Source organism: Rhea pennata, chromosome 2 (assembly GCF_028389875.1).
Source record: "Rhea pennata isolate bPtePen1 chromosome 2, bPtePen1.pri, whole genome shotgun sequence".
NCBI lineage: Eukaryota > Metazoa > Chordata > Aves > Rheiformes > Rheidae > Rhea > Rhea pennata.
In genome coordinates this window covers 75581646-76158361 of record NC_084664.1, presented here as the reverse complement: position 1 = coordinate 76158361, position 576716 = coordinate 75581646, and the positions used below count along the sequence as shown (strand labels likewise).

General features: G+C 38.2%; 4 protein-coding genes and 1 long non-coding RNA gene across 8 annotated transcripts; 2 read left to right on the top strand and 3 right to left on the bottom strand.

Moving 5' to 3' along the window:
• Positions 1-107494: 107494 nt before the first annotated feature.
• Positions 107495-138267, bottom strand: MTRR (5-methyltetrahydrofolate-homocysteine methyltransferase reductase). 2 transcript variants are annotated; one of them, XM_062567988.1, is made up of 15 exons: positions 138249-138267; positions 136118-136296; positions 131473-131626; positions 129091-129208; positions 127575-127941; positions 124465-124587; positions 122295-122448; positions 117868-117956; positions 116299-116479; positions 113886-113928; positions 112001-112187; positions 110305-110423; positions 109293-109385; positions 109020-109199; positions 107495-108044 (listed from the first exon to the last, which is right to left on the bottom strand). In XM_062567988.1, exons 2-15 carry the CDS (start codon positions 136259-136261, stop codon positions 107900-107902), a joined length of 2097 nt encoding a protein of 698 aa, XP_062423972.1. In that variant the 5' UTR covers positions 136262-136296; positions 138249-138267; the 3' UTR covers positions 107495-107899. The 2 variants fall into 2 exon arrangements, with proteins under 2 accessions (XP_062423972.1, XP_062423973.1); XM_062567989.1 differs by lacking the exon at positions 138249-138267 and adding an exon at positions 136397-136504.
• A 57-nt stretch (positions 138268-138324) lies between these two features.
• FASTKD3 (FAST kinase domains 3) lies at positions 138325-152658 on the top strand. Its single transcript, XM_062569788.1, has 7 exons — positions 138325-138343; positions 139025-140479; positions 145808-145893; positions 146625-146787; positions 147896-147965; positions 148070-148184; positions 148960-152658. The coding sequence occupies exons 2-7, from the start codon at positions 139054-139056 to the stop codon at positions 149056-149058; spliced, it is 1959 nt and encodes a 652-aa protein (XP_062425772.1). The 5' UTR covers positions 138325-138343; positions 139025-139053; the 3' UTR covers positions 149059-152658.
• CFAP90 (cilia and flagella associated protein 90) lies at positions 152108-158640 on the bottom strand. Its single transcript, XM_062569789.1, has 3 exons — positions 158277-158640; positions 154738-154854; positions 152108-152452 (listed from the first exon to the last, which is right to left on the bottom strand). The coding sequence occupies exons 1-3, from the start codon at positions 158457-158459 to the stop codon at positions 152273-152275; spliced, it is 480 nt and encodes a 159-aa protein (XP_062425773.1). The 5' UTR covers positions 158460-158640; the 3' UTR covers positions 152108-152272.
• On the top strand, positions 158372-191371 carry LOC134137160 (uncharacterized). 2 transcript variants are annotated; one of them, XR_009957630.1, is made up of 4 exons: positions 158372-158536; positions 185955-186082; positions 187031-187134; positions 191103-191371. It is a non-coding gene; the product is annotated as an uncharacterized LOC134137160 (long non-coding RNA). The 2 variants fall into 2 exon arrangements; XR_009957631.1 differs by lacking the exon at positions 191103-191371 and adding an exon at positions 190549-190647.
• On the bottom strand, positions 162406-360324 carry ADCY2 (adenylate cyclase 2). Of its 2 annotated transcripts, XM_062569786.1 has the most exons (25): positions 360068-360324; positions 342087-342284; positions 299991-300152; positions 268349-268498; positions 239189-239337; positions 238211-238322; positions 237726-237853; positions 230099-230257; positions 229633-229765; positions 229178-229354; positions 227815-227858; positions 225065-225145; positions 220598-220667; positions 217214-217311; positions 210215-210299; positions 201790-201927; positions 195445-195564; positions 190578-190762; positions 188083-188167; positions 179842-180000; positions 172269-172415; positions 171013-171120; positions 168646-168760; positions 166184-166308; positions 162406-164891 (listed from the first exon to the last, which is right to left on the bottom strand). In XM_062569786.1, the coding sequence occupies exons 1-25, from the start codon at positions 360281-360283 to the stop codon at positions 164739-164741; spliced, it is 3297 nt and encodes a 1098-aa protein (XP_062425770.1). In that variant the 5' UTR covers positions 360284-360324; the 3' UTR covers positions 162406-164738. The 2 variants fall into 2 exon arrangements, with proteins under 2 accessions (XP_062425770.1, XP_062425771.1); XM_062569787.1 differs by lacking the exon at positions 179842-180000.
• Between the last annotated feature and the right edge of the window lie 216392 nt (positions 360325-576716).

The window sequence follows — 576716 nt, the reverse complement described above, 5'->3', positions numbered from 1 at the left end:
CTACTGCTTCCTGAACAATAACCCTTTCCTAGGACCAGCCTGTCCGTGTAGGCAGAGGAAGGAAGAGCTGAATAGGCTGTAAGTTTCATACCGTATCTACAGGCTTTCTACTTCAGATCAGATTATAAATAAACAGCCCTTCGTTTGGCCTAGATAAGTACTTTTTCTTCTGGTAATCCTAATTCAATATTTGGAGCAGATATGGTGACCTGCTCCTGTCTTGTGTTTTACACCTCCTGAATTTCTGAGCTGCTAACTCTTACCGTCTAAGCAATGATAGCTCTGTGTTCTGCTTTCCTTGCTTTGCATGGTTTTAGCTCATGTGCTTTCATACAACTTAACAGTTTTCTCCAAAATCCGAACCAAGAATGCACAGCTGATGCTTGGATGATGCACAGCTGTAGGTCTTGGATCACAGATGGCAGAATCCGTGAGCTGAATGTTATGACCAGGTATTTCAGCTGTGGTATGATTGTGTCCGTATCGCATGTCAGGAGATGAATACAAACATTGCTCCCTCTCCCAGTATTTTCTCCATAGGGCAACAGTGGGTACATACTGATAAACAGAAAGTGTGAGCAATGAGGTACAAAAGTGGTGCCAATTTGGCAGAAGAGAAGTATCCATGAAGTCTGAGACAAAAGAGCATGAATGTTTGCAAACAGTAACAAAAAACTCTTTTTTTTTTCACACTGCCCATTTCATAATCTTTCTTCCCTGGTAATACTCTCCTGTCTGATTTCTCTGTGGCTAAAAAGTACTAATAAGATTGTCTTCACAGATCAATTCATATAGACAGTGACAAGCAGTCAGTCTGATGTCTATGAGACCCCAAGCTTTCTCCTGTGCACTGAGTTAACGAGGTAGTGCCACAAAATTCTCACTCTGCATGCAGTTCTTCATGCCTATACATATTTCTTTTTCTGAAGAACCCTTTTTTGATCTAGCACACTGTAATCTGGAAAGTGCTAATGGACTGTTATTCAAATTGCTAAACCTAAAAAAAAAAGATAATGTCACTTATCATAATTCTAGGACCCTTACAGCAAATGCTCTGAGTAGGACTGAGCATCGTAACTAAAATCAATGAATGGAATGAGAATATGGGAGCTTATGTGAGTTACTGACTTATGTAAAAAGAAAGTACTAAATCCTCACCTGCATTAGCTTCACTTAGATCTCATGGGGTTAAGTTATCTTTCATTCTCTACTTGCTACACTTTGTTTCAGAAGCATTGTTTTCACCAGGCTTGAACCATTTCATTGCTCTTTGCAATGTTAACTAGTAATATGGAATTGACTTAGCGATTATTAAACTTTGTCCAAGCTAGTTCTTGTGTTAGATATTACTGTTCACAGGACTACTATACATTATACAATAACATTTTAAATTTACATTCAGTGGCTTTGCCTTTCTTTTTGAAGAAAGTGTTCTTTTATTTTTCATTTTTCATTCTGTTTAATTGATTGCAATTCCCATCATGTCTCAAGAAGAGTGGATCTTGGTGCTACTAGATGTGATTAAGGCAGGCACTGGAGTTTTGATTTCTCTGACATTAGATTTCATTTCATGACCTCAAATCCATTGTTCTGAGTTAAATTACAAAAGGCCTCATCACATGTTTCAGGTCAGTATTCACAGACTCTCAAGACTACCATTACAGTGGGAATCTCAGGAACTGAACAGCTTTTTGAAATAAGTTGATTTTTTCAATCAACTTAATTGGTTATCTTTCTAATGTTATAAGAGATCTAGTCAAAATGTACCAAACTATTAATTATCATCTTTGTATTCATCAATATGTAATGATTCTCTGTCAGTGGTATTAGAAATAATCTTCTTGATCCAGCACTGCTAAATCAAGATAATTGCAATCCTCTTTGAACAATATGACACCAGCTCTTCATACACGTACAGTCTCTTTTGCTGTCTCTGTCTCTTACATATAAGACATTAAAGGTCATTAAAAAATTTATTTCGAGAAGTCACTCACTCTGTGCATTTGCAAATCTGTAGAGCCTGTGGACTGATCCAAAGAAATATTATATTATTTCTCTGAGTAAGAGCAAATATTTCTGATTGAAACATTTGCCTGAGGACAATAATATCTGTGCTTTGCTCCATGGTCTTTGTTTCCAGCACGTGTTTGCATTCACTCCAGTGAACAAGGTTGCCTGCAGCAGCTGGAAAGGTGCAAAGACCCTACCACAAATCTGGGCCGATTAATTTGTAGCACAGGAGACGCAGACAGGTGTAATGTGGCCAATCCAACTCACAGAGATACCCTCAGCTGAATCAGACCAAGCAGGGAAAACTGTTTGAAATAATAAATCTGAAACACAGGGATGACCCTCCCAGGTATACACATCTTCCCTTCTCAGAGAGTTAGCATTGTATTTTACACATGATAGGCAGGTGAAAAAGTTCAGTCTTTATTAGAACAACATAACTCTAAAGGTGTGAAGTCTTCACACAGATACTTGTCCTTATATACGAGAAAGGAAGTAGGATCAGCTCTGTTCACCCTGCTCTACTTAATCCCTCTAGTACCTTCTTTTTAGTTCAATATGATCCATGTGATCTTTATTCCCTGCCTGCTGCACTGCACTGGATTTTTCCCTCACTGCTGCAGTCTACTGCATCCCTCAGCTCTTTATCAAAAATGTATGAGGACCTAAATAATTGCAAATAGCTCAGAATGTCATGGCTATGTATCAGGAATCTCTTGACTAAATGACCTAGCTGTGAGTGCTGCTTTAATCACTCTCAGTTCAGTCTCCAGATATTTCATTTACATTATGCTTTTGCCTGTTGTCTGTTTAATCAGTATTCATTTTATGGCTAAAACTGTTAAAGTAAAATCATAGTGTGCCTGTGGCTTTGAAAGCACTCAGAGGACTCCACTTTTGAAGGAAAACCAGTCTGGCCTAACTATAGCAATGCTGATACTGTGCTATAACCTGGCTTTGGCTCTGCAGGATAGTGAGGAATAATAAACTCTAAACAGAATCAATTAACCCATAGACACATATCCAGCAGTTTTATGTTAATGTCAGTTTTATGTCAGAAAGCCTGCAAGGATCAAGGCTGCAGTCAAGATGTGCTGAAGTAGCAGTCTCTTTACCTCTGAACACAACTATTTACTACTGTGCAGTTCTGTCTTCCTCTTATCTGTAGTACTGGTAATTTACAGGAGGAAGCTGCATATCTATCTATCTCTATATATTTATCTCTATATATCTTAAACTCATTTACAGAAAGCTGAAAACTAGCAAGTAATTTTACTAAAAAGTTAAAAGATCATGACAATACATGAAGAAAATACCTCATTAATTCAAAAAAGCTCATAAGAATCACATTGCAAAAAAAGCTATATTTATGAAATGTATCAAATGATTCACAGCCAAACATCAAATAACTATCACACATATTCTTGCTGTGACTGAGTGTGCCTTTTGTGTTAGGAAAGCTTTTCCTTTTACCTAAATTATATTTAAAACAGTAATGGCTGGCATTTGCATTATTTCTGTGCTTGAAAATCAATATGCAACATATGTCATTTTCCTCTAAGAAGAGGAATATTGGGTCAGGCCATCCTTTGGAAGAAGAGGAGGACTGCCTGTTTCCTCAGAGTAACTAGGGGTGCTTGAGGAGAGGAGGCTTGCCACCATGGAGCAAGACAGGCTTAACAGGGAGACTTCATGGTGAAGCATCAGCAGAAGCAGAGTGCCATCAAACCCCTGAAAGCATGAAAATTTCCCTACAGACCTAAGAAGATTGTATATAACTTGTCACATTCCAGGAAGCCTCTGAGTTAACTAAAACCAAGCCCAAAAATAAGGACTTGGGGTATAGTGGTAGAAAGAGGTTGATTTATCAACTCCTCTTTTCTATTCTGACTCACTCAGTCATTTTAAGTTTTCTCTGTTTTAAAGCTACTCTATTTTACAGACTACTACAATCTGTCATGTTGGAGCGCTAAGTCTTCCTGGTCTTTTTGAGAGAACTTGGTGTCATTATTAATGGAATGTTTAGGCAGGTCCACCTCATAGGTCTGGCTGATTTGCACCCCTATTATAGAGATTATCATGGTTTATTAAATAAATTTTAAAAAGTAGCCGGGGCACTTCAAAAAAATTTGTTTCAGTTTTACATGATAAAATGGAAATCTGAAAACTTAAGATCAGAAAGAGGTGTCATAATGCCACCTTTTGTGATTTTGTCATTTTAAAATATGAAAATTATTATTTTTCACCAAAATCAGCATATCCTTTTTCCCTTCTTTATCATAATATTAATGGTACTGACCTGCTTCTAGAAAGCCCTTTGAAGTCTGTTGAAGTAATACGTAAGCATAATAAATTATTACTTAACAATAACTACCCATATGATACGAACAACTGTACCGGGAGAAGTGAGTAACTGCTTTGGCTGATAAACACACTGGACCAAGTTTGATACGGGGATAAGTGTTTATACCTTTGGGATCATTAGTCACACTCATTGGCGGATAGAAAATGTTCATTTGACCTAGAGCCAGATCTGGTGCTTTTCCCTGGTGTCGTGGCCCAGAACCAATACCGTAATCCCTTCCCACACGTTATCTTCCCATCTCAGTACAAATTCCTTTATTAAGTACTGATCCATGAAGTGCTCACTGTGCCCAGCTAGTGGTAAAGAGAAACTCTTTTGTGTACCATGTTCCTCTCCCATTTACTTTGAAATTTCTCACATAGAGGAACAAATTCCTTCCAAAATGCCAAGGATTTCTTTTCTTCTTCATAGATAGATACCTGGCTGCTCAGCTGGCTGTCAGGGGCAACCAATCCTTTGATTATGTAAATTTTTTGAAACATATGTCACTAAAACATTAATATCTCTCTCAACTTTTTCTCCTGGTAGAAATTAATTGTGATGTCCATAAACGTATCCAGAGTAGTTAATTTATGGGATATGACTGTATAAACATAAGAATCACATTTTGCTACCAAAAATATTTGCAAGAGAAAAGTACGTTAATTGAAATACAATGTCTGTTTAAAAATTACATCCTGCTATCAAGTATGGTACTGAAATATTGATATGCTAAATGAAAGACACTTGAAATGATCTCCCTGACACTTTTAGCCTTTGAACAAAGAAACAAAAATGACATTAAAAATTGATTCTAAAACTAAGGGTAAAAACTTTATTTCTGAAGTATATTAAAATAAAGATATTTTTTCAGAAGGGAAATATCTTTTTTATTATGACTATTGAGCACTGATTTATATTTTTAATTGTTTATTTGCTAGATTCATTGGAATTGCCAAGCTTGTCCTTCTGTCACAAAGCTGCAGGGGGAAGGTGCTTGCTCAAAACCAAACAGAATCTGAGTTACTTTGATTTTAGCACAGAAAATAGTTCAGTTTTATGAAAAGATGATAGAACCCCAGCACAAGATGAATGGCAAGCATTGCTACATCTCCTTGGAAATAGCTCTGAGAAGTGATTCATTAACAGCTTCATCTTCCTTTTAATTTATTTGTATTATTCAACAAGTGGCTCAACATTACTTCATTTACGTTTACATCCCAATAAGATTAAATCACTTTTTTACTTGACCTTGTTCAAATTTGCTAAACCTTGTCCAAATTTGCTAATATCAAAACAGCTAGCATTTCACAAGATCTTATCTGTCATAAATAACTGTTTCTCTCTTTTTTTCTAGCTAAACTGTTGTACCATAAGCCAATCAAAATACTACCCATCCCTTACAACCTGGCACTTCACAAGGGTTATGGCCTTCTCCTCAATTAGCAAAAAGCAAATGCCAGTTCTGTCAAGAGTAAACCATACCTTCCTACATGCTTTGTGAAAAGTCTAGTTTACTACACTTCTGTTCTACAAACTAGAAATTTTTTTCTGATTAATTTCTAACCAAAAGCATCTATAGGAACAGCAGATACAGACAATCCAGACAAACATAAGGCAGCTGAATGAGAAACTGGAATCTTGGCAGGTTTTTTGTTACAAGTATGTCAAGTCATGCTGTTAGCCCATTTGTTAAGTTTCACAGACAAAATGTTGCACTGTGATGGGACCACAAGGTCCTGGGAACCTAGGAAGTCTTTCCAGCATCTTGACTAAAATGCAAAGCCCCTTCAGAGTTTTTCTGCTCTTGTTCTCACACCTTTGTTGCACTCCAAGGACTGCACAAAAGCTCTGAGAATACATCCTAGAGAAGCTGTTAATAATTTAATATTTTCTTAATGGAAACACAGGTTGTTCTTATGCAGAGTTTGTTAGAAGCAAATTACTAATCACGGTTTTCTGCACCGGATTGAGAATAATCCTGGTTTCACTCTTTCCTGCATGCTGTGGGTTTCCTTGGTGCACTTACCTAGGAGAGTGCAGCATTAGTGCTTGTTCTGCAGCTCAAGGTCATGTTCCCCACCTGTGTCACTGCTAACCTGGACCTATGACTTGCACAGAGGCTCCACACACAAGTGGTAATACAGAAATATTTCTGTTTCTTTTTAAGTTTGAGATCTCAAACAGAAGAGCAGTGTATTAAAGAAAGAGAAATGGAAAATATAAATCAATTAGGAAATGACTCAAATTACTTTTGCTAAATAATAAAAAGAAGTAAGCTTTATATTTGGTGAAAAATCCAATCAGTTTACAAACTATTCCTCTTTCTAATTACAAGCTGACAGACTAACTTGCAACAAATGCTTACTCTGAGTTTTTCCTCTGTTTTCAGACTAGAACACTAATTCTCATAATATCTTTGAATACATTTGAATATGATAAACAAACAAAACACTTGACTATTTTAAAATAGTCACTCTAATTAAAATAAGGTTAAGTCCCAGGGCCAGTGATTTCACTGTGACGACTCCAAGGGGTCCAGTGTATTTTCCATGCTACCACGAATGCTCATAGGAACTGTATGTGAAAGAAGGTATACAAACATGGTTGAAGTTAATACATTTAGAAATTCAAGCTTGTATGACTGGTCATTCCTGTAATATTCCCCAGCCTCTGTTACTAATGTCAGATGCTGTTAGTGAGAAAGTAAAATATCAGGTAACATTGTTACGCTATTCAGAATAAAAGAATATTGAGAAAAGTGATATTTAGGCTTTGTAATATCCTTTGACAAGAATTAGATCTCCAAACCTGAGATACATTTTTGTTGTTAGTAATATCTACAATGAGTACAAAGAAGAAAAAAATGTTTTATTGGAAGTGTAAAGATATTTTTTGCACAACTTCAAATTTGCACTAAGATAAAAGCACAGTTAATATATAATGGAGACATAACATGCATTTAACTGTACTTTACAGCCACTGCAGTGCTATGCTATGGATAAACTTGGCCATCAGTTGCAATGAATTTAATTTTCTAGAAGTAAGTAAAATGATGGGCAGGTAAATATAAAACCGAGACAAGAATACTCTAGATCACAGAAACAACATAATTTATACCAGAAAAGACCTCTGGAGGTTATCTAGTCCAACTCACAGCTCACAGTAGAGCTAACACCAAAGTTAGATCACATGCCTCAGGAGTGACATTTTCCTTTTTTGAGGATCAACTTAAATTACTGTAATTCCACTGATTCCATGAATTTGTATTGTAATTACTGATTGAGACTCAGCTAGCTATATATGGAAAGACAAGCTCTGGCCCAAAAGACATAACCTAACTCAATAGAGGAAACTCAGTAAATGGCCCAAGTCAATCGATGGATGTAGCTCAAACAGTCCTAAGACTGCCAGCAACGGGAAGTAGGGGTCAGTGTGCCAGCTTTTGAATTTTTGAGCACAGCATGGAGAATTTAAACATCATCAGTTTTCAGACTTGAGCAGAGCCAGATCTATATATGGTTCTTACAGGAAAGCCATCACAGCAGATTAATTCCTGCTAATTACAGTCTAGAAACTGAAAGAAGTTTCTGCTGAGTAGCGTAGGGAAAAAGGAAGCAAACCCAGGAAACATGTCCAATGCAATCCAAAGGTTGGACTGTGGCATAGGTGGGGCTATCTGAGCTAGCACTGATTTAACTACATTGGCTCATAAATGCACCAGAAATAGCTTATTACTCTACAGAAATTCTGTTGTTAGTTCAGACTTCAGAGTGCAAAGCGAAAGCCGCAGGCTATTCGTTTAATGCTATCTGATATCGTCTTTTAAAGTATGAAGCAAATGCTGCTCTTTCCAGTCAGCTGGGGCTGTGTGTATCTTGATCTGATGGGATTACCAGCAAATGTGAATGTTGCGTACTGTTGTAAAATTAGTATTTTTGGAGGAAATAAACTATGTTTTATTTTACTAGGACAATTAATTATCTGAACTCAAAAAGTTCAATGAAATTAGAATTGATTATTTTTATACATAATTTCTTTTTGCAATAGACTTAATAGTATAATTCAATAATTATCTGCTGACCTAATTTAAAAACACTAAGTTTACAATGTCATTTACATTTTAGGAAAGCTCTTGGGAGAGGAAAAGAAGACCCACAATTTTCTCTTTCTTGATATATAGAATGCATATTGAAATTCAAATTCTTTTTAAATTTTAATTATCCACCATGGGACTGCTGCTTGTATTTGACTACTCCATTCTACAGAAAATTTATTTCTAAGTTTGTCCCAAAAGATCTTCCTTGGCAGCCTATCAGATCATCATTGCCGAATTCAAGTTCATGTTAAGAAATTAACCAGGAATATCCAGCAGCTTGATGAATTTGCAATGCTATAGTTGACTCCACGCATCTTGAGAAATAATTCAACCTAACCATGGAAACAACACAATGAATTTCAAGAGCAATACTTGTGAATAAATGAAGTGGATTAGATGTTGCATGCAGAGAAGATGTAGAGCACTCACTGAGTTCTGTGTGACAAATGAGCCATTTTTTCCGTGTATTTTCCTCTATTTCAGCACAGAACCCAATGAGCTCTCTAAATCTCTAGTATTAATGGAGGTTAAGTGCAGACATCAGAGGTGGGACATCGTTACATCTCTTTATGTCTTCTGAGCAGCAATAGGATGTCAAACACAATAACATTCCATTTTTGCTGAACCCCTAAACTCTATGCAAGATACTAGCAGCAAGCACATGTAACACCTGGGGTAGTTCACAGAACAGAAGCATGCCTATTGCTTTTAAAAGGAGCTAGACTGTCCTTTCAGGGCATTTGTCAAGAAAACGAAGCAAGCATGCTTTCCTCCATGTCTTTTAAATCCAATGACAAGGGCATTCAAATCTGCCTCTCCCTCTCTATTGTCCCCAAATTGCTAAAAGAGGAAAAGAAATGAAACTCAGCTTTTCTTTGCCCTTGATGTGAGTCTAAAACAATAAAATTTTGAATTTACTACCCTCACTACCCACCTCTATCATGTTCTTGAGTCTTCAGAAAACATTTTCCAGCTAAAAATATGCTGTGAACTTGGTTTAAACTTGCTAAAAGCTTGAAGCATGGCAGAGGAAATTATCAAACTTACTATTTGCTGAGGGAGAAAAGAAGGCCCAGTCAAAAAATCTAGCAGAATCATTTGCTTCTGAAATACAAACTGAAAATAGTACCAATCTAACTAATCTCAGGTCTCAGATCTTTCTGTTTTATTTTCTCCTAAAAGAGCAAATTAATTCAATTAGTTGAAATAGGCAATGCATACTTAATGTGACAATTTAAAATGAGAGTAATACATTTAGCTTTGAGAATTCTAATGATATCATTAAGGTTGTTTGTAGAAAGCTACACAATTATATGATTGCTATTGAATATCATCATCTTTGAGATGGAGGCTGAATGGCTCCCGGGTCTGAAAAGAGAAGGCAGAGTTTTTCATTTCTTGATCACTGCTTTGAATTTGAGTCAGGATGACAACAATGAGAAGTCGTTATCAATGGAAGCAGGCAAGTATCCTTTATGAAAGGAGTTTATGGTGTCAGACAGTGTCCTAGGGTGCTAGTACCTGAATAGGTAGTGTGGTTTGTGTGCAGAACTGCTCTATAAGGACATTAGGCTACTGCACAGCCAAGAGTAGAGTCCCCACTCCGTAGAGAGAAAACCTTGCTTCCAAGTACCATCAAACACCTGATTTCCATAAAAAATTAAAGTCACTTTGTATAACAAAGAGTAATGGACTCAATAATAAAAATTGTTTATATTTTTGCGATGGAGTAATCTAAAACTAGAATTAAACAACCTTTATGATAGGGGAATCCCAAAGAACTTCAAGTCTTTTCAGTTATCCACAGATTATGTGACTCTGCAAGTCTGACTATTCATAGCCCACAAAGACTCTTTCTCATGCTGGTATGCTTTAGCTTCTCTGTATTCAAAATCAGTGGTTTTACATAGGTGCCCTGGAACAGACTTCTGAAGATAGTACGAATGTACTAATGATAGCTAGAAAAACGGGTGTGTTATAAAGGACCCTACAATGTTGTTACTAAAGAATAGATCTCATTAAACAGTTCTGTTCTTCTAAACTGTGAGATGCTATTTCTGAAAATATGATCTTTTAAATCTGAGTGACTCTATAGAATTTGCATTTAATTTTGGGCATTCTAAAGGCTGTTGTTTATATGAAGGATCCTGCATTTATTACTCAGAAATTAGCTGAACAAATGAAATGGAACCAGTTTAAGGTGTTATATTGCATTGTTTCTGTTCCCAAGGAGTCTTTGAAGTGTGTAGTACATCCTCGCTTAAGTTTTTAACAGTTTCTCTGAGGTACAGTGCACTACTACAGATTTAAAAAAATGGATTAGTCTAAGATTGCCAAAATCTCTGAAAAGACTGAATGGGTTAAGAATTTTATTTCTCTTTACAGAGTACTTTCACCGTGATTTTATTCAAGCTATTCTTTTTCTTTTCTCCTTCCAGAGCAGCGTTAGAATGTTGCAGTGGTTATAAATCCTTCATTATGGCTTTTCAAGCTGGAAATGTCAAGGTGCATTCACTATTTACTTCAATGGGCCTGTCCTTGGTAGTTATTACAAATAAGGTGAAATGTGTCACTGTCATGCAGCATTATTCTGGTTTACAACTATCTCTGGCTATCTTTGTAAATAACATTTACATCATCTAAAATTTAAACACTTACTTTGTTCTCAAACTTCTCTATCCAAAGAACAATTTTAAGTGGCATTTGAAGAAATTGCTGGTTACCTTCAATTGCAAACACAAGCTGAGTACACACTAGTGTAATTAGTACGTAGCTAGAGTGTAGATATGAATGAAACCACACCACCAGTCCTGGGCAGAGGAAAACTCTCAGAGTTCGATACTGTCAGCAGTACAGGCATAGAAAGTATTTATTTAAGGTGATAAGGAACAGAGAAATAGCCTTATTTCCAGTTTTTTTCTTTTTTTCATAAAGAGAACCAAGCAAATGATATACTCTTTTCTTGATCAGACTGAGAAATTGTACAGAAATAAAAATACCTTATGTAGATGGAAAATAATGAAAACTAGATGAAATAATAGCCTCATTATTTTCAATGCTGAATTGCAATACAACAGAACTGTTGTAACAGGATGAATCAGTTTAGGATAATACTCCCAGTTGCCTTATTTTCCAGTTAACAATATTTGCTTCTCTCTGTGGCTGAAGTAGCCCTTCAAGGTTCTGCAAGGATAACGTATGGAAACTTCTGCTAACCAACAGTGATTTCTGCAGGAAAACACTACGGAATTATTCTTCCTCCTACATACAGTGTTATTTAGGACATAAACCAATATTTCCTGGTAGACGGAAGCAGACCAAAAAAAGCATAAGAGAAAGGGAAAGACAGGAAAGTGAGAGAGTGTTGTTCACATTCTCTGGAATTTTTTCAGAGCTAAAATATGAATATGAGCAAGTTATTCCAATGTTTGTGATTAGGCAGATCAATCTTCAGACAGCTGCAAAATTAAGTGCAAAGATGGGTGTTTGCATTTCCACTACCTTTAACACTTCAGCTAAACTGTAATATCATTGTGACCTGGAAGCTGAGGCTGTAAAATAAATGTTTTCCATGTATTTAATATATAACAATATATTTAATATCCTTCTGCTTTCTTTGACTAAAAGCATGATGCTTTTACTGCAAAAACTTGGATAATGAAAGTAGGCCTGGATTTATTTGGAGCTGAGGCAGGAGGAATATGGAGGGCTCTAATCCCCCCTAGCTAGTGAGGAGCACACATTCTTGTGTCCACTTCCTCACCCTTTCTTCCTCCCTCCCCTCCAACACATTTAGATTGGAACAGCTTGCCCTTAAGGTATGAAATCTGACCCCTTATAAAGCAATATTTTTGCCACTGATTTCAAGCTTTTCCACAGGCATCTCTTATGCCTCCCTGCCATATATGTGGCAGTATTAGATTTCTGAGCCATGCCATGACCTATACTGTGTAGTCTTTGACAAAATAAGCAAGGAAAAGAAGTTCATTTGAGCACCGATGTGCATTACTTTGAAAAGGCGGACCAACCTTTCTGTTTGACTGTGAACTTCACTAGAAGTTGATCTGAACCACAAACTTGAACCTGAACATCTCTGAATTCTATGGTATTTAAAATCTGGATGTCACCTTAGCCTGAAACAGAGCTTAGTAGTTTGAACATATTTTGCATAAATCTTTCAACTAAACCAAAAAACAAAACACAAAATATCCATTGTCAAGCTATCGTAATAGCTGCCTTACCTGTGGTCTGTCATACCTTTGCTTCTCAGTGGTGGTGGCAGAAAAGGAAGGAAGACATCATAAGACTAACCTATCTTTCTGGTACACCACATCTGGTGAGCGCAGCCTAAAATACAGCATTCGGGGAGAGCATTTTGATTTGTGCCACTGCTTTAGACATTCATATTCATAAATTGACTGAAAAACTATGTTCTTCCTTACGCAGTGTTCTATTTTTGTCGCCTCTGACCCACCATATGAATAATATTATTTAATAAATAAGCCATGTATAATTCAACTTTATCTACCTGAAATATAGGAGATGATTGTCTGTAGCTTTCAGAATGTCACGCAGAGATCTTCATCTGCTAGTTAAACTGCAAAACCCAGTTTCAAAGTCAGGGTGATTATTAAAGTGCCACAGCCATATTAACATTTCATAATGTTTCTGTAGCCTACTGGAGAAGAGGCAGATGTGCCCTACAGTCTTTGGATTCCTGGGATTATGTTTGCCATTTATTCCCAGAGTTGCTTGCCTTGATTTAATGGACTAAAGTTTATGTATTCAAGTCTATGTTCAGTAAGGATTCTGTGCAGATATGTAACTCCATGCATGCAAGTTGTTGTCTTCAGCATGTCCCATCTATAAAAATGAGAAATGATGTTGCTATTCCGTATATCAGTTTAAAGATGTCCCTTAAAGCTTATAAAAATAAGTTCACTAAGCATTTGAATATCATAGCAATAAGTGCACAAAAATCCCTGAAGATATCAGTATTATTGTCAGAGAGGGATTTGGATGTGGTTCAGTAAACAAAGCATGCAGCCACATGCTGAAGCAGTATAAAAAGACCTATAGGACAGCTGGTTCATCCCTTGAGCACTATCTATCTATTCTGTGTTGCAGGGCCCCAATCCAAAGCCAGTGACTGCAGCAAAAAGCTTACAGTAATAGCAATGAACTATGGTCTAGACCCTTACTGAGGAAGGTATCTGCTCTAAAATTAGCACAGGATCATGTATTTGAAGACTTAGAGACAGAGGCAGAAAGAATCATGGAATCTGAATAATTTAAGATGGAAGGGATTTCTGTAGGCAATCTGGTCCAACTGTCTGCTCAAAGTAAAGTCAGAATGGGTTATTCACGACCTTTTCTAACTGAGCTTTTAAACATCAACATATTTTTTAAAATGCCTGGGTAACTTGTTCCAGTGCTTAACCAATCCCATTGTGAAGTTTCCACAAGCAATCATCCATCAGAAACTGTCCAGCTATATATAAGCTATAAAATATATAACATATATAATAAGCAGAATATAATTATGTTTTAAATTTGGCAGTCCTTTTGGTGTTTCAAGCCTCTGTCCTTCACTGTGCTAAAAGTTTTTTCACTGCAGAGAGAGAAAATGGCATGTATCCCCGAAGAAATCACTAACATACTGGAGAGACTTTTTAAAAAGACCATTTGTTCACTAATGCAAAGATGAAGACTTCTCATGCTAGGACACTTACAGAGGTGAGCCTGCAGTTTTGAATTGGACAACACATAAAAATAAAAATTTCCTGGGGAAGAGAAGTTACTCTGAGATTTAACTCTTTTGCCATTTAGATCTCCCTACTCTCATTGGTTAGTGCAGCACATGTAGGAACACAGCTTTGCTTGTTCAGAGGAGAGCTGCAGCTTACATTCAGTGTATGTGCAAAACAGTGCCTTTTCCCCACTATTTTATAGGTTCATGGCTCATAAAAACACAAATTCATTTCTTGTTGCCTATTTCACTTATAATAAAGTATCATTTCATATTCTTTTTTTCATTGCAATGGTTTTCTATGTTCCCTGGTTTCCATTCGGAAAAAATTTGTTTGCCATTTTCAAAAAATAGACTTCATCGAAGGGGTGGAACCAGCACATGGGGTTATAGCAGTAGCAGCTTGGATGAAGTCTCATTTCATGAGATGCCTGCCTTTGGTGGACTGTTTTGTTATCATGCAAATAGAGCTAGCCCATTTCTGCTGACAATCTAATTGTCGGCATAAAACACGCTCATTCTTTGTACAGTGTGACAGTTTGTGTGAAGCTATCAAAGGTAATGTAAACCATATAACAGTATGAGTTTTGAGAAATGGAGGCTATTTTTTATCAAAGTCTATATATGCTAGATACCAGCTCTGGTCTAGAATCACACACCAATCTCAGCTAGTCTAAACCTCACAGCTCTTCTGGAGCCTGAATAGACACTGCCTGGTCTCCTATTGGTTTTCTAATGTGTAAACTTGAAACCATCCTCTCCTGACAATTGCCTTTCTTAAGTCTTGAAGAAAATACTACGCTGTGCTTACACAGTTGCAACAAAGGAATTAAGGTGAATAAAGCACTCCTAAAATAGCAAATGGACACCAAACTGGCCTATTTTTATTCAGATTGTTTTATAATCTGAATGTAAAAATTTAAACCTTTATCCGGTTTCCAGAGAGTAAATCTTATCTCTTCAGAAAAAAGCTGCAAATTTAACAGTGTTGAATTTTGGAATTGTCATCCAAACACAAAAATATTTGCCCATTATTTTGACTGGTCCTTTTAAAAACTATATGCTGTGAGGTTTTTTTTAACTAAAAAGTACCTTGGAAACACTTCCAGTTTTCACAATAGGTGAGATGTATTTCAAGGTTATAAAGTATAAACAAAATATTAAAGTAGAAGAAATATCTTTCCTATCTTTTGTTTTAAGTAATGTTTGCAGCATGTATTTGAAGAATCATTATTTACATTTAGTTGTTTACACTGAGACTTTCCAATGTTATGCAATAGTTTGAAGTGGAAAAGATATGGAAACATGATAATCAAGGTTTTAATCCAGCAAGAATCAGTCACTTCTGAATCACATTGTCAGAAAATAAGAAATCACAATCTTTTGATGGTTATGAGAGTTGTAATAGAAAAAATATATCTCAGCTCGGTAATAGAGAATGACAAAGCAGCTAAAGATCAGAAGTTACTTTTCAGTTTCTGACAATAAGCAATAATATTTAATGTAACTGAGATATCAGTTCTGGTATATCAGAGATGGATTTATATTTTTCCATTGGCAGCCTCCAACTGCAAAATAGAACCTGTAAATAAATACGCTGCGCTAACTAAGGATGGATTAGACTACTGTTACCAATGCATGTTGAACATTAAGGAATCTATTTTTCTTATCTCCTTTAATTTTTGACACTAAACTTGTGGTTGGGGAGCAGTATTGAATGGTAGTGAGGATTTGCCTCTTCTAGTCATTAGAAAATTAATCAATCACTGTTAAAATGTATAGGATGTTGTGCTGCCATCACTAGTACTACCATTTCTCAGCCAGGACACTGACAGCCCCAGTTCCTTTTCCTTCTTTGCACAAAAACATTTAAAGCTACATCTCCTATCTTTCAAGAGCTTCCATCTTGCCGGACTCTTACCTTTCTGGAAAAGGCTCTAAACCTTTCTTCATCTGATAGAATAACTAATTCATTTGTTATACAGAATGGAAAAAAGGAGCAGATGAACAAGCAAGCCATGTGGTGGAGCTGCATCTGAGTCCTTGTGTATAGTAGTGAGTGCAGTGCTGCTGTAGCATGGAGGTTACATAGAACCTTGGTCCTTTGAGCTGCACTGGAGGGGTGGGGAGGAAGACTTTCTTCTGAAGCCCTCAAATACTTTCCTGCTTCAATAAACATTTATTGTTGCAAATATCCAAAATAATAATAAAGTGTCTTGAGTTGAGCAAAACTGTATTTTGATCCAAAATGACCAAAACTTGAGCCCTAATTTGTCTGTAAAGCGATTAAAATGTTTATTTTTTGGTTCAGTCCAAATCACACATACTTTTAATTTTTCAGTTCCCAGGTAATGTCAAAAAGCCATCTACTCCTATAGTCCCCATGACATGCTATGCACTTTATAAGGTAAACTTGGTATTACAAATTGTAATTTAATCCTAGGATTAAATATGGTTTTTGTCTTCCTCCAAACTATTTCAGTTCTAGGATTATAATGTTTTAAATATATTTTTGCTGATTGGTAGATAAATTATTCCCTAATTACTTAAAATATTGTCATCATCTATAGCAATATCTTTTTTTGCCCTTCCTTTCTTTGTTATTTATAACACATAGAGGTTATGTATGTGGTTTCTGGCTGATCACTGGTGGCAGGCTGGCCCATTCCTTTCCCACAAATTTTCCTGCCTTTCCAAATGAAGAAATTAGGATTTGAGGTGGCAATGCAATTGAAGCAGTATGAGTCAGAAAATGTCAAAACACTTGCACAAAGAGAGTCCCCTAACAAAGTCCACAAGTCTGTATAAGCTTCAAACACTCTCACAAGCCTGACACATCACATTACAAAGTGAAGAACATCTCCTATTTGTTCCATATAGATCAGTGCTGAATCTCTTGAACTTTAGTCAGATAATGATTATTCTAAGCAGAGATGTATGCATGTAACAGATCTTGACAACAAAGAAATCTAGATGCTTTGGGAAGTGATGGATGTACTGTCAAGAGCAAGTGTGTGCGTATGTGTGTGTGAATACTGATACAACTATGGTAAGGACTTTTACAGTATCATCAGAGCAAGCAATATATTACTTTCAGTTCTTTTCTCCGCTGCAGACACTTCTACATCCTCTTTTCTTCCTGACGCAAAGATAAAGAATGCCCGTAGCCTCCTTATCTTGTCTCAAGGTATGAATCAGTTTGGATGTGGTTCAGTTTCTGGAGAACTATGGTAGCTGGAAGAGATAAGAAGATTCAAGTTGCTGCTGCCTGCCTCTGAGCTAGTGGATGCATTTCTGTAAATCATTCCTACTACTTGATCTCCACAGGACTTAGTTCAGCCCCAGCTCCGGATCTGGCAATGTTTCTCTACATCTTCTACAGAGCCTCTTCCTCTCCCCTCCCAAGCCCCCTCTAGAAATACCAGTTGATTGCAGGGTTTTTTTTATATATGAGACAAGAAATACAGTACTATAGAGCCTTTCAACATTTTGATTTATAACTGAAAAAGCTCCAGTAATTGTGTGCAATAAATTACTGGTTTCAACTACAGTATCTTACACTTACTAATGTTGTGGAAAACTCTTTTTACCTGTAAAGCTTTTCTGAATCTTGTCCACTCTTTCTGATGCATTTTTAAAAGGATACTTGGTCACACTAGGAAAACTGTCTACTGGGAAAATCCCTCTTACTGTACTTTATGTTTGTGCCCTGAGGCAGTAGATTTTGAAACTATATTTAAGATATATTTCAGCCTTTCTCCACTGTGCATGTTGTGATCTTGGACTAAATTATGGTATGAAATGATGAGATCCAGAGTTATAAAGATTTTTTTCATCAATTTTAAACAGGTTGTGATAGCCTTATGTAAATTAATTCCCTCTTCCTTATTTGTCAAAAAGAGTAAACAATGTCTGTTTTTCAATGTTTGTTTCTCATTGGATTTATTATTCATCTTGGGTCCATTTTTTGATAATTATGTGGCCACAGAGAAGAATCTGAAAGTATTCCATCAATTTACATGATGGTTTTATAATGTTTTAACCTGTCTTTATCCTTCCATTCTTTATCCTTCTTCATACACAGTCTTTGTTTTTGCTCTGAGCTTGTAGTTGCTACCCCTGACAAAACACAGGTCTTTTTCAGTTAATAGCTATATATTTTTGGATTCCAAATTAACTATTTAGTGATCAAATACTTCTTTAGGCCTTATATTTGTCAACAATGAACTCCATTCAATGTGAAGTTTTCTGCTTATCTTGCCTATTGTCATTAGGTCCCTGAAATGCCTCTCTCTGCATAAATAACATTCTGTCATCTAGAAATATTTGCCTGTTTATATTTATTGCCCACATTTGCCAACAAATTTTAGAGTGGTCCAGAAATCAGTATATTTTTTATCTGTAAAAGGTTCGGGATCTTCAAAAAACCTATGAAACACACAAGAAATAGATGTAAACAATCACATTTTGGAAGATATGAAAGAGCTTGTAACTGAATTTTCCAATCCATCAAACAGAGGCATAAGGTAACCAAGAATTGTTTCTACTAGAGAAACTGGGAAAGGAACAGATTTTTGACTGTTGTGTGCAAGTGACTGCAGTTCAGTGTGTCCAAGCAGGTAGCTTTCCATCCTGCTCAGCTCCACAGACTACAGAGAAAGGTGTAATTCATAGAGCATAAGTATTCTTTTCTTCTTTCCTCCCCAAGCTAGATCGTTCAAAATTTGCAGTTCAGTGTGTGCAGTGTGTGCTAATAGGTGCTGAATCCAACTAGCAGTTGCTCTTATATCCCTTTTCAAGTTAATAACACAGGAAAAAAAAATTCCCTTTCACCCATAGTAATTTCACATATGGTTGATATGGGAGCGTAGGAAATACTTCCTATTAACTTCCAAACTGCCAATACCCATGAGCTATAAGTCCTCAACTCTCTTTCACATCATCTAGTTAAAACAGGAAAACCTTTGAAACCATTGAAGCTTTAATTAAAGCATTGATCTAAGCCAGTAGAAATAGAAAATGAGTTAAGAGTATCTGAAAATAATTCCTTTAAAATTAGCTTGATTTTCACACAACTAAACTGGACTACTTCAGCATAGAACTGAAATGGAAAATTATATTTCACCTATGAAGAGAAATTTGTAGTTTCTAATTCAGGAAAACATAAGCTTACAAATCAACAGTAGTAACTGACCTTGCACAACTTCAATGTAATTGATTGTAATCCCTTGAGAACTTTTTCCTAAATTTCCAAGTAAAATCCTATTGAAACAGTGACATGGGAAATGCCATGCATGAGGTCTCATATTCTTGGTGATAGGTGCAACCCTACAACTAGAATAGGGTAGGATAAATACTTTAGGTAATGGCTTAAGAACTTGGGATAATGAACTTCTAACAGAGTAGAAGGGATGTGGTCCTGGGAAAACTGCTGTGGACTGAGACATTAAAACTACCTATAAAGCAATATGAAGAGGAATTCATTTTTTAATCCTTTTTTTCAATTAGGGAAAGAATCAATTCATAAACATAACACATAAACACACAGAAAACATGTTTGCTTACAAGTCACTTCTATAGTTCCTCACATAGTTTAATATAGGAAAAGTGTAAGATGCTATAAAATCATGGAAATTTAAATTATGATAAAACATGTCAGTCACACCATTCTTCACTAAAGTTACATGTAGTATGAACTAACTTCCTGGGAACATTAGGGGCAGGATTCATCTAAGATGACTTTGGACAACTTTTACCAAGTGACTTACCTGACCTACATTAGATGGCCATATTCAGATAAGAAGAATCTCACTCTGAAGTTCTCTTTCTCCACCTTGACAGTAAAAGGTGTCTAGACAACTGATTCAGATACAGACATCTACAGTGCAATGTCTATGCTGCATTACTGCAACATACATTGTAATCTTGCAATGTCTACTTGTCTTCTCAGGCAAATGTCAGCCTAAAACATAATCTAAGTCTCCTAATTTGGTAATTTGAGAGTTGCTTGTAGTCCATTAATGTTAGCAGAATGTGTATGGACAGTAGTGTGGAAGCAGGCCTCTTTCACTCGAATGGTTGTATGTGTCTGTAAAAAAAAATTCTTATGATTGGTACAATGTACTGAGAATCAAAGGTGAAGGGTATCTATAGAATGGAATGATAGCAAAGAAATGCTCTGCCAAAAGCTCCAGGGCAATATGTGTTCTTGTGAGTGATTTGGGATAAGTGGTGAAAACATGTGCATATCTCGATCTTCTTTCAGATCACCGTAGGTACTATAAAATCAATTCTTTTTTTAACATCAAGTGTCCTTGCTGAAGAGCTACTCTATTCTTCATGGAAGAATAAGTCTTATATTGAGATATCAGTAGAATATTTAAAGAACAAATTGACAATAATATCTAATCACTTGCAGAAGACAATATTCAGCAAGGAGTTCCCAAGGAATTCTAGGATAAAATAGCTGAACTAGTAACTCTTGCTGGAATCTTCTCTAGAGTAACATTGTATATCACATATCTCTGAGATATCTTTTTATGTGTCAGGGAGAGTAGAAAACAAGAACTTCCATTCATAAAGACTATTTAGATTTTCAAAAGGCGTTTGGCAAGGCTGGTCATCCAATATTCTTCAAGAAATTAATGTAGTTTTGATATTGTCTTCTGAAAAAGGATGGAGTAGAATTAGAAAATCTAAGAGAAAGGGATGAGAAAATAGTCAAACAGCTGAAACAGCTTCCATACAAGAACAAATTAAATAGACTGATACTGCATGGCTTGGAAAAAAGAGTAGATTTATGAACATCTGTTCAATGTGTCTTTTAATACAAGCAGTAGGTTATATCAAATGCAACTAGATTCAAATATGTAACCCTAAACCCCCCCAAAAAAACAAACAAACAAACAAAAAAAAAAAAAAAAAAAAAACAAAAAACCATACAGTTAAACTCTGGGGACATTTTGCTATTGGATGTTGCATATGCTACAGTTGACAGTGGTTCAAAAAATGGCTAATTTGTTGAATAAAATTTCATTATGTAGTTTGAAATAAGAAGACATCTCTTGCCCGGGAACCACAATTTACCAGAGACTGAGAGAGTTTTACACAGAAGTATCACAAGACATTTTTCCCTAAGCATCCACTCTGGCCACTGTTGTACTTTTAAATTTCAGATTAGGGACTGGATAAGGAATCAGACAAGAATAGATGGACAAAAAGGAAGGGAATAAGTGAATGAATGCAATAGAAGAATGGAAAGTAGTTACGATGTTGGAACAAAGAATAATGAAGGCTGGAAAAGGAAGAAGAGAGGGATGATGGAGCAGGAAAAAAGGAAGGAAATATAGCAAATGACACGCACATCCCTCCACACTCATGGACCTGGATTGAAAAAAAAAAAATCGTAGAGCAGGACTGCTGGGGGTAGACAGGAAAACAGAGCTACGTATTATCAGAAAATACTAAATAATGTGCAGTTTAACCAATTAGCCAATAAACTGAAGGCAATGTTAACATTAGAATTAATAAGTACAGTACCTTACAGTACCTGGTAAGGTAGCCATAAACAAATCAGAGATGGAAGATCTAATCAGAAGAGCAGTGAGGTTCTGAAACAGCTTTTGAGTAGGAGTATTTGGAGATGTTTCCAAAATAACTATAAAATACTGTGATGTGAAAATATCAGACTGTAATCAAAGACCTTAGTAGTCCCTTACAATTCCATGTCGCATGTTTTAAATACTAGAAAAAATATGGTATGGGAAAATATTTCAGACTTGTCCCAGTTATATTTTATGAGATAAGTTTATGTACCTCTGTACAACATAACAAGAACTAATAGATTCACAGAATGTAAAGCTTGCAGGGACCATTAAGTTGCCTCATCTGATGCTCTGTAATCACAGGCCATCACATTTCCTTCAGTTAGCTCCCTCCTGAGTGTGATAAATCATCTTTCTCAAAAGCACATTTTCTGGATAGGTATCTGAGATCAGCTGAAAGTTTTCAGGAGACTGAAAACCCACCACTGCCTTCAGAACTTTGTTCCTTTGGGCAATCACCTGCAGTTAAACTTCTACACCATATTTCTAATTTGAATTGAATGGCTTCAGCCTCTTGCTGTGCTATTCTCCATGAGGTTAAAAATCAACTCAGTAACTGATATTTTCTGACTGTCAAAGTACGTATACAATATAATCCAGTTAACTCGCATCTTTTTGAAAAGATAAAAATGATTGAGTAAAGTCATTTGTTATAAGTCATTTTCTCTAGCCTTCAAATACTGTTCATGTCTCTTAGAATTCTAACTTCCTCTAGTTTTTCTGCAATCTTATTGAAATATGGATACCAGAGTCATTTGCACAACTTCAGGATCAGCCTTCTGTGCTAGAGTTTATATTTCAGAATCATAGATCTTTCAAAGAGAGATATATTGACATGTTATATACTTTTAACCTGTAGACTATGCCAATGGATTGTTGTGTCAAGTTGTAATATGCCTCTGTTTCCAAGCTCAGTAGGTGAGGTAGAAACCACTGAGATGATGAGAGGAATTGCAGTGGATCACTACTGTAAGTGTGTACGTTCACCTCCTGTAAAAAATTTCAAGTCCAGTTTTCACATAGGCATAAGAAACTAGGTCAAAATATATAAAGAGAGATCAAACCTAGAACATAGACACATGCATTGAAATAAGAACAGAAATACAGACCTGAAAATCTTGTATCAGTTTTGGAGTTCAACACTTTCTGATTGGGTTCTTTCAGATATTCCATACGAGGAAGGTTTAATATTAATTCCATACATTTCTTTCTGAGCTTCATGAGCATATAGACCTTGCCTAGCTCCTCATAGTTGTCTTCCACTCTAGCAGTTCATTGGTTGGTCAAAATCAGGCAGGGCCTAGTGGCTAATTTAGTCTTTATTTTGAAAATGGGAGAATTGTATGTGCAGAACAAAATATGGACCTTGGATAGATTTCTGGAGTTGATTATGGTTTGAAATTATTGACATGACTAATGAGAAGCTGCAGAAGTAAGATCTAGGATATGGGAAAATATCTCCCCCCAAATGAAAAATTTTAGGTTATAGAACTGCCTGCAAGGGTACAGGCTAGAAGACCAATCAAAACAGTCCATGCCAACAGAAGGGAAACTAAAGGTATTGGCAGATGTCTGCTGATATTTATGTCCTGTGGTTCTGTTCAGTATATTCATGCCACGTGTGACTGCGTTATGTATGAACGGGCATGCAGTAAGAAAACCACGTCTCTAATTTCACAAAGCATGTCAGACTCATAATATTTATTTTTTTCTGATTTACCTGGACATAATACAGAGGTATTACTAAAATATATGATTTTATTTAAAATTTTGGGATTTTCTTCATCTTACCATATATTTATAAAAGCTACTCATCTTATTTGCTGTTCAAGTTAAATAACAAAATCAAACAGGGCAGAAATTCTCCAAAATTGACAAAAACCTCTGGTCTGTGAAAGAATATCACATGTTAAAATGGTATCTGAAACTCAGCTAAAAGATGCCTGAAACGTGTTTTTCTCTAAACATGTGACTATGGTAACAGATGTAATCCATATACCATATGTTCATCTTTAAAAAAAATTCCTTGAGCTTGATCCTAACTCTGCTTTAATAAATGAGACCTTTTTTTTCCTTTACTTGAGTTAAAATAAATAAATTAGTAAATAATCATACATACATATAATTTAACTTAAAGGCAAAATAACTAGTTTAGTGGTAATCACATCTGCTTTACATGCTGAAGGTCCTGGGTTCAAGCTCCAGTGGAACCAGCACCAGGAAATCTTTGGGAGGTTGGACTAGGTGATCTCCAGAGGTCCCTTCCAACCTTACTGATTCTGTGATTATCCAATGCAAATATTCCAAAAACAAAAACTAGATGATGCTATAGTCCACTTCTAGATATGCAGCTTTAGATGCCTCTAGAGATTTTAAAATTTTACAAAAAAGCGTGCAAGTGGTTCAGTCACAGAACATCTAGTCAGCTAAACGGAAACTTGGCTAAAATGATTACATCTGCCTGCACTGAAAGTCATTTTTAAAAATCTAGGCAGATATATGTCAGCTACTGTTCTTCACAAGACGTTTGATCAGACTCGGATATTGTTATTCTGTTCTGTAACGGAATCCATTGAAGAGAGATATTTAGCAATTTGTTTGCTAAATTTAACAAATTTGATAGAAATTTGTCTCTGTAGAATGCACCAAATTGTTGAAAGCAGCAATATTCAGTATTACTACATAAGTGAACTAATCAAAATTCTTCCATAGGGCTGAAAATTCAGAAGAGCAAGACTTTCTGACGAGAAAGTACTACAGGATTTATGTCAATCAGCATGGTAGCTCTCTCACTCATGAACCACCCAATAAATACAGAAATATAAACCATCTAAAATTTTGAATTTAGATGAACGTGGGTGGGCAGGTGGGGGGATTTCTAATAACAAGCAGTGGATGGAAATGCTGTTGTCATGTAGAGTACCTAGCAAAGAGATCTGGGAAGGAGATTTACAGAAAAATATTTGTCAATATACTTCACGAGTGGAAGGCACTGGGGCTAGTGCTTCTTACATTGCCAGTAAGAAAGGTACTCATGCTCTGTAAGGTATTGATTTAAATACCACTTATTGGAGCTAGTATGAGTAGGAAATAGAGGATAAATAATCTGAAGTCCCTTCAGATACTGGGTATGCCAAGTTGTGCAGCATAGGAGACACCTTCAATCAGCACATGGCATGCAATGCAGAGACCAGCCTTGGAGAGTTCCCTGGCATTTTGGTCTGTAGGGCACTTGCAGGATTTTATTAGGAAAGCGATTTGATTCATAATTCCTACTCTCAAAAAAAAAAAAAAAAAAAAAAAAAAAAAAAAAAGGATGTTCATGCGAGAACATGCCGCTTCACTTTAAGAGAAGTACATGCAGGTAGTGTAATCACCAGCACAAAGTGGGAGCTGCCTACCTGCCCCTCCTTTAGGACAAGCCAGCTAAGTTTGTCCTGCAGCCAAGGCGTATGATTGGCACAGCACAGGGCTGAAGGCCAAGTTATACATACAGTGCAGCGCAGTGCAGGCCCGTGCTTACCCAGGTTAATTATTGTGCGAGTCACTGACGCTCGGACGTACAACAGTGTCCCGTCTAAAATTATTAAGTCTTCCAGTAAAGCACTCTCCTTCTGACCTTATTCTTCTGTCACTTTTACTCATTTTCATTAGCAGTTTGTTCTAGTTTTGATGTGCAAATTCACAAGATAGATTTCTGTTCCATTCGCCAGGCTGCAACAGGTTGTTGTTCACATGAGCAGCTGGGTTCATTTTCAAGTGTACACCTACACTACACAAGATCTTAGCCAAAAGCCGGTAGAAACAGAAGATGAATTAAGAGCCCAAAGGCTGAGAAGTCCATGAATTTGAGCTCACATCCTGGCTATCTTTGGGGTGTGTCAGCCAATAATAGCTACAGATTCAATATCTTTTTAAATCCAAGACTAACGTTTACCTACCCAGAGACCACTATTTTATTTATCAGTAGTTTTCTTGTCGTCATCTCATACTTTTCACTTCCTTTGGCTTCATCTCTGTCACATTTTTAAACTACATTGAAAGCCTGATTTGTCACCTGAGTGCAGACAGTGATTAGCAGAAAGACAAGTAATGAGGGAAGAAATATTAAATACTTGACTAACTCATTAATCTTGTTGTTCTTCTTTTGCAATCAAATTGGAAAGGCAGAGTAAGGGAAGAGGAGTACTCCCAAAATGTTGGATACTGCAGCACAGGCTAGAGATCCTCAGAGCCCTACTTCACTTGAGGTTTGAGTGCTAAGACCTCATCTCTGTATATATAACACGAACTTCTGTCAAAGCAGCTACCAGTTCTGAGAGCCTCTCAAGAAATCCTTCTTTGAGGATATTTCTATACCACAAACAATTTATAAAAAGGAATAAATATGGATGCAAACTAAGGTAACATCTACCAAAAAAAAGAAGAAAAAAAGAAAACAAGAATCGAAAACCTCATTACTATGAGGTTCACTTTGGCTGCTAATTGTTAATTATTTTTAATTAATTTGTGTGTATCAGTTTGTCAGAAGTAGGATTCTTTCTGCATGCATAAAGACAGGGAACTGCTCTAGAACTGACCAAGCCTTGCATTTAGCTTGTGTTTTTTTGAAGCACTGGACCAGCTTGCCTGGAGAGGTTGTGGAGTCTCCTTCTCTGGAGACATTCAAAGTCTGCCTGGATGCAACCCTGTCTAACGTGCTCTAGGTGACCCTGCTGAGCAGGGAGGTTGGACTAGATGATCTCCAGAGGTCTCTTCCAACCTTACTGATTCTATGATTCTAAGTCACTGTATATTGAAGAGATGAAAACCATGTTTTCAAAAACAGACACACAAGTTAAAATTATAGAGGTACAGAGATTGATCTAGTGATTAATAAAATTTAAATATAGGCAGAGGCAAAGGAAAATTGAAAGCAGTCTAAACAATCCTTAACTTCTTTAGCCCTTTCAGTGCTTAGAAAGATGTTATTATTATTCTGGTTATATTTACTAGATGCTATATAGGAGAAAAATTTTACATTCGGTTTTATCCACAATCTTCAACAGAGAGCATTTTTTTTCCCTTATTGCTATTGGTAATGCCAATTTAATTAAACCAGGAGATAATTTCCATCAGTATTATGTATCTGGAGTTTATTGAGACCTTAGAGTCTCTGACTGATGTAGACCAATATCTTTTCAATGCCTGGAATTGCAAGATAGAGGATCTAAAGTTCTGGTCAACTGTTGCAATTGGGATTTATCAGCATTGTAAGTTTTGAGCTTTCTATGGTGAAGAGGTATCCAATTTTTCAAAGAGCAAAGTTTTTCCAACTATAACAACCCTGGACACATTTATCAGCACTTACTGTATATTTTGCATAGTGCTGTTCACATGTTTAGTATCTATTCATAGTAAAATAAAGCACAAACAAGTACTATGATAATTTCCCTACAATGTAAGAACAAAATTAGTCATACTCATTTTCCTATGTGTTTGCTATGTGAAATCTGTCAAATGGGATCTATAATGTCTTTCTCATGCATCTCTCTATGATAGTAAATTTTTACATTTGTGTACAACCTCCTTGTATTTTTTAAAAAATATTTTGATATAATGCTTTGGAATTAATGTGACTCCATATAGAAGAGAGCAATGGGAAATAATTATTTTCCTCCCATAGTGAATGTGCTGACATGGATAAAAGTTTCCATTCTTCCCTGGAATGCACCCAATATCTTTAGCATGTTTTCAAAAAGAACGAGGCAAGGCAAATCGTATGCAAGAAAGGTGCCAGGACACTCACTCGAGAGGTGAAAGACCCAAGTCCAAGCCTTTTACAAATTCAAGCCTGCTCAAACGACTACCTTATTCTGAAATGAGTAACTTTTTCAGCAGAGATGCAGGGTATGTCGGTGTGAAGTATTTTATAGGATTAATAGCAGAAAATTCAAATGGGGAAAAAAAAAAGAGAGAAAATGAATAATCTGATTACTGACCTTTGCTATGCAGGTAAAGATTCAGGCAAATCAAAAAAATGAATAAGGCCTATATTAATGCAAGTTCTTCTACTAAATATATTTCAGATATTTTCACATGTTACCTAGAAGTTTCAGGAACAGAATGCCTAGCAGAACAAATAGAAACTACTCCTACAATTTTGCTGCACTGCTTTGAAAGTCTCAGCCGCTGAATTTTCAAAAAGAAAACAGATTTAAGTCACATTTTCGAAGAAACCACAATGATCGTTTTAGTCATTATTATTACTAGCTATAGACCAAAAATTATCACAATCCCATTTTCAAAGAAGAGCACTATGACTAAGCCTTTGGATAAAATTTTCAATTAGTCCAAATCTTTAATAGGATAAAAATTTCTAATAAGCCTTTTGGCTGTTCAGGAGACTAAACTTTATGGATTACAAAGTATATATCCAAAAAGCCCAGACAGTAGAGACCAATGAATTCAACAGATGAATTCAATGACCTACAGATGGTAGACTCAACTTCTCACACTATGATATGCGTTGTATTGTCTCTGTATAACATTTTTCATTGCACATAATTATTTTGCAGATACAACACATTCAAAATATCTTAGAAACTAGTAATACTTTAGTAGAATAAAACCTCACAAAAAATTATTCCAGAAATTAAAATTTGTCATATGAACAAAATCTGGGAAAATTCTCTTTTTATCATAAGCAGAGAAAGATTTGAGCAAACTTTGTAATTTACCCTGCTAGTATTCAATTATTTGACAATTTTTATAATGACTTGACATTAAGTTACAACACTGCAATTACTTTCGTTACTCCACTCAAGTAGATAAAACATATGAGGACAATTAATGTGTCATTTCTATTCAAGTGAAAATTCACATTTCTTTCATAAAGATTATTGCTGTTTTAGATTAAAATATCTTCTTGTACATGAAAGCACTACTTGTGTTGTCTCAGAGGAGTAATTCTTGTTTCATGTCTCACTCTTCTCATTTGCTGACCTTTGCCGCACCCCTTGCTAAATTATACCTGACATCCCTCTATTAATGAAGATTAATAATTCAAAGGAGTATGGTTTTGTCAGCTCTGGAAGTCAGAGTTTTTTGCTGCATTAGCATAATGTATGTTGCATTATTACTTTCACATAATCACTGGAATCAATATAAATGAATGGAAGAACTTTCTGAACATCAATCATTTTTCTAGTAAGCATCAGCCCATGTAAGTAACTGTTTAGTATGCAGGGAACGGGTGGTATTAATTTTTTATATATTTGGTTAAGCCTAATAACCCCTTGCTTCATAGCACATTGTGACTATCTTTGGAATTAAGAAATATTTACAAGACTTAGATGTCATATATGAAAACAGTAAACCATTCTTTTATCTTTGTCTAGTAGTGTCATCTGCAGTAAGTTGCAGCAAGAGTTCATCTGACCTTGAAAATATTGGTTTCCTCTCCAATAGAGACAATGCACTTCAGAATATAAAATGAAGACTGCCACTAGACAAATTATGACTTCGCAAGGAAATGTTTGCTAACATAAAGATCCAGTGTGATAGGTTATTTTTCTTGATTGGAATTCCCAAAATACTATTTGTTTCACTATACTTTTGTATTTTTTTTTTCTCTGAAAATGTATGCATCTTTCTTATATTTGTAGCTTCAGCCACACTGCATGAAAAAATGAAGTGCATCTTTTTAGGGATATGGTCTATCGCTTTTGTAGCTGCTTTCATAAAGCTGATGGTAAGTGTATGTTAACTCTCCACCTTAGCAAGAATTATGAATGAATTTCTCAGCAGTACACCAAACTGGTAAAACTCATCTGATGGGATGTGATGGGTTCTGAAGGAAATGAAAATTACATGTTCAGGTTCACCTCATACTGCAGTGTGACCGCTAAAGAGGTAGCGGGAAGAAAACACGAGTAGAAGACAGGTGAGACTGAAAGTCATAATATCGCCCACTTTATGCAATAGTCAGTCCATCCAAAACTTACCCCTGACCCAAGCTACCTGGCTGCTGGGCTTTCAGCAGAATCATTCCTCCTAGATCTTCCAGTCGTGACCAACTGCCTATGAAATCAGCAGTTATTATATGTAAAATTTTCCAATGAATACTTTGAATTTTAATAGTCATGAACTAGAAATTACTTTGAAGTCAGGATGAAGTATACTGTATCATCCAGATGCTGTTGAGTTATAGACTAAGCTTTCCCAGAGTAATCAATTTTACGTGCTACACTGTCTCTTTAACAAATGAAATTAATATATTGTCGGGGAGACAAAGAGCACAAATCAAAAGACATGAGGCTAGTGCATAGTGCACCCACGTCACTGTGGCTGTGTGGTATCAAAATCAATTACCTTCCTTTCCTCTGGCCAGAAGCCTCTATGTGATTTATAAAGCAGTTTACTGCCAGCATGAGAAGAAAATATTTACAAACTGTGAGATGACAAATGAAGAATTGCTATGAAAAATGAAGAATTGCTATGAAAAAAATAATTCCTTTAAAGTGAATTCCTTTCTACATCTCTTGTTCTTGTGGGCATTCATATGAAAATAAAATCTTAGTCTTTGCCTACATTACTAAACCACATTTGTCAATGAACTATACTAATGTCTGCATATATATTTCAAAGATAAACTGTGTTGTATTATAAATTAGGTCACTGTTACATAATGATAAAGGATCACTTTTACATAGTGATAAAAGGGTCAAATATATGCTTACTTTAAAATAAACCACCATGTCAAAGGCATTATTTTTTTTTTCTTTTTCTGCTGCAACATGGTCTTTCCTAAACTTAATATGCCAAGGAGAAGCTGCAGTATATTTGCAGTATTATCATCTCTTTTGCAGCAGAACAAAAGTCAGGTGTTTTCTTCTTTTAGGATGGAACAATTTTATTATTTGACTCTGAATTCTCTTGAGAAGTTGCAAAAGAAAAGGCTTCTGCTAGAGAAATAAAGACTATCAAAGAAGTAAGAATTTGGATGTATTGCAAATTCAGCATGAGTACTTGCGTGACTGACTACAGAAGGGATTTGGTTTCAGAATAGTGCTATTTTCTTTTCCCTACTATAGAGCACATAGTGCACAGCAAAACTAGCCATATTTGTATTTTTTTAAAGATTGGAAAAAGTATAAATTACGATCCTCATTTAGATTTTCTAGTCATATAAGTCCTCTTTCCAACTTTAGACTGAAAAAAAAAAGGTCCTAATGGACCTTTGGCTGCATGTGGAATACAGCGTCACATACAATTTTAAGCTAGTTGGTAGAGGATTGTCCTCTTTTATCATGACAGGAAACAGAAGCCTAACTATAGTCCACATCCCAGAACTGTCTGCAGTACTTAATTAAAAGACTGGACTGAGTTCCACAGTCTTGTAGAGAGGTGCATCCAGATGGGCTGTAGCTTGGCAGTGGAAAACAACAAACAAATTGGGAGCGGAGGGGAGGAGAAAAAAAAATAAAGGAGACTGAGAAGAAACAAATAACATCTCCAAACCAGCAAACCAAACAAGATTTTTTTTTTTTTTTTTTTTTTTCTGAGCAGCTTTGAACTATTTTCTCAGAAAGGCAGCAGTATTTCTGGCATTCATCCTAATTAACTTCAGTCTCTGGAATATTCCTCCAAGGATTTTACTGTGCAATAAACATAAGACTAAATCTCAGCCCAAAGCCTGACGTAAACCAGACAGCAGAGATAATGGCCTCCTGGCTCTTTCTGGTGGTCCTGGCCATTCTGCAGTTCTGTTGTAGAGCACCACTGAAAGTTTAAGTACAGCTTGTTCCTACTCTTCCCTACCTAGCTGGAAGGATTTTGGGCAAAAGGAGCAGTAGAGATAGGCAGAAAGTGATATAGACTCGTTGAATGTCTCTCCAGGAGTTCCCTCTTTCCTTCCCCACCACCCTAGAACAACACTTTACATGGATTATCAACTCACTGTAAATTTCTGCACCCCTAAACTACTCCTTCCAAAGACCTTGCACCACCCAGATGCTAGTGTCCCCCAAATGCTAGTAGCCTTCCATCACTCTTTTACTACCACTAGCAGGTAACACTTCAAAAGTTCAACAGGAAATACTTAAAGGCAGAGAACTCCACTTTCCAGGCACTGCTAAGTGCTTGTAACACCACCAGTTTTACTAGCAAAAACTATAGCGAAATAGGGAATGCTGCATGTGCAAAATTTTTTTTCCAGAACAATCGTCCAAGCCATCCCTGCAGTCAGCTTCCAAGTTCCTCAGATGCCACATCTTTCAAAATATCTTAGGTTTTTTAAGCAATGTAAAATTCTGAACAAATTCAAAACATCAAATTCTCCTTATTACAAATCGCCAAAGGGAGCTAATGCTCTCTCCTCCTGAGGCCAAAAACATCAGTTTCTTAGCGATACTAAGTAAATCATGTGTAGATCAGGTTAGGTAGATCTATTGTCAGGATGAAATCATGGGCTTGATTTTGCTTTCACAGCTTAATGATAAAGCTTCTATTCATTTCAGTGGTTCACAATTTGCCCTTGTGCCTATTAAAATGCACACTGGCATAAGAACTCACCCAGGATCATAAATAGGGGAGCAGAGAGGGAAAAAGAAAAGGGAATTCTTAGCTCAGCAACAGCTAGGAGCCACTAGTTCAAATGGGGTGAGATTCTGCTGTCACCTCTTCAGTGACACTTTGTACGCATAAAGGTAGCAGTTTGCAGCTCAAGACGATCCTCTCAGAATGCCAGGGCCTCAAATGCACTAACAGACCTTAGTGCCTTGAGCAGCCTCATCTGGGGCATCCACCCACCCCTCAGCCCAGGGGCTCCATTTCAGATCAGGCCTTCCTTCCCTGCATGTACCTGTTGATCCAGACCATGACTTGTAGACTGACTTCTCAGTTTGACCTTGGACCTGCCTTGTCATTACGGACTTGCCTGGAGATCACTGTGTGTGCATGTCTGACCCTGGTTACCATTTCTGGACTTGATGGTGACCCTGACTCATGTTCCCAGCTCAGACCTGCCTTGTCATTATGGACTTGGTTGATGATCTGGGTTCTCAGATTACAGTACCAGCTGCAATCCCCTGGCCAACCCTGCACATCTTGTTGGAGGACTGTGGGACGGGGCCCTGGTCAGGCTGACGCCTGCCCTGCCTTCTTATCATGCTTGGCTCTCTGCTAGAAAGCAGCTGGCCCTTGCTGCTCCCTAATACACAGCACCATGACAGTATGTCATGCAGATACATATACAGCTGTTCTAGCAGTTGTGCAGCTATGAAACCATACATGCAGTTAGACTTTTAGCACCTTAAAGGACATAACTAAAACTGATGCATCAGTTACACAAACCTTTTGGAGCAGGGAAACAAAAACAGTTGTAAAATAAAATGAAAACTCAGGTGAGTGGTTCATCTAACATTAAAAAGGCAATAAAATGGAAGAGTGAAGGATAAAAATTAATAAAAACTGAAAATGGAAGTGACAAGGTTTGTATGCACTTTAAACTTTAACTTAATGCTAGAGGCTCCTGAGGAGGTTTACAAGGCATGTTAACCAAAAAGCTTATAACTTTAAGTAAATAAGCCTATATCTCTATAGGGCTGTGCTTGTCTGACATAATTCATTATGCATAGTATAAAAATAAGTCTAAACTGTCAAGCTCACACCTCACCTAAAGAAACAGGTGTATTCAGATGAAAGCTGAAGTCAGGATGTTATTGGTTCTCAACAAAATAATTGCTTCCAGAACTTACCTCATGCTCATTCTTCAAGCAAGTAGGGCATTCTGCTTTATGACCATGTAGTGCTCTTCTTCAGCATTTTATAATATTGGAAAAATATGATTTAGATTTTTGCTGTTTAATGAAAACACAGAAGAGCTCTCAATGTTTCAGCAAAATGAATTTGGGACTAAATGTCCTTTCCAGAGGAAAAAGTCAGAGGGAGGATGGAAAAATTAGAGGAGATATGGCTCTCAAAATTAGCTCTTTAAGGAAGATGGGTCAATGATTATTATCTGTAGTCAGGCTCCATTTTACAGAGACACAGCAAAAGTCAGTATTTGTCTGCTGGAGTAGCTGTGTAAAGAAATGAGGGTTTGCAGTCTTTATTCTCTAGAAATGAAGTATCAGTGAGGGAAATAGGCTTCAAGCTCTACATCCAGAGTCCTGTACCACCTACCTCTGACAGCAGCAGGCTCTGGGAACCATCCCATAACTTTCTCCCAGGTGTTAAATCAGAAGAGAGTGAAGGCTAATGACACTAGAAGTGAGATTAATTTATGTTAATTTTTCCAACTCTAGTTTCAGCAAGTTGTTAGAGGACAAGGTCTACTGTTAAATTCTGCACCTCTGTCTCTAGCCAGTTGAGGGTAGGGGAGAGGTCCTATTTGTATTCTGTTACTGGTGCTTTGCTACTTTTAATACTGCCCTGCGCAGTAACAGGCCAAGTCAGTACCAGTGCTGTGTATTATAAAAAACAAAAGAGAGTTCTTACTCTAGCTTAGATATATTCAAAAGCTAGAATCTGATGAGGACACAATATGCACAAACATACAATAAGACTAGAGTCCAGAACTATTAAAATTTCAGTTATCTACTATGGAAATCATCTTTAATTAACGGCAATTCAGTTATTCACTAGAAGTCACCTTGCAAGTTAAGACAAGTGGAATGAATTGCTAACAGACACACTAATTTTGTTTAAAGTTCCTATCATTTTTCAACATGCTGGTGTTTGTGCCCAACTTCAGCTCTAGCAGGTCTCTTTTTACTGTCTGTATTAATTTTCTCTTCTTTATTTTTATAAATATACTGTTATTTTCCTTCTCACTGAGAGAAGAAACTGCATCTTTTTCTTGTTACTGCTTCCTGACAGCATGATACCTAGTTCCACTTCATCAAATATCACATTTTTCGTTTGTGATATAACTAGTCATATTTTCTTACTGATACATAATTCAGCTGGCAAATGCCTCATCTGTCTCCCTTTCTCCTCAACACCTGTCATATTTTTTTTTTGTCCTCTTTGTGAAGGCATTTGGTGCATTATTATTCTAATCTGAGGAAAGTCCTTGGAAAGTGCCCGTCACTAAGTTGTCTAAAGCCACTGAAATAAAAACATTATGTATATCTTTCTCCAAGCCACTATCCAGGAATGATGATGTGAGTCAGAATGTTGAAGCTATATTATAAAGTCATTAAATTCCATATGCATGAAGCAGTCAAATTATATTGAATTGTATTCTGATGATCCTGATCCTACAGTGAGCTCAATGCACTGTGGAGAACCAGCAAGTTTGCACAGCTAGCTCTAAGATTTGTTTTTTAATTAGCTGATGTGAGTGAAGGTATTTAGAGAGTGACCAAGATGTTTTTATTTCAGTCTCTGAATTAAGGCCTCCAAAAATCATTCTTCATTGTATTTATTACCTGGTATGTTTTATATGGCGGAAGTAGGTGGCATGAAAAAATAGTAAAGGTTAAAAAATAGTAAAGGTAAGATATATTACTGACACAGACTGGTGGCTTAAGCAGAGATGTCACTAATTCTCTCAAGTGAAGAACAAATGCTGACATGTATGAGATCATCACATTTTTGTCAGAAAACGATGACCTTCAGCACATACACAGTAACTTTCTCTAAATGTGTTGTCTCTTCTGAAGTTAGCACATAATTTCTGAACCATGTTAGATTGACAGGCTTGGCGAGGTAAGTCTTCTGCACACATTCGCTTACCCAAAATGGAGAAAGTAGTGTAGGATTAACAGTCTCAGGCCAAGTGTTGTGAAACGACCAAGTGTTAGAGTGACAGTCATTTAATTTCCAAACTGTTTCTATGTTTGGCCTCTGTTGAGACTGCCAGGTAGGCAACAGTGCCAGTTAAAAATCAGGCTATATGATGTAGACATCTGTCAGCTGAGAGCTAGACTGAAGCTACCATCTTAATTTTAGTTAAGTCACCGCAGAGCCATCACTCAGCAGAATGCCTTTTTGGCATTCTACACTGATATGTACAATAGGGTTTTTTTTTTTGTTTTTTTTTCTTTTTTTTTTAAAAAAAAGTCATTGCATTGGAAACAAACAAACAAACAAAAAAGAATGCATAAGAATGCATCCAACATCTCCACAAAGAGGAACAGTCACACAGAGCTCTGAACGTGAGAAGACTGATATGACAGAATATGGTATAGGGGATTGATATAATAGAAAATGGCACTGGCAGAGGAGGAGGGGAATGAAGACATAAAGAAAGGATTCAGATCAACATGACTTCAGAATCTGAATTCTTTTTTATAGAACTAGGGGATGTGTACATTTGAAAGAATAGAAAGTAAAAATGTGTAAAAGTCATTGAGGGAAATGTGTAAAAGTCATTGAGGGGGTACTCTAAGAGCCTAAAGGAGAGATTTGGAATAGGTGATGAAAAGGGATAGATTTGGAAGAAAGCTGAAGACAGCAAAGCAGCACTATGTGGACTTCACATGGATATCTGATGTAAATGAGTAAAAAACAAAACCCTCCAGGTTTGTTTTTTGAAGTGAGAGTTCAGCTGGAATGGAGATGAATGAGAAAGTTAAGGAGTTAATATATGGTCATATTGAGTTAAAAGTTATGATGACTCACCCAAGGTGAGATACTGGGGACACCATCAGCAGCATGAGATTGGAAAATTTATAAACAGATTTACAAATCAGTACAAAGCTGATAACTGAAGCTCTATGTATGGATGAACTGTCAGAGACAACGTATTAAGTGAGAGATACAGAGAATGAAGGATAGTATTTTGGAGTATCCCAGGGACAGCAGTAGAGAGGAGAGGCCATCAAAATAGCTAGTAAAAGAACAGTTAGAGGAAAACCAAGTGAATGGACCATCAGCCTGAAAGCAAATGGCCCACAAACTACTATGCATTGCCAACAACAATACTAACAACTCTCAGAGAGAACAAATAAAGCAGATTCTCCGAAATACCATAAGAACTGACACCTTGCTGAGTTCTGATTTGGCTTAGAGCAGTACTCAGAAGCCCATCAATAAGAAGGCAGGAAAAGATCAGCAATATCCACAGCAGTTGAAAACAAGAGCAATGATAGTATATTTGGAAGTTTGCGTTTTAGGCAGGAGCAGGCATTACAAGCAGTAGGCACATACAGTGCAAAGTTGGAGGAGAAAAAAATCAGCAGGTAAGGTCCTGCCTGAGGAGCAGAATGAAACATCTGATGAAGAGGTTCTTTTTTACCTCAAATTTTATTATTCACTTTTAAATTAAAAACAGAACTAAACAGATCCTAATATACTGGTACGATTGGTACTGTTTCTATATTTCAGTTTTTAACATGAAGTACCCAAGCAGTTTCAGGAAGAAGGACCATAATAGATCCACTCAGCTTGAATGTCCTAATCACAAAACCAGAGCTCTTCTCATTTTCTTTTTCAATCCTTGTCCCAAACCCCAGCTTTAGCATATGAGACGCACATACACACACCCACACCCAGACTAGTGCACAGTTCACTCAACTGGCAGATATAAATTTTAAGTCTTTCACAGCAAGGAAAACATAAGAATTAGTTTCCCACTTCCTAGACAAGTGTTCTAATAACTACATAACCTCTAACTAAAAAGAAAGATTTCAGCTGCAATTTTGGAAAGGCCAGTCCTGTCAATATATGTTAAGTGTGCAGCTGTCAGTTAAGCATTTCTCCAGGCTGAAGCCAAAAAAGCACCTCGTTTCTTGGTCCCTGTTCAGCTCAAATAGGATAGCTCAGTCTTTGTGCTTACACACAGACTGTGTAAGACTGTGCTTACACAGAAAGGCACTTAGAAGTTAGTCCGGGGCTTTAAAGTGGACTTGTGGACTTCAAGCATCTGCAGAGTTAAGAAGCAACAGAGTGGGGACCGTTTGTTATCACCCTGGGTAGATTTGACATCCAAATTTTATCAAAGCTGCACTTGATGCTCCATATTCCGTATACTGGATTAGAGTTTTTCACTGAGTTGCCTAAACACTGTTCCTTAGTTTCCCTTTCTGATTTCCTAGGACACCCCACCTGGCCTCCTGCTTGCTTTCTAGGCTGGATGCCTTTGTGTACATGTACTTGCAACCACCCCTCTTACTGCAGCCCTTGAGGTGTCTTTTCTCTTTTCTATGGTTCTTAAAACATTTCAAGTTTTAAGTAAGGCAATAGGTAATGATAAATTCTCTGGACTTCAAAGTTTTTAATTTTAACTAAAGTAGGTCAGTATGCCAAAACAGTTAAACTCTCCCATTTTGATCTGCTTGATGCTGAAAATTTCTACCAAAATCCCTACAAACTTCTGAAATGTTTGACAACCATCATGCCCAAACTCTACATGGCTCTAGGGCCTTCAAGAAGGAGGCATGATTTAGGAAAAAAAAGGGAAATATTTTCAAAGAAAACTTCTGGTATTATAGAAAATGAATGCTAAAGACCATCTGTGAAATAAACACAGCTTTCTGTAGTAGTGTGATTAGAGCTAATATTGTGCTGGAACAATCCAGAATAGTCTGTGTACCAGAAATAGTTCCACCTGTCAGCTGTACTGTCACATTATTTGTGATTCCTTATGTATTTATGCTCTAAGTGCCTCTCTCCACATAAATTAGTTCTGCATGTATTATATTAAAATCAATCCCTTCTTATCTCAACTAAGAATTAGAAGACTACTATGTCTAAAATTAGTGACAGTGATCAAAATCACTGAGCAAAACTAAGTTTGAGTGTTCAGTCTAGAATACAGAGACAAATCAGTGTAATTCTGTCCCACTGCACTTTTGCAGAGAAGGCTCAGCTCAGGCACACATTGTGGCACATGGTATGCAAGAGTCATCTTGTGAATTGTAAAGATCATATCATGGAGCTATTAGCTTCAGGTTGCAGTTATGTAGCCCAGCTGAAAAGCTGGCAAAGACACAGCATTCCTACATCCTCTGTTGCTGAGTCAGTCAACTCAGGAAAGCTAACAAAGTCATTTAACAATCAAGAAATCCTCTCTATGCCTAGCATTGCTCTCCTAGTAAAAAGGGCTCCTGTGGCTTGGGCTCAAAGGAGGGGGTGACATTCCTCTTGCCTGACATATTGCCAAGTATTTATAAAGAATAATTACCTTTGCTGTAATAAAAAAATGTGAATAATGCAAGCTGTTACTTCTGCAAAATGTCTTCAGAACTCTAGACAATAATGACAACTTTAGATCAAACCCCAAAGCTAAGAATCTGCTCCAAGTATTAAGATTTTTGAGCCTGAAGCTCAAATAAGTTATGAGGTTTAAAACATGAATTGGTAAATTTTTCTAAGTATATTTTTGCTGCTATATCTTTCCATCATTTAGATGACTATAAGAGGAAAGAGGAAAAGACTGAAAAAAAATCACAAGAATGACTTTTTGCATAGTATTGTCAGTAAGGTCCATAAACAATGCTCCCACCTGGTCCAGGCAAAAAAGAAAGATAATGTATCTCCAGATAAATCACTGGAAGTTTCTTCTCTTGCCAAATATTCCATACAGGAATGGACTGAGAGCTGGATTTGCCAAGACTTACCTGAGCCAAGTAACCCCATCCACCATCAGAGCTTGACACAGGTGTGATGAAAGAACACAAAATATCCTAATGCCCTCCTGAAGTAGATGAGTTCAGAAAGAATTTTCTTGGGAATTAGACTGGCTGAACCAAACGTGTTGGGGCCAACATACTAGCATCGATAAATGGGGAACATTCCTTTCACGCAGTTTCACATAATTAACTGCAAGACTGTGTGCTAACTAACAACCCCAAGCAGAGGAGGTTCTGTGTAAGTGGACTGCCAAGGGCTAACCCTCAGAAAATATACAATTATAGAGTCACACCCTGCTCAGGGGCTAGCACTCAGCAGTAAATCTTGAGACTCTGAATTTAGAAAGAAAGAGAGCAAAAAATCTTTAAACTTCCTACATTTAGTGTATCAGATAACATATAGTATATATGAAAGAATCATTCTGTAGAGACTGTTTGCAGCTGAAAACGGTCATGTGCTCTCAGAACAGCTGACAGTCTTCACGATTTTCCTTTATTTAAGGGAGTAGAATCTTGAGAAATGATGAGCAACTATTTTACAGTAGCTTTTATACTTCCTTCTTCAAGTACAATACAGAAGAGCAGCTTTGGGCTTTAGACTCAAATAGCTGCAAAATCTTGCAAAATAGGACATTATTAACATTATCTCAATCTTTAAAATAGAATTGCTATATGCTGAAGAAAGCTATAGGCATCTGATTAATATTTAAAAATCTTAAAAGTTTGCATATCAGAATCTTGTTTCCTCTCCCTTTCTCCTCAGACTTTATGAAACTTTATTTGCCAGGTTTATTCTTCAAACACATTTCATCAGATTTTTCTGATAGATTTCATTTGATGATTTCTCTGATGATGTTGAAAAATAAAGACAGCCTGAACTGCTTTCATTTTTCAAATATGGAGTTAATAAAATTACCTACCACCAGTAGCTGCAAAATATGTCTGGGTTTTTCCTTTTTAATTTGCTTAGCCAAATTAATAGCAGCTAAGTTCATGTCCTGTTTTTTTTTTTTTTTTTTTTTTTTTTTTTTTCCTGTGCTCATAATTTAATACATTTGTATAAAACTAAGAGGGAAACATTAGCTAAACTTTCAACAGTTTTAATAATTCTTAAGGACATATTATGATTATACTAAGAGACTCAGGTGCAGATGCTGATATTAAATAGGCATATTTGTACTATTGGGCAACGGATTCATGTTTCAATTAACCTGTCACAAGAAGCCTAAGGAGACTTGTGTGCTTTTTTCACCCTTTTATAATCCAGCTGGATTTCTCAAAGCATTCCCAGCTACCAGTAGCAGAATCTTGCTCCCTTTTGCATTTTTTGAAAGCTTGAAAACATTCAGTTCTCAGGTAAGTGGAAACATTTTGATGGAGATAAAATGTGTTGTCTGACTTTAGATAATTCTGTCCTGAAACATTTATTTTTCATTTGACAGAGAGGAGAACTAAGAAGAGACAGGAAGGAATCTTCCATTAGATTCCTGGTTTCTATAGTTCATTTCTCCCCTTCACTCACAGTTGCTTCTCATATCAACCTAACTTCTGCCTGATCCTTTCCCGCATCCTTGTCCTTTGTTCCAGTCTCTTCTAGCTAGTCCCAGTCTTCTCCTTGACCCTTTTTCCATGGAAATGGAAAACCACTCCTCTTTTTCCTCTTGGATTCAACTCTGCCTTTACCAAGACTGGTATTCCTGCTATCTCCTGTTAGTTTATTCCTGGGCCAGAACTAAAGTAGCTGATTAAAATCTTTCAAATATTTCTGTAGATAACTATCCAATTAAGTTAATAAATAAACAAGACTTTTCGAAGCTCATTAGAAAAGCCTAAATAAATAAATTTCTTGTAGCAAATGTCACTTTTCTGATACTAGCAGAAAGGGTAAATCTTGTTGCATACTGTCTTTTTGGAAGCAGATAACCTACTCCATAAGATAGCCATTGACCTATTTGAAATGCTTCAGTTTTTAACCTCATTTTAGGGTTAAGATCTTATGCAGTAGAATAAAGCAAATCTGGTCCTATTGAGACAGAGAAGAGCAGTCTACCCTTCAGTAGTGTTCACAGACCACCACCATTATGATTTTTCCTTTAAGGGAATGTAATGTTGTCCCACTAGAAAAATGGTGCAAGAATCCAGGGGATGAAAAACAGACAGAGCGGCCTTTTCCTCATATTGATTTCAGTATCTCCTTGCACCATAAGAGTAACCGGCTTCCCAGCGCCCATAACATTATCTTTTCCCTTCTTCACATTCACTGAATCATCATGTCAGCTTATCACTGTCATCCCTCTGCTTCCTCCTGCTCCTCTTCCTACAGTTTTGCTGTCCCTTCGCTATGTTTCTTTTCAAGAGGAATTCGTGCTGCTGAACTCTAAGGAGACCATTATGTATGTGCCAGTCATATATTGGACTTCCAGCATAAATGCAAAGCTACTCACCAAAGCAAGGGTGTCTGTATTGTCAAGCAGTCTGACGTAGGTCTGCTGTGCTGTGAGCACTGCTTAACTGATTCAAATTTGCATTATCTGCAAATCTTCCTTTGTCCTTTTTGCTACAGTTTAGGATATTTTGTGCGCTAACTGAAAATTTACATGTACCTTCTGATTTTCAGTGTAGACACTAAGCGGCAAATCAGCCAGTTCTTGCAGAACTGCATTTCTTTCTGTTGTTTAGAATGAATATATGAATATTACTAATCATAAAGTATTTTACTCTGAAAGTTGCTATTTCTATTTTGAGAGCAGCCAGAGGGCTTGCACACCCAGAAGGTTTTTATTTTTCTCAATAATATTAGTTGTTCTAATAAAGAATGATACTTCTTCCTACAAAACCTGTTCTGCCTGTGTTCTTAGAACATCATGGCAAAAAGGTGAAATATTCTTATGTTTATTTTCCTAAATAGTTAATTAAATAGTTATTTAAATAAATTTCCTTAAAAGTTTTCATAATACACATTGTACAAAGGTATCATCTCTTCTCACTTGTGCTGTGCAGTGTATTCATGATAGACTAGCAAAAAAAAGTATTACGCTTACTTTTACAGTATTAAGTACTGCTGACTATTAAGTTACTCAGAATAATAAAGATGGGAGCTGATCATGAAGAAAGACTTCCTACACTGAGTAACTGGGCACTAAAACAGTAGATGAAAATCAATGTAGATAAATGAAAAATGATGCACGTCAATAAAAACAACCCTCACTTTCAGTATACAATGCTGTCTCCGATCTGATGAGATCTTTGGGTTATGATAGATAGTTGAATGGAAAAAAGGTCATTCCATAGTTGTCAAAAAAAGAAAATTAACTGTTACAAATTACTGAGAAAATAATAGAGAACAAATCACAAAATATCATTATGTGATGGTATAAACCCATCTTCTTGAATATTATGTAGGATTCAGATGCCTCCATGAAATAGGGCTAAATAGAACTTGAAAGTAAAAAAATGCTAAGAAGTATCAAGGATTTGAAAGGAAGCATGTACAAGGAATGATTAAATAAATTAAATAGTCTCTCTAGACTCTAGGCAGAGGCAAAAATGATATAGCTATAAAATTGTGTGTGTCACAGAGAAGATGAATAGAGTAAATAGTGTACCTGCCTCCCAGTATAACCAGGGGAAACAAATACACCCTGCAACACAAACGAAAGGGAAGTGATTCCTCAAAGAATGCACAGTTAAGTTGTGGAACTCCTTATCTGATGCTGTAAATGACAAAAAATTGTGTTCTCTTGAAAAAGGATCAACAGATGAAAGAAAAATCCACTGAGGGGTGTCCCCCCCCAAAAAAAGAAAAGTTTTATACTACTCAGTTTTAAACTTCTAGAGTTCTAAACCTCTCAGAAGTTTTAGCTCAAAGAGATTTTTTAAAAGAGATAGCAAAGTGGTGCTTGTCTTCTGTCAGGATATACACAGACTAAACAATTTAACCAGGATGTATGAAGTACATGTAAACACACTCCACAAATTGTCTCAATCCAAGCTTCACTAACATCTTTGAGAATGATGAATGGGCTGCAGAACAGTTTACTTTTCACAATATTTGCTATATCTTAAGAAGACAAAATATCATAGATGCATTTTAACTGACTCTATGAATTCTTAAAATTAGATTTCCCAAATTGTATTAATTCCTGATATGATTAATGTCATTTGTGAGCTCCAAAAATGTTATTCTTCAGAAAAATCCCAACGGTTATGACCTCACCTAAATTAGGTTTACATTTGCATGTTTGCATTATTGATATTGACAGCATTATTTTGTTTCAGTGGGATTATTCATTACAGGAAAGGTTTAAGTGAGTACAATTGGTGGACCCTGACTTCAGTTACAGCTCTCCAGTTTTAGTTGATTCAGGTTCATCTGTTTACCTGCTCATAGTTCTTTAAGGTTTACTGCAATGTCTGACAATTTTCTTCCTGCTGTTACTGTATCTTTTGCTGAAAGTATATAAAGGAAGCAGAATAAAGTTACAGAAGCCATCAATGTGAGTACTTCTTGACTTCCAAAAATTGATAGTATGTTAGTAGCACACACTCAGGAAAACAAGTCTGGAAATATTTTTGTGCCCTTTAGGATTATGAAGAATGTACCCAATTAGTCTGTTGGGTGCCTTTCCAGGCCCATGGCAGAATAATGGATTTTTCCCAGCCCTGAAAGAAACCACAGATGCAGTACCTATATATACTCATATAGAGAAGTATATGTATATATGTATATCTACACATGTATAATATATGTATATATGTGTGTATACATGTATATATGTATATGTATACATACATATGTATACATATACATGTATGTATGTATGGGTGTGTATATATGTATACACATATACAATATATACATCTGTATGCTTGCGTATTGTTCACCCTGAGCTAACTCTAATACATTCAGGCACCTGTGGGTCTTTTCTTCAAGTCTTTGGTAAACACAATGAGCAGACAGCCACCTTAAAGTTAGAATTGTATACTTACAAGCAAAGTATTAAAATACAAAAATTTTTAAAACAGTGAGTACTTTGTCCTGTCTAAAGCAAACTTCATTTGTCTAGGTGCCCTGCAGCATCTTACATCTGCACTTCTTTTCTCCCTAAATAACAGTTAACTCTTCTGAGATACAGTCCTTCTAAGATTACTTTCAAATTCTTTTAAGCATTTTGTTTTCTGTTTTCTTTTTTTCTTTTTCTTTTTTTTTTCTTTTTAAATTCTATTTAAGGACCTTATGTTCTTAGTTTATTTAGACTTTCTGTATCCTCAGTTGTTTTCCTCATCTGCCCGGAGGTTTTCTGAGAAAGGAGACGGTTAGGACAAATAACCATTCAGTGTACCTTGTCTTAGCAACTACCTGAGAATAGTTAAGAAACAGATTCTGAGTTAACCAACACAGTCGTATAGGAAACCCACTTGTACCTAAACCAGAATGTAGACTTAATACACTATTATGAAGAAACATTATGACATCAAGCATGATTTTTTGCACAGATATTTTGAAGGTAATTCTAATGAGACCAATTATTTGAAAGTTATATTTTGAAATTGTATTAGATATGGTACACTGAGTGGACAGTCTTGGTGTATATATATATGTGACATATTATATGCTGTATGTATTACATACAGCTAAGAGCACATTTCAAGTAAATCAGCAAATACAAGCTCTGCCAGTAGGCTCAATTCATTACTTGCCTTAAAACTCTGCCGTTCCACAACGTATATTAAAGTCTTCAAGACACAAACCTATTTATTTCAGTGCTATCTTCATTTAACTCAGAACAGAATTCAAAGCACAGCTACCGTAGTCTCCATTCTTAGCATTTCCGTCACAAAGATGCATTCTTTTGTGTCACAATGTATTAAAAGCGTTGGAATTATTTCCTATGATTAGCATTATCTTCATGGGGGCAGGTTTAGCTAAGCTGGTTAGAGTGTGATGCTGCTAATGGCAACGTTGCAGGTTCAGTCTCCATATGGGCTACACTGAGGGTTGGACTAGATGATCTCCAGAGGTCCCTTCCAACCTTACCATTCTATGATACTCTGTGATGATACTCTCAGCCTGTCATCTGAGATCACCCTAACCAAGGCAGTAGCTTTCCCATCCTCTCGAGGCTTTCTAACGGCTGCTGCCAACCAGCTGTTCCATCACCTCCTCCCAATTCTACATCTGCAAATCACCTCCTTAAGCAAGAGCCATCCTGCTTTTAGACATACAAAGTTTCATTGAAATATGAACACAGAGACAGTTCTTTGAGATCATCTGATACATAATCATTAAATTTTGTTCAGCCTCATGTGGTGGCTCCTAATAGATTGCAAGACAATATTGAAAGCTTTATTTTTCTATCAAACATCAATCATCTAGGATATGCAATACAATTTTATTGCAGTTGTGTTTTTCTCTTAAGGACTACTTATACTCCCCCTGTGAGATTCTGCTGTACCATGAGATTCTGTTTTTCTACAATATCCGTTATTATTCAAAAACTGTCTTTCCTTAGCACTATTTTATATGCTTATCCTGGAGATAAGTCCTAAAGCAGCTGATGTATATAGATGTATATTGTCCTGCGATATAGTATCAAAAGCTAAAATTTTAATTTCCTTTTCTTCTTTTTTCTTTTACCCTTGCTCACAGTGATTTTCTGAATTAATATGTCTGTAAATTCTGATATTCACCCCAGTAAAGATCCAAAGTCTCTGCTGTACAGTCTGCAGAGAAAATATTATAATGCATATCAGCAGTAAGCTATACAAGGAGATAATTCTTAACAAAATTTCAGATTGAAACTACTTCAAGTAACAAAATTGCCAAACTGTATTTTATGGCTTTGTACCAAATGTTTTTTTAGAAAAACAGATTATCCAAATGGGAAAAAAGTTTAGGAATAATTCATCTCGAAACTACCTTTGTTTTTATTTTTACGTTTTTATGTCTACTTTTTGAAATTAAATGCCTTACTTCTCAGTTGATACCAGACCAGATATTTAAATTAGGAGCATAACCATTTGAGAAAGCTATGAGAAACTAAAAACAAGTTTTAAGATGAAAATGCCAGCTCACATCTAAACTAGCTGCCATGATGCTGCTCTAAAGCAACACAGTTGCTTGTTTCCACTACGATTAACATGGTAATTTCTCTCACAACTGCTTTTTACTGCAGTTAAGCCTTATGAATGCTAAAGCAGTCTGTAGCTGTACATTTCTGCTGCAGTCCCATTGCAAAATAAAAATTTAAGTATTACTGCAATTTGCCTATTAATTAATGTCTAACAGCAATAATGCCTTCAAGGTCTATGAAAATTATTGAACACAGTACCAAAAAAGATAATTTCTTAAAGAACACTACTTTGCTGAACACAGCAATACATAGTTTGGAATGATAGACATAGAATCATAGAATCAGTAAGGTTGGAAGGGACCTCTGGAGATCTAGTCCAACCTCCCTGCTCAGCAGGGTCACCTAGAGCATGGTAGACAAGGCTGCCTCCAGGCAGGCCTTGCATATCTCCAGAGAAGGAGACTCCACAACCTTTCTGGGCAGCCTGGTCCAGTGCTCTGTCACTCTCAAAGTGAAGGAATTCCTCCTCACGTTCAGGCAGAACATCCTGTGGTTCAATTTCTGCCCCTTGCCTCTTGTCCTGTCACACGGGACAACTGAAAAGAGTTTGTCTCTGTCCCCCTGACACCCTCCCTTCAGATACACATTGAAATAAAGGCTTCAAAGGCAGCTGGAATCAAAGGTCTATCTTCATCTGAATGTATAAACACTCTGAGCCCTACAGATATGAAACATCAGTGACAGAGAAGCTAGAATAATGTTGGTTAGAGTTTCTTCCTAAAGTATGAATGAATGAATCTTAAAAAAAAAAAAAAAAAAAAAAAAAAAAAAAAAAAAAAAAAAAATTATCCATTAAGCCCTCAGGAGGTAATGGGACAATTTTATTATAAAATTCAGCTTCAGTGATTAAAGGACTATTAAATGCAATTTGTATTCTGTGGCAGATATTGCTATGTCAAAAGCAGAAACTCTATAGCAAATGCACAAAATATATCTTCTCTCAGAAAACAGTGTGTTAGTTGTACAATTCCACACAATGCTCATATGAACAATCTGATGACTCTAAGGATGCTTGTGAGCAACAATGAAGCAATGTCCCATAACATAGTGTTAATGAAATTTTTGTTCCCATACCAATTCACCATATCAAATGTCAACATGAACATTAACAAGAGAAGGTTGAACAAATGAAAACTTAACTGGTAAGTAATATAGCTGATGATTAATCAAACAATCTTTGGCTATGTGTGTGTATACATGCTGCAACATATTTGCATTTGTGTGTGTGTGTGCTCCGTATCACACAACTGACTTTGTACTTTCTCTGTTTTAAAAAATTATTTGGTCTACTGCTCCGCATAACTCCTGAGTTTTTAAGTTACTTCAATGTGCACATTAGAAGAGAAGAATTTAGACAAACAGCTTGATGTGCTGCCACAAAACCACTCCTGAAAGAGTAATAATTGCTAATAAACACTATTTTTTCTCTAAAGCTTCCCTTCAAAGCTGTGTTACTGATTGTATACAGGATCACAGAATTGTCAGAGGCCATGTGGTTCTCCTCTTCCTCTTTCCCCCAAAGTCTGTAGGGAACCACACAGGCAGAATGCCCAGAGAACATTTCCTCCACCCATTACAAATCAGAAATTCTTCCTAAGCATCATGCTGATGCAAATTCTAAAGATAATGCATGCTTTTCTTTGGCACCTGGCAGTAAGAAGCTAACAGGGGCAGACAGGTAGCAAAGATCAGTGTGTGGAAAATCTCATTATAAGGTGTCCTTCAAGAAGAGAAAAGGAAATTTACATATATATTTGTATTAACCTAATCAAGGTAGATAGCACAGAATTAAAAATCTATCTGAGGGTCAAGAAGTGAGTCTGCATAAACAAGTATATTAAAACAAAAAATCTACAAATCTGGTACTCTCCTTAGTAAGTTTCTTTTTCTTCTTCTTTTTGGAAAGATAAACCTTGTCAGAGTGAGATCTTTGTGTTGTCGAGCTGCCTCTTGTGTGCCGAGGAGGGGAATGAAAGGCTGGCTGCCCAAGGCTGCCTAGAGTGTTCATGAGAGGGACAAGAATATAATAGCTACAAGAAATGGTGTTCCACTGAAAACAAAACCCTGATAAACTGGATGCATAAAATTGATATGCATAACAGAAATGTAATTCCAAGTCTAGTAGCCATCTAGTCATAGCATATATATACTGCTAAAAGAGGAAGCCAGTTTTCAAATAGTTTCACTGAAGTGCAGTTTGGTGTCACCTTCTTAGTGATTGTTTCCTCTTCCTAAATTATGTTTATAATTCAAAAAGCTTCCTCAGGAGCAGAAATCATATGGACTTCCCTCTTATTCAACTGGTGCAAAGTCTCAGAGGACAAAAACTTGTGGGAAATCAAATCCCACAGTAGAACTCAAAATAGCTTATTTTTTTTCCTGTTTATTCCTAAAACACTGGGAAAAACTTAGGGTAGAGATAGAGGTGGTCACTGTGAAGAAGGGCTTCCATCCGTTCATGATGACTCGATAGGAAAGGGATAATAACATTCAGTGGGAGAAGAATCTGTCGCTGTAACAATGTTCTGTGTCCTGAATGACTTACCTTTGCATAACACTTAGGACCATGACTATAATTTTAGTTCCAACTAAGACTACTGTTTGACACCTCAACCACATATTCTTTCAAGGATAGATTCTCTCCTAAAAAATTAAAAAAAAAAAAAAAAAAAAAAGTATTGGCAAAGGCATGAAAATTGACATTTGGTGGGGAAATAAAATGTACCTTTTGCTCTAAGTGGCTTTTAATCAGAGGCTGATGGCCCATATGTTCACTGGCAGACTCCTCAGGATCCTCAAATACCAATGTTAGACAAAAGCCATCAGAGGCAACTACTGTTGCTAACTCACATATATAGAGCAGCTTTCATCTTGAAGTATTCTACAGTGCTTACTATGATTTTTTTATAGAGATAATTCTGTTCATAAACAAAATGCTGTCATTTTTGCAGTAGAATATGGTTCTTGTGTAACAAGCATTACAAATATTATTTAAGAGAGGAACTTTGTGAAGACTAACTAGAGAAGGGTTAGCTCTTAGTAATCTAATTACACAACTTTGAATTTGAAAGTATCAGTCAATATTTTATGAACAGCACTGAGGGATTTATTTTAACAGGCTCCAGGAAGAATACAATCACTTCTTGCAACACCCAAATTTTCCTTAGTGACTTCATTCAATCCTCATCATACACAAAATTTTTGAAAAGATTAGTCTAAGGTGGTATGATTATAAGCACTGTATGCCACAAATCTAACAAAGCGTGACATTATAATTTGCTCTAAAAAGTAATGAAGTCATTATGCTAAGTAATCAAAAATTAACTCTGCAGTGACCCGTTTGGGAATTTTTCAAAAAAATGCTTTTCTTCACAGATTTGAAAATGCTGCTCCATCAGAACTAGGGCAAGAGTGAACAATTCTATAACTCAGTGTGCAGATCATTCATCTGAATTTAAATAGAGCTAGGTCAAGCTTTCTGCTTCAGTAAATGTTAGATTTAGTGTACAAAATAAAGGTACTAAAAGGCAGACATCCCAGGCTAATCAGTACCCACACGATGGAGGCTTTCTCCTGAGAAGTGGAATATCTAGAATTCAGCCACAAGGTTCAACTAGGCAAAACAGCAGACTGAACCAGTAAATCACATTGGAGGTGAGTCCTCTCTCCCGAAGATCACTGAGTTTTCAGGCTTTCACTCTAATTTTTGTAAAGTCTTCGCCAGGTTTTGGTTAGCTCACTGCACAAAGAGAAAATTTTTGAAGTATCACTAAAATTACATAAGATGGTAAAAATTGTTTTCTGTGCAGCTCCAGTTCCAAATGTTTTCTTAACATTCCATCAGGAGTTGGTAAGCCAAAAATGCATTAGACAGCTCATACATTAAGTTGTTACAAGACATGGTTTTGCCAGCACATGCTCATCTAACAGTAGTTTAATAAACACTCCTCAACAAAAGACGAGCCTGAATATCAATACTCTTCTCACTCATAAATCATACAAATTTATTTCACATTAGAGAATGAGTCCCAGGGGAATGATAAATTACATTTAAATCTGCTCTTCTCATTAAAAGAAAATTAAAGAGCTGTAACATTTCCCATGGTTATTTAAAATTTTGTTTATATTGTAATTGATTAGCTTTGAGAGGGAATGTTTATTAAAATTGACCTTCCATTTGTCATAGAAAAAAAATATTAAAAACACCCACAGAAGGTGCCTCAGAATTTAAACTTCAGCCCTACAGATTGTTACTACTTCTCTAAGCAGAGAAGTAATTACTTAAAACTGAGTTGATCCACTGCTTTCCTATCAGATTTGCTTATTTACTTGCAAAAAAAGTTCTAGAGAGGTGGCAGATAGGGGATGCCTTCAGAAGGCTAGTTTTTTACAAAATCACAGGAGCTGAAAAGCATAGGCTTCTGAACCATTTACTTTGAACTTTATCCTATGAAGATATTAATATAGAGGTTGATTAATAAGTAAGATTTTATCAAAATGGCAGTTCAATACAGCTTTAGCGCTGGAAGAAAATTGGGTTATGTTTGATGATTAGACAGAGCTAAACTAGGCAGGAGACAAAATGATCAAGATTGTATTTAATTTGGTAAAACTATTAACCATTTTTAAAGCTTGTCAAATAGAATGGTTATTACATCTTTCTTTCAAAATGGTCTACCGCAACAGTCACTTACTTGATCACTATTAGCCTGCTTCTAACTACAACCTTCAGAAGGATATTAACTCATTTACCAGTTTAAATCCAATCATTGTATGCCATGTTTTTCCCTGAGACTGACATTTACTTTAAAGAAATATATTTTTACTGTTACAATTTGGTTTCCTTCCTGCGATCATGACCTTTCCAGATAGTAAGAACTACAATTAAAAACATATACATTAAAACAGAGAAGAAAGAAGATCAAGGCAGGAAAAAAATCATCATTAATTAAAAATTAGTGTTATCACAATGCTTGCGAGAGTCTTACCTTTCTGATTTGTTTTCCACAGCAGGCTCTTAGAGTGCAAGACCAGAGTATAAACTGGCCTTGTTCAGCAGCACTTCTTCAAACCACCTAACCTTTGTAAAAAAAAGGGAACCAGCACCCACTCCCACATTTAGTAACAAAGTTCTGCAGCTTTAACAGTTCCAGTTCAGTTACAGCAGTCTGTCATAACAGGTTACTTTATCTGGGATGAATTTTTAGATCCCCCTGTCCCTAGTGGGCCTATATTGGAACCAGTCTTTGTTTTCATCTCTGGCTGCTAGGGTCTTCCTCTAGCACGCAGCTAGCTTTATTCTAGAGGAAAAAGCTTTTCTTTACTTGGAGTATGAAATCCCAAAATCTAATTGTTTTCACTGCCGAGAACTGAGCTGACCCTCCCAAACCTTCTGCCACTGTCCAGGTAACTCTGAAGTTAAATCGAGTGTTCAGGAACAAGGGGAAATTAAAATGAGGAGAAGCATTTTTTATTTTCTTCCTCTACAAACAATGACATACCTCTATCAGTGCAAAAGAGTTGCAAATGTTGACAAAAAACAGATAGGTGAATCTAATTCCTCTCTTCATTAAAGTCCTGGCAATTCCTGGAAGGTCTAAGGTTTCGGTCAATAGACTTGTAGAAGTGGCAAAGCCTCTGTTGGTTCAGCTCCTCCAACTTTGCCTTCTTGTCCCCCATTCTAGAATTGAACATTTTCCTGTGGTACACTTATGACTATTATTACGATCCTTGATGTACCAACAATATGATGTGAGGACACAGGAAACACTGTAGCAGCAAGAGGTAAATGTGAGTTTTCCTTAAGATGGCATCAGTGATTTTAACGTGCAGAAAGCCAGTTTGGGAGAATTGGGAAGTTAAGGGTACTCTCATCATATGGGGTCAGGAAATCAGCATCTTGGACATTTTGAGCATGTTTTTTAAAAGAAAAAGAATATAGATAATGAAAGATAAGATGAGAAAAACCCTTCAAGTAAACAGCACAAGACCATTCTTTAAGCAAAAATCATTGATAGATCAGGACTATCATGTGGGCAATAACTCTGAACATCTGAACTCTATGGGGCTAATTTTAATTTGCACCTGTTTGAGCATGACCTAACTCTGGACTCATATCCAGGAAAATCGGTATTGGCCCAAATTCAGTACAGATTAGCAATGATTGGTGTAACTCAACCTTATTCATAGAGACTTCAACTTAATTGTCAAATTCCTTAGTATATGTTTCCACCTTTATTAAGAGTACTGATAGCTCCTTGGCATCCCATCTCTCTGTACCTTGCATAACAGACTCTAGGCAAACTACAGATGTGTTCTGCTATAAAATTTCCATTGACCCACTGAGATAGACTAATTCCTATATTAACCTCCATTCTTTCAGGTACCAATCATGAAGAAAAGACATTCTGACATTGTGGCTTCTCTTAGGACTTTAATTGATCTCATCAGAACCTGTGACAAAAGATTTCTGAGATCGTCTAGGGTAACATCACTAAAGCAGGAGGAAAAAGATCTACTTCTTTTCTTCTCCCTTCTTGCTCTGAACTTACATACATGCAGACAAGCAATAAACTGCTATTACAATATGTTGGGGAATTTCGAAAGACACAGAGGAATCAGTCGTGAGTTTACATAACTGTTCAGCATTAATCTGGTTCCTGTGGAGTTGCTCCCTATTTTTCTCAACAGCCCTGAGATTAGATTTCTGTTCAGTATGTTCATTTCCAGTTTCTTTTCTACTTCAGGAAATTCTTGGGCGTACACAATGCATGCGAACAACAGCAGAGAAGCTCTGTATCGAGCTGTCTCCAGACAAAGGGATGGATGGAGCCAGTATCACAGAGGTTCACCACGTGAGGAACACACAGATGAAGTTCATTCTTGCCCTGGAGGTGGGTGTTCTTCAGTTAGCGGCAAGAACACTGTAGTGCCAGAAAAGGGCATGCAGTAGCCTGTGGTGAAAACAAAACAATACTCCCCCTTGCTCTTGGTCTAGCTTGCCCTTTTAGAGAGTGAAATCTCTTTGATATATACCTCTCTTTGCCTCATGAGGAATTCTGGCCTAGCTGTATCATAGGGTTTGTAGAGAAGGCTCCTGCATTTCCCCTTTTACCAGCCACAGATGAACATACTATGTTATGCAGATAAACATATTCTCCTCAATGTAAGCATTCAAGAATATTAAAGCTGTAAATATCCCTGCTGGCACTATAGACATTGAATGCTCCGACCCCTTTCTGGGAAGCTCACTAGCTCCTTAAAGCAAAATAGGAATCCCCCCAAAACAGAAGGGAAACCCTGCTTTCATTCATTTCTTTAGGTGTTTTTTGTGAGTTCCTCTAAAGACAGTAGGAAAACTGTGGAATATAATATTGCACAATAGTGCAAAAATACTGTTTTGTTTTGTTTTGTTGAGATTTTTGACATTGGTCATTGTTTTCCTACACAATTTGAGAGCTGCTCAGAATTAGTCACAGCAGGAAATTGACTGTCAAGGCTTCACTAACTTCAGTTCACTTGATGCAGGGTAACCTGACTGGTAACCCCGAGTTTTACTCCTCATTCTATTTGATTTAGAAATAAGTATGAGAGAATAATGACAACTTGAAAATCAAAATTTCAATGAATTAGAAGAAAGAATTTTCCAATAAAGATCTCACTAGTAGCTTCCACATGTTTTATCACACAAAGAATCAGAACCTGCTAGAATCCAGATTAATCATAGTGAAAGAAATATATAATTAGATTGGGAAACAGCCTTAAGCTTTTTAATCAGAGAAAGATCATTCAAATACCTTTTAATTATAACAGAAAAAAATCCTTTAAATTTGGCTTAATATTTACTGTTCTTATTTGCTCCTTAAATGAAAAATTCTATATCTTAAATTTCTGGGTATATTGTTCAGTGTTTTAATAGGGTTTTTTCTTTTCTTTCCTTTCCTTTCCTTTCCTTTCCTTTCCTTTCCTTTCCTTTCCTTTCCTTTCCTTTCCTTTTCTTTTCTTTTCTTTTTTTTTTTATTTACTGGTAGTATTGAATTCTGGTTAAGTTTTTATTCTGAAAATCTTTTATCATTACTGCAGTTGTCTTCTCTTTCATCAACCTATATTCAAAGGACATGTATACTATCACTTGTTGTTATTAGATATGTTTTGTGAATGGCAAATCCACTCCACCAGCATTCCCCAGAAAGCCTGTGTGGGTAGTCTCTGAGAAGGCTGCATTCTTTGTCTTCTACTTACGTATTTATAAGAAAATATAATCTATTAATGGGATATCTTCCTAAAATAGTCCCAATTTTGTCTGAAGACAAAAACAACTTAAAACTATTTTGAACAATGGAGAACATTGTTTGACATAAGATACTTCAAATTAAACATTACTCACAAGTCAATGAAAATATTCCACAATATTGACAAATGAGGCTGAGGGAGCTGGATTTGTATAGCCTGGAGAAAAGAAAGTTGAAGGCTGTTGCGGGGAAGATGAAGGAATAATGCAAAAATCAGGTAAACTAAGAGTGCCCTAAAGATATACTTTGGTATATCTCCTTCATTCCTTCAGTATTGTGTTTGGGCTCCTGGCACTAATATGCTTTTGTTCTAACTACAGGTCCAGCTAAAACTATGTGAGCTGTATTTGGATAGACCAGAGAAGTTTGGTGAGATATTGCAGTGTTCACGACCCAAGAAGAGTTTTTTTCTGAAACTGTTCTGCCTTAGTATCTCTAGTCATTAGAAGTGGGACGATGTTGCTGGCAAGGTATAGTTAGTTCTGTGCAATACCTTGAAATGTATCTTCTTTCTGCCCAAACAAAGTCCTCCTGCAATTCTGATATAATGATTTTTTTCATGTGGCAAAACCTTAATGATACAATTTAGTGATGTAATTGACATTAGCTAATGCCTAATTTGCTCAGTTATATCATTTTCTACCAAAAAGGCCAGTAAGTGAGGGCACCTTTAAATTCCTCATCGGGTTTTTAAACTCGTAACTGTCTATGGGATAGCTCAACTGATATATAATTATACTAATTAAGTAATCAGAGAAGCTATATGTCTCAAAATATTTCTCTTCGGGTTGTACGTGCAATAAAAACACCCAGCATTACAAAAACTAAGGCAGTTTCGTAGCAATATTACTGCAACTATGACCATCTTAAATGAAACATCACCTTTTTATGGTATAAAGAGTTGGGAGATACCTGGGAAGAGCAGAAGTATTTCAACATATCTGAGTTTGTGCCACTTGCAATTTGACAAAAATGTAGTCAAAACTGCAGTGCCATCTTCTGGAGTACGCTCATGATTCTCACCTTTAAAGAAGTATCACTTCTGTTCATAGTTTATGTGACAAAAAACAACAAATTCTGACACGAATGCTGAAGACTATAGTTTGTTTTTTTTCTCTGTTTTCCTGAGTGTTTGATGTTCTGCTTAAGACCCACTTTTGAGTTCTCCACATTCATGCAGTTACTGCAGAAGTAAATGCTTTAGCAATTCATTGAAAAGCAACTTCAAGCTTTATCCTTTTTCCTCTATGCATTTACTAAGCTGTAGAATGTCTTGAGAAAAGAAAACATTTTGAGAATCACTGTGAAAAACTACAGCTTGATTCTAGAAAAGAGGCACAACATACAAATCACTTCAAAGCAGTCCTGGAGTCAGAAACTCACCTTTTAGCCTGTGGAACTTGAATTAATAACTAATGATTTATTTCATAGCTGCAAGTAATACCCAGCAAAAATACACTCAATGAAAATGCCTATTTTAGCAATAATAATAATAATCTTGGTATGTTCTTGCATTTTCTTATGTTTTCCCTATCTCATGGGGTGAAGTCCTAAACATTTTATTTTTATTTTTAATTATGGAGCTTGTGACTAGATATTGGAGAATCAGTTCCTCTTTTATTTATCACTTCTTTCACTTTTGTTTCATTATTGATTATCCCCTCTTACAAAGAGTTGGTTTTTTTGGCATATTACTTCAGTCAAAGTAATAAGTTCAAACAGCATGAATTATCAACAACTCAGGTACAGTTTAAGAAGTACAGACCATTGAAATGACCCAGAAAAAATGTCAGATGTGGCATAGTTATGAAAATTAGTTTTATATTCCATGAATTCAGAAATTCAGTATGTAACAGTAAGGTCCTCCTGCGTTCACATCTGACTGCCAGAAAAATCCGTATAACTTCATTTATACCAGATAACTTTCAGACTGAAGTAGACAACATAGCAGTTTCTATATCCCCTTTCTAAGTGATGATTATCATAAATAACTTTGCCATATTGAGATAACACAGACAAATTGGACCATGCCAGTCCAAGTCCTGGGAAGTCCTAAATTTCCCCTTTTGGTTCACAGAACAAGGAGCAGAGACTGGAAACGCCTGCCCTGGGCCACAGAATTCTGGAAGAGCTGGTTATAAGGGAACTGTGAAGATCTCTAGTCAAATCTGCTACTGAAAGAAGGACTATCGCAAAGCTACATCAGATTATCTATGGCTTTGTCTAGCCAACTCTTGGAAACCTCCAAGGGTGGAGATTCAACAACCTCTCTGGGTAACTCATTGAAGAAATATCCAATCTGAGTCACCCAACTTGCAATTTATGGTCATTGTCCCTCGTTACATTGTGTGCCATGGTGAAGAAGACTTTGGCTCCGTCACCTTTGCAACTGCCTTTCAAGTAGTTGTAGGCATCTATGAGGTTAATCACCCCTTAGCCTCCTGTTTTCCAGACTAAGCAGACAAGCTTCCTCAACTTCTCTTCACGTGCTTTGGGCCCCTGAACACCTCGGCAGTCTTCTGCTGGATCCTCTCCAGTTTTTCAGCATCCTATTGAACTGATAGGATTCAGTTTATTCCTTTATTCTTTCATCACAAGCCACTATACATACCTCAGTTTTTACTGGTAAGATTTACCCTCAGGAATCCCAGGACCTTCAGAACAGTGGGAAAGTCCAGAGCAACAAGGATCTACCCTCAGCAGAGAAGGATCAAGTTAGGAAATACTTAAAAAAATTGGACATACACAAGACTGACCTGATAGGATGCATCCATGAGTGCTGAAGGAGCTGAATGATGTCATCATGAGGCTGTTCTTGATTATTTTTGAAAGGTCATGGTCATCAGGGAAATTCTGGAGGACTGAAAGGAAGAAAATGTCACATCTGCCTTCAAGAATGTCAGAAACCCAGACCCAGAGAACTAAAAGCCAGTCAGCCTCACCTCAGTCCCTTTGAAACGTGATGGATTAAATCCTCCTGGAAGCCATTTCAAAGCATATTAAAGACAAGATGGTGACTGAGATTTGTCATGCCTGAAATCATGCCTGACCAACCTGATGGCATCCTATGGTGAGATAACTGGCTCAGAGGATGAGTGAACACAGAATGTTGTTTGTCTTGACTTTAGCAAGGCTTTCCATGCCTTAATAACTTTCATAACACAAATTCTGTCTTCCTCTCCATTCAACTTCTTTTCACTCTCTCAAAGCCACATATTTTGATGTGTTGGAGTTTTATCTTTATGTATCAAAACCTGCAAATTGTGGCAATTATTTACTGTCACATTGATCTTGTCCATTTTGTTCGGAATACTCCTTGTCCTTAGAACTGAATACAGGTCTGTGGACATACTTGTACTGGAACTGGACAGACATGATAATGACTGATAAGACTAGATATTTATTTTGCTCATGACTTCAATGTGCCTCTTAGATCATATTTAGATTTGCTATTAGCACATGGAAGGAAAGGTCTGAGAACTGGATACTATAACAGAGGTGACAACAGAAAGCAAATCAAAAAGCCAGAACTTTTTCAGCAGTCATTAGCATACTATGAACTTGCCAATAAACTCCAAAGTCAAAGCAAAGCTGACATATCATACAGAATTACTTATACTGAAAGCATTAGTAAGGTAACAGCAACGTTTTAAGAAATGTCTCAGAAAAATTATTAATGGACATGTCTAGTACACTTTATCTGTAAAAACAAAAGCTATATTAGTTTTGATAATCAGGGAAGATTCTTCTGTGTTCTAATACTATGGTATTTCACAATCACATATCACAAATGTTCTATTCACACAATGATCCCACGTCTCATTATATAGTGTGCACCGAACACACTGACCGAACCATGCACATCTCGGAGGACCTCCAAAGAAATACTTTCATCTTTTGGAAATTTCTGAAAGTGACATTATAATCTATAGAGTGTAAAATATAGAGGAAGAACAGAAAAAAAATTTAAAGAGGCTGATGCTTCTGAGATACAGTAGAAAATAGTCTAGCTTTCCTGACCTTTATTTTAAAAGTTATAAGGAGATTAGCAGTGTAGAAAAAGAGAGAGAGCAATTAGAGAGGAGTTTGGGTAACAGACGAGAAAGAAGCAATCAATGGAATCAGTAATAGGCCTGGAAACAGAGAAAGGATTCTACAAAATAGCATGATTAATGACACAAATACACAAAAGTTTAATTTTTTGGCTTTGTGAATGGGTGTCCAAGATATTTCCATTTGTTTCCCAGAGACTGGATCAGTCATCTGTACAATTAAGTGTAAATTTGGGTAAAGTTGTGTTATGCTGGAAGAGATTCACAAATCCTTATTCTAGCAAAGATCAAATTTTGAATGTAGGTCTACACTACTCTTAAAGATGACTATGTAGTGACATTCTAGCTTCCATCCATACCATTTTCAGTAATTTATATAACTCAAATTATTTGTCAATAATTTTTATACAGTATAATCCAGTTTAAAACTAAAACTTTTTTTGTTCTGATAACCACTCAGTTAGTTAGGCATCTGAAAGTCTACTTGCAGAAGCAATACAACAACTAGTTGTGTCTCTCACACCCTAAGGCTAGTCCAGACTACACTTTCAAAGACTTCTTTATGTAAGACCCGTGCTTTCAACAGGGGGTGCAGAAACCTGCAGATAAGTAGTTGAAACAAAAATGTCTAATTATCATAATAATTTTTGGAGTATGGCTATGAATTCTGTCTCTCCTGATTAATAACTGAGGCATTTGTTACTTATCAAGGAATGGTAGCCATATCATATATACTGCTCCATATGGTACAGACTCCTGTATCATAGGAGATGGCTATGGCCCTAAACTCTGTCTCCAATCTAGACAATAACTCCACTCAACCCTGAAATCAATATGCTCAATATTTCCAAGATGTTCTGATGAATAAAAAGAAGCACTGATGGTCGACCTTCTAATGAGACTTCTTATACTTTTTGTGATGTTTCGATTTTACTACATACATTCTGAGTTGGAATTTATATAGCAGGTTCTCAATCCTCAAAAGTTAAATAAGATGATGCATAAAGTTAAACAAAATACTACACAGTGACAAATTTCAATGCATTACAAACATTTTTTTGTTTAACAAAAAATGTTGTTTTACAAACAACATATAGGAATGCAAACAGTTTTATGAAATGCTGCTCTGCTTACTTAATGCACAAGACTGAGGTTGATTTATCTCCAGAACTAAAAAATACACATTATGTGTTCTTTTGTCCACCTGATTCTCATAAAACACAGAGTTGGAAATGTGCAATATCTCAGAAGTAGAATGCAAGCATCCTATTCTGTTTTATTCTATTCTACTTCAGTCTAGTTCCTACACAGTCATTTGTATTTGGGTTTACAATGTGGAATAATGTAAGAAAGAAAGGAGAAATTAAGAATAGGTTGTAGCAAAAATTAAAAGGCTTCAGAAGAGAGCATTAATACTATAAGCAATTGCAGCCATGGCCCACAACGCCATCATTTTATTTAATCATAAAAAGGTCAGTTTGTAAGTCTTATGAGATCTTACTTGCAATTATTTAACCAATTAAATTCTTAAGTTCTTTTATACCTCATTTTGAAACTGCTTTCCTGTAATTGCAAATTCTCTTATCAAGATGGGTGGATGAGTGCATTTTTAAATGATCAAAAAGCAAGAAGTCAGTTTTAAAACCAGATTTGCACTTCAGTTAAACAGATAATATTGCATATATTTTGAAAGAACAATTTTATTGTGCATAGTGCATCAGTGAAGCAGATGTCATTTCTTTTTATTCTAAAATAATAGTTCAAGTGTGGGAAACCCCAGAAGCTAAAGTTCATACAGCATTTAGGCAGAAGAAAACAAGCACCCAAAATCCAAAACAATAAATTCTGAAGCTGTAAACTCAGGCATATGACACACAAATCCATCAAGTAAGTGGGAGTTTTTCCAAATTATTTCACATGGGATGCAAATGGTAGGCATCATTTTCAACATGCTCATTAACAACATCTAGAACAAACATACGTACACATTTAAATAGAGAAAGCAGGGACAGATATTACCACCTGTAACACTTTCTGCAGGACCACAGCACAGACAGCCCAGGAGAGATGTCCATTGCCTGCCTTCATCTGAGATACAAAGCAATTTGGAGTGAGTGGTTTATGTTAGCAAAAAAGATCCTCGGAGGTAAGCTAATAGCCTACTACTTGAAGGACACTCATAAAGATGATGGTGTCAAATTCTTCTCAGTAGTGGCAGATGGTGTGATGAAGATCAATGGTTACAAACTGCAGCTTGGGAGACTCTGTCTGGATCGCAGGGAAAACATTTTTATCAAGAGGGTTGTGCAACATAGGAACAGATACCTAGAGAGAGGTGTGGGGACACCTCTTTTCAAGACTTGTTTAGACAAAGCCATGGTTGAGATGACCTTGTCTTGGTGATAGCCTTGCCTTGACTAGAAAGTATGACCAGCGACACTTTCTAACCCTACAATTTCTATGATTTTATGAAATATGCCTGAGCACTGTCAGCTGCTGCTGCCGCTGTCGGTATCCAGGAAAACAAAAATGAGAAATAGCAGAGACTGGAGGGAACCTGAATATAACAATGAGATGTCTAAGGCTCCAAATATCTTTCTATTTTTTAATGTCTCGCTGTCTCTTTTTTTACCATCTCACTATGGCTCGGATTTCCTGTCTTACTAAAACACAGAGAAAAGTGCCAGAAATTAGTTAGTGCTTAGGTTAACCTGATTATCAAATCCAAAAGATTGAAAAGTACATGTATAAACATATCCAAAGTAATTTTTCCTTGGATAACTGATCCTGCTACAGCCTTTCTGCCATAGCCTAGCTGTTGTGCTTTGATTAAAGGACAGAGCGCTGGGACAGGTTTCCCAGAGAGGTTGTGGAGTCTCCTTCTCTGGAGCTATTCAAGGCCCGCCTGGATGCAACCCTGTCTAACATGCTCTAGGTGACCCTGCTGAGCAGGGAGGTTGGACTAGATGATCTCCAGAGGTGCCTTCCAACCTTACTGATTCTATGATTCTATGAAAGAAAAAAAGGTACTTGGGTAGTTCTGAACGGCAATTTCATCTTTAACCCCATTTGCTCCAACCTGTTGTTGCAGGCTTAAAAGCATGGTAAATATAATTTGAACTATAGCTTACTTTGGATTGGATTTTCAATAAGGTTTTCTATATAAAACCTTGACTTTAGTAAATATTAGTGAAATTCAGCCTGGCAGTAACACAAATGCTTTTTAGAAGACTTCCTAAACCACAATATGTATACCAGCGTAATGCAAATAAAATTATGTTTAAAACTCTATTCAATTCTTCTACTGTGATGGAGACTAGTATTTATTTACATAAATTTATCTGCTATTTAAAAGCCACCATTCTGGAATGTTTAATACTCCAGGTAACTAGAAAAGCGTAACTGCTGACTATTCTATAACTTTTAGAACAATCTTTTTAAAAAGGCATACCTGTTAATAGTTTCAATATCCAATCTACCCAAAGAAATGTAAATATTTTGGTTTCTGGGCTATTCTGACTGTTGTCCATGAAGCCAGCAAGTAAATTGATAACGATTTTTAATAATCATTAAATCCTACATTATCCTAAAAGATCAACAAATGTTATTTCTCCTAATTTATAGAAGTGCAGCTTGTTGTATAGAACCATTAAAGATCTGACACAAAAAAGTACAAATGTTTAAAGTGTAATCCAAAGCCTGCTGAAGTCAATAGAAGCACCTAGAAACCTGCTTCTTACTTGTGCCCCTAATTTTGATACAACTGACATATTTGTTTAGGCAAAGTGTGTGTTTGTAAGTAAGTGCAGCATTTTAGCTAGGACTGCTACAACCACACATAGCCTCTAGGTATTGGTGATAATTACACGCACACATTTGTTGAATAGTGGCTTTTCATAAGCACCTTCAAAAGGTAGTCTATAAGTAATGTAACAAAGCACCAATGGAACAGTATATGTACATGATCAGATCTGGAAAATTGAGCTTCCTTTTCCCAGTTTTATCTGTTGACCATGAAAGATTATTGTTCTCTGTCTATCCAGTGAGCTTTTCAAGCAGTCAGTACCAGAAACACAGCTGATAACCTCTGCCAACATGCCAACCCTTCCTCAATAGTAAAGACTCTCCAATAATCCAAGTTCCTATGTAATTCCCACCACGTTCTCCTGCACGCCTTACTGTCAGAATGGTCTATATTAGCTCCTTAATTTATAAATAGCTTTACCATACCTTAAATCTAAAAGTGATGATATAAGAGCAAGTATAGTTCTACATTGTACACAATTTGACTATTTTCTGCTTTAAAGTATCAAGTGTTTCAGGTCTGAGACATTTCTTGGCATTCCTTCTGAATTCAACACACTCTTCATAATAGCTTATCTTCCTATTTATTGTATTTTGCAAAATTTTAAAAATTTTAGGCTAAGATGAGTTATGATTACTGTCTCTAAATACATTATCAGAAGGGCAAACTCTGTGAGGAAAAAATCTCTTTAAGCAAAGGACGTTTTTTGGCACAAGAGTAAATGGTTCTCTGTTGATTAATAGAGGTATGCTGAAATGTAGAAGTTTCAATTCTCTCAGAGGAGTGAATTTTGAAACAGCTTTTCAATAGACAAAATAGAGTAAAACAACTGGTGTAAAAAATAGAGTTTGCATCTGTGTATGAAAGGGATTAAGTAATAGGGTTGTCTGCAACAGCAGGCAATTGGTCTCAGAGAGCCAAGTAGTACCTTCCTATCACACATTCCTACTTGTTTTGACAATAAAAGTCAGCATCAATGCTTCAGTAACTGAAGTGAAAGCACTGAAAAACTTAGAAAACTCTTCATGATGATTTACATTTCTTAATATAGACATTATGCATCTATTTATATTACTCATTAACCCAGTGACAAAAGTTTTTTAATAAAACTCATTCAAATTGTTTCATATCACTGTACAAAGATGATTATCTCACTTTTTGGCCAGTTGACATTAAATGACACCTGTAGGAATATGCTGGGAACTCTTTCATCAGTGTAAATAAATTTAGATGAAATGCCTATTAAAAATACACACATACATCACCTGAAGATAAGCATTTTAGAAGAGGAAAAAGTATTCGTCTGATTTAAACATTTTGTGCTAAACCTCTTCCCAAAATGCACAAAGAATTGCTTTAAATCACTAAGTTATTTTGCATAATGTACACGTTAGTGTAACCCATCTAGAGACAATCTGAGACAAAGCTGCAAATGAAGTGTGCTTCTGAGTCTTTTATTTCCATGGGATACAGCTTTCATTTGACTGATTTCACTAATTTCATTTTGGGTAATTCTTTCTCTCCCATGAGAATCTGATAGCATCTTGTGCTCTTCGTCTATGAATTAGAGGAGAAAAAAATGTTACTGATGCTTTATATCTTACTGTACTGTTAAAACTATTTGACCTATCTATTACTTTCTGTTCAGGAATGCCCTGCTAGGACACTTGCAGAACCCAGGCCCCTTTCCATCAATTACACACAGCGCAACCTGTTGCTTTAACTATTTCTGAACTCCTTATTTTTTGTATTGTGCTGTTTGATATGAGAAATTCTTTAAGATGCTCTGCATAAAGTTTACTCATTGCTCATCTGGTACAACTTTTTGGAAGTAAGTTTTAAGAAAAGGAGGCTGCAATATGACTAAGTTGGAAATAACTACATAATATTTTTGTTTACAACTGCAGTTTCCTCAGATATGATATTGAATCAGAACTAAATGCCATAAGCTTTCACATCATTCACTCAATACACTGCACCAAAGCTTCTATTGAAGCCTTTCCATGCTATTACTGTTGGGTGCAATACACAAATCAAAGATGTTGTACATTTGATCTGTGAGTCATTTTAAATCACACAGTAGACTTAATTCAGTACTTGCAAATATTCAGGCAACTAGGACTTCATTAGCTGAGGTCAGTGTAAGAACCACTACATGATTTCTGGGAATCTCTTGCTTTCATCCTATTTGCATTGTGTACAATGCCACTGATGGGAAGAAGAAATATGTGATTACTGCAGAATCTGACTCAGCATGAGGATTCTTGAGAAAGCATCCAAGAAGCTCTTCGAAATCTAATGGTTACTGGAAATTGTTTACTTGATTATCCAACATTTTCTATCTTAAAACTTAGATATCTTTTGCGCATGGATTTTGCAGCATTGATGCATTCTTAGTATATTGCCTTTTTCTGCTATGTTAGTGAACATACTGCTTTTATTTACAATTCTGACTGCTTCTACCTATTATCGTCCCACTGGGACAATTAATTAGTGCCCATAAACTTCACTTATGACTGCTTACACTTAGTTTGAAACTCCACTTAAGGAAGCAGTGTGTTCTGGTTAGGGATTTAATATCACTAGAGATATCCCTTATTTACTCTTTTCTTGACTTGTTTTTCAACTGAACTAGCTGAAAGTTAGCCAGTACATTCAGCTGCAAAGGCATGAGAGGGTATTCTTTCCTGTGTGAGTCTGAGAACTACTAGCAGCTGTACCAAAGCTAATTTTACAATAAAAAAAGTTTAATATCAAATATAGCATTTGTAGGTCATTAATCTTATGAGGAAAGCATATATTTCTTGACTGTTTGAGAATATTGGACAGAGAAAATGTTGGAGAAGTAACCTGTTACTGGTATACAGTGCTTACGGAAGAGCAAAAATAGGTACAGGACAGTATAAGAAATTCACCATTTTGCGCTGGGCCACATATCCAACTTCCTGGTCCCTAACTAACTGGTTCCCAAGCTCTGGATTTCAGTTCATGTCAGCATTTTCCTTTCTATAAGGAAATTCAATTTATGTCACTGGGCCATACTCTCTTCAAACATACTGATGGCTTCAGAGATAAAAGAGGTTGAGAAATATAGCTGAAATCCAAGGTAAGGTCATACAAATGTAGATGTTTCACTGCAAGAGCACAGGCCTGGCAGACAGGACTTCTTGTACCATTCTATGTTTGGACTTCCAAAGCAATTTTCTAAAACTCAGGAAATAACACGCCTGCTTGGATGGATTAATGAATGAAATAATTAATTAATCAACTAATTGATTGATAATTAATGGATGAATTAATGCCTTTTACTCATAGTTGCCCTAGACTGTATTTCTGCTGTAGGGATACAACTATTTTCCTTCTTCTAGAGGCTCCACAGGAGGTTCTGTGGCACGCTCTGGGGTCCTTATTCCTAGGAGCAGCTCTGCTTGGGGGACAGGAAGCTTCAGACCAGCAAGGCAAAGGAAGAGACAGGGCAGGAAAGACTTAGCCAGCTGTGAGTATTCTGCAGAGCCAACGAATATTCCCTAATCTGTCTAGCAATTCAGCTCTGTACAGCTAAGCATTATTAGCACCTGTGGCTTCCCTGTATCAGTGTATTTGGCATGTTATTTTCAAAGTAGGTAGTTGCAAATCAGTGGCCATTCCTAAATCAACCTGGAGTTAATTCATGTACAGAAATGATGGACCAGCCATATAAGCTAGGAAACAACAGAACAGCAGGCAAATATCATGCTTGTATAAACAATGTTGTCTAGGTGTGAGGAAAGTGCCATTTTTCTCTCCTGGAGATTCAAACTACCTTACTATGCTTAATTTACTGAGAAAAATGTAGTATTTTCCATTGCTGTCAAAGTAGCCCATGTTATTTTCTCGAGTGCTCAAACACAAAGTCTGTTTCCCTGATCATACTGTGGTGCTATAGTACATCATCAAATGGGACTGGTTTTGACCCTTTTCCCTTGCTCTGAAAATCCCTGTTCTTTTAACTATTAAAAAGAAGGAAAAGACTAAGAGGGAAGGAAACAAATGTACTTGAAAGCTGATTAATATTATTTATATTTGTATCACATATGGCCAAGAACCAATTCCCCACAGAGCACACAGTGTCTGGCAGAGCAAGTGTTCATTTATATCTATTTATATCTATTCAGATCATTGTTCACTTTAGCAGTGCTTCTCTGCTGTGATTGAAATGTCAGGCTTTCATGCAGCAATGTTAACATGTTGGGTGTAAAGGGAGAGCAGTTATCATGTATTCTAATTTTTATTGGCTTATAATTTCAATATATATTATGGGCTGACAAGTTTATTAGTTCAATTCTGAGAATGAGAAATATGAAAAGGACTTGTGGGAATATACAATTGGAAGAGATTTCACTTTCAAATCTTGTAGACACAATTTATATTCATCAGCACCCCCATACAGATGATCAACCTTTTAAGCCCTCAGGAATGGTTTTAACCATCACTCTATTGTAACAACATGTCAGCCAGACAGTCATTGCTGAGCCTTTAATAGTGATGCAGTTCATTAGATTTGAAGGTTCTAAAGGCTGATCAATGCAAAATAAAAATAATAAATGCTGCAGCTGGAGTTATCAAGACTAGCATTCACAATCATTCAGATGTACAAGGTGAAAATGGAGAATGCGATAACATGATAAATGGAACTGATCATATCTGTGACAGATTTTCAAAAGCCCGGTGGAGTTGAATTTTCCTGATGAAGCTTGCTGTAATTACTTCACGTCATTCAAACTCTCCCCAGCACAAGACAGGAGCAGTCTGCAGGTGATGTTATGGAAAAGAAGGGCTAGTGTGCCTTCTGATGGCCTTTACATCTAAACTGACAGGAAAAAATGCAAGCTGTATCTGATGGACTTTTTACAAGCAAGGAGATTTTTACTGATTCTTATGATCCTGGGATTTCTAGGGCTTTCAAGTAGCTTTTGGAAATAAGACTCATGTATGTTTTGGACTCAGCACCTTTCAGATGGATTTAATTTCTCCAGTTCTGTGAGGGAAATAGGAATTCTACTCTATTAAATAATTTTACTGCTGCAAGTTTTTAAGAGCTGTGTTGATTTGCTGTCATGGTCCTTATCTTCTAATCCTTATTTGTTGAAGTATGACTTTAAAACAGTGGTTAAAGAAAGCAGAAGGCCATGAAAACTGTCCCTTCTCCATAAGAAGCTAAAGGGATTTCTGTCTATGACATCTGTGATCACCAAGTCTGCTCCCACAAAATGAAATGATGCTTTTCCTCAACAGCTCCCTAAATCTGTTCTGCTTTACTGCCTGTTTATGTAGGGCAATCAAATGCTGTCATCTACCCGGGAGAGTGAGGGAAGATAAGTCGACTAGAGCAAATGAAGAACGGCTTTTCCAGCAACAAATGGATCCCAGCTCATTGAACATCAGCTAAAGTTATCTGAGAATCTTGAAAGGGCTGTCTGGAATGGGGTCAAACAAAGCAACCTGGGGGCTTCTCTGTCTCTTGGGTCAAATGACTATGCTGGGAGGCCCACAATTTCCCATTTCCCAAGGCATGCTTCCTGTCCAAGAGGAAGACACATCCTACATGTACAAAACGTACCAAAAAGGAAGGAGAAGGATTGAGAATCTTAACCCTAAACTTTACCCCTATACAGTTATAAGAAGGAAAGGAAACAGCAGAAGAAAGATAATTTTTTTTAAGGCAGTACCAGGATGGGAGGAAGAAGAAAGGTGGGAGATGATGTAAGAAGACTATGCAGAGATGACAGAAAAGAATGGGTAAAAAGGAGAAAACAGCACCTTAAAAAGATATGGGGGAAAAAAATTGGGAACTTATAGGATTCAAAGATGGCTAACAACTGCAGAGCAAATAGCAATTCACCTCGCAACTGCTGCTAAGTTCCAAGCTGAGGTTAAAGGCTAAAATTTATGGTGAAAAGAACCTCCAAGCCCAAAAGCTGAGTAATAAGAAGGAGCAGGTATTGCCCACAAGCAGTAGTCTAGCTAAGGTGCTGTTTATGCTCACTAAAGGCGATTTCTATTGTCTTTTGGTCTGAGAAAGTATAAGGATAGCTGCAAATAAATGCAAGAAGTCCTTCATGATAGAAGCAGTGTATCTTTTCAAGAGTAAAGAGAACTACTGAAGGGAAATTTCAAACAGAGAGTGGGGAATTCAAGTCAACCAGAATAAATCCATGTGACTGGTACATACTAGCAGTAAAGATTTGGTCTAGCAGAAGGTGAAGAATAAGGATAAAAAACAAATTCTGCATCTAAGTTGCATTCTATGTACTCTTGACCCATTTCTTTCTAACTGTAATTCTGAGAGAAACTCTCAAAATGAAGAGCTCCTTTGGTTAAGAAACCTACTAAAACTACTATCTGCAGGATTTTATTATCATCCTGCAGAAAAGGACAATGAAATAGCACTCTGACAGTAAATGAAAACACATGTTTTCTGCCACTAGCCTAGAAAGGGAGAAAAGAGCAAACACAGCAGCACTGCTATTAGATACTCCCAGAAGCAGCTGTATCGATTTCTTTCAAATGCAAACAGCAGTGATCTTTAAAGAGCCAATTAAACAGACATTTCAAACCTTTACTATCTAGGTAGCCTCTGGAAAATGTGGATTCTAGAAGTAACACTTCATGTGGAAAAAGGTGGGGAGGGTTTCTTCCTGTGTTCATCATAAGATGAACTGTGATAAATTTGGCAGACTCTGCTGCCAGGATGGTCACTTCTTTTGACAATTGGGCAAATGACAGAATGACTCTGGCAGATAAATTGGTCTGTGGAATAGTATCTGCATGGATTAAGGAAGCCTGTTCTTCTAATTAAAACTCCTTGAAGTGAAAAATTGCATATATGCAGAAGTTTCCATGTATGTATGTTAAGCATAGGAGAGGCATGCAGAGCACTTGGATAATTCATGTGCTAGCATTAAAAAATGTGAAGGGGTTCATCAAGGCAGGCAGGTTTGTATTAATAAGAAGTCCAGTTGTAACAACCACCATAGCATTTGGCCTACAAGAAACCCATGAATGTATGCCTCAGGGAGTGTGATAAAGAAAAGTTCCATTTCCCTCTGAAAGCAGTACAGTCTTCAAAAAAATAGCAACTGCAACACAGATTCTTGTTTAAAAGGACAGATGAACTCATGTTGGAAGGCTGTTAAGAGAAGCTATGTTCTAAGCATGTGAAAAACTAAAAAAGGATCTTCCCCAAGAAATAAATTTTCCATGCTAACATGAATTGGATATTAAATTTGACATATTATTAAGTGAAAATAATCCTCCCTCCTGTAAAAGCAGTTTAGTATGAGGGATTATCCCTGGACTAGAGCATGAAAAAAAGGAAAAGTTATTTGTTGTTTTTTAGTCAGCTTGAAATACAAAGGCATACCTTGTTTATTATTCTGATTACTTCTGTAATGTTCGCACAGTAAGTACCTTTTGATCACTGATGAGAGATAAATAGTCCATTAAGGAATTCCTGAGATGCATGCAGTAACATGAAGCCTTTTCCTAATACAGAGATTAGGACTGGAATTAGCTTCCAATCAGTTCATCAAAACTAGATGACAAAACTAGATCAGACACTGTTCAAAATTATTTCAGAATAATTCACAACTAAGATTCAAATAAAGGTTCTTTATATAATTTAAAAAGAAATTATTAACTCTTAATATTAAGGTACTGCAATATCCACTGTAATATTAGCTAACACTGTATGTCTCTCTATTCAGGCTAAAATATAGCTACACAATACCAGATCTTGCAAAGGAGTACACGGTGCACTCAGATTTAGGTAGATGACATTTCAGAAACCTACATCACAAGTTGGTTAATATAATTTCAATGCTATGCAGTTTGTACAAGATCTTTAGTTTGTCTGATCTTGTCCAATTTTACTGGCTACCAAAACCTAAATCTTCAAATGCTGAATTCATCGAGCATGTATGTTTATATGTATAAACATATATACATATTCAAATAAATATATAAAATACTTCATTTATAAACTTTTAGGTTTTAATTTAAGTTTTCTTGTGGCATAGAGACCTATAGCAAATGTATAAATGTTAATTCAGGGATACTTTTTAACTGACTGCATATTTATCATGTATGTTTTCTTCTGCACTTAAAACAATCTTTTGCTGCAGTTTATCTTTAACCATTTCAGAGCTCTGGTCTTTTAAGAGTACTTTTAATGTTGTGCTCCAAAGTAAAAAAAGAATCACAAGGAGCAAACACTGGACACTATAATGATAATGCATAAGGAGAAACCTTATTTTATCACTGCTGCAATAGTCCTTTTTAATAGGTTTCATACATCAACAGAAAAATCTGCTTCTGTCTGACTATCTTAGTACAGATTATTTTCTAAGATGTAGCTTACAGATTCTCTCTCCAGAAGCAAACTATGTTTAAAACATCAAACCTTATAAAAAAGATAAAAGTTATCACATTTTTTATTCCTTGTGCTGTGGGGGAAGGCAATGGAGGACTTGTCAAAACTTCAGCAAGTTGTGCTGAGTTATGGAAGCTGTATCACAGTTTTTTCATCTTCCAAGTCAGTGTAAGTCCAATCGAACATCAAAATGAAGACATATAAAATTTCCTGTCATTGAGTCCATATAGGAAAAGCAGCTCTTGAGAAGATAATAATAATCAAGGAGAGTCACTGGAGGTGGGTTAGGACAACCGTTTACAAAGCAAGAACATTGTGGGACCAAGTCAGGGCTGCGAATGAACTATGAAATGCTAGACAGAAAGTCTAAACTGTTGGCTGAACAAACCGTGTCTCTGCGTGATGTCAAATGTCTGAATCTTCTGAGAGTCCCTGACAGAGGACCTTAGCCAGTATATTCATTGCCTGTTTGGACTAGACTGAAAAAAAAAATCTGCTTTATTAAACTGCTCTCATTTGATCCTTAGCCATGGAAATCTCTGCAGTTTACTACAGATGGAAGACTATCCTGCCAGTGACAATGCGTATTGCCAGCCATAGCTGGCAACCTGGAATTTTTCTCAGATGAAAACGTTCAGAACCATCTGCAATTTGATATTAATCGTAATAATATCAGTATAAGAACAATCTAATAGTTATAGTGACATTACATTAGTATTTTGATGATTGGACATGGAACAGATTGAGTTAAAATACCAGAGATTTACAGTTTGTCTAAGAGACTGCATAACTGACCAGACAATCAGTTTAAGAATTTAAATGAGCTGATTTCTGCCTGTAATAAATCCTTCATTTGTTTACATTTTTGCTTTTATATATATCCTGTTATATATCATATGAATAAAACTTATTTATACTTAGATTGTTTAAAAAACAGGTAAGTAAAACAGATAAACGCTAATGGTCTTGTCATTTATGAAAGAACCTCAAGTGAACTAGAGCTTTGAGGTGATCTTAGTAATGAGTTTCCAGTGAACTCCAGTAAGAGCAACATGTTTTTTTAAACAAGACAAAACAAAAATATCCTTCAGGTTTTATCTCATATCTAAGCATTTAGAATACTTAACTTTCTGAGCAGAGAAAACTCAAAACCACTAAATAAAGGCAGAGCAGAAATTGTAAGTGCTTATAAATCACTTCATCCCCTGTCTATTGTATTATTGCTTTCGGTTAAACCAAGAACTTTGCACAATCCACTTTTAGCCCCCACCTTTTTTGCTCTGTTATCTCTCAAGTCTGGTTTTGCTCCTCTCTGTTCCTCCCAGCAATTTCTCACTGAACTGTAGGCTCCAGTTCTTTGCTTCTACCCTCCAGTTTATGGCCCAGAAGGGCTCTCCAGAAACCTGCTCAGCCTCCCAAAAGGCAGCACAATCTTCTCAGGAGGGTCTGATCCACTCACTCTCTTCCTGAAAGAACATTACATGAAAACCAAATACAAACTGCTCAGATGGACACTGTCCATTGCACATTGTAACCTTGTTGGTACAATTTCTTTGTGGTCCAGAAATTAAAACAAAAATCAAAACTGTTTTGCATATTTTAGTCATTCATTTTTGAAACAAATATGCTGGAAATGCAGTTCTGGTACCTCTGGATAGTATTGAATACCTAGTTTCTGAAAGACCTGAAAGAAATAAAATTTAGTAGAATCTACAGCTAGAACAGCCTGAAAGAAATCAGTTATGTTTTGCTAGTAGCATACATTAAAGTTTTGAAATTTGTTTTAATTAAATACTAGAACTGCAAAAACTTTGTACAATATCATCCTAAAGAACTGAATTGTGTAGACCTGGAGATGAAATTGTCCAGGTGAGTTGAGGCAGGGAAAAGTTCAATCATGCAACTGTGAAGTTGTGTTGGAAAACCTTCCCAATCTCGATTAAAGCAATTTCAGCTATAACAAAGGGTCATTTCATAAATAATAGTTGGAGAAGCTCTTAGTAATAGCACTAACAAGTATGCTAAATTATACTGCTTTTGAGGAAAACTCATTTGACTCCTTGGTATGCAAGTTTCATCCTAGGCAATAACAAAGACTCAGTTTTGCTAGTTCAGCACTCAACATCTCCCAAAAGAATTCCACCCTTCAGATTGACTACAACTTTTATAGGATCGGGAAATAATCACACTTGAGGGCTGCTGACGATGAATGGGATTTTGACTTCTCATGCTGCTTCAACTATTACTACTGCCCATAATCTCTCCTGTTGCAGGCCTCAGGGGAGCATTAGATACATTACGAAATATGCCTGAGCAAAGGACATGAAAGACATGTTGAGGATCTCTGCTAGCAGAGTGACACTGGCTGCCCTACACTGGCCTCCCTCCATCTGAAAATTATTAGCATTATTGATGATACTAGAAAGGATTAGAAGGTATTCTGAGTTGAGAACCAGCCAGCCAGATACCATGTGGACCTGGAACAGCAGAACAGGTTGCCAGTGGTCTAGGTGAGCAAGAAGGATTGATAGCTGGGAAAGAGAACACACTTATGAAAGCGGGTTTTCAGGAAGCAGGACTGTAAGAAATAACACAGTAAAGACAGGGAATGGAGAAACATGGAGAGCATGGAATAAAGCTAGGATGAACTTTTCTGAGAGTGTAAAACAGAACGATAGAAAAATAGACACATCAGATAGGCATAGTAAGTTCAGCTCAAACTATATTGATCTTTTTAATTTTGGTTTAAACTGCTTCTGCAGCCTCCTTGCAAACCTAATGAAAATACAGATTGTGGAGCATGAATCCTCATGTTGGTTCAGTAAGTGCTATTTTTGATATTGGGGCTGTTTAACTCCTGCCAGTGCTGCTTCTAAAGCTCAGGCTACCCCTTTAAATTCTTGTTTTATCCCTCCTTGCTCAGACTTCTGTCCTGAATCCTGCTACAAATGTCAGAATCTCAATTAGGCTTTCTCTGTTGGAGATTCTCAGTGACACAGAAGAGGAAGAACTCCAGAGCTTTACATGTATGGTTTGACAAAGTGCTACATACCATCTACATCAACAACTCTTTTGCTTTCTTTTTCCTCCCTCCTTTAGTGGCAAAAGCTCCCCCAAATGCAAAAAATCCAAAAAATCCTTGAATTATAGATTCTCGGGTCAGTCAGATGATTCTTCTAGACTCTGAACTCTCTCGATAGGACAAGAAAAAGAGTTTGTGAACAACATTCCAAATGATCTTCAATTTCTTCAGCCTGAAGTTTGGATATAAGGCTATCAGTTGCATAGCTTTTTGATCAGATTTATAAGTGCTTCAGTCTTCATTCTACCATGATTTTCTGCATCAATTGTACTTCAAGAATCACCAGAGTTCAAGTCCTGTCTTGTCAATAGATACTGCTCTAAGTGGTCCCCAAATTTTGAAAATTCCTTGAAGCTTTTAAATAGTCTGAGCCAAGCAAGTGATTGTTATCCCTCCACATGGGCTGTCAGAGTAGAATATTAAACTAACCTGAGCATTTGGTTTTGGTCTGTTCCTGTCAGAATTGATTTATGTGTGAAAATTCCTAATTCTCAGCCTGTGCTTTTAATACATTTCTCAAATCGTTTTGAACGATTTGCTAAACAAACAGCCACAGGGCCTTCTTTAGATTCAGGGAGAACAGAACTAAGTCTCACTTTTGGAGAAACTGGCCCACACTCCAGTGATGATTATCATTATTTGAAAATATGGAAGCGAGATCTTATTACATGTCAGATGGTAACTGTTCACCATCAGGAGTCTGGAAAGAATATTCCACACAAATATAATTATCCAGTTCTTTTATTACTTTTCTAGAAATCATTTCTTTACAGGTGCTGGACATAGAGTATATGACTACTGAAATTATGTATTTTAAAGTAACTTTCATTTTCATTCAAATGAAAACACTGTTTGCTTGTGTACCTGCTTTAAGGCTAGCCTGTCTTCATGGGAGATAATCTGATGCAGTTTCCTTCTGAAGACTCAGACGAAATTAGTACAACTAGATACTAGATTCCTCCTTTTTAGAGGAATTATATATAATTCTTAATAAGCTTTATAATTCTTGCAACATGGATTTCTGAAATTACATGTGATTTTAAAGAAATGCATGTAAATCTCATAGGTACTCTTTCCAAAGTCATCCAAACTCTTTCCAATTCATAAACAATGCTTGTAAGCACTGAAGCAGTAACCGATTTTCAAGTCACAAACTTCTTAACTGACACTTATTTATGAAAGATAATGTCTACAAAAGTTCAGCAAAAAAATAAGTGAAGTATGTGACAACAAAAATAAACACTGGAGATAGATAACTCTGAAACTGAACAGAAAATCCAATCACTAGATCATCCCAATAATGCTAATAAATACTAAGTACATTGGTAACATCTCAGTCATAAGCATAAACTTAATAAATCAATAAATAAATCATTCAAACAGACAATGAATTTAGATAAAAGAAGGAGGGACACTAGGTGTAAAAGAGAAACTTGAAAAAGTGTAGCATGTGTGGAGATGTGAATCTGTGAGCAGCTGAATTCAGGTGTCAGGAAAGGGGGTCCACTCCTGAGTCAAAATACAGTGGTTTTGTTTAGCAGCCTCTGACTCGGGAGCAGATCGTCATCAGAGTGTCACAGAGCTGGTTACCTCATCTCAGGGGTGTTTTGCCAAAAGTGCTATGCAATGTCAGAGCAACCATGTGCTCTGCAGGACCTACTAGCCTCACAAAGAAGCAAGAAGCCAGTCAAAGCATGTACAAGCTGTGTTGTACCCATCCAGCCTGGAAGCCAGGATTTTGGGGACTGTCCCCTTCTCATGGAAAACGTAGTGAGAGCAACAGGAACAGGAATTAGAAGACAACAGCAAAATACATTATCTCCTCCAGGTAAGTTCAACAAGAATTTTTACTAAGAAATAATCAATAAAAGCTCTCTTTTCTAGTATTGCTTAGAAGTCAGAGGAAGTTTCAAGCTCTTCTGCTTTCCAAATCTAGCTTCGAATATTGCAGAAATGCCAGATTTCAAACTGTTCAAATCTGAGTTTTTCATTTTACCTTTCATAGACATGCAAGAGATACAAAAGCAAGAAGTGGGGTGAAACTGCCCAGGGTTTTGAGTTAGTCTTGTCTGTGGCCAAAGATAACTGAAGAGAGGGTAAAATGAGGAGGAAAATAAACAGGAATGAGGAGTCTATGCATGCTTTTAGAATACAACATGCAAGCTCAAAAATATTCACTCAATAGCAGAAGAGAGAAAAACTAGTTATAGCATTACAAAGCGATAAGCAACTAAAGAGGTTTCTCTTTATCATAGTGCTGACAACCTCCTCTTCGTAATGCATTTTGCTGAGACTGATTTCTTTCTCTGAAAGATGTCAGTGCGATGGGATTTCCACACACATGATCTATCACTCTTGAAAATAGGCTCAGTGCCGCAGAATTGAAAGTAAATATATGCATGGTCTGATCAACTGATGGGGGAGATACTAGCAAGAGTAAGCTACCTTTCCAGGAAATGAAGACCATATAAGGCACGGCTTTGCATAAATAAGTCAGAAACAGCCCAAGAGAGAGCTCTGCTGTCTCTTGTTTGTACGCTCACTCTCTTGCTGCATTAATAGTGTTGCCATTTCTTTCTGTCATTTATATTTTTGCTTCATAGTTTTTTCTCTTCATGCTCCATTTATACTCTTCTAATATTTCTTCAATGACTTGGCTAAATCATCGTAATGTTTGTTTGATGAATAATCAAATGCAGGCCTACATGATCTTCCTTGCTGTCCTGAGGCCAGACTATTTGAGATCAATTCACTCAAAAAAGAAATCCATAATCACTTGGATGGAAGCCAAAAAGATGGACAGACCCAAACAGGGAATTCATTCCAAAATGTTAACATTTCACAGCTCAGGTGCAGTTCTCAAATATTGATTCTGTGGTGACTTATTGAGTGTCTCAGTTAGGATCCCCTCTTTTTTTCTGTTCCCTTTGTCTTTGGCCAGGAGAGGTGCTTGCACAAATGGAAATGCAAATGCAGTTGTACCCATCAGCTGTTCCCCTCTCTTCCCCTAACAATGGCAGTTTTTGCACAGACTTTACAGTAAGCAATCACCCAAATCCATACCAGTCAGAGAAGGACAGAAAGCAAGTCTAAGAAACCATGATGCAATTCAGATTTTAATTCCAGAAAAGCAGAGATTTAATCTATTTATGACAGTATTTATACTTAGGAAATGTCTATCTCCTCAACTTTCCAAAATGCAGAAATTTTTCATGCTTTTTGCACAAAAACAAAGATATGACATTGCTCAGCCAAATCAAGTTATCAAGAGAACACAAATTAAAAAAAATATAACTGTTATTGCCATTTAGTTTCTTGCTTTGGTTTGATAAATTATTATTTTGCCAGTTCCTTAACTTCCTTTATCTATACAATAAATATTTAACTGTTAGTTGCTACATGCCCCTGACAGAAACTGTCATTCAAAGAAAAGTCACCTAAATTGCTAAATCAAATTCCAGTACATATCTGTAACAGCGTATGCTGTAAATAGGTCCCCATAGATAACAACAGTAAATTTTCTGTAATTAGTTAACCTATGAAAAATAGGTTCTAGGAGTCAATCATCTTAATGGCTTGTACTATAAACCTGAATATAAATATGTGTTTTCAGATAACTGACTACTTAAATTTCATAACTTTTTCAAATGCTTTTTTGTAAAGTCATTTCTAAACAAAATGCAGAATTTTCAATGAGCTGTCATCTAAAGAATTTATGATATTGTATTTAGGTGTTCTTGGCCTACTCCATTTCTTCAGAATAAATCTCAAGAAAAAATAAATTTTGTCCTTTTTACTGACTTAAAAAAGAGACCACATGGCTGTCTCATAGTATTTCAAGCACAGTCTATTCTACACTGCCTCAAGTTATTCCTTTGTCATAAGATTCAGTAAAAGTTAAAAACTCTGTGGGGCTTTTCTTATATGTTGCTCTACTCTAGAGACCTTTGTGCTCCTTAAGTGGTATTCTTACACAATGCTACATTCTGTTAGCCTGGAAAGGTGATTAATAGTCCAGTCAATGTCATCCTGTAGTTTCCTGCTCTGTTTGCATGTCTTACATGAGGACAGAAAAGTGAAATTAAGAATTTAAAATCTGGGGCTCAGTACTGAGTTCTTATATTGAAGCAGAAAGGGCAAAAATGAGTGGCCAAAGATTCTTTTTAACCTTTCTGTAACATGATCAGACAGAATCACAGGATAGTTGAGGTTAGAAGGGACCTGTTCTAATGCTTGATTGCCCTCACAGTAAAAAAAAAAAAAAAAAGCTTTTTCATATGTTTAAATACAAATTGTTCATTTCAGTTTATGCCACTCACCTCTTGTCCATTCACTCTTGTCCATACTACTGAGGAGTGTCTGGGTCCATCCTGTTTACACCCTCCCATCAGGTATTTATAAAGTTTAACAAGGTCTCCCTTGAGCCTTCTGTTCTGAAGGCTAAACAATCTCTGTTCTTTCAGCCTCTTCACCTAATCATTTTTCTGGTGTCTGCTGGACTCTCTTCAGGGTGTCCATGTCTCTCTTGCACTGGGGAGACCAAAACCAGACACGGTACACCAGATGTGGTGTATGTCAGCTGAGTGGAGGGGAAGGATCACCTCCCTTGACCTGCTGGCAATGCTCTTCCTAATGCAGCCCAGGATGTTGTTGGTCACCAAGGACAACATTTCTGGCTCGTGTTCAGCTGGGTGCACCAGGATCACCATGTGCTTCTCTACAAAACAGCTTTCCAGTCAGTCAGCCCCTGGCCTGTGCTGGTGCAGGGGGTTATTCTTCCCCAGGTACCGGACTTCCCATTTCCCTCTATGGAGTTCTTGAGTTTCCTCTCTGCCCCTTTCTCCAGGCTATTGAAGTCCCTGTCAAGGTCCCTCTGAATGGTAGCACAACTGCCTGGTCTTTCAGCCACTCCTCCCAGTTTTATATCATCTGCAACCTTGTAGAGGATGCTGCTGTCCTATCATTGAGGTTATTAATGAAGATGTTAAACAGCATTGGACCCAGCACTGACCCTTGAGAAACACCACTAGGGACTGGACTCCAGCTGGACTTCATGTTGCTAATCACAACCCATTGAGCCTGGCAAGTCACCTGGTTTTCAGTCCAGCTCATTGCCAATTTGTCTAGTCCATACTTCATCCTTTTTGTTTATGAGGATATTATGGGAGACAGCACCAACAGTCTCACTAAAATTAAGATAAATAGCGTCCACCTCTGTCCCCTTATCCACCAAACCAGTCATCTCATACAATCAGGTTGGTCAGACATGATTTCCTCTTCATAAATCCATGTTGTCTATTCCCAATCACTTTCAGTGTGCCATTACAGTTGCTCTGATGTGGGTAAGAACCCGTATCTCTGCCTGTAACTGCAACCACGGATTGTTTCTTTTTGGTAGAACATTTTTCCTATAAACATTTTCAGATGATAGGACAATCATCAAAGGAATTTCCTGTGATAGGGAGATTGGGGATAAACTGCAGTTTTACAGGAAAGTACTCAATGAATTAAAAGAAATCTGCCTTTTGTTAACCCAGCAAATCTAGCTAAGCAAGAGCTCATCCAGGAGAATCACATTGTCCTAATACCAGACTCAAGTCTACAAGCGCTGACATGCTGACGACCGGCTGTCACATAGTTTACTCTGTCATGCTTTCTTCTACTGCTATTACAAAAAATCCACTCTCCTTCCTTTACAACACTCGCTTGTATTGACTTCATGTACTTGTTATTTTCCCCTTTGCAGTAGAGTACAAGAGGCAATTTCTGAACCACCATCCATATTCTCTGTTAAAGATGAGAACAGTTGCTTATTCTCCAACAATTGCTGTTTTTAAGTAGAGAAAAATTATTATTATGCATTACAAGCATCAACAGATAACTAAGAATAGGATACCATAAAATGTTAAGAACTATTGACGCTAAAGAGAAGGAATTCGGAAGTTCGAGACACATGAAGCAGAGAATTGTTCCCTAAGAATAGGTATTACTTTCAATACCATCTTTTCACATAAATCACATCTAATGAGATCTTCAGTCATAAATGTCTTTTCTAATTACTGCTAACATAGGTAAAAATCATATGTAGTAAGCAGTATGGACATTTTCAAATACTATAGATTCTTACAAAGGAATTCACCTCATCATTTTTTCCTACTAAATAACATACCTAAAAACACACCTTTCATTATGTTCAGAAAATTCTACTGTTTCAAATGAAAAACAGTATGTTCTGCCTCAAATCAGATCTATACCCTGTCCAGTTTTATATACGCAAGGCTCATTATGCATCCTGCTTGTATATTTTTTTACAGTGTTTATTTCATGCCTGAGTGGAAAAGGAACATCACAATTTACAGAAAAGTGGCTTCTGTTGTCATTTCTATTGATTTGACAGGTGGTATATAGTCAATGAGCCCATGGAAGGGCTGATCAAGGCCTGGTCTAGAAAGCAAATGCTGCTTGCTTGCAAATCTTGAAACAAATCCATCCAGCATAGAGGATGAAATGCCAACAGTCTTGAAAAAAAACAACAGCAGAGAAATTCTGCTGTTTCATTTTGGTTCCAAAAAGAATCTGAAAATCTTGAGTTTAGAGCAGTCTGGGTGTGAACGGCTGAGGACAGATGAGGCTGGCAGACAACTTGGCCAGAGACAAGACAGAAAGACACTTAATAGTGTTCAGAAGCTTCATCAATGTTGACAAATTTCCATGAAGTATTTCACTTTCAATATACCGTCATTCTGTGATGGAAATGAACCCACTTGAAAAATTTCTGCTGATACTCAGGGTGGTTCAAAGCTGGCTGTGACTGCATTCAGTTCCACTCTTTTTCCCTGATGCCAAAAGATTTCTAAAAGATTTGGGACAGATTCTGAACAATTAGGGCGAATATTACCAGAAATATTCTAAAACTTTCTGAAACTAAACCAGAATTTTTTTAAAAAGTGCTCATCTTTAATACACTATTAATTATCCCAAGGTGATATGTTTAGAATTGGGAATGTAAATCTAAACATTCAAAAGCTATGCTCATATAAAGATATATATGTATCTCCTTCTCCACGCTTGGAGATTTTCAAAACTCAGTTAAACAAGCCACATCTGGCATGATGTAGCATTGGTGATAGACCTGCTCTAAGCAGGAGGACTAGAGACCTCTAGAGAAGGAGCTCTTCCAACCAAGAATTTCCAATTCTGCCTTACTTTCGCTTCGGAAAGAACAGTACTAAAAAGGGGATTGTTGGTTTAAATACCTTTGGGTGGCTCTGGAAGAACATATTGTGGGATAATATCATTTGAAGAATTAGGAGAAACCTGCACTAAAAGGAGTGAATTATCTTACTGAGCTGTAGCTACAAATATGAAGGTATTATATGAAAACTTGATTTTAGAGTTCAGTTTGAGTACAATTCAAGAAGATTATAAGGTCTACCATGTTTCCTTATGAGGTCAATGGAGCTTATCATTTTCCAGTTAATCCATACTGTGAAAAAAATTAATGAAACTTTTGGACTTATCCTTTTAAATCAGAGAACATTTACTTAAAGTAAGCTTTGCCGTACATATAAAGGAATTAGTCAGATTTTGTATTTTCTTTATTTACATAGTTTAAAAGTTTCCATGGCAGGTAACTTGACTGAGAGAATAAAGTGCTGTACAGGCCAGATAAAGTAACATGGTACAAAGAGACAGATCTTATCTCAGCCATTTTAAATTGAATCCTGCTAACACTTGATATGGAAGCTGAAAAAAAACAGTCTGCCATTATTTGTTAATCATTTAAATTCACTGTAGTCCTTGAGCTCTGGGAGAAATGGAACAAAATTAAAGTGCACATTTACATATACAAACCTTTCAAGACCAAAGGATGAACTTAAAAAATTCCCTTCTGTGACGCTGTCCCACAACACCAAAAAAGAATTTGAATGGGATTCCTATATTCCCACATAAATTATAATGGAACTGGAGTAAATGCAAAAGAATATATAAGACTTAGAAGATCTGAGAAAGGCAAGTCCTGTAGTTGTCCAAACTAGTGGAGCTATGCATGGTACCTTCTACATCAACACTTCTACTGGGTATAACAGGATAGGATTACTTTTTAGATTTATCGTTAGGGTTTATGGTTAGGGTAAGATCACCATTAAGAGTTAGATCAGGATTAGGGTTAGGGCTAGTATTTAGGGTTATGTGTTAGGATTAATATTAGCATTAGAGTTAGGGTTAGGATTAAGGTTGGGGTCTAGGGTTAGGGTAAGGCTTAGGATTTAAGGTTAGGGTTAGGGTAACTGTTAGGGTTAGCATTTAGGTTTAAGGTTAGGGTTTAGATTAGTGTTAGGGTTTAGGTTTGGAGTTATTGTTAGAATTTAGTGTTAGGGTGTGGATTGGATTTAGAGTTAGATTTAGGGGTAGGTTTACAGTTTAGGGTTAGGGTTATGTTTGTTTAGGATTAGGATTAGATGTTGGAGTTAGGCTTAGAATTAGTGTTAGGGTTAGGGTTAAGGTTAGAGTTTACAATTAGTGTAAGTGGTAGAGGTTTGGGTTAGGTTAAGTTTAGGGTGGTGTTAGTTTTAGGCAAGGGTTATGTTTTAGTGTTAGGATTAGGTTAGGTTAGCATTAGGCTTCAGGTTTGTGGTTTGCGGTTAGGTTTGGGGTATAGGATAGCATTCAGAATAATGTTTAGAGCTAGGGTTTAGAGAGACTGTTACTAGTAACATTTTGAATACTGGGAAGCAAATTGTTAGCAAAAAGGAAGCAAATTTCTCACCTGAAAAGTCTGGAAGTTTCACTTCACTGGGTACTTTCAGGGCTGGAGTATAATTAAAAAAAACCCTTCCACTATTCTCCTTGCCTCCCTCTGTTTTCACTTTAAAACCAAATGAGTAATATTCACCAGTTCAAATCTAATAGGAAATTAGTTCTCATCAATGATTCAAGGGAATCCCAGGATATGTTTTTCCATTTTTCAGGAAATTATGCTAGTATTTCCCTAATTTGCAGTGAGAATAATAATAGCTAAAAAGATCAGCTAAAACAGAGACTGAGACACTAGCTCCTAAGGGATCAGAGAAAAATTAACGAAATTGAAATTTCCCAGATCAATCCACAGCCATCGAGATAACAGCTTGCACAACTGTGTGAATAAAACTACACTGTCTGCAATTTAGGAAGGATATTGCATGATGCTATCAATAAATTCAGAAGTGTACTGCTTTCAAATACAGTCTTCTTTCTGATATGTAAGGGAAAGAGATAACAGACTCTAAAACAATTATACAAACAAATCAACCCCGTCTTTATTGATTATATTGATTCTTGCAGTAATCCCAATGGTGACAACGCATTGTTTGTACCAGTTTTACACAGATATTAGTACTGATTCAATATTTTTTTGAACTAATATAGCTACAGTTTACAGAAATTTAATATCTAGGTTCTATAGATGGAGATGTTTTTGCAATGATGTATATTTATCCCAATTAATGTTGTCATGAGAGAAAAATCAGAAAAAAGTGAGGATGCAAAGCAAACTACTCCTGAGTGTTAAGCAAGGAATCTGAATCCAGTAGCTTGATGAGTGAGGCTGCTGCAGCTCCATGTCCCCAAGTCCAACTTGTAGGAAGGCTTCCCCTTAGAGACACATAGTAGGCACAGATAGACAGACAGACAGAGACACACACACACACACACACAGAGGTGTCCCATCAACCCCTCCATGCACCAGACCCTAAGGTCCCTCTAGCAGTCATCAGGGATGCCTGTAGTCTACCCACTAGCCACCTCCGCTATGGCTTCATCTTTAGAGACCCACACATGTACCTGTTTCCCATGTCACTTCATGTGCTTTACAACTAGTCTGGGTTATGTTCACTAGTGATTGCACACTCACTCACATGCCTTCACTTCCTCCAGCTGCTGGCACCACAGATATATGGGTCTCTGTGACCTGTGGTCTGACTTGAGTTTCTGGCACTCAGATTTCCACACACACACCTGCACACAGAGTAGAGAGTTTCTCACCCAGGAAAATAGTTAGGAAGGAATTTAATGAGAAGACAGGACGGACAGCTCTGATCAGAAGCTGGGCCTGGCCAGACAGGCATTCTGACCAGCCCCTTTTTATATGCAAACAGTCCTTTTTATCCCTCTAGTTTCCCAAATTTGCTCCTCCCCACATCACTTAGATCCCTCCCTTTCTCCATCTTTGATTTCTCCCCTAAAAACCCCCTAAGTATTGCACAATCCACAAATGGTCTTCCCCTGCATGCCATAATGTGTCCCACATTCCTAAGCAGTAAATCCCCTCAGTGAAAAAGGTGCTCCTGAGAGTCTCTCCTGTTGACTCACCTTGCTGGGTTTCATACCTTGACCGTGGGGCTGATGCTGTCCTGGGACAGCCCTGGGAGGAGCCTGGACAGATGTCTGTTCCTCAGAGTAGGCAGTCTGGTTTCCCCCTCTGCCATTGTGCCCGGCACTCCACTCTGCTTGTGCAGATGAGCCTTTGATGGGCTGATCGCTCTCCTGTGGTGGGCCTGGAAAGAGCTGGCACAGGGCATCTTTCTGTTCCCTCAGTTGCCATTGTTTCTCTGTGCATCTCTGTGCTTGTGGAGGTGAAGTCTCTCTTACCTAGCTGAACACTTGGACTGTCTTTTCCAACAACAGCATAGCATCCTTCTTTCATTTACCTATCTAGCTATGCTTTGCCAAACCGTCTGCCTATAAAGACTGAGTTGTAAAGGTTCTTTTGCTCTTTACAGTTTTATTGGCGTAGTCTGAGGGTAGCTTCCACAAGCAGGAAGACTTTGGATTTTCAAAGTAGTTGTGACACCTAAAACTTGGTGGCATCTCACCATGAGAGCAATGGGGGTGGAATATTCCAGGATTCCAGAAAAAACTGGGCAGATAAACTGAAATGATGCAATAGAGTACCCCCCAACACACACTGTATAATAGTGGCAGTGTGGTTATCTGAGGCTGCAGTAATCCCAGAGACTGAACATCTATCAGGTTTATTGATTCAGCAGAGCTGATAAAAGCAACAGAATACTAAATCTAGTCAACTCTAATCTGTAAACCACTGGCAGTCACTGACAGCGGCCAAATTCACAGTTGAGATCAGTACAAAGCAACTAACTGTTTATAGCAAGGTTTGATTTGGAATAACGGCTGGCATTCTTGGTAAACAGATCAGACGGAATTCCCACAAATTCCTGCAAATTAATGTCTGCCATTGATATTGCAGACAAACCTAGTATTTTAATTGCACCAATCTCCTAAAAGCTGGCTTTGAAGATGTCTCTGTTTCTCATGCACCACTGTGAACTACAGCTGTGAAAGCTTTCCTTCTCCATTCTTTTTTAATAGCATGAATGCAGTTCTGGTGTTTCTCTGCAGTACATAAGGAAGTCTGAGAAACAAAAAGATATTACAAGTTGAAAGGGTTCAATCCCTTGCAAGGAGACAGAGAATGTGAAATTTGGAGATGTAGTTTTTAATGCATTGCCATATGTATAGCTATCAGACAAATGGAAGAAGCAGCAGGATATTTAAAAACACAAAGCCAGATACAGACTCTGGGAATTTGTTGCAGCTGTCTGTGTCCGAAGATTTCCTGAGGACCTACTTTGGGAAATGGGCCTGATTCAGGTGCCATGTGACAAAATTATCTACATTTGCTGCTAAAGTGAACAATAGTTCTCTTTATTTCAAAAAGCCATGTTAGATAGGAAGGAATTATGAAGGAAATAGTCAAAAGAGAAAAAAGAGATAGACTTTGAAAAGCAATTCTGAAGTTCCTAGATGAGATAGCTGACAGCTAGAGACCACCAGCCTCAAGCCTTGCTCTCAGAGTGGAATCAGGTGGGATAGCTTTTTCTTTAGCACTTGCATTTGTTTGCTACAACTGTGAGAGAAAGGAAACCGTAGGAGATGCTACTTTCCATAACATACTCTGCTTTTCACAGAAGCAGTATGACTGCATATCCATAAGGCTTCACATTGTAAGTGTAAATGCAATGGTAGTAATTTTAAAAATGTTTGAAGCTTCTAAACATGACATGGAATACTTGAGGGAACAGTCAAAATGATCAACAGAATTATTCAAAAGCTTGAAACTTTAGGTCATTTAGTAAAAATGAGTGCTTTCACAATACTACTGCAACATAGGTACTACCAATAATTATTCATTTCCTATTCACTTGCAGCTTTTACATTTTAATGGATTGCAAACGCTATGTGTTTAATTCATCATTTTTGAACACAATATTTTAAACAGATTAACAGTTTTATGCTGCCGATATTAAATTTGTGCAGAATATTTCTCTTTGATTCATATCCAGATAAAAATGTCCATCTAAACAGTGCTGGCTCAGAGTTTGAAAAAAGTAAGAAGGAAATAAGAATGAGGAAGAAGCTGTTTAATACTACAATTAACATAAAAATAATAAAGAAACCTCAAATAAATATATAACAAGTTGATGGATGACTTCAAGCTACTTAGATCGCAAGACTCAAATATCAAAATTTAGCTAATTTTGGTGTATTTTAAAAGTGTACAATCATTTCTTTTGTAATACATGTGTACACACAAACACATTCAGCACTTCCTACGCTATGAAAGCTCAAAATTTAGTTTTGACATAGATTAAGCAACGCTATTTCCTACCCTAAAAATAATAGAAGTAATTTTATAAGCTTTGCCATAACAATTATGCTTAATGACTGCCCAGGTCATAGCTCAATAAGCGTAGGTTATGTGAACATATCTGAGTTTTAAAGATAATTTTTGTTCAGACTTTCTGCTCAAAAACTCTTGTATTTCAAGCGATCTAGTATGTCCCTTTCAAAGAACAGACACACATGTAAAACGTCCCTCTGACAGGTATCAAAGTTGTACAAAATAGATATCTCATATTATACAAAACTTACTATTCCAATAACTAAGTATATGAAAGTAGATGAACCTTAGCAATGCTTTGTGGCAATAAAATTGACCTATCTATTGACATGTAACAATACTAAAATATAGTTAGAGTGCTGGACTTTTCTTTTTCAGATAGATACCCCTGAAGAAGGTGTGTTATTCTGTAACCTAGGAGCTCATCCTAGTATCCTAATAAATGGGACTAACAAGTAGTCCTCTGACATTCTTCTGCAGAAACTTCTTTCACAAATCAGTGATTCTTTTTAATGTTTTTGCTTGCAAAAGTCTCTAGTGTTGATTTCCTATTAAGAGCAAAGAAAGAACTCTAAAAATTTTATCGAAGATAGTCAGATTGAATATCCATTCAACACTAGAAAAGGGGAGAGGACAAAACTATCCAAATATCAAAGTAAACCTTGCTGTAGACTACACTTCTTACACTGCTCAAAAAGTGAGAATAGAGATCGTGGGTACAGTTGCTCTCTGCCTATATGGGAACAGGAGAGATGGCTATGGTTTTTGCTTGCCATAAGCAAAAAACCCGACTTCTTCACCTCAGACTGTGAGTTAATCCTGCTTACAACTGTGAATTCGCCACACCTAGCTGGATACTGCAACAAGTGTCCACCTAGGAGAGCTCAGGGCAGGCTAGTCCAGAGACTGCTATAAGCAGCTTTCTCAGGACTTTACAAAATACCATTGTGATAGAAGCAGTTTTGGTAGAGGTCTCTCAGGCAAACTAGGCACTGCGGGGAGCAGATCAAAATATAATCAAACTACAGCTCCTGAAGACTCTTGTGCTGAAGCCTAGATAAGTCACATTTTACTTTCCAAAGAGTTAGTACCAACCCAACTTAATACTACGGCGAGATATGATTTTTGCAAGTGTGCTTCTAAGAAGCTCTACCTGATGGCATCCTACTGTCTTGGAAGCAGAGCAAGACCTTTATATATTTGCCATGTTAATAGACATGTGTTGATGGGAAGCAGAAATTAGGCCACCCTACACCAGCCAAAGGCAGAATTTCCTTCATCAAGAAACCTGTTAAGTTTGTGACTTTTTCTCTTTATTAGACTTTTACTCAATTTCAGAGCTCACATTTTTCCTTATAATTTTGTCTCTCAAAAACCAAAACAAATTGTTGAACAAATCCAAACTTCAAGTAAATCGGTTTTCTTGATTAATGGGTTTGACATTACATTACCTAAATATTTTACCGCATAGTTTTTACTTGCCCTGCAATCTAAGGTGCATAGAAGCAGTTTTATAAGATTTACCGTAATAGCTACACATAATACCTCCAAATCTAGATCGTTCTAAATAATTGAAAATTCCTAACTGTCCAAGTTCTATCTAAATATGCTTAGGTTATGTGAATATATATGAGTTTTAAAGGTAATTTTCTTTCAGGCTGTCAGCCCAACCTCTGTATTTCAAAGAATCCAAGCAGGTCAAGAAGCTTCAGTGAGATGTAACTAAGTTTCAGACTGGCCAAGTAACTCAAACTCCTGTTTATTGCCTCCCTCAGAAAAGCAGTAAATGTAAGTTTAAGGCAATTTAAAGCTGAATTTTCAATAGCTTTTGTGCAGTGTACACATACTTTATATATATCCTAACAATTGCTATCATGCCTGGTTGGTTTGCTTCAGTGCAATCACGCAAACATGTATCTAAATGATACTGAGAGTCTGTAGCTGCCTGATAGCACTCACAAAAAATACTACAACAGTATCTAAAGTCGTTTGCTGTGATATTTGGAACTCCATAAGTCTGGTATTCAGAGAACAAACGATGCTTGGCTAGCGAGGAACACATCCATGCAGTTCAGCAACCTACTTTTTTCTCCTAAAGGGGAAGGAAAAAAAAAAATACACCTAATTCTATCCCATTAATATTGTGATAATATACCTCAAGTCATTTCCATCATGCTGTATTTTTCTCAATTTACATTTCAGGATAAATTATCACTAGAAGCAGTTATACTAATGCCCCCCACTTCATAGCAGAAAAGAGGCACGCGTGCACATACACACACACACATACGTATATACTCTTTTAGTGCAGAAAATGTTTCAGAAATCCCCTCTTGTTCTTAACTCTCTAACAAAATAAAGCTTTACCTGAATAGTTTGGACCTGAAAAGTTTTCTTTTTACACAGTTCTAGCTAGTAAAGGATTTTTTTATCTTTAACTTTACTTATTATTAAACATTATTGTTGGCAAATAGCAGTTGATTTATTAAATGCAGATATAACAAGTGGCTCCTCCCAGCCCTAGTACCTTGCTGTTGTGCCCTTCAGGAATGCTTCAGCAGAGCCATAGCAAAAGTGATTCCCTTGTTCTCCTGCTGGTGATGTTAAGCACGATATCCCATTGCTTTAAATTAATATTTTATTGAAACTGCTGCCTCAAGTCTTGCTGGAGAAAATTATACACAAGGAAGTCTGGTTTTATTGTATCCTTTGCAGACAGCTAAGAGCAAATATGATAAATAGTACATAAAGTATGAGATAATAAAAACTCAATTAAGTGTTGTCCCTGCACACAGGCTGTATCAGGAAACTGTTATTAAATGTTCCCAAACTCTACAGGAAACTGAGATGGGCCTCCTTGTCTACTTGTAGCAGTCACTGGGAGTTTTCCTATTTCCCAGCCACATGACTAAAAGCTACCCTCCAGGAAATGTTTCAAACTGCATGAAGGGCATCAAGGCTCCACCACGGCTCTGCACGTGTGCTTCACGAGGTATACGCACAACCAGAATATTGGGGCTTTTATTTTTCTTTTTTTTTTCTTTTGTAATACCTTTTATACTCTGAGGAGGTGAGCCAGGTCAGCCCTCAGCAGCAGAGGTTATGTGCAACAGGCCCAGGAAACCAATCACAGCACCTGTTCTTCTGGCATCTGAATGCTCCTCCACCCCTAGGAGACATATGTGAATGCAAATACCTGTTTATCAAGCATACAGCAGACCTCATTATGTTTAGCTGGTGTCACATATCCATTTTTGGCACAGGTATGAATGACAGTATATAGAAAAACATCACGAGCATGAAGCAAGGGTAGCATAGAGCTAGGAGCCAAGATACTTTAAGAGGAGCCCTTGACCACAGCAGAGAGGCAGCAGCTCCCAGCTCCTGGTGAGCTCCAAACTTAGCACCTTTTCAGAGTGCGAATGCAGTTACATGGATCATTCTGTTAATTGCCTCTTGCCACTGGAGCAACAGCATCTCATGGCTGCTAAAGAGTTTCTACAAGCATTTTTGCTTTGCGCTTTCCTTTCTCACTGTAATCTAACACGCTACATGGCCAAGTTTGCAAGCTGGGCTCCCATTATGCTTCATACTTCAATACACACGTAATGAAAGGAGCATCCCCACCTCAGGTGGCTGTTCTGTTCTTTATACCTAATGGTGCATTTTGACTCTGCATACAGTGTTCATAGGATCATACGGTAATTCAGGTTGGAAAGGATTTGAGCAGGTCCCTAGTCCAACCTTGTACACAAAGCACAGTCAAAATGAGGTCAGGCCATATTACTGAGGGCATTATCCAGTCTGGTCTTGAAAAACTCCAAGGATGGAGACTGTAGATACTCTCTGGGCAATCCAGTCCATTGCTTGACACACCTTATGGTCAGAAAGCTTTTATTTATATCCAGCTTGAACCTCTCATTTCAATTTAGTCCTGTTGTCTCATCCTTCCATCATGTTCCACCACTGTGAAGGATCTGGCCCCATCATCTTGCTGACTCACAAGTATCAGAAGGCTGCTATTAGGTCCCCCACATAGCTATCTCTTCTCCAAGCTGAACAAACACAGTTCCCTTAGCCTCTCCTCACAGGCTCCAGCCCCTGACCATCTTGGTGACCCTCCACTGAAATTGCTTCCTGTGTTGAGGGGAACCAAAACTATGCCTTTGGATTCAGCCTATTTGATCCTCTGGGCCAGTATGGCTTGAGTTTCTTCAAGTAATCCCTGACTTGATCCATATATAATGCTGGTAGCTCTATTTTTTTCCCAGCCATTTCATTAACAACATAGGCCTGGAAGACCTTGCTTGTGAAGACTGGGGCAAAGCATGCATTAAATACCTCGCCCTTCTCTGTGTCCAGTAGCACTAGATCACCTGCCACATTCAGCAATGGGCCAGAATTTCCTTGCTCAGCCCTTCATTATTAATCTAGAAAGAGAAGCTCTTGTTGTTGCCCTTGACATACTTTGCAAATATTAACTCCCATGCTGCTTTGGCTTTCTTGATATTATTCCTACATGAGCAAGTAACGTTTCTAAAATACTCCTTTGTAGGTTGTTCCTGCTGAAAAACAAATCTAACACATTTTTAAATACTAGAGCGAAGCAAGGAGAAGGAGTGTGTGGAGGGTAAAGAATAAAAGATAACCACTAACCTCAAATGATTAAAAGTTAAGGACAGGGCCAACTTCCTAAATGTACTTAAGGCAATTAGAAACATAAATAAATAAGGCCACTTGAAAAATCCTATCAGGTTTTGGTATGTACCTTTCAGAGAATAGGAGCACCAATGTATGTACAGGTTTCCTTGAGCAAAAGCCCAAGCAGGTCCAAATTTCAGCTCCCAGACTCACTGTCCTGCTTCCTAGACTTTGTGGTTGCATAAAACTTCAGCATAAGCCAAATCAAGAAGCATAATTCCCCAAACTATCCAAGCTTGAAACAAAAACATTAGCAAACTCTTTTTTTGACAACTTATTAAAGGCAAATTAACTAGAGAATATGAGAGCTCTTAAAAAGAAAATTAAACAAGGCATGAAGACTGATGAATCTCTTTTGTAAGATGTGACTCTGTGGCTACGCTATGAATTTGTTTTATCTTCTATTGGAGCTCAATCATCCTATAGGTCAATACGAAAGATTTTTGCTAGAGGGGATTTTAAGACGCTATTTCAGGCTTCAGCCAAAATAAATCATAAATCAAGAAGTCCATCTGTCACTGCTTCTGAAACAAAGTTAATTCTACCAGTCAAAAATGATAAATAGAAGTGCTTAAGCTTACATTTGTTAAACACTCTCTAAGCTTGCAATCATTTTGAGCCCTTTGAAAATCATTCTGAACTTAAATCCAAGGAGAGCCTTATTTTGCTCTTTCTCATGTTGTTTTCTTTTAGAGTGATCTTTTGTTTACTTGTGAACATTTTCACAATACTTGCAACTCTCCTTACAAAGGACAGCACAGTGGGTTCTGCTTTGTGTGTTTTCTCTTTGGTGGCCCTTCTGTTTGTATAGGATCAATGCTATTGAGGCATGTCCATGTGGTAATCCAAAGGAATAATACAAAAAAAATAGTAAAGGAAATCAAAAGAGTAAAACTAAATATAATGTGTCTTCTTTCTTTGATCCAAAGATCAGAAGAAGGAGGAAAAAGAGAAAAAGGAGATACAGGTAGTGGCAGGTAAGTCGAATGGACTGAATGTAAAAATTTACAGAAGTGGGTTCTCAGGTACTACCTAGATTACAACACAACCAACAGAGAATGATGGTTATATGTAAAAATCATTCATCATAGCCAAGAGAGGATGGGACACTGTGACTAATGTGTTCAGTCATCTGAAATAAAGACATTGAACTTCTCTTATGCTCCTTATGATGTTTTCACTGATTTCACACAGAATTTCGGATTACAGACAGGTAATTTCATCCACCCACAATCTCTAATTTAGGACCTAACAACTCCACATTGACACTTGGGCACAGATTGTTGCTGCTTGAAAGCATTATTTGCTCAGAAGTTCCATGTTCATTTCTGATAGTCTCCCTTACTTCAATTATGGTAAGAATTTCCTCTAAAGCAGTTAGCCATTTTTCTAGAAAATGTATGTCATCCTAAGTCTTTCTTTCTGCCAGATAACATCAGTTAGCTTCTCTGAACATGAGATGGCATGTATTTCCAAAAGCATTTTTGCTCTACTCATCCTTCCCTGCCTTTAAGAAGACAGGTATTATAAAGTCCATCAAAACACATTCTCTGGCACTGCACCTGCTGAAGGACCAACTGTTACTCAGTGATGTAGGCTTCATGTAACAGGGCAAGAGCAAGCAAGAAGCCCAATAGCCCTATACTGACATACCCAGCACGCAACATGAGAACACACTGCAGGACTTATTTACTCTCCTGGTAGGGTGAAAGAATTCACCACAGGAGGATGCGCGTGCCAGTCCCAGAAACCACCAGGAGCATTAAGTTGACTGAAAAGCATTCATCCTCCCAAGAAGGTAACTTGCTGTGTTCATTCAACACATCACATTAATCTTTTTCTTTTTTTTAATTGCTGATTGTGGTGGGATTTTTTATCAAATGTCAATTGCAAATTTAAGCCAACTGCAGTGTAGCAGAATCCTTAGCAGCTGGCAGCGAGGCAAGCATCCCTTGCCTTCCTCAGAAAACAAGTGCACCCATGGCAGAACAATCCGTATTGCATTCCTCCTTTACAGTTTGCTAGTGGAGATAAGCTGAGCTGTCTATCTCAGGAAAGTTGTGCTTATTCTGCATGATGTGAGTGATGAATCACGGATGCCTAGGTGACTAGGAATTTGCTCTTAACCACAGCACAGAGCAAGGAGACAAAAAATTGAGAATTGAAAGCAAATATACTGAAAATTAATACTCATAACTCTTCAGATACACTATTCCTACTTTAATCTTTTTTTTTTTTTTTTTTTTTTTTTTTTGAATAAAGGCTTTTGTATATGCTGAGGGCAGATTTACAGCAACAGAAACTTGTGTATTAATGATTGATTGCTTATTTGCTAGCTTGCCGGGGTTGGGGGGTGTCCCCAGGTGATGGTAAGGACTGGAGAAGAGGAATGAAGACTCGTCTACTGTCATCTTGCACATGATCAATGCTGGAGGCAGGTACTCCAGCTGTTATTTTTCCTACTCTATGAGTGAATCTGTAACTAATTTTTGATTTTCCTTGACAAGAGGTTCTTGAACCTAGAATTAAATAAACTGAAAAGATGATCCTGTTGTCTGCATCATATTCACTGGGAGTTCATCAGTATCAGTGCTGGAGAAAACAATAGCATTTCTACCTCTTTCTCCGCTCTGAATGGTGTGTCAGGGGGAAAAAAGCACATATCCCCTGCAGAAGCTGCAAAAATTCCCTGGTATGAGTTCAGAGACATAGGATAAATTCATTAAGAGATGAAGAAAGCATCACTGCAGGTTTTGTCCTATAAGAAAAGAGATTTTATAGCAATAGTTTCTGGAATACACAGCAAGAGATAGGGAAAAGTTTTCCCATTGCTACCTCCTGGCTTTCAGACATTTTCATTTTCTTCTGTACTCTTTACTGCAACAGTAATCCCAGCTCTCTCTGAAAGAGAACTCCACCCTAGATGCTATCACTGGATTTATTGCTATAAAACAGAAAAACATATGGAAAACATAAGATACCTTCAGAAAGAAGAATTGCATTCAAAAGTAGACATGTTCAAATGCAACGATTCAAACTGCCAATGGTATATCTTCTGGCATGAGAAAGACAGTCAGCAGCACATGCAAGTGAGAGGGAGATTAGTTTTGGAACATGTGCATCTCAGAAAAGGGGAAGCAGATGACAGAGGTGCCTATGTAAAAGCGCAAGGACAAAGAGACAAAAGAGACAGGAGAGAAAATAACAGGATGGAATGAGAAAACACAGCTAAGTCTCTTCAAAAAAATCCACACAGTTACATTATAGGAAAAGACCTTTTTAATCCAGCTTTTCTGTATAAATAACAGCTGAACTTGACACAAGGGTGTTATGGAAGAATTAAGAGGCAAAGAGGTGATTTGAGCAATCTGAAGATGGAGAAAAGGCACAAAATAAATTTTTGTACTAGAATGTGTATAATAACGAGATATTTGAAACACCTTGATTTACAGTGGATCACAGTTTCACCCTTAACTACACAAAATTTGAAAGTGGTTATTTAACAGGACCTGTGGTTTTTTTTTTTTTTTTGTTTTGTTTTGTTTTGTTTTTGGTGGGGGGGAAAGAGTAAGGATTTCATTTATAGCAACTGGGTGGCCCGAGTAACCGTAACTCCTCAGTGAGGAAAGTAAGAATTTCCCAGAGATTTTTGGCAAAATGAGGGGTTAGTCCTAGCAGTAATTCATTTGTTATGTTATCACACATAGTCAAACAGGGACTGGCATACTGCACATATAAGATGATGAACAATAACTTGTGAAACGCTTTGCTTTACTATTCAGCCATCACCAGGTCATAAAGACAAGAATGTACACAGTTGCTTGTTGACAGGAGCACACGCTTTCAAAATCTGGGAGTCCTTTATCACAAAGGACCATCTTAGGACCATTAAGCCCACCGTCCCAATGGGCTAGAGGCTGTGTGTCTCCTGACATCATAGATTTAATCAGATTTAAGATGCACGCACACACACTTTTTTTTTTTTTTTTTTTTTGGCTATAGTTATTAAATAGTTACTTCAGAGGTTCTCTGGATCTCTGCCCTTAGCTGCATGCGCTTGTACAGCAGGCAACATAAAACACTGTAAAAAAAATCAGCCTCAAAGGGCATACAGACTAAAGAGACAGAAGGGTAGAAAGAAGTAATTCTGAAGAACAATTCTGCTCATCTTATGGATGAAAAACCTGCTGCAGAGATTGACTTGTTGAATCAAGAAAGCTTAGGCAGAACCAGGAATTCAAAATTCAGATCTGTTTTTGGTAATGGGTACCAGCAGTCATCCATGCCTCCTTCATAAAATTCCTGTATCTTTTCACATGCAAAAGCAGAGTTTAATATTCTTTTTTTATTACTTGCTTTTAGTTATGAACCACGAATTAAATAAACAAAAACAGATATGCATCAGCATGTTCACTTTTTTATATAAAGTGCAATCCTGTCTCCAGTTACACACACCACAAAGTCTTAATTACTTTAAATGACCTTCTCTGCACCTCTCCTAGAATAAAGGTTAAGTGACTTAAGGCAGCCAACAGACCATGCCAATGCTGAATCTCTCTCCTATGAGCTCATTCTCTGTCACATAGCTTACAGTTCAGATAGCTCGTTATATTTAAATAAAATGCAGATTGCACTTTTGTATCTTTTTTTTGTATCTTTTTGTAACTTTTGTATCAAACTGTGCATTCTCTCAAACACATTCTTATTTCTTTCTATGCTTGTGATAACAATATCTAACTTATTTCTGCTTCTGTAAGCTTCCCTCCCTGTTTGATACTCTTGGCTACAGCTCTGGTTGGCTAAGTTTTGCCGTAAGAAGACTATTACTTAAGATCCTCCAGCTCTGGAGAAGCCTGGGAACAGAATCAGTCCCAGAGACATTTGATGCCTTCAAAGATGACACAAGCTGTGCTCTTATTTACAGAAATGTGCTATAGCCTTAGAGCAGGCACTTACATTGGATATAAGTGAGGAAAAAAGCAAAGGCTCCTCTGCTACACAGGGCTTTGCACAAAGTGCGCAAAGAAGCACAAACTTCTCATATTGCCTTGCATTCCTTGTGTGACTTCAGGAGCAACTAGGCCTCATAATCTCAGCTTTCAAATCACTTATTGCCATTCTACCACTGAAGACCTTCACTAATCATAGAATCAGTAAGATTGGAAGGGACCTCTGGAGACCATCTAGTCCAACCTCCCTGCTCAGCAGGGTCACCTAGAGCATGTTAGACAGGGTTGCATCCAGGTGGGCCTTGAAGATCTCCAGAGAAGGAGACTCCACAACCTCTCTGGGCAACCTTATCCAGTGCTCTGTCACTCTCTAATAGGAATACTAATATGAATATGAACTTCTTAGCCTTCTATTAATGAGTAATTTGTACTTGGTGAAGCTTTCAGATATGTTGTCTGCATTAGACATCAACATTACAACTCAGTGTTCACCATCACCTTTAAAATGCAGTAGAAATTTAATTATAATTGATCATCTGAAATTCAGGTTTACCTGGATCTCTGTCTAGATCAGAAGTAGTATCTTCCAGTACTGCAAAGCCTGAATATGTGACTCAACAAATTGCAATGCAACCACTCTCTGCGGAAGCCCAACATTAAAAAGACAAAACAAAATTTGCTTTATTATGCCAACTAAAATATGTATACTGAAATGTATAATCTGTTTTACTACAGGCTGTGTGCATCCATTTTTTGCAGCCTGATTTACAGTAAGTCAGCCAGTTCATTTTTTATATAGCTTGGCTAAGGATGAACTTGTCCACATGTACGGAACTGCAGAAATTCATACCATGTCTAAATATTTTCTTTTAAGAAATTAATCTGGCTTTGGCCCAAAACAAAGGAAGATAAAGCAGATGTAGTCACATTCCAGCACTCAAGCTGCTGCTGAAAATCTTATAATTGAAAAATACTGCTGAATTTCAATATAAAGTTTAGTTAAGAAACAAAAGTTGCACACAAAATATAAGGTATGCAGCAATTTTGCAAGCAAGTATTTTTTTTAATGTAAACATCAGGCAAAGGCAAATGGCTCTACCTGAATAGATTAGCAATTTGCCATCAAATGTTCCCCTTTATATATGTGAAACAGTGAATATTTCAGAAAGTATCAAGACAATAGTGCAGCCAATAGCATATCATGCTGCAGCTGTGCAGAGATAGGGAGTGCCAAAGAACATCTCCAGTCCCGTGGCTATCTGGGACTCCCACATTAGCTGCACATTTCCCACTCTAACAAGACAGAGAGTATTATCCTATAACCACTATCTCTTCTTCAGTTTTCTTTACACTAAAAAAGGTGGCAGAAGCAGATCCAGAACATGTTTGCCCACATCCTAAGAACATAATACTGTGACAATGATAAAGACATTTAATGTTTAAGTTTACCAAAATATCCAATTAGTCTTCCAATTATATGCTATTTCTGTTCTGCAAAATACATTCCAGAGATATAAAATAGAATCACTGAATCACAGAATGGCTGTGACTGGAAGAGAGCCCGGAGATCATCTAGTCCAAACCCCTGCAGTGGCTCTTTTTGCCTTGGAAATGGTCATTAGGTATTCTTTATATGAAAGTCTCCATGTATTTTAAGAGTAAAATACAGTTTTTACGTTGAAGGACAAAGTTGAAATGGATATTTCAAAATTGGTCTAATCTGTAAGGCAAGAATAAAAACTACAGAATCACAGAATCACAGAATGGGTAAGATTGGAAGGGACCTCTGGAGATCATCTAGTCCAACACCCCTGATCAAGCACGGTCACCTAGAGCATGTTAGAAAGGGTTGCATCCAGGCAGGCCTTGAAGATCTCCAGAGAAGGAGACTCCACAACCTCTCTGGGCAACCTGGTCCAGTGCTCTGTCACTCTCACAGGGAAGAAATTCCTCCTCACATTCAGGCAGAACATCCTGTGGTTCAATTTCTGCCCATTGCCTCCGGTCCTGTCACACGGGACAACTGAAAAGAGTTTGTCCCCATCCCCTTGACACCCTCCCTTCAGGTACTTGTACACATTGATAAAATCCCCCCTCAGTCTTCTCTTCCCCTGGCTAAAGAGGCCCAGCTCTTGCAGCTGTTCCTCATAGGGCAGGTGCTCCAGCCCTCTGACCATCCTCGTAGCCCTACCCTGGAATCTCTCCAGTAGCTCCATGTTTCTCTTGCACTGGGGAGCCCAGAACTGGACACAGTACTCCAGATGAGGCCTCACCAGGGCTGAGTAGAGTGGCAGGATCACCTCCCTCCACCTGCTGGCAGCAGTCTTCCCAAAGCACGCCAGGAGACCATTGGCTTTCTTGGCCACAAGGGCACATTGCTGGCTCATGGTCAACTTGTCATCCACCAGCACTCCCAGGTCCTTCTCTGCACAGCTGCTCTCCAGAAGGTCAGCCCTCAGCCTGTACTGGTGCCTAGGGTTACTCTTCCCTAGGTGCAGGACCCTGCACTTGCCCTTGTTAAACCTCATAAGGTTCCTCTCTGCCCAGCTCTGCAGCCTCTCCAGGTCTCTCTGAATGGCAGCACAGCCCTCTGGTGTATCAGCCACTCCTCCCAGCTTGGGATCATCAGCAAAATTGCTGAGGATGCACTCTGTCCCTTTGTACAGGTCATAAATAATTAAATTGAGATATCAGTAATGCATATATGTTTATGTGCACGTGTATGAAGAAACAATATAGCTTATTTAAAAAGAAAAAAAATACAACCACAAATTGCTGAAAGAATCATTATTCCAGTTTTCTAAGAACTTCTGAACTGATTTGTGTTAAAAGTTTTACAAAAATGAAAAATGTTTCCATTTACCGTATAATGCAATATATTCTTTGTGAAAAGCTTTAAGTGCCTTTACTTACTTCATTATTGGTAAGAATTTCCATTTAGGCATTAGCTTTTTTTTTTTTTTTTTTTTTTTTTTTTTTTTGTAAAATTTTCAATCAAAAAAATAAATAAATAACCCTGAATAATGGGGGTTTATAAAGCTGCTACTTTTAAAACAGCCATAACACCTTCTTTTATAAGCGCAGTTTATTTTGAGTGCTTTGTTGATGTGATAAACCTTTTCTACCAGAACCAGAGCATCTACTCAAATGCTAATGGAAGTGAATGTAATTTGTACTGTTGCTGAATCAACTTTTCACACTTTAATTTGCATTTGAATAAGACTTCAATTTTTTCAATATGAAACATATTTTAATAGTGTTTCAAGACCTTGAACAAATTGACATACTGTTATTGCCATCAATTTCAAAGTATGTTGATTTCTTTATAACAGCAACTAATAATACTGAGTAGCTTTTTATACTTATTTTCTTCCACTGATGAGCAGAATCTGGAGAGGCATTAGAATAATCTAGAGCTCTTAGATTAAACTATTATACTGACTATTTCCATATGAATCAAAACCAACTGTATGTACCATTCTGCCAATGCAGATTCATCTCAGTTCACCATAACTAACCAGGGTTTGGAGATCTAACTTTTAGAGATTTAATACTCTTCCCATAGTCACCAGCAGGCATGCAGCGACTTTTCTTTTTATTCCTCCACAACACTTAAAAAAAAAAAAAAAAAAAAAAAAAAAAAAAAAAAAAAACAGATAGACATACTTAGTTTTTATCAGAACAGAATATAAAATAATATTGAATATATTCTAATGTATTCTATAAACAATGCAATGTCTGAACTTGGACTACTGGATTTAGTTCTGGTCTTCCCATCTCATTTAAAGGATAACTGAAGTGAAACAGATAACAGAGACATGCAAAGTACATTTGAAGAGCAGGGAAGAACCTGATGCAAGATGATAGAGCTATATAAAAAAAAAAAGGTACAAAAAAGAAACAATATATTCTATTTTCCTACAAGAGAAGAATACCTACTGATAATCTACAAAATCATTTGTATAAGACCATCAACATTTCAAATTGCTAATGCATAAATATATAATGAGCATATTCATATTTACATTACAGAAAATAAATGTTGCAAACATATGATCATGTGTGAATCAATCAAGCTCAAAATTAAGTTTTAGATAGGTCATTTCATATCTGTTTGTTGTAAATGCTCTTTCACTCTTCTCTAAAGAATCATCCACAGAATAATGGACTAAACATATGTGATTGTTTAAGTGGAATTTGACATTATATACAGCTGCTATCTTTAACAACAGAGTGGCATGGTACTGACAAAGGCTTTAAAAAGCATGAAGTCATCAGACACAGACATCCAAAATCAGATCTACTATGGACACTACTTTAGCCAAGAAAGGAACATCACAAAGAATTTCTATCCTGTACAGCATAGGACTTCCTGTCATCTGAGATGTAGTAAGGACATACGGCAATATTTAGACAAAATATACTATGTATATCATATGTAGGGTTTACGTCACATCTGTGAGTTCCAGCAAATGCTGGAGAAGTATGTCTGTAACATTCAGGGATGCTTTCAAAAAAATACAGGATTTTCAGAATCTTTAAAATAACCAACAGTGCAGTAAGCCATTGGCTAATGAAAGAGTGAACATAAAATGTGCACAAACACTACTGACTCCTGCACGTTTCACATAACTCCTTTCCTACAAAGTCACATGAAGACCTTCAAGAACAAGCAGGAAATTGAAGAACCTCTAACAAGCAAAAATGGAAAAATCTGTAATGAACATACTGAAATAGTAAAACTTTTACTGTTTTGACCATATTTAATCAACTGATTAAAAACTGAAATACAGGATAATCTGCAAGATAAATGCTCTAAAAAGCCTACCAGAGAGTAATGATTACTGCTGTGCTCTTTAGAAAAAAGAAATTTGAAACCACAAGAAAAACAAAAATCATTGCAGATGAACAAAGAGCCAAGTAAGGTAACACTTTCACCAGTAAGAAAACTAACAATTACAAAGTATGCCCTGCCGCACAGAAGTTCCCATCAGGCAAGGAAGAGAAAAATCATCCTGCCCTCTGAATCTCCCTAAGAATAGATGGCATCTGAAGCTAATAAATAACAGCTGATATAGCTGTCAGGAACAATAAAAATACAGCTCGTCAGCTAAAAAACACAGTCTGTCATCATGTTCCCGACTATAAGTAAAGCAGTGCACAAGAGACTTCCAATCTGGAATCTGCATAAATACACAAGATGTGATGTCAGGTTATATACTGGCCACTGAAATGCAAGGCACAATGCCACAGGCAGAGAATTTCCCTGTAAAGCAACTGCCTACATTAACAAAAAAAAAAAAAAAAAAAAATCCATGGCTTTCCTTCTAACAATCGTAATATTGGACTACCAAATAAAAGACATTTTAATTAACTACATTACAGTAGTTCAAAGAGATGATAACAAAACTTGACAGTATTTAGCCTGTTAATCACCAGCCATATGCTATACTTACCAGGCTGGTAAAAATGTCATCACTGAATTAAGAAATAGTTCATGACTTCCCCCAAATTTCTGCTTATCCCTATATGATTGAGCAGTTGTTCAAGAAATCAAGCAGCAAGTGGAGTTCTGCTGCAAAGACTAGGTCCTCACACACAGCCTTGTCTTTCTCAGTTACACTGGATACACTGTATACAGGGTAGTGAAGCATTAAGAAAAACACTGATTTTTGACAGGAACAAGCTTGGATTTTTGTTTAAAAGTATGCTGAAAATGCATTTTTTCTGGGCTAAAAATTGAGGGTAAGAATGCTCCCAGGAAAGCCTGGCATATGTATATATGCTGTTTTGTATCAAGCTCTGATCTGAACTCGGAGTTAAGGAGATGACACACTGTGCAGCCACAGTCACATATGCGACAAAAATCTACTGTTATTATTAATGAGGAAAGTCCATCTCTCCCTTGTCTCCCAGCAAGTCCACATGTGAGTACAGCCACAAGTTTCTTGCACAGAGACTGTAAATATTCTCAGCATCTGAAAATTTGGGAGATGAGGTGACGGGCTCTGGAAGATGAGGAGGTTTCTTGGACTTGGAGTCTATGGAGTTGCAGTCCATGAATTGATTTTTTTAATGTTTATGCTCCTCAGATACTTAGAACCAGAAACCATTTTTCCTTTGACCAGTATCACAAGGGCAAAGTCAGCTCTTTTTTTCAGCATCTGTGCAGGTATCTTTAGATTGAAGCACACTTAGTATCTGTTTTCTCACTCTGCTGTCTAAAAAGGGAGTCATATTAGAGTATGAGGAAGAGGAGCTGAAAGAACATATAGGCTATATCCAACAAGAACCTGGTGACCAGAGAACAACTCATACTTTCTATGTTGCTCCAACATACTCATTTGCAGTTTGGGCAAGTCCAAACAGTACCCCTACTCAACTTGTTAGGGCAGTTGTTTTCTGGAAGCAGGGATAGATACGGAGATTCCCTAAGAGGGACGCAAAGTAAATACAAGCCTCAGTCTCATCAGAGAGTCTATCTGAGAACCGATTCAAGCTGGTTGCTATTTTTACACTCTGACATCAAGGTCCTCCACATACAGTCCTGCAACTCAAACTCCGTATTATTTGTAACATCTGGTATTTTACCTAATTGCTTAGTCAGATCAAAGTGCAAGGATAGGACCTGGTGTCTAACAGGGGCACGACAAGAGAACACTGAGACGTAGGGCCAGATATCCTAGGACAGAACTCAGGCAGAGGTCCAGTGCTCTGGAAGCTACCCCTGCCTTCCAGAATGGCAGAGGCTTGGATTTTCCATTACCATTTCCAACAAAAGTTACTTAACAGTAAGAATTCACCTCAGAGTTTTGAGAAAGGTGGGTTTTTTTGTTTTTTTCTTTTTTTTTTTTTTTTTTGGTTTTTTTTTTTTTTTTTTTTTTTTTTGGTATCACACAGTGAAATTATTGAGGAAATAACTGAGAAAGGATTTGTGAGTTAATCATAGCATGGCACTTAGAAAAACTTGAGTCTCTGCTCTTTTCTTTCATTACCTTAGGAACTCATTAGCATTTCTTTGCCTATGTTTCCCCCTTCTATAAAATGAACATAAGTTTATCTAATAGGGGTGCTGTACGTATAATTAATAGCTGTTAGAATAGTGTAAACAGCTGTTAAGTGATCAGATAGAATAATGAAAGTACCACAGAGGAAGAGAACTACATGCAGAATCCTTAATTACCTTACTGATAAGATTCACTAGTACGTTCCTATTTCCAAAGTAAACCTGGAATGCATTTAAATAAAAAAATTTGGCCTTGGGACTTGACTTCCACAGCAAACAAGCAAACAGCAATACACACTACACATTCTCCAGGAGCTCTCAAAATTAGGATGAAGTCATGAGTGAAACCGGTTCAGTGACCACAGCACACAACTTGGTGCTGCCCTAAAATTCTAAAGTAAAAAGCAAAGTTAATCAGGCAAGGATATCTTCTTTTTTTAAGTAAAAAGCTTTTCCTCTCCTGTTCACAAATCTATGAAGAATAAAAACATTTAGGAAGCCAAAGTCAACCTTACCAAATAAATCAATGCCTGGAAAATACTATGTTTCAGCTCAAAGCAATTTGAGTTTTGTTAGAATAAAACATTTTATTTTGGTTAAAACAATGTTAGATTCATTTCCAACTGGTGCTTGCTGATAATTTGAAATGGTGAAAGAAGAGAGGAAAAAGTTATTTTCATAGCTTCAAGTTACCTGAAAACTCTATGATTTGCAACAGAGCCCGTGCCTTATTCCACAAGTTTGTTTTATTTTGAGATTTAATCATCTTGTGGTTCTGATCTTTACTTTCAGTATCCCCCCCCCCTTTTTTTAATATTCCTGTATCATTCAATATCTAAGGTATCATTCAGTAGCTAAGGTCAATCCTTAATTGGACACTTTTAGAGTCATGTTCTGTGATTTTTTCCATTTCTCTATTCTGGCCTTGTCGTTATTCTAAATATATATATATATATATATATATATATATATATAAAAAAAAAAAAAAAAAACTCCTTTTCAGGATGCTTGGTATCTTCAGAGGTTGCTAAAACGGCTTACGCATTGTACTCCTGACAATATTCTAAAATTCCCTAAAAGTAGGAGGAAGGGGGGGCAGGGGGGAATGGAAGAAATGTGGATAGTGCCACTTCTGCTCCCAAAGGCAGCAAAGTCAGCTTGTATTTAGAAACAGCAAACTGAAAAAAAATTAGGCAAGAGTTTAGTAATTTAAAAAGGAAATGCTCTTCTGAAACTGTAGATTGAAAAAAGAAATGGTAACATTGACCCCATTTCAGAAAAATATTCAAAAAATGATGCGAAAACAGGTCATAAGTAATGTTTCAACATGCATGCTTCTCTGGAACAGCAGCTTTAGCACAACATCCAGTCCTTGTTACCAGCCTAATAACTGAACATCTCAACTGAATATAAGAAACAGTACACAATCTTAATGATTGTTTTTTTTTTTTAACAATAAAGGAATTCTGTAACAAGTTCTGCAGTTAAGAAGATAAACATATACCTGATGTTTCTCTAATGAAAGAAAATTAAAAGATGCTAAAATATCGCCTAGTTAGCTTTAGAAGACAAACTAAAAATCAACTCTCATCCCCAACCCTTATGCTTTTCTACAAGGTACACCGAGGAGCCATAAATAAGCAATATTTGCTATACAGTGGCACAGTTTAATTAAGAGAAACATATAGTTCTTATTGCAAGCCTTTTCCCTCTCCATGATTCATGCATCTCAGAAGTCTTCTCCTCTCTTTCTTTCCTACTTTTTCAGTGTGAATGCAAAAATACTTCTTTCATATAAAAGATGGTGGCGTTTGTTAGGCATCTTCTAGTTTGAACTTTGGGCTTAGTACTACAGTCAGAAATATCAGAGTAAATTGCAAATGTTTTTGCTGTTCTAAGAGATCAAGAGTTATGTGTTTTACTATGGACTTATCTCTATATTACTAATTATTACAAATATTTTAGTGTTGGACAGAACTGGTAACTGGGGAAGGGGTACACATGAATAAAAGTTGTAAAGCAGACTCTTTGTCAAATGCAATGCACAGAATCAGAAAATGAAACTGATATATCCCAAAAGGTGTTACACTATTATTTGCAACATTACAGAACGGTCACTGTAGCTTCTGCATTGCAACATGCAAGTAACACAAAAATGAGTATCTGCAAGAAACCCAGAAAAGCTGCAATTTGTAGTCAAATCCTCTGTAATCTCCAAGATCTTCCAAGTGGCACCATAAATAATAAATCCTATCTAGAAACATGCACTCATATGATGAGTGCAATTTCCAATGAGCAGAAGGTAGTTAATAATTTACCTTTTTATTACTACTATAAGCTTTTTCTTTGATAAATAATTTTAGAAGCATGTAAAGGTGACCAGCATATACAAAATGCTGTTGTTCATATCACCTTAGCCATTTCCACAAAAATTCTGAACTATAATGCTTTTCTTTGCCAAAGAAGGCAGATTTGCCCTATGAGGAACAGCTGCAAGAGCTGCGCCTCTTTAGCCAGGGGAAGAGAAGACTGAGGGGGGATTTTATCAATGTGTATAAAGTACCTGAAGGGAGGGTGTCAAGGGGATGGGGACAAACTCTTTTCAGTTGTCCCGTGTGACAGCATAGGAGACAATGGGCAGAAACTGAACCACAGGAAGTTCTGCCTGAATGTGCGGGGGAATTTCTTCCCTGTGAGAGTGACAGAGCACTGGACCAGGTTGCCCAGAGAGGTTGTGGAGTCTCCTTCTCTGGAGATCTTCAAGGCCCACCTGGATGCAACCCTGTCTACCATGCTCTAGGTGACCCTGCTGAGCAGGGAGGTTGGACTAGACGATCTCCGGAGGTCCCTTCCAAACTTACCAATTCTATGATTCTATGATTTTTCAGCCTTACATACCACAGATATAAAAACTGGTTTACTATTATCGTAAACTCTCTCTGTGGAGCTTTCTTTTTAGGGGCTTACTCAAGAGTCATTAATATAACAATACTGCCGAAGAATTTTTATGCAACACTTCAGTTGATTCCTTCTAAGGACATTCAAAACTATCATTATATAATTACATAATATAATATATATAATATACTATATGTAATTATATATAATAAGTTAAGCCAAAACTTTAATTTAAGGCAGGTGAACTGATCTTCATATTCTTTCTGCAAATTTTTCTTGACTTGTTAACTTATTATTTTCTTGACAAATTAACAATCACTAGACAAATACAAGCCTTGGAATAAGCTCTACAGTTCTGACTATGCTTGAGGCAGAACAAAACAAGAATTCTCCTCAGGCAATACACAATGATCTTTTTAAAATATTTTCTCATACTTTACGTTTATCTTAAGATATACAGGTATGACATGGAACAAGAAGACAACACGGATGTTTGGAAGTCAGAAGAAACAGGGAAGAGAGAAGAGATCTGAAGAGAAGTTTTTTGAACGACTATTAAGACTTTTACTCTTCCACCGATTTCCTCCAAACAGCCCTTGTTAGAAAAACAACTGGATATTTCAGCTATTTGTTTTCAACAACTTGATTCTTGCAGTGCATTGTCATAGGTAAGGACAACTTCTTTCTAAACACAGTATTTTATTAAGCTTTTGATTTAAAAAAAAAATAGTAATTCTAATCAATATTTTCTCCAGCAATTAAATTTAAAACAACCAGGGAGTTTGTTCATGAATTAAACCGTAAAAGATGTTAGAGACAGGAATGAAAATAACTTTGAAAGAATTACCTGGAAAAGTCTAATAAGCATTAGGATGCAGCGTAACAAAACTTTGAGATTGAATGATAAAATGGAAAAGCTGAGTATTAAAACAGAACAAAAAAAATCCAAAGCTGAAATTCTGCAACCAGCTTTCTTGTGCAACATTCTGAGCATTTGTTCTTTTTAACAATCATCATCACTGTGCAAACCAAAAAAAATATATATATAAATAGTCTGAGGAAGTATCTAAGAAGCATTCAACTAAATCTTGGCAAATCAGTAATGCATTTGATGATGCAGATTAGCACGTAACATCGTATTTATTCTATAATTTCATTATGTACACATTATAGGTAAAAATACATACGTAAAAAATACATATGTAAACACACTAGGTTATACTCTGTACAAGCACATAAGTTTTTGCTTTTTGTGTGTACCATTCTTAAAATCAAAGAATCAAGGCACTAAGAGAGTCCATTATTCAATGTTGCAAAAAAAAGTTACATCTCAAAGCCAGTCTGGTTTGTTGTTTAAAGATTATCTTCTTTTTGAAAGGGCATTAATAATTGTACGACTAAGAACTTTTTACAACAACTTTTAGTTAAAAGTAAAACCTAACATACAATGAAAAAAGTAAAACACAAAAGCTTTTGTGTTACCAAGGCAAGGAGAAAAAGCTCAGAACATACTAACACAAACATATTTAGCTCCAAACATCCTGCAAATATCGTTTCGCTTCTCGAAGAGTAGCCAAGATTTTCATTGCTTCCAATTTGTCAACTCCCACCTCCATGCTTAAAATGTCCACTACAGCATCACTTACACCATCAGCCATGTGCTTCTTATCCCTAGAAAAGAAATGGAAGAAATGCGTAACAGTATATTTTTCCTTTTACAAACAGCTTCAGAACAAGACATTTTTAATAAAGACAGCTTCTGAATTCAATGGCAGTGTTTACACTACATTGTCATGAACTTCAATATTGACAATAAGGATTTGTTCTTAAACATTAAAAAGCTTCCAGCACACTATGAAAAATCTTGGATTCCTAGTTGAGCTGTAACAGAATAATTGTTTTGTTTTAGGGATAACTGGACCTGCTTAAGTATTTGCCATTATATCGTCATCTGGTTCCAATTAAAAATAAATAAATAAATCACTTCATAATAATCTAATTTTTAATATAAATAGTAGATGCTTATTTCTGCAGAAAAAAGTACTGATACTGGGTTTTATGTTGAAAAGGTGGTCAATTTATCAACATACTCCCTAAAAATCTCAAACCTCCAGGTAAGTTAGCATCCCCAAATAAAAATTCCCACTGTAAAATTATTATTATTATAAAAGCATTATTATTACGGAACTCTCAAGTTTTAGAAATCCAACTGAAGTTTGGAATTTGGAGTGAAATTTCAATTTTCTACATCTAGGCAGCATCCTGACCCATCCTATCTCCAAGCGTGCAAAACAGCAGAGGACTGCTGCTATCTCACAGCTATGCTGTTTATTATCATATGTATTCAGGTATCTCATTTTCTCAAAGAGAAACCTATTAGCTTGAAAATTCCTGCAGTTTAACTGAATACTAAGAAAGAAACAGAAGTATTAAATGACTAAAGCAAGTAGTGGAACTGTGTAACATTTTTTAAACCTATATTGCAAAACTAGACTAAGTAGATGAAACTCTGGCAATCTGGGAAGACTACTTCCAGTATTATGTTGGTCTTTTCTTTCAGACAGCTCTAACTTTTTCTATAGCCTCAGATTTCTACTAACAAGACTCTCTTTGCTGAGACATTCTATCTCTCCACATTCTACTCACCCACATACATAGAAGTAACCTCTCTCTTTCAGCAGGATTCTGGCAACTTCCTTAGCATAAAGCCTAACGACATCTTGCACATATTTAGGTGGGGTTACCTCTGCAGTTGGCAAGTCTCTTGAGAAACAAACCTTAAGATGAGTTAATGTGCCATTTTCAAGAAAACATCTCAGCTCATCTCTGAAAGACAATAAAAATGTCAGTAATCTGTTTGAGATAAACATCATCTCATAAATACAAGATGAGACACAAAATAGTAAGTAATGAACTTGCTTGAACAAATAGTCTCTATCCTGATGCCGACAACCAAAAAATAGCCATGTTTCTCCAAATTCCCAGTCTGTATGCTCTTCTCTGAGCTTTTGCCTAAAAAAGACAAAAACAAAAAGCACATACGAATAGTATGTTAATCCAATCCTATGCATTAATAATGCAAAATCTAAAGCTCCTAGAACCTAATTGTTACTTATAGTAGTGCTCTAATAAACCTCTATATTGGCAGAAATGTAGAAAGACTTAAGATACATAACTGTCAAACACTCCAACTCTGATTTTCTTGAGTACTCACTTTTGATCCAGCACACCATCATTCAACTTAAGTTTCTTTGCCACAATTTCATACTGGAATCAAGCTGATGCTTCTGAACATCTTGCCCACAATTCTTACTACTAAATAGGAAGATCCTTATCCTTCACTGGAAGCTCATGTCTACAGCTACGTCTGTTATTTAAGAACAGCAACTGCAGAAGTGCAGATATCTCCAGTTGTTTTCAGTGCTTCAACTGCTAATGCAACCTTTTAGAATCAGCAGCTATTCCAAAATCTTTAGCCATTTAATACTTAGCTTCTCAAACAAGACAACCAGAGGCTATACATTCATCACGCCAAATCTCATAGTGCAGATGTCAGTTCTGAAGGAAAGGGATTTTGAATAACAAACTTAAAGCCAATTCAACAAACTTCCAAAAACCTAGTGAGAGCTTACAGGGCTTCCACTAGTAACACACAGACAAAAGATTTCATTTCTTTTTGTCTGCGCTTCATCTGGTCCCTCATACATCTACCACAGGCATTCAATACAGCCATACAGAAGTTCAAGTTTTATTCATATGGAAAATAAATAAATCAATCAAGCACTGCTGTAATAATAGGAATAACACTGTTTCTAATCAGCAATACAATCTTAGTAAAAAAAATATTAAATGCATTTGCACTCAGTTCCTGGAGCTGTATTTTCTTCAACATAAAAAAACCCTGCTTTCCATGTAATGATTTGGTACATACCTATGTTGCAGAAAACCAATAAATGGTGAAATTCCTGTTCCTGGACCAACCATCATGAAAGGGATAGACGGATCTGCAGGTAAGTGGAAAGTACTGTTTGGGCGAGCAAAAATAAATATCTAGAATGAAATTAGAGAGAATACATTTGAAAAATATTTTTAAGCAGTGAAAACACCATGAAATTTTTGGAACCTTGAGTATGTTTCTATAGTATATTCGTGCACATGCTCCTTTACTGTTCTGTAAACCTGATGCCTTAACACTATTCATTTCTTATCATTTAATCCACTGCAAACATTACAATGTTATTCAGTTTTGTTTTTCTGCTTTGATGATTTTTTTAAAAAAAGTATAATTCTTGCTAGGGAGGCCAATATCTGTATTATTGTAAAATTTACTATTTTAAGCTGTACTTGAGCTAGCAGGCTGTTTTCCCTATTAAGGATTCCAAAAAGGTGTTCATTTTAAAGAATATGGCAAATAGTATACATATTTATTCTACAAATCTCTGCAATTAATAATTTTTGTGCAAGATCAGACTCATCCATATTTTATTTCTATTCCAAATATTTTGCAATGTTTGTGTATTTCTGCGTATTTATCTATGCTGAATTCTTGCTTACATGGCAGATGTAAATAGTTCTGAACTTTATCCAAACTCATTTCATAGTAAATCTTTTGCTTTTCTTTTCATTCCAGCTCTTGTTCATGCTTCACCATTCTTTAGAGATATGTTCATCTCAAACATATCAAAAAATCAACTGTATTTTAATTTCAAGTTCTCAATAATGGAATAAGATATATCATGCAAATATTAATCAGTTTTTCCTTTGAATTACTTTTAGAAATGAAGAAAATTTGTATGCATTCTCTCTCCTATTTTTGCCAGAACAACACTCTGAATTACTGGCATAGTTGCATACAATAAATTCTATGCTTGTTTCCACTTTTCTTTATCAAATATAGATTAGACTATGCCAATAGTTCTTTTGTCATATTAATTATATAGTAGAACTCCAAATTTTTAATTAATTTACATATAACAAGCTTGAGACTAATTAATTATTGAGATTCTTTCTCATGAAAGGAAAGCAGCAGAAGAAAAAAAGTACCATCTTCTAAAAATATCTCCAACACCAAACCATTTTTAGTGCACACCACAAATACAACAAATGATTTTTTTTCTTTTGTGACATTTGATAACCTGGCTTTCTGCAAACTTCTGTGTGCAAGACCTGACAAGACGTGAGAGTTTCATAATTTCTCCCACTGTGTGTCTGCTAGCCTTTCCTGAAGGCAGTCGAGTGCCGCTCTTCTACAACACTAAGAGCCATAAGAAAACCTTCAGGAGTAACTGCTAAATTGCACAACGGTTTATTGCTGCATGAAAACACCTTCCAAGACTTGCCTAGACGTAGAGTGGGGTAGAAAAGGACTCTGGACTTTCAGCAATAGGAAATTTCACTACTTCAAATATCCCCAGATAAATTAAAACATATTTTTAGTAACTTAACAGTAAGGATATAAACTTATTACAGAGGGAAGAGTAAACTTATCAAGTAGGATAGAACCGCAAAATGAAGATGAACATTGCCACCATCAGAACACCTACTTAGAGCAATGAACAAAGAAGCCTGCAATTGTTTCAGATGTGCACAAATTTAATGGTAAGAGAATTTAGATTGAGTATTTATACCTTTTCAGTTGAAGGGCTTTCTCCTTTTGCATCCAGAATGTTTTTATTAGTCTGCAGTAGAGGCGCAACTAACTTGGCAAGCCAGCCTGTACATACTCCTTTCCATGAGACCGGTCTAGTGGGACAGGCAGGAAACTCCACAATATTGAACACAAAGCACAACTTTCCTGGCTGAAATAAGTTTGAGCTGCAAAGAAATACTTATTAAAAAAAAACAATAATGAAAATACTGTCTGAGAGACAGTTGTACTATCCTAGAGCAGGTTCATTTTCAGCCCAAACTATCTCACTGATGTCAAGATTCTCAGTGTTCCTTTATGATGTGGTATTTATAAATATAGTTAGAAAATATCTTAAGGTTGGACTCAGAGCCCAGTGACTTAGATAATGGAATCCAAAATCCATTCTATCACATTCTCATGGGCGTAAATTAACTCCTTGAGAACTCTACAAGAATCTTGTCACACATGCAAAAATACCGATGCTTGAAATAATCATATACTGTATGGATTGGTAATAAGGACACAATCACTTTTTTTCTGAGGTTTTATCCTTCATTCCTTCGTATTTCTTCTTTAGATCTAGTACATTTATTGGATGTCCTTCCAGAAGATCTGAAGAATTACTCACATTGCTTTTTTTTTCGTTGTGGAATAGGATCAGTAATTAATAGTGATTTTCAAGAAATTATGTAGTTAGCCTATTTCATCAAAACCAGTTTTTTTCTCTTATTCTTATTAAAAACTCTGGAAAAAAACAGTAAACAGAAGGAGAGCTAGCAGGGAAATGTTAAGAATGGAAGATCTGTGGAAAAGAGCAACAAAGTGATATGTTATACATTTTTACAAGCTTCCCTGCTTCCATGAATCAGTAGAGTGGCTGAGATCCTAATGTCAGATACCTTCAGTCAGGAATTCAAAGGGACTTGCCAACATGTCAGTGCCCTTGAGAATCAGAAATGGAAAAATACCCTGGACAGGAACTGGCTACTAAGGAAATTTCTTAGGAAGTCAGAGGGATAATTGTCAGGAAGAAGCAGCTAGGCAAAGAGGCATCTGGGATCACAGGCTCAAAAAGATAATCATGTGAACTTCTAAAGGCAAGGAAGCTAGTCCATTAGAAAAATGTAGAGCAACAATATCTAAGAATAACAGCTGGATTCTGATCTCCTCTACAGTCAGCCTGCACTCCACACATTCTGCAGTCAGTCACTGAGGTCAAGAACTGCTACAACGTCCCAGCAGTGAATAAGGCTGAAGAGGGAAAAGCCACATGCTCCAAAGGCTGAGACTCACACAGCCCATCAGCTACTTCTGATTTGCTCAAAAGGCTATACTAAAGAAGTCTGTCAAATGATGAGGCAGACTGAAAGCAGACATAGTCTTCTAGAAAAGAATTCAAGATGAAGACAACATTTTGACCAACTTGTCCACTTGAGGGTAGTAACACACACTTTCCGGAAACGAATGCAGATCCTTCTGCATAGTGTTGCCTAGACAATTTTTGTTTCCTCAGCCATGTGAGTATAGGCATTCTATTTGTAGAATTAATTTTTGCCAAGGGGAGTTTTCTGTGCTTCCCACTTCTCCTGGCAGTATGGAAGAAAGGGATGAGAAAAGGGAGCAGTAAGACCTGGGATTCAAGCAGATAAAGACACATTCAACAGTAAACACTAAATCAAAAATTCTAAGCAGAACTTACAGAAATAATTCAGTTTACGTTCTATAAAATCATAATGTGTATATAGACACATACACATATACACACACTCGCGTGCATGTGTATACATATACACACACATACATGTGTGCTTATACACACACACAAGTACACTTTACAAAAAACATACCAAAATTATGTAGATGTAACTTGACTATTTCATTACCTTGAAACTGAATAGGATCTGGGTTGTAATTTAGGAAGATGCTCTGAAAAATAAATAAATAAATAAAGTATAGCTTATTCTGTGATTCATCCTAGTGAAAAATCAAAACATCACATAACAAACTTTATGCTACTACAAATTAAAAGCATGTTTTAATTTAACTGTAATTTTTCTCTATTAACATTGAAACATTGCTCCACTACCAAATCAGCAATTAAGACTTGAATTCTATTTTGAATATTTTTTGGATTTTCGGGAACATCTGGTAGAGACCCCATAAAATAAGACAGCAAAGGCAACAACAATTCAGTTATAGGGCTCTTAGTCATGTAAAAAAATTATGAAAGGTACACAAAAGGAAGAACAGTAGTTAGCGGACAAAGAGAAACTTGAACTTTAATTTTCCCCATCTTGCACCAGGAGTATTTTACGGAATTTAAACATTCTGAGAACACGAACTACTTGATTGACATTTTCTTATCTGTACTAACAATAGATAAATGTATACATGCACACATATACATACATATATCTCCTAGAACCAGATGTGTCAATAAAATGTCAAACCACTATGAATACTGTTTTAAGTTTCGGAACTATCTGAAATCACACCTTAAAAAACACAAAAGCCCCATCACAGCTGCAGCCTGAACTAGTATTCATTCAAAATAGGGACAGGTGTTTACTGGCCATTTTTGTAATTAAATCCCTCCCACTAACTCTGAAATTAAAAAACATATACATATGTATGTATGCATGTATGTGTGTGTGTATATATACATATACATCTAGATACACATATACAATACTCTGTTTATATGTATACACATACATACGTGCTTGCATATAGACACACAGAAGGTCAAACTCACTGGTTTCCCAGCTTTCAAAGAAATGACTTGTTCTAGCATGAACACCACAGATTTTGGCTGAGGAGAAGGGTGCATATTAAAAGGAGGTGGACATAAAGCTAAGTATACAGGGTGGTGGGGAATGGCCACAACAAGCAAGTCATACCATAAAACTGGAAAATGGTGAATGCCAGAAAACATACAGTGGAGTAACAGGGTACACACACTGTTGTAAAATAAAGTTTAACTGCTTTATAGTTGCTTTCCCACGTGTAATACCCTTTAACAGAGGTTCCAACCAGTACATGGATTTGAACATCCTGGCATTTTTTAGAGACGCCCTCTTACATAAGATCAAGTCAGAGGTAAGAAAGGCTAGTTCAGGGAAAGCACTTAAAAAAGGCACTAAGCCTATCCAGTACATTACTTCCCTGAGGGTATACATTCAAAATTTTTTCAAAGCTTCCTCAAAAGTGTCGTGGGACGTGCTAAGTTAAGTGTTCTTGCTTTCAGTTTGAAAATGTTACTGTATGTATAAATCAGAGTAGACATTTTATTTCTTTTTTTTTAAATCTTTGATACAGTGTACTAAGAAGAGACTGCAGTTTCTGTAGTTCTGTTTTCTTAGTTTGTTTGCTTTCTGTAGACTGCAATCACTTCTTATTCTCTCCCACATCCCACTGTATTGTGTCTGAAAAGAACACAGTGCTTCCTGCCATGTCCACTGCTGTTCCTAAACTAAAGTAGTAGCCAAGGCATAGGTGCTCTTTTTAAGGTTTTTGATATAAGAACAAAAATAACTCATTCTTCAATTTTTTTTCCTCTGCCTCTTATAGTTTTTCTCTCAATTTGGCAAAGATGTTTCTACTTCATATCTCCATGCAGAATTTAGCAGTTTCTTTTTACTATATGGCAGAATGGCTTCACATACTTTTCCAGCAAAAATATGGCAACGATCTCTGGGTTTTTAGCAGACTGGATTTCGCATAGAAGACAATATTGCAAAAAGTTGCAAAAAACAATTTTTTTGTTGTTTCAGTTGGTAAAACATATTAAGAAATTCCTTCTTATTTTCAATCTGGAAAATAACTGTCAGCATTTTCAGATGCATTTGAGATGGTTGTAGTCAGAAGTCTCATTCCTTCTGTATTTTACATAAGGAACCCAATTAATGTGTTGGACATTATATAAACATGAAAAGAATATGAAGGCAGGAAAATCATAAGCTGTAAAAATAGGCCTGTTTGAATTTTAACCATGAGGAATTCTTTCTTAGAAGCCCTAATCCTGCAATAACCTTTTGCTTATTTTTACACACAAGAACAATCCAGAGTCAGCTGAACCACAGGTATGTGCCTAAGTGTTTACAGAGTCAAGGCCAGAAACTACAGTCCGGTTAACAGAACTTTGCTCCTCAACAATAATTCTACTTTGATCACTACAGATACCACGATATTTCTAAAGTGGCTAACTGAACTGTTTTTGCAATTCTTGGGAAACTGAACGTATAGTCTGATGTTTTTTCAGAAACCAAATCTAATAAGTGTATGTCAGTCACTTACCAATCAACAGGTTAAGTGAAGGCCTGCAGCTTGGAAAAGCATGAAGTAAATCCAGCAAGCAGACGTGAGGCTCTCTAACGAAACGTGTGTAATCAGAGGCTCCTTGTCTGCTGCAAAGCTCTTGAAGCCTCCGTTTCTCTCCTGCATCACTGGTACATTCTACAAGGGCTCGCAAAAATGCCTGTAGGGGAGAAAAGAGAGTGGAGAGCAGAAAAGTTGCCCAGTTAGCTAATCTTCAAAAATCTAGGAAAAAGTTTTGCTTGCCTAGTGACAGGAAGTAGTCACCCTGCAGGTTAACAGATAATAGAATTTATTCCCCAATGCACATTTTAATTTATTATGAAAATATTACTTTTTTTTTTGTTTGTTTGTTTGTTTTTTTGTTTCTTGGCTACTATTTTCTGAAGTATGAGACAAGCTGGCAGGTCACAAAATTCCACCTAATCTGAGTGGGGGAGGGACAGATAAACAGACATAATCCATTCCCAGATAAATCCCAAACTTATGAAAGGCTTTCTTATTTTCTGTGTGCACTTTAGGCAAGCAAACAACCTCATAATACAAATTAATGCAAGACAAAACACCATTTCTAAAGTTACCATAGCAAGGAAATAAAAATACAAACTTTTTCTAAAAGTATGGTATTTAACAAGTCATGTAAATGTTGCTGTGGTATTTTATTCTGTATTCCTTGCCTATATAATGGTACTGCAAGTTTTTCTTTTAAAGGGAAAATTAAATTGAGCATTGTAAGATAAAGTAAAAAATTGGATGTAAATAGTTTCAAGGGCTTTTGTTTTCCACAGGGTAAGGTGGAAATAGGCATAGAGCATAGAAGAAAAGTGAACCAAAACACCAAACAATCAGAGAACATATTCTACACCAAAAAAAAATATTTAGAAAGTAATTTCCCTTAGAGACCCAACTAAGACAACCCTAGCTTCATGCTTTACATAAAACTATATTTAAAATGTGTTTTCGTGATAACAGACAACACATAGCATTTTTAATTGTAAGCCTACAGTGTTTTGGAGGCCCAAAATACAAGGCAAGTAATTTTCACAGTTGTGGGAACAAATATTGTACAAGCAAAAAGTCAATCTCTGAATTTTGCCAGGTTACTGAAAAGTTAAAGAAAAACTCTAAAGCCATTTAAAAGATATTATGAGATGTTTGTAGAGAGCAGCATGCATACTTTCAGTGACAGAACTGGACAGAAATGGCTCCTCTTTGATTTGAGGGCATGATTTCTCCAAAATGCTCAAGGGTCAGATACTCTCAGCCTTCCAGCCATTTAGTACAAATGCTTTTCATCAACTTCTGCAGATTACTTACGAAGCAAGGTACTGCAGAATGGCAATAGAGATTTCAGTATCTGTTCTGCTAGTCTTATAGTTTCCCTGATAAGGTAAAGTACTAATAGTACAATTGCTTAAAACAAAATATAATCAGCAGCATACAAACTGACAAAACATGACAACTACAAGCCATGCAGGGATAGATCTGCAACAAATCACACAACATAGAATTACTAAGGATTTCTCTACAAAATAAGAAACACTTAAAAACCTTTTTGGGAACTGCTCTTATTTCCAGACACCAGGTTAGAATGAATTTCAGAGTGCTTCTCTCTGGAATGTGTTGTGGATGAGTTGCTCCTATTTTAGTGAGAGAGAAAAAAAAAAGCACACACATGCACCTATTAACAGCCAAAATTAGCATCACAGACTGCTTCTTCAAGAAATAGTAGGAGCTAAATCATACTCAATTTTCGTATGAGCAGGCTCACTCAATGAATCGAAATTATAAAGTAAATAGCAAGACAGTTTTCTGATGAAGTATCAGTAAAAACTTTCCAAAAAAAAAAAAAAAAAAAACAATTATCAGGAAGGCAAGAAACAAGAAGACGGTTTATAATAAATAAATTTTATTTTAACATATATTACCAAGTCACTCAAGGCCTTGTTGCCCCTTACCACCTACAGAAATCCAGAGGAATGCCTACAAGGGAGAGGAATATCCACATTTCTTCGCATATTTTTTTCCTCCATCAGTAAGAACTCCTGAAAGATCAGGACATGCTGAATTGCACGTACATTTTCTAAAGATCTAATCAAAGCTGATGGCAGCCAAGTGCAGCACTGGAGCTTCTGAGTCCCAAGTAGATCCAAGGAAGTTCTGTGAAATCAAATAACCTACCCTAGACTCCCTATGAGTTCCATTTATGGGAAGTGGGTTCCTGGACATCCAAACTCTCTCTTCACTGAGTTAGCTAGAGTCCACTCAAGTTTACCAGCTCCATGCCATGCCATTCCAAAACAATTAATCTGTTTCCTCTTCTTAGCTAACACCAGAAACAATATAGTAGCATTTATGTGACAGAAACCTTTAATATGCTCTCCAAAACCTGAACTGTTTCATTAGAGATCCAACTTGCATGTTGATATTTCTCTGGATAATATTTTTTGGCTTGAACTCACAGCTACTATACAGTTGTTATGCTTTTCTCCAAGTTCAAGAGTCCTTTAATATAGCATCTTCATCCCAAGAATATACCTGTACAGCCCGGTAACTGATCTTTTCACATCAGCATTACTTGACTGAACCCTTGTACAAAGAACAAAAATTACTTTTGTTTAGTAAGATTAGAAGATTGGCATAAAGGTGAAGAAAAAGGAAGTTTGTGCAACGTCTGATGACATTCTACAACAAAGACTTAATCCTCTTCCTAGGTTTCTATTGTGAGTGAAAGTATCCTACTACAGCAAACGAGCATTTGAACTACTGTCTTTGTATTAGCGAGCTAAATAATTTCTGTATTTTGTCCTCTCTTGAAGTAACAATTGATCTCATGTACTTCTCATGTACCAGGAAACCATGTCTGTATATATACATATACGTATACACACACACACACACACACACACATTTTCAATAAGGTATCAGTTAATAGGTGGGAAGTTTGTCCCCAAATACCCTTTCTTGTATAAAAGCTCTGTAACTGAGACAAATTTGGATGAACTACTAGACTGAGTGGACTTAAAGCAACTAGATACAAATTTTAAGTGGAACATTGTATTGCTGCCAAAAAAAAAAGACAGATATGACTCTGCCCTTGTATGCAAGATAAGTCAGCGAGAACTGCTCTGGGTCACTCAGAAAACTCTGGAGCAGAAAGAAGAGAACTTCGACCCTACAATCCTCCTTTCCATTATTAATCATTCAGATTCATAAACAGGCATGGCATTTTACATGCAAACACAAGAAAAGTCATAAAAGCTGCAGAAACAGGATGAGGTAATTCATTGCATTTGTGTTTGCATGAATGCTATGTTTCTTGTCTGTGCTGCTGTGCATGACCAGCCAATTATTTTGTGAGTATGTTTGCCTATTTGGAATACATGCTCAGCCTTGCTAATGGCTGGACCTGGGGACGTGGAGCTGTGGGATTCTCACTGCCATCAGGCTACTTGATTTAGCAGCCCCTAGCATCTGTCACAGTCTGCAGGATCTAGAGGGGCTGTGAGCACTTCTAAGGTGGCAGGTACAACATTTCCTATGCGGAGATGGGCTGATGCTTTTGCAAATGTGTCTAGTGACTTAGTATTATTTACCAAAGTTTTAGGATTCCTGGGATAACTGGGGTAATGAGACTGAAAACAAATTCGCTTATGAAAAGATTGAGAAGTTTAAATTAGTTCTTCTGGACAGAATTGCTTCATTTGAATAAAATGTACATTTACAGGAGAATATTGAGGATCTTTTGAAAAACAGAAGACTATCACAAATTTTTAAGACACAGACTGCATTAGCAATATAGCAGGTGGAGACCCAGAAAAACTTGCTAAGGCCAGGTTTTTAACAAAACACTCCTTGGTATTTGAAAAAAACCTTTTATAGCAGGAAATAAACAGTTGCAGAAGGATGTCCTCAAGTTTCAGAGAGAGATTCAAGTTTTACAGAGTGAGGTAATAGGGCTCTTACTTGTACAGGAAAATCTGTTCTCCTACAGGAGAAACTAAAGGTATAAATTTCAACTCCATCCTTCTATGAAGGCCTGCTGCTTTTGGCCCTCCCCTACCTCCTCCTTTTCTGTAATGCCCCTTTAATTCCTTCCTTTGAAACTGTACTTGACCCTATACATATGTAAAAAGTGCAAACAGCATACCTGTGAAATCCCCCAACACCAGCTGAGGCTTTGCTGCGTGTCTGTGGAAACGTGCCCAGGACTGGGTGAGCTGAGCTTCAACTCTGTCAGGGACTCAACTCTGCACCACTCATGTCAGTCCTTAGGCACTGTGGGGCGAGGTAACGCCAAATCAGACCCGTGGACCCAGGGCTTGTCCCCAGCCACAGGGACCAGGCTGTAACATGCTGGCTCTGCTTTAAATCTAACTAGTGACCTCCAGCATAAGAGTGAGAGTCAGGGATGAGAATTGGCTGGGCCTGGACATCTCTGTCATGCATCCCCTGTGAATGTGCTCACTCCCTTGCAGGCACAGGGACCTCTGCAGGAAGGGTCAAGGGGGAAGGAAAGAAGAGCTTGTAAATCTCTCTTGTCACCCGAAACACTTTTCCCACATGCCTTTACCCACAGTTGTATGTACGTATGACCAGGGACACTTGATCCTTTTATTGTAACTGTGCTAAAGCTACCTAGTGAACAAAAGGCACAGCGTATTTGGCCAGAATTGCTTATGGTTTTATCTAATAGTCCTAAAAATTAAAAAAAAAAAAAAAAAAAAAAGTGTCAAACGCTCTCTTGTCAGCTTCCTGTGGGATGGAGGCAATATGGTTTGTTGAGAGGGAGGGGAACAATGCAAAGAAATAGCAAGCATGTCTGCCTACACTCAACACCCATGAGAAGCTAGTAAGACTCCTTCCTAGGAAAAGATCGGCCTCTAAACATTTGTTAAATCTGCTGGTATGCAGGGGCTTCTTTGGGGGTGAAGGTATTTTAAATAGCAGTTAAATTTATGCAGTTCATCTGTATTGTTTTGATTAGTATGTGCTGTGAAATATATGTACATATAAATCTGTATATTATGGGCTGAGGGGAGGGTGAGTGGGACTGTACAGTGTATCTGGAGATACGAGATCCCAGTTTGTAGTGCAATCCCCCTTTACCAAGATCAAGGAATATCAATTGGAGCAGAGAGCTAGGAAGGTCAGCCTCCACAGTCACCAGAGCTTTCACACCTGACTTGTACTATAAAATAGCTTACACTGGGACAGTGGATGAAAACGTTATACAGAAAGAGGGCTACCATGTAAGCCAACATCATTAACAAGCACGTTACTCGCCTAGTCCAGCAAAAGGGTTCCATCATACTTCACAGAAAATCCGTGTGGCCCTTGATGATCCAGGGAATTGATTTACGCATGGACTGGAGCAACAGAGAATCCTACCTCATCCTGCAGAAGCACAACTCAGCAGCATCACTGAGATGACAATCACAGGCAAGAAAAGGGTAATTCTCACAGGTCCATCTGGAACCACACAGGGTTACCCTGAACCTGTCGCTACCACTTCTGACTAGCGGGACCAGAAGACTTGGCAAGCCAGACCCACACAAACCTAAAAGCCCTTAAAAGTTACCTTGCAGCAGCACTAAATATTCTGCTCCAAGAGCACAGCCCTCCTAGGAGGTAAAACAGACAGCTGCGAAGTGCTGTGGTAAGCACAGAGGATGGTGCAGTTCTCTTTGGTTCTACTTTTAAATGAGGGAATGTAAGGTTACATGCTTAAAGGCTCATTCCCACAAACACAGAGGAGCACAGAGGAACTAGGACAGAAGGAAGAATGCCAATGACAGTCTCACGCTGGTAAAAACAGCTGCAGCATTTTAAGACTTCTTCTTAAGTCTCCTCTTTTTCGTATGCCTCTGATTTTTAACACATTTCTATGAAATGACAGCTGTATAGACCATACTGAAGATAAAAAGTATTCAAAATTATGCACACCTTCTACTATGAAAGCAGAGACAAACACTTACCTTTCTTTTTAGTGCCCTCTTTAACTTTTACACAAACAAAGTGTTCTCCTTTCCCAGAAAGTCCCAAGATGTGAAGAAGTTCTTCCACCTCATTGACATTGTTGGGACATATTACACAAAAAGAATCTCCAGGTTGGTAGTCAAAGGTTGTATCCTGTTTTAAAACACGAAATCATTTCCACAAAGCTGTAATAAACCAAGTCCCATAGCATTCTCATTCCTAACAAGGACAAAAACCTTATTATCGTAATCACGTGAAGTCATATGATCTCATACACAGTCCTTGCACTTCATTGCTCTGATCACATTAGAAACTAAATACTAACGTTTTCTTTTCAGGTTTAACCTTGCTAATTAGAAAAAAAATCTTTCCTTATTAGAGTTAAATATTTGGAAGATTGGAGTTAAATATTGGAAAGTTTTTAAATAAGACTTGCTAAGCAACCTAAAAAGAAGGAAGTATAAAAATATACAAAAAATATGTATTAAGAGGATGTGTTTAAATAACCAGCCTGGATTATTAAATAGCAATGTACTTTTGTTTTTTGGTTTGAGAATAGTGCTAAAATGAATAAATATCAAGTCCTTACACTGAAAATAACTTTGTACAGACACGTATTATCACTAGAAGAATATTTGGCAATGAAAACTATTTGACAATACTAGTCAAATTATCATTTGAATAGTCAAATTATTACTTGTGCAGATTACTACAGCAAGCTAGTCACAATTTACTATATAAAGCTTCTGAATATTTCTATATATTTCTATACTTACAAACTGAAGCCTTACTCATTTTCTATACTCTCTGCCTGCCTTTCTCCACTGCAAAAAGCTCCACTTTGAAAGAGGTGACCCTGATTATTTTTATTTTCAGAAGGCGAAAAAAAATTCAGTAAGGGAAGAGTAAAGTAAAAATTAAAAAGGTAATTTGGTAATTAAGACAGGTTCTCCCTAGATGACTGAAGTTCTCATGGTTAACTGCTGAAAGCTTAACAGACAAAAGCCTAAGAATACAGTCACATACAAAATTATATTTGAATCATTATGATTTTCTTAAGCATCATGTGACGTATCCTGCATTCAAAGGCTACAGAGAGTCGGGGGTGGGGGAAGCATAAAATATTCAAATTTTAATGCGTGCATACACGTTTCCAAACACGATTCAGAAGTTACTTGATTACTGGGTACATGCAATATTTGCCAGAAAACATTCTATCTCAGGGGCTAACTTTCTTGAAACTTAATTTAGGTATGTTAAGATACTCTATTTATATCTAAGATTCTAAAAAAGTCAATTGGCTTTTGAAATTGACACAAATAAAGCTCATAGGATCCAATAATATTTACTGCAAAAAAATCTCACAGAATAGAACAGATAACAATATCCCAATAGTACGATTCCACAAATTTGGAAAACAATTCAAAAGCAAAATATTTTTAATTTAAAGACTGCCTGAAAAGTAATATTGAGCACTCCTTGTGCTTTTAATTTTCAAATGAAAATACAGATTATGATCTTCCCTGAGTAAACTAAAACATCATTCAGTTTTTAAATCCAGGGTAAAATATGTTGGCAGTTTGAGTGATATACTAAAAAGAGTAAAAAAAATGCCAGAGGCAAAAGCAGAGCTCAAAGTCTTCAAGATATGGAGCTAAAAATCTCATCTTGACTTGTGAATATTTGGTAATTAAAACTATTTGACAATATTAGTCAAATTATTATTTGAATAGTCTAATTATTACTACAGCAAGCTAGTCACAATTTATTATATAATGCCTCTGAATATTTCCTAAGTTCTATACTTAACAAATTGAAGCCTTACTCATTTTCTATATTCTGTCTGCCTTTCTCCACTGCAAAAAGCTCCACCCTCAAAAAGCTAGCCTAGTAAAATACAGTAACCATGGAACAAAAATTTGATAGTTTTCTGTACAAGTTTTATAAAGTTTTCACTTCTAGGGTTTATTTTCAGGGAACAAATCAGACTTTGCATTTACAGAACAGATCAACCTCAGCTGACTTCAGCCTAAAAAGAGTTTGTTTTTTTTTTAAGCCACAAATAAGTAAACACCACGCAATTTCCCCTCCCCCCCCCAATTATCATGCATAACATGTATTTTTAGCCTTTATTTTTACCCACTAAAGAAAAAACCCTCACTAACTTACTGCAATATCAAGTTCTAACAGTAAGGCAGTTCTTATCGCATCTTCTCTAGTCAGCTGAACTGCTTTTGTAACTGACACTTCAAAGCCTGTTCCCTCCGAAATCAGCAAGGACGGGCTGGGATTCTGAAAAGGAGGACATGAAAATCTGCACTGAAAAAACACATATCAGCTGCAGAATGTCATACACGAATTAATGTTAGTGCAATCGTAGGCAAATATTTTTTGAAATCAAACCTTAGGAAAAAAATAAAGAGCAAAAAATGCAACACACACACATTTTGCTCTCTACATTTTTTAAAATTGTATCTAAGTAGTAACAGGCATATATTCAATTAAATAAGTCAGGAGGCTTGAACAATTTAATGCATCTAAACTATTAGCAAATGCAATTTAAGAGCTGCTGTAAAACAGTCAATTTGAAAATGGCATTTATATTTAAACTCAGAAAACCCCTGCCTAATTAAAGCATGACTAAGTGTAAAGAAAGGATGTTAGAAAAAAAGAACAGAATCTATTTAAAAACATCACTGCAGATTAAGAGATTAGGACTTCAGGATTCAAATGGGAGTAGTATTACAGGAAATTTATTAAAAAAATTCTAAAACCTAAAATTAAATTGATAGCTAAGCAGCAAGCCTCACTCTGCAGAATGAGATCATATTATCTCATAGTACATCTACACAAGTGAAAACACTAGTTAATAGGTCCCAAGAATAATTTTAGATCATTTCTACTAAAGGTTGTCAGTTTAAGATAAGACTATAGCCCTCATTTCTCCATCACTGTTATTAGTGAGCATCATGTGATATCATTACAGAAAATAAGTCAGAGGTTTTTGCTTTTATTTTTGGTTTATCCTCCAAGATAGGATAAACTACAGTGAGAGAGATATCAAGTGTCCATTATAATATTCTAACAAATGGAAAAGAAATATTCTATTAGTAGAAGAGTAACAGCCAATGTCAAAAGTTTCCTGTTAAAAAAAAAAGACAAAATAATCACCAAGACCAATCCAACACTTAAAAGTTTTAATATTCTTCTACGTTTTAACGATGTGATTAATGGCTTGGGTTCACTACTAACTTAGTAGTTGGAACAGTTGGACTGTAATAGCCATCTACATTCATATTCCCTCCAGCTCAAGTTCAAGGCATAATGAGATCAAGATTTAAGCTAAATAGGATTATCTTGTATTTGCCAAAGGCTTAACACGTAGACCATTACTGCTCTTCTACTGATAAGCATCAGCTTGTTAATTCAGTCCTTAGACTCAGCACTCCAAGACAAAATTCATATAAAAACTGAAGAGATCACGTATCCAGCCTTCCTTAGGTAACAGGGAGTCTCCTTTTAGAGATGTTCAAACTCAGGTTGATGCATTTCAAAAGGAAACAACTTCTGCCAGCTTTGCTTGGCAGAAAATTATCCATGGTTATTGCAATGTGAGATTTTGGGAAAGGATATGGATTGTAGGGTGAGATTTATTTTTACAGGTATGACACATGGGACCTACTTGTTAAGAGACAGCTCAGCCAAAAGAAAATAACGCCAAGCAAAAATCTACACTTGCTGCTTTCCTAGGCTCAGGACAACCATCCATCATTAATCTGTCTTTGAGTTTTAGATTTGCAGAAATTGTCCCTGTCACAGCAGGGAGATTTTATGAAGCAGGCTCTTGGGATTCACTGAAAACTGAGTACCCATCTCCTCTTTTAAGTACTGTAACTTTCATAGATAATAATGACAGTTAGATTAGTACATGATTGGTACAATCAGCTTTCCACAAGCTGTTTTATAGTACTTTCATAGAATGGTAAGGTTGGAAGCGACCCATCACTTTGGACCTGGTCTTTAATCCAAGACTACCTCTAAAATCGTAAATCTTTGTTTCAGTAATTTAGATTGCTTAACTCAACAACCTGTATTAAACCTCAGAATTGTAGTCCTTTTTAAAGATGAGCAAAATTCTCTAGTGTTCAAATTCATGTATCCTATTTCATAATTATGAGTTAGACAAAGTGATTTTCTCACCATTATTCCCAGAGACATTCTGTGCCCTGAGAGAACCAAAAGGCTTTAACGCCCCAGCCAACCTCACTGGATGTTTCCACCAACACGCTCTGCTCATGGCCCCAGAAGTCCCATTTAAGCTCAAACCTGTGCCTTCAGTCAAGCATAGGTGTACTGGTCTCGAGCTCAGCCACAGCCAAGTCTGTGCCTTTCCACAGATCCCATCTGTCTTGATTCTGGCCTGCAGCCTGACCTCCCAACCTGACCTCAGAACTGCCTCATCACCACAAACTTGCCTGATGATCCAGACTCTTGGTTGATCCTGGTTAGCACCTCTGGATTTTCCAAGTTTGCCTTGCTGAGGTATTGTGGGACCTTTCCTTAGCAGGCAAGGTCCCTACCCTACTGGCCATGTAAAGATGCCCGCTTAAAGATGAGCCAGCCCTTGCTACAAAAATAAGCAAAATGTCTGCCCTTTGGCAATCAAAAAGTTTGACTTACACTTTCCAGTTCATTCTGAGTATTAAATTTGCCAACTGCAAATGATCAGTAGCTTACACTAATTCTTCTCTTTGCCCAGCAGGCCACATAGTAAAAGCACACTGACTTTTGATCTACAGTTTATCTTCTTTTTGCAGTAATTTTATTATGATCATCATTTTTTACAATAGCAAATTTCTCAGTTATTAGGTATGCAGCAGTATTTCGAGCAATTTTACACCATCTTAGGGCATTATGCAAGTATTGAAATTTGAACTGATTTGCACCATACTTCTTTACATAGAAGATGGTTTCACTGTCAGAACATAAACCACTGACGATTTCAGGTCTTTCATTCCTGACACTGCACTACCATTCCCTTATCAAACTACTATTTAACTAAATTATACTTTTATGTTAGTGTCCTCAACTGATATGTTGACAAGTATATTCTTAAAATATAAATGGACCTTACACTTGCAATTTAAAAACCTCCTATGTTCAGGGACATACCTCCTTTAGATACACATCCACTCGTTCTTTGGAGAGGTACATAGGAGTATACACTCATGCTCCTTACCAGAAGTGAAGACTTGCATCATTCAAAATGAAGTCCTTACCTCACCATGGGTGTCCTGAAACTGGACCTCTATATATTCTGGTGGCAAGGCAGGAACATTAAGAGCAGACTGAGAGATGGGAAGGACAGAGTGAACAAGTGAAGGTTCAGTGTCTTGAGGTGAAGTCACAAGGTTAACATCAACTAGTTTCTGTGACAGAGCATCCGAACTCCTCACTCCCTCATCTTCTAGCTTCAACTGCTGTATTTTTGAGGTTAAGTCTGGTTCATGTACATGTGGGACTGCAGAGCGAGAGTCAGAAACAGCACTGACATTGCGGTTCATGCCTTTTCCTTCCTGCAGTAGAAACGCCTCTTTGAGGGCAAGCCAAAGTCCATCAATCCAAGGGTCAACCACTAGTTCCAAACTGTGGAGAGAAGAAAACAAATAATTAAAAAAGAAGCAACACGAAAGCAAAGGATAACCTATTGGACCGTTAATTTATAAATAATAAAAAAAAAAAAGCTATACAACACTATTCATTTTCCACTTTTTACATACAAGCAACTGTTATCAAGATGACCTTTTTTGTTAAAAATATGCGTTTCTATTTAATTATTACTGATATTTAAATTTATGGGTATTAAAATATATGTTGAAGTTTACGACAGGAATTTGAAGGGTAATAGAAAAATATGCAATTTTGTTGTCGTGCAACAGCAGTATCAGTAGCTTAAAATAACGTTCCATTTTTATTATTTTAGAAAACAAGATATAAGTTTTATGATTATGGCAGTGTTTTTGTGTTCAGTTCTGTCTCATATCATCACAAACAGAACCAATATAAACTGCACTTCAAAATAAATAAGCCAAGACTGCAGCCTAGAGGCCAGAGCGAGCAACAGGACAGGAAGGGTGTTGTTTTCTTACATAATTTTTATCTCTACAGAGATCAAGAAAAAAAGGCAGATGTTTTACGAGGTGGGGGGAAATTGCAAACCATTTTAGGGATTGCCCAAAGAAGCTCTACCACAACAAAAGGAGACTTTGTTTAACAGATTCTTTAGACTGCACCCAGTTCAAGATGTGAGCTTGTATAAATCTTTTAGAGACTGAGATCACAACGGATCAGAGTCTGGTGGGTATCTATAGAGAGATCCCATTATCCACTGCCTGGCCACAAATACCATGGAACAGGGTTTGGTTTGTATTTGCTTGGGTTAACACAGAATATATTTTAAAAACTCTTATTTATTCTAAAAATAATCTTCGAAATTACTCCATTCAAAATAATATTCATTCATTCAAATAATACTCTAAATTACTTCATTTCTAAAATTACTAAATACCCTGAATTTTTACAGATGCTATAGATATTTACTTAGATTTTTAAAATGTAGCTTCATTTAGCAGCAATTAAGATTGAAAAGGCATACTGTGCTGAGACAGAACTCACTTCTGCGAGGCGCTGAGTGTTCAGGTTCAACTGATTTCATATAATTTACAGCTTTTAATCAACTTCACATGTAATAACTGCATCTTGAAGAAATAAAATCCAAACACATTCAGTTCTTACCCTACACAATCATCTGCTAAGCCTGTATCATAAAAGTGCTGGGCACCAAGTTCCTGAAGTCGTCTGTCTACCGTCTTTCCGCCATTACAAAAGAAAGTGTACTCGGAATCTCCCAGACCTAACAAATTCAAAGAAAGAGGAATCATGTCAATCAGCCAGTCGCACAGGTTAAACAGACAATGATCTGCAAAGGAATCTCAAGATTTTCTTGCCAGCAAACAAGAGAATCTGATGTATCAAAGTGCATATTACCAAAACATTTATATGAACTTAATAATTTTTTGTGTGCTCAAAAATATAACTGAAAAGTTCCTCCTTCACAAATGCAAGACATCATATTTATCTGAGAACACCTTGCTTAAGATACTTAGTACTTCACAAGAATCTTGTTTCAGTTTATTTTTTTTAATATATTTTTCATTAAAAATATAAAGAACTGAAATAACTAGAAACAGAATAAAATTGATAAAACTGTATGTGAACTACCAAGAGAGATCACATAACCTTCAAGTTAAAATTGTTATTATCCATCAATAATATAAGGGAGAAAATAGTAGAAGAAATTCAAAAATATTGGAATCTAGGAAAAAAAAAGTCAGAAACATAGGAAGAACTAGTGATTGTAAACCACATGAAGAAAGAAATGCAAGAAAAAAATGCTAAAGGGAATCTGGTCCCAAAAACCCACACCAGAATTGGAGCTACTAAAGAAAATCCTTTTTGTAGATCTTGTTTTCATTGCACTGAATGTATGCAAAATTCTGTTCTTTAATAGCCATAGGGAGTTTCCATTAGAAGATGCATTTTGTTATCAGTTAAAAATTCACTGGAATCAGGATTTAGATTCTTGGAGGATCTGAGACTTTGTCAGATAATCCTCTCACCTACCCCATATAAGGTTAGTAACACATACTTCCTGACACATCCCTGACAGATCCTCATCTAATATAGCTCTGAAGATCCTGGTTATGTAGACTCCTTAAATTCTCTAAGTAATTTACATCCATGCCTCACTGTCCTGACTATCAGAATTTTTCACAGCCTGACCCTTTCTTATCATAATTTAAAGCCACTAGGTCCTTATCCCATCTATCAATAGGCAGTGACAACAAACAGACAGTTCTTTTCTGCTTTACAAAAGCCTTTGTGGCTTTTTCTTAGAGACTCCGTCTCCCTACAGATAGGATCATTAGAGTTAAAACTGCCTTGGACATACCGAAAAGTAAACTAAGAATGTATTTTAAGACTACTAACATTTTAGACTGGAATAATAAAATGTGTTATAAAGTACATACTGCATCTTTTACGTCAAAAATAAATATTAATAAAATGCTTATCTTCATATAAGCATGCTTTTATTTACCTAAGAAAATCCAACCATTTCACAAATTGTGATCTATAAATAGGCAATAGCATTACTTCTCAAAATGTAACATTATTAGAATACATACATTTCACAATACAAAATTAGAGACTCACTAGAAGTTTCTTTCCAGTAGGTACCTCCTTTACTAGGAACTAGAAGTTTCTTCATTTCTACCTATCAACTTAAATTTGTCAGGCTAAAATAACTCAGTTTCAAATAGAAATTTCTGAAGTTGGTTTGAACATAACCTGAAAAGTCAATAGCACTCTTGAAATGGAATTACCCCTAAAGCAATTCTATAGATGTATGTGCCATTCTGCAGCCTTTAAGTGTTCCTCCCCCATCAAGAAACTGATAAAGTTAACCATTGTAATTAGAGATCAAGTAATACAGGTGATTTGTACTTCTAGTCCTTGCTGCTGCTGAAAAGCATGGATAAGAGAGGACAGTATAGTGCAGCTCCAAATTGTCCTTACCATCAGCTCAAGACAGATGAAATGCATTTTGGCAAGTCAGTATTTTTCATATCAATTTGTAATCTGAAGTTACATTCCCTTTAGCAATCAGTAAACATGACCTTCAGAATGAAAGGGCTATCGCAAATTTGAAGGGATAGGATGATGTTAAAGCCTTACTTTAAAATACTTTTTTTCTTTTTTTTTTTTTTCTTTTTTTTTTAACATATAGCTTTTCCCTTTGTACAAAAAAACGCCTGATCACTTGCAAGGCCAAGTAAACATCCCTAACTCACAGATATTTAGCAAGAAATTAAAACTTCAGCATCCACAGACATCTTACAACCCACTTTTTAACATAAAATTGAATATAAAAAAATTAAATTGGTAGTTAACTTTCACTTTTGTAACACTCTTCCTTTATTGCTCATAGAAGAGACTTGTTCATAACATAAAAGTAAATGTATTATAAGTATACATATTTTAAGAAATGCTATTTGCAAGTACAAATTATTTACTGACCAACTAGTGCTGGAATGCTATAGAAAAACATTGTATCACCTAGCAATCCATATTGTAGATGTGCAAAATGATCAGGTGGTAAGGCCTTGTCTTGAATTTTCTTAACGAACTTGCGGGCAGTGTCCGGTGGGTCTCCAGTACCAGTAGTGGAAATAACAATAACTACAGGATCCTTTTCCGCTTCCAGATTATACTATAAATAATTGAACAAAGCAAGTTATGAAGTGCCATTTGATAAATATTTGTCATCTTAGATATTATTTTCTACTTTTCCTTTTTCTAAAGTACACAGAAAATGTTTAATCTCATTTTATCTGTATAAAAGCACAAGTCTTCCAAGTAATTACAAGTTACTTTGGGGACAAAGCTTACAATCTTGCTTATTACTCTGTTTATTAATTCCACATTCAGAACCATCTGAACAGAAGAAAAGAAGAGTAGTTTGGCTATCAAAAAGCATGTGATATGAACTCATAAGATAGAAACAACTAGGTGCTTAGAACATACAATTAACTTAAAAACATCAGTGGCTTTATCCCAAAGATTATTGTTAGTTTATTTACTGTTAACATTTATTTACTGTTAATATTTTTTACTTTTCATCTAACTTTGCATATAGAACAAAAGAATATACTTACTAACTGCAGAAGTTCGCAGTCATTGAAAAAAAATATAAAACCAATATACAGAAACTTCTAGGCAAACTCCTGGAAAATAATACCATCTACACATTTACATTCAAACTACCAGCAAGCTGGAGGTCAGACTCTCTCCCAAGAGACAATGGGCACAAGTTGAAACAAGAGTAGTGCTGACTTCATATATGTTAAAACTTTTTCCACCATAAGGAACGTATGGATTGCCCAGAGAGATTGAGCCATCTTCATCCTTTGAGCTGTTCTAAGACCATACTGGATAAAGTGCTGAGCACCCTGGGTCAGCACAGCTGACTCTGCTCTGAGCAAGAGGCTGGACTAGAAACCTACTCAGGTCCCTTCCAACCTAAATTATCCTACAATCCTATATGCAGCCACTGAAGGGCAACATTATGAACCTGGTAATACTCATGCTAAGAATACCGTACAACTGCACTCAGCTTAAATACGCAACCACTAGAGCATTGTTTTGTCATGTGGAAAAAGTACCCAATCACACAGTTACCCACAATGTGGATAATTTATCCATAGATAACTGGGATGTGGTTGTACAAACAGCTGAAATTCTTTCAAAACTCAGTGAGAGATCATCTGGTTCTAACTGCCACTTTTTACATTACACTCTCCCCTTACTAAAATGCTCTGTTGTATGGAAATTATAAGTTAGGTTTGAACCAAGAAAATTAGTCTCTGTGCTCCAGAGCCAATTGTTATTGCCACTTCTCCCTCTCTCTCTCTCTCCCAAATCACTTGTTACCCTTTCTCATCTTTGATATGGTTTAGTTTTATAGGGGCTACTCCTATTATTTCAGGTTATCAAGAACTGTATTTGTATATTAATTTCATACAACTATTTATTACTTTTCAAGTGAAAACATGTCAGCTTCCTTGATTGATCCAGTTCTTTACTAACACCTGGCTGTAGCACTGTAACATATGACCTGTCAAGTAAACCAAGCAAGCCATTCTTTCACAGTACCCCTACACACTCTAAGTTTTAAATACATGAAAAATTGTTTCACAGAGCCATAGAAACATTATTTGGAAGTGATCTCTGGAGGTCATCTAGTCCAATCCCATGCCCAAAGTGGGACCAGCTGCCAACACTGAATTAGGTCAGCCATGACTCTAGCTGCATCTTGAAAACCTCTGACAGTAAAGATTTCACTTTTCTGGGCAATATCCTCCATTCAGAACTTCTTCTATTAGTGTCAAATCTGAGTTTACTATGTGGAGTTTCCCTCTTGTGGTAGTCTTCCATTGTGGAGAAGAGTTTGACTAAAGCAGACTGCTAGAGGTCACTCCAGGTCACTCCTTAGCCTCTTCTTTGCAGTAACAAGCAAGCCTAGATCCTTCAAATGCTTCCTCTGTTTCAGTTTAAAATCATCCTGAGCATGCAAAATTTAATAAAATAGGATTATCAGACAACAAAGGTTGCATGAGATATTATGGTTTCAACTCAAGTTTTAAGTATACACATATCTAATTCATGTATTTCTGATAAATTGTCTTTATCCTGTGAAAAGGATTTTAATTCAAAACATCACAGTCTGAATAGCCATCTTCTACATACTTTTTCCAAAGATTCTGTCCCAAATGTTTGGCTTCCAAAATGTTGTAAAGAACAATCTAGAACAGTATCCTGCCTCTGACAGTTGACAATACTATCCACTGCTGTAGAAGAGTACAGTTTAGTACAAGAGAACAGAGCAGGCACACAAAGATATCTCAAGTACTTTGCCAGGCTTCAGTGAGCTGTGATCCAGGGACATTCCCAATCAGAGGCTGTCTCTTCTTCAAGTTCATGCAAACTCCTAACACCCACAAATTCCTGAGGCAAGAACTTTGAGGACTGAACATTGTGAGGGAAAAAAAAAAAAAAAAAAAAAAAAAAAAAAAAAAAAAGGCCTGAAAGCTCCTGTTGCAATAACTGGGATTTTCAAAGCTTCCATATCTGATTTTACAGGTAAAAATACAAGAGTTTCACCAGTGCACTGTTACAAGCTACTATAGTATTCTCAAACAAAAGCAAATACCTCAAGTATAAAATGCAAGAGTCTACTGATACCACATAAGAAGTTATACTAAATTCTATTTAAAAAAGTAAATACAAGTGTAGAAAGTAAAAGCTGATATATTAGAACAGAGGTGTGATTAGTTCATTAAATTCAAATGCAATGCCTTGCTCCTCTGTAAACTTAAAGACAACATTTTGGAAGCCAAACATTTGAGACAGAATCTTTGGGGAAAAAAAAAAAAAGGCAACATCATCTGCCCCCCAGAACGGCACAGGTCCTGCACTGATTTACGCCAAGTATCAGAAAGTCTGGTGCATACCTAGACCAACAAAAATGTTACATATAATTTCTTACTCTGTGATTCCACTCCTCCTAGTATCCTTTGGTGTTCCCATCTTCATCCCATTCTTTCTCTTTCCTTCAAAATAACTCAGATGAGGACAGGAATGAACAATGCTGCACAACAGCACAGAGCAGCCTGCTCAGGCTGTGTATGACCACTGATGGAAAAAGACATGATCAAAGAGCTAGATGCCACATGATGTCTTACCTAGAATAAAACTACCATGGTATACATGCTTATTCAGATCACTCATCTAAGACTGATCACACGCACTGTCTCATGAACATGTCCATTTAGCTTCCTGTTTCATTGTTCCTACCTCACTTCCACTTCGTTTCACTCTTCCATCAAAAAGAAAAAGCAATCACAGTAAATCAATGAAATTTTTTAAACAACAGGACAAATCCCACCTACAAGAAAATGCAGAAGCCTGTGTTTCCAAGACTTGACCACTCAGTGTTGTACGGCAACGGGATCATATTATGTCTATTGACTCTGCATTCACCTATTCTATCCAAAGTCTTCACAGCAATCCTTTTAAGTGATGACGAGGTCTGAGAGAAATACTCTCTAGCAGCATAAGAAAGGGCCTTCTCCTAACTGATAAATGTAAGCAAACCAGAATTCTCTTACTTCCTCACTTGATGCATACATTCACCTCCCTGAAACATGTAGGTTATGAAATAAAACAGAATACATTTATTTAAGTGGCAGAACAATATCAAGGCTAGAAACTAATCTCCAAACCTCTCAAATGCTGAAGGAATGAAACATAAGAAAATTCTTCACATTCCCTCGCTGCCTAAAACTTTGTAACAAATTGCTACATACTGAGTGAGTGTTCATTTAAGAGTCATGTCCAGCCACCAAACACGCAGTGTTTCCTCAACAAAGTGACTTGTTAAAAAGGTACTGAAATACTTCTAATAACTTCTCACATTTATAAGTGCACCAAAAAAAAAAAATTATTTCCAGTGCTGTTTTCTGCTTATCTCATCCAAAATACTGCTTACTTTTTTTCTACAGCTGAAAGTGGAGAGCAGTTCTGAGTACTTTATGAGTCAAAATTGTTTTTAATTACAGGAAGATACTAACAATTTTCAGATCCTTACTCTCAAGTAACGGGAATTAATTGAAAGCTAATTCCCTGCTCTAGGCAAGCTTTTTATTTCTTTCTAGAATATATCTCAAGTGCATTTAGTGTGAACTGGGATGAGTCCATACACTGGAGAATCTAAGCAAGACCCCCACAAAAGCTTAAAGTGAAGCTGGAATGCACGCTTAATAGAACACAGGACCTCAGTCCAACACAAAACAGCAAAAAACCTGCAATAATCATTTGTAATGACAGGAGAGCTGACCATTAAATACTGAATTCATTAATTCCTGGATACATAAAGAAATTACTGTGTTGTTGCTAGAAACAGATCATATTTACTGTTCTAATATGAAAAATCACAGAAAAAAAAACATATTTTCATAGAAGGCTACAAGTAGTCTGTGACTATTGAATTACTGATCCATAAGAAAAGAATGTTTAATACTAGATGATATATTTTAGGTAGGTGCATGTGTATAGCCTTCATTGTTATCAGCAGCCACCACTCAAGTACAAAGGAAAGTGCAGCCCAAATGTCTATTTTTCAAAACAGCATGGGATATCTCACCTTGTCCATTTCACTTATACAGTACATATCAGCTTCAAGTCCATGAGTGCCTGCTTGCTGCTGTATTTCCTCAGCTATGGCTTTTGCCTGCCCCTTTTGTGTTGCATACAGGAGTAAAAACCTCCTTTTTAAGTCACAGCACATTTTTTTAAATAAAAATAGCACTTTTTTTAGAGGCTCTGTAGGAAAAAAAAAAAAAAGGAAGGAAAAAGAAAGGTGAATTTATTGCATGCAGAACAGCAAGCGATTACTTTGCTTATTAGATTAAAAGAGAGCTACCTTAAAGGTCAGCAGTACTGGTGTTTAACTTGAAAATTTAGTATCTACTTGAAAGAGAAGCCACTTCTCAGAACCAAGCTGTTTGGAGGCCAAGATTTTGAAGGACCAGTTGGTATTACTTGCATATGCTGTATTGCCTCAATATTGCAGCGAAATAACAATATTCCCAGTATCAACAACCTAGTTTGTTAACAAAGCAATAGAGAAACATATTTCATGAAAATGATTTTTTTTAAACACAATAGGTTTTATTCTTCACTTTAAGTCAGTGACTGCTTTGATCATTTTTCTGAGCTGCACTTGAAAACAAAACAAAACACAAGGACCTGGTGAAGTCAAACTATAATTCCTAAAAAAAAAGGGGGGGGGGGGAAGCCTCATTGACTTCTTTTCTAAAGTCAGTAAGATTTTTGCCTTAATGCCTTTATGCTTTATTGTCCATTATATTGACATTTTAGAATACAAATATTTTTTCATTCCATATTTCCAAAAAGAGTTCCAACTGCTACTATAAGATTTACTTCTTTAATGTTTTTGTCCCTGAAAACAAGAAAACTTCTTATAGAAGCCTTCTGTAGTGTGAACTGCCCTGCCTGCCACAACTCTTGCAAGAAGATACACATCTCGTTCATCCTACGTTATTCATTCACCTGGCCCCTAAAACCTGTAACTATTCCTAGATTAAAAGCTTCTCTCATTTACCCTCCCTTTTTTTTTTTAAAGTAACTTGATACATACACAAAACCACAGACATAAAGAAGACTCCTAAAAGCAGAGAAAGAAAAACAACAAGCAGAATGCTTCTCATGCAAATATTGCAAATTCTTCTTCTGCCAATATTTTGTCACTGCTTATGAGCTGAAGTAGAACTCAAATACATAGAGCTGAACTGCTAACTGAATATATATTTCAAATAGAAGTGTGAGATTTTCTCAAATGCTTAGGCCTAACTTGCTGTACTTCACCTACTGACCCCATACACATTCAACTACATGATGCATTCAGTGCCTAGCCATGTATTTTGATGTATTGAAATCTGTGGCAAAGTGATTTTTTTTTTCCCATTTCCTCCAGGAAGAAAACAAGCATAGCTCAACTGCAGAAGAATAATGCCATATTCTTGGTACTCTACTGATACAGCATGGTATTTCTTTCCACGGTATTATGGAATATATTGCTTATCTTGTTCTTGCTTTTCTGCACTGTACACTTTTGAAAGATGGTATATGCCCCTTTCACATATGTGACCTGGCTCAGCTGAAAGAAATGGACAAAAAACGTGTAATTCTTTACTACTGAGTTTTTCACAGAATCCCTCTAATTCTGCGGTAGCAGAATTTTGTTCCGAAAGAATTTGACTAAGTAACCTCGAAGGAGGAGAGATTCCTGAGGAAGAACTGGGATTTTAATGAATTGAAGCCAGTTTTACATGCCAGGCGCGAACAGCACGACTGCAGCTGCACAAACCTCGCCAGCCACCACAGTCCTCTCGCACCTCCCCCTTTTCCCAGGACGACGCGGCCGCCCGACCTTCCCACGTTAGCGCATTCCTAATAACTGCAATTACGAAGATTTCGCATATATATATATATATATATATATATATGTATATATATATATTGCGAAATACATAAACGCGAAGAAAAAGCCTCCGTCTTCCCCTCAGCCGCCGGCTGAGGGAACCGAACTGCCGCAAGCAGCTGCCGCCAGGCCCGGCCGCCGGCCGAGGCCGTTAAGTCGCGCGGGCGCCCGAGCCTCCAGCCCGCGCCGCGCAGGCCGCACTCTGAGCAGCCGCTCGCACCAACCCGCCGCACGCGCGCGGCTCCGCAGAGCCTCGCAGGCGCCTACGTACCGGCCGCCGCAGCCCCGGGCGCCCCACGGGCCTCGCGCGCCGGAAGCTCCCGGCAGGCGCCGCGCGCGCCGCCGCCGCCCGTCATGGCTGCCGAGGTGAGGGGTGCGGCGCGGCTGCCCGGGGACGCGGCGCCCCTGCTCTGCTTCCGCGGCGCCCTGGGCGGCCGAGTCGGGAGGAGGAGGAGAAGGAGAAGGGCCGCGGCATGGCTCTACTTGTCCCGGGCATGCAGCGGGGGCGCTGGGCCGGGAGGGACGCACGCACCTGCTCCGGCCCGGCCTGCCTCGGGCCGTTGAGCTCTGCCCGCGCCTGCTCGCATTGTGCCGAGCGACGGGGACGGGATGGAGAGGGTGTGGAGGACGGGGTCCTGTCCACACCGTCGCTCTGTGGAGTTCGGTGGGGAGAGACAGGCCCTGGACCTGCTCCAGCTGTAACAGTACAGACTAAATAGCATAACTGTGTGTGCTATGCTGCCTTCAAATATATCCCAGTTACACGGGTACAAAAAAGTATGCTTTCATGCAAGTCACACCTGAGGAACAGGCCTCCAGGTAGTCTCATTAACAAATGAACTTTGCGAAAGAATTGATGTAGACTTTCAAGTTACAGCAGCTCTCCCAGCAGTTTCCTGTTCTTGATGCATTGTCTTGCATGTGTGGTTGTAAAAGACAGATTGACCTGGTCTTGTCCAGCTTCTAAAACTTTTTTGATGTGTTTTTAACAATCCTGGTAATGTTTTACTTTATGCATATAATATATACATATTTTCCCTCATGTAGGTAACCTTTGAGGATGCTCTGGATCCACTATGGCTTTGATTAGTCTAAAAAGTTTCTGGTCCACCACGGCAGCAAGCAGATCCCTGGTCATGACCCTAAGCCAGAGTTTGAACTTTATCAGTGGACAGAAAAAGTCCCAAAAGTATAGCTCCTTAGCCATGAAGATACTATGTTCCAAAGTTAAATCTGAGTACAAATTTTGTAGGAACAACCATATACAAGTGCGGATTCAGTCTCTTTCTGTTAATGAAACAGTGCATTTTTGTGGAGTTCCTGGGAACAGTCCTATATCTGATAACAGATGGATGGATGAACAAATGTTTTTCAAGAAGTTGAAGGGGCTTGATACATCCAAAGAGATTTTTAAATTTCTTAGCTCTCTGGAAATCATGTCTGATATCATGGCGTCAGCAGCCCTGCAAAGGATTTCTGAAGTTGAAGTAGATGACAATGGACTGAAAAACTCTGAGGGAGTATTAGAGAATGAAATTTTCAGGGCATTGTGTTTTCAGTTTGAATATGAATCCTCCAAACTATCAAACACTGGGTTGTTGAATGCATTGCAAGCTTTGATAAAACTGCGTATAGATCCTCAGAGTTCACTGATAGCAAGCTTGATTTCAGAGAGTCAAGAACGGCTTACTAAAGGACAGCTGACCATTAAAAATCTATGTGACCTTGGAGAGACTTTTCTTGATTTGGAAGGCGCAAGTTGTGCAACATTGGAACAAATTTTAAACCACATGCAAGAGAAAGACATTGAGAAGTGGAGTCCTAGTGAGTTGGCAATGGTTTATAGGATGCTGCGGATGAGTGTCAGAGAAGGGGAACGATACCAAGACTTGCTAAACAGAATGAACAGTGTCACTTTATCTATAGCTTCCCAGCTAAGCCCAAAGTTCATAAGCATAATTTTGAATTCACTGGTGGTTCTTCATCAGACTCAGGCAGTTCGCTTAGTCATAACACTATGTAAGCATTCAGTGAAGCATGTTCCTTATTTCACAGATGATGAACTGGTTAGTGTACTGGAAGCCTTCCTATACTTTGGACATCATGAGCAAATTTTTACAGAAGCGCTGGAAACACATGTTCCCAAGTCCATTTTTACCATGTATCCTGAAACAGTCAGCAAAGTCATGAGGTATTGCTGCCAAAAGATGATCCTTTCGAAACCTATCTTTGATGCAGTGGCAGAAGTTTTCATTTCTGATGCTGATGGATTTACCACCAACCAGATTGCTGAGTATATTGTACCATTTGGGACTCTTAACTATCTTCCTCCAAGTGCTACTTCATTGTTTGGGAAACTTGAAAGTATACTATATACTCGCTTTAACCAATTTCAGCCTCACACCTTGCTGAACCTGCTGCACTCCTGTGTCCTTATTCAATGTTACCCAGTAAATTTTCTGCCAAAAATATTTAGTCCCTATTTTCTGCAACAGCTTCAAGGTAAGGGACAGTATTTCTGTCTTTTGCCATGTTCCTCTGTTCTGTTCTGTGGTATGTCACTTGTTAAGCACCCGTTTCTTACCACTTGCATCTGTCTAATGACGTCAAATCAACAGTGGCCTGATTAAGGTGACTGGAGAAGAGAGATCAGGAAGCTGAAGACTGGTGCATCCTTGTCACAGTTGCAGTTATCTTTCAGGTTATATATGGAGACAGGATTTTGAAAACTATGCTATGCAGTCTTAAGCAGAGATTTGAAATCCCTTAAAAGTTTTCTTTCAGGTAATCCTCCTTTCTTGAAAATTCAACCATTCTGTTATCCCCAAGGATTGACCTTTATCTTGCACAGTTTTTAGACTTCAAATTACTCTGTGCAGGAAACATATGTTACTCTTAACTCAAACTGTTTAAACTTCTATGTCTATGCTAGGACTGATGTGAATACTGTAATGAAATCCTATGGAATTGAGCAAACTGAAACAAAGATTGTAGATATTTTAATGTTATGTGGATAATATAGTGGAGTGATATATGATTGATGTAAAATACAGTTTAGCCATTCTGGGTTCTTGTTTCTCTAAATTGTTGCAATGTAATTACTGTCACATGAGGGATGTGGCATAAAGGTAGGACAGTGGGTTGTGAGTCATGAGACTTGATTTTTTTTCCTGGGGGTAGCTGCATGTCCATTAGCTTGGGCAAATCACTTCAATTTTCTGTACCTTTTTCTCATGCCTACATTTTTTGGCCTTTCTTGCTTCTTAGAGTTGGTATTGGCTCTAAGGTGTTTTACTCAGGGGCTAGCCCAGGGAAAGGCCTATTTTGAAAAACAATAGAAATACTAGTAATGCTGTTGTGAAGCTAAAATAGTTCCTCATGCTTGTACATTGCTAGTTAGATTTAAGATTTCATCACCTGTCATCTTAAGAGGAAGTCCTCTGTGAGTTTGCATAAACCATTTCTGAATTTTTTTGTAAGCATCAAAAACATTTTGTTCCCAAGGCTCTGACTAAAGGCAAGATACATTGTCAGAGTTGTCAGGAAGCCTCTGTTCATAGCCTTTACAATAGGGACTAAATTATCATATGATTAAGGAAAGGTACAATAGCTGCTCCACAGTTTACTTCAACCATGTTACAGGCAAGCTTATTCAGAAAAAAAAAAAAAAAAAAAAAACCTTATAAACTTTAGTCAAGGTTAATACAAATTCTGGAGAGAAGTGAGGTGAAGTGTAGCATTGGGAAAACATAATTTGAATTACTGTTATTGGTAAGTAGGTGTTAAAAATCAGCACACAGAATTTGTAAGCCTTAGGCAGCACAAAATGTCTTTTTCAAATATTATTTTGCCTAATGATTGAAATAAGGCCCGGTATCTGCAGATGCTTGTGCAACTTTATTCCCTACTGCCAGGTTGCAGTGTTTTAGACTTTTAGGTGGATTAAAATAAAATCAGATGTGGACTTGTGCTGTCATCATCTTCAATCTTACATTCTTTCAGAGTAAGGATTACTGTATTATGTTCCTGCTTCCACCTTGGTAGTATTTCTCTTTCATATTGTATTACAGTTAGCTTTTGAAAACTGGCAAGAGTAAATGGATAAAGCTGATAAAAATTCAATTGCAGTGCATAATTGTTGGCTTAATTAATTAAACAGAAATGAGAAAAGCTGAACCAGCAAAACATGACAGCATCAGAAAGGTCAGTGCTTACAGATAGGCTAGTATATACATATTTATTTAAGTATTTAGTTAAAACTGTAAGTTGTATTCTAATCCTCGCATATACTTTAATAAGACATAAAGATTGATGCTTTATCCTAGTTTTTAAATTACTTTAAATCTAGAATCTCATGCAGTTGTATGCTTTGGGTATAGAATGCTTCCGTTTGGCAGATAGGATCCCATCTTTCTTGAGTCCTGAGCTCCCTTCTTTTTTTTTTTTATCTGAGCAAATGCCACAGTCTCATCCTTGGCCCTATGCTTTGCCATACTGAGGAAAATATTGCAAAGCTTAGAAAACTACTCTGTGTTTATCCCATCTTGCTTAGTAGATTCAAGAAAATCCTTCTCTCTCCTCACCCACTGCTTCCAAGACTGTTTTTTCTGTAAGGGATGCCTTAACCTAATTGATTTTTTTCAGTCTAGTAAGTTTCTAGAACATCTCGTGTATTTCCTTAGCTGTGATGATTATAAAATCAATCATTTGGGGGCACAAACTTAATATGAGCAACACAGTTATAGGCTGTAGATTTTAAATAGTTCTTTGTTAGAAAGTAAAGCATCTTTTTCAGTTTTATGGGGTTATGAAAGCTAAATCAGAATGTTGACTGATTTCTCTAGATCTCAGCTAAGATTGCTTTCTTAGTAAAACAGCATGTAAGTCCAAGTTTTCAAAGAGATTAGAAATTCAGTGGTAAGCTGTTAGCATGAAGTACCTCAAGACATTGATTGTGGACTTTGGGCTCTTCAGAGACCTAATTGGAAGAATCCCATGGGTTAGGGTCCTAGAAGGAAGTGGCGTCTGTGAGAGCTGGCTAATATTCAAACATCACTTCCTCCAGGCTCAAGAGCAGTGCATTCCCATGAGTAAGAAGTGCAGCGAAAGGGGCAGGAGACCTGCATGGGTGAGCAAGGAGCTCTTAGCCAAAATCAGACAGAAGAAGAAAATACATAGAATGTGGAAGAGGGGACAGGCTACTTGGGAGAATTATAGGAATGCAGTCAGAGTATGTAGAGATGCGTTGAGGAAGGCTAAGGCCCATTTGGAATTGAGTCTGGCAAGGGATGTTAAGGACAACAGCAAGGGCTTCTTCAAATACATCAGCAGCAAGAGGAGGACTTGGGAAAATGTGGGCCCGCTACTGAATGGGGTGGCAGCCCTGGTGACAAGGGATACAGAGAAGGCAGAATTACTGAATGCCACCTTCGCTTCAGTCTTCACTGCTAAGGGCAGCCCGCATGAGTCCTGCAGCCTGGATGTGAGGGAGAAAGTCCAGAGAAGGGAAGACTTTCCTTCGGTTGAGGAGGATAGGATTAGAGACCTTCTGGGCAGGCTAGACATCCACAAATCCATGGGCCCGGATGGGATGCACCCATGGATACTGAGGGAGCTGCTGGATGTTGTTGCCAGGCCGTTCTCCATCATTTTTGAAAGGTCCTGGAGAACTGGAGAGGTGCCTGAGGACTGGAAGAAAGCCAGTGTCACTCCAGTCTTCAAGAAGGGCAAGAAGGAGGACCCAGGCAACTATAGGCCAGTCAGCCTCCCCTCCATCCCTGGAAAGGTGATGGAACAGCTCATTCTGGATGTCATCTCCAGACATACGGAGGAAAAGAAGGTGATGAGGAGTAGCCAGCATGGATTCACCAAGGGGAAACCATGCTTAACCAACCTGATAGCATTCTATGATGGAATGACTGGGTGGGTAGATGAGGGGAGAGCAGTGGATGTTGTGTGCCTTGACTTCAGCAAGGCTTTTGACACTGTCTCCCCTAACATCCTCCTAGGCAAGCTAGGAGGTGGGTTAGATGAGTGGACAGTGAGGTGGATTGAGAACTGGCTGAAAGGCAGAGCTCAGAGGATCGTCATCAGTGGCGTGGAGTCTAGTTGGAGGCCTGCGGCTAGTGGTGTCCCCCAGGGCTCGGTACTGTTCAGCTTTTTCATCAATGACCTGGATGAGGGGACAGAGTTCCTCCTCAGCAAGTTTGCTGATGATCCCAAGCTGAGAGGAGTGGCTGATACACCAGAGGGCTGTGCTGCCATTCAGAGAGACCTGGACAGGCTGGAGAGCTGGGCAGAGAGGAACCTCATGAGGTTCAACAAGGGCAAGTGCAGGATCCTGCATCTAGGGAAAAACAACCCTAGGCATCAGGACAAGCTGGGGGCTGACCTACTGGAAAGCAGCTGTGCAGAGAAGGACCTGGGAGTGCTGGTGGATGACAAGTTGAGTATGAGCCAGCAATGTGCCCTTGTGGCCGTGAAGGCCAATGGTCTCCTGGGGTGCATTAGGAAGACTGTTGCCAGCAGGTGGAGGGAGGTGATCCTGCCCCTCTGCTCAGCGCTGGTGAGGCCTCATCTCGAGTACTGTGTCCAGTTCTGGGCTCCCCAGTGCAAGAGAGACCTGGAGCTACTGGAGAGAGTCCAGCGTAGGGCTACAAAGATGATCAGAGGGCTGGAGCATCTGCCTGTGAGGAACAGCTGTGCGAGCTGGGCCTCTTCAGCCAGGAGAAGAGAAGACTGAGGGGAGATTTTATCAATGTGTATAAGTACCTGAATGAAGGGAGGGTGTCAAGGGGGATGGGGACAAACTCTTGTCACTTGTCCCATGTGACAGGACAAGAGGCAAGTGGCAAAAATTGAACCACAGGATGTTCTGCCTGAATGTGAGGGGGAATTTCTTCCCTGTGAGAGTGACAGAGCACTGGACCAGGTTGCCCAGAGAGGTTGTGGAGTCTCCTTCTCTGGAGATCTTCAAGGCCCACCTGGATGCAACCCTGTCTAACTCTAACATGCTCTAGGTGATCCTGCTGAGCAGGGATGTTGGACTAGATGATCTCCAGAGGTCCCTTCCAACCTTTATGATTCTATGATTTTCAGAAAGTAGAGATTCCCCACGCCCTAAAAATCAGCAAATGTTTTAAAGATCTCAAGTTAGAAAATGAGAAACCTCACAGTATCAGTTGCTTTGAATATGTTCTTTCTAATCGTTATAAAAATACAACAGTCAAAGTTCAGAGTGGGAATTGGAGATTATGATCAGCATGCTTGGCAAATCTTTCTTATCCTATATTATGTTTTTATGATTATGTAATTATATTTTGCACTTAGTATGAAAGATTTTTCAAATGTACATTAATAATGAAATCTCCAGTAATTATGCAGTATAATTTACTACTCGCAGTTACAAGAAAAAATGAATGAAACAGTGAGGATCCTGGAGTCATAACTTGGCAAGGGGGGATTGCAGGAAAGTAAGGAAATGTGTTATTTATCCAAGATCCTAGCTCAGGCTTATTTCAGTAGAACACCATGCTTCTCTGCCATCCTCATTTTTTGTGAAAGAATATGACAGTCTTAACTAAGATCTTGCTAATTTTATGGAGTTTTTTTAATGTTCATGATATTTCTGTAAATCATTTCCTCATTATTCAGAATACTGAATTTCACAACTGATCTTTGCATTTATTCAAGTAAGCTGCTAATGATCCAGAATAAAAAAGATTCTCTACTTTTTAAACTGAATACCTTTTCAGCTAACTTCTGCATGATTGTTTATGTGGTAATATTTTGTTGAGGATGTATCTGAATGCCTGAATATTGTTGTTTCAGCTCAGCCACCTGGTTTGGACAGATTTGTTACCTCCCAGCTAACCCAGCTCTTTCTAACTGCTACCTTGGAGTGCCCATTTTATGAGGTATGGTAGGTGTGAAACTAGACTTGATGTTAACAAGAGGTGATAAAGTCATTAGGAGCCTGTTGATAATTATCTGAAGACTATCTTTCCCAGAAAAATACTGGAATTGGATAAATCAGCTTTTTTTTTCCCCCTGATGAAAATATGAAGTATTTCTGCCTGTTTGACTGAACTGATGTACTTGTATATTGACAGAACCTGACTGCCCCTAGGTTAAGGTTCTTTTTTGTGTTTCTGAGCACTTTGCCCACAACTATTCCTTTTTTGTGTTTGGTTTATAAAGTCTTGGAGCAGCACGGAAGAGATCAGGCAATCTGATGCTGGCCTGACTGCAGGAGAATGGAAACTGTTCTGTATTTCTCATGAGCAGTATGTTCTTCATGATAGTATGGAGGCCTGCTGAGGATGTTCTCATGGTCTTTTTTTAATTTCTAGCATGTCATACCTCTAAGTATCTCATTAGACATGCCTTTGAAATGGACATACTAAATCTTGTTACGTTAATACTTGAAGTAAATACAAAAATGTTGTTGCAGTAAGCCCAGACTTTCTCTCTTAATTGACTGTTTATGAAATGTTTCTAATTATTGCTGAGAACAGCAGTTCTCAGAGGACTGACAGAGAAAGTAATTTTCTTTATTTTTTTCTTCCTAAATGAAATGATTTATGTTTGTTGTTGGTGGTGGTTTTCTTTGTTGTTGTTTTTTTTTCTTCTCTTCACCATTATTTAGGGCCCCAAACTTCTTCCAAAGTATCAAGTAAAGGCCTTTATAATGCCTGACTCTTCTCTGGATGTCCACAATCTCAACAGAGTGAAGACTGGACTACTTTATTTACTGAAAAAAAGAATATATTTTGCATCAGAGGTATCAACACCGTATTACTATACAGTCGGTAAGCAACATTATTTCTTTAGATTAATAACAAAATGTGTGCATACACTGTAGTAACTTTGGATCATGTTTTTTTCCAGAAATAAAAAAGATTGATTTTACTCCTTTTGTGTCAATTCTGAATTGGGAGGCAGGTTTAGCTTGGTTGGTTAGAGTGTGGTGCTGCTAATGCCAAGGTCTTGGGTTCAGTCCCCATGTGGGCTACGCTGAGGGTTGGACTAGATGATCTCCAGAGGTCCCTTCCAACCTTACCATTCTATGATTCTGTGATTGCACTAACAAATACAGAAAAAGTAAACCAGGATACAAAAGAGACCATACAGAAGATCTGAAATGAGGAAATATGATAGGAAATCTATGTAAATACATTATCAAAGTGAGTAAGAAGAATAAGGAGAGAAAAGAACTGCAGCATTACTTTGGAACATTGCTTGGATTTACTCATCCAGTATGCACTGAGAATAGTTGATAACACTTGTATTCTTTATTGATTCCCCTTTTACCTACCCTGTAAACAATTTGAATAGTATAAAGCAAAACATGGCAATGCCACTTGCCTCCTTTATCTGCTTTGGAGTGAGCTGGAGGGTTGGCAGCACTCTTCATTGCTCACCTAAGCTCTTCCTGCCTTAGCAAGAACTACTGAGTACGTACAATCAGAGGGAGTTTGTGGAGTGGAAGAGAGAAGTGGGCAAAAGAGCATGTTTTGTGCACCACGAAGGAGAGAGAGAGAAGGTAATGATGAGGAAAGATGTGTGCCAAAGAGGGCTAGAGGTTAAGGAAGATGATCAGGGAAGGACCCCAGGATCATCAGAGGGAGAAAAAAAAAATCAGAGAGGGGTTCCAGAATTACTCTGCATTTCAACCTGAACATGAGGTTGAAGTTGGCAGGAGTTAGGTCCCAACATCCCTTTTCAAAGTCAGATCATCTATAAAATTAGGGAATTGGTAAGGGAAAAAAAGATGGGAATGAGAATCATTCAGAAAAAAGTATTGATATAGTATTTTTATTATTTTATAAAACAATAAATTGTAAGGATGAGAATTACAGTGAGTGGTTTGTTGTATGAAATGGGTTTTAATTTCACTTCTCTTTTCATCTATACTAGATATTGAGATTAAATTAGATGAAGAAGGCTTTGTACTGCCTGCTGCCCAGTGTGAAGAGGTACACAGAAGGTAAGAGAATAACAGAAACCATGAGTAAAATGTTGATTAACACTGACAAAAATTAAAATAACAGTGACAATATTTTGATATATAATACTTGTGCTTGATTTTAGAATTGCGCTCTGTGTTGATGGTCAAAGTAGATTTTGCGTTAACAGTCACCATCTGTTGGGAGAAGAAGCTATTAAACAGAGGCATCTTAAGTTACTTGGTTATGAAGTTGTGCAGGTAAAGTCCAAAGACAGCAGTTTGCTTTTGCTATGGCTAACAAAACAAGTAAAAAATAACTGCTTTACAGTGGTTAAAGCTGTTGTTGCAATTAGTTCCCAAGGCAGATGTAGTCTTGCCCTTTCTATGTTATGTTCCATCTGCCTAGCTTTTGCCTTTTGTGCGTCCATTACATAAATTCCTTTTTTTTTTTCTCTTGGATTAGTATCTTCTTTGTGCACAGACAGTTGCTGCTTGAAAGAGTACATGTCTGTAGTAACTAAGATTGCCTTAAATGAAAGTGTTATCTGAGAGTTAAGTGGGATCAGATTTTTAATCAAATACTTTTTTAAAAGATCTGAACTGTGAGCATGAAAAACAGGAAAGGAACTGCTTTGTATTTTTAGTAAAAAAGACTAATTCCTTTATTTTCCATGTTGAATAAATAACATTTGGGTTATTTTACCTTTAAACGTATTTTGAATTAAAACAGCTACTTGTAAATTTCCAAGATTAATTTTTTGTTTATAATCACTTACTACATAAATCTAACTCCTTTAACTTAGCCTTAACTGTAATGAATATCGCTCTTTGTTTTGCGGTAACCTCCCATCCCATGTCAGAGATTCTGACAAGATGAACATGTCAATAATACACTTAGGATTAAAGGCTTAATTTTAAAGAAGAAAACTCTTTGACATGTGGTTTTATATCTGTTTATCTAAAGGATACTGAATCTAACCCAGTTGCTTCTTGAAAGATATTTCCAGCAACATTTTTTTAATTTCACTTTCAGATTCCATTTTTTGAAATAGAGAATCTAAAAAATTGCAGAAAAATGGCAGCATATCTACGCAAAAAAATATTTCCTCATGCTTATGGACTCAGATGCTGACACTGGTGAAGAATACAGCATTGCAAGTTGATCTTCTGTACTATCAAGTGTAAATATTGTGTATGGAGGAAGAAATCTGTTTTCTATATAACTCTTTAAGATGATTTCAGCTTGTAAATGTGAGACCTTTCAATATTTGGACAATTGATATGTAAACAGTAATAAAAAACAACATATTTTCTTAAGTTTTTTTTTAATAAATATTTGCTACGAATTAGCAGGTGTAAAAGTCAAGCAGTCAGTGCTGCATTTCCTTTGTATTTGCACAGTTTCTAACTAACATCAGCAAGTGAACAGTTGTCACTGTCTTTAATGATGCTGTCCATTGTCGAATGCTCAAAATGTACCATACTCACAGCTGGTGCTCTTTTTCACAGCATAAAAGGATATTATGTAATTCACTCTTAGCTGTCTGTGTGACTTCCCAACTGTTGCATAAAATTAAAATACACAGTAGCTCCAATGACAACTTTCAGTCTAAACTGAAACTGATGGTTTATCACATTAACATTTTAAAGCTCAGAAGTAGGTATGTCCTATATCGTCATATTTTATGCATGAGTATAAATTCTGTCAGAAGGATGGAACAAAGAACTGCAAGCAGTAACCACTTCAGCTGGGAAAGATACCATGACTTGAATCAACATGTTAGTTTACAGATGGTTAAAGGGGAAGTATCAAAGCTTAGTTCTGATCATATAGCATGTACTTGATGAACTGTGACTTAAAGATCAAAATACTATATTTTCAGATTAGATTATGCTTGCTGCCCTTTGAGGAGTTTTTATTTGTGAGTAACAAAACAGACTTACTGCATCACCCAGTTTGATTCTAACTATTTTGATTTGATACAGAAAAAAAAATACATAAAACTTTTTCATCCTTAAAGTTCCATATATTTTATCAGTAGAATGTGACTTTTCCCTTTGAACGTTAATAACTTGTGAATTGCAGGTGTCTCTCAGTTGTCCAAGCAATGCCTAGAGATTTTTGGGTGCAACATCTAAATCTGGAAAATGATTTACATTGTGTCCTACCATACATTCTTTTCACATTAATTCGTTGTTCTTGTGAAACCCTTACTCACAGTAGTGTGTCAGCACTGACAGATGAGGGAGCAAAAAGAAGTCAAGAGATATTTTCTGCTAGTATAATAGGAAGCTTACAGCACTTCAGTAAGCTACTAGTTGTCATCCTAGCAAAAGAAATTGAGGGAGAACAATTGAAAGGTGTCTGCAGACATTTACAAAAAAATTCTCCCTAATACAAAAGATATCATCAAGGTACTCATTTGACAGTAACAACTGAACATTGAAGTAGGAAGTCAACCACTCAGAACTTAATGAGAAAAAAGTAGTAGGAGGGACAACTTGTTGAAAGCCTTTAAAATGAGGGATGAGAAGAGATTAGAAGAGGATGACAAAACAAAGAAATGAGATAGGAAAACTGATAATAGCATATGGTTAGGTCTTGATGAGTCATGCTTTCCTTTTTCCGTAGTGGAAGTGAACTGGAGACATATCTTTCTCATGCTAGCCAGAAGGTGGTGATGTTTTCAAATAATTTGTTTTCATGCAGTTTTCAAACAGATCGTTTGTATGTATAATAACTAGGAGGACACTTAAAAGAAGTAATTTGTACAGATTATCCCAAACTAAAAATAACCTGGATAGAATAGGGCCATATTTGATCTCAGTCTTCCTTGGCATGCATTTGATGCTGATTCTTGTAAAAATCACTCTGATGTTGTTAGAAAATGTGTACTTCTCACATTGCTCTTACTGTGAGTCCTCTTCAGTTAATGTTACTGGATTTGTTTCATGGGATATTTATTGTTGAAAAGGAATGTAGCAGTTACTGTCCTTGTCTCTTGTCATTACTTGCTAAAAAAGGAAAACTTGCAGGTCATAAATAATGAAAGTGGCAAACATCTCGCAGAATGGGCTGCTGTTTGTACTCTGATTCTTACATCATGCTGCAACAAACTAGATTGATTGCAGAACTTTCTGCGTATGCACATCCCAGATTAAATTGTTGTTTTTATTTTTTTTATTAGCAGACCCACTGTATTTGCAAATGATCTAGGCTTGCTGTTCGTAAGTGCCTAACAGAACTCCAGTGTCAATCAAAGCTGTGGACTTTCAGTCCTTTTCTTCAGGTATAAGCAGTCTGGCTGTCATTCCTTATTGAACAATATTGCTTCAGCTTTAAACAACAGCAGGATTGATGGCTCCTGAGAACCAAACTGATGTGTATCTTTTTATGTTCCATCTCCTGAAATTATTTTAAAACTGATGAAAATACTGGATTGAGTAAGGATACAAAGCAGTAAATGTTTAAGCAGATTTAGGCATTTACTCTAGAAAGGCTTTTTAAATGAATACTGCTCAATTCTTGTTTTTTTTTCTATCCTTGCTAAGAAACTATTTATTTAGTGTTTGTTCTCTTAGGTTTTTGTTTGTTTGTTTGTTTGTTTTTGCAGTATTGGATAGAGATCCAAAGATATTTTTTCTTGTAGCTATGCTAAACAGATCCCTCAGATACCATTTGTATAATTAAGTCAGCAAAATGGATGCTTGAAAATAGCTAAGCCTGGATTTTAGTGTCTGTTTAAATGCCAAGCACTCAGAAGTTCCCTTAGACTGACTTCCACTTGGAGTGTACTGAAATTGCTAAATTTTTAGCAGTTCTGAAAGTCAGACCATTTTTTACATGCTCATCTATAGGTAAGGCTATCTATTTTGGAAAATCTGGGTTGTATCTCAACTGTTTCACATATGGCGTATGACACTAAGCAGTTTTTCAGTAGTGCTTTGAAGATTAAGAAATCAGTGACCATTGATGCCTCGATGAGCAAGTGTGCCTAAATGTTAAGCCTGTGAACAGTTACGTAGAATCACTGCATGAAATAGCACAGGCAGTGCTATTGACCCAACAGGTCCTTTGTTTCTAGTGTTACTTCCTAAAATGTTCAGTTCTTGTGACGCTCTTCACAAGATTTTAATGAGACTGTAAGAAGAGATTTATTTTGAATTAGCATGAGAGAAGGTACAGCTGCTAATTCATCCCTTTTTATTCCAAACCACTCTCATTAACTAAAATAGTAGAGGAAAAGGCAAAAACACTGCCTTCTTTATTGATGCTCACATCATTTGTTTTGGGTTTTTTTTTTTATAGCACGTAAGTGTTGCTGGCAATCACAGTTATAAGAGATTTAACATGGATCCAGGCTTGGAGAAGGCTTTTCCAGTAAGCAGGTGATTCCGTTTTTCCTGTAGAATTCTGCCTGCACGTGATTAATCCTGGCGTGATCTCTGATCAGCTGCTCTACAGGCTTTTTTATGCGTCTCCCATAATCTGAAGATGACAAAACAGCTACAGGTCTTGCCATTTCCTGTGAAAATACAAAATTCTCCTTATAAGAAAATGACAGAGCAAATTCTAGACAATTACTGCTAACTATGCTATGGTCTGGGCTAAAACAACAGAACTGTATAGCATCTGCTATAGGAAGGTATATTTATTTAGCAGTGAACTGTACTCTTACAGTTCCATCCTTGACCTATTTTTTTTAGGTGTATTAATAAAACATGAATATATCACTGGCTGACAATATTATGGGATATAGAGTTGTGCCCTGAATTACTGTGGACTGATCATATATATATATATATATGTATGTATGTATGTATACACACACAGGTGGTGGTGATTACCATGTGATTATTGACAAACTAAATACTGTATTACTGAAAAGTGGCACAGATACTTTGTTTTCATTTTTATTTATTATTTTCATTGTTCACTGACTTGCTTAATTCATCTAAGACAAAATGGATTTAATCTATGTACCCTACTACAGGAACACATACTGTGCTTGCACAAGTCAGTGAAACCACTACCTGAAAAACACCTAAGCTTAAAGAAAAACTCCGAGTAGCCACTGGTCCATGCAGCTTTTCCATGAAGAACATAAAGTTTATGCTACTGGATTTTTGCAGAATTAAAGATTTTACTAAAAATGCTTGTAGTTGTAAAATTATCAAAATAACTATTCTGTGATGATGGGAAGTGAACTTGTTGGGAAAAAAAAACAACCCAGAAAGGATTATTTTTCAGCCTGTACTTAGTATACTGCTCTTTAAGTGAGTATGCAATCACTGTCTGCAATCTGCAGTTCCTTCCTGTGCTACAGCACCAGGGAGCTCTGGAGGCAGAAGGGAAAGACAGGATCTGTTTGTTTTTCGTTCCCTAGCCAAAGGTCTCGGATATATCAGGCTGTGTGCGTGTTTGCGCAGCAGCTAAAACAACGAGCCTTGGCCCCTAGTGTGTTTACCTAGTATTATGATATAAATAATATCTACAAGGAACAACAAAATACAGAGCCCATACCACAGTTTGGATGCAATCTCTAGATTGACGATTGCTGGGAGGATACTGCAAACCCTTTCTTCAAACAAAGCAGAAAACCTCATTCCCAAACAACCATTCTCCCCTCAACTCGCACTCTCACCTGTCTTACTCCACCCCATTAAAAGCTATTCAGTACAACATCTTTTAACTACACCAGGACAAAACAGTCAAGAAATGTGGCAGGTAGAAAGATAAAACCGTTTCTTCCCCTCACTTGTGGATAAATGTCGAAAAGGGCAAAATGAGAGACTTTGTGCCCTCAAGGAGGACTTTTGCTAGGGATACATGTTTTACAGTGTGAATGACAGGCAGCAGTATGTAATCCTGTAATCTGTATTTAAGAGATTTCAAATTTTCCAGCATTTGCCTGGGAAGAGTCCCACTACATGGCTTTGTGGCCTGTAATTCTGCCACTAGAAATCGGCAACAGCATCCAAGAGAAAGCACTCACACTGCCGTCGCTGTTACATGTAGATAAACTGAGTATCTTGATTGTGTTGCTAGACTCCCTGAGTGCTCCAAAGCTCCCTGCCGAAAAGGAAGGGCTTGCTTGTATGGGGTTTGCTTTTTTCACTTCTAAGAAAGGATTGTATTGTGGTGGATCCAGCCTGCCTCCTTTTAGTGCTGTACTAGAAGAGTGTCAGTCTTCAGCCTTTTTATTTATGATATCTTATAATATAAATACTATTATATGAAGTCTCTGAGTGCCATTAAGAGAGGGAGTTGAGTATGGGACATTCATTTAGTTATGGGAAATTCTAGCGTTGGATGATCCTCCTATGCACGAGGATCATGCTGTAACATTTACAGCTACATTTTTTCTGTGTCTCTACACTAATTATAGGCCTGGATTAAGGGTCACCTGCTCAGAGTAGTTCCCAGGCAGAGCTGCTCACGTGTGTTGCCTAACAAGACTGGTATGTTTTCTGGCCCATGGGCATTTGCTTCCTAAAGACAAGTTTTGCAGATATCGCAAGACACAAGATCTCAGTAAAAAACCTTAACCCTGCATTAATAAAATAAAAATAGAAATCTCCAGGATATTAAAGAGCAGGAGCAAGCTCAGGAAAAGGAGAGGGGAGGAGTGTTTCTATCCGTTAGCTCTTTCTTCTAAACCTCCAGGCTGAGGACATAAGTGTCCTCCTTCCAATTCCTTTGCTCCCATATAGATTTCATTATAAACAGTAAAACTGCTCATGATCTGCAAGAGCATCAAAATAAACAATGGCTTTAAGAAAGATCATTATAAAATTATCAGAGGCTTACCTCATCATTTATGTTAAGGCCTTGGTTCTTCGCATGTTCTCTGTCACATCGGTGAAGATACTTGTTGTAACCCACTGGTCTTTTAAAAATGGAATCGTAAGTGTAAACACTCCCTGTCTTGAGAAAAGGGGGAAAAAGGCTAATATATAGTATTGTTCAACATTTTAGGTTATAGAATATATATAGTCAAATCAACAGTTAAACAGTGCACATACAGCTTTAGATGATGGCAACTGTAACATTATTGAGTTACTCTTAGCAGATTTGTGTCATTTGGAATAGTCTGGAATAAAATCATCTAGTGACAGGTTTTTTTTGAGCTTTTTCTTTTATGTATTCAGCTCATCTCTGAAATTTCCCTTGTGGAAACTTTTTTCTGTTTTCCCCTGTAATCTAGTGTAACTTTTGGAAGTTTGACTACTTTATTTATTTTGCTTTTTCTTATCTGAACTTTCTATTCTCCTTCTTAAGTATCTAAACTTGTCAAATGATCTGTCACTGTAATGCAAAAGTAAAGCAGGCAGTTTCAAAATTCATTTGGAAAGAAAAGGACACAGTTACCCTGCAAGGGAATCATCTTTTAACTTCTGAATAAAGCAGAATTCTGAACAGTTTAGAGATGTGCCATACTGGTAATCTTGTGGTCAAGTATGCATAAAAACATACTTCTTGTATGTATGTGTGTGTGTGTGTATATATATATATATATAAAAGCAGAATATTATTGCATTTATGATATCTGCTGACACAGTTACATCCTAACAAGTAATATGGAAGACCTAATTTGCTAAGAAATGCATTAATGAGATTTAATCAAGAAATTCTGATTAGTGCATGTATTTCAAAGAAACAAAGTTTTGAAAGAAAGAAAAGCAAAGACCCCTGTTTTAATAAGCTTCATTAAAATCTTCATATTCAGTTAAGGATGTCAATCCATCACTGATTTTGTGCACCACTAACTGCAAATCTGAAAAGGCATGCATTTTGTTGGGTTTTTTTTTACTCTGAGTTTACAGTACACCTAATTTAGCCTTGAAAAGTTCATGTCTTATGGCTATTACCCTTTCCATTGCTATGCTCCAAAAATATTCAAATTAGGGCAGGTCAAGAAGGCTACATGAGCCCCGCTGAAAGGAAGCCTCAGATAATAATGCTACTTAGACCTGGCTGGCACTTCAGGCTGCTTTTTGGAAGGGCAGGGGAGAGATGGTTTGATTTTCAACCTATCTAACCCTTCTTTTCTCAGAAATCATCAAACCTAACAGAATTTCACGCACATTTAAAAGCATCTGAGCTGTCACCTCCACTATTTCCCTGCTCCCTTGCTTACCCTTTCCTCTCCACATTAGTAATTTTATTCATAATTTTAGGGGAGGTTCCACCATAAGCTTATATATTAGCTTATGGAAAACAATATAGGGAGTAATTGTCATGCAAGGGATTAAAAGGCACGAATTCTTGGCTTCTGGCTATGTGCTGAGGACATCTTCCTCTATTTCTCTCTGCTTCAGTTTCTGAAATACAGTTGATTTTAGGTCTTTAAAGATGAAAAAAGGAATGAAATTCCCTTTCCTATATAAATAAAAGTTAACTGTGCAGAAGAATGGGTCAAATCCATTTCTCCCCCTGGCTGAGGCTTGCCTTGTGTAGAAACCTATTAAACAGCTGTTATCACTTTCTGTTTCCATGCCACTGGAGCAGCATTTTCTGCAAACCAGGTCATCTGGAGTGTGAAAGCGGACTTTATATTGTAAACAAAAGCTCTACCATATGGTTGCTAATTTCCTGCAGCCGGGATATATGTTCTCCCTGCAAGTCCCATCAGGGAGATCCTGTTCCACAGGATATATCCACTAGGTTACAGTAAAAACAAACAAACAACAAACAAACTTACATATACGCACAATAGGAATAACTTGAAATGAGAAAGTTTCAAGTGGTGAATGCCAAGGGGAAGAAGACATCTCCTTGAGGCCTAATGTGCTTAATTCTGGAGAGGAGAAATGCCTTTGTCCACTCAGGGTTTCACTGAGAGTCAAGGCTAAGTAGCTCCCTGCTCAAGGTTGAATGTTGTGAATCACATTTTAAGGCTTCTAACTTTCACCAAACACCAAACACTTTCACTAGTGAGAAGTTTAGAGACTTCACACAGGGCTGTAGGACTCCATTCCAGTATTGTCTAAACAAATATAATGCCATTCTATATATCACATAATCTGAGTGCCTTTACAGACTTAGGTTAAGCTACTCTGAAAAGTATAGCAATTTATTCTGAAAGATACTCTGAAAGAATTATCTGCAAGTGTTAAAAAATCCTGTTGTGCTAATATTTTATGGATATTGTTACAAATATATATTGCCGTAATATTGCTATATTATATTACTGTCATAGATACTTCAGAACTTTTCATAGTTCTTTTTTGTGATAAAGCTGTTATGTTCAATGTCTCATATGACTATATGCAAAGCATTGGTATGAGTCTCCTACCTCATCTGTTACTATATGTTAAGTGTCAGTGTTCCATCCTCAGAAATATTCAGGTATCTATGCATGTTTTGAGCAGCTCTATTGATTTTTTGTATTAAAGGTGAGCACGTGCAAAACTGGTGTGGTGCATGCTGAAACCCCCGACGGGAAAGGGAGGAGTTTCTCATAAAAGGGTTGCTGATAGTGCATGTTTGACTGAAAAAACAAGGCTCTGCCTCCCAGCCCAGGGACAGATGATGCTTTTCAATGTCCAACTGCTAGCCCTTAAAGACAACTGTCACCTGCATTTCGAGGCGAAGCCAAAGCTCCTGATCGCTAGTGCTAGGCTTGGTGGGTCCTTAACCCTTGTGCGGCCTCGGGGAAATCATTTCTCTACTTTTCTTTCCCCACCCAGTGAAAGATATTACCCTCATTTTCTATCCCCACGTGACAAGCATCAGTTACACTTTGCAGAGGCCTTTGAAGATGAAAATTGCTATTTCAGTGCCAAGTTACCACAATAGATCGCCTAGCTCCAGGAAAAAGGGCAACATTTTGGTAGAACTGATTTAGTAGGCCTTTAAAATATTAATGGGATTTTTTTTTCCAAACACTTGAGTGACTTCATCTCTCATGATGAGGCCTAAACCATTGTTTAGCAATTGAATGCAATTTAATTAAACTGCACAGAAATCTACCACGAAGTTTTGTTATTTTATGTCTTCTTACTGATTTCCCTGGGGCTCTGCGCAGCTCTAGCCATTTATTTTTATCCCCAGCCTGTAAATTACGCTCCAGGGAGGCAACATCTTCTAGTTGCCAAGTATCTTTTCTGCTATATACGGCTTTACTTTCAGGGAATGAGCGCGCGGGCTCATGTCTCCTTAAAATCAGTGGTTTTACTTTTACTTTTCCCTGGACCTTCTCAAGCTTTTGTGACTCCCCCTGACTTGCTCTGCCTGCTCTCATGTGTGTGTGTGTGTGTGTGTGTGTGTGTGTGTGTGTGTGTGTGTGTGTGTGTGTGTGTGGATATACACACATATATTTGTATGTATACTCCATTTGCGCTCACCTTGGCCTCTTGGTGGAAATAGCTGACCTCTGGCAGATCCCGCCGCCCCGGCGGGATGTAGCTGAAGGCCGACTGGGCCGACAGCGGCAGCTGGTGTTTCCCTCTCACCGGAGCACCCGGATTCTCCTCCTCTTCCTCCTCCTCACCCCCCGCAGCGTCTCTGGCGTCCCGGGCGCTCTGCATCGCCGCGACAGAGCCGGCCCCGGGGCCGAGGGCAGCGGCAGCGGGTGCCCGGAGCGGCCGCGTTGCACCGTCTCTAGGTAACGTTGGGCCCAGAGGGCCGGGAGGCCGCGCCGAGGCCCGCAGCGGGAGAGGGAGTGGGGAGGCCAGCGCCTCCGCCGTTTCCTGGAGCGCTTTTCTGCCGGCCCTGGCCCCGGCCCCGGCCCCGGCCCCGGCCCCGGCCCCGGCCCGGCAGCACAGCCCGCCGGGGAGGCAGGACCGGCTGGGACGCCCCCGGGGACGGGCGGTGATTGAAGGCCGTTTGCCAGGGTAAGAGCCCCCCGCCGAAGCAGGGCACGGCACCACCGTCCAAGCCGCCGAAGTAAATAACCTTCCACGTGGAGTGTCATAGCAATTTTAAGTTGAGAGGTTGAATAAAAAACACAAATTGAGCATTGCCCACAGAATTAGGATTTTGAGTCTGGAGGAGTTCTGCAGTTACAGGACTAGTGCTGCAGGACAGCTTTGAGGCATTGCTGTTAATTTTGCTGTTAGTGGTTTTTGGCAAGTGCTTTCACAGCGGCAGCGTTCTTGCACTGTCACAGCCAGTGACTTATGCTGCTGTGTTAAATGTGTGCTGCTGAAACGAGGCAGCACTAGCAGTAAGTGAATTTTCTTGGCAATTTAAAACAAATGGGCATGTAATGAATGGTGTGAGGGCAATGGGGCAATTGTTTTGATTGTCACTGTCAAAAGTTTGTCTTGAAATACAGCTCAGTTCGGAGACCCAGACGTCAAAAGTTGCTTTGCATTCACTTTCTTAAGGAGAAGAAGTTGAGTTTGCTCCTTTTTTATTTTTTTAAGGGAATAGCATTATTCTCCTAAGATTCCACTGCTAAGATTTCTGAATTTTGAACAAACTAATTTGTATTTTTATAGCCAGCAAGGTGTCGCAAAGGAAGCGTGGCTGTTCTGAAATATCAAACTAGCTTATGTAATTACTTAGCAAGAAAGTTCCCAAAGAAACTGGCTAAGCAAAGGATTACAGTGTGGGAGGAGGACAGCCGACGGACAGCTAGGCGTGCCGTTAAAGCCCAGAATAGCTGCGGTAGCTGTCCTTGCTACCAGCTGGCAGATCTGTTTCAAACTGGCCGCGCTTGCAGCTGGGACGAATGGCCTGTTGTCAAATTTAGGCTCAGCAATTCAGCTCACGTCCTCGCTGTGTGGCCTCACCAAGGATCAGGTCGCTGCCCGTCCCTGGCGCTCTGCTGAGCCACTGGGAGGAGATGGATGCTGCAACCCTCATCCTGGCAAAAGAGGCTGCAGCAAAAACGACTCTCAAATTCTGGCCTCTTAGCAGGACACAGCATTGGTCCTCACTTTGGTGAGGCCGAGGCTGTCATTTCACACAAGTGCTTGTTTCAGCTGACCTCCGAGTGAGCCACAGCATTTCTCAGAGAAGTAGGCTCTTTAGAGGTGCTCTAGGTTAGAGAGAAGCAACTGTGCATCACCAGCAAAATTTTTATACTTTTCAGGGCTCTTTATGTTCCTGATCAACTTGGGATAATTTTTAATTTCCTTGAATATATCTGCTGTTTCGAACAATTCTCTGCATAACTACTATGACTAAGCCTCAGTCTGCAGATTGCAAACACTTCCTAGTTGGCTTATTGCGGCTTTTTTTACTGCTTGACTGAAGAATCAGTCTTTTCAAATATATTATTATAATGATTTTTATGCTAATAACTTAAAAACAATTACACTGTAAAATGATAACTGGTTGGCTGATATAATTTGCAGTTATTGTTTGTATGCTATTTGCTCAATGGCTATTTCAGCTCACCATGTCGAATGAATGTTCAGTTCAATAACCCTGTTGGTGAACAGGATAATACACAATTTTATACATCCAATGGACATAACAATTGTTATTTGTAACAACCGTTTTAAAATGCAAACATGAAAATGCCTAGTCTAGGAATATCAATCTTTCAAAATACTTCACATGCATTTCTTCCTGTCAAAACTAAATTTTCATGCAGAACATCTCAATTGCCACAAATTGCCACAGTTTATCTTTGAGAAATATTCCATCAGGGATTTGCATATAGCTCTTGGCAGAATCTTTGTTTTGGACAGTAGCATTCTGCAACAGAAAGGGATTAACATCTTCACTGTTGCAAATATAGGATTAAAATGTTATTGTAGTGCATTTTGACATATGAAAAACTAACTTTACCTGGGCAATTCCTGTCCCCAAATTTGAATAATTCTAAAATGATTCTACAAAAAAACCTCGAGGCTGAAACAGCTACAGTTGATTTATACACCATTTTGGGCAAATCCACAAAAGTTTAAAGTACTTAAGGGAAAAAAATGCTCCTTTAAGTGTTTATTTTATTTTTAGGCACATATCTTTCTTTTCTATGTTTGTTTTCTCCTTGGAGTCACTCCACTATTTTGACAAGAAGGAATAGGGAGAAAGCTTCAAAAGCCTCAGTCTTAAAATTGTTTGGGATTCACTTGTTAAAAGTGCTGAAGGGCGAGTATCTTGGTCAAGTACGGGAGAGTCTGCTGTCTGAACAGGAAAAGTTAAAGTGTCTTCATATGCAAGTGCAACAGTATGGAAAACTGCTTGTCCAAGGACAAACAAACCATTATTTCTAACAGTACAGCTCTTGGTATATCAAGCATTCTGTTCAAATAACTATTCAGATCCTGAAAACAAAATGGAACCACCTTTCAAGAGCCCAGCCTTCAGATGTCCAGCTGTTTCTCCAGCAGTGTGCAGGCTGCACTCGTAACTGTACCTCTGTGGGAAAAGGCAAGGTCCGTAGTTATTTTACAACATACATGAAACATAAATGAACATGATGAAAGATGTTTTTCACAAAGGATAAATAGGATGCTAATGTAATCTTGATTGCTTTTGTAGTTAACAAAAATAACTGAAAGTTCAGTCTTTCTTTCTTCCTGACCTTTGGTAGTCCTCCTTGGATGGGAGCAAAGCATTGAGCTTGAGAAAGCAATCCAGCAGACTTCCCATGTATCCTCCTTTGGATCTCATTTTCTGAGACTACAGTGAATCACCATATTGATATTTTGGCTACTGCCTCCTATTGTTAGGTACATTTGCACTTGCCATTTACCTTTAGACCTCATATTCTTTGCGATCTGCTAGCAACTTACAAAACTATAGCACCAGCACGGAAGTTGTAGAATTGAAGCCTTATTATGGTGTAGAAAATATGACATACAGAATGCTGGTTTGTGTAATTGTCATAAGTACTTTCAGATCATACACTGATATGATCTCAGGCATACACTGCCTCAGTTATTGAGGCAGAGGAAATAGCTGCAGGAAAGGAAGAAAGAGGATAAAATAATTCTGGGTCAATCTAGACAGGGGAAAAATAAAATAGTATAAACCGTAGATGTAAAATGCACTAGAAGGTGAAAATATTTATTAGATAGAAATCACTTCTTGGCATTAGAGGGATATTTATAATAATACTCAGCAAATGAAGACTGTGGAGAGGATGGTATAAACCTTCCTTTGGTTTGGCACTAAACTGCATGGCTATTCTTCTTTTAGCCACTTTCTTGTTCTTTAGCAGGATTTGCCTGCATAGTAGCAAGAGTCTGAATGCAACTACAGAATGCAAGGACCTGGGTGTTCTGAATGGCTTTTGGTCTCTTTTAACTATACTTAAAATTTGAAATATAGATTATATGAAAAATAGATTATATTACTATATACATTATTATTTATGATGTTAGAGATATAATTGGAAGATTTAACTATTTTGTTTCTAAATAGGTAGATATAACAAGAAGACTTTTCAAGGGCATTTTCAGTATGTTCTTGGAGGGCACATACATATCTTTCTTTATATTTCATTGGACCAGTCAGTTCATGGCCATTCAAATGTTTTAATGTTTTATGGCTTGCAGAAATACAATCTTGCTTAATTTTTATAAATATCATAGAAGCAAGTCTATCGAGTTAGGTATGAGGTTTGCTACAGATTCACAAAATGTGCAAGAATACAGATGAAAAGCACAACCTTGAATATACAGGTTATATCTGAAGCTGCACACAGTACAATATAGTCAACTTTATAAAAAGGATTTTCATCCACAATTGGAAATGATTACTTTGACTTATGGTAATACTAATATGATTTAAAGGGTTGAGAATACATTCAAGGTCTAAGAAAGATAATATTTTTTGTGTAAACAAGAGTGTGTGCGTATGTAAAATTTGTAATAAGTAGAGGGGAGGGATTTTGGAGAAATCTTAAGCATAGCTACCCGATAGCTTGTTTTAGGAAGTGACTGGGAAATTATTTCTTACTGATCAGTGAGCCACTTGGAATTTTTTTCATTCAAATGGAAAATATTTGTTAACTTATTAATTAAAACAAAAGAATGATAAGGACAACAACCTATTTTTTTTTAATGAGAACTTTATTAGCCTATTTTGAAAGTTACTGATCAAACATTTCCAACTTTGGGTGAGATGTCAAATTATGTTGAACATCTGAAATAACTTGCATTTGGCTTCAGACTAACTAAAAGTGGTCCAGATTTAGATAGTCTATTTTACTGCTGATACTGACATTTATAAATTTGCTGTCATTCCAGTTTGCCAGTGGACAGCTGGCTGCCATAAATGACCCCGTGCCACACTCACTAAGACTGTGCCAGATGCCATTTATTTGTGACCCACAATTTTGAGAACTCCTTTTCAAGGGACAACAATGAAATACAAATGTAAATACATGGTTAATGAATGAGGAATCTGAAAGATTGTTCTGTGAATACCTTTCTTTTTATGTTTCAGTAACACACTAGACCTAACAGTGCGTAACTTGGCAGCTATATTCATGAGGTATCAGCCAGAAAAATTTCTTGTACTTTATGTTATTTTTGAAATAGGAAGATTTTATTAATTTTGTTCTTGTTAGACTGTTATGATGACTAAAAGAATATGTTAAGTCCAAGTGCTGATAATAGCAAAGCAAAAATAATCTTTACAGAGGCCTTTAAAGGTGCATGGATAGTACAATTACATGCTTTTAAGCGTTTCACCTAGCCTCCTCTACTAAAGTCTGCAAATATGATAGTTTTTAATCCAATGAGATTTTAATTATCTAGCATCTAGCATTTTTGTCTCTACCACTTATAATTATGTTTTGGTATGTTAGATTGTTTTAAACATCCCATGAAATTCAGCATTATAACGGTAAGTGAAAGACATGCAAGGGCAAAAGAGGAAGTGCAAAAGAGAAAAAAACTCCCATTCTCTCCTACAGCTTTTCCTAGTTACTGTTTGAGCACTGCAGGCATGTCGCAAAGTAGCAACAGCATCCACCACTTTGCTTGTATTCATGGATTTGAGGTTAAGCCTTCCGCATCACCCAGGGAGCAAATGGCTACAAAGTGCCTAGATATTAGCCATGACTGAAGACAACAGTGTTGATTCAATTTCTGAAAAGCCACTGCAAGCCTAGCCGATATTAATGACGTAGGCTACTGAAACAGCTGGCCACAGCCTGCCTCAGCATCTAACTGCTGAATAAAAAGCAGCAGCAGCAGCAGGAGGAAACACACAAGTTGAGAGTAAGAGAAGCCATGGGAAGGAAGCAAAACTAAGAGACAGCAACAGTAAGACAAAGTACATATAAACTTTTAATGAATTAACCTTACAAAAGACAATAGCTTCAAAACATTTGACACGTTTGTACAAAACTGTTCCAGCATTGTTAGTTCTCTCTCCAGAAAGGATGCCAGCAAGCCACCTAACGTGTCCCTGGCTATGAGATGCAACTGGTGATCACATCCAAATCATGTGTGGACAGAGTAAACTTATTTACAAATACTGTATATTTTAATATCAGATTAGTTGATGCTATTGGGGAGCTACCATATTTTCCAGAAAACATCATGCATCAGAAAATGGTATGCACCCCTAGCTTTATTGCCTTTTTTTCCTACCATTTGCCACTAACATCTCTTTTTGGTCCTTTCAGGATGAGTTACCTCCAATTTCTGTTCCTTCTTTTCTTGTCTTCATATAACAGTGCAAGTTGCAGTACAATCTTCCAGTCTTGTAGCATGCTACACAACTGTCCTCGAATATAGGAATGTCAAATGATGGATCATGGGACTATTGTGCAGCCATATTAAAATAAGTGCCACATACCAGAATATAGCACGCATGTTAAGGGCCATAATGTAGTTAAAAAGTGTGTGACACTTTCCTAAAAATACAGTATCGATGACACCTACAAACATTCTTCAGGATGCCACGTTCCCTTGTGAAAGGGACCTTGTCATTTCCGTGTGTACAAAGTATGTCTTCAGTTCTCCTTTTCCTTTTACATTTATTATTCCTCTACAAGTGCTCATGTACCCCAGCATTTGTAGGACATTGTTTGTCTCCTCTGTAACCTGCAACAATACAGTAATAAAAAGCGCATTGATAAAAGAGCAAAGCAGAATCTTCTTTCAGAGTGTGCTGAGAACATCAGTGCTCAGCTATTAAAATGATTTTGCCATCATGTTTAGTAGGCCTTGAAAGGTCTCAAGTTGAGGTTGGAGCTCCTGAGTTTTCAAAGAATCTATGGCTGAGTGTCCATTCTGGTTACTTACAGCAAGTATTATATAGAGTATAACCATTTTTGTATCTAGGATTGAAAACAGAGGACTTGTAGATACACACATGGCACTAGGGGCAACATTTATCCTCAAACAGCATTTTTGTGATCTTCCAAGAGCTGTTTTTCATATCAGTAGACTGAAGCTTCCCAATCTTTTTGCAAATATTAAGGCTGTGTTAATGAAGTGATAGTGAGATACAAGCATCATCTGTCAGAGCTGCTGTTGCCAGTTTTTCACATAAATCTGCCAATGAAACAAACTTGAAGCAATTCTACTATTTTAGGCATAAATCTTCCAGGTCAGGGGTTGCTCAACAGCATCATTAGAGTGGAAGTGTTTCTTTGCAATGCAGACAGATGTTTGCAGATGGCATTGCTTTGAGATCTATCCTGTTTTCAGTTTTGATCAAGAGTCAAGTTATAATTTTGCATTATTTAGTTCTAATGGTCTCAATCATAGATCCTGTGTGCTCTCAGTCACAGGCTGGTATCTCACTGCTAGGCAACACACAGACAAGTAATTAAAATGTGATTCTGTAATATGAAATTACCGAAAGGCTAGAAAGCTGCAGATCTTTTCTATAGAAGTCTATCTATAATCTATGCAGATAATAATATATACAGATTATTAATTTGCATATTTCAATAAAATGAAAGCTTCATCATGCTGTATGGATTTAATCTGATGTACAGCAGTAATGGACATTTCCTTTACTTTAGAAATAATGAACATTAGGAGAGTCCTTCAGAGATAATGAAGCTAATACTTTGCATTTGAAAGTCACAGAATACAAATGTGATTCCCTCAGTTTCTCTTTTAATCTGGTCCTGCATTTCCTGTACTGTATTCTCTGTAGAGTTAAGACAAAGTTTGGATTCTCCTCCTATTTCTTCCTATACTTTTAATTCTTTCCTGCTAGAGTCTAATTCTTTTGAAATGTGTATATACAGTTGATAGGTCTTTTTTTTGGTGGGCATCCTCAGCTTCAATGACACAGACCTATTCAGTGCACAAAAACATGATTTTTTTTAAGCACTAAACCCAAAGGATTATGATTAATATTAGCACAAAAGCAAGACTACCTGTATTTTATCTAAGACACCAGTGCTGTCCATCCTGCTGGCCACATTTACTGTATTGCCCCAGATATCATATTGTGGTTTTTGAGCTCCAATTACTCCAGCTATTACAGGTCCATGATTAATACCTGAAAAACATCAGAATTTTATGTTGAAAAAAACCCTCAACCAAACAAGGACAAGTGGTGTATCCAGTAATGTATCAGGTCAATGAACATGGTATTTGGCCTGTGGCTGAACAGTGGGCACAACAACCAATGGCTTGTTCACAAGTCTTTTATCAACCATTACTGTAGAAGGATGTTATTTATAAGAGTGACAAAAGTTAGCTCATCTAATTTTAATTTTACAACCCCCTTCCATCCTGAATAAGTTATGTATTTTCTGCATTTTTATTTCCTAATAAGCTGCTACTGGTTATATAGCATGAGAAACATACTATAGGGAGAATAGCTACTTCTGCAAAATCAGAATTTCTCTTCATTTCTCTTTGTAATGAAAAAGAAATTCCCCTATCTGCAAAGAACTGGTGACCAAATCAAATGACTTTTACAGCATTCTTCACTTCTTAAATATAGAATAAACTAATGTGAATGAACTGGAAGGGTTTGAGGCCTCATTCTGCAGAATGGATTTCCTAAGAACAGCCTTAGTCTGTTTAGTGTAATCAATATATATATTCATATCTTTTGCTTAAGCATGGAGTAAGAGTAATGCATTGCTAGCTCTGAAATGCAGACTGTAAAAGTGAAAAAAAGGACATATTACAGCCCCTCATTAGACTCAGGGTATCTTTTATTCTGTGGTCAGTTTGTGTCCCATATTACTTTTGAAAAGGAGAGATTGGTACTCTGCTACTAGGGAAAGAAAGCAGGAGGTAAAACCAACAGAACCATCCTTAACTGGCATCTTCCTGGTCATTCCCCACTGTGATATCACTGGAGTGCACAAAAAGTAGGAAACCAATTCGCAGCCAAGCTGCGTTGAGGTTTAATCCACATGAGCAACTTCTGACACAGTGTCTTTTAAAAATCTTTTTTTCATTTTTTTTCCATTTCCTTGTTTCATTAAGCAAAGAAGTCCAAATTCTATGGTACCTACAGCAAACATTTTAAAATCACAAGTAGATGTGTTTTTTTCCTCTAGAAGGTGAAAGTTTGCCTCATGAACCCTGATTTAAAAGCATCAGTGTTGCTATAACGAATTTGTGCATTTAGTTCTGGCACTCAGCAGCTCTTTATCTGTACTAACACTGCTGATAAAAGTATGCTTGCAAGTATGTGACATGTATTGTCAAGAAGAGAGCAAGAAGAAAATTGTTCCATTTTACAGGAATACGGTATCTCTACAAGTTTTTTATAAACTCACCAACTTCTGCAACACTTCAAGAAGGAGGCACACTTTAGATTTGCTTTGTCTTTTTTTTTAAGCTGTATCAAGGAATGCAAAGGCTACTTACTACCAGTGCTTCAAGGAGCACATAAATATTTAAGGATTGGTAAATAGCACACTTTGCTGGTGGATGGCACTGTGAAATAAATATGAGAACAGTCAAAAAGAGAAGCAAGTTGCCTAGCAAAAAAAGGACAAGAAAAGAGGATAACTGCACTTTTGTTTGTGCTCAAATACTTCAGAGATATTTACAGGATTTATAAGTTTCCAGTATTTATTTACTGCTTTCATTTCACAGTTTCCAAGTTACATATTGCATGGTAAATCTGTTTTGTATTATTACAAAGAAATAAACATTTTGGAACACATGGTTCTTGACCAGCCCTGAATTAATTTACTTCTTCATTCTTTCAATGGCTTGCTGCAGTAATGTACTTTCTTAAATACCAGAATGCACAAGAAAAAGCTATTAGAAGCTGAAATATAAGTCATACCTCTAACAAATATAAGCAGCTAGCAGTCATTGCTCTTATTTGTCAATAACCACAGCAGAATAAGAGAAATGCCCTCCTTTATTTAACAGTAGGAAAGAAAGCAGAAATTTTTGTATGCTTGCTTGAATTTAGTATATCTAAAATATTTCAAACTCTGACCTTACTGGCCGTTTCTAGGTCTTGTCCTCCAAAGTCATTCATATGATTTTGTAAACCCATCTAGAGTCTTTCTGTCTCCTTTGATACTGAAGAACTTAAAATATTAATGTGGTTAACAATCTCGAGAATAATTATTGTAGAGTCCATAAAACCATTCAGACTTGTGGGACTATATTTTCCAAGTATTATTAACTTGGCATACTACCATTTTTTCAGTGCCTGACTTGAAACAGTGTTTGCTACAATGGCAGTTATGGTCAACCAATATCATTTAGATGGCTTTTAAACACAGTAAAAAATGGAGCTATTTACTTTCATGGCCCTTTTGGTTAGTTCTACTAACATGTTAATCAGCTAGTATTTCACCCTGAATTCTCCCTCTCCTTCAGAATATTCCCATATAAATCCTGTGATACATACCCACTCGTAACTTGAAATCATTGAATGAATGCTTGTTTATGACATCCAGTTTCGCAACTAAAGCAAATGCAAACTCCACCATGGTTCCTATGTGCATATACTGTCGTTCAGGTTCCTGAATATAAACAGCCAAACAAACAGAATAAAAATGTTTTATTTAGCGCTAGTTGCTGTGAGAATGCAGGCTACATATATTGAACACTTAAAGCACTTAAACCCTTAGAGATATCATAAAGCGAGCAGACTACAGCAGAAATGTAATGTAGAAGGTGGTACGCTGCCAGCTTCAGTTAGCTCAAAGGAAGGCCAATAGACCATGAGGCATTTTACTTAAGATCACTCTGTCCAGAGATTATAGTTCCAAAACTTCATGAGTATGATTTCCTTAAACTTCATTATAGTTTCTGTACCACTGACAAAGAATATGTCTGAGTGGAGAGCATAAGGGTGGACATCGGTCGTGAGCACTGGGGTGATGGCCAGGAAATTTATGTGCCATGAATAGGATTTCCTCCCCCACTCTAGAACAGAAGTCACTGAGCTGAACTGAGTGTCGATCAAGACAAACATCAAGCATGGTTTAGACTCTCTCTTCCTTCTGGCTGGCTGTAAATTATACTAATACATATGCTAAAACAGGTACATTTGTATGGCCAGATGACTTATGGCTTCTATCTGAACATATATTCTTGAACAAATTGATGAAAATCTAAAACCTAATTTATATCTTTTTTTTTAATAAATACAAATGATCTAATGTCATTTGCTACAGTACAGATTTTTTTTTACAATTCATGGAGTACTGTTCATGTAAATGACTTTCAAAGAAGGAATTGTGCTTTGCCTTTCTTCTAATACTTTCCTGTTTAAAAACTTGCTAAGTAGCTGTCTGGAGAAACAGATTGTATATATGTAGTAATAATAGGCCCAATAATAATGTGTTCTTAGCTGATGAAATGGATATCACAAAGTACTGGCCATAGCAGAGTATAGAAAATACAATTAACTGAATGCACAGATTATCATCTGCCTGCATAACTGAACCTGTTTCTCACATGTTCCTTTTCATAAGATCTCCAAATGCAAGGGGATGAAAATACATTTTTGTGGAAAGTGCAATCAGGAAATTCTAGCAAGTGCACCACAGCTGACCTCAGCTGCAGGCTGGAAACAGTAAGGTGCACAGAAAATGTTGAATAGCTGTAAAGCATGTGTCAGCACTGCCTACTGCCTGAGCTACTACTGGTCCTGATAGCATAATTAGAGTTCAGTGTTATTAGCTACCTGGCTATTTACTTAGGGTTTAAGCAGGTATTAATGCCTAGGCTGAGGCTGAGCCCTGTAGGGTAATACTTATACTCTTAGTAATTTGCACAGTTTCAAGTGAGTTTGAGCATGGCTATATGGGCTGCAGCCTGCCCAAGCTGGGCTGGAGAAACAGATGAGAGGCTACCAAATATACACATTTGTTATATCCATGGATCTTTGAGCATCCGGTCTCTAAGTTTGGGTGGACATCTATTCAAAAACCACCAAAGGAAAACCCACTAAAACTTCGGTCTCTTCAGCCTCAGTTTCTGGAAATAACTCAAAAGGTAGATTTAATTTAGTTGTAGTTGAGAGCTCCTGTATATCTTTGCGTCTCCAGTCTACAGTGCAGCATTTCCTTCATTCCCTTTACCTCCCTGTATCAAATGTCAGAGCTAATTTAAATTATTCCTTTATGTTCTCTGTATTTGTAAGGTCTATAGCTCAGGTGTTAATTGCTTCTGTCTAGAAGGAACATGAGTTTGGCAGGAGCACTTTAATTCTACGCAGAAAATGTGTTGATTCATAATTGCTGTCTCTCTGTTACTAACCAGTAGTACTCTGAAGATCATGGCTTTTGCTTAAAAGCTACGAATTACTTCTCTGAACTTCATTTCTACCAGCTACAAGTTCCTAGTCTTACCCTATAAAATAAAACAGAGACAAAGGAACCTGCTTTCCATGCTGACTGTTTCTTCTGTAAGCATTCAGCTAATACAGCTACCCTAACTTACATCAGAAAATAGCAGTCCTTGCAGTCTTTTGTAGACTCTATAAACCCAATTACTTCTGCTGCAACATGTAGCAATGACATACAGCGTTATATTTAGAGTAAAAGGCCATATTTAGACTTAGTAAAGTCTAAATGCACAAAGGTGGCATTTTTGATCTGCAGCATGAAGAACAATAATTCACAGAGACTGCTGAACAAAAGTACACACTTATCCAGTATAATACAATTATGTCACAATGTTATACATAGTTCACTTTAGTTTAATGAGTAGAATTTCAGGCTTCACTTAAACATGATTTTTACGGAGCAGGAACCTTTTCCTGTACCTGACACTGTTCTTGGTTGGGTGTTGCACTCAGTCCTGTTGCTGCCATGTAAGTGCTTCCAATGGTCTTTATCTTTTCAACTCCACTGAACTTTGGCTTAGACAATAACTGGAAAACAAGAATGGTTATTCTATTATTCAGATCAGCAGACTTTTGTAGCTTGGTACTCTAACAGCATTTAGAGCATCAATTCTTCTAATAGTCTTTTACTAGACCCCAAATGACTTCACGAATTATATGGGGGATGAAGGACTTCAGGATGGATAAAACAATGGATATAGCCCACAGAAAAAGGGCATTCATGTCTATTAAAATACTCTTTTTATTATAAATGACCTACATTTATAGTAATGAGATTAAATTCCCACTTATCGTATATAGACCTGTTTAAAATCAATGGGCTTCGCACACTCATTTGGCATTGGAACTGAGTCACCATGTGAGCCAAGAGCTAAGCTAAGAGCTAAGCTTTATGTAAGCTTACAGTAATCATTTAAACAATGACAATGAGACTGTAAGGATTTTTGTTCATGCCCCACGTTGCCTTGAACAATTCAAAGTTGTCCAAACGGGTTTTCTTTCTGCTAAAATTCCTCCTGTGGCCGCAGACCTGTAAATCCAGCCTTTGCTGAGCCGTAACATGATCTTAATACTTTTTTCTGATATCTTCATCACTAATTATTTTCTTCAAAACAAATCTTGTTCTCAGTGAGACTTTTAGTGCTACCTTTTCCACAGTCCATCAGTAGTCATAACTCTGCACTTGCTTGTAACTTCGGAGAATGGGACATGAAAACCTATCCATTTCTAGGAGTTGCTTATATACCAACTGATCAACATGCTGTAAAATTAAACCAGCACGGATCAGGTATGACATGAAGCTGTAAAATTTTAAGAGACGTAGATTTAGGTACCTGACTTTAGGCGCTAGTCTTTGGAAACTATAGTTAATATATGACATATGACTGTCTCATAAATGTAGCTAAAAGACCAAATTTCTCTGTTGGTTATATGCATAGGATTCTCACTGTAGACAATTAAAAGCAATTGAGTATGATCTCAGATTGGTATCCGATTTATCTCATGTAAGTCCCCTTTTCCTTTAAAATTACCTATAAGCAATTTCCACATGACTAGGCCCATGAACCGTTTTTCCTGACAGCTCTTTGAAGATTGTTGTCAAGGCATGCTCACTTTTGCATACCCTGGGTTATTAAGATTGAACCTGTATGTTGATTGTTGTTAGAAGTACATACATCGTCAAAGTCAGCAATGATTTCATTTAGCAGCCTGAGACATTCCAAGCCTTCCTTATTTACATCAGATTCTGTGTAAAATTCTTTGAAATCCGGTATAGAGGCAAACATGACACAGACACAGTCATATGACTGATGATATAGATCCTGTCCAAAAGAAAAAAGGAATAAAGTAAAACATCCACCATACCCAGCTCAAAATAAGTTTCCTTAACAATGCAGTGTCCTGGCTCTTAAAAGGGAGACTGTGCAGTAGATGGAAAGCCCTAATACTAGGTTGTAGTATTTTTTGTGTATAGTTGCATTTATTGGCTTTTGAATAACATATAAACCTACCCGTTGACAGATTTAACATAAAAATCTGCAAATATTTGCAGTTATTTAGTTACCTCTTTTATCTCTTTGACATTACCTCAATGAACATTTGTTAGATAGGGCCTATTTCTGAAGCTTCCCACATAGAGAAATTGGTCTGTTTTGCACATCTGGGACTATATTTTGCAAAACAATCTCTAAATTGTTATTAGCTATTTGTGTTACTGTAATGACTAGGCAACTGAAGCAAAATCACAACCTCAGTGCAGAGCAAATGCATAATATGACACATTCCTGATAATTTCCAATCTAAACCGACAAGATACCAAATAGGGCAAAATAATAGTCATGTCTTTTTCATAATAAGGAGCTGAGGCGAAGGAAAAGAAGTTCCCTGAACTAAAATTTGGCAAACCTTTATCATTAAAATATCCTTCCTCTCAAGATAAATCTATATCCTGAAACAGAGGAAACAAAGGATACTTATAACAAAAATATTTTTAAAATGGTATACTGATATCCTTACATAAAGTCAATTACAGAAAATAAGATGCTGTTGGCTACTGTAAAGTCAAATACTCTATTTATCTGAGTAGAGCATGGATTTCAATACTCACGTGAATAAAGTGAACAAGATTTGATCTGTGGTTTCAAGAAGCATCAGATATTGCTTCCCTTTCTATTTATCCAAGCTTTTCTTGTATTTTCATTTGCACAACATTTTTTCTCTTTTTAAGGTATAATTCATAAAGTATGTGTAGAGACATAGTAAATCTCTGATGCCTAACTGAAAAATAGCAGAACTATGGGAAAACTGTTGACTGCCTCTTCTCTACTCTAAGCCACTTCCTTCTCTTGGATCAGGTGTGTGGGATGTACCTCTACAAACATGAAAATAATGGCAGACAGACAAATTATGTATAGGCAGTACATAAGCAGCATGTCATTTAAGCTCTAGTGTGCTTCTGTGCAGTGGGGATGGAATATACTGCTGCAATTCACTGCTTCTCCTTATATTGTTAAAGCTGAGCTGGTTAATGTGCTCTCTTGTCTGTGGTATCCGACTTATAGCCACATACACAAAAGCAGCATCATTTCAAATCAGCCTGCTTACGCAAATGAAGTTACTAAACAAAATGTGCAAGCAACCCACAAGTCCAAAAAAGCCAAGGAATTCACTGTCAGATGACCACTAAACTTCAAAGGACTTCTGACTCTCCAGTATCCTCTTCCCTAGAGAATTTTTCATAAAGAAACAACACTGTGATACTGTTTTTCTGCCACCTATTTGATCCATTTCCATAAACATCTGGTTAATTTTTTATATTTCCTACTGTGGTGTATTTTTAAAAAATAAATTTAATCTATAAAATAAAATAATCAAATGGGGGAGAGGTGAACCGTCTGACTGGCTGCCATCAACTCAAGTCATGTTTAAGCACCTGACTGAAGTATTTCATTTGAGAGCAGAGTCATCCTATGCATTCTGTATTTTGACTGCAACAGACAGGTACATTTGGAAGGTCACTTTAACATCAGATAGGCAAATCATCTCTGAAAGTGCTTTTGTCTCTCAATCAGTTATAGAAAATGGTTGAAGAAATCATTTTTTCCTAATGCAGGCACTTAAGAGGAGTGCCTGAAATTATATAGGGTGACTCTGACTCTAAGCAGTTCAGGAGCACAGACCCCAAATTATCTCTTTTTACTCCAGTCTCCCATACTTAAAACCAAGTCCACTCTCTGCAATACCACATTGTCATGCACTGGCTGCTGCCTTCCCAATGCTTGCTGCAGACATACTTAAACTAGCTTGAAATTAAAGTGGAGCAGTAGAAATCTAGCTGCAGAAACAAGGGACTCTGCATGGTCTCGCTCCTCAAATATTTAGCATTTACAGCCTGCATTTTGCTTCACATTACCAATTTCAAATGACCTCAGGTATGTCTACACTGAAGCTACAGTAATGTTTGCAGTATAAATACACTCAAAAGTTAAAGTTTGACATGCTGACTGCTCTTCACAACCATGTCAGGAGAACAGGCACAGAGATCATGTTCTGTGGTTATTTCAGTTTTCTTTCTATTCCTATCACCGTTACTATAACTTGATTGCAGTTTGGGGTTAAGAAATTCAGGCTGCCCATGGTGCTGATTACAAAAATAGGTGAGAGACTGCACAAAAATATGGAAGTAGTGTGGAAGGAGAAATTCAATTTGTTATGTAAAAGGCTGAAGGAGAAATAAGAGTATTTACAGCAGAATCTAGGTAATTAATACTCAAAAAATGCATTATTGCACATTTTTGAAACTTGAGCTGACAAGATAATCAAGTTGCATACATCTGTGATATAGCCTTTCAAAAAAGAGTTTTTTGTTCATCTTCCTACTACCTTGAAAAATCCAAGCCAAATTAATAGTAATGTTATCATTAATATTAATACACAGTGCTATTGTGCTAGATTCTCTTAATCATTCTATTAATTCACTACATAAATATTAGATGGCAGTCTTCTGTTTAATTTACTTTTCTGAATCCTCCTGATTTTGCACCTTGTAAAGGGAAAACATGACAGATTTACCTTACTGATGAGATACTGGCTATAAAGTTCACGAAAAAGACAAAATTTAGGCAGTAATACTGAGGCAAAGCTATATCTGAAATAGCACATGGAATGTAAACACCAATATATATTCTATCCAGGTAGAGGTATATTTCAGAATATAAATTCAAGTTAAGACTACAGGCCTGTTAGATGCTATAATCTATAACTGAACCTTGACAGGAAAAGGAGACCAATTTATGCAGTGCTGCAGAGATGTGACAAAGGTATACATATTATTGAATAACATGAAGCAGAGATGGTAGAAAGGCACTCATAATACAGGAGCCAGAAGATAAAAAGGACATTTGAAAGTAGAATAAAGAAATACATTTATATAAGAATATATAAAGCTTGTATGACTCAGTGCTGTTCAAGGTGAAAGCTTAACAGGTTAAAACCCCGAATGCCTATGTGCATAACCAGAAAAATGAGTAGCTAGGAAGTCTATAGAAAGCATTTCCAGAAGTTTAATATGGCTTTAAATTTATGGGCAAAAGTGCAAAGGATGAATAGCAACATTAGTTGCCCTTGAACATCTACTTAGTATCTAGAGTCAGATCCTGTGGGGCCCGAGCCCCACGTTAACCTGATGGGGCTGCTGATGGATGTGAAGAAGAGTTGGATGTCCTATACACAGCAAACATGGAGCCAAGGTGGCATTAGCTATTAGGAAGGGTGTTTGCTGTCTTCCCTGACAGTGGAAATGCTGCCTAGAAGAAACCATTGCAGCTGGCACCATGCACTGTCATAAGGGAGAGAATGAGACTAAACAAGAGACAGGAGCAGAGGTCCAAATAAAACTGTTTTTGTGGCACAGGGAGGATCAATATTCTTCATGCCATTGGCTGTCCATCCAGTATGGGCCAAACAACCTATGGGAAAGGGACAGGTACCTGACTGCTACACTTGCAGGTACAAAGTTCCCTTCTCTATAGACTGGTGTTATTACTCCTTCCTTTCTTCCACCTCAAAAATAAATCAACAAATTTGGATATGAACACCTGTTGTGAGCTGAAGCTAACAACTGTGTCTACATGTCTCTTCCTTTCTCTTTAACACTGGGGCAATATCTTTCCCTACTAATGCTGTGTAGTGTAGTACCAGCATAGAAAGAACAAGTGATGCCATTTATATCTCGAGTATTCCCAGCTGGTTAATTTATTTTGATCATCCATATAATAAAGCCTGTAGCAATCAGGTGTCTTAATTTTCCTATGACTATTTCTCTTGAAATGGCACTCTTAAAAATGTTTAATCTGAAAGTTAAATGCAACAGCAACAATTTCCCTGTGTTCCACCTCTCTGTCTCTTTTTTAACTTAGAATACAAGCTATTGAACAAGTTTGCATTTTTATTTCTACCAGCCTCAGAGAGCAGCTGTGTTCTTTTCCAGTATCTGTAAAGGATAGGGAGGGAGATGGGATTTACTCACTAAAGATCAGAGAGATACAAGTAAGAGATGGTGAAGGAAGGAATGGCACCATTTTTTTTTTTTTCACCAAAAATAAAATCATCCTCCCTTCTGCAGTTGGTCCTCTTTTTTTGCCTTTCATAACCTCTGAATCTCTGCTGGTTGGCTTTCATTACTGTCTCCTACGTCCTCTTCTTCTCCAGTGCCTGGAGATCTTCGGGGGATGCAGGAGGGAAACTGGTCCCACTACTCTGGGACAGAATTTCTGCTCTAGATAAGGTGCTGGTTCCACAGCTAATGCAGCAGGATTCCTCTTGTAGGTACTCAACTCTGTAATGTGCCTGCAAGTCACTCTCAGCACAAATATTGCTGACTGCTCTTCAGTAATAGCGGATCTGGATACTAACAACATATAAGAAAAGAGTGTGCAAGCCAGGTGAAGAGAACATATTTAATCCTAGCCCTGTTTCCTGTTTTTCATTTAATATTTGTTGTTAATTTTTCTCTCTTTCTTGTCTGGTTTGGTACCCAAAATGCAGATTACAAGAAGAAACACAATTCTGGGGGTTCTGATAAAGCAAATAAACCTTTATGACTACTTGGTCTGAAGCATTTTTGCTTTTACTATATCAGCACCAGTCAGTGATGTGTCCTGCTATGAAAAGAACCTTCTTGGTCTTTTAAAAGGGTAGTCTCACTACTCTCACTTAGCATTCATCCACCGATTTTTTCCCCTTTTACTCTTCCTGCCAATACTTCAACACTATACATTTTCTTCCCTTTCTTTCATACAGTTGCATGCATGCATAAAATTCTAAGAAAACAGTATTCTGCAACAGACTGTTCATCCACTAAATTAAATTTAGCAGACACTGAATACATGTAAAATCGTATTAACATGAATGTTTGCTACTCCTTAGTAGCAGACAGACACACAAATTTCAAGTTAGTATCTGATTCATCTAAAATATTTACAGAGAGCAAACAGAGGTTTCATCAGTCCTGTTTTAACATAATTTTCGGTGAAGCCACATATACACATGCAAAATGTTTTTAAAGACTGAACACATCCTTAGTGACATTGAAACAAATCTGAAAACATGATAGATGTTCATATTCCTGAGCATTTCCAAGGACTGAAAGATCCTTGCCTCTTTGAAAACTGTATTTAAAGATAAACAAAGAAACAACTCAAGCTTTTTTTTTAAAAAAAAAGGAATGCCACTAAAACCGTATCAAATTATTCTTACTTTGGTTGACAGGATAGAGTGGAGAGCTCAGCACATTGCAATTTCTGATCTTCAGTAAATTTACTAAAGCTCATTCCAACCTAGGAATCTAGAGAGGTGAGCATATAAATTCAACTGCCAATAAAAAGGTGAGCAGATGGTACTGCTCTACTGGGGAGCTGCGATGCAAGAGCACATAAATGAGAAAGCAGGTCTCTTGATGATTTGCTGTGTTTAATGCTTGGAATGATAATTTGAGCTGGGCAAACCAGGCTTTCAGCCAGTGCCTTTTCTGGATTCACAGGAGTCCCACAGCAGTTTTTATTTGACATTAGCTACCAAATAAAGGTAGTGCTAAAGTATTGTTATAAAGAACGTTATAGTGCGGCTTAATGTAAACCAAAGTGAAAGAGAAAACATTGCTCCTTTCGATTCAGGTGCTCAGAAATAAATCCCCAAATTTGCCCTTTCCCCTCTTTTGTCATTTCTGAACAATCTGGATAATTGCTCTATACATACAAGTAACGCAAACTACTCCCTTCCAGATCTTTAGCAACTGCCACTCTCTCTACATGTTTTTTGGTTTTTTCATTCTTTTTTGCCTTATTAAACTATAAAGTGATATTAAAAGCAGATCTACTTTCCACCAAAGCCAGCAGGGGTGTCCCAGTTGACTTCTCTGGTGCTCATAACAGGCGCACAAGCAGAGAGTAAATAGGTATTTCAGTGCTAGGGAACCTGTTCTAAAATTAACATAGCCTCTGCTTCAGGGAATTGGCAAATTTTCCTTCAATAAGCGAGGTCTCCTGTCACCAAAAGCAAATTCAGAACCTGGATGCAGCTCCAATTTGATTACCAAGGAAAAAGTATCTGGATATACACAATTTAAATTTAAAATATTTTAATGGTTCATTCAACCATTCTCTTCTTCTCTCTGTTTTTCCCTCCTCCCAAAAGCAAATTACATTAACACTTAAAATAATTTCACATTTTTGTCTTCAAGTTGCTAAGGTGCACTTAGGGCTGTAAAACAAGCCTTTCATATAGGTAAAGGGGAATGAAAACAAATGTAAATCATAGAATCATAGCATCAGCAAGGTTGGAAGGGACCTCTGGAGATCATCTAGTCCAACCTCCCTGCTCAAGCTGGGTCACCTAGAGCATGGTAGACAGGGTTGCATCCAGGCGGGCCTTGAATGTCTCCAGAGAAGGAGACTCCACAACCTCTCTGGGCAACCTGGTCCAGTGCTCTGTCACTCTCACAGGGAAGAAATTCCCCCTCACGTTCAGGCAGAACTTCCTGTGATTCTATTTCTGCCTCTTGCCTCTTGTCCTGTCACATGGGACAACTGACAAGAGTTTGTTCCTGTCCCTTTGACACCCTCCCTCCCTTCAGGTACTTATACACATTGATAAGATCCCCCCTCAGTCTTCTCTTCCCCTGGCTAAAGAGGCCCAGCTCTCACAGCCGTTCCTCACAGGGCAGATGCTCCAGCCCTCTGATCATCTTTGTAGCCCTACGCTGGACTCTCTCCAGTAGCTCCATGTCTCTCTTGTCCTGGGGAGCCCAGAACGGGACACAGTACTCCAGATGAGGCCTCCCCAGGGCTGAGCAGAGGGGCAGGATCCCCTCCCTTGACCTGCTGGCAACAGTCTTCCTAATGCACCCCAGGAGACCACTAGCCTGCTTGGCCACAAGGGCACATTGCTGGCTCATGGTCAACTTGTCATCCACCAGCATTCCCAGGTCCTTCTCTGCATAGCTGCTCTCCAGAAGGTCAGCCCCCAGCTTGTCCTGGCGCCTAGATGCAGGATCCTGCACTTGCCCTTGTTGAACCTCATGAGGTTCCTCTCTGCGCATCTCTCCATCCTGTCCATGTCTCTCTGAATGGCAGCACAGCCCTCTGGTGTATCTATGATCTCACTGTATTCCATTGTTCAAACGAGCACTAGGAGGTATTTCCAGGACATGCAGCTTGCCCACAAAACAGAGGATATATAGAGTTGGCTGACCTCATTCTTCAGGTTTCTTGCCAGGAAGTGTTCAGCTACGTGGGCTGGAAGCACGTTCTCCAGCAGCACCCGATTAAGATTCTCCATGGTTTCAATTTCCTCTCGCTCTTTTTTGAACTTGTTCTTCCACAAGAAGTCTAACCTACAGTAATATTCATTCTGTTACAAGAGGACACAGAGGTAAAGAAACAATAGGCATCTTGTCCTGCTGGAGTACAGGTTTAAGAGACAAAATAAGCACAGTACATCTCCCCTAAAGGCTATTGTTGGGCTTCCCCTTACCTATTTAGCCACTCAAGTACAATTCCAGATCCAATAGAAATCAGACTGGAAGCACAAGCTGTGGCATAGACTTCATCAAAATTACAAGGCCCAAACTTGGGGCATGGAAAAAAAAAAAAAAAAAAAAAAAAGGACGCAAAGTGCTCTTAAGCAATGGAAGGTTTGTTTATTTACTCTCAGGCTTTGGTAGAATTCATTTCAAAATTCAAATCCATTATAGAAACATGTTACAGTTCTGTAACATAATATGACATTTATCTAAAATGTAGTATTTCTATTACAACAATGAACATTTCAAGAAGACCCTAACTTTTACCAGCTTTACCATATGTCATGTAATCAGCCTTGTAAGAAGGGAGTAGTACAAGAAAAAGCATTTTACTGATATTAAATGCCTTCAATTTAACACAATGCATACTTTCTCCTTTGAGTATGGACATGCTGAAAGCATCAATGCTTTTAGAATAATAAGAGACATTATTAAACTGAAATTTTTTTAAGATTATCAAAAATTGTCCAGGCAGGTATACTTTTTTTACACTGCTTAAAAATATTAATCATTTATCCTCTCCTTCTCTTTGCTTTCATAAAGGTTTCAGAACCAGCAATAATAATACCTGTAAGTATGTAGGAAATGCATAATATTACTGGAATATCAGCATTTTTGGAGCTCCAATTTCATTAAATAAGATGTTTACAAATGTATAAAACTGCATTCTTTTGTGGAGCTCCCTGTATCTCTTTTTCTATATTGTTAATGTTTTGTGTTAAATTCCAGGGCATTATTTCAACATCAAAGACTTCCCTGGCTTGACTATCTCATTTGACCTGATATGAATCAACATCCATTTCAATGGAGCCCAGTGGTTTAATGCTATCCTGAGGCCTCAGTGAAGACTAAGTTATTGACCAGAAGAACATAATTATGATGACAATCTTACTTTATATAAACCTACAAATGCTTTTTGCTATTCTTAGCAGTCAATAGTTGTTCACGCCAAGAACAAAGGTTGTCCTTCTCACTGGAAAGTTACTATTGCAGCTCTACCATAGATAACTTGTTGAGATCACAGAGAGACAAAGAGAGAGTAGTAAGTTGCACTGAGATCATAATAAAATAATTTTGAAATCTTTTAAAAAGCAATGAAGGTAAAAACTGGTCAAGTGAAGAATGTACCTGCCAACAAATTGCAAGATAAAAAAAATAATAATAAGGAAATCATATGCTAAATGCATAGAAACAAGTCTAATCAAGCTGCCTTTAAATTAGTTGATTAAGGCTGGATATTGTTTAAATATTTTAATTACAAAAACAATCACCCACACCATTAAATCCTTAGTGATGAATGATTCTTGTGCTGATATATATACTAGTACAGAGAGGATTCAGACCTTAAATGCACTACAAAAGAAATATTCTGGCTTTTCCAACATAAGAATAATATTCTTTTGAAGGTAAAATGAGTCTTAGCATCTTGTAATGCATGATTCTGCAACCTAAAGATTTGACTTGTCTTACTGAATAAGTGAAAAAGTTGAAAATTTTGAAGTATTTACCTGTTACGACAGGATATTTACAGATTATAAGCAAATGAAGAGTGGGCAGGGACTTAAATATGTGCAGAGACATGAAGGAACAGGAAGGAACAGAGAACCTGAAAACAGGCTTCTGCAGGAACTTGGAAACAGGATTTTACTATTGCATTCTGTCATCAGTCATATATCGAATGGCAGTTTACCCTCCTATAAAGATTTAGGTCATGAACAGCTTTTTCTCAAAACTGACTATACAATGTAAAATGCATGCAGCCATTTTTTAAGAATATCTTTTATATTTCAAGTGAGAGAAGTATTTATATTCTTTCAATTCCTTCTTGCAAATATATTTAACAAGTGTCAGTTTACTAAGAATAAACAAATAGGCTACTCTATCCAAGTTCTCCACATAAAGGATAAAGGTAAAGGCCACCAACTGCATTCATGCAGAAGTCCAGTAAAAACCTGGGATGTCAAAATTGTTGGTATATTTCTCAAAAATAAATTGGATGCCTGAAATAAAACTGAAATTGGGTATTTGTACATTGTATCATATTTGTAGTGAAAAGAAAAAATGTTAGATAAGCTGTTCTCTTCTTCAAGAGATAATATTAAACATAATTTATTTACTCTTATTTATTGAGTTAAATTTAGGCTGCCACAAAAATATGACAAAAAGAACTTGGGAATCATGCAGCACAATATACTCAACAAATTAGCTTTGAAATTGCAAATGCCGAAGTATCATATTTCAAAATGACTTTAAAAAAAACAAATTACCACCTCATTAAACATTAACTTAAATGGCATTTTTATTGTTTGTATGATGTATCCCAATTTAAATATACATATATATGTATATGTGGCATATATATGCCATTAAAGATACCATTCAAACTTTCAAGTCTTACACGCATATGAAAACGAATATTGCTCCCTATTTCAAATGTTAGCTACAGAACCCTTTCGACATATTTGAATGAAAATACGCCAAAATGACCCTCATACTCAGCAAGGGACACCAGCAGGCGCAGTACCCTTGAGATACAAAAGTTGCCTTCTTCACTAATATAATCACTACATCCCTCAACAGCACTTCTCAGCTGGTGGGCACAGTGGACCATCAAGTGAGGCATGAAGGACACTGAATTCCTGCAGGCACCACCAAGCAATTGGCTTCCTCCGGGACAGGAGTGTACTGTGCATCTGTACAAGGCAATTCAACCCAGCAGTTTCTATCAGTGGTAATTTGTTTCTGGGCAAAAGCAGTTAAGTGTAACAAGAATTTATTCACTTCTTATTGCCTGATTGCACAGAGATGAATTTAGCTGTATTCTTAGCTATTTAAATTTAGCTATTTAAATTCTAGTGGGACACTAATCTGGTCTATTTTTGACATTTGCCTCAGAGTGAGATGAACTAATTCTCATCACTGACTAGACAGAAAGTCAAGATAAGTGGTTCATGAGGGCTATGACATAGATGTCTAGAGATATTTGAGATGAATCCTGTGGGATTCAGTGAAGGGCCAAAGCTGTAGGAGATGACTCAAGCAGATAAGACCACTGCAGAGAAATTAAACATAAGTTTTAATTTAGATTAGGAAACTAAGGAGATTCCACCTCACAGCTATTCCTTACAGGCAGCGAATCTGAGAAATGGTCTCAAAATGGAGTGTCTCCATTGGAGTGTCAGCAGAAGGTGTCTCAGAGCACATTAATAAATTGATCAGCAAGAAATCATCAGCTTTAAAATAACTGAAATGAGAAGCTGCTGGTCTGAAGGTTGTGGTGAGCAGCCTTACTATTCAAACTGGCGACAGTGTCAGAAAATAGACTAACGCAAAGGATGTAATACAAACATTCAGGCAAGAACTTGGGGTGACACTGAGAACAGCAGCACAGGAGCTTTGGAAGAAACTGTTCTAAGGAACAGTTATTTAGATATGAGACTAAAGCAGGTATAATGGGAAAAAGCCGAAGCTGCCTCTGTAAACGTGCCCCACTGTTACAAAGAAGTCAATGGGCATGTGAATAGGCGTGAACTTTTCAATATATTTTCATTAAGTTCTTTCAGAAGAGGCTCTTGAAAACACTACATTATTTAAGAAAAGAAGGAAGGATCCTCTCATGGAACAAAAGCTGATTAAAAACAGAATGGAGGGTACTAATAGTCATTTTTCACAGTGGAGGTGAAAAAAAAGAATTCATTCTGCCTGCACAGTATCAAGCTACAAATAATTTTAGCCAAGAGTAGAAAGAAAGTCACAGGCTATGTCTATACTGGTAAGTCAAAGTGGGTAGAAGCAGAGATTTATGCTCAATAGTGTTTAAATCTTAGTACGCTCCCTTGCTCAGTGTGGCCAATGACAGTTTGTACTCTCCCAGGCACTGCCCTGGCAGGGTTCAAGAGCTAGCATTCTCAATATATTATTTTTGAAGGACTATTTTAAAAGAAAGAATGTATGCAGACTGCAATGTGACCTCAGTGGCAGGGAATGGTTCTAGGAACATTTTGTTTGCTACTCTAAGCTAGTATGGCCATCAAAAAGCAGCAGTTCTGCCTTCTCTGTTTCACTTCTGACTGCTCACTTCTACCCTGTGCTAATTCTTCTGGCACAAACATTAATGCAGCCACACAGTAGAACTAGATCAGGAAGCATCTGGCTTAAAAGGATAACTTTTCCCATGGTTAATTTTAAAAGCCAGATCATTTCCTTATTTTAGGCCTACTAGGCAGCTCCACAAGTAGCTGTGCCAGTACAAACGAGGAGGTAGAAGGATAGGAGTGAGTGGCTACTTTTTCTAGGGGCAATACTTTTTATGCAGCTTGACGTATTTGCTGATCCTGAGAGTTAAGTTTGCTGATATAACCTGTAATGCTATACTTGCTCCTCTCCCTCTCTCCATCACCAGTCAGCCATTAGGGTTTTTCTTTTTTTTTTTTTTTTTTTTTTTTTCTTCTTTCATCAGGATCAGCACTTGTGCACTTGTCTGGCCTGTGAGCAGGCACACAGTGCTAGGCTTGTGGGAAATTATTTACTTTTTATTAACTTTCCAGTTACTCACTCTGGGGACAGAGAGACACTGATGCCAGTACAAGGGAAGCACAAAGACCACTTTTTTCATTGGTGGCTTCCCATTAGATCATCACAGTTATGCAGTATTCTTAGTTTAACACTGTTAAAATAATCAGGTATTGAGAGACAGAGAGAGAGAAGGGAAAAAAAGACAAAAACAATGATACTACCTGCAAAGTAGAAAAAAATGTGATCGACTCTCAGTAGAAGATAGGTGCTGAGGTAGGGAAAGGCTAAACAAGAACTATGATAAGATGAGGGCTGCAGTTAGCCATAAAAACAATATCTCTACTAAATATATGATTTTGCTGTCCAGTAGGACTATGAACATTAGTTCCCATGCTTACGTGCCCTTAGAATGTGAACTACAATGTCAGAGACTGAGCTGTGCTTTTGTGAAAATATTCTTCCACTGAACATTTCTGTTTGCCTAAGTAGATACTGGTGAGTAACACCATGTTGGTTTCCTCCGTCTTGCATAAATATGTTTGGGATAAGTTGTGCTAATATCTACGGAAAAACATATAGAATGAATACAATTCAACATCTCTCCTGACAAGGAGATGCCTATGGAAGTGTAGGTAAGGATTTGTCAATGGCTCTGTGCTTTTATGAGTAAGGGAATTTTACTCCTTATGATAAATTTGCAAAGGTTGAAAGTTTGTCTAAAATTTAAGAGGCAATAGGAATAATAAAAGAAGTGTTTGTCCCAAACTTGTGTATGTTTTTCCAATATAAACAACTGATCTAAAAGATGTAGAAAAGATACTGCCTTTCCCTGCTTTATACCCTTAGACTACCCTAGAATACAACTTTAGAAATTATTAGAAAAGGACTGCAGAACAAATAGAAAGCAGCTTTTCATTACTGTATCATAAATACACAGTGTGCCCACTCCCTGAGCAGTGAATGCAGGTCTTGTCCTCCTTCCCTTTTATAAAAGTCATGATCAGTTGAAAAGTTGGGCTGAGAAGAACCTCCAGTGGAGAATGAGCAGATCTGGACAGCAGCCACAGGGGCAGAGGGCTGCCTGTGGGGCCAAAGCCACAGCAAAAGGTGCCACCTGTTCCCAGTCTTTAGTTCTTCTTGCCTTTGAGGGAAGAATTTGTCTGTGTGGCCGTGACTCCTCCTGGCAAGTCTATGGGCTGCACCAGAAGCAGCACAAAGCCTTCTTGTTTCTAATACTACTATTTCCCCCATTCTCTTTTCACAATAGGATTAGGGCATGGACTTGGCATAGATCCTGGCAATGAAGGAGGAACAGGAATGGACATCAGGATATCTGCTGGAAGGAGACAGGGGAAGGAGAGACCTCCTCTTGCAGTGGGAGTAGGGTAGAGACAGGTGAGTGTAGGAGGAACAGGCATATCCAGCAAGAAAGCCCGCACTGATATCTCCCAGCAGTCTTTCCTTACTGCAGCAGAGTTTTTTTTGCTTACACTGCTGAGAAGCCTTGAGCTGGCTCTGCAAGTGTCACTCAATGAAAGCAATAAGCACAAAGTTTAATAACAAAGAAGAATATGGACAGCTTCTCACTTCATTTTATTAAATTGTGAAATTCATAGTCAGTGTTGTGAAGATCAGGGAGATAAAATGGATTTAAAAGGAATTAGACATCCTAATAGAAGGAAGAGTAATTAGTAGCTGTTAAACTTTGTCACAGAAATGCTCACGGGTGGAATGTAGGAAAAATACAATGTGTCTACAAATGTTGCAGTGACAACATTTCACAGAATGGTCATGTTATACAGGTGCTGTTTCTCCTTCCCTATTTTGTCCCTAAACATTTGCTACCAGTCAGTGTCACTAATGGAAACCTAAAATGGCAGGTCTTATGTAAGGTTTGTACTAAAACTAGTTCAAAACATTTTCTAATTATTATTTAGACTTAGCATGAAAATGTTGATAAACACAAGAGGGTTTTTCTCCCTCTTCTTTAGCAGAGAATAAACTAGTGGAAAAATTAAAGCCAACAGACAAAAAATTCACACACATGCAGAATTCCGACAAAGATCTAGACCTAAAGCCCTGAAAACAAAGATTTCTGCCATTAGATGATCATTTTTCAAGCACTGTGACAGTCAGAGAACAACACACTCAAACTGTTGTACCATGCAAAATAATTTCTTGTTGACATAACTGAACCCTGATCTACCCACAAGGAACACTCTCTTTGTTTAGTGATGATGATGTTCCTCCTATGATGTTCCTCCTCCTCTTTTTTTTTTTTTTTTTTTTTTTTTTAATCAACATTGCACACACTATCCACTTTATCTGACACTTACGTTTCAGGGACTAAGGATTCTTACCTGATGTGATATTTATCCCTGTTTCCTGCTGGATGTAGCTGTGTCCCACTTTCTGCTACTTTCACCAAATGAGCAAACTCTAACAAGGTACTGGTTGCAAGGCTGATGGAGAAGCTTGTTTGGACCTCAAGAAGAACATTCTTCCTACAGCAAAAACTGCAAATGCTGCCAAACAGGATTTGTGTGTGTGTGTGTGTGTGTGTGTGTGTGTGTGTGTGTGTGTGTCTAGCAAACTGAACAGTCTGCCTGGGAATTTAAATTATGTTTTTTACACTTTGGGAGAATTATAACATGAATGAGTGGTTTAGAGACAGTATGACATGATGTTCCGCTTAAGGTCGCAAGCTAATGGGGTACAGGCAGCTGATGAGATGTCACATGGATTGACTCTCCTACCTCACAGCCATATCCTGAGCTTACATGCTTGCCAGCACAGTGGGTTGGGATTGCAGCACTTAGCCACGGAGAAGCCTGAGGATTTAGAGAGAGAATTGCCCTTGCACCTGCCCTCAGCTCTGTAGAACATAAGACACCAAGTTTCTATTGAAAATGCACCACTGGCTAATAAAAAGAGTAGTTTCCCATTGGTTAATAATTTCAACACAACTGTGGCCTCAGTATGTGGTACATTTGATGTGCACGCTACATTGTTTCTGTGTTTGCATCAAATGGTAATAACTGTGAAGAAAATAGCTTGTAATTAAGCAACCAGGGAGCCAGCAGATGGATGCAGGCAGATGGGAGCACACTTGGAGGCTGTCAGACAGTATTGGTCAGCATGACAGGCAATAGTCACAGCACTCTGTCGATATAATGCCCACAGTCTCAACCACAGCTATTGTAGAGATGCATTTTAAAGACAGATTTGAAGGCTATAGAGGAAATCACTTTTGAGATGCTTCCACCACTCCTTTGCCAGGGTATGGGGCAGAATGGAAGAAAAGTGCCTGTTAGAAAATCTAAAAAAAATATTTGAGGAGGTGGGGGGCTGGCATTATGTCCACCAATGCAGATAAAAAGAACTGTGCATCTTACCTGTCTACCCAAAACCAGCAATGTGACAAAGAATATAAACAGAGAAATTGAGCCCATTGTCTTCAGGTCTTTCAGTATTCCTGGCCTACGAAATAAAAGCCTAAGTTCAGCAAGCTACACAAAAGTTCAAACAAAATTACTTTAGCACAAGAATAAGGAAAAGATTGCAATTTATACTGCTTTCTGGTATGTAAATTAAGATCATTTACGATATTCCTTATTATTTCATGAAATATGATTATTTTCACAATAAAACTTTAATTAATCCCACTACAATCTATGCAGATATGCCTATATTTTTAGGTCCAGTACTAAGATGAGAATTTCTTATAAATAATACCCTTCTTTGCTTATAAATGGAGACCATTTGGTGTTTACTCTATACAGAGACATGAAAGATTTTTTAGTGTAATATACTACTTTCATAAGGGAGAGACTGACTGCATCTCAAGAACATGAGGAAATGGAAAGTGGAGCACCTCGTTTCCAAAATGTATTTTTATTTCACAGGAGGCACCAGTTAGGTCTCATATACAGTTTATTAAAAACTGCTTTGGGAAAAGACATTAGACATAATGGGAAACAGTCTACACTAGCACCTCCCTACCAGTGCCGACAGAAGAACCTTGGTGAAGAAGAAGCTGTCTATGTAGGAAAACACCAACAGACACATAGCTTGACTGGCAAAATTCAGGCTGCAAGAAGCACATGATAAATCTAAGCTGTTGAATGGTTCTACATTCCGTCCCAGAGATATCTTTTCCACTAACACAGTGGACACATGAATACCTTGCTTTTGCTTATGGTCAAGTCTTTCAACCTAAGCACCAACAAAACATAAGTTTTCCTGTTAATTCGTATCCTTTCCCAAGGTTGTCTCCATGTCTTAAAGATCTTCAGCAGTTTATAGCATATGAAAAATGGACACTAAAGTTCTACTCTGAATATGCATTTTTTCTCTTTTGGCATACACACTGCCCACTCACGCTTTGCTTTAAAAATGAGGCAGAAATTATATATATGGCCAAAATTCTTCTCCATGGCAATACTTAGAATTAGCAGCATAATTTTTGTCTCTTACAATATCACTTATATCAAAGGGGATGCAGTGCCTCCTCAGCAAGTTTTCCAATGATACCAAGCTGAGAGGAGTGGCTGATACACCAGAGGGCTGTGGTGCCATTCAGAGAGACCTGAACAGGCTGGAGAGATGCGCAGAGAGGAACCTCATGAGGTTCAACAAGGGCAAGTGCAGGATCCTGCATCTAGGGAAAAACAACCCTAGGCACCAGGACAAGCTGGGGGCTGACCTTCTGGAGAGCAGCTGTGCAGAGAAGGACCTGGGAGTGCTGGTGGATGACAAGTTGACCATGAGCCAGCAATGTGCCCTTGTGGCCAAGCAGGCTAGTGGTCTCCTGGGGTGCATTAGGAAGACTGTTGCCAGCAGGTCAAGGGAGGGGATCCTGCCCCTCTGCTCAGCCCTGGGGAGGCCTCATCTGGAGTACTGTGTCCAGTTCTGGGCTCCCCAGGACAAGAGAGACATGGAGCTACTGGAGAGAGTCCAGCGTAGGGCTACAAAGACGATCAGAGGGCTGGAGCATCTGCCCTGTGAGGAACGGCTGTGAGAGCTGGGCCTGTTTATCTTGGGGAAGAGAAGACTGAGGGGGGATCTTATCAATGTGTATAAGTACCTAAATGAAGGGAGGGTGTCAAAGGGACAGGAACAAACTCTTTTCAGTTGTTCCATGTGACAGGACAAGAGGCAATGGGTAGAAACTGAACCACAGGAAGTTCTGCCTGAACGTGAGGGGGAATTTCTTCCCTGTGAGAGTGACAGAGCACTGGACCAGGTTGCCCAGAGAGGTTGTGGAGTCTCCTTCTCTGGAGACATTCAAGGCCCACCTGGATGCAACCCTGTCTACCATGCTCTAGGTGACCCAGCTTGAGCAGGGATGTTGGACTAGATGATCTCCAGAGGTCCCTTCCAACCTTACTGATTCTATGATTCTATGATTCTACGATTTCTGTAGCCTTATTGATTTGTAAGCAGAGCAAGAAACCTATCCAACCTGTTGGTCTACCTTTTATCTTTTTAAACAGCTGAGACTGCATTTTTAACATTTTAAGGCAATATACTAGTTCTGGGAAAACTGATTTTTGTTGCCTTGCAGCAAATATATTTTAATAGCCTTAATGATGTTTAACATTTTTTCCTAATGTCCTTATTAGACAATGCAAACTAAACCATACTGCACCTCGTATATTTAGCAATATATACGACTTATCCAGACTTGCTTATTTTGTTCTAATGCTCTTAGATGTGACATTAACTTGTGTATTAATATCATCCTGGCAGTGATTTTAAATTGTGACTTGTAGATTTATATAGCCAAATATATAAAAATATCTGTTCTATGACCTAGGAACTGACATTGCTCCTCAGACACCTGTATTTCGTTTGATTAGTTTCAGAAAAGCTGGAATTACCAACCTACCTTTTTAGATGTGCCATTGCATACATAAATTTGCTGTAATCATCCAGCATGGATCCATGAGTGTGCAGAAGGATAACATTGTAGCCCACCAGTGCAATCAACATTATCACCATTTTCAACTCATAATTTATCCTCAGGAAAACGGAACAGGAAATCAGCCCTAATATACAGCTGTATATAAAATACTGACAAAGGAAAAGCAAATGGGAAAAACTTAGAATTCATCTGTTGAGCTGGATATCATATATAATAAAATGCCTAGGCTAGTTTTAAAATGTTGTTTTTTAACATATTTTAAAATGTTTAAATGTTAATGTTTAAGAAAGTTGTTAACTGACTAGTTAAGTACAGAATCTGTCACAGTGTGTACCATGGACAGTCAGTATCAAACAGATATCAGTGTTTCTTAAAACATTTTTCTCACTTGGCTCAAAGTCACTCTAACCTAACCAGAATGCAGCTTATGCTCCTAATTTATCATCCCTACTTATCACCCTTTGCATCTTTTTATTTGCTCCTCTGCAGTAGCAAGAAGTGCTTATGCTTGGGACACCACTGCTGTGCAAGATTCTCCCGCCAGCTTGCTGACAGAAGGTTTCCTCCTATGCCTCTGTATGGTTTGCAGTCATACGGAAGGACCATAACCACCAGTACATATTACTGAGCATAGGGGAAGGTCAAGATCAAAACATCTGAAGATCTGAAAGCAACTATTTCATTGACTATGCTTGCAGTGTTTGTAAACTGATGTAGTACGCACAGATGAACCTCAGAGATACATAACTGTACAAACTGTAGAAATACAACTCGGAGATGAAGAATATAAAATGATTAACTTAGCTTATGCATAACAAAAATATAAAACTAATTAAAAAATCTTTATGTCAAATCTGCTTGAGTTATGAGTAGATAAAAACACTTAATTGGCAGAAAAAACCTTTTCTTTCCTATATCGTGTACGTCAACAAAATTATGTATGGTTGAAGGTAAATTCCTTGAAAAAGACTTTCACTGGATGCTTTCTGGAAAGGAATCGGAGCATCAAAATTAATGTTAAAATAGGAATAATATATTCTCACTAAAATCAGAATCTTGGTCTTTAACATACAACACCTTGGCCAAAGAATAAGCTTAAATGGTTCCTGAAAATTATAGTCCTGAAGCTTATAAGGAAGTTACCTTTTCTTACACTAAGAAGCATTTTATTTCTACATACACTTCTTTCAGACTACTGTTGACTTGTTGATGCCAGTATTTTGGACAGAATGTAAATCATTGTATACTGATTTTAAAGGATCACTAAAAATGATAATTTTCATGGCATCTGTCTGGCAGAACTGATCTGTCATTTGAATCTTCATTGTTATTGTAATTTGCTCATTGATCTACTTGAAACAAGAAATTAAAATACTGTTCTTCAAAATCACCAAAATTAAAACTTTACTGATAGTTGAATTCCTTAACAGGTCACATTATATTTTCAGAATTCAGTGTTACATAAAAGTAGTAGAATCCATTCCTTGATAAGGCTTTCTACTTTTGAAGTTATTTTCCCCAAAAAACAAGGAAACAAGCATAACACAGTCTTGAATCCAAAAGTGAACCAAGAATGCAGTTCCTAAATCCAAAAAACTTCCAGGTGGAATAAACAGTTTCTATTAGTGTTGCATAGGAATATATAGTCTAGATGGAAAACTATAGCTAAGATTTCAGATATGAGTGGACGGATTATAGAATAGTTGCACAGCCACACATCCGAGAATGGAGGTATTGTATATTAAAATGCAAAATTCCAGTAGCACGCAGATTTGGAAATTAGTCTATAAGCAACTCTATTAGAACAGCTATACCAGGTTAGGTGGATTTTTTGAGAATGCAGCCATAAATATGTCTTTTTCATATCATAATTTTCATACATTAGTTCAAGACTCTTGTTTTAGAGCGGCCAACACTGCAAGAGAGTGTTTAAAATCCTTTCAAAGGGATTGAAATTTCACCTTTTTAATAAACAATTTACAAATTGAAGTAACACATGGAAGCATGGTCCTTTGAATCCTTTTCTATCCTTTTTAGCTTTTTGGACAAAAGCAAAGGGTCTTGAAAGAAATCAGAGGAGGAACCACAAAATAATGTGCTTCAAAAGATAAGCTGTGGAGGGGTAAGGGTAGCTAGCATTCTAGCTAACTTCGGAGAAAGAACACTGGAAAATAACAACGATTTGGTGAAAGAACAATCAAAGTAAACACACATAAAACCAGGGCCAGTGGAATTACAGTGCAAAAATTGTAAGCTGTCAGGCAAATGGCAGCCTGGCTCCTGGGACAAGCAGATTACTCTGATTTGAGCAACTATTGACCAGCTGGGCCAAAGTTATACCCTTTATGTAAAGGTACCTTAGGCTTGTTTCTGAGTGAAGGCCCCAGATTCAGGCCTCTATACAACCCACTGAAGAAAAAAATGGGCTCAGGTTGTGCAGACATTGAGGCTTTTCCCAAGACAGTAGTGTCCAATGATATCAACCCTTAGAATCTTATCTTCAGCCCAGTGCATTTGGTCTCATCTCTTCAAAATTAAGACCTGTGGCTATGAAGATCTTAATTTTATGAAAATAAAACAGATCCTAGTTGCCCAGTATATTTGTGAAATAAAAATTGAGAACCAAGTCATTTTGGAATTCCTTAGTCAAATAGTGTATTCCAAAACTGCATCTTTTAAAAGTCAGTATTATGACTTTTCTTTACTTAACACAGGGAGATGGCAGCACTGATCACAGGCAGGATTTCAGCACAGGAGCACATATGCATGATTCAAAATCTCCCAGGCCTAACTTCTAATACATGGAAACTACAGAAGGTTCATAACAAAACTAAACAAAAACACAAGCGAAGTCCTTGACTTTGGTAAATCTTTTTTAAAAAGCAAGAAGCAAGCAATGCGAGTCAGAAAAGCTATTTTGTGGGATGGGCGAGAGAGGGAATCATTTAGTCTGCTCCCCGATAAGACTAAATTGTAGTGGTATCGTCAATAGAATAGTCAGTTCCACAGTTATAAATCATAGGAAGTTTATCTGCATAAGATGATGCAGATTAATGCTGATATAACACCTAAGATAACACACAGATGCAAAAGGTTGATTTTTAATTTAAGAAAATAAACATTGTCAACAAAAGTGTTCAACATCTTATTCAGTAAAGAGAGAAGGCACTTATTTCCAAATTTCTAAACAGTTAAGTCAACAATCAAAATAGTAATTTGAAAGGAATTTGCAGCTTTTTAAGCTAGAAGTTATGAGCTCCACAGTGCCTGAGGATGAAAATAATGTACATTTGAGAACTGTTTATTAAACAAAATGGGGGAGGAGCATTAAAATCTTTAGCCAACCTAAGCTTTACATTCATATCATCAAAAATTTCATTTTTACAATAATTGTTCTGTCATTTTCTCAAAGCTCCTTTGATGAAAGAATGTATATTAACAGTTTAAAATCTAGAAGCCATTATTAGAAATGTTTTTTCAAATAATTTTTTTAAGAACAACAGATTCAATCTTAATAATACATATCATATACGAAAAATGGACCATTCAGATACTTTTCTGAAGAACTTAACAATTAAAGAAAAAAAACCTTCCAAGAAGTTCAAAACTGTAAAAAAAGTATTGTAAAAAGATGGGGCTAGAGATCCTGCCAAAAAAGCAATATAAACAACTTATTTCTATCTGGTGGTGAGTGTGTACATTTGCAGTAGCTGGAAGAAGGATGGGATCATTTCTTTGACACCAAAATTATTTGATGCCAAGGCCAAAAGAGGATTTAGGTATCCAGCAGTGCCTGATAGTATTCACTTATCTAAACGTGAAAATTAGAATCCCAAACTCCTGTTTTATACTGTATCTTTAGCAGTGAGATGCTGAAAGTTGGTAATTGCTGCAGTTACTGCGACTGTTTTTTTCAGGAGCGTTCTGCACATAAATAACATCTTGTGTATGCCTTGCAAGACTTAGCTGGACACAGTCAATAGCTGTTTCATGTAAAACATTATTCTGAATTCAGCACACGCAGTTCTGGTGCTGGTGTCATCAATTCTGCATAAAGAGATAAAATAATCTCCCTTCTCCTCTCGCTGCCTCTTGCTTATTCATCCAAACACTGTTGACCTTTCTGGGCACAAAATAGAGCTTTTTGTGTTCCACTGAAGGTCTTTTATAAATCTGTTAAGAATTATTGCTCTCCCATTTTTTGCAGGAATATCCTTTCCTCTCCTCTTGTGTGCATAGCTGTGCTCTTGTTCACACTAAATCATTTCATTCCAATCAATTCAAGTCTTTGAAACCATTTACAGGACGGTATATGAATATCCTATTTCCTCCTCCTAGCCTGCTGCTTAATAAAATCAGCAGTGGCAAAAGTCTGATGATCACAGGTTTCAAATTCAGTACCCGGTCAATGATGGGACAAGAGCATGTTGCCAGGCCAGGTATGGGTGAAGCTCGTGTGCAGACAGACCTCGTCTCCTCACTGACCATCATGTGGAGGCTTTCTCGTACATCTAATCTGCTCTGCGGTCACCACGTGCTCTTCCGATAACTGGTAACGGCAGTCTGTTCAAAGGAATGAGCCTCGGTTCTTCACTATTAGACTGTCTCCTGCTTTTTAACCTGCTCGTCATTAAGACCCCCACTCGCACGAGTATTAACCTCCTTTAACTCCCCACTTCCTTCAAAGGTAGTTTACAGGTGACTGAAAAAAAAACCCAATCTTTTGGAGTGTTCTTGAAAACTGGTGGGTGTTTAACTTCAAATAGATCCTGTGACAGCCAATTTAGTGTTATTAGTGTAAACAAATAAAAAAAATGTAAAGGGAACTTACCGGTAGGAAAAAATAGTTGTTTTGTATACACCACTGTGCCTGATCACTTGAATTAGGAAAACTTGCATTTGATGAATTAAGAACTGGTGGAAAAGCTTTCACAGCATTATCCAGGAAAAACTAGGAAAAAACAACATGCAATCCATTAGCCTGTCAGTTATGCAGGTCAAAAGAGAGAAGAGAAATGGAGAAAACCTTGCCAGCAATCATTTAACTTCAGTATTTCACTGCAAGTAGAAAAAGCAAAGGGAAAATGACATCACTTGATTATCTGTTCTTGCACACTCAGACAAAAACAACTTTGTTAACCTGCACCTGAAACTTTCTATTTCTGTATGAGATGAAATCCTTCTGCTACGTTAGCTTCATACATCAGCATCTCATAGATGCTAGCAACAATGATAAAATAGGTGCAATATGAAAAATAATTCCTGGGTTCACCTCCACTGAACCTCCTATTTAAATGCGTGAAGAATTAAAGAAAGTTAAAATAGTAAGTTTTTAATGAAGTCGATTTATACAGATGCAACATCTCATATTAATGATGATGACAAAATTGCTGCTAATCTTATTGAAGCAGAAGACTGGAAACAGTAGCTGCTGGCGTGTGAAGTTCAGCCTCCTATTGATACGATCCTGCTGCATTAAGGCCACGCACACTCAATTCACTCAGCTTAATCAAACCAGGATCAAAATGGTTTATTGATTTACTAACTGCACATAATTAACCAGCAATCAATGAACTATATGTTACGGATCAATATCAATGATACAACAGATAAACTACAATACTAGATGAAAGAGCTCCTGCTCTACTAATAGCTTATATGGTACCCTACATTGAGTGCTTCACCAAAGACCATATTAAAAAGCACCTACCACATTTCTGCTACCTGCAGAAGTAGTTACATTACTAAAATAATATCATGTTAGTCTGGTATGACATACCTGTGTTAAATGCAGGTTGTATTTTATTCCATTTTCAGTGTTCCTGTATATTTTTAGTGGTTCTTAGAAATTTATTCTAAAACTAAATTCTGAGGTCAGATGAACGTGCCTTGGTTTATTTGCATAATCCCTCTCTCCCTTAGGCAACTGTGTGCTGCTCTCCTACCATTTCTCTGGAAGCAGTATCAAGTGCATCTATTTTTTTTTTTCTGGAAATGTGAAATAATTGTATTTAGTTTCAAAATCCCATCTCACACATTCCTGCAGAGCAAAAGATTATATACCATTAAGAATGCCAAAACACTTATATTTTATATATAATATATATAAACATATATGTATATATATTTCCATGTAGTCATCTCTATTAAAGCATTTTAGTTTTATTTTTCAGCTTTGTACAGGACATTTCTGATATAAATGTTATTTGTATACATAGAATGATATATGAAATGCAGTATACAAAGGAATACATAAAAAATACAGCAAGGAAAAAAAAAGGATTTTTATATGGAAATGTTATCATCTCCCATGAGCCAAATAACATTTATTTCTGAATGATGTGTTTGTCTTTCTTGTCTTTCATCAGTTATCTACATCTGCTATCATGCTTTGATGATATATATTGTTCCTCAACATAGTATTTTTTTCTAAGAGACACCTCAGTCCTACTAAGCAGTCACACCTACTCAAATGATTCAAATGAAAGCAGATTTTTATGAATACCAATGTTTGCCAGTGAATATCTGAGCATACTATTATTAAATTCTCATTTTAACTTCGCATATTCTAGCAGCTTTTTCTTCTCTTGTGTTCCTATCATCTGCAATTTTCTGTTGTGAATTCTTTGTCTCACATGATAAAAATACATTCTGTGCTGATACTTCCTTGAATAGGGGGAACCACACGGTAACAGACCTTCTCTCCCCACAAAACACAGGATAAGCTTCTAAGGGCATCTCTCCTTTTACCTGATCAGGAATCTGAAGGAGATAATACTGTAGTTTACATCTTACTAAGAACCTGTAGTTTACACCTCACTAAGGACAAAGTCAGCTTTCTCAACGAGATACTTCAAACACATCTGTAAAATGTGGAAGCACTGAAGCCCAGGAATAAAAGAAACAGTATTAATTGATTTAAATGTCTCCACAGATAATTCTATTGCGGCCTTAAATCTACTGTAGCACAATGTCATGTAGGATTCATCTGTAAAGACAAATGACACTCTGTTTTCTTGGTCAAAAAAGCCTTAGGCTACCCTCAGCACTTCAAGAGGTGGTCTTTCTGCCCAGCAGCATTAGCATCCTGGCACAGAGGTAAGGTCTTCTGGAAGTAAGTGCTCTAGAGCCACCAGTTTCAGGATAGGGCTATGCTGAATCAATTGAAGTACATAAACAACCAAAATAAAGGACTGGCCTGCTATTAAAAAAATATGCAGTGCTATTCAATTTACAGCTTAAGTTAAATTTGATCTCCTCACTACTCTCTCTTCATTATCATACAAAATTACATGGAAAAGAATGTGAAGGAAAGTATTAGAAAACATCTTTGCCTCCCTTCCGCCCTCCACTATCCTCTTGCCTCGTATGAATGGGTAGCTATACACTAATTTGCTGCTACTACAGAAGAGCTAGCAATTTCCTCAAGGCACAGCAGTCTACATCCTTTAAAATGCTGTGGTAAAGAAGGTTTCCACGTTTGTGTCCTCATCTCCTGTTCAACAAAAGGGAGAGTGACAAAAGCATACTTCTTAGCATGGTGGAAGCATGTAAGCCTGAAATCATAGGCTGAAATAGAGCATTTGCATTTTTATTAAAAAAAAAATCAAAAAGATGCAATGATGCTTTTGTTCAGCACTGCTGAAGCAAGCCTACGGGACTCCCAAGTGCCTTTTGTTCATCTTTTCTTTCTCTACTACCTCTCAGAATATCCATTTGGTTCAAGAGTTCTTTCTCCTCAAAACGCTTATCACCACTTCATTTGAAAAATACCAGTGGGTCTGGTACATACAGCTGAGTCACCAACTCATCCTCAGGTGCCCACAGGAACATCACACACACACACACACACACACCAAAAACAAACAAACAAAAAAAAAGCAGGAAAAAAAAAGAATTTCAAATTGGTATTCCTCACCTTCACAGGCAGAAGACCCTGAATGCTCTCGTCATGTACTATTCATGTACTTGTCATGACTATTGAGCATTCTCTGAATAAATTAGAGATGATGCTGAGACACGGGTAAGCTGTCTTTGACAAGTATGGAGTGATATAGGTTCATCTTTGCTAGAGTGTGGAGCAAGTGATAGGATGAGAGCATGACTTTTTCTCCCCACATACTTGGAAGACACCAAATATGCAGTAAAAATTATTTCAGTTTGGTAAATGTCTAGTTCTTCCTAATCCATTTGCTAGTGCATCTCTGCTAATCCAGTGTACCTAGATTGATAATTAGATTTAAGTTTGTTAAATTCTACCTATAATCTTAGATGGACTTGTGGTGGGGCTCAGCAAGTACCACTTGCACAACGTGACTGCAGCTGGGCACTCCTCTACCTCCCCCCAACCCTTAGGCAAGGTGTGCTTAAAAGAAATGCACTAGGCACCTTCCAAAATGGGGTCTTCAATGTTCTAGGCACTGTAGAGACATATAGTTAGAGTATATCTGCCCAGAAGAGCTTGCTTGTTAAAAATACGGCACTAAGCAAGATCAGCAACTATATCAGCAATTAGCTATACTAAAATGAAGACATACGAAATAAATCAACTTCCTAGTATGAGAATGGAAGTGAGTTTGCTGAACTATTTGCCGTTTTTAAAAACGTGATATCAGCCATGGCTAGAGGGAGAACCCAATATGGGCATAAATTCTGTGCCTGTGCCAGGAATCATCAACGCAGGTCAATACAGTAAAAACACTTTGTATTCTTCCTCAGCCATTGATCACTGCCTCATTTTATATATGGCACCAAATCTAGCCCTATTTTATACATGGCATCAGATCTGCTCCTCAATGGAAGTAGTATTAGTCATCCTCTTCCTTCAGTGGAGGAGTATCTGATGTTTATATCACATTAGCTGTTTTTTTAACCTCACCAATTACGATTATATACCCCCCAAACATTAAGACTAGATTCAGATGCCTGCTGAAACAGCTAATTTGGAATAAAATTGCACCCACACTCTATTCTAATGTCCCTTGACCATAAAGAGTGAGTTTTATTTGAGGTTTTGGCCTTAATTATGATTTATTAGGTGTGGGGTGGTTAGACACTTTTTATCTCCATTAAATCTTAACAACTTCATTTTGCCTTTTCCTGCTGAAAGAGTTCATGGAAATAAATGCAGTTAATGGACTCTGCTATTAAGCACATGTTGCTTGGAGATATATAATAATGATACTTCAGAGTCTCTCCCACAATTTGCTATTAATATTAAGGAAATGTAAATTTCACAATCACATTTAATGTCATTTTTTGCTAGTCAAACTATTAAGGTTTAGATTCAAGGTGGGAATTGTACTTAAAATTATCATCTCATGAATATCATGGAACATGATTATTTGTAATAGTGTAGTCATTACTGATAAGGCACAAAGATGTCAAATTACAGTCTACAGTATTACTGCAACATTCAGTCCACATAAAAATGGACTTGAACCAATAATATTATTTTTTTTTTGTAAAAATAATGAAATAAATGAGTACTTTTTCTGCTAAAATGTCTTCTACTAGTTGAAGGCCAAATTTGATGTGGCTGTACAAAATAGTAGAATTTCAGTCTAAGGAAAAACAAAACAAAACAAAACAGTTGCTGACTGTATCTTTTTTATGTTTTTTACCGCAATAAACAATCATGCTGTTGCATGACCTGCAATTCAAAGTAGATGCTAGAATTTAATCCCAAGTAGTTTATTTCATTTCTTCTTACAGATTTACAGAGTTCAAAATAACAGAAAGACTCCAATCCAGCCTCCTTCATTTTACAAGCCACCACATTGCAGAGTTTTGTCTTGTAGTAAGCCAAAAAACTTTTTCTTGGCTAAAGTGTATCTTCTGTAAAGTTATATAGTCTTGAGCTGAGGATAAGAAATGATGGAGAATCAACAGTTTTTCAATGTAATTTGTTCCAGTTGCCTTTACTGTCAAAAAGTAAGCCTAATTTCTCATTTGAATGTGTACAATTTTATCTTCCAGTCACTGCTTATTTATGTTTTTCTCTATCAACCTTAAGTATGAAATTCAATTAGATGAATTTGAAATTCTTGAATGTCTTTTTTTTTTCTTTCTTTTTTTTTTTTTTTTTCTTTTGAGTCTATCTCTTCTCCTTATAAAATGCTGGAAAGGAAAATCTCTGCTTTCTTGAGAATAAAACCAACAAAAACAAAACTAGGATGCAACAGACAAAACCGAGAAAAGGTGCTGGCATTTCTCTCCTTTTGTGAGAAATGGGAGGTTTCCATGTTTAGATGTCCACATAACGTCTTACATCATTCTAGCAGGCTTAGCGCCTGCTGTAACAAACGGCTGACTGAGAGTCATCTGGACTGTTATGGGAAAACAAAATATGAAAGTGCAGGCATTGCCAATTTTTAATGTGCTTTAAGAACCTCAAGTAACAAAACCTACCAGCCACCCAAGGAAACACTTAAGCAGCAATTCCAAAAGCACTAACATGCAAATCTCATTGACTTGAAATGAGACTAATGCCTGAGCAGGCTTAAAAAACTTTCTCTTTCACAGATGTACAAAAAGAAGCAGACGGAGACTATAGGGCAAAAGAAAGGAGGTTTTCTGATCCCTTGTACTGTTCATGCTGTTAAATAACACATCCTTCAGAATAAACATGATCATCAGAGTCTTGCTTTACGCAGACTAATGGCAGACCTAGCTCCTATTTGTTACAGCTACAAAAGAACAACATTACAAGGATTTGCCCTGTTGTGAAGGAAAAGGAAAGCAGGAGCTTCAAAGTCTGAGGCCTTAACAAACTTTTAGTTCAGTCCTTTTTAAGTTTTTGTACAACTTTGATTTTTTTTCCATTTGTAAAAAAAAGGCAAGTACTTGAAATTCAATAATGTGCAAATTATGAGAACTATATGATCAATGGAGGAATGTCACAGATCAGTGTCTTCCACACATCCTGCAAGGAAGTATTTCATTCTTAGAGTAGCATTCTGTTTTTCCTTAATATAGTTAGCCAGGATCTGAGCCATAGCTGAGCTTCCTATATGTTTTCTGTTGCTCTACTTTACGTTTCTATCTCTAGCAATCATTATCGTGTAGCTTCCATAGATTTGTACCTTCATCTAAACAAATTCCAACACAAAAACAAGAAAAAGACCTTAAAGGAACAAGTAAACAAGAAAAATATACCTTTTTTTTTCCCCCTTACCATGTTAAACACAGCCATAGTTAATATTATAGCAGTGGTTGTCAATGTAAGAGTAATCCGTGGCCAGGGACGGTTTGCAATTATTCCAGATGACTTCAGGATCCACAATAGTGAAGCTGATGCTTTCTTGCTACATTGCTAAGTGTGAAGAGTACAAAACAAACAAACAAGCAAACAAAAATAGTGTTAGTGTATTCAATTACTATAAACAACTTTACTTTAGAATAATCTGGTAAGGAGCAGGACACTCTCACAAAAGTCTTCCCTTTTTGAGGGATACCCAGATATTCTAACAACACATATACAGTAATATTCTCCTCTTTACTCAAGAGTATGCTTCTCTTTTATTACAATAAGCTTCATTAGTCAGGAAACAAGTGAAGATCAAGACTCACAATTTTGCCACCATTATCAATACTTATCTTTTTTTTCCTATTTCCTTAATGCTATTAGAGGTCACTTTACATACTGTTTTCATACCAGACTTTGGTCTTGGGTCAAAACTTCCAAAAAGAGCCACTGCAGTATGCAAAGATATAAGCACAGAAAGTCTTTGAAGCTAAACTCTAGCTCTAAAAACTGCCAAAAATAGGACTTCAAATTACAGTATTTATCAGGTTCAATAGCCATGGTACATCACTCTAAGCTGAACAATTACTCAAGATGTACATGGCATAGTTTACATGACATTCCTTACTACACCTAAGTATACATGTACTTCCCAACTACACATTACTCAGACAAATCCACTGTATTTCTAGCAATGTTTTAACATAATTTCCTGTTATGATGGTGAGTTTTGCACAACAGACTGGATAGATTCTGAAAGAATTAAGTCAATTTGAGGAAGGATAAAGCAACAATCTGAACCTCAAGGATGGACAAGAAATGGGGGAGAAAGAAAGTTTTATATACACACTCTCTCCCCTATTCCTTAAAAATCACATAAAACAAGAAAACTGGTCTGAGTTTTTAAGCTACAATCCTTACTCAAATTATGCCAGTTTTGCACTTCAAGCTTTGCCATGCACCTCTTAGCAGACAGCAAATTTCAAGATAATCTGAATTTGCATGTGTATTTTTGTCTTCGTTGTTTCAAGTAATAAGGCTGCCTCTTTGCCTTTATTGGAGCACCTCTGTAGCTTTACTAAAGCCTTCACAAAACAATATAGGTGATTTGCTTAGAGTTTTTCTCTCAGAAAAAAAAAAAATCAGAGATTTTCTCAGTTTAGGGTCAGCTGGAGTAGTTGAAGTTTGTGTAGGGAGAAAACTAGGAGAGGAACTCAAGAACCTACATGGATTACAAAATGGTATGGAAGTGGTATTTATAAAAAAGTACATAGTGCATACCTTTCTCAATTATGTTGCAGGAAGATCTACTGTCCAAGCCAAGGCTTTAGGATGAGACATTCCAAGAAAGAAGTCAAGGATGAGAGTAAATTATCTGGACTAAACCAGACATACTTTATTACTATTTTGCTGTTCTAAGGTTATCTGACTGAAGGCTAATTACATTAAACACAAAGATTCTGAGATGGTAAAAATCCCATCAATCAATTCCATGATAGATGGAGGAACCAAAGTAACCTTATCAGTGGAGAACAGAGCACACTTAATCAGCTACACCTAAGACCATCAAAGGAGAATGATTAGACCACAGTGGCTGACCTGAAACTTGCCAAGAAGACTCAGCAGAAGAAACTCTCTTTCTAGAGAAAAGGGACACAGGAGTGGAAAGGGAGAGCTAAAGGTGGATCAGGGAGAAACAAGTGCAGAAAATTTGAGAAGAGTGGAGATAAAAGGGAATGATTACATCTAAACACAGCTTGGTCAGTATACTTATTTGAATGAGTTTATTCTGATAAAATTCCTATTTCTAACCATCTTCTGTGTACCTATAATTCTTCTGAGCCAGTGTATATATAACCACTAGCAAAGCTCACATCAGGCTGGTCAGCAAGTAGGACAAGATAGATGCCAGTGCATGGAGAGACAGATCACATGTCTGAGGCAACTGAAGGTCCGAGTGCAGCAACTGGAGTGTCTAAGACTAGGAGAGACTTGAGAAGTGTGTGAACGTAACCGTTTGGAAACAGCAAGCTGGACTGGCTAGTGAGTAGGAAACCAGCGTCTGGAAAGGCTGGTCCCTCTTTAAATATTTGATGACTTCTAGAAGGCTTTATTTTCAATTTAGACTATTAAAAAATCTGTTTCAGTAACAAATGAAACAATGTCATAAAAAGACATAAAAACCTTTATGGTTTTTCTAGTGCTTAAGCAACATAAATTGATGTCATCTTCTACACAAATGAACAATTCACAATATGCAATTCTGAAAATAAAATACAGCTTTACATAGAAAATATATGTTGAACTCCAACATCCAAATATACAAATTCTCAAGCAGGTCAAGCAGGTAATAACTTGGTCTGGTGTCTGGTATGCTGTAAATGACAGAACCTCACCCAGTAATTCTTCCACTGGAAAAAAAATTGTGATGGAAACAGACTATATCTTCAAAAGACATTTTTTCTTTCCTCTGAAGATGCCAAATGATGGAAACTTCTCAGACTTTTCTATTTTAATATTAATGCTTCTAATTGTTAAATTTGATCTTTTTCATTTTTTTAAAGTAATCATTAAAAAAAGAAACTGTATAGGATTACTGAGATTATTTATTAATGTCCATGCTGAGAACTTTATTTATTGCTGAGGACTATTTTATTGCTTGCTATATATCTTTACACTTTTGAACAGGCTTATATGACTTCTGTACCAAAATTTCATGCGATAATTCTAAATTTCCTGTTTACAAGACTGCTGATCAATATCATCTGACTTTGCTAATGTATTTTAGCAAGACAGAATTAATTGGACTGAGTTTCTACGTTTCTTTAAAAAGTTATTTTGCTTCCATTTTAAAGAATATTTTTATTTTACTCAGACTGGGTAGGTTTGTCACTAAGAAATGTTTTAAAGAATAAACTGAATTTCAGAAAACAATGTATCATTCCACCAATATGATTAACCAATCATGAGATTACATTCTTTTAGCTTCTATTGGGGAAACTATAGATATTGCTGCCTTTGACCTGATGAAAAATGTGACTGTCGTTGACTGTCACTTCAAAAATGAAGTTGTAGATGGCTATTTCTACTCATAAAACAGAAGTAAGCAGAAGAACTTGGTGGTATATTTCTTGACAAGCTGCTTAACATCCAACTCTGAGTTCCAAAGGGGAAGGACAACTATTGGTATATCTGTCATGCCCACATGCCTCATTAAGTATATGATGGGTGTCTCTAATAGCAGAGAAAGCAGCCTACATTGGTGAAACCAGTAAGGCCCCTGGAAGAAAAAATTGTGACAAAACTCTAGTTCACACTAAAAATTGTTAAACCATTCAGCAGAAATCCCTCAGAAAACGTGACAGGATACAACTGTTGAACAGTAGTTCTGTATAGGAATTAACAGATTGTCTGAACTTCATTTCACTTGTAATGTGCGCCGTTTAAATCTGGTTTATGTGTTGTGCAACTGCCACAGCTGAGTGCTGCTGAGCACCTAGGGAACTCCTGTAAGTGGAGCTGGAATGGTCAGGGGATCATTAAATCCAGACATTTAATAGCACTGGTAGAACTATGCAGATTGATTTTATTGATTCATTATTGTACTTCAAACACTTTTTGTAAATGTTATGCTTCATTTGTATCTTTCTTAGCAAATGAAGACTAAGATGGAGGGAAGAAAGTAATCATATCTGGAAACATGCAAGCAGCGTAAAACAGCACACTGCAGTAGCGTTAGCTGCTGTATTTATTTTAAGTGGAGCTGGCAAAATATGCTTCAGTGTTTATCATTTATCAACGGGAAATAATAGATATTTGTAATAATAAAGGTGACTAATGTATTACTTTTGCATATGAGCACGTTAAATCTGGTATAACAGTTCAGCATGTTAGTGAGTAATAACTTATTGTTAAGGAATTGTTGCACGCATTAATTGTGACAGCTACATTATAGGTGAAAAACATTGTTGCAAGAGCCATCACACATCTCCGTTGCATGCTAGCAGAGGCTGGAACATCTTGACTGAAGACCTCTTATTTGCAGAAAGCCAGTGAATCATATTTTTTGCAGTTCTAGTACTGTTCTTTTCATTTTTCATTCAAATACAACTTAATCTTTTACTAGCAGTTATGTTACAGAGAATGAAATCAAGAGAAACAAAAAGCTCAAAAAAACAGATTTATTCAGGCACCCATTTTCATGCAGTTCTGAAAAAAGAGACCAAAGTGCAAATCCAAAGAACTGTCTGACTTACAAATGCATTGATCTAAGCTTAGGGAAGGGTAATATTTGTACAGAGATATAAGTTTATACTTTAAATACCTTTTAACAGTCCTATTTTTCATTAAGAGATCAAAGTACTTTTTAAGTGAGTATGGTAACATCATATTTTTGAACTCCATGGTGGAACCTCTAAATCTAAAGCAAGTATTTTGAATACCTACAAAGTGCTTCCAGGTGACAGTCTATTCAACTTTATATTAGATACAACTGCTCTGACTAAAGCTACAATCCTGAATAAAAAGAGTTAACAACAGGAAAAACTAAAGCTGCTATCAGATTTTTAATTTCACCATGCTTCGCCATGTTTATTGGCCTTCACAAAGGGTCACATTAAAATTGCCCTTTTCTTCACTTCAGATATCTCATTCAAAGGAAAGAACACTGCACTGAGCCATATAAATATGCCTTTAAGCACTCAAGAGCTCAGTCCTAGTCCCTCCAGTGCTTCTCTCCTCCTTCAAGAGAATGCAGAGTCACTGTGCTATATGCTATTTTAAGATTACTCATTCCCAGTCTCTACTGTTAAAATTTCTCTACTCTACGTGAAATATTTAAAGAGCCACTTTTTAAGTATAGTGCTCAGGGTACTAAGCTGGAGGAAGTGGAAATATCATTTTGTGACACTGCCTGGAGCCTAGGAGATGTTCTCACAACAAGGCTCTGAAATGCTCCCCTTGGCTTGGCAGCACCTATGTTCCTGAACACACAGGGAGTCTCTGCGTTAGCCCCTGGACTAATGCGTACCAGGGGCTCTCCTTTGTGGTGATCTTGTGTCCATCTTGGAGCCTTGCAGTGGGCACTGAAGGAGATCACTCATGTGCTCAAAGCAGGTTCCCTTGCTTTGGATCCGAGGACTGGGTCATGCACCAGAGTGTCAGCTACAGCACCTCGCTGTTGGTGTGGAATGAGACACTTCAGCAGCGAGCTCTCTGCATGCGTGCCACATGCACTGAGGACTGGCAGCAAGTGCAAACCTCTTTGCCAGTAAAGATGCAACGGGGACGTCTAATCCTAGAATCAAACTATCCTGTAACCATAACGGACTGCAGTAAATAGCACCCTGTCCTTCTCTCTTAGCCATTTCATGTTTCAGGGTATACGCCAATTTTAAATTAGGATTTAGGAACAATTAATCTCTATGGTCAAACAACTGTTTCTAGGAGAATTCTTAAACCTTCCTATACTCTGATTACCGAAGACCAGACACTGGATTATATGCACCAGAGATACGATCTATAAAGTCCTTAGCCTTGTCATTTGTGCTACCACTATACCATCACTTGATGGACACATTTCTGTTCTTATTTAATCAATAGTCTTCATTCCACAATAGATTGAATAGGACTGTGCTGCCATGCTCCTATCAACTAATAATAAACTCGAAGTGAAAAATTGAGTATAAATCTCTTCTTATAATGAGGTAGTTAGATTCAGGAAGAGACAGTAATCTTAGCATTACAATCAGTTTTTTTTTGTTTGCTTTTTTCCGTTTATACTCACGGATCACATGAAAGGGAAACAGATAAGCTTATTTGAAGTTGATTTTTTCAAGCTTTACTCCTGATGAGTAAGGCAAACATAAACCTGCTTCCTCATTACCAACTGCTTCTCACCCATCACCTTACAGAGCTATGTCTGCAGTGAAGCAAAACCTGTGCTACTTCACCTGTAGTCATTATTTATTTGCTGAAAGGCTTCTTACCAAGATAGCTTATGCATGAGAGTAGTTGAACCAAAGAGACATAGACATAAATAACTCCTCTTCAAGTTATTAAGCACAGATGCAATAATACGCCCCCATTTCCAGGAAATATTCCCAGTATATGTGAGACATAAGGAAAAAATAACATTTACTTGAAGTGTTAGATATTATTCAGTGGCACTACTCTTGAACATTGACTTGGGATATTTGTTTAGCTTAAAAAGAGGCAGAAAACCACATTTGCATTCCTCCCAAGTTACTCTATAAATCAGACCCCCAAGGGAGCCTAAGTGCCAAAATTCCTTCATACCAGTTCATTGGCACTTCTCTTCCTACAACTTTCCTGCTTTCCCTTAAGGGACTTATTTTCATGCCATTATTCAACAGCAATACTCTGACTCCATCATTTTCCTCTTATGTCAATGCCAAATAGTAATCAGTTGTGACATTACATGTGAACTAACTTCTGCTATTAAGTAATAACGATACCTCTAGGACTCTACTCCAAGGATTTCAAAACATTTTAAAATATTTTTGTGTTATACCTCAGATAAATTCCTGAGCAATGGCATTATCCCTACCTTACTTGAAACACAAATGAAATGTAGATTAATTAAATTTTCTTGAAAACATCTCTTGGTTAATTAGCAGCCTCACAAGGAAAGAGGGAGAAATTATAAAATCCTGGCTCCTTAATTTGCTTCAAATGTAAGGCTATCTTTCCTCATTGTTGTACTGCACAGTGTGTCTTTCTCACAGGCACATATGTTGTGTGTGTATAGAAAAACTTTTTTCTATCAGCTTCCTCCATGGGAACCTGTGGAAAAATGTAGACACAGAGGAGAAGTGGGGATGAAGCACACCAGAACCTTGACAGATTTCAGGAAAACATATCCCTTTAACTAACTGGAGAGTGAAGTGGTAATAGAGATAGCAATGACAGAACCAATGCCACAAGATTTTTTTTTTAACATTTATTCTATACATAAGACACTCATTTTACAATTACATGCTTTTCTCTGTGCTACTCACTGTCCTCTCGATTTCTAAATTCAGGTTTATAAAATTCCTCATTGCTATGATGTTTTTTTCCATCTTTCTTAGAAAAAAAGTGTTCTTGCTAGAATCTACAGCTGGATAGAAAATATACACTATCCTCTTATTTTGACTCAGATGTCTGAAGCTTGGTCAGTGCTTGGTTTCGAAAGATAAGAAACCATTGGCAAACAAGGAGAAATAAGGATTTTTGTTGTGATATGCTTCATTTCCATGATGCAAAAGGAACAGTTTCAGAGAAAGGATAAAGCGACCTTAATAAAAAAAATTAAGTAAGCAGTGCCTGGTTATGCCACACTTTATAAACAAGTGTATGAATCTATTTATTCGAGATTACATTCCAAATTAAAATTTCCTTTGCTTTCTCATAAACCCTGAAATGTCTTAGTGTTAGAGAAATACTGTGAGAAAAACCTTGCAAATAGTTAACAAGACTCAAGGACAAGGGGGAGAGAAAAACAGTACTGCAAAGGATAACCAGCTCCGGCTAAATAACCTTGATGAAACCACAGTGCTTTGAAGATTGCGAGGGATAGGTAAGACAAAAACAGCAGAATAACCCAGAATTGACCTTAGGTTCATTAAGGCTTATTAACATATTAAATTTCACACCCCTAAATGAATAATGAGATGGAAATGACATGATAATGATGTTACCGCCTCTTCTTTGCTTCCTATGCTAATTAACAAGAATGTGAAAGCGCAAGCACAGAGCAATTACCTGAGGTAATGAAACTGTAACCAGTAGAAAGATTTGTATAAAATACTCCCTGAAAAGTGTGTATAACTCAAGAATGAGAGGGGAAGAAGGTGTGCTAGCTTTGTGGATTTACCACCTAGCACCCATCTCTGCACAGAAATGAAATAAACAAATATCTTGATCCTGTGTATCTATTGGTTGCTTGCACACCGGGTAACAGAACCCAGATTTTGGGACAACATTAGTCTAGATTAAGATACTTTGTATCTGTTTGAGAAAGAGATGAAGGATATTAATACTTGCTATTTATATCATGAAATGCTAAAAGGTTTGCTCAGATCTTGAATTAAATGAAATTCTTAAATTCAGCATATTATTAGGACACCTGGACCATTCATTGACATTAATATTTTACTATAAAACTTTTACATATAAAATTAAATTTGTTTTTTGAAATAGTCTTTAATCTCAGAAAAGTCTTATACAATACTTTAAACCCCAAATATACAGTAAAATTAAAGTAATATACATAAAATTTAAGCAGATGTGCCACCTCCTATAAGCTCAACGCAAAAAATTAGAAAAGACAACTGAGATTTATTTGAACACTTACCAGAAGCTGTCCAGCAAAGCAGATAAAAAGGATGAAGGAAAGCAAGAGGAATGCTGCCCCAAATGAAATTCCAAGAATTGATGTTCTACAAGAAATAAGAAAGCATATATTCATTTGTAGCAAGATTTATTTGTATATAATATTGACAATGTTATGAAAAATAACCACATGTAAGCTACAATTTACAATTATCAAAACCACAGAAAAACAAATTCAACTCTTACTGGAATGACAGGCCTTTTCCCTGCCATTTTGATTTTCTAATCTCTTGCATATAGAAACAGAGCTATTAAGAAAAGTTCATTAAATATACATACATACATACTTACATATATATATATATGCATATAAAAATATAATTTTAATCTCAGGAATGCTTGAATAGGCTTTACTTCCCATTTTTCAAAATTATTACCATGGGCAGATATTAATTTCTATACAAGTCATTTAAATAGATAGAATGCATTAAAAGCAGCAACGACTTTTTTGACTTTAGAAAGCCTGTATTGAAAAAGAATCTTATTGCTACCTTTTTGCTGTTGATTTCATGACTTAAGCATTAACTTGTTGTAGCAGTGTGTATTGCCCATAAAAGTTGGAAAATTAATAGTGCTGGGACAACAACGTCCAGTTGTATGTGTCTCACAGCTGGAACCTGAGATATCTGCAATGCTGCAGTCTCTTCTTCAGCAAGGACTCAAATTTAAGGACTGCTCTTTCATGAACAGGTAGGGATTCAACACCTTCGTGATCTCCTTTTGTATAAAATTTTTCTAGCTGGTCAGCAGACTCTGACCTATCAGAGGACAGGAAGCACGATAGGAAAGACTAAACACCATGAAGAGTATAGAACACCACTACCAACAATAAAACTTTAGGAAAAAAATAGTTAAGAGAAAGCTATAGTGTTCCTGAATTCATCCTCGCTCAGCTCTGCATTCTAACTTATTTTTTTTCTTGTGTGATACAAATAGGAAACTCTAGCCAAAACAGCATCTCTGGCTTCTCAGTAAGCAGAGATAGGGATGCTGAAAACAACCTACCCATGTATTAATTCTCTAAATACAATGGAAATCTCTCCATATGAACAATGGCAATTGCTCCACAAGGCATATGTGAGCTATGTGGCACGACTGCCCAGGGAGAAAGCGGGGGACCTAATGCTGTGTAATGCATGTCAAGAGGGGATCAGTAGCTCTGCATCTGCTGCGCTGTGTAAGTAATAGAACCAGAGGCAGTCATCAAGTCCCTCACCTGAGCATCTGTTTCCCATTTTAACTACAGATTTGACAGAACTGCAGAATTTGAAAGCATGTCTCAACTCCTTTGGGTGCCAGCAAATATATTACTTTAGCAAACATGATCTGCTGGAGATACTGGCATGTAGTTTTTGGAAAAAGCTTTATATCTCTATTTTTTTCCACAAAACCATAATAAATGTTACGTTTTAAGTTAGCTCCTCCATGAACATATGAATCAGAATTAAAATATATTTTTAATAAAAGCATATGTCTGTTCTATTTGAATCCCATTTGAATTTAAATATACATGTTTTAGGAATTATACTAGTAAAGATTAAGAGTAGAAGTTGGACCCATTTCCATAGATTACGTACAAACATTGGAAAATATTGTGATCTGTTTTAACAACAGTGTTACAGAAGCTACTTTCAGGAAAGAACAAAAAAAACATTAACTTCATAAACCAATTTGATGCCATTCTGCTGCCGTTAAAAGCATTTTGGAGAGCAATTTATGAGCTTCCCTGCCAATCATCCAGAGAACCTTCCTTCGCAGATGAAAAACAAACACCTGGCAATTCCCACATATATTCGTCTTGAAACAGTACTTCCTCTACAATTTTTTTGAAAATTATTATTGCTGTTGAATATATGTTCTCCAAGAAATCCTTCTTGCTACCAAGACATTAAGCAGTATATTAGCATACGTAAAAGTACAGTTTCTACCCTTAAGAATTTACCATCTAGTAAATGACAGAAGAGTGAGAGATAAGGAATATAATTAGCATGCACATTTTTTACACACATGTGAACACTCCCAATCATAAATGTCCTTCAGTAAGATTCAAATAATCATTCCTGCATTTCAAATTACTGTTATACTCTTAGGGATAGATTAGATACAGAAAAGAAACCTGTTCAACACAAGAAGTGTTTCACCACAAGAATGGCCTTTTGGGTCGAGTTTGGAGAGCATCTTTGTGCAAGAAGACAGGAAGATCTTTGTGAAAGAAACTGGAGAGTAAGAGAGATGAAGTGAAAGCACTGAGCGAAGAGAGCTTATACAAAGAGGATAAGATCACGCAGGTGAAGCAACTGGCAGAAAAAAAATCTTTGTTTTTTATGGATTGCCACAGATCAGCAGTGGCATCAAGGATGGCAGAAAAAAGAATTACAACTAAAGTGAACAACATCAAGATTTTGAGTGTCTAGATAAAGGGAAAAGTATTGAGGACAAAGGAAAGGACAATGGTATCTTAACAAACAGAGTTGAGTGGTGATTACAGGAAAAAAAAAATCAATCTTTTCATTTCCCTGCTACCACTACCACCTCTTTTCTGGGGACAGAGTAGGCCTTTGGTTTCCGTTGTGTTAAACTGGTAAAGTTTCATGTTGCTCCTGGAAGGAAAGAAGTGAGAGGAAGGAACCAAAACAGGAAGCAAAACACTGAAAATTAACTGCCAGGGTAAACAAGCCTCGCTTGAGGCAATGACTGCAGAAAAAGGCCAACACTGGTAGACTGTGAGTGCTTAGTAATGGCACAGCACTTTAGAGTACACTGATCCTGCCTCTACTCGACAGAGCCATCGGACGTACCGCATTTGTAAAATTCTTTTTGACAAGTTCAGGGAAACCATTCTGTGAAAAGAATACTTAGCACCTCAGGAGTCAGGTAGGATTCTGTTTAACCGGCCTCCTCCTATGCTTCTAGGGAAGCCCTGGTTTCTGAAAGCTCCCTTTGGTGCCCCACAGAGAACCTTTTTGGGGCAAGCCCTAGCACTAACCTGCAGAGGGACAGAGCTTGCAACTGAAGATAGGATATGACAAATTCCCAGGTTTCCAATACTTGCAAGTATAACTAACTTACGGTCTTGGATAGCCTTCTTATAGTACTCTACTTCCACCAGGAAAATTCAAATTTCAATAATTAATTTTTATGAGATGGCATGAGAGCTGAAAAAATTTGTTTCTACATATACTTAAGCTCTTGTTGGTAACATTTTTACTGCAGAAATAATGCTTCCCTGTCCATTTAAAGATGCTAAAAGATGGAAAACAGAAGATATTCTTCCTACACTCATGTAACTTCTAGGATAGTAAGTAACTTATGGTACACTTCCCATAATAGGACATAGTATATTTCTTTTTCTTGCTAGGAAATTGATATTCATGTTTTTAACAGTTTGATTGCAAATTCTGTTAAGGGAAAAAATATATACATGACAATACTGGATTTAGATTTTTGGGGTATTTAACAGTAGCTATACTTTTCTTGACCTGGACGATGCTTTCGCTAAGCCTCCAGAGTATTCAGTGAGTATGACGACTAACTGTATGGCACTTTCATTGTTGAGAAAAATCATGTGAGTATTATTATATATCATATATGAGTATATCTGTGAGTATTTATTTATTTACTTATTTAATCAGATGCAAAAGAAAAATAGCTAGGAAGGGTGATCTTCTTTGTTTATTTTCCATATTTTACATGTCCACTTTCAGACAAAGTTCCTAGGTACCACCTCTCTCATGAAGAAATTCTGCTGTGCCTGACTACACATAGCATGTTAATGATTCCTGAACATCTTCAATAGGTAGAACTAGCTAGCATGACTTAGGACAGAGAGATGTAATTTCTTTAACATAGCAACCTCCGAGAGCAAAGCCTATGGAAGAACCTTAAATGCAGTTCCTACCAATTCCTCTCTGAAGCAGCACAGGGAGGATCTCCTGGTCAATGTGAATATATTCGCAGCTATTTAGCAGAATATGTTTCAAAAAATATTTTAATCAAACTACACACAGGTGAGATTGCTGTGAATTTTCAGTGATATTTCTAGTAAGCCAATAAAGCCAAGAAGCACCAAGAAGGAAATGTAATGACTGAGATTTGCTGGCATTTTAGTGTTAAGATACAGACCTACTCCTCGCAACATCTCTCACTCCAAGCTACTGTTTACTTGATTGCATTTATATTTACTCCTTTGCATGAGAAGTCAGTTTATAATATGAACTCCCCATGTCGCTTCATCTACCCAAGGAAAAATAAAACATCAATAGCAGCCTTGAAATATGTGTCTCATGATGTTGGAAACATTTCTTTTTTCACATACTTGCAGCCTTCTGGATGTTACTCACCAAATATCCCCAAATTTACTTTAAAGTAGCAGGTGGTGCAACAGCAGAGAAATCAATGCTAATATACTGCTGCAAAACCAGACTAATGGAATACTGAATCAATAAAACCACTGACAGATGTAGTTTCTCTCTATCCTCATTACATCATCATTTTAAAGTACTGTAGGATTTTTAGATTAAAAAAAAAAAAAAAAAAAAAAAAAAAAAAGCCCAGATAGTCTTTTAAACCATAGAGTTTTGGTTTTTGCTAGAAGAAATAACATTTGTAGCACTGGATTCACTTTAAGTTATATTTGTGAAGACTACATGCAACCTTTTAAGTGGGCGCAAAACTGAAATTAATTGTCAACAAGAGCTGCTAACAGCCTAGCCTTTTCCTTTGCCATTAATATTATATCATAATTACAGATAAGTAGCTAGTGCCTTCTTCATTTATAAATGTGCAATAATGTATACACAATAAAAATATTAGAAATAAAATATTAAAACCAAAACTTTGTTTTTTATAGGATCTTTAAAATACAAGTTGAAAGTAGGAAAAACACCAATGAGTTTATACTGTCTTTTTGTTACAATATGGAATGTTTTCTAAAAGACAATGAATAAGTACACTCCAACAAGCAACACGTGCACAACCATTACATATTGAAGATAATTTTGCTTCCCAAGGAAAGCATTTATGTACAGCAATGATTTTGAACTGTTTCTGGATTTGTGGACCCCCAACATTTTTCCATCAGAGATGCAGACTCCTTGCTTTTCTTCTGTTTTTGCATCTCTTAATTCACAGATCCTTTGAAGCTGAAAACTATTAATTTAGCTAATATCTGATTTTATACTCTTGCTTTTATAGTTTAATACGCAACCCTATAAAAGGACCAGACTTTCAATTTTGGTAATGAAAATGAGAAATTATGTGTATGTTTCGTTCTGATGTTTCTAAGAGAAGATCATATAATACTAGCTTTTGCAGGTTGGAGGACACTTTCCATAGCTGAATACAGCTCCTTAGAGTTCATTAATTTCAACTACCTGATAAATTTTATTGAACCACATATTTTATTTAAGAGATATAATAAGGATAAAGCAAAATGAGCGTCTTTCTACTTCTATGAATAAATGAAACAAGGCTATGAAATAAGGCTATAAATTAGACTAAAAAGACGTTTTCACTATGGAAATCAAATGATAAATTGTTATGTCATTTATAGAGTGGATAAAAGCAGATTCATAAATCAAAAAGCTAGAAAGGACTCATCAGATCCAAGTTTATTTTTTGGTATGTCACAAATAAAGAATTTCCTCAAGTTAATTCCTGTACTAATCAAAATACACTGTGAGTTTATAAAATATATATCCACTGTGCAAAATGACAAAAGAAATCACTGTGTAAAATGACAATAAAACCAACTTTAAATTCTTATTTTGCAGTGGTAAATCCTAGAGTCAGGATATGATAGTGCTGAACTCATGTAAGTGTCCCCCTTTATAGATTGCGTTTCAGGATTGGCAACTAGTCAGGGAACACTCTGCAAAGGAAACACTTTCATATCTGAGTAGATATTTATATACTGTATATACAGATATATAAGGTGTTATAGTGTCCATAACACTTTATATATGTTATAAAACATGTCTGCAATATGTAAAGTCAATTTATAATGAAATAACAGTTCCTTCTGGCCTTGAATTCAAGTGAGAGTCAATACTTCAACACCAGACCAATCAAACAACTTAGGTTAAAAATATTCTTCCCAAAAGCACTGCAAAGGAAAAGACTGTGACTACAGAAATATTATAATCAGAAAATATAAAATGTTGTCTTTGGAAACAAGCATTATGAAATCAATATCAATTTTCCACTAGATAAATACCCAACACCAATATTCCATTTGAAGTAGGCTAATGAAATAGTTTTTTTTTTTCCCTGTTAAAATGGATTCCAAACTATCCCCAATTTTTTTGACCTTTCTAGGATATGCAGAGATGGTAAGATAGCTAAGTTGTACAAACAAATAAAAATCAGCTTACAATTTTTCCCACAATCTCACATAAATAAATTCTGATATCAATAACTATTCCAGCATGTTGATTGTATTATTTTAAAAATAATTTTATAAAGAAAAAAAATTTATATTTAGTTATTCTCTGTTGGTATGCAGGATAGAACAGTGCTAGCACAATAATGTATGTTAAATACATTTCATTAATCACAGTATCAATTCTGCAATCCATTTTGTCCCACTTTCACATCCAATTGTCCCTGTATTTTGTGTAATCTTAGTCACAGAAACTTACAGCAAGTATTACTCTTTCTGCATATATGGATTTCATCCCTGTCCTTGTCCTGCATTTTTAAATGCAAAGAGAAAAACTAAAGGCAATCAAGAATTGATACTAACATCTGGACAAAAAGCTATAATAACATTTAAATTTAGAAACAAGCATAACTTTGAAAATAAGCTGATATTCTCGTTCTTATCTTTTCAGTTCCATTTATATGAATTAACATTTGTAATCTGACATTCATGAATTTTTAACTTATACATTATTAATTTTTAAATATATGAGCAAACATACATAGGCATGAGTAAATATTAGGACCATTAAATACCACTTACTTCGGCAATACCAGAGTCTGCACGACAAAAATGCAGAAGAATATGAGACAAGCACAAGTCACATAATACTTAAATGCAGGCAGAGTAGTTGCTCGATACTAGAAAAAGAATGTGTACATGTTAAAAATAGAGTTGCTAAAACAGACAAAATATCACTTAACTGAAATTCCAGATCAAAAAAGCAGATTTGTATAAGCAGTCTTTAGCAACAGTGAATTTCTTGTTGTTCAGTAACTTTCCTATCAGCCCACATGGAGCCAGGGATGATCAGGCATCATATTGAATCCTTTCGCTCCTCGAAGTGAAAAGCACACATAGCCAGGTGAAATGAATATCTATAGCACCTGATACAGGATTATCCCAAATTCATCATAAGAAGTTTAATTGAAAAAATACAGTGACAGCCAATAAAATATATTTTTCCATTTTCAAGAATGGCTGATAATCCTTGGATGACTCCAAGTTTCTAAGTAATTAATTTTCCACATCTAATTTTCAATTAAGAATAAAAATTTAGTGGACTGAACAAGCAAGTATATGTATACTATTTCTGAGAGGCTAGCTAATAATAACACCTATATTAATTAAGATTATAGTATTATTTCAATTAAAATACTTTATGTCTATTTTAAAAGGCCTTATATGTCCACTGGTATTAGTAGACAGTTGATATTCTTAGGAGAGAGTCAATTTGCCCAATATTTTTCAAGACAAAAATTCTACATATAAATCTCTCATTAGCCTATATGAAAAGATAAGAATTGAGTAATGAGTTATTTATTATAAGAATCACTCTGTTATTTGAAGTAAATATATCCAGATTGAAACTAGTCAAGTATTCAAAAGGAAATAACCTAAGTATTGACATTTTTCATAGGGTAAGAGTTTATTAAAGGAAAATGTAGCAAAGAATATTTTCATGAAGTGCTTAATATGCAAACCTCATAAATGGGAAGTGCATGAGCTGTGCTTTCTAATGGAAAACTCACAGCTGTGTCTTTGTATTCAGTGCCAAGTTCGGCCCTTGAAACTGGTGCACAAAACTTCACATGAACACGGCTGAATAAAACTTAGCACCCAGTAGCCTTTTTTCACTTCTGAAATCTGTGATAATTCAAAAGCAATTCTTGACATATACATGAATTCCAAGGCACATATGTCTGTGCTTGATGTGTATTTCTACAGCAAGTTTTTCTTTTGTTCTAGCTATTGAGTAAGTGTGTTGTATCTAAATGGTCTTATTCAATAGTTTTGGACTTTCATCTGCTGTCAAAAATCTCAAAAAATTCCGACCAACTGGTGAATTCATTTCTGTGTGCTCCACACTTCTCTAGACAGCTCCTAATGAAGCCATGCAACTCACCTCTTAAGTTAAATATTTTTTTAATTTTATTACCTTGCTTTACTTTCAGGTCCTGTAAGGCCTGAAAAGCTCCTGTTTAAATCAAAGTCAAGCTTCCCACTGAGTTCTTTTAAGTCAACACTGGACTGGTGAGTCAACAAAAGGAAGAGAAAAAAGGCATTAAAAAGCCAGATCTGAAAAGAACAATTAGTTCTTTGCCATGCTAGCACGCTGCAGTCTAAAAGAGACCAGACTCCTACAGGGCACATCTACACAGCTAAATACCTCCGCTCCCTGATTTTCTCCCAAGTCCAAAGTGTGGTGGTAACTGTCCAGATGTGACAGTTTGCTCCAAGTTCTCTTTTAGAGTTAATCAATTAGTACTCTTAATTAAAATCTGCTTGTGTTCCTGGGGTCCATTTGCTCCAGGCAGTGCACTCCATAAACAGTACAGATCCATGCCAGATCTAGTTTCTTTTCTCTTATGTCACCTCTAAACAGTCTCCACAAGCCTTGACACTTGAAGAGCATACAACATTTTCCTTTAGCTCGCTCCTTCCTACAACACCACCATTCAGCTGAGCTGTGAGAGCACCTGAAGGTGATTTCAGATGCTTTGAACCGCAAGACATCTGTAGAAATTATTAATTATGTCTTGGAGCACCATGTGGGGCCTACAGGATACTTAAGCTTATGATATGTATTATGAACCCAGCCAGATTGCTTTAGATAGGGTTAATCCTCTGCATCAGTTCCATGAGCAGTGTGGACCCAGATATTGCCTCTGTCCTTGTGCAAAAGCAAAGAATAGTTCCTTTCCCCCAAAAACATTGTTCTCAGGCCATAAAGGGATCAACCACACATGTAATACTAGAAGCAGCAATCCAGCAAGCTAGATTCAATCAGCCAATAAGAAAAGCAGACGATAAGAACAAATCCTGCATTTCCTCTCTTCCTGGGGCCTAGTGCGTGTTTGAACTACAGGAAGGCACCTGCTGTCCTCTCCAGATTCACTGTTCTGAAAACTATTGAAGAACTAGGTCTCTAAGTCATTTCCTTCAAAAAAGGTCAATCTCTTCCCCCTTTTAAAAAATAGGACAGTAGAAAAAGAGTGTGGTAATGCTTCCTCTACTCCTATTCTCATTAAGTTCATTCATTTGTACAGCCAGCTGGAGACAAACCTATCTCCTGCTCTCCTGAAGGGCACCTTAACTTTCCAGCTATCGACTATCCTGTGCTAATGGAGAAGAGTCAGTCTTCCTGATGAAGCTTTGTGGTGTCTAAAAACACACTCAAGATCCAAAAAGCCTTTGAAGAATGAAAAGAAAAGGCCTAACTTCCTGGCTAGTGGTTAAGGCAAACACTTAAAAATGAGGAATCTTTCATTCTGATCATTACTCCAAGCACTGCAAACACTACCATTTACCCTGTCTGCACATACAAGTATCAAACATATTTATCAAACATATATGTCATAAGAACAGTTAGTGTGTTGCATCCAAGGCAGCTGTTTTTTTTTTTTTTTTTTCTTTTTTTTTTTTTTTTTAATAATATTTACAGTACTATGTCCTTGGAATGATTCTGAGTGTCAATCTCCTACAGAGAAAACTAATGAGCAACTGAAATCATTACAAGACTACAACAGGTGGAGTCTTTGAGACGTGCCAAAAGAAAAGAAAAAACAGAAACAGTAGACTTAAGTAAATGTCCTTTGAGGTTGTAGGTGATGGACCTGTGTATCCATTGCTCCTGTTACAGCAAACCTCACTGTCACACCTGCCCTCCACTTCTGAAAATTTCAAGAAATTCAAGTGAATTGTAGAGCACTTCCAAAATTGCCCTGGAAAGGGGAAAGGGGTCTCAAACCCTTTACTCATGACTTTTCTTTCACAAATGAGCTAAAATATTATTGTAACCTTTCGAAGAACTGCAAGGCAGGTGTTGAGGCCAAGGCTCTATGTTACAAATGCATGGGATACAGGCCTCCCTTAGGATGAGGCAGAGCAGGAAGCAACCGTGAACTTCCACTGAAAATAACTTACCTCTTTTTCCAGAGTTTTATTATAGAAAAGAAGTGATATTCTTTGAATGTCTTCAGATTTAAGCCACTGCCTAGAAGGGAAGAGGAAATATCATAGAATTTTATAACTGACACAAGAATTATACTTACATTCCTGAATTACAGAATTTATATTACTGAAAAACAGTAGAATAAGAAAATATTATTGAATATGTGTATTCCAACACATATGGTGAATCATGCTGACAATAAAACAGGATCTGACAACTCCCAACTTCCTTTTGTCTTCTATTGATAATATATATATAAAAGAAAAGCTCAGATGATCCATTTTTATGTGAACTATTCACTAGGACAATCAATGGAGAGATTTATATGATGTACTGCTGACATGGACATTCCACTTGTGTCCAAAACCTGTCAAACCTGTCAAAACTACCAAAAACTATCAAGTGCACAGAAGAGAACCTGAGAAAAGGACAATCCTTCATAAGATATCTTTATAAAGCACATTGTCACAATATACAAGAATGACAGGTAAATTAGACTTTATGGACTCCTATCGTATTCTGAATCAGTATAAAAAAAATATAATTAAAAACATGGAGTGGTTCTGTCTTTGAGCTAAATTAGTTTCCTGACTGTGATCCTGTCCTCTAGCTGTAGATTTTGATCTTTTTACTGATTATAAAGATCTCTTCTCCGCTTAAAGATGAGAAATGCAAAATAGAATAAATAGTTGCAGTGAAATAATGTCTATTTTAAAATGAGTGAATCTTGACAAAATCTTGATATAACACCTTTTTTTGTGAAAATAAATGTTCTGATATGAAAGTTTACATCTATTTTAATGGACACTTGAAAAGAATCAGACTGTTTAAATTGCAGGGGTTAGGTGGCTTGAACTTGAAGGAGACTAGAGAAATTAAAAAAAAAAAAAAAACAGAACATCTAAGCAGCCTCTTTCTGATAACATGCAATTTCTGAGCTTGAACACTAATAGCAGGGTTTGAGATGTTTTTTGCAGCCTTTCCAGTTATAACTCTAAATTAGGCTAAGCTAGTACTGTAGCTAACATGCTTTCTAAGCAAAAAGGAAAGTCTCCATTGATAGAGAAGTGTAAATAGGTAGCAATAATGAACCACAATATGAGAAAAAAAATCCTAAATTAAGAACTTAGGAGAACAGGAATGGGCAAAATGGCGTGTGAGATGTTAGCTTTGATTTGTGAAACATAAAATAATTGTTTTCTTTCCAGGAAGACTGCCCCTCTTCCTGTGCACTGCTGCCTCAATTTATCCATTTCACTTTCAAAAGGGGCTGAAAACATATTCAGCCCTAGGGATGTTTAATCCAAAAATATATTTTTCAGTTGGAGGTGAAACAGCTCACATCTGCATCTGATCGTAGTTAGGAGAGTCTGAGAAGAAAAAGGTTTGATAGTGGGGTCCATGGAGCATGGTGGCTTTGTGTGCAGAGCAACTTCTAAAGGCCAAATTTGGCCTGTAGACATTTGTTCACATGTGAAGTCACGAATGCCACTTACAGTAAAGGCTCTGTACTTCTCATTACTAGCTCACATTTTCAGGAACTTTTAGTGCTACTAAGAAGATTGCTAAAATGATACTGGTACCATCCTTATTAAGGTAGTTGTAAAAATCTCAAGAAAGCTGTAGTAACTCCATATTTTTGCCCTGCAGTTTTGATTTGTTGATTGTTCTGGGTTCACAGATCCATCGTTTGTTTCTTTTGTGAGAAAAGGCTAACTTTTGACTAAGCCTGGGTTTGGAAAATCTCAGTTTCACAAACACTCAGCAGAGATGTCTCACTTCCATACAGACGTTTTCAGAATATCTCACTTTCAGCGAACATTTTCTGCTTTTTCATAAATTCCTGTTTTCCAACTAGACTTTACATACACAGTTTCTGAAGGGAATGAGGAGGCTGCATGCTCAGCTTCCATACAACTGCTGCTGTCAGCTGTCTTGATTGCCAGCACCAGAAATAAAGCAAAAGACATTGCAAATCTGTACTGCCAGAACCTTTCTGTAGCCAAATCTCCAGGCACGATGAAGAAAGAGGAAGAAACACGACCTCCATCACAGAAGGGTAAGCAAAACTCAGAGAGGTTTTGTGAGACTGGAAAATGGATGAAGCAAAAAGGTTGGGAAAGGAGTAGCCAGAAGACAGGGAAAGCAGTGAGAGCAAACGGAAGCATTAAGTAGGTGCTGATAGGTCTGAGATGAGGGAGAAAGTATCATACAAACAAATGGAAGTGGAGAACAAGCACAGATGAAGGGGCACAAAGATACATACTTTTGGCACAGAGATAAGGACAGAAAAATCCATAATCACTGCACAACTTCTTGCTTAGTCTAAAAGTTACTGAATTATCTGCAAGGGTGTGGGAATATACCATCTGGGAAGCTAAATATTAAATTTCTGCTTAAATTCTTCAATTCTGGGAACAACACAGACAGGCAACTAAATTCTGCTTGTATTCCCAGGGCACTTGGCTAGATAGGCTTTGTCTGATGGAGAACATCCAGCCCGATATTCAGCATAGAACATAGCAGCTGCAGTGACTTAGATAAAAAATATGAAAGGAAAGAGACAGTGTGTCTCTAATACAGTAACCAACTTATCAGATAACTTTAATTTAACTCCGTCTGTGGGTATACATTATCCAGCAGATTCTAGTCCGTCCATTTCTACAAAAGTCCCCTAATCACCAAGGTACAGGGTGCATGGCCAGGGCTACTCATTCCCTCTTGTGGAGGACAAGTGCTTTGCTGCCAGGAACACAATGGTCAAGGTACTGGGAAAAGAATACACACACACACAAAAAAAAAGAAAGTAAAAGTACTTGTTTCTTCACAGGTTTTCTTGAAAGTTTGATTCATGATTCACAAAAAGTAACAGATTTAGCTTTGCAACCATTCCATTAGATTAGCTGATAGTATTATTTTCATTTTACAGTTGAAAACTATATAGAAACTATATAGAAAAACTATATAGAAAAAAATGATGCAACTACATAAAAAATCATTAGTTTTGTGCCCCAAATTTAGGACATCTTTAGGACATCTTCTATCTATTTTTTCTGCATATTTAGCATTCCTGTAATTAAAACATTATTGAATTAATTTGCTGTTTGGGGCATCAGCACTTTTGTAAATTTGCTCCCAGGTCCACAATTGAATAATCTGATTTAAGTGAATCATTCAGTAAAACAAGACAGAGATAGACAGAGAATCTAGTTTTCAAAGGCGGCATTCAGCTTCCCTAACATAGGAATTCATTCCTTATCTTTCTTCTGTCCCACACATAATTCACAAAACACACATAAACTTTGGCAGCAATGTCTTTATCACACAAATCTCTTTTATCCTCAATCTTCTCTGAATTTTATGCTCTAATAAGTTAAGACAGGGATTCTCTGCCCTTTATGGGGCAGGGATTCTTTATGCCTATATGCAAGGTGCCTTATCTTTGACATCGAACTATTGGTTTTAGAAAGCATTTATCATAGCAAGAGTACCTGAAAACAAATAAAGACTGCAAAAATGTAAAGAGCTGTTTTTGGCAAGTCTAGCAAAATGAAAAGGCTTTTGCTTATCAGATAACTTACTTCCTTTCATTGAATTCTTTTTTATGACTTAAAAATATCAGCATTATTTTCTAAAAATCTCGAAAATATTTTCCTAAAACCAAGTACTTTCTAATAGGATTATCAGATACAAAAAACAAGTGTGATAAATGAGTATTTAATAATTAGGTATAATACTTATCTAAGTAAGACTCTGCATAGCAGAAATTGGGGGAAGAATATATAATTCATCACAGTTATTATCCACATTTTTCAAAGGGCAATTCTCTGATTTCATCAGGTAAATATGAGAAGCCTGAACACTTATTTTGGACTGCTATTGATTTTTATCTATTTGCCAACAGACTGAGACCATCTGCACAGCCTCCAGCTTCTCCTAGGACACAGAGGCAATACACGCCACACTGCCTCCTCTCATGCTTTCAATGTGCCATCGAGCTTGGCCTTCACTAAGAGCCTTCCCCAAACTGTACATCTAGGGAAAATTTCTAGTTCTAAGATGTTTCTGTCACAATCATGAAGTGTCAATTTTCAACTCAATTCGATTTCCTTGCCAGATATATTTCTGCATTTCTTATTTCTCTGCTGGCTGATAATTCTGTTGCATTACAGCTATGAGTGTGCAGTTACGGAGCCAAGTACTTCTTTGCTGTGAAGTTCAAGGACAGCCAAAACCTTTGTCACAGTGTGATTCACAAACACGGTCTTATCCCATAGAATAGAAAATGTTACCGTGCAGCCTATCTTCATGAGATGCAGATAGCAGTGCCGGCAGCAGTGCCACTGTTTTCAATGCAGTGGATGCACATGAGAAGGAGAAATAGCAAACACACTTATGTGGATGCTGAAGGAGGGAGACAACCCAGGATGCAAACCTACTTTTGAGCATTGATTCCATCAATGGCCTGAATCATCCTCTCATTCAGTTCCTCCTCAAACCTTTTTTTCTGTGATTTTGTTCTGAAATGAAAAATGGAGGCAGTTATTTTGGAAAATCATTACATTATTAATAAACTTTTAGTTTAACAGCTTTAGAAAACAGGGGGTAATAGCTGGCATAGAACTGATAGGATAATACCAAGGTTTTAACATTTATGCTGCAACAGCAACTACAGGCTTCAGCCACACTGAGCCTCATTGTACAAAGTTCTTAACAAAAGCAGCATAAGCTACAGACTTTGCCACACACACACACACACACACAGAAGTATAATCTAGGACTTAACTATTGGGAAGCACTTAGAAACAAACAAAAGTAAACATCCTGTAAAAACACAGATTTCTAGAGAAATTATGGTTAAGCAAAGTCATTCATAATGGTATGAATTTCTGAAAAAAATGGCATATGCTCAAATCCTTAAAATATTCCTGTTTCTTTCAGTTATTTTTAAAAATTGTTTGACAGAGTTGTGTGATGTGCCAGTATGCTGATGCATAATAAGCTCCTCTACAGAAAGGCTGCTAACTCTTCCTTTCTTGGAAATATTTTATTTTTAACAAGAGCACCAAGCTTTAAATTAGTTGCAAACATATGTCATATTCCTCTTTTTATAACACAACCGTAATGAAAAACTGTATTGAAAAAAGGATCTTTTATGTTCACTGGGCCCAGCGTGAATCCAACTGAGGATCATAGGAATGAGTTTGTCTTTTCTAACACACACTGCTGCAAGCATCATCAGTTCTTTCAGGAGTTGTGCTCACCTTAAAACTGGCATTTCAAATATTTCCACAGATTATGACTCTCTTCCTTGAAAAATTAAATCTAGTGCTAACTTAGTAACAATGTTTGGTTGGAAGTCAACATTCACATCTGAAATATTACTCTGCAATTACCAAAATTTTCTTAATCTACAAAATTAAACCTGCCAATGGTAATACAATCCTTCTTCTTCTACATTAAGATTTTGAGTTATAACTGATATCCTATTTCAGGTTTCAAATTTACTTACAGTAACTTTACACAACCCAACTGTTTTCATCTTTATTCAATGCTACAAAATTTATGTAAACACACGTTTACCACTTATTTTTCACATATGGAAAAATCTACCTAAGAAAAATAACTAGACGTGTAAGGAGACATTATTTAATCATACATAGTTGTATTGGCAGATCCCTAACAACATAAGAATATCATGCAACTATGTTAAGAGTTAAGACTGCCACAAACATAAGCCTGCAGTTAGGCTTCACAACCCACATTTTCACGTTCTAACAAAACACCTGATTTTCAAAGTGCTTATTATCATTTCAGCTCTTCCCTCTGGGTATGACTAACCAGCATATCTAAAATCTTAGTTGCATGCCTCAGTATAGACAGAAGACTCTACTAATGGTTTCCAGAATTTACTTACATAACATGAAGAACAACAGCACGGTATCAAGACACCTGCTAAAATCTGCACCTTTCAAATCTATTTTGGAGTGGAATTTAGAAGTAAAAAAGCACAAGCATCTGAGTATCTTAAAGAATTGCATTATTTGAAAACACCACAGGCCAAAGATCTTTTTTTTCTCTTCTTCTTCTTTTTTATTATAAGGCTGAAATAAGTTCTTTAACATACACTCCAAACATAAATGCTTGGTTTCACAGCCAGAAAATCTTTGTTAATATTATGGTGATTCAGTCATTACCTCTTCATCTTCTATAAACTAGCAATATTTTATGGGAATGCACAGCTTCCCAGGAACTGGTGTTTTGTCTACAAGGCATTTACCGAGCAGAGATGGGCACAGAATACACAGAAGAAGTAGTTTGCATAACCAGAGGGAGAACAAAAGTACAAAATTTGAAGGGTTCTTTCAAGCTGTTTTATGGTGTTTGTGATGTGACTTATGTTCTTGCAAGAAAGACATTATCTGAAGTGCATTAAAATAAAAAGTAACAATTTGAGATTTTCTTAAAGTGCTAGGCTTCTGTTTTTAACAGCAGTCATTCTCTTCTTGAGATAAAAATTCTGGATATTTTTAAAGAAAGTGATCAGTTCCTCCCCATGTCCATTTCTCACCATGTTGCCCTTAGTGATTGAAATAACAAGCAGGAAAATAAGAACTTAAAGTTATTGCGATTTTGCAAATATTTTGTATGGCAGAAGCACTGCTGGAGAACCAGAAAGAACTTTTTGAATATTTACTACTCCAAAACACTACAGACCCTGAAATACTACTACACAATGCAAATACAAAGTAATTAACAAAATATATAAATATCTCTTTGTGTATATGAGTATATATGTTACAATACCAAATATTAAAAATCTTTTCCATTTGCCTTTTCCCCCCTGTGCCTCCCCTCTCAGTTTCCTTGTACATCATTTATTTGCATGCTGAAAGGGTAAAGAGACTGAAAGACACTGAAAGAGTAAAGAGAAAGAAACAGAAGCCCATCAACATACTGACGCTGCTCTGGAATAATGCTATTTGTTAGGAGGAAAAGTGTATTCACAGTTCATAAGTAACATGTTTTAAAAATCTATTTTCAGAGACTTTATTTACATAGAAGTATCAGCAGAAAAAATAGTTTGAGTTTCAATATTTGAAAGCACGTCATATATATGAATGCATTTGAATATACATGTATTTATATAGACTTAATATGACTAAATATTTTTTTCAAATGAATTTACCTCTCTCTGCAACGCTGAAAATGATATTGTCCCATAGGAACATCCTAAAAAAACAAAACAAAATCTCATATCAGTTACAATAGACCTTGACAAGATTAAGTCACTTCAAAACTAGTGATAAAAACAGGGTCAATTAAGGAGAAAATTACAAATGCAAGTACTTTTAACATTACATTAAAATTCTATTAAGAAAGAAATCTAGGAACAGAGGATGGAAAAGGGAGTGATCTGGAGACAAACTGAAGTGACATTATAAACACTAAATTACACCTAAAACCATCTGAATCCAAAAATGCTTTTCTCTACTAGAGAGTCATTGCTTCCAAGTCATTGTTGTTGGAAAATAGCCCAAACTCCCACTAGCTTTGGAGAAAAGTAGCATTAAGTGTTTTTGAAAAACAGACTTGAGTAATCAAATATAGGCAATCACCATTATTTTCTTTTGATGAGCAACAGCCATCACAAACATTCTTATTTTGTGATTAACTGTGATATCTGGATCCTTTCTGTAATGAACACAAAACATCCATATTTTGATGCACTATGTTTATTGGATAAGATGGCATAGATGGTTAAATTCTACATTCTCCTATATAACAAGTGCAGAAGTGAATGCCGATGTTGAAAATGAAATGTTACACCTTTTAGAAGTAGAAGATAACGCTATGCGGACTGACATTAGATTACTGACAGTAATAAAACAGTGTTAGCAAAATTAAAAAAAAAGAATCCTTTCTGTTCAGAGCAAAAGATATAATATTGCATTATAGCACTGTGAAACTCAGACCATCGGCTATAGCTGACGGTGGGTAGTGCATCTTGAAAAGGTAGCAGTTACAGCGACTATGCATTTGGTTCCCAGGGAAGTCTTCTAATAAAGCCCACTTTAGGTGCCATAGTAATATTCTCCCTTCACAGCCTTTGCTTCAGGTGGCCACATTCCAACTACAGTATGTGGCTAGACCAGCCACTAAATCTCAGAGAATTTCTCCTTATCCAAAGTGCCTTTTCCCAAGGGTTTTCCACTCTGGCTTTATGTTCAAAATATGTTTCCACACAGTGCACAGCAGCCACACTACATGCTGGGACTGTGGCACAAGCTCAGAGGTCCAAATATTTCTTTTTAGCATTTGTATGGGACTTTTTGCGATTCAGAGATGCACTCATCATGAGATATGACTCCTTAGAGCCTAATCCACAGCTCATAAACTAATAGAAAAGCTCCTAGCTGCTTCACTGGGTTTTTGTCCAGTAAAAATGCATCCATCTTCATCTATCAGAAATAATGAGGTATTCAGCAGCGTGCATCTTCTTCCTTTCAAATATTGCTAAACTATACGAAATGATATAAGTAGGCCCCTACTGTTGTGCTAATCTTGCCGTTTTCAGTGGTCATGCTGTCCCTGTGGTGTAAGTGTGCAAATGGCTTGGCTGCTCCCCAGGATTCCAGGTACCGAGTCATGCGGACAGATGCTCTCATTTTGGCTCCATCAAGAGTATGCCGAGGTCTGATGTGGTGTTGAGGACTTCGCTTTTCCCCCTGTTTGAAAGAGAATAAAAGGTGATATCAGTGCTAGTGGTCATTACCTTCTCAAGCACTAATGCATCATCCTGAACCTTAGACATTCAAGACATTTCAGAGTCTTATTTCTGAAGAGCAGGAAAAAAAATTGTATTGCTGCTGCTATTAAGTATTTATAGGCATCTGTGATAGTTCTTCTCACCTGGTCAATATGTTACGGTAATGAGTTATTCAGCAAAGAGGTTAGTGGTCCTGCCCAAAAACAACTATAGCCACAAAATGCAAGTCCTACTAACCTTAGGGTTGATTACAAAGTAGGTCTTAACATTATGCTCTTTCAGATATGGGTCCCTCACATCTCCATCCCCATCTTCCACTTTGTAAGCACCATTCAGATGTGCCAAGGTGACTGAAGTGATGTGGACGCGTCTGAAATTATGTTTTAAAAGAATGACAAAATTACAAATACTGATCAAAAGCATCATTTGAACCCGATAAGCCTTTTTTACTAGTTCTTACATTGCTTATTTCATTTACAGACTTTAATCACATTTTCAGAAGGTCTAGTGGGCACAAAACTAAAGGTATTCATCAACGAAAATACTCCTTAAATCATGGGAAATACTGAACGTTCATTTTTTTAAAAGCCAACACTAAGAATTAGTTCAGTTTTCTTCACAAAGGTTGATGACTGAAGACATGGTGTCTATACATTTCTCTGTATTACAAGAATCTATGAAAACAAAGAGAAAAATCTCCTACCCTGGGACTCCGCCAGCTTCCATGTGATTTGCCAAGGTAACATCATGTGACCACACATCATACTGCCACTTCTGTAGCCCAATAACACCACAGAGGACATTCCCAGAGTGCACTCCCACACGCATATTGATATCAACTCCAGTGGCATCTCTCACTTTCCTGTAGTTAAGAAGAAAACCTGTGTTAGGATGTGTAGTAGGGCCTTCGTATGCTTTTAATTTACCCAACAGTCAAACTCAGAGCAACAATGGGGACACTATTTATTTCTTTCAGCATCGTTAGCTCCATTCTTTTTATGATAGGTTTTTTTTGTATATTACCTTTTTATTATCTATATTTGCAACTGTTTGCAGCAAATATTAATTTGCAAGTCCATGACTGAAGTCTCTTCTTTTATACTCATATGAAAACATCTGGGAAAACTGAATAATGTAGGGGAAAATTCAATCTTATGGTAGAACTTAATGTGATTTTGTTCTAAAGGTAGAGTTTGATTTTGCTTTTTAATGCAGCAACAGTTCAACATATTTCAGGGAGCTGGAACTCCTGTTAAGCTCCCTTCTATCTGAAGACCCTAATCTCTAGGGTGGAGACAGGCTTTCTAATATATCTCTTATCTGTCATGTCCCATTACTCTTACATGCCCACTTGCACATGGTTATGCTTCAGGAGGAAGGATGAAATTCTCAGGATTTCTTACCATCTGATGGCTCGAAAACTTTTCAGAGATATGGGGCCAATTCCTTTGAGGGTGTGTTGAACATAGAAACTGCAGCCTTCCACCTACTGGGTCAGTGTTCTGCCCACTAGATTATTTTGGAAAAGGTGAGAAGCTTCCTTCACTGTCCAGACCACATGTGAAGTAAGTTTTGAACTTCCTATGACTTTTGACAGAGCTGAGGCATCTGTTTACCCCAACCAGATTTTGGCAGACCTCTACACATAACACAGGCACTAATCTCTCCAGACCAGGCATTTCTGGGTCACAAGTGGGTAATTAAAGTAATTATGCTCACATATATGCCATAGGGATACCTAATTATATAAGTAGAAAATTATCTAAATAATTCAGATGTCTATGGGCTTAGACAGTTCTAAGGAACTAAGACTACATCTCTAAATACATCAAGGAAGATGTATTACCGTCTGTATCTCAACTGTATTTATGTACTTAAGTCTGTTTATTTGGAACAAATCCTAGCTAGCAATAAGGAACATGAAAACACTCATTTTGGGAAAATTCAGGGCACTGATGCAGAGTGAGAACCCAAAATGGTTCTTGTATGTGGGTCAGCCACGTGGTTCTAGCAGCACCTTAAATCTCAATGATGAGACGCATCAGCTCTGTGCCTTCTGAATTACAGGATTAAACTGACCTATTTCCCTTCTTCTTTAAAAGCAGACATTGAATTTAACGGGTTTAATTTGATAGGGCAAATCCTATCATTAAGGAATATTTCTCAAGTGCTCTTTTTCTGGAAAATGAAAACAACAGGAACATGACTGCAAGTATTCTGTTAAATTGAGTTTTATTAAAATGAGAGGAGAGAGGAAGCTTTTCAGTTCCCTCAGTCTCTCTCTATCAAGTGTTTATTGATATCTCTTCTCACTTTGCCATTTTGTGCAGTGCTGATGCACTTGCAAATGAAGCGCTCATAAATGACCTTTGTAGGCAGTCAGCAAATGGCAAACACCTTCTTGTTCTGCACAAGGGATACGATGAAACACAAGCTTAGCACCTCGAATAGAGTGTTTTACAAAACACTGAAGCGCAAAAGAATATATATCCTGTAGGAGTGTTTTTCCACAGACTGCCCTGCCAGTCCTGCAAAAGAAGGCATGAAGGTTGTCATATAACAAGCACTCTGCAGTTAAGGTAAGGCACAAGCAGAATCTGCTCCAGGACTGAAGCTTCAGATGTTTGCGTTACTCTGGACCAAAGTAGGTTATTACTTCTCTCATGGGCTCTCCCACCAGTTCCTTGATGGTGCAGGCACTGAATGTAGTTGATCATATCCTGATAGGACCTACATTACCTATACAAGTATACCTGAAGCTTCCCATTATTATTTCATTTCCTGCTCCCACAGTCCCTCTGGTCTCCCTCAGCACAGCACAGTCAATGTATTCATCCTGCTTAGGCAGCTAAAATATAAACGAAGGCCATAGTTTTCCTATCGGTCCTGAAACTTGAATCTGTAAGGATTCTGTGTTCTTCACAAACTTGGCTAGCTTGCAGCAGCTCAGCTAAGCACAACCAAGTAAGCATCTACTCTGTTTATTGGGGCTTTTCTCATTAGTAATTCTGGACTAATGTACCTAAGACTCACCCAATCCTGCCTGACACACTTTAACCCATTTTAGTGAGCCTTCATAGAATCATAGAACAATTGAGGTTGAAAGGACCTCTGGAGATCATATAATCCAACTGCCCTGATCACGCAGGGTCACCTAAAGCAGGTTGCCCAGATAACTACTGAGTATCTCTGTGGATGGAGACTCCACAACCTTCCTGGGCAACCAGTGTTAAACTACTCTCACTGTAAAGAATTTTTTCCTTATGTTCAGACAGAGCTTCCTGTGTTTCAGTTTGTGCCTGTTGCCCCTCATCCTGTCACTAGGCACCAATGAAAAGAGTCTGGCCTCGTCCTCTCTACACTCTCCCTTGAGATATTAATACACATTGACGAGATCCCCCGAGCCCTCTCCTCTCCAGGCTGAACAGTCCCAGCGCTCTCAGCCTCTCCTCATACTGAGAGAAGCTCCAGTTCCTTTATGTCTCTGGCCCTTTGCTGGACTTACTCCACCAGGTCTATATCTTGAACTGAGGAGCCCAGAACTGGACACAGTGCTCCAGATGTGGCCTCATCAGTGCTGAGTAGAGACAAAAGAGAGGACTGAATAGTGGGGAAGTGTCTTGAGAGTTTAGTTCCCTGCAGACCAGCAGCTTTAGACCTTTTTGGACCAGACCTGCAGGAACGAAGTAATACCAAAAAAAAATTTTTTGTTTTATTTTATTTTATACTTAACCCTCAAACTGGTACAACAACATTATCCAATATTTTCTTTCATTTTGAGTCCTCTGAAATGGAACTCAGCTCATGGTAGGAAATCAAAGACAGCCTTTGAGAATCCGTACAGCTGAGAAATGTTTAAAGGAGAAAGTTGCCAGGCAGACAAGGGAATAGGATGGGGGCTGAAGACAAACAGCGCATGCATTCATATGGAAACATATTTTCCTTTGACAGATGAGCTTTACCCTTGAAGCACCCAGGTAAGATATGCCAGCTGCCAAGACCACAGGCAGCACTGACACCTATGGCTGGGTAAGGTGAGCATGCTGCTCTAGGGCAAACAGGCTGCCAGAAACATTGACTGCATTTATTCCAACATAAAGCAGAGAAGTAAAGCAACTAAGGCAATCAATGGGACTATTCACATGTTTAAATGGAAATAATCCCTAGCCTAGTGAGGCTGAATTGCTCAAAAGGAGGCTACACATGCTTAGGAAACAAGAATGAATACAGCTTTGTACTACAGATCACTTGGCAATTTGGTTTAATTCCTCTTCTACCTCAAAAAGAATCAGAACCAGAATTACTTTTGGCTAGTAACAAAATATACACAGAACTATACACAGAATCTAAAGAACAAAATGCTGCGTTTCAGTCACTTAGGCCAGTTTGGACCTCCATGACTAAATGTAAGAAACATTCTAATCTGGAAAAAAAAGAAAAAAGAAAAAAAAAAAAAAAGAAAGATATTTTGGACAGGTAGGTCCAATATATAATAAGAAGTGACACACTTCCAACAGCAGGAATATTACTACTTTTAGTTCTAGAGGCCACAGAAGTGTTCCAGAGGCCACAGAAGTATTTCAGCAAATTCCTCCACACAAAGATGTAGCAGTCACGCAACAAAATACAGAGTTGATTAATCATCAGTAATTTTTGTTCACCTGTGGGCCAGAACACTTGACATAATATTTTGAAAGCATTTCAAAACATGGAGTACAGGTTCCTCATTTGTCACAGAGATGTAAATAGGCTACAGTAATACCAGCATCTGTCTACAGGGACATTGTGAATTCTGACTATATAGGAACAGAGTCTGGAGAGACTCAGATCAGAATGTGCTATATAACTGAAAGGTAATTTTCTAGGCTATAAACCTACTCTTACCAAGAAGAACCCTATCACTCAGCATGAACTTGATATCAGTGTGAGAAGAAAGCTATTTTAAATAAAACTGGGGAGTTACAAAGTGTGAGGAACCCATACATTGCTCTCTGAGTTAGTAAAGGATCACATCTTGATCTGTAAAATCATGAACTTTGATCCTTGGGAAGGACAATTTATGGCTGAGGCTTTGCATTGCTTTTCTAAGAGCTTGCAGCCACCTCTACTTTTTTCATCCAATGAAAAGCAACAGGGTGTCCAGAGACTCTTTGCAAATTCTGTTAGCTCACATCTATTACACAACACCTGAAGCTATTAAAATGTAAGCCAGAAAGCTTTTATTTTCACTGAAATACTGGGAGGCGGGGGGGGTGGGGGGGGGGAACAATTCAAGGCCATGGTAAAAAAGACAGGGGAGTCAGAACTTAGGGACAGACTTTTTTTTTTTTTTTTTTTTTTTTTACTTACTGCTCTATGGAAAGGATGTTAGCTTCAATTCCGAGTATGTCAGAGAAAGCTTTAATTATAATGATGCTGATTTTTTATATATAAATAAAAAGGAAAATCATCCAATGAAAGCCCCAGAGGAAAGAAGTAAGTCTGTAGATCTAATGCTTGACAAGGAGAAGTACTCAATGTACCATCAAAAAATAGGTTTCTTTGGCCATGATGTAGGGTAAAAATGTATTTGGGTAAAGAAAAGACAATTAAGAAAACACAGCAATCTCATTCTTTCCAGTACTGAGGTTAGTTTTACAAAAGATCCATAGAGCAAGGAGATCTAAATCCCAGTTTCCACAAATACTACATCCTTTCAGGGAATGCCTGAAATGGAAGAGAACTGAATTTCCATTAAGCAACCTACCCATAAGGGAATTCCTCTGGAATTATAAAACTAGGCAACTTAAAAAAAACCTCCTCTTGCAACTACAGTTACACATATATGCTGGTAGTATTTAAGAATTAGAGGAATTATTCTTGTATGTCTGCTTAGTTAATCACTTTAACAACGCTACTGAACACGTTTGCATTTCCTGATGGGGCACAAAACACACACAGAGTCTGAGGGAATCCTTTACTTCACTGCCTGGACAGTTGTGAATGTGACATGTAAATCATCATGACTGGAATGGAGCCTTACGGGAGAGCATATTAAGATTTCTAACTAAAATTCCGTTGTTCCAAAAAACAAAGCATACAGGTCACTAGCAAATATCCGGACTGCCACTGGCTGTAGCTTTTTTTGCACAGTGTAGCTGACCTAGAAATATTGTGGTTCTAGTCACAGGAATCTTAAGTTTCCTATTAGGAAGATATTTGTGACTTTTATGATAATTACTATAAGCAACCATTAACTATATCTTGACAGCTAAAATCTGAAAAGAACTTCAGATATGAATAATAGAGATGGAAGTATCTGACTTCAATTAAAAAAAAAGAATGAGAAGATTCTTTTGTCTCCTTCTTCAAAAATATTTTCTATATAATAAGGTAGAAGAATCAGATCCTTGCTTAATAAATAAGGTACAGGATACTGAGCTGAAGTTTCTGGATAAGCACATTTAGCTTTAAGTACTTTCATACTGAAATGTGTCCAACTTTCATGGCAGAACTTATCAAGGTCAACTAGCTTACAGAAAATTTATTTCCATGATGTGCTGTGCCATTGAGATGGCAGTTGGGTGAAGAGAGATGAGGGGGAGGAAAACTGCACTTTTGCGAGACACCACTGAAGTTCCACGGTCTGCAGAACTGTTAGAGTTGCCTGTAATCCAACTGACCTGTATCTGAAAGATTGGAATCACCTCTACCCACTGCCCATCTACTCTTCAGTAATAAGTCAGAGGAATCCTCAAGTACATCTTAGGCTGCATCTCCAGATACCTTGCAGTATTCAGTCATCAGCTATAATCCTTTTTCTTTTTCCTCTTTCACAACCATGTCAGCCTCTTGTTACTATTTCAGTTACTTGCAGTAAGTCAGAACTACTATTTCAAAAGCAATCACATTAGGATTCTCAGATAACTCATTCTAGTTTCTGTTTTAGACATGGAATAAGCATAATCATGATGAGACAGAAGTAAGGGACATGTAAAGTAAGCTAAAGATCCAAAAAAATGTTGATTAAGTAGAGAATTTTCAATGGCACCTGAACATGCTAACTGAAAAAAACTTTTTAGAAAGTCATAGGGAATTACAAAAAAGTAGAAACTAAAGCTAACCTTGAAGTATAGTGAGAGCTGCACATTTTACTTTTTATTTAGCAAAACAGAACACAGCTCTCTCAGCCCAGGAATCAGCAACCTATTCAAGACATCTTCAGTGCACGTGCTCAGTAACACACTGCGCGATCAGGACTTAAGGTGACTTGAGAGAGATTTATTTTTTTCTGGAGGTAACTGGTCCTGAGTTCTGCTAAGCTCCAAATGCAGCAGGAGCCAGGAGCTGTGGCCTATCATAGGGCCATTTGACTAACAGGTGACTGGTAGCATCATGCCTCCACGAAAAGCAGTGCTTCTCAAGTCCAGGATGATTGCCTACTGGGAGATTTACCATCTCATAATTAGAGGAAGAAAAATGCAATTTTGTATCCCACCACAGAAAGCTGACCTACACAACATAAACTGGCCATCTCGTCTTGAAAAAGGACCTTAATGACGAACTCTAACCTCACAGAAATCATCTAAATTCTAGTAGAAGTCACCTACAACTTGGCTTTACCAATTCAGAATTTGACTCAAAAACTGTGTTTTACTATTGGGGGAAAAAAAGAACAAAAAGATTACCCCCTGCCAACTACTGTACAAGTAAGTGAAATAAGTGCACCAAATTCCTTTCAGTGTCCTGTTGATGTAAAGCTCTGTATGTTCACTTTTCATTGTCATTTAGGGATGGGTTAAAATAGGGAAGCATCCTAAACTAGTTGTTAATATGTCTATGAAAGTGTCCCTTAGTTTGACATCAGACCTAGCAGCATTTTGTTTCAGATCTGTCCTGAAAAGGCTGGTGGTCATTTTCTGCTAACATTGTAATCATCACCCCTACATTCATTTAGACTTACAGCAACAACCCTGTTATTAGAATAAAACAACTGTGAAAACTGGCCTCATGACCTATTGCATTTCCTCATACTTGTCACAACCCACGACTCTATTTGCTATCTCCTTCATTACAATTTTTACTGAAATACTCTTTCAAAATAATAAAATACGAGGTTATAACTCAAATATGGCTCTATACTGCAGGGATAGGATAACCTGGCAGAACCCAATGTCTTTAAAACATTTCTTTACTGCAGCTGAGATCAAGATTACCATCTTAGACCTTGGACTGAGACACAAAACCTACCGCAGCTCTGAATGCTCCATCCAGAAGCACAGCTACACTTAGAAAAGTGACAAATTTTTTATTGTTGAACATTGTTCCTTAAACAAAACCTCAGTGCTTACTTAATGGCTTCACACATGTCCAATCCCATTTTCACACAGTTCTTGGCATGATTTTGAAGAGATATAGGAAGTCCAGACACGCAGTAATAGCAGTCACCTAGAATTTTAATTCTCATACATTCATTTTCCTGGAGGAGAAAGCAAAGTCAGATCGTCACTTTCAACTTGAATTACATAAATGAATGGGCTACCATTACAAGGGCTGTCTTAAGTGGTATTATCAAAATCATTGCAATAAGCCTGTTTAATGGACAAGGATTTGGCTGGCTTAAAAAGAAGAGCTATCAGGCATTTTGTATGGAGACACAATGTTACTTTCAGATCAGAGCCAGAATTCTTAACTACTCTAGTTAATAAAATTACAAATTCAGAATAATATAGCTGACACACATTACAATTTAGGCTAATATAAAGAAAAGCCTTCATATGATTCAATTCATGAGTTAGATATTTAAATTAACCATAGCAGCCCAGTAGAAACTCACCTTTGCAATCTGATCAAATTTGCCAAACAGCTCATTTAGCATGTGCACCAGTTCCCCTGGGGAGCAGTCACTGGCCAGGCGAGTGAATCCCACAATATCGGCGTACAAAATGCTGCAACAGAAATGAACGGAGCCTGGGTTACACTTTCCCTCCTCAGAATTTCGATTTATGTATCAATAGCAAAATCTGAAAGCAGATATTCAGTATTTGACAGAATCATGCCCATAATTGGCACAATCACTACTGCATGTAGGGCAGTAAATAAATGGCCCATTCATCTGACTCAGTATAGAAGGTATACATTCTGTACCTGTATTTGCTATATTCTGAAAATATAAACATTTTCCTGCTCACAACGGGCAAAATAATAATGGAAATTAGTTCAGTAAACAAATTGTTTAATAACATTTTATCAACATTATCAGACATTTCAGTCTGCATTTACCTACGAAGAGAACAAAGTCGTCATTCGCTTGCTGCTCAGACTGTTAAATTCAAGTTTCCCTGACAAGATAATCACCAAGTAGAAGAGACCGATTCATAGAATTAGACTAAGGAACAAGTATGTGTGCTCACAAATGGAAATTAACTTTCCCCAAAGTCCTGAAATACTTGTTTTAGTACTGTCATTTCTGGCAATGTCATTCAAATGACATTTTCCAATTGAGAAACTAGGCAAAGCAATTTGAAAAGATGAAACAATATTTGACATAAACGGTATTTTTTTCACCAGGCTGAGTGTGTTGCTATTTGTTGTCTCCAAAACTAGCGGCCAAAGATGAACACCTCATTTTTTCTAATTTCTAGAAATTCATAACTAAATAATTATCATTTCATCATATTAACTTGTTTTGGATACTGAACATTAAGTCATTGAATAAGCTCATTAAAACAATTCTCTTGCTAACTACTTTCTTTTTACTTTCTTTTCAAACTTTTTCTTCATGTTGCTAGTAACTTTTGTTACAGTACAGTACCTTACATTGGTGTGCCTTTTGACATACAAATTGTGGAAGTTGTTGGTATTTTCCAGCTGGCCTGCCTTGGGACCTTGCAGCCGCTGAATGATCTCTGCTTTCATTTCCATGGCAATGTGAGCAGGCAGTAGAGAAAGCAGGAGGCGCTCCTAAAATTTAAAGTGACAAGTTTGGATTTTCTTTATGGAGAACCAAATTAGCAAGGGAACAACATTGTGGGAGGTACACTCTTTTGTGAACATGCTAGAACGGTTCTGTGAGGCAAGAATTAAATAAAAGATGCACTGTTTTCCTAGTGCTCTGGTCTCAGGTTTGACACATTCTAACTGCAAAGAATATTTCCTGAACTGAAAGATTAATGTAGTATTTATAGGCAGTTTAGCAGGTATACGCCAAAAAAAGTCAATGTCTTTTCAAATTTAATATAGTCTGCTTGTCCTTGGTGGAAATATTTTGCTAACTATAAAGAATGCTGGCAAAACGCAGTTTCTTTGTGTTTTTTTTCTATCATGACAGCTTACTCTGCAAGTTCAAACAGAAAGTTGCTGTATTTTTAGTACATAAATAATGATAATTATTAACACTTGTTAATAATTGTTAATAATTATCATTAATTAGTTAACAAAGAGGTGAGTGCTTTCAGCTCCAATTTCATGCTACTGTGCTCCTATTGTATCATGTAGTATCATATTAACACAAGCTAGCAAATGGCTTCCTAAGATGCTGGACACACAGCGATGGGGACCCTCAGGGTCCAGGCTGCCACTTACGCCTTTGAAACCAGAGAGGCAGGCAAAGGGTTGTTTGCCTTCAAAGAGAGGAACAACAAAAGGTTTTAAGAAAGATAAAGTTTTTTGCAGGACACAGAATAAAAGCTATGAGCAAGAAAATCGTAAGAGGAAAATGAAACCAGAATGCCCTTGCTTTGTTGATGGCTGGATGAAATGCAGGATATTTTCCCTTCTTTTTCTCTCCAGGCCAGATGATTATCCCATTCTGCAAAAACTTCCTGATGAAATTATTTAATAAATTAAATCTCCAACACAGAGGAATGTTTTTCTTCCACCTTTTCCATTGTACAAGAGAAGGATTACAACCAGAGGTGGCTTTAGAGAACTGCAACCGGTGGAGCACACTGCAAAGTATCCCACCAGGTCCAGTTACAGGTAAATGCTTCAGCCACCCTTGCAATCACCATTTCACCATGAAGCAGTATCAAACCAAATATTACACTTTATCTATCTATATCTGTATCTGTATCTACCTAAGTGTATGTATATATATATATGTGTGTGTGTGTGTGTGTGTGTGTGTGTGTGTGTGTGTGTGTGTACACATCTTTAACTACAGGACAACTGTAAGTGATGCTGAATCACAGCTATTTATGAACACACTGGCTGATCTGGTCAGCTAGTCAAATGCAAAATGGTTCCAAAAACTTTGTTCTCTCTCTCTCTGCAACTAAGATTCTAAGAAAATCAAAACATTAAAAATACCTATTCCTTCACACATATGTTTTTTAATCTCTGACAACTAAAAGGAGCACACCAGAAGAATCAGGAACAATTCCTAATCAGATTGTTTTTATTGATGTTGTACACTGACATTTCTGCAGACTGTGTAGATCAAGAATGCTGTGTACAATGGCTTTTTATCTGACAATACTTTCTGTACAATTCTCTCAAAAAGATGGGAAACCCATACATCAACGGTAGGTGAACTGACATACAAGACACTGACTTTCTGTCAAGAAGTCTTTTTGTAGTAGGCAGAGAAGCCATTCTCAGAGCTACAATCTGAAAGAAAAAAGCAAAAGCAAAAACGAATGTAGGTCGAGATGATAATGTAGCATTTGAAAGTCTTCAGTCTAAAAATTACAACAGCATCTTCTTCTGATGAAATAGAAACTACACTATTTCAATATCCCTGCAAAAATGTCTTTGCGATATTACCAATATTACCTTACAGCCACAAAAGGTCATGCACATGAGACTAAGTATTTCCTGACCATCAGCATTATCTAGAGCTATGCTTTCCCCTCACCACTCAACACCGTAGCCAAGATCTTTGAGACCTAGAGCTTAAAAGGCAGAGCACAAGATCCATACTGAAAACGATGTCTTATCCTCTGTCAACACTGCAGGGTTAAGTATTCCTTTCTTCTCTGAACATGCACATTAGGATCCAGCCATAGCTTGTGAGTAGTCATCTTCCCTAGATTTTGGAACTGAAAATTTTCAGTGGTATCAGTTGAATTGTGTCTTGAGTTACTGCTCTCCCAAATGCACATGTCCAAACAGATTTACTTGTCATCATTTTCCATGAATTATGCAGATTATTTTACCAGACTTCTGCCAAAACTGCATTTGATATTCAAGACATAAGATGTGTAAGACATACAAGGGTATTATACAAAGCCTTACAACCATGTTAAGATAACAGTTCTCAAATGGGCAACTTGAGCAGTGTGTCAATTTATTTGATGAAGAGTCTTTGTGACCATTTAAGTGAAGTTTCAAGGCTGCTGAAGCTAGAAGCTGTTATCAGAATCAGAAAATTAAAGCACATATGCGTGAATGAGAACATCACCCTCTTACAGCTAATGAATATGAACTCCCATGTGAATATATATGTATATATATGTGTATATAAGTGTATATATGTGTATGTGTATATACATACATACATACATATACATATACATACATATACATATACATACATATATATATATATATATATATATACACTTTTCTTTTTGTACAAGATGCACGGTAGGTGTATGGGACCTACAATGGCCAGCTCTTCTCAAGGCGAAGGGGAGCCAAGAATCAAGTGTTAAGGCAGAGCAGGGCCTCACCAGCCAGGGCCCAGTCCTGCAGTACATGAGCAAGCTGAGCCAGGCAGGCCTGGGGATGGCAGCCAGGGTCAGCAAGGAGTCCAGATCATCAGGCAAGGCCGTCGTGATGAGGAAGCTCCACGAGGAAGCTGGGAAGTCAGTTGCAGTCAAGGTCTACTCAAGTAGACTACTAAGTGTTTTAATAGGTCTATTAGACCTATTAGCAAGAACAGGATTTGATACAACCAATCAAGGCTTTGTTTAGAAACAGATGCGTTCATTTTAAGTTTATAAAGACTATTTTGTATACTCAGTGTTCAGCTTTTTTGCTGCTGAATTAACCTCTGTATGTATAGCTAACAACTTTTGGTCCATACAATAGACTATTTTAATGGCAAGAAAAATTAATTCAAGTAAAAGTTAGTTCAAGAAATTTGCTTCATCCATAAATAAATGAAAAGTGAACCTACAGTAAAGAATCTGTCCTACTTCTTGCGAAAGAGTGGTGATGAATTTTAATGATGTAAGCTGTATATTTTAACATCTTTTTAATCAATAGAGCTAAGCATCTCCACTTGTTCCATAAATCACTTCCTAGCCTTGAAAAAAGAGAAAGCTGACTCATTTAGGTAGAAATCAAAGAGCAGGGAGGTCTCTAGAGGGTATACGCTCTTACTGAATTTATAAAGTAGCCCTTTTGTTTCCTTACAAAGCTCTAAATAAAAGGGAACAATTATGATTTGCATTAAATCCTTTTCTTCTCTTTTGTTTATTCATATAATACATACCTTGCAGAAATTTCTCAGCTGTTCTTTAGCCATAAACTTCAATTACGTTTGCTAGCTACTAAATCTGAAAAGTTTTAAATGAAAAACTATGCTCTCAGAGGAAAATAAACTTGAAAAAGAGAAATTCAAAAATCATTTATCTTTATTTTAAGGAAGCTGGTCAGAAAAAACTCAATAACATTACACTACAAATGGTATACTGTCCATGAATGCACATTACTAGGTTTCACTATGCAAACAATAATTTACTCTAAATCATCGCAAGAGTTAGTTTGCAGAAATATCTTAGTTTTCTTTTCTAAAACTCCTAAGTAATTTTTCAGTGTTACTACATGTAAAATTTTCAAAAGTGCTTTCCAAGGTATTTATTTAGGCATACAAAGATGCAGACATAAACTTGAGGCACAATCCACAGAAAGACTGAGGTGGTATATACCTAATTTCCAAATGCCTTGTCACCTAGGAAAAGCCAGACTCCAAAAGGATAGGCACTAAGATGGTGTGTACAATTCATATAGAAAACAAGAATCCTAAAAAATGGGATTAACAAGAATTAGAGCTGAAAGAAAAGGCTACATGTGCAGAAAATGCCTAGAAAAAGGTATTGCTCAAAAACATTAGGTGTTTGGCTCTGGGCTGCAAAGGAGGCATCTCTATCTGCTTGAGAACCTGTCTAGAGTCAGGGAATTTTACTTGAGTTATTTTGCTGCCAACCAACGCAGACCTCCCATCACTGATTTTGGTACTGAGAAAAAAGAAGAAAACTAACATGTAGATGAACACTTGCACAAACATTTAATCCCCCCCCCCCCCCCAAATACACACACACACCTCTTAGTCTCAACTTTCCTTATTTTTGCTTTTGTGCTAGATAGACAGAGTCCATCAAAATTCCAGCACCGAGGTGACAGGTGATGTAGTAAGCTGAGGTGGTATTTGTGATGGTTTCTGCTGCTTTATGCTTAATGGTTTTTGCTGCCATGTTCCTCAGTGGCCTGCTCCAGAGTGCCAATGCATTGCAGTCCTTCAGGAATGTCCCTGATCCAGCATGGGTTGGCACAGTCCACAGTCCCCACTTGGGTGTAGGTACCTCCGATTTAGCACGGAGTGTCCACCTACAAAAAGTGTGTCTCCAGCCCCTAGGGGATGTCAGTGCTTTTCTGAACTATGTTTGTGCAGGGGTGCAGTGTGCCTTTCTGCAGGTACATAACTGCAGGCACTGTGCATAACTCTACACAGTTATGGTGCGTGATGGTTAAGTTTTTGCACACAATGGTTTCTTTACATTTTTGTTTTCATGTTCCTCAGGGCAGGCTTGAGCTGGTTTTGACAGCCACAGGGCAGTCCGTGACCTCCACATGACCACTATTGCAGCCCACTTCTATTTATAGCCTGTAACATCAGCCCATTACAGATTTGTAGCTTCAAATGCTGCAGAAACAGGATATTTGACTTAATGAACACAAAAGTAGTTGCCACATTTTTACTAACAATCCAGAGGTTAGAAAATGTACAACATACAATGTCTGCAAGTGACTAAAGTTCAAACCAATTCGCTGCCAAAAGAAATCTCCTCTCTCTTCCTGTCCCCAGGGAAAAATGCTTATCTGTGAGTATGAGGTTATTTTGGAGGTAGACCCCGACAATCTTTTCCGGTGAAGCTGATTTTCTCCCAGGTGAAATGAGTAAATAATCACAGAATCATAGACACATAGAATGGTTGAAGTTGGCAGGGACTCTGGAGATGGTCTAACCCAACCGGTCTGACCAAGCACGGTCACCTAAAGCAGGTTGCCCAGGACCCTATGCAGACAGCCTTTGAGTCTCTCCACAGGTCTAGCCCAACCGGCCTGACTAAGCACGGTCACCTAAAGCAGGTTGCCCAGGACCCTATGCAAACAGCCTTTGAGTCTCTCCACGGGCAGAAACTCCATGAGCTCTCTGAGAAATCTCTTCCAGTGCTCAGTCACCTTCACAGTAAAGAAGGTTTCCCTTAGGTGCAGGCAGAAGTTTTGTGTTTGTTTGTGCCCGTTGCCCTTACCCTGTCGTAGGGCACCACTGAAAAGGGTCTGCTCCCGTCTTCTCTGCACCCTCCCTTCAGATATTTACACACCTCGGTGAGATGCCCCGAGCCCTCTCCTCTCCAGGATGAACAGTCTCAGCTCTCTCAGCCTTTCCTCCTATGAGAGATGCTCCAGTCCCTTCCTCATCTTGGTAGCCCTTTGCTGGACTTGCTCCAGGAGCTCTATGCCTCTCTCGCACTGGGGAGCCAGACAGTGCTCCGGACGTGGCCCCGCCAGGCCTGAGGAGAGGGCAAAGATCACCTCCCTCCACCTGCTGGCAGTGCTCTTCCTAATGCAATCCCGGATGTTCTTGGCCACAAGGGCACACTGCTGGCTCATGGTCAACTGAAGCAAGATTTCCTCTCTCTGCAACATTTTGTGTGAATTCCCTAAACGCTGGACTCCTGCACAAAGGACTGCTTTGCTCCCTGTTCTTTTCCATGGGAGGCACAATCCCGTGCAGATGATGTAAGAATGTCTGTCAACAAAAGAATAGTTGGGTCCTGTTTTGTTCTTTTGTGCGACTAGGCCAGAAAAGCCTCGTGTATTGAGAGACTTCAAATGTGTTTAATTCTTACTAATTTCAGGGTTTATTTCTTTTACTTTAGAATCATTGTTTTCACATTGATGTCAGCACATTTGTACCTGTGAATATGGATTATATATGTTGTAAAAACAAAAACTGAAGCTGTAGCGGGCTGATTTTTGCAAATAATGAAAAATATACCATTAATGAATTAAATGCATTCCATAATTAATGTACTTAAATAATTATCAATGTTTTGAAAAATTTGAAAATGAAATGTGAATTCTTTACTTAGCATCCTTTTAGATAATTTTCAACAAACAACATCAAGAATATATCCTATTCTTTTATTTAATTTGATCAATTTTGAAACACTAGTAGCCTTCAAACATAGATTATTACACCCATCCATCACAAAAACATGCTGACAATGAGGATGTTCAAAGAGAAAAAAATAAAGGAAATCAGAAGATAATTATGAATAACATTCATTTTTTTGAGTATATGTAAGTTTTAGCATGTAATTCACAAGATCATAAGTTATTATTTATCATTGAAACTTCAGCAATATGAAGCATATAATGTTGACTGTTTCGCACACTGGAACCATAATTCCTGGGATTGGAGAAAGAACTTAAATTTCATGTCTTTAGTCTAGGCTACTGTTCCAGTTCTCTTTTGGTGATACTTACTTTCCTGCTGTAAAGCTCTTTCTGAATGATATTAACAAAGGTTACAAAATATGTGCTTGTTTGTTACCGCAACATTACTTTCTCCTTTCATTTGCATTACATAATTTTGAAGAAAATGGCAAAAAATGTCTTCTGAATTTTTTCAGACACTTACAGTAAGAAATACTATAAAATATACTCTTTTATTTTTATTATCAATATATCAATATTACAATCAATATTATAATATTGATGTTATCATCACTAAGAGACAGCCTCATAGGTGTATTCAGTAGCACTTGCACTACCACATTCAGCACAGCTTAGCAACGTGCAAGCTCTAAATATTGCCAAGATTCCACAGAGGTGCTAAATAGACATCACCGTTCTTGGATGAATCATAGCCCTCCCATAGAGAACTGTCTTATATATTTAGTTTGGATCAGATAACTAGGTAACTTGTTTGTTTGCACTTTACAGTCTCAGTATTCAAAATTTTGATTCTTAAGGTGTGACTGGAAGGCAAGAAAGAAAAACTACCTATTTTTCTCCCTATGTGGAACTCTGCGTCAAGTGGAACCATCTCAATGAGAGCCAGGGAGACATGCAGCAGAAGAAACCTTTTGGGAGACAGGATGGGAAAAGCAGGAAGAGAGCACAAGCAATGCTCTAGTACAGCATAAATGCCTTCTGAAGAGTCCGTTGTCAATCAAGCATCAAAGTAACAAGAAGAAGATTTCCCAGAGGACTCCCTGGGGTTGTTTCAGTGGTGGAAGTCACTGGAAGTTGTTGAACAAGAAGGGCTTTCTAGAGGAAGGCTAGAGAAACATCTGCCCTCCAAGAGTTCAGTGAGCATTTTTTCCCCAAGTCTTGTATTTTCTCTGTTTAAACAGCAATCCTGAAATTTCCTTGATTAAAGAGTTAACTTATGCTAATTAATATTTCTATGCCATAAATATAATGCATTTTTTTTAAGATTGGCAGCTTTTGGTGTCTTTGGAAACTATTTCACCCTCGAACCTACATAAATCTTTCTCCATCAAGACAAGCGTGGTCTAAAGTTTGAATAAACTTTCTCAGTGATCCAGCAAGGTAAAGCCTTTATAGTTAAACTTACTCTCGCCAGGTTTGCAGCTCACACACTGAGCAAATTCTAGAAATGATTTGGCAGCGAAAGGTTCTTTTCATGCTCAGGCGACACAAGCAAAGCTTTCATTGCAATAGACTACTTTTAGTCCATAAAAACTGCTATTAAAGGAATGACATCACAAATAAACAAGGCAATTTTTGTTTAACACTTTACAGATAGAGGTCTGCATTTTATCTGGCTGGTATGATTCATAACTGCTGTTCTCCTGTATCCTTATCCTTGTTTAATCTCCAAAGAAGCCTGGAACTATGATCTGACACTGTATGCCAAAATACTGGCAGCTTTTTCAGTGCACCAAGTCCATCCTTCTCTGGCCACCCTCCAGCTCTTCTAAGTCTTTGCATTCAGGGCAGGAACAGCCTTCCAGACTAGTCATCTCATATCTTCCAGCACATCTTCTTCAAACCTTGTTTTTCTTTCAACAGTAAGGTGACATTAGTAATAACTTTCTCTGCTGGTTTCAGCTAACTTCCTAATCTGTAGATTTGTGTTTGCAGTCCTCAGATGCTTGTTTCTGGCATCTCACACCAGCATGTTGAAAGGATGGCTCCCCAGATGTACTATTTCCATTCAAGTAGTACAGCAATCCACCAGGGTATGCAACATAGTATATTCATGCTTCTGCTTCCAATGCAGAAGAAGGGAGTAAATGGGAAGGAAGAAAATATGGCCCAAGAGGAACTGGAATACCAGTGACAAATGATGCATCTCCAGTGTGATAGATTAAGGTTATCTATGCTAGACAGGCAGAAGAAACGTCTGTGCCAATTGGCCAGATTTAAAATACCTTTACATACCTAAATCTGATTTTTTTTTTTAACATGGTTAACAGGAAAGGGAGGGGCTACATCAAAAGTTGAGGCCCAAACTATACTGCATAAAGAAATAGTAAACGCAGTTGTTATTTCCAAACATTAGCCAAAACCACTTTTTATGAAGAAGCAAGGAAAATAAATTTACCGTAACAATTGGTCCTACCCTCCAAATCCATGTTATTTCATAAACAAATATATCTGGCTACTGCAAAGTAAGACACAAAACAGAAATCCTGCGCCTTATAAATTTTAGTAAAATTAATCTTTCAGAATTCTTTTTACCTTCTAGAAATGTACATAAAACAACATTTGCACACTTCCCCCATAAGGCTTTATTTTATACATAAATTGAGATCAAAACCCACTTTGTTTAATATGTTTCAGGCTGGAACATTATTACTACCTTATATAACAAAGCAAATTTCTTTATAGATATAACTTTGGTTGCATAAAGCCCACCATAAAAGCTGAAAGGTCTCCATGCTGTTGCATCCTACACAATACTAAAGCACTTCTGTGAATAGCACTTTATACACTGGGATGGTGCATGCTCCACAACAAATTATTGTGCCTAGGACTTTTACATATTTCATGGTTGATAAATAGCTTCCACTCAAATGTTAGAATAATAGCTAGCATATTCTTCTGCCTAGAGATTGCTCTGCATAGAGGTATCAAACATATGACAGATGTGGCAATGCAGCAATGGGCTCAGAAAAGCAATACTGCACCAGCGATAATTACCACAAAATTGGGAATTATAGCAGTCCTGATGTAGCTTGCCAGCCTGCTCAACAGTGCATCTTTCATGGAGGTGCATTCGTGTTAACTCAGGCAGTGGCTCAAAAGTTGCTGCCTCCGTGCTCACTCTTCAGCTGATGCCAGAATGTCCCCAGTGCCAAACCTACCAAATAAAATCCTTTCCATTGGGCACCTGAATAAACTATATGAATATAGGGGCCCTTTCAGACTAAGAAATTGAGTTATTCATGAAGTAAGAACAAACTAAGTGATGTGAGTCTCAGTGCAGCATTACTCAGGCTATGAATCTAAAGCTGAGAAAGTCTTTGGTGAATACTGGTAAGACTCACTTGGTTTTAACAGTGATGTTAATGAATGGAACAACATTTTAATACCACTTGGGAGGGTGAAAGGATGTTGAATCTCTTCTGAAAACTTTCAATCTACTTTCACCAGATTCAGCTCATCTTCTGCCTGTTACAGGTCCACCCTTTCTCATGGCTCTCTGCAGTCCACCGTTTAACCACCCAGTCATCCTGTCTCCTTGCTTACATAAGGTCCCAAAAGGTTAGCAGTCCTTACCCATTTCCATTGTGTTGGATTTTTCATCTTGTCACTGAGACTTGGATCACTTACTTTACTCTTACTAATATGAAAAAAGGCATGTTCCTTCTGGAAATCACTGTAAACCATCACCAGTACTAACAGAGGCAGAGGCTTGTCACATAGCTTCAACATACATATCATAATTGGGAAAAGTCACTCTTCCTCAAAATGGATGACTGTTCTATTTTCCTTCACATATTTGTAACACACACTTGGTATTTTTACCAAAATTTCAACAAGCATCAAGCTGACTTGATCTTTTTTTAAATATGTCCCTGACAGTAAATCATAAATTTTGCAGATCCTACATCTATCTGCATATCAAGCAATCCTAAACATCTGCAGTTCTACTTAGATTTCATCAGAGTTTTCTGAGATTCACCTACTGCATATGTATTTTGCATTCCTAATGCATTAGAAATTCATTAAACTATAACACTGCCACTTCCTTTATTCTTAGCTGCATCTTCATTCATCCTGTTCATACTTACCAACTAATTCATTTTCAGTCAGTTATATCTTTAAAATGCTAATATATGCAATACTATGCAACAATGTACTTATGTCTTTGACAGGCTGGATAATAATTTTGACTCAATGTTAAAAAAAATCTAGGAAGAAACTGATACAATGATTTGTGTGAATAAGTTACAGTATATCTATTAATAGCATTACACAGCCCTTTAATGATAGTCTATTGACATCATTGAGAATCCTTCTATAGCGTTTAAACAAAATCATTAATAACAACAATAATATTTAATTGCTTTCTATATGCAAAATTAATGAGATTTCAGCTAATAGCAATGTGTTATTCAGCTGCTGCTGATTCTAAATTGGGTTATGGTATATCATTTGTTCCTCAAACTCATTGAAGATGAATGCACTAATCTATAACAATTCTAGAAAATACATATAAAGAAAGAAAAATTATTTCTACAGCTTGCACAGAAGGAGAAAATGGAAAGTCTCTTACAGAGACCCACAAGATAAGCAATCAACTCTCATTAGAAAAGCATATATTAATAGAGTAAAAAAAATTAGTCTTCCACATAAAGAACATGTATAGAAAATAAAAATTTATGATTTTGTTGAAATTATCCTGTTAGAGCGTTAAAAAAGGCTGATATTGTTGGACATATTTGCAGAGTATTTGTATGTGACAAAAATAGTTCCAGGCACATAAACACTTCCATTTTCTATTTTTATACTATAACAAGCTGTACCTATTTTGCTACCCGTGGCACTAAAAATCAAATGCACATTGACCATGCAAGACTATATTTTAAAACAAACTAGAAGATTGAAGGAAAAGTATCAGTGCAAATTTTGTTTGTAAATATGCAGATAATATGGACTCATTAATTTAAAATTCCATTCTTTGCAGACAGATTTGGCCCAGCAATCTCTAAATTGCAAAATCACAGATCAGGAGTTAGCCACCTGGATTAAATCTACTTACTGCAATTGTGTTTTCCAATGTTGTCAGTGTGGATAATATTAGTTAAACATAATCATATGAACATGAAGACTTCTCTACTTAATTAATTTAAAAAAGCAAAGTAGTCCTAGTTGTCAAAGCCTACCTACCTTGGGCTGCCCCAGACAGCCTTTCAATTCTGTAAAGGCACTCTTCAAGGTATCTGGGACAGACTGACTCATGTGCAAAACCAGAAGTGACCTGTAAAGCTAAGGGGACTTAACAAAATCAAGTTATGCTCTCAGTTGTCTTGTATTTGGAAAACCACAGTGGCCAATATAGCTTGGAGTTGGGATGAAAGGAAAATAACAGGATCTACTCTGACTAAAGCATTTCTAAAGAATCACATCTCTCACTGGATAAAGAAAATCCTCCAAAAATGACATTTTTTCCAAACACGGAAAATAGAGAAGAGTAGAAAATCACCACAAGGCATGCAAAAAATTCTGGAGGAGCAACTTATTCAGAATAGCAAAAATAAAAGATTTTTCAGATGCAGTGCCTTTTCTAATGCTTTTTATTCCTAGCAATCTCTTTTACTCTGGTCTTCAATAACTTTGCTTACAGTCTCTCTAGCATCTTTAAAATAAATATTATACCTGTGCTCTAAGCCTATCATGTGTTGGTTTCAATAGTCTTAATGTCTTTTGCTTGCCTTTTCAATTTTCAAGTTGTCCTCTAAATGCTACTTTCAATTAGCTTCCTGATTTTTATGTAGTTCCTTTTTTTAAAGTTAATGTTACTATTGTGATTCTCTCTCTCTCTCTCTCTCTCTTCTCTCTCTCTCTCTCTTCTCTCTCTCTCTCTTTTTTTTTAATAATTTTGTCCTTGTAGGGATGCTCACATGCAATGCGCAGGACTGACTCAAGACTTACTTTTCCTCACAGAACTTCTCAGATCAGTTGTTTGGAAAAAGAATGTGGTTTAAAATTTTAACCTTTTATAACCTCTTATGTTCACGCTTCTGTTCACATCCATCATATTCCATAACAGACCATTCTCTACCACTACACTTACGCAGCCCATACAGGTGTAAATGACACCTCCCATCATGACTGTAGTTACCATAGGCAAAGACAGTCTCAGCTCCCTGAGCAGTTCCTCCTCCTCAGTGAAAGGCTGGGAGCACAGAGACTTGACTTCACCTTTCCTCTTTCAGCACTTTCAGAAATGCTGCTTCAGAATGCATCCTACTTCGCAAGGACTGTCCAGAGGCTGGTAGCAGGTAGGCTGTTTCTCATTTCTCTCTCTCTCTCTCTCTTTTTTTTTTTTTTTTTTTTTTTTGTTTTTTGTTTTTTGTTTTTAATTGGATGGCCATGTTTAAAAAATGGGAGGTTAGATAAGAAACTTGAATAAAAGAGAAGTTTGAATGGGACTAGCACATTGGATACTCACAACCACCAATCTGACTAATCTCACAAAAAATACAGCCATAGAAGTGATACACTCATAAAGGGTGAAACCATCCTGAAATTGAGCAGGTTTTCACAGAGAGGAATATTCTCACTGTAAGACTGTGTAGAAAAAAATTATATTGTAAGAGAAGAAAGAAAAACACGAGCAAAGTAGATGTCCCATGAGATAAAAAGACATGGAAGATACTAATTTATTGGCAGAAAGAGTCAAGAAAGAAGGAAATAGAATGATATTTTGGAGAATAAAATGTATTTCGAGTGCCTTTTAACAAGAACATCTAACAAAAACTAAGGATCATTCAAATGAAAATGACAGAGGAGAAGGAATGCTTGGGGATGAAGTTATTTATAGGATAGTTTTGAATCTTCAAAGTGATGTCTCTGGGAAAGGTCAGCTGCAGTTCTTGGCTGCAGCAGATAGGTATTTCATTAGAAAGAAGGAAATACAAAGCAATGCAAGGGATTGTATTTGGTGCCCTAAATAAATTTCTGGAAATTGGGGAAGCAACAAGTGAGAAATATCAGTGAGGGAGAAAGACAAGAGTTGAGTTTATTACAATACAGAGTAGCCACCAATACTTGTTAGCTGGTAGTAGATGATTCCTAAATATTAAAAAGGATGCAACTGTGAGGCAGTCTTCAAACAGAAACAGTTGTAACAGAAGCTGTAACTACGGTTAAGTGAGAGACATATAAAGTTATGAAAGGGCTGAGGCATATTTCTTGTGATCCCAGGGTAAAAATTTCAGGGCTCTTGCAGACTTCCAATTAACTGACTAAAGGACAGCAACTTTGCAGCCAATTTTTCTTAGATCAATTTAATATCCTACACAGATAACTAAATTGCATTAAAAAAAATGAAACATGAATGTATTTTCAAGTTACAGTAATTTGCAAAGCTAGAAGCCACTTTACTTTTGTTTATTTTAGAGCAAAAGACTTAAAACACTGTGTATTTCAATTAGTTTTTGATTGCATTAAATGAGTAAAAAGAATTTGTCTTTGAATGCACATCTTCTATATTTTAATTAAGTGCATGGTGGTTTATGTAGCTGGCCTCTGAATGTATGAAAAATACTATACTGAGTGGAAAGGGGATAGATGAAATAATCAGGGAAGTCAGTTCCAGACTAGTACTACTAAAGAATAGAATGGGTTTAATCAGTATTTCTAGCTCTCTTCCAGCAATTTGATTTTTTAAACAAATCCTTAAAAATTCAGAGGTGAAAGGGCATACATATTTTTGGGTCCTCTGAAATGTTAAATTGAACTTAATATGAAGTATAATGCTGCCAAAATGTCCCAACATAACAGTAAATCATCTCGATTACCTAGAGAAAGTATAAAACCACAAAGTTTCAAGAGATCTGGAAAACCTGGCCTGCAAGACACAACACAAGCAACTGGGCTTGTTTGCCTGTCTGTGGGCAGAGAGGACAATAATCTTCAGGTGTGTAGAAGGCTGAACTAAATCAAAAAGGAATATGCCTTATTCACATCCTCTGTGCATGGCATTCACAGGCTTACATTGCATTATAGGATATTTAAGCGGGACAGCAGGGTAAACATTCCCTAAAAGGTAAGAACTTGTGGGAATAGATTGTCTAGGAAAGATGTAGAATCTCCAAGATTTTGAAGAACCGCTTAGACACATATCAGCGGGAATTATCCAAGGATTCTGCCACAAGGCGGAAAGAAGAATCAGATAATCTCCTGATGGTTATTTGAGACCTCTTTTTCTGTTTTCTACGAAAACATTCTGAAATTGGAATAAAACCTTCTATGAACTCATTCTTTGAAAACAGGCCAACCAGGAACTACTCTAAATTTTTGCCTCTGTTTGTGAAAAAAACAGTTGATAATTTAAAACATATCCAAATCCCTCTTTTTAAATGGAACAGTAAAATTAAATTAAGTTCATAAAATGGTTTGCAGTAAATACATAAAAGGCGAATGTAAAAGTGATGCTTAAATCTGTGTACTTTCTTTTTTTTTTTTCTTTCTTACTTTCTGAATCCTTGTGATCAGATAACATGTTAAAACAACTGGAGGAAGACAAAAAGAAAATGCATTAGTGGATTTCCTCTCCCTGTAGTTCCTTATTTTGCTTAAAGCTGACACTTTTGTTCCAACTCTTGCAGGGAAAGGAAGTTTAGGGAGGGTGTTTACTTTCACTCTGGCAGCATTTTAAAAAGTTAAGCAGATTTTTTTCATGATAGAAAATTTATTTTCCTCTTAGATCATTTCCAAAACTTTGTTTCAACCAATGCTGCCTTAGAATTTAAGGCAGCTATAATTTTTATTTCCTTTACTGCCCCATTTGTTATCAATCAGGTTTTAAAAAAAATATGTACAGATTTCTTTTCTAAATACATAGTCTGATGATAAAGACAACTGTTTGAATGATAATTTATATTTATACAAACACATGATTGTATAATAAACACATTCAACATTGTGGTTTAATAATTAGCATGGTAGCACAGACTGAATGAGGTAGCAGGCTTCAAAATGCAGCTTCCTGAGAAACAAATTTTTATTTTGAGTAGCATGTCTGAGACATCACAGTTTTCTTGAAAGCTATTTGATAATCCGGAAGAATAAATAAATTCAGTGCTACTAACAGGAAACTACTGGTCTCAGTGTCAACATTCTCGGAGAGCTGTTGTCCTTACAAATATGTGTTGCAGGTATATATATGCCCAGGCTCTAGGGCATCAGTCAACAAGCAGCAGCATGCCCAAGAGAGGCCTGATCACCTAAGGAAGAAGATTATCATAATCCGAATCTTTGAGTACAGACTGCTAAATCCAAAGACCCTTCCAAGGGGAAGGGAAGGATTTATCTTTGCAAGGGAAAACTCAAGAGATCTTTCTGAGAAATCACATTGCACGCAAAAAGACAAAGCCATTTCAACAGCTAGTATGCAGAATTGCGTCTGCTGAAGAATGCCATCCAGGAAAATAAAAAGATTGGTAAAACTCTGGTTGTATTCAGTATCTGACCCTGTCAGAAACAGGACAAGAAGCTACCACTCAAATGATTTTTCCCATTACAGTAATCAAAATCAAATTCAGATGCCACCACAAATCTTTGTCCAGTGGAAAAAAGCCAAATGAATCTGCTAAGAAAACACCCTGTAGGTAGATGACAGAAACCTGAAATACAACCTATGGGCACATAAAAATCCAAAATAGCTGTAAATAAAGTCTTCCTATGTAGATAAAAAATTGATATTCAATTCTAGAAGATATTTTAGAATCAAATGCAGAGAGACTTACTTAAGAATTAATGAATTGTTAACACATTAGGCCAAAAAAAGTACATCACATTGATATCTATGAAAACTTCACAGACTTTGTTCTCTTATCCGTACCGATCTTCTTCTCTGAGATCATTTACAATCCAAGAACCAGATTCTGCAAAATCTATCAGAGTTTCCAGCACCAGCAAGTCAGAAATGACACTATTCTAAGCTGCAACACTCTTACCTAGGCAACTGACAAGCAGTGGTATAAAGGGAGACTGAGAAGATTTATAATTCTCCATGCACCTGTAAAGTCACCAACTATAATTTGGTGAACGTATCGCCAGCTGCTTTATCACAGGTAGCCTGCTCTCAAGATCTCAGAATCTGCTTGGTAAATGAAGGGCTGAAACAGGAACAACCTACTGACCCTGCATTACTGGATGTGCATGATGTGACTACCTAGCTACTTTTGCTAGAGGCCTTTGTCTCCTGTAAAGCATTTAAGGCCTCATCTGACTTACAGCAAAATAATTTCTGGTTCTTACAAGGCAGATCTTCCAGTACCAACTGCAGCTCACTAGACAAACCTGTAAATTGCAGTCAAGTGCAATACACCAATATTACCAATGTGATGGAGGTAGCAGAGGTATCCACTGCATCTTGTTCCTCCTGAAGTGACATTTATGATGTCAGCAAATCTTTCTTGGAAAGGACATGATTAAGTTATCCAATTTTGACTACCCAAACCAGAGATGAGTGGGTTAAAAGGGTTAATAAGTGAAGATACTAAATAGTAGCAAATGAAATACAGCTTCTTCCCTAATGCATTCTCTCTTTTACACTCTTATTTTGTGGACTTTTGTTGAACTCTCTGATGCATGCCCTATGATTCTCAGTCATAAATTCAGAGATGGATGAGAGAAGTCTACTCTGAAAATGTCAGCTGGTAGTGTTGATCCATCTTTTTTAGCTGATGGTTCATGAAAAATAGGTGTTTTCAGCAATATTCCCTTGCAGCAAAGAAAGTCAACTGCATCCTGGGCTGTATTTATAAGATTGTAGTCAGCAGGTGCAGGGAACTGATTCTTCCTCTCTGTTTGGCACTTGTGAGACTGCATCTGGAGTACTGTGTCCAGGTTTGGGATCCCAAGTATAAGACAGATATGGCATACTGGAGCGAGTCCAGCAAAAGGCCATCAAGATATTTAGGGGGCTGGAAAACACGAAGTACAAGGAGAGGCTGAGAGAGCTGGGCCTAAGGGGAGAACATATTCCTATCTACAACTAACTGATTGGAGGATACAGAAAAGATGGAACCAGACTCTTATTGGCAGAGTGACATCATGAGAGGTAATGGATATAAGTTGCAACATGGGATATTCTAATTAGAAATAATGATTTTTTTTTCCTTTTAGGATAAGGGTGATCAAATACTGGAACAGGTTGCACAGAAGTGGTGGTTTGAATACCACCATCCTAAGAGCAACCTGATCTGACTAGACTTGCTTTGAGCTGGAAATCAGACTAGATGACTTCTGGATGCCCTTTCCAACCTAAATCATTCTATAGCTCTGTGAGTCTAAAAGTAATCAAAGAGGGTGACAACGTATGAGAGGAGTTTTGTAAGATACTTAGAAAACCTGCTGGGCTTGCTCTTCTATGTACAGCAGAGCCAATGATAATGAAAATGTCAGCAGACTAGCTGTGTTCCACATTCAGACAAAATACCTAAGTCCACTGATAAAAGGGTCAGATCAGAAATAATGGATGACGGGTGTTATGCACAACCAGTCCAGAAGCCAGTCTGGGGCAGTTGTGAGTCACATGGCTACACAGAAAAGGCCTACAATCTTTTTTTGAGGGTAACATTTAGTCAGCATCTAGGGGCCAGAGAAGAACTGTCTCTTTGTAAGGCGAAACTGTAAAAAAGATGACTTTCCTTGACTAAGTAAGCCTTGGGGAAAAGCCTGCTTCATAGTTAAACATGGGCCTGCTTCTCAGACTTGTCACAGAACTAACAGCTTGAGACCAGATAGATCTTGTAGCTGCTAAATGTTCATACTCAGTTTGCATAAAATTATTGTGAAATGAGACTAAGTAGGAAAAGGTTGCTCCAAAAACTTACTTTGTAACCTCTCTCTTGTAAGTCTTTGTAAGAAATTAACCAAGCTTTGTAACAAGAAAATCCAAGAGATGAAAGCGAGTCTCATATCCAATCTGACAATGTTATCCTGTAGATCCATGGGAGCCACTGTTTGTCAAGTACGGAGGTATTTCCATGATTCCCACGCCTCCTTCTGTTGTTGGCCTTTCTTGGATGACCTGTAACCTCCCAAAATTGGCATACAGACATCAAAGCTAGGAGGAAGCCCTTTGAGGCTGGAAGTTCTCAAGGCCAAAAGGAGTGGATAATAATGGAGAAACACCTTCCCTGTGAATTTCACAGGAGATTGAACCCTTCCCTGAGATATACAAAATGTTTTTTTTTGTTTTTGTTTTTGTTTTGTTTTGTTTTGTTTTGTTTTTTCCCTGTCTAGAAGGTTGGTCTGCAAGGGAAATCAGGTTGGAAGCCAAGATTCTCAGGTGATCTCACCAACAAGGAGCTATGAAGCCACATCAGCAAGTTAGGGCCAGTATCATGTCTGGAGATGATAACCAGAGTGAGCGACGAGAGTAAGCCAGTGCTAGCCAAGCCCACAGTGATAGGCGCGTCTAAGATGAAGCTGCAAAGTCATGTCCATGGCTCTGAGTCTGGATCACCATGATAAAAGGCCATGCACCAGCATGGCTGCAATGCAGCTGCAATGTATCTCAGGTGAGGGCCAACGATGAGCACCTCAGCTTAAAAGCATCTCCTAAGGGGAGAAGGGGGGAGCCCCTGCTAAGGCTTGTTTTTTCTCACTGTAGTTCAGGTGAGCTGAACTTACATGCAGACAACTAAATGCCTAGAATGTGGCAGAGTGGGCTTCCAGCCTTGACACCTAGCCCTTGGAATGGACTTGGAGCTCCAAGCGCTTGGGAATAGTATATTTTCCAGTGTGACTTTTTCACTAGACAAAAGGGTTGTGTTTCCTACAGCCTGAAGCCCTTCTGATTGAGGGAAACTGTAAATAGAGGGGGAGAAAAGAGAGGAAAGAAACAGGATATTACAAAAAGAGGAAGGTCTGCCAGAGGGCCTGGCAATATGAAAAGGATTAGAAGTAATATCTAATAAGGACACTGGCAAGGATATGAACTTCAAAAATATGTTCCAACTTAGCTAGACTGCTGAGAATGCCTTAGGGTGGTGAGCATACCTCTCACCTTAGCATATGTGCATGGTACAGAGGAGGAAAGATACAGAAGCATACTGGCTAAAAATTCTCCAACTTAAGTTCTTCAGAACATGTGCACTGCCAACATAAATGCTCACATGGACAATCACTTGAAGAAAAAAAAAAAGGTATTTAGAAATGACATAAAGAATAACAGGATGATTAACAACGCTACAAAAATACAGAGCTGTTTGTGTGCAGCTGTACAGAAGGTATTTAAAATACCCAAACAATATTTAGCCAGAATCAAAGCACCTATTACAACATGGAGGCCTATATATTAGAAAGCTATCATTCTGGAATGAATATTGAGTTAACTGTACTTAACCAAATGAGAAGTATCTTCCAGCGTGATGTTGCTGATAACAATGTCAATGTGGCCTGCTGACCCGTAAAAAGACTTTTTATGGATCTTTGCATCTTTATAGGATATTTACTGACACCATTGCTGACAATAGTGTATTCACATAGGCTTGCTACAAAAATGATATAAGAAAACATGAGTGAGTTCAGAAAAAAGCTGCAAGAATGATCAAATATCTGGAAAATTCTGAGTACAGAGAACAAATTTAAGATGCTAAAGTTATTTAATAATATTATAAGATGTTTATGACATGACTGAGCAGATCTGTAAGTAAAAGAACAACAAAAAAAGAGGCTTCTGGATCATGAAAATCTGTTCATCATTGTTGCAGGTACAATATCCTGCAATCTCTACCTGTAGGGAAGATTTTTTAATATGGAGGGCTCTTAGCTGAAAAAGACATAATATGGACAAGGGGATCCTAGTTGGATTAAAATATTTTCATTTTAGAAATAAAATGACAATTTAAAAAATGAGGCAATTAATTATGGGAACAGTTACAATTGAGAACATTGTATTGGCTATCAAAAGAAATTCTCTTTCTGAAAAGAAATGCATTTTAGCTATTAGTTTTTGTGATGCATCTGGCAAAACTGCAGATAGCATGACCAAAAATAACATTTGCCTGTCAGCTATATATTGCTTCAGATTTATCAGTTTATCATGAAAATGTGGCAATTTAGTATCTGCTTAAGCTATATATTTTGCTTCCTAAACAAAACAAAGCAGCATGACTCATCACTTTAGCTGAGGATGTTGGATGTAATAAATTACCACAGCTGTGATCAACACATTTGGAGAAACAGCTGAAATCTCAGCTACTTCACTGCAAAATGGTAAATGACTTTTTCTTTTGATGTCCTGAGGTAGGAAAAAAAGCATTATCTGCAAGAACTGCAGTGTTTCTATTGCCCTATGCAGCATACTTCTATAGGTTTATTTGTTAAACCCTTCATTTCAAAGTAGTAAAAAATACCAGTGTCTTCATAGACTTCCAGTGATGGTATCTCTTCCTCTAATAAAGAGATATCTATCACAAGTCATAGGAATCAGGAATTCTCTTTGCCAGTATATATTAAGTTTATTAAGATTATTAAGCTTATTGGTTAGTTTATTGTCTCAAACCTTTTTCAAAAAACAAACAGAGCTGTGCCTAACAGTATGATAACATGAATTTAAGCAACAAATAGCATGAGATGGAATCAAGACATAAGGGCAACTGCTGCCAGGAAAACTGAAAACTGTCCAAAGACTTCATTAAAATGTTTGCAGCACTAAAAAAAGAGGGTCCTAGAATTATAATTCAGAGGATATGTGGGGAAAAAAAAGCATATCCAGGAAATATATTTTTACGGTACACTGGAAGTAACAGAAAATAATCCATCCACTTAATGCTTTCAACGTCCTTCTCAACTGCAGTGGCACCATTTTCTTTGTCACAGACTTATTTGGTAATATCACAAAAGACACTTTTTACTCTCAATATTGAACATGTTCCAATTTTGTAGCACTTAAAGAAAATATTAAAATTCAATTTCCTAATAGAATACTAGAAGCCAGTGGATTATCCTGAGATGCTTCCAAATATAATTGAAGTGAATGAATACTATAGTTAGTACTAAAGCAGAGTAAACGTCAGAGATACATTTACAGCACATGTCATGATGCTATCAAGATAATCAGACTACTTAAAGAAGAGGAAAAATCTTTGGGATACTGCAATAACTGGTGCACAATCACTACCAAAGATAAAATGTATACTGCTGTTGCCAGTATACTTATTGTCCATGATTTCTTTATATGAACTTAAATACACCAAAAGCCTTATTTTCCAGAGATACTCAGAAACTAAATACGCTCTAGAAATTAGAATGAACATTGTTCTACTGTAGCTGCACTGCAGACTGCTCTTTTTCTGATAAACCAATCCTCCAGAATATATTTAGGGAACACAAGACTGCTGTAAAGAGCTGAAGAATAGATTGCTCTGCTGCATCAAACTTTGTAAATATACTCCTAAGAAGGAAAAAAATGGTGAATTGGGCCAAGTTCACAACACAATTCTGCACTGAACAGCACTTGACCAGGCCAGAGCTGTCGTTTCTTCTGAAAACCGTGTTTCATGGAGTGTTCTTGTAAAGAATCACAAGGCAGAGAAGTCATGGTAGAAGAGGCAGTAGGATCCTACATCCCAGCATCAGTAGAAAAAGCTAGATATACAAGTGATAGTAGACAAAAAATAGAATCAAAGATACTGAAATCCCTGCATCTTACTAGCTGATGAACGGCTGATATCAGAGGCCAAAAGTGACTGACTTTGAACCACTGACACTGACAAAAAGAAGTAAAAGAACAATTGTCATTTTAAAATGATTGACTGGCATCCTTGTTATGTACTTCTCCATATTTCTGAGAAACTTAATAATTAAGATACAAATAATACCATGATTTTTGACTGAAGGAAAGAACACTCTTCCATATCAGAATACTGTTAGAGAGGCATATGACTGAAGTTACTATACTTTAAGCTATTTCCTTTTCTGCTAAAACAGGCTTCCTATTTTATTACACAATGCTGATGCTAAATTTGACCTAGTATTTTATCTCTTTCACGCATTGCACCATACCGTAGTCACCATTAACGTCCACTGAACACAATATGGGGGTTATGAACAGAAACAACAGTACTAAATAGCGACTGTAGAATGAAAAGGATACCTTACACTGAAAAAGCAAAAAGATATCATAAATATTGTACAATCTATTTTCAAAATGCCACCAGTAAATAACTGATGTATCATTTAAAATTACTACATAATTATCAGTCATATTAAATTTATCAGTGAAATGTACTTTCTAAAACACATCATGGCTCAAAACATAAACTAAGTAAGACAGCCAGACCAATCTAACCTTAATGTTCAAAGCAGATTCATAAATTCACATTTTGGATCTTGAACAAGCGACCTACTTTTTGTCAATAGTCTATTTTGAATGTTTTTTCATCTGCAAGACCTTTATACAATACTGTTAATAAATCATTATCTCTATCAATCTGCTAGTTAAAAATGCAATTTATGTGAAACAACTTAGCATAAAAATAATAAAGAAGAGATGCAGAATCAGCAGAAGTGCTTTTAAGTCTCCAGGTAGAAAACAGGAACGTATTTATATTTTTTTCTTGAAATCAGAATTTCATATTTTTGTTAAAATACTGAACATTTGGAGAAAATCAGTTTCAGACTCTTAAACACTCTGGTTACTGTAACATCATCATGCTTATATAATCTATTTCAATTTTGAGAAATAATTCTTCAGTGACTGCAGGGTGAGGGTGAAAAGGAGCAGAGAAAATTAATTTCTACATTATTCAGGGTAATCTAAAGTTACTGAAGTGACAATGGGTGTATTTGTTTACTCTTCTTGCAATTTTCAAAACATTTAACTTTTGATAACAAACATACCCTCCTCTTGCAAAATCAGTATTCTCCTCAGTCAGGGAGAGATGTGATTCAAGGGGATACTTTCCATTCCTATTTGAAATCACTGTATTCCTGTATTTTACAACATTCTGCTGTGGGAAAAACATTAAAGAAAACCACAAACTCAGAGAAAGATTCAGGCTGGGAGAGATTTCTGGAGATCTATAGTCCAATATCTTGTTCCAAACAGGGCTAACCTGAAAACTAGATGAGGTTGCTTGGGGCCTTTGTAGTCCAAAAATACGAATTTTACTGTCACATCACAGGCTTTGTATTCAGCATGGGATCTCTTGACTACTCTGAGCTTGCTTTGGTCTGGTTCTAGCTGTGGTAGCACTTGCCCTGTGGCCAAGCAAGGCAACCACTGACATGCAAGTGAGGAAGTGCCCACAAGACAAGGCTGGGGAAGCCTCTTGTGCCCCTCCTGGGAGATCAGCAGGCTTGAATGCCTCTCTGAAGCTTCTCTCAGCCAAATGGGGCATTCTTACCTGAGGTGTACAGTGGCAATGGCCACCCTTCTGGGGGGACACTATTGAGGTGCAGTGCTTACCTTCGTTGAGTGTAAAGCACCACCACACAGGCAGTTACTGAAGCCTGGTACAAACTCCTCACACAGCTCTTCAACACAGGAGGAAAAATAATGGTTTGTATAGAGTCCGCTTCACCTGCAGACCTGAGTATTTATACTTTCTAACAAACTTAGACAGACACTGCTGGTGGCCTTGGAGAAAGCACTTATCCCACAGCTGAGGGAAAAATTGTTTCGTGTTTCCAGGAGCTGTGCCCAAATAGTGATACCCACAGAAATGAAGTGAAACAGAGCAGCACCAGTAAGAGAGGTTCACTGCAGAATAACCCACAGCCTTAGTGATTAAGACACTCCTAATGAGAAATGCAAGATGCAAACTCAAGTCCTTTTTACATAAGAAAAGACATGGAATTCAAACACAGATAGTCTTATCCATGCAGCTTACAGTAAGAGGACTGCAACAGAATGTAGCAGTAACAGAATTTAGAGAAAAAAACAACAAAAACTTGTTGGAATCTCTTGAAGATTGTTGTTTTTGTTGATAAGATGATATTAGATGTATTTGCACACTTAAAACTAGAAATAAATAGAAGTTATTTTCTTCTGATTTGCCATACAAAGTTTATGTATCACAGCTATGAAACATCCTAGTGAAACAATTGAACTGGTAGCAAATCAGGTCATCCTCAGGCAGAATACAGGACAACTGTTTGTCTTACTTTTCTCGCAGAATGACCATCAAGGCAGCTCACTGAAATATAGTATTTCTCTATTTTCCTCAGACCCATATTGACTGGATATGCATGCCAATCAGCTGAGCTTTTCTAGCTTTCTTCTATGTGATCTGCGACACAGAACCGGGCACTTATATTCTTCCTCAGAACAATCTTGAATTTTTGGTACTGATGTGTAGACAACGTAAGGGATTGGCCACTCATCTATGTAAAAATGCTACATGTATATACAAACAGTCTTGGAGCACAAAAAAATATTCTAAAAGACCATAGTCACTTTTCATTTCTCCTGCTTACTAATCTTAGGGCTATATTGAAAACAAAACAAAACAAAACAGGAAGTCCTTAGTGAAACTCTTCCACATTCATGAAAATATTAGTATAAAATGCAGTAATTTAACATTTATGAATCTACATTTCATATGTTGGTTCCAAATAACACATTTCAAACATTTTTGTCCTTCATTAAGAGCCTCAATGAAATTTATGAGATTTCTTGCCTTGAGATTCATTTCAAAGCAGTTTTAGAGTATTTCAGTTCTTGCAATGAATGGTATCGTTTCACCATGTTTCACTGAAATGTTAAAATCCCACTCAATGATTTGAAACCTCATTCAATTCAATCTGCTACCTGAGTGTTGTTTCTAAAATCATCATTATACTGCCTATTTTATAAAGATAGCATCCTAGAGAACCCAGTGAACATCAACACCTGACAAACAGCTACTGATACATTGTAAAAATTTCTCAGAGCATATTTCCCGTGTCTCATAATGCAAAAAAACAGAAGAGAGAGAGAAAAATTACGTTAAACACTTGTCAATGTTAAGATCATTAACTTGGTGAGTCATTAGCCCTGCAAACTATCAGCCCGGCTGACTCAGTGGGACAAATAATGTTATGAGGCTATTTTAAATATGTGTCTTGAAATAAAATTGCTGATCTCAGGAGGTCAGAATAGTTTCCCAATTCTCTTATACATATATTGGACCTCAACCCATGGGTGATGTCCTGGCTGGTCCTCAGACCTACTTTGTCACCATGAACTTGCCTGAGGATCTGGACTCTCAGCTGATCCTGGCCACCACCACCAGGTTTGAGGAGCTTGCCTTGCTTGGGTACTGTAGGACTAAGTCCAGGTTGGCCAGGTTTGCTCCTGGCCAGCCACATTACTACCTCAGCTCCCTGTCCCTTAAGGAGCAGCTAGCTCCTGATGCGCCCCTGCAGAAATATGCGGCCATGTGGGTACAATACTTCAAACCAGTATCTGGGAACATATATTCACCCTCCATCATTTCACTAGATATTAATGCACAGCAGTCTCATTCATAAACATTGAATTTAGTGTTTCTCTTAAGTCCTTTGGCATAGCTGTTCAGTGACAATTCAATATATTTATCTATTGATACAGCTGAAGTGGTGTTCTCTGAAAGGTTGCTCAAAGATAAAAAACAAACAAAAAAAAAGAAACAGGTGACTACATCTGTATGGTCCTATTCTCAAAGAAAGTAAGAGGAAATTAATGAATAAAATACCTAATACAAAGTATACATCTTTCAAAAACAATTATAAGAGATGTCCATGAGGTTAAATTTGATCTGAAGTCCTAAGTATTCAGAAGCACATCCCCATGCTCTGCACTTGTGCAAAAGTAACTTGTATTACTTCTCACCAAAGCAAATCAAATTTTGCTTGTGAAAGAGATGGAAAATCAATGGTCATGCTAGCCTTTAATAAGCTAATAAAAGCTTTGATCAAAAGCAGCTTAACATTTTTTAATATGCACCTGCTTTTACCATTTCAATATATCCCAATCCTATGCAACAATATGACTGACTTTTGCTATCTAATGCTAAGAATGTGATTCATCTCCTATATTTCTTGGCAGAAAAGCAGTATTAAAAGACAGACTAAAGTATATTTACTTCTCTGTGTCTGAAAACTTTCTAATGCAAAAGTACATTAACTCAAGTAGAAAAAATACTCCTTCTGAAATTAACCCCCATTCATATGCTTAAATTTAAATATCCAGCATTTGCAAGTGTCTTAATAAGGACCTGCACCTTCTTCTCTTTTTGGCTGGAAAAACTACCAAACAGAATAGAGGGTATATTAAGGAGTTGAGAGGGTAAAGGCTAAAGACATCTGTTTAAGAAGATCAGAGGACCTAGTGGTTCAGAGAAAGCAAAAAAAAGTTTAAAAGTTTAAAAATTCATAGAATTCTGCCTCCTTCACCTAGCTGAGTTTAATCCGTCGTTGGTCTACCAGCTGTTAACACCAAAAATGCACAAATCAATACCTGCATTACACTACTTAGAGGTGTGCAGATAGATCTGAAAAAAATATTTAAATCAAAACACAAATATGACTATGCACACCTGGCTATATAACAAATTGAGTGTAATTCCCATTATCATTCTGTGACGATCACATAATTTATTGATGGAAGATGGTTGTTGCACTAGCCATCTTGCTGGGCTCCAGTATATTATGAATCTAACCCTTCCAAACAACAGAGAGCAAGCATCAGCCATAAGATTGTAAATATTTTTGCATCTCTCCATTGCTAGGTTCTTGACCATTTTTGTAAGACCTTCAGAAGCATCATTGCTTACTGATGACTTTCCACAGAAGTTAATGGCATTTAGCAGATAATATATATCTGCAGAAAAAAACAGCTAGCACTATGTCTATCCTAACTACTGACTTCTGTAAGTATTTTCTTTACCCCACTGATTTTACCTATTGACAGTGTGTCCAGTAATACACTTTCCTAATTCCAGCAGACATACTAATGCATTTCCAACACTTATAAGAAAAAGCAACCAAGAATAAAAACAACACTTGGACCCTCACAGCAGTGCTCAAGAAGCTAAGAGCTCAGATGCTCTTGAATAACAAATACCTTGATGCCTACTATGTATTATGCTCTTTGGTTACGGCCCGCTCAAATCATTCTGGCAGCCAAGGCCTGGGCACAGCAACCAGTCTTAACTGTCTTCTCCTGAGTCACCAGGGGCCGTGGAACCATCATATCAGCCCCATGTCACTGGAGACGCCCCATCCTGGAGTGGCACTACTCCCACATGCCTGGCAGCAGTTGCCTTCTGCCTGTAATTTGTCTTACTGCAACTAATTTGGAGATATTCTAGCCTACATTTTCAAGAAAAGAGTATGAGGCAATATACACAGGAAAATGTGTTCCTTATATGTGATCAGTTACAAAATCTATTGATGCGCTGCATGCAGCTCATGGAGCGAGAAGTGAAAACTTATAAATAATGACACTTCCACAACCTCTCCGAAAATAGTGCCTTGTGCAGACATTGCATCTAATCATCAAGGCTTCTGTTAGCTGTAAAATGTTTTCCTTAAGACTACTCAAATGTCTCACAGCAGCTTCAGCCACTCTGCAACCCAAATGCCCAGCAGAATGAGGCTAGCCCTAGGACCACATAACACCTACTAAAGGTACAGTCTCTTCATTTACTCTTTCTCCCTTCTAAAGTATTGGTGGTGGATCTTGAAAACCTTGATTTAAAGTGGCTGCAGGTGTTTGTGAGACTACCCCCAGGCACAACAGTTAAGGTCAGCAGGGACATATCAGACATACATTTGAATGCATCATATACAGCAACAGCAATGTGTCCATAAAGGCTCTGTTTTCTGACTCTTAACAACTCGGAGAAGTTTGAGTTTGGTGACCTTCAGAGAAAAATGCACCTATCTTCCTTACTACTTGATGTACTAATTTGTATTTCAAATTCTTTTTAATGAAATACCTATCTGTCAGGATGATAGGCACTGTACAGAACTTGCAAACAGAAAAAGAACTATATAAAGCAATCAGAGAAGCATTTTATTCAGCTGCTACAGTAAATGACAGATAGTCTCATTATGCAATTCCCCTAGCTCTTATTAATACACCTGACCCTTAGAACTACATCACATGTTTCATCAGTACTGTAGTTTGAAATACTTGAAAAACAGTGCAGTAATGCCTATGGCAATGAGTTCACAGTACTGTTCTTGAGCATAAAGAACTGATGATTCCCAAAGCATAAATATACATCTCACAACTTACCCAATGAGGACAAAAAAAGAGTGTGTGTGAAAACAGAGTTGATAGAGCAGCTTCAGTTTCCATTATCATAAAACATTTTCATAAAAAGAATAGAAGAAAACATGCATATGGCAACATGAATAATTGTAATATCTTCTTAAATCCTGACGGTAATTGTGCAAAATCCTCTTCAAGAGACTTTGCACACTTTTTAAGTAACTTTCAGTAACTCAGTAAGTGTTCTTCCATTGGCAGACTAGATTATACAGTGAGGGATGGGGGAATAACGGAAAAACAGCAAAACAAATCCAAACATGATAGTGACTTCACCTGCTGTCGCTTCTCAAATTCTAACTTGATACGGGATTTGATGCAGTTGCATGTGTCCTGATAGGTCTGCTGCAGCGCAAGCTCCATGAGATGTTTGTGGTATGCTCCTGCCAAGTTTCCGCAGATAAAAATGATTACATTTGCCAGTACCTAGGGGTTTAGAAAAGAAAAAGAGCAAGTATCAGGGAATTTATTTAAACAAGTTAGCAGAATATAGCTTTTGTTTGAAGTTTATCTCCAGTAAAGATTCACCTTTCACACAGCTTTCATAATAAGAGACAAAACCCCAGAGATACCACTATAATTTTGGATGAAATAAGAATGCTGATGAACCAACGTTTACCTATTTAATGAGGTATACCTTTTCTGAAAAAGAAATTCAGTCCATGCTCTATATCCACTGCTGAGTATTAATTAGGTAGGAACATGATTTACTGGTGCTAAATGATAGTTTTGGCTCCTAATAGCACCATCAAAAGCCAAGTCAAACCCTTTTGGCAAAGCACCTTCTTCTGCAGTGCCATGTGAACAGCCTGACCAGCATTTTATCTCAGCCTGACCCACTACTACCCTACAGCCAGCTAAAAATATTAACATTGGTGATAGTAAACAATCACTTAAGGAAGTGAGATTTATCTCTCTGCTGCAATACACTGTTACCTACTACAAAGATTTGCCTAAAACACAAAGCTAAATCAAAATTGAGGTTCAACATCAGATGCTCAGTGAGCACAACAACATACGAACATAAGAATTAAGTTCGTTTAAAGAATCCTTTTATTTACTGATTGTATGGAACACTGTAGAGCCAGTAAAGAGAGGAGGGAGGCAGTTCTTTCCTGTACTTCTAACTGCAAGAAAGACAGCATACTGCTTGGGGATGCTAGCACTTTCAACTATCTCCATTTTATTGCTACAAAGAAAGACACCTGGTTAACAACCCTCAGTGAATTAGGGCAAGAACAGCACATCAGAGAAATGAAACCAATTCTTAATTCAGTAAAAAAGATCATACTGCAAGAGAATTGAGGCTGAGATCCAGCTGCATGGTGGTCAGCTGGGGTCCATGCCCATAAGGCCATTAATGCACCATACAGCCTGGATGACAAGGACTACACCACATGGTGCTCGTAATCTGGAAGGCAGGGAGGAAGAAGGGAAGCTACAATATCATCAATCCTCCACAGTTAATCCAATAATGAGATTTATGGTAGACTTCCACAGTGATCATTCATGGTCTTTTTGATATTCCTGCTTATCAGATATTCTTTTGTGTACTGCTAGTAGTGAAAGAGCCAGTGATGTCAAAAAAAGACAGTGGTTGAAAGAAAAGAGATGGGTCTTCCTATTAATGGAAGTCCTTATTTACTTACAAAAGTTATAAGAAGTTTCAATGCTTCTTTTATAAATGCACATTTTAAAATTAAAGATTTAAAGAAATGTTTTTATTTCCCTCAGAAACAATAACATCATTACAGATGATATCTGTTTCTCCGTCTGCAACTGTTTGAAGTCAAATCTCATGGTTCCCCAGAGCTAAAAGCAGGAACTATTCAACTTTGATCAATATTTTTCAGTTTGATAAAACATTTCTTACCCTAAAAATTTAAGATTATGGTATTATCACATCTCTGAAAAAAACATTGAGTTTTTAAATTTTTCTAAAATGTATATATTTCTAAATATATTCTAGTCTATATTTCTAAAATATATATATACATAAAATATACAATTAAAACATAAAAAAGGATAAAATTGTACATTTCTCATCTTCTCCAAAGAACTTCTATTACTAAGCAGAGAGATATAATTTAAAGTAGAGAGAATAATTTAGCCAATAATTTGAAAAATTATACCTTATCTTTGTATTGGGCACATAAGAGATGATGGCAGAATGAAAAACAGTTTAACTCAAAATCTTTCTATATTTCTTTATTTGTAAATCACAGCTGCTTGATTCTGCTTGGATGTCAGTAATGGCATGGTACTCCCAGTAGGCACAGATGAGTGAGCAAGGATTCCTGGGAGAGACTACAGTGCAGGGGTAGTGCGTTCCATTCGCCCAAAACAGCTACTATTTTATGAAATGCAATCAGGAAATTGAAAAAATACCTGAAAATAGAGATTTCTGGGCACAGAAAACACCAGGAATACAACCAATTCAACTAAAGAAAATAATGTGATAGCTAGATGGAAGAGTAAATTATGAGTATCACCTTCACAGCCATACAAAAACAGATTACAGTTTTATGACTGAACCAGCTCAAGTGAGAAAATAGGTGGAAACAAGTGACTGACAGGCAAGGCAGCTAATTAACCAGGCTTGGCAGATTCTTAATGGTATAATTCAGTCCACATGAATCTCTGTGTTGGCTTCCAGTACCTGAATTAGGGTACCCAAAGGCAAGTCAGATAGTTCAGCCATTCCTAGATTTACTGTAGCTGTAACATAATCATATGAGGGATTATCTAGAGACCAAATCTTTTTGGCCAGCATGGAGTTCATTCAGAAATGTGTGACAGATATTAGAGCAATTTTCCAAGAAATGGTTGAACTGGTTTCTAACTCATCCTCAGACCGACAGATTTCTGCTTACTCTCTAGTGCTGCTACAGCGACTATTTCTGTATCTGTCCCTGAAGAGTTATTGAGTGAGACATATGAAGGTTATAGTGTCCAATGGAAAATATAATAAATATGATTAAATTAAATTAAAAAATATATACCTCTTGCTTAAGTATTCCCTTCTCCTAAGTCTTGCGTTTTTTTTCTGAACAGTGCTCTGTGGCGTCAACAAATGGACTGAAGAAGAGCATTCTCATAGGCATTCTCCTAGGAGGAATAGGTTCAAATTTTCTGGACTGAGGAAAACTTAAACCTGTTTCACACTTCCAGAACAAGTGCTCTAACTAATATGTAATTGTGCAAAAAGATTCTTCCTATTCCATGATACCCCTGCGAAGTAATCCTAGGTACGCGAAGCACCATACAGCACCTCTAGTTGCTTAAGGATCTTGGTCATGCCTGATCTCTGTTCCTTCTCTTTTGATCTACAGAAATCTGTATGCATCTCCAGGCAATGGGGCATTGACTGATTAACTGACAAAATAGACTGTATCTAAAAGCAAACGGAGACAAAGTAGCTATGACTAATTTCTCAAGACAGTGAAGTCAATTGAGTTGCTCAAAATAATTATTGTATTATATAGATTACACAGTGGTGCTGCATTTTGCTAGTTCAGCTGATGAAAGCTGCATACAAAGGTGCATGTAGAGAAGGAAGTACTATATTATACATAGGAATAAAGAATTATAATACAGGCTGCTGATGCTAAAGGATAAATTATTTGTTAAACATCTGCATAACTGTTGTTTGACTACTGATTATAAAAATCAAAGTTCTCTACAGAGTTTCTCCAACTGGAAAAGCACCAATTGCTGTGTTATTTTGTCATATTTATTCTGCCATTTTAGATACTGTTCAGATCCTTCCTGAAATTCTTACATGAACAGAATTTTTAGAAAAAATTACTTTAATAACCTTTTAAATAGCTAAATTCCAGTTTTTCTCTGAATAAAACAAACCTGAAGAAATGGAGTGGAGAAGACGAACTATAATTTATGACATCTGCATGGAAACTAACGGGTGGAAAAAGAATTCTTGTATCATTGCCAAGGTCCAACTTCTTTGGTTCTGTGAAGATGAACAGTATCTCTCCATATTTGATCTATATTTTGATGCTCTGTGGTGTGACTAGTCAAGTTAGGGAACAAGTTAAGGTCTGTATTTTTTTTGGATATGCAAAGTTTTAGACTCAGGCAAAATTCAGCCAGAAAGAAGAATACTGGGCACACTTAAAAGCTGAAAAGCAGCATTTAAAAAGGAAATGCTTAGTAACAGTTCATATTATTTGTTCTCCTGGACAGTATGCACTATGACAAATTCCATTATTTTAGTATATGTATTCAGAAGGTTCTCCAAGTTTTCCATGGAATGCTGTTGCCCATGATGCTCTGGCAACATGGCTGTTGTTGGCTTGTGTTTTTCATGCTTCCAGAGGACAGAGGTCCAAAGTTGGAGTTCTAATGTTCTACTGCACTTCAGCATTAGCAATATCTATAGCTGTGCGATGACTAAGAGGAAGGATCATGGCCTACAGAATGCCAAATGGGAGATGGTTTGTCCGTAAGGGAACTGCCCTTTCAAAAACTGGTAGTTCAGTGAGTAGCAAAATTAATGAAGTCTAGATTCCTATGGATTTATATCCTTTCATCTCTTTATTTCCTTATTTACACAATAATCCAAACTCTTCAAATAGACAAAGTAAAATTATGTTATAATTGGCCTAGAATTAGTAATCAAGTGCTCATAGGCCCAGCAGCTGCTGTCAGATCATGCTGAAAACTGGCTTTTGCCTACATTTGCCTTAGTGAAGGCACTAATTTTGGGGTCTCTGTGGTGAAAGTACTTGTCTTTTATAAATAAATGAAGGGAAGTCATAATCCTTCTCAATTCTGTCTCTGTTTCAAGGTTGATGGTTTCAGTCCAGGATTAATCAAAAAGTCACTTGGGAGCACAGCATGACAGATGGAAGGACAGACAGAATATGGACAGAGTAATGGCAGAGTTATTTCCCTAGGAAATAAAAATAAAAAATATTTTCTCTAATTACTGTGACATAACATTTTGAAAAGTAAAAGCTATTTAAATCTTCATATATTCAGTGAAGACCACAATAAGAACACACAACAAATAAACAGAACCAGGAAGCTCCGGTATCCACAGACCCTTGTTCTATCTCAAACATTTTTCAAAAAGTTCAAGAAGAAAAAAAATTGCAATTCTGCAAGAAACATCTCAACTAAAAAAAAAAAAAAATAAATAAAACAAGATTCACATCAAACTGAGGATCAAAAATAACAGTTTGAGTTGTTATTCCAGCCATCAATAAACTGCTCTATATTTTCAGTCCTACAATAAACTTGTATGTGAAAAAAGTCCCTTTCTGGATGTTGATTTGACATTATTTGGTTTTTAAAAGATAGAAAGTTGTAAATTTGTGACTATGCCACAATGTGTTCTAATTTGTATGTGTAATTCTCTTTGCAGCCTTTGCAATCAGAGCATTGGGTGTATGAGCGAGATACTCCTTTTCTGTAATATTTATGCCATTTGATGTGATTTTCTTTTCATTATTATTACAGACTGAGATTTCTAATAGCTCCAGGATGTTCTGTGGAATGTCTGGATTCATTTTATTCAGCTCTGCGTGTACACAGAGCCTTTCTATATGCCAGTGTGGATGAAAGCAGATCATAAACTGTAAATTCTTGAATCAAAACCCAAGAGAAATACACTAAAAATAAGAATCAGAATTATTGTCTGTTTCAGTCATTCCTGTGTAATACACTTACTCAATACTGGTGATCTAATCAATGATTTGTCATATTTTTAATATAAAATATTTGTACACTGTTGTCAGAATATAACTCCTGCTCTCTTCATTCATTTCAGAAGGAATAAGCCAGCCACTGCACTCCTCTTTTTGCCTGTAGACAGACAGGTTCTTTCTGTGATTGCATCTCCCTGATGGATCATCTTAATTTTTTATTTTATTAAAAGAAAACCTTTCAAACACACTTGAATATACAATTAATTGTAAGAAAACAAAAAAGTAAAGAATTTCAAACCTACTCAGACCTATATATTTAGATAAAAGTAGAAGTAACTCTGGCTTGTATTTCAGAAGCAGAATTTGTGAACAGCTTAAAAACTAAAGTGTTATCCTAAAAAAGTGAAATTTATTTTTAGGTTCTGGATCTGATACAGGAATGATTACTGAATTGCTATAAAAATGGCATAAAATTTAAACAGTTAATAAAAAACATCTATGGGATAATGCATCAGTCTACAATGTATACCAGAAGTAGATCCATGTTCAATTGTTGAGATACGCTCATTTTTTTCAAATAAATTAATCCGCTTCACAAAAAAAACTAAAATCTTTAGTATAAAAATATTTACTTATAGGCCCAGTAATCTGCTGCCAAGGCAAATGTGTAACAGCAAATTACTCTTCTCTGTTCCTCAGCAGGAATACTATTAGGATCTCTCCACTATTTACCAGTTTCCAAGAAATTTGTATGTCTAAACATCTCTGCTTTTGGCAAGTTTTGCAGAAATTGAGCAATAGCCTGAAAAGTCACCAGGAGAAGAAAGGATGAACAGATAAATGAACTGATAATCACGTAAACTTTGTTTCTTAAATAATTGAGGCTAAATATAATGTAATGAAATTAGGCAGTTTACTAGCACCCTAACTACAAATAATTTCCTACAACCTCAGTCTCGCTGTGCTCATTTTGTTCTTTTTTCCAGGTTTCCTTGGTCAGGGTAAAGAGTCTCCACGTCATTGCTGCTTTTTTCTTCTTCAAATACATCAGCAGCAAGAGGAGGACCAGGGAAAATGAGGGCCCGCTACCGGATGGGGTGGGGGCCCTGGTGACAAGGGATACAGAGAAGGCAGAATTATTGAATGCTTTCTTTGCTTCAGTCTTCACTTAAGAATATGTAGTTTATTCTTTCCGAACCAAATTAAATACTTTCTTTGTCCTGAGAAACTGTGATATTGCTGACTCTTGATAGCACTTATTTGACACCAGAAGTTTGAGCTTTAAGGTTTCAGGAGACTAAATGTTTCCTGTTAGATGTCTTCTAATTAAGAATTAATCTGAATGCTGATTGGAGATCTCAAAAGAGCTTAAATAGATAATCAACATCCTAAAAACATTACAAATGCATATAGGACTGTCATCATTAAAAATTCTGTCTGAGAACATTTGGAAATTAGTTTAAGCCAATTCCATAGATCATAATTTTTCCCTATTTTATCCCCTATTATTGTTATTGTCCATTTTGCTCTGTTTCCTCTTCCCTGAAAACCATAATCAGAGACCACTGTATCCTGACACTGGCTGCCAAATTATAAATAATGATCTTCATAAAGATTTGTCTTACTCATCAGACAAGCATACTGAAGACCTGAGGAATATTTCCTAGAAAAAGGCTTTGCTAGTTCATTATGAATGCTGACAGAGAAAAATAGTAACTAAGAAAAAGATGATTATAGAAATCATCTTTTAATTTAGGTATCATATAAAATAGTATTTTGTAATATCTAACTGCTGAATTCCTGTTAATTAAATTAGAACATGTATATATTAATTGTCAACAGTCTCCAGTGGGATAGAAAAATTTAGAATAATGAGTATATTTTCATATAGAAATTTATTCATGTAATGCTAACCTGTCCATTGATTTTAATTTCATTGTGTATTGATACCTGAGAGTGTGTAGCACATATAGTACGTAGCATAGTGTATTGACACCTGAGTCTGTAGTATGTAGTGTAATTTATGCACAATACGAACTACCATTATAGCTCTTGCAAAAAGAGTGAGAGAGTGGGAAGCAATCTGAAAACATTATCATTACATTTAAAGGTAATCTCATTTCCAGTTAGACATGTCACAAGTTAATATATTAGTAAACAATGCAGAAAAAAATACGCTTAATGCTTGTTTTCTGAGTACATTCTATGGTTTTAAATTCAAGAAGAATAGAAGTTTTTGATTTCTTTCTATTTCTCTTCATCAGTAATAAAAGGAAAATAATTCAGGGCTATGAAACACTTTAAAAGAAATTAACTCAAGTATTCCTATATGGGTTCCAAAGTTTAACATACTGTAATTGATGACTTAAAATTGATTCAATTTTCTGAAAATCTTTTGCAACCGTACATTTAATTGTTGGCTATTCTATGTAATAGATGAGTATTATATCCTGTCTAATTAAATCATGAAATGTGAATATTTCTTCCATTGAAATGTGAATATGCAACATCTGTATGAAACCTTAAGTACATATAAAATAAAAGCTAGCAGGTATGTGCTGCACTTAGCCATCAAACTGCTTTCATACTGATATCTACCATTTACTACCTTAAACATCAAAACTGTGAACCAGAACTGGATGCTGGAATGCTAGAAATCTGCCTGTGTGCTTCTGAAAAACAAAATATAAACTCTAGGATTTAGATTAATCTGAAAATGGACGAAGGAAGAAACCTGGCAGATTTGTCTCCAGAAAAAGAGACACCATTTGCTAACCAAAATTAAAGGACAGATTATGCAAAACATAAGTATTCTGAGGGGAAATGTTAAAGACATCCTGTCTTCTCTTACATTACTGCCTGCAGAGTTATCCCAAACTCTGACTTGCCTAAGAATCCAGGATATAAGATCCAAAATCATCATAGAATCAGCAGGGTTGGAAGGGACCTCTGGAGATCACCTAGTCCAATCTCCCTGCTCAGCAGGGTCACCTAGAGCATGTTAGACGGGATTGCATACAGGTGGGTGTTGAATATCTCCAGAGAAGGAGACTCCACAACCTCTCTGGGCAACCTGCTCTAGTGCTCTGTCACTCTCACAGCGAAGAAATTCCCCCTCACATTCAGGCAGAACTTCCTGTGCTTCAGTTTCTGCCCATTGCCTCTTGTCCTGTCACAAGGGACAACTGAAAAGAGTTTGTCCCCATCCCCTTGACACCCTCCCTTCAGGTACTTGTACACATTGATAAGATTCCCCCTCAGTCTTCTCTTCCCCAGGCTAAAGAGGCCCAGCTCTCACAGCCATTCCTCATAGGGCAGATGCTCCAGCCCTCTGAGCATCCTTGTAGCCCTACTCTGGACTCTCTCCAGTAGCTCCATGTCTCTCTTGCACTGGGCAGCCCAGAACTGGACACAGTACTCCAGATGAGGCCTCACCAGGGCTGAGCAGAGGGGTAGGATCACCTCCCTCCACCTGCTGGCAACACTCTTCCCAATGCACCTCAGGATACCATTGGCCTTCTTGGCCACAAGGGCACATTGCTGGCTCATGATCAACTTGTCATCTACCAGCACTCCCAGGTCCTTCTCTGCAGAGCTGCTTTCCAGAAGGTCAGCCCCCAGTCTGTACTAGTGCCTAGGGTTATTTCTCCCTAGGTGTAGGACTCCGCACGTGCCTTTGTTGAACCTCATGAGGTTCCTCTCTGCCCAAGTCTACAGCCTGTCCAGGTCTCTCTGAATGGCAGCACAGAGAAATTAAAAAAAAAAAAAATCAAACGTCTCCTGTATTATGAACATGAAGACAAATACTGGATTCTCCACTAAACTGGCAATGATTCCATTTCTGTAATGACCTTCTCTATGATTACCTACAATTCTGCCTAAGCAGCAGATTTTTCATTTAAAGCTTTTCGTATAGATTGGTTTACAGTTGGTATACTACATTTAGAAGTATTTTAGAAAAAACAAGCTGTGAATGTCTATTATTTAAATATATCATAATGCTTTTCAAAACCTGACAAGCCTTCTTACACACAAAGAGTAATTTACCAGTAAAATGAAGAAAATAATATTCCAGTTTTCAGATAACTGTAGTTATATTGTCATTATATTTATTAATCACTGAATTCATTCCCAAATTTGGCCAGAATATTACTGGAATACTATGGATAAAGGAGAAGTATTCAAATGAAAATACAATCTATTTTTACAAATTCTGATGCATGTGTAATAAACAATAATGAAGAAGCAACTGTCATTCTCTAATGTAGCTAAAGCATACTTCTGTTTGAAATTGTAAAGATGCTTGTTTTGAATCTAGTATGTTCCACACCAATAGTAAAATTATATCTTAGATGCTCCCAATCAGTTATACGTATGTGAGTAATATGAATGTAGAAAGAACTTTTGCCTTTGTTTTTTTAACATATGCAATATGTACAGCATTTACTCTCTGCCACAGAAATTAACCCACGCAAAATGCAAACATCTACTGAAAAGACACCAGTTTCAGCTGTCAATACAGATTTTCGTTGCTGGTGGCGAAGTGGGTGCAGGATGCTAAGTTCCACCCTGCAACCTACCTTTTAATAATACTGCATGCTTTTAAAAAAGATATGACAGTACATCATGAATATACACGGTAACACTAAACGAACTCAGAAAGACCTGGACTAATGTCTCTCCTACACTACTTGTTGTCAACCAGAGAAGGATATTTGAGCAGCCACAGATTACAAAATAATGTGCTATCTCTGGGAGAAGCAGTTCTCACCAAACAGTGATTTGTTTGAGCTTGCTTTTCAAACATTTAAGTCAATCAGTCAAACTGAGAAAGGGAATCTAATTCATTCCTGTTCAGGTTTATGTGTTATCAGTTTATGGGTATGGTTCTGTCAGCCTTTTGCCCTTCTTAAATAAAGAGAATGCTCCAGTTTTCCACCTCTGGAGGAATTCCCTTGGTGATGTTGCACGTAGGTGGCCTCACAGATGCTGTCCTGATACATCTGCTCCTGAGGGAAAAGCTTTCCCAAAGTTTCTGCACAGCCTCTACAGTCTGAGTAGGATATCAAGAGGCTGAAAGGAGCCACAAAGGTTTCTCCTTGCCCTTATTGCCCAGACGGTGGAAGAGGTCACAGTACACTGCATCATCTGGTGGGCAGAGAATGGCTTCAAGGCAGTTCTTCACAACACCAGCAGCCAGCAGAAAGCCAGCAGCAGCAAGAGTAATGATGGTTACAGACATCTGTCCAGCTATGGAAAAAAGTCTCAGAGACTGAATCAATCCTGGAATCCTGTACAGGGACAGACTGCACAGCAGGCAACCACTTTGAGCTTCTATGCCTTCTAATGCAGGCCTGGATGAATAGAAAAGAAATTCATGCTCAACAGAAAATAAAGATTTGCTGCTCTTGTTCCGTTCCTGTTCTGAAAGGATCTTCATTACAAATACTTCATAGGCTAGCAAAGGAAACTTTTGCTTCTTCTATTGTTCTGTGTACTGCAGAGCTGCCAACATTGCCTGTGTGGCTGAGGGCAAATATATCCCCACTGTAATTACACATACATGGATGTTTCTAATGCCAGGAAGAAAAATAGCATTATTTCCAGTAAAAACAAAAAGTCTACCCAATTATTTTTTTTTAAATCACTTTAAAAAAAATTATAACTCTGTCCTCATTTGGTGAATTCATGCATGAATTTCCATGATCAGAATTCATCATTTCAACGGGATAAGCAAAGCTAGCTTGTTAAAATCTAGGATCTAAGTTATATTTTCACTTATAACTTGTATTCGAAAATCACCTTTAAGACCAGGAGAGAAGATCATGCTTTTTGAAGAAGAAAGCAAGGGGTTGGCAAGAAAAGGATAAATTAATTTAAATTTATCTTTTATTTACTGAATAAAAGTGCATTGAAGCATAATAGTTTTCAACAACATAATTTCCAGTTACTCTAATTATACAGTAGGAGGAGCATTCCATGTGTATTAAAACTTAAGAGTTGCTCCTATATGATCATTTCTAAAACTCACTAATGTCCCCAAATCTGGGCGTCAATAATTATTGTTTTAATAAATGCTTAAATGAATAACAAGTTTTATGTATGTATCAATTGCTACAATAAATCATTTTACTGTACTAGAATATAAGCATAAATATTAGCTTCAGTATGTGTATTCAAAATATGGTTTCTACTTAATACGCACATGTTGGTAAAACACAACTGTTCATATTCTATCACATGAAGCACTGGTAAGTACAGGGTCATCTTCTTAACTGCACATGTATATATATAAAAATATGTATACGTACGTATGTATATTTAGACATTATATATGTTTTTCTAAGTTTGAGAAAGAAAACTGATTTAGAATCAAACTGATTTACAAATAAAATTCTAAGTAACGCTTCTTTAATCAAAGACATACTCAGACTGCATCACATACTCCAGTACCAGTAACTCCCAGTCCCATAACCACCCACCATCCCTTTATGTCTGCTCACTGACATGCTTTGGGATGCCAGGGAGAATGTGCTGGGATGCATCCTACCTCCATCCGCAGTACTGGTGGCAGGATGCTAGGCTAGGTGCAGCATTATTCTGACTTGGTAAGGTTGTTTTTCCTGCTCTTTGTCTTACAAAGAGATCAGGCTGCTCTTCAGTTGGAACAAGCTGCCCCCTGCCTAGTTAGGATGTAGGTAATCTCACTTAACTGCCTATAGTCTGAGTGTGCCCTGCAGCGCCTTGGAACAAAGAACTATAAATATAGCTTCAGATACACACGTGTTTTAAGTGCAGTAACAGGGACAATATAATACTGCACCATGCTAATGAAAATGTACAGATCCAACATGACAACCTTTTTCTACAGAAAATAAAGCCAGACACAAAGCATTCTTTTCAGACAGATTTTTGTGTCACACAGTTGCTGCTGCCTTGTGGTTGGACAGCAAAACAGTGCTGAGCAATGAGAGAAATTCAAAATGTGTCCTCTGTATTACTCCTATTGCTGGCCCCTGTATTACCCTTATTACCCACCACAAATAGCAATCATGCAGAATACATGCAGTGGTTTCAAGTATGTCAGAATGTACCAAACACAAATGCAACTCAGTAATTTTTTTTTCCATTAGCATTTCCTGTATGTAAAGCTCGAAGGGATCTTCTATACAGTAATGCCTAATGCTACAAAAGTATAGAATTACTTCTCACTGCAAGTGCAAATGACACTTTGGTACATATGTTGGTTACTCACCTATTAAATACCAAAAGAGAGGGAGCCAAATATAGGTCTATTCAGATTTTAAAAATCAATAGCCAATTGAAAAGAATCAGAGTCAGTTCCTCCATGTTTTAAAAATACTGCAGGCTTTACCACCACTTATTCAACATTTCTAGCTAGTAAACAATTGCTATTTGGGTTTGTTTAATAAACGATTAAATGAATGGAGCTGAAAATAAGATGTTTTTTAAAATAAATGTCATAATAATCAAAGAAAAAAAACAAGGAACGTAGCAAGGATTAAACGAGTAAGAAAAAAAAACAAAGTCAAACGGCTCAATAATATATTTAATGACTACACATCAAAAGCAAATTTAAATTGATTCTAAAAGCATCTCAAAATAAGATCTAGCTGTGTTTAATGAACTTTTATGTAGCATTCTATTCTTTCACCAGTTCTTTCTATACTTGCCTGCAATTTTATCTTGCAGGCAATACTAAACTGTTTATTTAAGTGATCCTCTGCCAATTTTTCGAGTTTAATTTAATATTCAACCCAGGGCTCATGAAAACCAATGTGCTTACAGTCAATTTGACAATGCTCCATGGATAAATCCAAACAACAGCCCACAGGGAATTCAAATGAAAATACCCGAACATTCTACTCCGCAACCCAAAGCATTATTGTTCTATGTGGTTAAAACACATTCGAAAAGGAACAAGCAAGAGTAGAGTAGCTGAAAGTCCAGTAAAGCTTTCTATTAGAGATGCAAGAAAAAATTAGTCTTCTGCCATAACTGGAGACTAGTATCAAATAGATAATTAAGGACTGAGGTATACAGGGATTATGAAAATTACTGCAAAGAAGTACATAGGATGGAGACAGTGGAAAAATGGCAAATTACAGAAGAAATATAGTTACAAAAACTTAAGAAATTTTTAAAATATGGAAATTATTTCACTTCTTACATTAGCTTTTGCATTACTCATAATATGGAGAAATAACGTGTGTAAACTCAGCTGCCTTAAAGAGCTTACTGCAGGACCAAGCAGTGTTCAGCTTGAACTGTGATGCTGATCCAGACAGTTATAAAAGGACCAGGAAGACTGTCATAGACATTTTTCTAAGAAAAGGTGCTACAGTTACAGATATAGTCATAAGATGAATCCTGGATTCTACTTCTCCTCAAAGTAATACATCATTCACCATAATCAAATCATTTTTATGTTGCCAATGCTTTCTGCTGCCAGCCTGTTTGAATAGTTTGATATTGGAAAGACAATAGTAAGACTATTATATCCCTCACTCCTTCAGACAAACCCTTTTCTGCACAGGTCTTTTTGTTCAAAGAAAATTAATGACCTTACATCCAGGGCAGGAAAAGCAGAAAAAACTAACAAATTGCAGAGCTGCCAAGTGACTAACTTCTATCGTGTGACAGGGATATAGGCATATAACACACAAGCTAGAGAACGTGACATCGAATAAGGACAGCTCCTGCCCTCTGCTTTAACACAACTGTCCTCTTCCCTCTTTTCTCATATCAGTCCTGAACTGTCAGGTCTGCCCGGGTCCTATGGCAGGATGGGTCCCCAAGCAAGTGGAAGTAGGTGGCAAATGTGTAGTTTTCAAGTACTGCATTTTAGACCAGACACGTCCCTATAACTGTTAAAAAAAAACAGATTAATAAAGTACTCCAGATTTGTGTTCCATCTAGCATGTTTAAGGTAATTACAGGAACAGTTATCATGTCATGGGAAATGTTTTCATAACCAAAGAAATTTAGATCCTATTTGACTAAAGATGTTTTGAAAACAAAGCAACTGCATGTTTTTTAGTTTGCCCATGCCACACTCAGTTGCTAACTTTTGAAGAACTACTGTGGTAGGGGACTATCAAAATAGCATGTGATGTTACCTGCCACATGATGATTTGATCTTTTAATTAAGGTCAGCATGACCTAGATCACAGCAAATACCTCCAAGCTTTAATTTGAACAGGAAAATCAGTTTATAAGATTAAAAAGAAAAAAAAAAGAAAAAAAAAAAAAAAAAAAGAAGAAGAAAGCAAAGTTTCCTCTGTGTAGAGAGAAATAAATCAATCTGGATGTTAAAGCAAGGGTATAGTGGTGTTGAAGCGGACAAAGAAGGCTCTTTTCAAGGTCAGTGACAAAAAAGTAGAAACAAATATTTCTTTTCCTGCCACTTCAAAGGCTGTCCAAGGTAATCACCATCAACACTTACAGAAGGAGAAAAAAAAATGTCAGAAATCTTTATAAGCATTGTCAAGCAACTGTAATAATATATATTTAAAACATATATATAAAATTATTATTATAATTATAATTATATTATAATTATCTTGGCTAATAGCCTGCAAATGTTGCTTATAAAGATAGTTTTTTTCCCCTCTAGTCATAAATAGTTTGGATGTAACTCTCTATTCTAAGCCCCACCAGACTCCTCCTTTGATGGGCTTCAGACCAAAAGACCCATTTGGCAGAGCCACCAACTAGCCACCTCCAAACTCGAAATATCTGGCCTCCAAAAACTTCTCAATTCCTTGCAAGAAAATCAAGGCAAGAGGTAAATCTATTTTCCAAATGTCTAAGTATCTAATTAACATGGTAATTAAAACACTCTTAAAATAAGATCTTGGTAAGTAGCTTTTAGGCATTAAAATATCTTTGCAAATTTGGATGTAGTTTACACTTCAATGGCCTCTGACAGTGCGCAGCTCATGAGACTTAGTCTTACTCTGAGTCCTCTCACCGTTTTTCTTTCTACCAATAACTTGCTCACATGAAATATGTGGGCCCACAGCAGGCAGAGTGCGAGAACCAGGGCAAGAGATTTAGAGTGAGAGAGCCACCACTAGAGTGAAAACACAAACTAATTCAGTCAAGTTATGTGACACTACAATCTATGGGATCAGATGACTGTGACGGTCTCTGCTGGCTTTATAATCTTTACATTTCACATTAGCCTTTACTTCTTCTTGATCAACACATGAAGACACTAAAGCACTTTCTGGCCCTAGATAAGTTAGAATTATAACAATTTCCAGGCTCATGCTGATGGTACAAAGCGCCCTCTGCTCCAGGTGAAAAATAATTAAATTCCTCACAGTGAAAAAAGAGACAACAAACAAAATCACAATAAGGAAACCCATTAAGCGGTATTGATTTTTAGAACTCTAAGAAAGAAGGATGATTTTTGTGTACCATATAAAAAAAAACTTTAAAATAATGCAAGACAATGATAGTCATAAAATCTGTTGAGAGTATACAGGAATACAGCCAAATACAAGGCTTTCTTTTCCTCTTCCAGATCTGAGCTTTTCTTTTGGAATAACCTTCCTCAAAATAAAATATTCTTATACAAATTATAGCATGTTGTAAACAATATATAGCATGTTTGAGATCATACTATATGAAGGTAAATTTTAAAAAGGGCATTTTACAAATAAAGAGATGGAAAAAATGGAGGCACAAAACAAGATGATGATGCTTCAAAAACTTCAGGTAAATCAATAGGACTTCAAGAGACAAAGCCAGAGATACAGCTCAGCTCTTTTGAATACCAAAGTGTTGCACCAGGCACTGATGAACTCTTATCACCACTCTATCTTTAGAAAACACAAAATTTGAAAATACTTATGTAGCTGAATATATCTTTGTTTTTTTATCCAGCTCAGCAAATTTTTTATAAAGTTGAAGAGAATTAACTTCTGTTGAGTGTCTTTTAATTTGATTCGCTAAGTTACAAGTGATCAAACTTCATTGCCCGTTGCTTACTTCATGTCAAAGCACAGCCTCTGCATGAACAAACACAAGGTGAGGATAGAAGATGCCTATACTTGGGCTCAGACATGTAAAACGGAACTGTGATATTAAGATGTGGTGAATTCCAGCTGGGGACTCACTGAGTAAAACAGGAGGGTGCTGGCAAGATACACAGAAACCGAGGCAAAAAGCAAACAAACAAACAACCCCCCCCCCACACACACACACCTTTGCTAACCTCAGTTGAAACAAATGTACAATAGGGAAGTCTTACTCTCCAAATCCGGTTCAGAGTCTTTGATTCACTATTAAAATTGCATGCGTAGGAAAAGGGGGAAATGTATATGTACATACACACATACATATGCATGTGTGTGTATATGTGTGTGTGTGTGAGTGTATATATATATACACTCACACACACACACACACATATATATATATATATATGTATATTTGTCAAGACCTCATAAAATGGGTAACATCTGATCACAAATAAAGTGTGCACTTCCACAATATATACCCTGGACTACCTAAATAATATTGTGAACTATCCGGTACCCATAATTTGAACAGCTCTGCAAGCCTCTGTTCAAGGCAATATGTCTGAGGTTTATGATGTACATGCTGAAGCGCTACTTTGATCCATTTCTTGAACGTTTGTTCAGGGCAGGCCTCGATCTTCAAAAGGTAACACCCCTGTGAAACACTGCTCATTGCCCAGAGTCAGGGAGGAAGTGAATTTGTCAGCATAAGGCATGAGATACATGCATCATTGTAAAAAGTCTCCGATCGGCAGCTATACAACTATCATCTCCTCCTTTTGCATCCAGTTAATAAGCCAGTAATTGCATTATCAGTCAGATGCACAATGATGTTTTTGAGTTCATGTCCATTTACATTTCTCTTCAGTGGATACATTTTTTAAAAAAAGAAAAACATTATCTTAGAAATAGCAGGAATATCAAATTATTCCTTCTAATTTAAGGATTTCTTTGCCTGTTTATAAATATGGATTTTGATTTCACACATCACAAGCAACACGGATATAGAAAGGGTTTTTTAAAAAAAGATTTAGCTTCCAAAATCTTAATTTGGCATTGTTTAAATTAAGAAAAAAACCAGTCAATCTCAAAAAAAAAAAAAAAACAAAAACAGGTCAGTAAAAACCAATGCTAACTGCTGAGGTTTCAGTGTAATACACTATAATCACAGTCATTCTCCTCTCCTTCAGAATGACTTTAAGTAAAAACAGATCTCAGCATCTTAACTTCTGACAAGAAAAGCAAATATTTCTCACATCTCATTCTAGTAAATACATAACAATTCTTCTGAGACTCCTTCACATATTACAGAAGCATGTACATGTTTTTAAGCCAAAATGATAAATCTTAACTCAAAACTCGCATGGGTCTTCCTCTGCTCAAAGAGTTTATTTCCTCTGCTGACAACATTAATTTACTCTTGCTTTCAGGATCAGGTTTGTCACTTTTTCCCCCTCTTTGCCTAGAGTCATCACAATTTCAGATGACTTACTTCCTCACTAAACAAGTCTGATACAAAGCATTAATGAATTTCCTGTTGTTCAGACTCTGCTTTCACACTGTGTATGGGGGAAACACGTTTCAGATCACAGAAAGGCAACAAAGATCTAAATTATAGAATGGCTTCTAAAAAAGGAGAGAGAAGTTAGAATTCATTTACCTGGAAAAAAAAGATAATAGAGGAGGTGTGACTGAGATCTATCAAATCTCAAATAGCCTGGAGAGTGTGAACTGAGATCAAGTCTTTCCTTGTGTTAGAATTTGGGGTACTCAAAAGAAATAGATGATGGGAGATTTGAAACAAAAAAGATAGTTCTTATATTGCAGTTAAGCCTCCAAATGTGTTTGCCACAAGACTTTGTCAAGCAAGATGTAGCATTTTTGAAGGTTAAAAGAAAAATCTCTGCATTAAAAAAAAAAATTGTCAGAAATAGAGGTAAGAAACAGGTTTGTAAGAAATAGAAGAAATGGGTGAAAATGGATTACCAATTAGGGTGTGAGGTAATGAAAAGAGAAAGAAAATAATGGCAGAAAAGTTCCAGCAATTTATAAGGAAAATACCAGATTTACCAGGCTCAGAGAAAATGCTGAATTTCTGGCCTTTGTGAGGTTAGAGCCGATGCAAGCTGAAGGCTGCTTTCAGAGGTAACAAAATGCAGGCATGCAGTCACAATTTTTAAGCAGGGAGGAATTATTTTTGTTTCAGTAGTGCAAAACAGGTCAATTTAATTAACTATGCATGCGTGTCAGCTGTGAAAGAGCAGAGATACACAGGGGCATCATGCTGAAACAGTTAATGTGCGGGCAAATTAGGACAATCCCTGAACAGCCTTGGATGTTCTTTCTCTCTCCCTCCCTCCCTCCAACTCTTGCTTGACCATCTTCGCTCTTCAGTCCCCATTATTCTTCACATCAAATCATCTGAATTGTTCCTAACATTAATTACACTGCTCTCCTTCTGACATTGCTGTCACAGACTGTCTGTGACAATTTTTGTTGGCCATCGAAGAGCTGCCTTAGTCATTTCAGTGGTTGCCTGCAACTCTGGCACTGATCCGCAAATTTCGAGAGGTAAATCAGTCATACATATGCTTGCAACTCCCAGAAGGCAATATAAAGTTTAATCACTCTCACTATGACCGTAGCCCAGGGATTCAGGGCATGTCCCTTATATCATTAAAGAGGGAAGGGATGCCCAGAGAAGGAACAGCTCCCATATCATGAGATGAAAGGGCATACGCCACCTCATGTAACACTGAAGACCAGGGAATGGGATATCTGTAATTCTTCCTCCACAGATTTTTGCAGGTGTAAAAAGATTACAGTAAACTTAAAACCACAGCTACTCTAATAAAAGAAACAACCGCATGCAATATTCAAGAGGCAAATGATTTTCTGTGATTTTATTTACCTAGTACTGATCTTTTTTTGTAGAAAAGAATTGTGACTTCTTTTTTTTTTTAAGATGACCAACAGAAAATGCTAGACATCTAAAGCATTCATTTGTAAAGAAAATAAAGGTTCTGATCTTTGCTCAGGATTGCTGACTCTGGTAGCCTGACAGTGGCGAGGCCGCTGCAGCCACATGTCCCCAGGTCCATCCAGGAGAAAAACTTCCTGATAAGCCCATATGTACATATACACACCGCATATATCTACGTGGCTGCCCACACAGAGAGAAAACACAACACTCATGCAAACACAAACAGCACCAATGGCCTGATCCTGTTTCCCCTCCCTGACTGATCCAAATGAAAGCTTGTTAGTGAAAAAAATATATACACATGAACAATATGAATGCCTAGCAACTGGCCACAGGCACTAAGTCTCTCCAGTAGCTGGAATTGCTACCGGAGCCAAGCTGCTCTGGTAGCTGGTCAAAATTTGTTCCTCCCCAAACCACTTTGATCACTCCCTCTCCCCATCGTGGTTCTTCCATAAAACCTCCTATACTGAGTCTTGTGCAATCCTCAAATGTTCTTCCCCTGTGTGCAGTAGCCCTCCTCAGTCTGCAAGGTGACCTGGAGAGCTGAGTCTCTCATTGACTCATCTGGTAGGCATCTCCCCTAGGCAATGGGGCTGATCCAATTTGGGAAGAGTCAGTGGAGTTTGTAAAGAACAGACATTGACATTAGCCAGAAAGAATCTCAGTCTCATGTGGATGCAACCAGTAAGTAAGGGACATGTTTTTTTCCAGAGAGAACTGGCTGGGTACAGTTGTCACAATTTTTTAGGCCAGCAGTTGTTTGAAGAGAGATGGAGTCACTGGTGGGGATGTTATAGCAATGATGAACGTCACTCACACTAATTATGTTGTTTCCTCATAACAGAAGACAAAGTGCCAGAATTTTACCACCTGAGATCTACCACCATTTAGGCCCAGAGCTTGCCATTGGGATTTTTAATTATGTTCTACCCTAACCAAACAAGAGATTAAAGGTTACTGACAGAGTCCAGGTCTATCAACACGAAGATTTGGAATATGTTTACAAAGAAATTAGTGGAGGTCACTTAGAGCAAATTATACAGGCAACAGAGTATTATCAAAGGTGTCCTATTATCTATTCATTAATTTTTCAGCATTCCATCTCTCTTGCTTATTAGCATTTATGCTTTTGTCATTGTTTTTGCATGAATAATTTCCAATCTGTTTCTCTGTTTCTTCTTGTTCACCTCATCTTTTTTTTTTTTTTTTTTTGCTTCATGTCTTTTTTAATATCACAACCATTTGTTCTCTTCTATTGCTTTCAAAGTCCTTCTCTATTTTTATTTTACTAAAAAGAAAAGGGAAAAAAATCAAATACAGGTTCTAAGAGTCCCAACCAACTTGAAAGGATTGGATGTTATGAAATTAATTGAATATGATAAGTGAGTGGACCTACGTAGTACATTAGCACCAGAGACCTCAGCTGAAATGCCACGACCTCACTGCCCAGATAAATTCACAGGACACCGTCACTACAGCAAAAGTCTCTTTGGGTGTCACATCATTTCTTTCTCCATGACTGCCTCCTAACCTGTGTCCGTTGGATAGACCATGCAGACAACCTGGAAGTGTTTATTGTTGTCGCTATGGGCAGTCCTTTCCACAGACCAAATTTTAATGAGGTTTCTTGCCATTGGCCAACCACTGTGTAAGAATCCAAAATGTCCCCCTCAAAGAGGGGAAGTCCGTGTGTGTCTGTATGTAAAGGTTTCCAACAGCGTTTGGAAACTGTCAACAAAACCCCATAGGATTTCCACCAGAAACTGAAACTCTGCTTCAGCATCTGCATACTATAGGAACCAGCATTACTGCACATCTCATTCACAGTTGGACTGTGAAGCTCTCACATACAAGCTACTGCTAACTTTCTTGAATAATCCTAACAACTTCAGTAGAACTATGTATTGAATAAATGCTGATCAGAACACAGTCTCTTCTTGCTGCAAATTATTTGGGCAAGATCTCATCTTCAATAGTGTTGAGACAAAGTATGGCAAGTAATTATAGTGCATATAATTACTTCCACAGTTATGGAAGTTAGCCTAACATGTTACATCCACATGTTAGCCTAAACAAATCTTGCTGTGACAGAGCTGTCGCTAAACTTAAGACCATAAAAGATGGGACAGTATTAATGATAAGAAAGATTTATTCAAAGGTGGACCTTAGAAAATCTTTTAAACAAACACATCTTCCCTTTTTACCTCTTCAGCACAAAAGTCAGTTTTGGCTTCTGAAAGATAACAGTGTTCCTGTCTAAAAAAAAAAAAAAAAAAATCTAAATCTCATGCTTTAGAGTTTGAGTAGTTACCTGAATAGGGACTGGATAGAATTATTTTCCCTGGTTTAAAGCTCATCACATGAATCTCAGCGGAGACAGGCAATACCTGGAGTAAGAATAGCAGCATAACCAGTCTTTTGCATGCCTCACAGCCCTACGGGATCAATGGAATGGATCATTCCTGCTCGGGAATCAAGGAGAAAATTTCCTCCGCTTCAGGATTCAAGAGGGTGCTCATTTCCCTCAGCAGCACTGAGCACAAATATCTGCTGGGATTATTTGGGCTGATTTTGTTCAGGTTTCATGCCCACCTGAGGCCTTAATTATTATATAGACCACCTGTACTGTATAGACCATCTTTCAGCCTGCTTTAGTTCTGTGTATCTGTCATCAGTTGAATCTTCTGAAGACCCACATTGTTTGGGTCTAAATCACCTGGTAAGACAATGTAAAAAGTTGTGCATTAACTCTGCTATTGTTTATTCAGAGATACTAGAGTTGGGCTCAGTGTCATGGTCTTGGTATGGCTTAGGGAACAGAACATGCCCCAAATTATTCCCCAAATGTACTTAAGACCTGGCCAGTCTGTTCTGGGAAGTAAGATGGAGTGGAAATTCAGGTATGTAAATATAAGCTTTACTGTGCTGCCAGCTTCAGAGTTAGAAAACAATTTCTGCTCTATCAGGAGCATAGTTGCAGCTTCTAAGAATAAACCCATGCAGTATCAGTTTGTTTCACACTATTTGTTTCTGGCATCTGATTGGTTTTTTGGAGCATGAACTGATTTCACTACATGTTACAACAGCCCCTACAACACTGGTACACAGAGGCTGTCGTTAACAATCCAATTAAAAGCCAAATAGCTTGGCAGCCATCACTACACCGAAATGGACTGAGGACCAATATGCAGTAAAAAGTTGTTTGAGGGAAGGGACATCTACGCAAGGGCTTTCAAGCGTGAGTATTGACAAGAATTTGTAGAAGTATAAAATCTTGGCGGATGATAAGAAGAGAAATTCTGCTGACTAATTAGCAACTTAGCATCAGAGGATTAGGCAGATCAGAGGATAAATGAAAAGTTCATATCCTATTCCAGATATTTTTCAAGAGATGGAGGCCCAAACCTCTATAACTTCAGGAAGTCGGTAACTTGGGGAGAGGGCGTGCCAACTGAGTTCTGTCACACCCGAGGCTTCCTCATGGCACAAGACATGTTTGTGCTCATGATCCCTCTTATTTCACCTTGCACTAAAAATGGCTGTCAGGATGGGGCAACGTGGAACAACAAAAGGCAGTTTTCTACTACTACATTCTTGAAAATAACATGGAAAGATAGGTAGGAACTCTATGAGCACACAAAATGAGCAGCCACCATGTCATGAGCTAGGAGCTTGCTCTGAATTTTATACCCCAGCTGTAGGAGGAAGAGTAACTTACAAAGCTGACTTAGAATACCAGGTCATAAGCATATCATGTAACTGAAAAGGCTAGACAAGGTCTGTAAAATAGAAAGAGAAAAGCTAACATCAGCTTAGTTGAAGTAATTAAAGATTGTTTACACTAGAAAAATTACCTGGAGGGACACTATTACAAAATTCTAAATGCATATAGTTTTAACCTTCCACTAGTAAGTTATGTAAGTCAATATATTCCTTAGAAGGTTATGGAATATGGCTCCTCTTGCAAAAGGTATTCCCTATGGTAAGACCTTAGCTGCTGCTCAAGCATTGTAATATGAGAGGGAAGTTCAGCACATTTTTTGTTCCAGTTCAGAAGTACTGAGATTTCCAGTAATTTAACTTTCTTAGGTTCTTGGGGATATAACAGCCTTAATATTGAGCATTCTAACTTAGACATTTTATCATTGAATTAAAGTATCACAGATTTCTTGATCCAAGACATTTATATATTGGGAAATTAAAACTGCTATAATAAAATTGTAATTTGGGGGACCAGAAATGTAAGGTAAAGTAGTACAAGAGTGACAAATAATTATACAAGGTGAAAATCTTTGCTGATATAAATATTAACTTAAATGGAGTGGACTTAAAAGGAAATAAGAGCTTTTAGTAAAGCCTTATCTTAAGGCTCAAAGCTAACTGGAGATATTTCCATTTAAAAAAGGGGAGACATTTACTATTTACTTTCATGATTTCTATTTACTTCGATGATTTCTAACACATCTCATGAGAACTATTTTTGATGCATTTCTAACATGCTTATTTTGTGTTGCGGGTAAGAGCTGCTCTGGAAAAGCTGCATGGCTTTCTGCCCACAAGATCTCACTTTAACTTGGCATTGCAAGTTCAAGTCTTTGCTGAATTTTCTATCTTATTAGGTATTGCAGGTCTTCTCTTTACATGACTGGAGAGCTTCTGGAAAATGATCACATTCTCCATGTTATGCTTGTACACTATGAAATGGAATTATGCATTCTCCTACATAGCTATACTCTTACATGAAACTGGACTTTTCATAAGCATATCCCGATTGTTCAGACAGTCTTGGAGAATATATGAAACAAAGCATATCTGCAGATTGTAAAAAAGTTAGGTAAAAAGAAGTAACAGTTGAGATTAATACATGCCTGGATTTAAGTATAAAATCAAAGGGAAATAAACATGCACATTTATAAAGATATGCCTACTGTACTGAGCTAGCCACTCTATAGCATTCCTCTCTCGAGCTGCTTTGCAGCTGCTGCACAAACCAGTGAGCCAGGCTGCTACCAAGGCGGAGAGAAGGAAGGGGAAAAGGGCTGGGTGAGGGCAGGGACAGCAGCAGCTGCTGCTACAAGAACCCAGCCTCCCTCCTTCCAGCAGCAGTCACTGCCCTCCACTGCTTCAGCAGTGGTAACAGCCGCTCATTATGTGTAACTGTGTTGGAGAAAGCACAGTCATTTAAGCTGCATTTTCTTCACAGACAACTGTCCTGCATCTCCTTCAAAAAAGGTATTTTAGGTAGAAGTGTACTATGGGGTAACTCAACCCACAGGAGTAGGTTTTAGCTGTTCAGACCATTGAAATTCCTATGATCTGATGAGATATAAAAGTTTAAGAAGTACTATTAAGTCTAAAAAATGCTAAATAGATGTATGTAAATATTTGTGATTTACATATAGGTAGGTTCTTTCACAGATTTCATTTAAATAGAAATTGCAAAACATGTTAGGCATTCAAAAGGTTTCATTTCATTTTTATGATTTCTGCTTCATAGATTTTTCCAATAATTTGTTTCCAAAATGATTTTTAAAACCATATATTTTAAAATTTTTTTAAACTATAAAAATTTCATCTCATGACTCTTGCTAAAAAAAAAAAATCATAGAATTATGATTCACAGGTCAGGGGAAGCAAGGGGAATTCTATAAGCAGTGGTAAGCTTTGGCAAACAGTCCAGCAGCACATACTGGTTCAGCATGGGCTTCCTGCTGCAGGTTTTCTCAGGGCAGAAACACTATCATCCAGTCATGAGGACCCTGACAGCAGCTTTATAAGTAGCCAAAAAGACGACCTGCCACGTGCTCTCAAAATTATCTACCTAAATTTTAAGAGTATCCATATGTTTTTTTAAAAAAATCAAATTGGAAACAAATTATCGGAAAATCTATGAAGCAGAAATCATAGAAACATTATCTGGAGTTCTATCTAGTGTACACACACCAGTAAATCATGAGACGAGGGCAGCAGCTTTTTCTTTAGCTGTTCTTAACACAGAGAATAAAATCCATGGAATAGTAAGAGACCTCAGTCTAGCTACTGCTCAGGGCACAAGATCTGGTGTACTGGAATCTTTAGAATTTCCAAATTAAACATCCTGGTAATTAACAAAACTTTAATTTAGCATCTGTTTTGTCCACCAGGACAGAATGTTACCTTAGAATCTAGCCAGGCTAGAAGAAAGCAACTGATCACAGTAGCAACTTATGTAAAAGTTATCACAATATGATACCTTTTTCTATATGCAGTCTTGAATAGTGTCCAAACAAACAAACATATATATATATATATATATGTATATATATATATATATATATGCTGTCACAGTTAAAATTGTATACCTTCAAAATGGACACCTTTTACAGTGCTTTGAGGAACAGCCAATAAAATCCAAAAAAGCAAGGAAAACTCCAGCTTAAACAAACAAACAAACAAAAAAAAAAAAAAACATGAATGATAGTTTGGAGCTATTTAGCCAGAGTCTGGAAAACATTTAGCTACAGCTAAGAAATAAAAAAGATCACATAAGCAACAAAACTGCCTGTTAAGAAAGTAAAAACAACATTTTTAAAAGACAAAAATATTCTCCTGCATACACTATTTATACAGGAAAAAATTGAAAGCTTAGAGCATATATGTATTTGGGTTAGCTTATTTTTAAAAAATTAGGAACAAATTGACCTCTAATGACAGTATCAGCCCTCTATGAGATCACAGAAGTCAGGCTGTTGACAATAAAGCTGGAAAAGCACAAGCATTTGATTAGTATCTGTCCTGGTTTAAGGAGAAACAGTATTTGTTTACAGCGGGGAAATACTTTTCATTCCAGCAATACCTGAAAGCGATGTTAAGTCATTGAATTCTTTTAGACAAATGCTCTAGAAACATGACTAGAGTCATGTTCTCTTTTGCAGTGCTTCTAACCACTAGGCCACCAGAAGACAGAAAATAAACCAAAGTGTGACATCTCCACCTAAATAGATACTCTCCTAGGTAGAAGGAGGAGAGAACCAGGTTCTAGACCTTGTGCCTGGTTAGGGTTACGATTAAAACTGTCAACAGAAAACATGCATAAGCAGTTACTTTCTTATAAACCAAGACTGAAAAACATTTGACAATTGCAATTGCTACTAGAGTCTTCCCCTAATACTAATGTCCATGTTGCAGGAAACATGTTGATGAAGCACAGATAAAGACTCAAGAAACTACAAAAGTAATAAAAGGCTTAGTTAGTACAAAAGTAGGCAGCTCAGTTATTTCATTGCGGAAAAGCTTATGAGACTATCATGAGTGTTATGATAGTCTAGAAGCACTCTCATTTCAAAAGAAATGTGATGCCATTGGGTCTGCCAGTCTACGGGACAAAAAAGTAAGATCCAAAGGCCAGATATGAGCCTAGAGAAATTCCTACTAGAAAAAGGAGGCAAAATTTTTAACACTAGCAGTCAATAACCATAAAAAAACAAAACAAAACAAAACAAAACAAAAAAAAAAAAGGTTTGTGGAAGATCTTCCTATTTACCAATTTTCAAATCAAGATTGTTTTTTATTTCTTTCTCCTGAAAGACATGCCTACTTCAAAAAGGAATTAGATCATGCAACTAGAAGAAAGATTGATGAAGGATTCTTTATCTCAATAGGAGGCTTTAATCTCAGTATCTCTGACTGCATGCACACTGCTAAGAATAATCAAAAGCACGTTAAGCCCTTCAGCTTTACTGAAGTCAATTTTTAGTGCCAAATAGGAAAGCAAACGGAATGATAGAAACAGTAAGCAAGTGCCTACCTAATCTCCAAATAATCACATACTTTTGAACATAGATTTTTCTCTACTGATAAACTGAAGGTATGATTGATTTTCAATATGCTAAGGGATACGAAACAAACTAGTGTCACGAGTAGATAGTGAAGAGCTAAAGAAGGTCAAGTAGAATGCTACTAAGATGATTAGATGGTAGGAGAACTTGACATATGAGAAAGGTTGAAAGAAATGGGTTTGCTCATCTGGGAAGAGAGAAGGTTCAGAGGAAATCTTATCACAGACTTCTAATATGTAAAAGATAGTTCACAGAATCACAGAATGGGTAAGGTTGAAAGGGACCTCTGGAGATCATCTAGTCCAATCTCCCTGCTCAAGCAAGGTCACCTAGTGCATGTTAGACAGGATCACATCCAGGTGACTGTTGAATATCTCCAGAGAAGGAGACTCCACAACCTCTCTGGGCAACCTGCTCTAGTGCTCTGTCACTCTCACAAGAAAGAAGTTTTTCCTCATATTCAGGTGGAACTTCCTGTGTTTCAGTTTGTGCCCGTTGCCTCTTGTCTTGTCGCATGACACTACTAAGAAGAGTCCAGCCCCATCCCCTTGACACCCTCCCTTAAGGTATTTGTAGACATTGATAAGCTCCCCCCTCAGTCTTCTCTTCCCCAGGCTAAAGAGGCCCAGTTCATGCAGCCATTCCTCGTAGGGCAGATGATCCAGTCCTCTGATCATCTTTGTAGCCCTACGCTGGACTCTCTCCAGTAGCTCCATGTCTCTCTTGTTCTGGGGAGCCCAGAACTGGACACAGTACTCAAGATGAGGCCTCCCCAGGGCTGAGTAGAAGGGCAGGATCACCTCCCTCGATCTGCTGGCAACATTCTTCCTAATGCACTCTTCCCAGGACACCACTGGCCTTCTTGGCCACAAGGGCACATGGCTGGCTCACAGTCAGCTTGTTGTCCACCAGCACTCCCTGCTTCTCTTATTTTTGCACTTCTCTGCAGAGCTGCTTTCCAGCAGGTCAGCCCCCAGCCTGTACTGGTACACGGAGTTATTCCTCCCTAAGTGCAGGACTCTGCACTTGCCCTTGTTGAACCTCATGAGGTTCCTCTCTGCCCAGCTCTCCAGCCTGTCCAGGTCTCTCTGAATGGCAACACAGCCCTCTGGTGTATCAGCCACTCCTCCCAGCTTGGTACCATCAGCAAACCTGCTGAGGAGGCACTCTGTCCCCTCATCCCGGTCATTGATGAAAAAGTTGAACAGGATGGGACCCAGTATTGAGCCCTGGGGAACTCCACTAGCCACAGGCCTCCAACTATACTCCACACCACTGATGACAACCCTCTGAGCTCTGCCTTTCAGCCAGTTCTCAACCCACCTCACTGTCCACTCATGTAACCCACACTTCCTGAGCTTATTTAGGAAGATGTTATGGGTGACAGTGTCAAAAGCCTTGCTGAAGTCAAGGTACACAACGTCCGCTGCTCTGCCCTCATCTACCCAGCCATTCCATCACAGAAGGCTTGGTTAAGCATGATTTCCCCTTGGTGAATCCATGCTGGCTACTGATCACCTTCTTTTCCTCTGTATTTCCTCCACATGCTTGGAGATGACATCCAGAATGAGCTGTTCCATCACCTTTCCAGGGATGGAGGGGAGGCTGGCTGACCTGTAATTTCCTGCCTTCTTGCCCTGTTTGAAGACTGGAGTGATCTGGCTTTCTTCCAGTCTTCAGGCACCTCTCCAGTTCTCCAGGACCTTTCAAAGATGATGGAGAGTGGCCTGGCAACAAAATCCACTAGCTGCCTCAGTACTTGTGAGTGCACCCCAGCAGGGCCTGTGGATTTGTGAATGTCAGGTTCGCCTAAATGATCACTAATCCTATCCTCCACAACCAAAGGGAAGTCTTCCTTTCTCCAGACTTTCTCCCTTGTCTCCAGGCTCTGGGGTTCATGAGGGCTGCCCTTAGCAGTGAAGACTGAAGCAAAGAAGGCATTCAGTTCATAGTTACAAAAAAGACAGAGGCACTCTCTTCAGAAGGACGCACAGTGCCAGGACAAGAGGCAACAAGTACAAATTCCTCCAGGGGAAACTTAGTATGAGCAAAATTAAAGTGGAATAGACTGCCCAGGAGATGGTAAAGTTAAATTTTTCTGGCCAGGAATATTTAAGACTTCACTGACAGGGTCTGGATAAACCAATTTAAGGCTCCTTTTTCAGCAGAAAGTCATACATGTGTATATATTCTTTACTGATAACAGAAGTCATTCAAAATGGCAATTCAAACATTTGCATATGCTATATCATCAGACCTTTACTCACAGGTAAATTGGTTATACCACTGTTTTTCTGCTCCTTAAGTGCATATTTCTCTGTCTCTGGGAAAAAATCCTTGCCAGAAGGAAAATATGCCATTAATTGCTGTCAGCATTGTGTATTTTCTGTTTTGCTGAGACAAACTACTTGCCTTGAAATCAAAATAATATATTTGTCAAAGTCAAGTGTAGCTCTGTAAGCCAGGTTTGCTCAACTTGGTCCTGAAAGTGTTTCTCTAAAACTTTCACATTTCAACCTATTGGCAATTCCACATCTCTGGACTTTAATGACTGAGCTTAATGAAGTTACCCTAGCTCTGTTTTGAGTTTCTCCCCCCCCCCCCTTTTTTTTGGTAATTACACACATTTATTCTATACCAGCTTAGGGTATATTGCTGATATAGTAACCAGAAGGCGTACAGAGGGCCTAATATATTATGTTAATGAATTATGCCCTTCCACACATTCATAACAACCAAGTGCACTCAGTAGTTTCAGGAAGTGTCAAACTACTCAGAATATTTAATACACTTTGCAAAGAGAGAAAATATCTCCTGGAAATACTCTTAACAAATTTAAAAATTGCTCAAAGACTTCCATACTTTCCAAATGAAACTGGAAGTTAGGGAAGAGATGAAAAACCCTAATTGTACCACAGAGCCCATAGTTTATTTCTTTTGATTCTAGAGGCAAGCTGTGTCTAAAAGTAACACCTTTGGAAAGTACTACCTTAGTTGTACCAAAATTAATGGGCTATAAATATAGGTAGGAAAAATAAATAAGTTCTACAAATAGCCACTCTAATCCAAAGCATAGTTTTAGAAATGAAGTAGCAAACATATTAATACTGCTTTAATAGCATACATACTCCCAGAATAAAAATTATAGGTCAACATAAAACCAAGAATAAAATTCTCCTTGATTCATTCAACTACAATAATCAATAGCCGTATTACTGTATTATTGAAATACTATATCGACTGCAGAAGAGCATGGCCTTTGCTTAACATACAGTGCAACTCAGCAGTGTCAGCACCAGAGACACAGGTAACCTAAATCAGTAAGAGAAAAGCAGAGCCATTTATCTCACCATTTGAAAATTTCTGCAAAGGACTGCATCTTTTTTTAATGAGATTTCAATTTCAATATCTCAAATAACACACTTCTTCAGCAGCCATGTCTGGAAATAAAATGTATCTTCTAGAACTAAAACTTACAAGGCATGATTTCTGTAAAATCACCGCAATTTTGACATTATCTTTTGAGGCACAATATTTTTCAAGATAAGGCTCAAATAACTTAAAAGAAAAGTAGATATCATACCCCACTTCATGATACAACAGATAGCAGGATGTCTTCCTTTCTTGTTCTACTGTTATCTTTACAAAAAAAAAATATATATATTTACTTTTAAATAAATAATCAGTGGATTAAATAGACTAGCATCAGTGTCGCTTCAGTGACGAAATGAAAAGAATTTTCTAAAAGCAAGAGCATTCTGTTTCTCTAAAATGACATAATACAGAAAACAATATGTATTTGCTTTTCAAAATAAAATCTAAATTTTTCCTTAAAAATACAAGTTGGTATCAATGATGGCTAAGGTCCTCATAATGTCTCAAAAAATACTGTAGTATTTCACCATTTAAAAGATCTTCAGCAAAACAACTCCTTATATTTGGATATAGTGTTAATACATACCATGTCCTGTGATACTATAATTCTGTGATTCTGTGTCCTATAGTGAAAGGGTCAGAGAGCAATTGCAAGCCCAAAGCTGACTGCCAACACCACCAGGTTCTCTAAATGCCATGAAGTCTGGCCAGCTCTCCTTAATCAGCTGGCCCAGCCAAGAGGATGCTGTAAAATTCCTATATATGGAATTATAGGAATTACAAATTACAATTACAATAGCTAAGAGAGTAGTAAGAGAAAAGTCCCTATAGCAGACTTCAAGAGAACAGGCAGTGTCTTACAAGAGATTTTAAACCCAGCTGACCTCAGGATATTTGGAAGAACAATGCTTTTTGAATCAAAGATCAATTTATATTCCTGAGCACCATTTGGGGTACTTACCGTGTCATTTACCAGGTGATTCAGTGTGAAATTAATTCTTAATTCCACAAAACACTTACCTGCCAGACCAAGTGCTCCTTTACCACAGCTGTACTTGATAGACACACGCTCAGCACAATGGTATGAGATGCAGAGGTCAAGACACTGGCAACTATAGCATCTCTCATGTTGAAGGGCAGCATGGTATAAACCACAAAAATAATGAACAGGAAAAATGATACCTGCATGAAATAGCAAGACAAAAGAAGAAGCATGTCAAATTCACTCTGGAATAACACTCAAAATGTATCATTTAATTTTGAACTGTCTTCAGCATAAAGTTACACAGCAGATTTTCATAGGAATATTACTGTTAACCACTATTCATTGCAGAAAACTCATTTAGGAAGAATTCATTTAAGAAGGAAAAATTTGGAATGGAAAATTTGAAAAAATTGCATTATATTTGATTTAAGAAATTTCAAGATACTATTTCATCGTTCAATAACTTCACAATACTCTAACTTATTTAGCTCTCAAATTTAACTTCAGATTTATGTTTTCAACTTTTTATTAATCATCTTGTTTACAATTAGAGCATAATCTTGGGATCAGTATTTTTCTGGTTGCCAGCTGCATTGCATAACAATTAATTTATATACCTCTCTACAGATCTGAAGGTACTCTAAGGAATTCCAGTGCCGAGAGACGATCCTTAGATTATGTATAAAGCCAAAGTGCAGCGAACCATTCTGATTTAACAAGATTATGCTTCCCAAGTAATTATAGGATGTATATCAAATTCCATTAAAATACATTTTAAGGCAATACATATATTTGGACATGAAAAATAACTTCAGACCATCACAGCCCCTATGGAGAATTTACTGTTATCTTCTTATTAAAGGTACTAGTATCCACATTAACTTTACAGAACAAACTTTCCAGATAGCAATATAAACAACAGCAGCAAAAGGTGCTTCTTCATTATATACACAAAAGATTAGGTATGTTCCAAACTGCATCACATATCTGAAAAGTATAACTGGATTTGGGGCACAGATTTAATAAGTGGACAGTTCTGAAAGTGTGTCACCCTCCATGCAATTATACCCCCACAGCAACCAATCCACACTGTATCCAGGACATGAACATTTCTCCTAGTATAGCCTGAAACCACAAAAACGCTAATGATCGCAATGCCTAGGAAGGATAGAAGGAGACCGCTCTGGTAAAAGCACCAATAGGCACACACAAGGATAGAGCCAAATAGGTCAAGGCATGAAATAAAATATAACTGCAAAGGACATGACAGGTAACAGGATAACAAATAACTGGAAAACAAAGGGACATTTGGCTATTCTTTGGCTATTCTTCTTCTCTCCCAATCCATCAACTGATAGCACAGAGAAACAGAAGTATCCCTTTAGCTTCATTCCTCCCTAAGAGTGTCAACTGTGATCGAGTGTTAGCAAAATTAATGGCAATGAAAAGGGTGTGAGAACTTGTCTTTGTAAGAGAAGGGTCCTGAAAGACAGATATTTTCAAATTCCCCAGACCTGGTAAAAATCACCTGTGATACCGAGAGACGTAGCTCTCAAAACTTGGCAAAAATATAGAAAGTTCTTGCTGGCTGGAAAGGAGAAATCCTGCAGCATCTGTCTGTGAAAGGCTGGGGAAAAGCCTAAGGATCTAAGAATGGGTCATCCTAGCTTCAGTTCCTAAGACATCTTTCCAGTTAGAGACTGGCTTGAGGAAGAATCCTGGACCCTAGTCCTATGGGAAGGATTTCAAATGCATTCAAGTCTCACTGACTCTTCAGGAAAAAAAGCTTTTTGTTTCAAAGTTTCTTTTTCTAATTGACTGGGGAGCAGAAGTCATTTACATATTGGTGAGAATTTTATGACTAGACAATAAAAAATTGTCCTTGTTGAACTAGATGGTCTCCAAAAAGTAGGGCTTGCATATTTTCTAGGCCTGAATACAGCTTGTTTAGACCTAGACTAAGCAATATGCATCACTTTAAGGTATATGCAGGGCACTTACTAAGACTCACTAGTGTTTTAAGACTTAAGCAGTCTTAAAACAGTCTACCAAGCACATAAAAAGGATTTTGGTATATTGCAGTGCCTCTAGTGACAGGCAGCTAGGCAGTTAGAATAATACTGTATCAACTCCAAATTTGTCCTACTGCTGTAAACAAGTATCCCTTCTGTAAGCTATTCTACTACTTTCCTTGGTCAAAATGAATGGAGAATTCCCACGCTCCACAATCACAATCAAGTAAGAATTTTTGGAAGTGTTGACCTCTCTTGACAGCATGTATTTAGAGTTACTCAGCACCAAACAGGCTGAGTTTGACTGGAGCTATAATAAAGAATACTCAGTAACAAACTGACCTGTCAGTTCTTATATCTGCATGTAAATAAATACTCGATGTTTAATGGCATCAAAAGGTGGCTCTTACAAAGTTGTGAAATATTAGTCTGAGAACGCTGCTGCAACTCAGAAGAGGTAGGTATGTATGTTTATAATATAGAGTAGTATGCATTAAACTGGAATTGTAGAAGTGTGTCATTCAGATTCTGAAAATCCATTCAAGACTATTCTTTTCACGGTAAAGATTACCAAAGGATTTTTGGTTCTTATGTTTACATTCCTCATTATTTTAACTGGTAATTTTATATTATTCCATTTGCTCCATTCTTGAAAACAAACTTCACTTACTAATAAACTCTAAAAAGAATAAAAATATTCAAGGAAGAATTTAAACTGTCTTAAAAAAAGGATATGATCAAAAATGTGTGGAATGCAGTCATCTGAATGCTTATATACGGATCAAGATCAACAGATTTGCAGCAGAGGCAGGTACGCAAACTACTCTTGAGCAGAGAAAGTTCTGTCCTGTTCCTGCTGAACAGGAATGTCTTGAAGAAGTGAGATGCAGTTTCCCACTCCCCATTCATTGCTACACTGGAAGCTACTAGCTATGGTGTTACCCTGTAGACTCTACATAGCCTAAAAGAAGCAGAAGCGTTTCTTCCACTGGTACTGGGAATGGTAAGGCTGTGTTTCAAATTCTGCTCCACAAATCAGAGTACTAAAAGCATATCTGTTCAGTGTTTAAAGTGGTTCCTCAGAATCTTGCACCCCCAATTTCCCCTTTCTATGCTTAACACACCACTCTGTTCATCCTGGATCAATCTCAGACCAGTGGAAAAACAGCAGGAGGCAGGATGTAAGCAAAAGAAGTTGCAGATACAAGAAATATCATTCTAATAAATTTCCTTCTCCCTGATTCTGCCACTCTACTCAGCCCTGGGGAGGCCTCATCTCAAGTACTGTGTCCAATTCTGGGCTCCCCAGAACGAGAGAGACATGGAGCTACTGAAGAGTCCAGCATAGGGCTTCAAGGATGATCAGAGGGCTGGGGCATCTGCCCTACGAGGAATGGCTGCATGAACTGGGCCTCTTTAGCCTGGGGAAGAGAAGACTGAGGGGGGAGCTTATCAATGTCTACAAATACCTTAAGGGAGGGTGTCAAGGGGATGGGGCTGGACTCTTCTTAGTGGTGTCATGCGACAAGACAAGAGGCAACGGGCACAAACTGAAACACAGGAAGTTCCACCTGAATATGAGGAAAAACTTCTTTCTTGTGAGAGTGACAGAGCACTAGAGCAGGTTGCCCAGAGAGGTTGTGGAGTCTCCTTCTCTGGAGATATTCAACAGTCACCTGGATGTGATCCTGTCTAACATGCACTAGGTGACCTTGCTTGAGCAGGGAGATTGGACTAGATGATCTCCAGAGGTCCCTTTCAACCTCAAACATTTTGTGATTCTGTGACCATTCTGTGAAACAATCATTTTCAGAGATACTCTCCAAGCTCTCCCAGGTTTTCAAGGTACAAGAATGATTTCAGTGCTTTATTATTCTCCCATAAATGGGCATCACTTTAACAAGGAAAGACCAAGACTGACTTTCTCCCACTAATGGGCATCACTTTAATAGGGAAAGACCAAGACTGACTTTTGTACATTGAACATAGCATCAGAAAAAAAAAGTCTTTTTACAACAAATGCCAGCTGATAATTAATAGAGACTCTATGAGTCATCTTTGGATTGCTAGGAGAGAAACTCTCATCAGAAATGTAGATGGAAATAGCTCCTATCAATAGATCTTGAATCTTGGCCGTGCTCTTTTCCACTATTTCCAACAATGGTCTGATGACCTTGTTTAAACCCTAGGAGTTGATAACTCTGACTGCTTATCACAGGGGTCCCTTTTTGGTAATTTCACTAAGGCTCAAGAACATTCTCCTCAGCTATCTTGAAATAAGATAGTTCTACTCTTCAGCATGATAGTGAGATGTAAGCAGGGGGTAATGTATGACTTGGGTCAATTCAACATAGTTCAAGAAATCTTTGTGTTTTAAGTTGGGTACTGTAGAAGGTGATACTCAAAGGCTTCTTTGTAGGTTGGTTCTTCAGGTAGAAAGACAAGACAGGCTTTTTAGACTTAGTCACGGTCAGCAGAATGTACACCAGTCCTTTAACTTTTTTATGACTTTTGTAAGGATTAGCAGAATATTGTTAATGTAAGTATTAAAAAGCAGTGATGACAAGACAGATGTCTGAAGGACTCCATTCTCCTGTTGCAAAGACTTATCAGTGCGAGCCACTGCATGTCTGCAGTCAGTGTGCATGTAGCTGTCAGTAAACACAATATTACTTTACAGTGCACTATTTTTGATGCTATTAAAAGCAGACGGTTCCACCAAAGCATGCCATAACGACAAAGTTTGCTGCTGTTTTGAGACTGTGTTGGAAGAAATCTATGATGTGAGTCATCACTATAACTGCTTACTTGAAACATGCCTTTTTGTCCTGATCTGAACTCAGATTGCTTTAGGTATTTGATTTGCAGAAGTCTTTTTGAGGACCTTGTTTGTTATCCATACCTTAGTGATAAGGAGCATTTGTGCATTGATGGTATGAGTTGTAAGATGTAGTATTCGCTTTTCATAATGCTGGTGTTATCATTTAACAGAGAAGCATCTCACTATCTTGATTTAATTGAGGGATATCCTAGTTCTTCATGGACTGGCTTTCTCTTCTCCCACTCTTCAGAAGTTCATGAATATATAAGCAGAAGTTCTTTTCCATGGCAATTTAAAGACTGATGAATTGGCCTATGTAGCTATTTAGATAGGTATATAATGGACTATTTTTTCTGCAGATTTTAGGTAGCTACTTTTAGTGGTCTTCTGAAAGGGCTATTACAGATTACCGTAGTGATATGATCAGAGAGAGCTGGACACTAATAGGTATGACAGCATGGTGTGGCCTATCACTGACCATCATGACCACTCATGACCACCCATTCTTGTCATAGGCGCAACAAAATATCATAGCTAAGAATGGTTACTCTTTATGCAAACTGGAAATTTTTTGGTTGCACAGGATGGAAAAGAAAGTTCTTCTTTAGATCAAACTCATTATGAATATTTTGAAACATGACATTTTTGTCACCACATCTCCAGATTTATACTGGCTGCTCCAGTTCCTGACCCACACACTGGTGACTGTGATACAGGAGGGAACTGGTCTGAAGAAGATAATATTTGGTGGTGCATAGCCACTGCTGTTTGAAAGGTCATTGATTTGGACTGTGATGGCGCATACTGCAGGGGGTTTGCAGTCTGTGCAACCAACTTTCTCTCAGAAATCTTGTATCCCTGGTGTTGCTAGTTGCTGTTCTGAGTGGCATTGCCTTAACACTAAAAGTTATTTGGAATACAAAGCTTAAATTTTTTATTCTCCATTCAATGAGTCTTTAGAAATCTGAAGGCAGTTCTACTGAACCAATAAAGAAATAGAAATAAATACATACACAAGGCCAAGTAATGATCAACCAGAAACTGAACTCTCACATCTTTCTCTTTTTGCGTGACTTTAATTTTTACTTTGATATATTGTGAAGCAAATTAAAAAAAAAATCCCCTCTCTTTTACATCTTAAATTTTCTCTCTTTGTAAATAGGATGCCACAAAAGATGCTACTTTTGTCACTGAGAACTGTATAAAAAGTTTTAAAACATTCATTTTTTACAAATTATGTTCCAGTAATGACTCGTAATTTCCCCAGCTTGCTAGCCTTTTAAACATCCCGTTAAATGGTTAATGACAACTGGTTTGATGTGGGCAAAAATTGCTCAACTTAATGTTACTCTGATCAGAATTCCCCCTTGAGGAGTATGACATCCTGGTATTGAAACAGGCATGCAAATCTAAATGTGTCACTTCAGTATGAGCAAAGGGAAAGCACTGCCTTGGACAAAGACAACAGTGATGAGGCATCAGCTAATAAAATATCTGTATTTATTCAGGAAAACATTTTACATGTAAGTGTAATGACAGTAACATTCTTGGAAAAATAGTGGTTGCCTTTCATGGTGAATTCAGCAAACTTTCTGTTGCCATAATTAAACAGTTAGACTGCAAATATTTATGCTAAGTGGATCAGCTCATTATAGGATCATTTAAGGGAGGTTTGCCAAGATCCAGTTTCCTTCTTACTGTGTAAAGGCAGGGAGTATAAATTCACTAGATAATTAAATAATTATCCATTGGAAAAACACTTGGATTAAAGCTACTGATTTCAAATGTTGTTTATATATATAATAGAGTAAAGAAGATATCTAAGCTTCTCTGAATAAATAATGGGGTTTTCATATAATTGGCAGCAGCTATTGATCCTACGAAAATGTTATAAACACGGTATCTATAATTTAATAAAACGTATGTGTTTAAGTGTCAGAAGGGTATTTCCACAAGCTATAAACTATGTGGAAGTGTTGTGCAGGCAGAGTAAATGTTGCAAATACATATAGGTCCTCATCATTTTACTTGGTCTGAATTCCAGAGCTCAAATCTTTAGAATTAGACTTTTAAAAGCCAGGCAATATTCAAAGAAAAGTGTAAGCTCCCCAAAGAAAACAAAAATGTCACCGAGTGCTAAAATTGCCTTGTTTTCTGAGTCATCTACAGGAAGACTTGTGAAAGAATTGGATAAGTTGAAGGTGGAACTGTTGTTCATCATATCCTGCAACACTGGAACAAACTGCACTTAATGAAGAAGATCGATTTAAAACAGATAAAAAAGAAAGTATGTCTTTACATAGCAGGAAGTGAACTTGCTGCTATAGGAGGTTATAGAGAACCAGTATGCTGAAAAAGAGATTAAACAAATTCATGGACAACCTGTCCATAAACCGATAATAGAAAGGCAGGGCAGGGATGTACCTTCTAACATCCCTAACACAAATGTGGATGCTGAGGATTTATGAAGGGAATAGACCACATAAAGTGACCAGGCTTGTGTGTTCTCTCATCATACCACTTTCTTTTGCCATTCACAGACACAGACTTCTGGGCTAGAGGGATCGCAAATCTCACCCTGTAGGCATATCCTTACATTCTTACGCAAAGAGGCAAACATATTTCATCAAAAAAAAAAAAAAAAAAAAAAAAGGAAAACAAGGAACAGTTAAGACATATCATCTTCCCTGACTGTAGAAATAAAGCAAAGTAATCCAGGATGAAGACTGAAAGTCCAGCCAGATTATGAACAAAAAGCACTGTAAAGTCACTTACTAGTTAGGGAGTTCTGAGATAGAGGAAAGTTCCATGCTTAGGAACAGCAGGATTAAATACACAACAAACTGAAGGTTCTGTTTATATAAAAGCTTTTTTTCTGATGCAGCTTAAACCTCAAGAATAAAACCAAAAGGGAAGATTTTTGCTGTAATTTGCTTCACAAAATTATGCTTACAATAAATTCTTACTTCTTTCATTTCTACCTAACAAAAATGTTTATTTACAAGGATTATGGTAGAGGCAGTAAACCACCCTGTAAATCATCCCTTGTTCTTGATCATGGAAAATGCTAAAACTAATAATCTTCTTTGTGTAGAAGTATGGTTTAAATGGCATCAGGAAGCAAACGGTCATTACAGCCTCTGCCAAAAAAATAACCACAACCATTAGCAAAATTGGATAGAATCAAAACAAGTTGACTGCAGGAAAAGGGATAGAATAAATTAAAATAACCGTGTGATAAAGGATTTTCAGATGTGCTGGCAAAGTCACAGATCAATATGAGAATAAGATGAAAGATTACAGAAAGGAAGGAAATTTCACATTTTTTAAAAAAAAAACTGATTGCTACTGTCTGCTCTGTGTTGTTTACTGTATCTCAGAATCTTTTCTTTCACTGAAAAGGAGCAGCAAAAAGGATATGGGAACTGGAAGGAGCAACCCAAGGACCATCAGCATTGACCGAAGGATCTACAGCAATTTTTGGTTCTTATTGTTATCAAAAGATGGGACTGAGCTACCATCATCTCCACTGGCTTCAAGATAATTCCTGAATATACTCGGGAAAGTGAGAATTTGTTTCATTCTACAATCCCATTTTCTACTATCATTCTCTTCCACATTTTATTTCTTCTCTGTCTGCTCTATCTCATCTGCCTTGTTTGCAATCACAGTATAGCCTAATTAGCCAAGAAGATATATTTACAACACTGAGAGGTCCTGCAAGCACCAGACAACTTCACAGCACACTATGTAGCCCATCAATAGCATATGTTTGCAGCAATTTGCATGACTAATTGGATCAAATGACAGTAAGTTATGCCTTTGTTTTTTCAGTGGTGCAACTGGTGAAAAGGACCAGAGGTAGAGATTACATCATCTGTGCTAATTCTTCTCCTTTTTTTTTTTGCCTGTATAAGTTAAGAGTAGTAATAATTCAGCCATCACTACTAGAATTCTCTCTGAAAAGGACAGTTGATACCATCTTTAATGCTTCCTTAGTAATTTTTCTTAACGTGGCTTTTTTCTACAAGTGGGAAAGGGATTATAGCATGTTAAAACCAAAGCCTTGTCTTCCTGTGCCATAGTAAGAGTGAAAACAGACATAGCAATTCTGGCTGAGCCCAAGCTGCCTCCTTTTCAAAACAGTATTACATAACAGCACAGAGCTATAAAGTAAACTGCAGTTAAATTAATCTATTTTAAAATTTGAAAAATAAAAGGAATCCAAATGATTATACAGCATATTCAAACAGATTGAAGTCCAAATCAATAGAAAATAACTTGACTTGGTCTATTAAGGAGCTATTTTTTACAAAACTCAAGTGCTTATGCCTCAAATTTATGTGAAGTATAATCAGAATATACATTAAAAACATTTTGGAAATTGCCTTAAAAATGTAGAAACATACACAATTGAAAAAGAAGGGGAAACTGTGAAAAACTTGGCCAGAAAGGATGTGAAAGTCCATGTTAAAATATGCATGTTTGCAAATATATAGAAAATATGAACAATGATGGCAATTAGTTTAAATCAGAATTACAATAAACTAAGAATGGTAGGAGATTAATACAGCCCATTGCAGGAGCTCAAGGAGGTTTTTTAGCACATTAGGCATGAAAGAATTCTAACAGCAAACTTGATAAACTCTTAATAATAGCACAGAAAAGCAGAACCATCAAATAAAAATGCCTGCTCTCTGTTAAGGAAAAAGCTAAATGATATATTTACATTACATAAGAGGATAATTGTGGTACATTTTCTGTTGTAAATTAGCTCAGGAGTATATAAGGCTACAACTACTAATAGTAAGACATTTTTAAGAAGTAGGTTCAATAAGCTATGCTCAGATCTCTTTCAAGAAATCTGGTTTATGTATGTTCATTTTCAGTAACTTCTGAACACCGACTCGGTTCCAGAGAACTGGAAGCAAACTTGTATAAAGATAATATTCAAAAAGCATAAATATATCCAAGTAGTTCTTTATACATCTGTCCACCTCAGGAAAACCTGTTAATATAGGACTTAACACAGAATTAAAAAACAAAAATAAAAAAGTAGTATTGCAATCAATACAGATTTACAATAAAATCATCTCCTCTGTGAAGAAAATTAATCTCCTTTATGTTATCTTTATGGTTTTAGTTGGTAGTGGGAGGATATTTGGTGGTCAAATGCAAAGGAAGGCAGTCATCGGGGCATACACGTGAAAAATGGAACTGGAAAGAACTAATGAATCTTGGAAGTAAATATAAACAGGTAATAATCTATGAGCTAGAGTGCTTCGGTGGATAGGAAAGACACCCTGGAACTGAATTTTTTTGAATAGTTTATGCAACTCTTTTCTTCCCTTAAAAAATACCAACAACTCCTTACGGTTGACGACAAAGATGCTTAAAGATTTATTTCCTTATAGGGAGAGATCAATATGCTTAATCTCTTCAGCTGAAAAAGAGAAAATACTTTTCATGCCATACACAACTGCACTGACAAATATATTGTCGCATAATGAAGTTAAAAAATAGACAAATGCACAGAGAGATTAAAGTCAATTAGCCTAATAAATACTTTAAATATTAAATACAGTTTCCAATTCAGGATATCCTTAATCCAGAACTGCAAGAAGCTAGGAAGGTCCCTCAGGACAAGAAATACTTATACTTCTCAAAAACTGAAATCCTATTCCTAAACATTAAATATTAGATACTTTAAGACTGTAATTATATAAATAAAAGTTGTCTTTTAAAACTTTATTTCCCATGAAATAAGCAAATTAACTCTTAGCCCTGGAAAATTCAGTTAAGTAGCTTTTTTATAGGTCAGATTTCTATGGCAGCACTTTCTGCCTCTCAAGGTTGTGGGCAAAAATCAGAATAGTACAGTGCCTGAACAAAGAAAGCTTGGATTTATTTATTATAATTTAATCTAAAGTGCACAGATCAATAGTGTAGTTTAACAGAAGCTCAGGGCAGGACCCGCTGCAAAGGAAACACATGGCCCTTGAAATATCCAAGCAGGGAAGCAGTATCAGCATGACTCCAGGTACAGAAGTCTGATAACATGAATGACGGGTTTTTGCATCTTTTTATTTTTCCCTAAACATTTATTTTGGGGAAAAACAGAGATAAAACACATGAGATTATCAGGGAAAAAGAGCCTCTCAATGACTGCCGTGAAATACTGGGATTCTGTACAGAATTGTAATAGCGTGTTAACAAAAGGAAGGAAAAAGACTTTCTTGCAAGAGCAGCCAGGATAAGACATAACTCCCTCTCAGAAAATCAGAAACAAAATGTTTAGAATGAAACAGACAATGTCAGAAAGGTGAACAAAGCCATGCTAATACAATCTGAACTTTGGGGGAAAAAAACAAGGAAAAATCTATAGCTTTTAACTCTCCAAGGCCAAAAGATTTTCTATAGCATACTCTTAAAAATCTGCGTACCTAGCTGTGACACCTGTCTTTCCCACAAGTTTTCAAATTTCATTCGTTAATACATTTTCAAAGACTTTTATACATTATAAAATATTATAGGAGGAACCACACGCTGCACTGGAAAGGACACACAGGGAAGGATACTTATTCGGGTACCCCCTGCCACTTCTCTCTCCAGCTAGCCTCTGGGAAGAGTTTGTCTCTTCCCTTTCATCTCTTTTTCTCCTGTTTTGTTTCTATTTTTCCCCAAAAGTAACTTTCACCATTCCAGTCAATGTATGTCATTAGCTACGGACCTGTCAATAAATCTTTTTGCAAGTGAACTTGTGTCAACATCTAAACAACCTTTTTCAACATGGCAAAAGACACAGGCAGAAGATGCTAAGATTCAGGGTTAATACAGGAATGGGCACGTGAAGATCAAAAAATTAAAAAAAAAGATCTCTTCTTTGATTTTGACCGGTAAAAATTGAATAAATTTTACTCACAACACTCCATCACACACAAATAAAAGAGGGAAAGAGTGTTCCTACATTTCTTTCCCCCTTACCCTTCATTCTGTCCCATTTTTCAAACAGCGTCTTTCAGGAGCACTAATCTCCACTAGGCAAGATGCAGGTTCGCCGACACAGATCAAAGTTGTCCACTCTGTTCTAGGAATTCAATTCAACAGGAACTCAATTCAATTGCAATTCAGGAAAAAGATATGGATGAAATGATTTCATGGTAATTAGGATGAATTGGACTTATTTGGATGCAATAAGAGAGGCCTTCAATTTAGATGGTCTGTCAGAGCTTTGTCCTTTTTTTTTTTTTTTTTTTTTTTTTTACACAAAACTGAATGAAGAAAGAAAACTAAACTGGAAAAAAAATACATGGAAATTATATTAAGGATCAAAGTTAGCAGGTGCACCATCAATGCAGTCATCACAAACTTCTATCACTGTCTTCGCTGTCTACATATGTACTTGTCAAGGTCACATGTTTTTCTCAGCCCAGGGTTTTCACAACGAGATCTTTGCCTCTTAAGGTCAAACTCTGATATCATAATGCAGCTGGCGTTAGTTCTCCGGGGATTTTTGTTTTGGTTTGGTTTTCTCTGAACTATGAATATAGCCATAAAGAAATTACTGAAAAATAAAATAAAACATTTCCTTGTTACAGAGAAATTCTCTGACAAATTTTTCTCCTCTGTGCCCTACACTTATGGAAATGAAAAACAAATCCTGACCCTGAACCTTGCAGTGTATAAGTGAATAATTAATTGGTATTACTTTAGTCTAATAGCATTATTTTAAACAATATTATGTAAAACTTACAGAAATTTTGTAATAGAAAGCAACATTGGAGAATATTTGAAGACTGAGTGATCTTAATTATCACTATATTCTGAATTTAAATACAGAGCCCTTCAAATTCTGAAGATTATGAATATTTTTATAAACTATTCATTCCAATTATAAATAATTTTGTAGGCCCACATATTCATATTCTAATTATCTGATTTTGTGTGCAATTCTTAACTGTGGTTAACTAGTTGCAGAGATTCATTACATACCTATAGAATTACTTAAACATGGTAGATGAAGCTCATCCCAGCAGAACGAATACAGAGAAAATTTTATTCCGGCATATTTTAACAAGTTTGGGGTTTCATGTATCATTGTATAGAAAATACTAAAATTAGTCAACAACTAATTTACATGTTATTTTCCATGAGGTTCCAGACATTGTTCATTGAAAAGGCTGCTATTTTGTTTCATATCTTCCTTTCATACCTTTCACACCACAAAGGTTTCTTCAAAAGTTTCCAGGAGAACAATCTGTATGCAAGTTTTCCCCAAAGGTAATCACAGCATACTCAAGAATCCAGAAAATTGTTCAAAAGTTCCTAGGAATCAGAATGGCACCTTTTCCCAGTGAAATGTGTTTAGACAGTGTATACCATACATATCATGGGAACACTTATCTGAATTAAACACTGAAATGTTTGGCATCACAGCTTGTTTCTGCACTTAATAGAATCATAGAATAATAGAGGTTGGCATGGACCACTGGAGGTCATCCAATCCAACCTCCTGGCTAGCTTCAAAGATAGATAAGGTTCAGATCAGTTCACATAATGGGCATAAATCTTGAATAAATGTACTGGTCTCTATCATAACTGTATGTGCTCGTATATAGCGAAGAGTCAACTTAAAAAAAAAGCTTTAAATAGGGAAATGTACTATATCATGTACATATTAACAGTTATGGCTAAATGTCTGTAGATCATACTACAGAAATCAATGGAAATCATGCATGGCTTATAGAAGTATAATACATTCATCAGACAATACACTCAATACATTTCTGAGGATACTGGTCAGCTACAGAATGGGCATGCTACGCCAAACCTAAAGTCACTGTTGACTTGATTTAGTGCAAACAACGTAAATGAAAAAAATCTGCAGTGGGCTTCAGAAACAGGTCCTCTGTAAGGTGAAGCTGGACTTCACACCAGCATCTTTTATTTTACCCTGTCTTACTTCATCTGTAGCCTATTCTGAGAATACACTACTATACTCCAAATCTATACTAATATATATTCTTCCACACACTACCTCATTCCTTCTCTCTAGCTGGATTGAGCTTTCTTGCTTAGTACGGCAACAGAGCCTTACCACACTTAGCGCAAGAGATGTTTCAGGTCAGGGACAAATGTTCCCGGTGTTTTTCTCTGAGTTGTCTCAGATGGAAAATAATGGAAGCACTTGGGAGCAGCCAAATATATTTTTGCTCATCTCCACTAGCATGCAGGTCTCTTCCATGATTGCAGTGGTTGATTTGAAGTCAGTGATAGCCAAGTGCCTGATTACCACTGTGTCTATCCGAAACCAATAAGCCACAGGTATTAATTCCATTTATATTACTGAATAAAGTAAGTTTGACAAGTTCCGGCTGTAATATACAATATAAAAATCAAGGAATTGAAAGACTATACATAGAGCATGGTACTGCCCTGACAGACAGAGGAGTGTTTCACCTCACAGCAGATTAGTTGTTTGTAGGTTAACTATTCGAAACAGCACTGGGTCTTTCAACAGTCCAGTGTGAGAAGACTTAAGAATTTCCTCTTCCTTCAGGTGGGAATGGCTTTATCCACGCAAAAAGAATGGAGAAAGGGATGAAGATGTGAATCTGAACAGAAGCTTAGGCCAGAGTAGGTCTAAAGGAAACATATATGTCCAGATTCAAATCCTGACTCATGAAAATATTTGAAGATGTACAATTTGTGTGAGAGCAAGTTTCCTGTGCATAAGAACATGATGCCTTGTCACGGTTACATAAATGCCACAAACAGCTAGCTGGATGACAGAAATCTTTGGAGCTGATCTAAGGATAATTAAATGTAACTGATCTTCTTTCACTTTTGATACCCTATCTCAAGAACATTTGCAACTGTATACCTCTATTTAGATTTTTAAGTAAATCATTTATTCTACAATTACTATTTACTATTTACTTTACTATTCTACAATTACTGTTTTAACCTGGATTATGTTACAGATGGTTGGTGGTTAACTAGCCAATTTTATCCCTGCTGAAGATATAATTTTTAAAAAGCAGATACTGAACCACACTTTCACAGCGCTTAGTACATCTCCAGAAAATGTAAAAATGATATCAAGTTACATGAAATGCCTGGAAACTGGAACAGCAGGAGTTTGTATGGAAGAAATGTCTTGCAGTGAGGTGCACCAGCCAGTGACTTCTGAAATGCATAAGAAATACTTTATTTCCAAGGGTCTTCCTACATGCTTGGATCAATTATGAAGACACTTCAGTTTACTTAATCTATTCCCTTGCATCAGAAATAATAATCCACATCTATTTTTTCCATTCATGGAAAATATGTCAACAAAAGCAACACGGCTGCATCAACATGCTAAATGGCTGGTACCGAAGTACTAATGCACTGCATGTTCCAGTTGATAGTTATATAGCTCCAGTTTTTGCAGATGCTACCATTTTAAGGTGCAATATATCTGCATCAGCAACACGATTTAGCAACTAGCAAGCATTGACAAGTCACAGAGAGGTTACATGGACATAATTATTCTCAATGCTTGAAATAAGCCAACAGGTTCCAGGCTACCATCATGGCACCTGAAAGAGCTATGTCAGCACTTATCAAGAAGTGGAAACATAAAGAAGACTAGCTATCACAGGATTGCAGTATTTCCAAACTTGTAATTGTAAACATTCATGAAAGTACTTCTGAAATCTCATTACAGCTGCTAATGATCCACATCTTACAGATGCTATAATTATTTCCCCAGTATGACATAGGAAATCGGAAACAGAACTCCACAGTTGCAATTCTCTGCAATTTGAGGTAATAATGGACAAATCTGGTGATTATTCAGCATCCAGTTCACCTCTACAAGCACTTTATTCCTACAGGAATAGTTTAGTGAAAGGTTTAGCTAGAAATGAAAAGAAGAATGAATTAAAGATGACAGGATTAAAACTTAAAAACAGACTGCTATAAAAACTGGTGCATTCAGTGGCAGCTCTTACAATCATTGATTGCCTCTCTAAATGCAGCTCTCAGAAGAGATTGCTAACCAAATTCTCAGCGAAGGCAATATTTGTGATCACTGTTCAGCAGATGAATAAAATTGGCTTGTGTATCTCCTCATTTATTTCTGGGTGAAATTATTATTATTCCAATTTTAATTTATTTTTTTACTACAAAGATTATAATTTTTATTCCTATGGCTTTTTTTAGTTTATATAAAAGCTATGTAAATGTTTATTTTCTAGATCAGGGTATTTTCATTTACATTTTCATGTGACAGAATATATTTCTCTACTATATTCATTCCTTTGCAGCACAGGGTTCTTAAAGAGCAAGAAAAACCTTCCTAGCCTCTGTCACCAAATCCTCACAGGACAATGTCCAGGTATATTATTATATATGCATGCAAGAAGTCTCCCTGTGATTTCATCTTGGGAGTTCCTGGTCTATAAGATCAAGTTTTCCAATTCCTTTCACTCCTATCAACCTTACCAAAACAGTTTAGCATTCTCACAGAGTCCTGTAAAATTATAGAAGCAATTTACTTGTTTCTCAGCCATTTCCTTCCTCTTTCTAAGCGTTATCAACATGAGAGTTTTTTTTCCTTTAAACATATGAAAATTATTTCTTCCTGAGTCAGTATATCTTTATGAAAATAGCAGGCATATAGAAATAAAGTCAAGTTATTCCCAATAGAAAGGGAAAAAACAGGCACATTCTTCTTTTGCACACTAATTCCAAACTGATTTTCAGCATGTATCAATAGCACAGTCAAACATCAACTGCTCTTTTTCAACCTTTTTTAGATACTATATGTGCCAAATAATGATCATGAAATAATAATACATATTATAACTTTCTTTTACACAAACAGTAGAATAAAAAAGCTTGAGGGGAGAAGGAAAGTATGGGCTTAATTCTGTTCTCACTTGCTTGATTATCCTACTTTGGCATCGGGCGCTTACTTTTGATACGCAGTGGTATGAGACCAGAATCAAGCTTGGTAAATTAGGAACAGATTTGGATTAAGGCAGTAAAAATAAATTTTGCAAGTTTGTTTGTTTTTACATTTTTACTGACTTCATGTATTTTACCACACTGCTTTAACTCAGTAGCTAAGCAATAGCTAATAAATAAATAAATAAATAAAATGAAGTTGAAGCTAGGAGTGGCACAAACCCCCAAAACTTCAGAATGCAAATAAGTAGAGGGTAAAGCATTTCCACAAAAATACCATGAGATGGGAGAATATAAGTAAGAGAATATAAGAAGCAAGTAGTATGTCTCAATTGAATGCGAAATCACAGCGTACATTACCTAACATTTCATAAGCAATATTTTTCTTTTGCAACATAGGGTTTTTCTTTTTCCTTAAATCCACTTACTTTGTCCCATACTTTTCCTCTAGCTCCATAGATTTATCCAGACACTCAGGCTTAGGCATGGGAATAAATGAACTTGTACATCAGCTTGTGCAGAATCAATAGCTTTGAACACACTTTATCCTCTCTCTTCCCTCCTCAAACTTCTTTCCGATTCAGTTTGGACCGCTTACTGAACTGAGCATTCAAAGTTTGCCTATCTAAAATCTTCCTAACTGATATTTTGTCAAGACAGCAAGAAGCACCAATACAACTGCTAATGGGGAATTGGAAAAGCAGAGCACAGGGCTGTAAATGCTCTCCCTGTTTCATCTCGAGTTATGCTATTCTTGCAAGTACTGACATAAAACAATTTTGTCTAAACAATCTCCTCAATTTTCTAATACTCCACAAGCTTTGTGGAAAAATATTTTTGAAGATGTTTGATAGAGTTCTGAAGTTCTGAATGTTTCTCTCTCCCCCTCCCCCAAGTTTTAATATATTTCTGTCTGCTACACAGAAGAAGGTTTTGAGTGGTAATCAACTCCAGGAATTTCCCTTTTCAAATGGTATTATATAACTATTTTTAGCTTAGATACGTAGTTCCACGTATAAAGAAAATGTCCTTGCATTTTTTGAAGAAAGAATATGAAAAAATACAATGTTCACAGCAAAAACACTACTCTCTACCCCCCAAAGCCCAGTAACGTCATTAGAAAATAATTAAATAAATAAATAAAATCTCTTAAAAAGGAAAAAAAACAGTCTAGACAAACATAATGTTGACCTTGGAAACACTAGTGGAATCCACTAGCTATCTACTAGCAGCTAGACTACTGCTGCTGACTTGAGGTGGAAAATACCTAGGGATTTTAAGCCCCAAAAATAATCAGGCTTCCCTCTTCCTGGGTGCTGTCCTTTCTTCATGATAACATCATATCTTTGCTTTTTCCACTTATTGCTTGGTTTGGGTTTGTAGGGAATTTTTTGGTTTTGATTTACAGACACAGAAATGGACACTGAGAACAGTTACCTTTTCTTTAAAAGCAAGGGGAAAATCCACAGGCCTAGGTCAAGAAGGTGAAATAATTGGTAGAAAAGCGAAGAAGCAAGACAATAACCAGAAAATAGCTGCAGTGTCACTAAGCTATTATACAGTAAGCACAAAGAGAAATGTGCATGCTTGTAATAACACTGTGCTGGACCTAAGCTACTTCTGCTTATACAAATGGTGTAATAATTTAATAGAAATTATGAGGCTAAGAAAAAGGTAATAATTATCACTGCATAACCATAGAGATATTTAATTTTAAAAATAGTATTTTGGAGCATTTTATTTTCCCACTTTTCAGCAATATGTATGGCAGAAAAGAGTTCCAAACCTGAAATCCCAAAGGCCTAGCTAAGTGTATATATATATATTCTATAGTGGCAAAGCCACAGCTCTTGTTCATTTAGCTGAAGAATCACGGCAAGTGCCTGCTAATGCCATAGACACAAATGTAAATGCAGAGGCCATCTGCTTGAGTTTTCAAGGAGACAAACCGTGTCCAGGTGACCTCATTTGTCAAGAAACTCTGAAATTAGCAGGTAAAACAAGCAAAAGTCAAGCTGACTTTCACATTTTCCATTTGACCTTTGATGTAAAAGTCTAAATGAAAATGTTATTGTTCACAAAGCTAGCTCAGTTTGATAATATTAACCTAGCACAATAATTTTATGTGCCTTTTTCAAAATGTCATTATTCCTTTAAGGTTTAGCTTGGAAAAAACGGATCTCTGCTGTTTTAAGCATTTCTCCAGAAAAGTAAGCATAGCCACTGACCTTAGAAACAAAGCACTTTGCACCTCCTGATGTGTCAGTAATTCCATCCTCTTGGGAGGTTATGGAAAAATAATAATTAATGTACTGCCAGAAAGTGGTTTCAAATTTAAGGTCGTTTTCTTAGCTACCAATTGATGCATTGGTTATTTTTACTTTATTAAAGCATAAATCTAGGGTCACTATTTTTTAATGGGGATAATAAACAGCTTTTTTATTTAAACTGAAAACTTTAAATCTAGGCCCACATTTCTACTCAAACACGTTTCAAATTATTCTCTTGAAATGTTATCCTCTATGCCTAAGAAAAGCCCCAAACATAGATTCTGCTTTTATTAGAGACTGTTTTTTTTTTAATTTCCCCCTAAAAAAAAATTTTTTTTTTACAAGAGCTTTCAAATTACCAAGGCTTTGCACTTTAGTCAGTGAATTTTCACTATATGCTCTTAACCATTGATATCTTGAAGGGGAATACAATTTCATCTCTGAAGATTTAATGGGAGGCAATATGCTTGGAAAGGTGGTTGCAAATCTCTAGGAGCAGTAACCCAGCTCTTCATAGCTCTCTCCCTTAGACCTTTTTCAATGCTTTGCTCATTTGACTTTTTAATTTCTTTCTTTACTTTTAGCTTTGGGACACGAGAATAAACAGAGACACCTTTTGCAGAATGCCAGGATATTTACCACAATTCAAAGCACTTTCAGAGAAACCTAGAAATGCCACATCGTAGTGAGATTTAATTACCAACAGCACCAAACATGCTTCGTTTCCTGTTTTGATTTAAAATGTTTCACAGCCATATGTACTTCTTGAAAGGCTTAGAGACCCTGAAGGTCCAAAATTTGACCTTGAATTTGCTGTTTTGTAGCTAAACAGAATCCCAGTCTCCTTTTCTTTTGCTTGTCTGCCTGTAGGCCTGCATTTTCCAGTTGTTCCTGGACAAATGACTGAGTGCTCAAATAACAGCACTGCTGCAGCACTTCCAGCTTTTTTTGTCTTATCTCCAACATATCTTCCTGCTCAAAAAATGTACCAAGCCTGAATATTACAGCTGCACAGTTAAAGCTTGGGGAAAGAACTGTGCAGAAAAAAGACCTGGTAAGAAACTAGAGCAGCTATCTCTTACAGCTCATACACAAGAAGAAAGTTGCGAGAGAGACCGGTGAAATGCTTTCTGAACATAAATACAAAGGTATCATAGTATCCCTAGACTAAAATATGCTTCCATTACTATTTTAGTCCAAAGGTCCTTCTGAAACAGCAATTTTAATTCATGGTCCACAAGTTAATGAGATGTTACTGTAACTTGCATCAAAAAGAGTGCTAATATGATTCAAAAGTCGCTTGATGCTTTATTTTCAGATTACTCTCTTCCACATATATGTCTTAGGAGAATAAGGAACTGAAATGTAGCAGTCAGAGCTATCCTGCCAGCAGCTCTCCCTGAGTCTCTGCCACAAACAACTTCATTCTGATGCAAATATTTCTTTCACTTCCACTCCTGGGACAATGCCTTACCTACAACTTAGGGCAATTAAGAAAACTGTGTTAATTTAAGCATGAACTAAAGGCAGATCACTAACTCCTGTGAGGTCTGGCCACAATCTTCTTCTTTTTTTTTTTTTTTAATTACCTTGCTTTATGTTTTGTCTTGTGTTGTCTGAAAGGTTGAAAAAGGAAGAAAACCTGCAGTGGCACAGTACAATTTCTTGTTCCCTGGGTAGGGAATTAAATAGCATCCACTGAACTAATATTATCCCTCCGGGAGGGAGGGGGCAGTACAGTAGTGCTTGCCTGCTAAGTAGATCAGTCCTCTGAAGAAAGAAATTTGGAAAAGGATGAAATTTGTTTTAGAAGCGGAAATGGTACTCTTAAAATTTTTTTTAATTGACAGACCAAACATTTTGAGTGACTTCCTGATAGCTTCCCAAGCTGTCCTTTCTGAGCACGCTACTGGACTGACCTTGCATCTCCAGGCCCAGCATTGTTTACAAAAATCTTTCTGGTGCCAAACCAAAGATACATTTTATCTTTGCAAGATAAAAATTATTTGCTGCATTGTTTTCCAAGCAGTCAAAAATAATAATAATTAAAAAAATTTGTAAGATTGGCTTTGTTTCAGACAAAGACTACTTTTTTCCTGGTTCTTGGTTTCTGCACATGCAAATTATGCTGTTTTGTCTTAGCACTTATGTTTGCAACCACCAAGGCCAGAAATATGCTCCTTCTTAGTGAAAGCAAGGATTCTCTGAAGCTAAAATCTGTGGCTATTTCACTGAGAATCCTCAGGCACAAGAATTAAAAATACTTACACTCTCTCCTCTTTCTAAATTTGCCTTTTATTACCTTTATCTATCTGCCGTTCTTTAACTTTTTTCAGTTCAGCTTTCATCTTTCTCCCCATCTGTCACACACTTGGATCTCTGAAGATTACAAAGCCAGAGCTTTTTTTCTCATTTTCCTGTGTTCTGGTAAAAAACAGTGCTCTCTTCTGCTGAGCTAAGCCAGTTGTCCCGACCTGCAGCAGTGACTGCTGGGCTTGGGACACAGACTGCACACCACAATGAGCAGCTCCAGGGCCACACACACAAAATGCCTGACTCTGACTGCCTGAAGAGTTAATATAATGATTCAAACAGAGAAGAGCCCAAGAGGCCCAGTAAGAGGCGAAAAAGTTGGGAAAGGTGCAGGGAGGTGAACAGCAGCCAGTCTTCAAGGCAGGTATTTATAAGTTCCCTGCAGACTACACAGAGAAAAGAAACAAAGGAAAAAAAAGCATTAACTTGCTTAGGTTTAATCCTAAACCTCCTACTTAAGTTCTCATCTGCAATAAAAACTCCAGTTATAAATCAACTCTTCCCTCATGCATGACAGCAACTCATCGAGAATATTAATTTGCTACATCTAGATCTTAAAAAAAAAACAAAGACAAAAACACAGAAAATGTTAAAATGTTAAAAGCTTTATTGTCTTTCACACAACACAAGCAGTGAGGACTATGAGACCAGTACAGTGCTGGCCTTGGTGGCATTTCTGCGGCCCTTCAATCAGCACCATATTGGTCACGTGATCACATCATTTCTCAGCAGGACTGATGCTAGACAGCACTTATTTCTCCACTTTGACAAAAAACAGAAAACAAAAAACTGGCACCTTGATCAGCACCTTGATCAGCAAAGAAAAAGCAAATATCAGTTCTTTGCCATACAGACACACAAATCAGGCAAAGTTTTTTTCTGGTAAGTAACCCACATCATTTAGAGCTGATTTGCTCAGTAGAAGGGAAGAACAGGTTTTCTCTTATTGCTTATGTTAGCCTGCAAAGGGATTAATAAACTCTTAATGTACATCTAAAATTTCACATGGATATTCTCTTTACAAACCATATTTTGCAAGACAAAAACTGTTCTGAGATAAGAAACCTCAATTACAGGCTTTCCTAGGAGAACAGGAAAATCTAGTGCTTTGCAGAAGGCTCCCAAACTTCTTCACAGTATGGTCAACATATTTATTGGAACGGATTATCTCACTAAACCCTTACTCACCCACAGGCAGTTGCAAAGATCAAACTCATTCTCAAATGTGAAACATCCTCTAGCAACTCCAGGAGCTGTTTACATATTAGAAAATAATGGTGAGATCATATTCAAAAAATTTAAACACTGTTCAGTACCTTTCTTATTTTTGAAATGGCTATGCATAAGTCTTTTCTGCTCTTTATAAGGGGATTACAAAACTATGCTGATTACCCACAAAATTAAAGAAGCTGAGAAAATGGAAATATTTGCCCAGAAAAGGAGCATGTGCAAAACATTTCTTCATACTTACTGTGTAAAGGTTTTGGTGAAATACTAGTGATCAGCAGTCACTCAGGTAGAAATAAAACTATGTGACTGATTTATTTATAATGTGTTCTACAATAGTTTTGTCATCAGTGAGAGTTGTTTTCTTCCTCCCTCAATGTCCTCTAGATTTAAATCAATACACACCAGCAACAGACTGAGTTTTGTCCAGGAACACACTGAGTGCTCACAAAGTTCTCCTTGTTTATTTTGCTGTCTGCACTTCAGCTGCCCATGGTTAATGAAGAGATGCTTGTAGCTCATAAATGTTTGCTGTTAGGAACTTCTTTCATTGACTCTGTTTTTGTGACTAATGACTTTCATTGCCAATATAGCGTCTTTCATTACAGTACTCCCTCAGCAAAGCAGCAGTAATCTGTCAGTCTAAACGCACTTGGTATTTGGCCTTCAGTGCTTATGAAATGCATGAATTAAATGGAAGATAAAAGATGTACTTCAAAGTCAGTCATATTTAACACTGGTATTTTGTTACAGGGGAATTCAGTCCTCAGTGGTTGAGAAGGGAGGTGTACTATCTTCTTTGAAGTGATTTAGCCTCTCGGTTTTACAAAAGAGTGAACATAAATTCAGGCAAGGCAATATGATTTCTCTGAACAATTCAAATTTCCAAATGCACAAAATCCTTGAGGAATTCCATGGAAACAACTCCATTGAAAGAGTGGCATTCTAAAATGGGCTTCAAATGATGACTGCATTTCTGTTTTCCTCTAAAAGCAGGTACTTAAAATCAATCAAAATTTCAGACAGGATAATTGTTTAACTTTCAGACTTGCCTCTACAGTTTTTGTACAGTTTTTGCTCAGTTTCCCTCTGTGTTTTTTTAAGACAAAATGTATCTCTTGAAGTGAAGAAATTATTCTTTGGCAGTCCTGTTTTTTTATTACTGACCAGTATTTGCAATAAAATATTGCCTGTCCTGCCAAAATAGAGATCCTGCATTAATAAAAAGATTTTTTTTTTTGAAATGCTGGATTTATCATCTTTATCAATAGGTAAAATAATGAGATAGAAGTTATGATACATAAAACATGTTACATTATAATAAAATGCATGTGCTGCTCAAACCAACGTAACTGAGGAACAGCTACAGGGGACAAACTTTGATGCAGTAAAACACAGAACTGCGCATTCCTGGCCCTCACTCAATTCCATATTTTCCGTTTACTTTCCTAAAACAAAGACACATTTGTGTTCATTTGCTAGCATGTAATGACTCCTTTGTGATGATCTGCAAAACCTATACGTGACTTACCCACTGTGGTGTCAGCATGCAACTTTTACTATGAAAACTGTGATATCAAAATGTCTCTCTGCCTTGACAGGCTTCCAGTAGTATCCACTAGTTAAAGGGTAATTGCAAAGCCTTTACTTTTCACATTGCTTCAAGCAATAGTAGTTATCATAAGGAGAGCCAGGAATTTTTTCCTATCACTTAAGAGGAGAACGCAGTATAGAATTCCCCATCAAAGCAGAACAGGCTGGGGAATGGATGAGATGGAGGGAGCCTTAAAGACACGAAGTGCAGATGGTCTAGACAGAGGACACCTTTAACTCTTTTCACTCTTTAACTGTTTCTCCAAGACAGATACTTTGAATCTGAAGTACATAGTGGAGCAGTTGCACCTGATGAAGGCTGTAAGGAATTGCAGCCCACAGACACAATAGTTCGTGCAGCAGTTCACACAGCAGGGTGCAAAGACGGTGTCCTTGTCTCCGTTCAGAGCAGTACACACTTTTCCGGTTACAGTCACCACAGGGCAGATGGCAGTCACTGTCTGTGCCATGTCAGAGACTTCCAGCCAGGCAGACTTTCCAACAGAAGGTGCTGGGATAGCTCTTGCACCCTTTCAAATAGTTTCACAAACAGTTACACTTTCCTGGAGCTTGTTGCTGCTGTTGGCAGCTGAAGTATGGAAGCAAGAAAGCCTTTTTTTTAAAAAAAAAAATACTGATTTAGAGCTTTAGAAATATTGATCTATGAATTACAAATACACACTTAAGCTGGCATCTGGAACACCAGCTGCTTTCTTCCTCTATCAAACATTATTAGTTCCGCAGCAATTCAACCAGTGTCATCTAAGGCAGCACAAAGCACTTTATCATTACAGGAAGACTTTCTACTGAGTATTAGTTCTTTCACATAGGCAAATTAACTAACCAAATATAACTGAAAGACATACAAAATAATGTTCTGGTCTCCATTACAGTGACTTAACAGTAGCAAAATGATTAGGATATTTTTAGATTGACTCCTGACATGTTATTTTGCTGTTAGTTCCGAGATTGGATTTGGATTTGTTCAGTGGTGAAAATGAGAATTCATAAGTACTGAAGATTTAAAAACACTAAAATGGCGGATGGTGGGTGGAGAAAGATCTCCATATGTGCCTGCTTCATCCCATCTACCCCGTAGTGCTAGTGTTATCTCTTAGAAGTGCTGGTATGGGAGAAGAAAGTGCATTTTCCAAATACCATTTGCATAATCAGTTTTTCCACATTTAAAAAAGACATCTGCATTACTTTACTTCATTTCTTGCAATCATATACCTGTGATAATAAATGCTACATACAGCAAATGTCCTCTGCCCTTCTTACTTTAAAAAAAGCAAGATACTTCTGAGAAGAAAATATTATCTTTATGGCATTGATAGATAAATTACATGTTGACTAGCAATAATGCACTATTTTGTTTCCCTCTGAATCTTTCCTGACCTTGAGAAAAAATAAATCTATAGCTCCTATTTGCAATTCTGAAAGTCCAGTTAAGTACAGACACAAAGCATGTACCTATGTCCAAGTTCTGGGGACTGCATGACACAAAATAATGTGTATATTCACTTAAACTCTTGTTCCAGCTAAAAACAGAAAATGGGTTGCCTGCATAAAGAGTATATCCACAGACTGCTTGAAATTAAGGCTCTGAGGCATCCGACAGGAGTAACAGATCAGGATTCAGCAGCAAATATTTTTTTACTCGCTTTATAAAAGTACATGGTAATTTGTGTGTTTGATAATATCACAGGCCAGTATCAAATGAAAGCAGTGAAACAAACTAAATCAGTGTTTCCATACTGTACAAAAATTTGGATGTCATCCTTACACTCACCAAGCCTATATTATAGGGAGTTGTCATTCATGGCATTTTTTAAGGTGTATCGTACTTCCAGCCCTGTGAGGCAAACCTTTTCTTCAGTAACACTGGAGCAGAACTACCTTTTGTGGGTTACTCCACATATCAATGTTCACCTTGAGAACATTTCACCAGCTCTTTCTAGCTCAGTGCTCTCTGCAGCAGCAGGGAGAACTGACCAGTGCTGGTCACTCTTAAAAACATGCAGAAATGGAGGCCCTTCCACTGGAATAGATTTTGGAATGAGTCTCTTCTGCTGTAAATCCTACTTTAGATTTCCTCTAAGAAGTACTAACATCTCATTCTCTACAGCACTCTCACAAGCTGAACACACAGCAGACAGTACCGCTCAGCGCTGCTCGTGCCCAACTCCTTTATGCTGCTTCATGCTGCAGTGATACAGCCCTGCCCTGTGCTCAGGGGCATGGGAGAAAATAAAGTGGTTGCAGGAGCAACATGCTCTCTGACTCAGTTGCAAACGTTTGTACCACTGGAAGAGCTACTGATGTCTCTTTTTGCTTGGCTGACTGGTAGGCAAACAGCAGCAGTACAAGTCATCTGAGAATGCTGCAAGGTTCCCACTCCTTCTACACTGCCTGTACAGCAACTGTTTTTTTTTTTCTTTATTTGTCTTGTTCCAGTTTTTATATGTTCTTTGCTACTTTTGCGTCTGTCTGGACCTGACACATCGTATGTTCTGCCAAATCAGTGCTTCACAGTAACACTCTCTACAGCATGACCTTGAAGCATTTCAAAGTGGTCCTTGTGGGTTTTATGCCTCTTTGAGCTGTAATAAAGCAGTATATTACTGAAATGCTGCTATGACAAACGATTAGTTCTGCTTTGCAAGGACCCCCCCAAATAATCTGAGGAATAAACTTTCACAACTGCTGTTATTTCACTGCTATAATCCAATGATGCATTTTTAGTACTTTCAGCAAAATTACAGTAGTTACTAAAAGTATCTGAATTTTATCCTTGAATACTTACAGGAAAGTAATGATACATTATCTTAAAGCAGTACACTATTCTGGAGGAGAGGGGAGGTATTTTGTTGAATTTAATTTTCTGCAAGTGGTAAATTCATTCTTTCTCACATCAGAACACCTGAAGTGGGAAGCTGAGGTACTAATAGCATTCTTGGGTTTCGAGACCAAGGCTTTTCTGTGTGCTTCCTTTTTTTAAGGTACTGTTTTAAAGTACTGATATAGAAGTACAAATCATAATATGGCATGCTATTTGACCAAGTATATTATCACTTGGAAATTCGAACTAGTCTGGGTCTAACAAACATTACTATTGCTATATTTAATAAGCTGTCATTTGTTTATTCATCTTAAAGCAGTATATTGAAGATTTCATTACAAATATGAATGAAATTGGTAACAGACAGTATTTGTATCTTATCTGAAAGGTAAATGAGTCATTTTTGTCCTTTGAGGGACTGGAATAGAAGAGACTGCTCTTTAGTATGGTGATTAAAAATAACTTTCCACTCATCACACACAATATCCTCTGAAATGATCCATGGTTAGTATTACTTTCAGGATAACCCTATTAAACAAATGGAGAAATAATGCATCCTCTAAAATTCAAGGTAAGGTAGATATTTAAAATAAAAATAGACATGAATAAACCAAGATTCAGTATTGTATTATATCTAAAAATATAGTATTAAAATAATAGGAAACAAAAAAAGACAAAACAAGGGTATGATGTGCAGTGCAGAAGTGTTCCAAAGTACTGCAGTTCCTGGATGTTCAGAAAGGATTCTGCTCTAAGGAAAATCCTCAGCCACTGCAGAACTTTGAGACCGTTCCTGCCCGTTCCTCAACTGTTCTCTCTTACCTTCAAGTAAGCAGAGAAACCATTACACTCCCCTGAGTGCAAAGAGGCTAGATCAGGACACCTTTGCCTGTGCTCATGTAAATATCTTTTGATAATCATGATAAAATGCTTGTCCAAGCACAACAGATTAACGATTATAGCATATTCACTGCCTGCTCGGCTCTTCTACTGTAGTTTGTCTACATTAAAACTATGTAGATGTTGAAATGGATAACAGCCATATATCATTTGGGAATTTCTAACTGTACTAATCAAATTACAGACTTTATGACATTGATTTCTCACTGCAAGGGGTTTAAACTGTAATGAAGAATAATTCAAGAACAATCTTACAAGAAGCTTGTTGGTAGCTTTTAAGCCAGTCTTCTGGATGGGAGATGGGACAAAGCCTTACCATACTAGAAGTGATAGATCGGATTAGAGATGCTGTTTGGGGAATGATTCCACTCTGGATACATAGGCATAAAAAAGTCACAACTCCACATCAGCCTTTGGGGTCCTAAGAGGTGGGTAGGAACAGTAGTTTTTTCATCTACATACATGCCAAAGTTATCCTACACTATAAAACACAGTGTCTGCATTAAGTTAACTCTAAGAAGTTAACTCTAATACGAAAGCACTAGAGCAAGACCATAACAGGACCAGTTTACTGGGCTGACAAGTTCTGCTGTCAGTGATTCGCAAATCTGGAGGACCAGCTATGATTGCCCACCATAAAATTACTAAGCAGCAAGGTGGAGAAGAAGCTCTCACAAATTAGTAGTGATTTTGTCTTAAGACTGTGTAATGACTTCTGAATCTGCTCTACTGCAGATGTTTTCACGCATTCACAGAAATGACATACTTCAGTCATTAACGGGTTTTTTAGGCCCTTGCATTTATTACCCACCATTTTAAAAGCATTTATTATTTTTTATTCAGCTTGTGAAAACATCTTCTTTTTTTAAAACAAAATGTTTGTTTGTTTAAAAAACAAACTTAGCACATTCTGAAAGTACTACAGTAGTACTAGTGCTCAAGAAGACAGAACTGCAGCAAAATCTGAGGGTGGGAGGCTGAGGAAGGACAGAGTCAAGGCTTGGAGGAGCAGGAAACCTTGGGGTTTCTGGCTTAGGAGGGCTTAGAAAGGCAGGGACTATGCAGAGTAGAAGGAACAGGAGGAGTTACCATGAGAGAATATGGAGGTCCATTTAGGAGATTCTTTGACCTGGAAGGGGTTAGGCATAGGTGCTTGAGTGTGTTGGAGGGGTAATATATTTGAGCTTTCAGGTGAGATGGGTGGGAGTCAACGGGCAGAAGATATTTCTGGCTCACGAGGACTTAGGAGCTCCATAGGGCAGTTCTGCAGTTCTGTCTGCTTAAGCCCCAGTGCTGCCATCACTCCTCACCCCACTGTGGCCTACTGTTCCCTATCTTGCACCAAGTACGTCCTACGCAGGACCTCAATTTGGAGGTAGGCGAGGATGCACAGGACTACACCTCCACTCAGGCCTTCCTAGTATGCTTCCTCCCTGTTAGATTCTGCTGTGAGCAGGACATAACCCTGAACATTAAAGTTTCATAAAATTATCTCAATGCTGACAACATTCCAATATTTCTAGTCGAAAACAACATCACAAAAACCAATTTGAGAAATGAAAAACAGATTCTTCAAAATGAATAAATAGTTTGAGAAGTGAAAATGGGATTTCAAGTAGTAAGTTACTTTAAAATCAGAATAAACCTAACTATGGCAACATTTCAACATTTCAAATGCAAAGACACTGCTAGGAGTCTCTTACTGTGCAGTTGCAGTTTTAGTCAATGACTTTTTTGGAGGTTCTCAAAGTTAAGGACGCTTATGAAAAATGAAGAATTAGAACACCAGTCTTTTAAACAAGTGTTGGGAAGATCACCTAGCTACCCTCCAGTTCAATAAACAGACAATGATGAAGCTACTTTGTCAGTTAAGGGAATACTGAAAAGATAAATTCACTAAAAAAATTATATTGGTTTTGTAAACTGTTTTTATCCAAGTATAATAAAATACAGAAAAGCCAACTATCACAAAAAGCTAAAATTTTACTTTTATTGCCAGTAAGTCATTGAAGCCATCACTTCTTCAGATATATTTTGAGACATTTTTTAGAATAATTGTTTTGCCTGGAAGTTTCTTTGCTTTAAAAAATATTCTAAAATTGTTACTACTTTTAATATACTTTATATTGTAACTACTTCATATCACATGGCCGCAACAGCAGACCTTGCATAACAAGAATGACTTCCTTACATGTATTCTGCATTAAAATTAAACTATTAAACCCCCAAAATACTGCTGATATTTTTTGCAAACTTGTGGAGAGCTATAATATTAGTGTACCAAGTATTAAATTGTATTAAAAGTACTTAAGATACTTTCTAATATGTACATGTATCTGGTGATATGATATATTTAAGAAGTAATTTCCTTAACAATAGCAAGAAACCTAGCTCTTTATAACTCTTGAGTATTTTTCAGACTCTTGTTTGCTGTCCATGGCTATCATGTCTATTCACGGAGTACATAAATAACAAGAGTTGAAAGTCTATTTCCTGTACACACAAAGTACATGCTGCTCTTTGCCTAATCAATTGGGGATTTTATTTACCATTTGGTTGCACTAACAAAGGACAATATTTCTTTCATGGTCTTGATTCAGCCCCTCCTACTTTCCCATTAGCAGCTCTCCTTCCAGCCTGCTGCCCAGGAGCTCTCTGTTGCCCAGGACTGCAGAAGGGTTTTTCTACCTCCGACAAGAAGGAAGACACACGATCAGTGAGAAAGTTTGTCTGCTAAAAATCAGTAGGCATTGTGCTCACGCAAGCCGTTACTTTGCCTGCATGATCAGATCTCTCAATGTTGTAGGTGCATAATTTTCATGATACTTTGAGGCTTCTCACAAGCACTCTAATCCTAGGATGGGAGATCATCCACCAAGGGTTGTGGCTATTCTTATCTTGCTTCCTCTGTCCCCCACAGCCACCTTACACAGCTACTGCAATTTTTTTCCTGCATCCTCAGCCTCAGCCTGTGCACACGAGTTACGTGCTGTTGCCCCTTTGTCCCTGGGCAAAGGCTGCCCGTCGTGGAAAACAGTGAGAGGAAGGTGCAACGCACAGAGGTGGTGGACCTTCTCTCTGACTCCAGTCCTCTCAGATGGTAACTCAGGTGACAACTGTTCTGAATAAAGGAATACCTGTGACATAGCAATCTCTCTTTAGTTTGATAAAACAGGAAAACAAAAACCACAGGAATCACAGTACAATTGCAAAAGTATCAAAACCTGAAACATGACCTCGTATTAAATGAATCCCATTTTATTTTCAAATCCCTACAATATGCAGATGCTCAACATGGTAACTAATGGAGAATATAAACCCTGCAGCAAAACAGGAGCCTCCTGTTCTGTATTTCTATAGCATGAAACCACTAATCCATGGCTAGGTCCCAAAATTGCTACTGCTAGATAAATTGTGAATCATGGAAACAATCTGATGGATCTGATAAGATTTTCCATTTGTAGTTAACTTTAGTAGCCACTACATGTCCCTGAAGTATTGTAAAATGCAGTATATAGAATGCTCATAGGGCTTCAGAAGAGCAGCTCTTTCTGAAATTTGATTAAAAATAAATGAGAGATGGGAAGAAAAGGAATTAAGAGTTATTAAAGTAATAAAAAGCAAATTCAGGGTAAAGTTCTTTTGTTAGCCCTGTGGAGAAACGTATCCTTTAACCACCTGCCTAGATGACATATGAATACAAAACACACTCCTGTTATGCTCATCTAGAACAAATTATGTGGCAGTATAGAAACATTAATACATGATTATGTTCATTTATTGTCCCTTTCTGCATTCTGGGCTTTCTCATACAGCCAGATTTTGCTCTCTCTAAAGTACTAGAACTAAAATTTCAATCTGCACCTGACCAAGAAATTTGATTTTTCTCAACTTTCTCTGAGCTGTCTTTGAGCCGGCCTCAGCTTTTAAATTGAATTAATGTACACATTATTCCATGCCAATCACCTATTTTTCTTCCCTCTCAAAACTCTGGATGATCTGGTGGGCCTGCTAGTTTATCCACGGTGGTGGTCCAGACAAAAACCCCAAAGTCTATTTGATATCTATAAATATGTTTTTAAATGGTGATTAAATTCAGATTACTATGAGAAGAAAAAGAAAAAGGCATTCGTGTGTATCTAAGTAAAACTGTAATCTCATCTATGTGTAAGTGATTTAAAACATCGTATTAACCTTATCTATAAAAGTGTGTATGTAATATGTACACAGCCACAGAAACTGTCATTAGATAACACTGACACACAAAGGTCATAATGGGTAATCGGAGCATGACATGACACAAGAAAAAAAAGACATACTCAAATCTCTATTTCATTTAATTTTGCTAAAACCATTGAGGATTTTTAGTTCTTTATGGAATGTAGAAGTTTTCGGGAACATATATATTTGATAAGATTGTTTAGATATACACCTTCTTTATAGGAGAGATTGTTTAATCTGTTTCCTTCATCATTAAAAAGTACAATCCTAATTATTTAGGATCAACTCTACCTTAAATTAACAAAATAAAGAAAAATACGGAATCTAGAAGATAAAGTCATAATTTTTTGGCTGCTTATGTTATTATCATAGAGAAAAAGCTTGCCACAAGTGTTTTTTCTTGGCAGAATTGCAGAATTACTAGTGTGGTATTCAAAAAGGAATATGGTATAACTCTAATTGAGCCCCCAGATATTTGAGTCATTGGAACTTTCACACTGTTATTGTCAATAATGATCCCCCAAAATATTGATGCCTACCTAAATTCATCCATATTGGGTCAGACAAAAAAAAATACTGTTACGAAGACCACAGCTGGATGCAAGATAAAAAAAAATACAGGGTGATGACAAATAACAGCACATTAAATCAAAGAATTATTAATGAAGATATTATTAATGAAGATACAATGAAGATAATGAAGATAAGATAATTATTATGAAGATAAATTGGGAGAGGAGACAACTGTCATGTTAAATAACATGAGAAGGTGACACAAAATCAGAAGGAAACATATATAAAACATGTATAAAAGGAAGTACAGAAAAAAGAATATAAACGAATTGTGAGATAGGCCAAATGAGTAGAAAATTGTCCAAGGATACTCACATTGCAAATGTGCAAACAGATAGATTACAGAAACAATCTTTCTCCAAGAAGGAAAAAGTCTAGATAGAGCTAACGTCAAGTGAGATTGGGCACATTACAAACCACAAATTATAAATTACTTTGCAATGCCACACGAAAGTATGAGGCAAGAGACTGAAGTTATTAAGTAATCACTCCATACGGAAACCTGAATATGATTCTTTCCACGCAAGGATATTGTACCAGGGAAATGTTACAGAAATCAGAGTATTTTAGAAGAGATCCAGGTGTGCCTATGTAAGAAAGAATAATGCTTTGAAATGTATGATACAGAACTAAAATTTATTACAGGACTTCAGCATTCTGATGGAAAAACAGATACACCACCAAAATCGGAGTATATTGCCCCAATTATGACCTGCATGAGTTCACTAGGCATTAATAAAGCACTTCTACACTGCTGAGAAGGAAAAACTCAGCAGCTCTGAGGTGGTTCTGTCCCATTTTATCTGAATGTACGGATATTATTTAGCTAAAATTGTATGTACAAGAAGCAAGCAAGAAAGGTGTAGTCTAAGCTCCACAATGATTAACAGGTATTCAAGTTTTTAACTGTCCAAATTACCTTTGTCAGAACAATATTATTTAAGAACAAAATATATTAATCCAAAAAAAAATAACTCCACGCTGTTGTAAAATAACACCATTTAAGCTATAAAATCATTATGAAGTCTTGTAGTAATAATAGAAATGTGCTCTTTTCCTAACAGGCAAGACAGTGCATGCTGCATTACAGAGAGAGACAGAGAGAGAGGAGAGATGGAGGGAGGGAGGGAGTGTGTGTGTGTGTGTGTGTGTGTATGATACATTCATGTAAGTATGTATATGTACGTATATATACACATATATATGATTATTTTTGTGGCAGACACTTACAGAGTAGAACAGTACTAAGTGGTATGGAAATTGTGGTGACAGAGTAACTCTTCCACAATAATAAAGCGAGGAGATGTTGTGCCTGGTTTGGACCTCCTCAGGAGATACTGGTTCTCCTTTGGAAGACTTCTCAGTTTTAAACCTGCCAAAGTCCTTTGGCTTCTTTTCTGCCCTCAGCGCCTTTCCTATCAATAGTTAAAATCAGTTTTTATGGTAGCTAAAGAGGTAGCAAAATCATAAAAGATAAATACTCCGTGGATTGCCCCTCAGCAACCCTGAAGTGTTTTCTGAGAGGGGACTTTTAACTCGACCCATTATTTTCTCTCTTCCTTTTTTGTCAGACAGCTTATTGCTGAATTAAGCCAATATAAACATAAAAACTATGTCCTAAGATGGTATTTAGTATACAAAAAGTTTTGCCATATAGTAAAAGAGAAAAAACCACTAAGGGAACATGAATAATCTCTTGAAGCACACTTCAGTCGAATGGTCCACAAAAGAAATTTACAATTTATAATTCATCCATCATTTATATAATTTAAATTTAATTATACGTTATTAATTCAAAAATTGAATGCTATGACTTATATTTGAGTGTTTAAGTTATTTATAAAATTAATAGAGATTTTATAAATTATATTCCTGTATTTATACCTTAAGCATACATCTGCCACAATTTATGTTGAGTAAGCCTTACTATGTCAAAAGCTTTTCTCCTTCTACAGATAGCTACAAAGCAACCATCAATAATGTCACAATGTAATGCTATTTGAAATTAGAATTGCTTAGTTTCAGTCTTCTGAGAAACACTGGCAGATTTATTGATGAGTGCTATTTCTAATGTGGCTTCCAAGTGTTAGGATTGTTAACAAAAAAATATTTTGAAAAAAACTTTTACTTAAAAAATACCGAAACATGCATTTTCAGTTAAGAATGTCATTGCTGAAAGAATTCAAATAGAATGAATTGCCAGAATATTCAGTTTTGCATATTTATCTGAGACTTACATTTATAGTGCACTTCTATGGAGTTACTGTGATGCTTTTCTTAGCAAATTAATTCACATGACTTGCATAGTAAATATCACAAAACACACAAATTGTGCAATAATCTTGATGAAATCTGCAATCAGCTCAGCCTTTGTACTGCTGTGCTCTAAGATGGAAAAATCACTAAAGGAAACAGTAAAGACAAATAAACAAGTGGAAAACAAGCGTTTCGTAAAGTTCTGACAAAGGTAAAAGAGCCCTTCAGTCCCTTATAGTTTTTGCTGTATCAAACCTCTCCCATAAGCCTTACAATAATTACCTGAAGGGATCAGAAATATAGCTGGCTTATCATACCCTGATATTTTAATTCTTAAGATTACTGTTTCAGAGAAAATCTAGAAAAATTAAAGACCTTTCAATAATAAAAAGCCATGAAATTTTATGACTTAAAAAAAAGAAAAACACTCTTTAGTTTTGTAATAAATTTCAGGCAAACCTTGGAGTTATTCTTCATTTAAATTAGTTTACTCATCCCCAGATCTTAGTAGTGCATAGAAATAACAAGTAAAATGATGCTTCTGAATCACTGAAACCCACTCTCCTGCTACCAAAGACACAGAATGCCTTTCAAACAAGGACAGCATCTCATCTTAAAATTAATTCATTATTTTAATCCTTATTATCCTGATTGGAAAGCCACTCCAAAAACTCAGTGCCCTAACAGGTTTATTCTTATTTCCATTTTCAATTTAATTTACAGCTGGTTGACTTTCCCTATTCTTGCATTAACTATTATCTGTAGATGGCAGTGATATCACTCGCAGGATTCTTCCTTTTTTTTTTTTTTTTTTTTTTTTTTTTTTTTTGGTTGTTGTTAATCTATGCAAATTAAACTCTTCTCACAGACTCATAGAATAGATGAGGTTGGAACAGACCTCTGGAGATTGTCTAGTCCAACCCCCCTGCTCAAGCAGGGTCACCTAGAGTATGTTAGACAGGGGTTGCATCCAGGTGGGTGTTGAATATCTCCAGAGAAGGAGATTCCACAGCCTCTGTGGGCAACCTGTTCCAGTGCTCCGTCACTCTCACAGTGAAGATGTTTCTCCTTATATTCAAGTGGAACTTCTTGTGGTTCAGTTTGTGTGATCTCCTCTCTCCATTTTCCCAGGGACCTCACCTGCTATTCTCTCTATACATTCCCGTTTCAGTTCACCTTTCTGAATGCAGGTGAGCAGCAATGTACAGAATATTCCAGGTGTGGTTTTATCCGTATCTCATCTGCATACCTTGACATTCTACCTGTCTCTTATGAATGTATTTTCCAACAAGCTCAGGACCAGTTAGCACTTCTCCTCTTTATTCTGCTTGTTTCTGTTCATTTTCTGCTGAGAAACTCACAGCCTATAGCTGCAATTTCTGCTGTTAGTTCCCAAATGTAGGCACCTAACATTTTGTATTATTAAACTGCATCTAGTTTTTATTACTTCAGTCCTCAAGGCTACGCTCTTCTTCCCCTATAACATGTCAATCTTCTGCTACATTAAGAATCTTTTAACTGTCATAGAAAAATTCATAACAGCAGTGACATTTGCTGGTCCCACCACTAGCAGAAAGCCCTAATAAAAGCAGTCATTCCCCAGACAGCCCCCTGAAAAATGCCTCTAGCAATCTTCCTCCTGCCTGATATTCTCTGAAGTCACCCCAACTGTCATATCCTTTCACCTGTTTACAGTTATTTTAATAATACCCATGTCCTCCAGTTTGGCCTCTAATTTTCCATTTGGCACTACAACAGATTTTTTTAAATCTCCTTTCCCTATTTAAAGAAACTGTTCTCTTTCCAAGAATAACTATCATAAACCATTCACATGACTTACCAAAGCTTAACAGTGGCTCAGCTCATATTTTTCCTGTCTTTTATACAGATATAGCCACAGCTGATTTGGTAAGCACATTAAAAATCCTGTTAATAGGGCTAGGATTTCATGTGACTTCAAAAAAAAAAGAATGTAAGAATGTGAAGGTAAAAATCATGCTTTTCTAACATGACTCTAAATATGGCTTATGCTTGTGGATTGTGGGTTTTGGTTTGTTTCTTCTCTCCCCCCCCCTTTTCTATCACACCACTTTTTAAAGTATGGTATTATTTGTTGGCTGGCATTTTCCCCTTTTCACGCACAGTCTCTGATTTTCCCTATGTTGTTTTTTCAACTGGCTATTCATACTGTAAGGTACTGAATCACCCTCCTACAAGGTTTATTTCCTTGCTCAGGTTACGGATTCCTGATTGCTTTCTTAATCTTCAAACTGAAAAAAAATTCCAAGTCTCCTTCATACTCCAGCTCCTGAGCCCTCAGCACCCACGATTTCCCATGCTGCAGCAAATTCACTGACACTCGCCTTGTCCTACTTCCAATACTTCTAATTTTGCTCTACTGCTTAACAACACAACACTTTGAATAATTTGTGTCAGGCTGACTTTGGATAACACAGGTCCCAAGCAAGGTGCAGAAATGGGACTGTAAGTAATTCTGTACAAGGAAAATGATTCCTTTTCCATGAATGGATCCAGCATACTGTAGACAGGTCTTCTGAAATGAAGACCTCAAACCTTGGAAATGTATGTCCTCCACTGCCTCTGGAAACCTAAGACAGGAATTGCCTGACACAGGAACCAAATGCTACAATGGACCAGGGAAAATGCTCTGTGTCAGCCCTCATCACTCAGCACATGACAGATTGCTGTCCTCAGATGCCAAGAGAGTATCAGAAAACTGAGAATTATAAATAATGACAGGGAAAACTTTGCCTACACTTTGCAATGCTGTGCTGCTCCAAGGCCTGAATTTAATCTGCCTATAAAAGAAAAGCCCACATCATGCTTTAGAATCTGCTCAAGAAGTAGCACTTAGGCTAAAATAGCCAAACATATATTCTAAATACATCACTGTTGGGAAAAATATTGGGGGAATCAGAAATGTCAAACTTTGCTTGAAACAACTTCTGTGCTATAACTGAATATACATGAGGAGCCAAGTGGAACACATCTGGTGCCTGGGCTGTGCAAATATAATTAAATAGAGCTGAATATAAAAATTCAGCAATGATGGAATTCATTAGATCAGTATAATGCTGTATTAATTATCATCTTTTTTTTTTTTGGTATCATCCACAGTATGCTTCAAGAGCTCTTCTTACCCATTGATATCAACGTGCTGTGACACATTCACACTGTACCAAAGGCTGAGGAAATACTAGACATGACAGAGGCTGACATGGAAAGGCAATTCTGGCCCAATAACTAAACTGTCAGTGAAACAAGAGGAAATTAATTTAAATTCATCCTTGGGCATGTAACTCTGCAGATAAGTACTACATTTACATTTTGTAAGGAAAAAGTCACCCTTCTGTAGTAAGAAAAAGTCCTAACACTACAAAAATAACACATCACCTTTTTCCTTTGGCTGAAGGCATCCACAGAGTCCTTCTCTTCTTGGCTATACAAATACAGAATTTCTTCACTTTGATGTATCACCCTATTTGTGAATTGAGCTACTAAGGAACAAGGTGATCTTATGCCACTCCTATTTGACCATCTACCATCCTCAGCTCTCAAACAACATGAATTTATTTCCTACAGTCTTCTACTCACTCTTCCATCAACAATACTTCCTTGGTTTGCCTGCCTTGTGTTATAGGCCTTTTATCAAAGACATCGTCCACTGACTTTCGCACAGACTTTTCTAAGCACCTTCCTTGGGTCTCCCTTCACTGAAATCATCTCCATGCATTACTGCTCACATCTGAGATTTGGAAAGACCCACCAGCAGTCAATTGCTCTCTCTCAGCCTTTACATTGACGCTGCTTCTATTCTCCTTTCCAACCAGCCCTTGCTAGGTGTTGGGCCACTTATATCAGACCCCCCAGAGAGTGCTCTGAAATGCAGTATAGTGCATGCAGCATTGAAGAGTCCAAGTTCTCTAGACTGTGAAGGCAAACCAGACACTCTGCTGCCAAGCTTGCCACTGGCAGAAACTTGGGCTGATGCCAACAAGGGAGTGCTGCCATACTTTTAAAAATAAATTTGTCAGATACCAAAGAGACTTGACATCAGTGTCCATTTTTTTTTGTAAAGTCACACACTGCCTAATTTAGGTGCTCTCCATCTCTTGCCCCATGCACTTGTTTTTCCTCATTTTCCATAAAGAGCATTAAGGGAGCTTGGGCTAACTTAATGGGCTGGTAGCTTACTTGGGCTGGTAAAATTGGTAGTGCAAATAGCAAAAGAAAAGAAAATACAGAGAGATGAATGCAGTCTGCAGAGGCAATGAAGGACAGCTGAAACCAATTATGATTTGCACTTACTTTACATCAGCCCCCAGGACCTCAGCAAAAAAACAATGGCCCCGACCACCCACTTCACTGTATTATCACTTCACACAAGCTGCTTGAGCTATATGCCCGTGGGCTCAGCAGGAACTGCTCTGCATTAAATATATATTGAGTTCATAAATAAAATAATGTCTCTGAAGTGATATTTTTAATGGAAGTGAAAGCAATGAACATTCACACTTAGTTCCTTCAGACCACAGAAAAAAATCCCCATTTATCCGTTACAAACAAACAAATGGAAGATTAAAATCATTAAGCCAGAAACAAAAGGACTTGAGGTTTTCTCTTAAGGGGAGAAGGTTTGTTGACGCATGACTAAAAAACATGTCCTTCCGAGAAACTATGGCATGAGTAAATGTATTTGTCAGTAGTTACTAATACAATTAAGAAACATATTTTTAACAAGCTGAAGATTCAGGAAACATGAAAGATATGATGAAAAGAATATTTTTAAAGTCTATTACTAGTCTTCTTTTTCATCATTTTTCAATTAACTATTTTGAAAAGGATGTATTTGAAACAGAACTAATTTAGATTTTGCATCATATTTGCTTTGTCTTGTAAAAAGCACAGAGCAAGAACAAAAATACCCCAATAAACCAAACAAAATGGTTGTAAAAGTCACAAAGTTAAAACTTTAACAAAGTATCTCTTTTCAGTCAGTGATCACTTAGGAAGGATTGTTCAAAGATCTGCTTTCATGTGTAACTATAGGGGAGAATATTGACCCACGTATTCCCGATTCAGAGCAATCAATACACCAATATTATATAAATATATAAATACTGGACAGTATTTTACGGTTCTCTGCTTTTTTTTTTGTTTGTTACAAACATTCAAAATAATCAAACCTAGGATTAGCCTACTGTGTAATTATGTTTTCAGAAAGATTTCCGTATCTCAGTAGTTTACTCTTAATTGACTGTAGGTAAAGGTATACGCACAAAAGTGATCATCAAAACATTACTGCTAGTCAAAGAAGAAAAAAAATCTTCCTTCTTAGTGCTCTGAGCCACTCGATGGCCAATTCCTTGCAGTACTCAAGGGTCACACTTTCACAGCCTCTCTCCTAGCGAACGACAAACGCTTCTGCAAAATACAGTTAAGCCGCAAATATGTGGTCAGACAAATGCGCCCTGGAAAACCCCTGTCTGCTCTCTTTCCTGAGCCTGCACAATGCCAGGCACAAGCTATCCAGAATGGGCAGAACGACCCACGCAGCTCACTCCCAAATACCCTCTTTTCCAGACACTTGCACACAAACCAAGAACAGTGACCTGCCCAAAGGTCTCTGTTCCTCAGAGAGAAACAAGGCAGGAGGGACAATTTTGACAGGTTAGATATAATTCAGGGGTTAATACAGTGGAATCCCTTCTAGATATCTTTAAGCCACATGCTTTTGGAAAATACTGTAGTATTTTTCAAATGACATCCTACAACTGGCAACAGAAATAAATAAATCACACAATGAAAGACCACCTACTTTTCTACACTCGATATCACAAAGATACAGGGACTCCCATGGTGAAATCTATATCTAGAAAAAAATATTAAGCATTTTGATTTGCTTATTCTTCTCCTTTCACCACACAGAAGTATGGCCCAGTCTTGTAGTTTCAAATACTTAACAAAGAGTAAGGCAGATGCACAGACAATTAATCCCTGAACTTTCCAAGGAAATAGGAATATAAAAGCTCCAAAACTAATATTACTAACATGCACCAGCAGTTTAAACCATTTGAATCAAAGATTTTAATGGAACTAGTTATAAAGTTCAATATTTGCGTAAGTCTTTGCAAGATCAGAGCAACAAGTCAGAGTAATTGTTGCCAGTTTATCTTAAAGGCATAGAAGACACTATGGATATGGATAGAGTACTACAGAGACCAGGTTATACCAAACTCAGAGTCAACATGCAGTTTTCATGAGGCACGTTTACATATATAAAAGCTTTTATTCATCCTACTGCAACAAGAAAATAAAATCTGAAAAATATATCCATAGGGTAGTTTTGGTTAAAAATGTACAAGAGTTAAAGCCAAACAAAAGCAAATTAGTGTTTCCAAATCAAGAATCAGTTTTACTCCCATCAAATTTAAGAGGAGTTTTACCACAATTATAACAGGAATCTGGAAGTAGAGAGCCTTGCAGAAAGGAAGAGATATAGCAGAGCACAGAAGAATCTATCAGGTACAACTTAGGATATTACAAACCATTTATTGATCTTCCAAAAGCTCTGCTATTATGAGGCAACTCTACTCTTGTTTGGTGTGCTTTATAAAATTTTGGAATTGTGAAAGCCTTTTCACTTTTCCCTCTGCTTGTTTATTTCCCTAGAAATATGAGAAAATTCAATCCTTTTTTCCGTTGCTATTGCTAGAGGGAGTCTTGAAGACCACAGAGTTATCCACCTACACTGCAAGCTCTAACATACTATGCTGAAGAAGACAGTGTTGTCAATCCTGAATGAAACCACAGTTTCTGTCACATTAATTGGTCACTGCAATCAAGTGTTCATCACACAAAGAAGTCAGTGACTGGAATCAGATGTTCTTTATGTAAAGAAACTTAACGATACCTATGCAAAATTGTTCAAAAATGTCCATACACTAAACATATATGCACCTTATTTTTATTTATAAAATAGATGCAGGAAACCTTATCAGGCAATCATTTAGTCACAGCAATATTTTATGAGATGGTCCACAAAAATTAATGCAAATGCTCGTGCAGGGACCGGTTCTTGGAAAGCTAGTCAATGGAAATGAAATGAATATTAATGACTGTCTTACCTGGTCCCAGGGACAGATGACTCCGCCAAAACACATAAAGAGATATCCCATGGCAACAAGACATACCCAGACCACCAGAGAAAATACACGAAGCAGCTTCTTAAATACAGGTTCTACGCAGACAAGGATAAATATAGCAAAAAAAATTGCTAGGGCTGTTGGAACAGTTATTAAAAATGCCACATGGTCTTCTATTTCCTGGAAATAGAGAAGAATGAAAAAGTAGTTAAAAGCTAAGGTACTTAAAAGATGAGACAACAGTGAGATATTCTAACTTGGCTATTCTCTGGCACACAGAGTCTGGCTCTCTGAAAGACATGACTTTGAATACTAAAAGTGATATGAATCAAAATAGGATTTATTTCACTGCAAGAAGATGTAATTTGTAATATTATCCTCATAAACAACTATTAACTATACTACTGCATGGTGCTTCATTTACTAAATGAATTAAAAATACTAAATATATTACTTGAAGCAGATCAGAAAACCTGCAAACCATGCTACAGTAATGAACCAGGCCTGTAAGAGGAAGCAAATTAAAAGGCAAGCCCAACCTGCAGAAGTAACACAGACTTTCCATTCCAGAATGCAAAAGATTTATGAGATGAGTGTGGCTTACAGAGGCAATTCACGCTTCTCTATTTAGGAATGCAGCTCTCAAAATGCCTCCCTAATCTACTGTGTGTCTGAAGGTCCATAAAAGCCTACTTTCTGTCTCAGCAAAATTCACTAGATACCATAACTTTTGTTTCTGTTTAAAGTATTCATCTGGATGAATGGGCTTTATACTATGTATGTGCATTTTTTCTAGCAACTGTTTACTTCAAAATGTGCAAGGACCAGAATCCAATCTGAGATGAGACCGAGAACAAACAATATTTAAATTCTTTGCAGAACCTACATATAAGTTTCCAGAAGTTACTACACTAATATCTTTAAATCACCTAAACATTCATTGTGCATTAAAAAAAAAAGAATAAATACTTGATTTTGTATGACTGTATTAGCTCAAAAACATCTCTGATTGAAGGACCACAGCACTTTGGGTGTCTGGTCATACCATCTTTACTCACTGAAGTAGTAGCTACAAATTATAAAAGCATGATTTGTGGCAATAATGACTGGAAAAGCAGGCTCCCAAACTCTGCTGTTGCAACAGTATAAAATCCTCCACTAACACTGCACTTCATGCAGAAATTTCACAAATCTATTTCACATCCCGACGAAATCTTTGGAACAATCTGGAACTACTTATCTGATGATTTTTAACATGCTTAAGCATAAAGAAATAACATTTCTTTCTGCCTAGGTTTATAGTTGCTTTTTAGTGTCCTGATAAATCCTTCCCAGTACTGTTTTCTCAACTCAAATACTTAACATTTTGCTTAAAAGCTTTTTATTGCTTTTTTTTCCCCCCTTTTCTATTTGGACAAGAATTGCTACCATTACAGTGTAACTGAAAATTTACTCTTTCGGCATTTCTCAGTATTCTTTTTCCTGACCAGATCTAATAAAAGATCAGTTATGCAACTTGCTGTATATAAGGAGAGACTTGCTTTAATGCTCCCTCATCTTCCTCTCCCCAAACTTCTTTTTGGGTTGGTTTGTGAGCATGACCACATGCATACTGCATGCTTCAAACACTCAGCTACTGCAGCAGGGACATCTGTACATTTCCCCAGGGCACAAAGCAGGCCCTTCTATGTCTTCAGCTAGCACAGCCTTGATACACACAAGAAGTAACTTTTGCCTTTCTCACCTTTCAAATAGTATGCTTAAGCTATGTTTTTGCTTTCTTTTTTAGGGGGAAGAGGAGAAGAGCTGAATAAAACTGAACCACAGCAGATTTCCCTCACTCATGTTTTCCTCTTGCTTTCCATGTGCAGAAATGAAACCGTGCATCCACTATTGAAAGGTGACTAAAGTCTGTTCATCTTTCATCTCTTTATATTCTTTCTTCCCTTTTAAATTTAAGAAGTCACACATTTAAGCAATTATTATTTCAACACTGATGATCAGCCTATAAGCCACAGAAGGGTCAAGAAATTACAGTGCTAATTTAGAAATGCAAACACTAATCTGGCAAAAGTATGCACACATAAAGGCTTTCAAGTGCTCAGGTAGTCCTGCAGAAAACAAACCTCTGAGCTTAAAAGGTAGGTGCAGACCTTGGTGTCTGCAGAAGTATAAAGCTGTATGAAGCCACAAACATTAACCTTCTGCACCAATAGACAAAATGTAATACACAATATAGTGAGAGCTACTTATTTGTTTCCCTGAATTTTGCAATTTTTGTTCCCATCTCTAAAATTCGTTCCAGTGAACACCATGCCATTTATTTTTTAATGTCCTAAACAAGATCAGTCTAGATAATACTGACAAAATTTAACTTAAATTTTTTACTTCTGCACTTCCAGGTGGGATTGCAGGTGGTTCTTGCTGGAACATCAGAGTAGTCAGAGCATGCACGCATGCCCAGGTAACATTGCACTCCTTGAGCTGCCATGCAGGCAAGGCAGTAGCACTGAAGAAGAATGTGCAAGCTCCTGAAGGAAGCCAACATTCAGGAAAACCATGGATTTAAATTATAAAAAATCAGTATTTCAGTAAAGATGGTTAGGCTACAAACACAGTAGTTAGAATATCTATATGCAGTTCAACAACATTCCTTTCCCATTTCAGGAAAACATTTCTTGTACTTTCTAGGATGAACATGTTTTGCTTGATAATAAATCAATTATATTTAGATTTCAGTTTATTTATTTATTTTAGATTTCAGTTTAGAATATGCATACAAACCTAAAGTCATATATATATTCTTACATTAGACCAATTTACCTAAATGTTTGTTTCCAAATTAACAGCTAATCAGTGGATATCCTTTTTATTTAAGTATACACTGATCTCAACACCTAACTGTGCTCTGTTTTGATCACAAACTTAAAAAGAAAATTTACTTATTCCCCTTTTTCGGTTTTCTGTTACACAATTTCATAATTTTACTTTGGTTTACAAATACACAGAAAAAGAAACAGATGACAATGAATCAGTGCCTCATCACATGTAAGTTACTGCAACCTCACTGAGTCCACCTGTTTTAGCTACAAAACAATCTGTTTCTGGTGTCCTATGCTGCTTGCATTTCACCATACACCGTGTGCATTTTAAAAAGAAAGAGAAATGCAAAGGTAGAATAGAGTATAAATTAGATAATTAAAAAAGAAGTGTGTGTGTGAGAGAAAGAGAGAAAGAAAGAGAGAGAAAAGAAAAACAACTGTTATTGCCACCTTAATGCTTTCCAGAAAGCCTTGATGTGTGTTGTGCAGATTTTTCCACAATTCTACATATAAAGTACGTGTTAAAGTTCAGACCAACCAAAGCAGACCATGTGAAACAATTTAATTTTGGAATTAAATTTAACCATGATTTTCTATTACTTCAGAGGAACCAAAAATTCATGAAATTGTAACTTCCAGAATTTAAAATTCTTAAGCATTTAAAAACATTTAAAACTTGTAAAATACTGATCAGCATTTGCAAGCATCAGTGTGTTTAGCAGGTTCAAAGAGAATGTCAGATGCAAAGAGAAATCTTGAAGCCTTAATGTTCTGTTCTCTTTCCCTGACCATTTTCCATGTAAAACAAAAAAACAGAAAAAATACAGCACACACACTTTTCTATTGCTCATCTCAAGAGATTAAAACACACAAAGGTAATGGCATTAAAATATCACTCTGACACTTGCCAACATAGTAGTCAAGCTGACAACACATGGCTTTTGACTGACAGCTCTCTCTTCTTGAGTCTTTCCTATCTTACTTTTAATTTCTGAAGAAATTAAAAAGTCTGCTGTTAGAAATCTTTCTAATCTCCCCAAGTTCTTAAGAAAGATGCAATAATCTCATTACTCCTATAAAAATGTGAATACTCATTTTCTCTTATCTTTCCTTTTCCAGATAATGCTATGCCTTCAGTTTAATTTTAAACAGCAGAGGTGCTGTAGAACACACAATTGTTTTATATAAGCTACTCATCTTAATAAAGTAGTCTATAAAAACAAACAAGTACTTAAAATACTAGTTTTAGCACAAAATCTATTTCTATGGTCTCTCTTTTCTTTTGGTACTTCTTCCTTTATTCTGTGCAACTAAGGGAATTTGACAGTAGTCTGCATCCACTGGACACCTGCTGGATCTGAAATACCACCTGCTTAGTTGGAATTAATTCAGACAGTTTACTATTTAAAATCACTATTCAAGACACCTTTTTCTGAGTTCAATGAAACATTTTATTTTACATGTAAATAAAAAAAGTGAATAATACATTAGAACTACATAAGATTTCATATATCTCTTGTCAAAAAAGTTGATTGTATTAAAAAAAAAGTAGTATTCAAAGATCATTAGTTCAATGACTTATGTACCAAAACAGCATGACATCCTCCTTTAATCAGCCATCTTTCCGGCAGAAGCTTTTCCAGAACTAAACAAAAAGGAGAACTACAATGATTTTCACAAGACATATTGTCATCCTTCCTTTCATAAAGATGGACAATGTTTCAGTTCTTGAACACTCCCCCCCCCCCCCCCCAAGAAATACTTCTCTATAATGCTAAAAAGCTGCAAAAGGCTTCTGGCTACATGTGACCCTCTCCTCCCACTTTTATATTTTAGTGGATTGGCTTATGGTGTTTACTGCACTGTGTGCGCCATCTGCTAGGTGGCTGGAAAAATCTCCATTTTATTAGGAGATGCCACTCCCTGCTCTGGCTAACAAGCTGTAGGCTTCATTTTGAACTTCAACATTTACAACAAACAATTGAAAAGTTTTGGCTAGCCATGCTGGCTTTGTTTTCCATCAATTCCATCACTACTTGTCCATCTCCACTTCAGAAACAGTGTGGTATCTTTAAGGCTAGATGCTATTTCCAAGCCCATATGGTACTTTATAGATCCACAACTTATCAAAATTCCTGTCTTTTATGCCCAACATTTCTCTTTCATAACACAAAGTTTTTCTTGTGCTTCTTACTTAGCTGTCTGGTTAGATACTTTCTCCAGTGCTTCCCCCCCCCTTAATCTTTTATTGAGTTTCATGCAGCATGTTCATGGACTCTAACAGCAAATTGATTGACCTGTGTTTTTAATTAAACCCTCCTGAAGTTTGTGTCTCTCTGACTTTCCACTGAAGTCCTCTGTAATGTCATGCTGGAGATTTTTTCCCCTCTGATTCACCATTCTGTGTTTGGCTTTGCAGTGCAATGATTGCAGTATCAGGCTCCATGTGCAGTTGTTTCACGGTGTCTGCTGTCGTAAGAAATTCATCTCTATTAACAAGTCTGACAAGCAGTCCATGCTGTCTGTCAGCATGTAGTGATATCTGATTCCTCAATACTCAGCAATCAGACCAGGAGTGTGCATGTTACACGGATCAGGTAATTCTGCCTGGCATTACAGCTGCCAAGTTGCTGTTGTTGACTTGTGGTTGGCTCTAAGTCATTTTGGTTTTCTCAGTACATTGGGACACTCTATTGGTATCATAAGACTTCACTCAAACCTTTCATGTGATGTTCTCAAAGTCCTGAATGTGTGTAATAAAATCCTCCAGTACAAGGAGTTTGGCATGCTGAATCAATGCAATACTACGGCTGAAACCAACAGGAGCTGTTCTTTGACCTCCACTGCATCTGTCCTAGTTAGCATGTAGGCACAAACAGGGACAGTCGTGTAGGTATTATGAACTCCCTTGTGACCATCCATTTGCCTGGCTACAGTGCCAAGAACTTTTTGCCAGTGGGTTGTGTTTAGTGAGTTAACTCCATACAGTTGTTAATCTTCTCGCTTACCTAGTAGAAAAATAACAACATCCAGATTTTTCCAGCTGAAATTTGCCTGATAATGATTAGTAAAACTCACAAGCCTCAGTACTGTAGCAATGTTTATCAGGAATAGCAGGTCTGAAATACCAGAGATGACAGACTTCTCTGCTTAATGCCAAAATATGACATCTCACAAAGGGTTTGGACACGCTCCTAGGAAGTGTTGAGGAAGAGTCAAAGGCCATAGTCTGTGGAAATACCAATAACATAAGAAAAGACAAAAGAATGATTCTGGTTGCTAGTCAAGAAGCAGAAAACCATGATAGCATTCCCAGAAAACGTCCCCAATACTAGGTGCAGACAGATTAAAAAGTAAAGGTCCAATAACGAGCTAAGAAAATGTGTAAAAAAGAGGATTCTGGGAAACCAGAGGAATTTTGGGAATAGAGAGAGCTTGCGGAAGGTAGCCGGTCTTCATCCAGACCACAAAACAATGAGTTTATTGACCCCTCAAATAAAGGTCATAGGAAAACATTCAACCTGAAGAGGTTAAAGAAACATGATTTAGAAGAAGCGGTAATGTCTTAGGAGACCTGAAATTCTCAAGCAAATCAAAGAAAATGATTAAACATAAACAGGAAGGAAATGTCAAAGAAAAGCCAGAACAGACAGACTCACTTTTTAAAAAGGTTACAGAGAAATAGAACAACCAAATTAAAGTATACCTGCTTCTGTACAAATACTGAGAGCCTAAGAAACAAGATAAAAGTATTAGAATGCCTGATGATAACAACATTATATATATAGCAATCATACTGAAAACTTGGTGGAAAGACAACTATCAGCAAAATAGCATTGTTCCAGGAAAGTAAGTATACAGAAAAGACTGAAAAGAAGAAAGTAAAGAGGAAATTGAAGAAAGTAAAGAATCATAGTAAAAGTCATTTTATCAAACTACGAAAAAAATCAATAAATAACAGAGTTCCTATGAATCAAAATAGTAGGCTGAACAGCAAAGGCTTATCAAAATATATGGCAATATAGGATGGATCACCAAACCCATTTGTAAACTACCTATGACATTATAAATGCAGAGATAAAAAAGGCTGTAAAGAAGAAAACACAACAGGTAACTTCAGTGACTCCCAGCTGAACTGCTTAAATACCACAAGTAGGTGATATGAGACCAAACATTTAGACACTTTCATGTCTGTCTCATGCAGCAGCTGTTAAAGGATCACACAAACAAAAAGGGTAAAGCTAGAAGCTAAGAGATTACAGGCCTTGTAAGTGTCCTGAAAACACTATAAATATAGGAGTCTCAGACCAAAAGCTGTCTAAATAAAGACAGGAAGGTGATAGATGTGACATCTGTCTTTCCTGGGATCCTTTTCAAAGAACAAGGGAAGTACCAAGGGAAGTATCCTGAGCAAATTTGTTAATCCATGGCATATTTGTTCATCCATGGGCATATAAATACATTTATATGACTTTTGTAAAGAGAATTCATGCATCAATAATGCAGGAGTTCCTTAAGTGTTCAACATGGAGCATCCAGTTGACAGTTTCTTCCAAAAGGCTTTCAAGAGGGTCTGTTACCCGAGACATTAAAAACTAGGCTGCCATGAATTAAAAGTTATCACATGGATAAGGAAATGGTTGAAAAAACACAAAATAGATTAAGTATAAATGGGAAGTTTTCACAGTGGAGGGAAGTTGCCAACTGAAGTCCCCAGGAATCTTAGGATATATGTTGTTCAATATATCCATAATCAAATTCGAAAAATGGATGAATAACCTGACAAAGATGTGGGCCAGTTGTGAAGATCTACAAAAGGACCTCTTAATACTTACTGCAAGGCAAGAAAATGACAGTGGAGATGTATGTGAAGTGGTGCAGCTCAGATAAAACAATCTATTCTATGTACATGATGACAAGCTCTTGGCTGACTATTAACATTTAGAAATGGAGATATGTGGTGTTTATAATAGACAGCCCCGTGAAAACATCACTTCAGTACTCATTAGCAATCAAAAATAATTCAAAAAACAGAACATCAACAAAAAGATACAAATAAAAGAAAACATCATATTGCCATTGCCTAAGCCAATCTTGACCAAAGCCACCTCAATGCATAATGAATACTGCAGGCAATTCTGGTCCTCCCACCAGCATCACTTCAAAAAGAATATAAAACAGAAGGTTTGCAAGCATGGTCAAAGCTGTACCATAGCAACTATATATGGATGGGGTAGTATCGTGTGCTTTTAAGAACACTTTCCTCCTATTTCATGGAGAGAGCATGGTTACCTTTTGATTCTGATATTTGAGGGTACTGTCCATCTCAGACCAAGAGGGAGCAGCTTTCATTTGATCTGCCTGCATATGAACATGTAGCTAGAGGATCCCAAGAGTTAGTGACCATTCTGCCATTATTGTATGACTCTGAATACTCATGACAGAAAATACCCCCTATCCCTGCATAAAACATAATTGCTAGAATCAGCATCTCTGTGCATACACAAAAATGTCCTGTGTAAACCCTATGCACCCAGCCTAAAGTGCTTTAACCCCCCAAATAATGAGCATTTTCTCCTATTTCTTTTTACATCTACTATTGTCACAGCATCACAGCGTTCCTCCTCCTGATATTCCACTGATTCTTTGCCTCTTGTATACCACATTGCTAATAAAATCTGCCAGTGCATACAATTATTTATTTAATAAGCTGGGATTCATAAGCTGGGATTCAGACAGCCTGCAGCAGGTCAGGGGACATGAACTAGACTTTCGTGCCTTTCAGCCACCTAGCACTATCTGAATTATTCTCAGTTTGCCAGCTACCCAAAGCTGTTTCTATCAAATGTCTTAACATTTCATAGACTATGAAAACCAAATTGGTCCAGTCCAGTTTCTAGAGGCTACAACACCCAATCAGCTAGCTCACCTATAAAATTTCCCCATCCAATACTGGCAGTCACAGAAGATAAATCATGTCCCAAAGTGCAACGATAATTAATTACATTTTACTCCCTGAAGGGCCCCTTCAGAAGAGGGCTGAGAAAATAAGCAGCAAAGTGAGTGAAAGCTTGTACTTTGATTAAACTCATTACTTCAGTATCCAGATCTAATTTGCACTTACTTATATCACTTTAATTATTTTTAAACTGAATGTTGTGACCAGTATACTCTCATATGCTTTACTCTAAATGAATTGGTTCTGAATTCCTCTCTTAAAATGTTGTTTAATAACTCAGTTTAGTTAGATCTTTTCAGATGTTCTCAAAATCCTTCCTACAATTATAATCCAAATAATCTTAAAAAATTCAGATAAATACAGCTGTTATTTATACCAAATCCCCAAATGAGGATGCATGAAGATAAACTTTGAGTAAGATACTTATGGAAACTTTTGCTTTCCAGTCAAATATATTCAAAATATGTCACACATAGAAAAGCTGCATCACTTAAACATTTATGGGACTTTATTTCATAAGACTCAAACATACATTTTCCAGTTTAGCTGCACTGTCACACATACTGAAGGTGAAATTGTGACTTTATCATACCCATGTAGACTCACAAAAGTCAGAAATACAGAAGTACTTGTTTAGTTCTCTGAGCTATTCAAAACTGACAGCTATGCATTTTGACTGTCACTTGCAAATCAAAGCTAAAAGGTAGCTTTCCTTCAACACTTTACTCCTGACATAATAGGTTGAGATGCTGGTTGTAATCAGAAAAAATGTCAGGATGGAACTTGCTTAGGGAAGGATCACAACATCTGAACAAGGGAATATATGAATTTCAAGAAAGCGGGAAACAGTGCTCATTTTGAAGGGCTTTTTAATGATGATAAAGAGAAGCTTAGACTTATTTCTCTATCGGGTCTTTCAAAAATAGTTTTCATAAGAATATTCCACAGGTTTAACATATCAGCATAATAAAATAACGAGAAAAGCAGATTTAATATTGAAAAGTCACTACCAACATTGTGCAATTACTTTTCAAATTTTTCACAAGGTTTTGCAATTACTTACTAAATACAATTAGTCTTATCACAGAAAAGGTTCTTAAAGTTTACTCCCTAAAGGACACATTCCCCTCTCCCATATGCTTGTCAATTAAAGTGGCTTCAAACTAAAGAGATTTCTTATTTCAGTTTTGACTCCATGATCAGGCCCAAATTCTGCAATGGGTATCACTTCCATAATGATAAAACATCAAATAAAAAAGTCCAATATGTTAATTTATATTTGAAATATAACTGAGCCAAATCACACCTCTGTAATAGGAAAAAATTCAGATGTATTCATAGGAAATAGAGCATATGAGATTTTAAAAATTCAAATATTTTGTATTAGTTGAGGGTTTATTTAACTGGTTATTGTTAACATATTGTATTAAGATACAGTTAAGAAAATAGTCAAAAACAAATAAATCAAAAATAATCTGATAAAATTGTTGTAGTATTGCAAGTTAGACAGACATTGCCTCACCTAAAAAAATATCTAAAATATCTCTATCTAGCAGTCAGGTTTGGAAATTGTGCAGACTCACAGGGAAAGAAAACCAGCATAAGTGAGAGACCTGGCACCTTCTGAGAAAAGCTACCACGAGTGCTGACAGAGCCTACAGGACCAGCAGTGCAGACACTCTTCCTTACTAGGTCTTAACCAGAGTAGACTGTATTTCGACCGCTCTGCCGCTAAAAGGACTACCAGAGTATGCTGTGTTAGAGACTGGCAACCAGTCCACCTGCAGGAATAATGGAGGAATAGCAGAAGCACTATCAAACCTCTGCTGAGCCAAATTCAAAGGGACTCTGCTTTCCTAACACAGTTCCCAGAGGACATAAAGCATCAAGAGTTTTCAGCTTGAATTTGATCCTCCTGGAAAAAGTGCTCAAGGAATCAAGTCTTCCTAGGATTCCTGGGCTTCCTGCATGGCTAATCAAGATATTAGCAAATTGGAGAAATGGATAGGGAAATTTTTCCTAAAACAGAACAGTAACTCCAGTTATCCAGTCCGTGGGCAGGTCCACCGTGCATCCTGCAGCATTTGGGGTCTTAAAGAAGTCCCAGACCACATAGTTCAACTGCCTGAGGAGGCATGTGGACAAACCATGTTCAAACTACTTTCACAAGCCCAAGTGAGGAAAAAGCACTCTCCAGAAAGTGATCAGTCCACACTGGATCACGTGGGACTATTCAATGACCATATGCCAGGTTGGTGACATTTGAAGCTATAAGGGAAGTGCACTCTGGCCGCAGCACATATTACCCCAGCTGCCCTGTGAAGCATGCTCTGAGCAATGCAGCCAGAAGCCATGGTTCCTGCACCCTGGGGCAGACATTCCAGGTCTGAGTAACTTCAGAACTAGAACCAAGGAAGATGGAGCAAGCACACACCCAGACAACAGACCTGTGGGCAAAGCTGACAGACCAGTGATGATGGATGCTGCTCTCCCTCTGCTTCTCCCAAATGCACAAAACCACACGGAATAGCAAGGGACTCTTGTATCATGAGGTACCGCTGAGAACAAGAGAGCTCCATTTAGAGACAGGAGATAAATGAAAATGTTTAGACACTGTTTGGAAAACCAGGCAATTGGTAGGGGAAGTGCAGACAACTGCCTTACACCCTTCCACACAGATCAGTCAATTGTCCCTTGAATCTCCAGCATGATCTGGATAAGGTTTAGTGTCTGGAGGTTGCTTATTTAAGATCTAAGAATCTACAGGGGAAAATACATGGGGCTGGGGTTTTTTGTTTGTTTATCCTGTGAGATCAGGAGGGAATGCACAAAGAAAGACAGAAAGCAGGGAAAAGAATGCAGAACTGTGCTCATTCACTTATTTCAAGGTCCAGATCCCTGAAAAAATAAAAAATTTAACCTGTTGGCATTCACATGTTAACATATTGATACAGCTTAAGCAGACTTAATTCTTTTTCAAATATGCACAACTTAACTTTTAGGGAATCGCAGCCTGTCTATTACTGAGAATTTAGGCTCAAGATGAAACACTACAGGTATCCAGCTGCATTTTTTTCCCATGATGCTGGCCTGTCTAACCACTCAAGAGATTTGCAGATCACTACTCTCTGTCTATGCAGCCACTAGCTTTGAGTGATGCCCTGGGCAGTCTGGACGATTCCAGAGTGATTGCTACCCTGGTAAAGAGAATTTTTCTCACTCACAATACAGATGTAGGACTGTAACCTCTGCTTTATTTCCTTAATCTAGGATACTTCCTGAAGGCCTAAGAAACCTATTCATCTTTTTTACAGAGTTTTAAGGTCCTTATAAATGGATCAGTCTATGACAAGGAACTTGAAACTTATTTAAACAACTTGAAGCTAGATAATCAGAGAGATGTTCATAGGCTTGGTGGCAGGTCCACTATGAAATAGCCAATCCACAATTTGTGAATCCACCTACCTGACTTGATGCTAATAAAGACAACAGACAAGTGTAAACCCAATCCATCATCTTTCCTATTCCTATTGCACCTCAGTAAGCAACAGATCTGTTCAATACGCTATTTGTTTTTTGTTCCAGTTGTAGTAATGATTACGATCTACGATGTAAATCAAGCGCCTGAGTCACAATCTGTGACATTAGATCAGCTAGACCAGGGATGGCCAGAGTACCCACAAAACTATAATCTATCCAGATTACGGCTCAAGGCTCAGAATTTTTCCAGCATAGCCATACCTATAGTTTGATCCACTTCTTATTCAGCATTCAGGTTATTAAATACAAAGGATGAAATGGGTATGCAAAGTGAGGTTGCCACGCGCAGCTCATGGTTGATGGTTCTGTTTGCAGGCTGGTTAACAACTAGCAAATGAGACAAGCTTTTAGTAGCACTCAAGGAAATCACAGATGTACTAGGAGCGTCATTAACAGATGAAACAAGCAAAAGGCCAGACTGACTTATCTAGGAATGAAACCAGACAGAAAGCTAGGAAAAGGCAGAAACTCTTATGGGCCTGGTTCAAGATGGAATATTGCCTATCCTCAGACAACTAAAGGTATTACAGGAGCATTAAGCAGGGATGGCAATAGCCCAAGACTGTACCAAATAGCTGCAAAGACTGTACCAACTATAGCTGCAAAGTAAGGCAGCAACTATATACCTGGAAAAATGTGAAAAGAAAAAATTTAGAACCACAAGATTCCCTCATGGAACAATTTGATAGGCAGGAGACTTTAAAGCATAACTGTATGCTCAATTATTGCTGGAATTATGGAAAGAAAATGCATTATAAATACAATACTTGTTTTGAAGTCTTTCTCATCTTCATAGCACCAATAATTTGGCAGAATGAGTTTAAGAAGAGGTGGGATATCTCTCGGGCACAAAACCCACAAAATCAAGTATACAAACAGGCCTGTTTCAGCTTGCCCTTCAATTGATGAGGGTTCTCCTACTCTGACTAACTTTGCTGTGCCTTAATATTCATTTTTGGGGGAATGGATACGCTGGAGCTTGAAAACAGCATAGTAGATGCTTTACCCTACTTTCAGTCTGCAAGGATTCCAGGAATGCTTTCAAACCTTGGCTGCTATTGGTCTTTGGGAAAATAGTTTAGTGCTCTTACACCAAAAGAACTTTAAACTGTATTGGTTTGACCTCAAAGGTGTCTGAAATTGAGAGTTCACATGAACTCACAATACAGCTAGCCTCTTGCTCCTTGCACATAGGTTATAACAGAGTATCTCACGAACAGGAGCACACCACCACCACGATGTCAATGTGGTGTGCTTTTGGTGTGAGTAGATGAATTTTTCAGATGCAGTGTACTGACAGGAACATTATCAGAGGTATGCAAGAGATGCCCCTCTGCAGATGCCTAACCACTTGAGACACTGCAATGAGAACGATGGGATATGTCTCCTCATCAGCAATTCAAAGCTATTTTTTCCTATATGGATTTGAAGAGTGTTTGTTCCGTCCCTATTTCAGAAATCCTCATCACAAAAGTCTGGCAGAACTCTAGGTTTGGCTGATGTCCAGGTTTTACCAGAAACAGCAAAGATTTCTTTTTGAGAGTAACACCAATCAGAGGAAGGAATTTTTGTTCTCATATTGACTGCAGGCCCAAAGAAATGGTATTCCTCAGTTCAAACCCCAGAGCCTTATTGAATTCCCCGATCCTCTTCTTTGCACACAGAGACGATCTTTGCTAACCAGGATGGCAGCTAAAAAAATGGCCGTGATCCTTCAGAATGAGGCAGCTACTTCTGCTACCATACTGGGATCAGCTATGGTAAATTCAGACAGTCTGGTGCCAGCAATCCAGTCTGCGCAGAATATGCACCTGCCAGGCTGCAGGTTTACGTCCTTAGTTAATATTTCTCCTTTAACAATGATTCACATTTTTTCTATAGAAGCTATTTGGGAAGGTCAGTGATGTAGATTGGTGGTCAATCTCTTATTTCTTGGTTTTATGAATCAATAAAATGAGGAATCACAACTAGGCCCACCAGCACAATCATGAACTTTGCAGGAATTTAGACACAGTCGTTTGGGGGGCAGGTAATACCTCTGCTCCACAGACAAACACAAACCAGCTAATATGCACAGAAACCCATTTTGTGGTGCTGCTGAATAGGGAATAATCAGAAAGCAATGCTGTAGAAACACTTTTCACTAAACGCATTATTCAGCTCACCAGCAATACCACTGCAGCTCTGCACCAACAAATGTGAGCACATAACCACATCTTAACAGCTTAACTACATGGTCACATGTGGCAGCAAGGATTCTGTGAAACAGGGACTGGTTACAGACTGGTGTCAAAGGTAAGTACTGCGTAGCAGGCTTGCAGTCTTTGAGCATGGAGCAAGAGTTGGTCTCCAAGAAAAAAATATATGTATCTGCATGTATCAGCAGACAGGATAATTCAAGTATTTTCCTACAAGTGCAATTATAATAGAGATGCCCTGGCCAGACACAAAACCATTCTGAATACCACTAAAAATAATGACAAATTTTTAGTACTAAAAAGAGAAAAGGAGTGGAGGGAAATACTGAGTTTGTCCTGTACATTATATTTTACTAGTTTTCAATTCCTGCCAGGTACAGGGAAATATAGAAAAAACTTTGCCACAGGAAGTTCAGAAGGCTGATAGTATCATTGCATTATTTAAAACTCCAAGCTTTGAATGGTCATCTTTAGAGCAAACCTCTGGAGATCTTACAGTCAGAATGTGAGGAGATACAGATTGGCTAAATCCAAAGGTTAAAATCATAGTATTCTTCTGAAACAAAGAAAAATAAAACCACCTAAGAAACCTATCTCAGTAAAAATAAATAGCAGTATATTGTCTAGTTAACATAATCAGATTTCCAGACATACTTTATAAGTCATCTGTTTTGCTATAATTTTGTAACAGCTTTTCTAAGTTTTTCATCTGAAATAAGGAAGATTACGGCTGATGTGCTGACAGGTTAAAACAGCTGAATAAGTGGAATACATCCCTGTGTGGTTGGTTGGGTTTAAGGAACAGTTAAGAATACATTACCAAAAAGAAAAGATGGCATCTGAGACATATCATCACATCACAGTGATCTATTTTAACAAACTAATAAAAATTTAAAACAGGAGGAAAGCCTCTCATTTTTATTAGTTGACATAGGGTTTTTTTTTTTTAAAGAAGGCTTGGAACATAAAAATGTTTAATACTTCATGAATTCCCATTTTTCTAGCAATGTCTGATCCCACATAAGCTGTCCCTTGACATAAAAATGAGAAACATTAATCAAGTGTTACAATGAGTCATTTTGGAATTTTGTTTCCACAATGGGCCTCAGTAATTTTCAGTAAAATCTTAATTGCTTTGTATGAAATCTAAAGGAAACAACTGTTAAGAAAGATTTCCTTTAACATCAAAGACATAGCAAAAATGCAAAAGATAGCACGGATCCTCACAGAAATATTCCAAATCACTTCTATTGTGCCTTCTTTACAAAATTACATGTTCCATCAAAACAATCACATACTGGATGTACAAAATAAAGATATTAGTATTAGTTTTTATAGCTCAAGATTCTCATAACTGCTCAGACCTTTTCATATTATCAAGCACAAAAAAGTGACTATGACTCCACATCTATATAAAAAGCATATCTATTCTTAAATCAGATGCAAGAAAAACATATTTAAACCTTTAGGAATATTTTAATCAAAACGAAACCACGACTAGACTATAAAAAAAATGTTTTTAGGTAAACATCTGGGCAGAGATCCAAAGGATTTTGTCCAATACTCTGTGGCTGAAAGTATGTAACAGCAAGCTTTCTCCCTGCCTGGAAATTACTTTCATCTGCTGATTGCAAACTTTGAGGATGAATGCCACCTCCCTCCCCACTCATCCTCTCCAGTTGTCAGCCACAGGAAGATAAAGGCTTAGGGAAAAGGTTCAAAAAGTACTTTTCCTTTTCCACTATATCTGGAATTCCGAAAGTAGACAGAATAGAAAATTCACTGTTTCTGAAGCTGTAATGTGTGGCAAGACTCTGTCAGTGTGCAGTTTTGCTTCCCTCAGAGTAGTCCTTCAATATGGACCCATTGTTATACCACCATTGCTGTTGTAAGCAGTTTATCTTAAGAAACAGAATTATGAAAATATGTTTGTGCAACTTGTAATAACAAGCTTGAGATCATACCATGACTGAAAAGTATGAATTTTAGTGCTAAACCCTGTGAAGCTCAACTTCTGCTACCTTGATTAATGTATGTCTCCACACTAACTGTGCCTCAGCCCTGGTACAAGGTGCACTTCCGTCTCCAGCATTGGTCCCTTCAGCCCTGATGGATAGACACCCGGAACCACGATGTGAGGAAGGCTTAACACCCCAGAATGAGATAAGCAGTTTAATTGGTGTTATATATGCAGAGCTGAAACATTTAGGCATTAAACAACTGAAACATTAGCCACCACCATTATTTCTGGCTTCACCTCAGCTCTTTTACACCCAGTCTACATTTAGCACAAATGACAATTTAAACAAAGTGTAAAAAAACCTAAAACACCTTCAGGGACAAAAATCAGCAGTTATATTTATTTCATCCTGCAACAGTTTCCTGCTATTTTTAAGACAAAAGTTTGATTGTAATGAGCAAGAAAGTAGGATTTTCTATCTGTTTAAGCATATCCTGTTATACGCAATGCCTCTAAAAGAAAATCCACTTGATTACACTAACCTACTCATCTTTGTTTAGCCATTAGCAGCTGTATTCAATAAATGTTAAGCTTTTCAGAAGGCCAAAAGATGACCAGAAAAAAATCAAAAACAACAACAACAACAAAAAACCACAAGGTCCATAAGCCCCCATTCTTTACTTCAGAGGCATACAGTAATGCAAATAACCTGTCTCAAGTCATTAACTGCAGGAGGGAAAACTCTGTAAGGAGCAAGAATTTTACCGCCCTCTGCAGCTTTTCCTTTGCGTTCAACACAAGGGCAAGATGCCCCAGATTTCTGGGTGGAATAAACTGATACCAACTGTCAGCTGCTGTCGTGACATATTTTTCTTCACAGAGGCTGGAAGCCCCACAGTCGAGATGCAGAATAGGTATCTGCCAGATGCAACTTTTATTCTGTTGGAACCGAAGGCTGTGCTGCCCCAAAGGCTCTCTTCAGAAAAATGGGTCAAAAGCCAAAAAATGGCATGAGTAGTGGGAAAAAAAAAAAAAAAAAAAAAAGACAAACAAAAAAAAAGGGGGGGGGAGCAGACAGCTTTTACAGCTTTTACATGCCATAAAATGTTGCTTCAGCTAGCTGTTAGGACCGTGTTTTTAAGCTTTGAATCCTGCCACTAACACACACACACACCCAAAAAAAAAAAAAAAAAAAAAAAAAAAAAAAAAAAAAGGTCAGTCCAGCTAATCTGCCAGTTAGAAGGAAACAGAGCCAGCGAGTTAAGCGAATTAAGCGCGATGCGCCGGTTAATGTTGCCTCCGCGAGGCTCCACGGCTCCAGCCGGCCGTGGAGCAGGGGGCGCCCACGCGGGGCGGCGGGTCCCGAGGGCCCTGGCCGCAGCGCCGCAACTTTCCGCGGCGGCGGCAGCATCCTCGCCCTCCCCGCCGGAGCGGGCGCAAGGAGCGGGGCACCGGGGAGGAGGTGCAGGAAGGGGGTCTCTTACCAGTCCCGAGGCGAAGAAGACAGCGAGCAGCGCCAGGCAGGCGCCCATCACGATGAGGAGCAGGAAGACAAGCAGCGGGTGCTGCTGGCTCATGCAGTAGTAGGACTCGTACAGCCAGTCCCGGGAGCGGGACTCGCCGCAGCCGCCGCCCGCTTGCTCTGCCCGCTCCAGCAGGTAGCGGCGTCTCCTCCTCCTCATCATCGCCTCTTGCCACATCGGAGGCGCCGGGAGAAGCTCAAGCCGCCGCCGCCGCTAGCGCTGCTGCAAGCAGTCGCGGAGCGGAGCCACGCCGGAGGCAGAGAGGAGGAGCCGCGGCGGCCGCGGCATGGTGCGCCGGGCGCCGCCGCGCAGCCGGGCCCCGCCGCGCCGCGCCGCGCCGCCGAGAAGCGCCTCCCCGCACGCCCCTGCCTGGCCCGGCGCTCGGGGGCGGGGGCGGCCGGCTCGCCCCTCCTCGCCCGGCGGCAGGGCCGGGCCGGACCGGGCGTGAGCAGCGGCCGCAGCGCCGGGGCTGCCCCGGCGTGCCCAGGGAGTCCCGGAGCACCGGCGTCCTCGCCAGCAGCGGTTCTGCAGGTGTCCTTCTTGGAGGCAAAAGTGCGGCAGAAGACACCCCTGGCCCCGCGCCTCTCCCGAGGAACACGCCGCCGTGCTCCTTTCTCCTCTCGCTGTCCCTCGCCCTTCCTGAAGTCTCGCCGCTTCTGCGGGGAGCCGGGGGACGTGGCATCGGGACTGCTCCCAGAGTGTGCTCCGTCTCCTTGCCGGCGCATGGCAACATCCTTCAACGCAAGAGGGAGATACGGTTGAAAGTCACTTTAAAATTATCCTTGTAGGCTTGGCAGATCTAATTTTACTGGGTACCTTTCCCAAAGACTGGATCTTCTTTTCAAAAATCATGCCTTAATTCTGGTCAAAAAAAGACATTTAAGTTAGGAAATAACATAACAAATCATTTCCCCAGCTGTCCTTATTCTAAATGACTTATTCCTAACAAAGTAGGTGCTTGAAACAAACTAGAATATTGCTATTGAAATTAAATATCCCTCATTCATTTATAGTTAATTTTTTTGACTGTGCACATACTCCTCTTCCTTTCCTACTGACTGTTCCTACCCACAGGACAAATCATTTTGCAGCTTCTCCAACCACTTTCCAGCCTCTGCTCTAGCTTTGCCATGTCCTTAGTCTTCCAAAAGATGCAGAGTTGCCTGAGTGCTCCAGGGAGAGGAAAAGACCAAAGCAACATGGCAATAATGTCCCTCAGGCAATTCCAAATGACTGGAGTAATGCATGGAGCTGGAAGGACTTGGGGTGCTGCTACTGAAGGTGGAAGGATTGAAGCTAGTATAGGTGGTCATCAGTGAGACAGGGTTGAGGGCTAACCATTAGACATGATAAAAGAGAAGGCAGATTACTAAGATGATATGAATTAAAACTTCCCCTTTAACACTTAGGATGGCCTTCATTTTCAGCTACTGCTTACTCTTCTCTACAGAAGAAAAAGTGGTACATCAAGAATGAGCATAAAAAAAGGAGAGAAACCTGGTTCCTGCAGTGCTACATATTTAGCTCTGAATCCCATCTGGACACTAGCATTTCTTAGACGGAAAGAATTTGAAATACGAATGAGACTTCGCCTTCCTTCTCCCCTGTTCCTCTCAACCTGCTGAAAGGAGAAAAAGGCTCCTTGGCTTTCACTCTTCCTTCCCCTAAAATATGTGGCTTGGGCAGAAGGAACAGATGCGGAAGAAGTGGAAAGTTACAACTGCACCCACTGTTCTGGGGGAGAGGAGGTAAGCAACTCTCAAAAGCAGCAGTGAAAAGATTGAAGGATGAACACAAATTTATGTGGGGAGAACATTCTGGCAGAATTAATTGCTGGGAAGAAGTTCGTAGAGGTGGGTGTGAGAATTTTTGCAACATGAAAAAGCTTTACTTGCAGTCATCTGAAAAATTGTAGAGTTGGCCACCCTCACTGTCACACACATATACAATGACATAGGCAAGGGGAGTTTTAAAAAATCAAGAGACAAACCAAAATCACAACATAAATCACAATATGTGGGATTTGAAGACACCTGAGTTTTGATCTCAGAGGAAGGGAAGACCAGTATCACATATTTAGTTAACTAAAATACAAGAATTATATCACAATTCTGTCCAGACTTTCAGAAATGTAAAATATCTAAGTAGACAAAACATATTCTCTCTTCCATATAGACAATGACCATCCCTAAGAAAGATATTTTAAACTTTCACAATACGTTAATAGATTACAGTACCGATTGTCTTTCTTCACGGAAATAATTTTGCTTTAACAGCTTACTACTCCTTTCCATCACTCCAAACTTAAACAGAAGACCATTCCACAAAGGAGTTTACTATGATGATCATATAATTTGTTGGCTATTTTCAGCAAGATCTTAAACCTGTAACAACTAATGCAGTTGTTAATCTCATGCAGTTTCTCAGGAAATAAAATTATAATTCCACACTAAAATATTAACATAAAGTCTGCCTAGTAGTATCTCTTGCCTTTCCAGAGCCATGAGTTCAGCATAACTCTCCCTTTGAAAAGACAAGATATAAGGTGAGCAACAGCTGAGCAAGAGGAAGAACTGAGTTACAATTCCCATTTTACTCCGTGCTATCTGGCTCACCTGATGGACCCACACTCCCTACTTTCCCTATCCAAAGCAGATACCTGCATCTTTGAATGCATTCTTCAAACTCTTAGGACATTCCTAGGAATCTCATATACCTTAATGCCTGGAACCCCCATTAATCTCTCTTCCAAATGTAGTAAGAGGTAAAGGTCCGGTGGAAAAATACTACATTATCGTGTACTTAAAGACTGCACCGTATATATGGACCAGATAATTAACATGGCTCAGGATATCTAAATCCTTTGTAACTAACATTTTAACACATTTTTTCAGGATGCATTTAATTGAATGAACCATATTCTACCATAGTAGAATGACAACTATCTCATCACTAAAGCTGAGGTACCATTTGTCTTTAGAGGTCAGTCTCCCTAGGTAGCCTTCAATCTGCATCCTTACTTGGCTCAGCTTGAAAGTTGGTATTCCTCAGGGAAAAGAAAGATGCAGTGAATTTTATAATCTGGGGTTAAATTCCACTTTATTTCTCCTAAAAGGAAAAAAAAAAAAAAAAAAGAAAAAAATAAAAAGCCAGGACTTTTTAAGATAGCCCAAATCTATCTACTGTTCACCTTTGGGACTCCAGCAACATCAAAAAATCTGCTCCATGAGCAGCTAGTGTCTAGCATCCCTGTTTTAGAAGTAAAACATAACACAGAACAAAAGGTTGAGGTCCAGAGCTGCTTGTCTATGTAACTGTGTCAGATGCATTACACCACAGCAGCAAATGGATTAACCTAGAGAATTTCTATCTAATCAGGATTCTCATAAGCTGTATCCTAACAGGTGACAGGGCATATAACAAAACACCTTTGGCAGCAATATGAAAAACAGGATGTTGCTTCATATGCTTCTTCTGAAGTAGATTCCAGGAGAACAGGATCTAAGTATGGAAGGTAGATACCACACCACTGAAACTATTTTTCAAACTAAAATAAATTATATAGATGAATGCTTTCTCAGAGACAAGGTACAAAGATGGGACCTGATGGGATACGATCATAATTGCTGAAGGAGCTGGCTGATGGCAATAATCTTTGAAAAGTCGTAGTGATTGAAGGAAGTTCCTGAGGACTGAAAGAAAGCAAATGTCTCTCCGATCTTCAAGAAGGATGAGGAGAAGGATCCAGGGAACTACAGGCTGGTCAGTCTCACCTCAGTCCCTGGGAAGGTGGTAGAGCAGATCCTACTAGAAACCATTTCTAAATATATGAAGAACAAGAAGGTGACTGGGAGTAGTCAGCATGGATTTATAGAGGAGAAATCATGCCTGAGCAGCCTGATAAGTATCTACAATGAGAGGACTGGCTTAGTGAATGCAGGGAAAGCAGTAGGTATTGTTTATGCTGACTTTGGCTAGGCTTTCAACACTCTTTCAATGCTGTCTCCTGTAACATCCTCATTAGATGAAGTGATGAATTACAGACTAGGTAAGTGGCCAGTGAGGTGGATGAAAAAGTGGCTGAACTGCCAGGCTCAGAGGACTGTGTTCAGTGGCACAAATTCCAGCTGGGGGCCAGTCACTAGCTGTGTCACCCAAGGGTCATTAAGGACCTAGATGATGCAACTGAGGGCACCCTTAGCAAGTTTACAGATAATGCAAAACTGGTGGGAACAGCTGATACACCAGATGGTTGCACTGCTAATCAGAGGATCCTCAGTAGTTTGGAGAACTGGGCCGACATAAGCCTCGTGAAGTTCAACAAAGAGAAATGCGAAGTCCAGAACTTGGGGAAGAATAACCCCCTGCACCAGCAGTGACTGGGGGCCAATCATATGGAAAACAGCCCTGCAGAGAAGGACCTTGGAGTCCTGGTAGACAACAAGTTGGCCACAAGCCAGCAGTGTGTCCTTGTGGCAAAGAGGGCCAGCAAGATATTGGATTGTATCAGGCAGAGTATTGCCAGCAGGTCAAGGGAGGAGGTCCTTCCCTTCTACTCAGCCCTGGTGAGGCCACATCTGGAGTACTGTGTCTGATTTTGGGATCCCCAGTACAAGAGAGATACAGAGCTACTGGAGAGAGTCCAGCGTAGGGCTATGAAGATGAAGAAGGGACTGGAGCAGTTCTCACATGAGGAGAAGCTAAGAGAAGTAGTATTTTTCAGGCTGGAAAAGAGAGGCCTCAAAGGGATCTTATCAATGGGTATACATATCTGATAGGAGTTAGAGAAGAAAACACAGCCAGTCATTTCTCAGTGGTGACCAGTGACAGAATAAGAGATAACAGGCACAAACTAAAGCACAAGAATTTATGTTTAAACATAAGAAAAAGCTTTTATACTTCAAGGGTAATCCAACATTGGAACAGGTTGTCAAGAAAGGCTGTGAAGTCTCCATCTTTGGAGATATTCCAACCTGACTGGACTTGGTCCTTGGCTACCTGCTCTGGCTTTCACTGCTTTGGGCAGGGAAGCTGGACTAGATGATCTCCAGAGGTCCTTCCCAGCCTCGACTACTCTGTGGGATTCTTTGAAATCACAGTTCAGTACTACTTGATGGCATCTCTGATAAGTCATGGAGAGAAAGCTAAATAAGAACAGGGAATACTAGAGAAGCTCCTGGTGTCTGCCTATCTGCCTTGGCCAGTTGGGCTTGATCAGACTTTTACAAGCCTTCCTCACTCCCTTGTCTTGTTTTCTGGTCCTTGTTTCCTTCCCTTTCAAGGCTATTCTGGTTAGAAATGCAGACTAGCTCTCAGCAGAGGGAGAAGGAAGGACACTTGAAAGATGAATCCTTTGCTCTCAGTTACTCTACTCAGCTCTATGACATCCCTAGCCGCAGGAAGAGAATTACAAGGAAGATGATCTGAATTCCACAGTCCTGCAGTATAGCGTACAGAAAAGAGGCATGGTAATTGGCCTGAGTAAAATATACCGCCCACATATGCAAGGGTGGGCAGATTCTCCTCACCAACAGCTGGCCACAAAAGCTATCCAGAAAAGCAAACCTGTTGTTATATTTTAGTCTTGACATTGTACTGCCACATCCAAAGTTCACCAACCTGTTTTACCCTGAACTCCAAGTGCAGGGCAAATTGTCCTGTCAGTAAGATTACACAGGCTTCCTGGCCAAACTGTGCTTCCAGAGCTCAGCTGTGACAGCCCTATAAGAAGTCTACAAGTTCTGCTCAGTGGTACTCTTGGGGGACACCAATCTGTTACCCATATGTCCCACATGAATGATAACTGTTGTGTCCATATACAGCTGCCTTGTCTACATCTGCAGGTAGAGGGCTAAAATTTTGTGCAGGGATCCTGGTTCTGCCATGGCATTGAAACTTACAGACTGAAGAATGGTAAATCTTCGTTGGCAGTTACTTAATAACATTAACTTCTCCATCATGAATACACAGCTTTTTTTTATTTTTATTTTTATTTTTATTTTTATTTTTATTTTAATATTGAAGGCTGCTAATTTTTATTGAGTTTTCTGAATTCATTTTACTGAGTCCAGCTATCAGGACTTGCTCTCTCATATCTCATAACTGTGTGTTACTGTTGCTCTCCCAAAAAATGATTACAGGATTGGCTATAGAAGTATATTGATTTCATATATCTAGAGTCTAGTGCAATTCACTTTTGATTTGGACACAAATTAATTTGAAGTGTTTAGCATTATTATTTAAGGTACTTAACTGCAGTCTAACTGACCCATAATTCCTCATTCTTGTTCTCTCACCTTTCTTCCTCCCTCTTTTTAAAGCTAGTATTTAACTTTGGTCTTCACTCATCCTCTGTAAACTCTCAAGAGTAATTACTAATAAATTCTAAGACTACTGAAGGAACTGACTGAAACCCAGATGATCTGAAAATACCTCTGTAGTCTCTGTTCTTCCCTTTTTCATCACAGATATTAACTATGTCGGTTATCTCATCATAGATAGCCTTTTTACTAAAGATTGAAGCAAAACATGGGTTAATATTTTAGCTGACTTAGTGTCATGTGTTAATAGCTGAATAGTGTGTGTCAACCATATCCGTAGTCTCCTTCTTAAAATAAGCAGGGAATGAAAAGAAAATTACCTGTAAGCACATTATTTTTATCTCGTCTTTTACCTTGCCCTTTCTGTTTTTGAGCATGCTATTCTTTTATATGTGCCATTATAAGTTGACCTAGTTTCCAAATTCTTTACTATAGTCTTCTTTTTCAATTTCAAGACACTGAATCTCATTATATACTTTCTAACCTTTCCTTTATGTTGGGACAATTTGCTCTTGTGGCCTTAGTAGTATCACTCAACATCAACTTGCATCAACAACTCTCCTAGATACTCTTTTGCCTTCAGGTTTGAGATTTAGGGAAGGTGGGAGAAGAGAAATAAAATGCTTCACGAATTTAAAACTTCTCAGTCAGGCATCTAAATTAACTGAATGAATTCAGAAAAGGGCTAGACTAGTATTATATTAAGCTCGGTAAAGAGCTGTTCAATATACAAATACAGTCAAAAAAAATTATGACATCAAAATGCATAAAAAATAGAATAATAAATAATTCAATGATTTTTATTGATCAGTCATAGAGCTTCATCTTAAGTCATACTATCCTGCTCATCCTTCTCTTAAAGAATGATGAAAACTAGAGACAGATTCGTCGGAACACAAATTATCAAAGACGAGAGAGTTTCTTTGGTTTAGAAAATATTTATGATTGCTCTCCACAGAAATGAAAATAGGTAAGAGGGAACATAGTAAATGAACATAGCACGAATAGTTTAAAAAAGACCAACTGTAATCATATGATTTCCTTATCTTGTATTTAAAGAGACATTTAATTAAAAAAATTAAATGCAGATTTCTTTTTTTTTTTTTTCACACAGCCTGTACTTAAGCTGTGGAACTCTGTCACAAGAGGTTATTTTAGAACAATTTAGTAGAGTAATGAAATGAATTTGGTTTTGCTTGTCAAAATATATCTGCTAATCACAACTAATAGTATATGCTGGAAAGGATATTGATCCTATTGTTTCTTGACTAGTGTCAATGCAAAGCAATAGATACTGAGATGAGACAAAAATATGAAAGGCAGATTATGTCACATTATAGATTTCTTGCATCTTGCACTGAATCATACTACATTTTTGCAGAGATAAGATATTAGACTAGCTGATTCTTTAATCTCATTCAGTAGGACAAATCATGTTCCTATGATTTTAATTGATTAAAGAGATATTGATTTTCTATTTGAACATGACCACTGACTCAAAGACCACTGACTCATACAACACAATTTAGAGATTCTCCCTGCAAAAAGGAAGGCATCTAAATAGTAAAATTATTGTTTATGAAATTTTATTATAATCTCTGTTACATTTGAACAATCCACTGAAAGTAAAATAAACTGCCCCTTAAACAAAACTGTAACAATGCAACCTTCAAAAGTTATTGCAATGATGAAATCTGATATATGGCATTTATAAACCTATTTGGGTTAATCAGGTTAACCTATACTATAGAACAGAACCAAAAAAATTCTAAATATAAAATGGCTACAACAATAAATTTGTATCAAAGAAAACAATACTCATATTTATCTAAAAAGCCATTTTTAGAAACCTCTTTTGTTGTTTCATTTTTCTCTTCAATATCTTTCATTGTTATTTTAAAGGAAGCTCCCTTCTAAAATGGGCTTTAAGTAACTGTAAATAATGGTAAGATCCTGAAAAATTCAAGAAGTGGTCCCAGCCCTGAAAATACTTAAAAGCAAATGGAAGTCTATATATGTGATCTCCAGGACTTCAGCGTGACTTCTTAAGAACTCAGAATTAATTAGTGAAATAAGGTTTTGCAAAACTGAATGCTCAATATTTTTTGTAACTGAAACATTAATGGGATTTTTTCCCCCCTGCAGTTAATTTTATATTCTTGGCTCCAAGAAAGTGAGTTTGGGCTCATGTTTTTATAACTGTCATGCTACTATTTATTTTATTGCCAGTTACTATTTTGCTTAGATTGCGAAGGCAGTACTCCAGGAAATGTTAAAAACAGGTTAATATTTAAATTGGTTTTGGATTAGTCTTATTAAGAACTTCACAAGAGTTGATGTCATGGCAGATTTGGATTTCAAGTGAATTTTGGCTGTTCTTTTGCCCATATGCCAAAGCTATTGTATCTCTCCCGTGCCTACTGAGGTAAGGCATTTTTCTTCTCTCAGTCTTTCATGGGATAGCTTCAACATATTCTGACTGAACACATTCTCCTTTCAGAGATGAAGCTGGGACTACATCCTTTTGAATATACCTCTGTAAACCTATTTAGTGACCTTAGTAAAAATGTGTTAACTACAACTGGTTTCTAGAATCATGTGAAGCAGTAAGAGGTAATGGTTACAAGCACATATTTGATAAGAGTGCCCAGCTGACAGCAGAAAGTTGTAATGCTCCAGGATCCATGCTCGGGAAATTCAGCTACAAGCAATGATTCCCCAGAATTTGGAACAAGTATTGCTTCTGGAAAGAGGCAGAAGGGACTGAATGTATGAATCAGAAATTGAGGACAAGAAGAGATTCTGGCTGTGAAATCCAGTAGTATTGAATGCATGATAGACTGGGCCAATGGTGGTTAAGGGACTGAAATGATTTTGTGAAAGGAAGCTTTGGGTGTGCGGGCTGAGTCAAGTTTTGTCACTAAATTATGCCTTAAGCATAGTTAATGTTGGCTGGAAGCATAGCTTGATCCTGTTGCAGCTACTGCTAAGGAAAGGGGAACTGTAGAGCAAATTACCTACTATGCTTTTGTTTGTGCCCATTACCCTTTGTTCTGTCACTGAGCACCACTGAGAAATGTCAGCTCTGACCTCTTTTCTGTCTCCCCTCAGCCTGCTCTTCACGAGGCTGAACAGTCCCAGCTTGCTCAGTGTTTTCTTGTATGAGAGATGCTCTAGTCCCTTCTTCATCTTAGCAGCCCTTCACTGGACTAACTCCAGGAGTTCACAGTGCTAGATCTGTCTTCCAAAAGAAACCATCCAGCAGATAAGTTTTCTAAGTTAAATACAGAATAACCCTGATCCTTCATTTTAAACCAATACTGTTACTCATGCTTATCAGATGCATGTTTATTGATCATATGAGTTATTTACATTGTTGCTGGGAAACCACCTATGTTAGTTTGGAATAATTACTTAGTAAACTGCTCTAGAAGCCATGGCAATTAGGTGAACATTGGACTAATTTCATTACATTATGCTTACTACAGTAAATCATATGTAGTATCTGTCTTCACAGTCTAGTGTGTTAGAATATTTATGCACTACCTCATTTTTCACTTTTAGGGCAGAAACAGTGATTCGTTGCCACAAAATTATTGACTTTTATGTATAAGGCAATACAAAACAACACACTAAGGAAAAGACAAATTACAATATATGTAATGGCAGACTTTAATGATTCAGAAAAGACATCCTGATGAGACTGTAAATAATTCTGGCTAAGCATCAGCTCATTGACCATCAATTAACAAATAGAACACCAGGAATTAAGAAAAAAATGAAAACAAAACCAATGACATCATGTTAATGTAGAAGTTCATGTATCCATGCCAAACATCTTGATCATTCTGTGCAGCTCCCCAACTCCAAAAAAATAAAGGAAAAAAATTCTTGAATGTGAAAAGATATGGAAAAAGATGATGATCCAAGCTAGAGAAGACATTGATAGAACAAGACTCTGTTCAAAAGAAGACACGTCCTTCCAATCTGCTTAAGATTCCGCCGACTTACGAAACATGAAAGCTGTAGTGGCAGTGAATGGGAAATAATGGTTCCTTATTTTCTGTAATGCAAAAACTAATGGACATCTGATAGAACTGTCATACTGCAGGCTTAAATAAAGTACTTATTTTTAAAACAAGCAAAATGCCACAAGGTAATTAAATTGTGGTATTCACTGCTAGGCAGTTTTAAGGAGATAAAAGTATAAATGTGTTAAAATGGACTAAAAAGAATTAGAGAATTTGTTAAATCAAGTGATATTAAACATGATAATCCGGATATAACTGCTAGCTCAGGAAGACCCAAACAGGTTGATTTGTGAAAATTAAATAGTTACACCAGGGGACGGTGTGGGTATTCATTCTATGAATGTCCTGTTCTTATGCTCTTTCTCTAATTTGCACTGCCATCGGCAGGAACTTGTGCAAGATAGTACAAACAACCTTACAATTTTTCTACTTGTAGGAAAGAGATAAGAAAAGTCATAAGTAATTACACTAATTCTCATCAGTATTATGTTATTGTATTTTTATTATGAAGTCCTGTTTCATTTTAAGCTCTTAACTTCATACCTATTATATTAAGTTATATGACACACTTCCATTTAGGTCTCTGCTGGCAAAAAAAAAAAAAAAAAAAAAAAAAAAAAAAAAAGTTTTTCTTTTCTGATCGTGGACAAGTAAGTTCTTTGTGATACAGACAAGCTAGCTATTGACATGATTTTCATTAATAATATATTCTCTTATAAAAGCATTAAGAAATGTGTGGCTATCTAGTAATGGGGTTGTATATGATCAGATTGGCCAATACTGGTTGATTACAGGCAATGCAGTGTCTAAAATTCATGCACAGATGAAAGCAACAAAATGAACAAAACGAATGTGATACAAAAATAATTGCATGATAGAAAATATAGATGAGACATTATCAAGCACTAGTTAAAAACAAATTTGAGGCTTTGGAAACCAAGTGAAATTTATTAGGAAATCATTACTTTTACTTTCAAAGATAGGGTAGGAAGAACCACAAAACAGAGAGTTTAGAAGTAAGTAGACTCAGGAATAAAGAACAAGCCATAGCTTGATGACAGCTACAGGAAATCAATTCAGAATCAATATGAAGCCTGGATCATTTGCCCTGAGACAAGCATCAGTCTCCTGATGAGCATTAAAGTCACAAGAGGGCAATAGACTGACAACAAAATACAAGAGACAGGATTTAACTGCTTGGTAGAGACTTTACTTAGTGGAGATAATTCAGAGCCAGTTGTGACAGTCAGAATAGTAAGACAGTAAGAATATTTTAGAAAATTATCCATGTATAAAGATATGACTTACGAGATAATCTAATAAAGAACAAAATTGAAACTCTTCTGGTTATAAAAAAAAAAAAAAAAACCCAATTATAAAAAAAATTAAGAAAGTACTTTAGGGAGCTCCTTCCTAACAGATAAACAAAGCAGATAAACAAAAAATAGTCACTTTCAGGGCAGCTGAGCCATTTAATGAAGAGTCAAATTTGCAAGTCTAAGTTCAAGTACAAGTGAAAATTTCAAAAAGCAATCAGGATTCCCAGGACCAAAGCATGAAGTGTTCATAATGGTCATATCGAATTATTAAAAGCAAGCGGCAAAATACGTATTGCAAATTCTTCATAAACTGGTTGTGTTGGCCTGCAGTTTTGAAAATACCCAAAGAAACAGAGAAGGGTAACATGCCTGATTTCAACAAAAGAGGCCTACATAAAAGAAAATTTTTGTAATGATTCCTGACTCATAGCCTATGAAATCCTATTTTTGTTATTGGTCTATAATTTGAAACAGAGAAGAAAAATAGAACTAGTTTGGATCTGAAAAAAAATGATCTATTTTGAGTTAAATGTATTCTATTCATTGAGTGCTTGAGGAAAAAATAAAATTTATAAAAGCTGCAGAAGCATTTTGATTAAAAAATGTTACAGTAATATATTATGAAGTTGTATGGCAATTAGTATTTGTTTTGTCTGCTTTCTATAGCTAATTAAGGTAGGGAACTATTCTTCTGCCTTTGTCTCCAAAGTGTCTGAAGTAGCTACACAAAATACATCCCTTTCATTTTCAAATTTGCAGAACTGGCAGAAAATAATGAATTGCACTAGATCTTTTTAGAAGGCTAATTATCTTTGTTGTTTTTTTAAAAAAAGAGAATATAGCATAACAAAATGTTTAAAGAATTTATAAAAAAAAAATAGAACTTAAAATCAAACTTGTCCAAACAAGGACAGGTCTGCAGGAGAAGAATGTATGTTTATTAAACCAATAAGATTTAATAGGGTAAACTGGAAAGCCTTTCAAATCTACATGCTCTACATCTTTTTTTCTGGTATAAATCAAAATTAGTAGACTTTATGTTAAACACAGATTGCAAAAATTGTCCTGAGTTTATATTATGTTAACCAGATAATTTGAGAGGAAATGATAATTAGCAGCTGATGTGTAAGCAGAAGGTGATTTGTAGGGAAAACTGCTAGCATGATGGTAGCAGTGCTATCAATAAAAAATAAGTATATATTTGTAATCCAGGATGATGATGACATAGGACAAACATACCTACCAGCTAGTACAAGAAAATATATTTCCATGTGAAAAGCTGAAACATCTGGGAATACTGATTGACAATAACAACTTGTTAAAAAATGAAATTAAGAGAGATATGCAAAGTGAGAAAGCTTGTTTTAATTTCTCAAAATATTGTTTTAGCAAATTAGTAATGAAGTTTCAGTTGTACATGAATATTTTAACAGCTATTGATTTTCATCTTTGAGAGAACCTGAAAACTTATTAACAAAGAAGAAATGAATCTAGAAAGCATTAGAAAATATTTTTGAGATGAATTTTGGGGACAGCTGAAGGGAAGAGATGCATAGAAAGATCATCTATAGTCTGTGAACAATTGACTATGGTGTATGCAGTAAAATCACCAACAACTTTAGAGGATAGAAGGAAACCAGATTAGATGCATATCTTCTGGAAAGGTATACCTATGTAGAGTAAGTATATGTTGTGTGTTGTGTATACCTTGTAAAGTAAACTTTGTCAACCAGCAAGAAAATGGAAGGATAATACAGTTCTTGCCAAAAAGGAACAGAGCAAGATGTAAGAAGTCAGACACACAGAGCAACTACAAAGACAGGAAGAAGCAAATAAGCATTGGTTCATAGCTTTAGCTTCTCATATATAAGTTGTTTTTTATAATAAAGCCTTCTCCAAAAAAGTCTCCATTTATCCATATGAGAATTTGGTAGCTAATTTCATAGATCAGGCATGTAAGTATTTTATAAAATAATAAGCAGCATAAAGGTGAATAGATAAGGATTTATCTATTAGCTTGTCTTGGTTTAAATGAGTCAGATGGTACATTCAAAACAAACAACATAGCCCCTTGGAAAGGTGAGAGTTCAAAAGGGCAGATACTGCATTGATTTATTTTATTGTATTACTAATGATCTTTGATAGAATTAAGAGATTTGGACTGTAAGTGGTATCACTATTATAAATGCACTAATAATAAATGGTTGATATATTTCGATTAGACTGCTACAGCGTTAAGCTAGCAATAAATTTCAATTCTTGGCTCCTTAAATAAGGTGTGTTTTATTGGTTGTCTGTTATGAAATTTTGTGCTTAATACTAAGCATCTAGTATTGGTCACTGTTGGAGACAAGTTGCCAGGACAGCTGGACATCTAATCTCACTTAGGAGGATATTTATGATGATTCTCTCAAAGCCTCTTTGGAGTAACAAGGTACACAGACTATTCCTCTCAACCCGATTTAGAGTTCTCTAATTTGAGTCAGGAACAATCTGCATATATTGCAATGTTCCTCCTTTATAGTCTGAGTTTCTGGTGTGTTTCATAAATCTTAAAGGACAGTCGTTAAGACTGGTCATAGAAAACTTTTTTTTTTTTTTTACCAAACACATCAAGGGATACAGTTTCATTGCTTCAACAGTAATTAAATACAACACTATGTATACATCATTCCAGAAAGACTTACCAAACCATTCCCTTTCACTCTTGTACTTTTGATGATAATTGCCAGACAATTATCAACACATTTGCTGTTGAATCAAAAACAAATATTCAGTAAGGCTGAATCAATCCAGAAGCTGGAAAAGATCTGACTGCAAGGCTAACCAGATGACTTCTTCCTGTCTAAGAAGCAGCTGTGTTGTCCAAAAAAAGTTTAGATCAAATATACCTTCCATCCTCCTCCCCTCTGATTTGTATATTAAAATGACATAAATACAGCTGCAATATACTGTGAAGAACAATCTTTCTTCTCTAAAGACACATTCATAACAATAATGAAAAAGCTCCGAAAATTTCAGTCTTATAGCAGCAACTTTTAAGTGGAAATATGGAAGAGCAAATAGAAAGGGTACTGTATGAAAAAAAATATTGTTAAAGGCAAAACAATCTATGTTACACAGTTAACACTAGAAAACATAACAATGACCTTCTTTTTAAATTAGTGTTGTTAGTCAGTCCCTGAGGCTATCATCTAGATACCAATAGCTCCCAATGAAAAAAGTCTTGCAGTCCTCAAAGGGGCAGAGCATAAACATCTTGATATAGGCTATTTCTGTAGGAGATGCTCAGCATTCCAGGGGATGTGGTTCATAGAACATACCAGATCGAGAGAAAAATGGTTCTAATATGGCTTTGTGTTTTCTCTCAGCCATATGGATTTCTAGCAGGTAAAAAGCCTTCTGTATGGAGAACTTAAATGAGTTCAGTAACTTCGATATCTTGATTGAGAAAATTGATTTACAAAATTTACAAACCTTTGGAATGTTCCGTGACTAACAACTACGCTCATTTAAATTCCTACAAAATTATGGAACATTTTACATGGGCAGATGATGCATAAAGTCATTTTGGTGACTATTGGAGAACAAGCTATTAGTGACAACAGCCATTTGCTCCCAATCAAAAAATCTGGATTTCCCAAAGGCAAGGGCATAATTTCAGAGTTTTCCAGCAGGTGGAAATCTGGTTCAAAAGAGAAGCACAGAAAAAGAACATTTCATTTGTGGAATACCAATGTCATGTTATTCAGTGGTAACTGAATATATTCCTCTCTTTTTAAGTCAGAATTATTTACAGAGATTAACAGTGATTTACAGGAAATTTCTGGGAGAAAGAGTGTCATCACCATTTTGCAGATGGAAAAAAGAAGAAACAGGATGAACAATATACTCACTCTTGCAGGGATAATCAGTGTCAGATCCTTGATACAACTTGGACACTCTCAGCCCTTCCTCTCAGATAAGGACATATTTGGAGAAAAGTATCTGTAGCTTTAAAGAATGTCATTAATTTGAAAAAAAGTTAACCATGACAGATCATAGCGGATTTGAACTACCCCCCGCCATCCCCTGGCATACTGGTAACATTAATTATACTATGTCATTCAGATAGCACCAAAACAGTAAATGCAGTAAATGCCTATTAGCTTGAGGAACTCCTAAGTGGAACTTGGGATCTCTGTAATTGCTGAAGAATTTGTTCTGATTAACATTGCATCTTGTCTGGTGTTGCAGACTAAGCTAAAGGATTAGCAGCAGAGAAGCTGTAAGAGTGGATAAACATATACTTAGTATATGACATGACACTAGTGGTAGAAACAAAGGATTTTCTATAATTTGAACAGTGGGCCTTCTTATTGCCTGAGGAAATCAGGGATGGGAAGGAAGAAACTGCAACAAGGATGACTGAGTTTGAAGGTCTTCAAACCCTTTGAATGTTGTCACAGAATTCTGGTTTTACATGAACCTAAATGAAGAATAAAGCAGTCTTCAGCCTGGGAAGAAAAATTCCTATTTCAGTTTTCCAGGATACATAAGAATTGAAACCAGAGGATTTAGTTCAGAATTAATATTTATCCCAATTCAAATCCCTTTTGGGTAAATATATTCTCCTTGATAATATAGTCATCCCTAATATAAAACATTAATTACCATTTTGCCAAAGGTAGCCATTTCATCTTCTCTCATATATAAATAATCTCTTTACTTTCTTTTACTACTGAAAATATTGCTTCACTTTGCTTAAACAGCAAACATGATTATCATGTGTCTTACTGTTATTATAAGTAAGACAACGTCACTAATGTAGCCAGAAAGATAAAAACTCAAGTGCTGAAAATTCCAGAGCAAATGCTGAAAGCTTAAGGTATGCCTCTGGTATCTAAATTTAAAATGTAATTTGGCTCTATATACCAAAAAAGCAACAAAAGACTATAAAGCAACGTGGAATATCTAATTCAGCGTAACAAACCAATATAAATGGAATATATTTTTGAAAATGTATTTGCTTTGACGAATTGTGTGGGCCACAAAACACATCAGGCATAAGAAAAGTTGGAGATAAGCATAAAGAAAAGGAATAGTTAAAAACTAGAATTTCAAAATAAAAATTTTTAATAGAAGACTTTCTTATGCTTCAAGTTTTTACTCCCCCAGAAGAAATGGGAAAGACACAATATATGAATGGCTTGCTGTTTAATAATAAGAAAAAACCCTTCCTCATCTTGGTAGCCCTTTGCTGGTCTTGCTCCAGGAGCTCTATGCCTCTCTCGCACTGGGGAGCCCAGATCTGGACACAGTGCTCCAGACGTGGCCCCGCCAGGCCTGAGGAGAGGGCGAAGATCACCTCCCTCCACCTGCTGGCAGTGCTCTTCCTAATGCAACCCCGGATGTTCTTGGCCTTCTTGGCCACAAGGGCACACTGCCGGCTCGTGGGCAGCATGTTGGCCACCAGCACTCCCAGGCCCTTCTCTGCACAGCTGCTTTCCCGCAGCTCAGCGCTCAGCCAGTGCTGGTGCAGTCCGCTGTTCCGGCCCAGGTGCCGGAGTCTGCGCTTACCTGTGTTCAGCTCCACGAGGTTCCTCTCCGCCCACTTCTACAGCCTCTCGAGGTCCCTCTGAACGGCAGCACAGCCCTCTGCTGTATCAGCCACTCCTGCCAGCTTTGGATTGTCAGCAAACTTGCGCTGAGGAGGCACTCCGTGCTTTCCTCCAGGGCACTTTGGAATAAGTTGAGCAGGATCGGGCCCAGGCTTGCGCCCTGGGGGACACCGCTAGCTGCAGGCTTCCAGCTTGACTTTGAGCCACTCATCGCAACCCTCTGAGCTCGCCCTTGCCGCCAGTTCTCAACCCGCCTTGCTGTCTGCTCCTCTAGCCCGCGCTTCCTCAGCTTGCCTCTGAGGATGGCGTGGGAGACAGTGTGCAGAGCCTTGCTGAAGTCAAGGGAGGCGGCATCCACCGCTCTCCTCTCATCTGCCCAGCCAGTCGTTCCACCCGACAAGGCTCTCAGGTGGGTGGAGCATGACTTCCCCTCTGTGAATCCACGATGACTGCTCTTGATCGCCTTCTTTTCCTTCACCTGCTTGGAGATGGTGTGCAGGGTGAGCTGCTCCATCACCTTTCCAGGGATGGCAAGGAGGCTGACTGGCCTGTAGTTCCCAGGCTCCTCCTTCTTGCCCTTTCTAAAGAGACTGGAGCGACATGGCCTGTCCTCCAGTCCTCAGGCACCTCTCCTGATTGCCGTGACCTTCCAAAGACGATTGAGAGCGGCCTTGCGATGGCATTGGCCAGCTCCCTCAGCACTCGTTGGTGCAAGCCGTCAGGGCCCGTGGACCTGCGCGTGTCCGGTTTGCTTAAGCGACCCCTAAGCCAATCCTCCCCCCCCAAGGGGAACGTCTTCCTTTCTCCATCTTTTGTCACCAGGGCCCCTGCCCCCTTCAGCAGCGGGCCCACATTTCCCCTCGTTCTCCTTTTGCTACCGATGTATTTAAAGTGGCATTTCTTCTTGTCCTTGACAGGCCTCGCCCGGTTAAGCTCCAAATGGGCCTTGGCCTTCCTCGGCCGCTCCCTGCTTCCTCGGATATCGTCCCTGTAGTCCTCCCAGGTGCCTTGTCCCTGCTTCCGCCTTCTTCTCTACGCTTCCTTCTTCCCTTTGAGTTTTGCCGGGAGCTCCTTGCTGACCCATGCAGGTCTCCTGCCCCCCTTGACTTAACTTCTTGCTCACTGGGGTGCACCGCTCTTGAGCTTGGAGGAGGTGATCCTTGACTATGCACCAGCTTTCTTGGACCCCTCTTCCTTCTGGGGCCTTGTCCCATGGGATTCTTCCAAGCAGGTCCCCAAGGAGGCCCAAGTTTGCCCTCCTGAAGTCCAGGGGCGTGACCCTGCTTTTTGCCTTGCTGCCTCCTCGCAGGATCCTGGGCTGTATCAGCTCATGGTGACTGCAGCCAAGCTTACTCCCAGCCTTAACAACACCCCCAAGCAGCCCTTCCTTCTTCGTAAGCATGAGGTCCAGCAGAGCACCTCTCCTCGTTGGCTTCTCTATCACCTATCTCAGGAAGTTGTCATCGATGCTCTCCAGGAGCCTCCTGGATTGCTTGTGCCTTGCTCTGTTGTCCCTCCAGCACGTATCGGGGTGGTTAAAGCCCCCCTGAGAACCAGGGCCTGCAAACACGAGCCTCCTCCCAGCTGTCTGTGGAAGGCATCATCTCCTTCTTCCTCCTGTAGCAAATGCTCACCACCGTGTCACCCCGGTTAGCCTGCCCCTTAGTCCTTACCCCTAAGCTCCCAGCCAACCCATTGCCCACCCCTAGGCAGAGCTCCACGCGTCCCAGCTGCTCTCGCACACAGAGGGCAGCTCCCTCTCCTCGCCTGTGCTTCCTGGAGAGCCTATAGCCACCTGTGGCAGCATTCCAGCCAGGCAGCTATCGCTCCATGTCTCCATCATCACAGTGAGCTCACGGCCCTACGACGACACGCGGATCTCCAATTCCTGCTGTTCTGCTTCCCCGTGCTGCCTGCATTTGAGTACAGGCACTGCAGGGAGGCATCTGAGCGTGCCGATTTCCCAGAAGGGGTGCAGCAGGTCTCCCTGTAGCCTTGTCTTGTAGGTGCAAAGGAAGTTCAGAGGAAGTGCCTGTGTCAAGGCCCTGCGGGCGCAGAAGGGAACGGAGGGTCTGGAGACTTGGCCTTGGTGTGTTTGGGGTCTCTGGGGGTGTTCTGGCGACTGCCCTGTCCCGCCCTGTCCACGGCGTGTCCCCATTGCCCAGGTGCGTGTTGGCTGGCAACCGTCTATGAAGCGAGGGGCGCAGGTGCAGAGTGTCACAGGGGTGCTGTGGGGATGGGCTGTGCAAGGGTTGGGTGGTGGTCCCAGTGTCCCGGCGCTGGGCGCAGGAGGAGGTGGCCAGAGAGAGCAGTGCTGTGCATGGGTGGCATGGGGAGCGCTCGGAGGTGAGGCTGTGCCTTGGCTGGCAGGGCTGGCAGGCTGCCCTGGTGGTGTGAGCCAGGGCTGCTGGCAGCGTGCTGGGCTCTGTCAGCCGAGGTTGCGGCCTTGAGTTTCCGCAGCTCGTGCATCAGGGAGGAGGGGGAGGAAAAAACGAGAGGCAAGAGATGGCTTGAGGAATCCCTGTGAGAGCACTTGCTGTCTGCTTCGTCGAGGTGGGAAGGCACTGTGAACGTGGCTGTGAAAGGATCACTGAATCACAGAACGGTTGAGGTTGGCGGGGACCTCTGGACATGGTCTAGCCCAACCGGCCTGACCAAGCACGGTCACCTAAAGCAGGCTGCCCAGGACCCTTTGCTTCTTGCATGCCTATGAGTTTTTTCCTTACTGCTAAATTCATCCCCGAACATGTTTTCCCTTGTCTTTCCTTGCTTCTCTTTTGGTTTTGCTTCTTGCATGCCTATGAGTTTTTTCCTTACTGCTAAATTCATCCCCGAACATGTTTTCCCTTGTCTTTCCTTGCTTCTCTTTTGGTTTTGCTATTGAGAGTTTTGGTTTGCGGCAGTGTTTATTTTGGGCGGATGTAATGTTGGTAGATGCTTGTTGTTTACTCAGTATTTGCTTGTTGGAAGCTTTTTGGCAAGAGAAGGCCTTGTGGAGTATGGGTATTTTGAGCTGAGCAGGTATGGAATTTTGATTCTCATTTGGAGTTTCAGATGCCTTGCTGAGCTCTAGGGGCTTAGGCAAGCAGTAACTTGCAGGAGGAAAGTCAAGGCAACATTGACTTCAAGGACTGTTCAGCCCAGATCTCTCTTCCTACTAATGCCCAGAACTGAACACAGTACTTGAGATGAGGCCTCTCCAGGGCTGAGCAGAGTGGCAGGATCACCTCCTTTGACCTGCTGGCAGCAGTCTTCCTAATGCACCCCAGGAGACCATTGGCCTTCATGACCACAAGGGCACATTGCTGGATCATGGTCAGTTTGTCATCCACCAGTACTCCCAGGTCCTTCTCTGCAGAGCTGCTCTCTAGCATGTCAGTCCCCAGCCTGTACTGGTGCATGGAGTCATTCCTCCTTAGGTGCAGGTCTCTGCACTTACCCTTGCTGAACCTCATGAAGTCCCTCTTCACCCAACTCTCCATCCTGTCCAGGTCTCTCTGAATGGCAGCACAGCCCTCTGCTGTATCAGCCTCTCTTCCCAGCTTGGGATCACCAGCAAACTTGCTGAGGAGGCACTCTTGTGCCTTCTTCCAGGTCATGGATGAATAAGCTGAACAGGATGGGACCCAGTACTGAGCCCTGGGGAACTCCAGTTGCTACAAGCCTCCACTAGAATCCACACCACTGATGACAACCCTCTGAGCTCTGCCTTTCAGCCAGTTCTCAATCCACCTCACTGTCTGCGTGTCTAACCCACACTTCCTGACCTTATCTATGAGGATGTTATGGGAGACAGTGTTGAAAGCCTTGCTGAAGTCAAGGTACACAATGTCCACTGCTCTCCCCTCATCTACCCAGCCAGTCATTCCATCATAGAATGCTATCAGGTTGGTTAAGCAGGATTTCCCCTTGTTGAATCCATGCTGGCTACTCCTCATCACCTTCTTTTCCTCCATACGCCTGGAGATGCCATCCAGGATGAGCTGTTCCATCACCTTTCCAGGGATGGAGGTGAGGCTGACTGGCCTATAGTTGCCTGGGTCCTCCTTCTTGCCCTTCTTGAAAACTGGAGTGGCATTGGCTTTCTTCCAGTCCTCAGGCACCTCTCCAGTTCTCCTGGACCTTTCAAAGATGATGGAGAGCAACCTGGCAACAACATCTGCCAGCTCCCTCAGGACCCGTGGATGTATCCCGTCAGGGCCCATGGATTTGTGGATGTTAAGTTTGCCTTTTATTTACTCATATGAGCAAGTCCACTGAATTTAACAGTATTATACATGGAAATGATGTTAAGCATGCACCTGAGGATGAATAGGATGACTCTTTGACCCCTTGTCATGCTATTTTTGAAGATTTCTTTCAAATCTCTGATCCTTTTAATATCCTTTTTCAGCACTTTGCCCATGTGGGATGTATCTAAGGGAGACAAACCTTACTGTTGGAGAAGTTGCAGTCTGAAATTGGAATTATGTCATTATTTTAAAATGGAAAAGGGTCATCATGGGCGTTTGATTATTACTATGTTTATCTTTGATTAGTAAATCTTGTAGTTAGCTGTTCAGTTCAGTATGAAAATTTATTCATGCAGTTCATCCTTAATACATTCTTCCCTGTTTCTTCTACAAAACTATTTTTTTTTCTGTATTTCGGTTGCAACTATCCTAGAAACAATGGGAGAATATAAAGAACAAGTAAATGTAACTAATACTGAGGTCTCACATACATCCCGTTACACTGAGAACATGGAATATAGGTAATAGTAAGCCTCATCATAGTTAGAATTTATTGAATTTCTCGAAGAATTTGTCAATGTATTCATTCCAAAGTAAATTTTCTTTGTCTTAATTCATTTCTGTAGTTACTTCTAATGTTGAATTGACTAATATGTGCTCCTGATGCACAATTTTTAGTTGTAACAGGGTAAAAGTGCAAATGCACTTCACTTTTTTGTGTTGAGCCTGATGAACCTTTGTCTTAGTGGCTCTCTCTGGTCCTAACTGGCTAAAAGGTGTTTAGCCTGGCAAAGCCAGGGTCTTGGACTCTGTGAGTAAGAAGTTATTCACACAATAAACCAAACAGCAACGAACTAATGCATATCACTATGGGCCAATCAACAACTCAGTGCTTTTAATACCAACATATTTAAGAATCCCTGTTTAGAGTTCAGGGGAGACCACTGGAAATATCAGGGTACACCTGGGGAGTGAGTTTTGGGGCACTCAAAAGAAGATGAACTTGCCAAAACTTGCTGACTCTGAGGATACCCTCTAAGTAGATTAATGTACATGTTAAGGATGTCAAGGTAAACTCAAACTGTGACTTGACTCTCCTGATGTGACCAACTCCTGAAAAATCCTTTCATGGTTGCAGTTTAATTCAAGACCTGCTAGAAGAAGCTAAGAGAACAACTACAAACTCTTCAAAATAATCACATATTCTTTTTCCTCCCAACACTATTTCACTTATTTTAAGATGTCCTCCCTGACGTTCTTTTCTTTAAGCTAAGAAATTCAGATTTTTCAACTTTTTTCAGCTCATATTTTCTATGCTTGATCTTCTTTTCATTTTTTTCTACTCAGTTTCCATTAATTGCTTTATATCTTTCTTGAAAATGTGTCTTTCTTAATAGGCACAGTACTGTAGCCTTACCTTACTTTGAACTGCATAGCAGAATTACTTAATATGTCTATTTATACATCCCAGAGCGATGTTTATCTCTTTTCACAGTATCATGACTTTGTTGTGTCAGTCATCTCATCATCCACTGTATCCTCCCATATACTTTTCTGCATAACTGCTAGAAAGGCATTTCTACTCACCCCATCCTATCTTTATGCAGTTTATTATTCCTTCCTATGTTTAATATTTTTCACTGACTTCTGCTGAATTTCATCCTTTTTCACATATATCTCAAAGTCATCTTGTATCCTTTCCCTTTCAAAAGGTCCACTGAAGTCAATGTAGGCCAAACCTGTTGCTTTTCATCTGTGCAAACAGGACAAAAGGTAGTGGACTTCTGCAAAGGAGATTCTGATTAGATATTCAGACAAGATTTCAACTGCTAAGAACAGCAGAAGAGTGGGATAGAGTGGGTGTGAATTCTTCATTGCTAGAGGTCTTTTGGATGAGGATAGATAGACATCTGTCAGGAATGACAGAAGTACAAGTAAAGAGTACTTTAACCTTGTAATGGTATAGATGAGGACCCTTCCAATGATTCTCTACATGGAGGAAACCAAGAATTCTAAGTCTCAGAACAATTCTACCACAGAGTAAATAAAAGATGTTTCAATTAACAAAAATAATATTTTAATTGCATTTGTCTACATGGATCCTTCAAAATTACTTCCTAAGGATTTCCCAGAAATTTGAGGCATCAAGTGTTTGAACAAGTATGTATGTCAGAAGCTACTGTTTGAATTGTTTTGAAGCATTATTACACAAAGACAAGGCATCAAGAATAATCTTTCATTAAAGGTGAATTTTTCCACAAGAGATGCTAATGACTAGTTTTAATTTGATATTTAAAATCATTTAATTGAGGTTCTAAAGTTTCCTTCCACTTTGTGTGGAAATAAACACAGAGGGACATGTGTATATTCTCTTTCAAACTTCACCTTAAGGTCTTAATTTTTCACTTAAACAGGAGTGGCAGGAAGTTTCAAGAACCTATTAATTCAACTGTAAGCTTTAACAATGATATTCTCCGGGATCAAGAACAGAATAAGCTTCATACTTTACATGGTAATTATCATACGTCATCTAAGATGGAGGTCAAATTCACTGAGGCAAAATTCAGGAGGAAGGGGAAAGCAGTCTTTTTTCTACACTTGATAACTCTACAAGTGCTGGACTTTATTATTTTGTAGGTTTTATAAAATAGCCTCAGGCTTTTGAAAACAATAATTTAGAATGTGCAAACCTAATGCAAGCAAAACTTCTGGCATTCAGAAGTCAGCCTGTGTTTCATAATCATTCATTTCTCCTGCAAAACTTCTCCTCACAGCAAAAGGGATGCTTTTATAAGGATAGATTTTGCAACAAATGAAAAGTGAACGGAAGAAAGAAAGTGTTGTAAGAGTAACTGTATAAGAATATTAACTATCTTACCTGATTAGTCATGAAATAATCACATTGAAAGTTATAGTAAAATTATTTTGAATATCTGTCAGAAATAAATTATATTCTGTTTCCTTATCCTGGGAACTCACATGCACAGAGTCTATTCCCACTAAACGCTTGAGCAAAGGAGACACACCAATGATCAAATGAATATTGGATGCAAATTCATAAATTTGTAGCCTCAAAACTGAAGCTTTTCTCCAGCTAGTAATGCAAGTAAAGTAAAATAAAACACTGAAGTCTGAAATCATTGGTACAGAATGAGATCTTCTGCATCTTACAGTTTCTGTATAAAGATGTTCTTCTTTTGCTAAAAATGACTGATTCTCAAACATATGGTTGAGATCAGCTAGAATTCTGTGCAATACTGCTGTAGAAGAGCCAGATTGCAAGACTGTAAAACTTGACCATAAATAGATAAACACATGGAAGGAAGTAAGCTTCTAAAATGAATCTACCAGTGTTGAAATTAGGTTCTCCTCAGCTTACTGAAGCTCTCAATGCAACTACCCTAGCTGTATTTAAATTCTTAGGCCATTTTCCTAAAATCCATAAAATTTTATTACATAGCATACATTTTAAATATACGCACATTTCTATGAGCAATTTAGTATAAAACCCAAGAATACTTTTAGTTCTGAAGCTAAGCTATAAACAATTCCAGCTGCTGCATTTTTCCCACTTGCAGACAGTGTTTGTAAGGTGTGCTCTAAAAGCCACTCTTCCTTATCAAATGGAGGAAGTGCTGCTGTGCATATGATCTGCAATGGCAAGTCTTGGAGACAGCTGTTAAGCTGAACTGAGCAAATAGTTTTAAGTGCTAATAACAACAACAAAAATGACAAACAATGTTCCTCCTCCCCTCCCCACCTGTCTTCTGCTTATGAAAAAGGTGCAGGGTCAGACTGCCTCCCAGAGACAATCTTCTCTGCTAACCTGTTGTCTTGGATGGGAGAGGTTAATTTAAGCACAGTAGGATAAAAGCTATCACCAGAATATCTAATAGAAGAGCAATGCTGTATAATAAATGATATATTAAATGCAGTCAAGGAGAGCTGAGTAAGAGAAACGGCTTCACAGCAGCAGAGTGCCTGCTGAATCAAAAAGTATTGGGAAGTACAAGTAATGAAATAAGAAAGGCTTAAGAAATACCTTGAATAATAAAAGTATTAAATAACTTAATAAAAGTATCATGCAGGAACATGAATTAAAAAAAAAAGTCTTAAAATAATGGAGTGTCTATCTTCACAAAAGAACTTTAAGCCAGTAAAGAATTAAATTTACAGCAAATAAATAGGTTAGGCTTGAAAAGCAACAGAGATTAGAACTAAGATTATACCATCATTGAATTCTTTTGTAATCAATGCCCACTGTAAAAGTTTGATAAGGTAAAAGAAAATGAATTTGACTTGATTTGATCTACTTCATTTAACTAGAAAAATAAACTAAGAGTATATGGTCATAACTCAGCAATATCAATAGGGACAGACAAGAACTAGGATTTGTGTTTCAGGGGAGTTTTGCCATCTGCAGCTTCTTCTATTCCTGAACAGATAGGAAACAAATAATAATAATTAAAAAAGTTAATTACTTACGATCCTAATTGTAGTTAGCTACAGGTAGTGGACTACACAGAAGTGTCTTGATTAGATATTTTTACCAAGACTATTTTTTTAACTTGGAGATAGATCTTGAATAAGCTTGGGTGTGAGAGCGCAGTTGTATATCTTGCTGCAGTTTCATTCTCCTTCCTTTGACTCCCTGTTCCTGCCCCTCAGCACTTGCAGAAAATACAGAAGTCAGTTCTGAAAATAGTTAACATAAGATTGCTAAGCTCTCTCTTGCATAAGGAAGAAAAACTAGTTTCATAAAGGTTCAATCTGTCTGCATGATGCTATATGAGAACAAATGTTGGCCAAAAAAAAAAAAAAAAAAAAAAAAAAAAAGAAAGAAAAAAAAAGTTTTACCCATTAGGGAGAATTTCTACCTAGCAGAGAGTAAAACAGACTGGAAATCCCTGATGTGTGAAAGGTAGAAAAGCTAACAGTTTGTTAACTGCTCATAATTTAATATCAATGTAAGCAGTTTCCTTTTGTTTTCCCTCTTTTTTCTTCACCTGTTACTTGAGATGCTTCCAACTATGATGACAAAATCACAGTGCTCCAGCAGTTATGAATAACTCTAGGGTTTGTTTAACTATATGGATGAGATAATACTGCACAAATATAGCAAATAAATGACTGTAAATCATATGCAGCAGCAGGAGGAGGTTGTTTTAATGGGTTTGGAAGAGATTTAATTTAGGACAGTGAAAGACAAAGATATATGTGAGCCATGAAGATGTGCTTATTATTAGGTCCACATAGCTGGGAACGAAGTAAGAACAGATAATCTATACCTGCCGTACAGTAAAAAAACCTCATAACATATAGCCTATACTTTCCACAATTTTAGAGAAACTATTGCTTTATGCAGATAGGAATAAATAAGAAAGTGGGGAATATCTCTGTTTTATCAATGATGTGCAGAGTTGTAGCAGATACATAAATTGAAGTCAATGAAAAACTGCAGGAAAGCTACAGATATTAAATATCAAAATACTAGACTGAGCTGTTGTTAAAGAAAGAGCTTAAGGGAGGTTCATCTTACTGAGCATCAGAAACCAAAAGCCTTTATTCTTACTGGGCACAGTCTTATAACTGCGTTACATGCTGTGAAGAAGTGAATTAGAGACTGCTAAAATGAACCTCTTTCTGGGTTTGAACTTTTCCTCTCTTCATAGCTTTTTTGCACAATACCACTTTTTCATTTCTATCTTTTTAAATACTGTCATAAAACATAGGAGTATTTATACACATTAGAAATCATCAACTTCTGTTTCAGCCACTTTCTTAATATTAGTAAAAGGTTGAACAGGTGTTCCTGTTAAGATTCAAAACAACTTTCTTTTCCCTTAAAGGTTTTTTACAGGTCAGTTTGCCACTCATCAGCTGAAGCTACAAATCATAATTGTAGAAGGGCTCATGAAAGGGGAAAGATAGTCTAGCTTTCCTTATTCTCTCACTCTTGATGAATTTTAACTTCATAAAAAATGTTTCCTAGTGCAGTGCCATCCTTCCCTCACACTTCTTCCCCTCTATAAGTATCTAAAAATGCCACACATGAAAAAAACAAAGATGTTTGCTATGCAACATTATTTCCAACTCTGTTTGCCCAGTTACTCCTTGAGGAGTGTTCAGATATGGAGGAGAAAGTAGTATTTGTCTTTCGTGTAAGTTTCAGAAGTTTGTTTCTTTAATTTATTGTTTTCTTTCTTACTTAGAGGTCATAGGAATATGAGAACACTGTCAAACAGAAATTAAGGAATTTTGCCAATGAAGTTCACCACAAAGGGAAACAATATGATGGTAGAATATTTATTTTTATATATAATCTGTGACTTTCATGTTTCACAACTGTGAGTATTAAAAAGGAACAGTATATATTTATATTCTGAAAAGGTTAATGAGGCTGTCCAGGAACTTCTGCAAAGTCTACAAGAAACTGACAAATTTTGCTAATTTTTCTTTTCTGTTGTGTGTTTCCTGGGAAGGAGGGAAAAGAAAAAACTTGTTCCTCTGTCACATACACTAAAATCACTGCCTCAGAACACCTGCAGAACACCATATAATATTTTGATCAGAATAGTAAAACTTCCAAAAATCTATTTTATGCCTTTTCATTTTTCCCTGTAAATGAACTTCATCAACATGAAACTTAGGAGAATTTTGTTTCCTCTGAAATGTGAATATACAAGCATTCTGGTACAAGACCCTAAGGTTCCACATATGGGGAATGTTAACTAATCATTCCAGTTTTATTTACTCAGCATTTTGGGGATGCAGCTATTCAGCTGAGTTATCACAGACCAGAATTTAAACATTAAAGAATTTTCTTAAACTCTGCTATTTCTAAATAAAGCATTTATCAGCACGTGTATTACAGGATAAAGATTTCTGCATATAGGTAATATTGTCTAATTCTTAAAGGACTTCATTATGCAATTAGCAAACTTCTTGTAAGAAGCAGAAGAGGAAATATGAGCTGTGCCATTTCTTCTTTCCAAAAGCTTTTGTTCTTGTATTGCTTTCTATTTCATTTAAAACTAATTTGAAATGAACACAACTCAAGTGTCATAAGGAAGAGTGAATACATTCCCTTATCTGCCAAACTACTCTGAAAATACAGAAGTGTAATGTCCCATTCTTCATGAATATAAATAGAAAACCACATTATCTGGAACCTATGTGAAAGGAGGAGATTGAACTGAAGCTAGTCTAGCATTTAACAGTAATAGCTATTTTCATGGATTTACTTCTGCTGGTTTGGACAGATTCACACCCTTTCCTAAGCTTTCCACAGATACATTCAAGATGTGTTCAAGACTGAAGAAAGGTTCGATAAACAAATGGATCTGGATGATCTCATACAGTTAAAAAAACTCAGACACCTACAGTTTTCACAAAGAACTTTGAGGACATACGCTGCCTATTTCTCAAATATTACCAATATTTTGCAGAAAAATGCTGAAACCATAGGAAGCTGTTGCTGCTGACATTGATTACAATGAACACAGGTAATGTGAAATATGGGAAGCTGTAAAATGGATCCATTAGGTCCATTAAAGCTGGCAATTTCCAAGGAAAGTTATGAAGCGAGGATGAAACAGGAATAAGAATGGGAAGTGGTATAAGCTTACGAAAAAACAATGTTCAACCTTTATCTTGGAAAAAGCTTTCCAAACCTATAGGCTTCTACCAACATTTTGTAACAGTGGAAGTCTTGTGCTATCTGCATCAACTTTATAATGTGGCTTGCAGATAACTGAAGAACAAAGAACAGGTCTATTCTTACGGTTTTGACATTCAGATATGAGTTTTCCAGAAAGCTAGAGGACCACACTGTGTGCAAGCAAGAATCTACACCCACTTCAGCACATGCACATTAGACTCACTGTGTGGTAATCAGCTGAGAAGTTGCCTACCCCTAACACAACTTATTCTGCCAATCTCCGGTTAACATTACTAAAATTGCTTCCTGGCACACATACATCAGAAAGCAGAGGCGAGTACCTTCACAGACCTTTTTCAATTTATTTGATAGCTCAGACCCCTGGAAGAACACAGATACTTTAAAACTCAATTCTTTTTAAATGATATTTCCCATTAAATGTTCCTCCTCTCAAAAATCTGTTACTTTAAAATACCTAATTGATTATTCACGTGATGCTGCAAATTGAATGCAAAAACAGAAATCACTTTGTTTTTAAACCCTATCAGGGAGCAACTTTGTTGATGCATACTTTTAAATTCACAGGAAATACAGGATTTGGCATGTTGAAGCTCATCTGGTATAAACTACATTGGTCATTCTCTGGTAAATAAGATGTTATTTTAAAGTCTGATCCTTTTTATTGCTATAAAGGTACTGTGGTCGCAATAAAGATCCTCAACTGTTTTATTACTAGAAATACAAAATAGAGATGAAAGCTTTTATGAAGAATACCCTTGTGAGGAAAAAGAAAAAAAAAAGACAAAACAAAACAAAACAAAGAAGATGAAACTCAAAAAACTTTAGCATGAAAAATCACAGTCAAATCCACCAGAGCTGCTGATGAGTTCAGCCGTTAATGTCTTATCCACTCACCCATAGGAAAGGTATCAATTAACCTGTGTAATTTCCTTTCTTAAAAAAAGGCTGTAAAGGATCTTGGTTTTTCTAGTCTTCTTACTTCAAATCTCTTAGATTGCAAATGATAGAATTTCTGACATCATTTTCATATAATGATATGTAATGTGGGTCATCAATAAAAGACAGTTATAAACCTGCAACTGCCTTTGCAATTGGCAACACAGTGGTGTATAACAATTTTTCGTATATTGTGGCTCTGCCGTATCAATACATATATACAAATGTTTAACCTCACATAATCTTAGCAAATCCTGGAGCTATCTCATATTTCTGATTTATTGAAATATGATTTCCACTATCACTGCCACAAGGAGGGGGGAAAAAAAAAAAAAAAAAAAAAAAAAGCTCTATTTCAGTACCTAAAGCCATTGTTAGCATCCACTTTTAGTAAAACTTCAAAGATAAGAAGTGATACCATTTTTTCTTGTTTATTATCATTTAACACGTGCAAAAGTCTCTGACTGGAATTTGAAATCCTGAGGTAGGAATAGGCTATATTAGTAATGGCTTATTGACAGCCCCTTTTAAGAGCTTCTTTTCTGATGTTCTTTTCCATTACCTCATTTCTTAAAATGATATCTCAGTAAATCTCTTTTGAAACTCAACCTACATAAAACATGTTGCATGAGTTGGAAGGAATAATAAAATCCAGGAACCTTCCTTACAGTTTAGTAACAATACTGAGTTTAGCTATGCATCAGTGCCAGCATTACTGTTTCCATAGGCAGTAAAGCAATTTTTTAAGTCTCGTTGAACATCACCATCATTTCTGACTTGAGTTCACTATTAGTAGCAAAAAGCATCAATGTAATAAGTTCTTTGAAGTTTTGTATACACAAAATGCTTTTTCTCATTGCTTTATTACTCCCAAGAGATTTCTTATTGCCTCTCTCCAAGCCCTGACAGTTCTGGGACCCCTTTGCAGGTATGAAGGTCCTGAGCTAGGGCTCAGGAGGAAACATCCTCACCATCAGACTTCACTTCAGCCTCTTTTTTTGAAGGTATATGATACATAGATCAAGTGCTAGCAAATAAAAAGAATACTGTTGTCGCAGCCTAAAACTTACATCTCCCATAGGAGACAAGTTTTCTTTTCAAAATGCGGAACAGAATCTGATAAAGTACCTAAAACATTGCTATTGACTGACTTTTTCTATTACGTGTTGCAAATGCACAAACAACTGCTCTGAGACAGATAGATCTAGCTTTTATTTTTCTTGATCTACAACATAATAAAACTTTTCACATTTCTTACTGCCTTTTCTTATGTTTTACTGTCTTTCTAGTTCCGGTGTCCCTTTATTCAAGCAAAAGCAGCCTGTGTTTCACATTAGTCTTTTCAGAACCTGGCTCTCACTTCAAAATATCAGTGGAAGATGTAGAAAAAAGATTGCATTAAGTTGTCAATGTCTCCCTCTAATTCTTATTTTTCCAGAGGACTTCTTGACTACTTGACTGTCTAATACTGAGCAATTTTCCCTTGGTGGCCACTTTGCTGGAAACATTTAAAATAACTGCAGGTGGCTACTTTTTGTACCTTATAATTTGACTCTGGTTTCTTCTGAAAATATTCTGAGGGTTTTAGTTTATCATGCCATTTTGGCTCAGGCTGCTTTGAATCACATTCTGTCATTGGCAATTCATCTTTCATCGTGGCCATCGTGATCTTGCAGACTGGCATTTCAGACCATTAATAAAAATATTTGTAAGAATGGCTATATATGAAATATTATTGGCACTTGATACAAATAAATTTATGTTAATAACACCATCACTTTTAGTTATTATAAAATTATAGTTGTAATATAGTTATAAAATCATAGCTATTATATAATTACAGTTAATATAAACTTGTAAAAAAACAATATTAATAGTACTAGTAAAGATATAGTTCATTAAATAAGCAATTAATTGGTGATATAACTGGTAACAATCAATGCTTATCACAGCAATATTGATCATAGCTTTGTTGTGCTAATGCACCATTGTTAAATACTGTTTGATTTTAAATTTTATTTCTCTATTTCAGCCTCTGGCTTATATTGGAGTCTTGTTGATTAAATATTCATAATCCATCCTTTTTAGCCAATTAAACAATAATAATGTCTACCCTTTGTTGAAAGATCATTTGTCTAAAGAACCTCATCCTGGATTCACTCTTTTCATCACGTCTTTTCTTTCAAACAGCTCTTCTTCCTATGACAGCAAGCACTGAAAGAAAAAAATTGACTAAAATAGTAACTTGTCAAGCTATTTGAGAGCATACCAGATACTATATTACTATATAGAGGGTGTTTCATGACTAGAGAAGCTTGGGAAAATGTGTTTTCAGTTAATGTATCTCGACACCTTTTTTAAAAACTAAACAAACAAATGTGGTTGTCATAATTCATTTTATTGCTCCCTAATATGAGATCCATGTGGAACATTTTAAATTATACCTTTTCATGTATTATCTGTGTTTCAACATGTGACACCTTTAAACCTTACAATAAACTAATCTTGCTTCCCAAAGGAACCAAAATGAACATGAACATGTTGTTCTTACCTCAAAAATTGCACCATTTGAAATTTGAAAAATTTCAAAAAATTTTGAATATTTAGAGGTTTGAAATTCTACTTACATGCTTCTGCAAAGTGACTAAAATTCACGGTTGTTTTGCATCCATTGACTTCTCTGAATCTTTTAAATAAGAAGCCACTTCCCACTAGTATTGAAATGACAGATTTAGGAGCCTAGTGCTTCTCCTCAGACACTAAAGCTATTGCCTTCCAAAAATCTACCCTAAAACATTGCCATCCTTCACAATGCCTCCTGAAAGTAGAGTTTTCATTTCTTTTTTTTCTTTTTTTCCCCTTTCTTTAAGTCTCTGATTTTCAGAAAGGGCTTTAAGTGCATCATTTTTGTCCCTTAAATAGATACTTGAGGATGATCTTTATGAATATGTCCTCGCATATCTACGTGTGTTCTCCAGACAGGCTAGATGTAATCTATCTTGAGTCTGGGTGCTGTACAGCCCTAATGGGGGTTGCCAGCGCTTGATTTAGTACATGCTCGCTTTCACTAACCCTGAGACAGAGCTACATCAATACGCAGTGTGTCTGATAGCAGAGAAAGCTCAGGACTGCTTGCAACCCATCTTGAAAATGCAGTCTAAGATACCACATGAAATCCTTACTGATAGGATGTCATAGAATCATAGAATCATAGTCATAGAATCAGTAAGCTTGGAAGGGACCTCTGGAGATCATCTAGTCCAACCTCCCTTCTCAGCAGGGTCACGGTGCAGAGGGTTGCATCCAGGCGGCCCGTGAATATCTCCAGAGAAGGAGACTCCACAACTTCTCTGGGTGACCTGGTCCAGTGCTCTGTCACTCTCACAGGGAAGAAATTCCCCCTCACATTCAGGCAGAACTTCCTGTGCTTCAATTTCTGCCCATTGCCTCTTGTCTTGTCACACAGAACAACTGAAAAGAAATTTTCCCCATCCCCTTGACACCCTCCCTTCAGGTACTTATACACATTGATAAGATCCCCCCTCAGTCGTCTCTTCCCCAGGATAAAGAGGCCCAGCTCTCACAGCCGTTCCTCACAGGGCAGATGCTCCAGCCCTCTGATCATCTTCATAGCTCTACGCTGGACTCTTTCCAGTAGCTCCAGGTCTCTCTTGTACTGGGGAGCCCAGAACTGGACACAGTACTTGAGATGAGGCCTCCCCAGGGCTGAACAGAGTGGCAGGATCACCTCCCTTGACCTGCTGGCAACAGTCTTCCTAATGCACCCCAGGAGACCATTGGCTTTCCTGACCACAAGGGCACATTGCTGGATCATGGTCAGTTTGTCATCCACCAGCACTCCCAGGTTCTTCTCTGCTGAGCTGCTCTCTAGCATGTCAGTCCCCAGCCTGTACTGGTGCCTAGGCTTATTTTTTCCTAGGTGCAGGTCTCTGCACTTGCCCTTGTTGAACCTTATGAGGTTCTTGTCTGCCCAACTCTCCAGCCTCTCCAGGTCTCCTCTCTCTGAATGGTAGCACAGCCCTCTGCTGTATCAGCCTCTCCTCCCAGCTTGGGATCACCAGCAAACTTGCTGAGGAGGCACTCTGTGCCATCTTCCAGGTCACGGATGAATAAGCTGAACAGGATGGGACCCAGTACTGAGCCCTGGGGAACTCCAGTAGCCACAGGCCTCCACTAGAATCCACACCACTGATGACAACCCTCTGAGCTCTGCCTTTCAGCCAGTTCTCAATCCACCTCACTGTCTGCGTGTCTAACCCACACTTCCTGACCTTACCTATGAGGATGTTATGGGAGACAGTGTTGAAAGCCTTGCTGAAGTCAAGGTACACAATGTCCACTGCTCTCCCCTCATCTACCCAGCCAGTCACTCCATCATAAAATGCTATCAGGTTGGTTAAGCAGGATTTCCCCTTGGTGAAGCCATGCTGGCTGATCACCTTCTTTTCCTCCATACGCCTGGAGATGCCATCCAGGATGAGCTGTTCCATCACCTTTCCAGGGATGGAGGTGAGGCTGACTGGCCTATAGTTGCCTGGGTCCTCCTTCTTGCCCTTCTTGAAAACTGGAGTGGCACTGGCTTTCTTCCAGTCCTCAGGCACCTCTCCAGTTCTCCTGGACCTTTCAAAGATGATGGAGAGTGGCCTGGCAACAACATCTGCCAGCTCCCTCAGGACCCATGGGTGCATCCTATCCAGGCCCATGGATTTGTGGATGTCAGGTTTGCCCAGAAGATCTCTAATCTTATCCTCCTCAACCAAAGGAAAATCTTCCCTTCTCCGGACCTTCTCCCTCACATCCAGGCTCCGGGATTCCTGGGGGCTGCCCTTAGCAGTGAAGACTGAAGCAAAGAAGGCATTCAGTAATTTTTCCTTCTCTAGCCTTTGTCACCAGGCCCCTTGCCCCATTCAGCAGTGGACCCACATTTTCCCTAGTCCTCCTCTAGCTGTTGATGTATTTGAAGAAGCCCTTCCTATTGTCCTTGACATCCTTCGCCAGACTCAATTCCAGCTGGGCCTTAGCCTTCCTTGCCGCATTTCTACATACTCTGACAACATTCCTAAAATTCTCACAGGTAGCCTGTCACCTCTTCCACATTCTGTAGACTTTCTTCTTCTGTCTGAATTTGGCCAAGAGCTCTTTGCTCAGCCATGCAGGTCTCCTGCCCCCTTTGCTGGTCTTCTTACTCACAGGGATGCACAACTCTTGAGCTTGGAGGAAGTGATGTTTGAATACTAGCCAGCTCTCCTGGACCCCCCTTCCTTCTAGGGCCTTAACCCATGAGACTCCACCAAGTACGTCTCTGAAGAGCCCAAAGTCCTCTCTCCTGAAGTCCAGGGTTGTAATTCGGCTTGTTGCCTTAGTTCTTTCTGCAGGATCCTGAACTCCCCCATCTCATGGTCACTGCAGCCAAGGCTGCCCCCAACCTTCACACCTCTAACCAGTCCCTCTCTGTTGGTGAGGACAAGGTCCAGCAGTACACCCTTCCTCATAGGCTCTTCCACAATTTGTGACAGGAGGTTATCATCAACGCATTGCAGCAGCCTCCTGGACTGTTTGTGCCTTGCTGTGTAGTCCCTCCAGCAGATGTCAGGGTGGTGAAGTCCCCCATGAGAATCACAGCCTGTGATCGTGAGGCTACTTCCAGCTGTCTATAGAAGGCCTCATTAACCTCTTCCTGGTCAGGTGGCCTGTAGTAGACACCCACAACAGTGTCTCCCATGCTAGCCTGCCCTTTGTCTTTACCCATAAGCTCTCAACTGCCTCCTCCTCCTGCAACCGCTAGGCAGAGTGCAACGCATTCCAGTTGCTCTCTCACATAAAGAGCAACTCCACCACCTCACCATCCTGGCCTGTCTTTCCTAAAAGCACGTAGCCATCCATGGCAGCATTCCAGTCATGTGAGCTGTCCCACCATGTCTCTGTGATTACATTATTAAGTTACTGATGATGCTGTTACTGGGAAGATGTGAGTTTTTTGTCTTTAGCAGGAATCAGTTCTGGAAGACAAATCTGACACCCATAGAAATGTTGACTTTTTATTCGATGTTTAAATCTACCTTAAAAATTAAATCAACCACCCCTAGACTCAGAAATCTCCCCTTCTAAAGCAAGATAATGGTATTGCTGTAACAGGCAACTTGCCAGAAATTTACTGGCCATTAGCATCAACCCCACTAAGGAGGCAGAAGGTGTTATGTTTAAAAGCCTGAGGCTTTTCCTCATTATCTGATTGCTTTCTGAGCAGAAATAATTTCTCAGTCATCTGCAGCAAATTAAAAGAAAAATATACGCAAGCAAGCTATTCTCTGAGCTTTATTTCTTCTATATCAACTAGCAGTCTGTTTTCTTGCATGTCAGATCAGTGCCCATGAACAAGTCTGATCTCATACAGTACAGTTAAGCTAGCTTTTAGGTATCTCAAGAAAAAGTGATGGGCAATGTGTCATTTGCTATATTAAAAAAAAAAAAAGAGAGAGAGAGAGAGAGAGAGAGATGTGGAAGTGGAAATGCCAAAGCTTTTTTAACATTAACTCTTGATTCTAACTGATTTTCATGACTCATTCAGCTGGTAAGTAAGCCACCAGATTGTGACAGTAATGGATAACAAGAACAGCTTATTCAAATTAAAGTACATTCAAATTAAAATAAATACTCAAGAAACTGTTTCCTGTTCTGATTCCCAGGGGTGGGGGGAGAGCTAACTTTATATTGTCACAAATAAGCTTAAAAACAAAGAAAGGGAAAGCATGGATGAAGCAGTAAAAGCACCGTAATACTTACGCCTCGTATAATGTGTCTAGAACTACTGACAGGTAGTGCCATATCTTTGTAAAATATCCATTCAGTGACTTACTATGTTATACACCATAGTAAGGTTAAACAGGAATATCTTCTATGAATAAAGCAGCCACAATGAAATTTTTAAGACACAAACTCGTAAACTGTAGTGTGCTGAGCACTCATGGTCCTCTTTGAAGAGCTGGCTAGATGTGGTACAGGCTTTCTTTTGCTTAATGTGCTACAGATTGCAGCTGCTACAGGTTGTTGCAGCTGTCTTAGGTGACAGAGTGGCAATAAAAGAGAGCTCAATGAAGAATGAGCTTCTTTTGGCTTTCCTTGAAATTATGAATTTTACTCAAGGTAGTAGATGTGATAAAATCAGCCATGCTAAACATGGCTTTAATATATTATTACTAAAGACAGATTGTTAAAAACTAGATGCACTGTCATTAGAAAATTAGTGTGATAAGCTATCAGTGCCCATAATAAATGAAAAGAATAACTAAAAAGAATACCACATGCTGTGACAAACGTGAATTCTGTCATATCATAACAATGTACCTTTTAAAAGCATCCACTGAATGCTTGCAAATCCACAGCATTTTGCAGCATTGTCCTCTAAATTCAAATTTGAACTTTAATACTGTATCAATCAGTACTTAATAATGATGCAGATAGTTGACAAATATGTGAGTAATTAATACAGTTATGAGGGTAAAACAAATAAAATGCATAATTCAGACTCAATTCCTTTATAGAACAGAAGGGGCCCTCAGATGGTTTCGCTGTGTGCATCTGCAGCATGGCTGCCAACAGCTGCACACACAAAACACTTCGTTTTACACAGTGCTTGGTTTCTCTGCAAAGATGGAGACACATTTCCCACACTGGGATGAAGGATCCAAAGAAGCACAGAAGCCTGCTCTTTCTGAATCCTGCCTTCCTTCCTACATGTTTGTTCATGGCTCTTAAGATGAACAATTTGCCCCTTAGTCTTCCTCCAAGGACTGAGGTGCAGTACTTGGATGAGGCAGCCATACTGAACTGAGTCATGCTCAGCTTATACTTAATTTTCAGGTATTAAACTGACACTCTTAAAAATGGTAGAACTGCTGTGCTGTATCCCACTGGATTTCAGGTGGATGCTCTAACGCACACCCTCTCAGTACTTGGCTGTTCAAGGCTTCTTTCTCTAGTCCTCAGATTTTTCATCGTTACAAGTCTTACTTGTGTCCTTTTTCTAACTTAGTTTTTCTTACCCTTTATTTGCTCACTGGAGATTCATGCATTTTCATAAAACAATCTCATTCCTATAGGAGTCAATAAGATTTTTAATATATCCCTCCTTGTAAATTATTTCTATTTCTGTTTCTCTTTATCCTGAATGACTATGCAGCATCACTCTGTAACATGGAGATGGTACAGAGTTTGGCTGATGAAATTTTCAGTTGTAAAGATGTTTAGTGAAATTGTGCTGCTGCAGAAATGACATTGATTTTTTTTAAAAAATAAACAGTATGTGTTTATACACACGAGGATAGATTTTTGTAGTACAGAAAGTAGCACAAACCTTCACAGTGTTCAGCAATAACCCACAAAGTTGAGTTGTTACAACTTTGATTGTAACATGTTGGTTACACGTTCAGGGAGGTGGCCTCAGTCTGTGGATGGAAAATATAGCTGATAAGGTTCTTATGCTTTCAACACATATAAATCAATGCATTTAAACCATTTTGAGCTGGTGCTTCCACTGGCATAAAGCACCATGGCTGTTTTTCATGGTTAATCATCTCACAAGAGTATTCTAAAATCAAGATAGGGATAAATCTCCTGTTTTATTCTTGCCCTTCTGGAAGACTAAGAGAGATATTTTCATGCTACTTTTCACTGAAACTGCAGTTCTCTTTTCTGGAGTTAATCTCTGTTCTTTATTAGAAAACTGGTGGGGGGCACCATGGGCTAAACTACTGTGAAACTAAAGAGCAGAATACAAAAGCTTTAGATTTGTTACAAAAACTTTATAATGAGAACAGATGAGCTTACTGGGCTACAGAGAAGGTAAATACAGAAATGTTATTTTCTTATAGAAATTTTGTATATTAAGCATAGAAATGTTATTCTGGATTAGTGTACCATTCTATTTATTTAGCTGATGTCATATTGCAAGAACTGATTCAAAAATGTGTATTCATTGGAGTTGAAAATACCTCTGTTTTGTTTTGTCTTGTTTTGTTTCTGCAGATTCTGAGAGAGAAATGATTCTTCCCAAAGATTGGTGCAGATTGGTGTTCTAATATTTTGGTTATACATACTTGCAATCATGTTAGCAGTATTTTTTCCTCTTGTATACCAGCTGTATTTTAGACACGGTGTGTAATAATAATCACTTTAGCTCAAAAAATGTGTAAGAATATGTTGGCAAATGGGTTAGCATGATCTCCAGCTTGACACTTTGACTGCATTTCACAGATGAAAATCCTAATAAAGAACTACTTAGTACTTTCATGACCTACAAGCCAAATGAAAATACACTGTTACAATATTCACAATTACACAGTTACAGTACAAACAATTTTTCTCTATCTCACTGGCAGAACTGCAGAGAGATACTACTTCATAAGTAAATGAGAAAAGACTGCACAATATAACTATGCCGGCAGAGATCTACAAGCTTCTTCTTAATAGAAAAGCATTGCCAAAAAAAATAAGCAATTAGCAGTTCTCTGAACAACTGGATTCTTGCATCTTATTTGAAAGACAAAATAACAAGCTTTTCTAAAATTAGCTATCTTGGTTGCAATTTATATGAAATATGAATTTATTAATTACATTATTCCTTCTGGCTCTGTCTAATAAAAGCATATGTGAAAAAGAGTAAAATATTTAATAAAAGTTCCCATTTGTTGTATTTTCTAGCATAGTTGAACTATCTGCTGAACTTCACAGTTGTGTGACATCTTGTTACACAAACAGGACAGGAGGAAGACTGCAGTGATGTTACTATGTTGTAGGATGTGAGAGAAAGAGACGCACAGTTTTCTGAAAATATTTCACAGAAGAGAAAAAAAATCCTTTTCAAGGTTGAGAAGAGGATCTCAAATGAAGGGCATATTCTCCACCAGTTGAGGCTGTGGCTAAAATGTCTGGCAACAACTGACAGCTCATTTCCAGTCCGAGCTTGCCAAATTCTTCTCAAAAGGGCAGACTGGAAACAAAGGAGGCATGGACAGCACAGGAAATTCCAATTAGATTTAAGGAAAACATTTTTACTTTGAAGGTTGTTAAGCACTGAAACAAGTTGCCCACAGAGGCTGTGGAATCTCTATCCTGGAGATACTCATATTTTCACTGGCAGAGGTTCTCAATAAATTGATTTAATATAGACTTGATCCAAGTGGAAGGGTTGAATCAGAGCTCCAGAGGTCCCTTCCAACATAAATTGTTCTGCAATTCTAGCAGCAAAACTATGCAAAATAACATGTATTTCTCACAATATCAATGGGTGCCTTCTGCACCCTATGATACACAAAAAAATGCCCAATCCATTAAGGCTGACCTTCCCTAGAGGTAAACTGTTTATTGAAATACAAAGCAAGGCAATGACATGTTACCAGTGTCATTGCTTTCCTTAAGTGCAAAAAAAACCTGCAATGATGTCATCCTGCTTTTAGCACAGAATTTAGCAGTTCCTCTCCCCATCTAGTGCCCTCCTAGCCATCTTTCAAATCTGTACGAAGAAACGTTTCTCTAATGGCTCTGTGCCCACTCCACAGTGTGGACTCTTATTAGAGTCTGCACTGGTACATTTGTCTACTTAGCTGTGTAGCCTGAGAAACCTTAAAACATTCTATCTTAATTTGTCTTTTCTCTTTTCCCCTACTTCTTAACAGAATGAATATAACAATACATTGCTGTGTCCTTGAGATGGTGAGAGAAAGGTGTCCTATGCAGTCCTAATCTTCCTCTGTCAATAGTACTCTTACAGTAAAGTGCAAGGTAATTCATGTAAATTTATGTGAATAGATTTCTTATTATTGAATTAAATTTAGTAAAATTTAATAATTTAAAATTTATCAATGCATTGGATTACTTAGTTCATTTACCTAAAGAGTTCTTCCTAGATAATCCAAACAGTCTTTTTGCCTTCGCTCTATTCTCTAGCTTTTTCCTCAAATTATATTTATCAGTACTGCCTGAAAAGCTTGCTCTGTCTATTTTTCCACTTGCCCCTGTCTGGTATCTAGTCTCCAATAGTTTCCTCAGATGAGCTGCCCCACTTTTGGATGCTCATCTGATCTCCTCAATGGCATGGACAACTCAGTTGAAAACGGTGGGAGACATGAGTTTATATTCCACTCTGTTCAAATAAGAAAAAATGGAGTCGTAATGACAAGACTGGTAGTTCTTATCTTTAGCTCTCTACAGACAGCTTCTCTTCTGCTTCCTCTTTGGACTCAGATAGCTGAAGGCGTTAGAGACAAAAAAGTGACAAATGTGCTGAAATTGCTCAGCCCTCATCCTGTGTGTTTCCTTAATTTGCTGCGTATAACGCAGGAACTCAAGAGAAGGGGCCAAGAGCAAGTGCTACTCCCTGCTTTAATAACAGTAGTAAGAAATATTTATGTTGATTATCCTTTCTCAGACCTCAGGTACTCTGAATAGCATGTGCCTTGGAGCAGGCTCTTCGAAAATGAATTAGAATTGAAATTACTGATGGTAAATTTGGTAATGTTTTAGAGCAATAGAAGTATCTCTGTGGTATTGCTTCTTTTTAAAAACCAAAATGTTAGCAATCACTATCTGAAATTTTTAGTAAACTGCAATATTTGTAGGGAAGAGCTAAAACACCCTAAAATCCTCCACGTTTTGCAGAACAGAAAGAAGTTGGACAGAATCTTTTACAGGAAATGACATTTCCTATTTTTTCTCCAGAGACTTAAAACAGTAAGTCCTTGTTCCACAGACAAATCTTGACAGCACAAGTGACTCCTCGGTGTCACCCGGGGGGAGCGGGGATGCTGAGAACACTGGAACAATTGTATCAGGTCAGCCCAGACATCCGTCCTGCCCCACATCCTGTCTGGCAGTGCCTGAGGAAGGGTAGGAGAATGGAGCAATCATATAATGATGTCTCCCACATCTGGTGATTTGTAGAATTTTTATCATCAAAGAAAGCATCTTGGAAGTCAATAAGTATGTAAGTCTTGGTAGAGTTTTCTCCATCCCTTTTTTTCCCACCTTCTTTTAATCTGAACACACATAAACTTTCAAGATTCACAACCTCTTGGAAGGATTTCCACAGCTCAATGCTCAATGACGTGTTGTGTCAAGAACCTTAGCCTTTCACTCCTTTTGAATCTGTCAGCACTGTATTTGTTTGAAGGTCTCCAGGTCATTCACAGCTTACAAGTTTGTTTTGCATCATTCCTCTATTTTCCAGACTGAAGAGTTCTTGCCTTTTCAGTTGTTTCTTGAATAGAAGCTATTCCAGACCTTTGATCATCTGTATAATCCTTTGCAAGTTCTACCGTATTTCTTGAGATGGGGAGCAAAACTGATTTCACTGACTTTCATCTTCCAGAATCGAGAAATATAGACAAATGCACAAGTGTATTGATCCAAATGCAAAGCTCAATCCTAACTTGGCAGATGAAACAATGGCTTCTAGGGTGACTCTTAATGTTAAGGGGCAGCAAGAGCGGGACATGTGTCCCCTCAAAGGAAGCAGGGAGATTTAGCTCCGTTTTCTTCCATATTTATCCTTGTTTGTCTATCTGAATTTTCTTTTTACTCCATTGTTTCCCAAATAAAAATGCATTTCCACAGGCTGTGGTTCATAGTGCTCCGATTTAAACATGTACAGGAAGAATTAATACAACTGTGGGACAGCATATTGTAGGAGATTACCTAACAACTTCAATACTGGGAAAATCTTTTTGAAGTAGATTAAGAGGAAAATATGTAACATTTCTTAAAAATAAACAAGTGAAGTGATGTGAATACTCCTTTCAGATATTTAAATCATTATCCCCTCAAAGTGAGTGGCAAAATCCTGATAACTTCATTAAGAGTTTAACATAGAGGAATACCACAGCAATAGAAATAAAGCAAAACAGACAAGTTATGGAACACTTCTTTTGCTTACATCCATTGTCTGAGGTGCCCAAAACACTCTATATCTCTACATCTGTGTGGATTTATAAATATTCATGGGCCTTAACAAACATAATTTAGACCTTTTACCTTGATCTGTCAGGTTATCTTAAATAAGAAATTAGGCTTGACCGAATGATATTTATACAGTAATTTTTCAGAGAAGTGTTGCTGCAGATCAGATCTCAGAATTATGTACACTTCTTTGTAGCTCTTCAACTGTGAACCTGTGAGTCATCACATGCCACTTAGCATTAGTTGCCAAAAAGTGAAAAGTTATCCTCAGAGCTATGAGAAAATTATAGTTTGTCCTAGAGAAAGCTACAGAAAGTAGTTTTTTGTTTGAAGCAGTCTTTGGGTAATCGTAATTGGTATAAATAAAAAATGATTCCAATCAAAACTGCTAGACTCAAGGAATGCACAAAAATGTAAATTACTACCTACATATATAGCTCCAGGAAATGACTTAGCACTGGCAGTAGAAAAAATTCCAAGGAATAGCTGATGCCAAGGTGAAAAACTAGGTATGTTTTGTTGTCTTTCATACAATGTCTTCTTTCCAAAAATTGAATGAAACGAAAGTATAATACACTCAGTGTTTGTGCCATCCCTGTGGCACACAAAGAACCCATTAAACAGGATCTGGACTGGCACAATTAATTTTTATAGAATATCTTTCACACAATAATAAAACAAAATGTTTCTTAATTGGTGCTGCAAATTCACTAATTATATTTATAATACAGCTAAGGACATAATTTTTAAATGGCCAAGTTCTCCATTTTCTCTTACACTCCTTTGAGCACTGCTTGAACTGGGAGTAACCTGAAGCTACTGAAGTTAATTTAGAGCTACTTCTATTCTGTCAGCCCTAAGCATCCATTCCCAGGATATTTTCAAATCTAATAGATTTTGAATTGTAATTCTTCTTTCTCCAAATTACATTTTAACAAAAACAATGTGAGATTTAAATATAATTTGAGGAAATAAGAATTATTATGTAAATAAAAGTTTTGAAAACAAGCATATTAGCAGGAAAATAAAAAGACTCCCATACGTAGGGGTCTTTTTATTTTCCTGCTAATATGCTTGTTTTCAAAGCTTTTATTTACACATTTTTTCTGAAAAATCTGAGGAATTAGACTTTCAATTAAAAAAATCAAAAGCTTCCTCTCCCCACCCCCACCACTGAAACTAGTATTCTCAGGTAATCACATAACTCAGACATTAACAAAAATACTAGATGTTATGAAGCTGATAATAACCACAAAAAAAATAAATCTTTCATCTCAGTGATAGACTAAGGTACTATCAATATATAAACTTGTATGGTAAATTAATTGCAATATTTGCATTTTTAAAATAAACACCATATGAAGCATAATACACAAGGGACAAAGATTTGTGCTTTCTTTGGAGTTGCTTTTTTTTAGTAAGAGTAAAGTTTTGACTGAAAAATATCCTCACTATTCTGATTTTAAGGTGTGATCCTTTCTCTGCTAGAAAACAACATGTAAAATGTAGAGCGCTATTTACAGACTGGCTGTGCCCTGTCCCATATTGCACAAGTTTAACTAAAAAGTCTAACTGAAATTCATATATTACTGGGAAATATGCATTTCTGACTGAAAAAAAAAGATAAAATAAAATTTTAATATATTTGTTTTGGAAACATAGTATCTGTTAGCATATACTTACCTATTATAGTATATACCCAATAGTATATAGCATACAGAAGTTTATAACTTCTACAGTGTTTACTTCTGTCACTACTCCATGTTGCATTTATTTTGTGAACAGCATATATTTGCTCAGGAAACATTAGTTTCCATCAGCATCTGTGTATTTCACTGGCAACAAAAGTGATAGAGTAAACAGCCCTGTCTTGGAAAGCTTGGGTCTGCTGAAACGCCAAGTTCTTCTTTCTTCTAACCAGTACACTAACATTCAAACCAAATGCAACCAAAGCACTCATTCTCGCTCAGTAAATGGCAAGTTTATTCTCTGTTTTGATATTTACTTCTATTTTTGTCATTTCATGACTTCATTTTGTAAGCTGATGCACTGTGATTTTTACAGTGCAGGAGATAATACAGGTGATTTTGTGCAGCTCCCTTCATCGTTTCCCTCTCAGCTAGCTCGTTGCTCTTATAGCTTTGGAAAAGTTGGAAACAGCTTGTGCTAAATTAAACTCTCCACAGCCATTAATTAAATTTGGAGTGCTTTTACTACTAGCAGTTCTTATTTTGGGTGTAACAATGATAACAGCTAAACTACAGAAATATGCTGTTGATGAGATGAGTTTTCTCCATTTATTTTTCTCTATTGGAATGTTTCTTATCAGCTTCTGTAGTCAGTAAGATATACTGTTTCTAAAACATACTTCTCCTGTTCTGAATATGAATGGCTTGGCACTGCAGAGAGATCCTACAGTCACATATGTGCATTGCTTCTGTTAAAACTGAACAAGAAAATGTAAGGTTCAAATCACATGTGGTTTAGGCTTGAAAAAGAGCTAGAGATAAATCCAGCCTCAGGCAGATACGAAAGAAGACCTTATAAGAATGATGAATTTTGCACTTAGTTGTTATACTTGAGACTGTTTTATCTTTGCCCACTTAAATTAAAGCAGATTTGATAAAATTACTTTTGTTATTTAAACAGTAGTTATTTAAAAAAACTTTCAATGTAACACGACAAATTTGCAAACATTTTCTCTCTCCCTAATTTTCATGCAAATAGTTCTGATTTTGCTAACTGTGAATCTGAGTAGTTTACCCTGGAAGCTGAACATTGTGGTTCTGGACAGTACAATTGTTTCTGTTTCTGAAACCCTGATAATAATTCTACTGATAAGACCTAACAATAAATGACATCCAGTTCATTCTTACACAACTGTATCAGATCAGCAAGGCTAACAACTGCCAACCGTACTAAAAACATATTTTTTTCATTTAAATAAGCAGATATAATATAAAAATAGCAACTTAATAAAAATATCACACTCCCTTTTCAAGAAAGTTATGACAAGCAAGTAGAACTTACATTATGTTTAGTTAATTTAATATGACTCATAATATTACCAGTTATGAAAATGTAACTTCCTCTGAAATGGACGATAGTAAATAGCTGCTCACATTGACCAGAAACCGAAGTATTTTTTTAATCGAGGACATTTTATGACCTATAAAAAAAGACAAAACTGATAAATAGCATCTAAAAAGAACTCATGCCTTAGTGAAAGCTACTTGATTATCAGCCAACATACGCTGAAAGCTGGGTCCTCTGTGCCTAAATAGCTTGGAGGGCTCAGTGTTTAACTACCATTTTCAAAAATGCTGACATTGATCTTCAAGCTTTCCTCCAAAATAGCAAGGCAATTTCAGCACTTTATGCTATCCCAGAAGTAATTAGTTCAGCTTATGTTTCAGGAAAACAAATAGAATGCATATAGCAGATATGACTAAAGCTACTTGAGATTTTCTGTTAAAATGATTTACTGATGGAACAAAGCTTTGTACCAAATGCAGTTCATCCTGGGAATCAAGTCCTGATTTTCCATCAGAAAGCTCAAAGCAAAATACTTCATTCCGGTTTGGTTTGATCCTAATCAGAACATTTGTCATGCCATCTTATGAGTGCTGTGTTTCTACTCTCTGGTCTCTCCTGAGGATCAAACTATATGCCTGTGCCCTATAGGAATGTGAAGATTTCCAGGGCGTTGCAGGACTTGTGAGATCCTTGGTGCACAGAGGGAGCTACAGTCCCCCCACAGTGCCTAAAACACTGGGAATCTGCTGCCTTTATTCTACTGCACTTTATCACCTTTCCCCCTTAAGGGTATCACTCCACCAGGAAAGATATGGATTAATGTTAAAATAGCTTGAATTGTGAGGTCATTTCACAAAATCAAGAGGAGGTATTTAAATTCCATTTAAATTTTGAAAAACCTTGAAATGCCAATTGCTGACATTTCGTGTATTAAATATTTCAGAAGTTCCTATTATAAAGTGGAGAGGAAATAAATGTTGAGATTTTTAGAACTTCCCACAGAAATTCTTAAGCTTCGGATCTACAGGAGGAGAACCTAATCTGAGAGGCTGCCTTCCAAGCTTTTTGCTTCCTAAAGCAGAGAAATTTACTTCTGCTACTGTAAAGAACAATCGTATGTCATCCCTTCAAGAATATAGAAATATCTGAGCAGTGGAGGAGAAGCATCAGCTGACCCTTTTCTATGAATTGTGTTCTTACTCAGTCCATCTCTACAGCATTAGGTCTGGGAGGAGAAAGACTATGAAGAATTTTTGCATATGCTGGGAAAGCAGATGTATACCAGAGAGGGTAATTACCTGCATGGGCAGGTGTAAGCTGGAGGACAATAGAACATTATTTGTACAGAATGGGCAGGTGTAAGCTGGAGGACAATAGAACATTATTTGTACAGAATTTGGGGAATTGGGAGGAGGCAATAGTTACCTACATTAAACTGATCTCTTTCAATGGAACTGAAGTCACTCCATGCTTGAGAGACTTAGCTAGACTTTCCAAAAAAGAAAATGAAAATCCCAATCCTTCAAACATTTACTGCACATGAAAAGGATCACAACTACATAAATACATATTTTTTTTTCTTCTTTGGATTTTTTTCAGGTCTTATAATCTTATAATTCATAGAAGATTGATTCAGGATTTTTTTTTTTTTTTTTTTTTTTTTTTTTTTTTTTTTTACTTTTTAAACTTTTGTTACTATATTTGACACCTGATCTGGCAGGCTGAGCCATTCCATCTGGAAATAACACCTATAAATAAATCCTATTTAACTTGGCACAACAGAAAATGTAATGGAAAATGAGATAATATGCCTTTATATTTTACTGGAAAAGCTGAGATTTAAATAGACATTCTGTAAAGTGAAGGGAATAATAGATTGATCGAAGCTCAGAATGCAGCAGACCAGCTGGGACCCTGAAGAAAATAAGAGACCTTATGTAATATGTTAACTGCTCAAAAAGCTAAAGGCAAAAAAAAAAAGACAAAAAATCTTACAGGCAGTTCCAATTACAAACAAGACATTGGAGTCAAGAGTTTCTTTGATGTAATGCTGTTTATTTGCAACACACATAAAAAAACCCTGCTCCCCGGAGGCATTTTTCTACTTTCAAGTTCCTTCACTTTTTCACTTGGCATCACTTTTTTATTCTCTATACTTTTTCTCAGCTTTGTATCATCCCTGTTTGTTTAAAGTATTTTCATTTTTCTCTTTGCCCTCCTAAATTACAAAATACCTAACAAAATCTGACCGATCAAGTAGTTCAAATTTCAGAGTAGATTTGCAAGAACTGTTTAGGATGGTAACATGCTTAATTGTCATTTGTATCTCTCTGAAATTAAGAATAATGATTTTTCCCACTGAACTCAGTACCTTATCAAAATACATGATCCTATTATGGTTGAAAACATTTAAGACAAGTATCTGTAATCAACAATAGTGGATACATGTCAGTATTTGAAGTTCTAGGAAATATTTTTTCTCTAAGAATCTATAAGAAATCAAAAACCAAGACTTTATTATTGCACTATTATTAGTGTCCACTTGAAACAGTATTGACTATGGTGTTACCCTGCTCAAACATTAATGACTAGTCTGAATTGTAAATCTGAAAATTTGCCTGGTTATTAAAAGTGGCTGTAATATAAAAAAATGTTTTTTCTCTCCATTTAATAAAGGCAGGAGGAGAAAAAGAAAACAAAATAAAGGTTGTAATAAAATTATTTACGTTATCTCTTGTGAAATGCACATAAATCCCTATATTAGCATATACAAAAGATAAAAAAAAAAAAGGAAGCAAAACATCACTGTCATTGTAAAAATAGCATCTTTATAGATCTGCCATCCTCTAAAGATCAGATTCTAGGGATTCAGAATAATTTTAAAAGCTCCTCCAGCACCACATAGGGAACATGGTGGGTGAAAGCTTCTGCATGGGCAGTTCCTGCAGCACTGGAGGGACCTAAGAAGTATATATACTGGTCTATACTGTTTCTATCTCTTAAATTTAACTTTGGTTAAGGACGAAAGGCACACCTTGTCAAAGATGTTCATAACTATCTATCAGCTCATTCCAGGGCAAGCAATTGTGTGTTCTAAGTTTAAAGATTGGAGCTAGACTTGCAAACTACTCAAGTCAGAAAAAGTCTTGAAGGAGCTAAAAGGATGCAGGGAAGTGTCTGTCAAGCTTCTTGCTCTGGTTTGGAGTTTTCAAATATGAAGAAAGATACTGTAAAATATAGAAACATGATATTGATTCATTCAGGAAACAAAAGGTGATGTGTAGTAAAGAAACTTGAGTCATGGCTTCAGAACAACACTCTTTTTCCTTGAAGCAAAATAAAAATTCACATGCAAACACAGGTTTGTAAAGATTTAAAGTTTATAAAGATTTAGGAGACAGGCCAAAATTTGTGATCTGGCACCCTTCACATTTGCCTCTGTGCAGCAAAAGAAGTGTCCTCTTCTGACTGCTGAGAGGAATCAGTGCCAACAAGACTCCCCATCTTTTCTTTCTGCAGGAAAGGAGCTGGCAGCAAAGCTACATTACTGCTATAATACACAAGTGACAGACTTGTCCTGCCATACATATTATTATATGCTGGGCTGCAGAAGTGCTTTCTGGCTGCTTTTATTTTTTCCAGAACTGATGCTTCCCACATGAATCCCAGCTCTGAAGGGGCACTGTGAAGCAAGAGCAGTCTCCATAAGAGTGGCAGAAATCATACATGTGATTCAAAACTAATTCTCATCTCACCACCATCAGCTTCTCACAAGCTGAGCAGAACAAATGCAGCACTCAGTCCCTCCAGCAAATTTTTCCAGTTCCCACTCGTTTACTCAAAGTTATCTTCATCCTACAGCTACCAAAGAAGCCTAGCAAAGATTCTCTCCCACACACATACACATCCCACACCTATAGCAACTCATGATACCAACCACCTACCTATCTACTTCCCATATGTCTGCCCAGTTTTCCAAGGAAGGCAGCTATCAGTTTTCCTGTTCCACACATATTGGCATGCTCTAAATCCTACCCTAAAATTGCACTTGCAGGTTGAGTTAAAGGCTGACACTTGGCATTTAAGTGTATCAAGCTGCAACTTGCATTGATGAGCAGTTTGAAAAAGTGTCACATGTGGATCAACACAAAACTAGGTAGCTCTACTATCAACAGAAAATAGATGGTCTTATTGTATTCCCGGAGATCCTAAAGAAAAAGCTGATGACACAGGAGCAGGATTTCAGTCACTATAAATGCTATAGGGCAGGATTTCATGCAAATTCTTGAAAAGTACATTGAAGACTTCAGCTAGAAAAAAAATTGGTATCACTTGTGCCAGCTCAGGCATCCACAGTGCTACCCACAGCTTCTCCTGTGAGTCATTAGGGAGGGATTCATCTCCCTGCTTTCCATAGCCTAGTTCCTCTGGGGAGAGGACCTTAGGGCTTGCTTTCACTGTCTATCTGCTTCTCTTTGCCTTTTGGCTTTTCTTCAGCCTTCATGAATAGGTTGAGTAGAGAGAAGGTGTTTTCCTCCTCTCCAGTTGCTTTTGGCCACAGTGTAGTGCTTTGCTGCCTTATGGACAGGGGGCTGAAGGGTGCTTAAGGGACTTCTCTATCCCAGATCATTTTCTTTCCCAGTGTCATCTGGGGACTACTTGGCCTCAAACTGGCCACTTTCTGCTGCGATTGCTGCTGCTGCTGAAGTTGCCAACTCTGCCAGGCTTTGAGAGAAGTCTGCATATGAATTGGCCCCAAAAAAGAAGAAAGAGAACTAGCTATTAGCTGAGCAAGGGAATGGATTATTCATGGTTTTGACAGATTTTGGATCTGGCCCAAAGTGCTGTCAATTGCCCATGGTAAATAAACCAAAAAAATGAAAAATGAGCTTTCTTTAGACTCTGTCAGCAGTATCAGTCAGAGTAGTATCCAAAATTCTTAAAATGAAGATACCACTTTTCTGGCTGATGATGTTCAAGTAGAATATATTTAAATTGGCCAAAAGAACATATAACCCATAAGGTTATTTGCCTACATGCATTTATTTCAGGGACTGCAAAAACAGAAAGTGTATTTCTGAGTATGCATCTGGTTTTCCTTAATTATTTTTCTCCTATTTACAAAGGCTTAGGCTGATTTTACTGTGATGCTTTTTGGCATGCATATGTTTCAATTTCAGAACTCAAGAAAATTTGTTATTTTATGCAACATACATCTGTTATGCTGCAGGGCATTACGGAAAGACATGACGGGGCATTCATCAATATTAGCTTTTTCACAGACCAATAGCAAATATTTTAGTTAAAAAAAAAAAAAAAAAAAAAAAGTAAGTACTGGGAGAGCTCAGTGTGTGTCAGGCACTTTAACAACTGCCTTTCTGGAAAACAGTAGAAGAGCTCTTATAAGCTAATATGGAGGAAGGATCGCTTTTCCAGGAAAGATACAGAACAGACAGAAATCAATGGAGGGCTGTGAATGTTCAGGACATGTTTGTTTGATTTGTTTTATGAAGGGCAGGAACTGCATCTTTTTAACTTCTGGACCATACCAGAACATTTGTGACAACACAGATTGAGATTTTCTGTGTATACTGTTACAAAAAGAATGAATAATAGTGATAATCATAATGATTAAGAAAATTATCTTCCTCAACTCTTTGCTCAGTCAGGTCTTGGAGAAACATTGGGGAAAATAGTACAGACTAGAATAATGCTCATACATAACAGATACTAAGAATCTTCTCTAAAGAGTAGGCCTTTGCATATTCCTTTATTATGTTTTGTAAGGAATTTTCACAAGTTTCAGATTGAACTCCTTACATTTCTTTAAGAAGTTTCCTTTTTTTTTTCACTCAGTAACTCCTAGTATCAACAGTATGACCATTCCATTCCTTCCAGTGTTAGCACTGGCCCTTTTGGTGCAACATATAATTCAAGTATCTCTTTAATTATTTAATGTATGTCTTATGACTAGTGTCTTAGTTGAATGTCAAAATATTTTACCTGAATATTCTCTATATTTCTTTTCAATAATCTTCTATCACTCTTCCCTTTAACGCATTATAAATTATTTAGTTACTAACCTTATTTTACTTCTTAAATTAAGGATTATCTAGGCACAACTCCTATTGTCAGTAATGAAGGGCTTTTTCTTGTAAAACACTCCTGCATGTATAATACTTATACAATCAATTAAGTGCCTTAAACTGCTTTTAGTAAGTTTTAGAAGTTCACACAGACTGGCTGTTCAGCTTTCAGTGAGATGACTTGCTTTCTAAGTTCACCACATATTTTCTTATTAAAATTTCTATAGCCCTAAGCACAAATATGTACCTACACACAGAATAGAAATCTGTAATTAGAATGTCCTAGCTTTTAAATCACAGGTATATTGACATACATAATATTAAAATTAAAATATGCATATATATATATATAAAATGATAAAAATGGCTATATAACCTATTACATGATCACAGAATTAGATTATTACAGTCTTACTTTAAAGCAATATTGAAACCTCTATGGGATTTCATATCTAAATTAATGTAAATATTAGGTCCATATTCAAGTCTCATTTTCAGCATTAAAATCGAATGGGCTTCAAAGGGAACCTTATACATAGGACTAAAGTTGATCACAGGGCTTGACAGATTAGTCATTAATTAATTATACATTGTGCCTGTGTAACTATTTTTTCATCCAAGGCCAAAGTTTGGTGGGTTTTTTTGTTTGAGAGATTTAGGAATTAGTGGAAGTGCTAAGAATAGCTCTTAGTTTATGCGGCTTGAGTATTGATTTACTACCCATTGCTATTTGTTTCCATTTAAAACAAATATGAATTCCCTCGGGAATTTATCTGATGCAGCATGTTTGTAATATACTTGCAGGCTTACCTAAAGACAACACAGTCAGAAGCGTACCAAACACTGTGCTCTAGCACAGCACAGTCCAGAACAGCCTGGCTTTCAGGAATTCACTTCAGTTTCCTTGCTCTACCATACTGTGAAACAACAGCAGCTTAACTCAGAGATTGCACAGCACAAGCTGAGTCCCCAGCATGCTTCCACCAGCTCAGTTTTGCCCATGCTTCTCTCTCTCCTTTGTTGCAGTGTTTTCTTCCTCTTCCCTCTGCCCTCTCCTTCAGTGCTTGGGAGGAGTGTGCTGCTGCTTCTCTCCTCCTTCTCTCCTCCTTCCAAGCTAGGAGGTCTTCTGTCCCCTATTCCTCTCTTAGATCTTCTAGAATCTCCCCTTCCCTCCCTCTCCCAATGCCAAGGTGTTGGCTTCAACAGCTGCTTTCCTCCCTTTTCATCTCCATCGCTTATTGTTTTTTCTTTGTGACTGGAAGACAAGATATGCAGTGCCAACAGGGAAGAAGTAGAGGTAAGAGAGGACTGAAGCTGAGCTGGAAAGTGTTATGGGATCCCCTTGAAACAGTTTTACAGAATCACAGAATATTTGAGACCGGATGTGACCTCTGGGGATGGTCCAGTCCAAGCCCTGTGCTCAGGTTGCCCAGGATCATGTCCACTTGGGCTCTGAACCTCTCCAAGGATGGAGACTCCACAAGTCCTCTCTGGGCAACTTGCTACAGTGCTCAGTCATCCTCACAGTGAAAAAGAGTTTTTGTCTGTTCAGACGGAATTTCCTTTGTTTCAGTTTGTGCCCATTGTCTCTGACCTGTCACTGGGCACCACTGAGAAGAGTCTACCTCCATCCTCTTTACACCCTCCCATCAGGTATTTGTAGGCATTGATAAGATCTGCATTGCAATGACATCATCCAGTTTTTTCCTGGTTTAGAAATCTCCTTGGGATATCATCTTCAATACATTCTTGAGAAAACTTAAACTGTTTAAAAAAAAACATTTTTTCCTTAATTCTCCTTATTTTAAAATTTAGTGAAAACAGAATTTTCCTTTAAATTAATCATGCATTCATGCATGCATGCAGACAAACACTGCAAAAACTAAGGCTAATAATGTTTATCTCAGATAATATATTTTAATCATAATCTAATATTTGGTTGATAAGCATGAAAAAATCTAATAAAATGCTAGTTAAGTGTATGCATATGATAAGATGCGTAAGCAAATAATTAAATTATATTATTTCATTTTAGAATATGTCATTGCGGTATGGCATATAGCATATAAGCAAATAATTCAAAAAGTTTTGTACTGCATGTGCCACATTTTCCCCAAGACAAAAATCAATGCTGTCTTTTCCAAAGCCAATTAATGCAAAAGAGAGTTACAAGGGCTATCTATGTCAGAATAGTAAAGCATGGTGACATTCTTCTCTGCTGCAGAAAATCAGTCCAATTTCATTACCCTGTCTGCCTGTAGGGTAGCTTGATGCAATTACATTAAAGTCTTCATCTCTTACCTGTTTCTTAAAAGGCTTGTTGTTTATGTTTTCAGGGTTTTGCTCTAATTTTGGTAATAAAAAACCCACAAGCTTTTTAAAACTATACATTTTAGAAGTACTTTACTGTACTTTTATCTCCTATTTAACAAACAAACTTGAAATAAACATGGGATTTGGTTTAACAACTTAATCCATATGATATAATGACAATAACATCTTTGCTTACCAATTTATCTTTGGCATGAATTTGTTGCAGTTTTTGATCAAAACTTTGTTTTGTTCTGGTGTTTGTTTTAATGATTTGCTAAGGCTATTGTGCGATGAACATTTCAAAAAGATGATGAAGAAATGCCCTGGGCTGCAGTAATGTAGCTGCTGTTGGAGGCAAAAATGAGAAACAATGTGGAAGGCAAGAGGAAGGACACGACTCTCAAAACTAGCCCAACAGCTACCGGAAATAGTCTAAAGTTATCCTCTAAACCATGAGGTTGTAGCAGTTCAGAACACACAAGATTCGTGATTATTCTTCACAGGTAGTAGAGACATGCTAAGAGAAAAATATTTTTTTTCCTTTCTCAATTATATAATTTTGTAGTCTATTTTTACAAGATCTTCAATATCTGTCTTCCATCTTAGGACATTTCAACTAGATCTCCATTTATTTTAAAATGTGTCGTAATTTTATAACTTTTATTTCTTTGTGTAAGATTTAGTGTTCACACCAATGTCAACTTCAAAATGGTGAGAAATAACATGCTCTATAGAAAAAGTTTTTATAGGACTCAGCAGTGCCAAATTTCATAGACTGTTCTGCATGATAATTCAACATCTAACATGAAAGGCCACTTCTTAAAGTAAAATACAGTTCAATTTTCAGGCTGTTTTAACTCTGCAAACTGCTGACAATTTTGCCAGTTAGCAGAACTGTTAGCACTTATTTTAATAAAAGTTGCCTGAGGACTCTCAAATTCCTTCATCTTCCACAAAATACAATAATAATCTGTGGCCTGATGAATCTCCTGATTAAATTTTAGAGGTAACAGTACATAAGTTGTTTTGAAGTGGAAGGATGGGGAACACAGCAGTAATAATTTATATGAACAGTCACATTTTGGATCTTAAATTAAGTCTGTTTTTCTATTAATAAACAGATGTCAGAGCTGGCACATTTCCTTATTCATGGAGGAGATACTAGTGATATAAAGTCTAGCTTTTTCTAAGTGTAAGTTGTTCTATTCTGTTCTGCCCAGTCCTAGACACAGTTCTAGGACTAGTCTGTAGACAGACTGTGTAGTTCTAGTCTGTAAATGCTTTTTCCAGCTATTCCCAATATTCTTTATGAAAAGTCATATTGTGTGCTGCAGAGTAGTAGTGTACACAGAGATGCAATTATCTGACATGCTAAACAACCAGCAATAGCTGTAAAGGATCCCTAGTGTGTAGATTGATGTTCATGACCAGCTTTTGCTGTCAACACAACTAAAGAACAAATACACACACAGTGTTGTGAACAGACCAGGCCCAATATCATAAATATTGAAAAGATTTCTCTCTGACATCTCTAGGTCTTTTCTCTTAGGAATACTGTTTTAGCAGCAGAGTTGAGTTCGATAGTCATGATTTCTCTCTCTGATCTCATGACAGCTCGTGCTACTGATCCACATGCTCAAACATACTAAAAAAGTGGAAGATACATAAATGCTTCCTCCGTTTTTCCCAAAGGTGTTCGTTTGGATGGCAGTGCTGTTTTTCTTCTCTACTTTGCCTCTTTCACACTCCCAATGTGTTCCAGGAACTCATGAACATTATTCTGCTTCAGGCTACGCTTCTTATAAAGTCACATACACTTAACTCAAATGATTTATACATGATCCTCTTCGCCCTTATGTAGGAGCTGGGATGGAGGCTGATGCTACAATAGCCATGAGCATTTCGATTATGGGAATGCTTTAGTTATATCTAAAGAAAAGATGCTTTCAGTTCCACCCTTGATATGTGGCACAGACTATACTTCCTTACATAAGCAGGGCAGGCAGAATTGAGCTAAAATGATGGGGAATAATGAAATGCATAACCTAGAAAAAGAAAAAGAGTAAAATAAAAAATACCTAAAAAATCTATGCACTAATTTTAAAGAAATTTGGAGTTGCAAGATTTTTAAGATAGCCAAGTCCCAAAAAAGGGCCTAATTTTGGGTCAGGTGTGAAATGTCAACACTGTCACCTTTTTTACATTTGGAGTTTTACACATTCACTGTATTTTGAATTATTCCAAATCCTCTATCCAAATGAGCAATCTCTATCAGGAAATCAGTAACTGTTGTGGATTTGAAGGACTTAAAAAGGGGGTCTTCAACTGAGAAAAAAAGTCATGGAAAGAAGACAATTCTGATTCTCACTATGAAGCAATCAAAAACAATGACTTTAGCTTGAAGTGTTAAATACATTATAGACATATGTTGTTAATTTTGGCATCACTGAGCCTAAATTGAATATAGGAAATGAAAACTAGATGAGTTGACAGTGAGATGGATTAAGAACTGGCTGAAAGGCAGAGCTCAGAGGATCGTCATCAGCGGAGTGGAGTCTAGTTGGAGGCTTGTGGCTAATGGCATTCCCCAGGGCTCAGTACTGGGTCCCATCCTGTTCAACTTATTCCTCAATGACCTGGATGAAGGCACAGAGTGCCTCCCCAGCAAGTTTGCTGGTGATCCCAAGCTGGGAGGAGAGGCTGATACAGCAGAGGGCTGTGCTGCCATTCAGAGAGACCTGGACAGGCTGGAGAGCTGGGCAGAGAGGAACCTCATGAGGTTCAAGAAGGGCAAGTGCAGAGACCTGCACCTAGGGAAAAATAACCCTAGGCACCAGTACAAGCTGGGGGCTGACCTTCTGGAAAGCAGCTCAGCAGAGAAGGACCTGGGAGTACCGGTGGATGACAAACTGACCATGATCCAGCAATGTGCCCTTGTGGTCATGAAGGCCAATGGTCTCCTGGGGTGCATTGGGAAGACAGTTGCCAGCAGGTCAAGGGAGGTGATCCTGCCGCTCTGTTCAGTCCTGGGGAGGCCCCATCTCGAGTGCTGTGTCCAGTTCTGGGCTCCCCAGTACAAGAGAGACCTGGAGCTACTGGAGAGCTGGGCCTCTAGCCTGGGGAAGAGAAGACTGAGGGGGGATCTTATCAATGTGTACAAGTACCTGAAGGGAGGGTGTCAAGGGGCCAGAGACAAACTCTTTTCAGTTGTCCCGTGTGACAGGCTGGAGAGTTGGGTGGAGAGGAACCTCATGAAGTTCAAGAAGGACAAGTGCAGGGTCCTGCACCTAGGGAGGAATAACTCCATACAGGCTGGGGACTGACCTGCTGGAAAGCAGCTCTGCAGAGAAGGACCTGGGAGTGCTGGTGGATGACAAGCCCTTGTGGCCAAGAAGGCCAATGGTATCCTGGGGTGCATTAGGAAGACTGTTGGAACACAAGGAACACAAGGGAGGTGTTGCCCCTCTGCTCAGCCCTGGCAAGGACGCGTCCAGAGTGCTGTGTCCATTTCTGGTCTCCCTGGTACAAGAGAGACATGGAGCTACTGGAAGAGTCCAACGTAGGGCTACAAGGATGATCCGAGGACTGGAGCATCTGCCCTATGAGGAATGGCTGTGAGAGCTGGGCCTCTTTAGTCTGGAGAAGAGACGACTGAGGGGGGAATCTCATCAATGTGTATAAGTACCTGAAGTGAGGGCGTCAGGGAGATGGGGACAAACTCTTTTTTAGTTGCCCAGAGGCAATGGGCAAGAACTGAAGCATTGGAAGTTCCGCCTGAATATAAGGAAAAACCTCTTAGTGAGAGTGACAGAGCACTGCGACAGGTTGCCCAGAGAGGCTGTGGAGTCTCCTTCTCTGGAGATATTCAAAGCCCGCCTGGATGCAATCCTGTCTAACATGCTTTAGGTGACTCTACTTGAGCAGGGGGGTTGGACTAGATGATCTTCAGAGGTCCAATCTCAACCATTCTGTGATTCTGTGATACTGAATATTTCATTCAATATTTAATCAAAGGAGACTTGTTCAAGCAAGAATGGAATAGACTCAACAATGGATAACCACCAGTTATGTGGATCACAACTGATCTGATTGAGAAGTAAAACATTATCCCCTCTATTTTTTTATGAACAGTGTATAAATAGCTAAAAAAGGTGGTTCAACTTTAGAATCTGATAGATTTAATAGATCTTCAGGTGCAATTTTATCTGGTTAAGTGTAACATATAACAGTTTAGTTGTTAGTCCTAGTTTTGGGCTGCAATTCATCTAAAATAAACCAAGCAAGATGTGATTCTGTATGTTCTGACTGGTGCAGGAGTGTGTGCCATGTTGATGACTTCTATCTGATAACTTCTGGGTATGGTGCTGGGGGGAAAGTAGTGTGTCAGGCATCCTGTACTTCATGGACTCTTCTTTGGAGCAGAATATTGTCACTCTACAGTTCTATTACTTACCTCTTATTACAGAGGTGTCTTTAAAGTCATTATTCTTTCCTGATAAACAACTTTTGTTTGCAGAGCATTGCAAACATCCTTTATAGAACATAAAAAGGATGTGGTCAATTTACTTTGAATAAAGTGACTTCAGCATGCCTTGTAGAAATCCAATGAGTTGAATCACACTGTCAATAAACCTGGAAGCTTTTAAGGCCTCTGTAACCACACTATGTGATACTTGGTGGGAATGGTCCATGCTGTAACTTTTGTATCTGTACTACCTGATCCTTGGTGAGAATGGTCCCTGTTATAAATTTTGTATCTGTGCTACCTGATACTTGGTGAGAATGGTCCGTGTCTAGAACAATACCGCTGTGTTAAGGGGAATACAAATAAGTAACTAACAAAGTCTTGGAAATCTGTGAGAAAGAACAGCGGTTGGTTACATATAGATTCTGTGGCTTCTAGCCACAGAATAACCATGAGAAGAAGTCAACATGAAGGTCAGAAGATGACAAGTAATGAAATAGTGACCCCCAAAGTCAAATGTGGCCCCCGAAATAAGTCTGCACTCGTGCACAGTATCATAGCCCGGTTATGCAACTGGGGCGGAGTTGGGCTAGACTCCCTGCACTTGTTGGCCCCATGTGCCAGGACTCCTACCTACCACGAATAATCATAAATACAGGAATTTTTCTGAAGGAGAGGGAGGCTGCTACACAACAGAGGGCCACGTTGCCTCCTCGGGGACGCCTGAAAAGATTGTGCCTGCCGACTCTCTCTCTCTCATCATGCGGAGGATCAGGATGAGCATTGGAGTGGTCCTTCTCAAGATTACCATCGGGTCAGTCTGTTTGTAGGTATTTACTAATAGACTGCTTGCTACTGAACAGTGTGCGTGCGTGTGTGTGTTTGTGCTGGCTTGCCAAACCGGATGTTTGGCTCCCGGGAATCTAACTGGAACAGCCTCCTATGGTGTAAACAAGGGAAGAAGGCATCTCCCCTTGAAGGAGATGAATTGTAGCTACATTCAGGCACCTCTTTTGGTGACTGTGCAGAATGACACGGAAGAATTGCAGCTTGTATAAGCATAATGTGAGTGTGTGATGGTACTCAGAGTTCCTTCTTCTTTCTTTGCAGGTTTGTTTTACGGTACAAACAAGCTATATTTCCTCTTTTCTTCCTCATTTCATAGGCTCAAAGTCTAGTAGCATTTATTTTGTTGACTCTGAGACACAAAGTCAGTGGGCTTCATTGTCCTTCCTCTAGAATTAGTTTTCTCTTGAGGAAAAATCCTACAGGAAAGGTGAAAATATTAAAGTATTTTCATATTCATAAAATATTTTCAATAAAAATAAAATTATCCAAAAATAACTTTAAAAGTCTTTAGAATTGAGGTTACAGGTTCTGGATTCACTAAAATTGCTGTCTCTGATACAGAAAGAAAATCTTAAGTAGAACTAGAATTCCATACATTAGATAGGTAGGGCAGACAAAATATTTTTAAAACATTTATCCAGCCCCCTGTGCTGCATTTAATTTCAGGAAAATCTCCTTTTTGATTTTAAAAAGCTTCAGCATTTATTTTATTAGATGTTACAGTCACAAAGAAAATATTCCAAGTATAAATGAAATGGTTTCAACACAGAGTTATCTATCTGCTACCAAAATTTTGGTATCTGTCTGATACTAAAAGAAAAAAGAATGTTTGGAGATATAATTACTTCATCTAGATGGTGGGTATAAATGTGGCAAAGGAATACCAATTTCCTGAAAGCATCCTGCATCATTTATTCCCACCTCTCTTAATACAAAGCTTTTTTACTAATGATTAAACAGTGTGCCAAGCATGTTGTCTTACACCACGGGATTGTGCGCCCTCCAGTTCTTAAAACTGTGAAATTTGATGTGAGCTGAGGATGCCTGCTTGTTCTACCATCGTTTTCAACTTGGTCCACATGCTACAATATAGATGTAAACTTTGCACTAAAATACTTTGCTATGTCTACCACAAGACCACTCTGTAAAATGGATTTTTATGGCTATATTCTCTCAAGTCATTCAAGTAAACAGATAGGAGGGCAGAGAATTATTTTCTGGATTACTTTCTGCATTTATGTGGCATCGCGGCTGGCTGTTTGGATTAGTGCAATATACCTGCCAAGATGAGTGTGTGATGTGTAGCACTTATACAACTGTACTTCATGTTATAGAGTATCATATGGCTTATGCCTCCAAGTTCTTTGGGCAAATCATGGTATTCAAAAGCAAGCACACTTAGAATTGTCCTTGCTATATCTATTGCTCTGGTCTTCAGATATTGTTGAGCACGTTAACACTCAAAATCAATTTATATGATAAGCTTGACAAATCAAAAGAAAAGTTTTTATTCTCCATGTAATGTCTAGAGCATTAATGTAACCAAAGGAGAAATATATTTTGGTTTGTAACAAACTGAAGAAGAAAGCCAGCTGTGATTGCTCAATGCCTTAACTAAATCCATCTCTTAGTTTTTCTATGCCAAAACATATATTTATATGTTGGAACTCGATTTTTCTTGCATGTTAAAACTTTATCAAGGACATATCCAGCAACATACGGGCATGATTTCTCTGCAGTATAAGGATTAAATATACTCCAAGCTCTAAGAAGGAAAATATTCCCTACATCATCTAACACCTTCTTAACTTGTGTCAGCTGGAATAACAAAACAGCATGTCTACACATCATTTTTGTGCAAGTTTTATATTACTCATGTAAATCTGGAATGCTTAGATAGGTCTGCCAACACATTCTAATTCTGTTAGAAAAAAAATGATTCTCTTTAGGTTCCAGATTTAAGATCCATTAGATGACTGAATCTAGCACTGGATACTGATATGATTGCTGCTATCATATTTAAATGGTGACAAAGATACTTGAAATTGAATTAAAAACATGAAAAGCTGCAAAGAGAGGAAAGAAATTATTTCACAAAAAAAGAAAGAGAATTTCAATCTAATTACTATAGAAATTCCTCCAAGGACCTTCTAATCACTTATTAACAAAGCAGGTTAAGTATTAAAATATTTGAAAATTTAGGTCTAAGCCAACATAATCATGGAAGATTCAATGTTCAGATTTCTACTTTCTATTCAGATTCTGTAAGTTGAACTAATAGAAATACTGTTCTAGTGTTCTAATTATTCTATTTATTCTAGTCCACTAAGACAAGATAGGTCTTTTACTTTGATAGAAAGCAATGCATTTAGAAGTGCAATGAGCTGTACAGTTTAGCTGTACAGCTGTATAGAAAGGATAGAGAATATTTTTCATTTGTAATCACTTTAAAAAAAATTTCAGATACTTTTTCTCCAGACCGAACTACTCTGCTCAGGGTAAAGCAGCATTCCTCTGCCGTACCAATCAACAGTTTCAATGATGACCGTTGTTTCATTTCTTACATGTTCAAGATGTTCAATTACATGTTCAACATGTAATTGAACTTTACATGAACTTTACAAGAACATTACATGTTCTTACATGTTCAACATGTTCAATTTCTTTCAGGTCTTCTTCATAATGCACTAAACAAGATCTGTATTGAGCATTTTTAGGGTTTTCAATGGAAATGCCATTGCATTTTGAGGTATCATGATGTCAAATTTTGAAAAAATGAGAGCCAAAGCTTTGTTTATGGCTCTTAACTCATTCTCCGATGACGCTTCTTGTACTCAAAATGTATTTCTTTATTCTGCTGCCATTAGGGATCTGACTGGAACAGTCAGGATGTACTGTATTGTGGTATTGTTATTGTCACAATTACCATACTATAATATATATAATATGTGGGTTTTAGCTGTTACAGTTCACCTGCTCTATAATCATTTTGTATTTCCAAGATGTCAGTGAGCCATAAAGTTGCTGGCCCACTTATTCACTGCAGCTGAAACAGAAAACCTCTCAAATCCATGTAAGGCAAAATAACAAGCAGATAGAAAGTAAAGGTACAAAGCAGTGGGAATTGTTAAAATCACTCTTAAAACAAGTATTCATTGTTTTGCTTGTTTAGGGTTATATCTCAGTCTGATAGTTTGATTTTAGTCTGCATGAGCTAGCCTTACCCATTTTCTTACTTTTCACATTTCTTTCCTGTCTCCTATGGCCCCATTCAGCCTTCTGTTCTCCAAAACCTCCCATCTTTGTGTATTGGCCTTCTCTTGCTATCACTACAGAATTCAAAACCCTTGCAAATAGGTCAGAAACACAATCTAAATAATGAGAGAGTAATTTAAGAAAAGGGGCTTTTTAAGGGTATTAAACTTCTTCAGGGGGAAGAAGACGAGATGTTCAAATTGAGAAGAAAAGGCCATATAATTGTTGTGAGCCTTAAAGAGTTGACCAAACTTTTTTTTTGTCTTTTTGTTCCATCTTTCAAATATTATGAACAATATTATAAAACTGAGCATAGTGATGGTGAAGCTTCTTATTCTGAAACATAACATGTTATCTCATTCTGCCAAAGGCCAGTTTGATCTGGATGCTTCCTTTTGAGGTGTACTTTAAGACTACTAATTTTCTTGCATTCTGGAGCAAGAGAAAAAAGAGCAATAAAAAAAAACGAATCTAGAACACTGAGCTAGTAGATAGCTTTGGAAATTGGCTGGTATAAATCTGAAATGCTTTAGGAAAACAACGGAAGCAAGCATTGATTCCTGTCTGGAAGTGCAGATCACATTTTGTCTGCCTGCAATTGCACTGAGGCCAAGACAGCTCTCATGAATTGCTCCTGCTGCATTTTATTGATTTACCTTAAAAAGGTCATCATAATGCTAGAAGACAAGATGTTATAGTGGGGTTATCCTGAAATTATAATAACCAAAATCAATGAAACCTACATAACTGTAAGCATTACATCATATTACTACAATGTTGCAACATATTGCAGATAGACCCAGTACCCACACAGAAATAAGTTGCAGGAACTTGATTATTTTTAAAATATTTTTTTTGCCCAACTGTAGGCACATCTAGCAGAGATATGGTGAAATTCTGTTTTTCTGCAACTACCTGAATTGCCTCACTCTGTTCTGTCACTTCGTATCCCACGCATATCAGGAAACGACAGATTTTTTTCACAGGCATATACAGGCCAAGAAAAACAACAACCAGTAAAACAGGGGAAGAGGGAAGATTTACCAGATCACTCTGAAAGAGTAATTTAAAAGATTCTATTCCTCCCGTGAAACAAATCTGTTCAAGGACAATACAAATCAGAGTACAATGTCAAAACCATAACAATTATTCACATGTATGGGTCTGCTACGTCTGAGTAGAAAGGTCATTGAATATTCTACATCTTCCATGTAAAGTATTGAAATATAAAATTCATCAAGTCCAACCATTCTCTATCTTTTTCCTCCCATTCCACAATCAAAAATTCCACAAAGTACGTATTTTAAAGCTACTAGTATGAATATTTATTGTAGTGTTCACTCCTACCTATCTCCATGATAGATGGACACAGTTAATATCCACAGCTGTTAATGATAGATATTGAATCCTATTGAATCCACTCTCACTTTCTTCATTTTTCTAATAATAAAAAAAAGGCAATATAAGAGCACCAAAACAAGTTATGAACTGTTAGGACAAATTAAAGTAAAAAGAAGTATCACAGAATCACAGAATCACAGAATGGTTGAGGTTGGAACAGACCTCTGGTGATCACCTAGTCCAACCCCCCTGCTCAAGCACAGTCATCTAAAGCACATTAGACAGGATTGCGTCCAGGCAAGTTATGAATATCTCCAGAGAAGGAGACTCCACAACCTCTTGGGCAACCTGTCGCAGTGCTCTGTCACTCTCACAGGAAAGAAATTCCACCTCATATTAAGGTGGAACTTCCTGTGGTTTGTGCCCATTGCTTCTTGTCTTGCCGCATGGCACTACTGAAAAGAGTTTGACCCCATCCTCTTGACACCACTGCTAAAGGTATTTATCATTCATAAGATCCACTCTTATCCACTCTCCAGGTTAAGCAGGCCCAGCTCTCGTGGCCCTTCCTCACAGGGGAGATGCTCCAGTCCTCTGATCATCCTCATAGTACTCTGGATGTGGTCTCACCAGGACTGAGCAGAGGGTGAAGATCACCTTCCTCCACCTGCTGGCAATGCTCTTCCTAATGCACCCCAGGATACCATTGGCCTTCTTGGTCACAAGGGCTTGTTGTCCACCAGCACTCTCAGGTCCTTCTCTGCAGAGCTGCTTTCCAGAAGGTCAGTCCCCAGCCTGTACTGGTGCCTAAGGTTATTTTTCCCTAGGTGCAGAGGTCTGCACTTGCCTGTATTGAACTTCATGAGGTTCCTCTCTGCCCAACTCTCCAGCCTGTCCAGATCACTCTGAAGGGCAGCATAGCCCTCAAGTGTATCAGCCACTCCTCCCAGCTTGGGATCACCAGCAAACTTGAATCTGTGCCACTGATGACGACCCTCTGAGCTCTGCCTTTCAGCCAGTTCTCAATCCACCTCACTGTCCAAGCATCTAACCCACACTTCCTGACCTTACCTATGAGGATGTTATGGGAGACAGTGTCAAAAGCCTTGCTGAAGTCAAGGTACACAATGTCCACTGCTCTCCCCTCATCTACCCAACCATCTATACATTCCATCATAGAAGGCTATCAGGTTGGTTGAGCATCATTTCCCTTTGGTGAATCCATGCTGACTACTGCTGATCACCTTTTCATTCATATGCTTGGAGATGCCATCCAGGATGAGCTGTTTCATCACTTTTCCAGGGAGATGGAATAAGTAGACCTTAATAGATTAAGACCACCTATTTCATTATTAAAAGCTGTGAAAGACATTAATGTCACCTTTGCAAAGACAACATTTGTTATAGAATCTGGAGGAAAGAATCAGCCTTTCTTGACAGCCTTTCTTTCCCGCTTGTATACCCTTACTCTCATTTACACTCTCTGGACTGTAGAATTTCTAAACATTTTTTTCAGCACACAGTTTGAGTGAATGCTATCAACCACACCCATTTTTCTTCTCTTTTCCCATAGAAACCGACAATTTTTTCTTAAGCTCCTCCATGTCTGGCAATCTAATGCAGCATAACTTGGCAATATATCCTGAAGTTTTCTATCATATTTTGTTGGACAAAACACTGAGAATCCAAAGCTAAAGAAAGTGGATAACTCCCTGGAACCTTTCTATGATGGTAGATGTATCATTACAGTTGAAAAAAAATTACATGGTCAGAATCAATCTGAATTTATATCTCTTTTAATCTTGTAAAGATAAAAAGAAGCTCCCACGCAATTTTGGCCTACAATGATTTCCTGGTCACTGCCTCTAAAGATGTTAAGTTTCACAAATACAGGAGTTCTATTTTTACTAGTTTGCTACATGTCCAGTTCTTAAGGAGAATTACGATCCATCAGAGTAATCTTAATTCAGTAAAGTTTGACAGTGATCAATTTTTTAAAAAGACTCTGATCTCATAGATAAATTATATGGCACGTAATACTGGCGTTCATTTATATTTATTAACATTGCACAGAAACATACCACAAATAAAGCTTGCCCCTTATTAACTAATAATACACACAATAATTTCACAGAAACTATCATAGAAACCATTGATTTTTAAATATATAAATGCCAGTGCTAGGCATCTAGAGAAGATATACAGAATAGTTTGAGCTAGAAATGCAAAAATCCTGAGATGATGGAAATCAGCTCTCTGGAAGCACAGCATATGTTATATTACACTTTAGTCAAAATGCTGGCATTTCTGACATGATAAATGAATGATCCCTAAAATGTATCAGCAAAGATCTATATAGCTGTAGAGTATGCAAGTATTTTTGTAACCTGATTGTAAATCAAGAACTAGAAATAGTAAAATTGAAGCAGCATAGCAAAGATGATTTTTCAGCAGTATGTGTTTGTTTGTAAGAATGTATACCACAACTAACTGATTCCCTACTAGAACTACTAGTTGCTGATATGTGGTGATATGAAGTAGTATTCAGGGATTTAGGATGTTTATTTGGATGTTTCTGTAGCATGTTATAAATAATCTGTCTTAACTTTTTCCTGAGATTTCAAAATTATTTTGTTCAGATTTTTTGTGTTTCCTTCCTGCAAAATAAATTGGCAGAGTCACTGGCTCCAGGTTTCTGAAGAAATTATGGAAATTTTCCAAAAAAAAAAAAAAAAAGTATTTTTTGTTTGTTTGTTTTTTAAAGTATCAGAATAGCCATAAGTTTAAGTTCCATTTGTAGTAAGACTGAACTTTAGAGGAAGATACAGTCTCTTCCCTCCCATGTTAGCAAGCTCCTGTCTGGATACCAGGAGATTCTGCACAATAAATTAACACCGTTTCTATGTCACTGTTACACAAATGAGTAACTCCTATTCCGGACTTGAATAGATGTGGTATTGGAAAACAGAGAACATGTAGAATCTACATTCAAAGCAGGAAAAAAAAAAAAAAAAAAAAAAAAGCTTTTTCAGTGGTGTTAGGTAGAAGCTGCCCAGGGGTTGATTTGGCATACTGAAGTGGAATCCAAAGAGTTCAAAGACAAAAAAAAAAAAAAAAAAAAAAAAAAAAAAAATGGAATAGTCACCCTTGCACCCTTTTACAGTGAACAATTTGCTCAGTCTGTATCTGTATTGCAATTTCTATGTAAAAGTCATGCCTACCAATAGGAAATGCTATTATGACCAGATATTTCCATAATACAAGTTAGTTAAGTCTTATTGACATAATAGCTTCATGTAAGAACGAGCAACACTTTCAACCAAGAGAGTTCAATTAGTAGCAAACACATTCCTTGGTAACATTACTTCACTTAAGTCAATGAAACTGTCTTAGCAAGAAAGTCAGCAGTGCATGCAAGAATTACTCTCACCTGACCTGATTTTCAGAAATGCTGAATATCTAACAGCTTTTGATGTGACTGCTAAATAAGATGTCCGTACCAGGATTTAAGAGCATTACTATTTATGAAAATTCTATGTACTACTCCTAATGTTCTCAGGGACTCTGCTAAAATCATAGAAATGGAATTGTCCAAATATATTAAGGATGGATAATCAAAGTTACCAAAGTTATTTGTCTAGTACTTGATCTCATTCTATCATGAGATTTATTTTGATTAAAGTAGGTATCAGTGGAGTTCAGGAAAACTCTTAGCATTTAGTACCTCTGAAAAATAAGATCACTTTTTTTTTAATATCTAGATTTTGCCATTAAAGCTTTAGTGTTAATCTTGGTTTTAGCTTTTATGTAATACAGTTCTTACATATGTGAAACAAACAAGATCCTTTATTGCTATATGTCATAGAACCATTATGTGGCCAAACTGATGAATCCTTATAATAAATTTTGAAATTCTCTGGAAAATTTTACTTAATAACAAATAATTGTTCATATAATGAAGCCCATGTGTCATGGTCTGGACCCATCAATTGGATGAGCAATGACTCAAGAAATTACATATGATGAAATAAAATAAAAAAGGGGAAATGTGATTATGTAAAAAAGGCTTTTAAATGGGCACTCCCTTTAACACCTTTGATCAGGTATGATGTGCTGGCTAACTTTTCTAAATTTATCTTATAAATTGCCAAATGTTTCTGAATACTTTAAGGTGGTATTTGATATGAAGGATATGCAGGGCAAAAGGTATGTTAGCAGCAGCAACATTCTAGCTTACATGTTAAGAGTCAAGACAGAATTCTAATTAAAAGATGGATATTGCATATGTATCTTACAGTCATCTGTGTAACAACTCCTCGCCTCCTACTTCCTCCAGCCCTGAAGCAGTGCCTAACTTAACTGTGACAGTAAGCACAGTAACTCTTATATAATGGAACCCTTTTGACACATAAAAAATAAACTCTCTTGGAATAATTTAGACCTTAATTTTTGTCAGTGGGAAATATTTTCTCTACTCAACTTCAAGAACAACATTACAGTTCATACAACAAGATTAAACTTTAATAATCTCAGTAGTTTATTGCTTGAAATGTTATTTCTGTTAAAAGAGTGTTGGTGCACATGTTAAAAAAAATGCTCTCTTGCTTACAGGACTCACAGCTCTAAGACAACATTAGCTTGTGATTTGATCCAAACCAGAGTTCTTGCAGGGTTTTCAAGATGTTACCACTAACTGTTTGCCTGGGCAAACAGCTCAGAAGCTCCGAAGCTCAGCCATTTCAAAAAGATGTATGCCATGAAAAGCATAGTTTGGAGTGATCCAGGTGATGGGATCACTCTGGTGCTTCAAGTCATAGACATCCATTTTGGCTGCATCTGTAGTGCTAAATGTATCAATTTCAGAGGCACATTATAGCCCCTGGCCAAGTGCAGCCTACTATTCTTATCTTCTAGGGCAGACTGAAGATGTCCATCATGTGTGGATCCTGTTTCTTTCAGCCTATCTGGTGTTCCACGGCCTTGTGACATAAGTATCACTGTGTGCATTTTTTTAAAATTCAGTTTAGTAACATTGTGAAGATTGTGCTGCAGCTCGCCAGAAATGTTTTTCTCTAACATGAAACTGAAGACATATCCTGCAGTATGTCACACTGGGGCACAAAGCTCTCTGAGATAAGGTTGGAGTATTGCAAAAGACAGCAAGAGTCAAACTGGCTCATTCATATAGCAGACAGGGAGGTGTCCCAGAATAGTGGGCTTTGTTCTGGAGTGAAGAAATTGCTTCACTTCAAAAGAGATCTCGGGGTGCTATTAAAATTCATATATGCAAACAAAAAGGAGAAAAGAACCCAGGAGTGAACTGTGAGGCTAAATTATTTGTCATCATAGACATGTCACTTGAGTTAACTAGCTTCTTAGAATTGAGGAGGGGAGCTCTTGGGAGTCTGTAAAATGTCCAAGACTCAAAACACTATCTTGGGGAACCTGCAGCATATCCTCTGCTTGTCTGGAGATTCCCAGGTATCTAAAAACTTGGGAATGCTGAATGTGAGAATCTTGTCTAGAAGAAGGCCTTCTGCACTTTCAGGATTACTGAAATCAAAACTTGATATGCATGTCTTTAATTCACAGAATATTATAGCCTTGTTTCCCTAGAAGTCTCCTAGGAAACCATAAAGTGTAGGAGATCCAAGGAATCTGCTTGTGATTTAATGAGTTTGTCCAACTTGCAGCACACTCATGAACACTTTTGGAACTGATGAATTGGTATTTTCTACTGGAAAGCTCCTTTTCTTCAGAAATATCATTTTACATATCAGGGATCATCCATTTGATTATGTCACCATAAAGTATGCTCTAAAGGTTGGAACTAGAATGTCAAAACTATAGTAAGCTAACATTGTAGCTCACCTGGAATTTTCTCCCTTGCTGAATATATTCAAAATGAAACTTTTTATTGAAATCAGAGCATTTTAGCAAAAGATTTCAAGGGAGGGGGGTGAATGAAAGTAAATTGACCATGAAAGGTTTAAATAGAGCAGTACTATACTGACTATATGTAACTATAGGAGTAAACGAAAAATTATGCCAGCTGGTATTCCCATTGCTTACAATTTTCCCTGTAATTATTGCTTTGCCTTGCAAGGAGAGTATTTGTGACCTTTGAGCAAACCTGCTCATGTATTTTAGAGACTGAAGGTGTGTTCAAATGCAGAAAAAATAATAGATCCTTTTAAATGCTAGAGGTGAAATCAGAAGTCTTATATTACAGCTGCTGTTGCTAATATATTTGTACTTTAAGTTCTGAACATCTAAAATAAGATGAAAACAAATCTTTCTAAGTGGAAGTATACCGAGTTTTTTTCCTGTCTTTCAATTCACCAGCTTATTAGTTTTGCAGCCATTGCTGAATTCTTACTTCTCAAAATGTATCTAGAACATAGAAGATGAAAGTCTAGTATAGATACCACTGAAGCACAGAACATAGTAAATAGACTTTATTCTGGTATTAGAAAAGTCTTCCTTCTGCTATTTCAGCTATTCAGATTAAAGCACAATATTCATTTTAATAACAACGTGTGAATTGATTATGTTGTACAGAAGTCCTCACACCCATAGTGATCCATCCCATTCCCCAAATATGGCCTTCTTGCTCTCTCAGTTTGATTGTTATCATATAAATAAACTGCGAAGAGCTGTTCAAAGAGCAAAGGGATTCCTGCAGTTAGATATAATTTCCCTGGGAAAAGTGGCAAATTACCCCAACATCCAGGGCCTCATTCCAAGATAAACAAGTCCCTTCAATCTCATTTGAATGCTTAGGCACTGTAGTTGTAGGTCATGTAGGATTCATCACATCATACATTCCCCATTCAGCAGTTCTCTCCTCACAGCTTGGAGTTTCCAAAAGATGTTGCAAGCATTCCCTCTCTTTAATCCTTAGGATGACATGTTTCATGAGCTCCAGCAAACAGTAATAGCAGTCAGAGAAGACATCAAGCAATTCCTCTTATCTGAAATTGCTGAAAAGATTCCTATGCCACTAATGGCCCAGCTGAGACCATTATACCTGGAAGACTATCTCTTTTGACTACTGTCCTCATCCCAGAGCTGCATTAAAAGAAGCAAGTCAGCACCACTGCATACATTTCAATACTAAGCAAGGTAGAGCATGTTCAGCTGAATGGTGAGTTATGTAAATATTTCAATACTTTTTTCTATAATGAGTCATTTAAAAAAAAAGTTTAACATGTGAAGTCTACTATAATGACATATGTGTATAGCTTCTGAAATTTAGATGAATCTTTCAGTATGCTCAGGATATTTCTTAGTCTGCTCTGAAAGGTGAATTATTCTACATTAATTTTCCTTGAAAAAAAGGAACTATTTTTTCCATGGCAAAGTCATAGCCTTTCTTGCAGTAATCAGTTCATGTTTCTGTACTCATGACATACATGACATACATAAGAAGCATAAGAAATACAGCATGTTGGCCACAATAAAATGTAAGGGTAATTCAATTTTGAAGGCAAAAAGCAGGATTGCAACTCTGGACTTCAAGAGAACAGATTTTGGGCTCTTCAGGCACCTACCTGGAGGAATCTCAAGAGTTAAGGCCCTAGAGGGAAGGGGGGTCCAGGAGAGCTGGCTAGTATTCAAACATCACTTCCTCCAAGCTCAAGAGTTGTGCATCCCTGTGAGTAAGAAGTGCAGCAAAGGGGGCAGGGGACCTGCATGGGTGAGCAAGGAGCTCCTGGACAAATTCAGGCAGAAGAAGAAAGTCCACAGAATGTGGAAGAGGTGAAAGGCTACTTGGGAGAATTTTAGGAATGCTGTCAGAGTATGTAGAGATGCAGCGAGGAAGGCTAAGGCCCATTTGGAATTGAGTCTGGCAAGGGATGTTAAGGACAAGAAGAAGAGCTTCTTCAAATACATCAGCAGCAAGAGGAGGACTAGGGAAAATGTGGGCCCACTGCTGAATGGGGCAGAGGGCCTGGTGACAAGCGATACAGAGAAAGCAGAATTATTGAATGCCTTCTTTGCTTCAGTCTTCAATGCTAAGGGCAGCCCCCAGGAATCCCAGAGCCTGGATGTGAGGGAGAAAATCCAGAGAAGGGAAGACTTTCCTTTGGTTGAGGAGGATAGGATTAGAGACCTTCTGGGCAGCCTAGACATCCACAAATCCATGGGCCTGGATGGGATGTACCCACAGGTACTGAGGGAGCTGGCAGATGTTGTTGCCAGGCTGCTCTCCATCATCTTTGAAAGGTCCTGGAGAACTGGAGAGGTGCCTGAGGACTGGAAGAAAGCCAATGTCACTCCAGTCTTCAAGAAGGGCAAGAAGGAGGACCCAGGCAACTATAGGCCAGTCAGCCTCACCTCCATCCCTGGAAAGGTGATGGAACAGCTCATCCTGGATGGCATCTCCAGGCATATGGAGGAAAAGAAGGTGATCAGAAGTAGCCAGCATGGAATCACCAAGGGGAAATCCTGCTTAACCAACCTGATAGCCTTCTATGATGGAATGACTGGCTGGGTAGATGAGGGGAGAGCAGTGGACATTGTGTACCTTGACTTCAGCAAGGCTTTTCATACTGTCTCCCCTAACATCCTCCTAGATAAGCTCAGGAAGTGTGGGTTAGATGAGTGGACAGTGAGGTGGATTGAGAACTGGCTGAAAGGCAGAGCTCAGAGGGTCTGCCTATCATCAGTGGTGGGGAGTCTAGTTGGAGGCCTGTGGCTAGTGGCATTCCCCAGGGCTCAGTACTGGGTCCCATCCTGTTCAACTTATTCCTCAGTGACCTGGATGAGGGGACAGAGTGCCTCCCCAGCAAGTTTGCTGGTGATCCCAAGCTGGGAGGAGAGGCTGATACACCAGAGGGCTGTGCTGCCATTCAGAGAGACCTGGACAGGCTGGAGAGTTGGGCAGAGAGGAAACTCGTGAGGTTCAACAAGGCCAAGTGCAGAGACCTGCACCTAGGGAAAAATAACCCTAGGTACCAGTACCAGCTGGGGGCTGACCTTCTGGAAAGCAGCTCTGCAGAGAAGGACCTGGGAGTGCTGCTGGATGACAGGTTGACCATGATCCAGCAATGTGCCCTCATGGCCAAGAAAGCCAATAGTATCCTGGCGTGCATTGGGAAGACTGTTGCCAGCAGGTCAAGGGAGGGGATCCTGCCCCTCTGCTCAGCCCTGGGGAGGCCTTAACTTGAGTACTGCATCCATTTCTGGACTCCCCAGTACAAGAGAGACATGGAGCTACTGGAAAGAGTCCAGTGTAGGGCTATGAAGATATTCAGAGGGCTGGAGCATCTGCCCTATGAGGAATGGCTGTGAGAGCTGGGCCTCTTTAGCCTGGGGAAGAGAAGCCTGAAGGGGGATCTTATCAATGTGTATAAGTACCTGAAGGGAGGGTGTCAAGGAGTTGGTGACAAATTCTTTTCAGTTGTTCTGTGTGACAGGACAAGAGGCAATGGGCAGAAATTGAACCACAGGAAGTTCTGCCTGAATGTGAGGGGGAAATTTCTTCACTGTGAGAGTGACAGAGCACTGGAATAGGTTGCCTGGGGAGGTTGTGGAGTCTCCTCCTCTGGAGATCTTCAAGGCATGCCTGGATGCAGCCCTGTCTAACATGCTCTAGGTGACCCAGCTTGAGTAGGGAGGTTGGACTAGATGATCTCCAGAGGTCCCTTCAAACCTTACTGGTTCTATGTTTCTATGACTTGGGGATGATGAGTTCTTCATCTGGCAGGATGACTCTTGAGTCTACACTCAGTAGCAGATATAGACTCTACCATGGGACAGGAACCACTCAATTCTGCGCACAACATCTAAAATATTTGCTCTACACTTAGAGGTACACGGCAAAAAAAGAATGCCTTTTCCAATCTCTGGGGAATGACATGATTCTACTCATCCCTTCTTCATTTTGTCTGCCAAGGAAGTCTATGCAGGGCAGATAGAATGGATGAAGTAAATGAGTCTGAGTGTTCAGTGGTAACCACCGTCATGGAGCTATCTTCAGAGAAGAGTCTAGAAACTGAATTTTTCCCACTGCTGGATGTGGGAATGAATGAATGAATGGTATGTGTAACAAGCGGAGTACACAAAATTTGCTTTTCCAACATATTTTCTCCTCCTTGGACCATTAATACAAAAGTTTTGGCACAACAAGAGTGGGTAGTGACAGAATTTGAAATAATTCTGTGTATTTTAAATATTAAAAAAGAGCTCATGATAAAATTAGAGAAAAGTTTTCTGATGGTGCATTATACTATAGCCTCAGTCCCTGGGATGCAGGATTACCCAGTAGATCTCACCACAAAGAATAACCACGCAAAAAAATTATCTGTGACAGTTTCATCATTCAAATTCAAGGCAATGTTGTGGTTAAGTTCAACCAGGGGAAAAGAAATAAAAAAGGGAATCATAGACTACATGAATGGTTGATGTTGGCAGGGACCTCTGGACATCGTCTAGCCCAACCGGCCTGACCAAGCACGGTCACCTAAAGCAGGTTGCCCAGGACCCTATGCAGACAGCCTTTGAGTCTCTCCATGGGCGGAAACTCCACGAGCTCTCTGAGCAACCTCTTCCAGTGTTCAGTCACCTTCACAGTAAAGGAGGTTTCCTTAAGGTGCAGGCAGAAGTTCTTGTGTTTCAGCTTGTGCCCGTCGCCCTCACCCTGTCGCAGGGCACCACTGAAAAGGGTCTGCTCCCGTTCTCTCTGCACCCTCCCTTCAGATATTTACACACCTCGGTGAGATGCCCCGAGCCCTCTCCTCTCCAGGATGAACAGTCTCAGCTCTCTCAGCCTTTCCTCCTATGAGAGATGCTCCAGTCCCTTCCTCATCTTGGTAGCCCTTTGCTGGACTTGCTCCAGGAGCTCTATGCCTCTCTCGCACTGGGGAGCCCAGATCTGGACACAGTGCTCCAGACGTGGCCCCGCCAGGCCTGAGGAGAGGGCGAAGATCACCTCCCTCCACCTGCTGGCAGTGCTCTTCCTAATGCAACCCCGGATGTTCTTGGCCTTCTTGGCCACAAGGGCACACTGCTGGCTCGTGGGCAGCATGTTGGCCACCAGCACTCCCAGGCCCTTCTCTGCACAGCTGCTTTCCCGCAGCTCAGCGCTCAGCCAGTGCTGGTGCAGTCCGCTGTTCCGGCCCAGGTGCCGGAGTCCGCGCTTACCTGTGTTCAGCTCCACGAGGTTCCTCTCCGCCCACTTCTACAGCCTCTCGAGGTCCCTCTGAACAGCAGCACAGCCCTCTGCTGTATCAGCCACTCCTGCCAGCTTTGGATCGTCAGCAAACTTGTGCTGAGGAGGCACTCCGTGCCTTCCTCCAGGCCACTGGGGAATAAGTCGAGCAGGATCGGGCCCAGGCTTGCGCCCTGGGGGACACTGCTAGCTGCAGGCTTCCAGCTTGACTTTGAGCCACTCTTCGCAACCCTCTGAGCTCGCCCTTGCCGCCAGTTCTCAACCCGCCTTGCTGTCTGTTCCTCTAGCCCGCGCTTCCTCAGCTTGCCTCTGAGGATGGCGTGGGAGACAGTGTGCAGAGCCTTGCTGAAGTCAAGGGAGGCGGCATCCACCGCTCTCCTCTCATCTGCCCAGCCAGTCGTTCCACCCGACAAGGCTCTCAGGCGGGTGGAGCATGACTTCCCCTCTGTGAATCCACGATGGCTGCTCTTGATCGCCTTCTTTTCCTTCACCTGCTTGGAGATGGTGTGCAGGGTGAGCTGCTCCATCAATCCAGTTGTGGCTGTGCCTCTACAGTCCCACATTGGAGGACACAGGCAGACTCTGAGAGCACCAGCAAAGTGACCCACCAAGAGACCTTGCAGTCTGAGACATCAAAGCTTTGTTGTCTTCCCATTTGGTCAAAAGAGCTCTCTTCTACTCCAGCACCGTGTTGCACAAGCCAGTGACCCCCATTGCTCCGCTCCTTGGCACCTGGACTCTTCAGGAGTGCACAGAGACTATGCCCTCAGGGCCTCATGGCAGACAAGTCACAAAGAAAGAGTGCTCACAAGGCAAAAGCTGCAGTATGCTGCAGCACGCTGCCCTGCAAAACACAAGGGTTACTCTAAAAGCACTCAGGTTGTAAAAGCCACGGGTCAAGAGCTTCAAGCACATAGGGATCAGAAGGCCTGCTAAAAAGCCAGGAGGCAACTTGTATTATGGCTGTGCTTGTTACCACTCCCTTGATTCCAGCTACGTGGAGCATCAACCATATCTAAAGCACTGGGGGGCTGCCCACTGCACCCCAACACACAGGTAACACACAGCACCACACGTACGCACATGGAGTCACTGGACACTGGCACTGGGAAGCAACTGACAGAGCTTGCAAGTGGCAGGAAGAGTTTCCTGGGCTGCACCGCCCTTGCAGACCACTGCTGCCTTGGCTTTCCTCCTGCAAGATACCGCTTGCCTAATCCCTTTGTGCTCAGCAGGGTATCTGCCCCTCTACAGGCACCTCCCAACTCCATAGCTGCCCAGCTCAACACAGCCCCTCTCTGCAAAGCCTTCCCTCGCCCAAGGAGCTTCCAGCAAGCCAACACTGAGCCCACAACAAGCATCTCCCACTGCTTCCTCCTCCTCCCGCAGCAAACATTGCTGCACAGGAAAGCTCCTACTAGCAAAAGCAAATGAGAAGGAAGGAAGGGAGGCAGAAAAGCATGCTGGGGACACATCTCAGAGCAAGAAGAACCATTCCCAGGCCTTTGGCAGCATCCTGCTCAGACATCCTGGCAGGAGCTGAGGATCTCAAGGCTGCAGCCTCCAGGCCAGAGCCCAGCATGCTGCCAGCAGCCCTGGCTCGCACCACCAGGGCAGCCTGCCAGCCCTGCCAGCCAAGGCACAGCCTCACCTCCGAGCGCTCCCCGTGCTGCCCACGCACAGCACTGCTCTCTCTGGCCACCGCCTCTTCACAGCCCCAGCCCAGGTTGTGAGCTCCCCTCAAAGGGTAGCATATTGAGAAGTAACACTCAGCTGGCTGTGCAGCTTTTCATTGGAAAAGTAGCCATATTGAAGCTGCAGAAGAAGTCAGATAGGTAAGCTGCAAAAAAGAGTAACAGATCATGAAATGAAATAGAAAAGGGAAAACTTTGCAACTGAGACAACTTTTTCTGGAATAAACTGATTAGCAAAAATGTGAAAGACTAAAATGCTTGAGACTGAGGGTTGCCTGAAATTCATGATATAAGTACTCTTTCCTTGAAAGGACACTGCCCTAAGGCCCTAAATCTATTCAACTTAATTTAATAGAAATAACAAAAATAAATAAATAAATAAATAAATAAAGCTTACTGTTATTTATCAATATTTTCCTCTTCTTTCTTTCCTAAGGATCTGTGGTGGAATAATGAGCAATACGGTCAACTTCAGTGAAATATTAGCCTAACTAGCAAGGCATTGCTCAAACTAAAGACAAAATCAGGTGGTTGATTTTACAAATGTCCAGAAAAATTTTAAGGCAGCTTCTATTTACCAGAGTTATCCTCAGGATGTATTTTGTCTTGGCTTGTTTAAAAAGCATCCTCCATTTCTTTGATATTTACAGCTGCATGAGCTATGCAAAAATGAAAAAATACAGCTGCTCCCAAGGGTATAGGAGAGAATAAAATTCTAGGAGAAAATGAAATAATCTTAGCTCAGTTTGCTCATGACTTTAGCTAGTTTCTGATCCATAATCCTTTTTTCTGTCTCAGTAAACCAGTTGAGATGACAGCTATTCTGATTTCACTCTTAAATTTTAAAACATCAGACTCTTCAGCTTCATGTTTTTCTCTATCACATCAGTGTCACTCCCCCCTTCGCCCTGAAACTAAACTACAGGACTCCTGTTTCACCTTTGTAACTCTCCTGCTACAGCACAGCCACCCACAGAAGGCCTTTTTCCACAAAATCCAGTTAATCTAACAAATTCTTTTTAGATTCAAGGAGTATTAATTTGAATGTATGTCCTTATTATAGTCCCCTAAACTTTTTTGAGGAGAGCACTTACACATACTTGCCTCTGTAGAATTACATATTCAAAATAAAACTGGCAACTTTTTAAATTTTTGAACATTTTAAGACAGTACAAAGCAATTCACTCAGTAGTAGGTCACTACATTGGCGTGACATTCAAAGCCTTATGCGTAACTGCCTGGAGGGTGTTGTGCTCTGGAGCGAAGCACGGCCAAGGGCTGCATTGGGCTTTCATGTGAAGCATACTGGAACTTGCTTATAGTCAGCCATCCTGTGGTATACAGACCATTACAAATTGTCAGTTTAGGAAATGACCTATCATTAGACTTCAGATAAACCTTTTCAGAAAACTAAGTGGATTAGAGAGATCATGATGAATAAAATATGTTTTTAATACACTTTCTGAGATTTATTCAGGCATATTCCATACTCTAACCTCTGTTAAGAGGATGCAGCCTCTGAATAGCTCCTCGCCAAATGAGACCAAATGAGAGCCAGACATATTTGCATAAATAGCAGATGTATATAACTAGGATATTTGTAGACTTTCCAGCCTAGAAATTAAGGAAGTAAGTGGCAAATCAGAGGTTTAGCCTCATCTTTTTCTCACACTGGGCAAAAGAAACCCATGCCAAAATTCTCAGATGACCAATTTTTGACATTTTATATCTCCAAATAAACACTCAGTTAGCTATTGCACCAGAATGAATTTGACCTGCTAATTGTTTTTTTTCTCCCAGGAAGTTCTATTGATTTCAAACTTGAGCAAGGATTGGTGAATCTGATTCAAATTCATCCTGATAATGCTTAAAAAAAAGCTGTTCTTATGGCAATTTCATTCCAGGCACTAGAAATCCCATTAAATAACATAACATTTTGTTATGTTATTTAATTAGATTGGGGATGAAACTTGAAGAAAAAAAGAATTGTGAAACTCAACAAAAAAAAAAAAAAAATGTGGTCAAGCAAGGCCGCAAAATCCAAAATGATGACTGGAACATAATTTCAGCATTCAGTCAGACGCTATAGCAGATTTTAGGTAAAATTCAGAGGGGATTTCTGAACTTTTGTATTCATCACTGCTTATAACATCAGCAGTTCTTAATGTCCATTTTAAACAACTCTGTTGAAGTCCATAGAACTTGATTTTCAAATTCTTAGCAACTTTGATGAGAAGTGAATGTAAGTCACAATGCCTGCAAGTACTTATCTTGTCACGTATTCACCTGGAATGACATTGCCTTTAAGTAATGTAAGTAGAAATTGCACTATTGCATACAAAGAACAATATTATCCTAAAAGAGCAGAAATAGCTGAGCATGATTTCTAGGAGATAGGCTTAACATAAACAAAGCAGCTTTATAGTTTATCAAAACAGACAATGAATCAGTCTTAAAATAGTAAGGTGCTTCAAAAGGTAAGGTAGTCAGCCATAAGGGGATAAATTCTGTCCTTCAGGTTGGGTTGAATGCTTTCTCTGAGAATATTGGCAAGGTCACCTGGAGTCAGCATGCCAGTTCATACATTTGGTCACTTCCTATCTTGTGGCAAAAGTGACGTGCTGAAGTGTCTAGCAGGGCAATATACAGCACTGCAGAGATACTCAGGGGGATGCAAAAATGTGAGGGATTTCCACTATCTCTTACCTCTGCATGAACTCGCCAAACTTCTGACATACTTCTGCCTGCACCTTTTCCTTCATGTGAACACCTAAAGTCTGTGTAAGTCTAAACCTGAACAAAAGATCTTTCGAAACAAGAGAAAGCTCAGCTGTGCTGAAGAAGACAAAACACTGCAGACACTTCCCTCTACCTAGCGTGTCCTTTCACAGTAGGCCCCTTCCAGTCCTGCTCACAGCCCAATGGGTTTCTCAGATTTCTGGTGGCAACAAATACAGTGCTGTCTCTCTTGGATCTGTGAGAAACTCCATGTGTCAAGTCCCTGTTCTTCACAGGAGTTTCTTGGTGTAGACTGCTGGTGTAGACCTTTTCATTTTCCGTCTCTTCCTGTCTGACTCACCTCCACAAAAACTTGCCCTAAATCTGCATGCCCACTTCCTCAGAGCCACAGATCAATATCCCTCTGCTTTGCCTGACCCCCCAGCATAAAACCAGAACAGACTGCCTTTCTCCCTGCTGTCCTCCCACTGCCGTTTTACAGGAACATAATACGCAGCCTCTATAAACACCACATAAATGGCTACTACTCAATACGGTGTTATACAATTAGTGTTCAAGTGGCAGCAAAAGCTGCCTGTTAATTTTTAGCAATGTTCAGCTGAACTTTCTTTAGTTGTACCTGTGTTTATACAAAAGAAAAAAGAAGATTCTAGGTACATTTATAAGAAATTATGCAAGATAGTAATGCTGTCTTTGCAGGAATAATTTTTGCCTCAAACATTCAGAGTTCTAGTATCCTCCTATCTCTGGTCTGAGTATATTTTTATCCTCATTTTGTTTTAATAGCATCTGCTTTAGAGAAGCAATATGTTTCCTTGCATTAAGCAACGGTCGTACTCTAGGGGCCAGCTAAGGGAAATGGCTTCAAAGCTTAAACTCCTTCCCCCCTCCCCCCAGGCATTTTTCACTTTTTTCATTTACAAAAGGCATATTACTTACTTCAGTGATTATAAACTTAAAAATATTTATGAATGCTACAGATAGCATTTTTAGCTGTCTGAGATGAACAACTGCAGCAATAATGATTGCAGGTCATCCAAATTCCAGACCTGTCTTATAAACTTAAGAGCTCTGAGAACATTTTAGACATCAATAGGAAGAACTGAGAAAACAGATTCTGAAAATTTCTGTGCAGGAAGGCTCTGTCTGTTGATGTCTAGATCATTGCTGGAAAGTTGACTAGTCAAAAGAAAGTCTCAGTGCTATCCCACTGACTAGCTTTGTTAGTTTAATCATTTTTCAGCCTAAGCTAGGAGCAGCCATTTTTTGAAAATAAATTTTCTCAAGTACTGTGTTATGGGTTAATTTGGTAATGCAAAGCAAGAACCTCACAGATAACTATACGAACAGCATGGACGTGGACCTGGCTCTGTTCTGCTCCACCTGTGTTCCAGCAGCACACAAGGGATGAAAATTGGTCTAAACAGTCAGCAACTGTTTCCTCAACAGAAAAAAACACCTTTGAATGCTGTATGTGGGGTGCTGCTGGCTCTGAATCATCAGCCTTCAGCTTCATTTGGCTCAGTGAACATCTCAGAGAATGTATGGGGTGGTGAAGGAGGACATGGATTACAGCTGAAGTGTACTGGGCTCCCGTGACCCTGACAATCAGAGCGGTCTCTGTGGACTGGAACTGCTCTCAGAAAGTGGAAGAGCTCTAAGGCTGTTTCAGCTCATTTGCTGTGTTGAACTAGTTTCCTAGCATGAAGCATAAAAAACCATGACTGAACCAGATCAAGTTGCATGCAACTCACAACTGGCCATTAGTCCCAATTCCACAGAACCCTTTGTTGAAAACAATACTTTACAGAAAAAAAAAGGTTTGCAGGGATTATTAGAATAATAAAAATCAAATGTCAGAGTCTGAGATCAAGTACTTCTCTTGAGAACTCTACAAAAGTTTGGGATTTATAAATATATATAAATATATTTGTTTTAGATTATGCACTACCAAGCAATTTGTTTTTAAGCATTTACCGAAGAGGTTCACTCTGTTATTCAGTTGTTTTCTTTGAATTTTTTCACTGCAAATTGGGGTTTTGAAGAAAAAAATATAATTTTATCAAATTGGTATATCTAACATATGCATTTTTTTTCTTCCTTATGGGGGAGATCAGGATTTTAAAAGTGTTCTAATAAGAGGTGAATTGGAAATGGAAAATATCATTAAAAATCTGTAAAATTGAGTATTTCAGAACCTTTTCAATCATATCCTTTCATTTTTTAATCTAATTGAAAACTGATTGTAATAGTTAAAATGCATATTTGGAAAATATGCCAAGAAAGTGTAATCTTAATAGATCTGATCAATGCTTTTTCAGAGTCTTCCACTCAGACAATGTAAAGAGAGCATTTCATTTTTTGAGTGGACAGTATTTTAAACAGTATTTAAAAAGAAGGAAGGAAAAAAATGGCTCTAGGTTGATGACAACTAACAGATATCATAATTTTGTACCTTTTCTCTTTGGAATGTGATTTAGACACTTGTTTCAGCACTGAATCAGTAATGTAAAATATGCAAGAACTAGCAACAATTACCAGTCAAAATTACTTCAATTTTCTCTCTATGATGCAACGTAAATAACAACCCTAACACAAATCAGAATGCCTGTTTGACATCAGAATTTCTGCTAAAAGGTAAGAGGTTGGGAAGTCATTCTCAAATTATAAAACTCAACTGTAATGTCAAAATTTAAAGGAAAAATTGATCTAGTTTTTTAAATCTGGTATGCTAACAGAATTTGAATGTTCATAATCTAAATGTGACAAGATCTGAGAAAGGAAAAACAGCTCTCACAAGGATTGAGAATGGAATGATAAATAGACAAGATAGAGACACTATATGAAGATTAATTAGGTATCTGAAGACAAACAATATGCACCAGTAGCGACTATTAGCTAAATAGGGTGCAAATGTCCATAAATAGAAAGAATAATTTGTTCTTAATTTCAAGAAATGAGAACAAATTGACCTTAGAGAATAAATATATTTTAACATGGCATACAGATATAAATGACAAAAAAGCCACAGTCTTCAGTAAATTAGCAAGCAGTACAGTCTGCTTAAGAGTCAGTTGAAAAGCTGTGGAAAGTACCAACTTCTACAACATCCATTTTCACACAGCTTTTTTTAATTATAGCCTGATTTTGCTAAGTTTAAAACATTGTCATCTTTACTGACTTAATTTTTTTCTTTCGAGTAAGTATCTTTTCAAATGGTAATTTTTTTTTGTTTGTTTATTTTGTCTTGGTTTTGTGATGGCTGGGAGCTGAGATCTGTGATACAGGATATCTGACATTTTTCCATACCACCTGGCCAAGTTCATCTCCTATACACCTCTGGAGAATAATGTGACTATACTTCTTATTTTTAGAATTGTCTTGGGTCTCTACTCTCTCTAGCTATTAGTTGTAATTCACCAAAACCTTTCCCTAAGGTGTATGCAGCTGATAATTCTGAGACCCTGTTAAAACCTCACAGCAGAAAATATGTTGTGACATCCTGCTGACCCCCCTGTCATTTGGGGTCACTGCAGGTAGATTTTGCAAGAGGATGATGCATTGAAAGTCTCCAAAGCAAGGGGGCAATATATATGCTTGTTTCTCCTGGGAGGCAGACAGAACAGGAAAGGTGAATCTTCAACCCAATCAAATTGCACAGTACAGTGTCAGCCTGCATGGCTCACAGAATCAGAAGGAAGAAAGGAAACTGGAATATGCAGTAGTCTAATTGGTAACCTTAGCATTGGTACTGGTAGAAAAAGGATGTTCTCAGACTTTGGAGAATAGTCAAAGAAATAAGTGAAAATAGTACTTTTTGGCATAAAAATTGTGTCAAAAGTAAGCCTTGAGTCCCTTTAACCAGGAATATAATTATTAATGATTACTGCAGTTTCCATAAATGCTTTGTTAATGTCCTGTCAGATCCTAATTTACTTCATGTTCTTAGAGGAGGAGGGAAATACACAGCTTACCTTCTTTGTTCCTTTTATGTCTAAGCTCATCACTACCTAATAATTTCAGAGCAGAAACAATAATGCTGAGATCTGAATAATAATGCTGAATATTTCTCTTTGCCCTCAGACCTCATAGCAAAGTACATCTTTGGGTTACAGTACTGGGGGAGATGTTTGGAAAGGCAAGCTTTTTTGTTATGTTGCTTCAGATATGGTGAGCTATTACAGTCATTTGCTTCCTGTAGGCTCTAGGAGTGTCCTGTTCAAGGACCGTTTGTGCTGAGCTCCACACATCTTTTTTTTTTTTTTGTTGCTTTTTTTAAAGTCATTCATGCCCTGAAGGGACAGCTTAAATGGAAGCATCACGAAACTGCTATAGTTCACCCTCTTTCAAGCGTATAAGTATAATCATGCTCCTATCACCCTTTCACTACTCACACAACCTATTCACAAGCCTGCAGGTCCAAATGAGCATGCATACAAGCCTCTTCCTACTCATGCATGGGTACATGCATACAACTTTCCTTTTTTTTTCCATCATCCTCTCTTCTCCTGCTGCCTGCCTCTGCTGCCTTCCCTCCATCCACTTTTTTGGCAGAATGGCCAATACTTTCTGACTTTATTTAGGCTGCTTTCCCTTTCTGCCATCCATGGGAACTCAGCTCCTCAGAGGCAGAATCATTTGTTGCCTGATTCTGCAGCAAAGAAAACAGAAGTACCTATTTTATATTTTTTTAGAACAAATTCATTCAGATTTTACTTCATATTGTGAATACAGTGTTTCTCCAGAAAATTCCCTTGACAGTTATAACTGGCTAGGCACAAACGGCAGCAGTACATCAAACCTTTCCAGTTCTGTTCTTATTTATATTTACAACATGCTTGGTTTTCAGGTCCGCTGAATCTTTTGGATTTGTTCAGTTGACAAGTAAAGGCTCCTATTATCGTGTTTTTGATAATGCGGATGCAGTTTCATGCATATGTATATCAACAGGAGAAAGTAACTACCATGAAAGAGTGCCAGATTGAGGCAGAAACACTCTCCTAAAGGAGCCTAAAGTTAAATTCCTCTGAACTCTAAAGTCAGATTTTCTGCAGCAAAAACTATTAAATGTCATTCTCTGTATAGAGGAAACTACTTCACTGCTTGGCACAAAACCTAGTTTCTTCCCTTCTGCTCTTTATATGGCATGGCAATCTTTCCTGTTTTGTTTTGTGATCCAACTCCTTCTTGGTAGCTTTCTAGGCAGAGCACACCACGCACAGTCACCTCTGCATTTCTAGGAATGGCTTTTCTTCTCAGTCAGCATTAAAGTTTGGTGGTAACCCTTGGTCTATTCTGCAAGAAGACATCTTCCTCCCTTGTTTCCTCAGTTCTCCCAGGCTTCTCTGGTGGTTTAGGTCCTCTCCCTCCCAGCCACTTGCAGACTGGAAGTTTTCCCAAGCTTTGTGCACTGGCAAATGCAGTCAGGGAAATTTCTCAAGGAAATGCAACCTCTCCTTCCCTCCAGAGGCCTCCACTTCATCTGGAGTACAGCAATACCCAAAAGGCAAGGAGATCCTCTCTTGCCTTGAAATGAAGTCACTCTTTTTAATAAGACATACCACACAGTGTGCCTACATTAAGCTATGAGCAAACCTATCAGATTGTTCTACCATCTTTCAACAATAATATAGACCACTGATTAGGTCTTAGATAACCTTATTATGAAACAAGAAAGGATCTTAAACTAAGAAATGAAAATCTCTGGGTGTTAGCCAGTCTGAGTCTTAAATGCCAAACTCTGTTGGTAGACTTTAACTATTTCTTCAGTATTTTATCAAATACTTTAAAGTATTCACTTTCCAGATATATCTACCTTCCCCCCCCCCCCCCCGCCCCAAGCATCTATATTATGGAACACTATGTAATATGTTGGGCTATCTGACTTGAAATCCGCACTCAAATGTTTTCTCAGTTATGACATCTCGAATCACAGTCTACAGAGTTGAAGGAGCTGTGTGAAAGGCCATGGGAGTGCCTCCCTCACCTCTACTTTGAATGATAAATAAAAATTCACTCTTCAGTTTACCTCTTCACATTTGAATGGAATATTTTTAATTTCTCCTCATAAAAATGCAAAGTGAAAAACAGACAAGATAGTTCAGTAGTGATCCTGCCGAAGAGCCAGTGGGATGGTTCTTGTAATGAGCATGGCACTTCTACCTGTCAAGAGTCAGAAACTGCCTCCTTACAAGGCAGAGGACAAGAATATGTCCAAAATGTTAAACCAGTATGGGCAGGATTAGCCTCAGGCTGCAAGAAATCCCCCAAAGCATCAAATACGTAGGCTTTATTTTCAATAAATATCACACTGGCAAAGCACACTATTATGGTGATGAAAGTAATACATAATAGATGCTTTATATTCCTGAGCTGTACTGTTAGTACTCCCGAGAGCCCTAGACAGATGCTTTACAACTTGCTGCTCTGATCACATGCCAGGAGGTCTGCAGCTCTGGAATACCCATATTATGATAACAAGGCCTGGAAATATGAGACTGGCAAAAACTAAAGGCCTATGTCTGTATGTCCTCAATTCAGGGGTAATCTCATGCACAAAATGGGAATAACAGGTAACCAACTCTCAGAAATGGCTCATATCATTTTTAGGGCACAGAGAGAATTTGCACTCTGGCTGTCCTATTTAACCATTCTGCAGAGAAATTGAAGACTTAAGATTCTGAAGTTGTCAACATGTTACTTCGCCCAGGCACTAAACACACAAGATTATTCAAAATCAAAATTTGAACATGTGCATGGTAGTTGTGTTGACTCTTGGTGCTAGCAGCACTGATTTTGTGATGCTAAAATGCATGAGACTGTAGTAATTGGAAATTGTTTAATTCTTCCCAACAAACATATTTTCTATTTTAAAAATAGAGTGTAGGTGAAGAAGAGAGAGTCAGAGTACTTGCCGTCTCTAAGCATAACAACATTAAATCCAAGGAAATGACAGGCATTCCTACTAGAAAGCTCAGTCTGTATCCATGCTATTACGTTAGATAAAGTTCATGAACATGGAAAACATTTAGAAATCAAAAGTGATCAAAAAATTTTTTTTTCATTATTCTATTGATTTCAGACCATTCAAACCCTCTAACCAATTAGCTTCCATAACTATTTTCCTTATGTCAACTAGAAAAAATTAGTTTCATTGCTAGTAGATCTCATTTCATCAGAGTGCACATTAAGAATGGAGCAAAAAGCAACATATTGTAGCCATTTTTAATGGCAACCTAAAAGTAAAGATAGAAAATTATAAATTAAGATGTTGAAAAAATACTTTATTTATTTTCAAATGAAGCAGCTAGTCCCTTATAAAAGTTAATCTGCTTTTTTTTCAGTGAGAGCAGAGGAAAGGCTAAATACGTTCATTTCTGTTTGGTCTCTTGCTTATGGAGATAAGCTTTCACGTCTCTGCATCAGACTTCAACCTCTGTATTACTTTCTCAACTCTGGTGAGTCTTTCTAAGCTTTGTTTTTGATCTCATCTTCATCTACATACCATCTCATGGTTGATTTTATCTCCTTTCATGGATTCAGTCACCACATATGCCTAGGAACAGTCATATATACTTGTCTACTGCAAAAATATCTAATACCTTTTTTGTGTTTTTGCCTCTCTTTCATCCTGCTCTGAAGGATGGTAGGAACTCAAACCCTGCATATTTAAGAACTTGTCATAAACTTTCCTCCTAGTTCCTCTCTGACACGCTGTTCTGTATTTTGTCTTCTGCATTTCCTGGGCTTGAATGAGAAGAAAGTCACAGAAAGGGAAAGACTCAAACAACCCATTTCATTATTTAATGTAATTCATTCATAATCTTGTGATGTGGCAGCACTGATCTGTGAAACTTGCTAGTTTTCTGGGGAATGTCCTTTGCTGTTTTATCCTCAACATTTCTCTGCTTTATGCATTTTATGTTTAACAGAATTTGACAGGGAAAAAAAACCTCTTTTCTAATCAAAATCATATGCAATGCATTTCTTTTCAAATCTGTTTTTTAAACTTCAGAGCGAACAGGCTCAGAAGAGATTATTTTTCTCTGAAAAAGCATCTTATTTTCAATCTGAAACGAAAGTAACACACCAACTGAATGAATGGGATCTGTATTTTTTGGAGCACATAATGTAACTGAAGAGTCTTAAATTTGGGAGAATTTTGGTTTTCTTTTATGAATGCTTTTATTTCATGCTAAATGTTGTATTCTTGAGCAGACTGCTGGAGACAGAGCAAATCGCAGGGAGAAGAGAGAAAGGCTCATTTGGCAAAATGGTAGTAATATGGTATATCTGCTTACTCCACTTGAGAGATGGACAGGATTTGTTGCATACTGAAAGAAAACTAGTTAAAAATACTGCAGTGTGTCCCTCTCTTATCCAAGTGCATTAGTTCTTACCTGTGGAAAAAGATACAGGACAAACGAAATTAAATTATATTGAATCTCTCTCTGAGTGATTTGAACTTTCTGTTGGCACTCATTTTTAATTGAAAGACTTCCAGTCAGTTTTGTACAGATTCTGCCTTGATCACAGTAATTATTAGCGCACATGAAAATGCCTACTTATTATCGTACATCTTCTTTTCCCCCTCCCCCCCCAAAAAAGCCCCTCCTTTTCTCGCCTCTGAATACATTCAGGCAGATTTTCGATAGCAGCAGCTTGGAGCTGTCTCTCCCCACCCCCACTCGGCATGGAGGTTCACCAAAGCGGGTGGAATCAGTGACAAATGCATCTGGAGAGTAATCTCAGACAGGTGGGGAAGGAAGGAAGGAAGAATTACCAGCAGTTTAAACAATAGAAAGAAAGGGAACTGCAGAGAAATGGCAGACAGTAGACACGTGGGCTGAACATGGGGGCTGAGAGCAAAGAAGTCGAGGTTCCAAAGAAGTGGGAGCAGAAGCTGAAGGGATGGGAGGAGATGTAGGGAGACTGTGATGAGGAAGAGAGAACAGCCTCATGGTCAGTAGGGTGAAAAGGTCTTGAGAAAAGCAGAGCATTAGCAAAGGTACAGTTATGGTAGAGCAGTTTGAATTTGAGGAGCTTTCAGATAGGAGCACTTATGCTATGGAAAGTCCGAGTGAGAAGCTGGAGCTCAGGAAATGAAATCTTAAAAAACAGAGATTCTGACTGGGAAGGATAAAATATGCTGTCCCTACTCCCTCAATAGCATATTGCAGAGTTTAAAACATTGGGTAATAAGGGAAGCTTAAAATAATGCTTATTGCACTGACTGCAACACAACAGCTTTAACAACAAAGTAAGCACAAATTGCTATTGCTGCTGGTTGTGGCACATTTTGAAAGTTTGCTTGAGGTAAATCTGACAGGCAAAACCAGATCTCTAGCTTTTTTCCATTTTTTCAGTTTTTAACTTGGCATGTGATGGATCTTGATTTGTTATCCTTGGTGGCATTTTTAAAGTTTCATTTTGGTTTCAGTTTGTTTAAACTACAGTTGTTCTAACTTGTTAAGTATTACTTGCATGACAGATATATCTTATTTTTTATGAAGGACAGAGATTTATTACCACAGAGGTTATTTGTGATAAATAGTTGCATAAATGGAACAAATAAATTATTTCTAAGAGCAACATGAGTGACTTTAGTGAAAAAAATAGGTTATTGTTTCTCTTTTTCCCAGGAAGCAGGTATCCTCCCCTTCTGTGCCCAGATTCTCTCCAGTTTGCAATTATTATTAATACTTACTGATTAAATTATGATAGCTTCCAATTATTTTAAGAGGATATCAGCCTCCGGTGGGCTAAATACTGCAGATATATGAAATGAAAGATCTATAAAAGAGTCCAAGTCTAAAGAAATAATTCCTCCCACGTGTCTACATCTCTCTCTCTACCTCTCATAGACTTCCAGAAAACATTCTCATCTGGTCAGGAAGTTTATCTTTCTTATCATTTTGCCAAAGTTTACAATCAGATGGTGATGTGGCAAGCTAGATGGCTTCCCAAAGATCAGGTGTCTTAAGATTCTTCAATGCATCTTTTCACTTCCCCAACATGTCCTATAGCAAGTTATGTCTAACGCAGAAAGCCAACTGAGCCCTGAAGTACAAAAAAAATGAGAACAAAAAAATCTCCTAAGGATTCAGATGTTAACAGGGATGGGTAGGACTGTATAGAATGCAGTCCACTCTTTCCTTTAAAGTTGTCAAAGAAAATCCGTGGAAATTCTGAAGCCATTAAGGGAAACTAACTCTTAGGAGAATGGCCTGCCCTGCCTAAACCAAACTTTTGGAGAGCTCAGTGATCTGAGGAACACTTAATGGGGAAAGTATAAGTTGCAGGAGGAAAGAAGCACCAAGAAATGCATCAAAGTAAGTTTTTGCAAGCAGGGCACATAACAACTGCAGGTACAGCACTGTTATGATGAGTTTTCTTAGTAAGAAGCCAACCTATGGAGTTCTTTCAAGGTGGACTCCATGGATGAAGATGGAGAAACAGAATCCAGATAGGATCCTGCTTACCTGTTCCCAACACACAGGCAAGGTAAGTGATGGACAAAATCAGATGTTGACATTTGGAGACATTCAAAATTCAACTAGACATGACCCTGAACAACCTGATTTAACACTGAAGTTTGATCTAAGTTTAAAGATCTACTGAATTCTTTTTTGATACTTTCTTCTTGGTGTAACTATAAACTAAGAACGTTTTATGGCTCTAGTTATGAAAAAATAACTATTTTTTTTTGGCTTGAGATCATTAAAAATCAGTACTGAAGCCAGTTTCTGTATCTCAGTAGTAGTTCACATTTAAAACAAATGGTACAGTGGCACAGAATGAGTGATCTGCAGCAAGAAGGAACTGACATACAAAAGCTTACCTTTCCCTTGCATCTGCAGATATCAGGTAGAAGCAGAGAAAAATTGCCCAGGAAATTGGAAACTGGAACAAACACAAGGCTGGTAATTCTAGATGGCATCTATACATTCTGAGTTTTATGGAGATGTCTTTCAAGAGTAGTGTGGCGAGAATCCCACACAGTGAAATGAGAACAGTAGCAAAAATCTGGACCCAAATAGCATGATGGTTTTGCAAGCTGAAGACAGCAAAGAGGTTCATGATACAGGCAATTCCAAGTCAAATCATCAGATCAATAATGGTTAAGAAGTTCTAGTAATTACAATAGGAGATATTAACTATTATTAACATTATTAACTGAACATTTAATTAATAAGAGTTGATGGGTCTATTTTTGATCAACCGAGTTCCACTGCCTTCACACAGAAAGTTTTTTTTTGGAGTTATTCATGTAATTTCTACACAAACAGCTTAACAGTGGTTTGTTTTCACTTTCTTAACTGTTTTATTTGGGGTATGAAGAAAGCATACTTAACATTATGCAGGCATAACTTTGTGGACCTGGTAGTTTGCCATACCTGCTTAAAGAACATGTCTTTGTATATAAAAATATATACCTTTTTTAGAAAATTATATTGAGATACACTGGATAATTAATTCATGTTGCTTCTTGCTGCCATTAGGATAAGACACAGCTTAAGGTTACTTCATATTGGGAAAGTCAATTTTGGAAAGCTGTAATTTTGTAATAGGATTGGCCAGACAGCAATAATTTGATGTTACACAAAAAATACTTCTTATATTTATTTCACAAAAATGACAAATACTAGCTTTTCATGGAGCTGTGGGCAGAGAAAGAAACCAAAGTAGTGACACTCTTTAAGGATGTACACTGACTGATTTGTGATTTTTCTTGCTGGCTTTTTTTCCTCTTATTCAATTAAAACATTTACTGAACCAGAAAGAGACTGAAACAATAATTAAGTGACTTTGGGATCTAAGAAGCCACTGGAGCAGATAATGATAGAAAATATTTCATTAAAAATATCCTAATTTTCCCAGTCAATAGCTTAGCACTAATTCCGGTCTAATAGAAACCTGAAATTACCAATTGTGATAACTGAAGAATGACTTGAGTATAAATAATGGAAAATCTGACCAAACAACTTTCAGCTGAGAATTAAAAATCATTATTAGCAACAAAGTCATGAAGAACAGGCACACTTCTGCCCAAAATTTTTATTATACTGAGTATGGATACTATTCCTAATGCTATAGAAACAACTCACATGGACATCTGCTTATTTATTTATGTAAACTTCTGATTATTTAATTTGCATGTAGTCTTTTATATTCATGAATACAAGGAGTTTAACAGTTCAGGTACAGAGATGCATTCAAAATCTCCATTTCTTTTGTGAAGAAGACAGAGGGAGTTCTGTTAAACAATTCAAACTGCTAAAACCTGTCTATCACATTATAATTGTCTCTAATTAATACTGCCAGGAGCTACTGCTATAAACATCTTTACTATACATGGAGTCAAACTTAAACTGGTGCAAAATCCTTCTCTTGTCCAAACAAATATTAGAGAAAATCACTTTCAATTTGTTCCTTAAAACTGAAAGCTGATTTATGACTATACAGGAAGAAAATATATGGGCATAAAAGAGGTTATTTTATTGAAATGTAGGATTTTATTTATTTTCCTGAAAGGTCAAAACAGATGTAGAAATTGGTAAATTCTATTGCATGCATAACACACATATGTATGTTTATTCAGAATAGAAAAGGGAAACACTCTCTTCTTAAAGATGGAAAAGTTGAACATGAAGAAGTGTGCTTAACAAATAAGCCTATATTACAGGCTGTAAGTAGCAGAGGACTGCAACAATAAGTCATGGGAGGTCATGAACCTAGCCATGTGCTAGCCAAAACTGCTCCAAGCTTGCCCTGAGGCATGTGCAAAAACTTAACTGTTGCACGCCAAAACTTTATCCAGTCAGAGAAGGGCATGGCACCCCCATCACAACATAGTTCAGAAAGAACTGGGCAGTGGCCAGGGGCTGGAGACACACTCTTGGCTCAATGCAGGAGACCCTTGGTCAGAATTTAGTGGTACTAAACTAGCCAATCTAAAAACCATATGAGAAGTTCTTTGACTCACTATGGGAAAAGTCAGTGAACTTAAGCTGTTTGCCAGGAAATTTAGTGTTTGGGACACTGATGACAAACTAAAACCAGAGACCTATCAGGCAGCCCCAGTTATTGTAATTAAATAGACCTATGGAAACAGTAGCCTTATTCCTCAGAATGTGGACGCACAGTAGTCTTCACTCAGAGCAAGATTAATGGCTATGCAGGAATCTTACTGCTTACACCTTTGGTAAAACCCTTTGCAGCAGCTATGAAGGTGATGAGAAACCAAAGAAGATGGATACAGCCCAACTTGTAAGATGGGTTGCTTGTAAGAGCAGAGCTTTCAGGTGTTTTGGACCTAAACCGCTTATAAATACTGCCCGATACAAGAGAGATGGACTTTGAGATTGGCTGATGGAGGGGTATGTTGAACAATAACCTAATCCTGCCGATCCACTAAATGAGATATCTCCATGGAAGGACAGGGAAGAAGGGGGTAATTGATTGTAGTTACATGAGCTACTGGAATGTACTTACAGTTGAGGGGTGAGGGACCCTGAAAAGGTAATCATTCCTGGTTACCTGGCCTAAAATCCCTCATGGTTAACCATGGTTATTATTGGCCCTAGGGTATTACCTGATAATAAGGTAGTGGGACACCCCATTGATGAAGGAGTGACCTAGATGCACTGTAGTGAAGGGAGCATACAAGAGGACTCCCATAAGGTCATCAGTGTGACCAAGTTTAATGACAAAAGTCTACTGTTATGGTCAGTTTTGAAAAAAAATGTAAGGAGGGAAAAAGAATTCTCCATGCCCCAGCCCAACGCTGAGGATATGACTAAGAGTGACAGAAAACCCATCAGAGATCTAGTGCTGTGAATGCAGTGAATTTGTGAGTGCAGGGGAGAGGTCGGAGTTCAGTTAAATCATTGACAGCTCCTGCCCTTGACCTCCTGGCCGCATACAATTCCAGTAGGTGATTTGGACATACTGCATTGGTGGGGCCCTGCCACTGGGGCCTGGCAGTGAATGAGGATAAAGGAATTTACCAGACTAATTGGGTATGGTGGCCAGGCATCCTAAAGTCTCAACAGGATTGCACTCTAGTGGACACCAGTGCTAGATGCACCTCATTGCCCTCATCATGTACCAGTGGTAGTTATACATGGTGTGACTGGAGGAAGAAGTGCCCAACTCTAGTGGAAGAAAATCTTAGTATGAACAGATGAGCTTGGTACCCCCTACCTACTGCCACTGGCCCTTGTCATCAGGATACTCTCTTGACCACTGTAGAGGGACTGACATGTCAGGAATGCTTTGAGTCTTTGGCATAATGTAGCTGGCACAGGAGACAAGCTACAGGAGTCTCCAGGACTTTCTACTGACCCAAGAATTGTTGTATATGCACAGATGGACCCACCTGTCACTGCCAATGGACCAAAGTAATTGGCCAAAAGCAATATTAAATCAATCAAAGGGTCAGAGGTAAAATGCAAAAATTAACTGATTCTTTCAGAAAATATGAGGTTGTCTGCAAAATGCATTCACCTTACAACAGTCCTGTTTGTCCTGTATAGAAGCACATCACAGAGTGGTGGTTAACAGAGGACTTTACAACTTTGAATTAAGTCCACCCTCATTAGCTGCTGTAGTTCCGAACATGATACAATTAGTATTTGAGCTAGAGGCTAAAAAATATGTGTAGTATGCTACAACTGATGTTGCGAATACTTTTTTTAAAGTTTCTCTGGTCAAAGAAATGATATTCCGATTTGTCCACCCTCAGAAGAGTGGGCAATGCACCAGGAATTAGATGCCAAAGAGGTGCAAACTGTCCTACCAGCTGCCATGCCATCATCCATGAAAACTTACAGCAACAGATCTCTGGAGTACTTTGTCACTGCACTAATGGATTGGAGGAGCAACCCCAGTAAATGAACCCCAGTAAATGAAGGACAACATGTAATCAATGACATCTTCAAGTATAATTCTTGAACATTGTTTTGCTTGCAACAGCCCAAAGTCACATTTTAGGTGATAAAAGTTTAAAAGTGTCCAATCTACTAAACTCTCTAAATATTTAATAATATTAGCACTCTTACCAACCATTTCTTTCTTGCTTTATTCAATCCACCATATGCATCTTCCCTTACAGACCGAAAGAAAACTTGGGTATGCAGCAAAACATGGATTTCCTGGTGACCTCCGTTCTACATGCATTGACAATTTATTATCAGTTGGAATGCAGTGGGTTTTCACCCCTTTCAAAGAACAGGTAACAATGGCAGTTTTTCACAACACCATCACCTGCAGGCACAGAAAAATCACCCAAAATTTCATCTAGTTGTACAGACTAGTTGGCACTACTCACTCTCCTTTCATATATGGAAAGTGATAGGGGGCTATCAAATTTACTTTGAGTGGCATGACATAGGTTTGGGGGAGCCAGCAAGACATTTCTGTGTTTTTAACACTTTGGTAGAATTGTCAACTTTTCCTCAAAGCCACAAGGGGAAGAAATGCACATATTTGCAATCTGAAAGTAAGTTTATTGTTAAGAGTCATGTGATTCTGGGGGATAGTGGTAAATCTGTAATGACTTAGTTTCAACTTCTGCTTGTTCCAGCCCAGGTAGTTTTTCTGCCTCTCTACAAAAATTTTAAATTCATTTCTTATTTCCTTTCCCAGAAGTTTATACATGGCAACAGTCAATATTATTACACTATTCACCTGTTAAGGGTAGGTTTTAGATCCTGATGCTTTGCTTACAGCCTGTTTGAGCTATGGCATGGATGGTTCATAATGCAGTCGTTTCTCAGGTGAGTCTTGCAATTTGCAGTAGGTCAGTGCGCAGTTAGTTGCATCCCTGGAATATGCATACACTCAAGCTGCTCTGATGCAATGCATAGGATGGAAAGGGGTAATGGGAATAGATGAGAATAGATAATGTTTAAGACAGTATTTTACACCACAGCTACTACCACTCTGACTGAAGATTTCCCCAAGCAGAATGGAGGAGCTCCAGGGAAGTCTGTTTTACTTCCTCATATTCAGGTGGAACTTCCTGTGCTTCAGTTTGTGCCCATTGTCTTTTGTCCTGTCGCATGGGACAATTGAAAAGAGTTTGTCCCCATCCCCTTGACACCATCCTTTCAGATAATTACACACATTGATGAGATCCCCTCTCAGACTTCTGTCTTCCAGGCTGCACAGACCCAGCTCTCGTAGCCATACCTCCTAGGGCAGATGCTAGAGTCCTCTGATCACCTTTGTAGCCTTTCACTGGACTCTCTCTAGTAGCTCCATGTCTCTCTTGTACTGGGGAGCCCAGAAATGGATGCAGTACTCCAGATGTGGCCTCACCAGGGCTGAAGAGAGGGAGAGGATCACCTCCCTTGACCTGCTGGCAACACTCTTCTTAATGCTTCCAGGGATACCATTGGACTTCTTGGCCACAAGGGAACATTGCTGGATCATGGTCAACCTGTCATCCAGCAGCACTCCCAGGTCCTTCTCTGCTGAGCTGCTTTCCAGGAGGTCAGTCCCCAGCCTGTACTGGTGCATGGGGTTCTTCCTCCCTCGGTGCAGAAGTCCGCACTTGCCTGTGTTGAACTCCATGAGGTTCCTCTCCACCCACTTCTACAGCCTCTTGAGGTCCCTCTGAATGGCAGCACAGCCCTCTGCTGTATCAGCCTCTCCTCCCAGCTTGGAATCATCAGCAAACTTGCGCTGAAGAGGCACTCTGTGCCTTCCTCCAGATCGCTGATGAATATGTTGAACAAGACTGGCCCCAGTACTGAGCCCTGGGGAACTCCACTAGCCACAGGCCTCCAACTTGACTCTGTGCCACTAATGACAACCCTCTGAGCTCTGCCTTTCAGCCAGTTCTCAATCCAGCTTCACGGTCCACTCATCTAACCCACACTTCCTGAGCTTGCCTAGGAGGCTGTTATGGGAGACAGTGTCAAAAGCCTTGCTGAAGTCAAGGTACACAATGTCCACTGCTCTCCCCTCATCTACCCAGCCAGTCATTCCATCATAGAAGGCTATCAGGTTGGTTAAGCAGGATTTCCCCTTGGTGAATCCATGCTGGCTACTTCTGATCACCTTCTTTTCCTCCATATGCCTGGAGATGCCATCCAGGATGAGCTGTTCCATCACCTTTCCAGGGATGGAGGTGAGGCTGACTGGCCTATACTTGCCTGGGTCCTCCTTCTTGCTCTTCTTGAAGACTGGAGTGACACCGGCTTTCTTCCAGGCCTCAGGCACCTCTCCAGTTCTCCAGGACCTTTCAAAGATGATGGAGAGCAGCCTGGCAACAACATCCGCCAGCTCCCTCAGTACCTGTGGGTGCATCCCATCCAGCCCCATAGGTTTGTGGATGTCAAGCTTACCTGGAAGGTCTCTAACTCGGTCCTCTTTGACCAAAGGAAAGTTTTCCTTTCTCCAGACTTTCTCCCTCACATCCAGGCTCTGGAATTCTTGAGGGCTGCCCTTAGCAGTGAAGACTGAAGCAAAGAAGGCATTCAGTAACTCTGACTCTTTTGTATCCTTCGTCACCAGAGCCTCTGGTGCTGACCCATTCAGCAGTGGACCCACATTTTCCCTAGTCCTCCTCTTGCTACTGATGTATTTGAAGAAGCCCTTCTTCTTGTCCTTAACATCCTTTGCCAGAATCAATTCCAGATGGGCCTCAGCCTTCCTTGCCGCATCTCTACATACTCTGACAAAATTCCTAAAATTCTCCCAAGTAGCCTGTCCCCTCTTCCACATTCTGTGTATTTTCTTTCTCTGCCTGAATTTGTCCAGGAGCTCCTTGCTCACCCATGCAGGTCTCCTGCCCCCTTTGCTGCACTTCTTACTCATAGGGATGCACTGCCCTTGAGCCTGGTGGAAGTGATGTTTGAATACTAGCCAGCTCTCCTGGACCCCCCTTCCCTCTAGGGCCTTAACTCTTGAGATTCCTCCAGGTAGGTGCCTGAAGAGCCCAAAATCTGTTCTCTTGAAGTCCAGAGTTGCAATCCTGCTTATTGCCTTGCTTCTTCCATGCAGGATCCTGAACTTCACCATCCCATAGTCACTACAGCCAAGGCTGCCCCCAACCTTCACATCTCTAAGTAGCCCTTCTTTGTTGATCCTGTAGGACAAGATCCAGCAGGACACCCCTCCTCGTAGGCTCCTCCACCACCTGTGTCAAGAAATTGTCATCGATTCTCCGCAGGAGCCTCCTGGACTGTTTGTGCCTAGCTGTGTTGTCCTTCCAATAGATGTCAGGGTGGTTAAAGTCCCCCATGAGAACCAGAGCCTGTGATTGTGAGGCTACTTCCAGCTGTCTGCAGAAGGCCTTATTGACTCCCTCTTCCTGATCAGGTAGTCTGTAGTAGACACCAGCAACAGCATCCCCCATGTTAGCCTGTCCTTTAATCCTCATTCATAAGCTCTCGAGTCACTCTTCATCCACCCCTAGGCAGAGCCTGATACATTCCAGTGGTTCTCTCATATAAAGAGCAACTCCAGCACCTCGCCTTCCTGGCCTGTCTTTCCTAAAAAGCACATAGCCATGCATGACAGCATTCCGGTCATGCTGGAGGTATCCCACCATGTCTCTGTAACTGCAATGAGATCATGGCCTTGCAATCACACACAGATCTGCAGTTCCTCCTCTTTATTCCCCATGCTATGTGCACTGGTGTACAGACATTTCAAAGAGGGTCCCCCATAGCCATGGCTCATATGCACATCCCCAGCTACATGCATCCACTGGAGGCCTCCCTACTTGAGCTGTTTTTTATTGACTACCCTCTTTTTATGACTCTCTCCTTTCCCAAGAAATGGTCTTTCAAAAGTTCTGTGGGCACTCAGCTATCTCCAAGCTTCTGTTTAGCAGCAGCAAAAAACACCAAACAATACCACAAGCTTTTAAAATATTACATATTGATAGTTTCATGCCAGGTTTCAGAACGTTAGTCAGCATTATTGTAAATGTCAGGATGAAACCTGATAGCAGCGGGATGTTCAGTGCAGTGAAAAACAATGCCATTTTTTGCAGTGGATTTAATATTCTAAATGTGTTTAGGGTAAGCTTTCCAGGGTGCAAGCAGTGCTTGCACAAATGAAAATCCAAACATGTAGGCAACTTTAAATAAGTTTTAGACTAAATAGCCTGATTTAATTTCTAGAGTATTTAAAAGATAAGCAGAGTAATATAGACAAGATCATTTTTAAAAGAACTGAGACTTGAAGCTAGAAAAAGTAATTTGATAAGGAATTGTGTGCATATGTGTGTGTATATATAGCATATATTATGTTATATTTAACTCTGTGTGTGCTTGTCTGTGTGTGCAAACACATTTGTAGGCCACCAACCTTGCAGATTTATTAAAGTTAATGGACAATCAAGGGTATGAAAATAATCAGTATAGCATGAATTAATTCATGATCTCTGTAGCTCCCTTGAAGCCTAGAAACTAGAGCAGCCTGATGTCAGCAATCCCAGTTGCAAGGTAAAAGTTAAATATAAATTACAGATGTAATAAGAAGCCTGTGCAAATTCTAATGTCTCATTATTATTCTGCAGAGGATACAATGCTTAATGAAAGAGACCTAACTGGTGGCCCAAAATGCTAATGAGAAAAGCTGGCCTCACCTAAAGCTTCTCCAGCCTGACTTGCTAATAGGCCTGCACACATTTTAAAACATATACTCTTCATTTTCATTCCTTGACCTTACCATAGGATGGCTGATAGTACTGCTAGTTACTCTGTAATGTGACATCTGCCCTGAAACAAGTCACTTGTTCATGTACTTCGCACTGAGTAGAACCCATATTTCCTAGTTCCTGGACAAGTGCTCTAAACTGGAAGCTCTTATTAAGAAGGAAGGTGGAGTTTTCTCAGTGTTGGGGGGGGGGGTTGTTTGCTTGGTTTTTTTTTGTTTGTTTGTTTGTTTGTTTTTATAACTGAACAGTTAAAGCAGTGAGACTTCAGTTTGCTGCTGAGAGCTCCCTGAAGATCTTCCTGAACTGGGAACTTCAGATTAAAAAGCACTGATTCTAGTTTCTAGATCCTGATAGGCCTTCAGCAGGAACTAGGTACCTAAAGCTGTGCAGCATGAACAGCATCTGAACTTCTGAGATTCCCCAACCTCCTTTTACATTTCTAGCTCATACTCCACTTTCCCAGTGGAAGTGTCCAGAAATGACTCTGTCCTTCCTCAGCCTCAGAAGGCTGAGAAGAGGCCAAGATGGCTCTGAGAGATGTTATTTGCCTACCTGCAAGTAGCCATGTGGGACAGCAGTCCTCAAAGTACACTAACATAATTCATCAGCTCCAGCATTCTTGAGATTCAAAATACTTGGAGCGGTTGCCATTGGAAATACAATCAGTCCTCAATATATGTAGTTTGATAATAACAAGAAGTAAAATAAAGTAAAATAGGTGACATATTTTCCTAGTAATTTCAAATAATATACTTTGTTTCATATTAAGCAAGTATGTTTTGTTGAAACTTGCTATTGAAATATCTATTATAGAGACTTTTGATAAAAAATATTAGATATACTGAATTAATTTAACAGTTATTCATAGTATTCAGGTCCCAATTGCTGTGATTTTTACAATTTATAATGCTTTCCCATTTGTCAATACTATTTATAATATTTAACTAAGAAAATCTATGACAAGCTCTCTCTGAAGTCTGACTGGGAGCTATAACATTGATTTATAATTGTATTTTACATGCAGTTTCCCTGAGGTTTAACTTTCAGTGTTATGCTAAATAAAATTAGTTACCTAGCCCCGGCTTCAAAGAAGTAAGCTGAGCTTTAGTAAAAAGAATGTAATAAAACATTTCTTTAGTATTCCCTAAGTTTCTCTCAAATATAGAGACATTTTAAATGAACCTATTTATGCAAAGATGTTAATACAAACAGACTAAAACACTAGGATTTTCATGGACTGTATTTTATTCCTTTTTGATTTGCTAGTACTAGGAAATAGGAGCTAAATCACCAGCGAGCAAAGACAATGTGTCCACCTCTTTAACTATCCAAAAAAAATAATAATAATAAAAAAGGAAGTAAAAGTTGCTGTTTCACAGGGAGATTATTTAATAGAAAATTAACCACCTGCTGCCAGGAAGCTTCTCATTGATTAACCTCCACAGAGAAAGTCATATCTACAACACTGATTGCTGACTTCGGTTGTATCTGAGCTCAGCAGCAATACTTCCTTAAAGCCGTAACAGCCTTGATATTAGCAATAACTAAGGATTATTTGGTGTTGACAGCTGCTTCAAAACAGAAAGCTGCTGTAGGTGGTTTTTGGAAATATATAGATGTTGGTAGCTGTCAGACATATACAAACAAAGTCTAGGAGAAAAGTAATTGATAGCTATGTGAGAAATCTGTAGCAGGTCAGTGCTGGAAAACAGGTTGAAACCAAATACCATGTTCTTCAAAAGATTAAAAGATGGCAAATATTTTAGGCTGTAAGTAACTTTACTTAAAGATTATTCAAAATTAACAGCAAATTTAATCTCTGTTCTTCTCAGTTGTGAGTGTTTTGGACTAGGAACCTCAAGGAGACATTAAGTAAGAGGGTTAAGTCAGCAGACAGATTTTAAACAGATAGGGCTGTACTAATTGTACAATGCTGGCTTTGTGGATTTCACTCTTAATGGCACTATGGCTGCCTGATCATTTATACTCTATGCAGTTTGGCAACTGCACTTAAAACAATTGGCAGGGTAAAGAATATATAAAAAATAAATAATAAAAAAAGATATTTAAAAAATATAAAAAAAACTTTGCACCAGTGTTGCCTCTGGTTGGAAAATAGATAAGATTAGTCTGCTGATGGCAATATACAGGTTTTCAGAAATTAAAGGACTGCAAAGACTGGTTTATATGGGATGTATGAAAAATACACCCGACTGCAATGAGAGAACACTTGCAACACTCTTATTATTAGAGAAAAGATGAAAGATAGTCTAATAAGAGTTAGAAAGATAATTGACACAAAGAAAAAAAGAGGTAATATGGTCCTGTTACGAGACAAATTCATTTAATCTCTGTCATAAGGGTGCATGTTATATCCTCGGGATCAAAAAGGGCTTTTTTTAACTACTGCATCTCAGCTAATATGAAAGATGATCTTTCTCTCAGTCTCTACTGAAATGGATTCAAATCAATATCTTATTACAGTAGATGAGAACTGAACTAGAAATCCAGACCTCAGCTTCATCCTAAAGGAAGAGGGAAGAAGACCATCATGTTGTGCCAAATGTGAGAATATAAGAAAAAAAGCCCACTACTAAAATGTGAGGGTCATTAAAAATACTGGATTATACATTTCTCAAAGTCTACCAAAACTTCCAGGAAGACATGATTTACTTGAAAGCAATTGACTGAATTCTTCAGTACAGGAGTCCCTGAGCATGCTACTGCATAGCCTGTGAAGACTACATGGAGAGTGGTCAGATTTTAATGTCTCTTCTGACTTCAAGATTTATGAAAACTTGCATTTTCAATTTGGACTAATGCTGAGTCTAGATGAACAAGAGCAGTTTCTTTAAAGCAGTTATTCAAAACCCTCTGAGAACTTTTATAGAAAGGTAAGTGCTTTCAGGGACCAACTGTTCTACATCAATTCAGGAAAACTTAGGAGAATGTTACGTAGTCATACATAACATCAGTTCCTACTGTGATAGATATACATTGCCTTTATATATGGACATAAACGCTCATCCATAAAAGCATGAAGAATTACAGAAATCTTCAGTGCCACCATGATTAGATTTTGTAGCTGTGTGTACTTGGGGTTCAATGGTTGGTAAAATCAATACAGTCTGTTCTGCAAGGGCACTGCACTGAAAACTCCAATTAAGCTAAGAAGATTTTACTTATCTAAAGCAACGAGAGTGAACTTTTCAGCTTGAGTGCAGCACATAGTCACTGAATGGACTGGTAATGGTCCTGTCTTAACTCTATTAACCATGTTATCAGGAATTAGCACAATTAGACAGAGTTCCTGCAGCCCCCATCACATCTACCTGCAAAACAAGCAGCTGCAGTTAAGTCGTAGGAACGTTTATATTGAGTCATATGATAGGCTATGCCATTGCCATGGGCTGAAATATGCAAACAATCCCTGCATTATGATGGAATGGTCTGTTGCCTTTTAGCAGAGGAAGCGGAATGCATTGTATTTTTCTGTCATTTTGCATTCTTTGTACCACCATCTCTGAATCTTTTGGAAAAAAACATCTTTTATTTTCCTCTTCTCTATTCGGTTCATTGATGTACTCTAATAGGCCTGAAATGATTATAACACCCCCGATCTACTTCATCTGTTGTGCAGCTGGGTCTTGTTTGCTTTCTTGTTTCTGCAACTGCAAAAATCAGATAGGATCCTTTTCTTTTCAACTGTAAAAGCACCCTATGGGAAGATGGGGACAGTACATATGTTATTTCTAGTGACTCCTACATAAACGCTAGCAGTGCAATACAGATCCTTAGCATTAGAGAAATTGGATACAATTCTTATATTTCTGCCCAGAATCACCAGTTGCCTAATCTTCAGGACTGTGGAGTATCAGAGAATACAGATTAGCCTCTTGAGTCAGGCTAATTAATGGCACAAATATAGCATGGGAAAGGGCCACTAAGGTAAACGGCAACAAGGAAGATTCAGGGTATGATTTTGGAAAAAAGCTTTTGATTCTCATGATAGTGAAGCAATTGTGATCACTAGCACAGGACATCTTGATCATCTGACACTTATGAGAAGAGGTTAGGGGAACACTGGGAGTGAACTTGGTTTAGTTGGTTCTCGTTGCTGTGAAGAACAGGATGGACTAAAAGACTTCTTGATATTTGCTTCAACCCTGTGATCTTATGATCCTTCATTTCATAGAATTTAGTGATTAAGAAAATCACTACTATTGCTTATTTGACCTTAGAGAGTCCTCTCCAGTTTGCACAGTCAACCACAGTCTGGCCACATACTTGCGTGTGGTACATTTGGGGTTAGGTTTAGCTCAGTTGGTTAGAGCATGGTGCTAATAATGCTAGGGTCGCAGGTTTGATCTCCGCACGGGCTACTTGTTTGAGAGTTGGACTGGATGATCTCCAAAGGTCCCTTCCAACCTTACTGATTCTATAATTGAGTGATAAAGATACCAGGAGCTGACCCAACTAACATATAAAAGTAATTTTACCTCTAGGATACTGAAGGAAAGATTGGTTATGGTTTGTGTAAATGTATGTTAGCATTCTGGCTGAGACTGCAAGCTCCGCTCATGCCCTCTCAAGCTCTTTATTGTGATGTGCTGTAATGCATATTTTATAAAAACATACTAGTCTGATGCTCAAAACCAGAGGTTTATCACCACTTCTTTGTGTTACGTGATTCAAAAGAAAGAATTAAGCAGATAATTTGAATGTGTGTTTTGTCTCTCACCTGAAATGCATGTGGTCTCCCAAATCCAGACTGAATCCAACCTTGCAGTAAATTTAACCTGAAGTTAGTCTACTTGCAGCAATAGCAAACTGTCTGTAAGCAACAGCTGTAAGCATCAAGGCCGTCCTCTGCTGCTGCATTCTCTATCCTTGCACAATGCATTTCTGATGAACTTTTCAGATTGTAAGTGGCAAATTCCAGTCTCTAGCTGACATCAATTCAAAATTTGTGTTTCTTTTGACTGGGATGGATCACACTAATAATATGTTACAAGCTCCTTGTAACCTACTTCAGATTGGAGTTGGTGGGAAAAAAAAATCTCAATTTGGAGTTTTCAACAACAGTTCATTGCCAGAAGCTGATGCAGAGTACCTAATAGTTCTGTCTGGCCAGCAGATCCTCTGCTAAGTATTGTGGAGTGTTAAATGGCCATAATTCTCATAACTTTCTCATAAATACTTTCAGAAGTTCTTAACTTATAGAAGAGAGCTTTAACAAATAAGGCAAATGAAGAGATACCTAAAAGAACATTCACTCCAAAAAATAAAATATCAGTACTAATTTATTAACTTCCATAGATGAGGCAGGAAAGTCTCTTTCACAATTTTTGACTGTGATTGCTTTGAAGTTTTAAAGCATGGCATGCATACAATTGATGCAAGCGCACAAATGATCAAATCTTAAATTCTCCAATTCTACATTTATTTGCCACCATTCTTGGACTACAGTGGAGAACACCTGATCAGTTAAAAAAACACACACCCTCAAGTTATGTTTACATTTCTAAAATGTAAAGCCTACTTTGTGTAAACCTACTCCTCCGTGTCTTATGTAATCACACCCCTGTAGTTTCATAGAATCATAGAATCAGTAAGGTTGGAAGGGACCTCTGGAGATCATCTAGTCCAACATCCCTGCTCAGCACGGTCACCTAGAGCATGTTAGACAGGGCTGTATCAAGGCGGGCCTTGAAGATCTCCAGAGAAGGAGACTGCACAGCCTCCCTGGGCAAACTGGTCTAGTGCTTCGTCACTCTCCTGGTGAAGAAATTCTCCTTCACATTCAGGCAGAACTTCCTGTGGTTCAATTTCTGCCCATTGCCTCTTGTCTTGTCACACGGGACAACTGAGAAGAGTTTGTCTCTGTCCCCCTGACACCTTCCCTTCAGATACTTACAGATATTGATAAGATCCCCCCTCAGTCTTCTCTTCTCCAGACTACACAGGCCCAGCTCTCACAGCCATTCCTCATAGGGCAGATGATCCAGCCCTCTGAATATCTTTGTAGCCCTATATTGGACTCTCTCCAGCAGCTCCATGTCTCTCTTGTACTGGGGAGCCCAGAAATGGATGCAGTACTCCAGATAAGGCCTCCCCAGGGCTGAGTAGAGGGGCAGGATCACCTCCCTCGACCTGCTGGCAACACTCCTCCTAATGCACCCAAGGATACCATTGGACTTCTTGGCCACAAGGGAACATTGCTGGATCATGGTCTATCTGTCATCCACCAGCACTCCCAGGTTCTTCTCTGCAGAGCTGTTCTCCAGAAGGTCAGCCCCCAGCCTGTACTGATGCCTAGGGTTCTTTCTCCCTAGGTGCAGGACTCTGCAGTTGCCCTTGTTGAACCTCACGAGGTTCCTCTCTGCCCAGCTCTCCAGCCTGTCCAGGTCTCTCTGAATGGCAGCACAGCTCTCTGCTGTATCAGCCTCTCCTCCCAGCTTGGAATCACCAGCAAACTTGCTGAGGAGGAACTCCGTCCCCTCAACCAGGTCACTGATGAATAAGCTGAACAGGATGGGACCCAGTACTGAGCCCTGGGGGATGCCACTAGCCACAGGCCTCCAACTAGATTCCACGCCACTGACGACAACCCTCTGAGCTCTGCCTTTCAGCCAGTTCTCAATCCACCTCACTGTCCACTCATCTAACCCACACTTCCTGAGCTTACCTATGAGGATGTTATGGGAGACAGTGTTGAAAGCCTTGCTGAAGTCAAGGTACACAATGTCCACTGCTCTCCCCTCATCTACCCAGCCAGTCATTCCATCATAGAAGGCTATCAGGTTGGTTAAGCAGGATTTCTCCTTGGTGAATCCATGCTGGCTACTTCTGATCACCTTCTTTTCCTCCATATGCCTGGAGATGCCATCCAGGATGAGCTGTTCCATCACCTTTCCAGGGATGGAGGTGAGGCTGACTGGCCTATACTTGCCTGGGTCCTCCTTCTTGCTCTTCTTGAAGACTGGAGTGACACTGGCTTTCTTCCAGTCCTCAGGCACCTCTCCAGTTCTCCAGGACCTTTCAAAGATGATGGAGAGCGGCCTGGCAACAACATCCGCCAGCTCCCTCAGTACCTGTGGGTGCATCCCATCCAGGCCCATGGATTTGTGGATGTCTAGGCTGCCCAGAAGGTCTCTAATCCTATCCTCCTCAACCAAAGGAAAGTCTTCCCTTCTCTGGACTTTCTCCCTCACATCCAGGCTCCGGGATTCCTGGGGGCTGCCCTTAGCAGTGAAGACTGAAGCAAAGAAGGCATTCAATAATTCTGCTTTCTCTGTATCGCTTGTCACCAGGCCCTCTGCCCCATTCAGCAGTGGGCCCACATTTTCCCTAGTCCTCCTCTTGCTGCTGATGTATTTGAAGAAGCTCTTCTTCTTGTCCTTAACATCCCTTGCCAGACTCAATTCCAAATGGGCCTTAGCCTTCCTCGCTGCATCTCTGCATACTCTGACAGCATTCCTAAAATTCTCCCAAGTAGCCTGTCCCCTCTTCCACATTCTGTGGACTTTCTTCTTCTGCCTGAATTTGTCCAGGAGCTCCTTGCTCACCCATGCAGGTCCCCTGCCCCCTTTGCTGCACTTCTTACTCCTAGGGATGCACTGCCCTTGAGCCTGGCGGAAGTGATGTTTGAATACTAGCCAGCTCTCCTGGACCCCCCCTTCCCTCTAGGGCCTTAACTCTTGAGATTCCTCCAGGTAGGTGCCTGAAGAGCCCAAAATCTGTTCTCTTGAAGTCCAGAGTTGCAATCCTGCTTTTTGCCTTCAAAATTGAATTACCCTTACATTTTATTGTGGCCAACATGCTGTATTTCTTATGCTTCTTGTGTATGTCATGTATGTCATGAGTACAGAAACATGAACTGATTACTGCAAGAAAGGCTATGACTTTGCCATGGAAAAAATAGTTCCTTTTTTTCAACGAAAATTAATGTAGAATAATTCACCTTTCAGAGCAGACTAAGAAATATCCTGAGCATACTGAAAGATTCATCTAAATTTCAGAAGCTATACACATATGTCATTATAGTAGACTTCACATGTTAAACGTTTTTTAAAATGACTCATTATAGAAAAAAAAAATTAAAAAATCAGCAACCAGAGGACCAAATCCTTCAAAGAAAACACATCAGTTTTAAAATCAAGGAAAAAACTCGGTAAATTATATTTATAGTAAGACATAGGTAGCACCCATGTCCAGTAAGCCTTGAAATTTTCTCTTTCTTTGCATTGCCACATTGAAAAAATATGAAATCTGTAACTGCTTATGTTTTTTTTTCCATTAATATTTCACAGTTCTCTACATTTCTGCTTCTGAGCATGACCAGAAATTCCTTAGCATTAGCAGATCTGAGAAGTTCAAAATGTGATATGAGAATTGTTTCTTTTTATTTTGTTTCGAAAATTTGTCATTTTAGTAGATGTCATCATCTTTAGCAGATGTTTAGATCCTGTTTTGGACTGATCTCTCAGTCTCTCTTTTATATAGGTATTCTTAATATACTATTCTTCAGCTGATAGACTTAAAAACAAACAAAAAACACACAAGCAGCTTGGCAATTTCACATAGTAATTATTTCTAAACTCTGATACATGATTTAAACCTCTGAGTTAGAGGCAATATAGAAGGCTGGTGTTCTGTGAAGATGTGCAAACTTTTGTGCTGTTAGGGGAAATCTTAAGATTATGACAGCTTTAATCTATAAAGAAAAGTTTCTGAAGTGACCACATTTTACGAAATTTTGTCCTTATGACAGCATGTGCCTGCAATATGGGATGTACCTCCCATTTTGGGGTCATAGCTAGCAGAAATTATGATTTGGCACAAATCATGCTAATTCAAAACTTTTCAGACAATGATCTGAGGCCATTTGATCACAACTGACACAAGGGCTAGAGAGGTCCATATAACCATATACCCATATAACCATACATTTTAGAAAGAGGCTGGTACAGTTTATCAACATGGGAAACCAATGAAATAGCTACTGTCAGTAAAACAACCTCTTACCCTGACATTGTTTTTTTGACTCCGATGAATTGCCATTCGAGTTTAATCCTTAGCAGAAACATTATTCATACTGCCGAGATTTGGTTCATTGATCTGAATTCTCCATTAAGCCCAATTAACTAAAGAATTCAGGTAATTGAATAGATTGCTGGAGACTAAGTAGCCAGAAATGCACTGTGGAAAACAAACAAAGAAAGTCTCAAAGGAATAACAATCACTAGAAAAAGGAACATGCAAGAGGTTGAGATCCTGCTGCGTATGATGGTTGTGCATAACTAATTTCACTATCGTTATATTTTCTTTCTTTTTCCTCATTTTTCCTGCTGCCTCTGGAAAGTGCAATGTGTGGATCAGAACAGTGAGCCCTCTCAATGAAAAAAAAGAATTAAGAACTTCCAAGAAAACAAAGAACAAACAGGTTAGGGGCTGATTTGAAGTCTGCTGTTGACTGAAAATACAGAGAAGAAGGAGATGAAGAAAAATGGAGAAGAGAGTTGAAAAGCAAGAAGAAACTGCTTTCTTCCCTGTTCCCAGTGAATCTTACTCACTGGAAGTGTCCCCAGAATAAATCATGTGCATAAGCAGTGTTGTACAAATGAGAAATCAGTATCTCATCTTTGACACAAAGATGTTGAGAACCCCAGTGCAACTCCAGTCAGATGCTGCTAACAGAACAGTAGCATCTCATCATGGAGATGTTATCCCAAGTCTTGTTAGGTTTGCAAGGTGAGAAGCAAACATAAGTAGTTATGGCAGATAAGGAAGAATGATTGTGTGCGCTAATTTTGCTAATTTGGCATAACTGAGGAACCACATTAAGAGTTACTGAGAGAAAACAAATAGCTAGAGAATCTCCTGAAGTGCATGTTTTATTTCTGTAGAAGGTTACTGTTTGATTAATGTTGATTCACAGAATCACAGAAAGACTTGGATTAGAATTGAAACCCGAAGGTCATAAGCCTAAACCCCTGCACCAAGCAGGCCTGCCTCCTAAGCTAAATCAGGTTGCTTAAATCCTCACCTACTTGGGTTTTGAAGACCTCTGAGGATAGAGATTACACCAGCTGTCTGGTCAACTTCCTCCAGTGCTTAGTCACCTTCATAGTTTCATAGTTTTTCCTCCTTCTGCTTAATTTCTGTATAAATTAGATATTTCTAAGATACTTCTTTTCACTGCACCTACATTTCCCTGTTCTTTGTCCTGCCAGAGGTTTCTGCCACCCATTTATGCTAAATGCAAATATGGTGATGTGTGTGCCCAAGCACTAATCAAGAAAAGGAAATCTACAGGAGCAGGCAGTTAGGGGATATCTTCTTATCAACTATTGCCTTTTCCCCAGCAGCCCTAGTTCTTTATTCTCCATGAGGAAGAACTTTGTAGGCCATGAATATCTGATTGCTTAAAGAAAATGAAAAAATCATGTCAATGAAAAAAATTAAGAACAACTGAGCTTGCAAAAAATGTATTAGACCAAAAGTCTGTAGCCATCATATTTTCTGCAGTACCTGCATTTTAACATTTAAAGAATGACAAAATTGTGATTTCTCTGTCATGTCAACATGGAAAAATGCTTTCTTCACAAAAATAAAGTAGTTATTCAAGATGAAGACCTTATGATGGGGGGAAAAAAAGTGACTTTTTAGTATTCTAAGTAACAGAAAAGTCCTTCAGAGAGGCAGGACGAAATACAACCTTTATTCCTACTTTAGCTAAAAAAACCAAAACATTTCTTATCTGAAACTATTGCCTGTTTGTCATCTGTCTTTAGATCATGAAGGAACTACTGCATACATTTAGTCCAGGCATCTCTAATCTAAACAAGTGGACGAATTTTTAAAGATATTTAACCTGTTAATAGAAGGCAGCACCCTCCTTTCCTCTAATGTACATTTTCCTCCTTCCCTTCCCCCCCCAAATCTCTCCTTTCCTTTCCCTGTCTTCCCCCTAAAAAGCCCTCCAGAAGTTGCTTAAAATAGTGTTGCAATACCCTTGTGTACTGACTGGTTTGCTTGCAGACCTACGTAGAGCCCAAACTCTGTATGCACACTTCTTTGGGCAGCAGGGCAATGCAAACATGTGAGCCTCTTGGCATGTTGACAAAAGAACTGTACATCCAGTCTCAAAGGTCTGGGCAGGTATTTTTTATTGACTGGCTACTTAGCAAATGCTTATTTTGAGTGGTCAACCAGCTAAGGGCCATGCAGCTGCTTCTCAGTTGCTCATGAGTCAAACAGCATAATTATCTGTATTCTATATCTGTGTTATCTATATTGGGCTATATTCTGCCCATAGTTGTGGTCTATGGGCAGAATATAGCCCAATATAGATAACACAGATATAGAATATAGATAATTTATCTTTATCGCACAAAAATAATTCAGTCAGTGGTCTAGTATAAAGCAAATTATAGCATTCTACTGACTCCATTCTTATTTGAAATTGAACATTTCCTTTTGAGAGATGTTCGACTTTAAAGGTTTAATTTTTCTTTCAGGTAAATATAAAGTAAAAGTTCCTCCCCATGTGGAGGCAGACTGGTGCCATAAAAATTGTACTGCAAGATTAGTATAAGGGTATCTGTATGATAATCACTGCAGTAATTGCCAACTTTGCAGAGATATGCAGACTGTATTTTCACGGATACATCTCCCTAAGGATCTACTATTGCACTGGAATAATAACACATTAACAGCTGCATATGAGAACCATATGGCCAAGTTTTAGGTACATTACTTCTAATGAGCATCTTCTCTTCCTTTGTTTACTAAACTGAGGGATCTGGTATCAGCTTACTCTGGAGGAGGGAATACTTTTGGAAACAAAGTTTTTGCGTGCAGGGATGAGGTGCTTTGCCATCACTTCCAGCTCATTCAAACTACATTGCTTCCAATCTGGAAATTGGAAACAGTCTGTCAAAGTCAAAATGTACTCAGAGTAAGATCATATGAGGTCACATGCATTTGCAACTGATTGAGCAAAGTCTTCCAAAGCCTTCTTGGCTAACATAAATTGACTGTACTTTGGAGTGCCTTTTTATACGATACTTGAATAGTCAAGTCACAAGTTAAACACAAGAAGCAGATGGTGGTTTCAGACAGATTCAGATACTCTAAAATATATGTAGATTAGTGTTTCCTTAGATCACATGGATGGTCCTAAACAACCCAAAACTTTGCATAGGAAGAGAATAAAAAAAAGATAAAATAGAGCAGAGTATTTTAGTCCATCAGTAACATTTTGAGTTGGCTGTTTCAATGGTTTCAAAAGGCTTTTTAGGCAATTTGTGAATGCAAGGCTTTTAATTAAAGAGTACCTGTCAGGGCCATGAGTGCACTAAAATGCCTTGACTAGCTTCACCTTCACCCACACATCCTCTACCCATTGGTCCAGGAGCTCTGTCTGAGCTCAGGGTTTGGTCTTCAGTCCTAGTCTGAGCTATGTTGCTTTTGTAGGTGAAAAAAATAGTTTAAATTGTTAATGCTAACAGGTAGCAGATGATTGAGTATGGATGAAAGTCTGAAACGGAATTTTTGAACTTTCAAGCAGAAACCTGCTACTTGGTAGTTGCCACAGGTACAGGACGGTTGAAAATTTTGGTGACACTTGAACTAGACCAGCACGGTGCATCCTGAATCCTTCCATTACTAGAGGCGTGAGACAGAATCTCCGATTAAGAGTCTGATCACACATTGTGCTTCTGTACATAGACTATTCAGATCCCCAAATTGGATATTTGACATTCTGGAAAGAAGAGGTAGCCAAAAAGAAGTGGTCTCAGAGAGAAGAGGGAGTTTGGAAAGAAGAAAATAAAGATCCTGACTAGAGGAAGAATCTTGGAAATGGAGGAGATCAGTATCTACTTTTTGACTCATGATAGAATTTTGATTTTATTTTTTTCCCCTAGGAAGTCAAACTGTCTCTTATTTGAAAGTATATACATGATAGTGAAACACTTGAGCCTTAACTATGGTGAACAAGATAGAGAAGATGAGTAGTATGGTTTCACACTTAGGCACACCTCAGGATGTTCTGGTTGGGTGGAAGGTAAAACCAAGGCTTTAAAGGACTATTAGATAGCACATATATTCTCTAGTTTAAAATGTTCTTACACTTCATTTTTCCTGGACTTGTTCTTGTACCCTTTCTGCAAATATCCAACACTGACCACTGGTGTCATTCAATTCTTCAACCAGAAGAACAGGTCTAGGCTTGCCCTGTAACTGGGAAGCTTCTCAAGGCTGGGGAGGAAGGTGACATGGGAAAGAACTACTGAATCTGAGGAGAAACTAAAGAAGAAAATAAGTTAGAAGTGAGAGCCAAAGGGAGCAAACTGAGGGACCGAAATTGCCAGAACCAAGGAGTGCATTTAGGGCTGCCTGCCGGCGCTCAAGAGATTCAGCAATTCTCTGTGTAAATGTATCAGGATAGCAGGGGCTAGAAGAAAGACTGAAGAGTCACCAGGAACATTTTGTCAAAACAGAATAGAAAAATAAAAAAGAAGAAAACAAACCAGAATAATTTGACAGATGGAGTTAAAAGACATGTGATGATATATAAAAGTGCAAAAACAGTACAAAAGTTCATCCATCATTCACTGGGGAGCTAACTCTAAAAATCTCAGCTTAAACCAGCTGCAAGACAAGTGAAGGAAAAAGTACCTATGATTAATCAGATTGATTGTGAACCACCAGTTTGATGAAGGTGTAGAAAAGGCAAACATAATACTAAGATGTGTGAGCAAAGTATTTCCAGTTTTCCATTTCTAACACTATTATATAAGATCTCATATAGAATACTGCCTGAAGTTCTGGCCACCCACTTCAAACTCATCTATTTTTAATCATATATAGTTGATAGTACAAGAGTATCTCCATTCCCTTATCTTTTTGAGAAAAATACAGTGATTTGACTAGCTCAGCCTAACAGAATACAGGCTGATGGAATCTTAAAATATACACAGGTAGTAAACAACAGAAGGAAAAAAAGATATTTGTGCCAGAATTTGATTCTGTTAGTGCAAGATCAGTTGAACATCAACTGACAGTCAGTGAGTTCAGCCCAATAGTTAGAAGACTCTTTCTTATTATAGAACTAATGGATGAGTATATGAAGACTAAAGGACAAGTCACATACTAAGGAAATGTCATGTCCTTCAATGTATCATTTTCACAGTTGAGTTTTCATACACATCAAATATTTTAATATAATGATCAGGTTTTTTAGTTCAGTCTTGTTTTCCCAGTCCTTTCACAATTCCCACCATACTTAGCAACTTTCTGCAATGTATCCAAGTCTTTTTAAGGCAGTAAAATATTCCTTTCCTTTTGCATTAGAGAGAAATGGATATAATAAATACCACATTTTTCAGACTCAGAGAGAACTACTATTTCAAAATGGAGTATCTGTCCACTTCTTAATATAGAATCTGAAACATTATTTATATTCTATTGAATTTCTCAGGGAATATTCTTTAGAAACACAATTCATATCCAGCTTTTAGTCAACAGAAATGCCTTTTTATCACCTCTGCCTTCATTTTTTAATACAAACAATTGCAATAGTCTAAAATAGAAAAAAAAACTTCTAAAAAATGTTTTAATATATTCTTCACTGCAAACTCTGGAGAAAACCACTTGCTTTAAATTTCTATGTACTTAAGACTGATAAAACAAAATGCCTTTCGAAACTTTGAAAACCATCGACAGAGGAGGACAAGTAATTGAACATCTTCGATCTTCTATCTACTGTCTTAATCAACAAATCTGTATGATGGGTCATGGTACAAGTGTAACAAGTTTGCAGATGGCACCAAATTGGAGAGGCTTATGGGGAGCAATTAGTATACTGGAAGACAGGGCTGCCATTCAGAGAAACTTTGACAATTGTAAAAGTGAGACAACAGGAAACTCATGAAGTTCAAATTGTTTGAGGAGGGGTATAAGCAGGGAATAATCCTAAATTTATATATACAGTTGTGCAGTATGAACTGAGTCTGACCCTTAGGAAATCATTCTTATAGTAACACACTGTCAGCTTAGTGCTCATTGTTGGTCAAAAAATAAAAATCAAATGTTAAGAACAGTTCAGAGAAACAACAAAACAGTAAGCATAACCCCATTGTACAAATCTATATTGAGTCTGCATCTTGAACTCTACATACATTTTTATTTGACTTTGAGGAAGGATGTAAATGAAAAAAAAACAGTGCAGAAAAGGACAAGGAATATCAGAAGTATGGTATTGATTCTGTGCATGAATAAGCAATAAACTAGGATTGTTTAGTCTGGAAAGAGAGATGACTGGGCAGAAACCATGCTAGAGAGCTGTACAATCAAGCATGAGCTGAAGAGGGTAGGAAGCTGTTCTCTGCCTTTCAGTAGCACTAGGGAGCACCAACGGAATTAGTGTGACACTCAGAACACAAAAATACTCCACAAAATAGAGAGTTAGGATACGTAGCTCCTTCTCACAAGAACTGGTGAGTTTTAAAAGTTCTGGTAGGTTTAAGAGGAGATCAGAAGATTTGTGGATGGCGAGGGGCGGGGGGAACCCATCATCAACAACTGTGAGACGTGAAAGATGTTATTTGTGTTAAAGAACAAGGTCTGCTGGGTGAGTATGAGAAGTACGCTTGCTTGATGTTACACTCCATTAGCACCTTCTGCTGATCACCATTAAGGGTGTTGCTGTCTTAGATGGACCTCTGGACAAACATAGCTGTGCTTACCTAGCCCAGCTCTCAATTCATGACAAAGCCTGTGTTGCAATTCTGTTCCATCTTAAGCAAATCATGAAGATTATAACCTTCTCTTCCCTTCCCTGCACACTCACTCAAAGGAAATCCAGGCATGTGCCCCGCGTGTGCTGTGAGAGGCATCTAATACGGACAACCAAAGCAGCAAGAGGCCAAGAAAGAGAGCAGCATGCAAGCAAAGGTTAATTCAAAAGCAGCTGGAGTACTCTAACTCTCATTTCAGAATCAAACTCTAATTCAGGAGAATATTGTAAATCTGCTTAAATATATTGTGACTCACTGATATAAAATGGGAAAACTAATAGCATATATTTTTCCCTTGATTTTTCCATTTTGACTGTGCTTGTAATAACTATCATGATGGGAACACATCATCATTTGATGCTTATAATGCTAGTACTAGTATTATTTCTACTGTTACTGGACTGAAACTTTTAGGAATGAGGAATCATAACTTAGAGTTATGCAGCAGAGAAGGAGACTGCAATTTAGTGCAGACAATTATTTCACAAACAAGCTCCTATTTAGTATTTCAAGTGTAACAAATACAAACCATCTATTTTTCACTGTCATTTTTTTTTAATTCTCATTATCCATATCTGATTCCTCGGGGGGAGGGGGGGAACAAAGAAGGAAAAGAAAAATGCAAGTTCAATACCTATAATAGTGTGTTTTTTAAAAAAGACAGAAATAGGTTAAAAAGCATATTGGGCTCCTTTTATAGTATATCTATCCTGTCTTTGCATTAAAAATGAGTTCATCTGTCAAAGTAAGTCTTTGCTATCCTCCCCCGCGCCAATACTACAGTTCAGGAAATCAAACTATTGCATTTCTTTTGCAGCATGTATTCCATGTTTAACACTAAGAAAGAATTAGATTGTATTTGGAAAGTTTACCAGTGTTTGGAATCATCACATAGTTAAAAGGAAAGACTAATATTTTTAAGATGAATCCATAAGGCTTTTTATAAAGGAAGATAAGACAGCAAAGGTGTTAAGAAAAATAAGTCATTATAAAACTAAATATCTATCTTGCAAATGCAAGGGAGGGTAGTAAATAGCTTCTTCTATGAAAACAAGCTTTTAAAAAAATTGTGCACCACTTTTTATTTTAAGATAGGTACATCTAGGTTTTCACTTGTTTTTAATTACCTTATCAGTGGTTGCAAATAACAATGTTCTGGTTTATGGAGTAATGTCTTAATGCAACTACAACAGATCAGGGAGGATTATTCTGTAGTTATGTCACAAAATGTCTTATAAAGACAATGGTATGCTCACAATTCAGAATGCAAACGCAAACACCCCACTTGCCTCCTGTGGAAGCAAAACCTCTCAGCTAGAATTCGTATGGATTTTTGCAGGAGACAAATACGAAGTCAGAGGAAAGAGGTTCCTTTGCTAACATGACGTCCTACTTCCCATATCTTCTTGTCTCAAACTGAGCACCACAGGAAGCAGATTCACTGGCTATGAAGACCACTCTGAAGCCAGTTAGAACATGTCCCTTTGTCCCTTGGAAGATCAGGTTGTTGTGTCTTCCCACATTGGCTATATAATGCAAGATCTTACTGTATTAAATATAAATTGCCTTTGATCCATTGAATGAAAGCATGAGTTTGTTTCTACTTATGCGAGCATCTTCCTGTATATTTCTGTATCTGGAACTGCAACTTTTAATTTATAAAGAGATTAAAAGAGCTGGAACAGGCTAGGAGAAGTGAATTTTGTTGTAACTGACAAATAGAGTAAATCACAAAGGACAGTTTTTCTTACCATTGTTAATTCATTGTTGTGTTGCCCCAGTGTTTCTTCTCTAGAGATTTTAACGTTACTTAATTAGTTGTTATTAATATAGGAGGTAAATCTATCAATTCACACAAGCTCTTTGATCACTTTTATTAGTCTATATATTTTTTCCTTGAAACTGAACTTTCTCTGATATTAAGATTTCCCAGTGTAAAAGATAAATCTAATCCTAGAAAAGGCATTTAGCATTTTTCAGGTAGTGAATTTCCTGTTCACTTCTGTGAAATCTGAAGACCTTGGATTCAATTATTTCTTTACAAATAAAAAATACACACTTGTAAAGACTGTACCATAAAATGACCAAATATAACCATGCAGTAAGAGTCCTCAAATCTAAATCATAAAAATATTTATTGTATCTGAGAACTTACTGCACATCAAGAAAAATATTCTCCCTTCAGGAACATACAGTACTACCATCAACAATACCAGAGCAATACCAGAGGCCTTCATATCTTTTATTGCTTTTAAACATTTTACCTACTCCTGCCAGGTTTAATCACTTTTTTGTTAAAAAAGACGTTGCCACTTATGATCTTGCCACTTGCAATTCCAAGGAAAGAGATAGAAAAAGGATGTGTCTGAACACTTCCTTTTTTACCCTTTTTGAACTCCCTTTGACCCTTTTTGGACTCCTGCAGTATAAGATTTCTGTCTAAGTAAGGATGAAAAAGTTCTAACGGCAGAGTTACTTTAGAATTGTTGCAATGAACTACAACAATTGTTGCACAAGAACTATTATGAAAGTTGGAGCTAACTGCTTTTCATTTTATAAGAAAACAGTTCTCACACAACATTCACTTCAAGTTTCATTTTCTCATGCTCTTCAAGTCCCTTTGGAGTACCAATTAACTGTAGTATGTCAGATCTACCTAAGTTTTCCCTGGCATTTTATTATCAAAACAGTTAAAAACAATTTAAAAGACCCTCAAAATATGAAATATTATCTACCACAGGTTGTGACTCTAGACCTGTCTTCTCTCCAGAGAAGCAGTAGTTTCCTTCTAAACTGTGCAAGACATTGATCTGCTTCATAAAGCAACTGCACAACGTGTCTCAATTGATTAGTTTGGATCCTGGAGTAACTTTGAGATGCTTCAAGAGAAACTAAGGGAGATATTCAAGATTTAAGAATAAAATTGAATTTTCCCCCTGTTTTAGGAATTGCTTATGTGATCTTTCAATTGACAATCCTGAGAAGTAGTCAATATTTCAAAATCTCACCCTTGAATTAGTATTCTCCCACCAAATGCAACATTTAATTTCTTCTATATAATTTTCACCCTCATGAAGAGGTATTTTTTTTCAAAACTAGTTGTTAAAAGTATGCTTTCATTTCTATATCCAGCCTCTATATTCTGTTTCTGTAAAAGTTAAAGGCTCCCTCATAAATGTACACATATAAAGGTATACCATACATATCCATTTTCTCAAACATTCACTTAATGTTCAACTGCATGGCAAGCAGTAGAGATGAATGTGCAACTAATTCTGCCCCTGTTTTGCCGTGTCAGGAATCTTATGCTTCCACCAAGCCAGGATCAAAATTCCAGGAGTTCAGGAATAACCTGACCTAATATGTAAGTTAACCTTACTTTCAGTAGGAGGGTGGACAAGGTGTCCTCCTGAGGTCCCCTCCAACCTAAATTATTCTATGACAACACCCTTTTCCTTCCTACCAGACTGCTTCCATAACTACAGGCTCAGCCCCATGCTCTTACATCATTTCCTCACACCTACTCCCCAGTGCTGAAAATCACAGAATCACAGAATTGGTAAGGTTGGAAGGGACCTCTGGAGATCATCTAGTGCAACCTCCCTGCTCAAACAGGGTCACCTAGAGCATGTTAGACAGGATCACATCCAGGCAGGCCTTGAATATCTCCAGAGAAGGAGAGTCCACAACCTCTCCAGGCAACCTGTTCCAGTAACACTTTATCGCTGTTCTTCTCTGTAACTAGGCCAAGACTTCTAGTCTTTCCCTGTCTAGCACACACACTCTGTCCTCTTGCTAAACATTGAATTATGAGTAGGGAAGTTCCTGACATCTGGCTAGGCTCCTGCAGGGAAGCTGTGAAACATCGTAAAACAGATTAAACAGCCAAAAACTAACACCAAGTATCTTGTAATCAATTGCTTATGGTAGTCTCCTGCCTGAGATACCTACCTGCACAGAAGCACTTACTCCTGGGGTCAGATGAGAGCTCACACAGGCAACCAAGCCATGCTGCTAATAGATACTTGTAGTAGCCACAGACTAGAAACTTTTTACAAGAGGTAGTAGGAATCCCAAAGCATTTTCAGGATAATAAAATCTCACCATGGAAATCTCTTTACTGTTCATGGTCTACTTGCTTTGATTTACTCTAAAGTATTTTATTGTGCTTTATCATTCTAAATCTCTCTTAGACATTCATTTAAGATATTATCACAATTTTCCCAGTTTCCTTAAAATCCTTAGTTAAGCATGCCCAATGTTTTTCCTCATTGATGCTTACTGGGCATGTACATGTGGGAAAAACTGCTGCCTGATGTTGAAGAAGTCATACATATCATTCACATGATCACCAACAATGCTGGGCCTTATCAAACTTCAGCCACACAGTTCCCGTGGAAAATTCCCTCAGAAATTACACAAAAAATGGGACAACAATCTCCTCTGAACAGATTTTTCCATCATTTATATGTCTGTGATACAAGGTCAGATATGGCTCTTAATCTTCAGGCAGTTTGACTTAACTCATGGGATTCCAGAACAGTGAGTCCTTTCTTTCCATTGCATCACTTTAATATTTGAAGTCCAAAATCCTTTTGAAGTTCGGATGCTTTTAGTTCTGCCTTTGCTTATCAAGGGACCTCATTAGTGTCAGTCTTCTATCTTAACAGGCAAAGAGAAGCTCTGCATGACTGTACTCTGTTTTTTATCATACTGCATTGTACATAAATTATATAACCAAGATGCTTCCTAGCTTGAAGTAGTATGATTACAGAATCTTTTCCTCAGCACAGGTATGTTAAAAACAGAACTTTAAGCCTTACAGGCTATCCTAAAAATCTCAACACAGACAAAATGTTGTTTCCTCTGTGCTCTCACACATCTATCGTAAAAGATGAACAGTAGAAGTACAGAGTAGGCAGATGGAGGAGCACCAAGAGGCCCTAATGGCCCTGACCAGCCCCACTTGTGGCCTCCACCCACACCCCCAGCCCATGGGGTTAGAAGCCCCATTTCAGCCCAACCCAAAGCCATCACTCTCTGCTTGTTGCACACTGTAGGAGTACTGATTTCCAGCTTAGTCAGAGCCATGCCAGTGCCTGGCTATGGGTCCTATTTATCCAGACCTTGGTCTGTGGACTGACTTCCCAGTTTGATCTCAGTCTTGCCTTGTTAACATGAACCTGCCTGGTGATCACTAGGTGATCACTAACTATGTGACTGTGGTTACCATCGCTGGACCTGACCCTAACCTGTAGATTGATGTCCTGGCTTGACCGTGGACCTGTTTCATCAACACAAACTTACCTGATCATCTAGACTCTTGGTCAAACTTGGCAGCCATGCTGGTGTTCGCCCTGCTCACCTTGCTTGGGTGTTGTGGGTTTGGGTCTTGACTGGTGAGGTACCTGCCTGCTGGCCATGTTATCCCCCTTGAATCCTTGTTCTTTAGGGAACAGCCTGCCCTCACTAGTTCCTGACAGATGAAAGGATTACATCCTGAAAAAACATACTCTCAAATTACATTTCTTGCTTTTTATTTTGTTGATTTCAGGCCACTTCCCTACCACCCCACTGTCATCTTCAGTTATGATCCTACCCTCCAAACTACTTGAAACCTCTTCTAGTGTCGTGTCTTTGCAAATATTACAATTCTTCAGTCAAGACATTTATGAATATGCTGACTAGTTCCCTACCTGAGACAAATATCTGTAATACCTTGCACAGTACATCTCTTCTAACTTGATAGTAAATCATGAACATAGCTTTCAATACGCTGTGTTTGTCCTTCAATTCTCTATTGTTCCCTAACGCATCATTATAGCATCATGGAAGATTTTTAATAAAGTTGTAACATATACCATCATATAGAAGAAACACTAGCTTATTCTGAAATAATTTGTTATTGAAAATTTCATGTTGTTTACTATGTTTGTTATTTTTCACTATGTTACCTTATAGATGCTTACAGTACATTGTTTAATTGTCTGTTTGGTTATGCGTTCCAGTAGCTTTCTAGGAACTGATCTCAGACTGTGGTAACAGTTCACTTGTGTACTTTTTTCTTTAATAAAAAAAAAAATTATTTGGTCATATCTAGTATGCTGGAACCTTTTTCATCCATTCAACAATTTTCAAAGATATCTGAACTGCTACTCTTGGACCAAATCCTCAAAGTCCCAAAAGCTGAATTTCATTACTGTCAGACTACTTGAAATTATTTAATTAATCTAAGTATCTTTCACTTGTTCTCCATTCTAATCTCTGCTTTTATATACCTTAATCTATGTTACTTGTTTTGTTAAAGATTGACACAAAAGAGATCTTAAACACATCATCATTCTTAGCATTGTCTATTTGTTTTTCACTTTCCTTTATCTTTTCAACTAGCTTTCACTGTCTTTTCTGACTCTGTACATAACCTCTTGTGTTTTTTCTTTCTCCCTCTCCTCAGTAATTTGATCCAGTTTATACTTTCAGTAAATTCCTGCTTCCCTAAATCCCTTTATATCTTGCTATAAATCTCCCTCTTCTGGTGCTGAAAGCTTCCCTCTCTGTTTCCTAATGCTTCACATCTGACAGACAGTGAGGTCTGAAAGTTAATCAGACAAGCTGGGGGAACAAAGAACTGGGCTGAAATGGCATTAGTCTTGTGAAATATCTGTTCCAATAACCCTGTTCATCAGGCACTAAAACATCATGCAAAAGTCCAATCCGCAGTTTCAGTGCAAGCCCTGGGTTTTCCTAAGAGCAACATTTTAAAAAAATAAATATTCAAAATAATTAGAGCTGATTTTGAGAGAAAATCACAGTTATTTTTCATTTTAAAAAGCTGTGTATTTAAAAAAGCATCATAAAATGCAGAAGAGCACACGACGCAGAATATTTTCTTCCCTGTCTTTAAAAAAATTGTTTTCATCTCTTTCTAAGTTTAAACTGAAAGTTCAAACAACTCATTGTATAAGGAGTTTTTACACTGAATGCAAGATAACAGATAGCTAAATGATAATTAGACCTTAACTGTGTGGTCATAGTATGGGAGAGCAGGTTTCCACCTCTTTCAAATAATCATTTTTAGTATATTGATCATATAAAAGATCGTATGTACATGGGATTTTAATTTCCAAAATGTCAAATAGCAAGAAAATATTCTAGGAACTAACTAATGACTTTTTTGCAAATGTCAAACTACTAAAAATAACAAAGCATTTTTCAGAAACCTTCCGGTAACCAAGTCACTCAACCAGATATTGATCTGGTTCATGAAAAATAGCCTCTCAAACACCAATTACAAATAGATATTTATGAACAAAATAACCCATTTTTCCTACACCAAATGATTTTGACCATTTGTGCTGAAAGCAATGTATGCTCACGCAGAGAAAGATTATTTCTCTGAAGCACTGATGAAGCACTGATGTGAGAAGAAAATAAATGTTTGATTTCACAGTCTACTGTAATACTGTGTTTTGATGTGAAGACAAGAAAAGTTGTCGCCAAAGAAATATTTTAGCATTAAAGGAGAAAGCATTCACTAGACTATACCAAAAAGTCAAATCTATTATTATTTATTCCATATGACCTTAGTACAGCTACTGCATTCAATAAACTAAGTAGTTTCATGGAAACTTTCATCTGCACTACCTGCATGTTGCTCTGTTTCCAGAGCTCTTGAATTTCTCTTGGACTTTAATCTTCCATGTTACACAACATTTCTGCATTGGCAATGAAGACTATCCATATACTCATGTCCGTGTTATGGTGTAATACCACGGAGTGTGAGGAGGAACAAAGGACAGCAAAATAGAGTCATCAGTCATTTACTCCATTGCTCTTTATTTTAAGCAATGAATTGCAGAAAAATCTATTTCTGCTGTTGAAAAAGTTTCGTGGAGACATTTTCGTGGGCTTTTGCAGGCTCATATCAGACTAAGTAACAGGAATAGTTTACTATTTTTATTTATGTGACTTGATTTTAATGGGTAAGGCTAAGAATTTCATAATCTGGACTATACTTATACAGAAAGATATTATCTGTCTCAATTATTATATCAGTTCTTTCATTCATTTTCGAGAAACTTATAATAAGGTAAGCTCCTAAAACAGAGACTGAAACTATCAACAGCAATGTATTTGCTTAATCTTACTTCTTTCTTAATCTTTTTTCTTTTCCTATGTCAGTTTATTTACCAAATACCAGATGAAAAACATCATAATTTCTCTTTGAATATGATGTTAGTTGGATTAATGTAATATCAGTATCATAAAGTTCCAGAACTACAGAGAACATCTCAAAATGTCATGTAATCTACTCCCTTTTCTGAAGCAGATCAAGTGTATCTAAGTCATTTGACAGATACTCATGTAAATTATTCTTAATAACTTACAGCATAAAAGGTTCCAATATCTTTCTAGGACAAGCTAATTTTATTAGCTTCATAATAAGAGAGTTTTACCTATATCTAATCTCAGTTTTTCCCTCAGTACCGTGATTTTCTCTCTTCTTTCCCAAAGGAATATCCAATAGTTTTATAAAAACCTTTTACATGGAAGACCCTTGAGACTCTCTCTCCTTATTTTTGCTTTCCCTCCATGAAGAAACAAATCCAGTTTCTTTCGTCTTCTTGTTGTTGTACCTGAAGTATATCTATATGAAAATGAGTTTTAAAACTAGGCACTGTGCTTCATCTAGGCTTCACCAACACTTAAAAGAAGCAAATATAGGCGGTTTCTGCTGTCACAAAAGATCCTAGCCTTGGAGGAATTAATTTGAAAGGCAGAGAGGCCCTCCAGTCTCTAGTGACTAGTGACACACATTGCCTCTCTGGAGCTCAAAGCCCAGTGCCATAAAGGTGGTGAGTGAGGCTTCTAGTAAAATTGTGGCATCATCCTGTCTTCATAGCACTTATGTGGGTGGAATGAGGATTTCTGGTGCAGAGGGCTGTTGAAGTTAGCTGTTGGAGGAAAAGAACCCAAAAGGTATCCCAGGTTTTTGAAGTACCCTAGTGGAGGTCTTCTGGGATGTCCAGGAATGGGAGCCTCAGCAGACAGCTAGACACCACAGTCTCTTCTGGACTCTTCTAGGTGGTGATCCAGGAAATAAGGGTGTCCATACTGGTGCAAAGGCAGTGATATAGTAGTGTTGCTCCAGTTTGATACTCCCCCTTTAGATCAGAGATTTGAGATATAATTGATGCAAGCTAAGGTGTTTATTGATTAATGAATAGAGAGATTGGCAAAGAGCAGCAAAATTTTACTTGTTTCTCAGATTTCTGCCTTGCAGTCTGGTGATTCCCTATCAAGGCCTTAGCTACTATGAGGTCTTGTGCTCCAGCAAGACCTTTTACTCACAAGGTCTGACTGATCTCCTGCAAAGATGCTCAGACCTCTTCTAGCTGTTTATAACTTCAGTCACTTCCAGCTAGTGTCTTTCCCAATTGTCTAGATAGAAGAGTAAGAAAGATAGAAGAGTAAATAATAACATTAAAATATTTATTTAGTATATTGCTATCATTCTTTACTTAGAGTGTTCATTGATACAGTGACATCAGTTGTCAGTAGTATTACAGTGTTACAGTGGTTATTGCTGTATCATAGTTTGTAGCTAACCTGGGACTAAGACAGTCATTAAAATAAATCATTATATATTATATCCAGAGCTAAATTTAGACAATGGTGTGCAAGCTCAAACTATGAGTCTGGTAGAAGAATGAGTTACTAGACTTTTCCTTATGACCCAATAAATTGCTATTTCATTTCACCATGAAACAATATTCTGCAGCAGCCAAAATGGCTTCTCCTCAGTGTGTTATATTTAAAAAATGCAATACTCAGGCAATGCAGTTTATTCATGTTCACTTTAAAATTTCAGTGGAGGGAATGAGGAACAAAAGGTGAATGTGCAAATAGATTAAAATAAAATTAATATGAAATGATGCCATACTCAGTAATCTCTCTGCCCTCCTCCTATACAAGGGAGAAAAACATAGAGTCAACACAACTGTAATATTATAGTGCCACTTATAACCAGCTGTTCCTAGGTGTTTTTACGTCACCACAATTAATTAACCACTTCTGTATAACATTTCATGGTTACCAAAGAGCTCTCCGAGACACTTGGTAATAGCTCTCAGTAGTTGAAATAGGAATAGAAATTCCTATTTTTTTAAACTCCTGCTTTTGTAGAGAAGTGCACCAAAGTGTCAGAAAAGTTTTCATCAGTGTAATGGAGCCCATATAGGATGGTAAAACACAAGATAACTGTGTACATGCAAGCCTTAATGTTTAATGATGCATTTTACTTGCACACTAGGAAAGTGGCATGAGGATCTTCAGAATCAGCACTATCAACTCTGCTCTTCCTCTTTAAGTTAAATAGATTTATTCTTTCAAACCAAAACATAGTCAATGCAAATGATAATGAACAAAAGAGAAAATTGTGTAGTACAGAGACTTTTATCCTCCTTGCATAAGCAGGAAGAGCACAAGATTGAGTTTTGGTGAAGAGGCTAGGAGTAGTTGAACAGTTTAGGTTTGGTTCTGTAAGCCAGCGTCAGGGCTGAGAAGACAGGAGGAAGGCAATCAGCAACTGAAATCTGGTATGACTGGCAGAGTGAGGGGCAGGGAGTCAGAGAGAGACAGTGACTGGGCAATTGATTGGGAAGAACTTGAGGGGAAGAATAGAATTAGGGGCTCCTGAGAAAGTAGATGAGAGATTTTAACACTATAAACTAGATCTCACTGGCAAGGAAGTTAGGAATAGAAGGAGAGGGAGGATTAAAATGTAAGCACAAAATACAAGATATACAGAAATGAAATGAGAAGCTGGAAATATTAGTCCACATGTACTCTGAACATTGATCACAGAGTAGTTTTGGTGGATGTGCTTGTTCTAGTTTGAAAATCACCATGGAAGATTATCTGGATGGTGATCCTTTGTGCAACATAAGGGTAGGAGTATCTAGACCGGGTAAAAGGTAAACATCATGAGAGATGTGAGAGATATAAACCCTGAAGGATGCTGTCCAGCTCCCTGCTATGGTAAGCATCAACCACTCTGTGTTCAAATATCTCTGGTAAGAAAGCTGCAGTATTTTTCTATATATGTTGTTGGGGTAAGGGAGTGGAGGATGGGAACAGTGAGTGAAGCTTCTGATAGCACTATGGGACTAGGCTTATAACTGTAAAAAGTGAGGTGTATCTCTAGTAATATTGCCTTAAGTGTAATTCCCCCAGTTTTGGTGGAAATACCAGAAATAGTGTAGCTGCCTCAGAAATGACTTGTCCCATTCCTATTCAGTGAGAGCACCTGGCAATCAAGTAAGCCACATTATCAGCTCATAACTGCTGCGTACAGGGGAGGGAAAGGACTGTGGGACATCTCTGCCCAAAAGCCAGGGCAGCCGCACAATCATGACAAGCACAGCAAGCTCCTGAAGCTGGCTTTCCATCTCCCTGAGAGTCACAGATCAGCTGCAGGAAGAGCCAGAGGTGGAGGTTTGAGATGATCTTGAGAAGGGTTTCAGCCCTCTGCAGATAGCTAGTGTGCAGCCCCTGTTCCCAGTCTCTCTGTCATACACCCAAGCAAGTTTGGATGACGCAGGCAGCAGCAGCCTCTGAAGACTGCAGGGATAAGGGTGTTGTGCCTTCTTTCCCCACCCACGACATGGTCAATACATGCTTGTACTTGTTAGTTCCAGTTTGTGTTACTTGTCCTGCCACTTCCCTGCTTCACTTGCTCTGTTCAAAGATTGTAGGTCACGATATCCCCTATGCCCCTCCCTTTTCATCTGTTTACACATTATGGACCTTTTTGGCCTTTTCAGCGTGTTACATGTCACTACTCATTGAAAACTCTATTCCTGTCCGAATGGGATGGCTAGCTTTTGTTCTCCCAGGGGTTGTGCTGGGCACCTAGCACTCACAGAGTGCTGGGAACACTGAATTCAACTTATCAACCAAATGCATACTGCACTTCGGCCTGCAACATGGAAACAGGCACAACCTACTATTAAAACAAGTGCGGGGTCTGCCTTTGTCCTACCATGGCCTCTTAATGCCGTGGGGCAGGGGTTAGGCCATGTCTCCTCCAACTCAGACGGGCACATAGAAAGAATGATCCTGCCTCTGCTCAGGAGAAAGAAAGCATGAGCATATCCTCTGAGTCTGAAGCCTGAGACATAGAAAACAAAGCATGTTCCAGATAATGCCTGCCTGCTATGTCATTTTACATGTTTCTTGTTCTTTGGAGCAAGGACATCTGAGAATCCATCAGGATGGTCTACCAAAATAGTCAATGAAGCCGCCACTGCTACCCTATAGGGTGAATTTCATCTATCCATCTCCCACTCCTCACAATAACACCTTGCATTTACAACCTTGGATCAGTGTGAGGTGTGTCACAGAGTGAGGAATACAATGTTTGGACTCACTTTAAAATTTTCAATGCAAGCAACTTTTAATTCACTCCAACAAAAGTGGGTACAATGAAACAGAACAGTAAAACAGTGCAAGGATTTGCTTTCACTGTCAGTATAACCATCTGTTTGAGCAAGATATGCTAGATATCCCCATTCTCAGGGATGGGCTTCCCTTTGTCTCACCTGCAATGCCATCTACTATTTGACATGGTAAGTTATTAACAGATCTAAAAAAGGAGGAGGGGGAGGAAGGAAGTGTCCATATGGCCCCCTGCAGTTTCGGTGTCTGTCAGGAGTTACACTATCCCAATGCACTCAGTTGCTGCTTCTGGTGTCCCCCACTGGGGTGTCTCTTTACCTGTCCTTTATATTATCCTTAGTTCTTCTGGATTGCACCATCCTGTTGAGATTAATCATCTGGCTAACAGGCAAGCTACTTTTCTAACCAGACACTTGGTGACCTCACCCCATTCCTAAACCAGAAAATTCTGTTAACATTTAGTCACACACTGTTGTTAAGCAGACTATACTGACAGAGGGCACATGGTCTCTTCCGCAAGGCAGGATGGAAAGCAGTCTCCATGTGGCACATGCCACAAAGAAGTGGCGCAAGCTGGAACAACTGCAAGGCTTATTTTCCTGTAGAAAGCCTTAGATTGACAATGTTGGGAGAGGCAGTTACAGGTGACTGTGACCTGTGTGAGACAGATGAATGGATGGGGTCATGCTTTCTAGGTTGGGCTGCTGATTGCACGTTTTCCAGAAAAGCAGAGGTCTGTGGGATAAGTTTCCTTTGGACTGCATTGAACCATGTGTGCAGTAATGTTATTTGGTTTGGGGATCAGATAGATCTAACCTTAAGTAAAATCTTTGAACCACATGTAGCATCAGCACCAGATGCTGTGATGTATTGATCCACTTTTATTACACCATTTCCCACTATAGATGCAGGCACTGTCTTCACATTTTCTGGGCATCTGACATAGTCTCTTGATTTACAGAAGTCCTGAGCACTCACAGCTTCAAGTAGACTTGCATAAGCATTGTTATGTAATCATATATATTATGTATAGCACATATAAATTTCTAGACACTGTTGCATAATACAAAGTACTCTGAATACTCAGACACAAAACCTCAAATGAATATGCAGCTTAAGTGAGCAGTTTTGAACTGTATGTATGTCCCAACTTTGTAAAACAGGAATAATAATACCCACTCATTTTTCATTGGTGTTGTGAAGATAAATTAATTAATGAAGTATTCAGATAATATAGTGATGAACATCGTAGACAAGCTTATGGGAAAGACAACAGCTGTGTTTCAGAACTATGTTTGAATAGTATGATGTATACAAGGCACAGGGCACACACTGGACTGTGAGGAAATACAGAGGAAATAGGTAAGTACTCTGCAGGAGAAACAGTAACTGTCACATTATTAAAAGCTCTATCTGTATCCTGTCATGCCCACATGAAAATCTAATTTTGCTCAGTAGAGTTTGCAACATTTTTGTCTTTTTAAAAAAGCGGAAAGGAAAAGGAGATTTGTTTCCTACTTCTCTTCTTGCTTGTGTACTATTATATAAAAGGCCAAACATGAGCACTTAGTTATGGCCTGGTTGACCTGAGATGACCTCATACTCTACATTCGTGATCTCCTCCCTGTCTCATGTGAGTGCATTCATCACACAGTTTGAAACAGGAGAACTCTGAGTACAAGATAAGCCATTCCTGTGAATGATATTTTTCAAATATTGCTTTATACAATTAATATTCATTACTAACTCGAGCACACAGTCTATACAAGCCATGCATACACATACCATCACGTGAAATGTGACTAAGCAGAGGTGTAATTCTATGTACCCAGTGATCACCTACTGAAAAGCCAGGGCTTTATGCTTGCACTTGTTACTGTTTGGGGTTTTAGGCAGAGACTACTGTATTATTAAATTTCATTGAAAAATAAGAAAAAGAGGAGTGAAAATTGCCTACATTTATGTGGGCACTTCATGTGAAACTGAAAAGATAATTAACTGACTAGTTTTACATACTGTGAAATCAAACCAGTGGAAGAGCAGAGACTATAAGGCATATCACAACTCTAGGTCATAAATCCTCTTCTTCAACCTCCAAATAATATTTTGATCCCTGAAAAGGTTAATTTTAAAACCTGGAGCAAAACTCTTTTAAGTATCAGCATGTGAAAAAATAAAAATTTTTTCTTCTTCTCTCCTGTCAGATTTGAATGAAAAGAAACTTTTTGTTTATGTAGATTCTTATTTTTATGGTTGCTCATATTTATTTCCATTGTGCTATAATTCAGTCAGATTAAAAAAAAAAAAAAAAGTTTTTTCTAGATTCCTCTGCTGCTATTTTTTTTTAAAAAAATATTTATTTTTAGTGGCCTTTTTGTACTATGAACCCAAGAAAATAAATGTGCTGACTAAAAGTAGGAAGAGGATCAGATAAAACGGAGAATATGGCTGCATTTTTCCTGGAAGAAGTTGACTTCTTGTAGTTTATAGAAAGCTATCAACAAGAAACAGTTTAAATGCTCCTAAATATTGATATGAGGGAGTTCAACAGCAAGGGGTTAGAAATCTAGCTGTAAACCATAAGCTTGCAAAAAGAATACAATTATGAATCCCACACCTATGCTGTACACAATTAATTTAGCATTGTAATCAATAGGTTTCTATATATACATTTGTCTTCTTTTTGTCAGATAAACCAGAAAAGATGTATTCACATTTATTGTTCATCTACTTTTCATATTCTGTAAAATCAGTATGTCCTAGTGTCATTTCTGATTCGGTAGTACTGCCTCTCAGTTCATAATAAATTTGATTCCCCGTGACTGCAGTTTGAAATATTTTTTCTGCCTTGAGTGGACTTCACATTACTGGGAATTTCAGAAGTCCCAGTAGGTACTGAGCAGCTATATGCTCAGTTTGGTTGGATGGATGCAGGAAGAACCAAGAAAAGCATATCTCTTGAAAATTTGTTTCTAACTCTCTTTTCTTTTTCTTTTTTTTTTTAACAGCCTAAACTCTGTTTTGTTTGTTGTCATTTTGTTGTTCATACACCGGTGAAAAACAATTACCACAGGATGCCTGCTACACTACCTGTTCAATATCAATTCTGACGAGGCAGCAAGAGGTTAATCTCTGCTTCCAAATTTGCTTTAAAGTATGTATGTTAATAAATCCTTTACAGCTGCGGATTACTCTGTTGCCCTATGCTGAACCTCATGCATCTGCAGACTGGTGATAATGTTATATATAGACAGTAAGTAGGAGATGAAAGTGGTAAAGTTTGTAATGCTTTTAAATATTGTAGTAGAAGAAGACCCTGTAGGGTAAGCAAATGTGTACAGTTGTTTTGCTCCCAAAGCATTTTGTCTTCTCACCTGACTCCATGCTTTAGAAATGGTTCTTTTCTTTCCTCATCTAATCTAGTTTTCAGATGAACTGTATTGTTTCTAATGAATGTGCTCCTGACCAAAATCCTGCACTAAATACACAGAATTATCTCTAGTCCAGCCCTTGCTCCCGGCAGGGCCAACATCAAAGATAGATCAGGTTGCTCAGAGCTTCACCCAGGCAAGTTTTGAAAACCTCCATGGATGGAGATTCCACAGTTTCTTTGAGCAACCTGTTTCAGTGCTCAATCACTCTTGTAGAGCTGAATTTTTTTCCTTCTGTCCACCTGAAATTTCCCTTGTTCCAATCTGTGAGCACTGCCTCTGCTCCTTTCTTTGTGCACCTCTAAGAAGAGTTAGGCTCCATTTTTTCTGCAACATCCCTGTGGTAAAAGACAACAATTAAATCCCTCCTGAGCCTTTTCTTTTTCAGGCTATACATTTAAATTTGTAGAGAAGTTTGGAGGGGAGTTTTTTTTTTTTTTTCAGTTCTAATGAAATAAAATGCATTGAAATGGACAGGCAATCTAAAGTAGTCTGCAGAAAAGGGTTTTTATTTTCCCCTAAAGTCTGGAAAGAGGTAATCCCCTTATTAAGCCTCCTTTTTAAAAGGCGATCTATCTTAATTTTACTCACAGTAGAATCACATCTTTTTCACGGATTCTAACTTACTATGTAGAGGAGTATGTTAGCATTATACATTTATATCAAGAATCAAGTAATGATGAAAACTCTACTTGAAGTTCAAACCAATAATCTCAAAAAAGGGAGTAGCAAGCTGATATCCAGCAAGGGAAGCCTATCTAGGCCTTATGCTAAGCTACTGATCTACTTTTTAAAGCATTTCAAAAGTCCCTCACACCTTTCCTTCCTTCTCCTCTGTGATAGTGTAGACACAATGGAGGGACACAAAGCAGCACAAGGTTATTTCTGGTCAAGCTTACAATATTCCTTGAAGACTGACTTCCAAAACCTTACACTTCAGACACATGGTCTCCCAAGGTAGTAAATTAGTGTTGAACCTGGTCTCCGTCAAGACTCATATGCTATGTTCATTACTGTCAAGTAGATTATTTTTGCATATATTTAACTATATACGATAGCTATGAAACATAAAGCTTAGAGAAAGAGGACATTCAGTCATCAAACATAAAGAAGAAAGGAAAGTTTTACATCTTACTGAGTCAAGAAGTTGTTAGCAGGTTACAGAAGTACAGAAATGTCACCTAGTCTGTCTAGAAAGCACTTGTAACCCTTTAGATATTAAGCAGTCCTTAATTTAATGAGAAGAATATCTATATTATCTCCTCAATAAATTAGAAGAAAATTTGATTTTGGAGCAAAGACTGAATATGAATGGAACCTCTTCAGGAGGCTAAGAGAGAGTCTGGTTTTAAAGCTAGGATGCTTCATAATTAAAATGGTGCGGCTTAAGATGAAGGAAGATTACATGTCTGATTAATTGGTGTATGAAAGCTTCTACAATTCTTTGGGTAAATACAGGGAGAAGGACAGCCACTGTTTGGTATAAATGTGTTTTTTCTTTCATTTTTCAAGTGTATCATAGGTAAACTACTGTGGCGTTTTTAAATAAATAATTTCAATCTTCTCCAATCCTTTTAATGTCTATATTGTTTGAGTTGAAGGTACTTGGAAGGTCTGTGACTAACCTGAAGGTATTTTTCATCCAGGAACTGGAGATAATCTCTTTAGTTCTGAACACGGAATGCTTAGAGGGCAGTAAGCATGGATATCTGACATGCCCATGCAAAACTATTTGCATATGGGCACCTGATAAATCACAATAACAGGAACCTTTATTGATAAAAGTCTTTTTTTGTTTGGTTGTTTTTTTTGTTAATTCACACACAGCAAGACCAACAAAAGTGTTCTATGCCTCTATGTGGTGAATAACATCTCTTAGGCACTTATTTGCAGAAAATTAATTCCTGAAAAAAGAATGCATCATCATGGAAAAACTGATGTGTTCTTTTGTCATTCTATTTGCAGCCTGGCTGAGTGGTTGATCATATTTTAGAAAGAACAAACTACTGCCTGGAAGCTAAGGACACAATGAGCAACTTCACAATTGGACATTACATCTGAGTGTAAATCAGATGTAATTCCTAAAAATTCTTAAATCTTTAAAAAAAATCCTACATCAGAAGTTGAGACCTTGTTTATGAGAAAGGCAATAATCCTGAATTATGCTAATTACAGATACATTATGTTTCTTTAATCCTTGAAATCCAGGGTAAAAACTGCAAATACTGAGTAACTTCTGAGATGAGAGCTGAGTTCTGGAGTACACATTCATCCTGGTGTGCATAAATTATCACAATTCTATTGCCTTAACAGCAAGCAATATCTATTTATTTAAGAACTGAATTTGTCCAGGATTCTTAAAAGTTCCATTCAAGAAAGACCTCTGCTCATCCAGCAAAGTGACAAAAGAAGATTAGATTTTGACTTAGTAATTTAGCCATCCTGAATTTGAGTTCACTTGAAGCTTTAAAATTTTGTTTCATTAAAAACACATACAAAAGAGAGGGAACATATCATATTTGCTTGTTTTGGACAGTTCTAGGCTGGTACTCATATATAACCAGCTTCTTACAGGGAAATTATGATTACCTTTCATCATCCACAGCAAAGGAGCGTGTACTATGGCCACTTGAGAATTGCATAGTGCTGCTTAGTGATTATCAAGTAATGGCTGATTGCTTTTGTTAATGGGTTTACTTTTTATGTTGTTTTTTGCGTCACATCACATCAGGATTTTTAAGTGTTTTGCTGAACAGAAAAAGAATGTTAAATAAAAGCTGTGCTAGAATTCATGAATGTAGGTGTCAGTTATAGGAAGAATACATTTAGGCATTCCCCCTTCGTTATTTTCATCACAGTAGTGATAGGAACATCACATAAAAAGATTTAGAGCTTAAAATTATGTAGTTCTTCAAAGAATAAATAGTTGCTTGATTCTTAGCATATTTCTTTTTGCTACTGCATAGTTATAGATACTCCACAAAGTCGGTTTCATTTTGGAACATTATCTTGCTTCACTACAAGTGAGTCGGGAAGACCCACAGATTATAGAGAGGTTCAACCAAGAGTCTAGACTATCAGACAAATTTGTGGTGATGAGGCAGACTGAGGTCAAGCCAGGAAATCTCACCACATATCAGGGTCAGGATCAGGGTCCAGTGATTGCCAGGCAGGTTCATGGTGATAAAGCAGGTCTGAGGAGGTCAGGCCAGGAAGTCAGTCTGTTGGTCAAAATCTACAAGGTCCATGTCCAAGGACAGATATAACCACAGCTGGAAACCAGCACTCCTTCAACACAGCTCAGGCAGGGATTGAAGGCCCCAGCTGGAGCTTAAATGGGCTCCTGGGACCATGAACATGGCAGAGTGAAAATGCAGTGCTCAATTCAGATGGGTTTTGTGATCTCAAAAAACAACTAAGCTAGGCTATCCAGAATCCCATTTCAGCTGGCTGCTGCTGTTGATTACTATCTCTTCTGAAATACCTGTGGTTTGATTTGAAATATTCAAGGCTTTTTCCCAGCATGACTAATGCTCCCAAAGACTTCTGCTTTTTAAGAAGGTAACAAAAGATACAGCACAGGATTCTGCCCAGTGAGGTTGTGAAGTTTCTTTCTCTGGAGATATTCAAAACCTGCCTGGATGCAATACTGTCTAACATGCTCTAGGTGACCCTGCTTAAGCAGGGAGGTTGGACTAGATGATCTCCAGAGGTCCCTTCCACCTTACCCACTCTGTGATTCTGTGACTTAGTAGCAGCTAATATTTTTCCCAGGTGTCCTACACTATCATGAGTTTTTGGGAAGGGGGTTGATGACACTGAGTGGATTAAGGACTATGTCCTTAGTTTGTATTATAGGTTTTAATCCTTAATGTTCTCAAAGTTAGCCTTATGCTATTTACTGACAGTTATACAGGGACAGGGGAAAACACACCTGTTATTCTGACCAGATATGATGACTATGAGGGATCATGTGGTAGGAGGAAGCAGAGAGAGGGCTAGACACTATTGTTTGTTTAGCATTAGAGAGCCATATGTGTTCTTGCCAATAGGGAGAAAAAGGTTTTTTCCGTCTAGACTTGAGTTTTTTTGTATCCTATACAGATGCTCTGGCAAAAGGCCTTTACCAACACAGGCAAGTACAAACCTCCATCTCCCTGAAAAGACACATTAAGAAACCTTTGGAGGAGACCAATACGTATATCAATAGCACACTCTGCTTTGTTTTCATGCTCAAATACATGGAATAAGAATGCACAAACGGTCCTCGTCACCTACTCCCAAAACAGTGTTGCTCTTGCTCCTTCAGGCTGGTCCTGTGTTGAGGTAAGCCTGGCTGCTCTTGAGAGCTATACTGGTCTCTGGGTTCTCAGGACAAGTAATTCAGTCAGATCTCTCCTTCTACAGCAATATAGGAATACATTCCCTGCCCTGCTGCAGGCTTTTAGTCTCCTTAATGTGCCAGCTGATAGAAGAAGATTGAGAAGCCATAGTAAGAACTAAAAGTGAAAGTGAAGCACAAAACTGGAAGAAAAAACAAGGACCTGGTGACTGCTGTAAACTTAGTAGCTCACTAGTTGGAAGCGCTCACCTGTAAACATTGGAGAGACATCTTCCAGTTTCATAATTTCTTCAATAGATGTGCTCCTATATCTGCCATCTCCTGAAGGGCTTCTTAACAGGACTATAGTTTATTCTGGAGATGAAAGGTACTACCAGTTTCTTTTGATGAACATTCTCCACTTTGTGTGAAATATCTCTGAAAAATATAATGGAGTCTGTGTGTCCTGTCTTCCAGATGACTATCTAATAGATAACTAATAGATTTCTCACAATTTTTTCTCTTTCTCACAGATATTTAATTAATGAACACTCAAGTGTGCTATGTCAAGTAGAAGTGCTCCATACAAAGTATTGAAAATGCTGCCTTCACCTTATTCCCATGTACTCTACCACTTGAGGATATGGGTTAATAACATTTTTTAGAGACATACAGGTTTAAATTCTCTCTCTCTCTCTCTCTCTCAAAAAAAAAAAAAAGACATTTGATCCTGCTCTTCCATCAGTGAGCATTTGCAGCTGAATTGAATAAGGCATTTCATTTCCTCCAGATTGTCTGTAAATAAAGAACCAATTCTCTTGCCAAATTTAATTGAAAATTGTGGATCATTAGGTTCTCAGAATTTCTTTTCCACAAGAAAACAACCATCCTGTTGCTGAATGCTCATGGGGAAAATACTGCATAATACTGCATATTATTCATTCTATATAGCTGAAGAGGTACAAAGTCTATGATGGTAATCATACAGTGAAAGTCTTTGTTCCAAAGGAAATGAGTTATTTGCATAGTATCAATAGTCACATTTAGAATGGTGCTAATATTGGAAGTATTTGCTTCTCTGCATGTCTGCAGTTTCAGGAAGGTTTCTAGGTTAATCATAGGATAATAAGAAAATTCAAGCTGGAAGGTACCTCACAAGGTCATCTGGTCCAACCTACTACTGAAAGAAGGGTCAGACAAGGTTACTGAGGGCTTTATCCAGTCTGGTCTTGAAAACCTCTAAGGATGGAGATTGGGCAGTCTCTCTGGGCTACCTCATCCAGTGCTTGATTGTCCTTATGGTGAAAAAGTTTCTCCTAATATTAAGTCTCTTGTTTCAACTCACACCCATTGTCTGTCGTCCTCCCACCACACACTACTGTGAAAAGTCTGGCTCCATCTTCTTGATGACCTCCTTGCAGGTGTCAGAAGGCTGCTATTATGTCCTCCCTGAAAAGTCTCCTCCTGTCTGAGCTGAACAAGCACCATTCCCTCAGACTCTAGCAACAAAGTTACTGATGCAGCCCCCTGACCATCCTGGTGGTCCTCTGATTAACTTATTCCAGTTTATCAATGTCTTTCTTGCATTAGTGGGCCCAAACCTGGATTCAGCAGAGGGGGATGAGGAGAGAGGTGTAAACATTTTCCTCAATCTGCTAGGTATGATCCTCTTAATATATCCTATAATCTGGAATCCTCCTGGCCTGCTTTGCTGCCCACACACTGCTGGCTCATGTTCAGCTTGCTGCCTACCCAGACTCCCAGAGTCTTTTCATCAGAGCTGAATCCCAAACACTCCATCTCAAGCCTGTATTGTTGTAAGCAGTTCTTCTTCTCTAAGCGCATGGTTTTGCATTTGTCCTTGCTGCATTTCATTAGATTCTTGCCAGTCCACTCCTGCAGCCCGTCAAGGTCTTTCTGGATGGCAGCCCTTCCCTCAAGCTTACTAAGGATGCTAGAATTTGCTGCCCCTCTTAGGAATGTTCATAACATTCAAGCTAATGACTTTACTTCTCATCTATGCTGTTTGAAGTGAAAGTGCATAAAAGCAGGAAAAAAACAGTATGTCATAACAGCAGAAAAAAGGAAAACAAACAAAAAGAAATTGAAATAACAAACATTGAACAAACACATGCTTAGCTGAAGTGAGCAGCTGGACCGTCTTCTATTGGCATAACAAATGTGACAAGTGAATGGAAAACTAAGATGAATTATTATAGAAAAAAATGTTCAGTTACAAGAAAAACTAAATCCCTCAGACAATATGCTTTCTGTGTGGGATAATTGCCCTTGTTATAAGCCCTTTTCACTATTCACACTTGAATGTACACAATCTGTGAGGAATCTAATACCCTTATTTTTCAAAATAGAGAATTCTAGGAACTCACTTGTCCTGCAGCCAGTAGGTAATAAAACATGTAAAAAGAAATTTACAAATGATCATTCCTGAGACATGTTAGTATCTATGTGTGTGAAAGTATACATGTATTTATACATGAATTTGTAACTAATAATAAAGCTACATATACATTTATAGCAATATAACAAAATGCATTTATTGTAATATCATCTGATAATTTCATCAGCATTAACATATACAATCCATTTGAATGACAGAGAGATTATTTTCTCGTTGGAGTAATCACAAGAGCTTGATGCAGGAGTTAAAAATGAATAAGAAAGAAACAAGGAAGATGAAACTGATGAAAAAAGTGGCAAGTTCTAGCTTGAGCTGGTTAAAGAAGATTATTAAATAATAAACTGAGAATGGTAGCCACCAACCAGGTTGCTTTGGATGATTCCCTCTCAAACAGAGCATTGGTATATCAGAGCTGACAGAGTGATATGTGGACAAGAATCAGCATCTGCTAATTTTAGCATTGATGTAGGCTCTAATTTTATGATAGGCTTTCTCTTTAATGCTTTTATATCAATAAAATATTCTGTACTTTTTGAAACTTAGCTGGTTGCTGCTTAAATCTGACGTCCCAGAGAAGCTGTACGCTTGCAGGTGCTGAGCTAGGGAACACTGAGTCAGAATGCTGACTAAAGGTCTGTGTAATAAAATTCTTATGAATTCTTACTAGTAGAATTTTTAAACCACCAAAACAGAAATATAACAGCTCAGCTAAACATAAGGATATGGACAATATTAAAGAAACTCAAAGTTGAGACAAAATCTAGTAAAATACAAATAGTAGGTAAATCTGGCAAACAACATCTTCATAAAATATCTAATTTCTTCAGCAAAAGGAACTTGGAATGGAATATCTGTGCTCAGTAAGACGTAAGCAACCCTCATTGTAATATGAACAACAGAGGCCCTTGCCATTTTCCACTGACTCCATGTTAACTGTGGTGGTCATAGCATTACTTTGTCTTTTTATATATACTCAATCATTCAGACATGCATGTATTTCATTTTATTTTTGATGCTATTTAACAAAACACTGATTGCTCCACTTGATAATGCAGATTGTTAGGAAGCTGCATGAGATGAAAAAGTGGAGACTGATGAGCAATTCTGGTTGCCAGCAACAAATAGATCCAGTTTATAAAAAGTAGTTATTTAGCGAGGAGTGGTTTAGTCCCAGATGTCAGCCCTTTGGAATGAACCAGAGAGATTAAACTCAACTGTTTCCTGTTCCTACAACCACTCCAGGTTCCTCAAAACATAACTTTTGTTATGTTCTGTTTTCATGCTCTGATGTAAGCTCTTTTTACAGGAAATCACCAGTGAAGATTTCTAATTATGATTTTCTTGTAAAATCTAATCCCTATTTTTATTCTTTTTTTTTTTGTCATTGCATTTGTGGAATTCTGTCTAATTTAGATTGTAATTTCTTTTTTTTTCCCTTCTGTGTATGCTAACTACTGCACAAAACTGGCACCCATTATTGTCTGAGGACTGCTCTTTGCATATGTACTAGAACCCAAGAGTATCTGCTGTAGGCAAATATCAGCTATTCTCTCTCCCACTCCTCCCTTTATGTAATATATTCCACACAAGACACATGGGAGTAGAAATTAATTATATGTTCTATATTTAAGTCTAAATCTATCTTATTTGGTCCAGTTCAATGATTTAGAAAAGTACCAAATGACATTGAATTAGTCATTGGCACATTTCATTTGAAATAATGCATATTTAAAAGTTTAACTTTCACCAGATGAACCATCAGAAAGGAGAATGTAAAAAACAGTATGGAAAACAAGAAGAAACAAATAACACACCTTGATGCTCAATTCTTTTTAGAAAATATATGATGTCTGAGAAAATCTGTAATCTATTAAGATTGCCATTTGATCAGATTGGATGTGTTCTATTTAGCTCTTTAAAATATCTTAGTTTTATAAAATAAAATACCTCTTATATTTTTCTTATAAAGAGAATAGGAGAATTCTTTGTGGCTTCCTATTATCAGATTAGTATTTAGAAAACAATTGTATTTCTTCTGTAGTTTTAAATTTTATTCTTGTGCTAAAATGCTTTAATAGCTCTTTCCACTTGTTTGGGAGATCCATATGGGTATTTAATATATTTTAACTTACGCACTCTTCATTCATCATTTTGTAATCTAATAATTTAGTTCCTTATGACAGAAACTCTTTATGTAACATACCATTTAATGAAATGAATTAGTTATCAGCTTAACTACGTAATGCATGGGGATAACTGTGCAACTGAGCAAAGTCAACAGAAGCCAAAATACTGAGCAGGAATTTCATTGGCTGACAAGAAATGACAAGGAGAGTGATGAGACCTTAGTGCCTAACTCCAGGATGGATAACACTGGCTACTTATGTGGTTTAAAGGCCTTTTTTTCCAAGGAGATACAGAATAGAACAAATTCAGATGTCTAAATACTTCGTTATCTAGAGCAAAATGGTTGTGTAGAGAAGAATCCAGCCACAAGACTGACTCTTATCTCAGTACCTATTCTGCAAGTCTTTTCTATCTCTTTCCCCACTAGCACTCTCTGGACTCACATGCCATATGTCTCGGAGAAGTGGCTGATACAGCAGAGGGCTGTGCTGCCACTCAGAGGGACCTTGAGAGGCTGGAGAGGTGGGAGAGGGAAATCTCATGGTGTTCAGCACAGGGATGAGTGAAGTCCTGCACCTGGGGAGGAATAAGCACCTGCACCAGTAAAGGCTGGGAGCTGACCTACTTGAAAGCAATCTTGCAGAGAAGGACCTGGCATTCTGGTCAACAGTAAGTTAGCCATGAGTCAGCAATGTGCCCTTGTGGCGAAGGTCAGGAGTATCCCAAGTTGCATTAGGAAGAGCACTGCCAGTAGATCGAGGGAGGTGATTCTTCCGACATGGAATTACTGGAGAGAGTCCAGTGTAGAGCTACGAAGATGATCAGAGGGCTAGAGTATCTACCCTGTGAGGAACGACTGCAAGAGCTGGGCCTCTTCAGCCTGGGGAAGAGACGACTGAGGGGGGGGATCTTATCAATGTGTATCAGTATCTGAAGGGAGGGTGTCAAGGGAATGGGGACAAACTCTTTTCAGTTGCCCCATGTGACAGGACAAGAGGTAATGGGCAGAAATTGAAGCACAGGAAGTTCCGTATGAACATGTGAGAGTGACAGAGCACTGGACCAGGTTGCCCAGAGAGGTTGTGGAGTCTTCTTTTCTGGAGATCTTCAAGGCCCACCTGGATGCAACCCTGTCCAGCCTGCTGTAGGTGACCCAACTTGAGCAGGGAGGTTGGACTTCAGAGGTCCCTTCCAACCTTACTGATTCTATGATTCCTCTCCGCTTAGCCCTGGTGAGGTCACATGCAGTGATGTGTCCATTTCCAAGCTCCCCAATACAAGAGAGAGATAGAGGTCCTGGAGCAAGTTCAGCAAAGGGCTACCAAGATAAGGAAGGGACTGGAGCATCTCTCCTACAAGGAAAGACTGAGAGAGCTGGAACTGTTCAGCCTGGAGAGGAGAGGGCTCGGGGGATCTTACCCAGGTGAATAAATATCTGAAGGAAGGATGTAAAGAAGACCGAGCCAGACTCTTCTCAGTGGTGCCCTGCGACAGGATGAGAAGCAACAGGCACACACTGAAACACAGGAAGTTCCACTTGCGCATAAGGGAAAACTTCCTCACTGTGAGGGTGACTGAGCACTGTAACAGGTTGCCCAGGCAGGCTGTGGAGTCTCCTTCTCTGGAGATATTCAAAAGCCATCTGGACAAGGTCCTGGGCAATGTGTTCCAGTTGACCCTGCTTGATCAGAGGGGTTGGACTAGATGATCTTCAGAGGTCTCTTCTAACTTCAATCATTCTGTGCTTCTGTGATTCTGTGAAGAGTAGCAGTAATGTACTGTAAGAGTAAGGGTGTGAATGGTAGGACTGAGGAAGTAGTATGAGGATGTGCTTGCTGTGGTAGTATTGGAAAACTGTGCTAGGCAGAACAATCTTGTCCTTACACAGTACACACGTGACTGCTGGAGTGATCATTCCATCGCTCCTGCTCTGTTTTTGCTTCAGGATCAATTCTGGGAATGTACTACAATTTGTGCAGTGTGGATCAGGCTATTCAATCCTGAGATCTTTCCATTGCACTATTTTAAACTCAACTTCAATATCTTTTCGGTGTAGCAGCACCTCTGCTGCTGGGGCACCTATGCCCCACAAAAGCAGGCTGCAAAGATGCAGAAGAGAAGTACCATGATCACAGTGATCCCTTTCACTCTACCACACAGCTTGACTCATCCATGCCCTTTCCCTTGGCCTTTGCCTACTTCCCCAGCCCTCTTGCTATCTCTGCAGCAGCCTGCTAAGTTTCTTTTAAGACACAGATAGCCCCTTTAATTCAGAAGTCTGGGAGGCAGATACAAACCCGTGTGTAATGTAGAGAGTTCAGGAAAAGCCAAACCCTGATGAGTCTGGCAGAGCAAGAGATTGACCTTTGCAATGGCTGGAAGAAAGTGGAGAAAGTCTGTTTCTGACAGATATGAGGGAAGGTTGACAGGCAGGGATGTTCATGCAGAAAGCAGTGGTGCTAGGTCATTACCATATGGATGGCCTCCTGCATTGCTCTGCCTTCCCTGTCATCAGCTCAGATGCCTAGAGAAGGAATATAGGAATAGGGAAAACAAGTTGTTTGCAAGTTACTTGCAACAAGTATTCTTCCACCACGCAAAGATTTACAGCTTTAGGACTTCCTGGCACAGAGGTGATTTCTCAATATTTAGTACCATTGTATGGATTTTTCTCTCTTACACTTGTCACTCTTCAAAGCCATGCAAACTTTCAGCTCTCAGAACAGTTGGCAAGGAATTTCGGAGATCTATGATTCTATGATTCTATGAGATGTCTAGGAGATACCCAGTAGCACTGAAGATGCATAAAAAATCGAGCAGTTCAGGAAACTCTAGAGCATGATTCTTTCTTCGCCCTGTTACACTTAGGGCAGCACAACTCTAACATTTCAGTGAAAGTCTATTGGTAGAAACAGAGAGAAAAGCACCAAAGAATTGCGTCCCATAGAGATGTTATGGCCAAGACCAAACTTTTCTCCAGTATTTGTGAAGGATACATGTATACCTGCTCCAGGTGGTCTTCCAGTAAAACAAAAATTAGGAGAAAACTAGGGTGGTTATTCCAATCTCTGCTAGCTTCTACTTTTGCTCTGTGAACAGAAAAAATTGTACTCAGTAAAAAACTTCATTCTTCATTTCATATTTTAGTATTCAGTGTTTCTGTCTTGCTAATAATAAGCATGGCTGAGCTTTTACCTCATCTGGTTATGGAAACATGGTAAGGCATGGACACTCCTGATAACTAGGACACAAGTGCTGGAACATCTCCTACTGATTGCAGCCTTTAAAATTTCAAACAGTGATGAAGAATGTCTTTTTGTTAACTACAGTGAATTTTGTTTCAGATTATAAGTCTCTTAAGAAAGAAATTGTATTAAACAGAGATGGCAGACTAGACAGTGGATCTATGTCTATTAACTTCTGCTTTATTTTTAAGCATCAGACAAAATGGGAAGGATGATTCCTAAGTTATGAAGAAAGCTCTTGCATTTTAAACTGTTTGCATACTTCGTATTTCTCTCATTTATATCTAAATTGTTCCTCAGACAATGTTCCATGGAATTACAAAGTGAGCTAAGCAGCTATACCTAATAAAAGAGGATATGTGTGTTTTTTCTTTCAATTTCTGCCAAGGAATATGGTATCTGCCAAGGAATATGGAATATGGTGTATATTATTCATCAAGTAAAATGTTTCTTTGAGAACTTTTTGACTTGAGACTTTGAAATACAATTAGGTTTTATTGATCTGTAAACTTCTTCCCATTGGGTATTATAACTATACTAACTGAAAACATTTGGTGCATAATATTACGTTTATTTAACCTAAGTACTTAGCCAATATTCAGGGCTCTCTACACTTCATTTGCTGTTTTTTACAGAGAAAATAGTGATGGAAGACAGCCTAATCACTTAACAAAAAAATTCTCAAAAGGACTTGTGGAAACTGGAATGTGTGTCATCAGCCATGAAGTCCATTTCTGACCACCTCTTGAGGGAGTCCTGTTAACTGAGGGACTATAGAGAGAACTGTGGGGATACCTAAACTTCTTTGATAGCTTCAGCCTAGATTTCTGTAGAGTGTGTCTAAAATTACCAATATTTTGAAAGCTTTACTATTCATTTAAGTCCAACTTGTAATGGTCTAAAGGGCTTATTCAGCTTGCAGAGAAGCTGATGTTGGTTTCGCTTCATGGATTGACTCCATTTCTTGAGGAGATTTTCTCCCAGGTGTCCAAATACACCCTGGCCACTTTTATAATCTAAGAAGTGGCTCTCAGAATCACCTCCTGGAGTAGAGGAGCTCCAGCTTCCACTCCTCATCAATGCACTGAAAGTAGGATTTTCACCTCTTGCTATTCATCAAAATTCCTTGAGGAAGACTTACATTCCTGTGTCTGTCAGGTTAAGGGGACAGCTGTATGGGAGGAGTTCTGATCACATCAAATATTGAGTTAATAAAATTACTGTCATTCTACAGAGAACAGAATTCTACTCTGCTTGTTTGATTGTTCACTTGGATTCAAACAGATGCTCTCATAACTTTTAAGTATTTTATATTAAGTTCTTATTGAATAAGAAACTGGAATACTAGTCATCTTCTTCTGAGATAAGTGCTACCAGTCATAGATCAGAGAATCATTTTTTGTTGTCTTTTCAATTCAGTAAATTCATAGAATCATAGAAAAATCTAGTACATCCAAAGATTCTCTGTTTGTGTTCCCACTTGGCAAGTAGAATATCTTCTAGATATAGTAGAAAAATCAATTTTATTTAACATTGCCTGAAGGAGCAATTCTCTTGTTTGCTGTCTGGCCTAATTACTGCTTAATTAAATATACAAAATGCAATATATCCAGACCTAGCACGAGAAACATTCTTCAGAGGACAGCCTGCAGTCTAGTGTCTGGATTCAAATCAATGCCACAATTAAGCATGATTCTTGATTCTATGATGGTCTTGACTATTCTATAGGTTTTGACTATTCTGAATGCTGCTTATGCACAACTGTCTGAAATTCTTTGGAATGTGTCAATTTTATTCCAGAAAAGAAAAGAAAAATAGTTTCCTACACAGCTTTAGATAGGACTATCTGCTGACCAGTGGCATTGAGAAATGAATGAGGCTAGAGACCATCCAAAAGATTCTCGTGAGGCACTTGAAGACTGCTAGGGAGCAACAGGTTGAGGAGAAGCAGCACCACAGTCAGTGGCATAGTAGGGTGTCTTTGATGTGCTAATTACTCTGCTTGGTCCATCAGAGATCTGAACTATCAGCTATGTAAGGGATACAGGTCTGTCTAATGGATTACTCCAAGGAGATTTTTAACTATCAAAGTCAGAGCAGAGCCCTTTTAGCACCTAGGGCTAGATTCGCAGAAAGATGTATATGCCTGAAAATATAAAAAGGCATCTCCTGGGATTCACTTCTGCCTCTGGGTTAGCTGCTTGGTGAACATTAGTTCTTCCTGAGAGGGAGGCTGGGCATCTGTCTACATCCTGTTGCTGCTGAACTGTGGATTCAGCATAATGAATCATCATAGTAAGGTTGGAAGGGACCTCTGGAGATCATCTAGTCCAACCTCCCCACCCAAGCTGGGTCACCTAGAGCATGTTAGAAAGGGTTGCATCCAGGTGGGCCTTGAAGATCTCCAGAGAAGGAGACTCCACAACCTCTCTGGGCAACCTGGTCCAGTGCTCTGTCACTCTCACAGGGAAGAAATTCCCCCTCACGTTCAGACTGAACTTCCTGTGGTTCAGTTTCTGCCCATTGCCTCTTGTCTTGTCACAAGGGACAACTGAAAAGAGTTTGTCCCCATCCCCTTGACACCCTCCCTTCAGGTACTTATACACATTGATGAGATCCCCCCCTCAGTCTTCTCTTCCCCAGGCTGAAGAGGCCCAGCTCTTGCAGCCGTTCCTCATAGGGCAGGTGCTCCAGTCCTCTGATCATCACTGTAGCCCTGCGCTGGACTCTCTCCAGTAGATCCATGCCTCTCTTGTACTGGGGAGCCCAGAAATGGATGCAATACTTGAGATGAGGCTGCACCAGGGCTGAGTAGAGGGGCAGGATCACCTCCCTCGACCTGCTGGCAACACTCCTCCTAATGCACCCCAGGAGACCATTGGCCTTCTTGGCCACAAGGGCACATTACTGGATCATAGTCAACCTGTCATCCACCAGCACTCCCAGGTTCTTCTCTGCAGAGCTGTTCTCCAGAAGGTCGGCCCCCAGCTTGTACTGATGCCTAGGGTTATTTCTCCCTAAATGCAGAACTCTGCACTTGCCTGTGTTGAACTTCATGAGGTTCCTCTCAGTCTAGCTCTCCAGCCTGTCCAGGTCTCTCTGAATGGCAGCACAGCCCTCAGGCATGCCAGCCACTCCTCTCAGCCTGGGATCATCAATAAACGTGCTGAGGATGCACTCTATCCCCTCGTCCAGGTCATTGCTGAAAAAGTTGGACAGGATGGGACCCAGTACTGAGCCATGTGAGACACCACTAGTGAGGCCACAGGCCTCCTACTAGACTCCGTGCTACTGATGACAACCCTCTGAGCTCTGCCTTTCAGCTGGTTCTCAATCCACCTCACTGTCTGCGTGTCTAACCCACACTTCCCAAGCTTATCTAGGAGGATGTTAGGGGAGACAGTATGAAAAGCCTTGCTGAAGTCAAGGTACACAATGTCCACTGCTCTCCCCTCATCTACCCAGCCAGTCATTCCATCATAGAAGACTATCAGGTTGGTTAAGCAGGATTTCCCCTTGGTGAATCCATGCTGGCTACTCCTGATCACCTTCTTTTCCTCCATATGCCTGGAGATGCCATCCAGGATGAGCTGTTCCATCACCTTTGCAGGGATGGAGGTGAGGCTGACTGGCCTATAGTTCCCTGGGTCCTCTTTCTTGCTCTTCTTGAAGACTGGAGTGACACTGGCTTTCTTCCAGTCCTCAGGCACCTCTCCAGTTCTCCAGGACCTTTCAAAGATGATGGAGAGCAGCCTGGCAACAATATCCACCAGCTCCCTCAGTACCTGTGGGTGCATCCCATTTGGGCCCATGGATTTGTGGATGTCTAGGCTGCCCAGAAGATCTCTACTCCTTTCCTCCTCAACCAAAGGAGAGTCTTCCCTTCTCCAGACTTTCTCCCTCACATCCAGGCTCCGGGATTCCTGAGGGCTGCCCTTAGCAGTGAAGACTGAAGCAAAGAAAGCATTCAGTAATTCTGCCTTGTCTGTATCTCTTGTCACCAGGCCCTCTGCCCCATTCAGTAACGGGCCCACATTTTCCCTAGTCCTCCTCTTGCTGCTGATGTATTTGAAGAAGCCCTTCCTATTGTCCTTGACATCCCTTGTTAGATTTAATTCCAAATGGTCCTTAGCCTTCCTCTCAACATCTCTGCATACTCTGACCGCATTCCTTTAATTCTCCCAATTAGCCTGTCCCCTCTTCCACATTCTGTGTATTTTCTTATTCTGTCTGAATAATCTCTAGTTCTCCAGGGTTTGTCTGAATTAAACTTTTTTTTCTTCCTACAAATCTATTTCCACAGGCTTCCAATAGCTGCAGTGAATCAGAACATAGCTTTGTCTGTGCTACCTTCCCTGCTGCACAGTCCCATTTCAGCCTACAACTCAAATAAGGCTGAGATCATGATACCTAAGCATGTGGCTATGCCTGAAGAGGCTCTACAATAATCTTGCTGAAAGCTATCAGACCATGGTTGCTTAACAAGCTTCACTGTTTTTTGTTCTTTTACTAGTATCTGGAAGTTGATATCTCATTAGAAATTCAATTGATAGTAGGTTTGTAACTTTAGATTGACTTCAGAGGTCCTTTTCACTTGGCCCAAGAAAGTGACTGACAAGAACAATGAAACATCTTTGCTGACTAACCACCAAAAAGACACACTACCAGTGGACTTTACACCTGTTTTGTTAGAATGGAGTTATACTGATCACAGATCTTGAGTCCTATTCAGCCTTTCACCTTTTTACACTTTTGTCCTTTGGTCTTAGCATATTCCAGTCCATCATTAGCACTTACTACTAAATCCAGGCTCTTTTTTTGCATCCTTTTCTAGTTCTTTTTCATCCTACTTCATTCTTCCCCCCCACCTCCTTCTTATTTTTTCTCATTTTCAGTCTCTGTGATCAGGCCATTTTAACCCAGTTTACTCCTAATACCTCCTAACCCTTTTGAAACAGTAAGCCAGTACATTTTTTCCCCTGCATTCAGGTGAGGTCATTTCTTTCATCTCATGTGTGGTTCATGGTCACCAGCAGAAGTACTGAGACCCCAGGAGAGCAATTGCCTCTGTTCATGCACTGGTGCATGAACTGGCAAGGTTCTATGCACTGGATCAGGAATCCCAAGTAGATTTCTACTCACTTCCTCAACTTCAAGCTTAGGACCTTTGAGCTCACTTCAGATGGCATAGCCAAATAATTATCTATCTGGGCCTCTCAAGAGGAAATTTAAAGCTTTTCTCTCCCCCCCCCCCCAAGTTCTATTCAATTGTCATTTCTTGTATTGACCAATTTCTGAATAAAGTTTTTACGTCTCTAAGATAAAATTTATACTTTGATGGCTATAGTTTATCAGGGAGCTTTGCTGAATTCATGCTAGCAGGGTATCTTTTTTGTTATTTCTTTATCCTTTGTTGGCAAAAAAAAACTCAGCATGAATTTTATACCACTTTTCAACCTGAAATGATGCCCAGAGAACAACAAACATAAAGCTTGTATTTTCTCTTGACACTAAGATTTGGTACAATAGTGATACTAATTGAAGTAGTAATGCAATAATATATAACTTTTAAGTATTTACAGAAGGAGATATTCCAAATAGAATATACTGTTAAAGAGCATGTATCAGTAAATTATGGCGATTTGATCTCAGTTTGGCTCCAGAGCTTTCAAAATTCATGTAAACTGGCACCCCATTTAATACTTTCATGGACATTCTAAAATTGACAGGAAGTAGGCAGGAATTTATTTCCATGAGCTTTCAAACGTGAAACTTTCCCATATAATCCAAGTCAAAAATTTTAGGATGTATTTCTATAAAGGCAGCTTTCAGGTAACCAAAAGAAGGGAACAGAAAATAATTATTTTGCTAAAATTCTATTAAAGAAAAAACTGAAAGCCAGGTAGAAATAAAGTTTGTGCGGTCAGCATTTAGCTAGTATTATAAATCAAATAACTCTCTAAAATATTTTGCTCTACATTGGAAAAATAAACAAGTTGAAACTATCTTTATATCTATATTCAGCAAAATACAAGATGCATACATAGTACAGCTCACAAAATTCTATCACCTTACAGAACATTCAAGATGTATCTATATACACTTCTTTTTCTCTTTAGATTGGCCAATGCAAACCAGACCTGCAAGCTCGTAGCCGCAGTAGCTCAGCTCTAATTCTGAACTAATATGCCTTTTAGAGAAAATTTAACTTCAGTCCTGCAGTTCTGGACAGGAGTGTACTCAGTTACTCCATGACAATAATACATAGAGAGATGCATCAGCTTTAGGAGCTGTGAAGAGACGGGGTTTGTAGTGACAGAGCGGGTAAAACACATCTCCAGGCAGTCAGCATTGGCAGCTCTGAGATATTTGAACTTCCTCAATGAAGACTAAACTTCTAGAGACTTTACTTAATAAATGCTAAACACTCCTTAATAAATATTTGCAGCTTAAAGTTTTGCAATATCCAGTATTTTCATCTCCAGTTAGTCAATCTCTATAGTAGCAGCAGCTACCTTCTTGATTAGAATACGATTCTTCTGCCAAGATCTTTGCATAAAAGCACAGCAAAGTATTATTGAAAAGTCATCAGTTTTATTTAATGCCAAAATATACATTTGGCCCCAGTCTTGTCACTAGAATCACCTGGGACACTTTTGTTAAAACTCTCTGGAAAGATTTGTCCTGAGACAGAGCTCCAGCATGAGATAAAATTGTTCATCTGGCAAAAAAAATATAAATGGATGAATACTGAATGTGAAATTTCAAGAGAACTCCATACAAATAGAGCTTGCTAACATGAAATATATCCTTGCCAAATTAATTGCATTTCATAAACTGGATTTTGAAAACTAGAAAAGACCAATGATATATATATTTTGATTTCCTAAACAACTCAGACCATATGATTTCAGCAAGGAATTTCTGTGGCAAGGCTGCTTCTTTTAGTGGAAAATGATTTGAATACTTTGAGTACTGGAGTACCATTATATACTTGATAAATTGTTCCACTGATTAATAACTCATTGCTAAAATTTGCAGTTTATTTCCAGCTTAAGATTCTCTAGCTTCATCTTCAAGCCACTAAATCCTATTGTAGCTTTTTCTACTACCTATAGAGTCCTTTACTATCTGAAATCCTTTTCTCACGTGGTTATTTATAGGCTTTTAATTTTCTCTTTAATTAAATAAATAATTCTTTTTTTAATGTCCTAGCAGTGTGCCTATTTCTGATCAGAAACCTTGGAGAATGTTTCCACTTAGAAAGCTTCTGTTGTTAGTTAACAGCTACATATTATAATATTTTTAATTTCACATAAAATGTATGAATTGACAAAGATATTTGTTACATTCATAACTGACTTCTCAAATGAATTCTAAGCTTAAGAGATTAAATAGTTTATATCAGAAAAATGTATCAACTTTTCGATTGCAGCTTTGGGCACTAAATTGCTTTTCATAGATTTCATCTCAGAAAGCTTTATCTGAAATTTTCTGTACTGAATACAGTGACTGGGTTTGAGATATTGCAAGATAGAAGGATTTTTGAATGGCTAATTTTTTTACTTTTTAATAGGCATAACTGGTGAATTTTGACTATAATAAATGCTACATGAAGGCATGAACACAGCATTAACTTTATATCAGTTTTAGTGAAGTTCATTCTATTTTTATAATTCCTTCTGTGACTATTCAAGATTAGTATTCTATATTAAGTTAATTAGTACATTGGAGTATTTCCAGACGAGAGCAAACATATGCATGCAAACAAAACAATTTAAAATCTTAGTTATCATCAGAGCTGACTTTTGCAACAAAAGAATGAATTTCTTTGGACTTTTCATTAAATCAGATGTTCATTAAAGATTTAAAAAAAAACATTTCTTCTTATAAACAAAGGTCATAGAATATTTTAATATTTCTGACGGATGTTTCAATGAGGTTTTCCATGGCTGGTTTGCAGTGGAAGTAATCTAATTAAACATATATTGTGCTTAATAAAACTGGATAGAAATCTTACTGTAGGGGATGAAGTAGCTATATGGGAAGAATTAAACATCAGAAAGCAGTGATGATAATTCACCTGTCTTTGGTTAGGATTAAAACAAAGTCCTTAAATCGTCTATAGCCCTCTCAAGCCAGTATGAACATCCCATACTCCTCTTGAAGTAAGCAAGGATAATCAACAAGGCTTTGTTTTTCTCTGACTTCCTAGTTTTGTTTTTTTCTATTTTTCTTTTTTCTTTCAGAGGTGATCTGTACTACTTATACCCAAAAGTATGATTTTTATATCAATACCATGTAGCACATGCAACCCATCACTTCTTCCACTAAAAAGTTCCCTTTTACCTCAGTCATGTTCCTGATTTTTATCACCTTGATTTCTCTCCTTAGTCTATGAATATTGCATTCCTAGCCATATAGTAATCCAGTTCAACATGGAAGATGGACATTTAAAATTAGCGCACTTTTGGGGGTTGTCAAAGACATGGTTCAACCTTCTACAGACTACAAAAACACAAAAACCAAATGTGCCACCTTCCTGAATGTCAACTAAACAATTATGCAAAAACTAGGTACTTACAGCATAACAGCTACTTGTAAATTGAAAGCATTTTGAGTACTTTGGCGTAGGGCTTAGGCATGCTTGATCTACTGAGTCCAGTGGACGTTTATGCAGAACTCACTTACTTTTGAATGATACCACATATGTGTGCATTCTACCTCTCTCTCCAGGCTGAAGTATGCTCAGAAGTCCAATCTTAGGCAGCTTTAGGGTTCAAAATTATGACAATTTGAATTACTCAATGAGATTTGACATCTGGTACATCTGTTTGTCAAGTTGATACATTCCCTATTTCAGTCTGGGCCCTTGAGCTTCCCATCTTCCTCACTGCTCTGATTTGGAACAAATTAGCTAATGCTTTTGATGGAGAAACATGGGCACGGAGCAGAAGATGCTTTCTACAAAGATCCTTGCTCTACAAATAATTTGGTCCCAAACCACTATCAAATATTGCCCTGTCCTTGTACAATACAATTTTCTAAGGAACTGAAGGATTTATCCTGTGCTTACATGCTCTGCCATATCCTCATATGCCTGCCATACACTTGGCATTACGCTGTGAAACATCAAGTCTGGCAGGCTGCAAACAGCTTTCCTATCGTATACACTGCGGTGCTTATTAAATCTGATAGCCTAGAATCAGAGGAAAGCAATATGTAATCCAGAGGTGATGAGGGCCAGAGTTAGTATTTGCAAAGAACTTGCTCTCAGTTAGCACTTTGCTGTTGTATGAGGATATTCTGGTAGCCCTGTGAAGAGCCACCAGGGAAGTCTGGCACTGCTGGTTCCCAGTTCCCTGCATGGCATCAAGTAATGCTGTTTTAAATATAAGAAATTAAAATGGCCAATTTGAAGCTGCAGGACAGCAGAACAGGCGAAAACATTTATTGGCCAGAAGTTTGCCATGGATTCCTTTTCAACAAGCTGCTCCAGTTCTTTTCTAAAACAGTTGATCACTCTACTGTAAAGGTGCAAAGGAGTCTGTGATCATGACAGAGGGCATGCTAGATGATAGAAAGGATGGATACAAGATAGTCTAGGCCATCTGCTCCAGGGACCAAACTGTGCACACATTGAAGATGTATGAGTGTAGCTTTGAAGTTTCAGTTTAGGTTGAGAAGAGTACACTCCAGGCACACTGCAGGTGTACTTAATTCAAATTACTTTTCAATAACAGAATGTCAGGTATCGTTTAAAATGTGGTCTTTGTTTCATGGCAAAACTAACATTTATAATTACTTACCATCATCTTCTACAGAAAGCATTCTGTCAACCCATTCATCTGATTTTGGCCATGGGTCTGTGAGGCTCACTTCCCTGCAATGCTTCTGTATATATTTCATAACTTTTTCATCATATTCCAATACAACCCATGCTCGCCTTGTGGAAACATTCAGAAAGCCTTTCAGTTCCCTAGGAGGTTTGTTTCCTCTGTCAACTGAGGATCATGCTTAAGATATTTTAACTGATTTAAATTTAAGGCTTGTTTGATTTAAGCCTGATAAATTTAAATAGATTTAAGCATGTCTATTTTATACTTTCAAGTTTATTTGATTTGTGGTTCAGTTAAAAGCTCTGACAGAAGATGTATTTGAAACATTTAACTTGATACTTCACGTTTATTCAAATGTTTTAATCTAAACTTGAATAGCTGACATCTATATCCTGAAACTGTAGACACAAACACTTCAAATCTAAAATAACCCCAAGATAAAATCAAATGTTCAGAAGAAGCTAAGTAGTAAAACACAAATCAAAGCCCTAGAGTTGCATATAACGATCTTATGAGATGATCTTATTATTCACATATTCACAAGACTGATAAACCATTTTAGCAACTGAATTCCTGTAAAGATTGAAGACAGTTGCTTCTAACTGCCATTCTTCATTGACAATTTAATCTCTCAGGTTCCAAACTGCCTAGATAGCAGAGAATCCAGGATATAATCTAAACTATTGCCTTATAAATCCATTTCTATATTAATGAATCCCTCAGGTTTCCAGTCAATTACAAACTGTCTACCAAAATGTTCTTCAACAAGGTATGAAAAAAAAATGTGAAACATTCCCTATTTTTTACACAATTCTCTGAGGACTGAGGACTGCTGAGGACAGATGGAATCCATCTGACAAAGTGAGGCAAAGGACTTGCCAACTTAGTGAAGAGAGGTTTAAACTAAGAACATTGGAAACAGAGATTAAACCCACAGTTAAGTGAAGAAGTGGGGAGCAAGTGTGGAAAGCAAAGAGTGTAGGGCTATGAAATAAGAGAGACATCAGAAATAATAAAACACCTGTCTCAAGTATATGCACGTACGCACACAGACCGGGAAATAACAGGAGGAACTAGAGCTGCAACACTGGTGAGGCAACTAAGGTTAGGTAGGACACAGGGAGGCTGCTAGAAAGGGCAGTACCCATCAGAAGAGGCAGGGTGGGAAAACTAAAGGCAACTACATTTTGGGAGTATTTCAGATGAGTTCAGTGGGAAGCAGATGTGTGTTTCTTGAGAGAGTGCAGGAAAACGGAGAGTACTTACTTCCACTCTCATAACTCAAGAGACTTCTTCAAAATATTATCTTACCTAGTTAGGACAACCACACTGATCTGAATGCCAGACATGGGAAAAAAAAGACTCTCCCTGGGAAAGTGTTGTAGTAAGCTTGGATGTATGGCATACCCCTGTGGAACACACACATGTCTTAAACAAACGGATTTAGAAGTTTCAGCTCATTCTAACTTAATAGCAAATACTGCTAATTATTTGAGCTGGCAAGCTGGAAATTTAACAAGACTTTTGGTGAACATATGCCTCCAATATATGCCAGCAGAATATTTTATTGTCATGATCAATTCTGTTGCCTGTACAGAAAACAAACATGAAAGAGCAGCCTAAGGCATAGTTGGAGGGTCTATTTAATTACTGCCTTTAGCAGAATTTATTTCCAGAAATACTATCACTCAATTGGAAATAAAATATCTCCTGGCACTTCAAATGCATTTTCAGATATTATTATCAAACACAACTTTTTTGACTGCTGAAAGAAAAAAATAATAGACACATCTGTGGAGGAATAACCCCATACACCAGTACATACTTACTTCAGTAAGCCTGACTTACTGAGCCATCAATGTGCCTTTGTGGAAAAGGCAGCCAACAAGATCCAGAGCTGCATTAGGAAGAGCATCACCACCAGGTCAAGGGAGGTGATCCTACTCAGCCCTGGTGAGGCCTCATCTGGAGTGCTGTGTCCAATTCTGGACTTCTCAATGCAAGAGAGACACAGAGCTCCTGTAGCAGGTCCGGCAAAGGGCCACTAAGATGAAGAAGGGACTGAAGCATCTCTCCTTTGAAGAAAGGCTGAGGGAGCTGGGCTTGTCCAGCCTGGAGAAGAGAAGGCAAGAGAATTGGTATAAATATCTGAAGGAAGGGTGTAAATAGGACAAGGCCAGGCTTTTCCCAGTGGTGACAGCTGACAGGTTGGAAGGCAGTAGGCACAAACTTGAACACAGGAAGTTCTGCCTGAACATGAGGAAAAACTTCTTTACTGTGAGGGTGACAGAGCACTGGAACAGGTTGCCCAAAGAGGTTGTGGAGTCTGCTTCCTTGGAGATACTCAAAACCTGACTTAACACGGCCCCAGGCAGCCTGCTGTAGCAGACTCTGCTCAATCAGGATGTTGGATCAGATGATCACCAGAGGTCCCTTCCAGCTCCTGCTATTCTGTGATTCTGTGAAAGTTGATGCCAGAGCAAATTAAGGTGGAGAACTCTGGACTAGAGAAGCATGGCTATTCTATTCTAAGCTTCAGTTTCTCTGTAGATAGGAAGTCAGATACTTTATCCACTCACTGCTGAAGCTGCTAACTTACCCTCCTGTTCTCTTTACATAGAATCTAGGTTTTAGAGAGAAAGAGAATACTGGTTCTGGATAATTTTTATCACATAGAGATATTTGTTCTGATCTGTAACTTATGCTTTCTGGAATTTCTCAAAAGATGCTTGCCTACAGGCGTCTAATCTGCACTGACAAGCAAATGGAAAGAGAAGTAAATGTACATCATTTCCATGAAGAAACAGTGTCTTGGTCTTGATGGAAAAGTCCTCAATTTCTGCAGACTGGAAAGCTACAGAGCAAGATACATGATTTCACAGGCACAACTCAAGCTCAGTCTCCTTCTAGGAAGAGGTTTTGTTAAGAGTTTTGAACTTGTTGACTTATTTCTCTTCTTTATTTAAGTGAAGCTGTAAGAAACATTACAGTTTTAAGACTTATTTTTCTTGGATTATTTGAGAAATAGTCTGCATGTGCTGAGACTGAGAATTACTAGCTGATGTTTGGAGATAGTAATACATCAGGATATCTTCTGCCTGCTGATAGTTCAGCACAGGAAGAAACTACTGCCAAATCACAAATAAGTGTCTGTTTAGGAACAGAGAAAGAGAGAGAAAAAACATTAGGAAAATATAAAGGCATTTCTCCAAATTGTTATGAATGTGTATTACATGTTTTTGAAGATACTAATAATCAGGATCAGAAAAATGTTAGTCAGAAGGGAGTTCTGAAAGTCACTAAGTCTAGCCTTCTAATTGATGCAAGGCTACCAGACTATGACAGGAAAATGTATTAGCTGTTGTGTCATTAGAAATATTTTAATTTGGTTGTTCTTGCAGAGACTTCCAGAGAAGTTTTTGTTAAAAAGTAAAAAGAAAAAAAGATAAGAAGGGAAGAAGAAGAACAAATGTTAGAACTAGCGATGTTATTTCTATAATTTTTCATATATGGAATGAGAGCATCCACGTAAAAATTTTAGAATTACTTTCTAAACACTCATCAGTGGATTCCCCATTCTCCTATTGCTGTTCTGGGCTTAAGACCCATAAATCTGAAGAAATACATATTAGTATAAAACTAGGATAACAGAGCAGAGTAGAATATAAGGAGATAGGAGAGTTCACAAAATCACAGAATCAGAAAAATGGGTAAGGTTGGAAGGGACCTCTGGAGATCATCTAGTCCAACCTCCCCACTTAAGCTGGGTCACCTAGAGCATGTTACAAAGGGTATCCAGGTGGGCCTTGAAGATCTCCGGAGAAGGAGACTCCACAACCTCTCTGAACAACCTGGTCCAGTGCTCTGTCACTCTCACAGGGAAGAAATTCCCCCTCACGTTCAGACTGAACTTCCTGTGGTTCAGTTTCTGCCCATTGCCTCTTGTCTTGTCACAAGGGACAACTGAAAAGAGTTTGTCCCCATCCCCTTGACACCCTCCCTTCAGGTACTTATACACATTGATGAGATCCCCCCCTCAGTCGTCTCTTCCCCAGGCTGAAGAGGCCCAGCTCTCGCAGCTGTTCCTCGTAGGGCAGGTGCTCCAGTCCTCTGATCATCACTGTAGCCCTACACTGGATTCTCTCTAGTAGCTCCATGCCTCTCTTGTACTGGGGAGCCCAGAAATGGATGCAGTACTCGAGATGAGGTCTCCCCAGGGCTGAGTAGAGGGGCAGGATCACCTCCCTCGACCTGCTGGCAACACTCCTCCTAATGCACCCCAGGAGACCATTGGCCTTCCTGACCACAAGGGCACATTGCTGGATCATAGTCAATTTGTCATCCACCAGCACTCCCAGGTCCTTCTCTGCAGAGCTGTTCTCCAGAAGGTCAGCCCCCAGCTTGTACTGGCACATGGAGTTATTTCTCCCTAGGTACAGGACTCTGCACTTGGCCTTGTTGAACCTCACGAGGTTCCTCTCTGCCCAATTCTACAGCCTGTCCAGGTCTCTCTGAATGGCAGCACAGCCCTCAGGTGTATCAGCCATTCCTCCCAGCTTGGGACCATCATCAAATTTGCAGAGGAGGCACTCTGTCCCCTCATCCAGGTCATTGCTGAAAAAGTTGAACAGGATGGGACCCAGTACTGAGCCCTGGGGAACTCCAGTAGCTACAAGCCTCCAACTAGACTCCGTGCTACTGATGACAACCCTCTGAGCTCTGCCTTTCAGCTGGTTCTCAATCCACCTCACTGTCTGCATGTCTAACCCACACTTCCTGAGTTTATCTAGGAGGATGTTAGGGGAGACAGTGTCGAAAGCCTTGCTGAAGTCAAGGTTCACAACGTCCACTGCTCTCCTCTCATCTGTCCAGCCAGTCATTCCATCATAGAACGCTATCAGATTGGTTAAGCATGATTTCCCCTTGGCAAATTTTTGCTGGCTACTCCTGATCACCTTCTTTTCCTCCATGTGCTTGGAGATGACATCCACAGATGACATCTTCACAACAGAAGATAACTTAAATCAATTCTAATTTCTGAGAGCTTAATTTCTGAGCATTAAAAATTAAAAATTTCAGTGCATTCAGAGAATGTTCTCTTAATGTAGTTGTTGCCTATGGTCCCCTTTTTATTAAAACCTATTAGATAAAGTGCCAGTGATACGAACATATGCCCACCACATAGGCATTAGCTGCTTCAGCTTGTGGAGAAATGACACTATGGTGAAGTTGTCATTTGGTGCATAACCCACTGGCAGTATAAAACGAGCCATTTTACTAGTGGTAAGTTTAATAATTATTTGACTTCAGAGAAAATGACTTTTTTCAAAAAAACTTTCTTATTCTTCTACAAAAAATAAACACGATTCTTTATTTCAGACATTTACTTTGATTTGGCTGTGAAGTTAGAAGAATCAGCATTCTGCACAGTGCTTTACAGGTGCTGCAGTCATAATTAGAACCATAAAAAAATCATAGTTGTAAGGAATCTCTCTAGAGGCTATCTAGTCCAACACGAGCTCCAAGCAGAGCTAACTTCTAAACTTAAGGGCTGCTCAGGGTCTTGTCCAGGTGAGTTTTGAAAATCTCCAAAATGGAGATTCAACCACCTCTCTGGACCCCTTTTCCAGTCCTTAACCACTCTTGCAATGAAAAATAGGTTGCAGTGAAGAACTTGAACCAGACTATGTCTATGTTTTATTTCTTTATTACAAGACATCGAAGATATACCTGTTTCAGGCTACACAAAAGAGAGAGCAAAACATAGGTAGTCAGACAATTGTCTTAAATAAATATAACATAGACTTGAAATGGAATTGATTTAAGTTATCTTCTGTTGTGAACTCTCCTATCCCCTTAATCATTACAAATCAGAGGAGTTTTCTTCTACTTTTTAGTTAATTTACCAAATGTCTGAGAGAAAATCCTATCTGAACAGTTAATCCTTATGAGAATAGAAGAAATTCCAGTTCTTAAATATACTGACAATTTAAGAAGAAAATTTACTCTGCAGTCAGTCAAAGGAAATTTGACCTTAAAATACAACAACCAAATTAGTAGTTTTTCGGGCAATTTGGCATTTAAGTCTGGATGGAAATAGGGCCAAGTTTCAGAGCATAGTACTAACCAGACTATTGGTTCACATTAAAATTCCTTTTAACTAAAAGAGTATTCTGTGAAACTCTCTCCAAACCATCTTTGATATCAAATATTTAGTATCAAATCTTGGCAAGCCTATGAGCTTATTTAATCTACTGAGATATCTTCTGTCATAAACTGGGGATTTATTGTGATTGTAGTTGCTCTAACAGTTTGGTTGAAATCTCATGGAAACGTTTTTTCCTAGAAGTTGTACAAAAGACTCTAATTGAACCAGAGAATACACTCTTTCCTTTCTAGTTAAAATTATAACACAACTCTGAAAAGGAGACTATAGGCCTTATATACACCTACAAAACATGGCAGAGCTTGGAAAATATGTTCTTCGCTAGGAAATTTTTTAAGTTAAAGTATAGGGAAATCCTGAAAATTTACGACTCAAACTGCAGAGAAGATTGTTCTTCCTTTTTTCAGGATGATTCCATGCATCTGTGAGATAGATGTTATGGAAGTAAATGGAAGTCACAAACCTAAATTAACAAAAGCACATTTGGAGGGTATATATTAAGCACTTTGCACTCACCATCCACTTTTTTCTAATGCAGAGGAAGTTTTTCTCTTATAGAGAAAATCTGCTTTGCTGTTTACATATATTTATATTTCAAATATTATTTTGTTTGAATAATATATTTTTATATATTTACATATATAATTGTGGACAATTGTGGAATATCCTTTGTCACAGATTTTCAAAATTCACCTAGACAAGAACCTGAGCAATCTGATTTAGATACACAGTTAGCCCTGCTTGGAGCAAGAGCCTGGCCAGATGACCCCTAAAGCGCCCTTACAACCTACTTCTTTTGTGATTCTAAGGCAGTAAATAGAGAATAATTCACTGCATCTGAAAAATGAAAAGGTAAAGAATAAAGAGGAGAGTATAGGAAGAACACGAACTTAATGGAAAAAAGTTGCACTCAAAGACAAGAAAAAGTCAGAAAGTTGATGATGAGGACACACACAAATTCTGCCAAGAAGGAGTGATACTACATCAACACTATCATTCCTTAAGTTAGGGCAAAGACAGTGCATATAAATAGAGTGAACAGGTAGCAGTCAATCTCAACAATGAGAAAATATATAGAGAATAAAAACGATTCAGACCAAAAGCTACCACTGCCAACTCTACAGAAGAAAAGGTCATGTAATAGATGGCCAGGACATGGGCTCTAACCAAATCTATACCCAAGTAGCTAGCTTATGCAAAAGATTGAATGAGTAAGCTGATTTCCATTTTAGTGGAGGTTACATTAACAATGACAGCAGAGGTGATAGTGCACAAGGCCAGATCATTCCTGGAGACTGGCCACCTAGTAAGAGAGAGTGCAAAGCACTCACCAAGAGCAGTGAGATTTCAAAGAGAGCCAAGATCACACAGCACCTTTCCTCCACAGTGGTGATCTTCTCACACCTCTTCTCCTTTCTTCTCTACTTTTTACAGTTTCAGCAACCATCTCCTACATATGACCACAGGGCACCACCATCCCTGCTACAGAGTACTTGGAGGTTTTTCTGTTCAGGACTCCCTTCCTGGCAGTCCTTTCAGGATGCTGTCTGAAAAGGAATGAGTTGAACCTTGACCATTTCCAATGGTCTTGCATATCATGACTTTAGGAGGCAGAGGACACAAGTTTAAACTGCATGGTTACCATATATTTATTCTACTTGGCCTGGGGGCCAGGGCTTACACTACTGCCTGTATTAATTTAACAGTGTAAATGTAACCTAATATGAGTCATAAAGATGCATAACAAAAGCTTAAGATCTTCTTCCATCTTCCTATAATATTGAAAACAGAATACAGCTGTGGAAGATGTTTGCATGGAATCCTGAAGCATTATCCAAATGAAAAATGAAATGGCTTGAAGTCAGTATGTTTTATGCTGTCTAAGTCCAAATTAAAATGCAGTAATGCTTTACATGCAAAAACTGTTCCAAAAAGCTTAAGGGCCCTCAGCACACTAACAGGTATTAGTGACCCTGACCAGTCTCACCTGGCCTGCATCGATTCCCTCTGCCCAAAGGCCTAGGACCTCCATTTAAGCTTGATCCTAGGCTGTCTGTCACTGTCTGAGTGATGATGTGTGTGTACCTGTCTTCAGCTATATCATGGCCATGCCTGGCCATGGATCCCAGTGATCTGGGATCTGGCCTGCGAATTGACTTCCTGGCTTGAGCTTGGACCTGTCTTGTGACATGTCTTGCAATTCCTGGACTGTGTCTGACCCTGGTTGCCATCAATGAACCTGATCATGTCTCACTTTCCCAGAATGATCTCTGAGCTACCTCATCATCATGGAATTACTTGATGATTGGGACTCTTAGTTGAAACCTTCCCTGTGCCTGCTCTTCTCACTTTGCTCAGGTACTGTGGGACAGGGTCCTGGCTGGCAAGGTTGCTGCACTGCCAGTTGTGTTGGCGCACTCAATACTCCAGACTTTAGGGAGTACCTGAACTTTGCTGCTGTTGCGCCTGGCAGCTGGCCGTCAGTGCTCCCTGAAAAAAAGTAGCAGTGGCTTACATTCATAGATGACCCTCCAAGTTGCTTCAAATGTGATCATGGATTTTTGCTTTAATTTACAATTTTGAAGAAAACATAGTTTGGGGAGAGTTTTGGAAAGAGGTAGAAAAAAACACTAGATCTCAAAAATGGCTTACCACTATGCCCTACTTGGTTTACAGTGTTACTTAATGAGCTGGAGGGCAAAACACTATTTTTCTTTTCTTTTCTTTTCTTTTCTTTTCTTTTCTTTTCTTTTCTTTTCTTTTCTTTTCTTTTCTTTTCTTTTCATGAGGAAATGCATCAGTCAGATCAAATCTTTCCATAGCATTAAAGAAGTTTTAGATTAGACTTTCGAAGATAATCAGAGGTTACTCTGAAGGGGCAAGAGGTTCTTCTCTTTTGTGTTTATTGAAGGAGATTTTAAATACTACACGAAAATGGAGTGTGCTTCTGGCACAGAAAAGGCTCCAGCCTATACTCTAATTGATATTATTCAACCACATGCTCTTTTGTGCCTCAGTGCTGTCAGAATCTAATTAGTTAAAATAAATGGATGGAGTTTTTTTTTTTTCTTAAATTTATATAAGCTATTATTTGATGTAATTGTTCATAGCTGACAACAGCTGCAAATCCAGTCAACAGTCAGTCTGCACTTCAACCGACATAAGATTTGTATTTCTTTCACTCTTTGACAGATGACCTTGTTTTTATCAGATGATTTGAACAATGAACCACTAAGAATTTAATACTCCTTGCAGAAACCTGGCCACAATAACAGAAGGCAAAGCAGAAGACTTCTACAGCTGAGATTCTTTTTTTCTTTATGTCATTCATGTGAACCCTTCCTTATCAAAAAATACATTCTTCAAACTGAAGAAGAAAACAATGTAGTTATTCTGTTATTCCAATCTTCTATTTTAAAAGAAAAATAACAATAGTAAAAATTCCATAAATCTTGTTAAAGAAGATAAGGTGATTTCTCTCTATGCACTCAGTGAACGCAATATTCCCAAGCAGAATGGCTCACAGGATTCAATAGTGTGAACTGTAAGTGGATACATGATTTCCCTGTTTAGGATGACATTCTTTTGTTCAAAGTAAGATTAGCAGCTAATATTTACCTAACATATATCTAGCTATTATTTAATGTATCTGAGATTTACCTACAGTTTCTTTTTCCAACTTTCTTTTTCCAATACCACAGAAAATTCTTAAAGTAGGTCTGTGAGGCATAATGTTGTGATGCTACCAGATGTTACCAGATACTTTCAGTTTATAGCATCATATTCAACCAATTCTAGAACATTTTAGATTGGGAGATCAAGGAGAAAGAAGTCCAGCAAAGGGGGCAGGAGACCTACATGGATGAGCAAAGAGCTCCTGACAAAATTCATAAAGAAGAAGAAAGTACACAGAATGTGGAAGAGGGGACAGGATACTTGGGAGAATTTTAGGAATGCTGTCAGAGTATGTAGAGATGCAGCAACGAAGGCTAAGGCCCAGTTGGAATTGAGTCTGATAAGAGATGTTAAGGAAAACAAGCAGGGCTTCTTCAAATATATCAGCAGCAAGAGGAGGACTAGGGAAAATGTGGGCCCGTTACTGAATGAGGCAGGGACCCTGGTGACAAAGGACACAGAGAAGGCTGAAATACTGAATGCCTTCTTTGCTTCAGTCTTCACTGCTAAGGGCAGCCCCCAGGAATCCCAGAGCCTGGATGTGAGGGAGAAAATCCAGAGAAGGGAAGACTTTCCGTTGATTGAGGAGGATAAGATTAAAGATCTTCTAGGCAAGCTTGATATCCACAAATCCATGGGCCTGGATGGGATGCACCCAGAGGTCCTGAGGGAGCTGGCAGATGTTGTTGCCAGGCCGCTCTCCATCATCTTTGAAAGGTCCTGGAGAACTGGAGAGGTGCCTGAGGACTGGAAAAAAAGCCAGTGTCACTCCAGTCTTCAAGAAGAGCAAGAAGGAGGATCCAGGGAACTGCAGGCCAGTCAGCCCCACCTCCATCCCTGCAAAGGTGATGGAACAGCTCATCCTGGATGGCATCTCCAGGCATATGGAGGAAAAGAAGGTGATCAGGAGTAGCCAGCATGGATTCACCAAGGGGAAATCCTGCTTAACCAACCTGATAGTCTTCCATGATGGAATGACTGGCTGGGTAGATGAGGGGAGAGCAGTGGACATTGTGTACCTTGACTTCAGCAAGGCTTTTCATACTGTCTCCCCTAACATCCTCCTAGATAAGCTTGGGAAGTGTGGGTTAGACACGCAGACAGTGAGGTGGATTGAGAACCAGCTGAAAGGCAGAGCTCAGAGGGTTGTCATCAGTAGCACGGAGTCTAGTAGGAGGCCTGTGGCCTCACTAGTGGTGTCTCACATGGCTCAGTACTGGGTCCCATCCTGTCCAACTTTTTCAGCAATGACCTGGACGAGGGGATAGAGTGCATCCTCAGCACGTTTATTGATGATCCCAGGCTGAGAGGAGTGGCTGGCATGCCTGAGGGCTGTGCTGCCATTCAGAGAGACCTGGACAGGCTGGAGAGCTAGACTGAGAGGAACCTCATGAAGTTCAACACAGGCAAGTGCAGAGTTCTGCATTTAGGGAGAAATAACCCTAGGCATCAGTACAAGCTGGGGGCCGACCTTCTGGAGAACAGCTCTGCAGAGAAGGACCTGGGAGTGCTGGTGGATGACAAATTGACTATGATCCAGCAATGTGCCCTTGTGGTCAGGAAGGCCAATGGTCTCCTGGGGTGCATTAGGAGGAGTGTTGCCAGCAGGTCGAGGGAGGTGATCCTGCCCCTCTACTCAGCCCTGGGGAGACCTCATCTCGAGTACTGCATCCATTTCTGGGCTCCCCAGTACAAGAGAGGCATGGAGCTACTAGAAAGAATCCAGTGTAGGGCTACAGTGATGATCAGAGGACTGGAGCATCTGCCCTATGAGGAACATCTGTGAGAGCTGGGCCTGCGTAGTCTGGAGAAGGCAAGGCTGAGGGAGGATCTTATCAATATGTATAAGTACCTGAAGGGAGGGTGTCAAGGGGATGGGGACAAACTCTTTTCAGTTGTCCCTTGTGACAGGACAAGAGGCAATGGGCACAAACTGAACCACAGGAAGTTCAGTCTGAACGTGAGGGGGAATTTCTTCCCTGTGAGAGTGACAGAGCCCTGGAACATGTTGCTCAGAGAGGTTGTGGAGTCTCCTTCTCTGGAGATCTTCAAGCCCCACCTGGATGCAATCCTGTCTAACATGCTTTAGGTGACCCAGCTTGAGCAGGGAGGTTGGACTAGATGATCTCCAGAGGTCCCTTCCAGCCTTACTGATTCTATGATTCTAGGAGGTGTCAGGGAGCCAAGAGCCAAGTGTGATAATACAGTTGGCAGAGCAGAAGCCTCACTCATCAGGGCCCAGTCCCTCAATACGCAAGCAAAGGCAAGTAGGGCAGACTTAGAGAAGGTAGCCAGCTAGAACTAAGAGTCCAAATCATCAGGCAAGTTTGTGGTGATGAGGTAGGTCCAAGGTCAAGCCAGGAATTCAGTCTGCAGGTCCATGTCAGCATCAGCCCTGACATCAGCAGTCAGACATAGCCCCAAGATCACAAGGTAGGACTGAGGTCAGGCCAAGGAAGTCCAGGGGTCCAGGTCAATATCAGTGGGGTTCATGGCCAGGAATAGACATGACCATGGCTGTGCTACACTTCTGCAGCATAGCTCAAACAGAAAGCAAATGCCCAGGCCTGAGATAAATAGGGCTCCTGAACTCATTGATGAGAAGGATTGTGGATGGAGGCCCCAGATGAGGCTGGTCAGGGCCATTAAGGCCTCTTAATGCCTTCAGGACCCTGACAGGCAGATTCCTTCTGAACTGTATGTCTATGTTTCTTCAGATGATGCCTGAGTTACCAGGGATAATAGCCATGTAACCTAAGTCACGTTTCTCCTAATCTGTATTGGAGCCATGAAGCTAGCCAGAGAACAGAATTTCTCTTACCTTCTTTCCCTTCTCCCAATGTAAACTGGGAATAGAAGAGAACCTATTTAATCTGATTTTCATTAAATTAATCTGATTATGAAAATGGTGAATGCTTGTTAATGTAATCAACTTTTCTAATATGTGTAATTTAACAAACAGATCTGAGAGAAGGTTCTTAATTATGTAATGCTTTTAAGCATACATTCCTCTTCAACTTTCTGTATTCTCATATTTTTTACAATGTATTTTCTGATTTAGTTGTATTTTCTCTTGAATTTTTTCTGTGAACTAAAAGCACTTGGTCATCCAGTAGACAGGAAAAAAAAAGGAAAAAAAAAAGAAATATCAAAATCATTTTACACCCACAAATGGCAAATAGAAATAAGAAATAGAATAGAGAAAAATAGAAAAAAAAATAGAAATAGAAATGAAGTATAAAAAACATGTATGTAGAAGTGAAAAACAAAATCTGTAACACTGATAGGTAAATAGGAAAAGGCACAATGGGAAAAATTATAATGAAATGCAAATGTAATCAGATGAGAAATCTCAATGAAATGTGAAAAGCATCACAGGTTGATATGCAATAAAGAAAATGTGTAATCAGAAGGAAATGAAAATAAAATATAGATAATGAAATATTAATGAAAAGAAACAAGAGTTTGGGGAAAAGAATATTCAGAATGAGGTGGAGACGTAAAAAATGAAATAGGGTGTGAAAATGGAAAGCTGTAACGTGATACAAAACGACATATATGCTTTGAAAATAAAAATGAAATGGTGCAACATAGTGGCACGTGTGAAATAAGAGCTGTGAATGGATGCAATATGAAAGTGAAAATAGATACTGAGTTACAGAGAAAAGAGCATGAGATGGAGATGAAGATGCACATTGCATTTAAAAAAAATGAAACCCTTTAATCATAGTGAAAAGAAAATCATAGTGAGATGTGCAAATTGAGAACTCCTAATGAACTGTAGAAACAACCTGCAGTAAAAAACATGTAGTGCAAAAGGAAACTTGAAAAATATAATGAGACGATGGAGAAATGGATGATATGAGCAAAGACACAGCTCATGGATATAGAACTGCTTGGGAACACAAACGTACTCATGAGTATAAACAACATAAGCAAGGCATAAGGACTTGCAAAATGAAAACACCTTGTAATGTTCTAAAGACAAGTGGACAATAAGATGTGAATAGTGGAGCTGCATAATGAAATGCATAATAGATGTAAACATTGAATAGAAAGATGCAAAAATCTGCTATAGGTAATGTGATATGTTAAAGATGTTGATGTATAAATTAAAAAGATACAACCAAATTATTGATGTCTAAAGGAAAATCTAAACTTGACATGATAAAAAAAAGGAAAATTCCCTTTTGAAAAGGGAAATTCATAAGGAAATGCAAAAATGAAAATGAATTGATAGTTGCAGAAAATAAAATTATAGGTCTATTCAAAATTAGAAGCCTGAAACATAGCATTAGAAATAAAACAAGCTGCAGAGTCACATGCATTGGGGAAAGTGCAGAAATAGCTCTAAAAAAGAAAATGCAGAACAAGATGCACAACCTGAAAGAAGACATGAGATTTGAAAAAGAAATGTGAGGATTTGCAAATGGGAAAATGTACACTAAGACACCCCCCTAATGTACAGCTCCCCCAAATTTCATAAAACGGGAAAAGGGAAGTTCAGTATACATTATACAAATAAAAACTTAGTCTGCAATACAGAAAAGTAATCTGCAATGGAATGAAACCATCTGAAGGTGTAATGAGATGTGAAAGGAGTATGTTTATTGAAGCGCAAAGGAAAGATATGTTACTCAGATATAAAAAAAATGAAAGATAAATAGAAAAAATCATAAGATTCTAATGGGAAAATATGAAATAAATTACAATTTAAATTACAATTACAATCATAAGTTTTAAGAAGTTAAATGAAAGATATGAGAAAAGAAAAATGCATGCAGAAATATGAAACCTCATGTAGAGAACACTATGCATCATCCATAATGAGCAACAAAAAGGAAACTAATAAGTGATGATACATGAAATTCCTAATTAGATCTAAAAGTACATAATGAGAACAGAAACAAACAACAAAATATAAAAAAAGAACATGCATCACAAAACACAGAACTCTAAACCAGAAATGACATGTGAAAAGAATCCATATTGAGATGCAGAATCAAAAAAATTTGGTAGAGATGTGAAAATGAGAACTTGTAACAGGATTTGAAGACAGAAATTCATGATGAGATGAAAAATGTTAGTAAGCAATAAAATACAAAATCTTAATGAGTGATGACTTGCAAAACCAGGAATGCATCTTAAGATCAAAGAGGCAAAATGAAATAAGATGTAAAGTTAAGTAGTGAGTTACGTGATGCAGTAGAGAAAATTCAAGAGGAATTGTGAAAGATCAAATGTGTGATGAAATGTAAAAAGGAAAATCCATAACATTGACTTACAAAAATTGAAGCACATAAAGCAATGTGAAAAACTAGTGGTATAGGTTTTGAATTGTCAGAACTGAAACATATGAGAGGTTCTAAGCAGGAATTTTACTGAGGGTAAAATTGCATGTATTTATTGGAATGATAAGTTACTGGCTATGATGGGCTTATTTCACCTTTTTTCTATCATGCTTGTCCCTCTTGCCTCAAATCAAACACAGGAAGCATCTGAACAAGATTCACACCTGTTTTACTAACATTCAGAGAGAAGACACCTTAACGTGCCAGCTACATGATGTGTGGCAACATGTATGTGTGTCCCCTAGGAACAGGCTCCGTGGCAGAAGACACGGGAGCACTAGCCTTCAAGAATTCTGCTTAAGCTAAGGCAAGGCCATCACGTACGTAGCTTCTTCGTTGCAGAACAGTTTCAGCCTTAAGGCATTGGTGCCCAGGCCTGAAGTTTAAGTGCTTAAGAGGAAGCACTTACCACTTCCTACTTTAGTCCTGCCAGGAAGTACATGGAAGGCTAAATTCCCTGAGGAGCCACAATATCCTTGGCCTTGAGCACACTTGCAAGCCCTGTGCGAGTGTTCTGTTTGAATATTGAGGCTTGGCACCTTCCCTGACTTTCACCTATGAGTGTTTATCCCTAAAGCAGCCCTATTTTCCAACACAGGATGTCTGCATCATCACATGCCCCCAGGATCTTTCCATCCCACAGACAACTCACCTTTCCAAAGACTCTGCAGAGCAGGCATGATGTAGATTTTGCTCATATGGGAGGCTAGTCACTCCAGCAGAGGGTCCCTACAGAGGGAGACCTCTGAATCACAGAGAGGAGCAAGACTTGGATCACTCAAAACTCACTCCATGGAGGCTATGTATAGAGCCACAGGCAGGCTGAGAACAGGTTTCACCTCAGTAACAATGAGAAGAAAGCTCTCTGGGATAAACATGGGGACACAGCAGCAGTAGCCCTAGGCCATCTTACTCTTAAACAATGTACTTCACAGGCTGACATGTGAATGCACACCAGAAATAGTGTAATGCAGACAAAGTCATCCCTGGCTGACCTCTTTTCTCAGGAGGGGTCACAGCACTGAACATATGCTGCCCTCCCTCTGTTTCCTGTAGTCTCTTCCACAGGCCATGAAAAAAACACAGCTCAGGAAAGTCCTGGTACCTCAGTTGCCATTCTTTCAATTTGAGACAGCTTTTTTTTTTTTTTTTTTTTTTTTTTTTGGGGGGGGGGGGGGAGGGAAGGGAAAGAAAGAAAGAAAAGATTTGAATTTCTTCCCGGGAGCTGGCTAAAGAAGAAGAAGGCAGTGCTGGCACTGGCCTCATTTTGGGAATCTATTGTAAAAATATCATTGCATGCCAGCTGAGTCCACATTTCTGACTATACAAGGGCCCACTCTAGCATAGCAACAGTGCTAGAGCAAGGTACCAGCTGCAAAGCCCTCACACACTCTCTGTAGGGTGTGTCCTTGATTTAGCATCCGATGGCGCGAAGAAAAGTTTAACTCCATCATCTTTGTAACTGCTCATTAAGTTGTAGGCAGCAATTAGATCATCCTGCAGCCTCCTTTTTGTCAAATTAAACAAGCTTGATTCCCTCCACGTCATATGCTTCCTCAGATCATATATCTAGGTCTTTGACTGTCTTTATCTCTAAGGGTTGTCATATGTAGCTAGCTACCTTATCTTATGCTAAATACTAGGCCTAGGATTACTGAAATGGTTGGAAATAAATGTCATACTTCCTTCTTTGCAATCACTTAAAGTCAGAGGGCCTGAGGATAAATGAGGTGATTGTCTATCACTCTCCTATCTAGCTCCAGCCTTGTAACAGGGTAAGAATTGAGTTCTAGAAATGATGGCTGAGGAAGGACAGCAGCTATGGACAAGTGTGTTTGAGCACCCTGATTTTATTGTTTTATAGACAATAAAACATTTTCCTTGTGCTGTAAGGCCAGGACAATGTTCAGTCTTAATTTGAAGACTAACATAAAAGAAGAATGTAAAGGTCTTTCTTGATGGAACTTTGCAGTGATTAGGGTCAAATATTTTGGCAAATGCAGTTTGGAAGTTTCTTTGGAAGGCAACGGTCAGAAATGTTTTTTCTGATAGAGAGAGGCTTGTATCTCCTACCTTACTCTCTTTGCCTCTCCTATTCTCAGGGCCCACATAAGCTCAGTTTGACTCCTGATTCCTTAACAGGATCAAAACTGGATTTGAAATGTCCAATCCTTTTCATCTTAGGCCTATCCCCTAAAATGAGAAACTCTTCACAGAAAGCTGTGATCTCAACTGCAGGGAAAATTCCAGCTGACTGCTAGAAGTTAGGATTTCACTGATAAATCTACTTCAAAAACTCTCTGATCCTTCCACCACAATAATCTGTAAAATTTGATCTGGCAGGATGCAAAATCTTCATTGGTATTAAACTTATTATCAAAATAAATACTCTGATTAGTGTATATTACGTGCATTAAAATCATAATGAATAAGAATAAAATCAGTTGCTGCAAGCAGCTGGTAACTTGTAGAGTCAATACAAATTATTCCTTGAATGGTAGAACACTTAAAAACACTAATATTGTTTTGGATGGGAACTATCACAAAAATATAGGCTCTGATAGTAAGGATAATAAAGCTAAGGGCAGGTTTAGCTTAGAGTGTGGTACTGCTAATGCCAAGGTCATGAGTTCAATCTCTGTACAGGTTATGCTGCGGGTTGGACTAGATGACCTCCAGAGGTCCCTTCCAACCTTACCATTCTATGCTTCTAATAGTTGAAGAACATAGAGATACTGAATATACCTATGGACTCTAGTACCTTTCTACAGCATCTTTTCCTTTTACATATCAGGCAGCCTCCATGCATAGTGTCTAGAAAAAGACTATTAAAACCATACACAATCAGCTACAGAAAGTATTCACGTATTATTTTAAACAAATAAACACTCAGCAGCACTCAACTTTAATGGTCCAAGAAGTATTTTGTCAGAGCTAGAAAACGACAAAAGTATTGTTTATCTTTGATACAAAATATAACATACAGTTTTTTAATCTTCCACATCATAATAATGATCAATAACATGCCCTATTTAAGAAAATAAAAATATCATTGAAAAATAGTATGCCTGTTTTAGTTAAAGCAAACGCAATGTTAGCCATCTTTTGACAGTCTCTGAGCATACACGTTATTTCTACTATAAATCATAGAATCATAGAATCGGTAAGGTTGGAAGGGACCTCTGGAGATCATCTAGTCCAACCACCCTCTAAAGTTGGGTCACCAGCGTGTTAGACAGGGTTGCATACAGGCAGGCCTTGAAGATCTCCAGAGAAGGAGACTCCACAACCTGGAATCTGGGCAACCTGATCCAGTGCTCTGTCACTCTCACAGGGAAGAAATTCCCCCTCACATTCAGACAGAACTTCCTGTGGTTCAGTTTGTGCCCGTTGCCTCTTGTCCTGTCACATGGGACAACTGAAAAGAGTTTGTCCCCATCCCCTTGACACCCTCCCTTCAGGTACTTATACACATTAAGATTCCCCCTCAGTCTACTCTTCTCCAGACTACACAGGCCCAGCTCTTGCAGCTGTTCCTCATAGGGCAGATGCTCCAGTCCTCTGACCATCTTCGTAGCCCTGCGCTGGACTCTCTCCAGTAGATCCATGTCTCTCTTGTCCTGGGGAGCCAAGAATTGGATACAGTACTCAAGATGAGGCTGAGTAGAGAGGCAAGATCACCTCCCTCGACCTGCTGGCAACACTCCTCCTAATGCACCCCAGGAGACCATTGGCCCTCTTGGCCACAGGGCACATTGCTGGATCATGGTCAATTTGTCATCCAGCAGCACTCCTAGGTCCTTCTCTGCAGAGCTGTTCTCCAGAAGGTCAGCCCCCAGCCTGTATTGGTGCCTAGGGTTATTTCTCCCTAGGTACAGGACTCTGCACTTGGCCTTGTTGAACCTCACGAGGTTCCTCTCTGCCCAGCTCTACAGCCTGTCCAGGTCTCTCTGAATGGCAGCACAGCCCTCAGGTGTATCAGCCATTCCTCCCAGCTTAGGATCATCAGCAAATTTGCAGAGGAGGCACTCTGTCCCTTCGTCCAGGTCATTGAGGAATAAGGTGAACAGGATGGGACCCAGTACTGAGCCCTGGGGAACTCCAATAGCTACAAGCCTCCAACTAGACTCCGTGCTACTGATGACAACCCTCTGAGCTCTGCCTTTCAGCTGGTTCTCAATCCACCTCACTGTCTGCATGTCTAACCCACACTTCCTGAGTTTATCTAGGAGGATGTTAGGGGAGACAGTGTTGAAAGCCTTGCTGAAGTCAAGGTTCACAACGTCCACTGCTCTCCTCTCATCTGTCCAGCCAGTCACTCCATCATAGAACGCTATCAGATTGGTTAAGCAGGATTTCCCCTTGGTGAATCCATGCTGGCTACTCCTGATCACCTTCTTTTCCTCCATATGCCTGGAGTTGTTCCATCACCTTTCCAGGAATGGAGGTGAGGCTGACTGGCCTGTAGTCCCCTGGGTTCTTGTTCTTGCCTTTTTGGAAGACTGAAGTGACACTGGCTTTCTTCCAGTCGTCAGGCACCTCTCCAGTTCTCCAGGACCTTTCAAAGATGATGGAGAGCGGCTTGGCAACAACATCTGCCAGCTCCCTCAGGACCCATGGGTGCATTCCATCCAGGCCCATGGATTTGCAGATGTCAGGCTTGCCCAGAAGATCTCTAATCCTATCCTCCTCAAGCAAAGGAGAGTCTTCCTTTCTCCAGACTTTCTACAAATTTTATTCCAGCTGGGCCTTAGCCTTCCTCTCAACATCTCTACATACTCTGACCGCATTCCTTTAATTCTCCCAAGTAGCCTGTCCCCTCTTCCACATTCTGTATATTTTCTTCTTCTGTCTGAATTTGGCCAAGAGCTCCTTGCTCAGCCATGCAGGTCTCCTGCCCCCTTTGCTGCACTTCTTACTCATAGGGACGCACTGCTCTTGAGCTTGGAGGAAGTGATGTTTGAATACTAGCCAGCTCTCCTGGACCCCCCTTCCTTCCAGGGCATTAACCCATGAGATTCCTTCAAGTAGGTCTCTGAAGAGCCCAAAGTCCACTCTCCTGAAGTCCAGGGTTGTAATTCAGCTTGTTGCCTTAGTTCTTTCCTGCAGGATCCTGAACTCCACCATCTCATGGCTGGAGCCAAGGCTGCCCCCAACCTTCACATCTCTAACCAGTCCCTCTCTGTTGGCAAGGACAAGATCCAGCAGGACACCCTTCCTCGTAGGCTCCTCCACCATTTGCGACAAGAAGTTATCATCTGCGCATTGCAGGAGCCTTCTGGACTGTTTGTGCCTTGCTTTGTTGTGCTTCCAGCAGATGTCAGGGTGGTTGAGGTCCCCCATGAGAACGAGGGCCTGTGATCCTGAGGCTACTTCCAGCTGTCTATAGAAGGCCTCATCAACTTTCTCTTCCTGGTCAGGTGGCCTGTAGTAGACACCCACATGCCAGGTTGCTTCCCTTGGTATCAGGTCCAGGTCCTCCTCATCCTGGAGTGCACTAAACCTGTTCTTCAACTGTAACTCCAACTCTACAGTGTCCCCCGTGTTAGACTATCCTTTGATCTTTAAGCTATATCATAAGCTCTCGACTGCCTCCTCCTCTACCCTTGGCAGAGCTTGATGCATTCCAGTTGCTTTCTCACATAAAGAGCAACTCTACCACCTTGCCTTCCTGGCCTGTTTTTCCTAAAAAGCTCATAGCCATCTATGACAGTGTTCCAGTCACGCGAGCTATCCCACCATGTCTCTGTAATTGCAATGAGATCATGGCCCTGCGACCACACCCAGATCTTCAGCTCCTCCTGTTTGTGCCCCATGCTGCGTGCATTGGTGTACAGGCATTTCAGAGAGGTAATTGAGCATGCAGGTTTCCCAGGAGGGATGCAAGAGGATCCCCCATAGCCATGTCCCGAATGCACATCCACAGCTGAAGGCTCCCGTTGGAGGCCCCCCAACCCAGCCTGTGTTTTGTTGTCTACCCTGTCTCTATGACACCCCCTCCCCCTCCTACCTAGTTTAAAGCCCTCTTTACTAGGCTGGCCAACCTGTTGGCAAAGGCAAACGTCCCCCGCTTAGTGAGGTGAATCCCATCTCTCCCCACCAGTTGCTGATCTTCAAACCATATTGCATGGTCACAGAATCCAAAACCCTGTTGCCAACACCAGCAGCATAGCCAGTTGTTGATTTGGAAAAATTTCCTACTCCCTCTAACCATCAGGACCATTGAGAAGACCACCTGGGCTCTCAATCCCTTGACCGCCATGCCCAAGGTCTTGAAGTCATCTGTGATTGTTTCCAGTTTGCTCTCTTTATCATCAGCACCCACATGAAAGAGCAGCAGAGGGTAGTAGTCTGATGAGCGGACAAGCCTAGGTAGCCTTTCAGACACGTCTCATATCCTCACCCTCGGCAGGCAGCAACCCTCTCTAGAGGAGGGTTCAGGTCGGCAGATAGGCGCCTCCGTCCCCCGCAGCATGGAATCATCCACTACAACCACTTGTCACCTCTTCTGAGTGGTCACGCAAGGCACAGGGTCAGACAGCCCAGTTGCTTCCCTTGAGGTCGGGCCCAGGTCCTCCTCATCCTGGAGTGCACTTAACCTGTTCTTCAACTGTAACTCCAGGTCTACAGGAGGATTAGGGGCCTTTCTTCTTTTTCTTCGAGAAGCAACCAGCTTCCAGCCTTCGTCAACAGTGTTATACTATTTCACTCTTCACAGAGCCCTCCAGCAACTCCCCTGCTGCAGGGAATTGGGACTCCAGGAGCAGTACAGTCTCCAAGAACTCCCTGTCTACCTCCTACTCACTTCAGATGCTTCGCAGTCTGCTGACTTCATCCCGCAACTCTTTGACTTGACCACACAAATCATCAACAACAGCACACCTCTTGTGGGAGGGCGGACCATCAGTCCAGGCCTTCTGGAAAGGCTCCAAGCACTCCCTGCAGCCTGAGACCTGTAAGACAGCATCTGCTGTAAGAGGCTCTGTCTGAGTTGAAGCTTCTGACACAGCTGATGTACCAATTCCCACAGCTACAGGCAAATATGTTTTGCAGCAATTTATAACCATGTTTGTGAGAGAGGGCACTACTAGCTCTGGAAAAAGAAAAATGTCCTCTTGCACCTAACTGTGCTCATCCTGTGTGAACTGCTGCGCAAACTGCTGCATCTGTTCGCTGCGTCTGTTTGCACAGGAGGAGCTGTGCTCCAGGCCTGGCTCTTACATAGACCTCTCCCTACTACCGACCCACAGGGTGCTTGATCCACCCTAAACAAGGGCTACCTGGATCAAAACCCGCAGCTCCCTCTATTCAGGGACAACCTAGACTGCTGTTAGCAGAAGCTACACCCAGCTAGAGTGGGTGATAAGAACTTCTTTCAGGAGAGCTTAAGGCTTCCTGCACTTGAGCTTGCCCAGCTCCCCTTACCTGTTAGCAGAGTCACTCTCTAGTCCCTTTGTTCTACAAGGGTCAGCAGACCACAATGTCCAACGTGGGCCCAGAAGTTCAAGGCAGAGCCAACACAATGCTGTGCAAACTGGTGCGTCTGTTCACTGCCTAAATAAAATAAGCCCAAATCTTGAAAATACAAACCGTGCACCACCTCAAAAATTTTGAAGGACTGTTACTGTAGGTGTTTCCAGCCTTCTGTTTTGTTTTTCTTCTGTATGACAGTTTTGTACATCTCCTGTAGGACACTGTTTGAGTGATACAGTGCAACTCTACAGTTGGTTGAAAGATGGACAGATAGTTGAACTGAGGTTAGAAAATGCTTCAGAGAAAGCTGGAGTCTTCGGTTTGCCATTGCTGGCTGAAACAAACAGAACACGCTCTTGCACTCTTCTCTGAACTAATTGTGTTACCACGAATACAAGGATGTGGGTGAGACAGGGCTGGTATGAGAGTTAAACCGCTCATTTTCTGATACACAAGCTAATACAGTTCCAAGTGAACACAGACTAAATGGGAAAGACCACTTTGAATCTGATTTAAAACATGTACAAAGAATTTCCTAGAGGCATCACTGAACAAGCACAAGTAAAAATTAGACTTCTCATAGAAGTCCTGACCCCCTCATTGCATTTTGACTGTATCTAATAGCACTTTATTTAAAGAGGGCATGGGAAAGCTTTTTAAATGTTTTGTGTTCATAAGTAAGTAACAAATCGAAAATTAGCTTTATAGTTCAGACTCAACAACATTTTCTGTTATAAAACTTATTTCCATTAGTTAAAATTTGATGAAACTTAAACAGTTTGGTCTCAAATGTTTTCCTTCCGTGTGCTTACTTTAATTAACCATTATCTTTCTAATTTTTTGGCTCATATAATACAGCTATTTCCAAGACTGATGTGTCAAAACATGGTTTCTTCACATGCTGGAAATAATTAAAAAACAAATAAACAAACAAAAAAACCTTCTTATAAATGTTTCATTGAAAAGCTTTTGAACATGAAGCAGTTACTACATATGTAACAACAGGAAGGCTTTTTTGGCTCTTGAGTCTGACCAGTTGCATTCAAATGATAATACTCTGGACATAAGAAATTGGAAGCTCACGTACACTCAAAGGCCACAAAAATCTCTCAAGATGTGGCCACAAAGCACATAGGTATTCATCTCACTTTAGCACTGTGGAGGCTGAGAAGGACTTTGCTTGGCGATCCTCTTCCCTCTGGACAATAAAGTCCCTCTATTACGTTCCCAGCACTTCCTTTGATGGCGAAGAGTAAGCATGAGGGGAATGGAGAAGATTGTTCCTTCTTGTAATGGGAATGGAAGATCTAGAAACAGACACAGGAACAGAGCATTTATAGTTGCGGAAGGATCAGGGAACAGAGCATTTAGTGATTCTCAGCACTTCTCTGCCTATCTAGGAAACATATGGCAATGCCACTAGTAAAATATATGTCCTTTTTTTTTTTTTTTTTTTTTTTTTTTGTAATTTTGTAATTTTATAATTCTTTTATAATAGAGAGTTCAGATTTAAGCCTCCCTTTTCCAGGGAGATGGAAGACTATATACTACGGCTTTACAGGCCTCCAGCTGGCTGATGACTCACATTTTAAAGAGGGCTGAATTCTCTTTAAACGTTCCCCACAAAAGTCTGAAGCAAAAAGTCTAATTACAGTTTACGCTTTAGTGCGTGTAAAAGGACAGCACAATTTGGAAATGACTCTTTTCATAAAATGACTTTGTAGAACATGTTTTAAAGTGACTACTTTCCTAAATGCAAATGTATGAATTCCTCTGATTATATAACTGAGGAAAAAGAGTCTTTTCAAAGACAGCCAATATCTGAAGAAATTAGAAAGGACAGAATAGCTTTTTCCTGTATTCCTTTCTAGTATGCTTTCTCTTCTAATTCTAATTCTAAATACAAATAACCAATGAGATTGCCAGCACTTTCTTTTGGGTGTTTAATAATTAAATGTCACTCTTCAAAAGAATATTTTTTAATTTTAAGCTTCAGTTTGTCAATCCCAGTCACACTAAAGTCAGGAGCCTCTCTTCTTCAGAAAAGAAGCAGCAATGTCTCTGGGACCTCTTATTACAAACCCTAACTTGTCTTTATTCTGACAGGTAAATAACATCCCTGGACTAAGTATTGCATCTGATTGCATGAAAAAGCAGTGATAGAAAGTGAAGTTTTCATTTCTTTTTAACACAATTTCACAGTAGCAAACTAGGAAAACAAGCATCATGATTGCATCTGAGCTCCCCAATAATATGGTTTAGCGACTAAAACAGCATATCAACCTTATTACTTACAGGTAGGACTGTATTACTTACATCTTCAGGACTGCACCTAGCAGATCTCTATATATCTGCTAGGTGTTCCTGGGGAAGATTTCCACTGCAGATTTGGGTTAAAATCCTCAAAGGAACTTGTAGTTGCACTCATTGGCCACTACCTATTTCACTGTCTCCTCCACTGACAGTACAGTCAGGAAAAGGTGGTCTTTCCTAGCTACAGGATCTAGAGGTATTAAGAATTTTGCCTTAATGCTTGTCATATGGCTACCCAATACCTGGGTAGCAAGAAAAGATAAATCTATTCCTTTTGTGATTCATACTAGTGAGCAAGCCCTGGTCAGTAAGCCAGTTCCTGGTCTGACTGAAGTAGGAAGCTCAAGCAGAGAAACGCTAAAGAAATTGTCACTTCCATTTGCACTTCCTCATCTTCCAGCTGCCTGTCTTCCTACTGTCAACCTAGGTACTTGAAATCCCATGGAATGGGCTGCATTTCACCCTTTTAATCTGCCAGTCTCCAAGATTTTCACAGATGGAGACTAGGTCTCTTTCAATCCCTAGATTAACCTTCTTTGACCCAGGTACCTCATGACTTTTTAAACAGTAGGACAGAAGGTAGAACAATTAGAGGTTAGTTCTGCAGCTCACCAGAGCTGTGCTTTCATGGTGGATGTGCTGGTATTTTTTGTGAGAGCTTCTCATCATTTGAGATTTCTTCCACTAGAGCACCAGGGAAGTGGCTTGGATTAAGAAAAGTCATGTCCACACCACTGGGTATAGATCAAGTAAATTATTTTTTGCTCCATGCCTTGGTTTCTTCCCTCAACCCACTATTTGATTTACTCCAGATTAGATCCACAGGAGGACAAGCAGGGGAACAGGGTTTCAGAACAAACAGAACAGATAAAACTCACAATATGTTGAGGCACTCAGGAGAATTGTGATCAATTCAGGAACTTAGTCAAAGGCAATGGATACACAGTGTATGTCAGCATGTTCTCCTCACAGTCCAGAGCCATCATGCTTCATGAACCACTGTTGTTTCCAAGTTTGAGAGTCACTGTCTAAATCTTTCCATGGTTCTTTTGCTATCTGAAGACAGTTGCAAAGTCCAATTCATTATCTTTCTCTATCTCAGTCAGGATATGTAGGATTTGATTTTTCTTCCATCAATCCCTTTAATTCACAAATGTTGGAAGGAGATAAAGGCTATCTAAATAATCTGTGGCTTTTCCCCATCTGTTGTCAAGGACATATAATAATAAGCGTATTTTACCTTCTGACCCAGTACTAGTGATCATAAACCATTTCACCTTGAAGTTGCCAAATTAACAATGTTTTCTCATTGTCACTACATAAAGTAAGGTCATACAAAGATAAAAGACTTATTACAGAATGCTACATAAAAATGAATCATTTACTTTCCATTTATGGTTGATTATGAACAGGACACAGAAATGTCAGGATCTGACTTACAAAAGCAATGCTTTGTACAATATTTGAATGATTTTCAGAGAGTACAATGCCAAAGCCTGTGTTAGAACTTGAAGATGTTTGAAGAGCACTGGCGTAAGAAGGAGTTTGCTTGCTCTTGGACTCATATAGCTGGTCTTGAATTGGGCAGCAGGTTGGTTGTCTTCCATGGATGATGATCTGTAGTGTCAGACCATAGAATCATAGAATGGTAAAGTTGAAAGGGACCTCTGGAGATCATCTAGTCTAACCCTCAGAGTAGCTCATATGTGATCTCACTCTCTACCAATCCATGTTCTGTGACATGTACTTTCACTGAAGGGCTCTTTGATTTTTAGTTGATAAGTAAAAATTTATGAGGAAGAAAGAAACAAATCCCTCAATTTCTTCAGCATCCTAAAAAAAATACATATAGTCCTCTCCTTCTATTTAATCTCTTTCCAGATTAGATAACTGAATCAAGATAGTTAGATGTGTTAGGAAGTGAGGTAGGACTGGGAGAGACCTTGTGTCCCAATATGACATTGATGCATGCTCTGTGCAGCTTCTAAATATAAGGAAAGAGTGACAGCGGGTAAGAGCAAAGTGGAAAGCGTCATTTAATCTGCTTTAATTCTTTTTCTGATTTACCAAACGTCATTCTCTACCTTGTAGTTTGTCACAATCCCAGTTTCTGGCCAAGACTTCTGATGGTCTCTTTCTTCTATTCTGAGAAAACACTCAATAATCTTCACTAACACCCTAATAGGAATGGAAGGAGAGACAGACCCATCCCATCTTCTTTCCCAGACAGCTAAAGCCTCCTGTTCTCTAAATACTGAGAATCACCCAGAATATCTCCCATTAGGGGTTTATGAATCCAGTAGCCAGATAGAGACAAGGCTGCCACAGGTCCATGCCCCTAGATGCAATTAGTAGCAAGGCTGAACATGTATTTCCAGTAGGTGCCCACCCACAAACCGTCCGCTGACCTGCACTACAGTCGAGGATAGATTTGTAGCAGAGTCAGTAACACCTCCAGCCTGGTCTCTGCACTGGGGACAAGCCTTGATCTGAATTAAATATGACTATTATAAAAGGTATGTAGAAAAGGTGGTTCAGGTGATAAGAGAGATTCTCAATCTCTTCTGTCTCTCCCCTAGCTCAGACCACTCCTGGAGAGGTCCCTCTGCTTGCCAGGGTTTGAGCACATTCACAGAGATGCATTTTAAACTTGTCCATAGGTTACCATTTAGCTGTACTAGCATGTTACTTAGGCTGATAATGATTTAGGGAAAATTATTATAGGACAGTAAAGACATTATTGTATTAAAGATTTTTTTTCTCAAAACGATTGCTCTATAAACAGAAGACTTAAAAATTTACATTTCAAAACATAACATAGAAGCTGTATAGTTCACGAATAACTTCACAGATGGCTGAACTCCAAATATAATCAGAGAACTGCTGAATATTTCAGAAATATTGGTGTGTTTATTTAAGAAAAAGCACAGTTATTATATTCATATGACATATAGATCAACAAAACAGCATCAATATACAGCTGTACAAATTAGCCTGTATAATGCTGTTACATTATATGTAACCATGTTACCTGAACATGGTTACGAGGTTTATAACAGCTAGAAAAATGTAGGTGATGAACTTTCCTTTTCTGAGAAGAATGGAAAAGAAACTACCTATCACATTTCCACGAGTAAATAGGTTTCTTAGTATCACAGGGGCAATTCCTTTCCTATATATTGTGACCCAAAGCTCCTTCACATCATTTTGGAGAGAGACCTTGTGCAGATTTATACCAATAGGAGATACAACAATCAACAGCCTTTCAGTTCTTGTGTGATAATTTCCCATTTATTTCTTATTCATTTACATGGTTGAAGATGTTACTGAGGAATATGGGGAGATAGTAAAAAAATACTGTAATAAACAGATTGCCCAAGAAAAAAAAAAAAAGGTGTGAAATCAGCTTAGTCACTAAATGAATGCTAAAATCATAGGAAATAAGGACTCATTTGTGGTGATGCTGGTGAGAGGACAGAAACATTTGAACAAATTAGCAAGAAAATTGAAGTTAGGCTCAGTTAGTGGAAGTCTTTATTGCCAAATGCTGTGGCTTGGCAACCTTAAGTCTTAAAAAAATTGTTCACACCTGGATGTCCTGATTATAGCCAGTAAAAGAAATAGGTTCTATCATGAACTGTTTCAGAGGACAGGATTTTTCTTACATGGATATTAAGGTTTAATGATTTGTGGTTTCCTCACCTCAAACAAAATCTTCAACAATGTGTTATCTATTGGCCAGTAATATATAATAGTCAGGGTAATAAATCCAAGCTCATCTCTAGAAACAAAGCTTTATGAAGAAAATTATTTGGGAAGTGTTAGGAGTACTGAATCTGGCAGCTTGATAGAACCAAGTCTGCTGCAGCTCCATCTCCCGGGTCCAACCTGTAGCAAGGCTGAGCATGCATTCCCAGTAAGCACACATACATACATACAAAAGTGTGTGTGTGTGTGTGTGTGTGTATGTATATATATATATATATATATATATATATATATATGCATATATGACTTTAGATCTGTCTCCTCACTATGGACCTACCCAGCAATCACTAGACTGTGTCTAACCCTAGTTACTCTCACCAGACTTGATCCTGACTCTGACCTGCAAACTAACTTCCCAGTTTGATGTCAGACCACAAACCATGAGCCTGCCTGATGATTTGGACTCTCTGGCTAATTACCCCTGTCTTTGCTTTATGATCGCTGGACTCTTGACAGGACCTGCTGCTGTCACTGCTCTTCTTGCTTATCTCTGACACTGTGGGACTGGGCCTTGGCTGGTACAGACTGCCCTGCTGGCTGTGTTATCACACTCTGGTCCTGCCTCTTGGGGAGCAGCCAGCCCTTGCTACTCCTTGACACTCTGGATCAACTTACAGACTGTGGCGGGGGGAGGGGGGGGGAGGAGTACAGCCTGCAGGGGGGGAAATGAATCTCATTGTGGGTTGTCAGGGAAGAATATTTAGGGATGGCACAAGACTTCATGCAGGATGTTTAGGGGAGGGACCAAACGCAGGAAAACAGAGAGATCAAGGCGGACAAAGGAGGAACAAGCATGAGAAAAATGCAAGAAGGCAATAAAAGGTACCAGTCACATGTAAACAGGTCACTGGTCAGTACACTTGGCTGATTGAACCCTGCATGTAATAACTGCAATTTGTCCTGTATTCTTATTAAATCCTGTTCATAATTATCTTCTGTGTGCATGTGCTCTATATTCTGAGCCTCTGTGTACGTGTATGCTAGCAAATTTCAAGATGGACTTGCCAACAAGTAGGAGAAGAAGTCTGAGAAATCTCCAGCAGTAAGCCTGAGGTACTTGCAGGTCCAGGTCCCTGTAACTGGAGAAGGCTGGGCCTAGAGAACGGCTACCGAATAGGCTGAGTGTCTAAGATCAGCTACTGAAGAGACCCTTCCAGTAATCTGCATATGTGAAGACAAAATTCTGATCTAGAGACATTTACTTCTCACTCAAAATGTCTTTGACCCATCTCTAATAATTTTAATAGGAGAGATTCTATACACACTGAATATTTAGATAACTCTCACAGAGATACAAGGAATGCACGAGTGCCTTCTGTTCTGTAACTCTTACTGTAGCTCCTGAGTTCAGGATCGTGCATGAAGGAAGCAAGCTAATAACTAGGATTGCAACCCTGGGCTTCAGGAGAGCAAACTTTGGCCTCTTCAGGGACCTACATGGGGAAATCCCATGGGATAGTGCCCTAGCAAGAAGGAGAATCCAAAAGAGTGGGCTAGTATCCAAGCATCACTTCCTCCAAGCTCAAGAGCAGTGCATCCCAAGGAGAAAGAAGTCCAGCAATGGGGACAGGAGACTTGCATGGATGAGCAAGGAGCTCCTAATGAAACTCAAACAGAAGAAAGTACACAGAATGTGAAAGACGGGATAGGCCACTTGGGAGGATTATAAGAATGTTGTCAGAGTATGTAGGGATGCGACGAGGAAGGCTAAGGACCATTTGGAATTAAATCTAACAAGGGATGTCAAGGACAACAAGAAGGGTTTCTTCAAATACGTCAGTAGCAAAAGGAAGATTAGGGAAAATGTGGGCCTGCTGCTGAATGCGGTCATGACTCCAGTGACAAAGGATACAGAGAAGGCAGAGTTACTGAATGCCTTCTTTGCTTCAGTCTTCACTGCTAAGGGCAGCCCCCAGGAATCCCAGAGCCTGGATGTAAGGGAGGAGGTCTGGAGAAAGGAAGACTTTCCTTTGATTGAGGAGAAAAGGGTTAGAAATCATTTAGGCTAACATGACATCTGCAAATCCATGGGCCCAAATGGGATGCACCCATGGGTCCTGAGGAAGCTGGCAGATGTTGTTGCCAGGGTGCTCTCCATCATCTTTGAAAGGTCCTGGAGAACTGGAGAGGTGCCTGAGGACTGGAAGAAAGCTGGTGTCACTCCAGTCTTCAAGAAGGGCAAGAAGGCAGGAAGCTACAGGCCAGTCAGCCTCATCTCCATTCCTGGAAAGGTGATGGAACAGCTCATCCTGGATGGCATCTCCAGGCATATGGAGGAAAAGAAGGTGATCAACAGTAGCCAGCATGGATTCACCAAGGGGAAATCATGCTGAACCAATCTGATAGCATTCTATGATGGAGTAACTGGCTGGTAGATGAGGGGAGAGCAGTGGACATTGTGTACCTTGACTTCAGGAAGGCTTTCAACACTGTCTCCCCTAACATCCTCCTAGGCAAGCTCAGGAAGTGAGGGCTATATGAGTGGACAGTGCGGTGGATTGAGAACTGAAAGGCCAAGCTCAGAGGGTTGACATCGCTGGCACGAAGTCCAGTTGGAGGCCTGTGGCTAGTGGTGTCCCCCATGGCTCAGTACTGGGTCCCATCCTGTTCAGCTTATTCATCAGTGACCTCGATGAAGGGACAGAGTGCCTCCTCCGCAAGTTTGCTGACGATACAAAACTGGGAGGAGTGGCTGATATACTTGAGGGCTGTGCTGGCATTCAGAGAGACCTGGACAGGCTGGAGAGTTGGGCAGAGAGGAACCTCATGAAGCTCAACAAGGACAAGTGCAGGGTCCTGCACCAAGGGAGGAATAACTCCATGTTCCAGTAGAGGCTGACCTTCTGGAAAGCAGCTGTGCAGAGAAGGATCTGGGAAGTTTGGTGGACAACAAGTTGTCTATGATCCAGCAATGTGCCCTTGTAGCCAAGAAGGCCAGTGGTATCATGGAGTTCATTAGGAAGAGTGTTGCCAGCAGGTTGAGGGAGGTGATCCTGCCTCTCTACTCAGCCCTGGGGAGGCCACATCTGAAGAACTGTATCCTATTCTTGGCTCCCCAGTACAAGAGAAACATGGAGCGACTGGAGACAGTCCAGCATAGGACTACAGTGATGATCAGAGGACTGGAGCATCTGCCCTATGAGGAACAGCTGTGCGAGCTGGGCCTCTTCAGCCAGGAGAAGAGAAGACTGAGGGGAGATTTTATCAATGTGTATAAGTACCTGAATGAAGGGAGGGTGTCAAGGGGGATGGGGACAAACTCTTGTCACTTGTCCCATGTGACAGGACAAGAGGCAAGTGGCAAAAATTGAACCACAGGATGTTCTGCCTGAATGTGAGGGGGAATTTCTTCCCTGTGAGAGTGACAGAGCACTGGACTAGGTTGCCCAGAGAGGTTGTGGAGTCTCCTTCTCTGGAGATATTCAAAAACGCCTAGACATGATCCTGTCTAACATGCTTTAAGTGATCGTGCTTGAGCTGGAGGATTGGACTAGATGATCTCCAGCGATCCTTTCGAACTTCAACTATTCTGTAATTCTGTGATTCTGTGAAATGTGAACCTTATTTTATAAGGATCATGACATATATTTGCCTTGGCAAAGTTCTTGTGTTCCACTTTGCAGATATTTTTAACTTTGTTTGAATACCTTTTGAAGTGTACCAGGCTAAATGTCTGGCATCTAGAGGAACTTCCCTTTCTGACAGAATAAAACAGCACCAGAGAAAAAAGTATCCTATGTCCTCTAGCTTTGAAAAAGATTCTTCAATAACAGGACTGTTTGGAGTAGATGACCTTTGGAAGTCCCTTCCAACCTATGTTATTACATGATTCTAGGTTTTGGAGTACTAGGTGCATTTCATCCTACCCAAGGCCTTCCCCTTGACCAGGAGGATTAAGGAAGATACTACCTTAGGCCACAACTCCCTCTCCCTTGCCCCAAAGCCCCACTGACCTGCCCTAGCCTTTCCTTGGCTATGTGATTGGTGCCTGTATGGAGGAGCAGCAAGGTCATAGGTGGAAATAACTGGAACATTTTTAACAGAAGAGTAAGAAATATCAAAATTTGAAATAGATAGCAATCAGTTTGCTTACACTGGATATTTGGATTCATGCTTAGCTTTAGAAGACTCTCACGTCTTTGTGAAGATATCTATTAATACCCCGTCGCTCTCTCTGTGAACAACAGTAGGACAAACTTGCTAGTTTTACTTACAAAAATATCCCCACCTCTAGGAGGAACTTTTCTTGTGGTTTAGATTGTGGGTATGATTGAGAAGCAAGATGTCAAAGGAAGATGTGCAGTCCAGGAAAATCTGTCATCATATATTATTTTCCCCAGCTTCTTACTAAGGCTTGGAGTCAAGGATCTGAATTTGAGTATCTTAATTTTGGATAAAGATATTGCATGACTGTGTACAGCTTGAAGGAACCTAAAAGAGACAGACTGATCAAAGCACATTAACTGGCACAAAGCCAGATAGTGTGCCACTATTATACAAACTGCTAGGGAAGGAGAAATTATCTCCACTTTATCTAATAACTAAGACACCTCCCACCAGAGTTTAAGCCTGTCTCATCCAACCCCACAGTGATTTTCTAACTACTTACCTGGTGTGCTTTCAGAGATAATCATGGGGTAGATATATTTTTCAAGTACATTCTTACCACCTCCAATAGTCATTGTCTAATCCTAGGAGTATGCATATCCCATCTCTTGTTCTTTTTATAAAATTAATGTTCTTAATAGTTTCATAACTTCCTGTACAATCTTCTATTCATTTTTATTGATTCTTTTTTCATTTTCCAATTGTTTTAGCAGTACTTTGTAATGTAATTATTTTAAATCTTCTCTCTTTTAGTTTAATTCATATATTGAACTTAAAATAACTCAATTTATGTCATTATGAGTGAAATACCTCTTCAAGAAAACAACAGTAAAACTCTATGTAATTTGGAAGCAATTCAGAGTACATATTGCTTACTGATATTTTATTTCAATAACTAATATTTTATATAGAAGTGAAATAAGCTGTAAGTGCTTGTAATGAAATCAATTCACAATAAAATAAATTTAAATAAAAATCCCAACATTCTCACTACAGTTCTTCTAGTGATTGAATTATGAAATACACATTAATTGAATGTTCATATAAAGATCATGAAGTAATAAACTCTTGGACTGAACTTCTGTATTTCTTCCCAGAATGGATATAGTTTGTTGCCAGGAATCAATATGTCTTTTCACTATTCCACTGCAAGCTTAGACAAGCCATTCAGGCAAGAGAAATTCAATAACGTTCCATTTACATATATATTGAGCATTTTGCCCATGTACTAAATTGTCAAGAGTGATCACTAAAAGCAGATAGAACAGTGACAGTATTCATTCATTCTTGATCTTAACTGAGTTTAATATGGCAACTAGGAGGTGAAAAAAATCGAAATCTTATTTATCATTTGAAGAGTCAGATTTTTCAGTCAAAAGTTGTTTTCACCATTCTTCAGTGACTGAGATTGTTTCAATTGGAAAATGTGAGAAAAGGGAATTGGATATTTTGCTTAACTGAGAAGCTCTTTCTGAATGTCATACTCCAAAATCCACCTACTTTTAGATATGCTTTTGCCTTGCTGATTGTAAAGTTTTTATTTAATTGCAAGGAGTCCTACAAGAGAGATATGAATTGGTTCTGTGTTAATTATCTAAATTTAATACACAGCTATTTGTGAAGCAATTAGTCTTTTAAATTATCACATTTGAAAAAAAGCAGAATGATCCATATTAAAATTAATATCAAACATTAAAGTATTAAAATTAATGAATCAAAACATAGAATCCAGACTTTTGGTTGCTTCAATTCCTTTGTGTTGTTATACTTTAAAACACTTTTTGAGACAGGAATAGAATGAAAATGTTTCATTAACCTAGTCATTAGAACACTAATTTGGGAGAAAGAATGGGAGAACATAGGTATCATTATAAATGGCCAGGTAACATACAGCATAAAAAGAGCAAAATAGAGCATTTCATATCAATATAGTATACATATAATTGCGGTATCGATTATGACATGTTCAGACTGATTGCTGGAATCCAAAAATGAACAGGGCATTGGACTTCCAGTTACATGCTTAACATCCTTCCTGAGAACATCCCTTAGGGACCACATCATCTGCTACAGTTTATAATTTGAGAATACTTTGCCTTCCCCCCCCCCCCCCCCCCCAAAAAAAATCAACTTGCTTGTGCAGCAGGGTAGCTACATATAATCTGCATTGACTCCGTGAAGGTACTTTGCCAGGCTCCTCTGGCCTCTGCCAGAGGTGAGATCTGATTGCAAAGAAGGAGGCAAGAGAAGAAAAATCCATCTTACTACTTGTGTTACTTTGCAAACTGATGTTAAGAAATTGGAAAAACTCCAAAGTCTTCCAGTCATAACCAACCTAAAATCTAACGCAAGAGACCTAACAAGAACAGAGAATTCACACAGGAGAGAATTCACGGAGTTCTGGAGGTGAGCAAGCCAAAAAAGGCCGCATTATTATAGAAGCAATCCAAAAATACTTCTTAGGTGAGATAGACCCAGATGAAGACAAATCAAATACTAGGATAAGTTTATACTTATAATACTTATAATATACTTATAACTTAAGTTATACTTATAATAGTATCAGTTTAGTACAAGCTTATTCAAGGAATGAAGCTGCAGGTGCCATGCCCTCCAACTTTCAGCAGAAGACCCCACCCATACCAGCAATCACAGCCAGTTGCACCAAAAGTCCTTCCCCTTTTCTGGTCACGTTGTTGGTTCACTCTACATTTTGGAAAAAGTTATACAGCATTGGAAAAAGTTATACAGCATGTTCTCACACTGCCATGTCATTGAATGGTGGGATAGGCAGCCCATGCCACTGTTTAAGGAGGTAGGATGCTTCAGAAGGGTGGAGGACACAGACAAGTTAGGACACGACTGAGGGCTATGGACCCATCTGAGGAGGCAAACTAAGAGGTTCCACACACTCCTCTCCACCTGCTGAGGAGAGGCACCCCTCTGCCCAGCCCCAGACCACCAGCATGCCCATGCCATAAACCTGGGGCAGCCTCGGTGCTTTGCGCTGTGCTGCAGGATACAGGCAACTCTGTCCACAAAATGGAAAACCAGAACAAAATGCCAGTTTCTGAAGAACAAATAAGTAAAGTCAAGAAGGAAAAGCTCCAAAGAAATTCTAAAAAAACCTCACATGTTTTCCACATGAAGCAGTAGGAAAAGTGAATGGGCCTGCGAATCAGGAACTGTGTTTTGAGGTTTCACACCCAGAGGACAGGTGGTGGTGGGGAGCTCCCTTTGCCCATGGCTATGGGGAGCATACAGCTACTATTACAGGGTACAAGCTAGTAGTATATGTATTTCTTCATCTTTAGGTCAATGTTGACTTTACAGAATGTTTTAAGAAGTTCTGGCTCACTGACTGAGGATGTAGAGGACAGAAGTATGCCATCAACTGTTTTCATTCTTGTCCAGCCTTGCAGCCAGCAAAGGAGAACAGACATAGAAAGGGGAAAAAAATGGAGCAGCCTAACCAGCAGCTATCACCCCTCATACTCAGTTAATACATTTTCTCTGTGCATAATTTAAATTGATTGTCAAGTGTTCAGATCTAGCACATGTGTGGTAGGGGCACAGTGGTAAACATCATTTCTTCTGTGAAAAGACATTTGCTATGCTCTTGGGAAAATGGGAAACCTTGGGGGCATAAATCACCTCTCTGAAGCAGCTAAAAGATAAACTTCCCATCTGAGCTGAAGCCAAGTAGCAACCTAGCTTGCAAATTAGGAAATTTATAGCTTACACAAGACAGCAAGAAAGCACTTTAGAAGAAACAAGATTATTGTGGCAGAGGTGGTTGTCTAATGACAAGTAGACTTGGTGGATATACAACAGTTTTCCAAACACGATGGTAGTATTAAATACATCTTAACTGTGATAGACATATTATCCATGTCTGGGGTACTGGTCTAAAACACAAAATAGATTCTGAAACAGCTGGGGATTTGGAAATATTTTTAGCAGAGGCACACAATTCAGAAATTACAGTCTGACCAAGGAAAATAATTTTAAAATCAATCTTTAGAAAAGCCTTTAAAGCAATATAATGTTCACCACTTTGTTACTAATAATAAAGTAAAAGCCTCATATAATAGAGTATTTTAATAGAACTCTCAAAACGAAGATGTAGAGCTATTTTACAGTGCACAATACTTTTTGAGTTTATAAAGAGTGTAACAGCAGCTCCCAGAGAACTATTAGAGCCACCGAGCCTGTGGACAAGAACTCTTTGAACACCAGGAAGTTTTGGAAAATCATATATGAAGATTAGTTTAAATTAAATGTAAAATCAAATTAAATAATCTATGCCTCTCCTCAAAAACGGAGACCATATAAGGATGTCTGCAAGAAAAGAGAGATTTAAGAAATGTTATGAAGACATTCACAGGTGAAAATTTCAAATTACCTAAATTGTGAAAGGGGCAAGTACCTGTGTACCAGTTAATAGACTGTAGTCATGAAGCAGTCAAGGGGAAGTTTTGAAACTTTGAAAAGTGAATCCAGATGTGGACAGAATCTATAAAATTGAGATCATTGTGCAAAAGAGAAAGGAAGAAAGAAACAGCTGCTGGTGAAGTGATATGGCTGGCCCTAGAAATTTAGCAGTCAGGCTGAAGCCTCCCAAGTCCAGGACATCAAGTGTTTGGGTAGGGGCAGTAGTAAAAGGAGGATGAAAGACGGAATTTTTACATCACATTACCCACCAGTGCCAGCACCAGAATTTTTCCACAAAACATCAGCTCAGGCTTCACCAGCTTCAGCTGGTGAGTCCCCAGAAATTCTCATGCAAGTGGGAAGTGGGGCTGGCAGAAATACAATGCCGGCACAGCAGAATAATATCAGTGAAAAATACCACTTTTTAAATAGCACTGCTGAATAAGACATGGCAGGATAATCCATGTGGATGGATCATATAAACCAGTTTATCATCCCTCAGAACAGAGCTTCAGCCATGGGCTCTTCAGCAGTAGGACTGGTCTACAAACCCCCCTTAAAGAAAACAAAGATTAAAACAGATGAAAATCCTTATACTTTTTTTGAAACTAGGGTTCTAGCACATATTTGGGGTTTTTCTTTAAGGATCACTGCTAAGAAATTTCCTTTTGTCGTGGACATCACTGCGGGATTTAGCTTGCTCTACTTCTGCATGGACCTTTTAGGGCTCCAACTTGTCAGGGACTTTTTGGTTCCTTTATTGTGCTGGGTTCCAATGGACCAAAATAACAACAAGCTCATTTTCCATGGTGTATCATAAGCTACGCTACATGCCAGCAAATGCCAGAACATTGACACAATCAGCCTTGAAATAAAGACCGACCAGAACAAACATGTCTTATCTTGCATTGGGAAGGTGATTGTCAATTTGCATTTGAGGCTCTGGAAGTCTCTGGTATTTTACTAAACTGAGCCAACATGGTAGTGGTAAAGATATAGTGGGTCCTAATCTTATACATGAATTATTATAGAACTCAATCTGGCAACAGTCTCCTTGGTTTTCAAGATGTTCATGTGATGAATAGGGCAGGTGTAGGAGGTACATTTCAAAGCCTATTTAGAAATATCATACTGCTTTTGAAAAGGGAATTGGAAATTGTGAAGCCACACGTTAAAAGCACCTTTTAAAAGCCACCTGTGGGCCTTGTGAATTACCTGCTGGCCTCTATTTTCAATCTGCTGAATGTTACACTGAGGGATCAACATACAAGCCAGGGCAACAAATCCTACCCTGGGTGAAAAAAGCACCCATCAAATTCAAAAGCTGTTGGCACTTCATAAATGATCACACAGCCATCTAAGAAGTAGGCTCCTGCATTATATTTTTTGCCTTGTAATGCATTACAGATTTTGAATATATTCCTTTTTGGCCATGTACATAAGCCACTGAAAGCAGAGAAGGTGGAATATTTGTTTTTCCTCTGGTAGTGAAGTGGAGGAAGGAATGTTATTGTGTTAGGTTTAAGAAATGCAAACCAGAATGTGGACACGCAATAGGGCCAGCATCTTATACTGAAAGGGATCTATGTACTGATAAACTTTCACCTTTTCATCACCCTTTTTCTCACAGAATATGTGACTGGTCATCACCATAATCTTATTTCTGTGTGATCTGCAGGTCTCCCTTGAAATTCTTACATCTTGTTCTTTCTGCAGGTCAAAAATCTTCTCCAGGTTAGCTGTGTGCAATGCCAAAAATTTGATAGGGCTCTGAATGCACTAACAAGCTTTAATAACCTCAGTTTCACCTGGGGCCACCACCCACATCCAAGGCCCCAGGGGCCCCATTTAAGCTCAGGCCAGGGCCTTCAGTCTCTGCATGAGCTATGTTGTAGGTGTTTCTGTCCCTAGCCTACCAACAGAAACAAACTCTACTTCTTATGATATATAGGACTGTTTGGAGGTGGAGTCACTTGGAGATGTCAAGGAACAGGAAAGCACTCTGCTGTGAAATGGTCTGTGGGGCAAGTGCAGTTTATGGTTGTTAAAACATTAAGTTCTCAGGCAATTTCTATTAAAATCAAACCAAGATACAGTTTTGTGCAGTGCGATGGTCAATACTTTATAAAAAGTAGGTCAGAGGCAAGGAGAAACTGCCTTACAGTTTGGGATAGCAATTTGGAAAAAGCCTATAGAAATATGGGAGTGTCTTAAGTGATATAGAGTAAGTCATATTTGGTATAACAAGAACTAACAAGATACTCAAAGCTTTTATGAGACTAAGTTCATTTTTTATACATGCTCTTTGGTACTAATCTACACTCTCAGTAGTCACTGGAAATGACATAGCAACCCCACTGAACATCTTTCTGTTCGATTTTTATTTTGAAACCTCCTTATGCCCTTTAGCCAATAAAACTAATATCAAAGATACAAAATGTATGAAAAAGATCTAGTAGGCTGTGGTGGTGGTATGGTACTCTGATATATTAAAAATGGAGAATTAATATTTATATTATTAAGCTAACCACTATAGTGAGTAACATAGAAACACCTCAGATGGCAATACCAGGCCTACACAGAATGAGTCTAAGGGATCAATACACAATTAGGCTTCAAAAGAAGTGTCCACATAAGACAGGAGCATAACAGAGAAGCTAAATTAAGTCATTGTATGTGGTCCCACATGACACGTGCAGGGAGAAAATGGGTAACCATCTCTCTTGCATTGGCTGCTCTCATGCTGATCATGAAGTAGAAGAATCAAGGACAACAGGCTTGATGTTTCACGTAGTCTTCTCAGGGCAATGGCAAAAGACCAAGGGGCAGGGGAAGTTCTCTATCACAGAATTTATGCAAGTCTAGCAAGCAGCACAGTTTTCAGAACACAGAGCAGTATTTTGCTCTTGTTCTTGTTGTTGTTCTTTCTAACTCTAATTTTTCATTTGCTTACCATGTAATTTAGGTAAAAATACCAAAGATATTAAGGCTATGTTGGTATCTCATTTATTAATAACTGTAATCATAGTACATGTGAACACACTGCATATGTAATACGTAATGTATTATTCTGATGTCCTTGGAGGCAATACAGCCTAGCCCTTGCGAACAACAATTATAGGAAAAAAACATGCTTGAAAAATATAAAGCAAAGAGTGAATTTACCATGTTTTTTTATTCCAACTGACTGGAGAAACTGGCAACTCCTTGAAAGTTACTGAAAATTTTGGAGTGGAGTCAGAAATTTTCTACACTCAGAAATACTTAACCTGTATTTCTGAGGCTGTTATATCTCTTTATGGTGTGTGAGATAGGAAAATTGAAATGATATAGGATCTTATTCTCTATTGCTTGTGAAACTCTTGAAGATTAACTCTACTCAATTCATTTAGTCCTTGCTAACTTATGCTTAGAAAAACAGAGAGGTTTCTTTCTCTGACAGTTTGCACAGAACAAATAGAAATTAATTTAATTGATAGTTTCCAGGTCAGGAATTAAATCTTGTCCAGGAGTAGGAAGACAATGACATATAAAATTACTTTTTCATTTCACTTTCACTCCCTATTGAAATCATCTATTTTTAACTTCATTTTTACAAGAATCTCGGTGTTCTGATGTCTGAATGGTGGCAGTGCAGCAACTGCTTTTGCATCTCTAAGCCGAAGTTGTATGAAAAATTGTCTTCACTCTCTTTCATGTTCAGTTAGGTTTCATTCCAGAATATGGAAAGAAGGAATACATTTACTGTCCAATTCCACACTGTTCTCCTGTTTGGTAAAATCTGAAATTCTCTGCATTTTTTTTAATATAATTTTTTATAACAAAAAGTTATCAATAACTTTTTAGAACAAAAAATTAGCTTATTTCTCCGTTCCGCCAGCTGGGTAAGTGTGAAATATATTTCACTAAACTGTGAGAAAAGTTCTCCTATTCCAGCAGTCCTCGTGTGACACAAGGGAAAGGATCACTGATTACAAAAAGTAAATAACTGTCTTCAGAGAACTAAGAAAGAATGTCTGAAATACAATTCTGTTGTATAACTTCATTTACTTCAGTACAATTACATAAGTTTAACCCTATACCTACAAGAATAGGAAGATGAGAAACTCTCTCTTTCACATCTGTTAGTGGACTGAGGGGCATTACTGATTCTTGCATGTATTTTTAAATGATAAGGTTGGTTTCCAGCTTCCAGATGTTCTCATACTAGAATGAGTATGAGTCTGAAGGACACGTTGGATGAGACCAAGCAGGCGCATGGATAACGGATATTTTTTTCTGCATACTACGTCACTTCTTAGCAAAAATCCCTGTGACAAAGAGAATAACAAAGCTCAGAAGGGTTCCAGTTAAACTTCCTCACTGCTTCACCAGCAGCTTCTTTCTTTTGAAGGACATCCCCTCACTACTTTGGCCTTTAACAAATTTGCAACACCTGTTTTGCAATAGTGCTTCACTAGAAACACTTTGTTCCTTTACAAGGTATTCAGGCTGAATTCTGAAATAGCATATATCAAGTCATTAGCAGTGGTACAGAACATAGTTTACTCCTTCCAGGGAAGAGATGGATCAACAGCCCTAGAAGGGATAGGCTGCTATGACCAGGGATTACTCCTAACCTGTCCCAGCCAGCAGCAACTGCTACAGCGCTTTCAGCTCTCTTCAGCAGTGAGGCCGATCTGGAGAGGCCCCATTAGCAGCTCATGCCACACGTATATGTACACATACACAGCCAAACTCACAGGGCTACACAGACATACACTCAGCACTCACAAACAGCACTAATGGCCTCCACCTGTTCCACCTGATCAGGGTCAAGGTCCATTACTGGGGAGTATATACATATACACAATGTGGATCCCTCCAGCAACAGGGCTTAGACTTCCCATCCACCCAGTAGCTGGTAGCTGGCACTAGGTCCCTGGCCTTCCCAGCAGCTCACATCTGGACATATGAGCCCTTAGGGCTGTAGCCCCACTCCTGCTGCTAGTGCAGACCCAGCATACACACTAACTCACACACGTGCTGTAGGTCCCTCCAGTAGCAGGGCTTAGATAGCACAGTCCATCCAGTCCATGGTCCCAGATCCTCACTCTTTCCAGATACCTTACCCATTACCCTTTACACACACACACACACAAATGAGGCTTTCTGATGACACCCTCCCTCATTGTCCTCCAGCAGTTGTCTGGGGCACCCTAGTCCTTCTGATAGTAAACTCATCCCGTGGTCTTGCCCTTAGAGGCATGCACACACACAAACACACACACAGACACCTGGCTCCCAAGGCACTTGACCTACTCACCAGCTAGTCTAGCTAATGTTCACTAGCAACCGCTCACTGACAGCTCCAGTTGCTGATACAGCAGAAGGATGGGCTCCTGTGACCTGTGGTCTGACTCCAGTTGCTGGCACTTAGACCTCCCTACGCACAGTATAGAAAGCCCTTTATCCAGAAAAAATAGTTGAAGGTTATTGCACAGAGCACAGGCACAGAGCTTGGCCAGACAAATGTACTGACCAGCCCAAGTATATAGATATCCATCCCCTTTTAATCTCTTATTTAATATTTATATTTAACAGCCTCCCAGTGAAATTTGAAAGCTGTGAGCATTTCATCAATGACTGCACAGTCATCCAAGAACTGGGCTCCCACTTGGTACTTGCCACTTTGTGTTGCATGCAGGATTTTAATATTTTCCTTTTCAGCCATGTATTTATGCTGCTGAATAGAAGGGGACTCTTTCTTCCCCTGTAATAGTCATTTAGGCAAAGGGGTGATACAATCTTGGGCTCGAGGAAAATAAATACGAACATGAGCACCCAGAGGCCCCGATTACATTTGAAAGGGATCTGGGCAGCAATTTACTTGCATGTTTTGATCATCTCACATTCTGTGGGAAAGATGATTATGCTCATCTTATTCCTGTGTGCACCTAAAGTTTTTCACGTCCTGTTGGTAATAACTTACTTTTTACAGGTCAAAAGTTTTCTCCTGGATTGGTTTGAGCTATTCCAAGAATTGCTTTATCTCCTCAGGCATCATCCTGTGCACCTCTTTGTCAGGGCCCTGAGTCCACTAACAGATCTTATAGCCCTTCTGTCACTTGGGGCCTCCACCCACACCCTCTGCCCATGAGCACCAAGTGAAGCTCACACCTGGGCCTTCAGTCCCTGTCTGAGTTTTGTTGTAGGAGTGCTGATCTCCAGCTCAGCAACAGACACAGCCATGCCTGGCCATGGGCCCTGCTGATTCAGACCTGTGGACTGACTGACAGTGAGGAACCAGGCTTGACCCCAGTCAGCCCAGTGCCAGACTGGGTCTGGTACTGGTTACCCTCAACAAACCTGATTCTGACATGCCGATTGACTTCCTGTCTTGACCTTGGACCTTCCTCAGTTTGTCCCAACAACAAACTTGCCTGATAATCTGGACACTTGGTTGAACTGATCACAGTCTCTGGACCACCCCTGCTCATCTCACTCAAACACTGTGGGACTGGTGAGGCCTCTGCCCGGCTGGCTGTGTTATCATGCTTGATTGCCTGTGTCTTGGGAAGCAAAGCAGCTAGCCCTCACTGCTCCCTGACACTCATAATACTCTGGTTGAGGATTAGGGGCTACATAATTTTGATTTTCAATAGTGTAGAAAAAAGAGAGAGAGAAAGAGTAGAAGGGAATAAACTTTGCAGACCTCAAATCCCAAGTTTACCACTTTGGGTGATTAATTGAATATCCATCTTTTCTTTAAGATACTGAATAACAAAGTAGCCATCATAGTATCTGGCATCATGCACTGAGGAGGTAAAACCTTGAAACCTTGTACCCAATAAGGGCTGAATAACATTCTCAAAGCATGTTCTCTCCTCTAAACTCTCGTTCTCCAGCTTTTCTTTCCACACTTCCTTACCTCCTGCTACCTCCAGGAAAAAGTTTATTTTTCATATATGCTTTCCACCTTTTGCACAGTCATCAACAGGCAATCGATGTGTTTCTGAAAAGCCATGGTATTGTGCAATTCTAAACATTCTCTGGACCTAACATAAGCCTGAACTTAGGGCACTTATTCCTTTGTCCATGTTACCCTCAGATGTGTGACAGGCAGTGACAACAATATTTACAGCTGTAAGCATGCTTGTATGATGAATGACAAACCTCACAAAGATTTCTTGTCCCAAGCACCTTTCTAACATCCTTAACACCATAATAATGTTCATTCTGTAAAAGGAAGTTAACAGGTCTTTGGATGATTGAGATTTTCATCTGACAAAAATCCCACAGCATTTTTTCCCTGATATGAGATGATGACATGTATATGTATATGTAACAAATCCTCAGTGGAGCAACAATTAGTTTGTTTTTGTAACTGATGGACCACCTTAGCTGGTTACATACAGTTTTTGCACCACTCGAGTTCTGCATCTGTCAGACAGAGATCTGTCACTATTGTGAGCACTGTGAGATTACCAGCAAAACACAGAACACTGTTCCTGTTACTTAGATGGTTAAATAGCACCACTTCTGGTCAATAATCTTAGATAAAGGTCTAGACTGTACACCATTCCTGACCATTTTTACGTTACTGGTAATCAAATGAAAAATCAACCAAAAAATCTCCCTTAGTCTCTGCAGAAGATTGCTGGCCCTTCATAAAAATGTTCCCACATTCATATTGCTTAAATTGATTGAGGAGGAACATAAAAAATTAAGCACTGACAGCTTCAGGTCAGAGCTCTTCACAGCCTCTAACATCAAACTAGAGTAAGCAGACAAAGATTTGGTGTATTCCTCATACAGTCACTTCATAGGCATTGTGAGACAGTACCTGATCAAAGTTACCAAATCTATATCCTTCTACACATTGTCTATCTCTGAACTTCTGAAGCAGCCATTTTGCCTGCTGCCCATGTTCCGTACACACCACAAGCTGTGTTACCTTCCTCTTCTGTGCTGCGTCTGGTGTTATGATAAAGCCAGATTGTGTCTTATGGCCCCTCTTGGGGATCATCTTCATTCTGACTTGGCAGAAGCATGGCCAACTGCTCTCCTTGGGGGAAAATGCCTTGCAAATAAATACCACAGTGTTACAGGACAACAGAATAATGGGACAAAATCAAGTTCAAGAGAAGAATGTGGTGGGATGAGGGGGCCCTTCTGGGCTAAACCATCCAACCAGTTGTTTACTCATCAAGTCATCCATCAATCCAGATCATAGCAAGCTGACTTAAAAACTGTGAGAAATAGTGTCAAAATGCTTGCTGAAGTCAAAAAGTAGAGGACATTCACTGCTCTCCTGTCATCCACAAATCTAGTCATTCAATCACAGAAGGCAATCAGATGGGCCAGGTGTAATTTACTGTTAGTAAATTCATGCTGACTGTTCCCAAATACCTTCTCCTCTTGTGTGTGTTTCCAGAAGGGTGCTCCAAGGTGACTCACTCTGTAATCAGAACAAAGTGGGATTGTAGTTTCCTGAGTTGATCCTTTGACCCTTTCCAAAGATGCAACATCAGCCTTTCTCCAGTCATACTAGGGATTCTCCTCAGATTCCCATGAGCTTTCAAAATGATGGAGAGCAGTCATGCAAGGACATTGGTCAGCTGTCTTGGCATTCTTAGCTACAGTACACTGGGTCCAGTGCAATTGTTTGGATTCAATTCTTGCGTGTAATCCCTCACTCGATCCTCACCTGGTAGTTTCTCTCCTTCTTGAACACTTTTACTAAGCACAGAAGTTTGGGAGATCTCATTGGTGAAGACTGAGGCAAAGAAGGCTTCAGATACCTCAGTCTTACCTGTGTCCACTTCATTAAATCAGCTGCCGCACTAAGCAATGGCCCCACATTTTCCTCCATCAGCCTTTTACTACCAAAGTAGCAGAAAAAGCTCTTCTTGTTGTCCTTAATGTCCCACAACATTTTCTTCTCTAATTACACTTTGATTTCCTAACATCATCCCTGCATGCCTGGGCAATAATCCTAAAGCCCTTCTTTGTAGCCTTTCCCTGATTCCATCTCGTATAGGCTGCCTTTTTGCAGCCTTTGCATTGAAGAGTAAGTTCTCTGCAGAGGGATCTCTAGGTCCCAGCTTCTGCAGCCCCAGACCTGGAGATCCCTTTGTAGCTCTGTCTGGGTCCAGGCCTCTGCCAGAGGCCTGCCAGAGACTGGCAGGCAGAAGAGCAGCCAAGCTTCTTTCCTTTTCCTCTGTTGCCCTGCTTTGCCCATGCTTGATCACTCTGAGGATCTGCCAGATCTGACTAATAAAGTATTGAGCTTAGCGATCCACTCATAAGGCCTACTTGACATTGGCTAAGCAGGTTGCTCTGTTAGAAGTGATTTCACAAACAATATTCCAGCCTTTTCATGTTCCCCTTCTCCCAGGCTGTCATATGTCCTTGGATCCTTCTGTCTGTCCCTCCCTTTGCCTTCCCTCCTTTTTTTCTTTAAACACATACAGTTCCTGTGTGTTTTAGGTTCAGGTGTGTACATTGCGGTGTCTTCCTATCCTTAAAGAAAAAGGTCCCAAGGCATGTGAAGGTTTGTTGGAGGTGGAAGACATCTTTAGAGTATGGGTCAACAGATGTAGCCCTTTCTCCACTGCTTAGCCTGACCTCTTTACTGCATCCCTTCAGAGGCTTCTCCTCTCTCTCCCATGCTGCACAGGGATACCACAGGGGAGGTCATCTCTACCTTGTTGATATGGAGCTAGTGTTTCTCTTCCTCCCTGGATGGCGAAAGCAAATGACAGGTTTGGGCTTGCCTCCCTACCTCTCAGCCATTGGGCTGTGCTGTGGTGTGGTTTCCCTCCAGAGCCTGCAAAGAGCTGCATGCATTCCTCATAGTTATGCTGATCTCAAGTATTGTGGACAGTTAACAAGCTCTTCCAGTGCAGAAAGCAGCAAGGGCCAGCAGCGCCCTAAGGAAAGGTGATTTGGAAGTCAAGGGTGACCCCAGCACAGCACAGTCATTGCATTCACCTACCAGGACATAGTCCCACAGGATCTGAACAAGGTGGGCAGAGTCAAATGCTGCTAATGGAATCTATCAATAGTCTCAGACATGGTACATCTTGATGCACATAATGAAACCAGGTTCAGGATCCATCCAAGGAGTTCAAGTAGGAAGAAAAGGAGACAGAGATAGCACTGGAAAAAAAGGCTATCTAAAGTCCGTCCAGAGGACAAAGCCAAAGACAGGACTGGAGACTAGCTACAACATACATACATAGGGTACATTCAGCAGACAAGCTATCTTCAACCTAGGTCTCAGGGCTATAGACAGAAGTAGATATAGGCTCGCCTATAACACAGTTCAGGTAATGATTGAAGGCTCAGATCTGAGCTTAAATGGACACTCTGGGCTTATAGATATGCATGGGAGGAAACCCTAGGTGAGGCTAGTCAATGGCTATTAAGACCTATTAGCACATTCAGAGCTTTGACCTCTAGAAGGCAAGTCTCTTGAGCTCTGTACATGATCCTGCCAGCCTGAGTATGTGTGTGTGTGTGCAGGCTTACAAGTGCATGTATGTGTTGTTTGTGTAAAATAGTATCTTCTTTCTCATTGATGTTCCTTGCTTTGATGGCTGAAATCACAGTGCACAACTTCTGCCTTATCTGTTTCTGGAAAGAACTGTTTCTAGCACTGACTGGCAAAGAAGAAGGAACTCAGGCTGTGGTGTCAGTTGTATTTGTTGCCATGGAAAAACTCCTCAGGTGAAAGGTCTGCAAACACTGCCCAGTTCAGAGCCTGAAGATAAGGAGCTGAGCTGGGTGATGCAGGTGTGAAAGCAGTCGTAGTTTGGATGGATCAAGTTGCACTAAGAAGGATGGAGTGTGTCTTGGTGCAACAGAAGATATCCTTATGCTTTCTTGTAGAACTGCTTTTTTATGATGTAGAAGAAAGGAAATGGGTTGGGGCTGCTCAGGTGGAGCTGGCTGCCTGTTAGAGTGTCTTCTTTGCTGAAGGCTATTTGTATATATTTGGGGAACAATGTAGTCCCACGAAGCCGAAGGTCTTCAGCTTTTCTTTGTTTTATTTCTTCATGAAGGAAAGTGAAGAGCACCTTCCATCTACCTGCACCTGTTTGGCAGAGAAGACTCTCAGGATGAGGGGAAGCGATGATTATTACATCATGGAAATCCAAAAGCCCAGAAATGCTTTGCCTGCCATGTCTCAAAAACATTCCTTTCTTCTCACAGTCACAATGTTATTTGCTTTGTAAATATCCCAGAGTTAACTCCCAGTCTTTATTGGTGCCCATCAGGCCAGAAACAAGATGATGGACAAGTTCCTCACCTCCTGCTTGCTCCATGCTGTCATAGAGATGCCTGCATCTCCTTGGGCTGACTCCACTCTGTGCTGCCAAGAGGGGAACAAGATGGTCCTGAAATGTAGCAAATCCCATTTCAGCACCTCAGAACAGGTCAGGGATGGGCAGGAGAGCTTTCTAAAGAAATGTGTGTTCCTGGCCTCTGACAGGGGTTTGAATGCTCCTGCAAGCTTGACTTGACCTCTTGAGGCTATTAGGAAGAGCTGAAGATGATGGCGTCAAGGAGTCCTTAGCCATGTTGGGAGCCTGGGCATGAGCTCACCTTGATAACTGCAACCTTGGCAGTAGCAGCTGTGAGTTTCTGCTAGTCTGGTTGTGGTTACTGTCTCTGGCTAGAGGCTACTCATACAAAGAGGTTGAATCCAGACCTTCCCATTGGGAGTCATGCAAGTAGAAGCCTGCCTGGAGCAAAGAAGAAGATGCACTTTGAGGACACAGTTTGATTGGCAAGGTCTGCAGCTGAGGCTGTAGGAGCCCACTAAAGCCTGGGAAAGTGGACTGTAATCATGACAGTCTCTCAGGAGGACTTGTGATCCCTCATTTCTAGGAAAGAACAGCAAAGGAGGCGTTTTGCAGGGCTTGGAGTTCCTCTCCAGACCAAAGACCAAAGCAAAGAGGCAGGTTTTTCTCAGGTATCAGAGGAAAATTAGTTACCAGGGTAAGGCTAGGAATGCCTGGAAAAAAAAGGAAAAAAAAATGTAGTCCAGGCAAAAGCTGAAGCAGAGCCAAGGAAAAGGGCTTTGTGCATTCAGAGGTAGCCTGACTTCTTGAGGCTAGTATAAAGGAATCACAGAGAGGCAAAAGAGGTAAAAACACTGCAGAAATACTAGCCCATTGAAGGGGGCTGCAGTGCTTCAGGGCTGAAGCATGTCTTTTTCTCAGACAGAAGTTTACTCTTCTTAATACCTCCATAGAGGAGACTGCCTGTGATGGTGTGATTAGCATCTGCATAGATGGAGACCTTCAAGCCGTGGGCTCAAACTGTCTTGGTGGTTGGTGGAAGCACGAAAAGAAGTGAAAGCAGGTGAGAGCTCCAGGATGTCAGCAAAGGGCCAAGGTCTCAGCTCCATTTGAGATTAGGAGCAAATTTGTTAGAGGAACTACTTTCCTCCTTCCTACCTATCCTGTGGAGGGAAAGGGGGTGGGAGGATTGTACAGAAAGGTATAGTTACAGTAGGAGAATAGAAAGGTAGAGTAGAATAGGAAGGTATAGTTGCAATATTGGTTTGGTACATGATAACTGACACTTAGACTAGCAATTTAAGGCTAACTAGATTACTGTAAAATTACAGTATAAGAGTAAAGGCAAACAAATATTATTGCAAATCCAGTTAAAACAACAATAAACCCATCTATCCGATAATACCAAGCTGGGGTTGGTATTAGGCTGATAGGTTCAAGGAGTTCTAAATCCCCCAGTTGTATCAGTTCTTTTTATTCACCAGTCAAGGAAGCACTCTCTAGACTAATCAGTCAATTATCGCTTTGTTACATACTCTGGAGTGTTTTTGCATCCTGGAGTTTTGCAATTCTTTTTACAATCCTTTGTCATGTTTTCATTATCAGGAGCATGCATATTTTGGTTATTGGGTGAGAGAGGAGTGCTAGACATGTGATTACAGTATGAGGCAATATTAGGCTAGAGTGCATTACTGTGATATGCCAAGAAAGGCTAATTCGGTTTATGAGTGTTGTCAAATAACCAGGATGATGGGTATGAAACAGTGATGTGAACATCTGACCAGTCATGGATGACTTCTGACATCACATGGCCAAGTCAGTCAGCCACCCAGCCAAGTGAGGGAACTTCCTGGTGAAGTGGACACTTGACCAGTTGCAGGGGGGGCTTCCTGATGATGTAAGCAGGTACTTGCTTTACAATATGGATAAATAAGAAGGGGAAATTTGGCCAGAAGAGTAAGCGGCGACTTCCAGGATATAAGGATAATTACACCAAAAAAGTAGGGCTAACTTCCAGGAAAAACATTCAGAGGGAAAACTTCTGGGGGAAATACTAAGTTGGGAATTCCTGCAGAAGTAAGTAGTGGGGAAACAGTCACTTCAATACTGAAAAGATGTGTTGTTTTGACTACTTGGCCTAGGGATGCAGTTCAAACTCTTGAAAAGCCTATTCTCCTTCTAAGATGCATCAGTAAAGAAAGATTTGTATTATTATCTTTCCTCTGTCCCAAAAAGGAGATCTGTTTGCCACCACCCTAAAGGAAAAAGAAACAGGGCCAATAATGTAACAGTTGCTTCCTTAGTGGAACTGCTGCTTTCACATGCCAAGTCTGTCAATGGCTTGCAGAGAGTCCTCCTTCCAACTATTGGCTATAAGCAGTTATTGAAACACCAGGAAAGGAGACTCTTGTACTGGAATTTGAAAGCAAATGAGGAGCTTATTAATGACAATTTTCATTGCAAGCGCAATTGTATGAAGCAGTTGCTAAATAGTAATAGTAAAAATGAAAGTGAATTATTTTGAAAGTTTAAATTAGTTTCATTCTTACTTTTAGTTAGATTTTTGAGTTATCTCAATCATATAATATGCATGTCCTACATATCAAACATATATAGTCCCTGAAGATAAATGGAAAAAAGGTATTTTCTCTACCACAGTGGGGCTCCCTGAAGGCCAACAACATGGAATGTAGTCATTTGAGAATATTCAGCAATCCTCTCTAAATTCTTTGATTTATCTAAATGTAAAAGTTTCAAGAATCATGTCCATTCTGACTGGGAGCAAAATGTAAGTTTATGTATGCTGACTAATTCTCTTCTTTATATTTAAGATTTTTCTGTATATTTAAACATATTCAACAGTTCTCTGCTTTCATTATCTTCTGCTTTTATTGTATTTTATTCTAAAGAGCATTCCATTATTTTAAGCATGACTAAAATGACAACAGGAAATGTGGTTCATTTTCAGTAAGTACAAAGTGTTCAGTACGACAGTTCAGTATGGAGTTTTTAGGCACCAAGCTTAAAAAAAAATCTATCTTACCCATCTAAAATAAGTATTGCTTAATTATTTTTATAGAGTGTATTTTTGTTTGTTTGATTTGAAGCTGGAAAACACTCATCTGCTAAACTCTTTACTTGGGTAGTGTGTTTAAGATGAAAATGCATTAACTCTAGTGTAGTCTGTACTCAGCCAAAACACCTATCCAAATAAACAAGGACACTGCAGACATATGCAAACTTTGTTTTACATATTTGCTCAAAACACTAATTTGTTAGAGCCTTCTTTGTTTTTTTTTTTTTTTTTTTTTTTGAATTCACAGAATAACAGAATCACAGAATGGTTGAGGTTGGAGGGTTGGAGAGGACCTCTGGAGATCATCTAGTCCAACCAGGGTCACCTAGACCATGTTGGACAGGGTTGCACCCAGGTGGGTTTTGAATATCTCCAGAGGAGACTACACAACCTCTCCGGGCAACCTGGTCTAATGCTCTGTCACTCTCACAGTGAAGAAATTTCTCCTCATATTCAGGTGGAACTTCCTGTGGTTCAGTTTATGCCTGTTGCCTCTTGTCTTGTCGCTTGGCACCACTAAAAAGAGTTTAGGCTCTTTAGACTCTCTCTAGTAGCTCCAGGTCTCTCTTGTACCAGGGAGCCCAGAACTGGACACAGTACTCGAGATAAGGCCTCACCAGGACTGAGTAGAGGGGCAGGATCACCTCCCTCCACCTGCTGGAAACACTCTTCCTAATGCACCCCAGGAGACCATTGGCCTTCTTGGCCACAAAGGAACATTGTTGGCTCATAGTCAACTTGTCATCCACCAGCACTCCCAGGTCTTTCTCTGCAGAGCTGCTTTCTGGCAGGTCAGCCCCCAGCCTGTACTTGTGCATGGAGTTATTTTTGCCTAGGTGCAGGACTCTGCTCTTGCCCTTATTGAACTTCACAAGGTTTCTCTCTTCCTAACTCTCCAGCCTGTCCAGGTCTCTCTGAAGCCAAAAATCACTGGAGTGAGTGCAATGTTCTTTTATCCATGAAAAATCTCAGGTAGGATTTTTCCCTCCCTCTTTTTAAAATTTGTCAGCTAGCTTTTCCCAGCCTTTGTTAGCATTCATAATAAATTATCCTCTCTTTTAATTGGTAATAATCTCATCTGCAACCAGCCTTGTCACTACCCTTCCTTAACCACAGTGCAAGTCATCTCTACTAGGCTGTTATTCATGGCTATAATGCTAAATCAGAAATCCCATTACTGCCAGATTGTTAATCAGTAACATTCCCCCTCAAGAACAACCTATCCATGACACAGATTAATGTCAGAGTCCAATACTTTCTGACAAAGCACAGGATTTTGATTTACTAGATGGATACAGCAGCATACTTAAATTACAGTATGCATACAAATGACACTTAGCAGAGTATAGCAGTTACAATATATAATCACAATACAAACATATTCTCATTACTAGTCTGTATAATATGCTCATTTTCTTGACACTGGACATCCCCAGTCACCAGGAAGGAATATGAGGGTTGAAACTGGCTGAGGTCCATTGCTCTCTTCAAAATTTCTTATGCTTGTTCTTCAGTTTTTATGCTCTGTGTTGGGCTAAGCGAAGTATACACCCCCCCCTACCCACCCAGATACAGATTTGGCTAATGCATGGGGGTATTTGCACTCTTTTGATTGACTCAGGGACAGTTACGCAAGCCAGATGATCCACTCAGCTGATAAAACTGCTTATCTAGAACAAAGGCCACCTCCCCAACTCACCCACTGTGAGGTCAGCCGTGGTCAGTCACTCCATACATTCTTTTTTGAGCTTTATGAGCACACAGACCTTCCCTAGCTCCTCACAGCCTTCTTCTGTTGTAGGGGTTCGTTGATAAGCCACAGCCTTTCTGCTAGTATGGTTTCCTCTGGTGTTCTTAAATGTCCCTGAGATTATAGGATTGGGTAGAGAAAGCCTCATTGCCGATTAGTCCTTTCAGATTGCTCTCTTGTTCTCTGATTTGGTGTTGCAGCTTGTTCCAGACACTCCTGGACGTATTTGTACTTCTTAATGATCAGCATAGTTTGCGTATTTTATTGAGCACATCAAAGCTGTTCTGTTTGGATGGTAGTTGATTATGTTTTGCCTACTTCTTCTAAAGCAAAAAGTCAGTTAAAGTTCATGGGCTTGTGCTAATAGTTTTATTATCTAGATCTAACTCATGCTAATTACACAGCAATGCTTGTTCATGTTCTACTCATTATGTACCAGAAAGTTGAGGTCTTTTTCTGCTAAGCTGTTTTCCAGCTTATCAGTCCCCAGCATGTACCAGAGCATTGGGTTATTCCTTCTAAGATGCAGGACTTGGCATTTCCCTCTCTTTGATGAACTTCATGAGATTCCTGTCAGCCCATTTCTCCAGTCTGACAAGGTCCATCTTGGCAGCACATGGCAGCACAACCATCTCATACATTAACCAGTCTTCCCAGTTTCTTATTATCTGCGAACTTACTGAGGGTCACTTTCACATAAAGGGCAATTCTACCTACCCACCTTCCCAGCCTGCCTTTCCTGCACAACCTGTGCACATCCATTGCAGCATTCCAGTTGTATGAGCTATCTCACCATGCCTCTGTGATCTCAGTGAGATCCATTGCTGTGGCTCTGGGGATTCTCAATGCCATGCCAGGCCCCTCATCCCTTGGGCTGGCCCTCAGGACTCCGAACATCATGCTGGGCCTCTCACCCCAGGGTTTGTTTCTTGGGACCCTCAACAGCACTCCAGGCCACTCATCCCCAGGGGTGGTTCTTGGGGCACCTAATGCCATGTATAGCCCCTCATCCCCAGAGGTAGCTCTCAGGACCGTCAACGCCATCCTGGCTGCTAAATCCCAAGTGTGGCTCTTGGAACCCCTGATATCTACCTGGGCTTCTCAGACCCAGGGGTGGCTCTCATAATCCACAATGACATCCTGGCTGCCAAAGCCATGGGATTGGGTTTTGGGATGCCAAGTGCCATCTGAGGTGCAGGAGCGTCTCTTGGGACCACTGATGCCAGCTAGGGCACCAAAACCCTTGGAATGCACCTTGGGACCTCCGAGGCACCTGAGCTCTGGGTGTGTCTCTCAGGATAGCCCATGCCACCCTGGGCACCAAAGCCCTGGGGGTGTTTCTTGGGACCTCCAGTGCCAACCCAGGTGCCTCATCCCTGAGGCTTGTTCTTGGGAACCCTAATGCCACTGCAGGTGCCTCTTTCCTGGTGTGGCTCAAGGAACACCTGATGTCAAAGAAAATGTACAAAAACCAATTGAAGCAGAACCCAAACCAGAGGAGGTATCCACCTATACTACTAGCATTGAACACCTGCTGTCAAAGAATCAGCATCAGAACTGTGAATGACTGTCTGCAACACCTAATCACCTCTCTGAGAGAGATCATCAACAGAACCACAGAATCACAGAACGGTTGATGTTGGAAGGCACTGCTGGAGATCATCTAGTCCAACCCCTCTGACTAAGCAACGTCACCTGGAACACATTGCCCAGGACTCTATGTAGACAGCTTTTAAGTCTCTCCATGGATGGAGAATCCACAAGCCCTGAGAAACCTGTTCCAGTGCTCAGTCACCCTCACAGTAAAGTTCTTCCTAGTGTTCAGACAGAACTTCCTGTCTTTCAGTTTGTGCCCATTGCCTCTCATCCTGTCACTGGGCACCACTGAAAAGGGTCTGGTCCCGTCCTCTCTGCACTCTCCCTTCAGATATTTATACACATTAGTAAGATCCCTCGAGCCCTCTCCTCTCCAGGCTGAACAGTCTCAGCTCTCTCAGTCTTTCCTCATCTGAGATGCTCCGGTCCTTTCTTCATCTTAGTAGCCCTTTGCTGGACTCACTCCAGGAGCTCTATGTCTCTCTTGCATTGGGAAGCCCAGAACTGGACACAGTACTGCAAGTGTGACCTCACCAGGGCTGAACAGAGGGGTAAGATTACCTCTCCGGACACACCGGTGATGCTCTGCCTAAGGTGGCCCAGGATTTTCTTGGCTGCCACAAAGTCCACCAGGACTCCCAGGTCCTTCTCTGCAGAGCTGATTTCAAGTAGGTCTGCCTCCAGTCTGTACTAATGCAGGAGGTTATGCATCTCCAGGTGTAGGTCTTTGCATTTCCCTCTGCTGAACTTCAAGAGGTTCCTCTCTGCCACTTTCTACAGCCTCTCAAGGTCCCTCTGAATGGCAACACAGCCCTCTGCTGTATCAACCACTCCTGCCAGCTTTGGATCATCAGCAAACTTGCGCTGAGGAGGCACTCTGTGCCTTCCTCCAGGTCACTGGGGAATAAGTTGAGCAGGATTGGGCCTAGGTTTGCGTCCTAGGATGTTATGGGAGACAGCGTTAAAAGCCTTGCTGAAGTTAAGGAAGACAAAAATCACTGCTCTTCCCCCCATCTATGCAGTCAGGGAATAAATTCAAGAAGCCTTAAGATTGGTTAAATATGATTTCTGCTTTGTAAATCCATGCTGATTACTCCTAATCATCTTATTATCCTTTGTATGCTTGCAAATAATATTCAAGATGAGCTGCCCCATTGACCCACTCTGTTTCCACAGTCCCATATTGCAGGGCACAGGCAGACTCTGAGAGCACCAGCAAAGTAACCTACCGAAGCAGGTTGCAGTATAAGACAGTTTAGCTAAAGGAGTTCTCTTCCTCTCTAGTACTACAGTAAATATGAGAAGACCTTTGCTTAGCTTTTCTTACCAAGCCAATGACACCCATTGCTCCACTCCTTGGCACCTGGACTCTTCAGGGGTGCACAGAGACTATGCCCTCAGGGCCTCATGGCAGACAAGTCGCAAAGAAAGAGTGCTCATAAAGCAAAAGCTGCAGCATGCTGCAGCACGCTGCCCCGCAAAACACAAGGGTAACTCTAAAAGCACTCAAGGAGTAAAAGCCACAGGTCAAGAGCTTCAAGCACATAGGGACCAGAAGGTCTGCTAAAAAGCCAGGAGGCAGCTTGTATTACAGCTGTGCTCGTCACCACTCCCTTGACTCCAGCTACATGGAGCACCACATCTAAAGCACTGGGGAGCTGCCCACTGCACCCCAACACACAGGCAACACACAGCACCTTGGCAGTGTCACCACTGCCAGCACAGACCTCCACCACTCCTAGCACAGTCATGCCTGCACATGGCGTGCTCTCACCGTTCCCCGCCGCCGCACGCACATGGGGTCACTGGACACTGGCACGGGGAAGCAACTGACAGAGCCTGCAAGTGGCAGGAAGAGTTACCTGAGCTGTGCAGCCCTTGCAGGCCACTACTGCCTTGGCTCTCTCCAGCCACCTCCTCGCACGTGCAGCACCAGGACACTTGGCTGTGGTGGGGACGAGCTGTTGCCCCACTCCACACACTCTGTGATGTGCCGCATCCCCACTCCTTGCCTCATGGATTGCTTCTGGCTAACACATTCCTGGGCAGCCAGGACACACTGCAGACAAGATGGGCATTGCAGCAACCAGAGCAGCTCTGTAGGCCCCCAAACACATCAAGACCTTTTCTCCAGCCCTTCCATTCCCTTCTTTGCCTCTTCAAGGCCTTGCTTTGGACTCCGAATGACGCCAACTCATGCACTTCCTCTGAACAGCCTTAGAGCCCACAGAGCCATTGGAAGGGTGAGCATACCATCAGAGAAAAGAAATAAAGATGTTTTTATTTTTTCCTCTAAGTTTATCTTTAATTCTACTATTATTAACTAAGCTTTTCTTTACTGCTTTCATCTGCTTTAGCATTATTGTAATTGGACTAATAACTATTTTATGATGTTTTTATTACATTTTTATTAGTGTTTCAACAACAACACGTTTCCTTTTCCTCATAACAATAACCTGAGTGAAACAACAGTTGAGGAAGAGCCTGACAACTAATGTTTGGAGGTTGTCATTGTGGGAAAGGTATTTCTTTGAGGACTGGATCCAGCAGCTGGTGATGCTGCCACATCTCCCTTTTTCTTTCCATGGAACTTAAGCCTATCCTACATGAGGAACTGAGAAGGGTTCATCTTGCACTATGTCTGCAAATACTCCCAACACTCTATCACTGCCCAGAGGCACTGGCAGAAAAGATTCAGGGTCTGCCAGTTAGGACCAGTAGGAGGGAGGGACAGAGACAGGAGACAAGTATTCCTCCAACATAGCTCAGGCTGAAGGCCCAGGCTTGAGCTTAAATGAGTCCCCAAGGCTCAACAGGCAGAGGGTGTGGATAGAGGCACTAGGTGAGATTGGTCAGGGCTGTCAGTGTATTCATGGCCCTGACTGCGCAAGAGATCAGAACTCCTTGTAGAATGGAAGAGACTAGAATGGAAGAGACCTCTCCAGTTCTAGGCATTTTTTTTGTTTGTTTTTTCCTAGACAAAACTATTCTACACAAATATTCAATTAGATTTAGGTATATGAAAGACACGTTTCATCAACTAAGCTATTTCAAACCATCTTCAAAACTACTCAACTCTGACAAATGCAGACAAAAACTTGATGATGTCAGAGTCACCACAGAATTATTTTGCTTTAATCCAATTAATTTTGACCACAACTCTTTAGAAGTTGAAAGCTGTTAGTGAGTACCTCTCCTTCCCTTGTATTTCAGCCTTGTCTGTTTTTTGGAAGAGGTTGGCTGTACTTGTCTTTGAAATCTTTTCAATGAGACTCAAGGCTGAAGTTCATTTTTTTGCAGCTTAAACCCAACTGCCTGAAAATTGAAATACTAATTTTCCATTCTCCAGAACTGCACAGACAGCAACTGGATCACAAAGAAATAGCTATTGCTTCTGACTTAATTTTCCAGGCATACATATCACCCAAAAGGAAGCTTGGGGCTAAGTGCAGTAAGACTAAGTTATTTGTCTTACTTCAGGGACATACAAAAAAAACTTCACTGTGATTTATTACTACTGACAAATGAAATGAAATAGAGAATATCCAATCCATGAGGTACAAACAAGTGCAGAACCAATAAACCAAAGTCTGAATAATAAAAATGATCTATCAAAATAGACTGTATGATGTAAAGGCAACAGATTATTCAGTAAAGTTAGAAAAATGTTTTTATTTCCCTTTTTTTCCTTCAGATACTTTCGCGTGGTAAAATACAAAATACAAATAGCAGCAGCAAAATTAGTCTTTGCTTTATCATTTACATTTTTAATTTAATTCTTTTCTGCTGACCAATCCCATTCTTAGCCAAAAGAGCTTTATTTTCTCAAAGTAGTTTTCTCTCCTAGTTGATCACTGTCAATATACTGTGAGTAGGTCCTCCAGCACTCCATGTCTGTTCAAATTCTTCATCTCTGTTACTGATTTCTCTTTCCTTTGTAGATAGATGCTTTAAAAAATCCTCAGGCTTTGGCCAGTGCTTTCACTATAGGTATCTATGAGTTTGTAGTATTAATTTAAAATGAAAAATATTTTTATGGCTTATTTGGTTCTTCATCTTTCTTGTCTGTCTCCAAAATAATCATATAGTGTGATTGTCCTTGAAATACATGGACAAGATGACAACAGGAGTCCAGCTAAAGAACCTGGAAGTATGAACTCAATTCTTGCCCAAAGGCTGCTTCCACAATCAACCCAAACACCCAAACAAACCCAATGGTTTGGTTTTTTTTGACATGTGAAGCTAGGAGCACAATTAAAGAGATCTGAGACTTGAAACATGAAGTTCCAATCTCTGATTTCACAACTGTTAAGCTGGACTTTCATGAAATGTAACAATTTATTAGTCTCCACTATTAAAGAAGAGTGTTCTCACTTTGCTCTAGATGGGGTAAATATCACTCCTGCTCAGTTCCTACTCAATCACAGGTTACAATACAAACCAATAAACTTTTAATGACATTCTGTTGTAAACCAGAAATGATCTAAATGTACCATGACTAAATTCAAATCTAAATGAGACTGCGCTTCATACCATGGGAACCTGCACTATCCAAAAACTACCAAGTGTTTTAGCCCTATCAGACCAGGAGATAAATAAGAGTCTGCTATACCCTGTGATCATAAAAACAGAGTGCTCAAGGTAATTTCACAGTTCTTTTTACCTTGCATGAAGGGAAGCAATGACAGCACGTGTGCGTTTGTGTATGTCTGTACTTAGACAATTGAATCTTTATATTAGTTATCACTGTCTATGCTACAATGATATTTTGGTTCACAAGCATACAGCTCATCACTTTAAATTCCTTGTTTTGCATTGAGATGTACAAAAAGCTGTACTAACTGTATTGTTATGACAGATATCCAGCCAGGTTACTGTTTGTAGGTCAGATAGAAATCCGGTCAGATTATTAGTTGCAGGCCAGAAGGTCAGACAGACATTTCAGAGGGATGGAAGCTCTTAGATTGGATATACCCTCACTAGTAAAAGACAGTGTTCTCCCTACCCTTAACAGAAAGGCAACGTTGTCTTAATATCGACAACGTGGCTCAGTTTTCAGTCCAGCAAATCAAACTGAAAACTACATGAGCACTCTAGCATTTACCTTGATCCGTTCTTTCACAAGCCAGTGCTGTCCTGCGCTGTCAGAGGAAGCCGTGCAGCTGTATGTACGTTACAAAACAGCAAATGTACTAGCTAGTGATATTAGTAGATTGAAACTGGTAGCATGAAATATCACATTCCCTGGTAATTCCCTGTGTGTAAAACGTTACACTCACTAGCATAAGCCTGTAGCCAGAATCTCAAATGATAGAGAGCTCCCTACAGACATGCTTACTGATGAGGAAGAGCAGCAGTTCAGGGCTTCCTGAAGACTCCCGATAAACAGAAATCCATCAAAAGTCAGTGAGAACTTCTGGTAAGCAAAGAGACTGAGTGGGTTGGGCCTTACTTGAGTTTCAGTTACAGCAGTTCAAGACTTTTTTGCTAAGATATGAGGGAGTTTTGAACTTCTGTGTTAAAAATGCTACTAAACCTTTGGGCGAAAAGAGGATAAGAGAACTGTTATATCTAGAATGAAGATGCTTCTAACTGTACTCCCCTTGTCCTGTCTGTACGCAGGAGACCTTGACAAGACTCCACAAGGTTTTTTTGGGGGGGACAAGAATTTAGTTTGTCAGTCACATATATCAGAGATTCCTCTTTGGAAGCTGAAACAGTGTAGCGACAGCTACAATGTAGAAAGTCAAGATGCTCTAGAAGCCATACTATGGTCGCAGGCCAAAGCGAAATTGGCAGAGTCAAGTTAAGGTGATCACCTAAAGATAAAACTATTTAGACAGCTGCTGTACAAATCATTAGACTAGCTGAGGCGCTTTGGTAGGATTTCTCTATTCAGTATCAAATGGGTAACAGAGATGCATGTGCACTAAACTTTGGATTGTACCTGGACCACAGTGAGCAAAGAGGAAGTCCTGAGTGTCTAACAAGGCAAGGATGACTAATACCATGATGACTGCTGTGGTATGGTCCATTCATCCCCCCTTCCTGAGCTGCATTATTTTCCCCTTTTTGCCTTCCCATTTACCATAGGATGCTATTCATCATAGGAATCCAGCTGATGGAAGCCAGTTCCCCTGGTTTATAGCTTTTCTTATTTTTTGCTTTTCAGGATGATACCTCCTCAGTAAACTCAGTGTCTTTTTGTTACATGTGTCAACTGGAAGAAACACTAGAATTTTATCACTTGTTAGCTCATTACAGTATATTGCCAGATATTTTTCCATTTTCTCCCTCTCTGAAGGAGATGTGATCACTGAAGGTTTTTCTTCAGGAGAGTCTTTTACAGAAAGCATCTGCAATGTTAAGAAACTGCTATGTCTGATTCTGGCAACACAACCTTTCTATGTGCAATAGGTCTGGAGTTCACCTGTAGGTCATTTAATTAAATATACAAAAATGCCTCATATTACTGAGTTCTGGCTTGTTTGAAGGAACACCTTTCAGAATTCATACTTGGAAAATCCCAGTATAAACTGCTAAATCTCTAAGTTTTACATGTTGGTAATTCCGTAGATTTTCTACAGAAGTTTCTACAAAGCCTTATCTCAGAATGTATATAGGAAAGATGAAATTGCAGTATAAAATTAGGCAAATCTCTTATCATCTTAGAAATAAGTAATTAAAGGTAAGTCTAACTCTGGTTAATGCTAGTCTCCAGCTTGTCATATCACATGAAATATTCATGTCAACTGTAGTCATGAAAGTTAAAAATGAGTTGTGGATACATCAATAAGTAACATGTATATTGGACAGTAATTCAAGTGAAGGAACATTTCCTTTTTATCGTGAGGAGTCATCTCTCCTCACTGAATAGTGAAATGAGTGGTCGTTGTGGTCCTTAATAAGGAACAGAACATTTTATTTTCAAATTGAACACTATAGTTCCTCATTTCCCTGCTATTTTAAATGGTTACTACTTCACAGTTTCTCATTTCTCTCTGAATTAAAAAAAATACAATCTCTTAACTGAGAATTAAAATCTTATTTTACCTCTAGTTTATTATACACAATCTCTTCCATCTATGTCATCTTCATAACTAATGGCATACATAAGGAATCCCTAACAACATGTCAGAGCAGGTACTGTTAAATATTGTGCTAGAAATTAACCATAGCTTTTTCATCAGACTTAAGAAATAATTCATCCCATGTGGATAAATAATAAAAATAGGCTAAGTTGATTTCTGAGCATTTTCTGTTTCAGAGTTATAGAGTTTAACCACTTTGATTTAATAAAGTCAGTTTAATAAAATCATATCAGTTGTAGTAACTGACTTGAAAGATATATAAAACAGCAAGTTTTAATAGAAACAGCTTATAAATTTGAATTCCTCCATTTTGCTTTCTCCTGAACGGTGATAAACATGTTATGTGAAGGTAATAAATAAATAAATAACCTAAAACTTTAATCTGATGTCTAGTTCCCACTCATTAGAGGTATTTTTACTAGAATTAAGATGTTTTAATAGACAATCCACAGAGAAACATCAGTGATGTTGTAATTTTCTTTCTTCTCTCAATATAACTGCAAATTCTCCATATGTATTGAATTTTATGAGGAAAAATATTTCTACATCCTTGCTCACCTTCATGATGGTAAATATGATTTTGGTTCATTCTTGATAGATAGTAAAGCTTTGGGCTGCTCTTTGGGCTAAGGTCAGCAAGTTAAAAATTTTCATTTTATAACCATCAGTTATCAAGCTGATAATTCTTAAATAGACAAATATTTGGTAATAGCTTATTTCAGAAATAACCTCTGCCTCAAAGTCTGACTTGATCCTCTGCTTCTTTTAAAGGGATACTCCTTTTTCTGAAGACGTGCAGTAACAGTCTGCTCCCCAATTAAAACAGGCTGGAAAGACTCAGAAGTAAAAAAGAAAAAAAAAAAAAGTGCTACATCTCCCATTTTCTCCTTCACTCCATTCACCACAGATAACCACTGAGGCTCTCCACCCCTCAGAGAATACTCACCAGCAATTTGCAGACCATTCTGGAGTCTTCCTCCAAGAAGTCCTCCTGGGACATGATCCGTAAGAGAGTAAGTCAACAAGGCTGCAAACGGTGACCTTGGAATGTCTACAGGGAAGAATAGCACGGACAAAAGCATATTGCATTGCTTGCATCCAGACAAGACCAAGGACTGACAGGCTTATCTTTGGTTTTCTCCATCTCTA

What these genes read in the sequence shown, in the direction of transcription:
- MTRR (XM_062567988.1), bottom strand. Translation starts at nt 136,261, where the DNA reads ATGTGCTGTGACTTAAAAAGGAGGTTTTTACTCCTGTATGCAACACAA. An exon ending in GTATAAGTGAAATGGACAAG is followed by an intron (nt 131,627 to 136,117) that starts GTGAGATATCCC and finishes AATTATTTATAG; the next exon opens with TATAATCTGGAAGCGGAAAA. An exon ending in TAAGAGCAGTTCCCAAAAAG is followed by an intron (nt 116,480 to 117,867) that starts GTTTTTAAGTGT and finishes TCTCCCCTACAG; the next exon opens with GCATTTTTGCGAGCCCTTGT.
- FASTKD3 (XM_062569788.1), top strand. Translation starts at nt 139,054, where the DNA reads ATGGCTTTGATTAGTCTAAAAAGTTTCTGGTCCACCACGGCAGCAAGC. An exon ending in ACCGTATTACTATACAGTCG is followed by an intron (nt 146,788 to 147,895) that starts GTAAGCAACATT and finishes CATCTATACTAG; the next exon opens with ATATTGAGATTAAATTAGAT. An exon ending in TTGGTTATGAAGTTGTGCAG is followed by an intron (nt 148,185 to 148,959) that starts GTAAAGTCCAAA and finishes TTTCACTTTCAG; the next exon opens with ATTCCATTTTTTGAAATAGA.
- CFAP90 (XM_062569789.1), bottom strand. Translation starts at nt 158,459, where the DNA reads ATGCAGAGCGCCCGGGACGCCAGAGACGCTGCGGGGGGTGAGGAGGAG. An exon ending in ATTTCCACCAAGAGGCCAAG is followed by an intron (nt 154,855 to 158,276) that starts GTGAGCGCAAAT and finishes CCTTTTCTCAAG; the next exon opens with ACAGGGAGTGTTTACACTTA. An exon ending in GCCTTAACATAAATGATGAG is followed by an intron (nt 152,453 to 154,737) that starts GTAAGCCTCTGA and finishes GTATTTTCACAG; the next exon opens with GAAATGGCAAGACCTGTAGC.
- ADCY2 (XM_062569786.1), bottom strand. Translation starts at nt 360,283, where the DNA reads ATGTGGCAAGAGGCGATGATGAGGAGGAGGAGACGCCGCTACCTGCTG. An exon ending in AATTTGAGAAGCGACAGCAG is followed by an intron (nt 239,338 to 268,348) that starts GTGAAGTCACTA and finishes TTTAAATTTTAG; the next exon opens with GAGCGCCTCCTGCTTTCTCT. An exon ending in GATGGAATCAATGCTCAAAA is followed by an intron (nt 220,668 to 225,064) that starts GTAGGTTTGCAT and finishes CTTCCCTTCTAG; the next exon opens with GCAGTGGCTTAAATCTGAAG.